Genomic DNA, 525,695 nt, shown 5'->3' on the forward strand with positions numbered 1-525,695 from the left:
GTTTCGCCACACAGTGGATTTTTTTTCACTTGGTCTTTCAGAGGCAGGCTGGCAGAGGTCCCATCCTGCAGCAACTGGGAAACAAAAGAGGAAGAGAGCCTCCTTCCTCCACGCCAGGAGGCCCACGGGGAGACACTGCAGCTGGTTCCTCAGCTCCAATCTGAGGGCAACACTGCCCTCTAGAGTGTCTGCTGCTGTAGGTGCAGCCTCAGAGCGAGACAGCCAGCCTGCTCTGTGAGGCTGTGACAGTGGTGGGGACTGCTGATGATGACAGATCAGATTGTTTATTCCCACTGGGGCTGATTAAGTGCTCTGTTTTCCTGCGCAGACGTCGACTGTGCAGCAGTAACAGCGTATCTGTGTGTGTGTGTGTGTGTGTGTGTGTGTGTGTGTGTGTGTGTGTGTGAATGTCCATGGTGCCGACACCCCGTGTGATTTGGATTTAAACTGTGGCTGAAATGCTCATCAGATGCTCATCCAAGACTTCTGAGGTTAACTGTTAATTAGGGAGATGATGACACTCTGTGAAATTATTTCAGTTTGTCTTCGGGGATTCAGTCTCAGCTCTCAAGCTGATTGTTGTCTGATTGGGTGACAGTTGTAGACTCATTAAGCTGATTCATTTTCCTTATTGAAACCATTGTTTACTTTTTTTCTTCACACAGCAAATACCTTCAGCCTGAAAGGGGCGATATACAACTTTCTTCCCCAGTTTTTCCAGCTGGTGTTAATGTTGCTGCTGATTTATTTTAGGAAGGTCACCACCAGGGAACATGTTATTTGTTTAGATTATCAAATCGACAATGACTTGTTTGTTTCCATCTGCTAGCAGTAGCGGTAGCTGTAGCTGTAGCAACACGAATACCGCTGTCAGCCTGGCTGCTGTCCAAAGCAAGAAACAACCAGAAGAATCCCAATTTGAACTAGAAACCCTGATCTCAGTGCAGTGATAAAGACAGAGGAAAACACCTGGTTGTATTAATAAGTACGCAGGTTTGATCTAGTAGAAACAAGGCTGAGTGAATGTCTGTTTGGAGCTGTGGGCTGCCACAGCAGTCTGCAGGTGGACAGTAAAATATCCATTAAGTTGTTCCCAGTGGATAAGTCCACAGCTGAATTTCTGTCCCAGTCTGACCATGCTTCTCTCCACCGAGTGAGATTTTTTACCTTGGTTTCTGACTGTCACTCTCCCTCTTGGCCTTCTTTGCCTCCTCCCGCAACGGGGCTCTATTTCTGTTGCTGTGTTACTCAAACATCCGTCATATCAATATCTACCAGGTAAAATAAAAGCACTATCCTCTTTCTGTTTTGGTTTCACTGTGGCAGGTGTACTTCATTTTCCTGGAAAAATTAAATGCCCAGTGGCAGACAGGAATTGCATAATGAAAGCAAAGATTATAATAAGAATTAATCTAAATGCAGATGGTTTTATTCTGTAAATAAATGCAGGAATAATTAAAAGAATAAGTATATAAGTAAGTATATGAATAAAAATGTTGAAATATAAAGAGGAATAAATGAAAGCCAAAAAAACGCTTTTCATTGTTTTATAAATTTCTCTTTATATTTCCCCATTTTTTAATTTAAGAATATTTAAGTCAAATTTTTTACATCATTCACACAACCACATTTGGTCCAGAAGGAAACACAACCACCACCAGCAGAGGAATCCACAGACTGTCCATACACGTCCATGATCTGCGTGCCCCGGTGATGATGTCACAGCTCATCGTGGCGATGCAGCTCATGGCTGCATGGGCTGAATGAAGACGCCTTCCATGGCGCGACACCATGTTTGTGCCAGATTGGAAGAAGTTCTGTCAAGCAGCTACTGAGATATCGCTTTCACAAGGCCAAATCTGTGTTTTGTGAGTTCACCATGTCTTTGACCTTTGATCTTTGACCCCCCAAAATTTTATCAGTTCATCCTCGAGTCCTAGTGAATGTTTTTACCAAATTTGAAGAAGTCAAAGGCGTTACTGAGATATCGTGTCCTCGAGAACGGACGGACGAACAGACAACCCAAAAACAATATGCCTCCAGTTCTGACTGTCGCCGGCACAGAGGCATAAAAATACGTGGTTCATTGGGAGGCCATAGTATTTTCAGAGACACAGACCTATGCTGTATGTTTTTCAATTTGCTCTGTTATGTTGTATTATTTAAATCCATCAACAACTCCTTACATCACCCACTGGAGTTCCAGAACAGTCCGTTCAGAACCTGGTCATAAAGAAGTCGTAGAACCAAAGTCGCAATGACACAAAACACTTGGAATTCAGTCATTTCACTAATTTCAAGAAGACTACACACGACCTGAGGATCCACGCAATAAGTTCACTCACGTTCAAGGGCGAACTGAAAAGACCCAACTTGAAAACGAAACTTGGTAAGATGCTGTTTCTGAAATCCAGTTATGTTGCAACAGAAAAACCAGAGCCATCAGTAACCACCTGTAGATAGATAGATAGATAGATAGATAGATAGATAGATAGATAGATAGATAGATAGATAGATAGATAGATAGATAGTGTAATCATTGTGCAGCAATGACTGGCTTTTAATTAAACCCCAGAAAAACACAAGAGTTAAAGCAAGTGATATTGATGACATTTAAAAAGAATGAGAGTGAACTCTTCTTGGTCTTCATTTATCTGCCATTTCCCCTTTTTTGCTTTCAGCACATAAATCAATTAACCATGTCAGAGGACGGCAGCAGTGACCCGGATGTGTTCCCGATCCCAAGCGACTGTGAGCTGGTTGACTTTGTGTCAAGCGGGGACTATGGGACGGTGGTGAAGTGCAGGAAGAGAGACACCGGAGAGACTGTGGCCATAAAAGTCTCGAGATTTGTCCAGAACGCCACGAAAGAGGTTGGTTAACAGGGATGATGAAGATCATGATTTCATTTCATCCACTTACACCTAAACGCTTCAAATCCCCAGGCGTCCATATTAGAAGAGCTGATGAGATACAACCTGGACCAGTCCAACATTGTGAAGCTCCATGACTGGTACCACATTAACAACTCCACTGGGCTAGTGTTGGAAATGCTTGATATGAGTCTGTCGGACTACATGCAGGAGGAGCGTCTGCCTTTAGAAGACATCAGGCTCATCATCCAGCAGGTATGCATGCAGCGTCAGAATGAAACTCTTGATGGACCTGTTTTAAAACTGTGGGGAAAAAACGGATCTGAATTGCATTGACGACCTTGCACCTGCAGTTGGCCACAGCTTTTGATGGATTAAAGAGCGTTGGAGTGATCCACGGAGACTTAAAACCCAACAACATCATGCTGGTGAAGGATCAGCAGCAGCCGTTGACGTTGAAGCTTATTGACTTCGGTTTGGCCTTTCACGCATCTGAAGCCGTGGTGGGCTCTACTCACCAATTACCTTATTACAGGTGAGGTTTACAGAGAGACTGCATTTAATTCTAGTTCCCAACCTCTTCCAACTCATGGCCCACGCAAAAATCCTTGACCCTTGACCTTTGACCCCCAATATTTAATCAGTTCATCCTTGAGTCCTGATGAATGTTTGTGACAAATTTGAGGAAGTTCTGTCAAGGCGTCACTGCGATAACGTGTCCACAAAACGGGACGGGCATTGGACGCACGACCTGAAAACAATTTGTTTTCAGAGACGTGAAAACAATGAAAGGAGTTTTTTATACATCTCTAATGTTTGTGAAGGTTATTTCATTCTAAAACTTTTAAAAACATGATTTATATTTTGATTATTTCTTCTAATAATTACAGGTTCACAGGTTGGGAACTACTGTACTAGAGTATGTTTGCAATATCCCAGTTTCGTTAGATATATAGATACTTAGATGCTGCTTTTCCTCCACATTCAGAGCTCCAGAGATCATGTTGGGACTCCCCTTCGATGAGGCCGTCGACATGTGGTCTCTAGGCGCTCTGATGGGGTTGATGATGTTTGGAAATTTCATCTTCCCGTGGTACTTTGAGTATAATCAGGTTAAGTATGCCTCTTCCTCACAGACCTGGTAATGCATCATTCATATCCTGCACCCAGCTTGAGTTCAGCAGTTGAAGAATGACTGGGAGCTGGATCTTGTCATTTATGTTGAATACTCTGGTGTGACCCTGTGTTTGGTCTCCAGATGCAGTCCATCTGTGAAGTCTTGGGCCGACCGGCGGATCATCTTCTGGATGCCGGTCTGAAGACGAGGCAGTTCTTCATCAAGACTTATGACAATCAGTGGACCCTCAAGGTTTCTTTATTTAACTTCAACACCTCAACATTTTAATGTCTGAAATTTAGGTAAGAGGTAAGTTAAAGTCAAGTTTTCTTCTCCTTCTTTTAGACACATGACCAGTATTGGAAAAACAAGATTTCCTTTGGAAACAAGAAATTCTCCTACAGCTCTCTGGATGATCTGAAAACAGTACGTATTGTAGTTGGATTGTAATTTCTGAAAAATTACTTTCACTGATTTTCCTTTCGTGAATCAGAAAAAAAAACACTCAACTGCTGTTGATTTGCCCGTTTAGTTGAGCGAGGAGATGGCAGGTGAAGCTGAAGGATGGAGGCAGTGCGTCGACTTGCTGAAAGCGATGCTACAGGTAGACGCCAGCAAGAGGATCTCTCCCAGGGAGGTCCTGAGGCATCCCTTCATCACGCAGAGCTACCTGAACGAAGCTCTGCAGACAGCAACCGATGAGCTCAGCAGCAGCAGCAGCTACCAGGATCTGACCGACTTCAGAAGGACAGAGACCGTGAGCGAGACTGACGACAGGTACAGTAGCTATACTTCTCTTTTCCTGCTGTGGCTAGACATTTGTGAGGTAGAGAGATTGTAGATGCTACATACCAATACGCTATAATCTGCTGCCTGTGTGTTCAGGACCCAGACTGACCAGGCTCAGGACTCTCGCGGTGACGGAGACGTCACATCAGAGTGCCTCAGTGACACGCTGAGTTGTGAAACTCTAATGCTGGATCCCGACCAGGTTCAGTTCACCAACTCCAACGAGGAGATCAAGACACTCATCGCGGAGGAGCCGGAGGACAGCACAGCAGGTACGAAATACACACCTTCACTTGATGTGAAATGGTGAAGGCTTCCACGTTGTTGTTAAATCCACCACAGACAACTGACGCACTTAATGTTCGTTTTTTAGACAAGAGCAACTCTCGCAAGAATAAAAAGAAGAAGAAGAAGAAGAACACAACCAGACGCTTCTTCTCGTGGATGAATTGGACTTTTAGCTGTTGTGTGTCAGTGGAAGTTGAGGTTCTCAACAAAGATGGCAGCCTTAAAAAACCTACATAACCAATGAAGTTTGGCTGCACCGGTGGCTATAGGGTTCAGTACGCTAAAGACAACAGAAAATTGATTACATATGAACTGTGATTGACCGGTAAGTCCAGTCCCGGACAATGGGAGGAAAATGGAGTTAGAAACCAGACGTACTGAGTGTTCTCTGTTTGTCTAAAAGAAAACATCATGCCGGGAGCAGTCCTGCACATTGAGGCTTATTGACTTCAGCTTGACCAACTCCTCTCAAACCCAGTCGGTCGAGGCAGACAGCCGCCCGCCCTGGGCCCGGTTCAGTTGGAGGGTTCTTCCTTTTAAAGGGAGTTTTCCCTCCCCGCTGTCACCAGTTAATGCTTATTGTGGGAACTGTTGGGTTTCTTTCCATAATATTATAATGTCTTTATCCTTACAAATAAAATGGATCGATCACGTTTGAATGCCTCAGTCTGTTTTGAGTATTGTTACTGACCGTGTTCTTCCCTTCATGGCCACAGTTTACCATCTTCCAGCAGGATAATGATCCATGTCACAGGTTTCAGTTCAGTTTCCAGACCTGAATCCAGTACACATCAGCTTCGGGATGTGGCAGCATGAATGTGCAGCTGACAAATCTGCAGAAACGATGTGATGCAGTCATGTGAACACAAAGCAGAACATCTGGTGGAATCCATGCATGGGGGGGGGTGTGTTCCTGATAAAATGCTCTCTGAGTGTATAGGTTGTCTGCATATGTTTCCAGGCTGTGTAAACAGCACACAGCTGTGGTCTCTCAGTGTAGAGGTGGGCTTTTCCTGTTCCCCTCAGCATTACACGTGTCTCTTCTGTATCCACGCCGCTATCTGTCATGTAACGCTTCACACTGAGGCAGCAGCGGACTGCTCAGCCGGCTGAACACTTCCTCCAATCTCTGTATGTTGAGTGTTGCCCTGATGGACCATATCTTGGTTTTATGCCTCCGCACCAACGACAACCAAAGACGGAGGCATTAAGTTTTCGGGTTATCCGTCACACAAAAACGTAAACCTGCATACGTCCGTCCCGTTCTGGTGAACGCAATATCTCGGTAATGCTTTGACGAACTTCTTAAAATCTGGCCCGAAAAATTCTCCAGGACTCGAGGATGAACGGATTAGATTTTGGTGGTCAAAGGTCAAAGTTCAAAGTTCAAGGTGGCAATGACCTCATGTTTTTGTGAATGCAATATATCGGGAACGCCCAGTGACCTGACAAAACACGCTTTTGACCATAAGTCACAAGTTCATTCTTTAGTTATGACACAGTTTAACTCAAATGTCTCTAAGGATGAAATCAGGTGACAACAATTTATATCCTAAAGGTCAAAGTTCAATTTCACAGTGACATCATAATGTTCTGAAAAAACACTTCTGGTTATTATTGAACGCTGTAATGCAGGGAGGAGAGACTGTGACTATATTTCCTGTAACTGGTTTGCGGGGGTAAACAACCACGAGGACGTGATTCTAGTCTTATATTTTAAAATGTGCAGTTGTTGTCACATTTGATTACATATACTTTCCTATGTAGGGGATCTGTGTGGGATCATTTTTGATGCGTGCCAATCAACAAGTCGATACGCTGTTGAGAAAACTGAATAGTCCATATGACTTCACTGATAAGAGTCTAACCAGGGTTACACTTGTGTCACTGTATATGAATTAAATGCTATTAAAAAGATTTTGCTCGTTAGCATTAACAATTGAAATGAAAATGGCAGCTAATAATAGATTATGACAGAATTTCTACGACCCTGTCCGTGGAGAAACTCTTAACACCGTCTCTGGCTGCAACATTAAATGTGAAGGGGTCTGAATACTTTATGAATGCACTGTACTTATTTATTTTTTTGGCCTGATGTTCTTGTTTTTGGAAGAGCCTTGACTCGGAGCAGATGATGGACTAAACCCACCTTCAGGAAAATGCACAATACCTGCCAACATTCACACATGTGATTTGCTGCGCTCTAATCTGTCGTGTGGTTTCAGTTTTCGGGCGAAGACAGCGTATGTGAGTGGTGATTGAATCATTCCATTTTCCCACCGAGCCGGACCTCTGCTCGACATTTTTTAAATCGCTCTCTCACACACCCCCTCCTCCCTCCATCTGTTTCTAATCAACACTCACTGCCGAGCTGGAGATACAACTTCCTCCTGAAGAGGCAGCTCACGAACTGGAGAGCCGCACTTAGGAACCACGGGTGGCAGTTTACATTTTCTATAAATAATTTGGGGAACATTAGATAGGAAGCTAAACAAGATATTTATCTAAATGTTTATTCCTCTGGATGTTTACGAGACATTTTACATTTCTTCCAAATCGTTGTGTTGCAATATTTAACACAAACAGAAAAGAAACCTTTAATATCTGATTATTCTCTACTCCTGATATTAATATTCTCTAATCCTGAGGGTCTAGACATAATCCATCATTTTATTTGTCATGGAAGATATTTTGCTTCATCGTAGAAAAGCACAGGTGGAGGTGGCGTGCCCCGTCCTGAGCCCTGGAATCTGCACATTCAACTGAAATGTGATTCACCATGTCAAGCTGTCCACCGTTACTGAGGCCCACAGCGTTAATTACATGCATGTTTTGTACTGTCTGCAGGTCAGTTGGTTACGGAGAGGAGGAGACCCGTGGATAATCCAAACCGGGAGAAGCTGACGGCGATGGTGGTGAAGACAACAACTCCCATGATCCCACGCTGCTTTGCCATGCTGTCTTTTGTTACTGTTTTGATTGAGAGATCCCAGAAGAAGAAGAAATAACCTTGTGTTCACACTTTGGCGAGTGATAATAATTTATTCATAACACATGTTGTAGTGAACCAGGACTCTGACCTGCACTCTTTACTCCTCAAAGATGCTGGTGATACAGGAATGTGAGCTACATTTCTAAAGCATGGATCTGAATTCAAATTGTTCCAGTTCCACTCATAATACTTTACTCATTCTGTATCTAATGTAAAAAAGTTCACATTTATTTGTCTTGAAAATGATGATGTGCTCTTCCCAGTCGGTGTGTAGCGTTAAAGTGCGGAGGTGTTTGTTGTGATAGAGGTCGTAGTTTTCTTTGGTATGTGTGGAGAGTGTAAGGAGACACCGAGGGGAGAGGGCTGACCTCCTGACCCGCAGGTCACGCTCAGGAGAGGCTGCCATGATCTGGAGATGCGTTATATGAGTTCAGAGGAATCTCAAAACCAGTAAATGTGATTAATCCATTGCTTTTCCTGACTGAAAATATCCTTTTATGAAAAACCCTTACAGGCAAAATATTGTCAGGCAAACTAGAGACAACACAGTGGACGAGTCAGTAAGACACAAAGTCTTGTTGTACTGTGTTAAGCGGGATCTTGTGGTACTGACTCTGCAGCACATCAGATGGATTTCTCCCTGTTGTTTTTGGCTCGGAGGGCAGCGTCGCACTGTGCCATGCCAGACCCTGCAGCGGCCTTTGATCACATGAACGGCCCGAGCTGAATGGATTGGGCAAAGACGACCACCGGGGACAAACTCCTCCCTCTGTGGAGACGTTAAGAATACAGTTCTGCCGTACCCCCCACCCCCCCCCCACCCCCGGCCCGTGAGTGATCTCTGGTGTTTATACTGTGCCTGTGCTCAAAATACCAATGTGCAGCCAAACATGGAGAGGGAGCGAGTCCTCTCCGTCCCAGGCGAGCCGGTGAAGTAAACAGATATGATGTGGTTCAGCAAAGCCTAACATCTGCTTACTGGCGGTCAGTGCCATCCCTCTGCCATTTACATCCCATCAAAGTGTTTTATAAAGGCAGAAAACCGGAGTCTACAGTTTCTCCCAGGACGGCAATTAACCCTGTAATGGAAACACAGTCTCCTCATGAGCAGGTAATAGAAAGTGGAGGCAAAATGAAACAGTGTAGAGCTTCACTGGACGGGAATAGGACGAATATTGATCTGTTAGTGTAGAGGTATTTAAATAAGGGGGGGCTCCAGTCAGAAGCACAACATGGACGTCGACGGCGCGTCCTCTTCCTGTATCATCAGCACTTCTCAGATAACAGTCAGCTTCTTTCATTTGCAGACGTTTCTCCAGAGGCTTGAAACTCAGAAACTCACAAGCTCCTTCCACAAGTGTGTCCACGTATAAAAGAGCTGCAGGGACATTATGTTTTAATATATCCTTCCAAAAAAAAAAAAAAGTGAGAATGCATATTTCATTTCAACTCTAACCCCTGGTTCTGTAAATATAGAGCTGCCTGAGGCCTTGTTGTTCCTCTTGTGTGGATGACATCTCTGCCATACATGACTGGAATGTGACAACCTGTTTATTAGTCACTTGAGACATATAACTTCTGGTACGGCGTTACTCGGGACGTATTTGGAGCTGCTTGCAGCGCGATCTTTGTGGGGTAGAAACCGTCTGACCTGGACCCTTTTTCCAGCAGTTCACATCCTCGGGAACTTCTGTTTTTAGACCCTGACAATCCCTGTCTTTGTGCTGGAAGTGTGACGGTCAGGCTTTTCCTTTTAAGAGCCTCACAATAATGGTCGTAAATTTAGCAGCTTTTGATTGGCCTAACCTCGGAAGACAAACTGAAAGCTCACGTCCGAGGCCGGGATATGAGAGCAGCTGTTTCTCTTCTGCCCACCCCGGCCAAACAGAGGGAGGGAGGGGTGCTGCCTGTGAGCCCAAGGTGAAAGGGTGCCACAGACCTGCAAACGGAGACGAGGAGCTAACACTCAATCTGACTCTGCTCGTCAGGGGTGGGGGGGGGTGGATGTGTGCACTGTCCGCCTGGAGCCTGCCTTCTGCTCAGGAGACAGAAGCCCTCTGTTGCTCATTGGACTCTCTGTCATTCTCTCTCTCTTTTCTCCCCCCCCTCTCTCACTCTCTCCCTCAGTTTCCAGCCTTCCCATCTGTTAGTGATTTAGGCACAGGCTCAGGGGAGAGGCAAGTTCGCTAGGGGAGAGGAATCAGGGCAGGGAGGGAGGGAGAGAAAAGGAGGAAGTCCACACAAGTTTGTTTTACAGGACTGAGCTCAGGCTGGGACCAGGCGCCGCGCCGCATCTGGAGGTCGGAGTAGCAGAAAACGGCGAAAGCCAAACGGGTTCAGCCGAGCAAGAGGAGCTGCCCGGAGACTTTCCTACGGCCAGGAGACACTGAGAGAGACAGAGACAGAAAAGAGGGGATCACTGCTCCACTGGGCAAACACACAAATATGGCTGCTAAATCTCTGTCCAGCCTCTGCCTTCTCTGCATCCTCTCAGGGATTGCCCGTCCAGCTTCTGCCGCCAGGCTTGGGGAACAGCAACAGTTGGTGCTGGAAGTAAGACAGATTTGTTTGTTTTTTTATCTCTTTTTGGCCGGTACACTGAGCATGCCATCACAGCTGTGTTTACTCTACATGTGCTGTTTGTAACGAGGCTGATGAACATGTACCCTGATGTCAAGGTGAAAACTGTGAAGGATGAGACAGTTTGAGCAGTGGTAGGTTTTTTGGGATGTCTGGTCACTTGACTCTGTGTCTGGACTTCACAGTGGTCCTGCTTTGTGTTCACTCGTGTGTGTGTGTGTTTGTGTCATCAGAGGTGCCCCAAGGCTAAAGCTCAGACGGGCTCTGAGTTACTGTCATGCCCCTCCCTGACAGTTCCCTAATGGGAACCAGTTGCCAAATGTTGAGCAACACCAGGCAGAGAGGGATCACAATAAACAGTAAGGGTAGTACTGGCACACAGGCCAGTGTTCCTTTGGCTTGGTGTCGCTCCAATGGATGTTCAGAGGCCAAACTATCAACTTCCATGTCAAACATTTTTTAATTATGACGTCTTCTCTAATTCCGAGTTTATCCGTTATAATCTGTAACGGATAAACCCATTTTTGTTGCTATTTACGGCCAAATGTTTCACGACAAGATTTATTTTGCATACTGTAATTGCCTCTCCATACATTACCTTAATTGTTTCATGTAATTCAGCCTTCAAATTGCATCCTCCATCCACAAAAGAATCACAGGAAATGATGCATCCTGGACGCTATGCATGCACACAGTTCACCTAATGCAGAAGACGTTATGTGAGCTGCCTGCACTGGGTTCAGCGCCACCATGGCGACACTGTTGGACTGTCCTCATCGCTCTTCTTTATTTAAACCTGATTAATCCTCTCAGGCCACCGTTTGTTTGGCCGCACTGTGAACATGATACGAGTGTCGCTCTTTTTTTTTTGTTGCATTTTCTGACAGAAGAGGAAACATGTTCGCCCTCGCCATTCTAAACGCACGATTTCCACACCTCCACCAGATTTACATCCAGTGCCGTCGTTACTGAGTCGGTCGTAGAGAGTAAGGATGTGGAGGTTGCGGTGGTAGACCGGCGTGCGGCACGTCTTTCACGCAGGAGAGAAGAGTTCATGTCACAAACCTGCACTTGACATTCAGGATTTTATTAACTGTCCCTGTAGAGGAGCTATCTGTACTTTTTCACAAGCATCAACTCTTGTCTCTAGCACATCTTCCCTTCTGCTGAAGTTAGCGCGCTAACCAGCTAGCCACGGCCCATCTCGTCACTTTCCGATAGCGACTCACTGTGGCGTCCGATCTCAGATAACGATGGCCGAAGCTCTTGTCAAGCGGCGATCACAAACAGGCCCTTTAACTATCAGTGAACGTGATCTGGGGTTTTACAGAGTTCAACAATATCTTGTTGTTATCATCAACCATGAAAAACAAAAACCACGTTTCACATTAAAGCAGCTTCTCTCTTGCCAGATTCTTTGATGATTCAGTGCATGATGACAAAAGAATATATCCTGATTTATTGATCAGTTGATTAGCTGACAGACTTTCTTGTACAGTGGATGTAGCCTGCACATCTCTTCTGTACACGCATGTGCTAGCTGCCGGTAGCTGTAGACAGAACAAGATATCAGGCCATAGATAAACTACAACTTTATCCTTTTACAGAAATCTTCTTTTACACTGTGACTGCCTTTATGCTACAGATGCTTTTGAGGTTGGTTTGTGTCCACTGGGCTTTTCTCAGAAGGGATCAGTACAAAGAAACTTCCTGGGAAAATGTGCTGGAGGTCAGAAATGTCTAAGAGTATTTGGAGGTATACAACCCCCAGACTCGGCCGTGCTAAACCAGAGCAATTATTTACGGATGCACATGTTTATTTTTTTTTAATATGTGGCATTGAGGGTCCCCTGAGAGCTGGCCTCACCCCTGCAGACAGACACAGTTATTGAGTTAGGATGAGATTCCCATGACCCAGGATCTGTCCCATACTGGGGAGGAGTTAGCACGACTAAATCCACCGTCTGAACCCGTCTTCAGTGTCAGTATTAAGTACAGCAGCAAAGCAGAAATGAGATTCAGCCTTTAAGACTTAATGTTTAATCCACTTAATTCTCCCATTCTTGCAAAAAACACAAGCACAGGACGGATCTTAGTTAGAGGCTTGTCTTTATGAAGCAACATGTTAGAGATCCGACTGTCTGTCATGGAGGCTTCCCACGCCCTCACACACTCCGGAGAGAGAGAGGCTCGGCTGCAGTTTTGAAGCTACATGACCAGAGAGTGTGTGTTGACTTTGGACATCACTCATCTGTACAACCAAACCCTGTTTTTCCGTGCTTGATACGAACTCCGTTTGTTTGTCTCTGTATCGCGGAGATGGAGCCCAAAGGTCTGTCATATTAGCCGTCAGTCGGCACACAGGAAATACACTGATAAAATCCTATCAGAGCGGAACAGAGGGTGAATCACTGGAAAAAGCAGCTTCACACAACATGTTGAATGTCATCTTTGTTTTCTGTTGTCGTGGGTTCGGTGCGAAGGCCACAGAAATAGTTCACATTACTGAGCGTGCGCATAGTTGGCAAAGGGGTGCTGATCTGAACTATTTTCATTTCTCATGAGAGTTAAGAGGAATGAATTTATCATGACCATGTTTGAACATCCTATTTAAACAATCAGGCTCAGTACTACAGGATTACCACCCCCCCACCCCCTCCCGAGAAATCGTAACTCTTAACATCATAGATCAAGATTAGTGGAACTACACTTTATTTCTGGGAGTAAGTTTAACATTAAACTTATGTCTGTGTGTTAAAGACTGAGTGAGAGCAGCCTACAGCTCTGAAGCTCAATAACAAGCTAAATGTTTGTTTCACCCCTTTGGTTTTCAAAACATGACCAAGAGAGAATGTGGAGCAGAACTCAAGATAAATTAATGAGTAAATGGGGTTAAAATAAACAAACGCTACTGCTGTCATGCTAACAAGGCTAGCAGGACTAGCATGTAGAGGATATTTATTATACAGGGAGGAAGCAAACCCAGGTGGTAATCAAGCAAAGAGGTTGTCAAAACCAAAATATGTGAAAGTCAAGAAGACCTTCTCTTGTCTCTAATTTCCTGTTATGCTAATATTGATTGGTTTAAGGTTCATAATGTGTTAATATTGGTATGTTAATATAATATTAGTCTGTTTTGGTTTCAGCTACCTTTGACAGGGAGTGGACAGTTCGTCAAGAAGTAGCACAAATTTTACTTTTCTGTTTATGGTGAAGTGAAAGAATCAAGTTACCACATGTTTAATGAGTTTTACAGGTGTTGGTAGGTGTATTTTTATCTTTTAGATGGACTAGTTATTTCCCCCTGGATTCCGTCTTTATGCTAAGCTAGGCTAACGCATTGTGACGGCAGCTTAATGTATGACCTCACTCTCAAAAAGAAAGCAGCCGAGCTATTTTTCTCCAAGATGTCAAACGAGTCATTTTAGGTCTCATCCAAACGTTTCGACAAGTTCCAGATGAATGCTTCTCATTTTAGAGGAAACTCTAAAGGGCCCATGTCCCACCTCGACACCATCTGCTCCATCTCCCTCCAACCCTAAATTCCCTGTCCTCCACTCCCCTGTGTATACAACGCTACAGCTGTTTGACCCATCACCGAGCGTCACGCAGCTGAACCATTTCAAAACTCTTTAAAGTGGCGTTACAAATGGTAAACAGCCCTGGAACTCTGTGGTTTATTACTACTGACTACATCATAACCCGTTTGCATCATTAGCTGCGTTTTCAGGACGTGTTTACATGGCAGGGTTGACACATTGAGTGTGTGAGTGGGCACTGATGGATAGGTCTTGTGTCAGTGTATGTGAACTGCGGGTCAGGGAAACCCCCAGGAACCGGTTCCTGGGGGAAGATTCGGCGCTGCTGTTCACAGGATGTTTCGGAGACAGAAGCGCGTCTTTGTCTCACGGGGGCCATCTGCGAATAAATCAAAGGAAAATACTGTACGCATACTGTACTGTGTGTCTGGGGGAATGTTCCTTCTTCTGGATGCTCTGGGTGCAGAGTGTCAATGTCCAGTTGACGGACTGGAATGAGGAGGTCAAAGTATGGAGGTCGTACAGTCTGCTGCAGACAAAGTGCTATTGTACACATGTATCCCTCCTTCAATGGTGCTGCTTCAAATGTTCATGTTCAAAGGGGTTGTCTGTGTCTGTGTGTGTGTGTGTGTGTGTGTGTGTGTGTGTGTGTGTGTGTGGTGGGCGTCTGTGAACTCTGACATCACACCATCCTGAGAAACCGTGGCGAACAAACATGAGACAGGATGCAGGTTTTAAAATGAGATTCTGTTAACGGGAGGAAACTGCCTCTCGACAGTTTCCTCACAGCTCAGTCTGTCCGAGTTTAAAACTGACGTATAAAGTCAAAGTCTCACTGCAGAAAAACATTTAAGTAATTACCAGTATTATCAGGGGATAGTAACATGCATGAAACGATGGTTAATCAAGTCTAAATGATCGTTTGTCTAACAACAATAAACTGTTACCAACTGCAGATTGTCAAGCTCATAAAATCTCTTTTGTTGTTTAATTAGTTTACTGTGGTAAATTACTTTATGATTAGGACCTTCATTAATTTTTAAAGAAGAGATGTTAATGACAGCACGTGGTGAGGCCTGTTCACTCATCTGTCTCTGCTTGCAAAGTAATTTTTGTTCTTCATACCTCAGGGTGAGATTCACTTCACTGGGTTTATATTGCAAATAAAGCTTTTGTGTTGATACTCATTTTGATTACGAATGCTTTGTTTCTTTGTGCGTCCCTCAGACCAGCTCCCCTCTGAGACACTAAATGTTTGGATTATATAAATAACTTCATTCTTATCCAGCTGTGGGCTTTTAAAAATAAGCCTGTTCATTTCCTGGTACTTGCTGTGTCGATTACCTCCTGTTGGTTAGTCTGCCCTTTGTTTGACACTGGAAATTTACACGTGTACACTAGAAATATAAAATGAAAATGTGCGTTGTTTTCTTCTTGTGCCTCTTTAACAAACTCTAGAGGCTGCAGATCGAACCGCTCGGTTGTTGAGGCTCTTCTGCTTCTGTTGGTTTTTCAGTAAACATGTTAATTTCTGTCTCAGCTGCAGGAGTGTGAGAAGGGATCTTTCCTTAGTGAGCAAAACGTCTGCTTACCATGCAACTGTAAAGGCCACGCCGACTACTGCGAGGACATCACCGGCATTTGTATAGTAAGTTCTCATTGTTAATCATCAGGCATTTAAGATATCGCCATTAACAAACTATTTCATCAATATTCATGAGAAGAGCAAATAGATTGTTTTGATATTGTAAGAGTTAAGGTGCCATAAGTTCAATGCTTCCCTGTCAGAACTGCAGGGAGCACAGTGCAGGGGATTTCTGTGAAAGGTGTGAGGACGGCTACATGCTGACTTCCGGCCCGGGTGGACGCCACATCTGCCAACCCTGCGCCTGCCCCCTCTCAGTCCCCTCCAACAAGTAAGTCGGTGCCTTCTTGTTTCTGCGGCGATAAGGCTGTGTGTTGCCAAGCGGCGTGTGTGTAATCTCTGAAATACTTTCCCCCCTGTGTGTGCGGCCAGCTTCGCAGTGCACTGTGGTGGCGCCGATCTGCGGTGCAAGTGCCAAGAGGGCTACGCCGGACATTCCTGTGAGAGGTCAGTGCTGGCAAGGTTTTCCTCAACCGGCCAAGAAGTTGTATAAATCCAACGTAAGCAGTAATGTGGTCCGTGCACATTCAAGAAAAAACTGGAGGTTATGCAACAAACAGTTTTCCATGTCCAAGATATTTGACTGGAGGTCACAGTTCAAGCTGCAGTGGAAAGCTTGCAACACATTTACAGCTTCGATATGTCCTTCCCATCCAGGTGTGCTCCTGGTTACTATGGCAACCCCATGGCAATTGGCAATTCCTGTAAGAGGTGCGACTGTAACGGCAACTCCGACCCCAACCTGATCTTCAACGAGTGCCACAACGTGACGGGCCACTGCCAGCACTGCTGGGGAAACACCGCCGGCGCCAACTGCGAGAGGTGCGCCCCAGGTTTCTATGGCGACGCCATCAGTGCCAAGGACTGCAGAGGTGAGTGCAACGAGTGAACTCCCGCATCTTTAATTCAAGAGATGTTTGATCCATACTTGAAGGTTTTGTTTGTTGCTTGTTGCAGGATATGAAAACTTTGAGGAGTTCTCTGTTTTTATATTTAACTGTTTATCAATTGTGAAATATCAAAGTTATTTTAAATGCATCAGAGTTACAGTTACTGTTAATGGTTCAGTGCCGGTCTGTATGTAAACCTAATGCTGCTCAGTGGAAAAACAAGACGAAGGTCACTATTCAGGATCAAGGACCACCATATGTCTTTCGAGGCCCTGCAGGTCCAAAAATAACCGTGCTTGTGACATCATTTGACCTCTGATGTTCTCATCACGGCATATGTCCTGTGTCCGTCCCAGAGTGCGTGTGCAATAAATGTGGCACCTCCTCGTGCGACGACAGGACGGGAGTGTGTCACTGCAGACCAGGAGTCACCGGACGACTCTGTGACCAGTGTGAGGTAAGAGAAGCCTCGTGACTCCTCTTCCTCTGGGAGACTCAGACTCTGTGACAAGCACAGTTAAAGGATGAGGTACAGGAGGTTTATTACAACCTGGGTATTCATGGTTTTGGTTTTCATTCCTACACGGAACATTGTACTATACACGTTAACGCAAAGACCTGAGAACGCAGCATCAAAGTAGAAAAGCCTCAACTTTAAAGTTAAAGTGTAATAACTAAACAATTCAACTGCTAGTTAAAGTGTAATAACTAAACAATTGAACTGGTAGTAAAAGTGTAATAACTAAACAGTTGAACTGGTAATTAAAGTGTAATAATGGAACAGTTGAACTGGTAATTAAAGTGTAATAACTAAACAGTTGAACTGGTAATTAAAGTGTAGTAATGGAACAGTTGAACTCTCCTTTAAAGGGTATGAAATGAAAATTACTGAAGTGTCAGTTGAAGAACAACTTACACCTCCTTGTTTGGAAGGAAAACCCAGGGTGGATGGTGAAATGATTACACAAACTGTTCCTTATAAACATCGGGCAGCACCAAGTTTATACACCGATGTCCTGGTACAAACTTGGCGTAGATTCCACTCACAGTTTCATCTCTAAATAAAGTGGTTTAGATCATTTGGCTAAACTGGTGATTTGCTGACAACCAGACCAATTGCTCGTGTTTCTTTCCAGTCAGACTTTGTTGTAATAATGTCACTGTGTTCTCTGATCCTAGTGTTTACTTTACTGTGCATGATGTTATCATAACTGATTGAAGTGATTGCCAAAATAAGACCAGAATCATCTTTTAAATGATGCGTGGCAATGTATTTCAAATTGAACTTAAACAGGCAGATGCTGGGATCCAACAGTGTCTTTTGTACTCATGTAATCTAGGAGGGCTACTCGGGTTTCTCCAGCTGTCAGGGCTGTCGGAGGTGTGAATGTGGGCCAGCTTCCATTCGTTCCACCTGCCATCCTCTCACCCACAGCTGCCCGTGCCGCCTGGGGGCTTCAGGTCGTTACTGCGAGCGTTGCCTCCCAGGTTACTGGGACTACAGCCCCTCCGGCTGCCAGAGTAAGTCATTTAACCGTCACACAACACGCCAAATGTTCTCTTACTCGTTTTAATAAAACGCCCCCCAGACCATTTGTCGTACCGTTCAATGCAGATAACGCTTTCCCAGAGAGAGAAATAAAATAAAAAATAAAAAACTGCACCGAGGGTTCACATTCCCACACCCACTGCCACAGCACATGATGTCAGAGAAGCATCTGCTGAGCGCCGTGATCCCGTGGCCGGAGACTCTCAGCGGAGAGCAGGATGACATCACCATGTTGCCCAAATTCATACACACAGACAGCTGCTAAAAACCATCAGTCCCACACAAGAGAGGCCACAAGACAGATGTGCAGGCCTGGAGCCAAGACACCATCTGTTTGTCCTCATGTATATTCAATAACTGCGCCGACTTGTTTCCAGCTTATCAAGAAGTTAAGCTAATATGCAGAACTTTCTGTTTTACACTGTAACATGATGAAATGCATCTGTTTTTTTTTTTGTTTTTTTTGTTTGTTTTTTCTAGAGTGTGACTGTGAGAGCGGCCACTGTGATATGCACACAGGAGAGTGCCTGGCAGAGGCTGCAACCATCAACCTGTGCAACATCAGTAAGTGGACTTTACAACCATAGCAGAGACTCCAGTGTAGGAGAACAAAAGGCCGCTTGTCTGTTTGAATCATCTTTAATTCACATTACTTCTTTAGGTTGTGATGAGTGCATTTGGCATCTGATTGGGGACTTGCGGTTATCCAATAAGACACTGGACCAGCTGAGAGTTGGAGTTTTGAACATCTCCACTGGGGCTGCGGCTAACGACAGGCTTAAATACTACAACTACACAGCTCATCGACTGGAGGTACATGCACATGAATACAGTGTAAATGCAAGAACATAAATACAATATGGATTAAAAGAAAAATTAAAGCTGCAGTAATCAATATTTTTGTTATAAACAATCAAATGACTGTGTGTTTTGTGAAATGGGTTGTTTGTAGCAAGAAAAAAAAAAACCCCGCCGAGAAGAGAAGAACTCTGATAAACTGTACTGCACACTACAAGAGTTAGCAACTAGCTAGCTAACTAGAAGTTGAAAGGCTAGCAGCTAAAGCATCAGATATTTTGCGCTTTGCTAAAAACACAACTCCAAATGAATGCTAACGTTGCTCCATGTCTGCATTATGTTTCAACAGGCAGTAGTTTGCTAATATGTTAGCAACATCAACATTAGAAGGCTATGTGTTAAACTTCTTAACTTGATAAAGCAGTTTAAAGGAGCTATTTGTAAGTTTCACTACTGCTACATAGCTAACATTAGCATTAACATTAACAGCTTCAGTCTAGATGAAATGTTACGAGTTCAGCATCAAGCTTCATTCATTTACTCACCAACAGTTGCCTCCAGCAGTGGAAAGCAACGCCAATAAGTCCTTTCTTCTACTTAAGTTAGCGTGCTAACCAGCTAGCTCCGGCCTGTCTGTAGCCTCCACTCTGCCCCGGAGCTGTAGCGCTGCTCAGAGGACGTATTATAACCTCTTTAAGAAGATACAAATACATTGAGATGTTAAAAGGGGAAAATTTACTTTTTCCTTTAAATGTTTATGCTGCTTTGAGATTTTCACCATTGCTAAATGATTATAATGCTGTCTGGTGCGTGAACCGAATTGCTTTGCTTCCAGACTCAGTTTCAAGGCTGGAGAAATAAGTCATCTGCAATGAGGGCGCTGACCGGCGAGCTGGAGGACGCCACGAACGCTGTGGTGCTCGACATCAAAGAGCTGGGAGAATCGGTCAGCAGAGTCATCCTTCACTTAATGCACATTTACCATTTAAGTAGTTCCTGGAAGACGTTTAAACCACAGCTTTTTCCCTAAAAATACATCATACACCAGTGCTGCAACTGTTCCCAGCAGCTCTCAGTAACTAGTATACAGATAACAGCGTGGCTACATATACATATCTGTGTTCTGTACGGTTTCTAAATACATCTTTTCCAGTTATTTTGACTCATCTCTCTACAAGACGACATTGATCAGTTTGTGTGGTGGTTTTCAGGAGAGTGTGGTGGTGACTTTGGGGAACAGGCTGGATAACGACACACTGGAGACCTTTACCCTGGCCGAACAGCTCAGCACAAACCTCACCGATCTCAACATTCGCATCGAAGGTATCAAACACGTACAACACGGCCTTTTGTGTCATCTGTGTCTGGTGCGTGTTTCCAGGGGTGTTGATGTGTGTGTTTGAATGTGTGTGCAGAGATGATCCATGACTGGGAGCTGTACAGCGTTCACCAGGATGTGGACCCGGAGGTGGTCAGACGCAAGACGGAGGTGGCCCAGGCAATGGTGACCTGGATGAGGAAACTGGACCTGTCCCCACGAGAGCCCATCGCCACTGACGAGTCGACTGAGGCCCATGACTGTAAGGACACGGAGCTCACAGAAAAAAGCACATATTGATTACCTTTTGCCGTCATCATTGGCGTCAATTTAATACAACAACTTGTGAAATTGTATCTGAATGAGACTGAAATGAAAGCGCATATTAAATATATAAATATACTGTATATCAGTCACCGAGCCTGAACAGACCACAGTTAACAACCAATGCTAACAGTTTCCCACAGTTAGCATCTTTGTGTAGTGTGTTAGCATGCTAACATATGCTAACAAGCACGAAAAGGGTGGAGTTAAGGGTTTTTCACACCAAAGAAAAAAATCTATAGTGACTGTAGCAAGTCGTGCGTCACTCGAACGTGACGCTAGTGATGCTAAAGTGACGGCTCATGTCTGACTGTGTTTCCAGTGCTGAGGCGTATCCGTCAGTTGGAGAAGAAGCTGATGATCACAGATGGCCGTCTCCCACCTGTCAGGGAGATTCTGTCCCGCTTCTCCACCAAGCTGTCGGACGCCCGGGGCTTCCTCCAGAAAGCGGCGAGCGCCGTCCAGGAGACCGTGGACAAGAACAGAGCCAGCGTCCTCAAATTCCAGAGGAATGAGGTGATTTCCCATGACCCCCATGCTCTCACGGAGCGCCACTCCCATCCCCTCGTCGCTCTCCCCCAGCACTCCCTTCTTTTTCTGTGGTAATCACTATGATACAGTCCAGTTAAAGAGCCCGCAGTCTCTCCTCCCTGCTGAGAGGGAGGGTGCTGTCATGACTTTCCTCCTCTAAGTGCTCTCTGCTTAATCTCCACTCACAGTATTTCAAACAATGCTGAGTTATACTCAATCACACGGAGGTACCTGTCCTTAAAGGACTCGAGGAGAGCCCGTCCTCCGTCTGCTCTGCACGGAGTGTGGGGGGAGATCTGGTTGTAGTTTGCCATGCGTGTCAGAGAAGTGTATTATCGAGGTATTTAAGCTCCGGGAACAGAAACTCTAAACCATCTGTGGGAGCTTTGGACTGTTACATTAGGAGGAGGCCTGCATGGGGGGGGTGGGGAGTAATGCTGCAATGAAAAATGTTTCCCATGATAATATCCAGAGCCTACACTCAGAAACATTGCTTTATTTTCCCATGATGCAAACCACAGCCAAAACACAGAATTATTACTGTACAGAGGAGATTCATCTTCTCTTCTCCCGCCACTAGGAGAGAAAACCAGAACACTGCCAGTGCATTTAGATGGCTCAGCAAACATACAGTATACATTATACTTTATAAAGTATATGATTACCAGAAAGATCACATCACTTACAGATGGTCCAGACAAGACCCAGTCTCAGTCCGGACTGTTCTGCTCGGTGGTTCCCTGAAACTCTATCAGAGCCGGGTGGCGTCAAGAACCTCTTGAAGACTCATCTCTTCAGAGAGCACCTCCTCTCCTAACACCTCTAACTCCCTACGATGCCTTAAGTAGCACTTACTACGCACTTACGCTGGACCTCTTCACTCGATCTCCTTGTATTTATTGAATCGATGTAGTGCTCGGCGCTTACACCCGAGTCTCCCACTGCGCTGACGCTTCAGTCATGTCCCTCACTGGTTAGTCGTCTGTTAAAAGAGTAAATGTAATGTAATATAATGTATATATGATAGACAGATAACGGAGGTGTAGTGGTAGCTTAATAGATCCAGAGATACATACTGTAAATGTCCATCTTACGATCTCCATGGCAACGGAAATACCACACCAAAAGCCTGCCCAGCACCAACAGCAGACAGCTGCAGTTAGCAAGTAGCTGGTGAACATAGCAGAGCGTGTAGCTGCTAATAACAGGCGAAGGTCGGAACCCACGACTCCAGTTCATGTTCACACCACAGTGAGATGTAGAAACCACCGGCTGCCTGTCAGGGAGGAAACAACATCCAAATATCTAAACATCTGCTTTGGAAAATGTTTGGCAGTGATGATAATACTCGCAGGTTTAATAAACGGGTTAAAGCATGTAGAAACAATCGTACGGTCTGACTTTATCTGCTGGATTCAAATCTCATATTCAACTGTGTAAAATCATATGTGGCTGGAATTTGGATCCAGGAAGTTGTGATTCAGCTCTGGTTGCCGTGCCCTGGTTGACATTATGGGTCCGTTGCCCAGCAGAACAGCTGCTGCTGGACTGTGTGTGTGTGTGTGTGTGTCTCTGTGTGTGTGTGTGTGTGTACATATGTTTGTGTGCGCATGTGTTATCGGGAGTGGGGATCTCCATGATCAGGGTCTCTGCTGTAAATCAATGCCATGAATGGCGCACTAACCAAACACAGAGCCTCTCCTAATCTGGGGCTCTTCCTCGCCTTCAGCGCAGACCGGTCGACACCAGCTGCAGCCGCAGTGTGCACACTGCTGAGTTACCACAGCCAATCAGAGCATCTCAGCATTGTGCCATACTTAGTCATGCAGTGGTCAAACAAAAGACGGGGTGTGGGTTCCAACATCCACATGCCTCCTAGGTGAACCTGCTTACTATACAGTATGTAAATTGCTATTATGAAGCTTCGCTGTGTAACATCCTTTAGAAAAAAGTGTATCTGCCTAAAGGACAAACCGCCTCTTTAAATGTGTTAAATGTTTCAGAGTAAGTGTTTAAGTATTTAAGACGCTCTGCAAAGCCACAGTTCAGCTTTTCATTTAATAAAAATAATGATAATCATGATAAGACTTTATTTGTATAGCACTTTCAAATACAAGAAACAAAGTCCAAACAAATCAAAGTGAAATGGAAACAAAATTAAAAAGACATCACACAATAAAAGCTTCTTTTTTTTTAATAGAAATGTGTTTAAGAAGTGAAGAAGATAAAACTGATTCTGAGTCTCACAAGTTGTTCTAAAGTTTAGGGGCCAAAATACATAATCTATCTCTGCTGTACCTCGTGTAATAAAGGAGAGAAAGTGGTTATAGTGTCGGGGAACGTCCTGAAGCTTCACGTATTATTCTCTGTTCCTCCAGGTGAAGCAGCAGGGGCTGACGGAGGACCACGCTGCTGTCAACCACACACTGGAAGCAGCCAGAGGCCTCCTCTCTGACACGGAGACGACTGTGGCCGAGGTGGACGCCTTGGCGCAGGTGAGGACCCGAGGTTGTGTGTGTGTGTGTGTGTGTGTGTGTGTGTGTGTGTGTGTCTCATGATGTGACTGAGAATAACACCTGTGTATAAATGATTGATGACTGATGCCAGTCAGTGGAGTGTCCTTGTAAGTAAATCACACGTGTATCTGTGTGTGTGTGTGTGTGTGTGTGTGTGTGTGTGTGTGTGTGTGCGTGCGCAGAATGTGACGGAGTACCACGCGGCGATCGACGGCGCCAGCCAAAAGCTGACGGAGAAGACGGAGCGTCTGTCGCTGGCGGACAGAGATCTGGTTCAGAGGGCCGACGCCCACGCTCAGGAGCTGGAGAGACAGGCCGACGAGCTGGAAGAGTGAGACACCTTTTCAATTAAACTTACATGAGCAAAACCCACAATGCACCAGTTAGTCTCTCAACACTTCCCCTTCCTACTGAACCACAGGGCTGCCACCAGCCAACATTTTTCTATTGATGAATCTATTGAATAATAGATTAGTCGATTAATCTTCCTCCAGGCGTGATCAATAAGTCCAGACTCTGACCTCAACACTTGCTCAAACACTTATTCAGTGTAGCAGCAGATGACTTTATAATGATAATGATAATAATAATAACTTTATTTATATTACACTTTTGTGTTGCACAAACATAAACAGAGAAGGGAAACGTGTTAAAACAACGAGATCAATGGAGCAACAAAAGAAAAATGAAACCAAAAGTAACGAGCAAAGTTCACATTTAAATCAACAATTAAAAGCTGCTTCACTCACTGATGCAAAAAGAATAAATAACACAAATAAGAGATTTGAACTGTGACGTGTTCACGAGGAGAAACCGTTCAGATTAAACCTGTAACATCCTCCATCTTGTCTCCTCCAGGGATCTGAGAGCGAGCGACGCCAACGGCTTCGTGCAGAGAGCCATAAGCGCCGCCAACGTCTACAACAACATCGTGAAATACGTCAACGACGCCAACATCACCTCGATCACCACCCTCAACTTATCCCAGAGAGCTGAAGACGTGTGTTACACTGCACAGCGCTCCTCTCACCTTTCACTCAGTTCTGATACATATGGCGTATATATGGCGTTCAGGGTTTCACCATCATGTGCTCTGTGTCGTAGGCGATCACCAGCATCAACACGCAGCTCGGACACCTGGTGACGCAGAGCGACAATGTTTTCAAGGAATCTGTTTCATTACACTCAGAGCAAATTGGTAATTGGCTCACGCAGAACTGCACGTCGCTGTCGCATAGATTGTCAATGTGTCGGGTCGTTCACTGCATTTCTGTGTCGCAGAGGTCGAATCCGAGGTGGTCGACAAGGTGAAATACATCGAGGAGACCAAAGAGACCATGGATAAAAACAGCAAAAAACTGGCAGAAATCGTGAAGGATATCGGTGGGATTCAGGCGGGTAAGGTGACTTTTGAGAGACAGTCTGTAGTATTAGTCTGAGTTTATTTAGATCAACCTTTAAGCTTTTAACTTTCCTTACACCCGTCCCCTTTTGCTGAAAACCTTGACCTGCTCTATTAGAATCTGCTCTTCCTCATCCTCTGCATCGTCTCCAGACAGGACGCCGAAGCGCCTGGAGTTCACCCTGGAGGTGGCCGAGGGGACCCTCAACCGCTCGGCAGAGGTCCTTCAGACCGTCACGCCCATCAGCAGCAAGGTGGAGGAGTGGGCCGCCAACATGAGAAACAACGAGTACTCCACAGATGCTTACGAACAGGCCGTTTCCTCCGCTGGGGAAGCCGGTAACTGATTCAGGAGAAGAAATGCGTTTACCTCGTTGGTTGAACAGTTTCTCATTACATTTAAATTCTTGTTTTTTCTTCTCGTCTTGCAGTGGAGAACCTGAACGTGCTCGTTCCTGAGCTGCTGGACAAACTGAAGGTGGTTGAGGAGAAGAAGCCCGTCAACAACGTGACCACCAACATCATGAGGATCAGAGAGCTGATAGCTCAGGCGCGGAGCGTGGCCAAGAAAGTGAGTAAATCACTTAAAGCTTCATGAGCGCAGGGAGCTGGATTCAGGAGACCAACGACGCTCGCAGCAGCAGAAAACACATTTACTGTATTTAGAGCCGTAGCAAATACTTTTTACAGGTGACATTGTAAAGAGTATTAGTCATTTCAAAGGCTCCTTAAAATGCAACCCTTGTTTCCCGGGCAACAAAGGATGCAACAGGTGGATCCAAGGCGGAGGATAAAAAGTAAAATCCTCCGTAGACCAGATCATCTCATTTCGGTTCGGCCTTTGCGGTCTTCAGAGGCCACGCCTCCTTAGACGCTGTCCATGAAGCATGTGACCCATTAATTGCGACATACTGATGGAATTCAATGAGAAATGGCCGCTGCTAGTCGTAATGATCGTGAGGTGTGAACTAGACCATCACAAAAGTAACATGAGCATATTAATTCTGAATATTACAACATAATATATATTAATATATATTCTATTACAATATGTATTATAATAAAATATATTATTAAACACATGATATATGAGCTTCATGCTGTTCTTTACAATAATAATAAAGGAGGAACAAGAAGCTATATTTAAACAGCATGGAAAAATCTAAATAAAACAATTCAACATTCTGATAAAGAACATTAAAATAAATGTAAATGATTAATTAATAGCTAGCTTTGGGCCGCTGGAACGTTTCACAGAACCACACTGACCTCACCGTGAGTTTGTTTTCTGTCTCAGGTCCAAGTGTCCATGAAGTTCAATGGCCAGTCGTCGGTGGAGGTTCATCCTCACAGTAACCTGGAAGAGCTGAAGACGGTGACGTCCATTAGCTTGTTCATGAGAGTGGACCCCGACAAGGATCCCATCGAGGACCGTTTCATCTTGTACCTGGGAGACAGAAATGTGAGGAGTGCCGCGAGAGAGTTGGTCTCATTAGTCATGATAGAATAAATGTTTTTATTACATGAAGTAAATACAGCAGCGATGTAACGGCGCGGTGCGTGGGTGGGAATGTGGCCCAGATCTGTTGCTGAAACTTCACAGCCTTGCACCCAGAGGCCCCCGGGGGGCACAGATAAAAAACATTTAGAAAAAGCAGGGAGCAGCATGTGGACATGAATTGTTTGTTGTGATCATGGGAGCAGGAATAAAAACCCTTTCAACGTGAACAGTTGCCCCATTCAAAAGGTCTCCAAGAGACGCCGGTGACAATAGCATGTGTACGCCTTCAAAGCCGGAGCTCATTTACATAAATACCGTTAGCCCCCGCCCAGCGGCGCAGAGAGAGGCCCCTCTGTTCGCTCTGACTGCCTTTCACCTCGGTGATTTCTCTGCCCCTGTAATGTATGCAGCCATGATTGTCTACAGCTTTTGTCTTTCGTGCTTTTGAAACCACTAGAGCCACTTTAGGTGAAATAGTGTTTTCCCTGCAGGAGAACTCACTCTGATGTTCTGTGATGTTTCTGCCTCAGGGGAGGAAAGACTACATGGGTCTGGCCATCAAGAATGACAACCTGGTCTACGTGTACAACCTCGGGGGCGAGGACGTTGAGATTCCTCTGGGGTCAAAGCCCGTCAGCCAATGGCCTGCAGTCTTCAACTACATCAAAGTGGAGAGGTAATATCTGTCAATGAGCTGTAGAAACGTCGGCCTCACGCAACGACCGGTTCAAGTGGCTCGTACAGGATTCACCCATTTTCTTCAACAATTTTTTACTCTAAATGAATTTGAAATTTAAATACGTCACTGCAATACACAAAAATAATAATGATTACATAAAACAAAGAAACTTAAAGGTGCTCTGTAGCGGGACTGAGCACTAGTAGCACTGTGGATCAGTGTTTTCCTCAGCTGTACCTTTTGTTTCTCTCGTGTAAATGACAACAGGTGGTGAATAAGAGCAAAGTTTGTGTCTGAAATCACTCCTCATTTACTGCTTCCTGTTCAATAGATGCTCAATATATAAACGTATAAAAATAGACTCAATAGCTCAGTCAGTAGTGAACACCAAACTGAGATTTTAGACACTTTGTAAACCTGTAAATAAAGATGGACGCTCTGCTTCGCTTCAGCAAGACGTTTTCTAGCGTCCTCCTGTATTTCTTTCACGGCTCTGATGAGACGTCTCTGGCTCTGATATTAATGTTTTTCTGATTTCTTTGGGTCCCTGATTTCTAGCAGCAGCAGTTGTAGCTCTTCTAGCTTCTTTTTCCTCCTCTGGGGGAACATGTAAGTGACCATAACGTCCCATAGATGCAGCAGAACAGGTAGCTTCATGTAGAAAGTTAGGGGAGTGATCAGTGATAAGAAGCATAAATAGTGGCAGAAATGACCTTTGTGCTTTTTGTGCTTTGTGCTCGTAGGCTGGGCAGACACGGGAAAGTCTTCCTGACCATCCCCAGTCAGAGCTCCACAGACGAGCAGAAGTTCATCCAGAAAGGCGAAGCTCCAGGCACCGACTCACTCTTCGACATCGACCCCAAGGACATGGTGTTCTTTGTTGGTGGCGTCCCCCCGGAGGTCAAGGTAACGCATTTTTAATAAGGTCCTCATTACAAATAAATCCCTATTTAATCATCTTGAGTTTTCCTAAATAATCACACGTGACTGTGACAGCTGCCTCCCCCGCTGAGTCTGGCTCCGTTTGTGGGCTGCATCGAGTTGGCCTCGCTCAACAGTGATGTCATCAGTCTGTACAATTTCAAGGAGACACACAAAATGGATGTGGTTGCATCAGCGCCGTGCCCCAGGTACAGATGTGCACAGCTGGATTCTCACCTCTCTCAAAGCAATTTTCAAATATCCAGTATCCACTCACTCACGTTTTCTCCTTTTTCCTCTCAGGTACAAGTTGGCGTTCTCGCAGAGCCGCATCGCCAGCTACCTGTTCGACGGGACGGGCTACGCACTCATCAATAATATGGAGAGGAGGGGCAAATTTGGCGTCGTCACAAGATTTGATATTGCAGTACGAACAGTTGCAAACAATGGCGTCCTTTTCCTCATGGTCAATGGGGTAAGTCTACAACTGTCATCCTCTTCTCTAACATCTTGAAGTGTATTTTTAGATAGATATTGTACATTACATATTGTCACACATTATCAGCTGAGGTAACCGAGTTCTGTGTTTTATTTTTATTTTCTACAGGACAAATTCTTCCTTTTAGAATTAAAGAACGGCTTCCTGCGTCTCATGTACGACTTCGGCTTCAGCAACGGCCCAAAACTGTTGGAGAACAACTTACCGAAGCTGCAAATAAATGACGCACGGTACCACGAGGTGCGATACACACCTTCTGATTTAATTCACCGCTTCAATCCAGCTTCAGCATGTTGGACGAGTTACGCGTCGCTGTAACTGTCGGTGTCGGGGGTTTTTTGTGCAGGTGTCGGTCATCTACCACCAGTCGAAGAAGGTGATCCTGCTGGTGGACAAAAGCCACGTTAAATCTATGGAGAACCCAAAAACCACGCTGCCTTTCTCAGATATCTATATAGGTGGGGCTCCATCCAGCATCCTCAAATCCAGGTGAGTTAAATGATGCTGCAACCCAGAGGCCTGTTTCCAGGAAGTGCATTTACAGTTCGTCTCTCACCCTTTTCACAACTACAGTGGGTGGGTAGTGTGAGTCAGTGTGTGAGTCAGTGTGTGAGTCAGTGTGTGTTTATCACCACAGGCCGGAGCTGTCTGCTGTGACCGGCCTGAAGGGCTGTGTGAAAGGTTTCCAGTTCCAGAAGAAGGACTTCAACCTGCTGGAGGAGCCGGGCACCATCGGCATCAGCAGCGGCTGCCCGGAGGAGGCGTTTGTAAGTGGTCGCCGGTGCTACAGTCACACTCACGCATCTGCACATGCACAAACTTTCACTCTGACGGTGCACGCTGAACGCTGAGAGAAAGGAAATGAAATGTGATACGAGATGTGTTTTTTTTAATCGCCACAGATGTCCCGTAAAGCTTATTTCACCGGAGAGAGCTACCTGGGATCCACGGCGAAGATTTCCCCCTTCGACAGCTTCGAGGGAGGACTCAACTTCAGGACATTACAGCCCAGTGGACTCCTGTTCTACCACAGCGAAGGGGTACGTGCCGATCCACGTCTTTATTAGAAATCTATTCGTTTTGATCACTCTTTATGTAGATTTAAGAATCCTCTAATCAAGAACAGGGATTTTTCCTATAAAGAAGCTGCTGAATAATGACTATAATCTATAATCACTCACACACTTGAGCCAATATTTGATGATATCGAATATCGCAATATTTTTCTATATCTATATCGTTTCGCATTTTCATTTCACTGCTCTACATTTTACTGTGGCATGTGACAAATACAAGTTAAGTGGCAGCATCACTTACCTGCAACATAAAATACAATAACATATACAACAATATGATTATGTCCAATTATGTCCAGCCCAAATATTGCAATATATATCGATAACTAATAAGTATATTATAATAATTGTAATTTGATCTTCTCCTTCTTCTTCAGTCTGATGAGTTCAGCATCTCGCTGGAGAACGGAGCAGTGGTGCTGAACTGCAGAGGCACGAGAGTCAAATCACACAGGAAGCAGTACAACGATGGAAGGACACACTTCCTAGTGGCCTCAGTGAACAATCAGAAGTAAGTATTTTGTTGTGCGCATCTTTTCTTATTTATTTCATTTCAAGATTATTTGACTTCTTAGAGCCGAACATGAAGAATTTTCTTGTGATTATAGAAACCTTCAGAGGTTTGTAATCAAGTGTGTGGTTTCTAGTTTCATGCCAATATGTGCTAAATCATTACCCACATGAGCTGACCAGTTAACCAACCAGAGGTTTTAGCTTCTAGACAAACAAATCTTTATCTGCAGCTCCTGACAGAAATCTGAGGTCTATTTTAATTATTTTAATTCCAATTATGTGTGCATAAAAAGTGTGTCGTAAACAGACGCAAGTCCGTAGTTACAAAAGAAGGTAATAAGTGTTGTTTGAACGGTTCCCCGCAGGTATTCCTTGTTGGTGGATGACAAAGACAAGCAGGATAAGAAACGTCCCGCGTCAGCTGCAAGTTCCTCGTCAGATGCCGCCACGAAGTCCTTCTACTACGGCGGGTCTCCGAGCAGCAGCTTCAAGAACTTCACCGGCTGCATCAGCTACGCCTACATCAACAGGTAGATCACGACTGAAGGAGCTGACGGATGATTCTCTTTGTGCTTTCCTCACTGAGGTTTTGACTGTAGTTGCTGCCTGGTGTGGAGGCCTTTCTGCCTTTCCCTCTATCCGAGGAAGAGTATAAATAAAGCCGTGTTGTTAAAGAGAGTTTGTTGCTATGGAGACGTGATAGTGTGTCCAGAGCATCTCTGCAGCTTCGGCAGTCTTGCACTCTCTCACTCCCTTTATCTGTGTCTCGGCAGACAAGACCGGGACATCGAGCCTGAGGACTTCCAGCGGTACACGGAGAAGGTTCAGACGTCCCTGCAGGACTGTCCGGTGCAGCGCCCCCCCGCTGCTCTGCTGTCCAGGCACAGCGCCAAACGTGGCCAGCCACTCAAGGTAAAGACAAAAGAGACGACGTGTCTTTGTTCCTCTGGTTGCAGTCGCTTGGTCCATTCTGACATATTTCAATAAACACCCTCACAGGTCACCAGGGACAAGTCCGGCCTCCCTCAGGGTCTGATGGAGCTGAAGAGCGACGACCAGGAGCCGTCGGAGCCGAACATCGAGCCCTGCTACCTCTCCTCCAGCCCCAGAGCGCCTCAACAAGCCTTCCACTACGGCGGCATCGCCAACAGCAGACAGCACTACGCAGATCTCCCAGACTCCTTTTCTGAGAGGTGCGTCTAACACGCAACTTGAAGTAACCTCAAGGTCACGTCTGTTCAACAGCTCATCACGTCCTCACCACTAACCGCTCCCTCCACCTCCCAGGTCCCACTTCTCCTTGTCCCTGAAGACCCACTCATCCTTCGGTGCCATCTTCTACGTGTCTGATGTCCAAGAGGACAATTTCATGGCGCTCTTCCTGGCCCACGGAAAACTGGTGTACACCTTCAACGCAGCAGACCAGAGGGTGAAAATCAAGAGTGAGAAGAAATACAATGACGGTGAATGGCACGACGTAAGTCTGTGAACTCGCTCCATCTGCCAGTTCTGTATGTAGCCTGTGTGTCAACAGCGTGTACAGTGACAATCTTCCCTCTTCTCCTGCTGAAGGTTATTTTTATCCGTGATGGGAGTAAGGGGCGGTTAATAATCGATGGGCTCACGGTGCTGGAGGACAGAGTCCAGAGAAGCAACATCTCCTGGCACGTCAGCAGCCCCCTGTATGTCGGAGGAGTTCCTCCTGGAAGAGCTCAGAAGAATATTCAGGTAGGTTAAAGTTTATACATTAAAAACATCCTCCGACACACATCAATATTCTATCAGGGTCTGTAGCACATGATATAAGAGTAACCTCTGTGCCTGACGCAGTGAAATACAACTCTTTTATATGTGTGATAAACACTGAAGGTCGACAGTGTTCTGGCCTCCGGCTTGGAAAAGATAAAAGTATCTGATGTGAACGTGCGTCCGTATGTTTGTGCAGAAGTTTAAAACAAGGATGCACGTCTCTCGGTCAATAATAACCATCACATATTCAGCCATGCGTTAGTCTAAACATGGCTCACGGGTCAGGTAGGAGGGGCTTAGGGAGGTCAGGACCGCCTCTCCGACCATTTTATTTCTTTATGAATTCAGCTCCTCCTCTGTAAGAGGATCAATGGATTATATCCTCTTTAAAATATTATGTAGCTTCACTTTCATTTCCTTCTTTCTGTGATTTATTTTCCTTCCCTCTTCAGACAAACTCTGCGTACAGCTTCACTGGCTGTCTGAAGAACCTTGAGCTGGACGGACAGCGGCTGTCCTCAGTGACGGAGACGTATGGGGTCACTCCTTGCTTTGAGGGAGTCTCCGAGCCGGGAACGTACTTCTCAGAGGAAGGAGGATACGTCATGCTCGGTGAGTTTTTCCTCCAGCTGCAACGTGAAACCAAGTTTGCAAAAGTGTTGATTTTGTGCAGTCAACCTCCCAAAGAGTAACATACTAAATCTAAAACTGTTTGGAAACTCAGCATCTGTTTTATTACACGGCTCATTAAATTTTTCTTTTGGGGAAACTCACAAGCCCCTCTGGTCTTTCACCGTCTCTGAGTGCGGCTGGGCGAGGGAACACGATACCTCAGACAGGGGGTTATGTTATGTTATGAAGGCTCTGAGGAACTTAGGAAGTGAGCTGCAGCTGTTGAACAAGCCGAGTAATCTCCCATTACCGACCAATCACAGAGAGACGCAGCAAAAAAGGTGAGTGGATAAAGTACCCAGAGTTCATTTCGTCTTCTCTCTGTTTGTTTCCCTCCCTCAGATGAATCTTTTGACCTGGGGCTGAGGTTTGAGCTGGTGATGGAGGTGCGCCCCCGTGTGGCGTCCGGCGTGCTACTGCACATGCACGCAGCAGAGGGCTTCTTCACCATGTACACTCATCAAGGAGCGGTGGGTCTCTTGCACCGTCACTCAGAAAAACGTCACACATTCTAGTCAGGGGAAATGTATCTGCTGTTCGGGATGAAACGTGGACACAGTTGTGATGTGTGTTTCCAGGTGGTGGTTCTTGTAAACGACGGCACCCATGAGTTCTTCACGAAGGTGTCTCCAAGACAGGGTCTGTGCGCCGGCAACTGGCACAGGATCACTGGTGAGAATTTAAATCTTTAAAGTTTAAAGTCGGCCCTTGTCACTGACACGAATGCAAAGTGAAGGAGCTTTTGGGCTGAACTGACGCACTGTGTCCTGCATGATCTCAGTGATCCGAGATGCCAACGTTGTCCAGCTGAACGTGGGCTCCGAGGTCAACCACGTGGTGGGACCTCTGAACGCCAGAGCCGCAGACGCTAGAAAGCCAGTGTTCATCGGTGGAGCTCCAGGTGAGTCAGGAACACACAGCTTTTCCCCTGTGATAACAAACTCCAGTCTTTCCTCATCACGTTAACGCTCTTCCTCCCGTCAGATCTTTTCCTCCCGGAGAGCGTCCCCACCAGAAAGGCCTACGTGGGCTGTATGAGGAACCTGACCATCAATAACAGCCAAGCCAGCTTCAGCAAAGCCGTTCTGGTCAGTGGAGCCGTCAGCGTGGGAACCTGCCCGGCAGCGTAACGCCTCCGTCAACGCCACGCCACGCCCCGCCCCCCCGCTATCCCCAATACAGCACTGACCAAACACATTAAAAAAACGTCTCTTTCTGTCAAACATAACCAAGAAGAGACGTGATGTCATTCGTTTCGCTGTGTCAGAGTTTTGTCTTTGTTCCTGTCTTTAACTTGTTGGGTCTTTTTTAATTGTTCTACATGAAATTGTCCCAAGAAAATGACCAAATCGTCCAAATTTAATAATGGAAAACAACGAATCATTTATGAGACAGTGAGATGTCAGGTTTAGAATCTGCAGTGTATCAGTGGTTAAGACTACAGTTATTTTTACAGTGTGAAAGACACACTTGATATTAATGCATTTTATGGTCCATCACCCCAACTTTATAATCTCAATGACACGTTTTTTGTACAAGCTCATGCTCAAAACTCTCTCTTTTTTTACAGTTTTATTTCTGATGAATAAATAATGTTTTACATCCATATCAGCTTGTTTTATTTCCTGCTTCTTTTTCTTCAAACTATCAGAAGTGTGGTCCTTCTCACTGGCAATATTGTGGAATTTAACAAGCTAATACAGAATTTTCATTTGTGAATTGTGCTGACAAAGAACAACCTAACTGGAAAACTAGATATGAAGTGGTTCATTTTGTTCTTGTTGTAAAAATACTTCTACTTGAGATAAACGTGGAAACACTGCCCTCTACTGTGTATTAAACTGTACTTATCATAGATGAACAATGAGTATCGACACTCATTCAGTCATTGTTGAAAAGCTGTTGTTATCATGTCGGTTTAGCCGTGAGTTATGTAACCATAATATAAAATCCAGATAGTGTAGTGATTCTTTTAATTGTAAATATATTTGACTCCCTTATATATCCGTCACGAGACGTCCAGCTGTTATAAACTGCTGACAGATGATCAGTTATATTTATTCAGGAGAGTATATTTATTAATCTATTATAATTGATTTTCATTTTATTTACAGTGGATAAATAATACATTGTTTAACAGGGGCGGAATAAACATATTTAACATTCGGTCCTTAATCCCAGTTTAAGTCGATATTCAGGGGACATGCCCCCCCCCATTCACAGCAGCTACATGCACTGACATGGATCCACAACAAGAACAAGTAAATGTCTTCACGACTCAGAACTGAATATGAGGCCAACAGTAGAACATTTACTCTAATGATATTAACTTTCTTTAAAGAATAGCATCATAGGATAAACAACATGTTCATGTACTGTAATATTATCAGACAGTATTTTATTTGATCTACTCCGGATCACTCTGTTCTCATCCCTCCTCTTTTCTTCTTCTTTCACTCTCTCAGCTCCACAAATTTACATGATTTTCTTAATAAAGTCCCCAATAGGTTTCTATAATGACTTTAATATTCATACTTTTAGCCTGTTATTTTCCCAGATGCTTTGAGCATGAAGCACTATATCATAATCATGGATTGTGCGTTTAAAGGAGAATCCAGCCCTTTTTAAGAATTCACATTTGTTATTCCTGAGCCCCAGAACAAACAATATTTGTGAACATGCAGCACTCTCAAAAATGTGTGCTTGAAAGTTGTAAATATTAGAAAGATATTCACTAATGCTTTTCATTTGTTTGTAAATTAATTGAATGTATTCACAGATATGTTTTTATTTGTGACATTTGTTTTCATTTTATATTTGTGATATTTTTTTTTACAAATATTTTTTGTATTTGTGGAAGGCGTTTTATATTTACAGCTCACACATTTAATCATTGATTGTCCATCAGTTCACATAAATAATATTGAGACAAATCTACCTCCATACCCATCCCTTTTTCTCTTCACCTGCACAAGGTGCAGTCAGAGAGACTGAGAGGAAATGACACCTGGTTGAAGTTATAAATATAAATAATGTCATAATAAATTTCATATAAGATTCGGGGCTTTTGGGAAAACAGCTGGGCCTGGAGCCCCATAAGCCGCCCCCCTCGCTCCGCCTATGGTATCTAACATGACTTGGTCTCTGAACTCTACCGCTTACGTAACGTAACGCAACGTCGTTTCCATGGCACACGTCATCAGCACTCGACCAAACACAGTAGAGGCGCGAGTCTGAAGGAGCATTCAAAAGGTTTTTTCCACAAAACTGCTTTTAATGGACGGTTGAGGACTAATGTTAACATTAAGTATGACTTAGTGTCTGTGTGTCGCTGCTGCCATGACACAGTCGGTTGTTGTTCAGGGTGAGTAAAACCCGAGTGCAGGTCGTTGAAGTGGACGTTAGCTTAGCTAGCCGCCAGTTTGCTGTGTTTTGGTAGCTAGAAACTGAACTGTCGTAACGTGTAGCTCCATTTCTTGTTGAGTCGGTTTACGGCTGATTTACCCGAAAGGTCGGCTCAACTGGTGGAACAATTTCCCTCACAGATGTTAACTAAACTTTGCACTCGTGTTCTTCAGTCGGACAGTGCGGTAACCAGGTCGGCTGCAGGTTTTGGGACCTTGCTCTGCGAGAACACTCCCATGTCAATAAAGTAAGTGCAAACCCACACACCATACAGCAACTCCACGGACAGTACACTTTCCTATCCCACATCTGCTAACGCTGTATTTTACTAGACTGATGATGGTTTTTTTCAACAATACACATTTTGCACATGTTTGACGTCATAGGAAATACAGGAAAACAAAGGTGTAAGTGATAACAATAATGTTGGATGCATTCCATGTTTTACTGTAAATGAATTCATGTTATTACCTACACCTGTGCTTTTCTGGCTATGGCAGGTAGAAATGTGAGGCTATAAACCAGTATTAGGGAAATACAGTTTACATCATGGGGTTATTGCCTGGCAGCACACACCAGCCCCTACCTTCAGCTATCCTCACTCATATTCGCTCACCACATATCTATCCCCTACGGTGGCCCTGAGAGCTCAAAACTTAAGACAACATGTTCACTTTTGAAGTTAAAAGCATTGAACAACAAGTGTGTCCCAGCCAGGTTCATAATTTTTCTCATTTAAGTTATTTTTTTGCAGGAGGTAGACCCCCTGTTGTCAAATTGATGAAGATGTTTTCTGAATTTGTTTGTGTTTTGTCTGTTTGCATGTGTTTTCTTAAGTTGTTTAAATTGTAATGGTCAGTACAAAAACATTTAAAAACTATAATAGTTTGACAGAACAATGAAAGATCTATGGTACGGTGCAAAGGTTTTAGGCATCAATCATGCGATGCCATCAATGAGGCATCTGATTGGTCTCAAAAACTATTCTTAAGCATGACAACAACATTAAACATTCAGCCAGAGTCTTAAAGAGCTATCTCTAACAGATGGTCTGGCCCCCACAGAGTCCAGATCTCAACATCATGGAGTCAGTCTGGGATCACATGAAGAGACAGAAGACACTGAGGCAGACTGCAGCCTCCGCACATTGCTATTGGTGCCTAATATGTTTGCACAGTGCTGCTGTTCATCTACATAATACAGTGCAGTCCGAAGGTCTGAGACCACTGGTCCTATTTACTTGATAGGGAACGTCATCTCACTTTTGCTCGAGTAGAGGAAACATGCAACAAGTGTCGCCCCAAACGCCATTCACTTTGATAATTGATTTAACATTTCTGTAATAATGTTAAACTTTCGTTGGCTCCAGTTTCTCAATTGTGGGCTTTTTGCTCCTTTTTGTCTGTTTTATATTTCTGTAAATTGAATATGTTTGTGTTTTGTAATGAAAAAGCAATATGAAGATGTCACATCGGGTCTCAGGAGATTATGATGAGCTGTCTTTCAGTATTTTTTGAAATTCTGAAGACTAAACAATTATTCATTAACCAAAAAAACTATAGATTTATCAGTAATGAAATACACCACTAATGAATCAGGAATTGAGTCAAATAGAATTAAATCAGTTTAAGCCTTACATCATTTATAGAATAATTCCAGTTTACTACAACTCGGGTTTTGGTGTTTTTTACTGTTGTTTACATTTTTAATAATAAATTTGTATTCGCCAAAGTAATTGCTGAGCTCTTGTACCGAATCTGTATTATTATTATTATTATTATTATTATTATTATTTATCATTTATTTAAAGGGAAGCCTCTTCTTGTTTTGCCCCCTCTCATCCTGTAATGACAGACATGTAGTCACCCGTCACAAAAGCTTTCCTAATGTCCTGTTTTTCCTCTCTTCAGAAAGGATTGTATGATGAGGCTCTCAGTAGCTTTTTCAGGAATGTGGACTCAAGGTAATCACAACAGTTTTTAATCCACTAACTGCTGCATGGGTTGAGACATGTTTCCGCCACGGTGGTCCACATGTAGACCTTTTATATTTGGTGTGCTCTTCCAGGAAAGGTGAGGGGAGAACCTGTGGTGTTGGAGGGAGAATCCAACATCTGAAGGCCAGAGTGAGTTCTGCCGATTACCAGAAAAATAAAAAATATCTTCACATGGTTACGGGCTTATTTTAGAGTCGGGGTCAAGGTCAGGATTTGGGTTTACACAAAGAATGCTCTGGCATCCATTGGTTAAGGTTACAAAGAGGAGTTATGGAATGATGGCGGGGGGTCAAAGGCATGTGCTTGAACGTATGGTGATGAAACACATGTGCTGGCCTTCAACTCGCATTTGGATCCACAGGCGGTGCTGGTGGACATGGAGGAGGGTGTGGTCAACGAGATCCTTCAGGGCCCGCTGCGTGAAGTGTTCGACAGCACTCAGCTCCTGACGGACGTGTCGGGTTCAGGCAACAACTGGTGAGAGACAGACGAGCCACGGGACGCCGTCTCACGTGCTCACATGGCCAGGAGCAACTGCTACAAACCATAATTTTTAGCATGTGTGTTTTACAATCGTTTACACATGCAGTTGCATCACACCGCACGGTAATGTTGTGGTGTTCAGGGATTCTAAAAAAAAGCGATAAATAATGAGAGGATTAAAATATTCTTTCTATTACGGCCACCACATTTCAGATTCCCAAGAAAATGACAGAACAAGAAACAAAGGAACAGCCTCAGCAACTGGGTGACTTTTACTTATTTGCCTCTTTTCAAGCCCGCACAGTTTAATTTGGGGGAAAGGTCAGTGTTTCTTGGAAGGGCTGCTACGAATATTCGCTCCATACATTTTCTTGAGCCTGACAGGCATTGAAGAAAAGAAAGTCGAGACCATCTTCAATGGGATCATACCAACCACAACACCCAGGACCGCATTTTTCCATAATTACACACACACACACACACACACACACACACACACACTAGCAGCCAAGCTGTCATGGCTGATAACAATCCCTATTCGCAGTGACACGTCCGTCAAGCAGGATTGTTGGTCAGACAGTGGGGGGTGGAACGTTCAGCATATTAAATGGGAGTTCACAGAGACGTGTGTTGTGGCTGACTTAATGTTGGTGCTGTGCTTATAGCGTATAGATTTCCCCTGGAGTCCTGGTCTATTTCTGCCTTTTATTCTCAAGTTAAAAACAAAAGTGGATGGAAAATATGCAGGGAACTGACTTTTTAAAATTCTTGCTAAATCATTTACTGTATCTGAGCTGCCAGCAGCTTAAAGCTAAACATGCACACACACATCACATTCACACATGCTGCAACTCTTCACAACATCTGCTAAACCTGAGACTCTTTATTCTTCATGTTAAACTCTTGCATTTTCTCCACCACTTGAAATACATGAGACTTTTCATCATAAACATACCTGAGGCTCAGCTCTCACTCTGACCCATGAGACAGAAAACCACAGTGTTGTTTAAATACATGAGCAGCTCAGCAGCCAGCTCTGATGCTCTGCGTCCTCGGCAGGGCGGTGGGACACATGACGTACGGCTCAGCCTACAGGGAGCAGATCGTGGAGAAACTGCGGAGGGCAGCAGAACACTGTGACTGCCTGCAGTGCTTTTTTCTCATTCACTCTATGGGAGGAGGTAAGGACCAAATGTTTACATGGAAGTTCCCTCATTGAAACATTAACTCAGTAAATTCATTTTGTACAGATTCTGCTAAAAGCTATAGACTGAATCACAAACCTAGTGATGCAAGACACTGCTTCTTACAGTTCATTCAGTTATTCCACTGTGGAAGCAACATGTTCACATTTACTGAGACCAATTAGTTTCTGTTTTAGTCTGATTTAGAGTGAAAGTTAATTAAACGGAAGGACATCACTGCTTTAACTGATGTTTCCTTCCATCACTGTTGTCACAGCTACAATATATCCCCACCTGAAGTCTTTGCAGTGCTCATGCACAGTTATAAAAAGCGATCAGGTTACTTGTATAAAAAGCCAGGGAATCCGGTTTCTCTAATCCCTCACTGTGATTATGGAAACAGGTTTCATCTAAATAAATCAGGTTTCTGCTGAAAGCTTCTTTCTTTACTCGTACATGGAGGTACTGGCTCTGGCTTGGGGACCAGAGTGCTGAGTCTGCTGGAGGAGGAGTTCCCCGAGGTGTGTCGCATTGTCACCTCCATCTACCCGTCTGCGGAGGATGATGTCATCACCTCCCCTTACAACAGCGTCCTGGCCATGAGAGAGCTCACAGAGCACGCCGACTGCGTCCTGCCCGTGGAAAACCAGGTCTGTGTATCTGTGAACGTCCCCCCCCCCCTCATCTCTCTACTGTGTGTGCACATCTAAACCATCAGCGATTAACAACCTCTCGTGCTCCCTCACGTCTCCTCCTGTAGTCACTGGTCGACATTGTGAGCAAAATCCAACACATGTCTCACAGGGCGAAGCCAGGGCAGGTGATCAGGAGAGACAGCGCCATCATCTCCGGACGGGGCGGCGTCAGTGCGGCAGAGAAGCCCTTTGATGCCATGAACAACATTGTGGCTAACCTGTTGCTCAGTATTACCAGGTATAGTATCACTGTGGGCGTGTTCATATAGAGGAGACTCATAGGACCGCAGTGTTTACTTTACATGCTGCTAAAATATTCATGTCACTTCTATAAAACTATAATATAACACTCCTAACACCCTGACTTGTAACATAAAGGCCAATACCAACTTCGACACCCTCCACCTCTTCAACAGAAGGAGCAATTAAGTTAAATGCCAGATTCAGATTGGTCACTAATCACAGAAAATAAAATGTCTTAGTAAGGTGACGACTCTCTCGTCCTTAAATCCAAAATCTCCCGTTTTATTCCGTTGGTTTGAGATCTGTGAACATTCAGTGAGAACACAGACGCACGAATGGAAACATTTGTTATCTATTAGTTGTATTTGTCACCAATCTGTCGTTTTCTAGTCTGAAGTGAGGGAAGTTCTGTGAGTTGTGGTTAAGGCAAATTTTCATCTGTTTGGTTGCTCATGCATGCACACACCCACATTCCTGGCAGTAGTTTCACCCTGTTCCACTGATCCATAATGCAGCAACGTGCAGAAACAAAAGCCGGGAAGAAGAAGAAGACAGCCTGCAACTTTTATAAACTGTTAAAATATTTTGGGGAAAATAAACAGCTTTACAAGTGTTTTATAAAGAGGGAAATGTGTTCAAACGAGGTGTTTTGGTGAGAAACGGTGAACGCAAACAAAAACTTGTGACACAAGTCGCATCAATTAGACTTTCCTGTGCGTGTAAAAGCTGCTGAGGTGTCGCCTTTAGATTCCTGTGTTATTTCTCCTGTGTTTCAGCTCGGCGCGTTTCGAGGGTTCCCTCAACATGGATCTGAATGAGATCGCCATGAACCTGGTGCCGTTCCCCCGTCTGCACTACCTGGTGCCCAGCCTCACCCCTCTCTACACACTGGCCGATGTCAGCGTCCCCACCAGAAGGTCTGCCGCCGCTATTTTTACCTCACAGTTGTTCTGACTCCCGCAGAGCTCCGTGTATTTAGCTGACAGGAACTCCATCATCCGTTCACACGCGTCTCATGTTGACCGCGGTGATGAGGGAAGCCCCTGCAGCGGTGACCTCACCGATCACAACTGTGTAGAATTTGTTTACGCCGGCATTCCAACTGTCGTTTGAAACGTGATGAAACGGCGCCGGTCACGTGGAACAAATGACTAAATGTAACGTAGATGGAGCTGGGCGACGTGGTTAGCATCGCAATATAAGAACTGTTTGTAGTTTGTATAAAGCTTTCATATAGACATGATGGATCATGTCCTCGTGATATCAATCCACTGACACTCAGCACCAGAGACGAGTAAGAATCCTGAAACTGTTTTCCAAAACATATTTACATGAGGACGCCTGATTTTACCCACAGATTTTAAAATGGTCCAAAAGCGGAAACATGGCTGTTACTTCCTGTTCTAATCAGCACCGTGATTTAATCAGGAGACAGTAAGACTCTCGACACACCACAGAGCCCGGCCTCCACTTTATCAAGTGAGACAGTGGCAGCTTCAGGTTTAGTGCTGCAGGATTGTGACAGGAAAAAACACCACTTCACCCACCACCCAACCACCAGCCCTCCTCCTCCTCCTCCTCCTCCTCCTCCTCCTCCTCCTCCTCCTCCTCCTCAACAACAACTGCCATGAAAGTGGCCTTCTGTGAGCCATGGAGACCAAATCTGCCTCAGCGGCGCAGCTCATTGGTCAGACAGAGTGGTGGCTGAGCTGGGCAGCTCCCGGAGCTGAATGTATGTGACTGTATGAATGCAGAGCAGGGTGTTGCTTAAAAATATCTTTCTGCCTTCTCAGCAGAACGTCCCTGAATAAATACAAGGTTAAAGAAATGCTGCTTTCTCAAACATCGGCCCACTGGCCCCCAGTCTGACTCCACTGTACCTGAAATCTCTGCAGAGACGTTTCACTCACTACAGTCAGTAAATAGAGACTCTGTGCTGAAGAGGCAAACGACAAAGGCTGTTATTTGTCAATTCAAATGTAATATCTGAAAAGATTTTAACTGCATTGATATTTTAAGTGGAGTGATGTGGAAACGTCTCCTCTCACTGTTCCCTCTAGACTGGATCAGATGTTCAGCGACGCCTTCAGTAAAGACCACCAGCTGATCCGAGCCGACCCGAAGCGCAGCCTCTACCTGGCCTGCGCCCTCATGGTCAGGGGCAACGTGCAGGTGTCTGACCTCCGCAGGAACATCGAAAGGTCAGAGCGCCGTCTTCCCGCTCAGTCTCCATCTCCACTGAAACAGACAACGAACCAGTACGCTTGCCCCGATAGGCCCAGTGATGACCTCCACTCTCAGGCTCTGGAATAGTGCCTCCATTCAGCACTGACAGCAGTGATTCATGACTGGTCCATTCAGCACCCATCTCTCCTCTGCTCTCCCTGCAGACCTTGTTTTCCTGTGGCACGTTGTCAAGAGAAACTGAAACAGAAGCCGGTGTGAGAACACATATTTATGCGTGACCGTGGTTTAAATGAGGAGGGGGAGGGGGAGGGGGAGAAGGGAAATCACAGAAATATTCCCCACCAGAAAAACCAGAAAATAACTTAAGTGGAGACCTCGTGCTCTACATTTTTGTTCCAACAATCATGTTGGAGGATGAATTGTTTATTTATTCCAAGCTCACCTTGGAATCTGTAAATCTGTGATTGACCATTGTCTTATATTTCATTAACCTAATTATTCATGGGAGAATAATCAGCAGATGAATCAATAATGAAGTTAATCATGAGTTGCAGCCTCAGTATGTTGAGATCCTTATTTCTGTACTAATATCAGCATTAACAAACAATAATACGATCCAGTAATAGAGCTGTCAGGCTGATTCAAGTGTAACTCTGTTTATAGTGAAGTGTAAAATGTCGCAGGAACCGTGTGACCCTCTGAATTTCTCTGCTCCCTGTTCCAGACTGAAGCCGTCGCTGCCCTTCGTCTCGTGGAACCAGGAGGGCTGGAAGACGGGCCTGTGTTCGGTGCCTCCCGTGGGTCACTCCCACTCCCTGTTGGCCCTGGCCAACAACACCTGTGTGAAGCCCACATTCGTGGAGCTGAGGGAGCGTTTCACCAAACTCTACAGGAAGAAGGTGCATCTCAAGTTCCCTCCATGTTTTCAGACCGTTGGAAGAAACAACTGACTTAGACGCACTCTAGCTTTTGCTATCATTGTTTTTATCTGAGACTATTTTACATATTAATTAATATATTTGTATATTAGTGCTGCAACTAACAATTATTATTTTGAACCATCAAATCTGACACAGAAACAACAGAATCTTTGGGTTTGAGTTTTTGAGACATTTTTGTTGAAAAACAGCTGAAGCTCTTTATCATCAAGATAGTTGTTCATGAATTTCCTGTTGATCAACTAATTATTTAATAGGCTTAAATTTTAAGCAAGTAATAAAGAGACTGAGTGACTGTAAGTTCTTCTTCTTCTTCTCTGTTGAAGGCTCACCTGCATCACTACCTGCATGTCGAGGGGATGGAGCAGAGCTGCTTCTCGGAGGCCATCGCCTCTCTCGGATCACTGATTGAAGAGTATCAGCATCTTGATGCCACCAAGGGGACGCTCATGCACGACGCCCCCAGGCTCAGCATCAGCAGATGAAGGTCCAATCTGTTGTAAATCTATTTGACTTTTCTCTTTTCAAGCCTCGGCGCCAGCGACAGTCGGAGCCGGAGGCATATTGTTTTCGTCCCATTTTCGTGGACGCGATATCGCAGTAACACCTTGACGAAACTTCATCAAATTTGGCAAAAACATTCACTTGGACTTAAGGACAAACTGATTCGATTTTGGAGGCTGAAGGTCAAAGGTCGAGGTCATGGTGACCCCAGAAAACTTTTTTTTTTTTTTTGGCCTTGTGAACACAATATCTCGAGAACTCTTCGAGGGAATCCCTTCACATTTGGCACAAACGTCCACTGGACCCGAGGATGAGCTGATTACATTTTGGAGGTCAAAGGTCAAGGTCAGTGTGACCTCACAAAACACTTTTTAGCCATAACTAGCCAAAAACAACTTCACACAACCAAATCTTTTGTATATATTTATATTGTTGTAAACCTGATTAAAACATCGTCTGTCTGAAAAAGTAAACAGCAACAACCTGTTGAAAGAAAGAGTCGGACTCGATCTCTTTTGCCATTTTCGGCTCCCTGACCATAATATTATGAGGTACTCTTAATGAGTCAAATCTGCTTCATGTTACAGCTACTACACTGGCCACAGTCCATGTTGTTATTGCACATACGTGTCCTGAAGACAGGGTTCATAAAAAGGTTTCATCAGAGCTAAGAGCGTTTTTTCTTCGTTAATGTTCCCCGCCATTCTTATGAAATGAGGTTTTGTAGTTTCAGTTCAGGGGTTTTGTCTTCAGCTTCCTTGAGGCACATCACCACAGCTGAGGAGAACTTAATAACCACAGCAGGATCACACCCTGTGTCTGTGTCTCTGGGCGTCTCATGGCGGCGCCGTTAAAGTAGCCGCAGGTCGGAGAACATGTCACCCGGGTTGTTGCACTTCCTCTGGCACACGCAGGACGTTATCCACTGCATCTTCCACTGTGTGTTGGAGCCTTCTTTGCAAGTGAAGCTGACCTTGATCATGCGGGACTTGTTGGGGACGCAGCAGCGCTTGTCTGTGCAGACGCCGCAGTACGTGGGCTTGAACTTCTTGGTGCTGGTGCAGCCGGACAGCGTCAGCTTCTCTGCTTTCTTTGCCTGGAACTTCGGCCGGCACGTCTTTCCCTTTGCCATCTAGAGGTGAAAACAGTGATGAGCACCTTTTTGAATTTTATATAAAAGAATACCTGAATTTGACTTTAACTTAGTCACCTTAATGCTCCGAAGCACAGTCTTGTCACATGGTCGCAGCAGGCACAGGCGGCGGTCCTTCCTCATCTCACATTTGCCGTTGTCGTTGTTGACGCGCACGGAGATTCCCAGGCCGCAGGTCTTTGAGCAGGGACTCCAGGGCGTGGTCTGGATCAGACAGTTCTTCTTCCAGGCTAAAGGAGGATCCCTGTAAGCTTTCATTATTACAGTTAAAGGGCATTGTGTCAACAACACCCCACACAAAGAAACAAACCTGTTCTGCCACCGAAGTGCCAAGTAACCTAAAACCAAATGATCCACCACAAGGGAATTAATCTCCCGCTACTGGTGAATATAAGCTGGTAAACTTCTAAATGTTTCCAGTGACAACATTCACTGCAGCACCCAGATCATTGTTAACTTACTGCAATTAGAAAGAAATGCTCTTTTAAACATCCAAAGAAAAAAAGGTTTCATCTACTTTGTTCTAACGTCAGCTGTTGGATTTAAATCAAAACATGAGCTTTGTTTTTCTACAGTGACACATTAAGTTTCCAAAGATCAGAGTTTCATGCAAAGCAAAGCAAAACCCAACCTTTTAATAAGATGCGAGTTTATAACAGGAACCAAGCTTCCTGTGAAGCAGTCTAACCACAGCCAGTCACACCTCCCTCCTCCCTCTCTCCTCGCACTGCCAGAGGAATGAGATAAGCCCTCCCCCTCCCATCCAGCCTCCTCCACAGGTTTACTGTATAAACACACACCTGACATGTAGGTAGTGTCCTGCTGGTGCTTCTTCGGGCTCTGACCACTGCGGAGGCCGGCTGGCAAGTTGCCCATCAGCGGGGCGGTGCCTAAGAGACCCGCAGGCTTCTGGATGAAAGCAGGGGTGCAGCCAATGGCTCCAGCAATACATGTGCACTTATAGAGGGGGCTGGGCTGGAAAGCCTCTCCGTTCTCATAGTGGGCCCCATTCAGATCGCAGCCCACCGCCATCATGTCTGAAAGAAGAAGAAGGGGGAGACATCTCAGGGATCTTGTGCTCACTGCTGCTGGCGGCGCTCCTCCCTGGTGATGTGACGGCGAATCTTACGATGAATGTCAAATGGTCAAAAGAAAACAGCGAGCGTAGACCATGGATGCAATAAGCAGAAATGGATGCTGCGTTCAAAGACGCTGCTTTATTCATTCCTGACAGACAGACGCTGAGCTTCTACAGGCTCCCTCACACTTCTGCATTTTTGCAGAGTTTTGTCAGTTTAACCACGTGACTTCCTTTTGGCTCCGTGAATGTGATTTAATTATTGGCACATACTCTCCTAGACTTATCACTGTGATAAGCCAATGATGTGACGATGTCGTATACTTCCATTGTTACGGGATCCGGTGTCTCACATTTTTGAGATTTGCAAGTGCGCCATGAGTCAGAAAAGGTTGGGAACCGCTGGGCTTATTCTAATGTCTCGCTCACAGCTGCAGTTAACATGCAAATGTTTATTGATCCTGACTGAATTTATTCCATTTGGAAGATTTCAGGTCATCTGTTTACATGGGAAGTGATTGAAAGTATCCTGGTGTTTACATGCACTCATGCATTCAGTCAGGACAGCTGTGCGGAGTCATGTCGTGTGTGGAGAAATGTAAACGTACCTGCTGACCAAACCAAAAGAAAAGATGAGCGTCACTCACATGCGCACACTCCGACCTCGTATCTGGGCTGGTCTGCTGAGAAGTCGCAGTACATGCCCTTGTGCGGGTCGCAGACGTCCCTCTCGTTGCACGCTTCTCCGATCTGCCTGGCGCAGCTCTTGCAGCAGCCGCACCCGTCCAGGACGGCGCTCACCCCTGGGGCGCAGTGAGCTCTCTCCCGACACTTGCAGGGCCACTGGCAGAACTGCCGCCTCTCAGCCGCAGACTGTCCGCCTCGAGTGGCCTGCAGCTGCCCATTGTTCGGAGCCCTGCTGAAGCACTGGGTGAGCAGAGGGACAAACAGTCGGGTTGCTTTTTGCTGACCACTGGATTGAAATCAGAAGATCATATTTGCAGAATTTTTCAGATAAAGCGCTGTTTTCAATGTTTGATAACTTTGGCGAGCTGTCGAACAAGCTAAGAGCGACATTTTGAATGTGTCATTGATGTGGAAATGTGCAGGATTTCAAGATTTCTACACAGTTACTGTTGGAACTGCTCTGACTTCTGAACACTTTCCCATACAGCAAAAATATCAATATTCTTTTGTGCAGCTTGTTGTGAAAGATTTTGAATGTATGTAGACTTGTAGAGATTAGAGACTGTAGTGACACATTCGTCTACATCTGTAATACATCTTTCTTTGCATCTGGACGGCCGTGGCATTCATCAGTCCATCAGTCTGTCTGTTCAACACTTTGGTCCAGAAAAAGATGTTTCACTCCGTTGCCATAAAATGTTCATGGTCAGAAACGGCTTTATAACACACGTGTACAAAAGCCAGAAAGAACAAATACATTTAAATAGTAAAAAGGTAAAAAGATGCGTATTATTAACACAAAATACATTTTTCATTTTTTAAATATCACGGTTACTGTTAATACAATGGAGTCAGTGAGCAGGTTGCAGGTCTGCGCACTCTTTTCAGAAAAGTTGACAATGAGGATGATTACTGACGTTATAGGAGATCCTGATCAGATCAAGCAACAACAGCATACGGGTGCTTTTAAACCAGAAACTCAACGGCTACACCTTATTTACATACAGTCTGTGTACGATGCTAGCCATGCTAACTAGCTGCTAGCCGCCCTGCATGCTGGACTCAGGGCTGCGCTCCCCGAAATTAGTTTTAAAACACACATTTACCGAAGCCTCTCACACGGAGGCTCCGACCTGTCTGCAGAGGAGACGCAACATTTACCTGCTTATTACTAAATTTGGTGTAATTTGGGCTTTTTTCTCAAGAGAACAGTAAGAACAGCAAAATCTCATGAATCTCTTTCATCATTTCTAGTCCACTGTATGTGGATCGGCCTGTAACCACGTACTAGTAATTGCTCTTTTTTTTTTTGTTGCTGCTGCTGCTGTGAATATTTTCAAAAGGTTTTTGTCATTTCCTCCGGCAGGTCGCTCGAATAAAGTAAATATACACGTCAATTTGCTGCAGAATTTCCTGTGTTAAGGTTCCAGAAATTCTCCCAAAATAAAAGTGTGGCAGTGGTCAGCCTCTACACACGTATACACTACTTATTACTGCGCTGCTTCAGGTGTATAAGAAACCAGCTCCAGTGTAACGTCATCGTCCCGTGTGTGATGCGTAAATCTACATCTTTATTTTCCCATGAGGTGAAAACTGCCCGAGTGGCGGCGTCCACATCCACATCAACAGCTCGTGGATCTTCCAGTGTTCAGTGTCTCTGATACTTCTGGTTTTGCTTTGGCTGCTGTTTTTCCTGAGATGCCGTCCTCTTGTGCTCCGGGTCTCCCGGTTGCCGAGCGCTTCCAAGGGTCACTGAGGGTTATGCCAAAAATCTGAAGCCTGTCTGCCAGGTTTACTGAATAAGCTCATTTCATGGTGTGAAACTGGCTCCGCTGGAGCTTTAGATATAATGACCTCACACTCTGCTCCTCTTTTGCCAGCAGTAAAAATAATAAAAGCACCATTAAAACCTGCTCAGTGTGCACTTAAAAAACATTCCACCAGGTCTGAGAGTTTGTTAATAGCTAATTATTTTTACATTTTAAATAGCTGGTTCTCTGCTGCTGAAGATCTTCCTGTTACACCGTGTATGGCAGGTGGAGAGTGCCACCAAGTGTTATGTCCTATGAGAAAGCCCAGCGGCGTCAGAGCAGAAAGAAATAATAGTCTTCTTACCTGTTGAGCAAGGATGAGCAGGAGGGAACGGCAGAGAAGCGATAGCATCTTTCAAGTGAGAGGGTCTGTGTGAGCTCCAGGAGAGAGCAGGGGAGCGAGGGAGCAGGAAGGTGGGATCGAGGGGAAGGGAGAGAGGAATGGGTGGTTGGGTGGTTGGGTGGGGGGGGGATTGGGAGAACTGACCTGTCAGAGAACGGGACAAAGCGCCCCTCTGTCTCCTCTCCAAACACACCTTTCCCCCGCCTTACTGATCCAGAGGGGAAATATTTGTCTTCATAACTGCCGGGTCGCTCCGCGGCCTTCAAGTCCTGCCCACTTGTTTATTCTTAGTCTGCAGACTCTGCTCACATTTATCTGGGTGACACCAGCAGTCAGATCTGTAAACTGTGTGACGGCAGGTCTGTGCTGCGTAACACTCACTAAAGCACATTTCAAGAAGTACCGTCCAGTTCATCCTCTACCGGACAAAAGCTGACTTTCATGAGGAGCGGGATCCTGGTCAGTAACTGCAGTCTCGTTATGTTGTTTGTTTAATGTGGTGCAGAAGCTGTACGTGCCCACTTAATGTGGACTGATGTGTTTGAGTTCACATTCCACTATTATTTACACTGAGTAGAGAGGGCCCTCTCAGAGGCAGCCCCTCCCCCTACATTCATGTGAGGCCGACGCCCCTTTGAGATCAGGTGGAAAGACCAAAACAAAAACTGCTTATTTGTGCTGTAATGCTCCTGTTACTGATACTACTGTACTACCAGTAGTGCTAACCACCTGATCACTGCAGACACTTTAAAACCGTGTATCTCGATTTAAAGATTCGCCGCCTGACTCGGCGTATATCAGCTGATTTATCCTCGATCTCTTTCCAAAACGGTTCAATCGTCCATCGAGTATTTCACTCGGGAGAGACTGATGAGAGCAACAAGAGAGAATGAGAAGTGTCAGTTAAACGAAATTTACTGTGAACAGAAGGAAAAGACTTTGGTGCTCGGACACCGGCAGGAAGTGGATCACCATCGAAGCGGTCAATGGGTTTAAGAGACGCTGGTGGTGATGAGGACACCCCTTCTGATGTAAAAGGCACAGAGGAGACCGTCTTCCTGATGAAGTATACTGACTGACTAAGTGTCGACTCAGAGCAGTTACTCAGAGAACTAAAGTTACCAGCACTGTACCACTGGTTACTGTAGAGCTGTATATACATGCAGCACATTCTTTCCTACCCCGACTTTATTTTGGAAGTATTGCTTATTTATTCTGACTGTAGTATTTATACATTGAGCTGCTTCCTGCTTCGTTTGTTTGTTTGTTTGTTGGTTGGTTTCTCGGTTAGAGGACAGGTTTGTTGGGAAAACAAACATGTCTGAATTCGACAAATAATTGACCCAGAATACTTTGTAACTCATGCTTTAGTTTTTACTCCGACTGTGGATGTGATTATTTTAAATATGAGAGTGTGTCTATGTGTGATCTTACCTTTCGTGGCTCTCTGCTGTCGGATTTACTTTCCCTTTCTGAAAACCTTTGTCTTGCCAAAGCCGCCATAAAACCTGAAGACACTTGGCCGAGAAACTGTTTTATTGTCCGGGAGAAATTTTCAGCTGAAGAAATTGAATTTCTCAAATCCCCTTCCCTCATGACAGAACCCGCTGCAGAAATATGATTCACTCCAGAAAGGGGATTTTAACTTGGATATTTAAGTGAATGGAGAAGCAATGATTGAGGGGTTTCTATATAATTATTCTAACATAGAAGCAATTTATTTATTTTTTTTAGAAAAGTCAACAAAGCACAATTACGAATGGTGTGTGTTTGCATTGATGTTCTGTAGATGAAGCTCGTTCCGTCTCCATTTCTCGTTTTTTTTCTTCTTCACAAAGATAATCAAATTGCAGAGGAGTCAGAGTCCAAGATAAGAAGTCAAGTGTAAAGGTTGTAAACGGAGAGGATTTATATTCAGACTGACAACAAACACACAGACACACACACACACACACACACACACACACACACACACACAGACAGGAGCGCAGCGTTGTGCAAATGCTGGCCTCACTTTTTGTCGAGGGAAAGAAAAACACCTTCACTTATCTCCTCGACGGAACTTCTTCAAATTTGGCACAAACATTCACTAAGACTCGAGGATGAACTGTTTAGATTTTGAGGGTCAAAGGTCAAGGGCGTGGTGACCTGAGAAAATGCGGTTTTCGCCTCGTAAATGAAATAGCTCTGTAACGCCTTGAGGAGCTTTCTTCAAATTTTTGGTAAAAACTTTCACCTGGACTGAAGGAAACACTTTTTATCCATTACTCAAGACTTCACGCAGCAATTATGAAAAAATGGTTCATATTTGATAAGATTCTGGATAAAGAGTGGAGGAAACAGACAACCACGAGGCGGTAATTCTATATTCCCTTAATATTGTGCCACATATTGTAAAGACAGAGTCTCCAGATATAATCATCTTTGTTTTTCTCTCTTTCTGGCTTGTTGACTGACAGTGGTGAAATCAAGTTAAGGATGAATAAGTAAAAAAAAATGATGAGAGAATCAATAGTATTCATAGTATTTGGGATCCGGCCCGGGGGCAACAAGAGGAAGTTAGTGTTTGAAGATAACGTTGTTTTCATCACAGCTGATTCTGCATGTTCTCTATTAAATCCACACATGATAACACTTACACGATCTGGTTTCCCTGAACTGTCGGATGCAAATAAATGAAAATGTTGACTGTGCAAGTCAGAAGTGCAGTGTGGTCTGGACTGAGGCCACACTGTAGAAAACAGCCCCATTACACAAGGTTTTTATTGGTATGAGGAAGTAATTCCTCATCCTTGGAAAACCTGGTGCTGTAGACTTTCAGATGGCCGAACCCCCTCCCCAGACGCAACGCCAGGAAACAAGCAGCATGACTTCCCTCTGGGAATTTGAAGAATGTCCTGCGGTGTGTCCTAACGATGCTAATGCACATCTGCCGTTTGTTGTCGGCCTTTGTGATCAGTTTCTTTGAGTTGAATGCAGGTCCTCTCTCTTATCTCATCTTTAATGACCATAATTGTTCTCCTCATTTGATCTTACGCCCTGCGTCCTGCAAGGTGTGTTAGTCTGACATTCCAGCTGCCTGAGTGTGAGCCCTTCACTCTGACAGGACGTCTGTTAAAGTAATAATAATATATCAACTCTTTCCAATAGTCTATATCATCCTCCATTGATTTTTATTGTGATAAAATTCTCATACATGGTAAAGTCGGCTGATTGGACGTGATGTGGAAAGGCTCACACCTGTCTATAAAAGGTCTCACAGCTGCAGAGCAGAGCAGGCATCAGGTTCACCAGTAGAAGATGGAGGCGGATGGTGGGAATACCAGGGGATTAATTAGTCACTGTGAATGTTTCCCGTGTTAAACCACATCACTACAGTTGGAGGTTATACTGCAAGATCAGATATTTAGGTCTGTTACTGATACATTCTGTATGTTATTATGTCGATTGCTTTGTATTATTTTTCTTTAAATGTCTGTTAATTTCCACGTTCCACTGAGGACGACCTCAAAGACAAAATGGTGCAAGTTAAAGATTATAAATAAACGTCCCGGACAGCAGCGCTGTTAGGAGACAGGACCTAACGTCCCCCTGCAGGGAAACATTATCTGGGAAGTCTAGACGACTCTCAAGACATTGAGAGAGTGAACTGTCGTGAGAGAGGCGACAATCTGGATCTGTTTGCTTTTGAAACATGAAGCATGTTGGACGTACAGATCAAACCGTACCACCACATGGACTGAATGAAGAGCTGGGCTCGTTTAACTTTTGATCCTTCAGACCTTTTATACAAAATTACATCTGGATTTGATTTATTTTTCGTTCTTTTCGATGGTTTGATTTATTTTGACGTGACCACAGGACGGTGTGGTAACGACACAGGTGACACAAACGATGGCCTGGTTACCGAATGATACGTTTATCCTGTAGGAGGCTTTGTTTGATTGTCTGTGAGAAGAATACGTCGGTGCGCCGCCCCCCTCCCTCGAGCAACAAGAGAAATACAGACCGCTGATAGACAATCCTTAAATTGTGGCACCAGAGAATTTGAATGCGTTTCAATCGAGGCCTATGATGTAACGTATTCTATTTCCTGGGAGGGGGGGGGGCATCTGTTTTGCAACATGCAACACGCAACACGCAGCGCTCACTCTTTACTGCATTTGTTTCTGCTCTGCACTGAATGGGCGGTCTTGTTTTCACCATGTAACACAGTTTGAGTGTATTTATGAAATGACTCTTTAACTCCTGCTCTTTTCCTGCTGCGCGTCTGACTCGGAATATAAACTCCTTGAAAAGGAGTTCATATGTTGACCCTTCACAGTATGAGCCCCCCCCACACACACACACACACACACACACACACCTCATCAGAGAATGCCAAACGTCAGCCCTCTCCAGTTACCCCACCCCCCCCACCCCCCACTCCCGGGAGCTCTGTTCCAGTTTTGTGAATGGTTTTGATAGTGACGTCCGCTCTGAGAAAACGCAGCAGTGCGAGGTTCACCCGGAGAAAGAAGTTGAGACCGCAGCTCGGGCCGGGAGATGACCCGATAAGGTTGGAGAAGTGGGAGCCAGTCGTGATGGAAGAGTAGTACGGAGAAGTCGGAGCCTCACTTAATCCCTCCCTGCTGTATTTATCTGCTTCTTTTGTGTCACCAGCTTAAGACGCTCACTCCCCCCACATTGCATCCCATTATAGATGAATCACTGAATACCAGCTGGAATGTGAGTGTCTTTTAGCCAGTATTATAATTGAACACGTTTGACAGCTGAAACAAAGGCCATATGACACCTATGCAATGTAAACAAGATGTTCATGTGACTGTGAAGGTGTTTTTCACTTCAACTTTTAAAACTGCACCGACTGAGACGTGTGTTGCCTCGGCCGAGAGATCAAACTCTCAGTGCGACGTCAAAATGTGTTTCCTGAGATAAATCTTATGAAAGTTTTTGAGTGAGAGAAGGCGGGGTGGGAGGGGTGGAGGCAGCTCAGCCATCATCACTCTGCAGCTCCTCCCACAGAGGGCAATCACCTCCCTCCCGCTTTTGTTCACTCCCATCACACGGAGGTTAAGTCACCCTCGGAGAGCTGCACAGTTCACCACAGATAACCACAGGCTGCTCTCAGAGCGGAGCAACAGCACAGGTGTGACTGCATCAGAGTGAGGACATTCTCTCTACCTGTTAATCATCAGCCTGGCTCACACATTCATTTTGGTCTTTCATCTCTGACGTTTGGCTGGCGCCTGGCTCTCTGCCTTTTACCTGCTTGTGCATCTTCTGGAGAATCAGACCTGATCTGTGACAGAGCGGCACATTTGAATTGTGCATCCACCAAGTGCCAGAGAAATGAATTTTGATGAAATTCTCCGTCTTATCGGAGGCTTTGGGAAGTTCCAGAAGACCTTGTATATATGGATCTGTCTACCTCAGATCTTTCTTGCGTTCCACATGCTGGTTTCTGTCTTCACTTCAGCTGTTCCTCCTCATTTATGCCGCTCCACGTGGCCCTCAGCGGGTGCTCCGGCCTCTGTGAACTTCAGCTCTCTGACCACCCCGGATGGCCGGCCTGACCTGTCCTGCTCGGTCCCCTTGAACCACAGCGGCGCTGTCAGTCTCGGGGATGGACACCCTGCTGGGAGCTGCCAGGGGGGCTGGGAGTACAGCACCCAGACCTTCCAAAGCACCATTGTCACTGAGGTGAGTTACTCAACTCGGGGGGGTGGGGGGGGTTGGGTGTTGAATTTCCTGAATATCGACATTTTCACCTGATGTTTTTAACATGAGGACTCCATGAAGTTCAGGAATGTGGAGGGGCTTAGCAGCTTTATTACAGTGAGCTGTGCTGATATCTGAGACAGGGTTGAACAGGGTGAGGGTCGAGACATGGACTCCCGCAGCGCAGGCATCCTCCGGGTCTCTCCACACACCCTGCCTTCCTGCCAGCTTTTGTAACACATGAACCTGAGGGGTGGGCAGCAGCGGTTACATGACCGAAATGATGTGATTGGACAAAGCAATGTCACATGGAGCTACATAACAGGTTCTCTGGGGGGAGATCTGCAGTTGATTTAGAAGACTGGAAGCCTGCCAGTCCACTACTGTGGACCCTGATGGGAAGATGCCCAGGGCTTTGCGGGGTTCCAGCTGTGGACAATATGGAGGACGTTAGTGGTATATGCATTAACTGGCTCTAAACAGAGCAGTCTGCTTATGTCCGACCTCAAGGACAATGAAAGTCTAAATGACTTGTGCCTTTTATTAAAACAAGACTAGAGCAGTGTAACTTCCACGGCACAAAACAAAAGTGTTGGACCAAACAAACGGGCGATTTCTTGTTTCTTAGTGCCGTGGCTTAAAGGAAAGGCCACGAGGTCATCAAAATCAAACAGCTTCATCCCCTCTGGAGCATGCGTGTGCTCAGGAATCTGCCTGTTTGGGATACTTGTCATATATAAGTGGAACTAACTACTAAAAGTGCGGATACAGCACCAACATCATTAGGATTCATCCTGTGGGAACCATGAACGCTCACTGCTGATAACATGGAGATCCAGCATCCAGTACTTATTGAGAAACCTATGCCAAAGTGTTTGTCCAGCGGAGCTGTGGACATAAACTGGCACCAAAGGAAAAGTGTTAGTCACTATCCTCTGGGGAGCATGAACGTACACGCCAGAATTCATGACTTCACCTAATGTTATTGTGCTTGTTCCCTGCAGTGGGACCTGGTTTGTGACAGTGCCAGCCTGAACAACGTGGGCTCCTCCATCTACATGTTTGGCCTCCTTGTTGGAGCCGTGGTGTTCGGGAGCTTAGCCGATAAGTAAGAGATGTCATTTATCTAAAGTTCACCGTTGAATACTCGACGTACCTTCTAACTCCTTTTTTGTTTTGTGGAATTTTGCATCAGCACGAAAAAGTTGGAAAATGTTTCGTCTCGTTGCAGGTACGGTCGCAGGATCGTCATCCTCGTCAACCTGGCCATCCAGGCTGTGTTTGGGGTCGGTGCCGCTTTCGCCCCCAATTTTTACGTCTACGCTGCCCTTCGCTTTATGGTCGGCACGTCCATCTCCGGTGTCATAATGAATGCGTTCGTTCTAGGTCAGTGTGCTGGAGAAACTTTAAGCTTTTTCTGCTTCATTTTCATTTGTTTATTTTGATTTAAAGGAGATGTTCACTTAATTTAAAGCAAATAGTCAGACAGATTGGTCTCATTTATGTCTTTCCAGAAATAATGTTGCAGGTGCTCACTGCTAACAGCGTTCAAAGGAAACTGTTTAGCTAATGGAAGCTATTTACCAGCTCCCAGGTTACTGACTAACAGGTTGTGGAGATCTCAAAATGTTTGGCATGAAACAAGGGAAGAGAGAGAGAGAGAGAGAGAGGACAATCAACAAAGGTCCCTCAGCCTGAAAACCACCAAGCCATCGGACGACCCTGAGCAGGGTTTTTTATGGGTGATCTGTTTGTTATTTATTGAGAAAATAGAGGCAGTCTCCTGCAACAACAGAGTTTTGTACCTAAATGTGGATGAATAATCAGGCGACACCACCAGGAGGAATACTAAAACCTCACTTGAGGTTGGAAACTGCAAATTTTGAACGAAAGCTCACGTGTTGGTGTGGAGTCCAAAAGACGAGGGCATTTACCTGGTTTCTGAAGGGAGGGGCAACAGTTGAGGGTATTTAATTAATATGCACCTTTAAATCTCTAGACTATCCCTTTAATACTGATTGTGTAACTTTACTATAAACTATAAACTATAAAATGTGAACAGAAATAGCGTATTAGATGTTGATTTATTCTGTTAGTGTGTGTAGAGTCAGTACGCCGTGTGACCTCTGGTCTCTGTCCCACACAGGCACAGAGTGGACGGGGGCCAAGCAGCGGATGCTGGCCGGTATAATCACGGACTACTTCTTCGGTTTCGGCTACATTTTGCTGGCTGGAGTGGCGTACCTCATCAGAGACTGGCGTAAACTGCAGCTGGCTATTTCAGCACCTGGCTTCCTCTTCATCTTCTACATCTGGTGAGTGGGCAGCGGTGTGACCCAGATTTGGTGCAATGTCTATGGTATGTTTCCATAGTTAACAAAAAAGGACTTTAACAGCATCTGTTAAAAAAAAAAAAAAAAAAAAAGGTCTGTGATGTAGGAAATCCCACTTCATCCCCTGTGATTGAAAGCAAAAGGCGTAGCTAATACTGATTGTCATGCGTGTTCGGCACCACATTCCTCTCACACTTCTGGAGTAACAGTCAGGAAAAATGAACTGATCGAATCTCTCTCTTCGTCTCTCGCCGTAGATCTTACATGTGATGCTCATTTTTAATTGTCAGACAGAAAATGAATGAGCGGCTGCGTTCCATTTCGCTGTTTGAGCAAATGTTTTCAGTCACACCAGCCCTTTTTTCTCTCCATGGCAAGTCAAGTTTGTCGACAGTGTGAGATGTGTGTGGAAGCGTTCCCCCCGCAGCGCGGCGGGTCAGGTGCAGGTGACTGTAAGTAGGTCATCTGAGCAATTTGTCTTTACAATTTCAGGGTGCTGCCAAAGTCGGCTCGCTGGTTAATGGCCAACGACAGGAAGGAGGAGGCGTGGGAGCTGATCCGGAAAGCGGCGCAGATGAACGGGAAGCCCCTCACCAAAGATCTGGAGATGTCTGAGGTACAGCTGCAACAAGTCTATAGATATTTTTCATTTATTTAATCTTTACAAAATACGCCCTGCGCACCTTGTTGCTTCACCTGTGGAGCTTTTCATTCTCACACAGCTCATGTGAAAGTTTACAGTGATAACTACAGAAAATTTGTCATTTTTGAAACAGTGGGTCATTTACTTCATACAGAGATGAACCTGTGATTTTGGCCTGTGATTTTACCAGATATTAAAAACTATGGCTAACTAATTAGCCTGAAGTTAGCTCCATGAGTTGGTTGAACATGTTTCTTTCATGTTTTTACTGCTCACACATACTTGTTAATATTTTCAAACAGTATCTTTTAACTTTTAACTCCACAAGAGAAAAGGCTTTTAGGACGACGGTGGTTCAATCCCCGGCTCCTCCGGTCCGTCGCTAACGTCGCCAGATGAAGTCACACGCCAGTTTGCATGTCTGCGACGTCATGCTCTCGCTCTGGCAGCAGTGAGAGTGTAGTACCTGTGTGACACAGGTTAAGCGGACGGCTCTGTCTAAGTCCGAACTGTCCGCACTTTGCATAAATGTTTTCAGGACTGGCGACTATCATTTAAACATGCAAACTCCTTAAACAGCTCCGTGTTTCATTGACTGTATAAGCCTGTCTCTCACTCAACTGTTTCACCAGATGTATAAAGTTGAAGACAAAACAGAGCTGAGGAAAAAACACTCGTTCATAGACCTGGTTCGGACCCCGAAAATGAGGAAGCAGTCTCTGATTGTTTTTTATCTCTGGTGAGTACGAGCAGAAGCTTTTTGTCTTCACATCACTTTCAATACGACGTCAATATGTTGATATTCCCTCACGATATCCCGGTATCACCTTCACTGGGACTCAAGGAGGAACCGATTAGATTTTGGTGGTCAAAGGTCAAAGGTCAAGGTCATGGTGACCTCTCAAAACATGGTTGTGGCCTTGTGACGCAATATCTCTTTAAGCCTCGAAGGAACTTCTTCAAATTTGATTTTTTTTTGTTGTTTTTTTTTGTTCACGGATAAAAACCAGCCGAGTGATTTAAACTGTTCTTGTATCAGAGGAGGAGGGTTTATTAAAGTCACCCTGTTTAGGATTCTTTACTTTGGCACCATCAGGTGGCGGTGCGAAGAACGACGGCGGCAAACAGCCGTTGGGTTTCTTCTTTCTGTGAAATTCAGTTCCTGAGATTGTTTCATTTTACCTGCAAACAAACGTGTATTTAATCATAATGATTTGAAGATTTCTAACTCACTAACTGTGTCACCGTGTCTCATGTGTCTGCTGAACACAGTCACAGAGTGTTGATAATATGATGAAGGTCAGAGGTCACACAGCTGTCTCCTAAATGATGTTTTTTTCTTATTCTCTTCCTCGACTGTGTCAGGTTTGTGAACGTGCTCGTGTACTACGGCCTCTCCCTCAACATCTCCGACTTCGGGATGAACATCTACCTGACCCAGTTGATCTTCGGCCTGGTGGAGATGCCTGCACGCACCATCACCCTGTTCACCCTCAACCGCTCCCGCAAAATCTCCCAGCTGGCTTTCCTGGCGGTGGGCGGCACCGCCTGCCTGCTGACCATCTTCATCCCCAGTGGTACGGACACACGGACTGTTCTCGTTCTATCAGCTACATTTTTCAGCTCTTATCTATCCGTGTTTTTCATGTTTACTTTAAGCTTTTCCCGCCGCTTCCTTTTCCCTCGTTCCTCTAGATCTGTCTATCATCAAAACAGTCCTGGCCATGATCGGGAAGTTTGGAATCACAGCTTCTCTGTCCATTATTTATGTCTACTCGGCTGAAGTGTTCCCCACTGTCATCAGGTGAGTAGGCCTCCACGTTCAGTTCCTCTCTCTCTCCCTGACTCCCCCGTCTCTCTCTCCCTGTAGCGATCTGAATATAAAGGAAAAAATGCCCCAAAAATAACATTAAAAAACATCTGAGATTGACGGACGCTCTTCAGTGACACAGGACAGGACGTCTCCAGCAGCTGGGAGCTGCTTGTTTCCCTGGTAACTTCAGGTGTAGACGTCCTGGTTCCAATACAGAGCTGAAAGCCACCAAGGTGTAAACAGTGTATGTGACTTTAAAAAGTAGATAAAAGTTGATGTTGAGCTTCTGTCAGACAAAACACACTGACACATGATCGTAGAGGATATGATGTCACTGACAGGCGACCAATGAGACGCTGCCATGATTAAAATCACAGATTTCTCTGGTTTGAGAATTGATGGAAACATCTGGGGATAATGTGAAAACACAACTCAACAACATGTAAAACACAGGTTTAGTTGTTTTTAGACATTTTCAGCTACAGATTATATAAAAAACAACAAACATAGTGTATAATTAGTGATATTTATTAACAGTGACAGAGAAAACACAAGTGAAACACTGTCTCCCAGTCCTGCACGGAGAATGAGACATAAAAATGCAAGTGGTCATATAATTTAAATATGTTTGAATATCTCTTATTGTAAACAGCTGCAGTTTGAGTCAGTGGAAACTATAAGTGGAGAAAAGTATTTTGGAGCGCGTCCGTTTGACTGATTCTTTACAGATGTTACTTTCCTGGGCGATAGATAGAAACCAGATGCTGGAAAATCTGACTTTAAAGTAGAAGTTGAATGTGCAGTTTGATGTATATATAGTGTAAATTCTACACTAGTTACGGGTCACCATCTCACACACGCAGGATACATGTCCTACTGATGTTGTTGCACTTTCTCCTTGTTGCTGATGAAGATCAATACAGATCAATGGTTTCCTATAGGCTGTATAATTACACCACAGTTACAGCGGCTCCTCTCCTCTCTTCCCCTTCACTCTCTGATTCACAGACAAAATGGGATCGGCATCGGCTCCATGTGTGCTCGGACTGGAGGCGTCCTGGCTCCCATGATGTACCTGCTGAGGAGCATCAGTCCTCAAGCTCCCATGGTGCTGTGCGGTCTCTGCCCCCTGCTGGGCTCGGCCCTCACCCTGCTGCTGCCCGAGACGGCCAATAAGCCGCTGCCTGACACCATCGAAGACATCGAGGGAACCAGCCTCAGGTCTGACACCACCACTGTTATACCACTGATTGTAAAGGGTCACTTCACCCAAATTACAAACAGCAGATACTTTTTACTGCAGGAAGTAAATCACAACCTAAATAACAAGAATAGCAACGATCAGTAATAGAAGGGTTAAACATTTGGATATCATAACAGACATTTTGCTTTTTTCTGCCGTTTTCTCTGAAGAAACTGTTTTTATATTACACAGCTGGTTGTAGCAGTAAAAGCAGCACAGCGCATTCAGATATAACTTAGTGGGAGATGACAGAGTATAAGATAATTGTTGATAAGTAATATAAATAATGTTAAAATATCATTCTGTTTAGTATTTTTCTGTCTGAATCATGGTGTTTCCTTGCAGCCTGGTAGCAAATGCTGCATGTATTTTTTCATTACTTCAGATTTAACTTAACAAAATCAAAAACACTTGACTTTGACTAGAACCCTGTGGACTTCTACTTTGAGACTTAATTAAAATCGGGAATATTAACTATTTAGACATAAACAGTTTTGTTGGTCATTGAATCGGGCAGATTATATTTCCCTCTTCTAAAAGATTAGGATTTGAAGATCTAACAGCAGACTGCAGTCGTGCACGCAGCTGTAGCGAGGCACGGAGCTGCCTTTGAGTTAAATGTTCTCTTCACTTTGTTTGGCAGCGAGGAAGATGGCGGCGTGAAGCTCGTCATCTTCGACGCGTCTCTGAGGAACACGAACGCAGGCAGCAGCAGGATGGACTGACAAACGCCAGCGGCACCGCAGCCAGTGTTTTTCAGGACTATACCAAAGACACAAGTCTATGCTTCCAGTGGAAGTCAGGATCAGTCTTTGTTTTGTTTTGTTTGTGGGTCTTTGCAAGACGCCCAAAGTTTGTGCTCAAGTATTTTTACTCTTTTTCACTTTTTACTTTTGTTCAAGTTTGTTTTTATACATTGTCTTCCAGTGTGTTAGATATCATCAGCTGACTCTTTGTCTTTTTTGATAGCTGAATGAAATTACTCACTTTGATTGTTGTGTAATGTTAAGAAAGAAACTTACTCCATATGTAAGGAGTCGCTAGGAGCTGAGGATTCAGTCTTTAAGCTGCCATAGCATCTGTATTTTGAATTTCAGGTAACGCAGATTTATTATTTTTTAGGTGATTTCATTGAAAAGACACAAGTGTGTCTTTTCAAACTGCCTCAATTTACAGAAATCACAGCGCTTCAGGCATTAAAACTGCAGTAATTATTTTTGAGCACTCGGTGGCAGCAGAACAAACTGTAAACGCAACACTGACATCACAATGTAAAGCTGTTTCAGCAAACAATCCCCTGTTTACGCATCCAGTGAACAGAGTCATGCTACCTCATGAATGTGAGTCCAGTGTTCAGCCCTGGTCTGGAAAAGAAATCTTCTCTTCAGCTGCTAAATGCTCCACTGTCCTCACTAGCTAAATACTAACTTTGTCTGTCTGTGGTTTTGTGCTGAACGCGTCGTGGACATTATGTGTATCGCAGCTTTTTTGCTGAAAGCAGCTGCCTGACGGCAAAAAGATAAAACAATAAGCTAAAAGAGGCGAAAAAGCTGAGAAAGGGAGAAAATTATCCGGTTATGTCAAGATAACCGGATAATTATCTCGTCATCTTGGGACCACAAATTTATAAACATGAATCCTTCCTTCCTAGTTTTGAATCCACGGCGCTGTAAGGTGTCTCCTGTCAGCTCAGTGCAGCCAGGGAAAACTGATTGATTACCAGTGTTATCTGCACCAGCCATGCCAACCTTTTACTTTGTGTTTTCCCTATGAGTTGGAATAGAAACTCACTGGCACAAAGTCCAGATTATAAACAAATCTGAAAGTCAGACAAGGATGAAGGGAAGTGAAGCTCTGGGTGGGAGGTGTGGTGAAAGGTGAAATGTACTGTATGTCTTTTATTTTTATTCAATTGAAATGACTGACAATAAACAACAACTGAAAAATAATGTAAATTGCAGAAATATACAATTTTCAATGATCAAGTAATAGTTTTGTTTTTAAATCCCTAGTTCAATTGTTCCATCCTTTAATGTCTCTGAAATGAAGCAACTTAAATGTCAATAAAACTGTAAAAAACGGAGCCATTGTAAAACTTTTGACCTGTAGTTTAGTTTTATATGCAGAGATTTTGTAGAACCAATGTCTGGTGATCAAAGTTGTTGATACACCTGATGTTATTTGTACAATAAAGGTTTGCTAGAAATTTTTTTTGTGTGTTTTAAGTTCTTCCATCAGGTTATAAAAGCACTGGTCTCAGGGTGGCGTCCATTGGTCTCCAGACAGAGGATGGGAACCAAAGCCAAGTTCAGGGACCAGGTGTGAGGCCCTCCCAGCCACAACCTCAACCTATGCTACTTTAATTGCTAAATGTTTATTTTGGTTGTTTTAAATATGAATGTTTACCATTGACCTTTTGAATATCTAAAAACCAAAGATGATAATAATAATACTGTTTGTCCGTGTATATTTAAATACATTTTTTAATGATTAAAAAAAAAAAAAAAAAGCATTGAACAACGAATTGTGACTCTGCAGCACATAAACACACACTGTAACGCTGTCGTTATCAATAGAAATCATAATATATATATATAGTACATTTGCTGTATGCTGTGTTTTCTTTTTCAAGCAAATAACAGTTTAACGGTTTTTTTCGTTTTTGAATTTGAAATGAAATACGGATTCTACACTAATTAATACTCAGACCGATACTTACGTTTACTTTAGTGCCCTGACCCGTTATAACATTACTTTTCAGCTGTGTCTTCTCTGTAAATGTTGAGATATTTCATTAGGAGACGTTAAGGTGCTGTTCGTCGTGGAGACACAAGATGGCGGCCCAACGTCACGTTAAAAAACCCGAACACTCACTGCAGTTACAGCGGTTAATCAGAAGTCAGTTAATAGACATCACGTCACTTAGCACAAAGCTCAAAAACTACATTTCGACCTTTCAGAAATTTAAAATAGCGCAATAAAACTGAATTTCTCGGTAGCTTCAGTGGAACTATACTTTTATGGAGACCTTAAATACTTTTATCTTCTACTTCAGTCTACTTCTATCTTTATCTTTTATCTTCTTTAAAGGCTAATAAAAAAAAAAATCCGGAACATTTTAGTTCTGCTGTGATACCTGCATAAAATTCTTTTGAGTTTTGTCATAGTTTTATTAGACATCTTAATCGAAGAAATCTGTTACAACTACCACGCCCCTCCTCCCCCTTTTCGCTGTCTGATTTCTGATTGGACGGGAGTCCTGTCAGTCAACGGACCAAGTCAGTCGTGCTCACTTCACTTGCTCCAAAAGCTATGGAATCGAAACTCTCGGTACATGTGTTTTTTTTGTTTGTTTTTTTTCTTATTGAAAATACAGGCAACAAAAATAATAATTGAAATAACTGTCAGTTATTAATGGCGGCATGTGTTTCATTTTTTGAAAACAAACACCAAAAAATTGCGATATAACAACGCTACTTCTAGATAAACAATGTACTGCAACTTAATCAAAATCACCGAGTAATTACGATAAATAACTACCACGACTTTTGCCTCCTAACCGCGTCTCGACACGCCGGCCACTACAAAAAAAACCTACAACCTTCCCCGGTACTATTCCCTTTTTTTAATTCTTCGACGTATCCTACCCCCTCCTTTGCTGTTTTTGTGACGTTCGCTTACGCCTATGTAACTTTGAAGTTTCCTACAGCAAGTGAAGGCAGCAGCAGTTTCATTGTGGCCCTGCAGAGCTAACGCCATCACACGCAGCGGCTACGACGAGCAGCACGGTGACATCAGGGCCACCACAGCAGCGCAGTCCTCATCACTGCCAATTTTATGTCATTATAACGGCAATGGAATATAGAGCAGCGGATTATTAGACGCGTTTTGAACTGGTAAGAAACACTTTGACATTTCTTTTTACTCATCATTCACCTCGCTTCTATCCCTGAAGCGGAATGAATTACTTTGATTTTTTTTTTTTCTTTCTCCCAGGTATTATTGTTATTGACGTCTGTTGAACGTAAACGTGCTCAGCCTGTTAGCTAGCTACATCCCTGTCTGCCTCCTCTGAATGGAAAGGCTAGTGTAGGTGAGGCGTCGGCTGTTTTAAATGCGATCCCCTCTGTGTGTGTTCAGTGAGATATATTTATATATAAATAAATAAATATATATATATATATAAACACAGACGCGTACATCTAGTCTGACTGAAACCCGAAGCAAATTAGACAAGTAGGTTATCCACGGTCATTGCTATTACGTTGTTTATGTTCACACAGGAGGCGTTTAGCCTTCAAATCGTCCTGACGCATTGGTTTTTTGATCCTCTCTGCTCGGTTGTTTACCATACTCTCCCCCCTTTTCCACTCTCCCTCGCTCCCATCATCATCATCATCATCATCATCATCATCAGCAGCAGCAGCAGCAGCAGCATCAGCAGCATCTCCTACTGATGCTCGGAGGAGTCAGATCAAGGACACAACCTCACATGATTCACAGTGGCTGTCTTATCTAGGAGGCTTTTCTATTTTTTGAGGCTTGTGCATGCACGCAGTTAACTTTGAGGACCAGGTTGCATTCCTCCACATACACGGTGTTGTTGTGCAGGTTGAAGTGCACAGGCATCGCTTCTGATTCTGACTGCTGGAGGATAACGTGGTGTTTTGACTCTTGCACCCCTGCTGTGTGTTTGCAAGTTTCACATATCAATCCTGCATTGTAATCCGGCTCATACAGCACTGTGCTGCTCTTCCTCTTGTTCTTCCTAATCACCGAAGGGAAGTTTCTCCACCCTTTCCTTTTGTGAATTGGGGTTAAACGCTCTTGTCACCTCTGTCTCCTTTTTTGAATTATTGATGGGCATCTCTTCATCCATTTCTTCAGCCAATAAAAACCTGGTCAAGTCTGAACCGCAGCCATTTGTTCTGCACATTTATTTGTGTTAAATTACCGTAATTGATTATATTGTTGGTCGCTGGTGAAGTTATTTAAGGCGCTACTCAAGGGAAAAACTGCAGGAACTACAGTCTGATGTCGAGTCTGGAGAAGTACTATTATCCCTATTTTCAGAATCTCGGCTTCCTTTGGGTTTTTGAACGCTGCCAGCAGCCGGTCTACAGCTCGCTGACTCCCCCGAGTTTAAGACTTTTGCACCAAGAAGACAAAGCTGCTTGTTTTACCACCATATGATGTGACGGCCGGCTTGCAGGTGCAGTGAACGAAAGCACAATAAACCGTGAGCGGATGCGTGTCCACAGGCCGCCGGGATGATCTCTGATCAGATGTAGTTGTAGTTTTTTGGAAACTAAACTCAGGAACCAGTGTGCTTTAGGAAATACAAGCTTTACATACACAAAATAAGGTGCAGATCATGTTTTACAAATCCTAATCATTTGACATCTGTTGTGCATTTGGCATTAATCCTGCCAGATTTGAAAATTAGAGATAGGAGATAAATCCTTGCCTCCATGTTTGTCTTAAATCTGGCGTTTTTGTTTTTTTTTTTTTTGCAGTGGAGTTGTGTACTGCAGATGTCCCCGTCTGACTCGTCGGCTTTTTTGCAGAAATAAAAAACCTGCTGTAGTCAGGTTGAGTTATGAGTCAAGAGCCACTCCTCTGTATTCTCTCTGCTGGTGCTATACAATAGGAAGAGGCGTGCACGGTATCTGTTGGTGTTAAGCTCGTTGGCCCGTTCAGACAGACAGTTTCAAACGGCTTCTCATCCTTTCTTTTTCTTTTTTTTTTTTTTTTGCTCTGTGGTGAGACGCTGCCAAAGAGCTCTGTTCCTAATCACACTTCACCCCGCCACTGACTGACGGAGGGAGACTAAGAGCCGGCAGGAGAGACCTGATCAGGCAGGTTGTCACACAGAGGTGAGAGGGTTCGGACTGTGGAACAGGAAATCTGAACGCGGTGCTGTTGTGTGCGTGCGGTGTCTGCTGATGAGTTGCTCTTCTAATTTGAAGAGTACAAATAATAAACTTTAATCCACAGTTTGTTTTTTTTAGATTTCATGGATGTTTGTTGTTTGTGTGAAATTTGTTGTTTGAAACAGAATGCGGCACAATTATATAAAGTTTTATCTCGATTATCTTGTTTTCATGATCGTTGGAATCCAAAAATCGTAGTTCCTAAATGAAATTAGATTATTTCCAAACTGTCCCACAGTTTTCACACATCCTCCTGTTTCCTCCGCCTGTTCCACCTTTGTCTGTTTGGATGAGTCTAAACACAGCTTTGGTTGGATGTTGAAGAGGTCCGTCTGAGTTGTTTAACGTGTTGAACACGTTGTGTACTTTACTGTCGACTGGTTCAATCTGTTATGGTTATAGTTTTTAGTGGTTTCTGCTTTTTCTTTTGTGGCTCCCGATGTGTTTGGGTCGTGGAGCCTGAACGCTGAGCGGTGTTCGCTCGTGACCTCTCTTCCCAGGTGATGGCCGCGGTGTGTTCGATTGGTTTTAAAGCAGTTTTAGAGGCTTGAATAATTAAAAATAAAGTACTGAAGAAAGAACTGAGAAAATAATAAACAAGCATCTTTTTCTCTCATGGTTTGACCCCCTCAGATTTGGTCGTGACCCCTTGTGGGTTCAGACCTCTTGGCCGGGAACCACTGATGTAACAGGATAGGTACGTTGCATAATAGGTAGAACTTTTTGCTGCTGCACTTTTCTCACTGCGGTGGAATGAAAACAATCCTGTCACAAGTTTCGCTTTGCACATTAAGAGATGTTGACATTTTCTGATGTTCTCTGTGATCACAGATTTGGAAGATTGTGGTCCAGGTATTTACTCTTGAGTGCTTTTTATTTTTAAACTTGCCTTGTGTAGCTTTGATTCCTGCTGGTGAGGTTGTGTCTCGCTGTGTTGTGATGTTAGCTGTCCTCAGCGGGCCCCCGGCTCAGAGAGGGGGAATACAACTTACCGGGACGCGCAGGTGTGAAGTGTACTTACGCTGGTTACATCACTCCTAATGTCACTCCGGGCTCCGTACGCTCCGTGGCTGGTGCCATTTTGAACAGATGTGGCTGCACAGCGCGGATATCAGCCACGGTGAAGCTCCAGACATCATCAGTCGGCGGCGTTATGTAACCTCTAATCTTTGTTACTGCAAAATCACACACTTTACCCAAACAGGAAGTCTTGGACAGTTGTTCTGAAACTGATACCAGTTTTAGACAAACATTGGATGATAAATCGATTCTTCTTCGTGGCTGTGAAGTCGTGGCCTGCACAGGAAGTTGAGTTGTCCACTCTGCTGTTACAGAGTGGAGAAGAAGATAATAATAATATCTTTTGCATTCGTGTACTTGTTCAATCTGAACGCAGAGTTCAGGCATTAGAGCATCTCTAATCTCCATGACAACTGAGCAATCAATATCCCATCTCATCCGCTGATGAGCAACTGGACCCTGAATTACATTTATTTTTGGTTTGTTTGTTGTCAGAGTAAAATTTCTAGATCGTATAAACACACAAAAACAATTCAACAACAAACTTACATCGCCTTATATAAAGGACCTGTGGCCCTTTGCTGTATGTCATCCTCTCTCTCTCTCTCTCTCTCTCTCTCTCTCTCTCTCTCTCTCTCTCTGTCTCTCTGTCTGTCTCTCTGTCTCTCTCTGTCTCTCTCTCTCTCTCTCTCTGTCTCTCTCTCTCTGTCTCTCTCTCTCTCTCTCTCTCTCTTTCTCTCTGTCTCTCTCTGTCTCTCTCTCTCTGTCTCTCTCTCTGTCTCTCTCTCTGTCTCTGTGTCTCTCTCTCTCTCTGTCTCTCTCTGTCTCTCTCTCTCTCTATCTCTCGCTCTCTCTCTCGCTCGCTCGCTCTCTCTCTGTCTCTCTCTCTCTCAGTCTCTCGCTCTCTCTCTATCTCTCTCTCTCTCTGTCTCTCTCTCTCTCAGTCTCTCTCTCTCTCTCTCTCACTATCAAAATAAAGGTAAAAAAAAGATCTGCCCCTTGTGAGGACGATGTGGATACATTAATCTTTATGAAAACACGAGAATAGAGTGAATGTATCAATCATTTGCACTTTGATTGATCTTTGTTATTACAGCAATATCAATAATTCCTAGATTTTTTTATTATTGTTGTTGTTATTATTATTATTATTATGTGTTTTATTTAACAAATCATCCCATTTGAAATTATGGCCAGTTTGTTACTGAGTTAGTTTGAAATAGTAAAAGAAATTCATAATAAATGAAAAGTATCGTAATGTTCAGAACTGAGGTTTGTACTGAAATGTTTTGCGTATCCTTGCACCTGTAATATGTAATGATTTATTATATATACGGAGGCGGCTCATGCACGTCGTCAGATAAGAGTACATGCACGGTGTAGACGGCCTGGGATACCCCCAGTCCAGGAGCTGACGTCGTCACAGGGAGCTCGCAGTGGGTGTGGCGGCCCCGGCTCATGGCGCTCAGCATCACGCCAGGACCTCAGAGGTCAGCGAGACGACCACAACAATGCCGTCCTTTGTGTGACGCTTCCAGTGGAGAGGGGGATGAAATGTGTCTCTCTCTTCCTGCGTCCCTGCAGTTGGTGGCGGAGTCGTGACGTATACTCGCAGGCTCCAATGAAGTTATTGTTACAGACGGATAAATGAACGCAGGGTATGAAGAGCCGGTGGGGACGTAACGCTGACATGTGAGAGCAGAGCTACAGATCATATGATCCGCCCCTCCAGCGTCTCGCTACCACAACTCCCGAGTTTTCTTTCTCTGCTAATTAGAAAAACCCAGAACTTTCCCTCTTACACGATCCATCAGCTTCATTAAAAACAGGGATGTTTGCGAGCCGGGCCGTCTGCCGCTGGATCATTGTTGCAGTGACACCATGGGAGGAAATGATGTGTGAAAGCGATGCACTTGCATGAAAGCTTGTCAAAACCGGGGCCCCACGGAGATGTCCGTCTTAGGGGTGTTTCTTCAAAAGGAATTCAATTAGCAGGAGTTGTTTGTCTCGCTTCGAGGAGCTGGAGTGACACAGATCCTATCACGCTGATCGCATCGCGCACAATCCTTATCAGCCCACCACTTCCACCTGCCGCCGCTCCTCTTTGTGTTTGTGCTCAGCGTGCAGCGTCGTCCCCCCCCCCCCCCCCGAAATGTGCAAAGTCAGTTTGCTGGTCGTCGAGTGTGGCTTCATTTCCTGTGAACATAATCACAGTTGCTCATTTACATCTGGAGCACAGGCAAGGCATGAGAGCACCAGCACACACGGCTTTCTCTCATATCCTGCTCAACATTTTCCATTTTTAATCTCCCTCGCTTTTTTTCTTAATCTCTCCAATTCCATTTAGCTCTCGACTCCATTTAGCCTTTATTCATGAGTTCAATAGTGCATTGGAGCGCCTCGGTGTATGTTTAAAAACCTTACCGCTGAATGAATCGAGCAGAAATCTTTTAATTCTGCCAGCCAGCCACCCGACCTGAGAGGTCACCCCGGTGCCGAGGCCCGTGGGCCGGCAGCTGGGAGAGTCCTGCAGCAGGTTTCAGACACATCTGTCCGAGCAGGGAGCCGGAGATCCAGAGGTCCACGGCATCACGTGGCGCTCGGAGACGCAGCGATAGAAAAAGTTAAAATGGAAAGTTTTCACAGTGTTTGAAAGTGTAGAAAGGCGTGGTCCGAAACTAAAGAGTCCTAATGTGTTGAAGAGCGTTAATGTGTGGCCAGGTGGATGTTTTACTTCCTGTGTCAGAGTATTTACTATAAATGTTGTGTCTCTCACTGACCTGGTTGGTGGTTTGTTCTACTTTATGTAAACATGCTGACACAGTTCCCCTGCAGTTATAGATCTACAGAGTGCGAACATGAGCAAAGATGTCTTTAATCTTTCTTTCATTTCTCTCAATCGATTATCAATTCCTTTTTCCCCCTTTATTTTTCAGTTTAGTTTTTTTTTTGTGATACTTCTTGTTGCCAGGCGACTGACAGGCCAATGACTACCACAGGAAATAGTCTTCCAGAGGTGAGGAAAAGTTGGAATTTTTTTCAGAATAAAAGCTCACAAAAGCTTGAAATGAAGCGTTGCTGCTTTTATTTTCTAGGCAAAAAGATGATATTATTGCCGGTGGGGGCCGTTTTCACCAGTTGCCGAGCGCAGTGTGTTAACTAGTTCTCTCTCTTCTTTTCACAAACACAAACAGAAACAGAAACAGAGCTGGTAAACAGACACAGTGGCGGTTAACACACGACAACACGGTGACACTTATGTTTCCACCTTTCCAGTGTGTCGACTGCAGAGAAATACAAGAAAGATTTTTAAAAGTTAAAGTTGTGAATTGATCTCAATATTGTTATTAATAACTTTCTGATCTGTATCTGGCTCTGATGTGAATTATGGGATGGTTCCGTGTTGACGACTAGCTGTAAGAGCACAGTGAACACTGGAGCGTCTGGAGGCAGCAATCACGTGGGCGTCGTTCTCCTCGCTCGCCCTTTCAGCGAGGAGAACGACACCATCTCACTACGCTTCGTTATTTATTAATGATATGTTTACCGCGGCGGCGGCGGGCGGACCCGTGACAAGTGTTTGTATTTTGAGGGGGAAAACAAAAGCGCCCGTGTCTCTACATATGTTAATAGCCGAGAGACGTTTTTCATACATAATTAACTTGCTGTGAAATTTCCAGCTGCGTCTAATGTCATGTGTGAGTGACAAAGGCCATATTCTGCCTCAACAAAGCCAGACTGTGCTGCACGTGCACCACGCTGCTGGAAAATCTGCATTGCAAAAATGCATCGCTTTATGGTTTTGTATGAATTCCACTGTTTCTGATTTAGCTTCGTGCACGCAGGTTTCCTCCCGGAGCTCAATGGGAGTTTCTGTTTATGTGGAAAAAGTCTTCTGAGCCTCAGACAGTAACCGTGTATCAGAGAGATTCTATTATGGCCAATTTCCACTGCAGCACACAGTCTCCTGAACTCTGCTTCCTGTCTGCCCTCTGTGTAACTCCGCGCTCTCGCCTTGACTGTGCAGCGTCATTTTCTCTGCATTGCTGATGCAGCTGCCAGATGCTGACAAAGGAGACGATCGCTCGTCCAGGTCTGTGGCGTCATGTTGGCGCTGGGGCCTTCATCACCGGCTGTGACATCACCAAGGGATAAACCCCTGTTGGCAGAGTGACAGGGCTTTATCTTCAGGACGCCTTGTCACATGTTGACAACCCCCCGACGCCAGAGATGCGACTCCTCCCTCTGTGGACATTTTGTATATACAGTGTGGTTTTGATCAGGGTTGGAGAAGCCGGTCAACGCGGCTTCGCTCGCTCCGATTTGATTTTGTTGGTCAAAGGTCAAAGGTCAAGGCCAGTGTGACCTCACAAAAACAACACTTTTACTCGAGACACACAGCAGTTATGACAGGGACGTAATCTGAGACTGGTCTGAGTGGTGGAGGCAGACGACCGTGAGGCGCTGATCCCAGTTAGTGATTATCTCAGGTTACTGACGGGTCAAAAGGTCAAGCTCATAGTCAAGTTTCTGCTGGAAAACAAGACGCTCTGTCGCCCTCAAAGTCAAACGTGTCGTTACAGTTGGGGTTTTTATTTTTCTCCACGTTTGAATCCAGCGCAGAGAGAACTCTAATCTGCCGGGAGGAAAACTGGCCATTTTAATCCGCTCCTCAGCGGCGTCTGTCAGTCAGCCTCTGCGTGTGAGGGCCGGCGGCCCATCGACGGTCCTGACCTGTCAATCACATCGCATCACATCCGTCAGGGCTCGTGGGAACGCGGGTGAAACGTTGAGGATTTAACCGGAGTGCTAGCATGTCACGTCTTCACCAGAAACTTCATGCAACGTTTCAGGAAAAAAAATTTAAAAAACCCCACAGGCAGCGGAAATATATTAGTACGACTGAACTACCCCACCGTCTGTAAGGTTGCTCTAAATCTGTGTAAAGGCTGTAGCCTGCAGCTGTAAGCTTTGCAAATGCAGCTATTATTGAAATGGCAAAGAGCCCTACATCCCCTTCAGAGACTGGCCCTGAATTGAACCAGACGTGGGCGGCTGACGAGGAGCTTTATGTTCGGTTGTACAGGGAACGGCTCCGTCTGCGGCGTAGACGGAAAGCGGGGGGGGGGGGGCACCTCCGACTTGGCCCCCCGGTCCCTGAAGAGTATGAGCGGCTGTGATCGCGGGTGGGAAGCCAGTGAGGGAGCGTGTCCCTGTAGCTGAGGCGGTGAATTGTACAGACTCTTTACGTGTGAAGTTTCCTCTGTTTCATTGTTGTTACTGTTCTCAGTGTGGAGGAAATATACAGCTGTTTTGAGAAGGAACCAACAATTCTTCTCATTTTTGGAAGATTTGATGATTATTTTTTCAATCAATAGATAACGATGATGAATAATGCTTCAGTCTAGAAATTGCCTGATAAATAACTTAAAAGTCAATAGTTGTTCATTTCTTTTTCCACTGACCCTTGTGTGTATATTTGTACCGTTCCTGTGTCTTACACCCAAAACACTGAAAGTTAAAGTTTAATTTCCCTTTAAAGTGTCTAAACTCAACAAAAATATCTCAACAAAAACAACTTAGATAATTAAATAAATTTAATTAAACATGGTCATTTAAAAGTTCGTCCATTAGATTTGGTGGTCAAAGGTCAAAGGCCATTACTCCAGACTTCACACAGCAATATCTGAAATAAACAGGGATGTGGGGTAATTCTAGTTTAATCAGTGAATCACTGATAAAAGTAATTGACGGATAAAACAGTGATCAAGCGTTTAAAGGAGAACAGAGTGGGCTCAGCCTCCCCAGGCCGTCAGACGGGGGCTGGCAGTGACAGTTGCTCTAATAGATACATACAGTGTATGGAGTTGGCAGCGAGCGTCCTCGGAGGAAATGAAGCTAAGCGAAATAAAAAGAATCGGCACAAAGCCTGATTTTTTTTTCCCGCCTTGAACTCTGGCTGTGCGGCTCAGCACTCGCCTTCCCGCCCAGAGGTCAGGCACCTTCTGTGTGTCACTTCAGTCCGGTAGCCCACTCATCCGCCCCGGTAGCCAGGCAGCGGCAGAATGAGTGAACCCGTTGTGCCTCCGCTGGGTCATGTGACAGCTCAGTGTGGCTGAATGACTCGCCCCGCAGCCCCACTGCCATTATGTTTTATTAGAGGGGCTGCTGATGAAAAGACAAGAGTCAGCTCTCCCTCTGGGGCCGGGGGGGGGTGGGGGGGTGGGGATCCACAACACTCGCAGCAAGGCCTGCTGGGAGCCCGTCGCCATGACTGCCTGGGCCGACGGGCAGAGAGCGGAGGAGGAGGAGAAGGAGTCCACAGACATGTGGGGCGGCCAAATGGCAATTTTCTGCTGGTGAAGACTTAAATCACATGTTTCGCTCACACTGAGGTCGGCGGAGTATTTTGAGATTCCCTCACACGGCTCTAAAATAAACACGGGGCAACCAGCAGCTGAAAACGCTGGTTAGTTCCTGGCTGGACGTTTCAACACTACCTGCACTTTACTCACATCCCACTATAGTAATGACGTTACTATAGTAACGGTCCTCCCTGCCCTGACTACAAGAGAGAGTAAAATAAAAGAAGGTGTGTAATGTCATTTATAGCAGGTGAGAAAAAGTGGAAAGGAAGTGTAAGACATCTTCTTCCTGTTGTCCTCGTTATCTTTGTTTTTGTTTTTTCCGCTGTCTCTTCCTCTACTATTTCTACACCACCTCACTCTCTACGCCCACGTCTGCCAGTCAGCTGTTCCACCGGGGGATTTTGGATTAAAAACAGTAGGAAGGGCCGAGCGAGCGGTGACGGCTTCCAACGCTGTTTTCGAAACGAACTTCGGCTGATAATAATCTGCAGTGACAGGTTCCACCTGAGCGTGACTGTCCAGATAAAAATGGGCTTCACACAAAATAATGTATATTTTTCAGGTTGTTTCCCCATCATGCTCTGCTTCACATGTATTGATTTTGTGCAGATAAAATCAGCTCACTTCAAAGTCAAATGAATTGTTCCGTCTGTGGAGGCTTAATACAGCCAATAACAGGAAACATTCATGTAACAGACCCCCACAAACCACCAGCAGCAGCAGCTTTTCACGTGGGCGGCTGCTTTTTGCAAAACAAACGATTGCATCACATCAGCGAAGCCGCATGCATCTGCAGCGTCCGTGCCGCTCCGCTAACAAACAGTGAAGCCACGGAGATAGATTAAATTAGATCAGCAAGGGCCGAGCTTTAAAGTCAGAGCAGCAGCTAATGAGTTGGACCGTATTTGGCAGCAGAGACAGCGCGTCTTTTGTGAAGAAAGGGCAGTTAGGAGGCGCACCATGCAGTTAACCCCCGACCCTGCCGCCACACAATGACTCCACTGTGTGATTGTGCTGTCAGTCAGAGAGCTGGCAGCTACTGTAAAGTTTATCCACGCCTGGTGGAGATTTATCTGCTGAATAAAAGTTGCCATGTAGTGCATCAGAAAAGCCCTTCATGGGTTAGTTCTGCACTTTTTTTTTTTTTCGCTCACAGCTCTGAAGTTTACAAAGGACTTATTCTGATGTCGGGAGTTATTGAGTCTCAATCAAAGCATCAGCGAAGAAATTTACCAAAGCAGGAGAACTAAAAGATCTGAGCTCCTTTATCACAACTGTAAATGGTTTCACTGCTCAGTTTTCCACAGTTCTGAGATTTACAAAGCATTTATTCTCTCGTTACTGGAGGTTTGAACCTTCAGGGTTGAGAGAGACGTTCCAGAAAAAATATAAGTGAGTGATTAAAACTGCTGGATGTGTGTGTGTGTGTGTGTGTGTGTGTGTTTGTGTGTGTGTGTGTCCGTGTACGTCCAGGGCAGAGACCGGTCCGTCGACAGTCGACTGGCTCCGTACGATTCTCGTGGACACGATACCTGCACTGATTAGATTGTGGTGGCTAAAGGTCAAAGGTCAGAGTCAGTGTGACCTCACAAAACAACCTTTGTAGCCGTTAGTCAAAACTTCACGCAGTTTGTATTTTACGTGACTCTGGATAAACAGGGAGGAAAGATGAGTCTTTTTTTTCTTTCCTGTAGAATAATCACACAGCCTCCATTTGAAATGAGAAGTGCAGCGCCAGGTGGCGTCAGGGAGTTTCGATGCTCCACATTTATGAATGATGAAAAAAATCCACCTGGAGAAAAACAGAAAAGCTCCAGAGCCGTGGAACGTGGCCGTCACTCAGGCCGCAGGTCGACGCCGGCGGCTCCGACACTGGACGAATCTGTGTTTGATCACCGTGACGATGGGTGACAAAAAGCCGCACTGATAGAAGTTAAGGCCGACAGTCCCTTGGCGTCGTCCCGAAGCATTCTGGGAAAGCTTCGCCAAGACCTATTTTCACAAAGAAGCGTGAATGACGGCGGTTGGCACACGCAGTTGATATCCATGTTTTATTGAATGGGGACGATTAATAATTGAGCATCTGTGTGTCCCTGCAGGGCCTCTTGTTTTGGCGGCGCAACAAAGCAATGTGGAGGAAATAAAGATCCTGAAACGCTGAAAACCAGAGGTACGACGCTGCACACACTCCACACACACACACACACACACACACACACACACACGTGGATGAGTTCAGGCATGTTTACTCGCATCACGTCACCATATGAGAATAACCTCGTGTACACACTGACGGCAGATGGACGGACAGTAACACATGCTCGTTCTGGAGGATTTTCCTTGTCTTCGAATGCATGTGGGTCATGGGGATAGCGGAGCGAGCACACACACACACACACACACACACACACACAGATTCCCACCAGCTGGCCATCAGTAGCTGAGATTGTTTGCCAGAGGCCGATCTGCTGTCTCTAGTACGAACAGGTACCTGTGGTGCGTTAACGTTGGCTGCAGGTGTTTCAGTCCTGAGCTGCCACCTCGCGTGTCCTTCGTCACTGGAGCGGCACGTGGATGTTGTTACAGGACGACCCATGAAGACGGCTGAGAGCTAAAGTGTTGGATTCCTTCATGTCTTCACGCTTGCTACCGCCTCCATCTTGGAGCCGCAGCGCTGCAGTGAGGTCGTGTGCCGCGGGGGTCAATGTGAGGTCAACCCGAATGCTGAAAAACTGAAGCCTGGTTTTTGAAATTCTCCAAATTACTGACGTGGATGAACTGAAATGTGTTTAAGTCTCAGGTTCATACAAAATATATGAGTGAAATCGTAGATAAATGTATAATAAATGCTTAAAATGAGATTTTGTAATATCACAGAGTCGAAGCGTTTTTCTCTCACTCTGCTTCGAGGCCTTCCAGCTGCGGCTTTCACTCATGTACAATCTCACAAGAAGGTGAAACAGAAAGTTGAGAGTCCACAGGTTTTAACAACATTGAACCATATTTATCACAAAGATATGAATAGAAACATCCGTCGACCTCAGAGGGTTAATGACCAGTTTTTCAAAAAAGCACCTAGTGACAAAGTTCAGCTGTTTTCATAGAAGAGAGTCGTGAGTCTGACCTCACACTCTCTGTGGCAGAGAGGTGGAGCAGCAGTTTGTTACCCTGACAACGGAGGCTGAGAGACGATGTAAAAAAAGATAGACATCGTCTCTTCAAACTTTCTCTCTGAGTGATGATTTGACAAACAGCAGCTCAGTCTTTGTCTTTAGTCATATCTGCGATTAAATCGTAAGAATAATCGAAATCGCAATACGGCCGAGTGCCGTATCCAAATTGCGGGTCAGTTTCTATGGAGACCAGCCCGAGTCGAGAACCTTCTGTTCTACACAGCAGCTGTTAGTGAGCTTCACTTGTTCTGCAACCATTGACTTCATCAGTGTGTTGGTGGAAACAACTGAACGAGGAGTCAGCTGAGCGTTGGACACCCATAGGACACCCTTTATTACGCGCGCTCCGGTTTCCCACGTCGCCTCTGCCGCGTTTCTCGGGCCTCGTTTCGGAGCCGAATTCACGCGTGACTCAGCGTTTTTAGGAAGAAGAGCCTCTTCGGCGTGTGAGGCGGCTTCGGCGAGGAAGACGTGCCACAAGAACACAGCAGGCGTCAGAGGACGTTCTGCAGATCTGCAGCGGTAGCACATCAAGAACACTTACTGTGTGAGCGTGGAGCAGGTGTGTGTGTGTGTGTGTGTGTGTGTGTGTGTGTGTGTGTGTGTGTTTCTGGGTGGGTGGTGTTGTAGGCTGGTGAGAAGCAGAAAATGAGTCACTGATTCCAATCATGTTTTCATGACTCTCTCTGCCTCTGCGAGTTCCTGCGTTGTGCAGAAAGAGGAGCGAAGCAGCACAGTGGTAATTATCCTCACATTATCCCGACATTGATATTCATTGCTAGAATTATTCGCAGCCATGAGACAAACATACTTGTGTTCGCCGTTTGCCTCCTTGCAGCTTCAAAGCCGAGTATTCACCCCCCTCCCCCCTCCTCCCTGCTTGTTACCTCCACGATAATGACTGCCAGTGTGGGCTGTGCAACTATTCACTGAAATGTCAGCGTTGCCCTCAGACTGTGGCTTCATTGTGGTTCCCAGTCGGTCGGAGTGATGCCGTTAATGAACGCCGTTTTTTTGCAGTTTAGCGGAGTTTGAAACATCTGGTGGCATTTTACATCTGCTGGCTTTTCCCCCTCCGCCTAATGAAGTGATCTGCTCAGGCTCTCGGCTTCAAACCCAAGTGCACCCAGCGAAGCTGACACGGGGCGTACTGTGCTGTTAGAGCAGCGGGTACAAGCACAGAAACATGTCTCTCCCTCTGGGGCCTTTCATTAGAAAAATCCCATCAGCCACTTCTGCCACAGAATTTTACCAACGGGATCAAATATGTGATGTGAAAACTTCTCCATTAAACACATTTTGTTATGAATGACAAACCAAAGGTTCTGCAAGAGTCGACAGTCTACTTGTTAACTTGTCTTAACATTAGCTCGCTAGGCTAACTCGCTAGTGTTAGGCTAGTTAGCAAGCTTCTTCTTCTTTCTTTGAGCAATAATAGAAAACGGTGGATGAATTTATTGCGAAAAAAAGGCATCAATGGCGGCCATCTTGGATTTTTGAGTGGCTAACAGGTGCAGAGTTTAGAAAGATCAGATTACTACACAGTTATCTGCTGCTGCTAGCAGGTTAGCTCTTTATGCTCGTTTCTGAGCCTCTTGAAACCTCAGCGTGACGCGTCACCAGCAGCTCTTGTCGTTCAAAACGACAGTCGTTTGCTTGTATTTAACCACTTTCATTCATTATGTTTATGTTCCAGTTTTTCCTTTAGTTTTTTCACAGAAATGACGTTAAAGCTCACCAACCTTTTTCCTACATTTTCCAAAGTTCAGTCAGAAAAATCCCAGAATCCCTGCTGTTACTTTCAGCTGGTGAAGTTAAGTTTGTTTGCTCCTCAATCTAAATCTCACTGCACTGCTCTGGGATCTGTTTACTTCCAGAGCAGAAGTTGGTATTTTTGTCTCTTCATTCCTCCGAACGGTTGTAGAACAATGTGCTAGAAATATCTAAAAATAAAAACAGGCATCCACGCAGCAAAAATGGGCCTGAAAGTGGCAGGTTGGTTTGCCAACAGCAGCTTTTTTTTTTTTTTTTTAGGATGGATTTCTCCTCAGAGTCTTTGTTTGTTTTTAAATAATATTCAAAGTTTGAATTGAAGTTGTGTGCAATGCTGCGGTCAGTCTGTGGAACAAAGCGTAGGAGCAGGAGGAGATGACATGATCGACCACCTCATCAGCAGCTCCTTACCTCCAGTGAAAATAGACCCAGATGGGCGTAGGAAGCTGGAGGTGTGCGTCTCTCATTTAACCCTCTGGTGGATGGGGTGGGGGTCGGGGGGTGGGGGGTGGGGTGGGGGGGGGGGGCCATGTGCAGAGGGGCTGATGTTTGGAACCTGGATATTTATGCAGCGTGTTGTCTGTTGATGCTGATTTACTTTGTTTGTTTGACGGGGGGGAAGCAACTTGGTTTAAAGTTCACAGACTGCGAGCTGGATGCAGCTTGTTGTTCTGCTGTTTACAGGATGTGTGTGTGTGTGTGTGTGTGTGTGTGTGTGTGTGTGTGTGTGTGTGTGTGTGTGTGTGTGAGAGAGAGAGAGAGAGAGAGCCTACTGTGCAGATGGTACAATACCATAACCTCATCCTGTTTTACTGACTCGCCCACCTTCAACACATCTGCTGCAGAGCACTAATGACTGACTTCACTCTTTACTCACTGAACGTCTCGGACACTTCTTCTCCTTCCTGCAACGTTTTCTTGCTGTTTAATTTTATCTTGTCACATTCCAGTTACTCAGGAAGAGTAATCAGTTACTTTCTCTATTGGAACAGGCGTCAACAATCAAACCTCTTTATAAACAATAGTCTCTGAAGATTTTTAACTAAAGTATTTTCTCATAAGAGAAGCAGGGAGTATTTAACGGTTTTACAGAACATTAAACATCACACATTTAGGGTGATTTCATAGCTTCCTGTTTTGTTATTAAAGCCCTGATATATTAACCAAGGTCCGAAGTGAAATAATGATTATATCATTAACAGCAGCTTCTCTGATCAGACTGTCGCTCCGCTGGTGAGCTGGATGGTCGGAGTTCTGTTCTTCCACCTCGACCTCAAATAGTCCGTCACTTCTACGTCCATTTCCTGGTGGCTGACGGAGGCAGGCTCCTGTCTCCTGCCCTCGTCTCTCAGCCGTCAGAGTTTGAACTTCAGACAACTAACATCTGCAAGAAGAGCAACAAACTGGTGTCAGTCCCTACTCGCAGTAATAATATGACTGATTGATTACTGGCCAGCACCGGTCACATGTCACTGCACCCTTGTATCTTTCCTGTAAATCTCCACTGCAGAAACGCCAGGCTAGGTGAGCTTCCTGTCTACGTGCGTGCGGTCCAAACGTCGAGGCCGCCATACGGCCAAGGAGAATAAAATTAACATTTTAATTGGCCAGTTTGAAAAAAGCAGAGGTGGGGAGTCAGGCGGCCGGAACAACAGCAGCTGTAGCAGCTCATTGACGAGCTGTAGACTTACGGGCCGGCCGCTCAGAGCCGTGACAGGTACATTGTCGCTGCAGCTGTGACGGCTTCACACTCGGACGGGCTTATTATGGACACGGCTGCACAGAGGCCGACAATGGAGTCTTTCACTCGGCCGTGGCCGCACTGAAAAACTCACTTCCAAAAACATTTGTGCTTTTTTTTATTTTTTAAAATTAGCCTAAGCTCAACCCACGAAGGCACGAAGGCCATCGATCCAGCAGAGGAAAACCCTCCGGAGCGGGAAAACCCCATAAATCCCATCGGGCGTAGAAATCACTTCACAGAGCTTTGTTTATCTGAATTCACCACATGGACTGCACTTTGATTCTTCCCAGCGTCCCCAGCTCATTATGTGTTATTTACTCGTGCGCTGGCTGAAGGTGGTCATGTGGCTCGGTGCTGTTAAATGGTGCCAGCGCTTCGGATGTTGCCCTGGCTTCCTCTGCTCGGGGCAGTCTGGACTGTCAATAACTGGCTGCAGTTTCCATCAGCGCTCCACATGTTGGAGGTTTAGCGGCGACGTGGTTTTAATTATAATGGAGGGGGGGCGGGGGGGCGTTGGGCTGTGGCCATATGTCGGCCTTGGGTCCCCAGGGACTAAGCCAGCGGCTTAATGAGCATCCTCACAGGAATTAGTGCTACTTTAACCTCTGTGTTTTGACTGCTGGGAGAGGCCCGCTGCTCAGCTGATTTACAGCCGCTGATGGGAGGATGAGGATGAGGAGGATGAGGAGGAGGAGGAGGAGGAGGTTGGAGCCTCATCCTGTCTGTCTGTTAGCACACACGGTGACTTCCTCCTAAATCGTTTCAGGTTGAGCTTTAACACTTCTCTGAAAGCAGCACGGTTGTTTCCTCCTCGACCTGAGAGCGAGCAGGAACACACAGCGTCGGCGGTTTGATTCCCGCCTCCTCCTGTTTCCTGGTGTGTGAGTGTCTGTGAATGGTTGAAAAGCGCCGTGTGAATGTGAGTGAATGGGGTGAACGTGGCTTCCAGTGTAAAGCGACGTGATTGGTCGTTAAGACTGGAGAAGCACTGTTTACACTGTAAACTGACGTTAGACCTGTAGAGATCTTTTCAATAAATAATATACGACGTATTTAAATGAACGCCAGACACTCGTTAATTCAAGTCAGAGTTGTGGGTAGAACTAACTTCACTAAATCCACACTCTCTTTCCACCAGTGTCCCAGGTGTGTCCCAGGTGTGTCCCAGGTGTGTCCCAGGTGTGTCCCAGGTGTGTCCCAGGTGTGTAACCGTTTTGTGAGGAATCGGTAAACTCACTCTTACCTGTCATTACCTTCCACTTACGCATCAAAGAGCTGAGATAGTGTCAGTCAGTCAGGAGTATGATGTCACTGACAGGCGACCAATGAGACGCACCGTTACCGTTTCTCCGGGGGATAATGTAAGAACACAATTCAACAACATGTAGAAACATGAAGTTTGTTGTTTTTAGACGCTTTAATGTGGAAAAATGACAAATCATAACTTTAATTTCAAGACTTAACTCTGTACAAAAAGTTGTGTTGCCGTGGCGCAGCACAGCAGGAAACCACAACACATTTATGAAAATGAATGTATTTATATTTAACGCAGTAGACTGACTCTGTGGCGGCGGTCCGTCGCACCGTTATCAGCTGATTGATCACCTGCTGCGTTGTGCTGCGGCCTAAATACAAACAGAGGAACACAACGGGGGGTAAATTGCATCAGGCCCGACTCCCTCGTATGATGTTACTGCTGTTTGAGAGGCGGAGGATGAACACGAGCGCCAGTGTCTAAGGTTACACCGGAGAAAAAGCCTCCGTCAGACGGAGAGAGCATTGATTTTTAAAGAGTAACTTTGATGGCCAAGAGATGGAAACCAGGGTCCAGATTCACACACTGATCAATAGTGTTGGAGGATCTGCGTTTGATATATAAACCTATTTATAGATGTTTTAACTGGGGCCGGTTGTGCGTGACGTCAGAGGAGGAGAGAGCGAGACTGACAGGCCGCGTTGCTTTTCACATGGCTTCACATGATTGAACCGTGATTGACGGTCAATCAATCACACACAGGAAGCCCCCCCCCCCCCAGTGGTCAGTTGTTCCCACTGATGGATTCTGGGCTCGTTACACTCTCAGCAGGATGTTCCAGCGACTACGTTATATTCATGGCCTCCAGAGGATAATTCTTACTGGTGCGAATGTGCGGTGACCCCTGACCTTTTCTCTCGCGGCCGTCATCAGGCCAAAGTTTCCTCTTTACCAGCGAATTGTATAAAATATAAAATATAAAAAAAACAACTTTTGTTTTCATTTGTTTTTTTATTACAATTAGTTTGACAGCAGAATTTGGCAAAGCGATAACATTTAATATCGATTTATCATCCAGGCCCACGGACACATGTGCCGGTTTGTTTGTGATTTTCTTTGTTCGCGTCGGTGATAAATAGTTTTTTAATGTTTTTAATTTGAAGTCGCAGTTTTCAGTTTGTGATATTGGTGTTCTTGCAGTTCAGTGTGTGTGTGTGTGCGTGTGTGTGTGTGTGTGTGTGTGTTACCCATCCATATCATCCATATAAACCATTTGAAGACAAAGAATGATGAGCCTTTAAGATTATCCCCCGCTGGAACACAATCCTCTTTGGAGGTGCTGAGCAGCGGGGGCGTTTCTGAGTCTGGGTGCTGTCTAGACGCCGCCGCTGCTCTGTGTGCAGCGACGTGCTGCGCCGAGTCCGGCGGCTGCACACGGGAGTCACAGCTGGATCACGTCGTCTCCTCGGAGGCGAGTCAGAGGGTCACTGAGTCACGCACACACACACTCACACACACTCGCAGAGACGAGAGATAAATATTTGAAGCAGTCGTGTCTCCTCGTCTTCCGTCACTCACAGCCTCTTAAATCATCACGGCCACCGCGTCATTTACAAACTCCCACAGACTCTGCCAGCAGAGCAAGGACCCACACACCCTCACTGTGCTCGGGAATGTGGTAACCTAGCAACGGGGCTATAGAGACAGATCGCTGCGTCGGGTCGGCGATGGGCAACCGTGCCTCATCTGCTTAGGAGGTAAATCCTGCTTTCTGAAGGGCACGTGTGATGTCACCCTCTGAGGTTTATCTGCTGTCCTTCTCGCACACACACACACACACACACACACACACACACACTTCACTACACGCTCTGATACCGTTTTAATGTGTGCAGCACTTCCTTAAAAGAGAGTGAGGAAAAAATGGCGTTAAAGCAGTTTGTGTATAAAGATGCACAAGTCTGTCAGAAATAACTAAGTTTTGCTGCTGCTTCATAGCTAACGTTAGCATTAGCGGCTGTTCACTTCATCTGGAAAACATCTGCTTCGGGAAACCGTGAATTAAAAGTTAAAACTGAAATTAAACTTGTATTTCTTTGCATAATAAAACTTATCATCATTATGATTGAGCTGGGTTGAGACAGGAAGTGCGTACCATTTCTAAACCACTGGCGCTGCTTGTAATGTGTCATCTTCTGTCATAGAGGATCTTCGACCACGTTCAGCAGCAGAGAAAACTTTAACCACTTTAAGAAGTGGGTTGAAAAAAATGAGTTGGTGGTTATTACAGTAAACGCACCGTCTGTGAGTTCAGAAAACAAATCTGCATGGTTTGATTTTTGCTCCTGGTCGTGTCAGTGTGTGAAAACGCCACCAGAGATTTTAGGTCACTGTTAAAGACAGTGCAGTTCCTTCTTTTCACCTGCAGGGTCGGGGAAGTTTCAGGCCATGAAGAACGCATGTGGCTGCTGGGTTGTACAAGGCTGTTGGGGGGGGGGGGGGGGGGGGCGGCGAGCAGCGTGAGTCAGAGTCAGAGCCGTGCGGCCTTGTTTGACTCCAGGTCGGCCGAGTCATTCGTAGGGAAACTGTGAGGACGAAAGGCAGAGAGCAGCAGGACACAGAAGCATCTTCGCTCTATTTATAGAGTGAACGATCGACTCGGCTGTAAGTCACTTCATCAGCAGATCTGCCTTCCTGCGAATGGAAGGGGGGGGGGGTTATTTTCAGCGTTTTGGGGCTGAGCCATGTTATTACACAGCTGTCCGACGACATTGTGCTCAGAGAAGTGAATGGAAACTTAACACAACTTCAAGGTGTATTTGAGGCTTTTAGCCACATCCTGTAGACAGTCGCAGCGATGAGGGGATTCACTCAGAGTGTTGCACCGTCTTCACACCTGCACACCAGCAGGCAGGAGCTGCACCCACGAGCTGAACCGCTCAGTTACACAGCTTTTGTTTTCTATGCCGCCGCCGCCGCCATATTGTCCTCATGGTTGTCCGACCGTCCCGTTTCCCGTGGACACGATATGTCCGTAACGCCTCGACGGAACTTCTTCATATTTGGCACGAATGTTCACTCGGACTCGAGGATGAACCGGTTAGATTTTGGCGGCTAAAGGGTCAAAGGTCAAGGTCGGTGTGATGTCACAAAACGCAGTTTTGGCCTTTGTGAATGCAGTATCTCAGTAACGCCTCGAGGGAACTTCCTCATGTGTGGCACAAACGTTCACCTGGACTCAAAGATGAACTGATTAGACTTTGGAGGTCAAAGGTCAAGGTGTTTATGACCTCACAAAACACTTTTGCCCATAGCTTTTGACAAAATTTCACACAAATGGTTCATATTTTAAATGACTCTGCACAAACAGGGATGTAACCAGGAACTAGTCTGAGTGGCGGAGGCAGACGACCAGGAGGAGGCGGTTCTGGCCTTTGGTTTATCTTCAGTTAGTTAGTTGTCAGTGTTATTGTCAAACTGAGGTCGCAGTCTGTGGTCTTTTCTATCCATGCTTGTAAACGTGCCATCTTCGGTGAAAGACCGTGTGTATTTAACGTGGATGGCTCCAGTAGGAAGTTGCTTCTACCGGCGTCGGTGTTTGGATACGCTCCTCGCCGTTCCGTGCAGTTTATTTTCTGATATGATGATGTCTGAATGCAGAATACTCTGACTCCGCCGCCCCGAGTGTCGAGGAGCTGCAGGAATTGCAGCGACGTGTTCTAACAAAGGTTCATTTCCTCCTGTTTCCTGTGGAGCGCACAATCAGCAGCCTCAGTAATCGGAGGATGTCTTGACACTCGGGCTTTCCGCTGTATTTCATTCATCACCGTAAGTTGAAAGGTGACACTTAAACTGTTGATCAGTACAGTCATTTGTCTTTCTCTGGCTCACAGTCAAATGTCGTACGATCCGAACATCGAGGGAACTGTGAATTATATCCAGATCTCCGTGAGTATTAAACCTCCCGAAGGACGTGCAGCGCACCTCTCGCTTCACAGAGAATCGTTTCCACGGCACCTGGAGCCAAACTCGGCTCAAAACTTTGTACTTCTTTAATGTAACAGAGAAGAGTTTCAATGGGAACAGGTGACGGTGTTTCAGGGAGATATCAAATGTCTGCACGGCGCAAAGGATCCGAGCATCAGGACGACATCATGACATCTCTGATAGCTGGATAACTTTCCAGATAATCTGTAAAGGAAAATGCAAATCAATGAACGTTTCCAATCACTCACATAATGCAAATATTAGTAGTTGTGGCGGCGCTACGTTAAACCGGCGCAGAAGAAGAAGACGACGAGGTGGTTTAATCAAAAGAGAGGGTCAAACCACAGATGATGGATAAAACTGTAGAGAACAGGGAGGAGATGTGACATTTCTGTTTGTTTGTGCAGCAGAAGCATCAGTGGATGTTAAAGTCCGCGTGTCTGTTTCCAGCACATACATGTGGCGGGTCATGTGACAGCTCTGAGACGCGGGTCTGTTTCAGTGGTGGGTTTTGAGCGCGTGTTGTGAGGGTGACACTCGGTATCAGCCACTTCTTCTGCTGCTGAGACGAGAGGCTTTGACGCCACGTTAACTGGGCCGTACAGTAGGTCGTCTTTTCCTTCGTCGTGCCGTGTCAGTGAGAGACGCTCAGTCGACTGATGAACCACACATTCACACACGGACATGTTTTAAATGCTGCTTGGACGGATTGTCGTTGAGAGAATTCACAATAGTGTGTGTTTACTTGTCATCGTGTTCATTACAGGTCATTGTTTCCCTTCAGTCACTGGTGTGTCTGTCTCTGTTGTGACGAGTGTCCGCTGGAGACAAACCAGAGGAGCCACGGCATTAATATAATCCACTTGTTTACTCGATGTACTAAAACAGAGATCGTTTCTGCACTCGTTGCATTTGCTGTGAATGAGAAAATCACACATGCAACTAAATTTGAAAAAGTGAATTTAAAGTGGAAGCTTTCCTGACTCGTAGCGCGGAGGCAAAAAGCAGCGAAATGCAAAGATAATTGATGGTTTCCTCGGAGGGAGCAGATGAATATTTGAGTGAGGAGAGAAGAGGCAGCATCTTGTGTGTTGGTGTTGATTCATCCGAAGCCCAAAAGGAGAGAGAGAGAGAGAGAGAGAGGGAGAGAGAGAGAGTGTGGGGGCTGCCAGGTCAAGTCGTGGCCACAGCTGCATTATTAACAGAAGGTCAGCTGTCAGCACACGTCCGCAGGGCTCACATCAAGCAGCTCACTCCATCCTGCACCTCTGGCTGACATGTTTGTAACCTTGTAGGCCATTTAATGAAGGGTCGCAGGCCCTCTCCTTTTACTTTCTGCTCCTTTCTTCTTGTTCCAATAAAACAGAGCCAGACCAGAGGAAGCAAATAATCCACAGAGCATCTGGGACTTTTATTACCTTGCTGTAAAAAAAAAAAGGACGTATAAGATGTATTGGGAAGTCGCCTGCACATATTGACCCAGATAGCTTTAAAGCGCTGTGACAAGAATAAGCACCAAAATATTGTGTCTGTTATAATAGATTAGTCTATAAAATGTAAAAAAAAAAAAAAAAAACATATTTTTTAGCAACAGACAAAAAGTTGTAAGTTCCTTGTGTCACTGTGTTGTCTGGTAAACAGTTGAAAAATAACGGAAAGGTTGTTACGACGGAGTATTTGGATCATTTTGAGAATAAAATCATATTAAAGAAAAAAGTCAGAATATTACGATGTTATTATCAGAATTTCAGATTTTTTTTTTGTGGCTCTAAAACTCCGTCATAGAAAGTAAATTATGTTGTGTTCAATAAAGTTTTTGTTTTGGCCACAAATACAGAAATCAAACACAGGGACAGTTGATTTTAGATGATGAAGAGGCAATTGGGCAGGACAGGCGGCAGAGAGGTGGACCAGGCCGGGGTGGTGGGAGGCGGCGGTGCAGGTGGTGCAGGTGGTGCGTACAGGTGCTGGAGACGAGGCAGAGGTGAGGCTGAGGCAAACAGGAGTTAGTCAGCATCCAAAGACACATCGAGTGAAGAGCTGGGGGTGTATATACTGCGGCAGCAAGCTGATCAGGTTCAGGTGCGTACAGAGGGAATTGGCGGGAGCAGGGGACCAGGAAGCCACACCCAGCACATCCACACACACACACACACACACACAAACACAAACAGAGAGAGGGACAAACAGGAAACTCCTCTAAGAGGAAGTCGGTGGAAACACAAGGGAGAGAGGGGAAGGCAGAGCTGAACCCTCAGTGAGTCTGACTGATAATAAACAGTCTGAATCCCTCCTCTAAACTCATTACATCAATATTTTAAGGTTATCAAGCAGCAGATTGTCATAGCTAATGTTAACTAGCATCATGTTAGCTTAGCAATCGAATTCATTTGCCCAAAGTCTTCTCTAGATATCGCGATTATATCGTTATCGTGATTTCTTTTAGCCGCAGTGATCGTGATGCAACCCTCGTTCCAAGCTGAGTAAGACATTTCTCACTTTCCTATCATCCACTTTTAGTATTTCCTAGTACTTCTCATCCGAACATCATTTAGATGATTTATTCTCCTATCACGAGGGAAACAGGAAACAGGTGAATTTCAGTTTGGTGACAGCAGCCCGTCAGGAAACAGCTGCTGAATGAAGTGAAAGAATTACTCACTGTAAACCTTTGATCGCTGTGATGAGTTTTATATAAAAACACATTGAACAAAAACTGCTGGTGCATTTTGTCCTGAGGGTCTTCAGCGGATCAATACTCCTGACAGTGTTTTGCAGCCCTCACTACAGGTGCAGGTCGTCGGTCTTCACGGTGTCGGATCCCAGTGACTCTCCTCGCTCCGACACCAAACATTTCATTTCTTTGTTGCAAAATCTGTCACTAGTTCGTTTCCTGTTGATCAACCAATCGATTGATCGACTGATTGTTTAGGCAGCTATAGCTTTCACCCAACCGCTCCTCCAACCTGAACAGCCGCACTCCAGTCATCCTGGTAGTTTCGCCGAGAAAGAGCGTGGTCGGCTAACAGCCGAGCTAATCGCTATCCAAAGCAGAACAGTGTCACGAAGGGAAACATGGCTCCCTGCTTTCTTCACCTCAGAGGATCCGTCAGGTATCTGCCGTCATCCTCCTCCAGCTCCTAGCAGCGCTGCTGCCGCTGACACTGAGCCGCCCTGACACAATGGTGTCACCGCTGGCCCCGCCCAGCTGGAATCTGACTGACAGGAGCAGGGAGGACAGAGGCTGGCGTCCTTCTCCTGCGGCGAGAGAGAGAGAGAGAGAGACAGAGCAGAGAGGATCATGGGAGCAGACATGGTTGAGGCTTGTGTTGTTGTGATCTGCACTCAGCCAGCAGGAAGAGATGTAGACAAGCGTGTGGCCTCTCGCTCGCCGCAGCAGAAGCACAGACACGGCGAGGCGTGCAGCAGGGGGACGGGTCGGGTCTGTATTATTTAAAAAATAATCATAAATAAAGTGTTTACGGTGCAGCTTTTTGGCCGTGTCCTTCATCACCATCGGAGGAGCTCACGCTGGAAGCGATAAGTTCAGGGGGGATGAATTCAGTGATTTTTAATGGCGGCGGTTGCAGCATCCTCGGGCCGACCTCCTGCAGGGACGCGTGCTGTGAGCGCTCTGCCTGCGCCCAGCCTCTCTGAAACAAACTGAAAACCGCACGTCGCAGGCGCCGGGCCTCGAGTCGCAGGAATGCTTTCTCGAGGCCAAAATGGAGCGCTTAACTCTCGAATGTTGACTTTAGGGAAGCTGGTGGCAGCTGCTCAGGTATGGTGAAGTCTGTTTTTGCAGTATTCTGGCACTGGAGAAAAAAAACAAGAAAAAATAAAAAGAAAAGATTTGTTTTCGTTTTAACTTTATTTCCACTTTTTCGAACGTTTCCTGCCTTACTCACATCGTCCCGAGGTCATGAATCATTTACAGTTGTAACAGAGCTGTTGTCAGTTTTCAGGCCGACTAAAAATAGCCCTGCCCACGTTCCCCCCTCGGTAACTGTCCCTGGTCAGCTGTGTGTGTTTTCCTTTTGCTCGCCCGGTTCCTAAGAAAAGGGAGGCTGCTCTCTCTTATTATGGTTAAGCCGGCATGGCCGAGTGTTTAGGGAGGCCGGGATCACAGCTGCCGCGGCAGCCGTGTCATGTCGGCAGCGTTTCCTCTGTGATGTGCCAGCTGACCTCGGTGACCCCGCGCTGTGAAGCCAGCAGGGTTACCCTCAGTCATCTTTTTGTCTCACAGCAAAAAAACCATACGGCTCGTATAAACATGTGCTGAGTCTGACATGATTATAGACACTTTTTATAGACGTGATGTTTACGTTCAGAGCAGTGACTGTAACATTTACAACACGTATCTGTTGTTTCTCTGTACTGTCGTTTGAAATTGTGACTCATCATATACTCGTTTTGAATCTGCTTTAATCTGCGTATTGAATACGTTTTTGTGTTTGGTATTGAGCACATTTTTGTCTCATGACCTGAAGAAGCAGTTCATGACTGGTTTGGTTTGTGACTGATTTGGTGCAGGAAACAAAATGTTTGGAAAAAGTGTCTAATTCTTGTAGTAATTTTGAGGAAGGATGTGTTACTGTGGCGCTGGTTTGTTCATCCCTCCATCTGTCTGTCTGTGGACGGCCTTGACTGGGAACAGGCTTCCTCCCTCCCTCTGCTTCATGACACTGGCAGGGCGGCATGCTGGGAGTGCAGCGAGGAGGCTGCGACGTGGGCGTAGCCTGTGAGAGCCCGTCATTAGCCCCTGCTCCCTTTGTCAAGTGTCTGTCCCCCACCTCCTTTCCTCCCTCCCTCCCTGTCACCTCCTTTCCCTCCTCTCTATCAGCCTCCCTCTCTCTCTCCGTCTACCTCGGTGTTCACCATTTCCTCGGCGCAGCACGAGGTCGGTGTAAAGTGAATAATTACTTTCCCGATGTGTTGACTGTGCTACGGCAGGGTGAGAAACGGCGTGTTTGTTTTTTGCACTCCCAACAGAGAGAGGATCGTCGCAGACGTAGGAGCAGTAGAAATAGGTGGTGCTGTCAGCTTGTGGGCGGCGCCACGCGGCTGCCATGATAGTATCTCTCTGTTCCCTTTAAAGGTCACCGCTGTTCAGATAGTTTACGGCACGACGCCGGCATGAATTAGCAAATGTTCTGTTGATGAAATCAGACGTTGCCATTAAAAATAAAAATACTGGTGTGACGGAGCCAGAACTGCAGCAGCTTATCTGTGGCCTGCAGTTGTTTCGTGTTGTGTGGCAGCGTCACTGACATAATAGTTGTGTCACAATTCAGGGGCACCAACCCTCAAAAGGCTGCGTTTGAGAACCGATTGTGTCACAGCGGCGTGACCCGACTGTCCCGTTTCAAAGGCTCCTTCGAATTCTTTTCCTGGGCAGTGAACGCACCAACAGGTGGATCATTGGTGGCACAACTCGCCTGGAATTAAAAATACAATACGAGGATCGCACGTCTGAGTGTAAACATTGGCTTTCAGCTCAGTTCAACAGCTAACGATACAACTGTTAAAACAAAGAGCCTTAAAACAAGAGTAAAAGAAAATTATGTGTTGTTAAAGTTGCTAGGCAACAGGAAGCAGTGGGCAGTGGAAATCCTCTGTAGGCCAGACCGATGCACAACCCGGATGCTAGCGTCACTCTCTCATGTTGAACCTCATTTAGACGCTCGTGAGCAACCGAGACGTAAAAGCTTTTACTGGCTGATTTTATGTCGTAGAGTAAAACTTGTCATTTCATTCATCAAACCAAAAACACACAGACGACGGGACGAGGGGACGGGGAAGCGCTAAAATGAAAAATGCTAAAACTAATTGTTGGGTTTCAGGGACTCGACGCTCTCTTTACTGCACCTGCCAGGTAAAGAGGTGAAGTGGATCCGTGTCCAGCAGCGAAGGTGTAAAATGCCAAACAGCTGTAGTATATAACATGTGTCTTTGTGCAGGATATACTACGCTCCCACAATCAGCCTCTCCACCCGGCACCCGCCCTGCTTCCTCTCTGCTGGAGGTGTTTTTCATTCAGACAGACACTCTTCCACCACTTCAGCCCTGCCATGACTAAAGGGATGGAAAGAGCTTTCCCTGGGGGCTTTTAATGAACCCCCTCCCCATCGAATGCAAACGCAGACACGCGTATAAGGGGCGTGGCTCCGGGCGGACACCTTTTTGTTTATGCCCTCCGTCTTTTTGCAGACATGCAGCACCTTCCATCCTTTTAAATCACGGCCTTTACACCTTCAGGTCCTTCAGGTCTTCGGCTCCAATTAAAGAACCTAATGAATTTTGTCCACGCGGTGTTTCCCTGAGGGTTCATTAATTTCAAGTTGAAAGTGGCTGGAACGTGGGAGGAGGTGGGTTTTTTTATATGAATCATGAGGGAAGTTGTCGTGTGTTCGCTGCTTTTTTTTTTATTTTTGACAGAAGTAAAAAATAATTCTCGGCGCCCGATGTGGAGATGTTACAGGAAGTCTTAGGGAAGTGATCCGGCGCGCCTCGCGTTTTTGTGGTTGTCACTTTTATTTGCCTCTCGAGCTGTTTCCCGCTGAGGAGCGAGAGAAACCGGGGGAGTACGCAGCAAAACAGCCCCAGCAGCAAGCAGGTGCCGGCTTTCTCTGCGAAGGAGGAATAATTAATCAGCAGAGAGGGGCTGTGTGGAAAGGAGGGGGGGGGGGGTGAAGAGATGAAAGAGTCTTCAGTTCAAAGAGAGAGGGAACAGTCAGTGACGACGTCGGCCATAACTCTCCCCGCACCCGGCTGAGGAGGAAGGAGCCGGAGCAGTAAATCATCGTTTAACGGGATTTCACTAATCTGACTCTTAAACAATTGTTCTGATTGATTACAGCTGATGAGAAGAACAACGTAACTGAATTACACAATGTGTTATTGCAGACTTATTATACTTATTATACCCACAGACACTGACACTTCGTTAAGACTCTTTTTGGTCTTTTATTTGCCAACGTCTTTTATCAAACCGATCACATCCACCGAGTATTGAAAACAAATGTCTGAATATCTGATCACATTCATAATCCTTTCTCTTATTCTATAGTAAAACTTTTCCTTTTGATTCATGCATTCCTGGACATTATCCAAAATGTCAGTGATCAAAATATTACAAAATTATAGTTTTTATTTACATTATTTATATTATATTATATTATTATTAATGAATTTCATCTTCCAGGCAGCAACGTCACTCTCAAGGTATAATGTACAGAAAGTCTAACGAACTTACAGATGATTCTGACTCATTGGTCTGTAATGTTATGAGGTAATAACCTTCCTCTTCAGTGTTTCCGCCTGGAGACGCAGGCGTCACTGACTGATGTGTGATGTGAGTCAGGGCGATCGCAGGGCGTCCACAGTGCTGCACGCTTCACAGCGGTGAGAGAGACTCCGTGTGTGTGTGTCTCTATGGGACGTCCAGCTCCGTGTGATCAGCTGTGTGAAGTTAAACCGTCTCTCTCCCTGAAAGAAGCCTCGTTCTGTCCGTCGCCATCCTTCCCTCCAGAGATTATCATTCAACAGCTGCATCGGAGCAGCTTTCATCGCAGCTCGGAGGGAATCAATACACTTGTTTCCCTTCCAAAAGCCGACCCAGTCCGCCTCTGCCAGTCAGGGGTTATGTAAAGAGTCAGGATGCAGAGCGGGGTTTGTGGTTTCAGTCGGAGCTGGCTGCTGCTGTGAGCACATGCGATTAGAGATGCTCTGCAGTCTTGCACTGAGCGTAGCATCGCTGCTGCTGCTGCTGCTGCTGTTGCTGCTGCCGCCGCCGCCGCCGCCGCCTGGCCCCCTGCCTGCTCCGTGTCCTGTCACACAGGATTACAGGCACCAGTTGACAGCACGTCGTCACGGCGTGTTCTGCTGCACCGCTGCTGCATATGTGAGTCGGCCATTTCGCCCCCCCCCCCCCCCTGGGTTTGATGCCAGGTTGTTGACACGGGTCGAACAGAGCTGATTACAAGCGGCACGGAGGTGATTTTTGCGCTCTTCCTGAACCCGCTGACACATCAGAGTCCTAGAGAGACACAGACTCTCGCTTCTACTTTAATTATTATCATAAAACACGAGGCAAATTTAAAGGAAACACCTCAGAGAGCCAAACAGGAAGAGACATGACTTTCAGTTTAAAAGTCCCAGTCCTCGGCACAGAGACAAAAAACACACACACACAAATAATACGGTCGGATTTCTCTCCTCCACCTCCTGTGACAACCTCTGATTGCACTGACGGGCGCCGCGGCCTCTGTCTGCACCAGCGTCCCATCTGACGGATCAGTCTGTAATTATGTTGAAAGAGAGCGTCACGGCGTGTCAGTCGGTCCGGAGCTGCTTCGCTTAATTGGAAGAGGAAGGGGTTTTTGTTTTTTTTCTCTCCGTGGCCTCGCCGGCATTAACGAAAGACCGGAGACCCAGACAAGAGGGCAGCACTTGATCACGTCGTGAAAGCTGCGATCTATCAACAAGACCACAAGGTTAAAGACCACACTGCTTTTAATTTAACATTTCTATTGAAAGAATAGAGAAAAGTTAAAGGCTGTGGCTCCTGTAGTGGCCATTCCTTCTTTTTCTTTGGTTACAGGAGCAATCAGAGGTAAGATGAGAGTACTTACCTGTACCCACCTGTATTATATTAAACTGGATAGAACAACAAAGGTATGAATACATTAATAAACTGCCTTATATACAGTGTTATGGGTAGTGACACGTTACGATATGAAGTGTTGGTGCTGACGTTCTTCACGACGTACAAAACAGGAAATGTAAATGTAAGGAAACCGGAGTCAAAATGGAAACAGACCTGTGAACCTCAGACTTCGGCCTGAGGAGAGGTCGCGTCGTCATGGAAACCACGGGGAGTCATCCTCCGGGAGTCGGTTACAGTCTCTCATCTTCCTCCAGTCTCCAGCAGCTTGTCATTACACTGGTTGGTGATTGATGCAAGAGTGAGGCTCCTTCTTCCCATGATCCTCCTCTTGTTTATTCCCGCTCCTGAGAAGTGGCGGGGGGGGGGGAGCCCACGCTCCTCCTCCTTCATTACCCCCCCCCCCCCCCCCCGCTCCTCTCTGCAGTCAGATGAAAGGGAAGCAGGGGGAGAGACAGAAGGAGCAGTGGCAGTGAAATATATTCTCCAGTGACACATTGGAAGACAGAGCGAGCCTGGATCAATCGCCTGTTGTGTCTGCGCTGATAAACCACGCAGTTATTTTCATCCTTGTTTTGCAGAGAAACAATTAGATGACATTAATTCCTCTGGGAGAGCGCTAACTTGTCTGAGGGTAATGTGGCGCCCCGCTGCGCTGTGGCTCCTGTCTTTTCTTTTTATTTTTTTTTTTATTTTTTTTAAATTCAGCTTTTAATTTTGCTGAGGGGAAGACCGTGCTAGTTTAGTCATAAACAAACCATTCAGCAAGTATTTCAAGATGTTTTGTCTCACGTCTGTAGTCTGGAGCTGTCTGTATATTATTCACAAACACAAACATCCCTTCCTTTTCTTCAACATGGCTTATCTTCACGTCAACAGTGGATACAGTCCTGGCTCGCTCACATACAATGGTTTAGTTATTACAAAATAAAAGTATTTTGTAACACTTGTTGGTCGTAGTGATTGGGTGATTTCTGGTGCGATAATAAATGCTAAATACTAATACTAATCCCCAAAGAGGTTTATAGTAATAGTAAAAACCTGAACGACACTGAGCAGAAGGCCAAACAATCGTACACATTAAAGACAGTGATTAAAAAAGTCCAAGCCCAGTAAACACTGAGGTAAATGATGAACACCCAAATCCAGTTTCTTCTTTCTATTTCATAGATAAAGACGAGTTTACTTGATTCAAATATGAAGTTCTCTCTCGTGTGTTAAATACTCGTCTCAGTGTAAACATGATGATAAATGACAAACAGAGTTGTCTGTTGCTGTGAAATCGAGGCTGTTTAGATTAAACTGGTTCTGATGTTAGTGCATCAAATCCATTTTAGTCAAACTCAACACAAGTTCAGATTTAAGTGCAAATCAGCAAAGCAGGCTCTGAGCCTCTCTTCTGATTGGCTGACTGTTTTCTGAGTGATCTAATTAAAAAAATATGGCAGATTTCAGGTAAAACACTGTAAAGGTAAAACCAAATCCTGCAAGGTTTGGATGGTGGGTCCAGGTGGGCGGGGCTTGGTGACTGCTTTGTTGTGACATCACAAAGTTCCAGAAGTCCTGACGGCTGGTTTTAAGGCTCAGTTTCTGAATACAGGCTGTGTGCATTTCTCTGTGGACTGAGGCTTTGATACTTTCACAGTATTAATATAGAAGCTAGAGCTGATCTATAATCACACTACACATGGACACAGACCTTTACACTGGAGGAGCTTTAAAATAAAAGGTGCTCATTGTTTGGTTTGGAGAAAGTTAGGGTTGTGTGTTGTAACTGTATTTTCAACTTATTTTCAACCTCTTCAGTAGAAGGTTTCAGTTTAGCAACATCCAGGAGTGTAACTTTTTACATAAAGACAATGATGTGAAATGGTAGAAGTGCAGGCCGCAGGGTGGAAGACCAGAGCTGAACGCTTTGATAACATCCAACATGGGGAGGGCAGGTGAAGAGTCTCACCTCTGGCAGCTCAGGTCGACTTCCACCGTAACGCCGGCGTCCAGTCGTCCTCCCACCACTCTCCATTAAGATCAACACGGCAGTGCTGTCAGCACAGCGCGGCGCCTCCACGTCCTGCCCCCCCCCGCCGTTATTCCTCCTGACCGTGAAAGAGCCACACTGTTTGTATGAGTCATCCAGAGACCGAGCCGCGTGTCAGGCTATAAAAGAAAAAGGTCCCTGCCTCCCAGACCAGAGTGCTAATCAGTGGAAGAGCGTCGTCTGTGGAGAGAGCAGTGTGAAGTGGAAACCTCAAACAGAGTGATGAGTTCACTTCCGCTCGGCGAGCTGTGCAGGCGAGCGCTCGTTCTTCTTCCAGACGCCGCGTGTCGTCTCATCGATCCACCGGTCGAGCTGATAGTCGCTGAGCTCAAATCACTGTTTGCATCCAGGCGCTTCAGGCCTGTGTGTGTTTTTATTTCTTGTTGCTGCGTAACACCTCGACGGAGCTTCTTCAGATTTGGCACAAACGTTCACTAGGACTCAAGGATGAACTCATTACACTTTGATGGTCAAAGGTCAAGGTCACGGTGACCTCATAAAATGCGTTTTTGGCCTTATGAATGTGATTTCTCTGTAACGCCTCGAAGGACTTTCTCCAAATTTGGCACAAACATTGTCCTGCATCAAAGGATGAACTGATTATATTTCGTGGCTAAAGGTCAAAGGTCAAGGTCACTGTGACCTCACAAAACATGATTTTGGCCTTGTGAATGCAACATCTCCAGAACTCCTCAAGAAAATCTCTTCAAATTTGGCACAAACGTTCACTTGGACTCAAGGATGAACAGATTACACTTCAAAGGTCAAAGGTCACGGTGACTTTACAAAATTTCACACAAATGGTTCATATTTTATCTGACTGGATAAACAGGGGTGTAACCTGAAACCAGTCTGAGTGGCGGAAGGGATACGACCACGAGGAGTTGATTCTAGTAATTTAATGTGATTTTTCGAAACACTTCCTCACCATGTTTTATCTCACAGGTCCAGTTTCATCCGAACCAACCGCCTGTTTTTTCTTTCCCTTCTCTCAGATTATAGATAATGGGCTGTGTGCAATGCAAGGATAAGGAAGCAACCAAACTCACAGACGACCGAGATACCAGCATCTCCCAGGGAGCCGGATACCGCTATGGGGCCGACCCCACGCCGCAGCACTACCCCAATTTCGGGGTCACCGCCATCCCCAACTACAACAACTTCCACGCCCCCGTCGGACAGGGGATGACCGTCTTCGGGGGAGTCAGCACTTCCTCTCACACTGGAACTCTGAGGACTCGTGGCGGGACGGGTAAGAGACGTGATGTTCACAGATATAAAATATGAAACATGATCCTGAGTGTTAATGAGTCTCATACAATCAAGGTTATTCTTAGTTAATAGAGATTCTCCCTTCAACACATCGTTACTGTTTTTATTCCAATCACTCGTTTTTAATTTAATTCATCATTGAACTCTATGGTAACATCAGTGTCGATCATATTTCTCACGAGTCAGAACATTTTATTGATCTCCAAGGATGGAGATGCAACAGCAAAGAACAGAGAATAAGATTATAAAGATAAAAAGATAAAGATGAAATATGAACATAAAATGTCAATAAAAATAAGTAAAGATGATCGCTGTACTGTCCTGTACCAGCTGAGCAGAGCGTCTCTCTCAGTGAAACCACCCTGATCTTAAAAGACTCTTCACAAGTGAAGTAAACGAGAGACGGAAGTTATTGTACAAAGGAGAAGTGACATCAAGAGAGGAAATAATGTGATGGGCGCTTCTCGGAGAAATGAGCCTCAGTCGTTTGACGGAAGAGAGACGGATAAACTGAAGTTTAAAGGTCACGTCTTTTCTGTTCATTCCCACACACACACACACACACACACACACTGTGTTGTGTTCACTCACTCGCAGCCGCCTACACACACACACAAACACACACACACACACACACACACACACACACACACACACAAAAACCTCCGTATGCAAAAGCTCAAACATTGTTCGAGTTGTTAAAGACTTCCCATGGCATCCCGAAATCCTGACAGTCCTCGCCTCACAGCCTCACTCCTGTTCACCACCCCCCACCCCCCACCCCACCCCACCCCCCACCCCCCACCCCGACCCTGTCGGGAACGTCCGGCTGGCATTAGCGCGGGGCTTTGTGCGGCGGGCTCATTGTTTAGGTAGGGAATATTCCTACTCAGGATATCCTTTATGTCTGACTGAGCTCAGGCTGCTGTGCAGAGGAACTCAGCATTTCCACTCAACTTAGCAGGAGTCCTCTGCCTCAGAGTGTGGATTATTTTCTGCACCGCATAATCCAAATCCACACGGCAGCAGAGAGAGGAGGAGAGAGAGAGAGAGAGAGAGAGAGAGAGAGAGAGAGAGAGAGGGGTTTAGCTTTTTAATTTTCTACCATTGGGGACATTTGGACATAAGCCACCCTCTCCTCTCAACCTCCGTTACAACACAGCTGCCTAACTGCCACAGTCACCCCTCCGCAGTCACACACATCTCATTGATTATCAGTTGATCTTTTTTTTGCTGATGTCATTTTCCCAAATGGAAATTCACAGCCGCCCCTGTGACCTTATGTAAGTAATTGAGTGATATCCCCGAAGGCGGTTGCGGAGTGAATCAACAAACCGGTTTATACCTCGCGCCCACCTTTGCTGACCTGAATGGAACATCTGAACGCTGTAAACCACAGCTGTGGTGCGTTCAGGGTCTCGTTACTGCTTTGAAGGTTAGAAAGCCAAAGTGAAACTCTTTCTGTCTGCTCCCCCCTTCGCTTGTTTGTTATCACATGAACAGCAGAAGGTCCTTTCTATCTACAGTCCCATCAGCCACAGCCTCAAATACCCTCTTCATATCAACATTTCCCAGAAAGCCTTGCTGCTGAGAGCGTCTGAAGTGAAATGACTTGAATAAAATGCAATCAAGAGAGTTTAAGTGGACTTTGAAGAAGTGCCCATTCAACTTCCATTTGTCAAACACTCAGAGGCATGAAACGGCTCGACAGCCGCGGTCACCTCGGACCTGCTGTTGTCTGAGCGCCGCTCTCGTCTCCGCACTCGTGTTCTTTTGTTCTGAGGCGAGAAAAAATCAAGCAAGTGAGACAGACGGAGCTCCAGTTTATTACAGTTTGAGTCTTATTTTCATTCTTTAATCCTTCCTGTTGGTCATAACAATATTGTGTGTTGGAACAGATTTCTAATTAGTTAAAAATCAGTATTGTAACGGCTCCAAACGAGCTGTTTGTAAGTTTAGCAATTGCTACATAGCTAACGTTAGCATTAGCAGCCGTTTACTGACCAGTCCAGAGGAAAACGTTGTGAGTTCGCCATCAAACTTACTCGTCAACAGCTGTCTCCAGAGGTGGAAAGCGACGCCAATGTTCACTCTTGTTAGCATGCTAACTAGTTAGCTTCAGCCTGTCACTTTCAAATACACGAGTCACTGTAGCGCCCTGAAAGAGTAGCGCTGCTCAGAGGACGTGTTATAACCTCCTGTATTGTAAACGCGTTAATGGCAGGACTGGTAAGTAACGGCTGCTAATGCTAACGTTAGCCATGTAGCAATAGCAAAGCTTATAAATAGCTCCTTTAATTACTTGATCAAAGTAATGTAACTGATTAGCCTTTCAGCACCATTAATTTATTCTGTTGCTGCCCTGTAAAAACGTCACAACCTGACGAGCTCTCATTATTGATCCAGATAAACATGATTATGGTTTTAAGTGATCAGTGTAAAGAGGACGGTGCCAGTTTACAGGAAGTGCATATTCTCCGTATCCGGAGCGACTGAGTGAAAGGCGGCTTGGCTGTTTGAATCCAGACTCGTCGTCAGACTCAGTTTCAGTCAGTACGAGTGTATTTGTTCATAGTGTGAAAATCACTGCAGTTTTCTCTCCTCACTACAGACGCCTACAGCATGAGGGAAGCTGTGGACATCAGCTTTAATGAAACTGTGTGAAGTGAAAACACTTGGCAGCATAAACTTATAGCAAACAAATACTCCTCTATCCCAGCCACCGCGGTTCCCCCCGGTCGTGTTGCTCTGCAGAGATGTCGGTGAGATAATGTCTGAGAAAAAAGTTTTTTTCAGGCCGCTGGTTTTTCGTCTGGAGAGGAGTCAAACCGGAGCGAGGGAGCCCAGAAATCCCGGCTTGGGTTAGTGGACAGTGACGGGCGCTGGCTGCCCTGCGAGGGAGGCTCCACATTACTGTCGGTTCATGCGGTTCAGGTGGTGGATTTGCTTCGGACGAGCAGAAACACTGCACTTTTCTAAAGCCACTGAAACTGTGTTACAGGGATTTAGCTGATGCACTTATCAGGAGAAACACACAGCGAGTGTTGACAGTGGTTACACAGTCAATTCAATTACAGGTTTAATTCTCAAACTGCTGTATAACACCCACCCCCCAATTAAAAGTCCGTCTTTTCACAATGTAGTTTTACATTTTGTCTTAATTTAACTGAAGCGGTTTTAAAATCCAGAGTGTGTGTTCCCAGCATTTCCCTCCCTCTGTTATCGTACCTTCACATTATCGACTGTGTTGTTATATTAATGTTTTAACAGTCTTGAGTTTTTCTCTCCTTCACACCTTTCATTTGTACTGTTAACAAACCCCCGCCCGCCGCCGCCGCCGTTCTCTCTGTTCACACCTCCCACAATTAGCCTAAACTGCTTTATCACTCGTGCCACAAGCGGCGAGCAGGAGGCTGAGGCGGTATTCATGTGAGAGAGGGAAGAGCTGCTGGGGGGGTATTAAAATGAAAAGCGACTGTTTTTTTTTTACTTCAGTGATGACAGTAAAATTAGGAGGATTAGTGAAGATGCAGAAGGAGGAGGAAGAGGAGAAGGAGGAAGAGGAGGAGGAGAAGAAGAGCCAGTGACTTCAGGTTAAAGAGTTTTATTTCTGTAAGGGTTGTCCTGCCGTCATGAAGCAGATTCGACCTCAGACAAAGTTGTGGTAGTGATGTTTTACAGTGGATAAATATAAATACTGCAAGACGAAGGGGATTAGTAGCTGGTTTGTGCGACATGTCATCTGACCAGAAGTGTTTATGTCTGTTCTGAAGCATCACCCTGCGTCGCCTTCGTGACCTTTTCCCCAAGAGTTCTTCACCAGTTTCCTGTCTTTGCTGTCTGTATGCGATGAGTCATGTGACGCCATGTTTATCATCTTGGTTTAGCATGTTAGCTTCATGCTTATTGGCGGTAAACACAGAGTTTTGCAGATGTTTAGAAGGGCGGCCTGTCCTGTCTCCAATCTGCAAATCCACCAAGTAGATGTTTTTAAAATTTCACCGGATAAATAATAATTTGTCCGTCTGGTAGCAACAGATCACAAGTCACAAAAATGATTGTGTTTGATCCTCAGGGGACCATGGAGGACTGGTTTGTTTTTTTTTAAATAAGATTTTATATAGATTTCTCATCATATAAAAAAAACACACAAAACAAACAAGCTCAACCTCAGTTTCTTCATATATAAATATATACACACACACACACACACACACACACACACATACACATCTTTGAGGTTGAGGTTTATGGTTTTTATTAGCTTTTCTTATGAATTGTTCAGAATGTCAATGTCAAATATAGAAATGTAGAAGTAAGATCAGATATGAATTCAGAGCCACAGTTTCATTGCGGGGGAGGAAATACCAACAGTATCTAGTCAAGAGTCATCGACTGTGACGTTCGATGACATTCTCATTAAATTCAACACAAGCAACTTGCAGTTGAACCAGAGTCTGGTTCTTATTTGATCCGAGCTCCGTCCGTCCAGTGTGTGAGTCTGAGCTTCACCTTCATCTTCATTCACTAACCTCTGTCACTTTTGTATTGTTTTTATTTTTAGATTTCATTTTTATTGTTGCTTCTTCTTAATGTGTTTTTAATCTCAGTTTGTGTAACTCTGTACGGTGTCCTTGAGTGCCAAGAAAGGCGCCTTTAAATAAAATGTATTATTATTATTATTATTATTATTATTAACCTGCAGAGTGCTGACGCTGAGTTTTTTATCGCTCCCGCAGGAGTCACCCTCTTCGTGGCGCTTTACGACTACGAGGCGCGGACAGAGGACGACCTCAGCTTCAGGAAAGGAGAGAGGTTCCAGATCATCAACAGCACGTGAGTCACCACGGCCGCACTTATCGCACTGAATGCAACTTTCCCTCCTTTCGTCGCCTTGTTAACGGAGACGCTGCAGCTTGTGCACGGAAACATTTTGGTTTCTCATGATCTGGAGCCCAATAAGTCAGCTGCTCCTCGCTCTGTGGAGCCGTGAAGCAACAGGGCGCAGTGTTAAAGGCTGCCACACATTTTGAAATGAGGTGAAAGTGTTGGTTTGAACTTGCAACATGACAATCGGTGGAACACAGTTTATTTAAGGTTTACGGAGGGTGGAGCCGCGGCACCAGCAGGCAGTGATGAGTGTGGCGTTCCCTTCAAGACTTCCCTCTGGACTTGGACAGGAAGTGCCTTGTTACACCCACAGTGATGTTAGCTCGCCTTTTTCCTCCAGACAACCAGTATGTACTTGGTGTGTGTGTGTGTGTGTGTGTGTGTGTGTGTGTGTGTGGGAGGAGAGTCAGGATCATCTGCCAGCTCATAGCCTGAGCTTGTGGATGGTTTTCATTTTCTGTCGGTGTGTCATGGTGCCGGAGTGAAAGCTCGGCCGCCCGTCCGCTTGTTTAGGTTTCTGCGGTGGCGCACAGATATCTGAGGAGGCGGGGAGACTGCAGCGACCGTGGTTCTCCTTTAGATGTTGATTGTAATGAGGCGGCTCGGCGTGCGCGCTGCAGAGGCGCAGCAGGTCAGCTGTCACTCCGCCGAGTCGTCTCTGATTTCTGTGCAAACAGACGAACCCACAGCCAGCAGAATGAGATAATGTTTTATGGCAGCCCTATTATTAGAGTCGCTCCGATACTGATACCAGTGTCTGTGAGATGCGGCCTAAAGTGCTGGATCGAAACTTTATAGTTTCAAATCCAGATAAAACAGCAGTTTTCCTGGAAATGAATTCTTTGCTGCTGTGAAACAGAAGCTCACACAGTCAAATCCGAGACTGAAAGACAGATTTTAAAGCATTTTATCCCCCCCCCCACTGTACACGGCGGCCTTATCGCCTCAGCCTTTGGCCCAGCGAGGTCAGTCTTCCTCCTCTCCACACCCAGTTAGCATCCTGTCCCAGCCGGCGTCTTGCACATTCCACCGCACACCTAGCCCCCCCCCCATTAGAGCTCAGCCTCCCTCCACCTCCTCCTCCCTTCATCTTCTCCCCTCCTCCCTCTATCTACCCCCGCCTCCTCTGCCTCAGACTGGGGCTTCTTTAGACTGACCCCTGCTGGACGTCTGAAAGAAAATCCTCCTTAAAAATCCTCAGACTGCCGCGCCGGCCTGTCAGAGCTGGCAGGAAGTGAGTGACAGATGCCCAAACAGGCGGGGCTCATGTGAAGCAGGGCCACCAGAGATCCCAGTCGTCGCCCCCCCCCCCCCCCCCCCCCCCCCCCCCCAGCTGACAGATGGCAATGTTGTCCCTTTTTTTATTTTGTGATGGCATCCTCTATCCACCATCAATGTTTATCAGGTGCTGCGTTGAGCTCAGGCTGGTTACGACCCGCCGCGAGTGTGTCAGTGTGTCTGTGGCGTCTTCAGACAGAACCAGGAAGTAGCTCCTGTTCTCAAGTCTGCGCTGGAAGTGAATGTAACCAGTGTTGCTCCGGTTGAACTGCCTGCAGGCTGCGAGTAAACCGCTGTGGTGTTGTGAATGGAGCTGTGCCGTGTGACTCCTCTCAGTCAGCGCAGCCCTGTGTTTGATTATCCTTTCATCAGCAGTCACCACGTGCTCACACACACAGAGAGAGAGAGAGAGAGAGAGCGAGAGAGGATTTGAAGCCGTTCTCAGACAGGAGGGAGGGTCTTTGTTTACTCTTGTTGTTTTCTGTCTTTTTGTGGCGGAGCACAGTTGGTTTAAGGGGGTTTGTTTCTGGAGACAAAAGAGGCTGCGGGACAGACTGGGGACCCACCCCACCCCGTCTGTCGGTGTCTCTCCGGCTTCACATACCGACACAAACACATCCTCCCTCCCTCTCTCTCTCTCTCTCTCTCTCTCTCTCTCTCTCTCACACACATACTTTCCTCCCTCAGAAGACAGACTGTGGAGCCCTCCCTCCTCTCCTGAGGGATCCTCTCTGAACAAAGGGAAGCAGGCCTGTTTCTGCCTGGGATGTCGTCCCCAGGCGATTCCCTATCATGGCTCTATTCAGCTGAAATGAAGGACCAACAACAACACCCCACCCCACCCCCCACCCCCCCCCCCCCCCCCCCTCTATACAAACACACACACACCCAGAGCCATTCCCCTCCTGGCGTGTGGAGGATGTGATAGAGAGCGGCGCAGGGTGGCACTGAGACGCTGTCAAAGCTGAGACACGAACACGTGTGATTGTGCGTTCATGTGCAAGTATCGGTAACGACAGACGGTAAACCGCTGCTGTCCTTAAAGGCAGCTGGATATTGATATGTGTGAAGAAGAGAGAGGAGGAGTGAAGGAGGGACATGAACAGATAGAGGCTGTAGTTTCTTTTTTAGCAGATATTATTCGAACAGGGAGAAATAGTGCATTTGTTTGGGACTATTTTCAGCTGCGGATGAATACTTTCACAAGGTTCTTTAAGGGCATTAAAGGCAGTGGTGAAGGTGAAGAGCAGAAGCTGTTCCAGTTAAATGCTTCAGTGGCATCAGCAGACCTTTACGCTGCAGTGCATCATGGTCTTCCTGTACGACTGTTGGGCGCTGAGCGAAGGACAACCGTCCATACTGAGTCTGTTTCCCGCCCTTTTAATCTGTTTGCTGTATCTGTGTCGAAAATATCTCTAGGTGGCATCATAACCTTTTGAGCTCAGGCGGTTATTGACAGGAGCGAGTTAAACTTCAAATAACACATTAGGGTGAAAGTGCTCTGCGATTGATTTCTCCTGTGAGCTGCACGCCGCGGTCAGACGCCGGCGCTTCAGCGCTCACTCAAGAGTTATCAAACCTGTGGCAAGTAACGAAGGAATTTAATGCATTTCACAGTTTTTCTGACTTTTAAAAAAACGAAAATATATCGGAATAAGGGAGGAGGTGTGAAGTGTGGGATTTTAAGGCTTAAAGAAAGAGGGAAATGTGAAACGTGAGGAAAGATGGAGGACGAGCAGCTGAGAGAGTGGACGGGTGAAAGAGTCTGAGGCCGCGGCGAGGGACGGATGGGTTAGAGCTGGTGGTTAGTGAGGAAGAGAGAAGCGGCTGCGTGGGCGCCCGGGCGTCCTCCCTCCTCCTCTTTCCACTTCCAACACATTTCTTCTTCGCGTATTAAAATAACAACATCCTCCAGCTCTCCACACTCACGCTCATGTCACCATCAACAAGGAAGGAAGTAACTGGAGGAAAACTTTATAGCTGAACTTGTGTATTAGAATATGATCGGACAAAAACCAGGAGAGGGAGGGGGGCGGAGGGTTGTTATAGATGTTTCTATAACAGAATCTTTATCTTATTATTTAATCTGACTTCTACAGCAGCAGCTGCACAGCACAACTTCCTGCTGCTGTTTCATGCAGGCGTGAAACTATAACGTTTATTAACCCTCTGAGGTCTGACAGCATTTTTTCCCATTTTTCCATTATTTCTTATATTCACATTCACAGATCTCAGCTCAGCTCTTCAGATGTTTCGTGAAAACAAACCTTTGCTGTTGTGGATCGATTGTTCTGATGCTTCAGAAGGGTTCAACAAAGTGTGTGTGTGTGTGTGTGTGTGTGTGTGTGTGTGTGTGTGTGTGTGTGTGTGTGTGTGTGTGTGTGTGTGGCTGCCACGTCACTCTCTGCTTTATTCTTTACACACTCACTTGTTCCGACGTGTGATCAGGTCCAACTGAAGAAGAAGGACAAGAGAGGACGTCAGCTCGTACATGAAGTGTAATAATGTGTTTCTTCTCTTCTTGTCCTCTCTCTCTCTCTCTCTCTCTCTCTCCCTCTCTCTCTCTCTCTCTCAGTGAAGGGGACTGGTGGGACGCTCGCTCGCTCACCACTGGAGGCAGCGGCTACATTCCCAGTAATTACGTGGCTCCAGTGGACTCCATCCAGGCTGAGGAGTAAGTAGTGTGTGTGTGTGTGTGTGTGTGTGTGTGTGTGTGTGTGTGTGTGTGTGTGTGTGTGAATGCTCCTCAGAGAGCCACGGTACACTGGTCCAGGACTGGTGACTCTCATGTGGGAGGTGCTCTAAAATAGCTTGAGATTAGTGGACGCAGGGCCGCAGCCCGACAGCCACACATGTGCAGAGAGTTACTACTATTTCTACGTTTTCTCCTTCCATGGATTCAGAGTCTGAAATGTCGGAGCAGCTGTGGGACAGAGGTGGGACTTTACTGTATTGATATACATCGACGTGTGATGAGTGGAAAAGCCTCAGTGTTGACCGGTGTCACGAGAAAACAAATAGGTATTGACAGAGTTTTTCCAGGTTTGGAGACTGTTCAGTTTCAGCCCTGAATTTTAATTTCTTGTCGTGCAGTAATTTTGCACCTGATGCAGATTGTAGTGATGAAATCAGAGGGTCACATACACATACATACATGTGTGTTCATTAACACACACACACACAGTTACACTGACTGAAATAAAACGAGAAAAGCCTTCGATGTTCCTCTAGAGCCAGAGCAGAAGTGGTCTCCTCTGAATCCACTGTTGGAGTGTTTCAGTGTTTCAGTGTTTCAGTGTTTGAGTGTCGGAGTGTCGGAGTGTCGGAGTGAACATGTTCTGTCCCGTCATTGCAGCTGGTACTTCGGTAAACTGGGCCGTAAAGATGCGGAGAGGCAGCTGCTGTCCACCGGCAACCCACGAGGCACCTATCTCATCCGGGAGAGCGAAACCACAAAGGGTAAAAAAAACCACCGGACGCAAACTCACGCCATCCACCGCTCATGAGTCGTTTCCATAGCAACGGATACTGAAAAGTGTCAGTCGCAGAAAAGTGAACATTAAGTTTTGTTTACTCATTATTTGATGAAATATTTCCTGATTTAAATCTAAATGAAACTTTTATTATTCCTCCACAACAGCGACAGCTGCGGCCGGAGACATTATGTTTTGTCATTATGATTGCGGTTGTCAGAGGTCAAAGGTCACCGTTATCATACAAAACACATTTTTGGCCACAGCTGAAGCATTCAGACACTAATTATGACAAAGTAATTCCTTCACTGCATATTTTACATGAGTCTGGACGGACGTGGATGTAAACTGTGACCTCGCTGGTTTGGCGGAGGGATACATCTGCAGGGCGTCACCCTCACCCCCTGGTCTGTGTCCCACAGGTGCCTTCTCCTTGTCCATACGAGACTGGGACGACGTGAAAGGCGACCACGTCAAACATTATAAGATCCGCAAACTCGACAGCGGCGGCTACTACATCACCACCAGAGCTCAGTTCGACACGTTGCAGCAGCTCGTCCAGCACTACTCAGGTACGAAAAACTGTTCGCTCATGTTTACGAAGTTCTTTTCACGACAGTTTCATCTTCATCTTTATTTTAAGACATATTCCGGACAGAGGAAGACGCCAGCGAACACAGGCATAAAGAACATGTAAATATAGACCGGACTTAAAGCTGCATTAGGCAGCGTCACACCTGAATGACAAATGATAAAAGGTTTTCATCACCATTAGGCGACACCTGCGACAGAGTATAAGGGCCACGTTGAGGGAAAAAATAAATTTGAAATTTCAAAAATAAATTTGTAATTTTACAAAAAAAAAATTTCATAATATAATTTTACAAGAAAAAAGTCATAATGTAATTTTACGAGAAAAAAAGTCCTAATATAATGAGAATAAAGGTTTAATTTTTAAATTTTGGATGTTTTTTCTAGAAGGGAAATAGAAGCTTTAAAATGAGCTTTCACAAATAAGGAGAAACTTCATCTTTTGGTTCATCATCATCATCATCATCAGGACATTGAAAAGATTGTGAAGAAACTGAGTCTATTCTAATTTTAGACGGACAAACAGCAGCTGCCACTGACTGACCTTTCACCTGTTTTTATTGGTTGATCTTAAAATTACAACTTTATTCTCAACACATCTGATTTGTCTTCCTCAGTGACGCCCTAATACTTTGTCTTAGACATCACTTTTTTATTTTCAGTTTAAATTTCTGTGTCTCGCTGTGAGGCTCTATTGACTTGTGCAGGTTAAAACCTTCAGCGGTGAAATAATCTGGTGTTTTAACTAACCTGAAAACCAGCGAGGCTTCCTCTCAGTGGTCTGGCTGCAACATGCCCCTCACTGAAAGTGCACGGAGGACGTCGTGGAGGCCCAGTCTCCATTAGAGAGGGAAACAGACAGATGTTGCCATAGAGAGATTTGTTATGGTGGAGACAGAGCATCAACACTGTTGCCTCATTTGCACAACGTTAAAGTCCCCTCTCCTGTCTGATTGATCCGGGACGCATTACGCACACACTGTTACACTGTGTAATTGCATCTCGTCTGGCAGCACATTTTCACATAGAGGAATAAAAGGCGGCGCTGAGCACGAGACGCTACCAGAAAGAAGAAGAAAAGCCACAGCGCCGCAACCTGTTCAGTCATTTAGGTTCGCAGTTGTTTTTTTAATGCAGCTGTTTGTTACACAGAGGGAGACGGGGAGTTTTTAGTGTGTCAGAGTTTGAGTTTACGTCACTGTGAGCTCATCCGGGAGTTTTCTGACACACACCTTCTCTCATCACATTCACAGGATGATTTCGTTTTACTGAAGTATTCAGTTGTTTTCTGTCTTCTTTTGTATTTATCTGTTCTTTGTTCTCTCACACGTGTTCTGTTTTATCACTCTCATCCTCAGTCTCCCTCTCGCTGGGAAAAGGATATTATTCCTGTCATGCTCCAATTGGCACATTGACATTTCGATGTTTAAGCCCTAAAATCAACACCATGGATTTTCTGTACGTCTGTGTCATGGAACATGAACCGTCCCTCTCACAGTTTTCTCACTCAGCTCCAGACGACATACGGAGGCAGCGACACACCTCTGCAAATAACCTCGACTTCTTTTCAGGGCTGGTGCTTTCATGGCTTCTCTGCTTTCTTCTGCGTCTCATCATCTTTAAAGAGACACGTCTCATTCGGTGGAATATTTATTCAGACGAAGCTGAAGAGAGACGGAAAAACAACAACACGCGTGGCCTTGAGGATTCGCTCCGCCGCGAGTTTGAAAGACAACACATTTAAAGTGAAACTATAGAAGCAGAAAAGAACACACGGTGCATTATTCCTCTTAGTAACGAAGCACAGCAACACACCTGCAGCCCTCTGTATTCAGAAGCTAATGCTGGCTAATGTTAGCAAACAACACGGATATTTCTCTGTAACTCTCATGAATCTTCTTCTGCTCAGACGCCGTTTCCACGACAACAGAGTTTCACAACCTTTTCCATCCCAACAGATAAAACGTTCTCAGAGCACTTTTTATTTGTATTAATTTTTTTTTAAGTCATATTTTTTTTTACAAAAAAGTCAAAATCTAATTTTACAAAAAAAACAATAAAATTTTACAAAAAAAAAATTTTAAGTCTTAAAATTTTACAAAAAAGTCATATAATTTTTTTTTATTTAATGATAACGAGTAAACGTTCAGGACTGAACAGAAAGCAGGGAAAACTCCACAGTCTTCACAGAGGATTATAACTCTGATTGACCTAAAACCTTTTTAAAGATCATTTCAATTTAAAACATTTAAAAACATTATTTATACATATATATATCTATATAATTTTATTTTATCACTAGAATTGCACTGATACCTTTGTGTCCCCTGGTGGTTGGGAAACACTGCACTAGAACAAATATAATATAATAATAATATAATATAATATAATATAATATAATAATAAAAGGCGGCGCTGAGCACGAGACGCTACCAGAAAGAAGAAGAAAAGCCACAGCGCCGCAACCTGTTCAGTCATTTAGGTTCGCAGTTGTTTTTTTTAATGCAGCTGTTTGTTACACAGAGGGAGATGGGGAGTTTTTAGTGTGTCAGAGTTTGAGTTTACGTCACTGTGAGCTCATCCGGGAGTTTTCTGACACACACCTTCTCTCATCTCATTCACAGGATGATTTCGTTTTACTGAAGTATTCAGTTGTTTTCTGTCTTCTTTTGTATTTATCTGTTCTTTGTTCTCTCACACGTGTTCTGTTTTATCACTCTCATCCTCAGTCTCCCTCTCGCTGGGAAAAGGATATTATTCCTGTCATGCTCCAATTGGCACATTGACATTTCGATGTTTAAGCCCTAAAATCAACACCATGGATTTTCTGTACGTCTGTGTCATGGAACATGAACCGTCCCTCTCACAGTTTTCTCACTCAGCTCCAGACGACATACGGAGGCAGCGACACACCTCTGCAAATAACCTCGACTTCTTTTCAGGGCTGGTGCTTTCATGGCTTCTCTGCTTTCTTCTGCGTCTCATCATCTTTAAAGAGACACGTCTCATTCGGTGGAATATTTATTCAGACGAAGCTGAAGAGAGACGGAAAAACAACAACACGCGTGGCCTTGAGGATTCGCTCCGCCGCGAGTTTGAAAGACAACACATTTAAAGTGAAACTATAGAAGCAGAAAAGAACACACGGTGCATTATTCCTCTTAGTAACGAAGCACAGCAACACACCTGCAGCCCTCTGTATTCAGAAGCTAATGCTGGCTAATGTTAGCAAACAACACGGATATTTCTCTGTAACTCTCATGAATCTTCTTCTGCTCAGACGCCGTTTCCACGACAACAGAGTTTCACAACCTTTTCCATCCCAACAGATAAAACGTTCTCAGAGCACTTTTTATTTGTATTAATTTTTTTTTATTTAATGATAACGAGTAAACGTTCAGGACTGAACAGAAAGCAGGGAAAACTCCACAGTCTTCACAGAGGATTATAACTGTGATTGACCTAAAACCTTTTTAAAGATCATTTCAATTTAAAACATTTAAAAACATTATTTATACATATATATATCTATATAATTTTATTTTATCACTAGAATTGCACTGATACCTTTGTGTCCCCTGGTGGTTGGGAAACACTGCACTAGAACAAATATAATATAATAATAATAATAATAATATAATATAATATAATAATAATATAATAATAATAATATAATATACTAAAATATTTTTACTTACTATCTTTTTTTACTTTGACACAGTATCTAATGATTTTGACTTAATGAGTCATTCATCTCGTAATTATGTCTAAATCAAACTTAAATTGCTGAAAAGTTGCAGTGATTGGACAAAGATGCAAAGATGCGAGGTCGCTCAGAGTTCACGGGGATTCGTTGAATCTGCATTAATTAATTGCGACATTTCTGGACGGACCGCTTAGTAACTTTAAGGTGATCATATTGTTTAAAGCTGACGGCAGAAGTTTTTGTTTGAAGGAACATGAGAGAATCTGTGCTGTAGGTGCGTAGCTTTCAGCTCATTGGTTCATTGTCCTCAGGTTGGATCGGTGCCTTGTCTTTTTTTTAACCTCCACACGGTGACGCCGGCGGAGCCGACATGGAGCTGTATTGATGTCTGAGTGGAGCAGATGAAGCAGCAGGCAGCACAGATGGGCTTTAATGGCCGAGTTGAAGGTTGAACGCGGGCCTTTATCTCGTCTTTACTGCCCCATGCAAACACCCTGGGGCAAACACCTCCCCCCCACACACACACAAACACACACACACACACACACACCCTATCCCACCCCCACCACCAGGTATCAGGTCGTGGAGATATCAGCGCGGAAGTATGAACGGAAACTCTCCCCTAATTCAGCGCTTTAATCAATGGCTGGCAAACAGCAGGTCTTCCTCAAGAGTAAACACTGATTTCACGACACGGTGTCGTCGGTTAAAAACAAGCGAACACACGGAGGAAGAGAGGATCGACGTGAGGGCAGCACACCTGAACAAGCATGGCTGCTAATGCTTCTCATGGCGCAGGAAGTCCCCGCTCTTTCTTTAGTACCGTCATTATCGTAAAGTGTACGCGAGCCGTAGATGCCATTAGCTAAAGTGAGCCATAACATAGAGCCTATACTTTGACTATGACCTGCTCCTATACTGGCTGTTTATTCATCCAGCAAGACGCCACCGCGGCACGGCAACAAACAGGAGACGCTTGAGCCTAAAATAAGTTATTATGAATAATTAATAAAGAGTAAGGCGGATATTTATAATCAACAACGCCAGCCTGTGACTGCAAAGCTTCATTGAACTCAAAAAAAAAATCACTGATAATTGAACATAAATGAACAGAGGAATTATTAATCATAAATATCTAATCGTTCCACGTCACCATGTTCAGGAAATAGACTTGATGTTTAGACGAGTCTTTCAGGATTCCTGCCGTCAGAATAGAATAAGTGTCATTAAGAAGCCGCCTGGTCGGCTCGGCGTTTATCTTCAGGGAAACAGATGCTCAGCTCTGTGACTTGGACGTCGTGGTGATACGTTATGTCATGTCATGGGATCCTTCGCTTTCACCCATGATGCAACTCAAGCGTTGTGTTTTCAAAATTCACACACCCAGTTTGTAGTCTCCGACCCCGCCCGATGACATCATCAGGGTTGTTGTCACAGAAGATGTTCTGCGGGTGGATCGGCCTGTGCGCCGTCCAGGAAGCAGAAGGAAAGGAAGTGATTTCTGGCTTTTCGTGTTTTCTGACTTCGCTTTACTTCACTGTTGTTTCCAGCTGTTGTGCTGCTGCTGCTGCTGCTGCTGCGAGCCTCTCCTCTGTCCCCTGCTGGATGCTATGCTAACTCTGTACCTCTCTCTCTATGCTCTTATTTGTGCGTCGCTGCGTGGCGTGTGCAGACCGAGCCGCTGGGCTCTGCTGTCGCTTGGTGGTTCCCTGCCACAAAGGGATGCCCCGCCTCGCCGACCTGTCCGTCAAAACCAAAGACGTGTGGGAGATCCCACGGGAGTCGCTGCAGCTAATCAAGCGTCTTGGGAACGGGCAGTTTGGGGAGGTCTGGATGGGTACGGATCCGGTCGCCTCCAAAGACGAGGTCACAAGGAAAGAGCCACGCTGAACCAGCAGAGACACCAGACTGACTCCAAATCACTATGATAATACAACAATAACACAAGCGAATAATCTGGCCCGGGAGGAGGGGAGCAAATGAAACGGGGCAGGAAATTTTGATCGTTCTCATTTTGAGGATTTGCCAGAGGAAAACTTCTGGTTTCTGACCCCGTCCTCCCAAAATCAAGTGGAAAAACATCCAGTTGTGTCAGGAGACTCTGCTCCCACAGTCTAAAGATGGCTTCCTTCCATGTGCCTCACTGCATGTTCCTCTCCCCTGTAGTTAACACTGTGTGCCTTCCCTTCCCTCCCCCTGTAGAGAGTGCGGATGGTTTGTGCTTTAATTTAACGGGCGTGTGTGTGAACTACATCCCTGACACTGTGGGTTTGAGTCATGATGCCTGGGAGATCAGCAGAGACGCACTTGAGTTGGAAGTAAAGCTGGGCACAGGATGTTTTGCTGATGTGTTTTATGGTAAGAAAAATCCCTGAATAAAAGAACCTTCTTTTTTCATGTTCACACTCGGCCGCCCTGGAAAATAAATGTGAAGATTTTCATTTATCTTTTTTCTTAAAAATGTGACGAGAAACAAATTGAAATTTTTTGTTAAGTAGCTGGAGATGAAAGCAAAGGCTGTTTTATCCCTTTAGTATCAGTGTAATTCATCCAGTATGTTCGGCAGCACGGCACAACGGCCGATATTAAATATATGTATAAGACATTGTGGATAAATAATATTAACAATCATCAAACATCTTTAGAATGAATTAGCCAGTTAGCTGCTACTAGCAGGGGGTAAGTTATTGTGCCTGTGTACCGTGTTTCTACAGCTAACAGCTAATTACAGCCTGAGACATAAAAACAACCGCTCAGCTCACGTTAGCTTTCTAGCTTGTGTCGGCTTCTTATCAGGAAGTATAAGTGAGTTACTTAGCCAATTAGCTGTAGCACTTTGAATAAGTGTTAGCATATTTGTTAGCTACATGCTACATGGCGTGATCCTTAAAGCAAACCGCTAACAAAAAGCTCGTAAGCTACAGTTACTGGCACACATTTGTTTACGTCGGGAGGAGATAACAACATTAATACTGTCGCACTTGAAAACAAAGAATAGTTGTGTAAGAAAAGAGAGCGAGGGAGAGAACTTTCTGGTCTCTGCACAGCTGGCCAATCGCAGCGTGAGGCGGGTGTGAATGTCAGACGAGCAGTCAGAGAGGTTTGTGGGTAAGATGTTCTGAAGCAGTTAGGACGGAGTTTACTGAAGAAAACATGTATGAAGCCTCTCCCAAGAGTTTCCTTCCTGACAGTAATAAAATGAATGTAGAAAATCACTTTACTGCAAATCAAAGTGATTTTTATATTAATTTTTATCACTGTCTGGAAGGAAAACGGGTTTTGGGAAATGCATCATAAATGCTCCTTTAGGAATGATGAAATAATATTTCCTATTGATGAGCTCTAAGAATTCATTAAATAGTTTCTCAGTTTATTTATATTTTATTCATATGAATATTTATTCCACAACGTCTCATTCATGTTTTTAATATTTGCCACGTCAGACCTGCGCACTTTCCACATTGAGCCGGACAGATACCGGGGGATAGGTCCTCACCATGACGACACCCAGCCTCTTAGATCCTCACCCAGCATCACTACAGAAGCCTACTCTCAAATGAAAACCCCCTAACCCACAAACACACGGAGCCTAACCCCGTCCCCGTCCCCGCATCCACAGAATGAGATAAACGGAGGACTACTTTATTGAAGCGAGTCCAGTGATCCACATGTTCTCGTATGTTACTGTGGCACAGTAAGTGGAGGCAGCGCACCTCGGTGGCACAGCCCTGCTGCGTTACAGTAGCTGGCGTGCACCCAGTGAGGAGCTTACAGGCTCGCTTTTGTTAATCATCCTACAAAGGATTATCTGCTCCCGTGTTGGCATATTGTGTCTCTCAAAGCCCCGCTGGATGCTGGCTTTAAAAAGCCATTTCAAATCAAGGTCCACTCTAAATCTCGTACCCATTTAATTATCCTTCAGCACAACCTCCGGGCATGAGAATTAAAGGTGGACGGGTTCTCATACTGTCTCCTGATCTCATTCTGTGGTGCGCGTTCACCTCATTGTCATTTCAAAGCCAGACTTCTCCCCTTGTTTTTGGAGAGAGTTTCCTCTCAGCTGCCAATCATCTCCTCAGGTGAGACAGCGGGGTTGTGGAGTCTGACTTTGAAATGATAAGATTTGAATATGAATCGATGCTCGCGGTGCGCTGACGCCGTCGTGTGTGTGTGTGTGTGTGTGTGTGTGTGTGTGTGCGTGTGTGTGCGTGAAACCAGGAACGTGGAACGGCACCACGAAGGTGGCGGTGAAGACTCTGAAGCCTGGCACCATGTCCCCAGAGTCCTTCCTGGAGGAGGCTCAGATCATGAAGAAACTCCGCCACGACAAGCTGGTGCAGCTGTACGCCGTGGTGTCTGAGGAGCCCATCTACATCGTCACAGAGTACATGGGCAAAGGTGTGTGAACACGCACACAGATAACACCTCTCGCTAACACGGCATGTGGATCGTTCTTTGACTTTTTGCAGATTCAGAAGCTCGGCTCATTAATTTTTCCTCCTGTTTTACAGAGCTGTAGGAAGTGATCTAAAAATGTAAAACTGAAACAAGACCTGAAATCTAAAGCTCCACTAGTAGCAGCTCGAGGCTGAGTGCTCATTGTTTTTCTTTAATAGAAGTTAAAGTTCCTTCAGACGTGTTTTAAACTCCTGTTTGAAAATGCTCAAAATCAAAAACTGGGTCTGAAGCTCTTACTTCCTGTTTGAGAAATCTGGATCAGGCCTTATGCCCCGCCCACCACCTCCTGCTGGCTCCAGGTGGACAGGTGACAGAGCAGAGAGTATCACAATGATTAGAGGAGGAAACATCAGAGAGACTCAGACTCAGATGAGACCAGAACCAGAGACTAGCAGCTGGATCAGAACCGTTAGCGTAGTTAGCATCTTTTATTTGTTTATGTTGTTTGTTAGCTTGTAGCTAGCGGTGGCTGACACAGTGTTAGCGGTTGTGCTAATGCTAACTGTCTCTCTCTCTGTACTGACAAGGTTTCCACCAGGTGACAGGATTGGTTCCTGAGGTTTGTGACGTATGAAACCTTGAATCTGTGTTTATGAGACTGTGATTGGTTCATTGGGGTTTGATTAATAAATTTAACGCTGGTATCGTCAGCGTCAGCATCATATATATTTATTGCATGTGATCAGGTTGTATCTGCGCGTTGTTGTGAGACAGTAGATTCATCCAGGCTGCTTCTGTTTCGCCTCGTCTCTTTACGAGGAGAAGAAACTGCTGCCGTCTTTGGGTTTGCATTGTTTCATTCGCGGTTGAGGTTTTGCAGCGGAGACGCCTTCGCTCATCATCCATCAGAAACTTGTAGAAGAAGTTGCGACATATCTGTCGCCCCAACGCGCAGTCACACCTCTGTGAAGTTGGTCTGCTCTGCTGTTCAGTCACAAAGGCTGAGAGCAGGAGTTCTCCTGGGAGGCAAGAATGTGTTCAGTAAAGTATTCACCATCTGCCTGTTAGAGATGTCATGAAGGTTATATATTTGGTTCATCAAGTTTATATTTTGGCCCAAAGGAGAAACTGGAAAGTGGAGAGGGGTTCCTTCTCTCTCAGGCATCATTTAGCAGAGATGAGAATCTGCCATTAGGTTTAAATGTTTTGTGTTTGGCCATGCAAATGTTTATCCTGGTGTTGGTACAAGAAGAAAAGTCTCAGGGTTTTTCTGAAATAATCATGAATCCTCCTCTGGGGACCGTGAATACCCACAGCGAATGTAGTTCTGCAAACAACAGCAGAGTAAAATGCACTAAAACGATCTAAATCTAAAGCGGCGGATTGTATTTATCCTCCTCTTTGTGTGCTAGTGTGTTTGAAGCCTACGGCGCTGGCTCGCATGCGAGCTTTGTAAAAATCCCTTTCATTAAAGCAGAAGTGTTTTTGTAACTGTTGTTGTATGGTGAGCTTTTGTTTCAAAGAGGCTGAAGATGATTAAGGTCTTTATTTCAAAACAATCCTCCCAAAACCCTGGAATGTAGAAACCCCAGAAGAAAGAGGCGTGGACGCACATTAAACCACCAAAGAGCGCAATAGTGGAAACTTTTGATGTGCATCACCGCGTCTGTTGGATGCAGATGCTGCCACATCTGGGTCAGCCTATTACTGGAGAATGTGTTTTCAAAAAAGAGAGAAGCAGTTTTATGAATGTCCCCTCCTCCTGGATTCATCCTCTGTCATTATTGTTCATGATATAAAAGGCAGATTTACAAAAAAAAACCTGAGGTCCAGAACATTGAGCTGTGACTCTGTGATCGCTGAGTCAGAAACGGCTCCTATAGAGTGGGGGCAATAGGACACCATTGATTTTCTGATGGATGTAGGACAAAGAGTCTTCAGTGTGTGTATCTACAACATGACTAACACGAGACATCTGTTTAGGAAGCCTGCTGGACTTCCTGAAGGACGGAGAGGGACGAGGGTTGAAGCTGCCCAACCTGGTGGACATGGCGGCTCAGGTAGACCCGCATCAGAGGACTCCATGTTTTTTTATCTGGAAACATTTCACTGTCGCAATTAAAGGGATGAAAGGAGGCGTTCGTCATCATCGCTTTCTGGAAAACAACACAAAAGATTTCAGATCATTTGGAAACATCAGGCTGTTATTTGAAACAGGTTTAATGTAGGATTAATCGATTTGTCTGTAAGATGTTGGAAAATAGAGAAAATGCCAATTTTTAATTATCTAAAGCACAAGGTGACATATCTAGAGTTCCTGTTATAAGCCCAAAATATTCAATTTACCATCAAATATGTGAAAGAAAAACGTCAAATCCTTCAATTTGTGAAGCTGAAACCAGAGAATGTTTTTGCTTGAAGAATGCAGCGATTACTGTCATCGATTATTCACACAGTTTCCAATTAGGCGTTTGTCGATTGACTGATTGATTGCACTCAGCACACTCCACACACCACACTCACTCAGTGTCAGTTTCTGTTTAGTTTTTTCTCTTTGCTGTCAAGGTCAAACTCAAACCCTTCCTGCACAAATATTCCACATTAAATTTCACTTTCCAGCAGTGTTGAGTTTCGTCGCTCGACAACAGTCACAAAGAACGAGATCGTTGGTGACAGAAAGCTGTATATCCGTCACCTGTTCTTGTTCTTCATTTTATAGAATAAACGCTCATTTCTTCCTGGACAATAACATGCAGTCTACAGCAGCGCATCTTATTGTAGCAGGTGATAAAACCTTCTGTTGTCTGCAGGTGAAACAGTAGAAACAGTATTTGTTACGTCTGCATGTTTAAGTAACAGCAGCTATTGGCATTTCTTAATCCTAAGAGACGCAAGAGGCTTTTTCCCTCATCCAACATGTTTTACACCCTGACTCCAGACTTTAGACTCCGTCTGAAACAAACTGCTTTTCTGCAGAGTCAGATTCATTTTCGCTAAAGTGGCTGGACGCGTTGTTTTTTCTCTACCAGCCAGAAACAAAGTGGAACTTAATCATAATGTAAAGATTTGGAACAGGCTCCCTTCCGTGTTTCCTGAAGCGAATCACATTTCAGAATGAGCGTGAGGACGCTGGTGTTGATGCAGCCTGCTCTCTGTGCTGTGATCCAGGTGGCAGCAGGCATGGCCTACATCGAGAGGATGAACTACATCCACAGAGACCTGCGCTCCGCCAACATCCTGGTGGGAGACAATCTGGTGTGCAAGATCGCTGACTTTGGCCTGGCCAGGCTCATTGAGGACAATGAATACACGGCTCGGCAAGGTGGGGCCGCACACTCCTCTCACGCACATATGTTATGTGAAATGCACATTCCTGATGTTCCCACTCACACACTCTCACGTGATGACTGCATTAGGTCATGGAGGAAATTCTCTCAGCGGGCCCTCATCAAAATGACAAGCTAATAGTTAGCAATGAAGCTACAATCAGAACCAGCTGCTGCAGAGAGACGCAGTTTATAAGGAAGTTAATGTCATTCTCATATTGACCACTGCAGCAGTCTGGAGTTCTCACATGCTCCTAATGAGACTGAATGAGGTTTTCCTTTTACACCTACTAGTGACTAACGATGTCAGTTTTAAGCAATTTCCAAAATCCACAATCAATAGTCGGTTAATCGTTAATAATTTCTGACGTACAGATTTTGTTTCCATGATAAAATCAAGAAACTGTTGATCACTGATGTGATGACGTATGGAGTCATAGGAGTGCCAGAAAAAAAGAAAACATCTATAAAAGAATATGAAAGTAAAAGTGTAAATAAAAGAATAAATAAGTAAATTAAAAAAAATTGGAAATAAAAAGAAAAATAAATAAAAGAATTATATAATTATATAATTATTATTATATAATTAATTATACAAGAGAAAAGCATTATTATTCTTTTATATATTCCTGTTTATATTTCCACATTTATTTTCTTATACTTTTACATTTATATTCTTTTCTAAGACACTCCCATGACTCCGTAACGATGTTCGCCACAAACTCAGAGTAAATTAAGGAATTAAATGAACAAACAGAAGTAAACACCGAGTTGCCTCCCGCAGGTGCAAAGTTCCCCATCAAGTGGACGGCCCCGGAGGCTGCGCTGTACGGGAAGTTCACCATCAAGTCAGACGTGTGGTCGTTTGGCATCTTGCTCACAGAGCTGGTCACCAAGGGCCGGGTGCCTTACCCAGGTGAGGGGGGGGGGGAACTACTAGAAACTTCTTCATAATCCAACAAGGTTTGGAACAAGGTTTGTGTGTTTACTGCACAGATACTGTGCTGTACATTAGAGAAGTAGCAGGAGTGGTTTTGATGCTTGATGCAGACGATGTTCATCAGACCATCAGTCTGAAGTTGGAGAAGGGAAGAACAGGATGTGCACTGTAACAACAATAGATTAATAAAAGTAAAGCGAGGACCGTCTACAAATATTACAGAATAAAGTTTTATTTTCTTCCTAAAATCTACTTGAGTAAAAGATAAAAACATTAAAACTATACAAACAAGTGCAACAAGTTGCTTGTGAACATGGAAACGTAACTTCTTTAGCACCAGTTCAAGATGTGAAGCAAAACTCAGCTCCACTGGGAGTTTAAAGCTCGCCGTCTGCTGGAGGTCCGTGTCAAACTGTCTTATTGATCGGTTTCAGACCCCTGAGCAAACCTGTGCTCTGTGTGTTGTGATGTTTTTAGGGATGAACAACCGCGAGGTGCTGGAGCAGGTGGAGCGAGGCTACAGGATGCCGTGCCCCCAGGACTGCCCCATCTCGCTGCACGAGCTGATGCTGCAGTGCTGGAAGAAGGACGCCGAGGAGCGGCCCACCTTCGAGTACCTGCAGGCCTTCTTGGAGGACTACTTCACAGCCACTGAGCCTCAGTACCAGCCCGGGGACAACCTCTAAACCCCCTCCAAACCCTCTCTCTCTCTCTCTCCAGGGATGGGGGGGGGGGGCGGCGGCGGCTCGGGGCTGGAACCACATTAGCCGAATCAGTGCTGTTAAAAAACAATGGAGCCTTCCCAGATAGGCCTTTATTTTAGGGATCTGTACAGCTTCCTCAGCTCAACCTGAGCATTTCAGTTCCAACAACAAACCCCCAGAAACACAACCCTCAGTCTCTGACACGCCCCCTAGTGTCTGAACTCTGCAAATGCGATGATTAGGGAAGCTGAGAGGTGGAGGATGGACAGCGACAACTGGGGTTGTTATAATGCAATGAAAAACCTGTATTCAGTGTAAATAAGAAAAGCTTGTTTTAGTTTATTTGTTTGCTTCCGTTTCAGATTTTATTTTCTCCTGCACAAAATAATAATAATGATAAAAATAATAAAGGCAAAGGAAGATGAGCACCTGAGTGGGCACAGTTAATCTGTATTATATTGTAGTTCCTGTATTATTTTCTAGACATTGAATTGGAAGCCTCCATTTTATTTTTTTCCCCCTCATAATGTAAAAAAAGATTATTGCTTTATTCTTCACTCTTCAGTTGTTGCAGAGGCTCCTTGGGACAAGCATGACGCAATCCTCCATCAGCCTTTTGTCTTTCCCGCCAAACGTTCCTGAGAGCGCCAGCTGTTAGACGACGCTGTCGGAACAAGGTTCTTTTACAAATGATTTACGTCACATGTTTTGTAAATTAAAGCCAAGCGTGAAAGGATTTTCAACGTCTCCCTCCTCGCTTCTAATTTTGAGAAAATCTGAGTGGAATATTTCTGTCTTTGCACCACAAGTGATGTTTTTGTTGAGCGGGGAGAAAAGACAAGTTGACTTAATAGAAGAAGAGTTTATCTGCCTTTATCTGAGCTGTGAATCCGAGGCCTCTCCTCCTCATCATCAACGACGTCTGTGGCGTTTAGTTTCTCCTCCTCCACTCGAGCCTGCAGGGTGCCGACCTGCAGCTGACCCTGGACCAGCTCACCTCCTGACTTATTTCTTCTTTTATGTTTTAATGACAATGTTATGTTCTATCAGTATTTAAGTCTTTGGTTTTTACAGATCATGTTTTTCTTTTTAACCTGTTTAAGTGATCCTTTAAGAGACGGTTGTTCTGTCGGCTCAGAGAAGCTTCGGGGCCGATTCATGCTGCAATTCACAACAGGAACTGAAGATTTGAAAGTTTGAATTGAAGCTGAATTGGTCCCGGCTGCTGATCTGGTCTCAATGCAGATGGTTTCATGGCCAATGAAAAGCCCCTAATTTTTCATTTTTACAGCTAAATGGTTTTTAAGTGTTGCTAACTTCCTTCCTTTACATCTTTTATTTCCATTTTTGACATAACTTGTTTTGTTAATTCAGTGATTTGGCGTTTGAAGTTCAGAAAATAACAATAAACATTTTACACTCTTTCCAAGACATTTATTTTACACACGAGTGTTTGTGTGCTTCAACTAGTGTGTGTGTGTGTGTGAGTGTGTGTGTGTGTGTGTGTGTCCTTACTACTGCTGTCGATTTGACTCAAACAGGGTCCAAAACCTGCTCTGAATCAAACTGAAGCAGCAACTGTGGATCAACACAACCCGGCCCGGCCCAGTCCCCAAACAGTCTCGTCTAGTTTAACGTCTCAATTCAACAATCGGCACTAACTGAACAACCATGTGGGTGGCACAAAAACATCACAAAAACAAACATACACAAAAACAAAACAAATATTGTTAGGGACATGTCCCTACCGTCCACATGCAAACTTATAATCTTCATTGAGGCATATGTTTTCTACTCAAACCATGAGACCTTATCAAAACTTTTAATGCAATGTATGTAAAACAAAAATGAGAAAGGGAGGGAAACCTAAAATACACTGAGGGAGAGAATGGGAGTCAGTAGAAAAGGTCAGGTTCAGCTTTATGGAGAGATTTTTGTTGGAAAAGCCTCATCAGGTTCTTCATTACTCCTGTTCAAAAGACTCATTACAGTAAACTGTCGAGATGCTGGAGACAGAGCAGATCCTCCGAGACAAATCAGTATCACATGTTCTAACCTTCCTCAATTATAAGCTCTTTCTGGCAGGAGGTTCATAAGGGTTTTAAAAAGTTCCCCCGGTTGACAGTCAGACTGTCAGATACCTGTTCCGGCTTCTAAGCGAAACAAGCTGAAACCAGAAGTACCTGGATGAGAGATTTAATAAGTTGCCTGCATCTTGAAAAGATTAGCTAGTTACAGGGCAGCTGCACACTCTGCCCTCTGAGCATTTCATCCTTAGGGCCCTTTACCAGAAGTTTCACCTTTAGCCACATTGACAAACAGGCTTACCTGTTAACCAGTCACCTGTTAACCAGTCACCTGTTGACCAGTCATCCAGACTCAGTTTAGCCCCATCAGTACTGTGCAGCATCATCGTTTGCTTATGTGAACAGAAATCCAAGTACCGCCTGTAGCAGTGTTTCCCTTTTTTAATATAAATATTTCCATTTTTCTTTTTTCCAAAAAACATCTTTCTTTCATTCTCACAACTTTGTTTTCAGTTGCAGTTTTCCGGTGGAGGAAGAAACCCAAACCCGTGTCCCTGAGAAAGAATTGATTCTTGGATCAATAAGGTGACGGTTGGTTTGCTAGGAGCTCCTAACCGATCGTTTTCTAAACACTTCCCCACAAAAATCAATTTCCTAAAGATAATAAATCCAAAGTCCTACAATTGGAAAGGCTTGTGTTAATTCATAATTTTGTTTAATTTTTCATCATTTATGGGCATCAGATATTGAGTATCTCCTTCTGGAAACAGCTGACTCTTCGTGTCATCTATATCTCAGGTGATGCGACTCCCTCCTCCCGAAGCTTTATAGAGGCGGCAGCTGCAGCTGTCGCACACATCCCTCCCTCCTCGTATCATCCATGGTCTGGTCCTTGTGAGAACATTTCCAGCTGGCCTGCACCTCTGTGGACAGAGCCACGTCTGTACGATACCACCAAGGACGTCCCATACACACCAGGTATGTCTGATTTTATCTGTTTTAACATTGAGGACTGAGATTTTCACCCAGATGAAGATGATTAACCCGTATCAGCCCAGATTATTGGTATTCTATTATCGATATATTGATAATTCACTGTGAAATGTAAAAGAAAAAAAGAGGATGGAAAATATTTTGGCTTAATCTCTTTATGTTCACTGAAAGTCAGTCTCAAAAGACCATTATCCAGACGGCTACAGGGATCTGTGTATGATCAAGATAACAGCAGGTCTTTATGTTCTGTTATTACATAACAGCTTTATTTTCCAGGTAGTTAGAGACTGAAGAAAACGGCTTGTTTCTCTCAGGTGAGACCCACCCAGAGCAGAGAGATCATCCTGCATCCAGGGTTCACTGTGAGTCATCAGTTTACCTCTGCAGCTGAATCAAGTTCTTTTACTTACTGCAACAAGGAGCTGTCAAGTCTCTGTGTACGAGTTCAAACACGACTGAACTAAAAAACATTTTTGTGTCTGATGAGACATTATTTGTGCAACCAAACGGGTTAAAGGGAGGAGTAAAATGACATCTCTGCAATATACAAATATAAATCTATCTCCAAAGCTTAATTAATCTATATGGCTTTGTTTAATTCTTGCGTTTTCTCTGTGAAGTCACAGTTTACACAGTAGAACCTTAAATTAAGTGCAACAGGCTTAAAACCTTCAGTTTAAGAATCAAATCAAGCAGTAAAAAGCTCTAATGTGCATCGGACCCTCCCCAGTATTCCTTTACCGTACTCTCCTCCCCCTCACCTGGCTCTCTAATGGCTTTATTGCAGGTATTAGCATGTGAGCGATTGCCCGGCTGTGAATGAGTCATGGAGGGAGCCAGCGTCATTTTCGTCACCATTTTCGTCACTGTTCAGAAGATCTATTACCCGTTACTTTGCATCGTGGGTATTCCAGGTCAGTAGCTTGGTGGCAAAGGAAAATGTTGTCTGAATCTGCAGCACATCGGTGTTTACACATAACATCAAAAACAAGAATTGTAAACTGTATTTTTTTATTGCTCCCTCTGCTGCTGCCAAGTGGCCAACATTAATGTTGCTTTAATCAATAAAGTAATCACACTTCATGGACGACCAGTCAGATAAATAAGCTCCTTTGCTCCTGTCTTTTCCTTCAGCCAATCTCTTCACATTCTACATGATCTGCTTCCGTAAGTGTGGGATGTCCAACACGGCCATCGTTTACCTGAGCTGTCTGGCCATCGTGGACACCTTCTACCTGGTGTGGGTGATCCTCATCGACCTGACCCTCACCTTCTGGCTGCTGCAGCCCTTCTGGCACTCCCACCCCTGGTGTGGCATCCTGGGGTTCCTGCAGTATGGGTCGCTGTATAGCTCCTCCTGGATCGTGGTGGTGTTTACCATCGAGCGTTACCTCGTTCTCCGCAGCACGGCGGCCAGGCAGAACTTCTCCCAGGCCCGGGTCACTAAGCTGACCTGCGTGGCTATCGTCCTGGTGTCACACCTGGTCTCTGTGCCACTGGGCTGGATCAATACTGTCACACAGGTTAACTTGACCGTGGACGGGGAGAACGTGACGCTGCCCAGGTGCCGATACCGTGATGAGGCCTACTCTACCGTTATAGTGTGGATAACCACCTTCCTCTCAGGGGGAATCCCCATCGTGTTGGTCATCATCTTTAACTACCTCATCGGATATCATCTTTGCCGGGCCAGCAACCTCTTCACGGAGGAGGAGCGCCGCGTCATGCACGGGAGGAGCACCAGGGGCATGTTGAGGAGGACCATCCTGCTGCTCGGCACCGTTTCCGTGACCTTCGTCGTTCTCAGCCTGCCGCGCTTCGTCACATACTGCATCCTGAGAACAAAGTACAACAACGAGAACTTCAACAGGAACAACTACAGCATCCCGATCAACGTGGCCGGAGACTTAGCCAACATGCTGCAGAACCTTAACTCCACCACCAACTTCCTGCTGTACTGCATGGTCAGCCAGCGCTTCCGGCGGGAGCTGGTCCAGGTGGTGACTTGTAAGGCGAAGGCACGTGAGCTGGGCTCCGTTCTCACCCACACAACCATGAAGGTCTTCTCAGTTACGGATCATAAGGCGTCGCCATCCAGCGACCCTGTGACTGTGGTGCTAACCGACCTCAAACAGACAGTAGAACACACAATGATCAGACTTTAGCCTGAAAGTTCAAGTTGGAATGACTTTGATGGTCCCGAGTTTTTCACCAGCGCCACCATGAGATTTGTTGCAACTACTGGACTGCCATTAAATTTGGTTTGGGGTGTTTTTGTTCGGCCATATGCAAATGTCACACATGTACATACTTGAATGTCTGTTTATGAAATATGTACAAATAAAACAAAAACATAGATGTAAAAATTATATATAAAACCTACTAGAAATTGGAACTACTTCATATATTGACATATACAGTATGTCTTTACCATACAAATATGTTTTCTTTCATATATATATATGTTCATATATTTGAATTGTCTTGCATATATAAATTAAACATATATTGTCAACATATATGGTCACAAAATGTTACTATATACTCTATACCATATAAAAATCCATCATATAGATATTTTGACATGTATATATGTTGATATAAGGACATGTATGTCATATATTACATTTCTTTATGGGCCCACACAGAATGAATTGTAATATCTTTGGTGTGCCCTTTAGTTAACCTGCTACATGAGGTCCAACTGTGTAATGTCATTCTTTACTTGTCATATTATTGTAATTCATTGCTTTATATTGTCTTTTCCGCTGGTGAGTTGAAAAAGACACCCGACACCTTTCAAATCAAAGGAGCTGTTAGACCTGACTGGCTGCAGGACGCCTACCCTGCTGAAGGAACAACCTGATTGGCAGCTGTAGTGTTAATGCCCCGCATCATTTGCATAAATGGGTCACGAGACTTCCAAGTTTTGCATAAACCAGAAAGGGCCCAGCGGTGGGAATGCTTCCTGTTTGCCTCAGAACAGGGTTGTTGCCGTGCCGTGCCTGAGGGATAAGGAGTTCTGAGGAAAGGTAGGTGTGGGAGTACAGTGACGTGTTTTTAAATTCACTGCATGTGAATTATGTGTATGTGAGGGGAAAACATAATAAAAAAGTACTTTTTTAAAGAGACATACCTCACATACCTGTAGATCAGTGACTTTGACCTTTGTGCTAGTGCAGTGATCGAGTTGATATGTTACACCCAAACGGTTCTATAAACATCTGTGTGTTTCACTAAGTGAGGAAGATCCAATTTCATTATGTGCTAATACTTTTCTATCTGCTTTTTACTTTGTAAAATGTGTATTTTCAACAGTGATCATTTACCTGGTGGCACTGGCTTTGCTGTTGGTTGAAACTGAAGTTGTTTTTGTGCCAGTTGTGCCTTTGTAAATATGCTGTACTGTACGTGTCTCTTTAAAGGTGTCGTGCACTATTAAATTCCTTTAACACTGCTTTTATTTTCACTTCACCAGAGGTACAGACACTTTGTGAGAAAATGGACTCTTTCAAAGGTAGGAGACAAAACCTTATCGGACTCACAGCGCTCATAAATCTGTCCAGTCTGTGATGAAATAACCACAAATATTCTGCTCTCCATTCTATGACGTGTTAAATCAACTGCACCCTGGTCTCTGAAAATAGAGATGACAAGCCATCTGGGAATACAAACATGTCTTATAGATAAAAAGATTGAATTAAATAAAGAAAGGAACCCTGGTAAGGGTTCAAGTTACAAGTTTTAAATCAGAAAAGACCAAATCCACCATCTTATATCGTTGTTTCTAACCTAGATTTTCCTGTGTTTACACCATATTGAAAACGCACCATCATCAGTGTTAGATGTTTAGATCATTCAGTGTGTTTAACAGAAATAAAAAGCAGTGAAAAACAGTATAAAAGCACAGATTGTAAAAAAGATAATATCTCATTAAGGTGCAAAGATTAGAAGATTAGCTGAAAGCAGAGGACAATAGAGCAGTTTTTAGCTTCTCTTTAAAGCCAGTTACAGTTCAGCCCATTAAGCTTCTATACATGGAACATTTCAGAAATATATTTAGGGCCCAGACCATTTAGTGACTTGTAGACAAAAAGCAAAGCCAGATTTTTGCTCTCACCCACTTAGGGCTTTTCTCCCTGAATATTTGTCCAGCTGGACCAACAGAACAAGCTTTCATTGGCTCTTGCAGGTCATCCGGAGCTGAGGATGTCATTGGTTTTAACCATCCTGTTGTTTCTTGAATATCCGAAAGGTGGAGATCACCTCTCTACCTGGAACTACAGGGTCACATTTACCTGGAGATTTTAAGAGACTATATATACAGAGGCTGCAGTGATGTATATGCACTCTGGGATCTTTTCTCATATCACATTTTGTTTGACAACCTGGTCCCAGGTTAACACTGAAGCATTACACACAAAATACTACATATTAAACCAAGAAAACATCATTAAATATGCAGATCCTTGTCTCCTGCACGGACTGGCTCCTACTGTGCTGCCACAAACTGTTTTTATTCCTTTAGACCTGAAAACAGACACGTCATCCAAATTTAACTAGAAATGTTTAATCAGTTATCAGCAAACATCAAGTTCAAATACTTAAATCTTTGTGTCATTTCTTTTGCCCTTATTGTTTGTGCTTACTACCAGCGAGACTTTTAGATTCTCTGTGGTTCTGCTTTTTTGAACCTTCTTATAGTTTTAACAGTATAAAAGTAGTAAGTTGCAAAAAAAGGTTTAACAACTTTCAAAAAGAACATGAATCTAAAATAAACCAGCCAGGAACAAAAAAACATAGAAAATCCAATAACTTAGGAAAAGAATGAAAACTGGAGATCCAGATGAATCACCATGGAGACAGACAGACAGACAGACAGACAGACAGACTGACAGAGGGAAGACAGAGACTTAAATTCAGAAGGACAGTAAAACACAGGTGAAACACATCAGGGCGGGGCAGACAATCAAACAGGAGGGAAACGGGACAAAGACAGGAAGTAAAAACAAGACACACGAGAGGGAAGCCACTTCAAAATAAAACAGGAAATGACAATGACCAAACTGATTTAAAAAGTCCAAACCCAAAGAGTCCTTAAGGCAAACCGTGACATTGCCACGTGTCCAGGGAAGCAGATGAAAAGGAGTCATTTGGCAAATTCTGTCACATTTACATTTATGTTTATTAATGTGCTTTGTACCTGCTAAATAAACACGTGAGACAAAATAAGTGAAGTGAAAACCTGTTTTATCTGTCGGCTCTTGTTGTCAGGACCTTGCCCTCATCAGAGTGTTCCTGTGGAGATGGATGAGAGCATGACGTCCTCCAGTCTGGACCTGGTCTGGCCTCCCTCTTGTGAACAGTGTAGCGGACCTACAGAGACCAGCCGGAGGCCGCAGGACTACGACCCTGAGCCGCCTGGTGGAGGAGCACACGACGTCAGGCAGAGGAGACTCCCCGAGACCCAGCACCAGCATGAACCCAGAGCTGCCGGCCACGCTGCTCCGGATCCCCGCTTTGTACCGCAAACACACCCGGGACAAGTGAACCCACCGCACCCTGCCGTTGTTTGGCCTCACGGCCTCAGGGAGATACAGCTGTATGAACGGGGCCGCATGCTGAACCCCTGTAGAGGCTTTGCAGGCCCTTCGAACTGGCCCCAGCACTGCTCCGTGGAGGAGGTGGAAAGCTTGGAAGCTCCTCTCCCGCTGGTGTCGGACTTTAACTGGACCTACGACGGCCCGTCACAACACCCTGCAGCCCACAGGCAGCCTGCTCAGTGTAGGTGTTTCACTATCAGTGCAAACACAGGGACGTCTGGTGCCGGTGCCAGCGTTGTGTGATGATGTGCATAACACATTATGAACATAGGATTAATGTATTTATCAGCTTCACACAGTGTCACACACCTGCTTCATTCTTCATGTAGACCTCCTGTTGAATAGGTGTGCATCGTTGTTTTAATGAGCTCTTCAACCAAAACTAATTTTATTTGTCTGGGTCTCAGTGGCAGGACGGAGGGTTAGAGCCACACTGGAGGGAAAAGTAATCAGTTTCAAGAAGGAAAAAAAAAGTCGTAATATTACGAGAGTAAAGTTGTGATTGAAGGTTCTGTGATGTTTTAGAGGGGAAACATCAGAAGCTTTAAAATGAGGAACATGGAGCATCCTGTCAGGTTCTACTTTAGGTTTCACAAATAAGGAGAAACTTCCTCTTTTGGCTCATCATCATCATCATCATCATCATCATCATCATCAGGACACTGAAAACATTGTGTAGAAACTGAGTCTATTCTATAGTTAGACAGACAAACAGCAGCTGCCACTGACTCACCTTTTACCTGTTTTTATTGGTTGATGTAATGTTCTTAAAATTAAGCTTTTATTTTACATTTTCAATTCTCTTGAAATATTACAACTTTAATTAACGTAACATTATGACTTTTTTTTCTTGAAATATTATGATTTTATTCTTAAAATTACGACTTTAATTTCCCCCGTGGCAATTATTGTACATTTTAAAGATATTGATAGTAGTGTTTAATATTGGCTGCAGGCCACATCAGTCTGCAGAAGTAAAACTGCTGTTAAATTATTGTAAAACCAAAGCAGGACAAAAACATGTCTGTGATGGTTCTCCTCCGTGTCTCCCTGCAGGCGCCAACCCAAAGCCGGGGAGTCATCTCAGATATTGTGCGTGCTGCCCCGCAACAAATCAGCGCCGTCACATTCATAATTATGGTTATTATAATAAGCATCATTACTCAGCAGATCCACACCAGCAGCCTCCGCACCACCAACGGTCCCGGTAGGAGAACATCTCCTGTCTAATATTATCTCTCTCTCTCTCTCTCTCTCTCCGCATCATGAACAGTAACTGTTTTCTGATTATTTCCTTTCACAGGAATCCCGCCGAAAACAGGCCGCAACTTCCAGATGCCCCACATCCGGCCCCAGAGTCCGTGGCTCAGCGCGTGGCGCCTCCTCGAGACGTGATGCACGAGGTCAGCATAGATTGCTCCTACGGTGCACGTTCAGGACCGGCCACGAGGGAGATCAGGAAGACCATAAGCTTACCTGAGGAATGCAGTAAGTCCCATCCACGTCCCTGCACCAGCACGTGCGTGTAATGCTTGTTTTTATCCTGAGTTTAAATGATGTAATAATCACATCTCCATTCGACAGGGAACGTTTTCATCACATATTCAGTGGACACAGCCCAAGACATTATTCTCTTCACCAAGTTTCTGACGGATCAAGGATTCAAACCAGCGGTAAGAACATCTGTCCTTCACCTCTGTGTCTGAGTGACTTTCCCTACAAACACTCACACTCCGCCTGTCTCTCAACAGATCGACATCTTCGATAATCCGATCAGAAGAATGGGCATCACCAAATGGATGGACAGCTTTCTGAATGATGCAAGTCTGAGTGAATCCGTTTATAATGTAGTCGTCTGTGAGGCCTGAGAGTGAGATGGATTTATTTGTTTTTTACAGAAATCAGTGCTTATCATCGTCGTCATCAGCCCCAAGTACAAGGAGGACGTGGAGGGAGACGGAGACGACGACCACGGCCTGCACACTAAATACATTCACAATCAGGTGAGAGGAAAACTTTCGCCAGATAAGATTACGTCATAAAACTCCCTCCTCACACATGCATGTAAAGACAGGAGGGTGAGGAAGTAAAGACCTCCCACTCCCACAGTGTCAGTGTGGCCTGTCACAGCCTGTGTGTAAAGACCAAGAAGCTTTTTTTTACTTATTTACATCCAAAGAGAGAAAATGAACTTCACTTTCACGCCTGTGTCTGTCCAGTATTCATTACATTTCCCAGACTACAGTGAACGCCTCGCTGAGTTCTGTAAAATGAAAAGCGCATCAGTGGCTCCAATTCAGCTCACAGTTAAAAAACAAAAAAAGAAGACAAAAAAAGGACACGGACAAATGCTAACAATTTTACCCACACAAAGATAAAGGAAGAAGCAAGTGTATTGATTTTATTTCAGCCTGTGATATTAAGTGAAACTCTTACAGAAAGGTTATTGAGTGCTGTGAGAGCTGATTATCCTCTTTCCCTGTTGGCACAGATCCAAAATGAGTTCATCCAACAAGGCTGCCGCAACTTCAGACTGGTGCCGGTGCTGTTTCCTACTGCGACTAAGGTAGGTACAAGCAATAAACAGCAGAGCACAGCGAAGAGTCACCTGACCCCAGTTCACTCCGCTAACCAGCCAAGTTACAGGAAGTACGGTCACGGTCTCTCCTTCCTTCCTGGTTACAGTGTTGTGGAAACCCAACAATGGCACACATTGAACCCCCGAGCATTTATAAGTTGTCTAATCAAATAAAACGTTCCCTTGAGCTAGATAAGCGGCACTCAAATAACCTACACCTGCTTTATAATCAAAGAACACATGGACGTCTACCTCACCCTTCACAGTCCTGGTTTGACCATTCCAGTATTTACTTCCCTTTCCCAGTCTGTGCACCTGACCCCACAGTGCCCTCTAGTGGTCGCCCCGTCCTGCCACTGTCACTGGTGTGTGCAAGTGTATGCAAAACCATATCCATCCAAAATTATTCATCTGTTTTCTATATTTTTCTATCGTCACAAAGCTGTTTAAACAGGCTGTAAATAATGTAATAGTGTCCCTGAAAAACTGAAGAGCAAACCCCCCCAAAGCCACAAAGGCCTGATCTTACTGTGGATGTTCGGGGACAGTGTTGTGAACTGTGCCGAGACCAGAACATCTGCAGTGAGCCGGGAGAGGAGATCTCGCTCTGGGTTAAATATTTGGTGTTAAATAAAGGAAGCACAACGTCAAAGGTAAATAAATGGTGGTTACTGCAGCTGAAGCTCACATCACATCTCAGTGACTGATGTGTGTTACGTCTGTGTCGCAGAGACACGTCCCCACCTGGCTCCAGAGCACCAGGATCTACCGCTGGCCCCAGGACACCCAGGACCTGCTGCTGCGCCTGCTCAGGGAGGAGCGCTACTTCATCCCTCAGCAGGGGCCCGACCTCACCCTCACTGTCCGGCCGCTCTGAGGAAAACACGCGGACGATAAGTTTTATTCTTGTTAAAACCCCGGCATGCTGTGGGTGAGATGAGGACTGTTACTCCTGCAGCAGACGAGTCACTTGTTTGTTTGTTTGTTGTGTTGATCCATTATACTACTGATCTCACCAGCTTCCTCTTTGAGGACAGCAACAATTAACAACGCATCCCGCACACTACAGAGCCCGGAGTCTGCCATTAGCAGTACTTATAGCTTTTAACAGTGTTTTGCCATTTTAATGGAGTTATAAATTCATATATTTTTATAAAAGCCGTTCTGATTACACAGTTGTTACAAATTGGTGGTAGTTGTACTTTGTAGGTTGGACACATTTTAAACCTAAAGCTTCTATTAATTCCTTTGCTTGGCCTCTAGGGGGCAGCAGAATCACCTGTAAACACAAAACCTGGCGTAGCTTTACTTTATGAAGTAGTTTTGACGAACAGTCGTCTATTTACACACCCAGCAGACAAAGAGCGAAATCAGCAGGAATTTATAGTTGTGTTTCTGTCAACCTGACAAATGTAAGTCCAAAGTTCACTCTCAGTTTGTCTGCTGCAGATGGAAACACGGCTCATGAGATCAGGATACCTCGAATGCTTTGTATTTTTTGTAATTAACTTTTCTTTTTTTTTGCTTTCAGTTTAATAAAACGTAATTTGCAAATGTAATAAATCATTTTTTGATAGATTCTTTGGACTCAAAAAAATTATTATGAGATTATAATTAAAAAACAAAACACTGCCAAAGCCTGTAATTGCTCCAGTGCCACGCGCACAATCTGTGTAACACATACAGTTAACCAAAAGGTGGCAGCATGTCCCACATAATAAACATGTTCACCTCTTCATGACAACAGGTCTTCCATATATATTATTGATATTATATATTTTATATATTCTATTATAAATCAGCTGGTGAGGGTGTCTGACTGACAACTGTCATCTCCACTGTGGTTAAGGAAGAAGTTCACAAGGTTCATGAGAGCAACGTTGTGGTAAAGGATCTGTAGATTGGGATCTGAGAACAGAAACATCCTGTCCATATGTTGCACCCTAACCCCCCTGATAAGCCAACGATGTGTGGGACACCTTCAACAGCCCTGAACTTCCTCATCGGTGCTGTCAGTGTGCACAGACCAGTTCAGCCTGCTTACCAAACCTGACGAGAAATTTATTTGCTCACATCAGTGAGTGTGAAGGGAACTCTGGTGGTGATGTCCAGGCTTTTATCAGCTCCTGCACGAGGGTGATTTCTGTAAACACAAGCCCTGCCAGCGCCAATAAATCCAGTGTTTGTTATTGTTCCAGGACTTGTGTGCCACTCCACTCTGCCTTATCTGGTGAGTCCAAAGCAACCAGACACACACAACCTTCCCCAACAAGGCCTGGGTCCCCTAATCCATCTGCTCCGCTGATTGCAAAATACACTCCCTGTGATGACTGATTTTATGACTTTTTCCCCTTCGTTAGTATATTCAGGACAACATGCATCGCTCCTGCTGAAATGGGAAATGAGAGGAGTTCTTACCCTAATATATCCTACAATTCTTTTTTGTTTTTGCAATTCTATTTTTACATTTTACAGCCAGTGTAGATGTGACGCACTGACACAGGCAGCTGCGACGGTCGAACCTGTCGGTCCCTGTCAGTCGGGTCAGCTGCTGTGGAAGTATGGAGGATCGTTTGACCAAAGTAAACTGATCAGAAGTGAAGGAAGACGCTCCAACTAAGGATTAACAATGACGGGAGAGAAATAACGGCTCCTTATTTTCCATTATGAATCATCTTTACTGAGGGACGTTACTCTTAACGGAACAGTTGACTCCCATTTTGTAAGGCCACCAAAACAACACATCGTTCCATCCCCACTCTCTCTCAGGCCACAACATATTCATGCTGAGCATCAGTCGAGCTTGGAGATGTAAAAAATTAGAATTACGACCTCACTGCTGTTTCCTCCACCGACCAGCCAAGTTACAGGAAGTATGGTCACAGTCTCTCCTTTGAGTTACAGCGTTGAATTATGGCCAGAAGTGTTTTTGCAGAACATTATGATGTCACAGCGACAGTGACCTTTGACCATTTGGATATAAAATGTCATCACTTCATTTTATCCTCATTGACATTTGAGTTAAACTGTGTCATAATTATTGAATGAATTTGTGAGTTATGGCCACGGACGTGTTTTGTGAGGTCCTTGACCTTTGACCTTTGACCACTAAAATCTAATCAGTTAATCCTCGAGTCCTAGTGAATGTTTGTGCCAAATTAGAAGAAGTTTCCTCAAGGTGTTACTGAGTTATAGCTTCCACGAGAATGAGAAGGACGGACGGACAGGCAACCCAAAAACCTACATCACCCACACGTTGCAGATTCAGGCGTGCGATGTGAGTAAGAGGTCTTGTAACCTCACTTCTTAGATTATTACATTTTCAGACTGGTCATCCTCAGCCCCGACTGACGCTGACTCACACATCACTTGAGGCAGTGTGTCGGCGTTCACACGGCTCGCTCTGGAGACACAAAAGGCTTTCTACAACTTTTTTTTTTAAAAACTTTAAAACTACGCCTGTAAACAGAATTCAGTGGAGTTTCTCTTTCATAGTTTGAGTTCAGACTCACGTTCTTCTTCTGTGGGCTCCCAGTTTTGAAAGACATGAAGTTGACTGACTGATTGACTGAGTGATCATAGTTCATCATCATCATGGACGCGATGATGTCAGGTGTTTACAGCTGTTCTACAACAGTTTTCAACTACGTCCTCAATCTCGCTCGTTGGCTGCTCGCGATCCAGCCTCATTACAAGGTTTGGACCTCGTCGTGTTGGAGGATCTGTTCCTTTAAGCCACGTCTCTTTTTTTTCCCTCCTTTAATTCACCATCACTGAGAGGAACACACTGCTAAAAACAAATGGGTTTTCGTGATGGGAACGAGTAGAAGATGGCACTTTCACAGTGGCAGTGTCGGGGTTCTGCTCCCGCTGGGACCATCAGTATACGGTACTGTTAGGCACTTTAGATAAAAGCTCCCGCCTAACACTGCATTACATGTGGCGTATATAATATCCCTGGATTAGTTTGAAGTTAAAACTGTCCCTCACACATGCACATAGACAGTACGTGCTGCTGCCAAATGTAAGCAGATGCCTGGTGATTGGTTCATTAAGAGGGCCAGGCTCTCACTCAAGGTCAGCACACACTCAGGCAGACAGAGGCTCCGTCTCCATCGAGATTAAAATGCTAATGACACATTTTTCATCATCGGGGAGTCGTTGACTGCAATGTCCCCAGTATGAACCGGACCGAACCAGCTGTTCGGAGACGGTTATGGCTCTTTCAGTGGAGAGGAGAAAGCAGTGAGCTCAGCACATCCTCCACTGATGCCTGTCAGGCCATTAAAGGAAACTGACTGGAATACTGAACAGCCCTGAAGATGTGTAGTGGGCAAGAAGACATCAGACGCATCACCAGACTAGCACCTGTAGGTGGTAGATTCATACAGAATACATATATATATATATATACATTTGAAGTCCTGACAGATTAAAAAGCAAGTGTTTCCTCCGTTAAAGCTTTCATTTTAAAGACTATTTCAGATCGTGCTCATGTTTGGAGACATTTTGGATGAATCTTTTTCTTAATAACAGAAATTAACTGAATGCAATGAGTGAAGAACAGAACATTTACAGATATTTTCATTGGATATGTTCTATTTGTGACAATATTTCCAAATAGGAACAGCTGTAACCAAGATTTTACTGTATACTGGGTCCAAACTTTCTTCTGTTTTCACATTTTCTAAATGGATTTAACTGTCATTTTATATCCCCTAGATTTGTGTGGAAACGGAAGTGTGATTTATGACCAAAAATCAATCAAGTTTTTGTATATTGACTGAATCATCCTTAATTCTTCAGTTCTTAATTCATAATTCTGTGTCATTATATGATATAAACTCCTCCACAGGTCACTGAAACCCCAGAATTGACATGTCCTTGTTATTGTCAATATGGCCCTGAAGAGGCGATTTATGCTGCAAAAGACTGTCCAGCTGTCTGCAGAATTAAAGCTCTCAGTTTCCTGAAAACTCCCACAAACTGTAGTAATTAATGAATATAAATAATATAGATATTGAAGAAGTTACAGCACACGAGTGTTGGTTTGTTTTCACTTCATATTTATCTCTTTATGGTAATTTAATCTTTCCTATATCAATGATTCCCGTATAGGCCTACAGCATATCTGTGGTGCTAAAATAATCCAGTTGTAAAATATTCCTTTATGAATGCTTCCCTGTGTGATGCTTTTTGTTTTATGTATTCTAGGATAAGCTTTTTTCTTTCTTCAGTGACAGGAAATATATCAGCCAATAAAAAAAAAACCCTGTCCCCTAACAAGTGACCAATGAGGGAGGCAAAGCTTTCCATCTCTTTGATCTGGGTCTGATCCATGTGTTGATGCTGCAGCAGCAAATGAGTTGCAAAGATGTCAATTCAATGTTCCACAGGCCTGTTTCCACTTCCTAAGCTGAAACGCATTCAGTTATAAAATAAAAGTCCTCCAAAGGCATCTGTTTGATATTGTGGGTGGCATTGCGGCACTGGCTTAAAGTGCTGTTAGCACTCACATATCAGAGTGACTAAAACAATAAAAGTGTAACTTGTATTTCTCACTTTTTAAAAAGTATTTATGATTGCATATTTTCCCACTAAAGTGTAATTTTATTGGAATACTGGGATCATATTACATAAGTGGTATATTAGGTATGAGCCTAAGCTTCCTGTGCCGGTTTAAATTGATATAAAGTGTTCATAGCAGATCAATAGTTGAGCTTTGAGTGTGGTTTAATGGACACTTTTAAGGGAAGCGTCTGACCAGTTTCTATGTTGTATGGCATTTGTTTACATACTGTACCTGCTTATGTACAAGAACCAATAACAACAACAAGAAGTGTAAGCTGGCTCTACTGACTCTACCCCAACCCAAAGAAGAAATCTAGACATTACAGCTCAAGATAGTGAGCTATACATAGATATCGAGATAGATATAGTCTAGATCAAGATATTTTTTAACAGATTTTTTGACTCTTGCGCACATTTTACACTATAAATATCTTCAACTGAAGGAGCACTCAAGACTCTCTGCTTACCATCCATTTAACATCCCCTCTTCCAATTAAAGACTGCCACAGCAGTTACCCAGAGGCAGCTTGCATGCTTAGCCCATAAATCACTAATGTGTTGTTAAAAGGCTACTGGTGTTCATGAGACACTGTAATTGTACAACAGTTGCTTTGGGTTGCTGATAGCATCCTCATGAGGACAACCATCTTATTTATTCGTCATTAATAGTGTTTAATTTAACTTAAATAATATGCAGCACCAAGCAGCTAAAAATCTTGGCCAGGCAGTCCATGAAAGCATGAAAAAGACAACATGTAAATGAAAATAAAAGCATGTAAATGACAACATGTAAATGACAACAAAAAACAATAAACAGTTATAGAGACGAACAAAATGAGAAGAATATGATGTGTATGGTATGTGCCTATGCCATGTGTGTGTGTGTGTCTTATGTCTTTTGTGAGAGGATGAAAAGGAAAGTATAGTGGACATTAATGATTTAATATAAATAGAAAATCGTAGGGAGAAAAAATTCTAAAATATATATGATATCCTGTCAATTTAATAACAATTAAAAAAAAATTAATCTTAAAAAAAATAGGAAGATATGTTAAAATGATATTTTAAAATGTAATAAATATAAAATAGAGTAAAATAATATGATTATAGTGTTGTGACAGAATAGTATGTTTTATATAATATAATAATTCTAAACATGTTAAATTATAATAACATAATATACTATATTATTATTATATTACGTAACAATAATTTAACAACATGAAATTACGTAGCGATGGAGACACGTTTATTTTTTACTCAGGTGTTTTGTATCATCACGCTCCAATTCTTCGGCATTGCTTTTATTCTGAAAATCGTAACCGGATGTACTGATCCTCCGTATTCCGAGCACCTTGGGAGTCCGTCGTAGGTTAGCTAACGCGGGCTAGCCTGTTATGGAAGAAGACGGAGCACAACCGAGGGGCTGTCTGATCAAACGGGACTGGCTGGGACTAGTTCTGGGACGTGATTTGGAAAGATAACGCTACATACCGGAAGCCCCCGGGGGGAACGTCTTCCTGGCCGAAAAACAAAAACACCACAGAGAGGGGGCTAAATAAAAAAAATCACGGGACAGCCACAAATTAGTAAGTACAACATGGATCCGACAGCTGTACGGCGTCGGACAATTACCCGCCACCGTTGAGTTTCGCTCTCCGCAGCCGGCGGTTGGACTCCCAACGGCCGCGGCGGCACCTCGAGCTGAGCCGGAGCCACCGGGGATCTTTGTTCGCGGTTTTTCTTTTTTTCTTTTTTTTTTTTTACATGGGACACAACCGGGCTTTCCCCTCCGCTTTGTCGTTGTTTTTACCCCGGTGACAGCACTCCCCCTCGGTTGGTATCGACTGGCCACCGAGGTCCTCGCGTCTTATGGACTCCTAACAGTAGTTTCTTTTGCTTTTTTTCTTTTTTTGGTCGGTCGGTCCCTCTCTGACGGACAGTCATGTTTGCCGTGCGCATCGTCACCGCAGACTATTACCTGGCAAGACCCATTAAAGACCTGGACGTCTGCTACTCTGAATTCAGGCAGAGCGACGTGAAGAAAGTGCCGGTGGTGCGGATATTTGGAGCAACACCCGCAGGTCAGTCAACTCCTCTGTTTATTGTTGTGTCTCTCTGTATTATTATTATTATGATGTTTATTTTTATGAAAAGGTAATGGTGGCTGTGCTGTTTGCACCACGCGGCGTGTTATACGTGGTTGCGGCTGCTGTTTGAACAAGCGCGCACAAATACGTCGGCGCCTCATTGTTTAGAGGAAATCTTACGGGTGTAAGGTGCAAAATGACAACAGGAAGATGATTTAGGGTGTTGACATGCTGTATCTACGCGGTGTGCACCGCTGTTGCTTTGCCTGCAGCGGTGGGAGACCTCCTCTGCTCCCTCCCCCCTCCTCTCTCCCCCCTCGCACGGCTCGGCTTTGTTTTCGCTCCCTTGCTCCATCATGGCACGGTGGTGGCGGCGGACACTGCTGGCTCCTGTAAGGGCTCGACTTCTGCCTGTGCCCGCCTCATAAAGCATCCAGGGACGGCTTACGTGCACCTCCCTTTATGGCGGGTTTATTGTGCTTAAAGCAACCTGTGGAGTGTTGACAGGCTAGACTACAAAATGCTGCCGCCTCTTTGAGCTTTCCTCCATTTTTGCAGCTTAATACTAGAAAAAAAAAGAGAGAGGACAATGAAAGCAAACTTTGTCCATTACCATAGTGAAATATGGTGACTGCAGCAATTCCAGCAGCCACAGAAATATTATATTAGTGGCGGAGAATGAGAGTGAATTGGGGGCTCTGTATAAGTATGTGCAGTACAATCTGAAAAAGGCAGGAGCCATCGTGACAGCACATTAATATGCAGGGAATAAGAATAGGGGAGTCATGATAAATGGACACACATTCTTACATTGTGTGAAAATGAAATGCCTGTTGACATTACTGACAAGACATATGGAGAAAATGCCATCGTTTACAGATGGCTCTGGTTTGTACACATTGTACAAAGGAGTGAAGATTTTCTGCAGATGAGTGTTTTTTCTTTTTTCATTTTCTGAGCTTTGGCACATCCCCTGCTCTTTAATAAAGCCATTACAGCCAAACACTCTGGGTACCTTAATCCTCATGCCGAAAAACAATAGAATCATTTCCTGCACAATGGCACAGCATTAGCATCCCTGCCAAATCCTCTTGCGCCTGCCCTGCCCCTCTTCAACCCTATTTGACAGGTTAAAACACCATCGCAGGTGACTGTGTATATTTTAAGCGCATAACTCCCCAGTGGGGTTGGGTTGGGGGTGGCAGTCAAACTTGCCCCCCCCGCCCCCCAATAATGTGTCAGTGCTCCTTCACAGGACGACCTGGAGTGTCCAATAGGATGTACCTCAGGGGGGATTAAAGGCTTTGGAGCAAAGAAATGAAGGACGGTGGGTCCGGGTTAGAATGTCAGGTCTAATTTGGTTCTGTCATAAACCTGCAAGTTCCCATGCGGTTGTGCTGATGTGAGGGGACTACACACACACACACACACACACACACACACACACACACACACACACACACACACACACACACACACACACACACACACACTGCAGCAGATGCAGTCTGGGTAGCTTGTCAGTTGAATGTATGTTGAGCAGCGATTCATCAACACTCATTCAAACACAATAAACCCAATTACCATAGCATTGCAATTAGGCTCTCCAGCAGGGCGTTACCTAGTCTGCTGAAATAAAATTCATATTATGATGCAAGACCGGGATATAATATATGAATAATATTATCCATATCATGTATATAATGGGCGTATCTTTGCTTAAGCTGTTTTTTTTCCTTCCTCTGGTTTGATCTTCACGGCTGCATTATAGTTCAGCAGTGCACGTTCCTTGTTGGCTTGTTAGACAGCTCCAACACTTAATAATACAAATAAAAACGAGTATGTGTGGCTGGATGATTCGGACAAAAATGTAATATTGGTCGATATCGAGATAAAAAAAAAAAAAAAAAAGAATTTAACCTTCTTTTCTTTTCTCATGAAGCCAGACTCTTCAAGGACGCTGATTGTTAGCGTATCCTTAGCAACGTAGTGCGCTACTGCGTGGGTTATGTGGGTTGCTTATTGAGATGGAGCAGATGTCGGCCCTGACTGATGACATGTTGTGTGCTCCGAAGGGTGGAGGCAGCGAAAGCGTCGTTGGTGCAGCTGAACAACACACCTGTTCAACGATCGGCTGGTTGCGCTCTCCGTTATCAATGGATGTGACTGGGGGTGCGTTTATGAGCCGGGGGTGGGGGGGGCACGCTCAGGGTTTGATCATGCAGGCATGAAACTATCAGACTGTCTATCAAACCGTTTTCTTATTGCTATTGACGAAGTGCTCAGCTGATACGACCATGATTAACTCGATCAATCTACCAATCATTTCAAGCCTAATCCACGTAAAAAGGAATTTTCCAACCTGGGTCACATCACTGTAGACACTCTGACTATATAATGTTATATTCTGTGTTATATTACATATTATTTATGTAAGTTTGCTTAGAAAAGGCCTGATATTTGCCCTGATAGACCTCGCCCCAGCTGTGTTTCCCCGGATCAATACAGCAGAGGTGGCGAGTACAAGGTTAGCTCGACCCCCAGCCGGAGCAGGGACAGACCAACACTGGGACAGCAGCGTTTCTGAAAGTCTCCGTTTCAGGCGCTGGAAAACAAAAGTGATGCTTTTTTTAAAAAATGAAAATGTAGTAGTGTAGTCGTCATAACAGTATGCCGACACCCTGATCGGTTAACATTCCCGTCATTTTCTTTTTTGAAAGAGATTTCAGTTTCCAATCGAAGCATGAAAAACTTTGATTGAGTTTTTGAGAGTGTGCACACGAACGCAGCTTCATCTCTCTGTTGTGTGTGTGTGTGTGTGTGTGTGTGTGTGTGTGTGTGTGTGTGTGTGTGTGTGTGTGTGTGTGTGTGTTTGAATCAGACTCTGTGTTGTTTCAAGTTGCAGTATTGACGAAGTAGCCCGTCTGTAGTTTGTGAGCTGTGGTGGGAGCCCCGCATATTTGCATGGTTGGACTCTCCTTTTGCTCAGTTTATGTATCACTTGTGGCAAGCCGCAGTCAAGAGTCGGCTCTGCGCTTCCAGAAATAAAATTACATCACCATCTGGAACACATTGAAGCAGGCAGGAATCTCCTTCTTTCTATTTCTTTCTTTCTTTCTTTCTTTCTTTCTTTCTCTGGAGCTCAGAATCAGGCCACACCTACCAAGAAGAGTTATTTTTTTAAATATTTTCCTTTTGCCTTCATGGTGATTTCTATTGTCTGACCTGAAGGGAGGAGTTCATGGGCAGTTTGCTGCTAAATGTGCGTCGGCTTTTATCTCATCAGTGTGTTTACCCCGGTGTAAGCGGTCAGCAGTGCATCTGCACCATGTGGCTCTGGCCTTGTACTCCCTGTCCCTTCCTGACCCAACCATGCACGCTCCCACCAATCAGCCCTGTGTAATTCGATGCCACACTACTGCCCCCCCCCCTCCCCTCTCTTTGTTAGCATTCAGTGAGTGGCCTGCCTGTGTTGCACTCATCCTGTACATGCATTCCCATCTCTGAAGTAGCTCAGGCAGAGGGGAGAAAAAAAACAGAAACCCCTTTGTTGTGAAAATTGTACTCGTGATCAGCATTGAATTATTCTTATTATTAGTTGGTTTTTTTGATAAGCTCCTAGGGCGGTAAACATCGAGCACCTTCCCGCGCCGCTGAGCTTCTCGCTGTCGATGCGGCTGCGACCTTTTTGAGGTCTGACAGCGTTGATCTCCATCCTTGATGCCGACAAGCTCGGCCCAGATGCGCTGACGGACCCCGGGCCCCACCTGTGACAACAGGAGGCGCAGCGTTTTGGTTCCTTGCTTTGGACGTGTGCACTTCAGTGTTTGTTAGGTGTGTGTGTGTGTGTGTGTGTGTGTGAGAGCAGAGAATTGCATGACCAATTGACCTGAATGAGGGGGCCAAGAAGTGAGGCGCAGTGAAGAATAGAACCGGCCCCCACCCCCGCTTTAGCTCTCTCCAGGGGTCTCCTTAATGCCATCTGAAGGAATTCCTCCCGGATCCATTAGTAGGATAATAGGTGGATTCGAACAGGCTCTTTGGCTCATTAGGAGGGTTATTGTCCCCTTAACTGTTTACCTTCCTCCCTTCCTATCAGTTACTCGGGTTCAATTATCTTCCTCTAACTACCGCCCTAGTTGCTTCTAATTATTTTGTAATTGAGAGAGATATCTGTTTGTTGATATGGTGACTCTAGATTTGATTTTCATTCTTATGTCCTCATGATTTTCCAGTTTTCTTTCAGGGAGTGTCTGATAAGTGAGGCATGTAATTGCTGCAGGTTTATCAAAAGGAAAATGGAGCCATATTGATGATATTGATGATGAAGAGTCACATAAAGAGACTGAACACTGCTCCACGCTAATCCTCACACCGAGGTGTTTTCACCCACAGGCCGAGGCCCGGCTTCTTGTGAAGGTCTCTTCGACGTTGAGTCTTGTACGGTGGCCCTGAGAGCCCAATGCACTGCAGCTTAAGAAAACGCAGGAATTCAGAAAACATCTTCTTCAATTTGACAACACGTGTGCTGCAACATAATTACAACACGACAGAAGTGTTTCCAGAAATGTTTCCAAAAGCGATGAGCCTGGCTGGGACGCACTTGTTGTTCAATGAAGCATCGAACAACAAGTTCGTCCGAGCAGGTTCATCCCTTTTCTTTTATTTTTTGCCTTAATTCTGAGAGAGAGAGAGAGGGTGATATGCAGTGTAGGGCCTCGGGTTGACCGCAAACCTGTGGTCGCTGTCGTTAGGATAACGCCTTCATGTTAGTGCTCTGCCAGGTGAGCCACCAAGCGTCCCCCTGGAAACACCTCTGTTGTGTTTTCTGAATTCGTTTGTCTTTTATCTATTTGCATGTGTTTTCTTAAGTTGCAGTGCGTTAAGGTCTCGGGGGGGGGGGGGGGGGGGGTGTAAAAGACCGTATGATAATCTTTTTGGGTAGAATCTCAATACACGATCTTGCTCATCATCTGCAGTCTGTTTCCGCTCTGATTTTATTCTGAAAGTCCAGACAGGAAGTTGTGATTCCCATCTTTCTGATTCTGCAGGTAACTGTTGCTGCTCAGATGGAGATCCATTTTTTTCCTCCTTAATATAAAAAGAGGGCCAGATATTACTGCTGGCGGGCCACTTCTGGCCCGTGGGCCACCAGTTGCGGACCACTGCACCAGGCCATACAGGCTGTGATGGGGTTGTTGTTGTTCTGTGGTAGCTGTATGCCAGATGGCTTTGCCAGTGAGGTAATGTGATTTAGTTCATCTCCATGGTGAGATGGATGCCCACCGGTGAGTGGGGGGTGGGGGGGATAACAGGAAGTATTTTGTCTTTTGATGCAGCTGTATTAAAAAGCCAGCGTTTGATGTGAAGTGCCTTCTAATGCAGGGGCCCGCTGAGGGCCGCTGTTTGTTAAGTCGTATATTCTGGCAGGTTTCTGTAATGTGGTTCTGTGTGGTCTGAAGAGAGAGAGGCCTGTGTTGGCACGTGGTGGCGGGTCATTTCAGGTCCTGCGCTCGGTGTCGGGCCCTTCCTCTCTCCTCCTGCACCATTGTCCCCACAGAGAGAGAGAGGAGGGGCCCCCGTGCTTTGTCCACCCAGGCCTGTGAGAGAGGGAGACTTCCCACTCCGTGTCCCCTCAGGGCCTCTGGCACTGCTGCGGGAGAACTCTGCAGTGTTTCAAGGCAGATTAAGACCTTGTTTAAAAAGAATGAAAGAATTTGGCAGGCTGAGGAAAGCTTGAATCGCTGCTGGAGGGGGGAGAACGCTTTGAACCTGCCATGCTGAGCCATTCAACATGGATGTTAATGAGGCCTCTGTGTGTGTGTGTGTGTGTGTGTGTGTGTGTGTGTGTGTGTGTGTGTGTGTGTGTGTGTGTGTGTGTGTGTGCACATTTTGCACGAATGCACTCAAAGACAAACAAAGTGATTAAGTTTTTATCTGTAGCATTGAGGCTGTATCTGCAACAGGAATGCACCGTTGCTTCAGCACGTAAACGCTCTGGTTCATCACTGGATTTCTGCCTGTACATGTTCAGTATTATTTCCCTCACGCAGCTCCGGATCAGGCTTTAAAAGTGTTGTTGTTTTCTTACGGCGGAGGTCCGATTAGTCATCACTGGAAAATGTTAATCGCACCTCAAATCTCAATACAATGCTTTGGTCTTTTTTTTTTTTTTTTGTATAAACTCCATATCTTTACTCGATCTTCCTGCATTGATTTGTTTGCAGAGCATATTTGCTTAAAGTCAGCGCATTCCTCTACCTGTGCGAAGTCCACTCTTCTTCTTCTTAGCCGTAGACCAACACCCGTCCGTCTGTTTTTGTTCAATGCGAGACTGCAGTGGGAACGGAAACGGTCTGTTTGATCAAATTTTAATTCCATAGCTGTGTACAGTCAGTTTGAGGGCAGGCTTATTAAAAAGAAAAAAAAAAGGGGGTGGGGGGGGTGGGGAGGGAAATTCTGGAAGCCCAGCTCTAAAAATAGCACAGCTTTTGTGTGTGTGTGTGTGTGTGTGTTTTAATGCGACCACAGTTGTGTCTTTGCAGATAGACGGCGGGCTGGTTGTTGTCGTTGCTGCCGTTTAACAGTGTCTCCAGTTGCTTTCCTGTACATTTTTTTTTTTGTGGGGGGGGGGGGAGACATTTACCACCTTTTGTTAGTTTTTTTTTTTTATTCCTTGAGGAGTTATATGTCTAGACCTGCTCGGTTCTTTTTGTATCCGCTCTGTGTTCTCCGACTGGAAAAGACATGCCGTGAATATCAAATTTCGTCTGAAGCGAGGGAAGGGGGACAGGCGGTGCTCGGAAAAATCTCTCCTGTTGTCTGGTGACAGATTGCTGCCCCTTATCAGAGAGCAAGTCTGGACGCACGCACGCACGCACGCACCGACACACACACAGCGTCTTCTAGCACCGTGGCAACCACTTCTCCTCACACTCATTATGAAATCTGTAGCATCTCTCTGCAGTTCTCGCCGTCGCGTCAGGATTTTTTAGGGCTCAGGATTTGTTCTCTTGAACACCTTGTGCATTTTTATCCTCGAACGCCCTTTTTCTTCTGACTCCCCACGTCTCCCCACAACTGCACTCTTAAAATGGAGACACACGATCGGTATATAGAGTTTTAGCTCAGTCTTCATTTAAATAAAAAATGCAATTAACTTGAAAATCTTGTTTGTTTTTTTTTTTTTTTTTCAATCCAATCCTAATTTTGGGACAAGCAGCCTGAAGTTATATGTCGCTGTGAGGTGACAGGCCTGTGCAGAGACTGTGCTGTTACCAGAAAAAACAGCTCAGAAGTGCTGGGAGGAGGGAGGAGGAGGAGGGAGCGAGCGAGGAGGAGGAGGAGGAAAAGAAGGAGGGAGAAGGAGGTGAAGGAGGGAGGAGGAGGAGGAGGAGGTGAAGAAGTGGCTCCAATGAAAGAAAACAAGCACATTTCCCTGATAGTTCAACTCTTTCCTTTCAGGCTGTGGTGAACAGCAGCATACACTTTCTGCAGCCGCCTGTCTTTGTGATCATAGATTGTGTGTGTGATTGTGTGTGTGTGATTGTGTGTGTGTGTGTGTGTGTGTGTGTGTGTGTGTGTGTGAATGAGAATATCCCTGCTTGTGTGTGTGCTAGTAGCTGCAGGCGCCCTGAGGATTTCCCCTCTGCTGGTCACAGTCTCTGCCTGTCTGTGTTCTCTCTCTCCCTCTCTCTCTCCCTCTCTCTCTCCCTCTCCCTTTCTCTCTCTCTCTCTATCTCTCTCTCCCTCTGCTGTACTCAGCCTCTCCTCCCCCCGTCCACCTCCACCTCTTCTCGAGCCCCTCTTCTTCCTGTCCTCCACATTCCTTTGTTTTACTCGACATGCCGTTCCAGTTTTGAGGATTTTCACTTTCTCCCCCTGAATCGCATCAGCGTTTCCTTTCATCTCTCTCCCTGCTGTCCCCCCTCCTCCCCCCTCCTCCCCCACCCTACCCTCAGATTGTCCCGGACTGGCTCCATGGGAGAGGGCACAGAGAGTGTTTACAACTGGAGCTGTTTCGGCCTTTGCCCTCATCCCCGTCAACTCCCCCCACCCCTCCTTGCTAACCCTCCTCAACTCAAAGCTCCACATGCTCTTTAACCCCCCACCACTCCCACCCACCACCCCCTTACCCTCCACACCCACCTCTTGGTGGCCCCATTCACTTGCATACCTGAACATTAAGATGGTAGTAATCATTTGTGAGGGCTAATTGAGAGAAGTTGCAAATGAACTGGACAGGTCTTTAATTTTTGTCCCTTAAGCTTCCTGCTAAATGCCGCCATAACAAAATCCCGTAAATGGAGATGTGTGGGTAAAGTGTTTGAACTCCCCTTGGTCTTTCTTTCTTTCTTTCTTTCTTTCACAAACCACCAGGAGACACCAACCTTCCTGTATTTCTTTGTGAACTGCAAAATCATTTTCAAACCAATCACGTTGTTGCTGTTGTCTTCTGGATGAAGTGATTGTGATCAGGAAAGAAAATGTTCCTCTCCGGACGCTCCGGCAACTCACATGGTTCGAGTCCTTTGCTGCATGTCATTTTCTCTCTCTCTCTCTCTCTCTCTGTGACTGTAATAACCCCTTTTACACCAAAATTAGCACTTATAAGCGCATTTTTTAAACGCCGGTAAAACCACTAATAAAAGCCGTTTGACGCCTTCTCCACTGCCAGTCGAGTTTGTCTTTCTGTTGGGAATGAGGACACATCATCACATGCACTTACAGACCGCACACACACAGACTCCTGGACTCCTGTAAAAGTGTCGGAGCCTCCGTGTCGGACACTTGGATGTGGTTGTGTGTTTTTGAAACTTATCTCGGGGCTGCAGCTCACTCTTTCATCCGGCAGCGTGCTGGACGGGTGTGTCTACATCTGTGCTCTGGAAGACAATACAGCTGTGGGAAGATACACTGCAACTACTGTGCGTAATAAACCTCCACACACGGCTACCAGCAGGTATCCCTCAGCCACAGCTTAGCATGGAGCTACTCTCAGGGGAAATTGGTACTAAACATACTTTTTAACTTTGAAAAACACCGGAGCGTTGTTATGTTCCCTCTATCCTGCTGTATCTGCACTTTCCAGCTCCTCCCTCCTCTTCATCATGCTTCGCTGCAGGACTTGGGCTTCCACCTCTTCTGGCCCTGCTCCTGCTCCTGCCCTCGGGGCTGTGCTTGGCCTACATGGCCTACGCTGATGCTCCCCATATTTCTGCACAGCTCTCTAGCCAAACAGTCCTGCTTTCCCCCACCCATCCCCCCCTCTCGCTCTGCTCCGAGTAGGAGGTCAGCTGAGGTTGTATGGGAATAAAGTGTCCTAGTTCACAGGGTTCTTCCTGTAAACTCGCAGCCTGCTAATTACACTCTGTTTTCCTCTCGGTGCCTTTCGTCCGATTTGTTGCTCTCCCTCTTTCCCTGGCTTTTCTTCCTCTTCTCAGTTTGTCTCACCCCTGCTCTCTCTGCTTCTGTCTCTCTCATCTGTTTCTGTCCACACTGCAGTAAAAGCCAGTTTCTTGTCTTTCTCTCCAGACCTCTTGCCTCCCATCTCCATGCTCTGCAGCTGTTTCCCTTCAAATGTTGCACACATTTTTTTTAAGTGGATTTCCAAAATGTTGGCGAAATTAAATGCAGACAAGTCAAGACAAGATTACATAACCGGTAACTTTATATCTGGTACATTATAGCAATTCATGACTGCTTCCCAACCAGTATGAGACCTCAGCTGTTTTGAATGGATGAATTTCTATCCTATGATGATATGTATATATGTATGTATGTATTCAGGGCTGGAGATACATACAAACATTTGATTGAACCTGAATTTGATTGCTGACCTAGAAACAGTGAAGAATCTTAAATATCTTACACGACATAACATTTGTTTTTAAATGTTTCTGAATCCTCAAACTGATTATTTGCAGCTTTACCTGGAAAATATTAGAGATTTCCAATCTGGTCTGGCCAGTTCATTCATTCATTCACACAGTCTTATAGGTCATTAGGTGATTCACTCTCATTGACTTCAGCGTGGTTTTTTTTTATTGTACAACTGTTTCCACTCACATTGACTGTTGTCATATAAAGCGTAACATGTCGAACTATGCGCTTGAACACGCCGCACATCTTCCAAGCACATTGCGGCGAGAGGTGGACGGATGGAAAGCGGAGAGAAAAAGAAGAAGAAGAAGAGAGCAATCGGCCGAAGAGATTTCATCTTTGCGCAGAGACCCAGAGGACTTAAGGAGAAGCAGCATCATGTTCCACCTGCTGTTCACTGTGTGAGCGGAGGAGAGCGTGAGAGTGTGAGTCATTAGTGTCGTCTGGTCTGATTGGAAAGTCGTTTTGAATTCCTATAGGTCACAGACTGTGGGTTCGTCACGTTAAAGGTTATACATATTCACGACTCTGTGATTCATCACCAGTAGAGAAGAATTCTGCCGTCCTAATCTCGTCCCTTGAGACGTCCATCTTGCTTTTGATTCATCCCTGACCCAGTCCAGATCGGTCGAAGCTGTCGCCTCCATCTGCGCCGGCCTCTCACCAGCCACGCAGGCGTACAAGAATCTTAACAGGAAGAGCGGCCCCTCACAATCGCAGCGTAGACCGGCCAAAACGCCACCTTACAGCCAACCTCGATTCTGGAGTTCATATTCATGAAGATGGACGTATCCTCGCTTTGTCCGCTTAACGAACGTCTGGCAGGAAGCGCGGCCGAGTCACCATCTGGTCAGCCTCGTCCTGTCTGCTCAAATGACTGGCCCGACTGTCGCTGTCTGTCTCCTCAGCCGAGGACACGCCAGGGAGAGCTGGCATGGAGGTGTAAGCATGTCCATCCTCCAGCAGGCTCAGCGTGAGCGGCGGAGACGTGCTGGCAACAAAGTGGTCATCAAGGAAGAACGGGCAGCTCATTCTGTCCCCCCCCCCCCGTCGTGAAACTGGAGCAGGGTATCAATGAGTCATCCCGTCCATCTGAAGTGTTACCTGAGACGCAGGTGACTGGCTTTGAATAAGAAAATCACGCACTGATTACTGAGGTCGTTTGGACATTTGCACGTCAAAACACACGATATCCAAGTAACGCCTCGATGGAACTACTTCACATTCGGCACAAAACATTCACTTGCACGCAAGGATGAACTGATTAGACTTTGGTGGTTAAAGGTCAAAGGTCAAGGTCACGATGACCTCACAAAGTGTGGTTTCGGCCATGTGAACACGGTATCTCAGTAACACCTTGAACTGATTAGATTTCAGTGGTGTAAAATTCACACAAATGATTCATATTTTACGTGACGCTGGATAAACAGGGAAGTGACCTGACACTAATCTTGAGTGGAGGAGGCAGACGACCACGAGGAGGTGATTCTAGCTGTGGATTGGTCTGGCGTGGTGACGTGTTCACTGTTTGTCTTTCTGATATGCGAAGACCGGGCACAGAGTTTTGCTATCTGAAGGAAAAGTGTGAGTAAAAAAGAAAACATCTTCACCCTGTCTCCACGAGGCCTGAGGCGCTGTGCACAGGAGCAGTGTAGGAAGTCCTCCAGCTCGCCTGGGAATAACCGTCATCTCTCGTCAGCCTTCTGGCTTGTTGCTCAGGCCTGCAGCCAGGACGGGCCTGGCTGGAGAGCAGGAGGGAGGGCCCCGCCTATTTGTCCGGTTTAACGAAGCCCAGACACAGTCAGAGAGGCAGACTCAGCCTGCCAGTTTGAGGCTTGGACCCAGCTCTCCCTTCCACAGCGTAAATTTGTGTTTTGGGAAACGCTTTGTTAGAAGCCGTAATTGGAACCATTCTGAATGAGGAAATGACCCTTTATCTATCAGGATATGTCGTATGTTATGCTCTGATCTGGGTGGTGTTATATTACAATAAGTTGGCTTCTGAACACTGTTGGTTGCTTTGCTTTTTTTCCCAATTAGATTTAAGAAGCTGATTTAAATCATTGAAATAAACACTGTGGCTATCGTCCCGGCAAAACACCCGTAACCAGAGACAGTGATTTGTTCGAGGTTTGCTCAGACTGCAATGAGCTCTTTCCTCCTCACTTTGTAAACTCCATCTCTGGAGTGAGATCATGTGGCCGAAAGCTCCAGAACTGCTACTAAATTGACGTTGAAGTTAAATTTGGTGCCTCAGCTGCTGTTTCCAATAATGAACTTTGAAACTCAACTTTGAAGCCAACACGGAAAATAAGTATTTTTAAAGACATCTGCACAAACTCCCATCACCTGTGTGACACAATCAAAAGCTCCAGAACAATTACTCAACGGACCTCTAGGTGAGATTGTTGAGCGCTGAGTTTTTATTGGATAATGACGTAGCGCCATAACTAACACTGGAGGCCTGAGGCTGCTCTTTCAGTTACTTCCCGATCAAAGCATTTCAGCGGTTGGCTTGGCAACAGACTTTTAATGTGAAGCAGCAGCAGGAAGTGTTTAGTTGGTATCTCCGGGCGTCAAAGTCAAGTTCTGTGCATTATGCCAGTGTGCCAGGAGCTGATTGAGTCGTATTGGTCACAGCAGCAGCAGCTGATAGACGGATGGGTTCTTGACGGTAAATAGATAATTTCTTCTCTTTTCTTGCAGAAGCGTTGAAGAGTTTTGATCTGACTAACGCTGTTCACTCTCACTGCAGCCACACCACGGCCATCATCACCACACAGTCTCATCATAATGGTTTCCTCTCTCCCCATATCAGTGTCTTTATACTGGATGAAAACACTGAAGTAACTGGTTAATTTCAACATTCATTCACAGCCATGTTTATTATATCTTTTGAAAATCTAAACATCTCCTGTGTGCATGAGGCTACACATTGTGAACCAATATAAAGATCATTTTAGTGCATGTGTGAAATGTGTTATTTTAGGACAGTACTAGTGCAAACAGAATCATACAATGATTATTTTGTCAGATGTCGAGTTCAGTTGGAATGGTTGTTTTCACGTTTTCAATTTCACTGAAGAATTAATAAGAATTTTAATTCATTGTTATGTTGTATTCACCGCTGGTAGTCGAGGCTGAAAGGAACCAATCGGAGCAGCCGCTGGTGTCTACGTCATCGTTTCCAAAGGTTTCTGTTTTCCGTGCTTTAAAAACTCCGGAGTCATGTGACGGCAGGAGTAAAACGTAGGAAAGGAGATGCGCTTTAAAAAGAAAACGTATTAGTGTGGACGTAGCCTCAGAGGGAAGCTGCAGAGGCAGCAACAAGGAGCTGTGCACAACCAGTGCAGCAGGATGCTGCGATGCTTCAGAGTTTGAGAGGGATGTTCTGCGTCTGAGTGCCGTCTGCAATTATGTAATTGCAGAGGTTTGCGGACGCCTGGTGTGACGGGCTTTATTCTGCACTCACAGCACCTCTTGTAAAAGTCCATTAACCAAACACTGGATTTTGAGTATTGTCAAGTGTTCACATCCATCTCTACTCCTGACAGCTCATTGAGAATCCTTCATTCACCTTCCCATCAGGTTTCTATAGAAGCTAAAGGCCACCCCCCCACCCCCCCACCATGGCCGGACATCAACAGCCTGATGCGATGCTGCTGTTGTGTGTTATTAGTATTTTAAAGCAGGGAACATACAGTCCTCTCGCGCTCTGGTTCAGACACTCGCTGCTCGTCTGTGTTCTGTCGCCGCTCCGCTCTCCAGCTGTTGATTCAACCAGCAGACGATGGCAGTGAATCCATTAGAGAGACTGTGATTCAGAGGGTTGTCACACTCCTCTGTTCACTCCTCCTCTTATTGCAGTCATTCTGCTCTTCCCCCAAGACACACACACACACACACACACACACACACACACACACACACACACAGGAACTCTATTCATTTTGTGGCTGTGTGTATCCCTGCATGTCTGACTTCAGGGCTGATGTGATATTTGTTTCACTGTTCCTCAGTGAATTTCTATAATCTTTCTGTAAGGATCTTAATCTTGGAGCTGGACTCACTAACATTTACTGGAATCCATTTGGAATGACCCCAACATCCCTGAGAGACATGATCACACACACCAGCAGCAATTAACTCATTAGAGCAGCAGCAGAGAATACGAAGGCTGGTGCCAGTGACGCTCCCCTGGCAGAGGAGCTGTTGATTGGCCGGCATTCATTCCTGCGTGGAATCAACTATATTTACATATTTGCAGGGTAAAAAAAAAAAACACACACACACACACACACACACAAAACAGACACTTCCAATTTCATCAGCAGGCTGACGGGTTCTGCGTGGGTGGCGGCTGTTTGTGTTTTTCTGTGTAGGCATCTGTTTTCTAGACCACTACCTTTCTGAGAGACTTGCTCCTAGAAGAACATATTTTAAATGTAAACCCCCCCCACCCCCCCACCCCCCCCCACCCCCCCCCCCCCCCCGACACTGGCCCAGAGCGAGGAGAAGACGCTGGAGAAGATGTGAGCGGCAATTCGGTGGAGAAAAATAATTCATCCTCTCTTATTTGTTACTTATTTAAGTTTATTTTAATACAGCCTGAGACAGTTTATCTATGTATATCATATTGCGATATGAACCGTTTTATTGATCAGAACAGAGCAATCGCTGTCTTAGGCTGCATTAAAAAAAGAAGAAAAAAAGTGAAGTAATTTCCAAATAACGGAGGATGATTCCGATTATGTTTCGATTGATTGTGCAGCCCTGCAGCACAGGTTTGCTCTGCACAGACCCCACCCTCTACATTTACATTAACGTTTTGGCACTTAATTTCTTGTGGGAGAGGGACGTCACTGTCTCCACCATCTTCGTGTGTGTGTGTGTGTGTGTGTGTGTGTGTGTGTGTGTGTGTGTGTGTGTGATTGTCATGTTCCCTCTCCAGGCGGTGGGAGTGCTCTGTCTTAGATGTCACACGGCTCTCCCTGGGCTTTTTTAATTAATACCAACACTGGCTTCATTAACATGTTCTTCCACTCCTCCCTGTGGCAGCTGTCTGTCTGATTACAGACAGTCTTGCTGCCCCCCCCCCCCCCCCCCCCCCAAAAAAAGAAAAAAACCTCTGAGAGTGAAGGAGGGAAACTGAACTTGGTGCACTGTGCTCACATGCAGAGCTGACAGAGCGACTGCTGCGCCTCCTCTCAGCGCAGTCGGGTTGTTCAGTTTGAGCTTCAGAATAACCGGCGACACCAAACGCAACATTCCCAACAAGGTCTCACATGAGACTGTGTTCTGCCGGGCAGATGTGTGCAGATGTGTTTTCTGTTACCGTTGTTATGTGCGAGTGTTTCCTGGAAAACCTCGGACCTTCTCTCTGCCTCTGTGCTCCGGCGGGCTGTTCCTGTATTTTCAGCTTGCAGAAGTAATCTTCGTAACAGAGTGAGAATTTTTTGCTGCTCGAGCGAAAATCAACAGTTGTGTATATTGGCTCTGTATATTTACATATTTTACCAGAAGGGACGGAAACTCACCTCATTGTCGTCCAGCGCCATCACCGACAGATTGTAACATTCGCCAGGAAAAGCGACTGTTTTCCTCATAACGAGCTGGACTCCCAAACTGCAGCTGAATGTTTGAAACTGTAGCTGGTTACCAGGCAGAGCGGCTGACAGAGTAAACAGAGTTTACTGCCAAGGAAAAAGTTAGCAGCATGACTGATGGCCGGTGCTGACTCCGCGCTCTCGTCCTGAGGAAACCTGGCGTCTTCAGAGCCATGTGTTGAATCTACAAAGTAAACCACCGGGATACACAGCACTTAACCTGCAGCGCTTCCCGTCTAATGTTGTGTTTATGGTGCGCGGTCGCCATATTGGGTCAGTCAAACGTAGAGACGGAGTATGAGAGCAGAGCTTGGAAGAAGGCCACAGGCATTCACAGCGTTGGGCTGTTCAAACACACCAAACATTCAGCACGTTGTAATTTACTACTATTCATTATATTATTATATTACAGCGCATTATAATATTTATCCTTTTATTAAAAAATCAAACATTGGGTTGAACGCAGGGGAAAAATGACCAGTTTGAATTCAAAATTTACCGACTAGCTCAACAGGCTGTTTCATTGACCTCTGACCTGTCAGTAAACTGAGCAGCTGGAGGCTGGAGGAGGGAGCGAAGTTGTCCCGAGTGGATATTCACTACAACGAAGCATCTGAGAATCAGTGTTTGGAAGTGTAACGCCAGGAACACGCTGCCTTAACCTATTGTGTATTTCTTCTTCTCCATAAATGACCTTTTTAATTGGTTGTCAGTTAGTTTTCTAACGATCAACTCGTCACCTTTCGTTGTAGCCGATGCATCCTGCTGTCCGCCTGTGGTAGCGTGTGCCTGCAGTTGTTCTGCTGCACGCTTGCAGTTTAGCTTTTTGTTTGTGTTTTAAACTCAGACTGTAGACGCTGCAGTGTGTTTGTCTGATTAAATGGCTCTCTGCTCCTGTCTCTGTCTGTGGCCCATTCCAACAGCAGGTTAACAGCTGTCTGCTCGGCTAAGTGGCTGATACGCCGTCTGACAGACTCACTAACTGACTGGTTTTATTATTTAACTAAGCTTCGGGCTGACTGCCTTACTGACCCCGTGGTGGCTGCTCCTGCGACGGGTGCTGAGTCATGGAGCTGCAGTGCTGATTACAGTGAGAAAGTTTGGGGCGGGAGGAGGAGAAGAGACGGAGGGAGGCGTTTGGCAAAGAGGCCCGCCTCTGCCTCAGAGCTCCACCCCCTCCTTGATAAGACCCCCGAGGCTGTCACAGCCCCTCCCTCCCTCATTCAGAAATCCTCCAGCTGGAAGGTAGACAGGAAACTGCCCACAACACACTCCAACCGCCTCATGCACAACCTGTAAAGTAGCTCCCTGGCAAAGCGATTAATTAATCAATTACTCAGTTGATGGAGGATTAATCAACACCGCAAATGTAAATTGTGACATCACAACGTTCCAGAAGTCCTGACGGCTGGTTTTAAGGCTCAGTTTCTGAATACAGGCTGTGTGCATTTCTCTGTGGACTGAGGCTTTGATACTTTCACAGTATTAATATAGAAGCTAGAGCTGATCTATAATCACACTACACATGGACACAGACCTTTACACTGGATGAGATCTCATCAACACATTCAACGCGTGAAATTTTACCATTATTGTTTGTGAACTGCGATTTTTTTGAATTTATACTGGATGTTTTTTCCTCCCACGTGGAACAAGCCGCGATACGTCGAGTATATTCGATTTTATCGTCCACCACAGCTGCTTTGTGTTGGATGTGTTTCTGCTTTTCTCCCTGTGGTGCATTAAAGGGCCTCTCGCTATGTCGGGAGAAATTTGCACAACACGCCATTGTGACATGAATAAGATCAGTTTAGATGTTCATGATGTCAGTTTCAGATGGTTCTTGGTTAATTGTCCAACATCTGTCTGAAGCAGCAGATGTTCCTTCTGTCTGTAACATGAGAAGGATTTCACAAACACACACACGCACACTCTGCTTTTACTTTCAAGCTGTCCTCATTTTATTCTTCTGACTTCATATCCCTCCCTGTTTTCTGTCTCTTTTATGCAGACACACACACACACACACACACACACACACACACACACACACACACACACACACTTTCCCCCTCCGTCTCTTTCGGTGGCCTGACCAGCTGGGTGGAAAGAATCACTTGTTTATCTCTCCCCCCTGTCCATCAGGGGCTTTTGCTTTGCCGGCACTGTTGCTTAGCAACTGCAGCAGAAGCCGGCATTGGCTGCTCGCGGTGCGCGTTGGCGTGCGAGAGAAAGAGAGAGTCCATGTTGACACGGAAGGCTGAGGACAGACAGGCGCGTGCCGTCCTCGCTGCTCCCTCACCAGTGGAGTGGCTGCCAGCCTTTGTGTGGCTACACACACACACACACACACACACACACACACACACACACACACACACACCTTGGCCTTGTTCAGCGAAGACACAAAGGTACACACTGCAGACTAGACTGAGAAGAGCGGATCCTACTGTTTCTCATCATCTCCCTGGATACCAGAATCTGTTGATCGTTTGATTGATTAACTGTTCACCACTTCCTGTTGTCATGGACACGATATCTCAGTAACGACTTGATGGAACTTTTTCAAATTTGCCGCAAACATTCACCACGACTCAAAGATGAACTGATTAGATTTTGGTGGACAAAGGTCAAAGTTCAAGGTCATGGTGACCTCACAAAACATGTTTGTGGCCACGACTCACAAATTCATTCTCTAATAATGACACAATTCAAATAAGTATAAAATGAAGTAATGACATTTTATATGCAAAAGGTTAAAGGTCAACTTCACTGTGACATCAAAATGTTCTTCAAAAACACTTCTGGTCATTATTCAACACTGTAACTCAGGGAGGAGAGACTGTGACCAATCAGAGCTGGGTCGTTGGTTTTTTGCTAATTTCAAATTAAAACAGGAAATCATAAATACAACGACCAAACAGTCATTTTAGGGGCAGATCGTGATATTTATAGTGTTCAGTTACAAACTTTATATGATAATAATAATAAGGAAAGCAGCACATCCTCACACCGGAGAGGCTGGAACCAGGAAGTGTTTGTCTCCAGTTATCCGACACTTTATTTTCTGTCAGGACTGTTTTTCATAATGTGGCCCCTCATCCAGTCGACCGTTCAAATAAACTTTATTTCATTTCCAAGAACACAAAGACAAGTGGAAATTTCCAATGTGTGATTCACACACACACACACACACACACACACACACACACACACACACACACACACACACACACACAGTGATACCACTCCCCTCCATAGGGACCTCCACCTGTGAGCTCCAGCCTCAGTCGTATCAGTGCAGTACACTCTGTCGTGAGAAGCTCATTGTCTTTCAACATCACATTTCATCTTGCGTCACACCCCCCCCCCCCCCCCCCCTCCCGTGCTGAAGCAGTCATATGCATCGTTGTGCAAAGAGATGTTAGGAATACTTCTTCCACTTTTGGAGCCTCCACTTTGGGGTCCTGCGGCATTACATCTCACACAGCATCTGTCATAGCATGAGAGATGATGGACAATTGGCAAGCTGTGTGTGTGTGTGTGTGTGTGTGTGTGTGTGTGTGTGTGTGTGTGTGTTTGGGGTGGAGGAGTAGTGCCAGACACCCCCTCCTACTGGTTCCTCTCCTGAAGCTCCACCCGCAGCAGTGATGGTGAGGAAGGCAGTAATGTCTCCGGGCATGTGCAGACACATCTGGGGCAAAAGCCGAGCTCCTGCTCAACACTGCCTCCCCCTGTCTGTCTGTCTGTCTGTCTGTCTGTCTGTCCTCGTCTGTCGGCCTCTGCACCTCCCGGCGTTTGTTGTCTTAATTTTTTACACTGCTGTTATTATCCCTTATGTAACACAGTGCAGGCTCCTGCAGCAGCGCACAGACACGAGCGCTGGCCGGGGCAGATAGCGGCGTGAAGGGAATGAATCATAGCGTGGTGTCTGTCTGCAGCACAGCTTACCTCAGATGACTCTCCAGCATGTCTCTCTCTCTCTCTCTCTCTCTCTCTCTCTCTCTCTCTCTCTCTCTCTCTCTCTCTCTCTCTCTCTCTCTCTCTCTCTCTCTCTCTCTCTCTCTCTCTCTCTCTCTCTCTCTCTCTCTCTCTCTACGCACCGGCTGACCTCACTTCACATCACTCGAGACCTCAATCCTCTCCACTCCACCGCCGTTCCCACCCACAATCCTCTGCAACGTCCCCCCACCTGGTTTCTATTTAGTTATTTAGCTAATGGGCTGCTTTAACACGGCGTGTGAGTGCATCGTGAGTCGTGGCGTTACAGGCTTTTGTCGCACTCATCCATCTGTGCTGCGCCGCAGTGATCGTTCTAGAGGACGCACAGGTGGAAGAAACAGTTTACTCGACCCTCTCACTCTCCATCCATCTCAATTGCTCCCTGTCAGTAGATTTAATAGTGTCTGTAGAAGGAAGTCAAACTGATGCAGTACATCGTCTTACGTGTCACTAGGTCGAGAGAATGAGTGTTTGAGCGGAGTTGGTTGATTCATATTGGTGATTTTTTTTTTTTTGTGTTTAGATTTGTTGATACTTTGAGTTTCATAAAGTGTTTGTTTGTTTGTTGTTTTCTAATTGAACTGCTCCTCGTAGGCGTCATCGTTTTGTCCGTCTCATTCTCGCGGACACGATATCTCAGCGACGCCTCGATGGAACTTCTTCAAATTTGGCACAAATCTCCACTTGGACTCGAGGATGAACCGGATTAGAGTTCGGTGGCTAGAGGTCAAAGGTCAAGGTCATGGTGACCTCACGAAACATGACTCGGGCCTCGTGAACGCGAGAACTCTTCAGGCCAACCTTAGTCCGAGTGGCGGAGGCGTAAAACCACGAGACAGTAATTCTAGTTTGTGCCCCCCCCCCCCCCCCCCCCCCCCCCCAGCTGATACCGTGTAGATGGTGTGTTTGTCTCTCTCTCAGAGTCTGTAGACTTTATTGCTTAAACGTATCCAGCTGCAGACTTTCAGTCTAACTTCAGACTGTTTGCGTTCCTCTGTTTTATGAGTTTGTGAGTTTTATTCTCACGCTTGAAACATTTTTATCCCTCATCATTGCAACATGCTGCTCTGACTAATTTACCACATTGAAACTCGACCCTGCTGGTCACAGTGCTCAGGTACCTAAACTGGGAAACAGTGAAAGAAGATGAAAGTGATTTGACGAAAGTGAAGCTGTTTCTGAGAGCGTGTTGTAAAATTAATCTAGAATGAAAAAGTTTCTACAAAACAGATGAAATGGATAAAACTGTCGTTGAACAGATTTTTATTGTTGTTGTTGTTGTTGTTGTTGTTGCAGGTCAGAAGACATGCCTCCACCTCCACGGCGTGTTCCCTTACATCTACGTGCCGTACGACGGCCATGGGCAGCAGCCGGAGCGCTACCTGCGCCAGGTGGCCTTCAGCATCGACAGGGCCCTCAACGTTGCCATGGGAAACCCCGCCTCCAGCACCCAGCACGTCTTCAAAGTGGTGCTGGTCTCCGGCATGTAAGCGCCTCGTCATCGTCACATTAACGGAGCCGATTCGCCCCAAAAATAGCGTGAAACACGATTACAAATCTTATTTAAGATTCATAGAATAACAATGGGGGGGGGGGGTCCTGATGATGAGCGTCGCAGGTTGATGTCTCCCTTCTGCTCTGTCTCTCTCAGGCCTTTCTACGGCTACCACAACAAGGAGAAGCACTTTATGAAGATTTATCTGTTCAATCCGCAGATGGTCAAAAGGTAAGGTTACTGCGGATCGATGCAGTTTAATGTGAAAAGAGATCATCCCCGCGCTCCTGCCGTTTGATGTTGCTGCACGCCGGGCTGCGCGCGCATGACTCCGGCTCTCGCTAAACTGAAATCGATCGCTGCGCACTCAGTTGTACAAATTGATTGGCTGAGAGGAGAGCGCGCGTGTGTGTGTGTGTTGTGTGTGTGTGTGTGTGTGTGTGGTGTGTGTGTGTGTGTGTGTGTGTGTGTGTGTGTGTGTGTGTGTGGGTGTGGAGTCGTGCTGCTGAACTGGTACTTGGCAGACAGCGAGTGAGTCACAGAAAGGGAAGGAGGGAGAGTGACAGGCAGAGGCTGAAGGAGAAGACGAAGAATAAAGGAGCGAGATAAATAGAATAACTGACAAGAGGGTGAGGTGCAGATTAAAGGAAAACAGGAGAAGAGAGGAAGGAAAAGAGGAGGGGGTTGAGTTGCAGATCAGCCAGTCAGTCAGTCAGCATGGTGCTCTGACCTTTATGGAGGAAACATGACTCCAGGACAGACCTTAAACATGAATTGCTCCCCATTCATCTTCGCATACCCAGAAAGGACTGTGGTTCTGTGAGGATGATTCTGGAGAACAGGTTCAACACACTTTAACCCTCTGAGGTCTGAAGCCGTTTATTTGATTTCTACATCATTTCTTAAATTCACCTTTTTAAAGGGTTCTTGTACATTAAATAAAAGTGTTAAATGTTTTAAATTTCAGAACAATCTCAGCTCTTTCTATAATGACGCCCCTTTTTGTCGCGGAGCAGAGAAGAAAACTTGAAGCCTAGTGTTTGAAATTCTTCAAATATTTTGTGAAAACAAACCTTTATTGTTCTGGATGAATTGTTCTTATGTTTCAAATGGATTTACTAAAGTCTATAGAGTCATAAAAATAGTGCAATATATGAGTAGAATGATAGATAATAAATGCCTAAAATGACATTTTGTAATATCAGTGAGTCGTAGTGTTTGTCACTTTAACCAGATTTTAGAGGCAATGATTCACGTATGATCTCACAAGAATATATAAGGGAAAGTGGAGACAACATTTAAACTGTGCTATCGCAAAGATATTAATAGAAACATCCGTCGACCTCAGAGGGTTTAACCTCACATTGATTTTAAACATCAAAGTCAGTTTGAGTTTCTGAATCCCTCAGCGTGTAAAGACAGTTGTATTATTTCCTCTGGCTGTAAAAATAAAGGCCTTTTTTTAATGTCTTTATGATGTCACTATGTCACATCAACAGGTCTTTTCTCTGTCTGTTTTCACTGGGAGACGCGTTGAAAGAGTGAAATGAAAAAACAACCTGTTGTGACCATTAACCCACTATGTTAGAAAAGACCAAAAGAAACCGTGTGTAGTGTCTCAATAACCTGTGTGTGTGTGTGTGTGTGTGTGTGTGTGTGTGTGTGTGTGTGTGTGTGTGTCGCAGGGTGTGTGAGCTGCTGCAGAGCGGAGCAGTGATGAGCAAGAGCTACCAGCCCCACGAGGGCCACATCCCCTACCTGCTGCAGCTCTTCATAGACTACAACCTGTACGGCATGAACCTGCTCAACCTGGGAGCCGTCAAGTTCCGCAGGAGCCAGAGCAAAGGTAAGAGATGAGGCGTTTTCCCCTTGTGTCCCGGTTTTCTTCTCCTTCGTCCTGAGGTTGTGATTATGTAATAAATGGTTAATCATTTGCCCTCACCTGTCTACCTTGTTTCTCTTTGGGGCAGTTCTTATGTTAGACCCCCCCCCCTTGAGTAAGTGGCCTACTTTGGCTGTGTCATCAGCGTGGACAGTGAGGGCTCCTTCATGCTCACTGCACTCAGCGGGGACAGACAGCGGCCCGGGACCGGCTGCCGTGGCTTTTGTCACGTTGAATTAGTCGTGATCTCACCTCTGCCTCAGGACGCCTCTGTTGTCTTCTGAAAGCCCTCTCTGTGTTTTCCTCCCTCGCGTTGCCCCTCGTGCACTTTTTGCTTTCACATTTTCTTCCCGTGCCCTTTCCGGATCGTCTTGCCCATTTTAACCATTTCGGTTCCTTTCGACTGCTGCTCAGAAAACGAAAGAGTAAAAACCAACGGAAAATCATGTGGGAAGTTTCCACAGAAACAGGAAAGAAAGAGAGAGAGAGAGAGAGAGAGCTCAGACTTGTAAGGAGAAAAAGAAAAGAAGAAGAACAAGCGAGCACATATTTGTGTTGGTAGCAGGGACTTCTCCACGTCTCCAGACTCTCTCTGTTTTACATAATCAATATCTTCAATCTTATGTTTGGATTCCGTGTTGCCCGCTGTTTGCCAGGTACAAACGCTGTGATACTTAAAGTGTTGACACTGCAGAGCAGCTGTAGGAGGGAGCCGAATGTGACCTGATGTGGGGGGGGGGGGCAGGTCCAGATCCGACCCCACTGCAAATACAGACTGGGCTTGGTTGAGACGAGGGGCCCACCGGGAATTCTTGCGGACGCTTCCGTCCCTCGGGCCTCGCGGTGGGCGTGTCAGACTGAGGGGTCCCTCCTCAGATCCCTCACAAAAACCCCAGTGCTCTTCCGTGTGACGGACCCCGTTTGATCAGAGCTTAGTCGTAGCCTCAGACCTGCACCTCCGCTCCGCCTTCACGTGTGACGGCGTTGACGAGTCGGGACAGGAAATTCCTCACTTGACTTTAATAAAGTTCCTTTTTCAAAATCCCCACGCTTGAGTCTCCTCTGACAAAAGCCGGGTTCCCATGTTTGATCCACCTCTACAATGATGCAATCAATAGAAAGAGGCTCCAATCCCCCCGTACGACAAAGAAGCCAAAATACTCCCATAATGGGTACACCTGTTTACATTCTCTTCTCCCCTCAAGTGATAAAACTTGAAAGCAAGTTCTTAATCTGGGATCAAGTGAAGGAATGATGAAAGGGGCCGGTCGAGAAAAATGGGCCATTTTAAGATGAATAGAACTCTTAATGTGTTTCGAAGTCCATTATTCAGCCTGAACACGCCGTGTTTCAGTCTCACTTCCTGTTACAACCTGGATTCATCCTTTATATCATTAATAACAACTCTGTCTTCACCCCAATCAATAACAGTAAAATAATTACCCATGTAATTGTCCATGTAAATATTAATTAGTTATTTAATCAGCAACATTTTAACCTGTCAGCTCGTTTACAACCCGTCTGATGGACCGGTCGTTTCGTCAGTGTATGGAGGACCAGGACCATTTCCTTAATTTCATATTTTAATAGGAATTAAAATTAGTAATTGTAAAAAGAATTTATGAATGAACGGTTAATCCATCAGTAAACACCATAAAACTCTCATTAGATAAAACATTTATAAATACATGTATCAATTCATGAATAAATTACATTATAATGTAGAATTTAAATGTATAAATTATAAAATGGTTTTACATTATAATGTAGTAATGAGCATTTTAAAATGGGAATACATTCCTCAATTCATATAGTGTAATATATAATAATAGTTTTCCTTTTTTTTAGTTTTTCAATTTGTCATTTATTCATGAATTAATACATTTATTTTTAAATGGTTTATTTAATGAGTGTTTTGTGCTGTTTTTGTAAATCCATTTTAAAATCTGATGTATTTATTTATAGATTAATGGTTCATTTATAAATTCTTTTTACATTTCCTATTTTTAACGCCTATTAAAATCTGAAATGAAGGAAATGCTTTATTAATTTTCCTGTGACATCACTGCTCCTCCACAGCTCTGTTCCCAGATCAGTTTCACTGAGTTTTAATCTAAGCTGTTAAACTAAAACACAAGTTGTAGCCAACAATTTGACAAAGTTCAGTCATTAAGTTAATTAATTTTACTTGCACTGCAGGTCACAGAGGGAAAGACCTGTCGACACCATCCAGATAATCACACTCATTTTACTTTACATAGCTCAGGCTGTGGCTCATGTCTATTGTAAATTTCCACCTGTGAAATCAATGGAAATGTCTTTTTTTATCCTCAGAGAAGCACAATGATATATTTCACTCATGTCATGTTTGTGTTTGTGTTTCTTGCAGAAGTCCCAGACAGGCAGACTCCCAGTCGTCCCAGCATCAGCCCCTGGAAGAGTCCCTGCACCTCCAAGCTCAACGACAGCAGCCTGGGGGGTACGTTCGTCCGCTGGGAGGAGAACGCCATACCCTGGTGAGTCCCACCTGCGCAGACGCTGCTGCATTATCTTTTTGTTTTTACTAGATACCCTACCGGCTGCAACGTGACAGCCAGTGACGAGTTACCTCCTGCGGTTTGAAATATCCCAAAAATTAGTTTAAAGTTTAGTTTTTTCTCGTTTGCTCTCACCAACATTTTCTTTTTAGTTTCTTTAAAAGTTTTTATTCGTATGTTTGTTTTATTTTTTTTTATAAAACAAAGAAACAAAAACTGAAAAATCAAAAGCGAATTACAAATCAAATCCATGATGTTTTCTCGACTTGGCTAGCGCTTGAAGGTTTTATAATAATATTCTGTCTGCAGCTCCTTAGTCCTGGATGACGTGGCGAAGCAGAGCACCTGTGAGCTGGAGGTCGACGCCGTGGCAGTAGATGTCCTCAACCGCCTGGAAATTGAAAGTAAGTTCCCTCAGGAGAGCGTGCCGACCGTCTACTCCGACACAGTTGTAGGAATAAGACGGGGGAGAGAAGGAAAGGTGAAAGGTTGACTGTATGAGTCATCTGTGCTCGAGGTACAACAGGGTTCAGATTACTGCTGGGATCCTCCGACTGTCTCCACACATCAGAATCCGTTAACAGCCCTCAACGTAAACACTGGGGAGCTGACCTAACACAGCCTGTCGCAAGGAGACATTAACAGAGATGAGGGAATCTGTCTCTCTGCAGAGTCCTTAAATATCAGGGTTTAGTGAATGTGTCTGTGACCTTTTTTGGTCTTAAAGCCGGCGCTCGGTGCTGTGTTGTTAATAAAGTTAAAAAAAAGGTTGGATGCTGAGTGCGGTAAGTCTTGACGGCTCGTTTTAAGGTGCATTTCTCTCTGTGGATTGAGCACATTGATACTTTCACCTCAAGCTTTGTCATCAAGCGGCATCCTTAAAAAACGTGTTAAAAACTGCAGTTCCTCCAATGGCCACTAGAGTCTGGCTCCAACAGTGAGTCAATCCCCACAGACTCCCATGTTAAAATGTCCAACTTTACAGCAGAAATCAACATGTCCTCCTTCATGACACCTGTTTATATTTTATTAAGGACTAAAGTTATGAATAATAGAGGGCGGGGCCTCTTTGAGTGACAGGTGGGTGAGCATATTCTTGCCACAAACAGTTGTTCACTGAAGTCTCAGCTCCACACACACAAACCCTCCTCTTTGTCCATTTTTGGATTAGCTGGGAGTTAGAGGCGGAGTCAGACACTGCCAAGATGGCGACGGCGGAGCAGCTCACTCTGAGCTTCAAAACTGCTCTTCAGAAACCTGTGGGTGACGTCAGGGAGACTACGTCCATCTTTTTATTCACAGTCTGTGTTTATAATTATTAAAAATCTCACATCGATACATTTGGATTATGTTTATTTGAGAGTGTTAGGGGAGAAACGCTTGGATCAGAGTTGGAAGAGGAGTCACTACATGTTGATAACAAAGCTAAACATCCATCTTCTCCCTCACTGAGACGTCAAAGATCTGCCCTTTTATTTCTGACTTTGTCTGTGAGTGAAAAACGTCTCTATCCACAGGAAGTGTCAAACTGAACTGTGCTGTTAAACAAATGGAAAGTTTGAAGACGCAGCTGGAGTCACAAGTGTTGGATCTTTTTTTTTTTTTTTTTGGTCCCTTCATTCGAAGCAAACCGTTGGTAAAGACATGATTTAGATCAGGCTGGACACAGAGGGGTAAACCACACCAAGCATCTGCCTGAGAGTGAAGAAAGAGAATGAGAGGCCAGTCCAGGCCAGTGCATGTGTGGTGACTCATGCTTTTCCATCCGCTTTATAACAGTATATTAAAACTGTGCTGCTGAAAACAGAATTACAGCATCTATGGGATGAATTTTATGGTTTGAACGTTTATTGGTCAGCGGAGCTTATACACAAGCACCAGAAATGTTTAGTCGTCGGGTTCAACACTTCCATAAAAAGACAGTGATACAGTGTGATGGTATCGTCAGCCCACACGCCGTGTTGTGACTCGTCTCGTCTCGTCCAGATCAGATTGGCAGGAACCCAGGCCTGCAGGCCATCTGGGAGGACGAGAAGCAGAGGAGGAGGGAGAAGAACCAGGCCACCCAGATAGAAACCCCCGAGTCACAAGGTGAGGACATTATTGATCCAGTACTTTAACGGTTCTCTTACCAGTTCTTTTTGTTGTTTTATTATTTATATGTTCTGTATATCAATTAACATTCCTGAGTAACAAACTGTGACAGCAAATCACTATTGGTTTAAATCATCAACCCAACAGTTGCTTATTATTTAGGATTTAGAATAATCTGTTGGGACCAGAATCAGAGCTGTTAGCGTAGTTAGCATCTTCTACATGTTCATGTTGTTTGTTAGCTTGTAGCTGACACAGTGTTAGCGGTTGAGCTAATGCTAACTCTCTCTCTCTGCACTGACGGGAGCGCAAGTTGGTCATTAGTGGAAACACTCAGTCATGGTGTTGATGATTATTTCATCATCATATGTCTTCATTATCAAGAGGAGGTCTTTCAAACACATGGATCAATGACTTACATGATCTAGAAAACAATAATTCACTGATTTTAAAGTAGGTCATCAGTACGAGAGGTCAACACCTGTGGGAGGACTTTACCTGAGTGTTTAGGTCTGTCCGTGTTTTTTAAATGTGAGTAACCAAAACGAGGCCGGGAGCTCCTGGTTTAGCCGATGTGGCTGAACTGTTGTCTTGTTTAAGAGAGTGGATGGTTTGAAATGAATTGGTGTTGGCAGATAATAGAAAGAAGTTGCATTTAAAGCTTTAGCAGAGCCGAAGTGAGCTGTTTTCATTTCAGTGGCGCCGGCCTCTCTGCTCTCTCTGATGGTCGTGACAGTGTTTTCGGGCGACACAAACTCTTTTGTGGCTAACTGTATTGTTTCATCATGTCTGGATCCTCATTATCCGGCTATCACATCTGTCTTAGTTTTGTTGTCGAGGCCTTATTCCAGTGAAAGACGACGTTTTCCATTACCTCCACGCGTCACAGAGGCATCAGTCTTAAAGCTGCCTGTGTGAGCGGCAATACACGAACTTTAATCTTGCAAAACTCTGACTTATCGCCGCACACAGGGAGTTCTCGTGGAAATGGGGGGGTAATAAATAATCGCAGGCTTATCTGCTGTGTTGTGATTAAATGTGCAGGACTACGTCCAAGTACACAGGGTTCCCAGGTCTGAGAAGTGCAGCGAGAGGAAATGATGGTGTCCAGGTTTTACACAGATTTTAGTTTGGAAAGGTTTTGTTGTTTAGGCCCCTGAATGTAGATTTACATGCAGTCTCATTTTATTACTGAACAGACATCACTAACCAACATGTTTCAAAATCGTGGCTCAGACTTTCTGGCCCGTGTAACTCTGGAATCCGAGAACAGAGCGTTTCCAGGAATGATGAAGTTGTTTCTCTGATGTGTTCCAGATCGCGAGTTCGTCACTGCGACGGAGAGCGAGAAAATCTTCATGAGGAGATTCAAGGAGATTCTGAAGGAGAACGAGTTTGACGTGTAAGTTGTTCATCCTTCATCTGATCTGTTGATGTGGTGACAGCCGGGGCTCGTCAGACGTTTTCAGAACAAATCAGATCTGAGAGTTGTTGTTGGACAATCGTCCCGCCCCCCGGAGGAAAGCCAGAGTCGCTGCAGAGAGCTGGAATTTCTGGAAGAAGAGAAACAATGTTTGATAATAAGCACAAGATGCTTGAGACGAGTTTCCCACAGTCTCGGACCACAGTCGTCTCAAGTTTCTCTTCTTCTTTGGTTCTTTGTGTTGAACTGTGATGAAGCCATCGGATGTCCTCAGTTTCCCCGGGCGTCTCAGCTTCACGTCCGCCTCCTCTTTCCTCTCAGGGCGGTGAGCGAGGGAGTGAAAGCAGAGGTTGGAAGACGGGGGGGGGGGGGGGGGCAGTGACGGAGTCGGAACAGATGTATAGAGCGGGTGGGAAAGGGGGGAAGGAGAGAGTAAAATGATGAGGTCACACACCCCTCCCTCCCACTCCCACCATGTTTAGGCAGAAACTATTTCCTGTTACAACTAAAAGTACAGTTGGCTCAGCAGCCGTGCGTGATCTGCATCAGATCCAGATGGCTCCGATTCACCCTCTCCGATATCAAACAGGGAACAGAGGAGAGGTCGGGGGGATGGGGGGGGGGGGGGTGCATGGACTCTCCTTGTACAGTGGGGCTGGGCTTGAGTGATGGAGCACACACAGTTCGCTGGCAGCTCTCCCGGGGCCCGGCCGCCTCGGTCACTGTCTCTGTTAATACTCACACACAGTCTGTCACCTCGCTGCCGTTGGCTTGTTCCTGCTGTTGCGACGGCGGCGCTCGCCACGTCTCACCTGCTGCTACACCTTCATGTTTCGGGCGGAAAAAAATGTTTCCTGATATTTTGGAAGATGGAGTCTTCTGATAATATATCATTCAAAAACAACGAAAAGAACAGATTTCTTTTTCTTTTCTTTTTTTGCTTTTGTTTCCTCGAGGCAAAAACAAAACATGAACCAGCGTCACATGATTCATCTGATGTTACAACATGTAAAAGTTGTAATATTTAGAGAGAGATGGTGCTGGGGGTCAAAATCTCCATCACTCAAACCCTCATAGTGAAACAGAGGCAGCGAGGAGGGGGGGAGGGGGGGGGCGTGGCATGGTAGCGAAATGTGTTAATCGCCGCTGTAATCTCCCGACGCCTGCCAGGCTCCCTCCCTCGTCGCCTCTAAAGTCGTTAACCAGCAGACTAATTAAGAGGCAGCCAGACAGTGGCACGTGCACACCGACTCTCTGGAGCGCCCCGGCAGAACAAAGTCTCTGAACGACAACGAGGCTGCAGTGAAGTCCCAGCAGAGAAATGTCAGCTGATGACTCAAACTCCAAAACGCTGATTTGGTTCAGTTACAGTCGTGTGTTCGTCGCTCGTCGCCACGGAAAATCATTCATCATCCATCAGCCTCGCTACCCGTTTGGGTTTTTATCATTCGTCCTCAGCTCATTCATCATTTTAAAGAGAGTGAACGTTTGGTCATGTGACTGTGACTTCAAGTGCTGCAGCGTGTTTCATCAGAACGTCTTTCCACGGTTGAATTTATCCTGCAGAAGGTGATAACGCTCGCCCGCAGTCAGGAGTCAGCGGCTCGAGGGCATTTAACATTCACTTCCTCCTGCTCGCTGTGGGATTTAAACCTGCAACCTGCGGAGCACGAGGCTCTGATCAGATCCCTCCTCACACAGGGTTCGAGTCAGTGCAGAAATCCATTTCTTTCTTTCTTTTCTTTAATCATCATTCCTGGGAAAATTGTTCCACTTGCAAGTGGCGCCCGCCCGCCCCATCCTCACTCTTCATTTCAATATTTCAGAGTCACTAAGTGGTAGTGAGTTGCTAGGCGATGCAGCAGGGCAGTATGGGTAAAGGAGCATGATAGGCAGCTTGTTGCTGAGAGCACTCTTGGCTGCCTGCCCGTTTTCCATTCATATTCCCTCTCCAACACACAGACGCACCGCACTTAGCTGCACACACACAAACACACACACACACACACACATATACTCACACATACTCACACACACTTATCAGATGAGAGACACTCTCCACACTTGTGCAGCCACACACACACACACACACACACACACACTTGCAGCTCTGTGTACACATACACAGAGTAAACAGATCACTTCCCCTGATTAAGACCCAGAGTAAAGAGATGCTAATAAAACACGACGGCGTGAGGCAGATACCAGCAGGTCCTCTGCTTCGTGACTCATTCAGGCCAAATGGGAGAATTAGTCTGCAGTCCTTATAAAGGATTTGTGAATGGTTTATAACTAGTTTATTATTAGTTTAACATTTTTATAAGCTGTTATAACACATTAGGATAAAAGGGCAACAGTGATCTGTTCCTTGCCAAATAGTGAGCCTCACATCAGAATCAGGTTTATCGCCAAGTAGGTTTTCAACATAAAAAGAATTTGCTTCAGTGTTTTATAGACAAAGCAATATAACAAAGAAATATAAACAAAGATGAAACAGCTATAAATAGAAAAAATAACAATAAGATAAAAAATATTTACAATAAAATGTGAATAAATATTATAGAAAACAATAAATAGAAAATATATACGATACAAATATGTTTCATCTCATTTTTACAACCATTTAGTTACAAACATTAATACCTGGTAAAATGCCTTATTGTAAAGTTTAAAACAAATCATTTATTACTGAGTTACTACAAGGCTCCTTTTACCTGTTATAAATGGTGCTAACTCCGCCTGCATCAATGTATTAAAACTGTGTTATAACTTGTTTATAATTGTTTATTTATGATTTATAAAGTGTTAGCAAGCAAATTAAGAACCTAATTATAAACCATTTATAAATCCTTTATAAGGGAAGTCTTATTGTAAAGTGGCACCCAGTTTGTTCCCAGTATCTGAAGCTCGGAGCCGTAAAATTACCTATTCATTATTATTATTATCATTATTATTATTCACCATCGTGCAGAAATGAATTTATATCGTCTCTCTGCTCAGAACACAAGCTTCGTCTGTGGGCGACGGGGAGGACGACCACGAGGATTTACCCGGTGACCTCACTCTCCATTCTGACCTCCTGACCCCAGAGGGACCGCTGTGCACTCCTGCCAACGCTGTGGAGGTGCACAGGGACTCGCAGCCAGGTGAGGAAGAAAGAACCTGCTCACCGTAGCCGCAGCGGCTAGTTACATTTGTGAGGAGCTACGTGTTAGCTGGTAGAGCTCGTATATACTGAGCAGCTACAGCTATGCTAAAGGCTAACCCATAACACCATGTTTAAATAATGTTCTTCTTCTTCTTCTTCTTTTTCTTCTTCTTCTTCTTGAGACTGACGTTTCTCCAGCCAGTGGCATACACACTGACCTCACACAGGGCCGATGCCGCCCTGGTGTGTGTGTGTTGATGGATCTTCGACGCTGTTTCAATCAAAATGTGCTAACTGCTTTTTTTCTTCTTCTGCTTTTCCTCCTCCAGACTCTGTGAGGAACAGCGGTAAAATCCCGGAGGAGGCTGTGGTTGATGAGGAGGCCATCTTGAGTCTCCTGGAGAACAGTCAGACCTTCCTCCCGCTCTCCCAAACATCCAACCACTCACCTCTGTTAGGTACGATCCAGACACAGCTCTGATCTGCTCACCGTCTGATATTCTCCTCAAACATATATTACAATATTTAAAATCCTGTTTCCATCATAAATCGTCTGGTTTTTCTGTTGACAGTCTGTGGACATACTATTTTATTTTTCAAGGCAATTTATAGGCTTGATTTGATCGATTAGCCACATTTAAAGTTGTTCCTTGCAGCTAATTGATAAAATGTGATTTAAATGCTTTGCTTTTGTTGTCTGTGCAGACAGCAGCCAAGACCACGCCATCATTGATTTGCTGGCCGGCCTGGAGGACGATGGTTTCTGCAGGACCCCCGTCGGGCAGAGTTCCCAGCCCCAGTCTCTTCCCGGCGCCAGGAGCTACCACTGCAACAGTGACGAGGAGGAGGCGGAGCCGGAGCTGGACAGAGCGGAGGCAGAGCTCAGCGTGATAATGTCACAGCGGTGGGACAACGAGGCTCCTCAGAGGTCGTCCTTACAGAGGCACGTCTGTTGTTGTGAACCTGCTCAGAGACGATGAATTTAAAACAGGTGTAGGCAGAACATGGGAACGTTCCCAAGTTCTAAACTTAAATGTGAAAAGAAACACTGCTCACACGACATGTTTTCATTACCATTTCTGCGAAGCTAAAACCTCAGACTGCACAGATGAGTCAGAAACAGGAAGCAGGAAGGTGAATGCATGCTCACCTGAAATCCACCTGATTGTCTGATCATCATTGATCTCACAGGACTCTAAACCAAACAATCGAAGCGATCGAATTGGCGTCAAAATGAGTCTGTCATTGAGATAAATGAAAGAAAATGTATGTTTCACCGTCCCCATTGAAACACGAGCCAGCCGACGGCGAGCAGTCGCATGAAGGTCGTCCACAGTGATCTGTGCCCGTGCAGCGTTTAATCAGTGCTCCTGTCATTCCCGTGTGTGCAGGCCCGGTGTGAGGGAGGCAGAGGACGGCTTCAGCGAGGAGCAGCAGGAGTCCTCTGATGAGGACATGGAGTGGAGTGGGAATAACTCTCTCTTCGCCAACCTGTCCATCCCCCAGCTCGACGGGGCGGCGGACGAGAACAGCGGTGAGTCATCTCACGCTGAGACACACAGAGACGGCACTTAAATGTCAGATTGCTTTGATGCTTATCTTACATCTCCTGCTGATTCATGTCCCATGGAGGATATCACAGTACGGACCTGACAGCGGCCGCACAATAAACATCTGGGTTGACACCAGGTCTTAGCTGCATGATCCAATTTCATTTTGGGGGAGATTTGATTTAATGCTGGATGATACAGGACGTTGGGGTTTTAAATGATGATCTGGAGTTGAATGAACTCTTCAGAAACGTTGCAGTGGCTGTGGAGGCAGAGTTTGGTACGTGGTGGAAGTTAAAGGCTTATTACGCTGCATATTTATCTGTATTTATCTGTAATTTACATTTCTTTGATGGAGACAGTCGAGACCGAAGGAAATACAGGGAGAGAGTAGGAGGAAGACGTGCAGATCATAGTCTGGGAATCAAACCGCTGCTGAACAGAGCACATTCTCACACTTTCCTCACACTTGCACATGTTTCATTCAGAGGTGACAAAAGACCAAACCGAGGTCAAACTCCACGTTTTCCTCCCTGATTCCTTCATGTTTTCTGCATCACTGTCTGTCCCTGCCGCTTCCTGTTTGTTTTGGCATGAAAAAGCAAAATGAGCGAACTCCAGACATTTTCCTTCTTAACCACGGGTCGAGAGGAAAGGGGGGAAACGATATTCGATCGCTCGCTCATGGATCCAGCACGGCGACCGACAGGATTTATAGTTTAGGGGACGAGAGGAATAGCAAGAGAAAATACACAGATTTTGATGTAAAAACACACATCAAGAGATAAATGAACAATTAACACTGGGAAACTGTAACTGCACGATATGTATTTGATGGCTGATATATATATATAAAATACTGATATGCTTTTTTTATTTTTTGCATCTGATAAAGTACAGTTTAATAATAATAATAATAATAACAAATGAGAAACAAAAATTGCTGAATGTAAATGAACATGTATTTAACACTAGGTTTAAATCTATTTCTTGCATCTGCTGACTGACGGTCCTCTTCTTCTTCTTCTTCTTCTTCTTCTTCTTCTTCTTCTTCTTCTGTTGCTTCCGTAGATTCCTCGTTAACGGACAGCAGCTCCAGGACTCAGTCTTCTCTCATAGTCGCAGAAAAGATGCTTGGAAAGAGGAACCCCTTCCCCGGGGAGACGGTTCACCTGGAGCCGCCCTCCTCGGCCAAGACCCTTCTGGAGTACAAGCACCCGGAGCACAGACCGGTTCATGTGCTGGACACGGAGCAGCCGCTCGACAAGCACTTTCAATTAAAAAGCAGCCAGGACAGCAGCAGTGAATGTTCAACGGGGTTCAGGGTTAATAAAGAAATCCCCTACATCCCGCCGGTCAAACACCCCATCCCCTGCAAAATAGCCAACCACCCCGAGGCGTCGCCCTGTGTAAACAAAGAGGATATCCAGCCCCTGTACACCTATGACAAGAAAACCTCTATAGCCTTGGATAAGACAGAATTAGAAAGTTTCCCGTTTGGTAACGGACAAGTCACCAAAAGCAGGAAGAAGTACAGCAGCATAAAGAATGTAGAAACAAACTGTCTGTCCATTCTCCAGAACCACCGGACCTTCTCTCTCTGTTACTCCGAGCTGAGGAACTGCTCGGCCAAGACGGAGCTGGAGCTGAGCCAGAAGGACGGTAAAAGCCCCATCCTGAGGAACATGTCGTCCGCCCCGTCTCCCATGGAGGAGAGGGAGTTCCTCGATCCGCAGGAGGAAGAGATGGGCCAGGACAGCGAGGAGGGTGACGTCGGCGAACTCAAAATCAGGTACGAGGACTATCAGGAAAATAAGACGGAGAAGACTATCGTGGCCCAGCAGGAAGCGCACTACAAGTTCTTTCCCAGCGTCATCCTCTCTAACTGCCTCAGTCGGAAAAAAGCTGGGAGCAAGAAGCTAACGGATTCGTGCAGCAAGTCGGTGGAAGCCCAGCCTCGCAGGTCCAGGCTAAAAGTGAATAAAAGAAGGTTAGGGATGACGGGACAGAGGAACAAATTAAACACAGTTGAAAGCTCTACCTCTGACAGCTTCACCTCAATCACCGCTGCTGTGGACGCAGAGATGCCACCTCCAGACGAAAGGGCCGAAGAGGCAGAGCCGGTTCAGGATGAGCCCGTCACAGAGGGACAGACGGCGGCACAGGAGGAGCCAGAACTGGAGGACGGGTTTGAAACTGAAAGGACAGAGCCAGAGGCTCCCGAGCCCGCTCTCTCCAACTCCACCGCCGTTTCCTGTCTTTCCGAAGAAGCTACAGACACGGCGGAGGACAGGTTAAGCCCGCTGCAAGATTTATCCGCTAAAGTCACCTGCACCAAACCTTCAGCTCTGCCCGGGAGTAAATACACCCTGAGGGCCAAACGGAAAATGATCTACGACGACGAGGACGGAGAACACTCGGGTGCTGCTCGTTCAAAAAACCCAGCCGCCGTCAAGGACAGCGGCAAGGTCAAGGACAGCGTTGTCCTCGGCGTGCAGGAGGCGAAGTACCAGAAACGGCGCAAGAAAGAACCCCCCATCATCATCAAGTACATTATTATCAACAGGTTCAAAGGACAGAAGAACATGCTGGTGAAGATGTCCAAGGTGAACGCCGAGGAGCCGCTGGTGCTGCTGACGCCGGGGAAACTGGATCTGTACAATAAACTGGCGCCTCTGAAGGATTTCTGGCCCAAAGTGCCGGAATCCACTGCGGTCAGGTTCCCCGTCGCCGAGCCCAAGGCCAAGAAACACCCCAAACGAAAGACAAAGGTCAACGCCACCAATAAGAAGACGGCCGGCAGCGTCTCCAGACCTCGAGTCAGGCAGGGCGAAGGGGTCAGAAGGACTAAAGGCTGTCAGAGAGGTCCGATCCTCCCCTCTCTACCGCCCCCTCGCCCATGTTACTGCGAGCTAGCCGATGACCATGACGTTGAGTATACGGATGTCATGGTGGAGTTGGGATACCTCTCCGATCAATCCCCGAGCCCCACGGACTTGACGCCCCCCCGTTGTTGGTCCCCGAGCGACCCTCTTATGGACGGCTCCGAACAGCTGATAAACCCGCTCAGCGACCCGTGTCTTAGCTCCGCTTTTCACAAGCCGCGCGCTGCGTCTTCAACCACAGGAGCGCGAAACAAGCGTCAAACTGCCCGCTGTAAGAAACCTGCAGAAAGTAGAAGGAAAGTAAACAAGTCGACCACCAAGCCTCCAGAGGAAGCAGAGCCCAGAGCGGCTGCTGCGAGACAGAGGAAGAAAACTAAAGGTGTGGTCGAAGGTCCTAGCAACAGTCCCGCAACCGCAACCAAACCGAAGAGGACCCGCAAAAAGAAGACGGCAGAACCCAAAAGCCTTGAGTCGAGTAAAGACGGCTCTCAGCTCCTCTTCCCGGAGGATGAGCCGCCTCCTTCTGAGAGCTCCTCTCAGGAGTTGCCTCCATTTCAGCGGGCGGTGAGCACAGACGGCAACAGCCAGGGCGCCGTCCCGACTCCACCCACACCAGACTCCAGCTCGGACGCCCGGTCCGTAGAGCCAAAGGTGGAGGACTGTGAGACTTCAATCATGGAGGTCAACCGAAGCCTCTCACCTCATGTGAAGCAGCAAAGCTGCCAGACCGCTGTGGTGAAGGCGGAGGCGTCACAGGAGGAGTGCGCGGCTCCTCCGCCTCCCCTGGCTGGTCGACTCTTACTGGAAGACGGTAAAGAAGCCTCCCCACACTCAGGCCCTAAGAACGGGGAGATCCCCGCTCTGTGTGACACCCCCTCCGGCTTGACTGTCCTCAAGCAGCTTCTCCAGAAGAGGCAGCAGGGACAGACGCTTCCCCGACAAGTGGTCGGTGCACACAGCCACTCCACTGCCATGGCTCAGGCCGCAGCGCTGCTAGATCCTACAGCTAAACCAGCCAAATCCAGAAAAGCTCCCTCCGCCTCTCAGCGTAAACCCAGGGCGCCGAAACCTGCCACCCCCAAGAGTAAAAAGCCCCGAATCAGGAAAGGCAAGACGAGCGGCACTCAGCCAGATCCGACAGTGAAGCAGGAGGGCAACGTGTCGGACGACTGCCCCCTCTTTCTGTCAGACCCGGGCCTGGACGCTTGTAACTTCATAGAGGACAGCTTGTCCCCGGAGCTCCCGCACAACTACACGTTCGATATCAACGCTATCGATCAGACGGAGTTCTCCAGCCCGTACAGCGGCAGCCAGTTTGTCCTGACTGATAAAAATCTACCTGTCAAGTTCCTGAGTGACGTGAGCCAGGAGGCCGTGTGCGCTCAGAGCCTGGGCTTCGAGAAGAAACTGGACAGGCTGTTTGTCTGTGGGGAGGAGCTTCAAAGGGGCTCAGACTGGCACAAAGCGACGCCCGCGAGCCCCGACCTCTTCGACAGACCCGAGAACAAGGAGTCCGCGTCGAATCACCTCACGTTCCTTGACTCTGAGCGGATCAAGAGCAGAGAGTGGGACCTCTCTTTATGTAAAGCCCACAGCCTCAGCCCCTTTCAAGACTTTCACTGTGAGAGAAAAGAGCTGCTGTTTTCCGTCTTCGAGCCCGTCCTGCCGCTGCCTTTAAGCTCCGCCTCCTTCGTCGACCACGAGGGCTCACCGACGGGGGATCTCCTGGAGGGCATGGATGGACTGACGTCCACCACGCCCAGTAGCTCCCCCCGCTCCGTCGGCTCGCTATCCCAGGTGAGGGCGAGCCAGCTGCTGCGGGGGGCGGGAGGCGGAGCCCACGTCCTCAAGCCCCTCATGTCCCCTCCGAGTCGGGAGGAGATCCTCAACACTCTGCTGGACCTGGAGATGTCGGAGGCGACCTTCCAAGAGCCCTTCTGCAGCGACCCCTCCGACGCCCCGGGGAAACCAATGTAAGACTGTACACACCAGCAACCAGACATTTTATATATCATCACATGCAGCATCATCACATTTAGTACAGCGGATAGATTAGATGTAGTGGAGAAGGAAGCACTCAGGTAAAGTACAAGTACCTCAAAATAATACTGTTTACTTAGTCATCTGACTCCAGAGCCTCTTACTCCTCGAAAGATGGCTTCTCCACTTTCTGTGGCTCAGATAAAATGGTGACGCTTAAAATGTATTATTGCCTCTATATGAATAACAATGTCAAAGGTAAAAATATTCAAAACGACTGGCTTGCTTTATGAGGAATGAAATGTGTAAAACTGCTTTATTTGATCAATATATTGCGGATGATTCATTAATAGATTTAGTTTGATTCTATCACAGTAATGTTAATGATATAATTAAACTCTCTGTCTTTGCTCCAGGGAGGTTGGCGGCCGTAAGCTAACGGTGGGCACCAGACTGACGAAGGAGCTAGCAGAGTTCAGCGGAGAGCTCTCTTTGGAGGGCCTCTGCTTCTGGAAGACGGCTTTCTCCGCCATGACGCACCCCGCCGCCAATATTACCTCATGTTCCCAAGCGCAGGGAGCCTCGGAGGCGAGCAAAGAGCCGGCCCGACGCGACCCGTCCTCAGCCGGCGACAAGAAGGTGATTCTTCTGCCCTGCAAAAACCCACCGAGCCGAGAGCGCGTGAGTCTGTGGCTGGAGGCCAGGAAACAGTACGAGTGTCTGCAGAAGTGGAGGAGAGACACGGGGCTGCTGAAGAACAACGGGAGGGCTGGGTTGGATTTTGAGGAGGAGAACCCGGAGAGAAGCGCGCAGCCATCGGTGAAGGTGGAGCTGTGCGGGAACCTCTCCGGTGTCAGGCCTCAGAGGAGGAAGAAGCGGAGTTTGTCCTTACTCATATCTCCTCTGAAGAACACAGGCTCTCACAGTAAATCCTCACAGGTGAGTCCAGTCTCAGATGAAGGAGCTGTGGATCTTGAGCAGGAGGAACAAGGCAAAGGTGATGATGGTGATGATGATGATGATGATGATAAAACCACCTCTCCAGAGTCCCCCGAGCTGCCTCCGTGGCAGCAGTCCCGTCAGCCCAGCCCCTCAGGCCCAGACCAGCTCGGCTCAAACAGGCAGAGTGAAATCTCTCCAGAACCGCCGTCACCTCGGCTCTCTAACTCCCCGGAGCGGCTCGGAGAGAACCGCAGTCCCTCGCGCCTCCCTGTCAGCAGTAATGGCGAAGATGGCAGGAGTAGTCCCCATCTCCTTCACAGCACCCCCTTCTCGAGGAGGAGGCGGAGGAGCAAGGAAGACGTGGAGCCCGTGTGCAGCACGCCCATCTCCCAGGGTAAGAAATCAGTCATTTGATCCGTCTTACGAACACAAGAGTTTCAACTCAGACCGACGTCGTCGCGCATTTCTGCTTCCTGCCATCGCCTCATTCGTCTGTTTCTTTCCTGCTGCAGAGAGTCACGGCTCTCAGAGACTTCACTGGAGGAGGACGAGTCAGCCGGACCCGCTGAGGAGAGTGTTACTGACCACACAGATAAAGGTCAGACCCCACACACACACACACACACACACACACACACACACACACACACACACACACACACACATAAACCACCATTTCACCAGTTCGGCCTGGTTAGAAAAACCAGTGCAGACCTCTGCATCTTCTCGTTGCTTCATCAGTTTGAACCCGATTCCGTCTGAAGCGTCTGCTTTGTTCATTTTGGATTTTCCTCATATTCTCTTTGGTCGTCCACAGAACCAGTTTGCTGCTCTGAACGTGCCAAAGAAAGAAAACTCCCAGATCGAAGGGCCCAGCATAGCCAACTCTTACGGCTTCAAAGTCAGCATGCAGAACTTACAGGAAGCCAAAGCTCTGCATGAGGTGAGCTGCTCCTGGACTCTCTTTAGTTAATGAACTCCGCTCATATCAGAGAAATCAGAGTGAGTTGATTTCTTTATTTCATTATTATTATTATTATTTTAAATTGCTGCGTTTTGAGCCGCAATACTTTAGTAGCACCAATCACAAAGTGTCAAATACTGAAACCATATATATATATCTATATATATATATAGATATATATATTTAGATATTCGTATCCACTTGACTTCCATTTGATATCGCTTCAGTTAGAAATAAGTCCAGCAGGTTCACATATGGTTTCAGGAGGCGGCAGACTTAAGACACAAACTGATGTCTCTCCTCCTCCTCCTCAGGTCCAGTACCTAACCCTGATGGGCATGGAGCTCCATGCAAGAACTCGTCGCGACCTGGAGCCTGACCCCGAGTTCGACCCCATATGTGCCTTATTCTACTGCCTCAGCTCTGACGCCCCCTTGCCTGATGTCGACAGCACACAGCTGACCGGTGCCATTGTGGTGGACAAAGACTATCAAAGCAGAGACGGAGGTGAAGATATCGCTTCCTTTTAAGTCTTCGTGTGTGATTTCTCTGAGGTGTTTGTGGTCGTGTCAGATCGATGAGTCTGTTCTTTAAATGTGTTCAGCAGGTGACAGAGGAACAGCGCCCCTGCTGGTCAGGTCGGGCGTCTCTGGGCTGCAGGTCAAATGTGCCACTGATGAGAAGATGCTGTTGCAGGAGCTGATCAGCATCATGAGGAGGTGTGTGTGTGTGTGTGTGTGTGTGTTTGTGTGTGTGTGTGTGTGTGTAGGAGATAATTATATATTTTTTGATCTTAAAACTGAAACGTCTGTGTTAACATGGCTGCGCTCTCGTCAGGTTCGACCCAGACATCCTGTTAGGATACGAGGTGCAGATGCGATCCTGGGGCTACCTGCTGCAGCGCGCCGCCGTGCTCGGAGTGGACCTGTGTCAGCAGCTGTCACGAGTGCCAGGTAGGGGCCGCTCGCCGCCGACGCCAGTAGTTAATGTAGAAGGTCAAAGGTGCTATATGTAGTTTTTATTCCTCCACGCCTGCGACAGTCAGAGCCGGAGGCCATGTTGTTTTCCAGTTGTCCGTTCTCGTGGACTCGATATCTCAGGAACCTGCATTTGTTTGTGTGAATGTGTGTTTGGGTCTTTTTACAGTGTGTGTGTGTGTGTGTGTAGCAGCTGAGTCGAGAGCCTCTGTCAGCTCCTCCCCCCTCCCCCTCCTCCTCCTCCTCCTCCTCCTCTTCTGTAATTGGCTGTCTGTCTGGCTCGTGTCCTCAGGTGACTCCAGAGAGAACCGCTTCGGCGCAGACACGGACGAGTACGGAGCCGACACCATGACGGAGATCCACGTCGTCGGACGCGTCATCATCAATCTGTGGAGGGTGATGAAGACTGAGGCAGGTGTCCCAGTGTGACCTCCACCCGTCACACACACACACACACACACACACACACACACACACACACTGTTTGAGCTGTGACCTGATTTCTCTAGAAGTCAGGATTCTCACCATCACTTGATTTTTATTCCTCTGTGCCGGCGACAGCCAGAGCCGGAGGCATGTTTGTTGTCGCACTGTCCGTCCGTCCGTTGGCACAAACATTCACTGGGGCTAAAGGATGAATAGATTTTGGTGGTTAAAGGTCAAAGGTCAAGATCAGTGTGACTTCAGACAGCACTTCTTAGCCATTACTCAAGACTTCACACAGAAACTATGACAAAATTTCACACAGATAGTTCATGCGTTCTGTGACTCAAGGATGGAACCTGGAACTAGTCTGAGCGGCGGAGGGATACGACTACGAGGATCTGCTGCGGCGACAGTCAGAGCCGGAGGCGTTATGTTTCAGCTTGTTGTCCGTCCGTCTGTCTGCAGTGGTTATAAGTAAACGTTTCATTTTCAGGGCTCAGAAGACGTAAATGTTCGGAGCCACTGTCATAAAGGATTCAGACGTATGATTTAGACGAGGAAACTCAGGGCGTTTCACAAACTGTACATTATGGCGGACGATGCCGCGTGTTATTTTCCACCTACTCCACCACGGGTAACCTCGGGTGACTGACCACATCAACACCGTCATCAACGTCGCCTTTTTCTCCAGCGCCGGAATATTTCTGGAGTCGGAGGCTCTCTGACTCAGAGACGGATTACTGCCGTCCTCTCTGTTTATCAGATCATAGATTACAGCTTATCCAGAACTCGGTCGGCGTCCTGCTGTTTGTTTAAAATGTTCCTCCTGGTCTTCAAAGCACTCGGTGTTCTGGCTCCTCGGCGTGTATCAGACATGCTGTCAGTGAACCGTCCCAGCTGATCTCACTCTTTCCTCTCCAGTCAAGCGTTTTCTCAAATTACCACACAGACGTTTGGACCCTACTCTGTGTGTGTGTGTGTGTGTGTGTGTGTGTGTGTGTGTGTGTGTGTTTATATTTATTCTTTTCTTGTGAATCACTTTGATCTGCTTTGGTATGAGATGTTTCTGTACAAATAACTTTGAATTCGAGCGACTTTTCTCCCGATACTTCGTTAAAATATTTTTTATTATTTTCAACATTAACAGGTGACTTTGAACAACTACAGCTTTGAGAACGTGGCGTTCCACGTGCTGCACCAGCGTTTCCCGCTCTACAGTCCCCGCACGCTGTCCGACTGGTTTGACCACAGCACACACTTATACAGGTTTGTACCACACGGCGTCGTACGTGTGAACGTGTTTATTTCAACTTTCAGAAAACAAATGTAGTACAAAGTCTGTCCTTGTATAATGTGTGTGTGTGTGTGTGTGTGTGTGTGTGTGTGTGTGTGTAGGTGGAAGACGGTCGACCACTACGTGAGCCGAGTGTGTGGCACCATGCAGCTTCTGCAGCAGCACGACATCATCGGCAGAACCAGCGAGCTGGCCAGACTGTTCGGGATTCAGTTCTTCCACGTTCTGACCCGAGGTTCACAGGTACCGACACACACACACACACACACACACACACACACACACACACACACACACACACACACCCTCAGGTTTCTGCTCTGTAGTCTTAAATCAGTCCCTCCAGAAAGTCGCAATGTCGCAATAATAAACACAAATTCAACCAGTCCTTTTCCTCAAATTTGGTCAAACGTCATCACAGTCACACAAACCTAAAAACATTGTAACCTTTAAGAAAAGAAATCAGGTATTTTAGTCGCAACAATCCCAAAAAATAAATCCTGGCGGGACCGATGAAGCTGTCAGAGCCGCAGGTGGATCCACTGACTCGAAGACGAGTGAGTGATAGACAGAAGAAAGAAATAACGCTTTGATATATCACTGTTTCCTCTTCCTTTCCCTGCAGTACCGCGTCGAGTCCATGATGCTGCGTGTGGCCAAGCCTCTGAACTACATCCCCGTGACGCCCAGCGTGCAGCAGCGAGCCCAGCAGAGGGCGCCGCAGTGCCTCCCGCTGGTCATGGAGCCCGAGTCGCGCTTCTACAGCAACTCACTGGTCGTACTGGACTTCCAGTCGCTCTACCCCTCCATCGTCATCGCGTACAACTACTGCTACTCCACCTGCCTCGGCCACATGGACAGCCTCGGCACGTAAGGACCCCCAGACCCACGGCGTGTTCTGGTTTAGGAGAGCGTCCTTCCGGCGCCGCCTCCCTCCCCTCATTATTTTTAATGGAGCCGACGTGCTGAGAGCTCGGCGTGTTGTTCACACCTCAGAGCTCTCTGCAAGTCACAGCAGATCTAAACTTTTTTGGCAGGATTATTGTAGTTGCTTAGCAACAGCCGTAGCCATGATCCGCTCCCTCCGATATGCATATGTTAGCAGAGAAGTGCCCCGCAGACCCTCGCTGGCTCCGACTTACAAATTAGCTCGGAGGACAGCTGGAGATTGTCTTCAGTTCTGAAACTAGTTTTCTTTTCTTTATAAAACACAGAAGCAGCTTCATGCAACAGGTTTTTTTTTCTGTGTGTAACTTTATCGACTCAAACGTCCAAAACAATATACGACCCAACAGCCTGTCGATGACACCTGCAGCACCCGGCAACCAGCAGAGGATCATGGTTCAGACTGTGGTTTGTTCACATCGTTACGGAGAGAGCGAAGAGAAGGGAAAGAGTTTTTAAAGATTAAAATTTAAAACGTTTTCTGCTGAGGTTTTTTTAAATAAAAAAGTCTTAATTTACCCAGAATTCTTTGTCCCACAGTCCGGCTTTAGAGGGTCAAGGACCAAACTGCTTTTGACAGAGTCAGAGAAACCGGCCTCTTGTTTGAGCACAATATATTTTAGATGATTCATTTTCTGTCACTACGACACATTTACTTGTTTATTTTTACAGCCGTTATCTGTGTCATATTTAACACGATGATGATTAGGACTTTTAATTAATGATCACACACTTCTGAAAACTGAGAGATCAATGATTCAATCACTTATTGAATGAAGTAAATACTGTTCAGTCATTTACAGAGATATTCATCAGAAAGGACGAGTATAAATTTGTGTAATAGAACAAAGACTTTCTCCAAATCAAAGGGCGAAACGATTGATTGATTGATTGATTGATTGATTGATTGATTGATTGATTGATTGATTATGTGTTTTCTTGAATGATATTCATACACCCGTGTCTCTGTCTCAGGCCTGACGAGTTTAAGTTCGGCTGCACCTCCCTGCGGGTTCCTCCCGAGCTCCTCTACCAGCTCCGCAACGACATCACCGTGTCACCCAACGGCATCGCCTTCGTCAAGGTACGGCGCCCTCTGACCTCTGACCGCTCCTCTCCGAACGCCGTCCTGGAAAACCACTCGGCCCCGCTATAAATCACGTCTCTCAGCGACGGATCATCAGCTGCTGCGAGCGGCGAGCACGTCTGCATCCCTCCATTCATTCCTCTCATTCACTCACTCTGTGCTCCACACGCCCTGGCTGCTGTGCCACAGGCTCATTACATAACACACACACACACACACACACACACACACACACACACACACACACACACACACACACACACTCAGTCGTGGCCACAGCACAGTGAGTGATGAGGTTGTTAAAGAAGGAGAGCAGGTTCGCTCTGGATCTGGTTTGATTTTGTAGTTAGCTGCCAGTCAAATAGATGCTCTGAAGATGTTCCTCGTGTCTGTTCTGTGATGTCGCCCGTAGTCACCTGATCGCTATGTGACGAGCGTGTGCAGAGTGACGTCAGATCGTCACCGCCGCGTGTGACCTTTCAACTCTGCCGTTTCAGGAGGAGTTCGGTTCATTCTCGTGGACACGATATCTCCGTAACGCCTCCACTTCAAATTTGGCGCTAACATTCACTCGGACTCAGAAGGATGAACTGATTAGATTTTGGTGGTCAGAGGTCAAAGGTCAAGGTCACGGTGACCTCAGAAAACATTTTGTAGCCATAACTCAAGACAAAAATTCCCAGAAATGTTTAATATTTTATACGACTCTGGATAAACATCAGAATGACCTGAAACTAGTGGCGGAGGGAGACGACCACGCGGAGGTGATTCTAGTTCATGGCGTCGTCTTCCTTCATGTTCAGCTTGACAGAGATCAGCGGTCGGACAGTAACCTGTGATGTCGGTCACAACATAATCAAATGATAATTTTAAGAAACTGATTGATAAAAATAGAAGTGGAATCTGCTTCGTCCTCTAGTTCAGAGGTCTGTCTGTCAAGCAAGCAACAGAACCATTGGAACTTCCTGTCAGAACTTTTCAGAATTAAAGCTCACTATAGTTTGAAGAAAATGGAAAAAAAAAAATCAGATTGTATGAGAGGATCAGAATCAGACTGTACCTGTCCTCACCTGTTGGTTCTTTGTGTCCAGGCCTCAGTGCGTAAAGGAGTCCTGCCCAGCATGCTGGAGGAAATCCTCAGCACCAGGATCATGGTGAAGCAGTCCATGAAGACCTACAAGCAGGACAAAGCCCTCATGAAGCTGCTGGACGCCCGACAGCTGGGACTCAAGCTCATCGCCAACGTCACCTTCGGCTACGCTGCAGCCAACTACTCCGGGCGCATGCCCAGCGTGGAGGTGAGCTCACCGGAGGTTACGGCGAGGAAGGAGCGAGGAAGACGAGCTCACATTAACTGAACCACATACATTCATGAGATTTAGTTTTGAAGCTCCATTTCTGATGTTCCTGCAAACGCTAACTGAAGTTTCTCGTCTCTTTGTCGCTCTCAGGTCGGAGACAGCATCGTCCACAAAGCCAGAGAGACGCTGGAGAGAGCCATCAAGCTGGTCAATGACACCAAGAAGTGGGGGGCGCGCGTCGTGTACGGCGACACCGACAGGTGAGCAGCATCAGTCGCCGTCTCCGTCCCCAGAGCAGATACAAGTAACACACACGCACCCTGACTGACGCTGCGTTAACACTGCGAGCGAGCCGTGATTACACCTGAGCTGCTTCTCAGTCACACACGTCCGGTTTCCTGTCATTAACTTTTTAATTGTCTCACTCGGAGGTGTTAATTAATTAATTGTCATCAGTTACACACATAATAGTTTTGAGGTTGTGCTGGTCCGGTCTCCGGCCTGTTGCACTGAGACAACAGACGCGATGTCGTGATAATCAACGCAAATTCAACCAATCCCCGTGAATTCTGAGCGACTTTGTGTTTTTGTCCAACCACCGCAACTTTTCTGCAAATTTGCTGAACCGTCGTCGGCGGGAAGTTGAGCGACTTTGCTCCGCTGACAAACTCGTCGGCCGCTGACGGAGCAGCCGTGTTTCACTCTCATCACTCAGCTCCGCAGTAACTGACCGACGACGTGGCGGCGTGTTCACACACACTTCCTGTTTGTCGTCTGCAGCATGTTTGTTCTGCTGAAGGGAGCCACCAAAGAGCAGGCGTTCAAGATCGGCAACGAGATCGCTGAGGCAGTGACCGCAACCAACCCCAAACCTGTCAAGCTCAAGTTTGAGAAGGTAACACACACACACACACACACACACACACACACACACACACACGGTCTGTAATTGTCAGTCTTTTCTTCATATACACATAGACACATTTAGAGGTAATGACTGATCTGTGTGTGTGTGTGTGTGTGTGTGTGTGTGTGTGTGTGTGTGTGTGTGTGTCAGGTGTACCTGCCCTGCGTGCTCCAGACAAAGAAGCGTTATGTGGGATACATGTATGAAAGCCTTGACCAAAAGGAACCCGTGTTTGACGCCAAAGGGATCGAGACGGTGCGCCGCGACGGCTGCCCCGCTGTTTCCAAGGTAACGAACAAGCCTTTTTTTTTCATCTTCTCGCCTGTTTCCCTGTGCTCCACGCCGCCTTCCTTCCCGCTCTCGTTTACTCAAACTGAAACAGAAACGTCCCCGTGTTCGTCCTGTGTCCAGTCATAGCGTCACTCCTCATAATCATATTTCTGTCCAGGGATCCAACAGGAAGTAGAGTCCCGTGTTTCACACGAATCCTGCTTCATCTCTCACTCCTCCGTTCTTATTCTCTCCCTCCTTCACTCGCACGCCGTCCTCAGATCCTGGAGCGTTCCATTAAGCTGCTGTTTGAGACGCGGGACATCAGCCAGGTGAAGCAGTTCGTGCAGCGTCAGTGTGCGAAGGTTCTGGACGGTCGGGCCAGCATGCAGGACCTGACCTTCGCCAAGGAGTACAGAGGCAGCGGCTCGTACCGGCCCGGAGCCTGCGTCCCCGCCCTGGAGCTCACCAGGTGAGATGTGTGTGTGTGTGTGTGTGTGTGTGTGTGTGTGTGTGTGTGTGTGTGTGTCACTTAACGTTTGACACCTGCTGAGAAACTGCTCAAAAAACACAAAATAAAACAGAGAAAGTCCTTAGTTTCACTTGGATGAATATCTTTGCTTGTTTACTGTGTGTGTGTGTGTGTGTGTGTGTGTGTGTGTGTGTGTGTGTGTGTGTGTGTGTGTGTGTGTGAGACAGACAGAGCGTGCTGTCAACTACAGTTACTGTACTCAGTGTGAATCCAATTACTCCTTCCCCACAGTGCTCATTGTCTGGCTGCACTAGCCTGCGTGTACAGTACCTGAGTCTGTTGCTAGGCAACCCAGTTCTAAATGGGTGAAGAAGAAGAAAAAAAAATCAGATTTCAGATTCAGTCTGGGTAAGAAGGAAATATTCAGCTGTGGTTACAGTTTATCTCCTGTGTCGATCAGCAGCAGCTTATCTTTCATGTTGGCGCTTTTATTGTGAAATATTTATTATTTAAAGTCGCATGTAGAATATCTTCCTCTGCAGGAGAACACGAGTACAAACAGTCATGAACAGCCGTGTCAAGTTTTCTATTAGTTTTGACCAGTTTTGTGTCTCTCAGGCGTATGATGGCGTACGACCGGCGCCTGGAGCCACGGGTGGGCGAGCGGGTTCCCTACGTGGTCGTGTACGGGCTGCCCGGCGTCCCCCTCATCCAGCTGGTGCGTCGGCCCATGGAGGTTCTACAGGAACCCGCCCTCCGGCTCAACGCCACCTACTACGTCACCAAGCAGATCCTGCCGCCGCTGGCCCGCATGTTCCAGCTGATCGGGGTGGACGTGTTCAGCTGGTACCAGGAGCTCCCCCGGGTGAGCAGCACACCTGTGTTTTAATAATTCACTCATACAGCAACATGAAAACCTTCAGAGTAAAAGAAGCAAAGGATCTGAATGAGCTCGAGTTTGGAGAATTGATTCTTGATTGATTGATTTTTACGTCTGACTGATAAACGACCGATGATCCTGCTGTTGGGGGAGAAAATGTCGCCCCTGGTCAGAATGGCAGCAGAGAGCGGCGAGTTTCTTTCCCTCCGTGTGTTTAGTGCAGAGAGAACAAAGGATGAAGAGAAAATCTCTCCTTCCTGCTGAGGCTGGAATGAGACTCATCAAACTGCAGCGCTGATGTCTCACGTCTTTGTGTCAGTCCTGAAGTCGGCTGCTGGCGGAGCGTTCACGCCCTCTGCTGGCGGAGCGGAGTTCATCTCAGGAACGAACAGTCGCTGCTCTGATGCAATACGTTTGTATTTATTGGAGTAAAGCTTCAGGTGTATAACGATGGTGGTTTTTGTTTTTTGTCTGTCTCTCTCGGCGTCTCGCTGCAGGTCCAGAAAGCGTCCTGCTCCTCGGCGGCCGGCGGGGAGGAAGTGGGGAGGAAGGGAACCATCTCCCAGTACTTCACCACGCTCCACTGCCCCGTGTGTGACGAGCTGACCCAGCTGGGCGTGTGCTCGCGGTGTCGCGCCGAACCCCAGAGAGTCGCCGTCACACTCTACCAGGACATGAGACAGTGGGAGAGTCAGCAGGACCAGCTGCTGAAGGTGAGAGACGATCCTCTCCGGACGTGTTTGGTTTGAGGTGTAGATGATGTTGAATCAACTAGAAATACTTTAGAAGATTTAACTGCTGAAAACAAGATTCCAGACGTCTCTCGTTTCCCTGAAAAGTTTCCACGTCACACCTGTGTCAGGACTCAGGTGTTCATCTGGCATTCAAGGTGAGAACAGAGAAACTTGTGCAGCAGATGAATGTGAGAACAAACACATCCGTGGTTCAGGAGGCAGAGCGGCTCGTCCAGTCCACATGTGCAAGACACTGAACCCCTCGGTGTCACAGGTCCGATCCCCAGTGTCCACCTGGTTAGGTCCGTGAGGGTTCAGTGTCTAACCGCATTTCTGCAGATTTGGCCTGAGGGAATTACCCAAAGTTCATAGCTTTGTGACATTAAACACAGGGTTACCGTGGTTACCAAGGGTCACTTGGAAGCATAAAAGAACGGTACACAACAGACATAACAGGAAAATAAAAAAGAAATAATGATAAGATAGAAGAATGGAAGAAGCATGAAAGGAGCTAACGCTAACATTAGCATCACAAGAAAGTAAGACATGACAGTGTAAACACGGAGCTCATCGCGACTCCGTCCGACACCATGATCAATTCATAACTTGCTCTCGTCACTTCTGATCCTACGTCATTATTTCTGTACAAACAGGAAGTGAAGGGAGGGAATAAAGAGCGTGAAATCAAAAGTCCCAAACCCACAACTGTATGAAACATGTTTTGGCGTCGTCACATGATGATGATGTCACAAAGTGCTGTCAGTTAAAGTTAATGAACTAATGATTAATTGCTGCTTGGTTGTGATGTGGTAACTGATGTGGAGGTGGGAGCAAATGTCTCTGTGAACCAGTAGAGAGGATCTGAACCCGGGGTGGTGGGGGCTGTTCTTCCTCTCAGTGGGAACAGGGGGAGTCTGTGATGATCCCGACCTTTGACCCGGTCTCTCTGTGTGTGTGTGTGTGTGTGTGTGTGTGTGTGTGTGTGTGTGTGTGTGTGTGTGTGTGTGTGTGTGTGTGTGTGTGTGTGTGTGTGTGTCCAGATCTGCAGGAACTGCAGTGGCTGTGCCGAGCGGCAGGTTCCCTGTGTGTCCCTGGACTGTCCCGTCCTCTACAAGCTGGCCCGGGTCAACAGACAGCTCTCCAAGGCCCCCTACCTCCGACAGCTGCTGGAGCAGTTCTGATTGGCTCCTGAACACTGGCGCTCCCTGATGATTTGGTGCTAATTGTTGCCCACCCCTCACCCCCCCCCCCCTCACCCCATCTCAGTGTTTGATTGTCCGTTCAGTTGTAATATTTTAAATGGTGCTTCGATTGAACCCTGTTGGGTTTTCATTGTCTTGTAACTGTTATTTGTTATACAAGTGTTTCTGTGTGTGTGTGCAGACTGTCGGGTTTGAGCCTCCTGTGGGGAGTGCCCCCCCCCCCGCCCCGCCTTGGGGCCCGTGTTCGTCTCCATGCTTGTTTGCCGCCATCTCCCATTAAGCTGCTATGGGCTGAGTGAGGCCGGTGTCCGTGGTGACATCACGGCGCCGAGTGCAGTCCGACCCGGCGACGACGTGTTGTGTCGTCGATGCGCTGTAGCAGTTTGAAGTCTTCGGTTTTTAACGAGCTCCGGACAAATCTCAAGAACGACCTACACTCAAACCAATAACAGACTTTTCTCCATTTTTATATGACGGCCGCAGTCTTGTAAATACTTCCTGTATAGCTCCTCTATGACATCACTGTGCATTAGCATCAGAAAAACTAAAGCTCCGGCCATGAATGCAATCAAACCTGTTTCTACGCCTTCTGTTAAAGGACGCCGTTTCTCATCTGATTAACCTCGATTGTATTGATGTCCATTTTGGCAGATTTGACACTTCATACTCTGCAGAGTGGGAACTGGAAACCATTTCAGTTTTTATTTTTAAATCTGGGACTGTTGCAATACTGTATTTTGATAATTTATGTCATGAAGAGTCTATTATTTCCTTGTGCATATGGTTTTATGTAACTTTCCAATTTTCTGTGCAAAGAAAAAACAAAACAAAACCTGTCATCAAACTATATCAAGATCTGATCTTCAGCTCCCCGAACAGCTGTACACAGGATCTGTGTATTTGTATAAATGTAAAAAATGATGATAATGAAGGAGGTGTTTTTTGTTTGTTTTTAATGGACATTGCTGTGGGTGGAGGTTTGAGATTGATATAATAAAAAGTTAAACGCCTTCTTCTTCTTCGAGTGCTTTAGTTTTTTTTTTTTTTTTAAAAACTTCAAAAATCACGGTAACAACACGCGTTAGTCACATGACACATTACAGCACGGAAAAACAAACATCAAAACCTGATCTTTATCAAAAGTACAACGAAAAAAACCCACTTCATTCAAATCTTACACAACTATCGTCATCACATTCACAGCAACAGTGCAAAATTAATTACAGTTTTAAGACGGAGACGTGGGGCCACATCGAGGGGAAAAAACAAAACGTTTAAAATTACCAGAATAAAGTCGGAATTTTACGAAAATCATTTTTAGTAATATTACATCAACCAATCAAAACAGGTGAGAGGACAGTCGGTGGCAGTAGAATCGACTCCTAACACCTGAAATTAAAACTTTATTCTCATAATATTTTGACTTTTTCCTTTAAATTTATTATTTTACTCTCAAAATTTCCTTTTTTCCCTCGTGTGGTTCTAATACTCCGTCGTGGTTTTTGGCAGCAGGATGACATGATGATGACGAGGGCGAGTGTCCCATGTTCAACTCATTCACTCCGCTCACGCGTCCTTTGAGCAAGGCACTGAATTCCTACCAGCACTGAGGGGCTTCTGCTCTACAGCCCACCCTGACCTTTGACCTCAGCGGGCCGACACAGATCCTTCACATTAAGACCGTCTGCAGTGCGCTGTAGAGTTCAGTCTTCTCCGTCTTCATTCCAGCGGGCGTCTGAAACATGTTTGTATAAGCTGCACGATTGGGACAGGAGCCAGTGTTGCATTCACTGACCTGTAAATGATCAGAACTGTACATGAACGTTTCCAGGTTCTTCTGTTCAGAGAGAGATCAACAGCACTTAGGAGTCCCAGGAGGAGGAGGAGGTTTCAGTCTTTCTTCTCTCTGTCGAGGGAGAGCAGCAGTTTGCGTCTGGGGGAGTCTCCGACCAGAGAGATGGCGTCCGAGAAAGTGGCTCCACCTGCGGCCTCCGTCACCTGGAGGTTGGAGGCGGAGCTTCCTGTCAGAGCGGGGACGTCGGGGAGGGAGGAAGCTTTACTGGGTGAATTCACCAAACTCACTGTGTCGTCCATCTCAATCACCTCGAAGTCTGCATCGTTCCACTGATCCGCCTCGTTCTCCTCCTCCTCTTCCTCCTCTTCGTCATTGGCCCCTGAGTCCAGCAGCGCCTGGCGGAATTCACTGTCGTCGGCTTCAGGTTGGCTCCTGCCGCGGGGTTTCCTGCCCTGACCGCTGGGGGCGGAGGCCAGCTTGTACATGACCGGGAAGAGGATGGAGGTGAAGGTGGCGGTGATGAGCGACAGGTACATCAGCAGGGGTTGATCCGGGAACTTCCCCAGCAGGAAGCCGACGAGGGCGGGCAGCACCATCTCCCCCAGCGCCGCACCCACCACGAACACTGCGGCGGTGTGGCCCGTCACCGTGGTGTACTGCTCCACCCAGGAGATGCCACTGGGGAAGGTGGTGGCCATGGACGCCCCGTAGAGACCGGTGCAAACCCATAAGGCCGCCTTCTCCCTGCTGAAGCGGCAGAGGAGCAGAGAGGAGAGGGTGGAGCCCACCAGGCTGAGCAGGATCAGGGTGCCCGGGTACACGCACGCCGCGAAGAAGATGGCCAACCCCCGACAGGCAGCAAACGTGGCCCAGAACAACGAGTTCAGCCCGGCCGCCTGCCACTGACGCATGTGGGCATAGTCCTTGGCAAAGGTGAAGATGAAGGAGCCGTACGCCACCTCAGCACCTACGTATGCGAAGAAGAAGAAGAAGAGCAGGACGACAAGAGCCATATGATGTTTGGCCACCAGCGGCTTTCCTGACGACAGGCGGGCTTTGTCACGTGACACGCTGCTGCGAGCGTAGAGGACGAAGAAGAGGAAGGAGATGAGGAAGACGAAAGAGCCAATCACGACGTAGGCCCACATGGATGTGAGGGTGCTGCTCCGGCTGTGGACGTAGCGGATGATTGTTTGAGCGTCGGCGGCTTTGGTGATTTGCTCTGTGGCGGCGGGAGGCGAGGAGCTGGGGGGTGTGGTTCCTGTGCTGCTGTTCCCATCAGGCCCGAACAGAAGCTTGGCTATGATCGGAGACACGAAGGCGCCCGCCGCAAAGCTGAAATGCAGAGCCTGCATGTGAGGGCCCGCCTGCTCGCCCCACGTGTTCAATATGAGCACATTCCCACCTGAGAGAGAGAGAGAGAGGGAGGGAGAGAGAGAGAGAGGGAGGGAGGGAGGGAGGGAGAGAGGGAGAGGGAGGGAGGGAGGGAGGGAGAGAGAGAGAGTCAGAAAGAGAGAGAGACAGAGAGAGAGACAGAGAGAGACAGAAAGAGAGAGACAGACAGAGAGAGAGACAGAGAGAGAGAGAGGGAGAGAGAGAGAGAGACAGAGAGAGACAGACAGGGAGAGGGACAGAGAGACAGAGAGAGAGAGTCAGAAAGAGAGAGAGACAGAGAGAGAGAGACAGAAAGAGAGAGACAGACAGAGAGAGAGAGAGAGGGAGGGACAGAGAGAGAGAGAGAGAGAGAGAGAGACAGAGAGAGAGACAGAGAGAGAGACAGAGAGAGAGAGGGAGAGAGAGAGAGAGAGTCAGAAAGAGAGAGAGACAGAGAGAGACAGAGAGGGAGAGAGAGACAGACAGAGAGAGAGAGACAGACAGAGAGACAGACAGAGAGAGAGACAGAAAGAGAGAGAGACAAACACAGAGAGAGAGGAAAACTACATGATCACCAGATACAATCATTTCCTCATCTTCCTCCAGTAACTACAACAACTTGTTTTGCTGCATTTTGCCTCGGATGGACGAGGTGACCTGGTGACACGCTACGATTCACATCACCACATTTAGATCTTATCAATTACACCTGCGCTTTTCCTGCAGTTAATATTCGTATGTCATGAACTGTGCGGCGTCTCGCCACGCGCTGCACCTGTAAACAACATTACTCCTCACCTCGGCTGGAGTCTCACTGTAATCGGACTATTGGAGTTGTGTTCAAGGACTTGGAAACTGTTGGATTCTGGGGGGTTTGCGGCTTGTTGCTGAACCTCCGTTACTAAATGATTTCTGCTGTCATGAGGGGAAATATGTTCCTTTCTCTTAGTTGACTTTCACCCCTCTTCAGTCAGTGAAAGGTTCTTCCATGGCAGCTCGTCGATCCGCCCGTTACTTCAACATAGCGTGTGTGTACTTTTCTCCTTAGGCCTTTGTAAATAAAGTGACTTGTGTTGTCTTACCTGTATCCAGAACACCCATAGACATCCCAATGCTGGACATGAGCCCGGTGAGGACCAGAGCCTGCTTACAGAAGGGGATAGCACACATCCCAAAAGCTGTGACCAGCATAGAAAAACCTGGAAACAGATCGTCAGAGAGAAAGTCTTCATCCACCCAAAGGTTACGAGACACAACGCTAGCATGTTGGAAGACTGACAACAATAGTGGGGTGGGGTGGGGGTGGGGGGGGTTACCCAGCAGGAGGTGTGGGTTCATGCAGTCGAACAGGATGCCTCCTAAGAGGGATCCTCCGATGTATCCGGCAGAGCGGCCGACGAAGATGTAGGAGATGTTGCTGATGTTCTTCTTCACATTCACAGCCAGGTCCTCGAAGGTGGGGCCGAGAACTGAGATGCTCATCCCCTAGAACAACAACAGGGCGGTTACCGTGGTCACAACGGGTTACAACCACTATGTTCGCCTTCTTATGCACAAAAAAAAGACGTTAAGTGTTTTAAAAAACATTGTGCTGCAGTGAAAACACTAACAGTGAGAGGCAGCTTCCATATTTTCTTCCTTATTATTATATTGCAAGTATCTTTGATATATTTGTTAATGACCACTGAAGTAAAAATTACAAGTAGGAGAGGACTCACACTTGTTATGGAGTGTTTTTATTTCATTTAAAATAAATAATAATAATAAAAGTGAACCAGGCTGCTGCTGCTGTGTGTGAAGGACAGGAAGTGAGCAGACACTCAGGTGTGTGTTGGTGGACTTTACTCATCTGATGTGGTTAAAGTGGTTGTAACTAACACTGGGGCATTCAGGTGACAGGTGAACACACGTAACAACACGTAACAACCTCATTTATAAAGGTATATGAATATATGTGATTTAGTTGTACCTGGGCCTGAATGCTGCTCAGGATACAGTGTGTGGCCTGTTAGAGGCAAACAGCTGTTATCTCCACAGAAAGAGGTGTTTTAGTCTCTGTGCATAGGAGAAGATAATATCTCACAATAACTCATCTTTTTATTATTTGTTTTCCTCATTTATCCCCTTTTTTTTTTTTTAAATAACTCCTTAATTTCTTGAGTATCAGGAGCTGTTTGTTATGCTAACTGATAACATCAGAATAATCTTAGCTAGCTAAATAAAACGAATTATATTAATCCCTACACAGGTTGTATTTAATTAGGAGAAGGCCTGAGGAAACACAGGCGACATTTTGGTGGAATATTTTCCACATTTCCTCATTTACCAAGCCCAGGAAAGATGCACAGAGCGCGAGGGTGACGATCCAGCGGCCGCAGGCTCCGTATCCGCTCCTTCCTCCGCCGACCACTTCCACACGGTCGTCGCATCCCGGCTTGGCCGCCCTCTTGACCGCCTTCAGCGCACTCTTCAGCCCTCGCCCGGTGTCCTTCCTCTTGTCGAACAAGGTGTCCTCCTCCTGGTCGTCGTTGTCGTCGTCGTCGTCCTCCTCCATGCTGGCGAATCTAACGTGTTTCTTCTTCACGACGGCGGACGAAGACATTCCTGTCAGTTACTGCGACCGTTGGAAGTGATGGTGCGCTGTCAGACTGCCGCTTAACGGCCGAGTAAACATCGACGCACCACCTCGGTTTAAATTGGCCTCTTCCCGTTTCACCTCTTCCTGTTTAGACGTTTCTAAACCGAAGACGTTGAAATAAAGTCGGACATCTTTAAATAGCGGGATGGTTCCGGGGAATGACAGCGGAGCGCCGCAGCAGCCGCGGAGTCCTCCATATGTCAACAGCGAGTTTATGGCTGCTGGAGACTCGCAAAGATCGTCTATTGAGAGTGATGCTCACGCGGTGCGTTAAAGTCACACACCTTCCGAATGACGCGGATAAAACTCATTTTTACTAATGAATCAGTCTAAAACAAACTGCAGCGAGTGTACTCCTTTTTGTTTGTTTGGGTGATTGTTTTATCTACCTTCCACCGCAGATATTGGTGGGTTTAGCTGTAGTGTTTATTGCTTTTGATGAGTATTTCCCACATTTCATCTGCACAAGGGCGTAGGTTTGGTCTCAACAGTGGTAGGGACGCAGCAACCGCGCCACCAATCCAAAACAAAGAGATTGGCTTTTTAATACTGTCAACTAAACGGTTTACTAACATATGGTCTGAATTTGCATTCAGAAATGTCCGTACGCGAATGTAATAGGCCTATATGTACATGTATTGAATTTCCATATATGAATATGAAGTAAAAATCATATGTATGTAAAGTATAGCATATATGTGAAAACCACATATAAAAGTTAAAAGTTGGAATGATATCATATATTGACATATATGTGAAGCTAATAGAAAAATGTATTTTAGTATTTCTGCTTATATTATAGACATATGTTACATAAATATACATCCATTCCAAAGCCTGTCAGCATGTGTTCGTATTATATTGAAATATAAATGATAGCCGTGTATGTTTAAATTTAATAAGAAGTTATTAAGGAAATCATGTACAAACATATAGAATTTTAATAGGGACATATATGTCATAAGTCATAGTATAGTAAGGCATTAAAAATATCTTAAGTCATAAAAATATAATAGGATAGTTAGGCATAAAAACTCAATACAGTAAGGCATAAAAAGTTGCAAAAAAGACATAGTTTAATAAGGCATGAAAACCACATAGTTTAACAAGGCATAAAAATTCATAAAAATGTCATAGTATAGTAAGGCATGAAAAGTCATAAAAACGTTATAGTATAATAAGGCATGAAAAGTCATAAAAATGTCATAGTATAGTAAGGCATGAAAAGTCACAAAAACGACATAGTTTGATAAGGCATAAAAATGTCATAAAAATGTCATAGTATAGTAAGGCATAAAAATTCATAAAAACGACATAGTATAATAAGGCATGAAAAGTCATAAAAATGTCATAGTATAGTAAGGCATAAAAACGACATAGTATAGTAAGGCATAAAAATTCATAAAAACGACATAGTATAATAAGGCATGAAAAGTGACAAAAACGACATAGTTTAATAAGGCATAAAAAAAACAGTATAATAAGGCATAAACATTTCATAGTATAGTAGGGTATAAAAATTCATAAAAAAGACATAGTATAATAAGGCATAAAAATTCATAAAAACGGCATAAAAATTCATAAAAACGACATAGTATAATAACGCATGAAAAGTCATAAAAACGACAGAGTATAATAAGGCATAAACATTTCATAGTATAATAAGGCATAAAAATGTCATAGTATAGTAAGGCATGAAAAGTCATAAAAACGACATAGTATAATAAGGCATAAACATTTCATAGTATAATAAGGCATAAAAATTCACAAAAACGGCATAGTATAATAAGGCATGAAAAGTCATAAAAATGTCATAGTATAGTAAGGCATAAAAACGACATAGTATAGTAAGGCATGAAAAGTCATAAAAATGTCATAGTATAGTAAGGCATGAAAAGTCATAAAAACGACATAGTATAGTAAGGCATGAAAAGTCATAAAAATGTCATAGTATAATAAGTCATAAAAACGACATAGTATAGTAAGGCATGAAAAGTCATAAAAATGTCATAGTATAGTAAGGCATGAAAAGTCACAAAAACGACATAGTTTAATAAGGCATAAAAACAACATAGTATAATAAGGCATAAAAATGTCATAGTATAGTAAGGCATAAAAATTCATAAAAACGACATAGTATAATAAGGCATGAAGAGTCATAAAAATGTCATAGTATAGTAAGGCATAAAAACGACATAGTATAGTAAGGCATAAAAAGTCATAAAAGTGTCATAGTATAGTAAGGCATAAAAACGACATAGTATAGTAAGGCATAAAAAGTGATAAAAATGTCATAGTATAGTAAGGCATGAAAAGTCATAAAAATGTCATAGTATAGTAAGGCATGAAAAGTCACAAAAACGACATAGTTTAATAAGGCATAAAAACAACATAGTATAGTAAGGCATGAAAAGTCATAAAAATGTCATAGTATAGTAAGGCATGAAAAGTCATAAAAATGTCATAGTATAGTAAGGCATGAAAAGTCATAAAAATGTCATAGTATAGTAAGGCATGAAAAGTCACAAAAACGACATAGTTTAATAAGGCATAAAAACAACATAGTATAATAAGGCATAAAAATGTCATAGTATAGTAAGGCATAAAAACGACATAGTATAGTAAGGCATAAAAAGTCATAAAAATGTCATAGTATAGTAAGGCATGAAAAGTCATAAAAACTACATAGTATAGTAAGGCATGAAAAGTCATAAAAATGTCATAGTATAATAAGGCATAAAAACTACATAGTATAGTAAGGCATGAAAAGTCATAAAAATGTCATAGTATAGTAAGGCATGAAAAGTCATAAAAACGACATAGTTTAATACGGCATAAAAACGACATGGTATAGTAAGGCATAAAAATTCATAAAAACGACATAGTATAATAAGGCATGAAAAGTCATAAAAATGTCATAGTATAGTAAGGCATAAAAACGACATAGTATAGTAAGGCATAAAAAGTCATAAAAATGTCATAGTATAGTAAGGCATGAAAAGTCACAAAAACGACATAGTTTATTACGGCATAAAAACGACATGGTATAGTAAGGCATAAAAATTCATAAAAACGACATAGTTTAATAAGGCATAAAAACAACATAGTATAATAAGGCATGAAAAGTCATAAAAATGTCATAGTATAGTAAGGCATAAAAACGACATAGTATAGTAAGGCATAAAAATTCATAAAAACGACATAGTATAATAAGGCATGAAAAGTCATAAAAATGTCCTAGTATAGTAAGGCATGAAAAGTCATAAAAACGACATAGTATAGTAAGGCATGAAAAGTCATAAAAATGTCATAGTATAGTAAGGCATGAAAAGTCATAAAAATGTCATAGTATAGTAAGGCATGAAAAGTCACAAAAACGACATAGTTTAATAAGGCATAAAAACAACATAGTATAGTAAGGCATGAAAAGTCATAAAAATGTCATAGTATAGTAAGGCATAAAAATGTCATAGTATAGTAAGGCATAAAAACGACATAGTATAGTAAGGCATAAAAATTCATAAAAACGACATAGTATAATAAGGCATGAAAAGTCATAAAAATGTCATAGTATATTAAGGCATAAAAACGACATAGTATAGTAAGGCATAAAAAGTCATAAAAGTGTCATAGTATAGTAAGGCATAAAAACGACATAGTATAGTAAGGCATAAAAAGTGATAAAAATGTCATAGTATAGTAAGGCATGAAAAGTCATAAAAATGTCATAGTATAGTAAGGCATGAAAAGTCACAAAAACGACATAGTTTAATAAGGCATAAAAACAACATAGTATAGTAAGGCTTGAAAAGTCATAAAAACTACATATTATAGTAAGGCATAAAAATGTCATAGTATAATAAGGCATAAAAACTACATAGTATAGTAAGGCATGAAAAGTCATAAAAACTACATAGTATAGTAAGGCATGAAAAGTCATAAAAATGTCATAGTATAATAAGGCATAAAAACGACATAGTATAATAAGGCATGAAAAGTCACAAAAACGACAGTTTAATAAGGCATGAAAACGACATAGTATAATAAGGCATGAAAAGTCATAAAAATGTCATAGTATAGTAAGGCATGAAAAGTCATAAAAATGTCATAGCATAGTAAAGCAAAAAAAGTCATAAAAATGTCATAGTATAATAAGGCATAAAAACGACATAGTATAGTAAGGCATGAAAAGTCATAAAAATGTCATAGTATAATAAGGCATAAAAATGTCATAGTATAGTAAAGCAAAAAAAGTCATAAAAATGTCATAGTATAATAAGGCATAAAAACAACATAGTATAGTAAGGCATGAAAAGTCATAAAAATGTCATAGTATAATAAGGCATAAAAATGACATAGTATAGTAAGGCATAAAAATTCATAAAAACGACATAGTATAATAAGGCATGAAAAGTCATAAAAATGTCATAGTATAGTAAGGCATGAACAGTCATAAAAATGTCATATTATAATAAGGCATAAAAACGACATAGTATAGTAAGGCATGAAAAGTCATAAAAATGTCATAGTATAGTAAGGCATGAAAAGTCATAAAAATGTCATAGTATAGTAAGGCATGAAAAGTCACAAAAACGACATAGTTTAATAAGGCATAAAAACAACATAGTATAGTAAGGCATGAAAAGTCATAGTATAGTAAGGCATAAAAACGACATAGTATAGTAAGGCATAAAAAGTCATAAAAATGTCATAGTATAGTAAGGCATGAAAAGTCATAAAAACTACATAGTATAGTAAGGCATGAAAAGTCATAAAAATGTCATAGTATAATAAGGCATAAAAACTACATAGTATAGTAAGGCATGAAAAGTCATAAAAATGTCATAGTATAGTAAGGCATGAAAAGTCATAAAAACGACATAGTTTAATACGGCATAAAAACGACATGGTATAGTAAGGCATAAAAATTCATAAAAACGACATAGTATAATAAGGCATGAAAAGTCATAAAAATGTCATAGTATAGTAAGGCATAAAAAGTCATAAAAATGTCATAGTATAGTAAGGCATGAAAAGTCATAAAAATGTCATAGTATAGTAAGGCATGAAAAGTCATAAAAATGTCATAGTATAGTAAGGCATGAAAAGTCACAAAAATGTCATAGTATAGTAAGGCATGAAAAGTCATAAAAATGTCATAGTATAGTAAGGCATGAAAAGTCACAAAAATGTCATAGTATAATAAGGCATAAAAACGACATAGTATAACAAGGCATGAAAAGTCATAAAAATGTCATAGTATAGTAAGGCATGAAAAGTCATAAAAATGTCATAGTATAGTAAAGCAAAAAAAGTCATAAAAATGTCATAGTATAATAAGGCATAAAAACGACATAGTATAGTAAGGCATGAAAAGTCATAAAAATGTCATAGTATAATAAGGCATAAAAACGACATAGTATAGTAAGGCATAAAAATTCATAAAAACGACATAGTATAATAAGGCATGAAAAGTCATAAAAATGTCATAGTATAGTAAGGCATGAAAAGTCATAAAAACGACATAGTATAGTAAGGCATGAAAAGTCATAAAAATGTCATAGTATAATAAGGCATAAAAACGACATAGTATAGTAAGGCATGAAAAGTCATAAAAATGTCATAGTATAGTAAGGCATGAAAAGTCATAAAAATGTCATAGTATAGTAAGGCATGAAAAGTCATAAAAACGACATAGTTTAATACGGCATAAAAACGACATGGTATAGTAAGGCATAAAAAGTCATAAAAACGACATAGTTTAATACGGCATAAAAACGACATGGTATAGTAAGGCATAAAAATTCATAAAAACGACATAGTATAATAAGGCATGAAAAGTCATAAAAATGTCATAGTATAGTAAGGCATAAAAACGACATAGTATAGTAAGGCATAAAAAGTCATAAAAATGTCATAGTATAGTAAGGCATGAAAAGTCACAAAAACGACATAGTTTAATACGGCATAAAAATGTCATAGTATAGTAAGGCATAAAAACGACATAGTTTAATAAGGCATAAAAACAACATAGTATAATAAGGCATAAAAATGTCATAGTATAGTAAGGCATAAAAACGACATAGTATAGTAAGGCATAAAAAGTCATAAAAATGTCATAGTATAGTAAGGCATGAAAAGTCATAAAAACGACATAGTTTAATACGGCATAAAAACGACATGGTATAGTAAGGCATAAAAAGTCACAAAAACGACATAGTTTAATAAGGCATAAAAACAACATAGTATAATAAGGCATAAAAATGTCATAGTATAGTAAGGCATAAAAACGACATAGTATAGTAAGGCATAAAAAGTCATAAAAATGTCATAGTATAGTAAGGCATGAAAAGTCATAAAAACTACATAGTATAGTAAGGCATGAAAAGTCATAAAAATGTCATAGTATAATAAGGCATAAAAACGACATAGTATAGTAAGGCATAAAAATTCATAAAAACGACATAGTATAATAAGGCATGAAAAGTCATAAAAATGTCATAGTATAGTAAGGCATGAAAAGTCATAAAAACGACATAGTATAGTAAGGCATGAAAAGTCATAAAAATGTCATAGTATAATAAGGCATAAAAACGACATAGTATAGTAAGGCATAAAAAGTCATAAAAATGTCATAGTATAGTAAGGCATGAAAAGTCATAAAAATGACAGTTTAATAAGGCATAAAAACGACATAGTATAGTAAGTCATAAAAATGACATAATACAGTAAGACATAAAAACACTATAGTATAGTAACGCAAAAAAAGTAATTTATTGTTGCCACTTAACATTAAGTTTGCTGACATGATTCCACCCACACTAGCAGTAAATCAAAGATGACGCCTACTCAGAATATTCTTCCACGTCCTACGCATTGTAGCCTTGTCGGTTGTTGCCCAATATCAATAACATTGAATTAGTCAATATAACCCTGAGGTAACAGTGCAACATGTTTCTGTAACATGTGCCACAAACCCATTCTGTTGACATCTCCGTAGTTCGCGGAAGTTCTTAGTATCCTGAACTCAAGGCAGAGTGAGACGTCTTGCTTCTTTCCCCTCTCTGATGCAGTTCACACCTCCAGTCCAACAGGAAGTAATAGCCACCAGGTCCAGCGTTTAGAGAGAATGGCGGCCTCTAGTGTATCAGCTTTCCTACAGGTCCATCCATGATCCCGATGTAAGAGTGTGTGTGTGTCCGTGTATGAAGAACATGCTTTAAAAACTTCATAACATTGAACCTTTTTTTGTCTTTTTGGTTAAAAATAAAGTGTCATCATCAAATGTTAATGACTGATGATTTTTTTCACCACTGAAGTAAAAAAAGAAGAGAGAACTACTTGTAAGAGTGTTTTTACTTCATTTTTTACTTATTATTTTACTTCAGTACTACAACATATCCATGTTGAAGTATCATTATGAGTTATATAAGTGGATTTTTTTTTCTCAAAGAATTTCAGAATGCATATTTATATATTTAATCAAAGATGGAGGCTTTAACTTAATCTGGGTGTTAGTTATGTTATGTTTATAATTAAAATAAAAAGTGATGATGACATCTTTGTACTTGGCTTTGGACAAAATCACCTGCCAAATGAATATAATGTAATAAACAGTAAAACTTACATTATTTCAATATTATAATTATTATTATTAATATTAATAAATATTGTGTTGGCAGACGTTTAGAGTCCCACCTCCCCCAAGGAGCTTTAGATATCCACATACACTATCTGTATCACCAAAGTCGTCACACACATTGTGAATATTTATTCCCCCTCAGACATCACTTCCTCTAACACCAGGACTCTGGTGTGACCTGATAACTGTGTATGTTCTCATGTATAGCACAGGGAGGTGTCTGCTAAATGTTTCCTGTCTTGAAGTTGTAAAGTGTCTGTTTCCTTTCAACATGTTTAGTTGTAATATACTTCCTCACATCAATGACACAGTGACACTCTGGGCTGTCTCTGAAACCTCAGCAGTGCTTTCACACACACTCCCTGACACAGGTGATCTTATGGGGCCCATGTCTAATAAATGAATGGCTGAAGCTCAGTGTAGCAGCCACACAGACATGCTCAGATTCATTATGAGAAAGTCACCAAGAATGTAAAACATCTTTTTTTCTTTTGTTTTACTGTCTTGAAAATGTTGAAATGTGATTACATTTACAAACACTGCAAATTCTAAAGTTTTGCAAAACTAATATTAAGTAGAAAACATTGTAGTGAACTCATGAGAGAAAAATCAACCACATGCAAAACATAGCAAATATATCATATGAAAACTGAGCATGAAGGAAACAGAACAGAACAAAATGAGGTAAAATAGGATGAAAAGAGCAAATATTAAATCTTTACTGTAAAGCTTTAATAAGGGAAAACTTTATCTGTACTTGCAGCAATAACAAAATGCATACGTATATACAGATATTCAGAATAAATCCAGAGGTTTGGATTGGACAACAGCAAACAAACAATAAAATGCTATAAACATTGGGGCACATAAGCTCATCCAGAAACCCTCCACACACACACACACACACACACACACACACACACACACACACACACACACACACACACGTCTGACTGATTGTCACATTAAACCTCTGTAGACGCTATTAAGACTGTTTTTTAAGGCAGTTTATGATTTAAAATCATGACTAAATAAAATAAATCATACACTTTTTGGCTTTTTTTTCCAAATGTTTCTTTGGATGGCACAGATCATTTCAAGAAGCAGGTGTGGAGCAACAACTACATTACATTGAAAAGTGAAATAAAAGTGATTAAGCATTAAAAAAAAAAAACAAAGACGTTTACAATCAAAGTTCAGAGGTACAAATTAAGTAATTTCTGACAAGAAATTACTCGAGGCTGTCATTGGTGAATCGCACTACAATGGTAATAAGTCTAAAAATAAACTGTCGGTAAAGCATGTCATTTAAAAAAAGATTGAAAGGCAACTGATGTGATTTCATCATAAAAATATATATTTAGAGGAGAAAAGATGTAAACGCTGCTGAAGTTTCTCACACTTGTTGCATAAAATGAAGTATTTAATCAAAGAGCAAAGCTTCGGGCAGCTGAGTGTCACTGTCGGACATGAACACTGTCTCTAATGGAGGAACACCAGAGTCCAGACTGGGGCAGGTCTACTTTCTATTTATTTTTTGACAACATCTGAGGTAGAGAGTGTCACAATCACCGGCCCACAGCTGTTCTGTGGTGCACTGATTTTTCCAAAAGGTCTCTGAGTTTTCTTTTTTCCTTCAGCAGTGTGTCACTGTGAGCAGCGACAGACTGATGAGTGACATGTTCAGATGGTTCACTGACACTAACCGGGAAGCTTCAGGGAGACGTATGACAACAAGCAGAGAGGATTTAACACTCTCAGCCATTTTCATTTCAATACATTTTTGGTCTTCAGAAAATGAAATTAAGGCTTTAAGGCAAATGCCCGTCAATTAAAGCATAACATTCTCCACAAAAACTACAAAATAAATACAACATGGAAACATCAAACACACTCCTTCGTATTCAAGGTTAACGAACTGGGCACAGAGTGAATGATTAACTTAACTTCACTTGACTAATGGTCACGTAGTCAATGATTAGTCAAACTCAAAAACTCTTCCATTTCAAATAGTGGAGACTCTGAAATGAAGAGATACTGTAGGTAAATGTGTAAAAGCTGTTTTATAAAGTGGCGAGGAACTAAATACAAACACCAGTATTTAATGTTTTTTTTGTTTTTCTTGGTCCTTTAAGAGGTCATCCTCCGAGCAGATGATCTGTTGTTACCACGTGTTTTATGACCTGGACCACGGACGTTCATCACATTGTAAATTCATGAAAATAAAAGGATTAAAATGTTGGACCAAATAACAGAGAAACATTCAACACATTTAAAAACAAGTCTCAGCACTGTGTGTTTTTAAAAGAAATACTGCTTAAAGTCACTAATACAATCAATTCATCTAGACTTGAACACAAACACAGTGTTAATATGTTCCTTATCAATCAATATTTAGGCTCATCACTGACAGTGGGTCTATTTGTACTGGCAGAGTGACAGACTACAAATTCACTGCGCCTGCACCTGGACGAATACTGTTGTTTTTACATGTCTTCTTCTTTTTTTTATTCAATAAAAGCACAAAACATTTCCGTCTCCAGTCTGAAGGTAAGAGAAGGATTCGACAGGTCTTGAGATGATGTGTCAGCGTTTCAGATTAAGTTCAGATTAAAGCTGCTTCCCTTCAAGTGTCTGAGCTTCTCTGCAGTTCAGACGATTCGACTAACACTGACAATGACCCCGACTCCAGAATCCCTAGATCCTGTGTCTTTGAAACGCTGCGGACCCAGTTCTCAGACATGTTTGACTTAAAGACTGTTTTAACGTGGGAATCCGGTCTGTGCTCCGGAGACGACGGTAAAGGAGGCGGATTTCCCCAGAAATCATTAACAGACAAGTTTTAACAGATGGTGATTGATTCATATTTGTACTACATCTAAAAGTTTGTGCTAGCTGATAGTTGAGAGCAATAGAAGTCCACCTTTCCCTTAAGACTGCGAATCTAGTGTTATAGTAAGCACCCAGCACCCCTTCTTTCCCTTCCCTTGTCTTCCGTTTATTTTTTTTTCCCATTAACTTTTAAGCTTCAAGTTTCCTGCTCTGAAACGACGTCACGCTAATTTAAACGATCGAATGCATAGTTCTTCAGCATCACGCTCAACTTCAACCTGTGGCTCTCTCTGATATGTTTCATCGCTTTGGCATTTTCTGACATTCTCCTACTGAAGGCAGTCATTATAATCAGGGCTAAACACACACACACTCACACACTCACACACACGCACGCACACACACCTTATGTAAATGCTGCCGGTCAGCAGCAGTCTCAGTCTGACCCCGTGTGTCTCTCCTTCAGTCTGTTCAGCGGGGGTTTAGAAGACAGACTCTCCAGTTTTGTGTTGCGGGTCTTCCACGGCCTTTTCATGCTCGATCATCTTCTGGGTGACGTCTTTCTCCTTGTTGACCTTCTCCATCCTCTTGCGCCTGGCCTCCACCCAGGGTATCAGACACAGCACGGCTCCGCCGAAGATCGGGGGGATGCCTGCCAAGTAGAAGGCCACCTCGTAGTTCCCCAGCCTGTCCCTCAGGAAGCCTGCGACCAGAGACGGGCAGAGTTATCATGTTATCACGACTCCAACAGGGGTCAGGAAAAGGTCAATAAAGGTCAAAGTACTTAAACCCCGTCTTTAGTGGAACAACAGTAGAAACAGCTACTGTATGAGACATTAATATAGATGCAGTTTATCACTTGGGAGTTTGGCCTGAAGCTTCGACCCACAATCACAACAATGACCTTACTGGAGCCTGAAGGGTTAATAATAAACTGGATTATTAGAGGGATACTCTGTGTCTGTTGATGCTGATTTTGTCAGCTGAGGCAGTAACCACGTGACAGCGAATAAAGGCATGGAACTACTTTCTCAAGATCACCAAACAGTGTTAAAAACATTTTAATTCCAGTTGTTGCTCGCAGGTGAAAGGAGCATGATTTTACCAGCCTGACGCTACAAATGAGGATGGACTCAACTACAACAGCTTGACCGTGATCTGATTTGCATGTTACATGTACATGACACTGACTTCTGTCATTTCCATCCAGTGTTTTCAAGGTTCAGGTATTTTTTCAGCAACTGCGAGGTGAAAAATGAAACACTAGGTGGCGCAAAAGGCCTGTGAGTATCCGTGTGAGAGCGACCGCTGTTCTTCTTCATCTCTGGACAGTGACTGAGAGCCTCTACAGAACGCTGCAGGAATGTTTTTGTGTCAGGGGGCAAAGGTCACAAGACCACTGAAGGTGCTACACCAGCTCCATTTTAAAAGTAATAAAGTCAAAACTACTTTATTTGTGAGAAGTCTGAAAAGAAACAGCAGGAAAGTGTAGACAATAATATAAACACAACACATTCAGACACATTTTTACAAAATAAAACATTTGCAGCAGGAAATAAAAACAACTGACTGTTTCATCTCCAACAGTCGTTTGGCCTTAGATTATTCAGCAGATTTGGGATAACAGTGGAAAGACCAACTTTACTACAAAGACATGGTCTTGATTTATTCATTTAAAGATAAACTGATATATTCATTTCAATAATAACAATAAAATTTGTTTTTCTGGCTTTTCACAGCAACATAAACACGTGCATGTTCTCCAGCTGGTTCAAAGAGGTTCTCTGAACCACCGTGGATTACTAGATCTGAACATGGTTAACACTCAGTCTGACTTCAGCCGTCATATAAACGTATATTCGATGGGTCACTGTGAGAATTGACACAGTCTGTATTACCTGCGATGGGCGGCCCCACGGTCATGGGCACAGACATCAGGCCCAGCAAGAAGCCGATGGCCTGGGACACGTCTTTGGATCCGACCAGCTCGAAGGCGATGGGCGCCATGATGCAGATGAAGCAACCGTCAAACAACCCCATCAGCAGGCACACGGCAATCAGCCCGCCGAAGATTTTGCACAGCGGGATCATCATGGACATGATGCCGATGACGAAGAAGGACGTCACCTGGGAGGAGGTGAGAGGTGAGAGGTGAGAGGTGAGAGGAGGGTGTATTCAAATGCAAACTGTTCAAAGCTTTATTTCCTCATTTGATGGTTTAATTACGGAAGAAATCTCGAGAATAAAATCATAATATTTCAAGAAAAAATTCATAATATCACAAGAATGAACTAATTATCAATGAATTAATAAACTTCAACGTTAACGCCGAGGTCACAGCTATGACAGTCTAAATAAATGAGACTAAATGCTTTTTTCCAGGTGATTTGTAATACATGTATTCTAAACACTAGGTACATGCAGTACATTGTGTGTTAGCAAGTTATGAAACATTAATGTTATGTCATTCTTCTGGCTGGAAATGTTTTTAATTGGTCAGAGGTTTCAGGAAGTCATGTGACCAACTATAACGAGCTACGAAGTTTCCAGTTATGGTCAGTTTCATTTTAATTGAAGAGCTTCATTATGAATAGACCATCACATGTTCATCTAAATGCTGTTTCAGAGTTTTCAGAGGAATTAAAATTTTTGAATATCAGCATAAATTGGAAACTATTCGCAAATTCAGCAGAAAAAAAAATCTGTCCCGTACTGGCTGAACCGTGACTCACAGTATCAACCCGTCCAGTATGAAGGACACAGCGACACGACGGCGTGTTTACGAGAGACGGAACGAGGCACTCACCTGCAGGTAGACCTTGTTGGGTCCATTGACGTAGTCCGCCACCTGACCGAAGATGAGACGGCCCACGCACGACGTGATGCCGATGCACATGAGCAGAACCTCTTTACGGGCTTCTTTTCCAAACGTCTCCTCGACGTGCTGCATCTGTGGACAGTCACGGAAACAGATAACACACTAATTAAAACATTCACAACAGAGGTGAATAGAGGTAGAACTTTACAGTCCTTCGGAGGGGCCATAGCTGCTGGAAACCAGTATTTTCCAGTTTTCAATTGACAAAAATCTGAATCCACAGCGCTGAGTGTGACAGATGTGTTGAGCAATGGTCAAATCACTCGCGGTTTAGCGGTAGTGACTCATAACCCAGTGCAGACAGTATGTAGGATTGTATAAGGAAATGAAACAAATTGCTGTTTCATGTACAACAGTCATTTGGTCTGAAATTATATAAATAAATATATATATAAATACATTTTGGATAATAGTGGAAAGACCAACTTTACTACAAAGACAGAGTCATGATTTATTCATTTAAAGATAAACCGATATATTCATTTGAATAATAACGTAAACGTGCAGGTTCTGTATAAGAGAAGAAGAAGACTTGGAAAATGGACATCACGTATGGAGTAAATAGAGGAACATTTTTAAACTTGATTGAAAAACTACCTGCAACAAACTGTCTAAACTCAAATCACACCAACATAATTTGACCCAGCTCTAAACAGAACCATCAAAACCAACTGAAAGCTGTTCACTTAAACGTCGTTAACTTCCTTCTGCCTCTAGGTGTCTCTCAAACAAACAATAACAAGAGACGGCGTTGGGTGACGTCATGAAATAGCGTGGGATCATGGGAGAAATCATGTTCACGGACGAGGTAATGTATTTATTTTGTCACATTATTTCACTTGACGTCTTTGCATTGTCATGAAATAGCGGCTCGGAACGTTAGCTAGCATAATGCTAAATTTACTGACTTCACAAAATGTTGCTTAATGTCAAGCAAGTTAAAAACATAATTTTCCTCCATATGTTGAATGTTGGCCGATGATTTTAGTGATTCAGACAGACATGTTAGTTTAGATCTCAGCAGATATTTCATCATTCAGCCGGTTTTATTTCAGGATCTACATGTGATGGGCAGCGTTTTGCATACTTTCTGTATAAATATGGGGTGTAACCATAAGTGAGGTTTGAAATATTTAGCAGTGACGAGGCCAAGAAATTCCCCGTCTTCCTTAACAGAGTGGTGTCTCCCCCATGCTCTGTACCGTATCAGCCATTTTCATGGAGGAGTTTGTTGTTGCTACCATGGCACAGGCTACTACCCATCTGCACCCGTGTCCATATTTCAACATTCCTCATTTGTCTTCTGTGGATGTTACTTTCCACTTCAGACTGTGAGGCCCAGATGTTCATTTTCCAGACTGCCTGCTGTATCTGTGTCTTTCCTCTCCCAAAGCGCAGATTTGTGAGGCCCAGAGTTTTGAGAGCCAGAGGAGAAGAGGGGGCCTATTGTGTGGAGTCCTGCCAGATCCTTCTACCTCCAGGCAGGCCGCGGCAGTCCCGCTCAAAGGGCCGGTCTGTCTGCTCCGCACCCGCCTCATCACCCTCTACCAAGTCACACATCCATCAGCGAAGACCTCTGGATGACTTCTCGTCTTTGTCAATACGCCACAGCTCCGGGCTCTGTATTCATTCCCGTCCTGCTCAGAGGGGATTCTCCCATCCGAGAAAAAATGTGCACACATGCATCAGCAGGGTTACCGATTTTCAGAAGTTCTGTTTGAAAGGTTAAACTTTATATTTATTACTGCCTCTGGGCGTAAAGCAGTGACGGGTTGGTAAACAGTCACTGCTTTACAGTTAATGTAAGAATGTTGTTTTTTAATGCGTAAAAAATCAGGAGTATTTTCTATATTTGCCAGGTGAATTCTACATAATAATTTATGTTTTATGGTTAAGTACCCTGAGATCCATCCATCCATCCGTTAGCTACACTGCTCATCCTTGAGGCTCTGTCTATCCTACAGGTAACGTAGAGTCACCACTGCAGCTGCATGTCTTTGAACCGCTTTTCTTTTACAGTATGTGGTTTTGTCGCTAAATTCACTGACGTTATGAAGTCGAGACGTCGGGCCTGTTTTTTCCCACGTTGTTTCCTGTAAAACTACAACAAACTGGCAGGTGAAAACTGTTCAGTTTGAATGACTCTCAGAACATTACTCACTATTTCTTCACTCGTGAAATTCATTGCTTCTGTTTATGTGAATTATTTCTCCGACTGACTCGTCATCTGTAGGAACACACTGTGGTGTAATGAGTTGATTAACCAACACCACAAACATACCCCCCCCCCCCCCCCCGGATAAGATCTGTCTGGTCAGCTGTGTTGTCATATGATTGATTACTGGACAGACGTGAGGAGGAAATCTATAAACAGTGTAAGAGTGACCGGCTGGGTAAAAGCTACTGGACGTTCCAGGCAGACGCGAGAAGACATTCCCTATTGAACTCTCTGACTCGTTCACACACTGCATCAATTATGTCTGTTATGTATTCGAGGCTTCCTGCGAGGTTGCAGGATGGTGCTGTGTCCCGTGTTCGGTCATTATGAATAAAAAGACAGAAAAACAAAGAGCACCTTTGCTCCTCCTGTGTCTTTAATGAGATTAGATGCTCATATAGATTCAGCAGTGCTCGCACCACCCTGTTATCAGGGAGTTTTGACATTTAAACACAAGCTGATGAATCCTCACCAACTATCAGTCTGTCTCCAGTCTCCAAACACTGCTGCTCCCTGTTTGTCTACCCCACATTACAAAAATAGTTTATTTAAAAGGTCTTTGCAAACATTTGGAAAAGGTAACTTCATTTAAATTGATAGACGAAGCACTGTTGCTTATCAGAGCTGCTTTTAAGAGCAGTTTGCAGCAGGATATAAGTTTGTTTGCTGATGGAGGGCGTGGGCGTCTTCGATCACGTTTTCAGGAACACGAGTTCACATTCATGTGATGCACCTCGGAGCCTGACAGGTGGCCTTGTGGCACAGAACATTATAGCCCTGCAAAATAAACACACACACACACTCACACACACAGGCTCAAACACACACACATGCATCAATGCAGGCACCTGTTTTCCTAATGAATGATGCATGATTCAGAATGCATGACTGATAGAGTGATAAAGTAAGAAAGGTGTTGAAGTAAAAAGAAATGAGACTCCACGCTAGGGTTGCACGGTATACCGGTACCAGTATAGTACCGCGATACTAGAGTTTTGAAAACGGTACTATACCGGCATTTAAAAACAAACGGTACTTTTATTTCATTTTATTGAATGCAAATGAATTGGTAAATTGGAGCCTGTCTCTTTAAGCAAAGCGAGGCCAGCGAGTGTGACGTAGTTGCCCGAGAGGATGTAAGCCGCGTCCCACGCGCACTCGCATGTTTAGACTGAGGAGGAGAGAGAAACGAAAGGTCGCGTCTTAGACAGACGGAGCGGGTTGAAGAAAATACCGTAGATAGAGATGGCAGCTGCAGAAAAGCCCGTACTTGTGGTCAAAATAGGGGCCCGAAGTTCGGTGTGGAAATATTTCGGGTTCAAACCGAACGATAAAGGCGAGCCACTGAACCCAGAGGCACCGCAGTGCAAGCGGTGCTACAAAGTGTGTCTCGCAGAAGGAGCCAACACTTCAAATCTGTCGAAACATTTAAAGGACAACCATGCGGACTTGTTCCGAGACTTCAGTCAAGAACGACAGGTGATAATGTTGTTCACCTGTTCACTGCACTGTAATGTCAATGAAAGAAGTACAAAGCCCCTCCCAGCCCAGTAGTAAACCTACAGTAGCCTGCAAACAGAGAGCTAAAACATGTCCATGGTTAATAAATACATTAAAAAATATATTTTTAAAAATTAAATTACATTCTTTAAATATTTAAATAACCCATTAAGGCAATACATAATATAATGAAATATTTTTTACAAAAAGTATCGAAAAGTATCGAAAAGTATCGAAATACATATTGGTATCGGTATCGAAACAGAAATTTGGTATCGTGACAACCCTACTCCACGCTGGCTGCAACACGTCCTGCTCTACTGAGGCTGCAAATGGTGAGTCCAGAAGGAAGATGTAGGTCTTTGAGACGCTAGAACCTGGTGTGTTATCGTTATTAAATGTTATTGTTAAAGTTATAATCTGTAACTTTTCCACAGAATTCAGCTGCTGGTAAAAACCTCCTGAACGTCTGGTTCAGTACAGACTCTGGTGAGTAGCAGGACGGTGTGTGTAGATTCAGTCAGAATAAAGTACGATGTGTGCACACAATACTTGTTGGAGGGAAAATTCATTGTGTGTTTTGATGTTTTAACAAGAAAAATATCGAATATCAGCAGATTTCCTCACAGAAGTCAAACAAAGGTGTAATTAATGACATTTACGGAGGCACCAGAGCTCCTGCTGCAAAAAATAAATCTATAGTTGCTGGAAATAACACGACATGCTGCATCAGTTAACCACAGAAATAAGAAAAACTAAATGACTAGCTGGCACATCACCAGCACTCTCTTGAAACCTACTTTAATTGTGTATTTTAGGGTGAATTTTCAGAACTTTCAGAACCCTAACCCACATTCTCTCAGCTCTCTCTTTTTGGCTGTTGAATGCTCATTAAACATCTAACACTCCTCCAGCCCACACACCACAGCCCTGCAGGTGCTCCTCATTAAACACACTGAAACAAGCTTCATCTCAAAGCAAGAGACAGCTTTGTGAAGAAAAGACACGTTCTGTATGATGCTACGGCGATTATCTGTCTGGGCGATCAGATCAAACTTTCCCGTTTCCCGTTCTTCTGTTATTTCTGCACATTAAGCAGCAGAGAGAGTATATTTAAATTCTTCTACCACTGTACCCCGGGTGCTACCACACCTTTATCAACAACATTACAGGGCAAACACAGCCAGCGTCTTATCTCAAATTCTCAGTAAAGTGTGTATGTCCCAAATTGGACTTTACTCTTTTATAGTCTTTATGTGCACTGTAACAAGGCTCGGCATTAAGAGCGGGGGGGGGGGAGAACAGCTGCTGGGGGTTTAAAGGCCAGAGCTGGCGCTGAGGCTGTAGCCGGGCCCCTGTGGCGTCCCAGTCTGAGGGAAAAAGTGTTGAGAAAACAGGCTAGGGTCCCCGGGACAGGCCGATCTCCCTCCAATAACAGAGTCACCATGTCCAAACAAACAGTCACCCCCTGAGCCCGTCCAACACATCCCGCCTCTCCTCTGCAGCCTCCTCGAGAAAATGTTTCCCCAAAAGTCCCAGTTTCTCCTTTTTTAAAAAAAAAAAACAAAAAAACAAAAAACAGGCTAATTCTGGAAAGCTACATCTGTCTACGGACCCGTGTCTTTGACTGAAATAAGAGCTGCAGGCTGAGTCCTTCCTGTCATATTTAGCGACGATCTCCAGGACCACACAGCTAGTGTCTCACATGGACACAATGCTGCTGTGAGAGAGTTTGGAAGCTGCTGTGATCCACAGTTGGTCACATTAAGGGTTCAGGATTAGATGTAAACATTTAGACTGAACATAAAAGTCTTTTGGCTCCAGGTTTTGTCCGTGTTTATGTATGACACATGTATGTCACAGTCTGTCCCTCCTGAGTGACGGTCATATGACAAATAGACCTTTGACCTTTTGGATATTAAATGTGATCACTTCATCTTTTTATCCTGTCAAGACATTTATGTTCAACTGTGTCGTAATTAGCGAATGAATTTATGAGTTTTGGCTAAAAAAGGTGTCGTTTCTGTGTTCAGGATCATTTGTTAAGATGAAACCAACAGAACAAGATCATTTTTTAGAATAAGAGTTTAAAGAAATGAGCGACCCGCTGGAGAAAAATGATCACTAATTAGAGTAGTGTACTTTATCTAAAAGGGGACGTCATTTCTGCACAATGAAAGATCAAAAGCAACATTTGTGAGGTGTTTAAGTTAAAATAGAAAGTTGTTTTCTGTCCCGCTACAGTCTATTACAATAAGAAGTGTCTTGTGCTGTATCGTTCTTCTCATCAAAGATTTGAGAGAGTTTTTTGAGAACCTTTGCCTTTCTTACACCTTCCTAATTGGCAGAGACAATCTTGAGTACACTTCCATAGTCATAAACCATCTAGTGAAACCTCCCCCCGCTGTAACACTCTGTACCATCACTGTATGTTTGGAAGACCCTGGCTTTAGTGCATACTCCTCCCCTCTCACCTTTCACATTAATAAAGCTCACGCAGCTAGTATGTGTTTTGATATCTGTGTTGTTGAAGCTCCCAGTTGACCTCTCGCCCTCATTCCACCCTCGTGCCAACGAGCACATCCAAAACATGGCATCAGGATACTGGGAAATCCCACCACGGAATCCCTCTGTTGGCATTTACGTGCTGTTATTTGTCATTGGACTGACCTTCGACCCGGAGTGTGGGGTGATGATACCCGGTAACACAGTAAACACATAAACACGCACTACCTGTGGAGGCCGGCGAAAGTAAGTCTGACTGAGAGCAGACGAGAGGAGAAAGTAGAAAACACAAACCTACCAGATGGACGTAAGGCACATAGTAGCCGTAGAGCGCTGCAGGAACACCAAACGCCCAGATACGATATCCCAAAGACTTCCAGATGTTGAGGTTGAAGACCTGGTTCATGGGTGGGCACCGACTGCCTGTTTGGGTGGTGGGGGATTTGAAGGGCAGGAGGGGCTTGTAGGTGAAGCCTGCCAGCATCAGCACAAACATAAGGATGCAGAGGACGCGCATGGTGTTGTGGAGGCCCACTTTCTCCAGCAGCCCTGACAGCAGGAAGGGTAAAGTGATGGTGAAGATGCTGCTGCCGGCCGTCACGATGCCATTCACCAGACCCAGGCGCTTCTTGAAGTAGTGGCCCAGGATGACGAGGCTGGGCTGGTAGGCGAAGGAGCAGCCGCAGGCGAACACGATGCCATAGGTGAAATACATGGGACCCAAGGACCTGTGAGAGAGCACAACAACCACATATGTCACTGTACAGCCTTTTGAACATACAAACATATGAGCTGTTTGTATATGGCTAATTCTGAAGTGTTTTTGCTGCATTATCCAGATGAATCAAATAATTAATCAACTAAACACATGTTTTGTTCTTCTCTTTGTTTAATTATCTGCACATTCAATGGCTAGATAATAAGAACTAGAATCACATCCTCGAGGTTGTATCCCTCCGCCACTCAGACTAGTTCCAGGTTAAATCCCTGTTTATCTAGAGTCATATAAAATATAAACCATTCGTGTGAAGTTCAGACAGATGGTTTCAAATCAAATCCCCCGATGGTTGGTGAAGGTGTCCCTCAATCATCAACATTAGGCCCTCTGCTATTTGCATAAATAAAGTTAATTTTCCAGCTGAGCATTGCAATGTCCATGTGACGTGTCCAGTGATGTCTGGACATAATATAGTCTGTAATTTACTTCATTTAAAAAAAGAGATCGAACAGTAAATTCAACAACTTAAGATGAAAGTGATTTTTGTCCAGTGGAGCAGGTTCAAATAAACGCAGGATTGTGCTCCTGTTTGAAGTACATAAATCCGAGTTACCTGCTTTATGAAAAAGCTTTATGACAGGAAAAAAAAGCACACAAAGAAGAAATATTGCACCTTGCACTGTCCAGTGCAGCCGGCTATCAGCCTGCCCCTTGCTTGACACTCACTTGATAAGCACTAATTCATTTATGACTCATTTATTGCACTAGAAAGCGATGACCGTGTTAGAGCGCCGCTTCGTTTGGATCAGATATTTCTGTGTCTTGGTGTGAGTGTTTCCTCACCTGTGCGGGATTCCAGGAAATTATTAACAACAGTGTGTTAAATACAGATGTCTGTTAAGTCAAGACCACCCACGCTGCAGAGGGAGGTAACACGATGGTGATATACCAAATATTTATATATTTGCAGTATTATCAACTGAGTGTTTTCAGTTGCTAATGCAAACCGAACATTTCCTACTGCTGCACCTTCACATTGAAAGCATTTAACTGGTGAAACACGAGTTGACTTTTATTATGAAGTAGTCACAGAAAATGCAACGTGTTTGTCGGTGAGCTTCCAGCTTTGTTCATCATAATCATAATGTTTATGGTTACTCACAGATTGATGGGTTATTAATGATTATTACCAGAATTCTTTATTAAAACGACAATAGTTTGTTTTGCTGCCCCCGCAGTTCTGTGACCTGTAGTATTAATATTAAATACACCAGGACCGAAATCTTGAAGTGCTTGAGTGTTTCCCAAATAGAGAATGAATAAATGCCACTGTAATGTAATTGTAAGCAGCTATATCGACATTTTTAGTGTTTATAAATATATTAATCACAACTATAACTTCGGTTTTAAAAGCTCTCCTATGAAACATATATAACTGGCATATAAGGATTAATGAATATTAGATAATGCAGCATTGTCTTCATAGGTTTCAAAATGTGAATGATTTGCACGTGTTTTAACAGTTATTAAATGTTTTATAACATGTTTGTAATAATAAATCATAGATTTTATATGATTACATTTACTGTGTTATCAAATATTAATGAAGTGTTCATTAACTACATCAATTACAGAGACTTCATAGGAGTTTTCATTGTTAACAAATTGATTAATTAACACATTTTAAATATCCTTATACATTCTTACAACTACACCATTGTTTCATAGATTAATCTCACCACAAAGTACCGTAATTTAGTAATTTTCAGTTATATCACATGATCCTCCTCAGCAGAGTTTGCCCAGTTGTAATGGGATGATAGCTGTTTAAATTTCCCCTCCTCCGAGGACTTGAAAGACTTCCTGTCTGCGTTGGCTTTAAACTGAGAGATGGGCGACTCCATCCATTTTAAGTGGTGTTTGGTTCATTTGCAGGGCAGCACTGGTGACTCTCTTCTACAGGAAGTAGCTAAGGTCAGAAGTCACTAGATTTGTCACTAGGCTAGGCCAAAACTCATTTTGAACTTTGAAAGAGCAACGGCCAATGGGGAAACTCCAACACTAGCATGACTGACGCTATGACTTCATCAGTTAGTCAGCGACAGGCATTCACGCTTATGCGGTCAAACCATCTCCATTTAGGAAACAGCTCTTGATCTTTTAATGTAAAAACTATAAAGGGTTTTCTTCCTTACGTGACAAAGGAGCTGGCCAGGAGTCCAACCAGGCCGACAGCGGCGCCGCCCACTGCAGTAACTCTACAGCCGAGGATGTCAGTGCAGACGCTGACAATGGGGGAGCAGAAGAAGATCATCCCCATGGAGAGGGAACCCACCCACGCTGCAGGAGAGAGAGAGAGAGAGAGAGAGAGAGTGAATGAATGGCGAGCTGTACGTGAGACTGTATGTGAGTGATGATCATTTCACATTCAAAACAGACACCAAACAAAACCAGGGCAGGATGGTGTTCAATATTACAGATGCCACACAAACACACATGCAGACACACACACTGTACAGTCTGTTTACTCAGGAAACCAGCTGCCATGTCAGGAGTTTCCTCCCTTAGATAGTGGTCATAAATTACACTCCATGTTGTTTGTATCTGCCTCCATGTGTCTTTGTAACCTTGATGAAAACAGCTCTAGAGATGCCACTTGGCTTTTCAAGACAAAGTGCGCAATGACAACAGCAGGAAGACAACACCGAGTGGACAGGAAAGAGTGATCAGGAAAACACTTGGGCCTAATATCAACACAGATACGGTGGGAATATAATTTACCTCATGTGTACATCATGATGTAACTCGCTTACCGCCCTCACTAAGAAATAATACAGGCAAATAAACACAGTACATCCAATTTTACCATTAAGAAGTTCCACTCATATCATTCCTAGAGATACTCAATGGTCACCCTCTTTGTCATTGGGTTGTTTCAGCATTGGCTTGGAGTTTACACATTTACATCAGAAACCCTGGAGCATGATGGGAAATGTAGGATCGAGGAGCTGGTTGCACAAAACACCTTAAGTTAAATCTGAGTTACGGTTCTATGAAATAAAAACAGTTGAGAAAAACACCCTTAAGTGTTTTTTAAAAAAAAAAAAAAGTATATAAGGTTTTCTCCTTATCTTAGTCTTACACCTAAGGAATCACTTAAAGTCAATTAAATTGTTGCTTAGTGACTTCAAAACAACAGCAGGATGAGATAACAGCTTCTTTAATGTTACCGGAAAAGTGACAACAGGTATCACAAGTGCTAATGGCAGCAAATCAGCAGTCTCCATGGAAACAGTAGAATTTTATCGCATCGTAAAATCACTTTCGCTACTGCAAATACCATCTAAGAGATTCTGTGCAACACCCTCATGTAACTCCCTCAGCTAAGGAGAAATTAAACCTGAAGTGTCATGCTCGAGCAGACAACTGGCTCCAGTCTTTTTGAAGCTTCATGATATTTTTGCTGCTTCAATTCTGACCAGTCTTTGTAAAAATCTTTTCTTGTAAATGCAATGCTGCAGTAATATCGTCGTATTGACAAACCTTAAGTTCAGGTTTGTATAAAATCTCTTGTTACTGCTTTACCTGGGCTCGCTGACCAACCTCAGTAAGATTAGATTGTATTTTCTTAGGGAGGGAAAATTAGGCTTCAAAGGTCGTTTTTTATTCTTTTCCTACAACATTATTTCATGTTTTCGGAGCAGACAGCCAGTTATTTCTTGTTCAAGTCAACTAGTGATAATTTTTTTCCTCTGAGAAATGTCAGTAGAACTAAAACTGTGACCATCAGGACAACAGCAGGAAACATCTGCAGTGTTTGCTCAGTGCTTGGTCGGCAGTCTTCTGTCAGTCTAAGGTTAAATACCAGTGTCACATGCTGCAGCAGGCCTCTAATATGTGTTTAGATACATGGGACACATTGACAGCCCTGCAGATAAGCAGCGCTGGAATAGTAACAGCAGAGAAGGACTTGATAATATTGAGATTTATCAAAGAAAACAAAAATCTAACAGACTCAGAGAACTTGAAAAGCTTTTGACCTTATCTCAAGTTGTTTTTATATTACTGGGCGGACATCATGTGAGATGTGCTGGAAACAACTCTTCTCTAGAAATGCTTACGTGCGCACTGCGAAGTAACGCTGACTAAACACACAGGTACACAAATTGTGCAAGCCCACAGAGCAGCACCCTTTGACCGTGGAGAGCACGGGAAAGCTTGGAGGGGGTGACATGTTTTGGCAGGGACGACTACCTGGGACATCTCTAGGCCTCCAATCATACCACAGTCCTATACTAAATAAAGACGACCACAACAAGCATGCACATGGGACGAAAGAGAAGGAGGTGTTGACGTTCTTTTTTCTCTGTGGAAAAGCTAGTTTCAGTGTTGAAGTTGTCTGTTTCTTACGATAAGTAAGGGGAAACCACCGTGTCAGGTTTCAGGTTTATTACTGGTTTTGCTGTCCCCCTGTTTATTCTGAGAATCCTCATCTCACCCCACGCTGTCAGAGTATTACACCTCTCATGTTTCCCCATGAGACAGAAGTAATAAAGCAGTTCAGAAGAAAAACACCCACTACCCTGACACAGTTAGTCATAACTGTACTGTCTAGTTAATCTGCAAGGCTATAGTGCTAAGAAAAGCAAACTTTAAAATGGATGGGGTCCAATTTGTTTTCATTCCTTAGCCTGTCTGAGTGTAGCTGTTGTCACGCTTGAGTGCTCACAGTAACAATGTTTACCATGGTTACTTTAGTTTTTGTGTTATTATGCTATAGCTAACATTTGCTAGCATGCAAAATTGCACTGGATTCAAAGAAAGCTGAGGTTGATGGGAATGTCATTAGTTTTGCAGTAATTTAGTTATAAATCAAAATATTTTTCAAATTGAGCGGAAGATGGTGCTGGATAAAAGTGTGTGTGGGGAGGTTTATTTGAACAGTTTAAGGTAACTGCAGATAACTCAGTATCACACGTTTAACAACAATTAAATGACGATTAAGAGATTTACCGAGAGAAGAATCTAATGGAAAAACCAGAGATAGGCGCTTGAGCTGTTTTATCACCAGCTTCGTTATTGTGTAGTTTGTCCAGCAGAGAGCGCTGCATCTCCCCTTTGATCCCTGCGACTGACTGAACGCATCACAGCTCAGCTGACCACTACAGAGCGGGAGCAGAGTCCGCATTTGAGCATCTGTGTCTTTGTGGAAAGACGCTCATTTCCATGTGTAATATATCACTTGATTGATTACGGTTTGTTTTCCCACACTGCTGTGCATCAGTTCAGAGGTATGAGTTGTATACACTGCACAGATGCTGAAGTTTGAGTGGTTCGATACTCATTTCATTCATTCAGTGTTAAAAAACGGAGCCAAACTCAGAGTCTGAGTTAAACCAAACCTGAACTGATTACAGATGTTTACTGGACACAGTCAAACACATTTTTATACTTCCACATGTAGAAATACTGACGCGTAACCTACATGCACCTCTCTGGTTTCCCAGTGTGAGGACCTCTTCCAGACACCAGTCACGAGAATGGCCCAAATTCAATGGGATCCGCTCTGCCTGGGCTCATATTTGTGGGGATATCAGCTCCCTTTAAGCAACATAATGTAATAAATGGCAGTGAAGTAGAAAGGCAAAGAATCCCTCAAAGACAACAGGAAATTGTTGTTATGGTTTCATCTGCCGGCTCTCTTGATTTAAAAAGCATTTACGCTTCAGACAAAGAGGAATTCCAGATTGAAAAATGTAATTTCAGGATCCTCTCTGTCCCAGTGACATCCACCGCTCGCCGCGGGCCCCGCTTGGACACTGAGACGGAGTTGCTCTAAGTCGTCTGTCTGCTCTGTTAAAGACTCCTTGCTGGAAACCACTGTGCTATGAACCCGATCACCCCGCGATGACTGAACCTACAGCAGTGAGCGCTGCATAACACCCTGCCTCCTGTAAACCAGAAATGATGTGTTCAAAAGCCTCTGATGTGACACTACTGACAGCTGAACTGCAGACTTTGACCTCAGAGTCCAGTTCCTCTGTATGTACAGGGCCTATCAGCTGTTTGACCCGTCTGTGCTGCTGCGAACAATACTTTTCTGAATAGATTGAAAGATGGATGTTATTTAACTATTATATAAAAATGGATATTGTTACAATATTTTTTACAAAATTGAATTGCCAATGTTTTTCATGGTTTTGGTGCCCACTCTTAGCTAAACTGTTTAAACAGTTTATTCATTACATTTAGCTGTTTCAACTGTTTCTCCATTTACTGTTAGGTAACCAAACATATATCTTTATCTAACTCTGTAACCACTGTGTGTCTCTGCTCGTTTGCTAACTTGTTTTCATACTCTTACTCAGATCACATAGTATTAATAAAGATGGACGTAGCCTCTGTGACGTCACCCACAGGTTTCTGAAGAGCGGTTTTGAAGCTCACCGTGGATGACTCCACCCCTAACTCCCAACTAATCCAAATATGGACATAACTTTAGTCCTTAATAAAAATGTAAACAGGTGAGTTAAATAAACAGTTGTCATGAAGGAGAAAATTAGACCAAAACTGTCTTTGTACCAGGATGTAAACATGTTTATTTCTGCTGTAAAGTTGGACATTTTAAAATGGGAGTCTATGGGGATTTACTCTAGTCTAGACTCTAGTGGCCATTAGAGGAACTGCAGCTTTTGGCTCTTCAGTGTTAACTTCATATTTAAGCTTCGGAGGTTGATGCTTGTTTGAAACTGACTTAGCTTGGCAATTCATGTACTGTGCAGTCAACCTATCACAGCCGGAAGCTTACTGGATATTTTTTAATTTATTAAAGATTACTATCACACCATTTCCTCCCTCCTAAACACCAATACTGTGTGTAGATATTTTTTAATCAGATCATCGTTTGTATTTTTTCAAAGTAGCTGAACTTTCCACGTATGTAACTGTCAGTGGAACAAGCACCACAGGTTAGCAATCACTGGCTGAGAACATCAAATAAGGCCGTGTGTGAAAGAGAGAATGGCTCTAATGGATCCTTTTTTCCATTTATTCATCCTAATGGTGAATAAATTCAGAGGGCGTGCATTAAAGCCACTGGCGGGAGCGTTATCTATTTACCAGAGTTAATGGAAACAACTAATGGACGAGGATACTTGGCTCATATCGCAGTGGTGCGACAGCCATTTTCCTGGCCTGGTCAAATAAACACCTTGTGCCTGTAGCACATTCTAGGAATCTATTAACTGAAGATGCGCAGAGTAATGAAGTCAGGCTTCATTTAACACCAGAGGAGAAGACTGTTACACTGAAATAAACACAAAGTGAGGAGATACGGTGTTAATGAAGGACCACCTAATGTTCCTCTTCACCACCTCAACGTGGAACCCAGGAAGGATCATTTCTCTCTGGGTGTTTTGCGATGAGGTAGCTGTAATGTTAGAGGAGCTATATGTAAGTTTTGCTATTGCTACATAGCTAGCGTTAGCATTAACAGCTGTTTACTTACCAGTCTAGAAGAAACATAGTGAGTTCAGCATCACACTTTGTTCCTTTACTCTCCAGAGGTGGAAAGAAACCTTCTCGTTTTACTTTTATTTCTATCTTTTCTTCGACTGAAATTAGCATGCTAACCAGCTAGTTGCGGCCCGGTCGACCTGTCTCATCACTGTAGCGTCCAGTCTGCCCTGAGGAAGTGGCGCTCCAACAATGGATGAAACTCTTGGCAGGACTGGTAAGTAAAGAACTGTTGCTGTTATATGAATATACAGTATATATAGTAAGTATGTGACCAATTTTCACAGAAGGAAGAGTTTTCAGCTTACAAAGAGTCTACGTGTTTCTGTAGCAGATAAAGAACGACTGAATAACGTCTATTTAGTGCCACTGAAGTTATGCAGATGCAGTGCAGTAGTTTTCTCCTTCGGGTGCTCCAGTTTCTGCAGAAACCCTGATTGTGGTTCAGCTTTTCAACTGAAACACAACAACAGATTAAAGAGATCTCACAGTGTGGAATGCAGACTAGTAGAACACGAGCTTCTCTACAGGTGGATGGAGTCGGTCTCAGGACAATGATCTTTCTCTAATATAATAAAGTATATTAGCTGATCATAGATAAATGAAATTAGATCAAAATAAAGGGAAAGCCATGTTAATTACACATCTGAATTTCAGCATGTCATAAAAATATAAAGAAGGTAGATGCTTGGTTTAGATATTTGGAGGACTTGTAAACTACCGCAATGATCATGTTTGAACTACATTTAAGCAGTATTGGTAGCAGACAATGGTAGTGTAATGTGTTTTGTTAATTTCTAACAACCTGCTACAAACTGTTTTGTTATTTCTCTGTGTTGCTGTAGAGCTCAGTCTCTTCCAGTGTGAAGAAAGCTGTAGCTTAACTTAAGGTGTTGAGCTTCCAGTGTTACCTGCAGTGTAACATACTGTCCTGGATGGAGACACATGCAGTACAGGCCCCAGACTCACTGGCTCTGCACAGACAGAAGGAATGATGGAGCTGCTCAATGGGCTGAACCGCTGCTGCAGTAGAACCTCCACCCAGCAGCCTGAGCAGCCAGCTCGCATTACAATCACAGTTTTAGACCCATGGGGTCAGGAAGTGAACCACACTGTACTGAACTCTCTGCTGGCTCCCACAAGGCAGAGCAAATTTTTTTCTCGGGTGAAGACGGTGAGAGGAAGAGGACAAAGAAAGAAAAGAGAAAGGGAGTTATGAAAAGTAAAGTAAAAGGTGTAGAAGTTGGTGTAGGGACCCTTGTGTTTCCCAGCTGGCCTTGGATTACATCCTGCCAGAGCTTTGTTTCCTACTGCTTGTCTCATTAGAAAGAAATTGGCAGCCCACTCTCCTTTTGAAAAAAAAAGAAAAAGACAAAGCAGAGCGAGCGGCAGGGTTAATGGGTTTACAAGCTGTGGCCTATGTTAAGCTAAACATGTTTGGCACATAGCTGAGACTCATTACTAATGTCCCGCCCTCCTGAGGGGAGCTGCAGTAACAGAAGATCAGCCACAGGCCCCGGATCATATATTACTACGTTAATATTAGTGGAGCGGTTTGGCGAAGGAAGGAAACAAACCAGAGCCACACGAAACATTACACAAGGTGAGCAGGATTATATTAATGGTCATAAATAAAATCAGTGGAGTCCCCCTTTAAGACTTATTATGAGACATCATTATTAGGGTGCAATTGTTCAAGGTTTTTTCATCATAATTAGGAGATGGAGGAAAATCTGTTGCAGCCTGAGCAGATTTTCTGATTCCTGCAGCTGCATGAAAGCACCGTGCCAAACCTAAAGTGGTATCACTGTATAACAACCACTCCTATTTAAGTATGACTTAAGTGTGACAAAGACCCCAGTGATAAGCCCAATCAGGGCCTCACTGTGCTGCAGACACACATCTGGCCCTGAGTGGACGACACAGCATCACAACCATTACTCCATCTTCAGCTTCAAGCAGCTGGAAGCCATTTATACAGAGCTGCTCCACTGGAGGCTCTGAAGGGGGAGAGGCAGTAAGAAATGCCAGTTTTTGTGTGCGCTCGCATCCCAACTCAGGTCCGTCATGTGCCGTCTGGCCTCACACCACAGGAAGTGAAAACTCCTGCTCCATGACACAGCAAAAAAAAAAAGAAGAAGAAGAAGAAAAAAGAAAAAAGAGTTGGGCAGCAGCCGCAGAGTAATTTATGGCTGTGAATAAAATAGTGTGCATGCTTGGAATGACTCTCTGCTGTGGATACAAGAGGTCCATATGAAAAATGTTAAATGGGAGTTGCATTCTGTGTGAGAGGGAAGAAAAAGGGGGTGGCGTGTCAGAGCTGGCTGGTGATTGGGGGAGATTTTCGTCCACCCCATTTTTAAGTGCACAGTATAGAGATGGCAACGAACCACCATTTGGACATGCTCCTCATCGAGTCTTTACTCAGTATCTCCAGAGGCGGTTGTCTATCTGGAGTCTGCATTAAGAGTGAGAATGAAAAAGCCACATCAAGGTGTTTTTCACTAATTCCTTCACGACAGGTGACTTTAGATAAAGACAATCAAAATAATAAAATCACTTATTAAATCACATATTAAAAATGCAGATCCAATAATAACCTTTTTTAATGTCAATAAATCTGTTTTCTATGGCTCCTCCTGTTGTTTACGGATGGTGTCTTCTACAAACACACACACAGCTCATAACGTCTGAATCTTGTTATCCTGTCACTTTGGTGGGGTGCTGCATGTAATGTATGGTGTCCATGATGAGTTGTGAGCTCTCTGGTACAAAGTGAATTACCTCCAAGACGACAGATCGTTTGGTGCACTCAGGGATGCACGTCTTTAATGTCCATGTTTCTTAATTACACATGGCTGATTGCAAAAATGGCAGAACTGTAACGGAAGTTCAATAAAATACATCAAATTGCATTGGCTGAATCAGATCTTAATGTCACATGAATATCGTTGACTCAACGACTCTAATGCTCCCTCTCAGTCGAGCAGGCCTTCATCTGTGTCTTCCAGCCCCTCAGGCTGCACTAGCTTGATGATGTGTGTCATGTGCAGGGGGTCAAACAATTGGTCCTTCTGCTGCCAATGAAGTGGTGCTCTGCCTCCGACATGTTTACCCTGCGTCAGGCTTTATCTCTTGACAACCTTCACCTAATCTCAAGCTTCCATGCGCCTGAGATCAAACAGCCGGTCAAACAGCAGGTCAAACATTAACCTGTGGATGTTTAAAGCTTGTCAAGGTTTTTTTGGGCTGATTTGATCAATGTAATGTTGTTTTTTTATATAGCTTAAGTTGCCACACAGGCGAGCTGTGTGAGTTCCTGACTCTAGTCTTATGTGAAACTTTTTAAACAAGAAATAAAACATTTCAGGGCTTTGCTGCTGCAGCATAGTCTGCTGTGACCAGTAGCTTATGATGGCTGTGTAACTGCTTTACTGAGTCAAGAGACTGACTTTATGACTGCTCCTGCTATTCTTACATTATATTTGCATTCATCATTATCCTGTAGTTGCCAAATAGTCTTCGTTCAGCAAAAGTTACACAGCTTTACGCTTTAATGCTGGACTCCTTAGTTACAGCTCACTGTCATTTCTACATCTCCACAATTGTATGGATTAAATAAATGAAATGCATGTTCACCAGTGAACTTTAGAGGAGTTTATAGGTTCCCTGTTCTCTCCCCGTTCTCTGTGGTAAACTGAGATAAGATAAAAGCTGCTGACTGTACCTTTGTATCTAATGTGCAGATATGAGAGTGGTACCTGACTCCTTTAGGAATCTGCATGGCTTTAGGAAGTTACTTATATTCTTAAACAAACACCGGCTTCTCTTTTTACAAACCAGGTCAGCACACTTACGGCCAGATGTTTATTTGAATATATGTAAATTTGCGGTGCAGTTTTCACTGACTGAGACCATAATCTGATTCGATTTTTGAAGCGAGGCTAGTACCGTGGTGAATATTTTGCGGACACTATACAGCAAAGTGCTTCATGTAGGTCCTCTGGCTTGACGGTTGCGTCCAGTTTAAAACTAAAATAATCCCAAATCTTTCTTTGCAATGAGAAGTGTGAAAAGAGTGGAACGGCAAATATATCGGATGGTTGTTTAACTTTCAGAAAATCTTAACATATCACCAACCCTAAATCCTATCGTAGTTATTTTGATTACAAAACTTTTAAATTGTAATGAAAAACTGTTAGCATTACTTAAAATATTTGTCTTAATTATTACATTATAAAGTTTTTTTATTCCATTCAGAGCCAATAATCATGGTAAACAAAATGTATATGATGTATAAGACAAATCAAAGACGTACAAAATATAGATGAGGTTGCATCAGAGGGTAAGTATACATATGTATATATATATATATATGTGTGTATATATTTGTCTATGTACATATGTATATGTGTGTTGCTTGTTTTCCATTTCTTTATTTCATTATCAATCTATTCTATTCATTCTATTAATAATTATATTGTATTTTATGATATTGATATTGTTATTTACATTTAATTTTCTTTGGTAATTTAATTCCATTGAATTATTGTAATTGTGCTTTGATAACACATTGACAATGGCATGCCAGTAAAGCCAGTTGAATTGAGTTGAATTGAGTAGAAGTAGTTACAGTAATCACTTATTGTTTGCATTAATAATTGCCTTCAATTTTCTTTCTAATAATAAGGTTTTAAGTCAAACTGTATATAAGCCTTTACTTAATGCTAAATTTCCACTACTACAGCCTTTACAATTCCATCTCCACAGTAGTTACGTCTCATTTTTGGAGGCAAAACTGACAGTGGAAATCCAGCGGACTTCATAATCACCCTCTATTAATATGGGTACTATTTTAAGCACAATCCTCCTGATGCGACTCCAGCCAGCTGAGATTGATTGATATTTACAGCATATGTGTTTGAGCAGTGTCACATATGGGCCTGAAAAACCAGCACCAAACCCCCTTAGTAAATCTGGCCCTTAGTTTTCTGCTGGAGAAACCCATAAAGACGTTTTATAAAGAGTCTGTGCTGCATGACAAAGACCCGGTAAAGCAGTGCAGTGGCAGCAGTTTACCGACCCAACAAAAGCCTAACTGACTGTAGCACTTTGCATTGAACTGAAAAGAATCAGGACAAACAGAAGAAATCTGAAGAGAGGGGAAAGCCTCACACAGGGAGTCCTTCCTCTCTGATCGGATCAAGCTTCAATGGGTTCTGCCTCAAAGGACGGGCTGCCTTACAGCTGTAAGTCAGGCAGGGGACAAAGACTCTATGAGGATGTTGCATTATTAAGAAATGTCAATTTCTTGTGACAGGAAAAGAGTGAACATGCCACAGCGAGACAGAATAACCCGACTCCCTCTTGTTAATATGTAGAAGAGTTAACATCCGAGCTGTGTTGCACAAACACACCTGGGTCAGGGTCATATTTCTTGCTCGTGGATTTATGGCTACTGCACTTCAACTACATTTCATCTGATGTTGGCATAGGCCGGTCAAACTCCAACCAATTACTGGCACATCAGCTGCCGAGCCGGGGTTCACTCCGCCGCTACGAGCTCATGGGTGATCGTGAAACACAGGCTCTCACTGACACTGATACTAAAACAATATTTTCAACTTCACTGCACAGTCACTGTGTCAGTTTCACAAGCAGAGACAAAACATCGGCCCTCAGCTATCTCGCTTCTCTTTATGTTTTCCTTTGAAATCGAGTTAAAATGATATTCCGCAAAAAATACGGACACGTGACTCGATGTTATTGACTTAAAAGTCAATCAACCACATGAGGTTACTTTAGATTCACCAAAACAGCACAATCAAGGACTCTAACCTCTGTGTTTGGTCCAAAGGTCTTGGCTGCTTTAACATTAGATGACAGGCAAGAGGTTTTAATGGCACGAGGCCCAGGAATAACCCCATCTGGCATTCCCACAGGGAGAGAACCAGAGCCTGTAACACAGATGTGAAGGCCACTGACCTGGCAGCTCAGACCAGACTATGAGCTGGACCTCCCCGCCCCAGCGTTACACACTGTGATTGGTTGATTTAAATGTCCAATTTCCCAGTTCTGTCTGCGGCACTACAAAAGATAACTCCTGCCTTGTGAGAGCTGAGGACGTCAAGCAGCATGATGCACTGGTCTTATCCAGAATGTGGGAAATTCATCAAGGTCCCACATGGTTTTTACAAAATTTGGTCTCATACAAGCTTTTTGCTGATTTTCTTCAGGGTATTTCTTTATGATAATAATAATTATAATAACTTTATTTATATAGCACTTTTCTTAACAAAGTTACAAAGTGCTTTACTAGAAAAAAGTAAAACCAGATAAAAGAAAAGTCCAAAGAACTTGAGCATAATAAAATATGTAGAACAGCATAAATAAAAAAACATCTCAAATCAACATTATGCAAAAGGGTCTGACAGTGAGTGAAAAGAGGCAATAAAATATGTATAAACAATAATGAGGGATAAAACAATATAAATAAAACATGTATCAGGAATTACCAAAGGCTGAGACAAAGAAATATGTTTTAAGAAGAGATCTGAAGGAAGTTAAAGAGTCACAGTGTCTGATGAGTGTCCGGGCTCTAATAGCCAATAGATGGGAAAACCTTAGTCACAAACCATGACCTTAAAAGTCAGCAAGAGTCACAGGCTGCGAGGATCTGTGGGCTTTACAGGAATATATAACTGGGTGTCATCGGCATAGAAATGATAAGACACACCGTGATGCAGAAAATACTGTGCAAGTGGAAGCATGTAGAGTGAGAACAGAAGGGGCCCAGATCAAGAAGGTCATGTAGGTGTAACATGCAGCTAATTCACTGTAGACACCCGCTGAGACAGAAATGTGCTTTGCATCAGAGATTTGCAATATGTTTTTTTTTTTTAATGTTTGAATCGCCTTATGGTTAATAAGAAAGACTCATTCTACAGCCACCAAACAGCTTAGTGTTAATGAAATCAAACTCTGGGCTTTGAGGGCTGAAAAGACAGAATTCACTGCCTTATCACAACAGAAAATTAAGATTAAACCATATAAACTATAGACACTAATTGAGATAAAGTATGACACACATTTAAGTTAAACTACAGCTTCTCTAGTTGAACTGTCACATAAACTATAATCCAGGGTCACGTTCATAATCTGGAAAGACCCTGGAAGACGGGTATCAGTGGTGTTTCAGTGTTTCCAGCTGGACTCCTTTAACAACAGGCAAGTCATGGTTCCCAAACTGAGCGGACAACACATGCTGCTTTAATTAAAACATGACTGGAGGGAGATTTTCATTTTCTGGAGGATTTTCAAACGCCACCACAAACAGACATGCTGTGACAGATCTGTTCTGCTCTTTAACACACCTATCGAACGGGATATGAAAATTACAGTTACAGTGAACAAGTGAACAAATTCATAAACAAGACCCTGCAACTTCCATTCAACTTTCTGAGCAGCTGTTAATTGATCTGTCGACTTCCTGAAACTAAGCTGTGGAAATTGCTCACATACCTTTGAACTTCACATGTAAAGGCCCCACACACAAAGGATGCTTTTGATAACTTGTGTAGAATCATTAGTATTTTCATTACTCAGGTTATAACATATTGAGGTATGTTTCTAAGCACATGCAGGGTGAACAGTGTGTAATGAAGCGTGTTGCAACATGTGCGCTGGTATGACTCTCCAGAGTCTCACAACACTGGGAGCTCAGATGGTTTTTCAATGTGTAACCGCCTGTATTTCATTCCCACTGACAGACGTCAAGTCAGGCAATTTGCACCAGTTTCCACAATGAGTATCCAACGAAGGACTTAATTATAAAATGATCTATCGTTTGACTTTAAAGAGCAAACTTTTAAAGAGTAAATGAACAACTAGTGATTTGGTAATCTCTCCATGTTTATGTGGGACGTTTACTCTGCATTCTTTGGGATAAATAAAGCAGACAGAAACCTACAACACAGGCTCATTATAAACTGGGATATTACATCTCACTGAAAGCATACTATAATATGATAACACTGAATCACAATTCTTATTGAAGTCATGACCTAAATGTGCACTGTGGGATGACAAACACCCTAAAACATTTTACTAAAAGTAAAATCTTCACCATGTTTACGTGAACGTATATCCACAGTGGTGCAGACATACGACGGAGAGGACGAGCAGAAGGCTGCAGTGATAATGAAGATGGAAGAAAAGCTGCTGACTTCAGATAATACGTGAGGGCATGTACTCAGCGAGGATATGGTGTGTACTGTCCCTCGTTAGAAGACAAACTAATACTGGACAGGGAAACTACAAGTGGATCTCTAAGTGGAAGTAAATTATATTAGTCCTACTAACTGTAGATCAACTGCAAATTGATTTGACATTGATGTGTGATAAAATTTCTTAACATTCATATATGGAAATTGTTATTGCTGCAGCAAACAATTATTTTCTTTAACAATTTATCTGTCAGTGGTTTTTTTTTTCACTTTATAAGGTGCTAACCTTTAAAACCTACAGAAAATGACTTGACAATAACACAAAAAAGAGAAAAGTAGGACTTAATTATTAATCCACTATCAACATTTTTCATTCATTCTCTGTAATGTCAACCGATCAAATTAAAATAGTGCAAATCAATTCTGTATGACTGGGTTTTGTGGCGGTTACAATATCATTACTGATCTGATCTAAACTTTACACACACAGACAACTGATAAAACCCTGGTGTCCCAACAACTGCAAAGGCTCATACCAAGGTGGTGATGTCATGCTGTGCAGTTATGCTGAGGGCGAAGCTTTCTATCTACTGCTGACATGTACTCTATACATGCAGACTTTCCAAGGAAGGTGTGCAGCAAGTGAAACATGGACATGACACAGCAATTTAGACTGACCAGGGAGACCACATCTCCACTGACTAGAACTCCTCGACTGTGGGAGGTTTGAGTGATGACAGCTGATGACATCCTATTAGACATTAGGGTTAAACTGTGTTGTAATTAGCGTATGAATTCATGAGTTATGGGCAAAAACGTGAGGTCACAGTGACATTTGTCCACAAGGCTAAACCGCATTTTGTCATCATTCTTGTTTTTTTTTTTTTTTTGTGAGAATGAAATGCAAAAATAACCGTTCCAGCTGAAATCGTGACTCATATCGCAATATCTGCATAAATAATCGCAATGTGATTTTGTTTTTCATATCGTGCAGCCCTCGGTAAACCCTAACATTACTGCCACCTGCAGAAGGAAATCTTGCACAGGAATCGTGTCAAAGTTTTTGGGCTTTCTGTAGTGAAATCAATTATGTTAAAGACAGAATAAGTCAATATGGCAACCTTATAATCAGAACATCAGTATTGGATAATTCTGCTAAACCCTGGATACACAACAGTTTGCTGATTTCAGTGCCAACCTTTTTAAAATCTCTCTGAAATCTGACAAATACCAACTACTCCTCCAAACAGAGCTGCAGTCGACAACCTTTTGTCCAAACCAAACCTGAGGAGAACCTGAATGATGACATAACATGCTGAATTTGAACCAGCTCCAAAGGCACAGTTTGTTCTGTTTCATCTCTGTAGAAGCTGATTAACCTGCTTCTTTATTACATTTATTTAGTCAAATTTTTGGAAGTAATGGAACAGTAGTTTTTTTTTTGTTTTTTTTAAATGCTAACTAAGGTTCACAGGATTAAAGCTGTGCTTTTAAAGGATAAGAGGCGTAACAGAGTCATATAACTGCACTCAATATTAAATGACAAATTAAGACCTCTGTTATTAGACTGTAGTTATCTTTAGCACCCAAAGCTGCGCCCCAGGGCTTGATATCACTTGTGACTTGCAATAGGTGGCGTGTGTGTGTTTGTACATGATCGTCAGACAGAGCTGTAACAGCAGCAAATCGATGAAAGACAAACTATTAATCTAATGAACTTCTAAAGGTTCATACTACACAGTCAGTGGGTGCGAACTGGTGCAAACATCTGATTTCTTTTCCCTTAAAAATCAGAAACAAGATATCACCAGAATAGGATGGGTATTGATCACACAGGTTTTCTTTTACTCGTCTGTAAAAACAACCTTTAAGTCGACGCAGTAACAGTGAAACTCTTGTATGCTCATCTGTTAAACAGCGGCACCAACAACAGGTGGTTAAAATCACAGCAGAACAACACATGGTCATTACTCATGGGCTAAGTCTCTCCCTCTCTATATCCCCCCCCACACACACACACACACACACACACACACACACACACACACACACACACACACACACACACACACACACACAAGGACAAGATTTTTTCGATATGATCTCTTCCTTGACTCTGCCATCTACAGCAACCACTTCATGACAAACTTTTTCATTAAAGTGAATACAGAGAAACGTGGAAACTCTAAAAACAGTAGAAATATCCTCCGCTTATTCCGAACTACTTGTGATCGTCTTCCATCAATTTTTCGACTTTTGAACACACTCCTACTTTGATTAAAGGGTATTTTGTTTGGCTTTACAAATTATAGAAGAGATTTAGAAATCGGATTTTTCATGTTACTGGCCAAGTTTCATGTCCATAAATGTAATGTGCTAAAAACTAAACCCTCTTTTTGTCACTTAAGAAGGAAGCAGAGTCCTATATTAGAAATATTATCTACCTCATGTAATAGAAAAGCTGTAAAAAACGTCATTTTGTGCTCCAAATTTAAAATATTAATGTATATAAATATATTATTTTTTAAATATATATTTTTACTGCACCACTGTCAGTTTGTTAGGCTACTTCTTCAGTGCCTTATTCTATGTGTCTGATGTAATGATTTAAAAAAAAAAAAGAAACATGGAAATGATTGTTTCATTCATATTCACTGTGTATGTGTTGTCTGACTTAAAAAACTGAAATTACTTAAATATTTTTATTTTATTTTCTATTTACTGAACCATAAGAAGCAGAGCACAGAGTCTGTTTAGCTGATAAAGTAAAGTAAAATAAATTTTAAGACGGGATAAAGATAAGGAAGGAACATGATGACAGCAGAAGTGGTTTTCTTACAAGGAAGTAAATCAGATTTTCTGTAGAACTGGTTTTTCTTAAGGGAAAGGTGAATCATTTGGTGAGTTCATTGTTGAATAGCTGCAGTAAACTCTCTCTGTCATTTCATCATGTTTCCTGTCATAGAAAAGTATGGGCAACTGTAAAATGCAAACCACTTTTACACTCTAGTTTCAGACACAAACCCAGTACCACACTTGGGAAAAATAACGCCACCACACCGAGTTACTTTGCCGCCAACACCGCTCATATCTCCCCACAGACGTGCCACTCTACCACAGCTGCCTCGCGCAGAGTGACGTCACTGCCGAGCATTTTCCCCTTCTCTCACAGGAAACACAGATCGCGTTACATGCTAGCCGCAGTTAGCTTACTTACAGTTAGCTAAATGGGAAACCTATTTTTTTTACATATTCTGACGTAAGAAAGGCGCGAAATGACGCAACTGAAATGTTTTAGCGCACGAGGGGTGAGTAGGATGTGCGTGTGGAGAGGTCGACCGGTATCAAAGGTCACAGGTTCAATTCCCGGTCACTAACTGTTCGTAGCTAACTTAAAACCGCGTTTTTTAAATCAGGCTAACAAAACAGCGAAAAACTCCTCTCTAACGTCTCTGCCGTTAGCAGTGACCTCACGTGGGGACTCTCTCTCTGACCGCCCCCACCTCCCGCACTCACCTGTCCTGAAGCGGAGGTCTTCATCGTGCTCGCTGCCGAACTCCCGGAGCAGTGATTGGAAGAGAATACCGAAGGCGTTCTGGATCCCGAACACGGAGCCGTTACACCACATGGCAGCCAGCATGACCAGCCACCCCCAGCCGCCTTCGGGGTGCACAAACTCGACCTCCTCCTCCTCCGCCGCCGCCGCCGCCGGAGCCGGCTCCGGGACTGCGACTTTAGAGTCCCAGGTCTCCTTCTTCTCCTCCTCCTCCTCCCCCTCTCCTCCTGCGGGTACGACGGCGGCGTCGAGCGTCTCATCCATACTGGCTGCCTCACCGTCTGGCATGTTGTTTCCCTCTGTCATTGTTTTTTTTTTTAAATCTGGGTAATTTAAAGAGAAAAAGTCAACAGCAGTGTTTGTGCTGCTTGTTTTTTTTTTTTTTTTTTTTCTTTAAAAAAAAAAAAAAATCTATCTGTGTCTCTTTCAGTGACAGAAAAATAAAAGTTCAGATACAGTGTGTGTCTAAGCAGTGGTGGCTTTCAGGTCTGGGTGAAGTTGCATCCATTGAAGGGAAGCTGTCGTTGGAGCTGTGCTGGTGGTCAGGCAGCATCTGTTCCTACAGTAACTGTTAAAGCTGCTGTTGCAATATTATAAATAGACAGCGCGGAGGGGCGGGGCTCCGGGGGATCCTGCTGCTGATTGGACACTGTCATTGACCCCATGACGAACACTTACTGAAATAGACAAAATATTGTTTCAATACACAATATTTTTTGCATGATTGGTAATAAAATACGTATGTATACACAAGGTAAAGTAACCCCCCCCCCCCCCACTCGCCCTCACTGTTATGAAAGGTCTCACTTCCCCTTTCCAGCACTAAAAATAAACAGAAAGTGCCGGGCAAGCACGGTTGGATCACGCAGGAGGATCTCTGGGGTGAGCACAAAACTACAGAAGTCATGAGACACAGAATCCAGAAAAATACTCCAAAAACCTAATATTATACTCCCCCTTTATTTAATATAATAACTTCCATAGGTTAGTTGGCAAGACATAAAAATTATGAATAAATCAAATAAGAACTCCAGCTGTTGGAGTAAATGTGATGAAATTATGGACATATATATATATATATATATTTTATTTTAACAGAAGTTCAGGAAAGCATACATAATTAAAAAAAAAAGTTAGTTATTCTTGACTAATTATGAACCACACTTTTCTTTAATACTGAATTATAATGTCTCTTTGTCACCTGTTTTTTTTTGTTTTTCAAAAGTGTTGTTTTAATGTTTTCCATATTATTATTTGTTTTTCGTCACCATATATTTCCAACCGTCATTAGTATTAATGCTGATTGTGTTGACCAATGTTGTGCTATACAGAGTGGTATAATCCTGTAAGTAATAATCTGTTAACGTGTGTTCAGCTCTCGAACTCTTGTGGTTTTAGTGTTTTGAGATTCTGCATTTTAGAAAACACTGAATGATTTTCTGCACAGTGTCTTTCTGTTTCTCATTTTACAGGTTTTTCCCTTTAACTTGTCACTGTCTGTATTTCCCTCTTAAAGATTTAATACCTGCATTTAAACTATTTTTCTGTTTACATTTTGTCCCTATATTTTATTATTTAAAAGAAACAGAGGTGGATTTCCCCAAAGTTCAGGAAAGGAGCATTAATGTTAAGCCTCTAAAATGATGAACAAAGCCTCTTTCTACTGATCCCAAATCCATAAAAGGCTAAAATGGCTCACATAAATAAATTTAAAAATCACTGCTCTCTAATCTGATGTGCTCCCTGTGCATTCAGTCAAAGTAACCACATAGTTAGTGTTAATCCCAGAAACATTAAATCAATTATTACTAATGGAAAGCAATGAATCTTGTATTAATTACTTATTATTATAAAATTAGCCAGAGAGAGAGGGAGACCGGTTAAATTGGTCCTGTAGCAATTAACAAAACTGAAGGAAGACAAACAATGTAGACAAATAATCTGTGACATTATGAAGAAAATGGTTGTGAGCAAGCGGCCATGATGTTCCCCGTTAGTAAACCAACACAGTCATTTCTCTTCAAACCCAGTATCGGCTCTTTCTAGACCGGTCTGGAGAGAGGTTCACAGGATGTGTGGTGCACCTTGGTGGTTTTACAAAAAGACATCTGTAAAAAATATGAGGAGCATTAGGCACAAAGACCTGAGGTGTGATCTTGGAGACGAATCGAAGGTCAGTGGTGTTTAAAGGGTTTTAATGCTCATGTTAGTATGTAGCTTGAACCACAGTTACCATGGTAACTGCACAGAAGTTAAACTTTTTAAATTCAGGCAACACCATGGCCTTTCATCTGGCGCCCCCTTGAGGAGAAACCTGATATTTTCAATCCACTGACAGTCCTGATCTAAGAGGTCACTGTGACCTTGACTTTTGACCTTTGACTCCCAAAATCTAATCAGTTCATCCTCGAGTCCAAGCTAATGTTTGTGCCAAATTTCAAGAAGTTCTGTCGAGGTGTTTCTGAACTATTGTGTCCATGAGAAACGGGTCGAAGGGCAACCCGAAAACAATATGGCCTCCGGCTCTGACTGTCGCTGGCGTGGAGGTATAAAAACGCATTTGGTGTTATTTTTTTTAAAATAGTCAAGTCAAACAGACAACCTGCAAATAAACCACAGGAAACAATGACACACATAAAAGGGCCTACAGTCCCTCAAAACTGACCTGATGACCTCTGAAGCATGGAGCTTTGGAGGGGCATTACACAATGAACAGGTGATCATTTTCCATTACCGCCAAGTATACACAACTAGCGTATGCTTGGCATTTTTTTGGTATATCTCAAAATATGAAACCAGAAGACACACACTAAAAACAATGAAGAAATGTTTTGCTTTGGTCTTAGTGAAAATGATATAAGAACATTATCTACCTCATGTGATAGAAAAGCTGTGAAAACCTTCATTTTGTGCTCCAAATTTAAAATATTAATATATATTTTTTTGACTGTACCACTTTCAGTTTGTTACGCTACTTTATTTAGTGCCTTATTTTATATGTCTGATGTAATAATTCAGAAAAACTATCGCATCATTCATATTCATTGTACATGTGTTGTCTGACTTTTAAAAAAAGACTGTCAAAGGTTTTATTTTTACTATTTCCTGGACCATTAGAAGCAGAGAATATATTATTTTTTAAATATATATTTTTACTGTACCACTTTCAGTTTGTTAAGATACTTCCTTAGTGCCTTATTATATATGTCTGATGTAATGATTTAAAAAAAAGAAGAGAAACAGAAACTATTGCATCATTCATATTCATTGTGTATGTGTTGTCTGACTTAAAAAAGACTTTCAAACATTTTATTTACTATTTCCTGGACCATAAGAATCAGAGAATATATTCTTTTTTAAATATATATTTTTTTATTTTACCACTTTCTGTTTGCTAAGTTACTTCTTTAGTGCCTTATTTTGTATGTCTGATGTAATAATTCAGAAAAAGGAAACATGGAAACTATTGCATCATTCATATTCATTGTGTATGTGTTGTCTGACTTAAAAAAGACTTTCAAACATTTTATTTACTATTTCCTGGACCATAAGAATCAGAGAATATATTCTTTTTTAAATATATATTTTTTTATTTTACCACTTTCTGTTTGCTAAGTTACTTCTTTAGTGCCTTATTTTGTATGTCTGATGTAATAATTCAGAAAAAGGAAACATGGAAACTATTGCATCATTCATATTCATTGTGCATGTGTTGTCTGACTTTAAAAAAAAAAAAGACTGTCTAACATTTTATTTTATTTTCTATTTCCTGGACGATAACAAGCATAGCAGAGAGTCTGCCTGATAAAGTGCAGTCAAATTAATTTAAAAAGGGAGAAAATAACGTGATAAACTGGTGATAGCAGAACTGATTTACTCATGGCAGAGGTGATTCATATTTCTGCAGAACTGGTTTATTAATGGGGGAGGTGAATCATTTTTATAAGCAACACTGGTGCACTTATTGTAACTATAGCTGTCATTTCATCATGTTTCCTGTCACATAAGTGGTATAAACTCTAAACCGCTGTCACACCCTAGTTTCACTTACAGACTCAGTACCACAAATGGGAAATAACGCCATCACACTGAGTTACTTTGCCCGAAAACACCGCTTATATCCCCCCACAGACCGGCCATGCGTTTTCCTCTTCTCTCACAGGAAACAGAGAGCATGCTACATGCTAGCTGCAGTTAGCTTACTTACTGTTGGCTAAATGGGAAACTTTTTTTTTTTTTTTACACATTCCGATATAAGAAATGACGCAACTGAAATGTTTTAGCGCACAAGGGGTGAGTAGCAGGTTCAGTTCCCGGCCACTAACTGTTCGTAGCTAACGGATAATACCGCGTTTTTTAATTAGGCTAACAAAACAGTTACTAACTCCCCTCTAACGTCTCTACCGTTAGCCGTGACCTCACGCGGGGGGATGTAACGATGCATCGCGAGACAGTTAAAAATTGATACAAATGTAAGGACGGCCATTTTCATTGATTTCCCGCCTCAACGCTGGGTCAGACTCGCTCCATTTGACAAGGAACGTGTGATCAATAGATGGCACACTTCTTAATTCTTTTTCGCTTGCGTTTAAAACAACCACTTCTATTACTTTATTAATTTTGAACTAGCCTTTTTACTACTCCAACGGTCCGGTCGGTTCAGCGCTGGGTCACTTGAAGACAGTGGCAAAGGGGCGGGGCGGACTGTTACCATGGTTTCCACACTTGCACTTCACCAATTACATCATCCTGTTGAGGTTAAAAAAAAAAATACTAGCGTGCTGTTTATTGGTTATATATGGTGTCATTATCTGAAGTGAAAAAAAAAAGAAAAGAAAAAACTTTTCTCCCCCACACTGGGATTAAAAAAAAAAAAAAAATCTGTATCTGTCACCCTCAATGACAGGAAACTAGAAGTTCCGTTACAGTTTACCTCCACCCCCGACCCGCCCCCACATTGATGAAAGGTCTCCATTCCCCTTTCCAGCTGCTGAAACTGAAACAGAAAGTGCTGAGCAAGAACACAGTCATGCAGCAGGATCTTTGCGGTGAGCACAAAACCACAGAAATCAGAATACAGAAGACACAGAATACAGAAAAATATTCCAAAAACCTAATATTATACTCCCACTTTATTTAATATAATCACTTCCATAGGTTAGTGGGCAAGACATACAAATTATGATTAAATCAAAGAAGAACTCAAGCTGTTGGAGAGAATGCGGGGAAATTATGGACATATGTTTTATACATGTAAAAATAATCCAAACGAACTGGTCAGATATTTTACACACTATAGAACAGAAGTTCGGGAAAGTGGGGGATCTAGAAAAATAAAATATTCTTTTAGGAACACGTCCAAAAAGTCTGCAAAAGGAAGAATATCTATTTTGGATCATTAAGCTCTTTAGCAAATAAAGTGCTGGAAAAAGTTGGAACCTCCCCAGTTAAAGAAAATGGTTAGAAACAGTAAGATATATATATAATATGGAAAAGGTAACTTACAAAATCAATAATAACAAAAAGAAGCTGGAAGAACGACAGGCCCTCTTCAGATTAATCAAAGCTAGTTGTCTAATTATTGATGTCAGTGAAACATCAGACGGATCATGTGTTGTGGGTTGGGTTAGGGTTAGTTTGTGTCAAAATATTTAAATAACAAGAAATGTATGTTTGATTGACATTAACTGACAATTAAGTATGTTAAAAAAAAAAAATACTTTGAAGACAAATAGTGGCTAAATGTTGCAGTTAGCGAAACAAGCTATGATGATACAGATATGATTTTTAATAGTTTGGTAAATTATCTTAAACAGGAGTGGCCATTATTGCTCATATATTGGATTTATTACTTTCAAGAGTTATTCTTGACTAATTATGAACCACAGGGGCAAAAGTGTAGTTTTAATGTCCTCAATATTATTATTTGTTTTTCGGCACCATATATTTCCAACCGTCATTAGTATTAATGCTGATTGTGTTGACCAATGTTGTGCTATACAGAGTGGTATAATCCTGTAGGTAATAATCTGTTAACGTGTGTTCAGCTCTCAAACTCTTGTGGTCTTAGTGTTTTGAGATTCAGCATTTTAGAAAACACTGAATGATTTTCTGCACAGTGTCAAATCAAACTACAGAGAGGCGATAAATTGAAGGAAAAACCAACATACAGTGTCTGAGTAAGTTGTTGTTTCACCACGTACCATCACAACAGCTTCAGTGCTCCTTGGCGTCGATTCTCCAAGTCTCTGGAAAACCTGCTGGAGGGATGATGATGATGATGATGATGATGATGATGGTGGTGGTGGTGGTGGAGAGCGCCGTCACTCCAAAACCTCCTACAGGTGTTGAGATCAGGTGACAGTGAAGGCCACAGCATCTGATTCATCAGTGAACCCTTGTCACCTGTGGATGGAGGCGTTGTCTTCCTGTTTCTCATTTTACAGGTTTTTCCTTTAACTTGTCACTATCTGTATTTCTGTCTGTACTTAAAGGTTTAATACCTGCATTTAAACTTTTTTTTTTAACATTTTGTCCGTATAATATTTTATCATTTAAAAGAAACAAATATGGATTTCCCCAGAGTTCAGGAAAGGAGCATTAATGTTAAGCCTCTAAAATAATGAACAAAGCCTCTTTCTACTGATCCCAAATCCCTAAAAGGCTAAAATGGCTCACATAAATAAATTTAAAAATCACTGCTCTCTAATCTGATGTGCTCCCTGTGCATTCAGTCAAAATAACCACATAGTTAGTGTTAATACCAGAAACATTAAATCAATAATTACTAATGGAAAACAATGAATCTTGTATTAATTACTGTTATTAAAAAATTAGCCAGAGAGAGAGGGAGACCGGTTAAACTGGTAGCAATTAACAAAAGACAAACAATGTAGACAAATAATGTGACATTATGAAGAAAATGGTCGTGAAGTCAAAACAGTGAACACAGTTTTAAAAATGAACGCTGTAAAAACAGTCCAGAAAGCTCAGACAGTCATAATGTTGCCTGTTAGTAAACCAACACAGTCGTTTAAGCAATTTAATAGAATTATCAAGGACTTCCTGTGGGACAAGAAGGGACCAAGGATCAATATAAAAGAAAATGTCAACCACTAATAGACATGATTTCTCTTCAAACCCAGTATTGGCTCTTTCTAGAGCGGTCTGGAGAGAGGTTCACAGGATGTGTGGTGCACCTTGGTGGTTTTACAAAAAGACATCTGTAATCTGTGATGTGTGATCTTGGAGACGAGGAATGGTTAAAAATAATGTCCAATACTGAGAAATATATTAAAGGAGGCTGAGGGGGAAATGTATTGAAATGTATTCAGTATAAGATAATACACAGGTTTTATTTTACTCCTTCTAAGCTCCACATGATGCGTTTACTGACCAATTATTTATGCTGGACGGACATAAACATTGGGAAAAGAAAAAAAAGTTTATCACAGACTTTTGAATATCTCATAACCAAAGATGATAATGTCTGTTTGTGTGTATTTTAATAAATTTATAAAAACTTCAAATGATAAAACAGGAAGATTAGAAGGTTTTATTTCCTTTAAAGCGAGTGCTGCCAGTAAAATATCTCTTTGTTTTTCTTACACACTTCAAATTAACGAAGAAATCTGTTGATAATTCAGTACATAGACAACACTGACTGTGTTTACCAGACAAGCCGAGAGCTGACACGTTTACAACGCTCGAGACGAAGAAGCATCTGAATGTAACACGTGGAAAAACACACGGCTGAAACGAAAGAAAAGAAGTAATAGATCTGGATCCTGACCTGGTGGCCACTATCACGCCGGGTCGCTCCAACAGTAAAAAGCTGGTAATGATCAGCACATGGTCAGTCTCAGAAACAAAGGGATGGACACGCACAGGTGGTGAATGAGTCCAGCTGTCTCTCTCAGACATCAGCTGTCCACTTTGGCCACTTTGGATGTCTGTCCATCCTGCTCTTCGGCGACCACCTCCCCCTTCCTCTTCCTCAGGCCTTTCATCTTGCGTGTCTGCAGCTTGGACAGATCCTGCTTCTGCATATGCACCCGGCCTAACTTGGTACCAAAGGCATCGTGGGAAATGTTCTTCTTCTTCTTGGCCTGAAAAGGTGTAAAACATGGGCATTAACAAACATGTCTGTTGAACACTGGCAAGGAAACTAACAGACCTCTGACACCCAGCATCCTCCTCAACCTCTCAGTTGTTGAAGTTTCTGTGAAATCAGATGTTACATCTTCAGGTTTGTGGCTTTTTCTTGTGCTGTTGGATTTAATTTTCAATCTATCTGTGTGACAGTCGTAGCTTTCAGTAGCTATAACGGATGTTAATCATTTTCCACACAGACAGTATCTTATATCGGCCTGTCTCATCTTTCCAATGAAACAAGACGACATTTACGTCAAACCGCTCAAAGCCACGGTTCCAGGATTTTATGGCTGCACAACTCCATCAGGCAGAAATGTTCCAGACGCGTTGAGCATAACTTTAGATCATTTGCTAAAAGTTCAGTATTTGGTAGATTTAAACTCCTCTAGAAGTTAAAATAACCTTCTTCTTTAATTCAAAACTCTGCAGCTCAGCTGTGAACCTGAACAAGTCTTCACTCGCCTCCTTTTAAATGAAGAATTGATTTTAAGGTCGTCCTCCTTTTATACAAAGCACTTAATGAGCGAGGACCGAGCTACATTTCTAACTCCTTTATTAACTGTTTATTATCACCATTATGATTCTTATTCTGTGGGTTCAGTAATATTTGGCTGCACAGCAGGAGTTTGTATTGACTGGCTCAATGGAAGGTCAGTGGAGTTTAAAGGGTTTTAATGCTCATGTTAGTATGTCGCTTGAACCACAGTTACCATGGTAACTGCACAGAGGTTAAACTTTTTTAAATTCAAGCAACACCATGGCCTTTCATCTGGCGCCCCCTTGAGGAGAAACCTGATCTTTTCAATCCACTGACAGTCCTGATCTAAGAACAGAAAAGCAGCCGTTGCATTTTTCAACTCTCCAATACTTTGTTTTTTTTGTTCTCCATTAACCTGAAATGTGACAAAACTCCTGTTTATTTCATGAGTTTTATTTTATCCAGATGATTTTTACCTTCAGGGCCTTGGGCTGTCTGTGGGCCAACTTGTACAAGTCATCTGAAGCCAGGTGTGTTCTTCTTAGGACAAAGTCAAACGACGGCCCGATCTCCTCCAGCTCTATCCGCGGCGTCCGGCAGCCGGACTTCTTCAACAGAGACCTGCAGTTACACGTTACATCAATGTCTCTATAAACAAGCTTCTATTTGTTCTTCAAACCCATTTCTACAAAGGATTCAAATGTGAGTTTCTGAGCGACGAGTTCATTTTACACCAAGAGATTTCAGTTTCAGTACCTGTAGCTGCGCAGGAATATTTTCCCGTCCAGGGCAGTGAAGTGCAGCACATGCTCTAAACCTGCCAGACGCACTGCAGACACAGTGGGACCCCTGAAGAAGTCTGAACAGAGAATCAAACAGGGGTCAACATGAGCAGACCAATCACATCAGTTTCACCTCCAACACCTTTAATCACGAGTGTTTACCTGTGAGAAGACTCTTCAGACGCTTGTGCTCATTGTCTATATCAAAAGCCTCTCCTGCAAACACAAGCATGGGCTTCGTCCCCTCGGGACACTTACTGGTCTGCAACAGAAAAGACAAACCCAGTTGATGTCAGTGGAAAACAGGGTAGAAAGTATATGGTTCAAAGAAACTGTGGAAGTAACTGATGTTTTTTTCTGCTTTGTCAAATGAATGAAGTCACTTTTATAATTCTGTCTGACGAGGGGTCACTGTGGCCTTCCTTCGTAAGGCTGGTTCGGTTGTCATAGCAACACATGGTGGCAATGAACAGTTCAGCCTGTTATGTTTTTTTTTTTGTCACTTAAAAAAATGCCATGATGTATCTTTGTAAGAGACGTCAGAAATAACCAAATGATACGCCAGACAGCTGACATGACGTGTTGTAGAATACTGTGTTTACTTTTGTTAATCACACAGACAATCTAATTAACCGCAAGGCGCTCAGGAGATACTGCGTCGGTCACTGTGATCTTTCACCTTTAGCCACCAAAATCTAATCAGTTCCTCCTCTAGTCCAAGCGAAAGTTTGTGCCAAATTTCAAGAAGTTCTGTCGAGGTGTTTCCTGAAATATCACGTCCACAAGAAACGGACCTACGGACGGGCGACCCGATAACAATATGGCCTCCGGCTCTGACTGTCGCCGGCGTGGAGGACTAAAAACACATACGGTGTTATTTTTTAAAATAACTAATTGATTGATTGATCGTTAATGTTACTTTAATGATCGGTTAAAGAATGTGTTTAAATTTAGCACAACCACAGCCGTTACCTTGATGTCACTCAGAGAGACAAACTTCTCGATCCCAAGTTCAATCATATCGAGCACGTGGAAGTCAAACAGACGACCTGCAAATAAACCACAGGAAACATTTATTTTAGTATTTCTATTGTTATTTAATCTATTTCTGTGTCAAGCATTCTTCTGTAAAATAACGTAAAATTTTTTATAAAAAGTTTCTATAAAATAAAATAAATAAAAACTGAGTGAGAGAGAATTTACCAAATATGAGGTTGTTGGGCCGTTTCTTGTTGTGAGAGCCAAACAGAAACAGAGAACAGTCCGTCTTCTTGGAGAAAAACTCCTGAGATAAAGAGTTGACACCATGATCAGTGATACACCTGGTGAACAGGTACAAACATTCAATTCTAATGAAACATCTGTTTCCTACACACATACCAGCGATGTTGAGTCCTCAAATGGCCGAGTTATGTTCTTCCTGAAACAGAAACACAGATTTTACCAACCACAGATGAACTTTTCACTTAACACTTCTACAGTTTTTATTTAACTTTGAATTGATAACTATTGGCCAAGATCAATTCAGTATAGATTCTGCTGGATTATTTGGGACAGTGGGTTATAACACATGCTTTTCATTTCGTTAATATTCCCATTGTTCTGCACCTTATAAATTATTCTATCCACAAACCAATTAAATGTTTTGTAAATGGGACGTCAAAATAAAATACTGTCGATTCTCTGTTGATATCTCCCTCTGAGACTCAGTGGAAATATTGTTGGTGAACAAATACATTAACATCCACTTGCATTAGGACTGTCAAAATAAAATGCTGACTTTAGTTACATTAAACCATTTGTTGCATGATGATACAAGACAAATGTCCCGTCAACAATCACATCAGTCATTTGTAACACACTTATAAAATAAACACTTAATCATTTTTAAAAGAACCTAATGCTGTGATTTTATTTGCACTTTACTTATTTGAAACAGGAAAGTGCAAAGCTACGTGATGAATTGACACTGTTTTGTCCAAAAGAACTTAAAGTGACGTTCAATATATTTGTAAATCACTTACTTCTTGTACAGCACAGCATTGGGTTTCTTCAGGGAATACTGCAGGAAAACACATTATTTGTATTATGTGAATTCACAATTGAACCACAGAGTCATGATTGTTCATTCAGGCTCAATCACAAACACAGCATAGGTTTAATAGACAGGTTGAAATCCACTGATTCAGTCTGATGATTTATGTGAGAAAACACTCTCCTCTTATATTGAAAATACTGTCCAGGCTCCAGACTTCCTTTTAAAAGGCAGAAATCCCTCCATCGAAACATCAAGACTCAACAGTAAAAATCCAGTATTTCACAACTGCTGTAAAATACGTTTCTTTAGACTGTAAACACAAGACTCAGTTGTCAAACTACATTCACCAAACCTCTGACTCTTCAAAATCAATCATCACCCAAATCAAAATAAAACACCACTGAGCGTTTGTTACACACTACATAGAAAAATGAAAGTAACTGTGTTCAAAGCTCGAAGTTCCAGAAATATTTACTCTTTATAATAGAGAAAATGCATTTTATGTTTTTAAAAACATATATTCACAGTTTCACAGTAAAACTTCAGTATTACAGTTACTTGAATTTAATCTGAAATTACTGTTCTTGCTCTGGCTCTTCCTCCTCTAACTCTCAGATTATTTTCCACCATTGTTTCTTTCAAACTCCAACCTTCATCAACCTGTGCACTCAGTTTCATCACATCATTGGCAGAAAGTGTAAACACTTTTGAGTTCTTGTGTTTAAACTATGACATCTGTTCTGTAATTGTGTTTATCTGCTGCTGCCTGTTGTTTATAATTTTTAATCGGGAGTGCATCACAATCCACCGTGTGCGCAAATGAGACCTGAAACTTGTGTCTAATGAGGGGAAAATTGTTTATGCTTCTGCCAAAAGAGTGATAGATTCAATAAATGTGTTCAGACCACTGAGTGTTGGGTTCAAAGAATAGTCTTTAGTGTTTTAGCAATTCAGAGATTTTGTATAAGAGCCCCCCAGGTGAGAAACTGCTGTTACATGGATGAACATTTGATACACCACATGTGTAAATCCACTGAATTAAAAGACTGACAGTGTCTTGTTATAATCTGCCTCTAAATTTCACCACATTAACTTTGTATATTGGTCGTTTCATATCAGATTTATACACTGATTGGCTCTTTGAACTCCACCTCCTGTCGAAAAGAAATATACAAGAGGTGGTTTATTGAGAGTTATTAAACCTTCACAGCAGCTCATGTGTTGGTGGTCTTCCTCACTGAGTGGTCACTTACTAGGTCCTTGAGGGCCTGGGTGATGGTCTGACTGGTGTTCCCTCCTTTCATGATCATGGCAGTCTTCACATCCTCCGTCAGCTTCGGCGCCCTGCTCTCCAAGAACCGCTTGGAGCGCTTCGACTTGGGTTTTCTGAGGATTCACACAGACAAGAGATGACACACTGCTAATGCTAATAAAGTTAATGTTGGACCACTACTACTACTCGCTGCATGCTAGGCTAACACCGAACAAGCTAACCGTGGAGAGGACCGAGACAGTAAACTGTAAACATACACTACACCGTTTAACTGTGTCATTTTATGTCTTTATTCTTCTTCCTAACACAGATGGCACACTGCTAATGTAAAAGCATGTCTGTCTATACACGAAGCTGATGTTAGACTACTACTACCACTAGCTGCATGCTAGGCTAACACCGATCAAGCTAATTGCGGAGAGGACCGAGACAGTAAACTGTAAACTTACACTATACCGTCTAACTGTGTCATTTTGTGTCTTTATTCTTCGTCCTGACAGAGGATCAAACGCTCGTGCTGTTCCCCCACGTGAAGTGAAGCAGCGGAAGACAACATTGGTGGTTTTTCTTCTTCTTTGGTCTTTTCCGGTAGTTGATATCCTGCTCCGAGTCGAGTGCCGCCATCTAGTGAAGCAGCTAACGCATTTCACACCGGACCGGGAGGCGCAGCGGTATGACGTAACACGAAGTGGGCGTGACTGTACGTATTGCAGCCGGATCCTCAGACCGTCCACTAGGGGCGCTACAGACCAAACCCAGAAAACTAGACTGACCCTCGCAGAGCCTTTTTTTTTAATTATTATTTTCAAATGCTTTATTGTACAAAACATTTTCCATTTTATCGTATTAAAACAATTAAGCATTTAAAGTCGATGAATCAACAATAACTTCTGCAATAAGATGCATAGTAAAATATGAACAATACAAATAAAAGGAATACTATTAAAGGAAATAAATGCAACATATAAATAAGTATGATGAAACAATGAAAATAAAATAGTAAAAAAAAAAAAAAGTATTTCAGAAGGACAAAAGGACAAAACCAAACACAAAACAAAGATATTAAAGGAAAGATATTTAAGGCTTTACAAGTTTCTACTATTTTTATTGCTTATCTGAATCAATACTGTTGGTTTGTCTCTATAATATTGTCATAAATAATAAACATAAATGATAACATTTAGATAATGTTAGTTATGATTTCGTGCTATATAAATAAAGTTGAATTGAACTGAATCTTAGAGATAAGACTATCCCTACCTGTTTATATTCTCCTGCCAACAGTACAACAAAACTTACAGGCAGTTTTGAACCCTAAATTTCTATCACCGACACTGACTCACTGTGTGGCAGGATGAAGAGTGTTGTTTAATAAATTGTTTTAAAAAATGACCCTCTGACACTGTGTGGATTTCTTTGAAAGCAGCCTGATGAATACACCTAGTAGACTGTTCTAACCCATGGAAATGAAGTGACAGGGGTCACTCTGCTGGATACTGAGAAATGTAAAAGCATATGCAGAAAAACGGCCCCTGTGGTTGTTATATCACATATCAGATGATGCATTCATGCGTAAGCAGCAATTGTTTTCATTGTGGATAAATCTGCAGATTAATATTTATTCATAGACTGACTGTTTATTTTTAAAACCTTGAGAAAACAGTGGGAGGCTTTTTCTCAGTTTCTTGTGATCGAGCAGAAAAATCTTCCTCTCTGAGAAGATGGAAACAGCATTTTTGTGTTTTTTAGTTTCATTTTGACTGACCAATCATTTAGGATAAATACACCTGTATGAGTCACTATCCTGGCCAAATCTAAACCATGGAGATTCACACTTGAGGTTGGCTAAATCACTGGATTAAAGTTCCTGTCTGTTTATAAAGCAGATATAGTTACACTTAGTTTTATGTATATATCTCAATAATAGGGCAGAACAAGTACTTTCACTTTTTATACTTGTCGTTAGAACTTTTATACTTCGAGAGCTCGTTAGTCATCGGACAAAAGGCCAAGTCACACTGATCATGGCAGGGAAGGTCTAATGACAGATGTTATCCAGTTGCATTGTGGGATCCTCTGATTTTGAAGCTAAGGTTAGGGACTGAGAGTCAGGAAGTCTTGGGATCTGATTGGTCTTCTTTCATCTGTCTCTCTCTCATTGTCTGATCACATGGGTTCATCTTACAGCCACATGGCTCATTATATGTCGAAGAGTGGAATACAAGAGTCATCATGTCTTATTTAAATTATTTAGACTTTATATTGAATTGACTGATTCAGTCTCTTTTACTTATTGGCTCATCCTCGGTTCACCTGTCTGTTTTGTGCTTTTGTATTTTCTTACAAAAGTCAATAAAAATAATATTAATATCAATCTTTGCTCCAAAAGGTTCTGAAAAAAAGGCTTCAAATAAAGAAACACAGCATTTGCACAGATAAGTATCTTTATTTAAGCATCAAGCTCGGAGCACAGATATATGTAGCACATCTTGACCATCCAAAGAACAGCAAAAGAAAGAATTAGAACAGCAAGGTTTCTCCTTCAGTACATCCTGATACATCCTGCAACTGCACCCTCTCTCACCCGGGGGAAGCTTCCACTTTCCCTTCCTCTCACAAGATTCATAAAAGGAAAGGAGAGTGAAAGAATAAAAGAAAAAAAAAAGAAACTACATGATTTAGTCAACTTTGAAAAGGTCATCCCTTAACTTCATAACAAACTAGCCTGAACACTTGTTTCACAACAAAACAAAAAAGACAAAAAAAAGGGGAAAGAAAAAAAAAAGAAAAAAGATTGGTCCGCAGCAAAAATACAAAATATTTTTTGTATAAAATTCTATTACTGTTTAACTGCAAAAATGCATTTTGAGTTCATAGTATAAAAATAAAACAAAGTTGCAATGATCCACACCAACAAGGCTAAAATGTACTTAATCCAAGAACAGTTAGCGTTAAACTGCTTCAGTATTTGAACAGTGCTAGTTCAAATTCTTCAAAAAATCAAAACAAAAAAAAAAAAAAAAAACACCACAGTTGTGGCAGATCACCCAAGTCATCTGACAGGAAGTCGAGTCGTTCATGTAAGAGCAGAGATTGGTCCTCAGGAAAAGAATGAAACCACTCCAAAAAGCCGTGAGAGACAAACTAGAGGGAAACTATTCCAAGTGCCAGTTCTTACATGAACTGTTGCAACCGGCGCGCCAAGTGCTTCAGGTGATCGGTGCACTGTCGGAGGTGTTGATGCAATCAACACAGGTATTTCTAAGAACAGAGCAAACTGCACTGCAGGGCTGAAAGCAGGTTAGGACTCCCGCCATGTCGTCTCCAGTTCAAAATTCAAAACTGCATTCTCTGGCAGGAGAAGCACCGTGAACACCACTCAACCGAACGGCAGGCCGAGAAGACAAACCGTGGATGTTTGACATGAAGTAGTAAATAAGAAACCGAACCTGCTTTCAGCACTTGAACAACTTGAAATAAGATTAATTACAAGTTAACCTGACCCCTTGAGGAAAAAGATGAGTCCCCGCCTACCCAAAAACACATCAGGATGCGGCAGTTCCAGCTCTGCTTTCAGCTGGTTAAAAAAACGAGAGGAAGGTGAAGCACACAGACCTACTGACGAAAAAAGGAGGAAGAGACGGCGCTACACTACACTGTCAAGCAACACGGCACTAGTAGTCACATGCACCATAGTGTCACAGGATTTTCCCCCTCGGTGAACAAAGGGCACTGATCCAAACAAAAAGAAAAAGAAAGAAGAAAAAAAAAAAAAAACTGCTAGGGAGTCACATTTTCGACCAATTCACTGCAAAAAATGTCTGGACACAATAAATTTAATAAAATGGCAGTTTATGCAGCAGTTACATGTGGAATGATCCGGGATCACCCTGGCATGCTCAGACTGGTGCGCCTCTATTGTGCGTTTACAGATTTCTGTATGGGGCGGAAAGAGACAGAGAGAGGATGGATATTATGTGGGAAAAAGAAAAATGCTTTGCTGGGCAACTTAGCAAAAAGGGTCTGATTCATTATTTCCCATTCAGAACGGGGCGCGGGCGCAGCCAGGAGGGCCGACTCCCGTTATGTCACGGTTCTGGGGCCAGCTGACAGTCTGACTCTGGCAGGGGGGAGACCTGCTGGGCGCTGGACAATGGCTGGTCAGCAGAGGGCATTGTGAGCGCTCTGTGTGTGTGTGTGTGTGTGTGTGTGTGTGGCGAGGGGGGGAGGAGGGAGGGGGAGGGAGGAGGGAGGGAGGGAGCGCTCTCCTGGAGTCGTACATTCAGCTCAAACCTGGTCCAGGCTTTTCTCTAGAGACGTGTACATTCGAAAGACGGGTGGACAGGCCACTTCACACCAGCTGCGCTACATTCAGTTTGAACATTTTCCATTTAACCAATTCAAGTGAATGTGGAAAATCACGAGTGCTGATTATGACTGGGACCCAGAAGCTTTTTCTAGATACAGCACACTGTAAAACAAAGAAGCCTGGGCGCAACAAAGTGCACATACTGAATGTCTTAAATGATTCATACATGTGCACACACACACAAACACACACACACATGTTCTAGGCTCATGTGTTTGAGTAAACACAAGGACTATATGATTGTCCAGGTGGAGGAACACGAATGAATGAATGAATGAATGAATGAATGAATGGAGTCGGGATTCAATTTAAGTAAAGCCCAGCAAAGCAGAAATCTTAGTGCAATCTCTAGTGCAGTTCACAGCAACCAAAGACCACACCGTCTAATGCTGCAAACCCTTTATCCAATAGTGTGACATTAAACAGTTAGTATGGCGATTTGTTTTCAAAGAAACTCAAATATATTCAACGACGATAAGAACGGCCAAAAGCTTACCACGATTTATACATTCAATACGACTGGAGACAATAGGTTGGCCTCATCTTTGTACCATGAGTAAACAGGTTTTTAAAGTGCACTCAATAATTGGTAGTGATTCATTGATACCAATTGTCACGTTGGAAAGCGACGCGTCCGGGTTGAATTTGAAATTTAAGAAGAAAAAAAAAAAAAAAAGAAAAACAGACGAACTGGGTGGAGCTCATAAAGAGGCAGACGGATCTGAGCATGTCAGGGCCCTGGCCTAGTGCGGGCGGAAGCCTTGTCTGTGGGGGATGAGGGGGGAGACCTGCAGGAAGGGACCGTTGTACTGGGCACAGGTGGACAGCCTCAAACGGAGCGTGTTTAATTCCTCTACATGCACTTCAAGATCACAGCAAGAGTGAGCTAGAATATCGAAACAGAGAAAAGAGCTTTCATGCAAGAGATCTAAGTCACAGGTACAATGCAAACAACTCAAACTGGAGGTTAAGCTAGGGCTCGCGACCGCGTCAGCACCGGGAGGTCCTGAACCGCGGCAGCAGCAGCAGAAGGAGGAGGGAGGGAGGAGGAGGAGGAGGAGGAAGGGGAGGGGGAGGACGAGAAGCTCTCTACTGGGGGGTAAAGCCGGATACAGGGGGTGAGCCCCGGGCGGCCGCCTTTCTTTTTACGCCTCTTCTTCATCCTCAACCCTCAGCTCTGCTGGTTCTGCTGGCGATTCTTGGCGTAACTTGTGAAGACAAAATTGTAGTCGTTGAACTGAGCCAACTGGCGGTCGAGACGCTTGTAGCCCTCGAGTTTCTGGGCAGAAGAAAAGACACTGCGACATTTGGAGCTCTGCAGGGGCACACAGAAGGAAGGAGGAGGATTTACTCACCGACACTTCTCATTAAAATCACAGGAAGTAGAAAAAAAAACAAAAACAAAAACAAAACAAGGTTGTGATTTATTCATACCTGATTGACAAAAAGGGTAGTCACAAATTTTCCTGGCTTGAACACCTCCACCACCTTCCTAACCAGATCATCGTACGACGTCTGGGAGAGGTTGGTTTCGAAGCTGACGTAGGAGAACTCCGGCTCAGGGGTGATGTGGATGGTCCAGTAAGTTCCCTGCAGAGGAGGACGACAACAACAACAAGCAGCAGAGCCACGTTAACGACACGTTCAAGAACCTGGCTCGACGTGGAAACGAGAGAACAACGAAGAGACACTCACGTCAGTCTTCATTCCATTCATTGAATATCCACAAGGGTTGAACATTGTGGCATCGATCACAGAACCTGGTATCAGGTCACGAATTCCACTCATCTGTAACGGGACGAGAAGGAGAAGAAACCGTCAGCATCAACTCACCAGCAGCCGCCGCCGAATAAACACACGTGTCGATGGTGAGATCTACTCACACGAGTGACATCACTTGCAGAAACACCATCTTTCATATAGAACTGGTCCATAATGGCTGGATCAAGGTCGCTCATCAGAACTTCCAGTGTCTGATCTGCATGCTTGTTTTCCCAGTACTCTGGTAAGTCCAAGGTAAACAGGTACCTGCGGGTGACGCACAGTGAATGGTTGTTTATCAAACACAGAGGATACACTGGGTTAATAACACCCATACTGCAGAAGAGGCTCCGAGCAAACTTATAATTATCTGTGCTGAGAATCTAAATGTCATGCAGCAACATCCTGCTGAGGCTGAAACGCTGCTACAACAACACAGAAGACTGTCAGCTGGAAACTCGCTGCCTTTTCATATGTTGCTCATTCAAAGAGAAAGATATTTTAAAAAAGGATGAAACAGGTCAAACACACAATCACCCAACGGCACAGGTCAGATAAAATCAAATTAACTCACTACCAACACATTTGAAACAAATCAGAAGCTAAATACTCTAAGATTAGCAAACGCTGTGGTGGAAGATAATGGGGATCCAAATAAAGAATATAAATTGTCAACCATTACAGGAAACTGCACAATGCTTACCAGCAGTCAGAGTTCAAACGCCCCATACAGTAGGCTGCACCATCTGGAGGAAGCAAAAAGAAAAGAGGATTGTTTCAGTCGAAATTATAGTTAGAAAAACATCTCAAATATGAAATTGAATCGTCTGATGACTTTCTAAAAGGTCAGGGTGATTTCTTCAGCCGTCACAGACACAACAACAGATGTGCTAGAGAGCAAATAAAACGAGGCACTGCATCATTTCTCCGTTTAATTTAAGACCTTTTTAATTATATCTAAAATTTCAGAATTATCTACAAGGTGCATGAATTTACTGAGAATGTTGTTAGTACTACAATCAACAATAAATCCTTAGAATAAAGTTTATTAAATCATTCAAATTGACCTGGGCCCAATAAGGAGCAGGAAATGAATGGATGTATGGATTAAACAATTAAAATATATATCCAGTTAATTGAGGAACAATAGTTTTGGGAAGTTTCCAATAAGTTTTTGCTAAATTGACAAAAAACATTTTACCACTTTCACTGCCTTAAATATTCAACAAAAAATATTATTTTTTAAAACTTCTAAAACCTTTTTGAGGAAACCAATCAATGCTTTTTATGGCTTTTGAAGAGCTGCAGATATTCTCTGTCTGTGTGGTTTTTTTTAAGAGGGGGGAAACAACAATGATGTAAAAACAGGTGTGTGACATACTTGGGAAAATCTCGCTGAGAAAGTCCACTTCCTCCTGGAAGTTTCGATGAGGGAACTCTTGATGGGTCGGCTTCATAAAATTCTTGCGGGAGTAGAAGAAGTTCTGAAAAAGAAAAACCGGGGTCAGATCGGCGCTTCAGCCGCAGGCGTCGTAAGACCAGCACAAATGATGATGTTTTGAATTTCAGTGTTTACATATGTAAATACTGCAGGCGTTCCTACCTCGATGGCATCAAAGCCGCAGTACTCCCTGGCGAGTTCCAGCAGAGGCACCAGTGCTTGCAGCAAGAGGGTGGTTCCGCATGTCTTCAAAATGAAACGTCTCTTGGAGACAAACATGCTACTCTCACTGTGGAGGGGAAAAAAAAAAACAAACAAGAAAACAACAAGAAGTGCGTTAAGCTTCGGTAGTGGAATTGTATCTATGTGCCACTGTAATTTATTACACAAGGGAGGATTAAAAGGTGATTCTCCGTCAACCTGTGTCCTGTTCCAACCTTCGAAATATACATGTAAAGATCAGACGGACAGCGTGTGTCACGGAGCTAACAACAGCTTTAATCTAAGCCCGGGGGCAGGGGACAGTATTTGGAGCTTAACAGGCAACATTTGTTCCTGTGTGGGTGAATTTGTGAAACAAACACTGCGCCAACATTTCCAAGATTAAGGAGTAAATTCCCTCTTACGACACACACTCCAAACATTTACGCCCCCGTTGAACTTCTTGTGAGTCAGATGTAATTACCAGGGAAGGAATCTATCACTTGGAAATATGGAGAAAAAAAAAAAAGGAAGAGGAGCCAAACTGAAATTTGCCTGAAGGTGTAAAATCCCAATTCATCTGACGCAAAAGTTGGTTTTAAGAAATTATAAAATAATGTATTTATTCATTCGTAATTCATATTTGTTTTGTTCCTACCAAGTCTGTATTAGACTCCAGGAGAGGGAGGAAATTAATGATAAATAACAATGTTTTGACTTTGATAACAAAAAGTGAAATCACTTCCTGGTTGCGTGACAAAGTTCTCAGTTGTTGATAACTGTGGTCTCATAGCAGACTCCAGGTTTATACTCGGCCCTTTTACGTATTATTGAAGCAGGGTTTTCTTCTTCTACACTTGTTGCATCCCCTTTGGATATAACACATGTATAATGTATGTGCCTATAGGTCTCTAGGGTCATCACCTGAGACAGTGACTGCAGTATAAATGACAAGCGGCTTACAGGTGACCGCTGTCTAATCCTGTCTGCCTCCTAATCAGTAGGGAAACAGAGGAGACATCATGTAAGTAAAGACCGGTCACTCACCTGAGTATATAAGCTTCCTGCTTGTCAGTCTTTGTCACACTTATGATCAAACAATGCACATTCTCCAAAAGTTTGTCCCACTCAAACCTAAAAAAGAAAACAGAACACCATTAGTATTTTGGCATTCATTTATTTGTCAATGGTCTGGTTAGCTTGTTGCGACAGGAAAGAAGAAAAAAAAAAACAAAGCAGTAGAAAGTGGGCAGCTCTGTTTTTGTTTTGACTTGTTTTCTATTAATAAGTTAAGCACACATTCTTCTGCAGTAATGCCCTGCAGAGGAACTCATAACAGAGAGGGAGGGATTCAGTTTCAGGAATATTATGCTGCTAAAAAAAAAAAAAAAAAAGGTAACAAAAGAAAAATCAATAACCTCAAATCACTAAATCTCAAACGGATTTAGAATAGACCCTTATGTTGTGATGCAGGAGTAAAGGAAGGGTTCAGGCTGACAGGAATCAGGCTCTTGCTGTGTGCAGGAAAAGCTTTGTGTTGTTTGAATATTGGGCCCAGACTGAAAATCATAGTCTGGGGCAGACTACACAGCCAGCTCTCTCTCCCCGACAACAAGAAAGCACCTGCTGCTGCTGCCGCCACCGCCGCCATCTCTGCCCTCCCTCCACCACCACCACCACCTCCACCACCACCACTCAAAGACAGCTGCAGTGCAAATGCAGCTGCGTCACACTCTCGTTACAACCTCGGAAGTGCCAGCCTGAGCTCATGTGTCCAGTAGTAGGAAGCACAGCACAGCCTGGCCCGGCACAGAGCGAGCACGAGGAGCGCAACGTTCAATAGGGAATTTACCAGCAGCCAGCGTTGCATAGTTTATCTCGACAGACAGACGGGGGCTGCATGATCAAACAGAGAGAGAACGTCTCTGATCCTTGAACCGGCAGTAACTGCAGGTGTCAACAGTAAATCATTCACTAAATGTCTTTTAATGTGCACATAAATACATGCTGAATGTCACAAAAAAAAAAAAAAAAGTTAGTTTGAAACTGTAGATTACGGCTCGAGCAAACATCATATCTCTAACATGCGTCCGGCTGAGAAAAGACCAAACTATAGATGCTCTTTAAGATTCTGGTGCCTGTGGGTAACCAGGCGGCCTAGGATACAAACTGCAAGTAACCAACACTCCTTGGTTCAAGTCTGGCCTGGGACCCATGTTGCATGCCAGCCCTGCTCCGTCCCCATAGCAACCTAACAAAAACTCTGCAGGGGGGTCACTACACGTGGCTCAGAGGGGACAAAAATCATTAAGATTAACACAAATACCATCTTAAAAGATGAGAAGCACCGATGAAAAGGACACGTTTTATCACAAGTACTGGTTGTTGATTAACTGTGGAAAAAAAAACAATAAAAAAAATCGTGCCACATGTTTCCCTCACAATCATTGACAGAAAACACTCTGCAGCCTTTACACACAACTTGTCCAACATTAGAGGGAAGCACATCGGCTGACAGTTGGGGATGAAAGACTCAGTAATTCATGTGGAAACAAAGCAGGTTTTTTTTTTTTTTTTTTAAAGAATAGCAAACACTGACTGAACAATAGATCACCATTCTCCTGAGTTGCTGAGCCGAGTGTCAGACGACATCTGCCATGAATACTGACTAGCTTCTGGTTAGTTCATTTTGGCCTTGGCCTGGTAAAGCACACACACATTAAATCACCCGACCTTTGAGTGTTTCTGAGCTACAACATTTCTTAAATAAACCCTCACACTGTCGACATAGAGACCACGGTCTGCGCTGCTTGTAGGTTGTGGTTCGCCAAATTAAATTTGCCGTCCATAAAGAAAGGCCTAATATGATCATGTCGGCTGCAGGCCCAGAGCCAACAAGCTGACGTTATAGTCGTAAACCATTGTACTTCTTAACCTGGACCATCAGACTGAGGAATCAGAAAAGTTCATTAGTATCTTTGGAATTTCTGAAATGTTGTAAAATCTGAAGAGACTAGGTTCAACATTCAACACACAGCCCCAGTCATCAAGACTTATATTCTGTGCCGCAATTAAGATGTGTCATTAGGACAGTATCATGGTTTATTATTGAGCAGTTGTCTTAACACACTGCTATTTACAACTACATGCAAGAACGGTTGTTGATAGTGAGTTTAGACAGTTTTATCTTCTGTTTCCTCTTTGCTTTTCATTCTTACAACAGGCCAAGTACAAATAATCAAAAGCCTGTGCCAGACTGATAAGAGTTATAGATTCCAAGCGTCAGAATGTGTTTATACTTTTAAACCATGGTAGAATTTAATTCTTACCTTGGTCAAGCATTTCATCTGAACTGAAAAACAAAGGTCCTGCCGCTTTATATAAACAGGGTAAGGCACATCAGATATGACTTATCCAACTAGAATTTTATGATTAACTTTAAAATAAGAGACAAAAAACAAACAATGACCTGAGGTGTTGCAACATGCCAGGTTCATACCAGAGGGACAGCGTTACTTGAGACCTGGGTCAGGTCCTGTTTCAGTGTGAAACGCACACCAGAGGCTATTTCTGGTCACTCAGCAAGATAAGATTTTCCTCAAAGAAAGCACAGTCTCCAGGAAAGGGCCCAGATCTGGCTGCTAATTACTACAACAGAGATCTGTGGTTAACCGAGGTGACACAGATCTAAAAAAAAAAAAAAAAACTAAAAAAAAAAAAGGGGAGTAGTGACAAAAAAAAACAAAAACAAATGATAACACTGATTAACTGACAAATAGTAATAACAACTGCAAAACTTTTTTTTTCTTTTTTAGCTGCCAAGCCATGTGGGAAAGGAAAACCACATGTTGAAGCGTGTAGATGTGTAACAGATTGGCCCTCAGGACTAGTTGTTTGACAGTCTGAGCTGCCGTCCAGTCCTGAGGCAGGAACAGCGGAGGGTAATGTGAGTGAGCTCCACATTTGTGAATCAGATGCCCTTGTGGACTTATTTGGACATTGGCTGACATCCAGCGAGCCTGATTCACCTACAGTGTCACTCTGAGCCGTTAATCTGCCCTACGGCCGTACATTAACGCCAAACCTATTTCACCCATCTTTCTTAAACTGACCTCAGTGATCTGGTTAATGACGGGGGAAAGTCACTCACAGCACCGGCCGATTCGGCCTTGAAAACTCGCCACAGGTTATCACTTAGTAATGCACTGCTGCAATAACAGGTGAAAGAACAAAGTGGCAGGCGGCACGGGACGGTGATCATTTCTAACCAGCTGATGTCACTGTAAATCATTCTTCTGTTGAAACTATTGCCACACCTCAGTTGCTCAAGTGTCACACTAAAGAATAAATACCAGCCCTCATTAAACTACCTCAAATTATCTTTTATCCAGCACCAGAGAGTGACACGGCTCAACTACACCAGTTTAATCCATTAATTCAACTTTGTTCTACATGGTACCAGCTCCCTTAAGGCACAGTGACAAATTGATTTTCTGGCATTGAACAGGGGCAAAGGTCAACAGCCCTTTTTGACCATTCACATCCATTTCTGCAACCGTCCCATTACCCTGACATATCCCTTTTCTTTGAATGCCCATCTCTTCACAGCAAATCAGAGTAGGGAGACCCTCTGACCAATCAGAGGAGCTGGGAGGGGAGCGCCTGCATGGATGGAAACGTGACCGGAACAAGGACTATAGGCAAATTTAGTCGCAGAAGCAACCCTAGGGACTGCCATGTGAGTGAGTGAGTGAAGTCTAAACATAAAAAATAAAAGGAGCACCTCTCCACGAGCCATAGCATCCCATCCCAGAATATACTGGTCTCTCACATTAGTCATGTAAATTCACACAGGAGTGTTTGAGATCCACTCTTCCCAGCCACCACAGCCACAAGCACCCCCCCCCTCTCTGAGATGCAAAACAAATTCAATCTGATTGACCAGCGATCAGTGTCCTGGATGTGTGTGTGTGTGTGTGTGTGTGTGTGTGTCCGTGTTGCAGCAGCCGAGATAGCACGCGGTGACGGCGGGCGACCACATGCTTGACATCTTCAATGAGGCCCCCTCGTTGTTGAATGACGCAGAAAAAAAAAAAAAAAACTCCCCCATTTACAGCTAAACAAAAACACACAACACGGTTTTATCAACCGCCGTCTGACTGTGTGAGTCATATTGAGTAGTATAGTTTATTACACTGGTGTAATTTAATCTACCGACGAACCAATGCGGGGGTAATAAAACGTGTGCGCACCGATAGGGGTGAAAAAAAAAAAAAAAAAAAAGATCAAGCCCGCCTAATGTGGGCATCAAAGTTTACTGACATTACACTAATAAAAAGATAAGATCAATACAAAAGAAAAAGAAACAACAGGGCCTGTGAGTCGTAACACGAGCGAGAGAAACAGCATGAGACAGCTGAATATTTCAACATTTTCTCCCAGGAACTAGCTACAGTTAGCTAGCTGTAAATTTGTTTTGCCAACTTGCTGTCAAGACGGGATTTAAAAGCTTTAAAAACCCGCCGGGCTTGGAGCTCACTACAACAGAGAGAGCGAGAGTTCACGTTAATGTACAGAAATGTTAAACTGCCACAAAATTCCTGGGTGAAGAATGAATGACTCAGCTTGGAAGTGGCACTGTTAAAGGGGGAGGTGGCCATTTTCGAGTGACGGCGTTAGCTAGCTTACCAGTAATGTGCTCTGGTGTCAGAATATGAGCCCCTTTATAGCTAGCTAGTTAACTAACTAAGGATGAACTGGCGATTATAGAGAATAAACTGCCTCTAGAGAAGAATATTTTACCGCATTTAGCTGGTTAAATGTCACGAATGAACAGAGAGAGACGGAAGCCATGCCTGTGGCCGACGTTTCAATATGCTGCCCGAGAACTGACAGGGCAGCGGAGACATTCAAGTGACACAAACCTTGGGATGGTACGGAGGTCCCCGGTTCCTTTGGTCTCATCCTGCCGAGAGAACCACACCTCCAACAGCTTCTCGGTCCCCTCGAAGAAATGTGCAGTGTTATCTTCCATCATGAGACAACAGACACCCAACAAAAATATCAAACGTCGGTTGTAACGTTTACAGCTTAATTAATCCTTCCTCGATCAGTTATAATTTATTGAGGTACAGTCCTTTAAGTAATTCAGGTGTTGATTTTCTTGAGTTACCGTCTTCCCTTTTACAGAGAATACCGTTAGCGAGTGCTAGCTAATATCGCCGGCCATACTGTGTAGACCACTGAATGGAGGTGGCGCGGTGGTTTTATGTGCGCCAGCCAGCTACGTCACTTTTGCGTTCAGCCAATCCGTTTACCAGACTCAGTCTTGTGACATCCGATTGGTCCAGGCACCTGTCAATCATCGCAAAACAGGGGGTTTTCTCACATGCCTTTTTACAGCCTACACGTAGCGTACAAAATATTAGAAATACAGTTGCTCAAACTACATTTTAGAAGGATAATGTAATAATATCACAATAGCTTTGTTTTAATCTAAGTCCCTTTTTGAATATATGAGACAATGTTACACATTTGTCCCATAGGTATTGCAATTTAGAGGCCTAATATGCTTAAGGCAAATTTCTGTCTTCTGTGACATATGTTTTGCTTATGTACATATGGATTGCATGTTCGTAAATATTATTCATACCGCGTACATGACCGTAATGCATTAATTTATTATTTGTGCATCATGCTGACTTAAACAAATACAAACCTTTGCATGTATTCTATACGTTCAAATAATATTACTACACATATAATGAAAAGTTATATTATAAAATGAACCCGTTAAGGCGGTTGCAGGAGAGGGGAAAAAAAGTGGTTGCATTTTATCGATTATATAGTACCACAGGAAGTGCACAAGTCAGTAAACCCCACTTAGCAACCACATGTTATTAATATAATAATAAAACAATAATAATAGATTCTACTCTTGTAAATTGCCATAACTGAACAACAATACTACTACTACTACTACTACTACTACTACTAATAACAACAATAATAATAATAATAATAATATAATAATAATAATAATAATCATAATAACCATCATCATCATCATCAAATGAAGGGGTCAGGAGGGCAGTAGAATTGGGTGCCTATTTGCACCTTATATGACAATAAAAGACAACAGTATTTCTAGAGAAACCTTTATTTATATTTTTCTGTGAGGACCTAATGTGTTTGTTGTACTTTCTTTATAATGATTGTGGTGTATGCCATGAAATTATAAAATTACCGCCATTGACAGGTCCGGAGATTATTAAAGTATTTCTAAATATGTAAACAGACTATAACGTCCGTACACCATGAAATCCAAACCACAGATGCCTGCCTTTTTGAAGAGCGTTCATGAGTACGCAAAGTGCAACAAACCGCAGAGAGAAACGCGGGTTGTAGTTTCTTACATCTCGGCTTTCGAGCAGGCGAACCGCGGCGCCTGCCGGGAAGAACTACGCTACCCAGCGAGCACTGCGCGCCAATTAGAAACGTCAACGAGCCAGTGAACATTAAGCGGAGCAGACCAAAATCCCAAACAAGGAAATGGTGGGGGAATAAAACGACCAGATTATTTAATTAATGCATGTAATAATTAATATTTTATTTTATTGTAAATTAAGACGTATTTATGGGTTAAAATGGATTACGACTTCAAAACAAAGCTGGCGGCAGAGAGAGAGAGAGTAGAAGATCTGTTCGAATATGAAGGTTGCAAAGTGGGTCGAGGCACCTACGGGCACGTTTATAAGGCTAAGCGCAAAGACGGGTAAGATAACCGTGAACGTTATTGTTTATACTGCCGTTAAACTGAGCACCGGATGCATTTTTCACGGCACACGACCGAGTTGTGTGTGAAACGGGGCGTTAGATTTGAACCTCCCCGAAGCGTTAACCCGTGTTTCTGTGTTTTTGTTTTCATGTAACGCACTCACTCACTCACCAACGGCCCCCCCTTCCTCCTCTCCCTCCTCCCCCTACTCCCCCCCCCTTACCGTACCTACCCCCCCCCCCCCCCCTTACCGTACCTACCCCCCCTCCCTCCCCCGAAACAACACACTAAAGCAGCGTTGTTATTTATGTTTAGTGAAGTCTTTACGGTGGCAGAGGAGATAGCTAACTCTTACTGCACGTAAACGCACCGGAGAACACAGCTAACGTCATTTCACGCGGTACTGACATTTCAGCGCCTTTTCTTGGACAAGCTGCCCCCCCCCCCATTTTTTAAACACTGTGCACTGCCAAACTTTTTATACTTTTTATACAGTCAGTAGTGAACCCTTTTCTAATTTTGCATTTTCCACCGTCGCTGTAAAGCATATTAAAACCAAAAGCAAGTGTGAATACCGTGTATATGACAGCAACAGGAAGATGGACAGATGTTCTCACAGTCTAACAGCAGTGTCAATATTTGGTGCACAAACTGGCAAATTCCCTGTTCACAAAAATACTCTAGAGTGCAATTTTATTTTGAGTTATATAAGTTTCTTTTCTCTCTTTTATGTTATAAGTTGCATGTCTTTGCTTTTTTTTTTTTTTTAACCTGCTGTTCAAACAAAGTAAGAAATGAGTGTAATGAAAGAAGATTTTGGTGCCTATACTTTATAATGACCTTATAACAGAGATCACATATGGGCTGGGTGTGACTGTTTCACATGAAAAATGTTACTGAACAATATAATTAAACGTTGCATCTGGGCCAGATGTGACACATAACCAGATGTGGCTAATTCACATTAAATACTGTTTCTTCATCACCCCATGCTCCCCCCATTTTTAACACTGTGCACTGCCAAACATTTTTATACTCACAGTCAATAGTTTAACCATTTTCTAATTTGCCCTTTACACTGTTGCTGTAAATCATATTACAATCAAAAGCAAGTGTGAATACAGTGTATATAACAGCAACAGGAAGTTCTGATACTATAACAGCAGTGTCAATATTTGTTGCACAAACTGGCAAATTCCCTGTTTATTTGAGTAGTACGACTGAAATGCTTTTAGGAGGACGGAGCATGAAAACTTTCTTTTCTCTCTTTTATAAGTTGCACGTCTTTGCTTTTTTTTTTTTTTTTTACCTGCTGCTCAAACAAATAAGAAATGAGTGTAGTGTAGTGTAACACGGGCTGGACGACACTGTTTCATATGAAAAACTTTACTGTTGTTATAATCTTTAAAAGTTATAAAATTCTGTTATTGTTCAAGAACAATATATATATGATACTCATGAGTAACTGTTGTGGTAAAATTGTAATTATAGCATTTTTAAAGACAAGCCTATGACAATATTACTATTACAGGGGTCTGGTATCAGCCAGATGTGTCAGATGTGAGTGACTGAAGAGGTTGTGTGTAGTTACATGTTTTACATAGAATATTGTGTAAGGAAACATTAAAGGTAAAAGAACCTGGTAGTGGATCAGAACTACAGGCCCTCTCTCCGCTCATCATCGATTCACTGAGTCGAGGCTGCAGGCGGCGTCTTATTGTATTCACCTCTACAACGCTGGATAATAGAGATGCGATGGGAGGTCACAGGGTGAAACACAGGCAGGTCACAGGCAGTTATCTCTGCAGCAGTTAACACCTGAGAGCTTGTTTAACGCTGTGAGGTGATAACATCCTCATCAGTGTTGTAGATCTTGTGCAGGGTAATGAAGTCATGCAGGTGTTGGCTCCTACATTCAGCTGTAGAAACGAATAGATGTAGTGGTGATGATTTACTCTGTCATGCTTTGCCTCCAGGATACTGTGGTTAAGTAATTTGTGATGGCCCAGTGCATTGATGGTGAACATGGTGTCTTTCTCAGCTGTGACTATGTGAGTAGGAATGCGGCCACCATTGATGTTATTAGTTACACCTGTGCTTTTCCTGCCAGGACTCGGCAGAACGCTGTGAAACAGGCGTATTCCAGTAAGCGGAGCAGTGAAGCGTTACCAATAGAGTTGGTACTTCAGCTCAAATATCCATCACAAGTTTAGGTCGTTCATTTTTATCACCTGTGAGATACATTTCTGGAAAGCTTTTCACAATAAAAGAGTTTGAAAAGGAAAGCATGATTTACTCCAGGAATAAAAACTGAACTTTATGGTCTAGAAATTAGATTTTTCTTTCTTTTTTTTTTTTTTGCCTCCGCTTAATACTGTGATCCGATACCACAGTTTGTACCATGTAATATTGTGGCTGTTTCTGTCCTCCCAAAAATAAACTTAATTTCAATTCAATTCAATTTGATAAACTTTATTTGTCCCCAGGGGGCAATTTAAAAGAAGTTTGAGCCCTTCGTTATTGTTTCTCTGATGAGTACACATGAGTTTATTTAATGGTAATTTCCTGTCATTAAATAACATACATGTGGGTGTGTAAGTAGCTGTGGTTTTTGTCTTTGATGTGATCATTGTTTGGTTAGTAGTTTCTGATGTTGGCGTGTTGGCGTGTTGGTGAGTCGGTGCACGGCCAGACCTGTTGCGAAGATCCTCTCCTCAGACGGAGACACTGGGGACCTTTGACTTCACTGTTCACATCTACATGTCATTTGTGTGTTTCTCATTAAGGCGGATAAACTTTTATTATGTGAATTTGACTAAAATCACACGAGGAAAAGATTAAATGTTATATTCTCTCTGCGCAGCTCAGTCAGCATTAGAGATGTGAGCCGGAGAGCTCCAGTTAATCCATGACCATCTCCAATGCCAATTAGGTTGAAGTGGGTTTGATCCTAGAACCACGAGGACGTGTTTGATCTGCGTTTATATTTTAATTAGCCTTTTTAGTGGTGTTTTAAGCAGAATATGTTTTAGCTCTTTATTTTCTCCACCCGGTCTGCGCTCAGGCTGGATTTCATACACTGGAACACTCAAATAATCAATATTTATCTGCTGAACGTGCTCAGCCCTACAGTGTCACGTTTCACTTATTAGCTGATTTTCATGCACAAATGTGATTCACAAGGGCAAATGACAAATGCCAGGAGGGAAGCAACAGACTCTTGCATTTCTTCATCTGTTATTCCCCAAAACACATCCTGCTTTCATGGTCTAATCCCAAAAAGTAAAGTTGCTCCCGTTTTCTGTTTTTTGTCTCCACAGGAAAGATGAGAAGGAGTATGCACTGAAACAAATAGAAGGCACTGGAATATCGATGTCCGCCTGCAGGGAAATTGCTGTAAGTTACATGTTTGTGTGTTTCTGTTTAATTCTAACAGCAACAGTTTCAACAGTTTGTGAAATCTGTTTCATGAACCGTAATAATCCCATTCATTTCTTTTAATAATATATTTCAAGTGTAGTCGCTTTCAGTTCAGTTCCTGACGTTCTGGGCCTGTCCAGTCCTGAGGCCAGAGCTGGAGTGATTAGCTTAGCTTAGCATCGGGACTGGAAATGAGGAGAAAAGTTCACCTGGCTCTGTCAAAGTGAATTTATTTAACGTTAGACCTGCACGAAACATTTGGAGCTCAGCTGGCCTTTCGATGGTGTGTGGTTTGCATTTTATCTACCTGCTGAAATCCACTCATTTGCCCTTTAAATCACTGGTGATGATGATGATGACTTTGGCAGTGGGAAGAAAACACAGGTTAGTTTGATTTGTGAACTGATGATGAGAGAATTAACTTGTGATAAATGGGCTTCTGTGTCCTTTATCTCTCCTAATGTGTGTGTCTTTGTGTTTATTTGCTCAGTGCTGAGTTGAGGATTGTTAAAGGCTCCGTGGACGTGAACAGTAGATTTAACCGTTCTGCGCTGTGATTAGATTAGAATAAACAAAGAGACCGTTAGAACAACACTTTAAATTCTCAATATCCTGCTTTTAATGCAAATGTGCTGCGTTTACAAGTAACAAGGTTTTCTCTCTTTCATCCCGTTCAGACGCTATTTTCTAGCTAAATGAAATCAGTCTTATTTATGCTTTTCTGATGAGGTGAGTTGAAACCGCTCTGGATTTAGACACCTCTCTACCGCTCCAACGTTTTGTTTTTGTTATGAACTGTCCATAAGAGGAGCTGGAGGGACTCAACCTTTCACATGGTTTCCAGCCAGCACTCAGCGTTGAGTGTGTAGTATTTGCGGTGGGGGTGGTGCTGCCTGAGGGCCGGTCAGCGTGCCACTCAGCCGCTCCTCTCTGAGGCTGCAGATAGAGGAAGAATGTGGCCTCTTTGACAGGCTGGTGTGCTGTTATGTAAGGGGCTCTGGTTTCCACTGTAACATGTTCACCTGGAGGGAGGGTACGAGCCATATGGTGCAAACACTGTCAGCGACGCTGTACAAACACTCCCAGTAATGAGCAAACCTCCTGTCGTATATGTTCTTGACCTTTTGCTGCACATTAACATTTACATCCACATTCAACAGCATGTTGCATATTCACAGTTCCTCTTTATCCCAGCAACAAGCCACAAGTCGTCCTCAGCCTGTTTTTGATAATGCAGTGGAGGGAGGGAGGGAGGGGGGGGGGGGTTTCCTGAAACTATCCACAGAGAAAAGTGTCATTTTTTTAAAAGAAATATAAAAAGGATGTCGGTCACAAAATGATAGAATCACAGTCACCAGCAAACCAGTGACTTTGCACGTCCAAGCCCCAGGTCTGCAAATGATTTTCTCACTGTACAGAGAAGAATAGAAACCAGTGTGTGTCTGAAAAAACACCAGGCACAGTGGTGTGCTTTGGAAACGATCGGCCGTAATGTGAAGTAAAAAGCGGTTACGGTATAGAGGAACCGATCCCCAGAATATTCAGCGCTACAGCCAACCAGCAGGAAAGAAGGGCAAAGTCCTGAGACACAGCGACTGACACAAAACTGATCACACATCAGCCAACATGTGGTGGGTACAGCTGCCACCACTTCAAAGTGCTTCCCCAAGAGAACTGGCATCGTTTCTCAGTAAAATGAAGAACATTCAGTTCTGTGTAGTGCTTCCTCTGCTCCGCTGACAATCACATCAACATGTGCAGCAGATCTGCGGCGTGATTGTGAAGCTTTTCTAATGTAAACACAGCCCAGTAAATGAAGCAGAGGTCAAGAGCCCGGACCCCGGGTCAGTGTTCACCGATAATCTGAGGCTTTCTGACCGCACCGCAACAACAGGGCCGACCTTATAACGTGGCTTAAAGTTTTAGATTTGAAAATAGATAATTATATATCTATGGAAAATATTCTTACGTATTTTATTCAACTGTCGCATAGCAAGAAATATATATATATATACTGTATATATAGAACTACTTTATTAATAAAAACCTTTGTTTACACTTTGGCTCAGTGAGGTTTCGGCTCCTTTGAAAAAGCACTGCAATGAATCGGCCATTCGTTTTGTTTTCATATCATCGTCGCAATCTTTTGGGCCAATTTGTCAATCGTTCGACAACAGTAGGCGTATTATACCACAACACGCTGTTTAGAGACAGGCGGAGGAGCGGGTGTTGAAAAGTTTGAAAGACAGGCGTATTGGACAGGCTCTTCTTCATGGCTCTGAAAGTTGATGCGTGGACTTGGAAACAGTTAGCAGACTGAGGGGTGGGTGAGCAGATAACATGTAGTCTTAATGGGCCGTGTTTCAGTCACTAATTCTGTTGTTCTGACAGAACAAACATGTAAATGCTTTATTGGGAAGTCAGTGGTTCCACAACAGTTTTCAGTTACGTTTGTCAGGTACATTGATCGTACACGACCTTGTTGACCTTGGAAGCTGTGATGCAGAAAAAAAAAAAACCTCCAAAAAAAGCAAAACTCAGTTTAGGAATTGAAGTTGCAGATGAGGGTGAAGAGACGTTAAAACAAAGTATTATACAGTGTAATTATTTCAGCTCTGTGAGTAAAAGCCTGCCGCTCTGACCGGCTCTGGCAGTTTGTTTCACAGACATGGAACAAAGCTGGAGAAGGAGCTGCCTTGTTGTAAAGGCTTTTGTTGGTGTGGCTTTAACGCTTCTGTAACATTTCCTGCAGCTGCCTCACGCTGAGCCGTAATCAACTACTGGACTGGTTTTTAAAGCGACATGGGGCTTTTTTTGTCAGCGGGTGAAAACTCAAATACTCGAACACCTCCGACGTTGGAGGATTTATTTTGGATGTCCAGGGTTTTCAGTTGTGAAAAGGCAAGTTTATTTCTACAGCACCAATCAGACACAAGGCACAGAGGTGTGGAAATACATTAAAAAAGAACATTAAGATGACATTAAACAACAATAAAAACTAATTTGAATAAATAAAAATATTTAAATACGTACGATCAGGTTGGAAACTTATGTATTTGATTTATTGGTGCAGAGTCCTACTTCTATGTCCATCAACAATGTTTCCTAACACCAATGACTGTGTTAGAAAATATTATTCAAGCCTAAACTTTAAGGCCTTCATTTGGTTTCCACACAGTTCTTGATGTAACGTTGTTTTTCAGTGTTGTTGATTTAACAACGTAATCCTTAATGCACGCAACGAGCAGTCAATCCAGTTTTCTAAATTTACTGTAATGTTTGTCTTTGTGTTGCTAAGCTGCTCACATACACACATTGTGTAGATCTTGCAGATACGCTGCAGGCCTGTGTGCACTGCTCACACTTTTTACTCAACAGACATTTCAAGTGTTTCGCTTTGATGTAAGTGAAAGATGATCGAGGTTAAATCCTGCGTAGATACACGCAGCGTGTTATCCCTGATAGAGACGGTGACGGTGGATTTAACTCAGGTCAGGAAGAGGGTGGGAACGCACGCTGTCTCGTTCAGATTGAGAAGGATGGAAGATGACATAAGTATAAATAAATAAATGCTGAAATAAAATAGTTAAATAAGTAAATATTTGTGACTTTACTCATTTGTTGTCCTTCATGCAGATAAACTGCTGTGTCACCATGTTGGTCTGGGAGTATGACTGCTCATCACTGGCCTGTTATGTTTTAAAGTTAACATTTTTCAAATTATATATATTATAGAAAACATAGAATTATAGATACAATTATTTCAGTGGCTTTTTGATGACTGTCTTGATCATCGTCACGCAGGACGTCGCAGCAGCGTGAATACGGCAGACGCTCAGAACTGGACCTCTGGTCTAAGCTTCATATCCAATCTGTAATATACATAAAAAATATAATGAAATCTGATATGAAGCACTTTCATTTATATTTATTTGTATTGACATGTGGTGGTACATTTGTACTCACAGAGGCGGAGCTGTCGTTAAACTGTCAAAACAAATCATGTATTTTTAGCTTCGTCTTCTCAGATTAAACGAGCAGCAACAAATATTATTTAAAGTCGGATCAAATTCCATCTTCATTTTTATCATAAATCAAACACCAGTGACTGACCGAAGGGCTGCAGAGACAACTCTTTCTCTACCGGGGCGATGGCGCTCGCTGAGTCAGCTCGCTGTGACAGCAGGACGGACATCGCAGCTCCGAAAACACCCGAGCAAATTTCCAAATCCAAAGTTTATCCAATTTGGATAAACTGACAAAGTTTTTGAAATCTTAATGGAAAAACCATCAAAACTTAAGGAAGTGATATAATAACAGTCGTAGGGAAAACTGTTTTAAGCTTTGAGCCTGGGTCTGAATCTCTGCTGTTGTTGCCTTTTTGGTGTGAAATGCATTCTGGGATAATTCGCTGACTCGATAAAACTCGATAAAACAGGCGGAGCGAGAATACTTCCTGGTTCTGTTCACAAGAACAGAGGAAAACGAGAGACTGAGAAACGCCTGCGATTTCACACAAATGTCTAACAGGACGAAACGATGAATTGATGACGTTTCATATCCAAAAGGTCAAAGGTCAACTTCACTGTTACATCACTAGGTTCTGGCCATTATTCACCGCTGTAAATCGGGAAGAGGGGAGATTGTGACCTGAGACTTCGACAGAGGTGGTGAAGAAAGAAGCCGTGTGATTTGTGTGGGCGGCGCAGGTGGCGTTCGTCAAGCTGAAAGGATGTTTGTGCAGAAGGTTCGGTGAATCCGGACAAACCAATTTAAAACCATTTTACTAGGTTTATGAAAAGCCGTTTAGTTCCTGTGTCTCTTTTGACTGTTTGGTGGAGCAGGTCTGTTTCCCTCTCTGTGTTTTCCCTCTCTGGTCCAGGCCGGTGTCGGATTCCCTGCTCACCAACTTCTCCCTCCGGTCCTGAGCAGCAGCTTCTCTGCCAAGCAGGGCGGAGGGCGTGAGTCACGGCCGCCGAGACTCCAGTTGTTGTTGCTGCTTCTGCTGCAGCATTGTGTTATTTGACACTTCAGGTCTCCGCAGATCTCACATATATGTTTTGTGTACGGTGAGCAGCTACAGGTATTGTCCCGGGTTCAACTGTGACGTTCATTGAGCTGAAGATTAGGCTTCACAGAGCTCCTGCTCAGTGTCACGTTACTCGCACGAGCAGAGGAGCTCAGTGGTTAAAGCGACACGGTTGATTTGCTTCGTCTCTTCAGGTTTGAAAGAACAATTGTTCCTTTCTAAAGCTCCTGCAATTTTCCATCCTAATATATATCCGCCCTGCAGGGAATCTGAAAATAAGAAGAGGTTGTGTTTTCTCCAGAGTTATCAAACCACATCATGATGTTGTCTCCTGGGGAAAGCACAAGCATCGCTCGGGAATTTTTTACTTTCGTTTCCTTAAAAAAAGGGATGAATGCCGACAAATAGTCCTTATCTACCGCTGTCTTGTCTGTGTAGAAACATGAAGAAATGAATCTTCTGACCAAAGATAGTGAAACACTGATGTGAAAAGGGGAATCAAACTTTCTAATGTTGCGTTTGTGTGTGTGTGTGTCATTCTTCAGTGTTTTGTCATCGGCCGTTGTCTTTCTCTCTGTGTGTGATTCAGTTCAGTTTAAGGACAGTGCAAAGAAGACATGAGCTAGTGCATGTGCTCAAAAGTGTCTGATCGGTATAAATCATTTTGTTTGGCTCTCAATCGTAACACGATCCAAGAAAGTCCAGTTTGTAGAGAGGGACACACTGATCCAGCTCAGGGTATCATCGGCCTGATCTGTGGAAACTAAAGTGACTCATGCTGGAACTGAGTCAGTGACACAGTCGCTAACAAGACTGACTTATTGAACATTGACTTACACATTCACCAAACTCAACTAAACAACCGCCAAATACAACATTAGGAATATCAATAAGATATATTTTCTTTCCCTCGGCAATCACAGCTCTATTTTAATATTCACTGAAAATTATGGCTCACCCAGAAAAGCACTTTTCTATTTCTTTTAAAGTATTTATTACATTTTACGTGCAATATTCTTTTTACGTGCAATTTTCTTTTTAAGTTTAAGTTTAAGTTCTTCTGTTTATGTCATTTTGTTTGTCTTGTGTTTGTGTTTGCGCTGATCAGTAATAGAGATGAAACCGCTGTCACGCTGTATCATGGTAGAAGTGCCAAACGATAGTGTTACAGTTTAAATTTGAATTATCTCTATCACGGTGGTTAATTACTGTGGTTAATTTGACACAAATGCGCGGTAAGCAATGTGGGTTTGTTATGTGTCAGTCAAAACATGGGCGGAAGGTCAGTGACAGCGCTGCTCTGGAGATTCTTCAGCTTCTAAAACCTTTTCACACCAAGTAAATAACCGGTATAACTGGGTTTTTTTTTAGAACAGCTCCGTCACGTCTCATAGCTTCATAGGTTGGTGCTCCTGTGAAAGTGTCAGCGCCTCCGTGTGAGACGCTTCGATCTGCGATTGTGTGTTTTTGAAACTTATTTGGGGGCTGCAGCTTCACTCTTTCATCGCTGATTGCAGTGTAGCTGTGGTGTGGTTTAACAGCAGGTGACAGGTGTGTTTACAGTGTGTTGTAAACAGAGTGGCCATGCAGCAGTTGGTCCCTCGTCATCCTCCGTGACAAACATGTGTTGGCACTGTTTGATTTAAATATTTAAATACAAACAAAAAGTGCTGCTCATTTTTTATTTGTGGTTTTGATGATAAAACTTGGTGAAAGTTATTTTACTATTTGAACATTTTCAGCACAACCGAATCTGGCCCATATACAGTAGGATTGTCAGGTGCTACTTCCACATCTGGACCAACTCTAGGTGCGCACACAGAAAGGCCGAGGACCCAGGCATGTGTGAAGTTTCATTTTACTGTCTGGGCAAACGCTGCCATCGGATGATGTTTAGGGCGTTGTGATTGCAGAAAATCAAAACCTTTTATGCCATTTATTTATCCGAGCGATAAAGAAGAATGAATGTTTTTCCTCCTGCAGCTGCACCACAGCTCCCAGCTGCTCTGAGTCAGGACAGGGTTGATGGATGTCAGAGCCTGAACAGTGAACTGTGTTTAATGTGGATTGTTGACGTTAAGCCAATATTCAATCAGCTTAGTCAGGTCAGTCTCTACAGCAGAACCGATCCTGAGGATTGCTTCAGTACTAACCCTGAGTTAAAGAACCATCAGTCTGAAGACACTGAAACACTGCAGCAGATTATCATATGAGGACATTGATCCACATTTTCAAGTAGTGCCGATGTCAGTCTGAATATGGCTTTAGTGACTGAGGGAAAGAGGATTACTAAGTGGTTTTGAACGTTATGTTTTATCACATCTCTTTTCCTTATGTTCCTTGTGCTTCACCTTGCTCGTCTCCTGGACGTTACATCCAACAGAAGTTGGTCTCACTTGAAAAAAAAAAAAATCTTCTCGACTCGCCGGGCAGAACAAAGGAGCCTTTGTGTCTTCCAAACCACCACCTCACTTCGTTTAGCAAACTGTGCAGTTCAGCAAATGGCGTGCCACATGCAGCCGAGCTGAGGCGGGAAGGGTGGAGAGAGGTTGGTTTGGCTGCATTGTGTTCTTTTGGTTTTGCAGTACGTCCATGTTAATGTTGGTAATTCTCCTTTATGATTGGAGAAATGAGTTGTGCTGTGATGTAAAGTGTATTCTCCAGTGAGACATGTTTCCCAAGGTTAAAAGCTTCTCAGTTATGAAGATTTGTTGCTTTTCTCTTTTATATTATTGTAGATTAAACTTGTAGAAAATGCTTTCACTTCTTCTTTTTTACAGTTTTCTGTCATTTTATAATCATATCCATGGTATTCTACAGATGATAATCATTAATTAAAGGTTGTAAAGTCTTGAGGTGCGACCACTACAACCTGCAAGGTGAAGGTCACGTCCATACATCAAGTGTAAAAAACAAAACAGTTGATGTTCTTTAAGAGATCCAGACTCAACTAATCCAAATGTAAAAACGACAAACTGAAGACGCAAGATAAATCTCCCTCGTAGTCATGATGTCGGGCCTGTATCCATTATGACCCTAACGCTGTCCTTGAATACCTCGATATAATTTCACCACAATCTGATTCTGTTAAAGGAAAACAATGTGAAGTAACTGCCTCATTTCATGGGTCTCCGCTCATCATGAAGGGGGAGAAATCCTCCGGTGGTTTAATCATTATTATTATTAAGTCCATTCACACACCTGCAGCGGCGTCACATCTGTTCATTAAGTCTGACCTTTGTGAATTGAAACATTGTTCGTGACTTTCATTATTCCCATGAAACGAGTCTTGTTCTCCCCGTCAGTCACAATGGCTTTTGTTTAGTGAAATGTCCCGACCTCATAAATATTCTCTTTCCTCTCTGCCACAGCGGCACATGTGGGCAGAAACAGTACGAAACCCCCCGGCTCAGGAAACTGAAGGATGTTATTTAGCTGAAGATAAGTCTCTCCCTCAGTGATGATGAAAATTATACAGTTATAAATCGGCTGAACGCTCCCTTTCACCTCACAAGTCGTAAAACGTAAAATCACTCTCCGGCTCTCAGACGACGCTTCATCTTTTCTGCATCAGTCTCCACGGTGTTTTCTGGCCCGGTCGGCCATTCTTCCTCAGCATCCTGATCGCTGTGCAAACAGGAACATATTTGAGTTGTATTTGTTGAGGGTGGAGGTCGAAAAGCTCAAACACGTGGTTGCCAGGGACTGAATCAGAGCTGATATATTGCTGTCAGTTCAACAGAAGAGTTCATTCTTTTAAATACCCATATCACTATGTATGTTGATGTATGTATTCCTACACTGTAGACATGTTATATATATCCATCCCAAAGCCGGTCGTCAATAGATATTGATGTTATATATGTAAATATAAGAGATAAACATATGTGTTTAAATTTAATGGCATGCAGAATTTTAATACGTGTGTTTTTGTTGTATATGTATGTAAATATACAAATACATTTCACTGTTATATCTTCATGTATCCAGACGACGCATGTATGTGATAATAATATATCCTCTTATATGTGACATATACAGTGTATTACACGTGTTTCAGCTGTTGTTGCAGTGAGACGCTTGTAACTACAGACAGTGTTTCTTTGTGTGGTCTGCTCCTGATCTGATGCGTCCTCCTGCTCGCAGCTCGTCCTGGGCTCATGCAGTCTATCAGAGACACGGCCGAGTCAGCAGCGCACGTCTGTAAACAACACCAAATGGCTGCAGCTGCCGGGCTGAATGTCTCACTGAGCCAGTGGCCGTCACTTTGTTCGTCCTGGAGGGAAAAGGCTTGGCGTGCAGACAGAGCTGCAGTGTTTGTTTCTAACCAGTGGCAGGCAGAGCCCAGCTCACAGCGGCCTGTGGTGGATTTATCGACCCGCTGCTCGCCAGCCGCATGAGGAACGTCATTAATCAGTCCTCAGGAGCGGGAGGATCCGGGGCAGCGTTGTTTTTCCTCTGGGCTTTTCTTGCACATGAAACCTCATTCTCCTGCCAGTCTGATGTGCACTGAGATATGAGATGTGACCTAGACTGGTTGTTGCACTGTAAACATGTGGAAACGGGTGCAACCGTGACGATGCCCAGACTTTTATTTGATCGGTAGCAGAAGTATTTAAGTTTACAACAGTGCCCAATTTACATAACACTGTGCGAAGGTTAGCTTAGCTTTTTATCAGTGGCACTGTGCTGGCCTGCATGTTTTCATACTGTGTCTCTGCTGTTGTGTCTGATTTTCAGGAGGAATGTCAGAGAGTTTAAACCACGATAACATCAGCCAACGTTACGGAGACATAATCAACTAGACGCTAAAATTTAGAAGGAGACTGTGTCTGCATTTAAACAAGTCATTTCTCCATCTTCTTTTTCTCCACTCAACACAGAACACGCTGCTCTGAACTTCATTATTACGTGACTAAACCAATCGGTTTTAATCACTGAAAATGCGAGAGACACTTCTGTAACATGATGATCATGTTAAGTGTCATTTCTGAGAGAAAATGAGACAAAGTCGTTCACAACAACACACATCTGTTGACCCAAGACACACTGAGAGAGAGAGAGAGAGAGAATATACACTATTATGGATTAATTATAAATTATGGAACCATAGTTCACCTCCTCTGATGTTAACTTGTAAGTTATTATAACACATTGATCTGATACTGCATAGTTTTATTTAAAAATAAATACATTTCTGGATCTGAATTCAGTATTAAAAAGTCCTCTTTGTTTTGGAGGGGTGGCGGCGGGGTTGTTGTGTCCCGATCGATCCTGTTGAGACCTAGACTGGCAGCCTAGACCGAGACTTGGAGTCAGTCCAATGAGAGCTTGTATGTCTGCGTCACTTTCTCATCTGGACATCTGGTTTCGCTGCGCCGCGTGCTGTTGTGTGGAATATTTTGACAGTTCGTCGCACAGTTTGACTCTAGCCCTCGTTGACGATCAGCGTCTCAGCAGCAGAGAACGGTTCAGTGTGATGATGGCAGTCACACAGCCCGCCCTCCGTCCCTGAACATGTCGAAGCACGGCCTGAGCCGCCTTTGCCTGAAACTGCAGAGAAGTGAGTCACAAGATTTTCTGTACATGGAAAATGTTTCCCACAGGACACCCAGCTTCCTGTGGCTGCGGCTGGCTTACAGGCGTGTGATTATGGCCTGTTTGTGCCGCTTTCCCAGGACGGTTTATTTTTTTCACGTTAATATACCTGCAGCATGTAAATCCCTGGAAAAATGGGTTTATTTAGAGCCGAGATAAGTTTGTGTTTTACATACAGAGATGTGTCAGATGGCTGAAGAAATTCTGCTCTGTGCCTTTTTGCTGCTTCATTGTGAAACCAAACAGGGAAGATGAGTGATCATCTATAGGGTCGCCACCCGTCCTGCTTTTCCACTTGCACTTCTAATTTTGAATTTCATAGTTACAAATAAAACCTCATTTTATTTCCTTCTCCTGCTGTTCTGTTTTCTTCCTGGTTTTGCCTTTACTTTTATTTGATTGGTAGCAGAAATATGAACGTTTACCTTATTACCTAGCAACCCATCCACGACCACATGACCTCCAGCCTTCACACACAGTGTATTACGCTTCTCAGTGTAGGAGGTAATTGATCTTGATTATAGAACATAAGTTGTGGAATTACTGTTTCAAAACGAGACCTCCTGCATCTCATCTTTAATACACAAGCTGTGGCTTAGTTTTGTGTCGTAGCAGCGACGCGTCGAGGACTGACACGTTGTTTACTGTAAGTTAAACACAAACTCGTCATCCCACGTCAAACACTGGGTTTGTGTGTGAAAGTGGGATTAGTGCCACAGTGATCATATGAGGGCTCGGTGGGTCCGTCTCAGCCGGCGTGTGGTCCTCAGGGTTCAAAGTGGTGCCACAGAGCTGGAGGTTTACAGGCCCTAAGCCCCGGGGCTCATTACCACAATGCCCCGTTACAGCCTGAGGATTAAGGCTGTGATGAAACACAAGCCTCATTTCACTGTCCGACGGCCAAATCAAACAGCCCTCACAAGATTCCTGTACAGTTTGTTTCTACCTTTGTCTCCACTGCCGTGTGGATACAACGAACCTAGAAATACATGATGATTTTTGCTGCTCACTTGATCCAGTTATCACACATTGATCTGCTGTGTATTTATTGAGATGATCCTGGTTATCTAGTTTAATTCATCAGAATACTTTGGCCCGTTACCAGTCCCTCCAGGAAGTCGCCACGTCGCAATAATTAACGCAAACTCAACCAATCCCTGCAAATTCTACACGACCTCGCATTTTTGTCCAATCACCATAACGTTTCCGCCAATTTGATCAAACGTCATCGCAGTTTTCCCTCGAGTCGAACCAATCACCAGTTCCTGAGCAACACCTTGATGTACGTCACCAAACTCGCTTCCTTGTTTCTGGTTTTGATGTTGCAGGCGTTTGTGACTCAAACGTCTCAAACAAACATTACTGTTAAAGACCGTGTGAAGCAATTCCCCAATGTTTTGACATTGAGGAACTGAGTTACTGAAAGGTTGTGTCCAAATGAAGAAAGCAGGTTCCTTTGTTTAGAAATCAGTAAAACCAACACAGGCTTCGGATAGAGCTGCACATTAAAACACAGTCAGCATTTCTAGCTGGATAGCATGCTAACTTCAGTAGAAGAAAAGAGCAACGAAAGTAATAGAAATAGAAGCAGCGCGTTGCTTTCCACCTCTGGAGACAGCTGTTGGTGAGTAAAAGAATGAAGTTTGATAGAGAACTCACAACGTCAGTAAACAGCTGCTAATGCTAACGTTAGCTATTTAGCAATAGCAGAACTTACAAATAGCTCCTGAAGACTTTAGGCTAGGACAGGCTTACATCTTCTACCTCCAGTCTCTTTATTCCTCTTCCAGTTTTTTAATTTAGTTCAATCCAGTTTTATTAGCCGAATCATAGCATGACTTACCTCAGGGCACTTTTCAAATAGAGCAGGATACTCTTTATAATATTATTTACAGAGACTCAAGATGCCCCCATGAGCAAGCACTTGGCGCCACTAGCAAGAAAATAAACTACTTTATAACAGGAAGAAACCTTGAGCAGAACCGGGCTCATGGTGGACGACCGTCTGCCTGGACTGGTAAATATTAATGATTTAAAAAGGAAGATGAGGATCTTTTCTAGACACTAAAAGATGCTTTACCTGATAAATGTGTTAAATGATACGAGGGCAGTCCTGTTAGGAGAGCTGCTTCATCCTGTAAGAGCCTTCGGCTGCAAGCTGCTGACCTGGTTTCAAGGCCGTAAGGTTCTTACACAGCCTTCATGTGACTTAGAGCTGCAGTTTTCCGTTGGTATTATTTTTATAGTCAAAATCACCCGGTGTGTGTTGTGCTTGTGTTCATATCAGTCTCTCTCCGTCTGTGTGTTTGCAAAATGTGTGCAGGTGCACATGGTGGAGTCAAAAAAGCAAAAGTGCAAGCTGTTTTTTTTTTCTCTGCCGTGTCGTACTGTGTGTGAAGTACAGTGAGGGTCATGGCAGCCTGTACGAATGAATAATTCATCCAGTGAGTGGGATTCACTGTAGACGCGGAGGCCTGTCTTGTTGTGGCTCGTCTGTGAGCGGGTCAGTGCGAACGGCAGTGGGTGAAACCGGTGAACGTGTTAACAAAGAGAGAAAGAGAGGCTTGAACGATGTGTAGCATTAGCCAGAGTGGAGTCACCTCCATTAGGCTGCAGCTGCCGTTAAACCGTGGCTCACTGACAGATGAAAAGAAAACATTACAAGTTCCCACAATAGATTCAATTCATTTTAAATTTGATCACGTAATCAGATTGTAATCGCATGTGTCACCTGTTGAATTAGATATCAATGAGTCTTTTATGTGTAACATGAATCTACAAGCTGTAAATTCATCTACAATTTGCACAAGAGTTTCCATGTATTTCATTCATTATTCTTCAATATTGACATTTTTGGCTGCAACACAGGATTGTTTTCAAGGGAATGTGTTTGATTAATGTTTTTGTTTGACACATTTTTACAAATCAGATAGAAAAAATGTTTTATGCTTTGGAAACCTCGGGGGAGAACCTGGCGTTACATTAACATGTTTTCACGCCCCGTTGTGTCTTACAGCTCTTACGAGAACTGAAACACCCGAATGTGATCGCCCTGCAGAAAGTGTTCTTGTCCCACAGCGACAGAAAGGTTTGGCTCCTCTTTGACTACGCCGAACACGATCTTTGGGTGAGTCCCTCTCTACAGATGCTTGAGAATGCAAATGAATGTGTCACAAAAAAACCTGTTTGTCCTTCACTGTATCTGGCAGGAAAGGTTTCCTGATGTTCACATAAAGAAAGGAAACGCACCAGTATGTAACTCTGAATCACTCCTGTATTTGATTGTGGAAATGATTCATGTGGCTGGAACACCTCACCTGTAATATACAGGTATTATGTGCAGCTCATTCAAACCTGAAAAGCAAAGTGATTAATAATAATAATAATAATAATAATAATAATAATAATGATAATAACTTTATTTAGAGAGCACTTTCGTACTTGATATATCACTGAGGTAATGCTCGGCCAGAGAGAGATGGCACTGTGATACGATCTTCCATTTTTTGTTAATCAAATGAACCGTCAGTGACATACAACATACACGGCATCATCAGTTTCGTACTCTTGGTAAATGACGCTTCTATCAATAGTTGTATAGAGGCCCAGAGGATGCCCCCCCCCCCCCTTTTAACTGTGGGGATCATCTGTGTGCAAATTAGACGTGTCCCCGTCTTTCGCCATAACGTTTTTCTGCAGTGTTTACATGTTGCTTTGTCTCTGCAGTAGCAGCTTGTCAGACACAAGCAGCTCCACTGGTCCATTTATAAACAAACGTCACGTCATATTGCTTATTAATTATGCCATAGAAGCTGGCTGTTGCGCCGCGACGCCATCGGCACAGGTTGCTGATCTAAGCTGCTTTTTTAATTTGCCAGCACTTGTCCTGATGACTAATGTGGGTTCAGCCCGTTCACAGAGAATTAAACCGGTTTAAAAAAACAGAAATCGACCCAGCTCCAGTTCCAAACTTGTGTGCTGTTGTGTAACAGCACTCCTTACTCCACAAGCACCACCCCCCTCTGTTTAATTTAAAAAAACAATTAAAAACCAATTAATTGACATTTCTAAGAAAAAACGTGAATTGTCATTTGTAGACGTTGGTTTTTGCACAGACTGAACAAACAAGATATAGTGTATTAATTAGTGAGCTTCAGAGATGCTGGCATGTTGTCACCTGCAGACGGAGGCTAACAGGTGTCCATGTTTCCAGTGTTTAAGCTTTAGACAGACGTCAGAGTGAGAAGATCTGAAGGTTTGACTCTGTCGGGAAGCAAATAGAAATACAATACAGTTGATGGCTGAATTAAATTACCTTTTTTATATATGTGCTCAGTATATAGTCAGATTTACCTTTGTTATTTATTATTAGACTTAATTTTAGCACCATGTGCTGTTTAAAAGGCACGTCTCTCTTCATGTGTCTCTGCAGGAGTAGGTGTTATTTACTGGGGTTTACATGAGCCTTGTTAAATACACTGTTATCTACAGTACATCTGTGAAGGAAGCTTGATTTGGCCCACAGACTGCACCGGACAGCATCCAATAATCTGCCAATAATCTGTAAATACTAAACTTGTCTAATGTGCCAAACACTGTCTCTCGTGCTACTACCAGTGTCGGGTAAATTAAACGTATTCATCCGCCTCCTGGGGTTGATTTCCCAGTCTGGTAAACTCAGGAAACCTTTTGTGTACCAGCAGCTGCCAGTACGCTTAAACAATAAAATCACAGTCAGCATAAATCACAGCATTATAGTTTACCCTAACATAGCTGTTTTTGTAAATGTGTGAACTGACAAGACTTGCTACACGCCACAAGCACAACTGAAGTGAAACCTTTCTCTGCGTCGTAGCACATCATCAAGTTCCACCGCGCCTCCAAGGCCAACAAGAAGCCCATGCAGCTGCCCCGAGGGATGGTGAAGTCTCTCCTGTATCAGATTCTGGATGGGATCCATTACCTCCATGCCAACTGGGTGCTCCACAGGGATCTGGTGAGCGGCTATATTAGCTTCACTGCTCCAGTTTCCCTTTACAGACGAACACCGGCTCAGGCACACACACACACACACACACACACACACACACACACACACACACACACACACACACACACACCTCGTCACCTCGGAGCTGTTTCCAATAAGTGACACACACTGACATCACAGAAACTCTGTTACCCAGAGGAGGCCGACGTTTTCCTGGTGCTGCCATGGTGACCTGGAGATAAATAGAGGCCTGGAGATGATTGTGAAGATTGTCAGTCATCCAGGTTATGCTATCTCTAAGAACTATATATATATATATATATAGATACAAGAGTATAAGGGTATGAGACTCATCTGTGTCTATAATTTAAATTACACTAATTAAAAACCATCCCAGAAAACTATTTGTGACATTACAGACTATATCTAGTATCTATATATGTCCACTGTTTAGATTTAGCACTGCTTTCATGAGTTAGCTCACTAGTTTGCTATTCAGCTAAAATAGAGCAAAGATATTTAAAAACTCTCTCCTTAATGTGATTTTTGAATGTTGAATGTTTATATTTGTATATTCATGTTATATTGTCAATAATTTAATAGTTTAATATATTGTTAAAAATGATAACATTAATAATAATTTGGTGCAAAGCAGCACAGCTGAGTTAGCTTCTTTAATTTGTGCAAATCAGGTATTTATATAAAAAGTAATGTTAGCTTAAGAAATAATTAGCCTACAATATCTAAACATTGAATTAATCTGAATTAAAAATGGAAACATTGGAGAAAAAATGTACACATCAAAACTTTATTGTGTTTGTTGAATTCTCTACTATGGTCGCCAGCTAGCTTACCACTAGCTATTAGCCTCCATCTGTAGTGGAGATGTTACTCTGTTCAGGTGCATCTTGTGTCTCTCTCTCTGCCACACATGTCACACCAAACCTTTTCCAACCAGCGCTGCCATGTTATCCGAGGGTGGGTGTTGTTATGTCTCGGTGTGGTGTGTTATTATGATTTTTGATTGTCTGGAGAAGTGCGATTGTCATGCCGGAGGAGCAGAGCGTCCCGAACTCTGAATGTTGTCTGATTCTTTTGTAACCTTTAACCTGGCTACAGCGCACTGGTGGTTCCTGTGAGATTCTCCCCACCTCTGTTTTCCCACAGTGCTTTGGTTAGAGGGGAGATTTCGTTCTCTGCAGCTGAGTCAGACTGGAGCCACAACACACAGAGCTTCTCATTGTGTGTCTTAAAACTGCAGTGAAAGTGGCAGAATGGCAGGAACTGCATTAAAATTGTTTTTCCATTAACTTCAATCTCCACAGTCTCGGTTGACTAAGCTACATGAAATTTTAACAAGGGTGAGCTCACAGATAATCAGCTCTTGTCTGGTTCCGTGTTTTTCGTTTGTTTGTTTCCTCTGCTCCTCTACGTCCTGTTACATCTTTCACGGACTTTAGCTAAAGTGAACAGTTTTAAAGCTGGTGCCTTACTTTGAATGTTGTGGCAGAGGCATCAGACGACTTCATAAAGGCAGTGTTGAAGAAGTAACTATGCAGCAGTTAAGCTTCAGCAACACGCCACTGTTGTTGAAGGTCGAAAGCTGCTCAGGAAAAGCATCTTAAACGTTGCTCATGAAAAGCAAATGCACTCATTATATTTTGTTTTTCAGTGCAATCATTTAAGAAAACAAAACATAGCTATTTAGTGTTTGGTTGCATTAACATAAACTTAGTGGATAGAATATCTTGCCAGATGTTGCATCATTTCAAAATGAACACTGGGAAACTTCACTGCAGACACACTCCTGGATTATTAAGACTAACAAGCTTTATTTATATTTAAAATAATTTACTTCTGGACCAGTTGAACTTAGTTTTTAACGTCTGTGAGGCAGGATTGTAGTCTCCTCATTTGCATTGTGTCATCTGCATAGAAACGGATATAAATAATACAAACAATAATGGACTGAACCCTAAATCACTCCATGAATGGACTGGGTAGAGGAGGATTTATGCTTTGGTAATGCGGGCTCAGGTCACGCTGCTATTTGTATCAAAATAATGTCCCAACTTCATCAAGCGGACAGGCCCTGACAAGCTGTGATTTGGGGCTGTTGTGTCAGACCTTTAAGATCCATGTGGTCCAGATTAGAAGTGAATTAATGTGACTTCATGCGGCCTTTTGGAAAACATCAGATCTGTCTCATGTCAGATTAAAAAACAGAACTGGAACAATTGACTTTCTCTCCGTCAGTCTGTAAACTCCCTCAGCCCATCTGTATTTGTTTTCTCCCTGGCGAGGAACATTTGTGGCTTTCGGTCGTGGAGGAAAGAGTATAATTAACCAAACATAAGACAGTAGATTATGTTTTAATTTGATTACCGCCATCGCTGCTTCGACATCAGATGGTCCAAAGATCATTTTACAGTCCATGTGAAAGGTAGCGAGGCTGTCGGTCGAGTTCTCTGAGAGCACGTCTTCGTGGACGAGTCGGGTTTAGAAGTCAGAGGGCAGAGCAGCAACACAGTTCAGGCGTCTGTCTATTTACAGGGTCGTCCACTCCCTTGTGTAATCCCTGGCAATCCTCAGTGGTCATGTGGTGGCCGGATATCACATTATGTAAAGCTGCAGGGATCAGGGAGCGTGCTCTGTGTTTCACTCCGTCTCTCTCTGGTGATTCGGAACAATCCACAGGGCATATCTGCAGGCATTAAATGTTTTTCTCTTCGCCAACGTCAATTATCAAGCGCTGAACCTCTTTGGATTCCACTGCAGGCGTGATGTAGAGATGACAATGTGCTTGTTACAGAATGTGCTGACTGTCTGCTTTGAGCGACTGAGTCAGTTTTAGATGGTAAGTTAAGCAAATCAACCCCAGAATAAGTCCAGTAAATACCGAGTCAGATACATTATAGTTCCACTACTACGTTTTTAAGCCTCGAAAACGGAGGCTTTCAGAAACTCTGCTGAACCAGTTTTATTTTGAAAGCTGAGACCTTTGGAAACGATGACGTAGACACCCACGGTCGCTCCTTGATTGGCTCTCATCAGCCTCGACTACTAGTTGTGGTGAATACAACATTATAGTGATAGTCTGGACACAGATCGCTTATGATACGGAGCTAAAACGGTCGTCTGGATGGAGATCATTCTCATTTTAAAACGTTTTAAACTGAAGTTCTGTTTTCTGTGCATAAACAAGACTAGAAGCTACCGTCATGCTAGAAGCTGTTTGAGGCTGTACTTGCTTTTAGCTAAATGCTAATGTTGTAATGCTAACATACTGATTGTTAAGCAGTAATGTTCACCATTTTAGTTTAGCTGTTTAGCCGGCTAACCTTTGCTAAGTAGCACCAAACACAAAGTGCACATGAGGCTGGTGGGAGTATCATTGGTTTTGCTGGTATTTGGTGAAAAAAAACAACTATTGGACAAATAGAAAATCTGACCTGATGATGGAAGAATCACTAAAGTCATTAGAGTCGTGAATGTCTGCACCAGATTCAGTTCCAGTCCATCCAGTGGTGCTCGAGTGATGTTTTAGTATCACCGACCAACTGAACCAACAGGAATTTAAAAAGAAAAGCTGAAGTTTATCAAAGAAAAAAAACAGTTTGATGCTCAGTTGATGTGAAAAAGTCTGAGCATCACTGAAGAGAAGATCAAATACAAACCGATTGAAGCTGTGTTTTTAGACAAACAGTCATGTTGTGGTTTCCTGCTTCTGTTTTCACTGTAGACAAACCACCAACGCCTCGCTGCCACTCACCATGACACGCCTCCACTTCTGGAAAAGTCTTAAATAATTCAATTAATTACGACTCCTGTTATAAAAAGCCTGAGAAGGTATTAAAAAGTCTTAAATGTCATCAATGGTTTTTTTTGCAGGCTATCAGGAGATGTTACTTATCAATACACTACAACTGAGATGGTGTGATGGTGGGTTGTTTCTGTAAATGTGCCAGTGTTAGTCAGCCAGCTTAACATAATTAATAATTATAGACTTTATTGTCTGTATTTATTGTCTTTCTACTTGTCCGTCCTCGGATGAAAAAAGGTTTTAATGACTATTTGTTGCAAAATACGCACCAGAGGAATAATACAAGCAGAGTGAACCACAGTGGGCTGTACTGTGAACTCTGTGTGAACCACAACACCTCCAACACGTCACTCAGGTAAACTTTTAAACTTCTTTAAAGCACTGTACCAGCTACCAGCAGGGCTTGAATAGACCAGGTCGAAGGGTATTTGCATTCAGCCTAGTGCCTCAGTGACTTCATGTTAACCAGCAGTTACTACCAAGCTGCTGCTCTGCGTCATTAAAATCCTGATTTTATAAACACAGTGTTGTCCAACAAAATCACCACATACATAAATAAAAAACTGGAGAGGTGTGTCTGTGGAAGGGAAGCCAGAAGTTGCTAGATTTGTTGCTAGGTGCTTTTTAAAAAAGTCCCTGAAGGGGCTTGAGAAGCTAATCTAGCGACAGAGGTGCGACGTCGCTAATACTGCCGGTTTGTGTCAAATCATTTTGAAAAATCAACGACCAATGGGGAGACTTCACCACTTCACCAGCTGGCCAATGGTGTAACCTTATCACTCAATAACGCAACATTCGTCTGACCATCGGTGTAACTTGATCACTCAGTCAGTCAATCAGTCAGTCAGTCAGTGGCAGATCCGTTTTTGGGTCTGGTCTTGTTGTTGCAGTGCAGCCAAAAATAGCTATTGCTGCAATCGAGCACAGGTGTTACTAGTACCATTAAAGGAGCTACATGCAAGTTTTTGCTATTGCTACATCACCAACGGCTTTTTACTCACCAGCCTAGAAGAAACGGGGTAAATTCAGCATCAAACTTCATTTTTACTCAACAGGAGCTGTCTCCATAGACGGAAAGCAACGCCAAATTAGATTCTTGTTTGCTTCTATTTCTATCAACACTTTCCAATACCGAGTCACTGTAGCGTCCAGTCTGCCCTGAAGAAGTAGCGCTGCTCAGAGGACGTATTATAACCTGTTGTGTTACCACTTTACAAGTTATAACACTGGTAAAATGAGCCTTATTATAAAGTGTGAAACACATCATCAATTATTAATTATATATTAGTAAAAGGAGTCTTATAGTAACTTATTAATAAATGATGATGCTCCTTTTACCAGTTATAAACGGTAGTAACTCATTACTAATATTAATGAGTAGTAAGCATTAACTTGATCTTGCCAAATAGTGAGCCTGCATCAATGTATGAAAACGGTGTTAGTACTTGTTTATAATTGTTTATTTATGATTTTTAAAGTGTTAACAAGTTAATTAATAAACTAGTTATAAACCATTTATAAATTAAATATATAAATACCATGACCCTGATCATTCATTTTATTATTTACATGTGCTTTTCCTACTGTCACATGTCACAAAGTGTCCGTCATAAGACAAGAAAAATTTGTGTTATAGACTTCTTGTATATCTGTTAATGTGTGCAATACTTGAAGGGAAACGTAACCACAGTAATAATGAAGTTAATGCAGCAGTAAGTGGGGGAAGCCCCCGCTCCTTCACAACAACAGCAGTTCTCCCACAGGAGTTGGGAGGTTGTTTTGTTCCCTGAAGGTCACGCCACTCTTATCTGAACGCCAACTCTTCCGGCCCTTTGTAACTCTCCTCACTGCAGCTGGATAAAATCCTCCATTGTCAGACTCTGACTCTGCACTGATGTATTGCAGTGAGTCGGTGCTGTGTTTGGCTGCTCTCGTTGCCAGAGCTTCCTGTCATTGTGACCCCGCCACAGGACTACCCAAATTCTCCTCCTATTGGTTCTTGTTGTTGGGTAGATTAAGTCATGGCTTTCTGTCAGTTCTCTCTGTGGATATAAGTCACAACAAATGAAGAGCAGGGGGCTGTTCATGGCGAACAGCTCGATGAAATATGTACCTTATTGCTTTCCGAATGTATGTGAAAGCCACAAGTCAACATGTGAGAGGAGGAGCGAGGAGACAGACATGTAATCTGCTGTGATCTGTTTAGTTGCGGGGGGAAGGTGATCCCACCAGCACAGCTTTCACGGCTCCAGCGATCCTGCTGTTACATAACTGTGTGTTTGAGCTGGTGTGTAGCATGTTCTGCGTCTCAGGCGTGTGCTTTGCATTGCACCACTGCATAGCGCTCATACCCCCACTCGTCCTGCCCCGGCTCCAGTCCTTCCTCCCTGTCCCACACACACACCAGCGGTGCTTGGCATGCCTCCCCCCCCCCCCCCCCCCCACACACACACACACACACACCCCCCACAAGGGTTATGTAACAGCCTCCAGCGAGTGCTGAGCCCACCGCCCTGCATGTCTCACTGTGTCAAGATGCTGACTTAGCAGCTCTGCAGGCCAAAGCAGAAAGCATGCTCCTCAGTGGACCGTACCAACAATCACTGTCCGGGCGGGGGGGGGGGGGGGGGGGGGATTACTGAAGGTGATCTGTTGTTGCAGCAAATCCAGACTAACCTACTGTAAATGTACTGTACTGAGTACGCACAGTAGTGTCTGCCCGACTGTCCCGCGCAGTCCGACTGCAGCAGCACAACACACACGATGCTGCCGACGTCAAGACGGACTCAGAGGGGCAGGAAGTGTAAACTCGATGTTTAGAAGCTTCAGAATAAAACATTAATTTCTGTCTTCAATTATTAAATTAGGAAACACTGAGCAATGAACATTATACTTACATTTTTTTATAGTAATAACTCTATGTAAGGTCTATCTGCATTTAACTAAAGACAGTATAGATGGTTATGGGATATTTATCTGATGCTTTTCTTCTTTATAGACTGATCCTGGCTGAGGAAAACAGTGATGCATCGTTCCCTTCAGCCCTGATCTGTTTTCTGTTCACACTGTAACTTCTGCCTCCAGAGGTCTCTCAATCAAAACAAAAACAAAAGATGGCGTTGGGTGACGTCATGAAATAGCGCGGGATCATGGGAGTTGTTGTCTTCACCACCGTCGCCGTAAGCTCCTCCCGGTTTGGATTCCTTCAGTGGGAAAAAAAAAAAGTCTTAACCCTCTGAGGTCGACGGATGTTTCTATTGATATCTTTGTGATAATACAGTGTGGAAATATGGTTCAGTGTTGTTTAAACCTGTGGACTCTCCACTTTCTGTTTCACATTCTCTTGTGAGATTGTACATGAGTCAAAGCCGCAGCTGGAAGTCCTCGAAGCAGAGTGAGAGAAAAACGCTTCGACTCTGTGATATTACAAAATCTCATTTAAGGCATTTATTATACATTTATCTACGATTTCGCTCATATATTTTGTTTGAACTTGAGACTTAAACACATTTAAATTCATCCACATCAGTAATTTGGAGAATTTCAAAACCTGTTACCGCGGTTACTAAATAATCTACCACATCAGTTTGGAGATTCTTCCTTAATAGTTGACAATCAGCAGACGGGTGGTATAAATATAACAGGAGTTTCATGCTACAATCACGTGTCTGCAGCCTCACAGTCCCGTGATTGTTCTGATCTGCTTTCACACAACAAACAAACAGCACCGGAGCTGGACTGGAACTGGGCCGAGAACGCTCCTTCTCAAGTGGCTGCCGTCCAGTTTTTAAGCCCAGACCAGAGTTCAGATGACAGCTTTCCCACCGGCCTCAGTGAGCTGGACCCGACAGGCACCAGAGTCTGTCTGAACCGGACCAAACAGGTTCAGCATTTAACCCCTCGGAGGTCTGAGGGTATTTTCTCGACATTATTTCTTAAATTCACCTTTTAAAAAAGGTTTCATGCAACATAATGCGGAAGTGGATGAATTTAAATGTGTTTACCAAAGTCTCAGGTTCAAACAAAATATATAAGATATGATATACGTAGATAAATGTATAATAAATGCCTTAAATGAGATTTTGTAATATCACGGAGTCGAAGCATTTTTCTCTCACTCTGCTTCGAGGACTTCCAGCTGCAGCTTTGACTCATGTTCAATCTCACAAGAGAATGTGAAACAGAAAGTGGAGAGTCCACAGGTTTTAACCATATTTCTACGCTCTATTATCCACATCAGTAATTTGGAGAATTTCAGTTTTTCCAGTTCATCAGGTTTTGGGCCAAATGATCTTTTTGCACATGAGGGTCAAACAAAGTGTATTTACAACACATGGACTATAAATCCTCCTAAAAAACAGAACAAACTAGATTGAAATGTTGAAATGAGGTAATAACATTGAAGCTCCTTTCATTATCACTTAGAGAACTGGACCAGCTGCTTTCACACGACTCTCCTCCCTCCCATCTTGTCGTTTCCACTCCTGTTTCTGTTTCTGTTTCTGTTTCGTCTTTTTATCTCATCAGAAACATGTCACTTGCTCCTTTTGCTTCTTCAGAGGCCCTGACTCTCTCTGCTCTGTTACAGTCACAGACACTCCAGAGGTAATAACTGCGTTTCAAACAGCCGACATTGAATGTGTTCAGGCCCGGCAAATTAATTCAGCGAGGCCCGTTTGAAATGTGAAAGAAGAACTGGGAGCCTGAACTCGCTTTTGTGTTTGCCGATCGCTGCGTGTCTTGTTGTGGGCGTGAATAATAGACCTCATTAGTGGTGCTGTTTCTATAGCAACAAGACGTGTTTGCCAGGCAGAACTGAGTCCGGTGAGCCAGAGGGTTCACGTTCACACGGACACCCGGGGAGAGTCGACAGGCTGTTTGATGACAGGCGAATAACTGCGGTCGGAGAGAGGGCGACTGTACGCCACAAACACACGGACCAATGATTAACTGTGCAGCGTCCGTTTGTGTGATGTCACCGTGTGATTCAGTGGACAACGCAGTGCACATGACCCAACGTAATATAGAGGAAGTGTAACTGTTAGATTTTGATCCTCTCCGTGACCCCTGTGGTGAAAGTGCCCGGCAGACTCCCTCATGCTGCTCGTTTCCTTCCAGTATGAAATCTTTTAAAAGTTGCATTTAAGAAATAATGTAGAAATTGAGAAAATAACCTTAAAACCTCAGAGGCTGTGGTCAAAAAGTCAAAATAATCTCCTCTCTAACCAAATCTCCTCGACCTCGAGATCGAGAAAATACCCTCAGAACCACTGCTGAACCACCCGGCAACTAGCTGCAGGCACAAGTTTGAACGCAGTTTAACAGAAACGTATTTCCCTCAGGAAATGATGGAAAGCAAATTTGAGTTATAAACAATAGTAAAATAGTAAAAGTAAATATTGGACTTATAGTAGCCAAGTCGCTAGAAGCATGAATGCTAATGCAGCTGTGTGTCTGCTGGATGTGTAAAGTGGCAAATGTTTACTAACAAATGTTTACTTCCAATAATAAATAATATATCAATATTGTGTTTTCTGCTTGGAAGTGGCCCGAAGCCTTAAAGCTGAACTCGTCTGCATGAAGCGGCTCCACTGAGAAACCATCGTATCTTTCAGCTCCATCAGCTGCTGAAACATAATGTTATATATTTTTCCCTCAGGAACTGGTGCAAAAAGGAAACCGGAGCAAAACCGGAGCTAACGGCGTCATGTGATCCATGTGCACGTGACTGTGTGTAACATGAGAGAGAGAGAGAGAGAGAGAGAGAGAGAGAGAGAGAGAGAGAGAGAGAGTCACTGTCAGCAACAAACTGCGAAGCAGCTTCATCGCTGTGGTTCATCAGCAGCTGATTTTTGGGAAAAGATTTGTCAGTGTTTGATTCTGTCTTGTTCCAGTGTCTTCATACGCTGGGGCAAATCAACAGAGCAATAAAACATAATAAAGGATACAGATTTATAAGAAAAGAGTAAAGAATAAAGATATAAAAAGTCAAATTAATTACTAAATGATTTGGTGGAAAGAGTAAAAGGTTTAGAATGATTTAAAATCGAGATGTTCGAAGGGTCCTAGAAGCTTCATATGTCACAAGCAGGTCGGAGATATTTATATTAGAGTGATTTATACATAAGCTGCAAGATTTTGAAATCAACTCTCTGAGTGACAGGTCGGCCAGTGTGAAGACTTTTAGTGTACATGTTGAAAGAGAGATGCCGACCTGTTTAGATAAAGGATGTAATAATAATATTAATGATAGCGCACACCTCACACAGAGCAGCCTTTTCAAACGCTGCCATCTCCCGTCGATTTAGGTCAGTGTGCTAATGCAGCTTTTATTTCCCACGAGCTTCTTTCTGTTTACTACAAGTTCCTCACCCAGAAACCAGAGGAACACGGCGAAGGTGTGTGAGCTGCTGATTCCACAGCAGTTTTAAGTGCACGCTCGCAAAAAATGGCTGACTGACGCGGTCACGTGGTCGTGTGGTTCAATAACCAGAGGGACATGGCGGCTGAACGCATGCGGCACAGACAGAGGAGAATCACTAATAAAAGCGGGTGTGATACAGGAAGTGTGTACACTCATGGAGCCGCTTGGTTTAAAAGCGTCATCTTAACATTTTCTGTGTCTCCTCCAGAAACCGGCGAACATCCTGGTGATGGGGGAGGGTCCCGAACGAGGAAGAGTCAAAATTGGTAAGACTGAGAAAATGTTTCTGCGAAGTGCTGGGCTGTAGATATTACCGTCAGCATGACAGTGGGATCGATGAGGCCGTTGACCTGGTTGAGTGTCCGATAGCGGCAGTGCTTAACCTTCTCTGTGAGAGGTCGACAGGGAGCCCAGATCAGTGCTGTTGCGTAAGCCAGCTGGCCAGGGGACTGTTGAAGGGTAACGCTGCAGCGCTGGAGTCTATTTTTAAACTCTGTGCACCTAGTAATAGTACGAGCTGCAACTGGACCCTCTACAACTGCTGCTGACAAGGATCTCTCTGGAGGGAGCGACTGTTACCGCACAGGGCCGGTCCACAGAGAGATTTGACTCGTTAAAACTGCACGCCATGAAGTAACAACAGGATTTAGACACGCTCATGTTCACCTGTCCGACTGGTTTTGATCACTTTCCACAAAGGAACCTTCGAATAAAAGAGATGTAAGATTTAGGTCAGGGGTGAGTTTATCTCCAGAAACCAGGGCCCAGATTTATGAAACTGCTAAAAGTGAAACTTTGGACTTCATTTAAATATAAATGTAAAAACCCTTCACCTCCGACAAAAGTGAGAATAAAAGCTTCAGAAGTCTGAAGTTGATTAATGGAGGATGTTTGATGATTACAGATCAGAGGTGAGCACAAACCTGCTGAGATGTTTCTCTCTGATTGTGTAATATATCTTTGGACGAGATAATTACACGGTAGCTTTTCCAGCTCACGGCCCATTTGCAAATCTCAACCGTGTCGGCGGCCCACACCCGACGCCGTGACAATAAGGAGGCCTAATAATAAGAGTTCTTTTAGCACGCCATCGGGTAAAACAAGTAGGTGATGTGTGTGGTCTGGCGGCAAATTTAAATGTTTTTATTTATTTATTTTTTTTTATTAGTTTACTTTTTACAGGTGACGCAAAATAAAAAAACAAAGAAAGTGAATCATAACAAGACATGACATGACATGACATGACACACCCAGAGAACAACCACTGAGATAGACGTCAGAGACATAATGACATTAATTATTGTGTTTTCCATGTTAATAGCTGTTTATTAGCACGACACGAACGTGTAAAAACCTCAGCTGTATCAGGAGGTGTGAGGCAGATCGGCCCGATGGCGTCTTCGTTAACGACACCTCTCCTCTCTTCCCCGCTCGCTCCAGCTGATATGGGTTTCGCCAGACTCTTCAACTCTCCCCTCAAGCCGCTGGCGGACCTCGACCCCGTGGTGGTGACGTTCTGGTACAGGGCCCCCGAGCTCCTGCTGGGGGCCCGGCACTACACCAAAGCTATTGGTGAGTACAGGGGTCACGTGTGCAAAGAAAGCCCTGCGTGTGTGTGTGTGTGTGTGTGTGTGTGTGTGTGTGTGTGTGTAAAGCAGCCATGAACACACACTTCTCTGTCGGACTTGGACCCCTGACTGTTTGCGTGAGTGAAGCCGGTGTGTGGTCGGCGTGGCAGCTACAGAATGTGTAGGTTTGTGTTAGCGTATGGATCCAGAACAGCAGGTGAGGACTACCTGTCGGTCAGCTGTCCCTCTACCTGTCGGTCAGCTGTCCCTGCAAGGTCTCTCAATGTGAACAGGAATCCACCTTGCTGGTTTACAAGGTCTGAGCCCCACATGACCAGTAATCATCATCGGTATGAAGCGTGTCTGCCTACATGTCTATATTTATCATTCCAGGAACATGTCGCCACACCAGTTCACACTCTGAGCTCCTATTGTGTCTCAGGCCTCCTCTGTGTTTGTGTGTGAGGTGTGAAACAGTCAGATATAGAAACTGTCCTGTGTGTTTAACCCTCTGAGGTCTGACGGTGTTTTCTCCGTTTCTACATTATTTCTTAAATTCAACTTTTAAAAAGGTTTCATACAACATAAACCTGAGGGTTTATTCCACAGGCTCTGAACATGCTGAAGAAGTCATGACACTTTGCACACGCATGAGGCCTGGTGAAACTTTACATGTTTTATGGGTCTCGCGCATGGTTGTGGCAAAATGGCTCGATAGCGCCACCTACAAAATTTCAACGAGGCACTACTCACCCTGTGTTTTACCTACATATGTGAAATTCGGTGGGCACGTGTAACATGCCAAGACCTACAAAAAAGCCTCTTGCACCTATACCCTAAACCTGACAGGAAGTCAGCCATTTTGAATTTACTGTGCAATTTTGGTGCTGTTTTTGCAAATTAAGGCCGTCATACAACAAACAAACATAACAAGCTCCTCCTAGAAAAATCAATCAGATCGACATCATATTTGGTCAGGCTGATCTTAAGACCTTTTCGATGCTAAATCCAAAAGCTTGTCAGTTTTCGTCGGAGGACCTTCCTGCGGCGGCGCGGCCAATTCAATGTTTCGCCATGAAACAGGAAGTTATAACTCAAATACAAATTGTCCAATCTGATCTAAACTTCACGTTTGATGACACTGTGTGTGTGTGTGTGTGTGTGTTGTGTGTGTGTGTGTGTCCATCAGATATTTGGGCAATCGGCTGCATCTTTGCGGAGCTGCTAACGTCGGAGCCCATCTTTCACTGTCGCCAAGAAGACATCAAGACCAGTAACCCGTTCCATCACGACCAGCTCGACCGGATATTCAGCGTCATGGGTTTCCCTGCAGGTATGCACAAAACTGCAACTACACAACTACACAACTACACAACTACACAACTACATCTACACACAGACGTCACCAGCCCCGCTGCGTTAACCCTCCTAATGTGTTAAAAAAGAAAATAAATTAATTAACAAATACTGAAGTTACTTATTATTCATCCATAAATATAACAAATATTTTCTTACTTGAGTTTTGATGTTAGACCTCATTTAATTCATGCAGTTGATCTATTTTATTGCTTATGATGAAAAGAACAGTTAAATATATTATCAGACTATGAGAGGCTGATGATAATCAAAATATAATTCCCAGAATAAGTTGTTTGTATTTTCTTATGTGGTCAGTTTTGCCCTGTAACACCACAGATGGAACTTTATTTTTTAGGCTTTTAGCAAAAAAAAAATTTATCAAAACGTGTTTTATCATGAAGTCTTGTTTTGATCAGAACAAATTAAAAAAGTTTCACTCATTTAAACTTGAAAACGGGTCAAAAAAGACCCTAACACACCCTCAGTTGTGTTTTCACATTTCAAACTAAACAGATCAAATATTTCCACGTAAAGACGAATGAGCAGGGAGAAAGAAAAACAGCTTCTGGCGCTAAACACAAAGCAAACAATTCAAATGATCAGGGAGCAGCGACGGATGAATCATACTTTTTACCGGTTTTGGATCGTGATGAGTAAATTCACTCAAGCAGGAATTTCTTTTCTAAATGACTTGTTGTGTTAATTAAGTGTCATGACGTGATCTCACGACAGATCAATTAGTACGTTAATTAGTAGATTTGACCAAAGTCCTTCCACATTTGTGTAAAATAGCAGCTGGTATCGACCGATCGCAGGTGACACGTTGATCATTATCTTTTATTATGATGTTTCATCATCCCATGGTCTGTACATAAAACATACAGATGTAAATAAATTTATAAAACATTAATGTTTAATGTAACGTTATGTAACGTAATGTAATTTAATGTAATCATAGTCAAAGTTTCACAGTTGACTTAAAGACGCCCTGTGGAGTTTCCTAGCAACAAACACAGTTATGTTTACTGTCACTGTGTGTGTGTGTGTGTGTGTGTGTGTGTGTGTGTGTGTGTGTGTGTGTGTGTACACATGTGTTTGTATCCGTACAGTTAACAAACATGTTGAGTACATTTCATCCTTGTGAAATATTTGCAAAGGCAAATTTTCTAAACATTTGAAACCTACATTAAAGAGTAATTCACACACACATTTACAGCGGAGTGTGTCGCTGCCTCCGGGGCGTTAGCAGCGGCTCTAGTTGGTCAAATAGTCTGAATTTTTACGAGAATTAAAAATGATGATGATGATGATGATGATGATGATGATGATGATGATGATGATGATGATGATGTTGAGCCAAAAAAGGAAGTTTCTCCTTATTTGTGAAACCTAAAGTAGAACTTCACAGGATGCTCCACGTCATTTTAAAGCATCTGATATTTCTTCTCTAAAACACACACACAACCTAAAACTTTATTCTCATTATATTATGACTTTATTATTGTTAATTTACAACCTGTTCTTATTATATTATGACTTTATTATTGTAAAATTACAACTTTATTCTGGAAAAGTCAGATGTTTTACTCCGTCGTAGTTTCTAATGAAGAGTAAAGAGTAAGAAGAAGTTGTGTGTGATCACTGCAGAGTCAGTGATCTCGTTCCTCACAGTCTGAATGTTTAGATTCATCAGCTGTTGCTCTGTGACAGGAAATCAGGACCTTTATTCCTTCAAAATAAAGTCACATGTGTCCCCATGTAGCAGGACACTCAGAGAGAATGGGTTTAAACCAGTCTGTTAATTTTACATTATCTGGGTGTTTTCTGTTAACACTGGTCAAAAACAAAAGCATGTGCAGTGGCCTTCACTGTTTGTGTTGTAGATTTTATTGGATAATTCCATTTTAAAATCAATCTAAACTCAATGACCCATAATGAAAAAGTGAAAACACGTGATGTTACACTGGCAGTAATGTCAAAGATAATTCAAATAACAGTTTTGGAAATGATTTCACGTATTTTCACTTCGTCGTTAGCGCGGTGTGAAAACTTTCCGTGAAGACGCCGCATGACGTTGTTGTGTTTGTGCGTTTGCGTTGCACAGATAAGGACTGGGAAGACATCAGGAAGATGCCGGAGTACCCGACTCTGCAGAAGGACTTCAGGAGGACAACGTGAGGAGACGCTGTGATGATCTGACATCATCAGAAACTCACAAACAAATTCTGACCTAAGTGTGACGTTGTTTCTCTCACCTGACAGGTACGCAAACAGCAGCTTAATCAAATACATGGAGAAGCATAAAGTCAAACCCGACAGCAAAGTTTTCCTGTTGGTAGGTGACAAACACACACACACACACACACACACACACACACAAATGAGTGAATGTCTGAGTTTTGCAGCAGGTGAAAAGCGTATTTGAGTGTTTGCATGTTGTCGTCCCGTGACTCACGGCCCTGAAGGATGTGAGAGTGACGTGTCAGAGTTTAGTGGGTAAACATGTAGAAACCCTTTAAACAGAGCACAGCAGTGTGTCTATATGAAGTTTATATTTACCTGCATTGGTCAACACTCAAGTCGCATTGTCAAAACTCTTCGCAGAGTCTGTGTGGGACCGAACTGTGAATCACTTTTCACATTACTTTCACACAAAATGAATTCCAACGACCACATTTTTCCGAAATCCATGAACTCTTTTCTCATTAGTTCATCATAGTCATTATATTTAATACTCACTTCACTTCCTGCCAGGTTTAGGTTTGCAGAAGGTGATTAAGGTCGGGTATCTGACCACGAGAAGATTCTCTGTTGTTCTTTCTAAAAATGCAAATGAACTCCTCAGACCTGAGCGCCAGCGCCGTGACCTCACACTCGTTCTGTACGCATGTGTGTTCTCTGTGTCTTTCAGCTCCAGAAACTCCTCACCATGGACCCCACCAAAAGAATCACGTCGGAGCAGGCGCTGCAGGACCCGTACTTCCTGGAGGACCCGTTACCGACCACCGAGTGAGTCTTAGTGAACTGTTGCAACAGGCTTCGCTTTGTCTTGATGCGGCAGAAGAAAAACAGGCGTGGAGTGGTTCTGAGGAATTCGTTTTTGTGTCCTGGTTGGTTTATTAGAACCAGAGCTTTACAGTATGTTAGTGGAGAAATGTTTCAGTGTCTGACTCCTGTGTCTTTGTCTGTAGCGTGTTTGCCGGGTGTCAGATCCCCTACCCAAAACGAGAGTTTCTCAACGAAGACGAGCCGGAGGAGAAAACGGAGAAGGTGAAAAATCCAGAGTCACAGAAAATAAACTCACATTTCCACGCAGCCTTTTTTACATTTCACCTTCTGCAGCAGCTTTCACAATACAGACACTTTGATAATGAAGTTATCTGTCCCCCCTCCATGCAGCCTCTTAATGACCTGTGTTGAGCCTCTGTCGGTCGCCCTGTGTTTCCGTCTGCAGAACCAGACTCAGCAGCACCAGCAGACGACAGGCCAGACTCAGGCCCAGAACCAGCAGCAGACCACAGCCCAGCAGGCGCCCTCTCAGCAGAGCTCTGCCCAAACAAACGGCACCACCGGGGCCACGGGGGCCACCACCGGCGGCGGTTTACAACACGGCCAGGACCAGGGGCCGCCCAACAAGAAACCTCGAATCGGGCCCTCTGGGGCCTCCTCAGGCACCGGGGTGCTTCAGTCAGAGTACCAGGTGAGTAGGAGTTTACACCTGCAGCTGACACTAACATCGTTTTCTTTAATCCGAGAACATTTATACACGTTAAGTTATTTCACTTCCGAGTGAATGTAGCAGAGGCTGCGCGTGAGACAGCTGGTCGCTGTCAGGCCTCAGCTGATGTATAAATAAACCAATTGAGTGGCCTGACATACCAGGAGGGCGGCGAGCTGTCAGCGTCCTACTTTTCCCTCATTGATCCCACATCCCCCCGTCCCACAGACCATCACACACACACACACACACACACACACACACACACACACACACACACACACACACACACACACACACACAATGATGCAATGTTGAAGTGGAGACATGTCATCAGTTCAGCTCGGGTCGTCACAGCTCAGACTCCCGTCATGAATCAGCTGAGTTCTTGTGATGAGACGACAGGTGACCGTCTGGTGTCTGATCGCAGTGTTTATAGTTTCACCCTTTAAACTCACGTCTGTAACTTCTGCCTCCAGGGGTCTCACAATCAGAACAATAAGAAAAGACGACGTTGGGTGACGTCCTGAAATAGCGTGGGATCATGGGAGTTGTTGTCTCCTCCCGGTTTGGATCCCTTCAGTGTCAGTGGTTCAGGAAATCAAACAGACCCGGTGATTATAACCATTAAAAACACTGATTGAAGCAGTGATTCACCGACGCTCCTCAGTGTCACAGGACAGGACGTCTCCAGCAGCTGAACTGTCTCACATTTCCTCAGCTTGTTTCTCTGATAACTTCAGGTCCAGACGTCCGACGACACGTTTATGCAATTTTGGAAAAGATGACATGATTATGATGGAGAAGTGATGCATAAACTGTAATAATGCAATGCTGAGGTCAATGACCTCTCAAGGTCACCAGAGGTCAAATACAAACTGCCTCCATGTCTGAAATAAAACCTTGGGGTATTTAGATAATATGTTGTTACACTAAATATAGAGCTAGAGCCAGGACACGATTAGCTTAGCTTAGCTTAGCTTAGCTTATTATTAATAAGGGAATTGATAAGGGAATCAGATGTTTAATGGCAGTAACACCTGCTCAGGTGAAGATGTCTCTGCTGCTCACTGCTGTTTTCTCTCCACCCTCCCCTCCGTCTTTCCGTCAGCACTCTGGCTCCCGCCTTGGTTACCAAAGCAACGTCCAAGGTTCAACTCAGCCCCAGAGCACCATGGGATACTCGTCGTCATCCCAGCAGAGCTCCCAGTACACCCACCAGACGCACCGTTACTGAGGCTCCCGGTCACTCCTGAACCAGCAGAGGAGTCAGCTCCTCCTCCTCCTCCTCTTCCTCCCCCTCCTCCTTCAGACAGCCCTCAGCAACCTCAGCAGACGTCACCGGGCGCCCTCGGCTCCCACGTCCTGGGACTTCCCTCTGTGCATTACATCATTCCAAGCCCCTCCTCCTCCTCCTCCTGCTCCTGCTCCTGCTCCTGCTCCTCCTCGGCCTCCCTCATCTCCTCTCACCTGACGGCCTTCACTGGCGCTGTAACATGAAGGCAAACCAACATAGGAACCAAAAAAAAAAAAAAAAAGTCGTGGCTCATCAGGCTGGTGAACCGTCGTTAAATGAACTGAAAATAATGTAAGATAGATGTGAAGGCGTCACACACAGACTCAGAACCGTGGCACTTACAAACACGACGTTCCTCACCAGGAAGAATCGCAGCTGTGTTCATACATGTACATTATATATTATAGCACCTTTTTAATTTGAGCTCTGTTTTTTTTCTCGCTTGTTTGCTAGAGTTTTCAAGTTTACCTTGATAGTTGATGTCATTGTAAATATTGTTACATATGGAAACTACCAGATGAAGCAGAGGAGGGGAAAGGCCTCCACTGTCATCTCTAGTGTACTATCACCTTGGATAATCAAAGAAAGGTTGGAGCTCACCCAGGAAGGAAAACAGATCCAGAGTCAGTGTTTCTACACAGAAAAAAAAAATCAGCTCTGACGCTGATGCGATTGCAGGGAAATATTCAACGCGCAACTTAACTTAATCCTCTTCTTAGAGGGTTTTCTGTATTTAAAGCTCTTTATCTAGATTTGGATTTGGAAAATAAGAACAGTAGTTGTTTTGTTTTTACAACTCGCAGGGTCTGTGTGTCCTTCAGAGGCGAGAAGCCTCCCACCGCCTCTCGTCGCAGCTCCGGAGGGTTTTGATGGACACTTTGCTCTGACACCCGTCTTCTCGTGGACCCGTTAAGACTTAAAGGTTTCTGAACACGACCGTGCACATAAATGTACAGGGCAGCTAACAGTACAGCCCCCCCCCCCCCCCCCCCCCCCCTTACTCTTATACGCTCCTTGAGACTGTTACTGCCTGATGTCAGATTGTTTTTTTAAGGTTTTATTGTTATCATTGATGCCCTGTGAGTGTGTGTAAGCGTGTGTGTGTGTGTGTGTGTGTGTGTAAGCGTGTGTGTGTGTGTGTGTGTGTGTTTTTTATGCATGTCGTTTATCCTTTTACTTACTAGAACTGCACTGACCGCTGAACCAATCTGCAAAGAGCTGGAACAAATGCTTGGGGTGAGTTTTGTCGCCCTCCTGCTCTCTGACCCTCTGACCTTCAGTCCGAGCGCTGACAGACGTCTGACTGACGCCGGGTCACGTTCAAAGACAGTGGGTGCGTTTTTTTAATACACGCCTGAAGTGATGTAAAACGTGCACCGGCCCTGCAGCAAAGGATTCACTTTTTTATTTCTTTTCCAAACAAAAAAAAACCCCAGTAACATCAAACAGAAAGACATGAACAGAAGAGGTAACGATAATTAAATAATTAAATAATTAAACTTAGAAAATAAGTTCCTCCAGCTGCATCAGTCCCCGTCATGTGCACTGCAGTGCCTCTGCTCCTTTCACGTCTCCAGCAAATGAATCTGAATCTCGCCATTTTACAGGGAGTCCAGTTTCCCTTTGTGATCCTGTAGGTGTTTAACCGAGTCTGCACTTCCCTTAATGTCGTTCACCCCCCCCCCCCCCCCCCCAAGCTCTTGTGGGTGAGATCGTCTTGTAAAACTATAAAATCTAGTTTTTAAGGATTTAGTTTTTTTATATGCCAGCCAGAGGTGGAATGTAACAGTGAGTCCATTCACACGACACGAAAGACTCTTCTTCTCTTCTTCTCCGGAGGTGACACTCGTTTACACGTCATCAGCTGTTTTTTCTTCCAGCTTGTTTTCTTGGCTAGGACCAGTTGCCAGGCAACCAGCAGCGACTCCAGGAAGTTATTGGTCCTGGTCAAGAAATATCAAATGGCTAAAGAAAACAAACAAATAAGTGCGTTTCTCAAAATGTCAAAACATTTCCTTTAAGTATGAATCGGAGGATTTCTATTTCATGCTACTTTATACTTCTGCTGCACCACATGTCATGTCTACATTTAGTTAGGAGCTTCAGATTCTGTTTACGTTGCCAACCGTACAGTATGATCACATCCTTTATGCCTTTATTTGATAGGGAAGGTGGAGAGAGAGAGTGGGGGAGCTGAGGGTCCAGCCGGCTGGGAGTCGAACCTGTGACTCAGGGCTCATTATGCCCGTGTGGTGCGCTCCCCTAACCACGCAGCCGATTTAAAATCTTCTTCTTATCCAGTCATTTTAGTCCACAGTTGAACCCGAACATCACAGCTTTGTTTCAAGTATTTTCTAAAATGAAGTTGATAATAATTATTGCTCTGTTGGACTGAACTCAGGAGCTGCAACAGTAAAATGCTTAGATGTGCGGTCACCAATGATAATAATACAGTAGTATATCTATATTTATAACACTATCAAATGGTGGTTTTGCGTTCTCTCTTCCTCTTTTCATTCCCTCACATCTTCCTCCTGCGTGGTTATATGAGCAGGATGCATTAAAGAACGCACCCAGTGACTCTTCACTGCAACTGTGTTTGTACTGGACACAGCTGGGTGTGTGTGTGTGTGTGTGGGGGGGGGGGGGGGGGGGGAGTTGGCAGATTATGTGGCCTGCAAGGAAACACTGACACCTTATGGCTGAGAAGAGAACTTGACCCCTGTTCTTTGTTTAACTGTAATTACACAAGTGACATGTGATGTTGCAAGAGTTGAAGCAGTTTTTCATCAGAAAACGCGACGTGATGTTTTAGTATAAAACCGATGTGAGTGTTGCGTCCAGGATCCTGGTGTCACGTCTCAGTGACGCTGAAGAGCCTCCTGTTCCGCTCTCAGTCAGACGGCAACCGCATCTCAACACTAAGAATGATCATGAAGCCTTTTTCTGTGTCACGCATTGATAATCATCTCCTCGGTGACTCCTGTGCTGTGCGTCGACGTTATGGGTCCGGGTCACTTCCATCCAGACCGGGTCAGTTCTGCAAAACGAACAGACGTGTTGTTTTTCTGATCCCACCTTGTTACAGCAACAACAAACATGCAGCCTGAGGATCTGCAACAAGTGCAGATGAACTGTTGCAGGATTCATGTTGAAGACTTTCAGTCCAAAGTTTGTGTATTTGAAAAAAACAAACATCTGCAGACCAGCTGTTGTGTATTTTACCCATTCTTAAAGCTGCATTGATTGACTGTTGTTGGTCGACTGGAGGCAGCGAAACGAGCTGAAAACACAACGTCTCAGTTTATAGAGAGCCGAGGTTCTGCCTCTGCTCCGCTCTGTAACTCTCCCAGTGAGGATGAGGATGGAGTATCTACTACAGCGCCTGCTATTAGCATTAGCAGGTACTTAAAACAGCTTAGCTTGGGTTCTTTCATGTCCATAAAAACACTGCTCTAATGTCTGTGTTGCCAACTTTAAATCTCTACAGGACGTGTAAACATAAACTAGGATTATTTGACACGAGATTCACTTCGGCTCTCTGTAAAGTTGATATGGCTAACGTGTTAGCAAACAATCCAATATTCAGTCTCCTTTTAGCTCAGTTTTGGTCTCCATAAAGTCCTGTTTCTTTAGCTGCTAGATATGTTGTTGTGTTTACTAGCTAATTGCTAACTTTGTCTGTGTTTTCGTTCAGTGCTAGGCAGCTAGCTTACAGCAGGTGTGTTGAAAAACCAAACAGTGAGCTAAAAGAGGCTAAAGTGCCCAGCAGATGTGAGGGGGGGGGGTGATAACTCTCTGTGGGTTCTTCCCCGTAAGTGACACCTTTGATTTTCTTACACAAAAACCACATGAATTTCCCAGTTCCTCCCATGATGCAACATGTGGACCATGTGGACTGGTTTCACACGTAACCCTAATCGAACATAAAACAAACATCTTTTCACGTGTTAAATTTGACCTGCACATGTGCCCACATGTGATTTTGCACATGTGAAATTCATGTGTTCTTTTCTGTAAGGCTTCACACAGTCAGTTGATTCATTATTAATCTAAAAAATATTGATTAGTGCAGCTTTAAAAGACAAACGCCAGATCTCTGTGGACATGAGCTCTTCACACCGTGTGTTGCTTCAGTTGTTCAGTCCGTCTTCTCCCCTCTTGTGTTGTGACGGGGGGGGGGGGGGGGGCTCAGCCTGTTCACTTATATCTGATAGGGGATCAAAACCAGCAGCTATTCAAAGGTTTTCTCCTCCCTTCAGTGTGTATATCTGAAGTCAAACCGAGCAGCAGCGACGATACGTTCAGTTGTAAATTTTTCTCTCCACACAAACGAGGTGTCACAAGTATTATTGAGCACGAGGCTCCGTTGGACAAATTACTGTCAAACAACTCCTATGCAAAAAAAAAAAAAAAATGCCAGTCTAAAGCTTTCACCTGTGTTTAGGTTTTGCAGTTGACAGGTTTTATTATATTTTGATGGGTTATGTAAATTCATTCCTGTGTAAAGTACAGTAGTCCAGGACAGCACTCTCTTGTGTCCTTTTTTCACAGCATTTTAAAATATACTCTAAATGAAATATTGTAAAGAAATACATATATATGGATAGTATACAATCATATTTATTATTTCCATACATCTATGTATAATACCCATGTTCTGAACTTTCCTCTGCCTTAACTATAGTAGCTATAGAAAGGGACCTCTGTCGGACAAACCAGGCATCGCTATAGTTTCGACTCTATTCGCTCACATGGAAGCATGTCCAGTTACTGAATGTTAACGCCACCTTAATGTACAGGGGAATGAAGGTGACGCCGTTGTGTGTGATCACTCACTCACTCGCTCACCGGCTCGTTGTGCAGATTTTCCACAGTGTCTCTCTTTCTACACGAACGATCACGATCATGTTTTTATGTTTGTGTGTGGATGGTGCCTTTTTATTTGTTCGTCCTCTAAAGATGTCATGGGGATATGTTGTTGTTTTTATTGTGTGTGTTTGTGTGTGTGTGTCTTTGTCCTCTTTTTTCCTCATTACTATGTAGCATATTGTTATTCACACAATGTGTATGGAATGCCATCTACATCAATGTTAAATAAATAAATACATAAATAAATACAGATATGAAATAAATCCTATAATAAATAAATTAGATAATATATATATAAATAAATGAAAATATAAATATATAAGTGAGTAAATAAATAGCTATGTAAGTAAATTAATAAGTAAATAAATAAATAGGTTTTTATTTTAAAAATGACCTTTTATAATTTCACATTTATTCACTTCCTCAGACTTTTATTATAATGCCACATTTATTTCCCAGCTCCTTTTATTTCTACCTGTTGTATTCAAATGAGGGGGTGTGGTTATCTCACAGATGGAATTATAAAATAAAAGTCCCCTGAAATAAATAAAAATTTAATTTTCACAATGAAAATATATTTATTTATTTATTTACTTATTCATTTATTCATATAGCTATTTATTTATTTACTCACTTATATATATTATATATTTATATTTATATTTACATTTATTTATATATATATTTCTACATTTATTACCTAACTTATTTATTTCATATCTGTATTTATTGATTTGATATTGATTTAGATGGCATTCCATATTATTCACACATCGTGGAAGTCTGCAGCTAAATATATACACACACACACATATATATATATATATATATATATATATATTATTTCCCGTCTTTGTGTCACACCTCTGACTGCAAACAATCCTGATGGAGGATGATCTCTTTGTTTCCTCTTCTGATAGATATCGTGCTCACACACAAGTACTTAAGCGCAGTTATAAGTATGTTTTTGAAATGCTGTACATAAAAACACATTTTAAGAATTTTTCATTGAGATATTGATAACTGAGAATTGTCTTTTAATGCACTGTTGTTGCTCAAATATTTAGTGGTAAAATAAAAAAAAAAAGTATTTGATGTTTTTTGAATGTCTCGCTTCAGACACTAAAGTTCTGGCAGTTCTGATGAAAAGTGATGACGCTGTGTGTGTGTGTGTGTGTGTGTGTGTGTGTGTGTGTGTGTGTGTAGATATGGACAGACACACACATCACTACACACCTATATGAAATCTAGTGCAGCTCTAGGCCGCCTCCCCCTTCTCACCTGTCCTCCTTTTTGATAGTATTGCATGTGCCTGTCTTTTTCCAGTAGAGAACAAAAGCACTTACTGTCACAGTTTGTACAGACAGACTGACACTCCATCTGCAAAGCTCACCTTCTGCGATGCGTTCAGTGCCCGTCACAAAACGTAGTTACAGTCAGCCTCTTATGAAATGTTCTCAGAAAGAAAAAACAGTGAATTATTCCTCACGCACTTCAGTCCTCAGTGAGCTGCATCAGCAGAACGCTCTGCAGGCTGGGGTGTCTGTCCACTGTAGTGTGTGTGTGTGTGTGTGTGTGTGTGTGTGTGTGTGTGTGTGTGTGTGTGTGTGTGTGTGTGCATGTGTGTCGAAACTTAGGATATGGTTGCTGTCAGACAGGTTCCTCAGTGCAGTGCCACAGGGCAACTTGCCAACTGAAATCTTGAATAGAAGTGTGTGTGTGTGTGTGTGTGTGTGTGTGTGTGTGTGTGTGTGTGTGTGTGTGAGTTTCAGATTTACATATGGCCTATATGTATTGTCTTATCATAGCAGTTATGGATAAGGCAGCAATAGCTCGACGCAGGAAAATAAAAAAAAAAGAAAACATTTATTTAGCTGCTTTTAGCAAATGTCCAAATTTCACTGTACAAATGACTGTTAATGAGAAAAAAAAGTCATGTATATTTATTTTATATCCTCTATTATAATAAAAATCTCTTTTGTCTCAGTCACGTTCATTCACCCAGCGGTTGTTGAGCTGCAGGGGAACACTGCAGCTGTTTCTGTTCACCACTTGATGTCACCCAAGGGTGACAGTTCACTGTGACGGTGGCAAGTCTGAGTCCTGCAGCACTGCGCTCTTTCTGTTTTTAAAGGACCGTTACACGAGTTTAATCCAACAACTATAATTTCACATTCTGCAGAACACGGTTCATTTTCAGAATGGTTTTGATTTTGTTTTCATACAGATGTTTGTTATTGAGCTGGAATGTCTGTTTTCCGCAGGTTTGCTGCAGCAGCTCAGCGAGAACAAATTGATGCTGTGCAGCCAAAACATTGTTCAAACCAACTTTATTTTAAATTCTGTTAGAGTTTTTAAAGATAACAATGAGCCAGGAAACATTTTGTGGAAAAGTGTGGAAAATTGGAAACACGTACAATTATGTGCACGACATGGTTGGTAAGTAAATAAAATGTGTTTATGCAGCACTTTTGTAGACAAAAGTCACTAAGTGCTTTACAGATGCAACAAAAAAATAGTTTAGACCAGTGCAAAAACACAGAGAACACACAACAGTCAACACAGAGAGACAGTGAAACGCATTAGAAAGCTTCATACAACAGTACAGGTGAACAGCCACTGTGACAAAATGGAAACTCGGAACTCGCTTCATATCTGCTTTAGAACATAACTTAAAAATAACTTGCAGGAAGGGTCAGTTCACCCAAATTATAAACTGTGTTGGTCACAAATTGCATTAATTTGAAAGAAATGGCATAATTTAAAAAGAATAAATAAATCATACAGTTTCCTGTAAAAGCTTCACGTCGTTAGAAATTGCGAAATAAACAGTACCACATACATATTCACTGAAACATCTTTCTCCCTATTAAATGTTAAAATATTACAAACATTATCCAGGACAACCTGTTTCTGGAGAACCATTTCTGTGTTTTCTGTCATTTGACTGAAACCAAATGCAGAACCAACCCCGGGCTTTCATGGAAATGTGACCTCCTGACAGCTGCTGGTGTCTGCACACTTAAAGTTCCTGGAGAAAGTGAATGCATCGCAGTGAATGTTAATGAAATACATGCACAAAACTCTTCTAAAGATTTGGAGACAGTTCATGTCTCGTGTCTTCTGCTACTGTCACTTGTTACAGACTTGTTGAATATCCGTGGATGATAGGAGCACTTAAATTCGCCATCAAGACATTCCACAACATGCGTCAGGTAAGCACAGCGTTTATGGGCTGGTGGTGTGACAACTGAAACCAGTGCAGACAAGCTGAGACTTGGCATCAGCCTCATGAGTCGGTGCAGACGCAGCAGGTCGACGGCGGCGCTGCCTGCAGCCTCTCTGCTGCCACTGGGAGGGAAATTTATGACCTGGAGAGAGAGCGCAGCAGAAAACACTGATGCAGATGATCCCATTTCCTACTGTGAAGAACAAGCCAAGTGTGTATGTGTGGGATTACAGTATATGTCACTTCTGCACCTGTTGTAGGAGCGCAGGAGAAGAGAGGTTGATCTGATCCTCAGATCTCTGATGTTTTGGTCTCATAAGAATTAACAGCATCATTTAGTTTCATTGCTTTTATCCATAAAACTTCAGATCCGACCAGCAGAGCAGGACACGGATCCTCAGCTGCTGATTTATTCCACATGTGGTTTTCTGATGAGTACTTATGAAAGTGTGTGAAAATAAACAAGAATCTCCTCTTCGTGGTTGTTTCCTCCACCGACCAGCTGAGTTACAGGAAACTCTCCCTCTTGAGTTACACCGCTGAATAATGACCAGAAGTGTTTTTGCAGAACATTATGATGTCACAGAGAAGTTGACCTTTGACCTTTTGGATGTTAAATGTCATCACTTCGTTTTATCCTTATGGACATTCGAGTTAAATTGTTTCACAATTAGTGAGTGAATTTGTGAGTTGTGACCAAAAACATGTTTTGTGTCAGAGGTGATGAAACTCCCTCTGGGCGTTCCTCATATATTGCATTCACAAGAACATGAGGTCACCGTGATCTTGACCTTTGACCTTTTGTCCACAAAAATCTAATCAATTCATCCTTGAGTCAAAGTGAATGTTTGTGCCAAATCCCTCAAAGCGTTACTGAGATGTCGTGTTCAAAACGGCCAAAAACCGTGTTTTGTGAGGTCACCTTGACCTTGAACTTTGACCTTTGTCCACCAAAATCAAATCACCTTCATCTTTGGGTCCAAGTGAATGTTTGTGCCAAATTTGAAAAAGTTCCATTGAGGCGTTTCTGAGATATAACGTTCACGAGAATGGGACGGACGAACAAACACACCTGGAGCTCTGTGGCAGAGAGGAGCAAAGGTACGAAGCTTTGGATTCACACACGGCGCGGCGTCGCTCGTGCACCGTCGTCGTCGGTTTTAGGTCTTCTCATCAGAAAGAAGAAGATCATCCTTTAAAGTGCAGCGAAGTTTCTGATTGTTAAAGTTTGTACGTCCACGTTCCAAGTCCGATCAGTCAGCGCCGCTTTTATCCAGGTTGAGAAATCTCGCTCTGAAAGTAGTTTGTGGTGTTCACACAAAAACAGAAACTCAGTGGCTCCAACATAGTGAATAATCAACAGTGAGATCACCGTGAACAGTTTTCCTTAGAAATTCCCTTCGGGGCGTCGAGTAGCTCAGTTGGTTGAGCATCCGTCCCAAGTGTAGAGGCTCCAGTCCGACAAGCCCTTAGCTGCAAGTCCTTCCCCCTCTCTGCCTCCCCATTTCCTGTCTCTCTCTACTGCTCTATCAATAAAGGCACAAAAAAGAAATATAAAAAAAAAAAAAGAAATTCCCTTTGAGGACTCTCCTCTCTGGAAAAACATGTTGCTGTTTAATTTTTAAAATTAGATTTTTCCATGTTGTGAGAGCAAGAAACACATTTCCCTTTCTCCACAAAATATAGATAAAGAGCGATAACCCTCCATTCTGACTGTCAATCAATTAAGACGATTTGGTATTTCATGATGAACTTTATTTACTTTTGCATTAGAAGAGAAAAATCCACCGTAAATCTACAATAAAGACGTCAACAACTGACAACAAACACCTGAGAGCGGAAGCATGAAGAGCATGAAGCTGGTATCGCAGAGACAGACGTCGCCGTGACGACATCACGGTGGTAGTTGTGTTAATGCTCGTCTTGTTTTTCATGCGCGGTCGCCCACGCTATCACATCACCTGCTCACATTAGAGTTTATGACCCTTTAACGGTCTTCAGACGTGAACTGTGTAATACTGAAACGGGTGAAGGTGGAGTTACACCTCTCCCATGATTTACGCCTCTGCAAAGACTTGAACGAGGATCATTTCCGTGCTCAGGAGTTACCTTGGTACCAGTCACCACCTCTGACTGTCTGAGTGTTGACCAACCCGCTGCCTGGTGTGGGATGTTGGACTGATGTCTCGGTGCACTCCTCCTCCTCAGACACAGTTGTGTGGTGGGGAAAAACCACAGAATCACAATGAATAGAACGGCTCTCTTCTACTCAAAGCTGTGATTTGAAAGAATAATTCACCTCGTGTTGTTGTCTCTGTTGCACCCAGAGGGGACATGGACATGGTGGACACTAAAGTCAGTAGAGTTTTTATCCTTTGGGGATCGTCTATTCTAAAACGTACATCTATTTAATAAGTGTTGATATATTTTAGCACCAAAGTGGTGAACTGACCTCGTAACTTACAGATCAACGTTGCCATTGGCTGAAAATCCTGTTGAGAAAGTTCATAACTTTGTGTTTGTGAAGACGTTTCCCTGGTTAAATCTTTTCACTGAACACTGCAGTTAAAATGACTCTGATTGTAAACTTTCTCAGTCCTGATCCTAACTCTCTCCTCAGTGATGCTTCCCCAAGTTATCGGCCTTTCAGCTAATTAGCTTAGCTGCGCTCTGCACGTCCTTTCTATCCACTTCACTTCTAGCGGGAAAGTGCCGGGGCCTTTCCGCAGAGAGTCGGTTTGACCTGAAGGGTCGGAGATGGGCGTCTGGAGCGCTGCCATCGCACCACTCACTTCCAGTCTGCTCTTAGAGCCTCCGACCGCGACTTGATGCTTACACTCCGCAGACGTTGACATTTCAATTGCCTCTCAGTAATAAACTCTCCACTCTGCTCAAAACAGACCCACGCTGTGTTTGTGTCGCTGTCTGTTGCATCCTACTGAGTCCAGAGCAGTTTTCATGTTCTATATACAGACGTTTGTTTTGCTCAACGAGAGCAAAGTTGATTTGATATCTTTTACACAATGTTTTCTTTTGTCTTCCAAGTTTTCATGAACGAGGCACAGAGACAAACCAGCCCAACATATTCTTATTTCCATATATGTACATATGAAGTCAAATCATAAACAGTATGTGCATATTTGTATATGTATGTAAAAATTACAACATGCAATTTCATACACTGACATATAAAACTAAACATGTATGTTTATGTATGTTTGCTTATAGACCCAAAGCCTGTTAATATGTTAATATTATATGTCTAAATTTAAAAGATAAACATGTATGTTTGAAATTAAAGAGAAAATCATATAAAAAGTCATTATACAACAATTTTTATGTTGATTTGATAAACTTGCATTTTACTAATGGTAACCTTGTATGTTCAAATATCCAGAGGATGTGTGATAATAATATTTCCCCTTATAGACGACTCGTTCTTTTAGATGAGAACCTCTGATTTATGCATCACATATTATATTAAAACACACGCTAACATACACGTACATGATCAGCGAGACACCGGCCAGCTGTTCACGAGAAGCTATACCTAAAATTATAAACCCACCTGCTCCAAAAGGCCGGTGGAGAAACTCTGAATCTGTAACGCTTCATGTATTTGACTGATCTAAATAAATGTGTGATTCAGAGTCAATGTGCAGATGTTACTCTTTTTATTTTTATTTTTTTCAAGGTTTTGGTTCCAATAATAAAACAAATGTGAGAGTGCTCTACTTTCATATGCCACATTTCAGAGTGTGAGAACAGAACAACTTCCTGCTCTCTCTGTTCCTGAACAATAACAGACTGTTAACACCGGAGCGGCTGTGCGACCTGCTCCACCAGTGGACAAGCCCTGCAAAACTTTGCTTAAGAGCGGGTTAATGACTGGAGACCCACTGCAGAGCTAAAGCTAAACTGTTGACCCTTGACAAGCTGTCCTCAGACCGTGAGAAATGGGCCTCTTTCCATGCCAAGAATGTGGGTGGCCGACCTCGTTCCTCCAAAAAAGCCTATCTGAGGAGTGTGGCTGATTACAGCAGCAGAGTGCAGCAGCAGGTTTTTGTGTCTGACTGTTGTGTGTGTGTGTGTGTGTGTGTGTGTGTGTGTGTGTGTGTGTGTGTGTGTGTGTGTGTGTGTGTTGTTTTTTTTTTTTTGCTTCAGATGGACCACACTGTAATTTAGTGCAATCTGTGTCAGTACAGCATGCACACATGGAGTGGAGCTGGTGGAGTGTGTGTGTGTGTGTGTGTGCGTGTGTGTGTGTGCGTGTGTGTGTGTGTGTGTGTGTGTGTGTGTGTGTGTGTGTGTGGGTTGTGGAGAGGGTGCTGTAACTCCAAAGCGTGCACAGTCCAATTCCACTTGTTTGTGAAATGAGACCAAAACCCGGAGCAGAACCACAAAGCAGAACATTCACAGGATGAAGTCTTTGGAAATTTCTTGAGAATTTTGATTCTGCTGCTTTTGTTTTTAGTTTTTTTCTTTTTAAGTTTTGCTGATTCACTGGCTTGACACTTAAACCCCTCTACACAGCCCCCCACCCCCACCCCCACCCTGCCACTGGCACATCACACAGTGTGTAAGGCATTGTGTGAAGTGATGAATACTCAGTGAGAGGACTGGTCAGAGAGGATAAGAGGCTGCACTGTGCAGCTCGCTGCTCGCACTGAAGGGGATTTCAGCTCCCCGGGCATCAAACCCAGAGTCAGGGGGTCACAGTCTGTCTGAGATAGCAGTTAGTGTGTGAGTGACTGTGTGTGTGTGTGAGTGTGTGTGTGAGTCACTGCATTATGCCGACACACGAGACGCCATATGTTTCCACCCAGTTCACTGAAGAACAAATGCGGCGTCCTTTTTCATGAGAGTTCCCACAAGCATCTGTTTTCTCACTCATCCCTCATGTGTGGGTTCACGCAGCAAGAAGCAGCAGCAGCAGCAGAAGAAGAAGAAGAAGAAGAAGAAGAAGAAGAAGAAGTGGTCCGCATCAATTATGTCACAGAAGGAAAATTAAACGGGACACCTGTTTATGGCGTCCACGCAAAAGTGTCTAATTTAAAAAGTGGGTGCAGCATTGAAACTGGACATGATGTTTCTTGGACCGGAGAAGCAGCATGTTGATCAAGTGACAAACCATTCAGTCAATTAGCAGCCAAATATATTATCTTATTGTACGAGAGTCAAAACCAAAAATTACAACACATAGTGAATCTTTTGATCATATGTAGATAAATTTGGTAAATCTTTACTATTGTATTCGTCACTGAAGGTCAAAACTTTACTGAAACTGTGGAATTAATTGTATATTAGCTTCATACAGGAGACTTTATATAAAAACGTCTCTTTCTCCTTTATATTATTTATTTATTTGTATCTCTGTGCAACTTTTTTGTTTTCCTGTTTTTGCTTCTACATATGATTTATTTGCTGAGATATATTTTATTATACATGATAAGGACTATGCAATGAATAGATTAGTGACTCAAGTTGTCTGAATAAACACTAATAACAATGAAATCCTGCCCTGAGGACTTGTACTGTGCTGCGTCAGCGACCTGCCAACCAACCTATTTATTATCAAGGAACAATATTTTCATCGTACAACAATGTTTAAAATCTAAATTCCACCATTGTGTGACACCTTTAACTGTTTTATATGACGGGGCTTTCACTCAGTGACCTCATTTTACTTTAAATTTACTTTATAAATTCTGGTTAAAACTCCAATATGCATTTAAAATGTAAGATGTAAGTGAGTTTAAATGTAAGTGAAAGTTGATTCTGACCATGGGAACTTTGGAAAATGGTATGACAAGAAAAGTTTTCACTCAAGGTCCACTTACAAGCTTTCTTCTAAAGCTTTCAGCTGCATCTCCTGGACCTCCTCAGCTGGGTTGTCATGCTACATCCCAGGAATAACAATATAATAATTCTAGTGTTCATTGGAAATGTATTCCCAATCAGCTGTGGGCTAAAAAAGTAACAATAACAATTATTAATTATGTTAATTATTTAGACAGTTTATTTATTTAGCTTAGCTCTCCTTTAAATGAACGCTGCAACCTTTACTCTGAAGACGAGCTGTCTCTGTTTCCGGCTCTCGACTTCCTCCTTCAATTTTCATTGTACAAGTTGGTTAATGGAACAAACTGACGCTTCGATGCGCTGAATTTAATTGAACGTCTTCATTTAGGAAGAATGAACGAAGAACGAGCTCACAAACGTCAACTTACATTTGCTCTTTGCACAAGTATGATAAATAATGAAATTAGGCAACACAATCTTACCGTAAACTGGCATTTTACATTATACAACGTGAACAACTGCAGAAGAATTATACTTCATGCACGGACCAAATAAAAGGTCATTTAAAATAAAAAAAAAAAAAAAAGCAATTTGTTAATTTATTTATTCATTTACGTAGCTATTCTTTTTATTTACTCAATTAAATATTATATATTTATTTTAGTAATTTATTTATTTCAGGATTTATTTCATAGCTGCATTTATTCATGTATGAATGTATTGATTTATTTAATATTGATTTAGATGGCATTCCATATTTCTGCAGCTCAGCCCATTAACAATCACAACTTTCTCCTCCCTCCCTCAGAACAACTTTGGGAAACTTTAGAAAAAAAGAAAAACAAGTCTCGCGATAGTAGCGTGCTTATGCAGCCGCCATATTCTGTGACAGTATTTTGATTCGTATCTGCTGGAAGTGAGGAAAAAGAGAAAAGTGAAGTGCTGTCGAGGGGAGGGGGGGGGCTGAAGAAGAGGAGCTGTCAAAAAGGTATTCCCGAGTCTCTGTCCAACGGCGGACGGCTGAGGCTCGGTATCCCTCCTCTAACGCTATTTCGAGGACACACAAGGCCCGGGGCCTCGGTGCAGTTGGCTCTTCGTCTCCCTGGTAGTAGCTGGACCCCTCTCGGCTTCTCCTCTCCCAGCTCCGCGGCCCTCTGGAGGTCCGGTGGCGGTCTCGGGTGTTGAAGGCGGCCCGGGGAGCGGCGGCGGCAGCCGAGACGGGAAAGTAAGGTACATTAAGGTAGGCTTTTGTCAGTTAGCAACAGCCGGGAGAAAACCCGTTTTAATAGCGTTACTGCGAAATGTAAAAGCGTTTCAGTCGTGTGTGATCAGCGCTGTTGTAAACGGCCACACGCTGTTTGAAAGAAAAACTTTTCAGATGTGGAAAAAGTTTTTGTCTAAAGTGAAGCAGCTAGCTAAGCTAGCTAACCTGAAGTGTTTGGAGGCTGTTCTCGTCTCGGCCGAGTTACAAGTCGCTGTCTTAAGTTTGAAACACACTCGTTAACTCCCACAAGTCTCCTTAATATTTAAACCCGTAAATAGACATTTTGGCTGTTTTTATTTGAGCACAACACTGACTGACGCTACATGTTGTGTAGCCCATGTTGGGCTAGTTTTTCCATTGAGCTCTCAGTTGAAACGTCGCAGGGCTAGTCGTGGATGGAAACGTTAAATCATAAAACTGTAGCTTCACCTAACGTCACACACGGAGCGTGTTATTTCTAACACGACTCCAAAATAAAGCCGTTACACCTCAATCAATGCTTTATTTTTTGCTATAACGCTGAGAATACTTTGTGTAACATGGAAACTTTGTTATAAGTAGTATCCTAGCTGGGTTGCCAGTTTGGTGCAGCCCTGTCCTTTTCATAGTGAGATAATGCAAATAAAGCTTCCAGGGTATAAACATTGATTTGAATTTTAGTGTTGCACAACTGCAGGCAAGTTGAGTAAAAGGGACACACGGTATTCAAGACTGTGTGTGTGATTGTTTAATGACTCAGGTGATAAGGGTGTCACTTCACCTGTTTGGTAACTACATGTCTCTGACTGTGTCTCCCATGGATCAGATGTTCCTGATTTGTGGTAGTTGTGAGTGAAACTGATAATTGGGATGAATCTGAGCCTTTGCCAGCTGAGATGACACTTTAGTAGTTGTTTGAGTGAAGATGAGAGATGTGTATCCTGAGATAACCTAACCTGTCATTATCTTTCTTTTTTATTTTATCTGTTAATATGTTAATTGAAGATCGTAGAGATATTTTCATTGCTTTCTCTTTCCATGTTGGTTATTTTCATGCAGTCCAAATTGTATTTAATCATTGCGATTGCAACCAAATGTGACATGAACATTACTGCGTGATGACAGGTCTTTTCTTATTTTTTTTTAATGCACTGTGGTTATACAGCCTCTTTGAATTCATGTTAGGCCATTTGCGGTGGTATACTTGGCCTCTGGGTGTGTATGACAGTGTGTTTCTCCATGTTGTATCACTTAGGTTAGTCTTCATATTAACACACCAGCCACCAGTCAAATGATGCAAACTGTTGGTTGTGGCTGGAAAGTCTGTCAGCTCTACTAGCCAGTTTGGCAGGTAATTGGCCTGTGTCCAATTAGTGTTTTTATTCTATTCTCACTGGCAGCTAAGAAACGAGATTGCCCTTTGAAATCCAAAACGTTCTTTGTTTCAGTGCGGTGTAGGTAAAAATCACACATTCATAGCACAGCCTTCCTGACTGTGGTTGTTTTAATCCAGGCTTCTAGTTTTACTCTGTCCTCTCAGAATCACTCCTCTGTTGGCCTCTGAACACCTCCAGTCTAAACCCTCTTGTCATAGCTAGATTGTAGGAGTGTATATCATTCATTAGCAGCTTGTGCCTTTCTTGACTTGCAGTCAACATTGCACTTCCTGACCAATAAGCTGCCATGGCCAACTGTTTATAGGTGCAGACCCCTAACTGAAACCATGTGTGCCTGTAGCTGGGCAAATATGTTGCTAGGAGGCCTTGCTGATTTGCCACTCTTTGGGGACTCGGCAACGAATGCTCAGAGCCTGTATGATCAGTGCTAAATCAAGATTTTGGTGAGGATCATGTGCTTGTAAAGAATGACAGGCTGCTAATTGCTTTGTTTGGATGTCATTAAGCGCATGCTAGCAGGCTAAATCAACATGACTAATGCACAGATTACAGATCTCAACTCTGAGTGTTTTACCTAAATCGCTTCGATGTTTGTTGATAGAGGTGAAGAATTGGGCTCACTTGTTGTGTTTGCTTTCGTACAGTAAACAAACAGGACTAACACTTGTGCTTGAGAACTTTTACAACAAGCTGAGTTTTGTGGCATGTTGTCGAGAGGTCTGTGCCAATACTTAAATCTTGTTTCCAGAAAAACCTGTTTCCTGATTTATCATTTGCAGTTTGCACAACTTATCACCAGAGAGCAAAGGGTGGGGGTGCGCTGTGCGTTCCTTATTCACAAGGGGAAGGGTAATTACTGCATATGAGTGTGTTTGGATGGAGCACAAATGCTTGTTGTTCGGATCAACGGTGCAGAGCCAGTTTAACCCAGGAAATGATATAGGCTTACCTTTCTCCTTTTCTGTGTGTCAGAACAGATTTTCTTTATGAGGCTGCAAACTCTGGGCTTGTGTAGATATAATATGATACATGTTCTTTCAGGCAGCTCAGTGACCTGTTCACATAGGTTCCTATTCAGCGTCTGTCTTCTAGTCAAAGTTAGTTCAAGTCAGTTCAAGACCTATAATGCCAAATGGGAATCGAGTAGGTGGAGGGGAAGGATCCATCACATTATGCCCATAGCTGCAGACTCAGGAAGAGGGCTTGGTGTTGTTTAACCCTCCCCCACTACAGTGTGTGGTTGTCAGGAAGAGAGGCTCTTATTGGAGCCCCCTCCCCCTGTTGAGCTCTCCTGACTTCTCCGCTTTAAATGGAGTCCTCCATTACACATGCTGCTCATGGTCCTCTCCAGTTCAAGGGTTAAATTGCATGCATTGAGGCTGACGCTCAACAGTCCACTACACCTCTAGCTGTTGCCTGCTCACTGCTTGTTCATTTCACTGTGTGCATTATCCACAGTTATGGTAGCGCTTGCACAAGACCATTCGTACAAGTGCTATTTGTGCACAGTAATAATAGTATTTGCACAAGATTTGTTGTCGTGCACGATTAGGGCTTAGTTTGATAAGTGTTTTTTTTTTTAAATTTCTATTTCTGTTTTGTTTCTGGCCACTTCATACATGCAAGTTAACTCCTGGGAACAACATGCTTGACTTTCTTAACCGGCCGCTCACTAACTTAGTCTGTCCATGCTAACTGGTGCTGGGCAAGTGTTTCGTTTATTATAGATTGTTTGCTGCAAACATCTGCCTGCTGCTCCAAACAGCAGGGTGGTCAAACTGAAACTCTGGCCTAAATGAAGCTGAAAAGCTCCACAAAGCTGAAGAGCTTGGTGATCATTTTGACGAGACTTTTGGCACTATGAGCTAAATTAATACTGGTCATACTCAGTCAATACTTTACCACTAGGGCCGAATGTCAGCACCGATCTCGCAATTCCGTTTGATTGGATTAAAATCTCGATCGTTCCGTTATATCAGATAAATACCAGTGTTGCGTAAAGTGCTTGAGGCTAAATTGTAAACACATTTCCCAGTTGTAAAACTCTGGGCTGTGGATTCATTTTCCTTGGCAAATGCAAAATGAGTAAAATATGACGCATCTATATATTTCTAAGTAAGTCTACATGTGCAGTACAGTTGAGATAATAATACAAAAATAAGAGCTGCCCCATACAGCTACATATGGACTGTCAGCAGCAGATACCTCAACTACATACAAACATCAAGTTTAAGACCGAGCACAGACAGGACAGACATTAAATTCATCTGGGCACCACTTTACAATCAGACTACCCTTATAAAGGATCTATGAATGGTTTATAACTAGTTTATTATTAGCTTGTTAACACTTTTATAAGCCGTTATAACACATCAGAAAAAAAGGGGCAACAGTGACCCGTTGCTTGCCAAATAGTGAGCCCACATTTCTCTGTACTGTTCAGCCTCATATCTCTTTGTTTTTCTCCATCATCCAGCGTCTCTACCTGCTGCTTCATCGCATGTTGAAGTTACCAGCAATTAACCACCGTCAGCGTCTTAATGGTCAAAAAGTTTCATCTGGCAGATCAAATTATGGCAGATCACATCAAATGATCAGATTCAAATTGTTTACCTCGACATGCTCTCAGCAGCCGTCCTCCCTACGATCACAGCAGATTGTTCTGCACGGTGGCGATTAACATGGAGAGGCTTTTTGCTGGTTGGTCTCTTCTTTAGGACTTTAGCCCTCCAGGTAGAACACAGGTGGGAACCATCCTTTACCTGGTGAACTGCTCACCCATCCTTTTGTCCCACTGTTCACATCTCTGTGATTCTCCCTCCAGCCACCTTCCTGTTCCTACCATTTATTATCAGTTACAAACATTAATAACTGGTTAATCATTAATAATGATGTGTTTCACACTTAACAATAAGGCCCTTTACCAGTTATAAACGATAGTAACTCATTGGTAGGATTAACGAGTGGTCAGCATTTACTTCATCTTGCCAAAAAGTGAGCCTGCATCAATGTATGAAAACTGTGTTATAACTTTATTATTGCTTGTTTATGATTTATAACGTGTTAACAACCACATTAATAAACTTTAATTTATAAAGCCTTTATATGGGTATTCTTATTGTATTGTCAGTTGGCAGTGAACAAGTCGTGACGTCTAAGAGTGTAAATAAGGATTAAGTGTTTTCATCAGCAGACAGCTCTGATACTCTCTGCTATGGACACAATATTGTATGTAGTTTCTTCACCTCTCCACAACACCTCTTTATTTGTTCAACAGGTGACAAGCCACGTTTTAATACGTCAGACCAATTAATGGCAAAGGGGTTTGCAGGAATTCACAGGTTAGATAATGCAGATAAACTAATGAAGATTAGGGATGGCACAAAAATCAATATTTTAGTACCAAGTCGATGCCAAGAAATTTCTCTCTGCAGAACTGTAGATGTTGTTGGATAAGAAGAAAGGAGGCACAGTAAACAGTAATAGCAACACATGGAGTTGCTGCAGCAGGTGAGGGTGCAGCAACAGGTCCACAAGACTGGTTTATGGAGATATTGCGTACGTGGATCAGCGGGGGCGAGTTATAGACGACCAAACGGTTTCACAGAGGTTTTAAATGAAAGGAGGAAACACTTCAGACTGATATGAGCAGCTCAGAGACGGACGTCAGATCTATGTACAAAGTTCAGACTGAGTCAGTCTATTATTCACTTTATATTAACACGTCTCCCTTATTGTTTGTGAATTGCGACTGCTGGCGTCTGTTGCGCACAAGGGCTAACGTTAGCTTGTTGAAGCTAATATAGCCTCAGCTCATAACATAATAACAGGATGTAACGCTGACTTTTGAATGAATATTTTCACACCGCTGTTCTGTCAACTGTTAGTCAATTTAAACTACAGCTTGCACAGTGAGTATATAGATGTGTGTGTGTGTGTGTGTGTGTGGTGTGTGTGTGTGTGTGTGTGTGTTGGTGTGTGTGTGTGTGGGTGGAAGCCTCTGCTGTTTTCATGTTTTTTTTATGCTGTTTGGTTTTGAGAATCGCTGAACTTCATTGGTCTGGTATTGTGACATCCCTAATGAAGATGCATGAAGATTAAGCAATGTCTGATAAAAATGTCAAGATCATACAGATATAGATCGTCGTCATTGTTCCCATTCCACTAAGCCATTGCTATTTAGTCAAAACTGGGCTCTTTCAGTACTTGTATACAGATTTCTCGATCTGGAAAATAAAGAGAAGTACCACTGACAGTTTCCATTTTAGTTGCTGGAACACATAAATGTTTCTCTCAGGCTCTTCCTGCTTCTGTTTGTTGTTGTTTATGGAATTTCTTAGATACATTACATTGAATGTGGTTTTCTCCTCTTGTTATATGACTGTTTTAGACATTGCTCACTTAGATGATGAATTGGAAGGTTAGTTAAAAACAGTTAGCATAACCAAAAAAAAAAAAAAAAACCATCCCAGTAATTTAGATCGGCTGTGGCGCAGCCTGAGCTCATTGTGTCATTGGGTGATAATCTGCTGCTGATCCTGATCTCTCAGGGTTTTTTGGAGCTCACAGTTTCTATGACAGAAAACGTATTTTCATGTAGACGTTAAACTTTTTGCAGAACTTCACAGTGAACTTTGCCGCTCTGTGCTATTCAGGTTAAAGTTGCTTCAGGCAGCTTTTACAGCCGTCAGCTGGTTATTGCAACGCTGTGCCCACGAGGTGCAGCTCCACTTTGTCGGCCCTCTGTAGTCACACCTTACCAATGCAGCACGCACTCTGCAGGCAAAGGTGTTATTGTAGCTTACCTTGTCATTGTCTCTCTCATTACATGGATCAGTAAACAGCAGAAGAGTGAACCACATCCTATGCAGAGACTCTGCAGAGAGCTGAACCCTCCCCCATCCCTGTGCCCTTGACCTGGGCTCTGGGTTTCATCTCTGATGCTTTTCTTTTCCTGCCCCAGCTTCCCTAAACTGACACATCCTCTGTCACAAGCCCAACAGACCATGAACTCCTTGGGTGGGTCTAATTCCTCAAGGCTGTTTTATTAAAACTTTAATTTTAGCACCGTTCTTTATTTAAAAAATCGTGTCAAGTCATCTCTGAAAGAACACTGTCATCACTGTCTTGGTTCACATTTGCACAGGCACACACATGTACACTTGGGAGTGGCCCTGTAAAACCACTGTCTATCCAGGGAGTAGTTTACCTGAGGGTTGGACAACTTAACCTGGCAGCCTCCTCAACACAACAGCCATTAATGCTCCATATTTATTTGAAATATTCAGCAGTATTAGAATTAAATGTTTCACAAACTGTTTAGCTTATTCAAGAAACATGTGCATTGACGTCTAATCTGCAACAGGATCATAGAGAGATTATTCACTCATGAATTGTGATGGATATTTTAATGGCAGACTGAAATACTTCTCTACATTTGTTAATTATCGTTGGATGTTTGTGAATTTACCGTTAATCATTAAAACTTGATGGGCGCTTGCCATGTTGCAGTGACTCTTAGTTTCAGCGATGAGTGTCAGAAAACCTTCCTGTGTTCCTGGTGTGGGGAGAAAGTTACATTAACCCCAGTTTTACCAACGTTTACAGACTGCTGAATTGTTCAGCTAAATAAATTAACTCAAAATAGAAGTCCTGTGTAATAGCTCTTGTAAATCAGACTCAAACGCGATGGAATAATTAAAGAGGAGCTTTTCATGCTAATGAAGTGTTTTTCAAGTTTCCTTTACAGAAACTCAGCTATGAAATAGGATAGTAGTGCAACCATCAATTAAAGGAGCATAGTAGAGCTCCTCCGCTGACTCCCTTTGGATGTACCATTTAAACTAATTGGAACCAGAGCCGCTGGTGTGTTAAACAGGCATGTTTGGAAAGACAGCAGTGCAGCTCTCGAGACGCTCCGGCATTGTTAGTGGGTCCAGTGTTTCTGCTTCGAGTGTTCATCACCACCCTTGTTTCTCTTCATGATTTATTGGTCAATCGAAGCGGCAGACCAGGACGATTAGGGCGCTCTTTGTTCCGAATGGCAAAATGTGCCGTCACAACAGCAGCGCGGTAACATGTTGAGCCCACAGAAAACTCGTTCACTTCCTGTTGTCAGACTGAACGTCTTCAGTGTGATTTACTTTCACATAAAACCAGGTGCAAGAATCAACAGGTTTTGAAGATTCAATTTGACAGAGCAGGATCATAGAAGGGAATCGAATCACATACTTGTACATACTTTTGAGTTGTTTCTTCATAATAGACACTTTAAGTCACCTCAAAAGTTTTTGAAAGTAAAACTGTGTTTTGTGTGTGTGTGTGTGTGTGTTGGCAGTCTCTGTGTAAAAATGTGTCACTTTTCCAAATAGCGCGTATCTCCTTTACAAATGATTATTCAAAGTTAATGTTAGCTCTATCGTGGTTTATCAGTAAAAGGTCAAGCTGCCAGCTGTGTCACATTCTTCCACACCAGTTAATAGCTGTTTTGAATTTTCAAGCAGAAAACATTTCTCAGATTTCAAACTGGCTCTCTGTGACTTTTCCTGGACCCACTCGCAGAGCAAACCAGCGCTTTGACAAACAGCCGTTCAAATATTAACTGTAATTGCAAAGTATCCCTTCAAGTTGCTCATTGACTTTGTCTTATGTCCACAAATCCACTGACCTTTCTAGTGTTACGTGTAACTGCGCCGCTGCTCCAACATGAGCTGCTTTTTTGCCTGCAGCCACGGAGGGACAGCGTACAGGAAGATGGTTCAGTGGTTATCTTTGGCCTTTGTGCTCCTCACAGTCATGCAGGCTGTAGCCTCTGCAGCGGGATGTGTGTATGTGACACAAACACTTCCTCTCGTCGTGCATTACCCTGAGAAACACCTCAGTCTGCATTTTCACATTTGGCCTTCGCTGCTTACTTTTACATGTCAGAGGAGCAGGGTTCGTGTTGAGACAGAGAGAAGTATAGTCATGGACCTGGTCGTCCCGTTTCTTTTCTGTGATACATCCACAACTCTCTGATGAGGACACACGTATATTTTTGTAACACATACTTCTTAATTAAGTAATTTAATTAATTTTAACAGAGTGGTATTAGTGCTAACATGCAAACTAATAGGCTTTAGTTATATGACATGTTCTAGTTACTTGCTATTTAAAAAAATAAATAAATAAAAAAATAATTTTTGTACTTGTTTATTTTATAATTCTTTTCATTCTTGAGAGATGTACAACTTTGTCATTTATTTAATGTGTTTCCAAAAGAGAAAATTTATGCACAGACTTCCATTAAAACAATAATTTCAAGTTTCAACTAATATAAACTCTTCTGTTTTCATTCCTTTAAGGGTCATTCTAACTGATAATAATCATCATAATAAATTAATATAATAATAGTGAGTATCCAGTGAAACATCATATTTTTGAGGCAGTTATCAAACGATTTCCCTAAAAAAAAAAGTAAAATAAAAAAAAAGAAGGAAAAAAAGCTGATATATTGGCCTGAGTTTGGCCTAATTTATAACACTTGTTGAAAAGCTTTTATTGCACTTAATGTCAGAAGTCGTCAGCCTGTCTGTGCTGGTGTGTGTGGGAGGGGGGAAGACGCTCACAAGGTGAAACGGAAAGCAGGGAAAAGAAATGCGACTGTAAATGACAGCAACACACATCTGAAAATTTCACTCTGAGCTGAAATGAAAGGAGCGTAAATTACAAACACAATGTTTTGTTTTGTCGTCTTTTTTCATTTGCTTTTACTTTTGATTTCTTCGGGGGGGCACTGGCACTGAGATTAGTAGCTTTTTATGTCTTTTATTTCCTTTAAGGCACCGACCTGTTACTGGCCTGGTTTCATGTGGTCTCCCTTTAATGTTTTTTTACAGGCTCTCTGACTTTTCTCTGCTCTGAAATAAATAGACGTCTAACGCACTAATTGCTGATCTGTATCGCTGTTTCGCACCTTGCATGACATCCAGGATCATGATTATTGATTTTGGGGAGGTTAATGAGTTCAGTTTTTTTCCAGCCTGCTACAATTAAAGCTGTGACACGTACATGGACTTGAAGGGATTCCCCCTGTTTTTAGCAGGAGTTGTCTGAGAGCAACTCTTTTCATTACTTTGTTCATTGGCTTTTGTTCATTTTGAATTTACAGAGTAAAACAGAACATTCAAACATTCATTAAGACCCTCCCTCCCACCCTTATTAACTTACTTAAATATTGTGTTATGCATATAGGTTGAAGTGACTATAAACAAGAATTAAAATAACTTGAGTAATGTCCACAAGCAAAAATATATAAACAATAATAATAAATTAATAAATAAATAAACACATATACATATATACTGTATACACACATACATATTTTTATATTATTACTTATTGTTATGTTATTGTTGGCACTGCAAAACTAGAGACAATGGGATCACACCAGGCGCAACACCGGTCAGCATGTTGCTTTACAGTCCCATGAGTATTATTACTGCTGACTACGTGGTGTTGGTTCAACGTATCTTGCAGGTTGTGACTATCACACGGACAAAATCTGTCCACAGACAAATAAACTCCTGCCAAAGTGCTCAAATCCTCCTCTGTGGTTGTTGCTGCTACAGTAGGTGTCTGCAGGACCACGTTTATACACACACACACACACACACACACACACACACACACACACACACACACACACACACACACACACACACAAGGTGAAAACAAAAGCGGCCGTGGTGTGGCGGCTGGTAAATGTTAGATGTAGCTGGAATAAATCCTGCATCGTTTCAGGTTTTAGGTCAAGTGTGAGTGAAGAATTCTGAAAATGCTATTTTATCAAAATGTTTAACCACGTTTTGAGCAGATTCAAATTTTCTGTATTTATACCAAGACATGGTGATGCAAACTACAACCACCCACATCACTAAAATGTCTTCTCACTTTCCCTCAGTGTGTCTAGCCAAGCGCATAATTTTGAATTGATTTGGCCAGATATTCACTGCTAAGACTGTTTAAAAAAAAAAAAAAATTAAATTCATGTTCTTGGTTTCAGTGAATAAACAAATAATGAAATGATTGATTTATGTGTCAAAGGGGCATCACACCAGAAACAAAACAAACATGATCTCTAAATAAGAGTTTATTCCTTACATTTTGTCAGACTAGCAGCTGAAACCGTTTCCCTGAGCGCGCTCAGTGCGGTCTGCCCCAAGCTACCGTTCAGATATTGAATATAATACATGTAGATTTGTTTATAATAAACGACAAACTTCCTGGTAATGTTTCTCTTCTGTGGTGCAGTTGCAGCTTTCTGCAGCCGTCTGCTTAATCAGAGGAGAAACAGGTTTACATAAAGGTATGGTAAAAGCAACAGCAGCCACAGGGAGCTGATTAGATTAAGAGTTGCGTGCATGAAGACTGGAGCTACTTCAGACTATAGCTACATAGACAGCACTGTTTAGTAGAATAAACCTATTTTTGCAGGATTTGTAATCATTTTCATAATTGCATCCATTAATAAAGGCAGTGTGAGTAAGGAGCAGATAGTGAATCGATCTCCCAGCTGCTTGTTTTGTGTAGGATGGATATCGCAGGCTGCCGTCTTATCACTCCCTTGCTTATCCTGTGGGCAGGTTCTGGCCCCACATCCCCTCTGACTCCCAACTGTTCCTCGCAGACGCAGCATGGAGAGCTTGTCTTGATCTGTGCTGTTTGTAAATGCCATACAGGGACTGTTCTGTCCTTCATCATTTCTCCCACAGTCTGTTGATGGTCTTTCATCTCGCTCAGGTTTTTTTTTTTTTTTTGTACCCACTAACGATGGGAAAGGGCTTTGATCTAGTGTCCTATCAGTAAGAGTGTGGGCTTTACGCTCTCATACTCCTCCTCGCTCCCTTGCAGCCTCTCTCTGAAAACATATTGTCAGGGCGTGGTGGACAACGCAGTCCACCCAGCTGAAGAGCCTTTGTTTGTTGTGGTTCAGCGTAGCTTTGCCAAGGGCAACTGCCTGAGTGGATCTCTATGACATTCTTGCATTAGTAGTGGTCTGTTAAATTAGACCCTACGTTTCCTGATGTTTTGCAACTTTTTGCATCTCGGATACAACAACCTGAGCTCTCGAACAAAACAAACCTTACTTCCCATAATACTTTGGGTGGACTTAAAGTTCCACACACTCACATCTGCAATCTGCAAAGGCATAAAACGATTTGAATGCAGAGATAAGTTTCTATAACTATCCAGAGATCCAGTACAAAAAAAAGACATGCTGGGTAAAAGCTGCTCAGAGTCTCTCCCTCTGTTTGAGATTGTTTCTCATAGTTTCATTGCATATGTGTAGAGCTGCCGGAGCACAACGGATTGATGCTTTTTTCTCCAAGTAAAATAAAATATTTACAGTTCACATAATCCCGCTGAAATTTATTTACATTTTGAAGCACTTGAAGATCCAGATCAGCACTACAGTGTATGTTGTTACAGAGCTAATAAAAACAAATGAAATGGTCAAAGTTGTTATATTGACATTTAAGGTGTACTGACTTATTTTCAAACGTCAATCATGCAAGAAAACATTCCACCTTAAAAGTGTCCAGTAGCTGCCAGTAGCCTCTGAGCTGCTCAGTGAATTAAATCGTTAATTAGTAAAGACGCATGAAAAAGTCGGACTACTTGTGCTGCTGGAAGTGAAAGCTAGCTTAGCTACGGTTTCATAGCCTAGCCTGTTAGCATAGCTTGACTTCTCCCTGCACTGCAGCTTCAGCTCAAAAGTGATGTTTGTAATGCAGCTTCATTTACTCAAAGTAAGTAAATAAAATCATTCAAAACACAAACTACCTGTTCAAACGTGTTCATTCACCTGCTGCTTAATGCTGCGCTAATTACAACCTGCTACATCCGTGGTCTAATATCACTGAGCTGGATGTTTGTCTGATGCTGCATCATATTCTCAACATGATCAAACTGATCATAAATTCAGTCAAACATCTTTCCACAGATCATTCGACTCGTAGTTGACTGATCTGTGGAAACTTGTCACCGTAGGAACAGTTTACAGGTTACATAACCTCCGAAACAAGCTGCAACTTAACCGAGCACAGTTGGTTCCCTTGCAGCACAGTGCCGTAACAAATTGGTGGTACGTGGACGTCTGCAGCAGAGCCTCGCGTGCACCCTCTGATGACGAACCCTTGCACACTCACAGATGCAGAAATTATATCTTTGGCTTTAAGCCGGGAAGTGGAGAACTGAGCAGAGGTATATTCACCCTCTCTTCCCTGCTGCCCTTTGGACTCTTCAACCCACGGGTCTGTCTCCGCCCCTGGTTAGAGATGCCATAACAGAACCGTTCTGCTGTGGTATTCCCCAGAGGAACGTTCTGGTGTTTACGTGTATGTGTGTGGTTTGGCTGCTTTTGGTGCAACGGATCAGGCCTGGCCCGTGCTGGCACCCTCCGTGGTACCACCTGCTGGTGCCATTCTGGGCAGAACCGGCGCTGTGTTGTTCCCCTCGTCCTCCGCAGGCACCAGCACATTTCACATGAGCCAACTGCTGCAGAGTCATCTCAATAATATGGAGGGTTTTTAGGGTTGTTGATCAGCGCGCACTGACTCACTGTGTTCCTGGGCAGGTGCTAAGATACCGTATCATTTGCATTGTCAACCTAACAACGGACAACAACACATTTCAGATATCCATCCATTTATATATATTCTGGGTCGAGGTAGCAGCAGGTGAAGCTAGGTAGTCCAGACGTCCCCCTCCCCAGCTCCTCCTGGGGGACCCCGAGGGAGGAGCTGGGGAGGGGGACGTCCTGCCAGTTGGAAAATGACTAAATCCTTGTTTAAAACAAAGGGAAACAAAGTGGTGTTATTCACTTTTTGGCATTTTCATAAATTTACCGGACATTTTACTAAGACAACCTGGCTTCATTAATCACTGATAAAGGACGATAAGAGCGATGGATTACCTTTAGCCCCCACTTAGAATCATCTTTTCAATGGTGATGAAATGATCTCTATTAGCTAACGAGCCTCTGTGCTTCTTTGGGAATACTTTTCAGTTGTAGAGGATCAGACAATGACTTCATAAATATGCTGATAAAAGATTCCGAAAGACTTTTTTGGGGGCTGGTAACAATTTCAAGACAACCACTTTGCTTGTTGTACATTGTTAGCTAGCACGCTATCAGGGGCCGGTCCAGGTCATCGTTCTTGCAGCGTTTATTCGCCAAGAAGTAACTTGGCAAACACGGACTGCTTCTAAAGTCACTATGTCTTTTTATTTATCTGTCTACACATTAAAGAAGAAACAGGCATGATCATAATAAGAACTTTTCTTCTTTTGATGGAGCCAGGCTAGCTAGGCTTTCCGATCGCTTCCAGTTACCGGCACAGTACAGTTATATACGCCACGCCCTTTATCCACTGTGTAAGTCCTGATGTTTCATAGTGTTAAGTTTTATTGAAACAAACACTGTGACGTCCATGTGCTGTGACACGCAGCAGATGATGGCGTTGTTGGCTTCTTCCTGAACACACAGTGTGATGAGAGGGTGTGTTTTGATTTACTGCCTCACTATTCAAGATGTGACGTTTGCATCAGGAAAGGACGGATGATTGTGGAAAATAAAACAAAACAAAATAAAATGTAGATATAACGTTTTACAGTGAGAGGGAGTTACTGACATTTTGCGTGTTTTGGATAGCTGTGGTGATACTACACAGGGTTATATTACAAGTCAATTGCCCTGACGTAGGTGAAAAGGCCCTGCTCACTGAGGGGCGACAAGTATGACTTGAATGTTTGGAGAGGGCTGGAATAAGACCGAGTGGTATCTCAGCAGCAGAGGAGTCACGTGACTTGGCTGCTATTTGTCTTTTGGTTGGCCTCAAGGTGGGGAATGATACTCCTAACAGCTGCGGGAAGCATTTCCGGCGGAGGGGTTTCTCCTCTGCCAAGCACACGGAGGTCCAGCAGCACACTGGAGCAGGGATGTATCGATAACCACTCCTCCACTAACCAATACGTATTATATGCACTGAACTTTTACTTTTCTCTGACTAAGCAGAAACATATCAGGGGCCATTCGGAGGAATAGTTAATTTTTTATTTTCTATCCTGTGGAGAAATCTGACATGTTTTCTATAAAGGCATTTATATCTGATTTTATAGATTTATTCTTGGTTAATCGGCGAGAACCTGTTGGAGGTGTGGTTTATTCGTGAACTGATGCAACGAGCTGACCAAAGACAGAAGTGCAGCTAATGTCCCGCCGTCTGAGTGCTTCAAAGAGCACGATGACATACAGTAAGTGCATTTCCTCAGGCAATAAAGGGTGAAGATTTGGCCGCTGCATACTTGGCATGTCATCGCTATTAGCGCCTGAGTGCAAGCAACCTCGTTGTGTTCAATCGCCTCGCAATGAGTGTTGAGAGACGGCGCTGCCACCCAAGCTCTCGCTGCAGTTGACCCAGAGGTCACCGGTTTGAATCCCAGGCCAGCTGAGTCTGGGAGCGGGAACTGGATGACACATTCTTTCCCATCCCTCAGTCTCTGGTGTGGAGGCGCCTTTGAGCAAGGCACTTGGAGCTCACTGAACAATAGAAGCTGTAACTGTACCGAGAAGGAAAGTTTGTAGTTTTGTGTAATGTAGATGTATAAATTAGTTTAATTAGATTAATAAATTAGGACATTTATGATTTGTGATGTTAGTTGCAATCCTAATATGTTTTCCCTCTTTCTGTAACAATTTTTTTTTTTTATCAGTTAATCTGCTGCTTGATTAATTGACTTGCCAAACGATCTATTAAATATTAGGAAACAGTGAAGAAGATTCACTGTGTCCTAGAGCCCGAGGTGACGTCATCAAACAGTTTAAAACCCCAAATTATTCAGTTTACTATGATTTAAGATCAAGAGCATTTGAGACCCTTTTTTATGTGATTATTTGATTATCAGAATAATTGTGGATTAATTTTCTTTCAATCGACTAATTGTTGCAGCACTAATAAACTGATTTTATATTTTTCAAGTGAAACTACAATAAAAATCCCTCATGTCTTTCCAAACTGGATCCTTTAGGTTTTTTGCCAAGTGGCCTGTTAAAATGATTCAGTCATAGAGTGATCATTTGTTGTATCTGTTTGCAGTAATTTATTCTGGAGTCTGGTCTTAAATACGTGTTGTAGTGTAGAAGTGTAAAGTGTCACTTATTAAATGTGTGTTCAAAGTGTTAAAGAGGCATTGCTTTTTACAGATGAGTTCAAGTTCAAATTAAAGTTCAACTTGAACGACCTGCTTTGTTCTGTAGGAAATATAATGTGTTTTCTTTGAGGGAGATGGCAAGCTCGGTTGGTGTGTTTGCATTGTTGCAACACTGTGAAAGAGGTGTGTGTGTTTCTGTGTGTGTGTGTGTGTGTGTGTGTGTGTGTGTGTGTGTGTGTGTGTGTGTGTGTGTGTGTGTGTGACTTCCTCTTGAAGGTGGGGCTGTGGAATGGGATTGACATGGAAGTTATGTCTGGTATTTATGGCGCTTTGTTTGCAGCTTTGTTATCTCAGGGACGGGGCACAGAAGGCTGTGAATGTACCTGAGTACAAAGCAGGAATTAGTCGACCTCCTCTATTACTATTATGAAAATGAGCCCCATGGTTTTGAGTTGACAGAAAGTCTTTTCAAAAGTGTCTCACTTGGTGAATTCGCTGCACCATTTCCCCCGGAATCTGAACCGGACGTCCTGAGCTGAACGGCCCGTCACAAATAAATGTACCGTTACACCCCTGCTGTATAGACACAGTGCTAGTGCTTCAGCTGATAATGTCTGGACTTGTAATTGTTTGATGCCGGAAAAAGACAACCCAATGAATTCCCAGGCCTGAGCACCTTGACCGAGGCAGCCAGCAGCAGAACTGAGCTTTCACTAGGCACAAGTTGCTTCCTGACTCTCCCAAAATAGAGGAATGGGCAGAGATAGTTAATGAAATATATATTTAAATTTAAATAAATTACATTTTCACTTCGCCTACAAATGAATAAATTTACTAAGTTATGGTCAAACTGGGTTTCCTGTGTTCGACGGTCATGGCCTCATTTTGTGGCGTTAACAAATGAATTGAACGCCGGTTGTTTGTACGGGAGCTTGGACGCCTGTTTGTGTTTGTAGGTGTATATACATTTCTTTTTTTCCTGGAATGTCTCCGAACTCATTAATGCACACATGATTCTTCATATTGTAAAATAGCTATGGGAAATTCTATTGATTACATGCCATTCTGTTAATTTACTGCTACTACTCTGTAACAGTAGTTTTTCTGTAACTGGTGAAATCTTCTCAACTATCCACTAAACAAAGAATTGCAATAAAAAAGAAAGAACTAGTATAAGAGGTTGTATCTGTTGGTAATTGTGGAGGAATCTGCTGCCACGCAGCTGAGCAGAGAAAATCTGTCACAACCAACCACCCAACCCAACCCTCACTGGTATCAGATCAGTTTTCACATAACTTTGGTTTCCTCCACTTCACTGCCGTCTGTGTTGATCTGACATAAAAGCAGTCGTGTTGTTCTGAGCCGGACGTCGGCCCTGCATCGACTCTCAGTTCAGTTAACCTCAGCAGACGTTAAGTGTTTTGTACCTGATCGGTGTAAGTCACGGGCTGCTTGTGTAACCCCGTCCTCCACTTAACAACTCCGCTGCTATTTCTTTTTTTTTTTGTTAGTCGGAGCCAGCAGGTTCACTCTGCCACATGTCCATGAGTCACTATATGACTCGTTGTTGTAGATGGACTTAAGAGCTCTTCCACACAGTGATCAGAACAAAAAAAAAAAACAGAGCTCCTTTGTGCAATCAGTGAGCGCAGTGAAGTATCTCTGTTTGTCCAGCGGCCTCGCTGCCCCGTGCATCTCAATGTTCTGCAACCACGTCAGCTGTTTCACAACCCTTTTAACCCACGACGTATCCTGCCCCCACATGCTGTCGGAAATACTGGAAACTAAAGCTGCACAGTGAAGTTACAGATGCAAAATGATCTGGATGTAAATGTTCTTGAATTATAATGTTTTAGAATAATCATGTTTATCTGTACGTGATGGTTCTCGTCACTTCCTCCGTGTGACTCAGGGTCGTCTTGACAGCTGGTAGATGGGAGCATTGGACAAACACATGAAGGCAGAGTTAATCCTTCACCTGACGGACGGCTACCTGCCGAAACCAAACACACCTGCCGCAGCCTAAAGTCACACCTCTTTTCTTTTCTTTTTCTTTTTTTAAAGTCGCTGAAAGAAATTCTTCATCTAAAATGAAGATAGAAAAAATGTTATGCTTCAAGTTTATATGGGAACTTTACGATATATAAAGTTAATTAGTCGATTGTCACAAAATTAATGGGAAGATATTTTTGAAAATTAATAATTAAGAAAGTGATCTGGTTCCAGCTTTTCAAATGTGTGGATTTTGCTTTTTTTTTCTTTTTTTCCTGATAATTTACCTTTAAATATTATTTACAGAGATTTACAAAAGTCTGAGACCACTTGTTGTGTGCCGTGTATATTGTGATGCCCCTCCCACTTTCTGGCGAGCCTCAGCAAAACATTGAGGAAAACACAGAAATATGAAATTTTGAGATTTAAGTTGTAATTTTACAAGGAAAAAGTTGTTATGAGAATTTAAAATGTAAAATTTTGAGAGAAAAGGACACAATTTCAACAAATAAAAACAGGTGAAAGGACATTGGATTGTAAAGAAACTTAGTCTATTCTTTTGTTAGACAATGTTTTCAGTGTCATGATGATGATGATGATGATGATGATGCTAAAGTAGACCTTCACAGCTCCACATCCCTCATTTTAATGCTTCTGATATTTCCCCTCTAAAACAACATGCGACCTTAAATTACAACTTTATTCTCATTATAATATAACTTTTTTTCCTTGTAATATTGTGACTTTATTCTTTATTCTCTCTGGTTCTGGTATCTGAAATAGTGTTGTCTGGTTATGTGTTAACCCGGCACGCCTCGGGACGTCTTTATTATTATTATTATATTATTATTATTATTATTATTATTATTATTTGGTGGTTATGTAGCTGCAGGATTCACTTCATACTTGTGAAACAGAAAGCAGATATCCTGGTTATGTTGAGCTTGCTTCTGGTAAGATGGGTATCAGTGTTTGTAAATAGGTCACCATTAATATTGTATGTTTGTTTAATAGTCATCCTTGTGGTTTTGTCTTTTGACTTGCGTTGGTGTTTTGATTTTGTTTGTGAATCTGAATATGACACAGACATGAGAAAATATAAATATCATATCTTTTAACCATTTTAGCAGCTGCAGGTGGAGACAGCTGATGTAGTTCACCTGGGCTCTCTCTCTCTCTCTCTCTCTCTCTCTCTCTCTCTCTCTCTCTCTCTCTCTCTCTCTCTCTCTCTCTCTCTCTCTCTCTCTCTCTCTCTCTCTCTCTCTCTCTCTCTCTCTCTCTCTCTCTCTCTCTCTCTCTCTCGTGTAGCTGTCAGTGAAAGGAAAATGCCTTTTTGCTCCGTGTTTTCACTCATCTCGATTCTCCTAAATATCTGAGTTTTCAGCATTTGCCGCGACATATCTTGTTGTCGCAGAAACGTTGTTTTGCTGTCCAAACACAAGAGGATCCACCAAGACGTGCAGTGATGGGAAAAATATCAAGATATGGAGCAGAAAGCTGTTCGTTGTTTGGTCATGCCAGATCCCCGCTGCTGCACTTTGCTGACTTTGTGATATCTTATATAAAGTGCTCAGACATGCATCCAACTGCTTTATATACCCATTTTAAAGGTTTTCATTGCAGTTTTTTTCCTCCCATTGTCTCGACGTTGATTGGTCGGGTAAAATCTCCACCCTCCTCTTGGCCTGTGGCAGTATTTGGAAGAATACTACACTGCTTGCAATGGATGCCAACATTTTGTAAAGCTTTTGGCTCCTTTCACGCACACTGTCCCAATAAGGTGTGAGAGTAATGTACATAGTCATGTGACTTGGACGCCGTTGTTTTGCAGAATGTTTGTTTTATTGCTGGAAAAACAACCTCTATCATGTGACCTATCTCCCCTGAAAGTCGGTTTTGGAAAGTTCAGCTTATGGATTTCACTCTACCTGCTCAATGAGAGTCTGTGTCGGGGCTTGTCAGCTGGCAATTAATGTTTCCACAATGTAAGGAAAAACACTGCACTGCGCTCTGCTGAGGCCGTCGCTGCTGCACGCTTGTTTCCTTTCACTTAGATAGTGTAGATAACTCACACCCCCTTTTTTTTTTACTTCAGATGTTCTCACGAGAAACCAAACAAAAAGATTAGTGGTTTAGGAAAAGGCTTTTCATTTTGCTGAGGTTTCTATTTTAAGCCCAGGCTGTGGTCGTGACATATAACACCTAAGGAAAGTTAAACGGGGAGTGGGGGTCCTCAGAAACAACTGCTGCTGTGCAGAGGTGGACGGCTCTCTCACTAAACAGATGCACCTTTTGGCTAAACTTATCTGTTAAAACAGTGAGACCCAGGGTGTAAAGCCTGATTATGTGTGGACAAAACTGTAAATTACTAAAATATTATAATTGCCAAGTATTTTGTGGCGACTCGACTCTGGTCAGTGAGGGTTGATTACACATTGTGATTGACCAGTGCCCCCAGTCTCATGTGCACCCTGAATGACACACACAAAGAGAAAACTGGTAAAGAGTCAAGGTCAGTAACACTTGTAGTTCATTATCATGTTGCTTTCACCACCGGTAGTCGAGGCTGCGAGAGCCAATCGTGGGAGAGACCGCGGCTGTCTGCGTCATTGTTTCCAAAGGTCTCCGTTTTCGCCCGTCCAAGACTCCAACACAACCCCAGAGTTTTCAAACTGAAACGGGTCCAGCTGCGTTTCCAAAAGTCTCCGTGTCAGTAGCGGTGTGGACGGCAGCCTGCGACAGACGGGTCTGAGAGCGAGAGGAGGCGAGCAATGCAATGATGTTACCCTTTGACATAGAAAATTAATATGTCAGCATTGATATTTTGCTGCGCCGCCACAAATAAAGCTGCAGCTGGGCCAGGGTTTGAAATTTATAATTCATTGTTTTCTCCGAGGTGAATAAGCAGAAAAACAAATTATTCCTGATTCACGATTCCTTGTTGAGGAAAGAAAATACAGAATAGAATACATAGGGTCGTTAGTCGTTGTAATTTGATTCATATTTTATTTGGTTTGAGAGTCTCTCCAAATTCTGCAGCTAAAAACGACTTTTATTTAGGTTTGTCATAGTAAACCTAATAAAGGTTGTTTTAATACAAATTTAAAAAAAAATGCAGAATGATTGATGAGCAATTGATTAAAATATTTTTTGGGATCTCAATTAATAACCAGACAGACAACAAGACCATAAATGAAGCATCATATTCTCCAGATGTAAAGGAACATGATCGTTTGGTACGAGACCCAACAAAAATCACATCTTCATCATTTTTTTTTTTTTATTTATTTTTTTTTCAAGGGAAAAATAAAAAAGCAAAAATGACCATTCCAACTGAAATTGTGACTCACGTCGCAATCTGCCAAAAACAACCACAATATGATTTTTTTTTGCATTCTGTTCAGCCTTGATGGCGACTGTTGTTTTAACCGAGGCTGGGACCTTATCATTATCATATCAAACTGTATCATATTACTGAAGAAAGTTTCATTTGAAATCGGCGTGGGAGAGACGCTGGGGAATCACTTTGATATGTGTACAATGTACAGATGTTGTCGTTCTGTCAGTAACCGCACCGTTGTTGGACCGGACATTTCCTGCTGGCGACTACGTATCTGTGACTTTGCATCTCGTTCATACCATAAAGGAGGAACGCAGCTCTGCGAAGATGAGCTTGTTTATGTAATTGTGGAGGGTTGACCCTCTGGTCATCTGTTTCCACATGTGGACGTGGAGTTGGAGCATGGTTCGTGGTAGTATGTCATGAATCCATATTAAGAAGGATGAGAAAAATCCTGTCAAGAAACATTTTCTTATGCTCTGTCCAGTGTTATGAAGTCTGTGATACTCAAACACAAAAATGCTTGAAAGCTGACAAACATTTGAAATATGTAAAGTTTACAGTAGTTTACAAATCACTTGTGATGCTCATTTTTGTCATTATCAATCTTGTTTCATTTTTAATTGTGGGAGGTAACTGTAAACTAAGTAACTCTTAAACTACATGAAGTAACGAAACGTAATTGATATGCAAAGCTAACGTGTCGGAGCCTGAATCGCGGTCGTCCGCAGAAACGATCATTACAGCATCCCTGCTTTGTAGATGTTACACCCATCAATGACGCAAATAGTTTACAATGATTATTATGTCAATTATATTAATTCCTATATTGTTAATTATCGTGCGTCTTCGTTGTGCAGATTGTGAACGGCTGCTGGTTTTGGTTGTACCTTTTGATCGGGCCTATCGGTGGATGACAGGCCGGAGAACAGGTAGTGTGAGGTCGCAGCGGCTGCAGGTGAAAGCAGCTGTCAGAGTCGATCGGGGAAAAAACGCCGGTTTGCACTTTGAGAAGCTGCTGGATGAGCTCAGCAGTTTGTTGCCCACACAGTTTGTATTGAAGAGGTGGAAGGGGGAGGAGGAGGGGAGGACAAAAAAAAAAGGGAGGGAGGGAGGTTGGAGTCAGCTGGTATCTGAGTACACATACACAGAGAAGCAAGCTGCAGCAAGCACAGCTTCACCTACTCACATCCTCTAAATACCCCCCTCTTTCCTCCCCCTCCTTCCTTATACGGCCGACACAGACACAACCGTCCAGGCGTCTGTTTCAGCCATTATTTATGTGTTTACGCAGGAAAACAAAAAGTTGTTTAAAAGTCTGGAGTGGCAGTCCGTTGACTTCACACAGCTCCGACATGTTTTTAAGACCTCCCATTCCCACAGTGCCTTGGGAGTGGTTGGTCAACCTGGGGAGCTGGTGCCCTTGCCTGCTTCCAATCAACCACCAGCTGCAGGCTGCGGTATTGAAGAATTTTTGATTTCCTGCACACACACACACACACACACACACACACACACACACACACACACACACTTTCCCACCACCGTGCGCACACACACACATGTGCACATACAAAACACTGTCATGCCCCTGTTTTCAAAAGTGGGCAACTCAAAGCAGAGCAGGCCGTGTGGAGGAGCCGGTCCCAGCTCTGTGTGCGCTGTGAGGCCCAGGCTTCATGGCACACTTGAGTGCAATTTTGGGTTCTGTACATAAAGTGCGGTTTGTTTCTGTTCTGCAGACACGGCCTAGAACAAAAGAGGTGCCTCACACTGTATGGCGCTCATGTGCAGGCTGAACATACTCGCAGTACAGTGTCGTCTACTCACGCCGGCGTTAGTGTGATGAATTCAAACTGATTAAAGAAAATATTATTGCTTGAAACTCTCGAGTGATGTGGTGAATCGTTCACTCCGAGCACATAAACTGGTAATAAACCGGTAATAAGACTGAAGATTTACACTCGTCTTGGCCCGACCTTCCACAGTGATGTTTCAGGATGTTTTAATACGACGTTGTTGAAGATGTGCAACTGTTTCAAGTTTCCAGTGATGATACAATTGCAGTCGATCTTAAAGTTTATTTTAGTCAGACTTTTGACATTAACATGGTGGGAAATCGCTTTGATTCATCACGAGGCTTTTTGTGATGCCTTAAAAAAGCTCTTTTGTTAAGACGAGTCTCCTCGGTGAAGTTTCCATGCCTGAATATTCCTGCGCTCCGTGGGAGGCGAGGGTATGGCCTGTGGTTCTTCAGAGTCATTCAATCAGAATGAAACGTAAAAAAAATAAATAATGTATGAATCAAGATGCATTCTTTAGGAGCTACGAGTGTATATGAGTAGTTCACAGGAAAATGAGGAAAGAACAGCATCAGTCAAAGTGCAGCAGGCGACGACCAGAGCAGCAGCCATATTGTTTTCAGGTTCTCCGTACGTACGCCCCATTCTCATGGACATGATATCTCAGTAACACCTTGACAGAGCTTCTTAAAATTCACCACAAACACTCGCTAGGACTCGAGGAGGAACTGGTAAGATTTTGGTCATCAAGGGTCAAAGGTCAAGGGCGTGGTGATCTCACAAAAATGTGGTTTTGGCCTTGTAAACACGGTATCTAAGTAACGCCACAAACATTCGCTAGGACTCGAGGATGAACTGATAAGATTTTGGGACTTCACACAGCAATTATGCCAAAATTCCTCACAAACGGTTCATATTTTATATGACTCTGGATAAACAGGGGTGTGACCTGAAACCGGTCTGAGTGGAGGAGGCAGACAACAAGGAGGTGATTCTACTTTTCATCAGTCCTGCAATCTGAGGTACACCAGGCTGCACGCTCTGCAACGTCATCAATGTTCAACTTTATCTAGTCCAGTAGATCTGTTAATATTAAATGAGCCTTTTGTTTTCTTTACAAGTAGATTCTCTACATTTTTTGACGTTAACAAACCGTTGGATGTTTTGAATCGAAGCACAAACAGCTCCACTTTGCCACGGTGCAACATTACAGTTTGCTGTTGTGAAAATAACTGATCAAGATTAGGGTGTTAGCACTTTGAGCGGTAGCTGGCTGTGTATGCTGCAGCACAGCGTTCTCGTGAATGTGCATGTGTCAGTGAATGCACCACACATACACAAGCATGTCCGTTGCTTCTTTGGAAGACTGGGGAGCCTGCCAGCAGGCCTCAACAGCATCCACTGCCAATTAGTCCTTTTTATTTGTTTAAATTTTTCTGGACCAAGACTCAGCAGTTAGACATTCCACTCGGCTGCTCCTTGAAGCTGCAGAGGATGTTTCTGATTGAGGTTCAGTCACTGCTCCCACTGTACTCCACTGTAAAGCATTTCTGCAGACACGTTGTTGGAAGATCCCGAACAATCGTGATCAGACATTCAAGGCTGAAGATACGCACGCTGAAGCAGAATGGCGTGACATTTCGTTGTGTGTGTGTTTCTTTTTCTTTTTTTTTTTTTTGTTTCTTGTAATGTGTAGCCTCTTTGTTTAGGTTAACTAGTTTTGTGTGGACTATAACTCCAGCCACAGCGTCAGGTGCTGTGCTGATTTTTCTGCCAAAGGCTCCTGTTGATTATTTATCCACATTTTTATTTAGGCTTTAATTGATTTGGACGTTTTTAGGTGCATTCACTCTGGCGTAGTGAATGAGCCTATTGATGGAGCATGGCAGGCCTGCTACCTCCAGAAATGAGTTTGGGGCTGTGGGTCAGTGCTTTGGCATGGCGAATAACAGCCTCAGCAATAGAAGCTTTGTCTCTATCTCTGCTGGCAACGCAGCGCTGCCTCAGGCCCTGTTCCACCAGCGCCCCCAGGGACAGCAAGGACTAATCTGCCTCCCTCAAAGCCTCCCAACAAATGGGCGGCTGCAGGCCTATAATTCTGTACAGTCAAGAGGTGTGGACCTTTTTGTTTTAGAAGCTGGGAAACAATCTAACCGCACTGTTGTCCTGTAGCGGGGTGAGTCGTCAAGTAGGGCGGTGAAAAAAAAAAGCAATGTATCCCCCGTGGCCTGGTGGTTCATCGCCAATGACTTTCATTCAGTGTTTATTAAGGAAGAAAACAAATGACAAACAAAAGGAAATAACACAAAATCAAATCAAAACAAAAGACATTCCATGATACTCAGACATTTTTCCTACAGGCTGCAACGCCAGTGGTTCCACATTCTGACGTGATGGAGACTGAAATAATGCCGTTTGCAGATTCCGTAGACGTCCTCGTCATCTGATCATCTGGTCATTGGTTACGTAACGTCTGAAATATTTAATCTCTTTACATCATTCAGGGAAATACTACTACTACTACTTTTCTGACTTATTTGATGTCGAAATCTAGACCATACTGTGAACAGACCCTCCGTTACTGTTGAAGAGCGGCGCAACATGGCGAGAAAATCACCAAATCATCTGCAAACATGACGTGGTTAACGAGAGAATTACCAGCCGTGCATCCTGGTCTACATCCACTCACTCGCCGATGGGGTGGGAGGCAGGCGGTGATGACTTCAACAGTGATTCTTCTGTTTATATTTCAAATCAGCAAGAAAACAATGAAATACAAAATGCAGTTTCAGTGATGACGGTAATGAGCTCGACCTCGCAGTGGGGATCACATGACCGCGGTTACGCCGTTATCGTCACAGCTCTACCACCAAGTAGGGCATTTCCTTTTTCCCACAGCAGCAGTCGAGCTGCCCCCGACTGGAGCCCGAGTGACGGCGGCGCTGATGGCGTCGCAGCTTCTTGGCTTTTCAATGAAACAGGTCGAAGTAAACTAATAATGTTCTAGGCTCCAGAAGTGGCGGCGCTGTGTGAGGCTTGACCTTCTGTACACTTTATTTGGTTCATCTGTTGGAGGAGATGGAAAATGTTTCACTGGAAGGCAGAAAGATTTGCTCTAAACATGTAATCCGAGAGTATGACAATGTTTTCCTCTGGTTTGCATTTAGAGGATCTCCATGCTGTGTTTTGTGCTTCTTCTTTTGACACACGCAAAATGAATTCCTCAGACCCAGTGGCGTAATTGCAAAACTTTTTTTTTTTTTTTTATTTCCTTGTATTGCAAAAGACTTTAGAAAATCAGTTTTCAAGTTTTACTATCCAGATATTCACACACAGGAAACTCTCTCAGAAATAAATATTTGGAGAAACTATTATGCTTTCATGACAGATATTTTTTTCTTTTTATTAAAAGTGTGATTGCATCCACCTCAGTGACTCAGACATGAACTGCATCTCATCAGACTCGGAGCTCGGGTCTCTCTCTCTCCCCTCGTTGCAGCCGGTGCTCTACTATTGAAAGTAGCCAAACGGCTCCTCCTCCTGTTATCAGCTACAGACGGATGTTTTGCAAAGCTGATTTATGGTTTTTCAGTTATGACATTAAACATCCTCGTAGCCCAGATAAGACAGAGGCACAGCTGTCCAGATACAAACTCTGTGTCTTTCTCGGTGCACATAAACGGCCCGGGTGAGATCTGAAGCACACTCTTGACTTTTCCTCATCATCAAATAAGTGTAGTCAAGTGTTTGTGCATTTAGCTCTGGATTCTTTCAGACTTCATTTTCTCTGAAGTGCAAAGATTCCTGTCGAGAGAGCTTCTCTCCTGTTCTGCATCACACTGTATTGATCGACACAGAGCAAGGTGTCCCAATCAGAGGTCGACCAGTGGTGGAGTTATAAAGGCCAATTAATCAACTGATATCGCTATTAGCCAATAGTTAGCTGTACTAATTACTTTTAATTAGTAATTGTATGTATTCGATATCTGTTAAAACCTACATGACTGATGAAAGTTACAGTTGAACGAATGTCGTCATCACAGAAGCTCTTGTCAGTAACAGCAGTTAGTGAGCGTTCACGTGCTGCAGTCAGAGTTCCTCAGGCTTTTTGTGTGTGTGAGACAATCAGGGGGCAAAAAACAGAATATAGCTCTGCAGAAATAAAGAAGTTATTCTTGGAGCTCAACTGTTCTGCGGAGCTATGAAACGTTCCTCATCCAGGCCGGACTACAGCTTGGCTGCTCCTCTCCTTAATGAGCAAATGTTGATGTTAGGATCGGTTGGAAAAGCTGGTTTTCTCAGTGGTCAGTCAGAGTGGGGGTTTCTCCCTCTGCGGCTCTTTTATTAAGAGGAGGAGGAGGGCGTCTGAAATGAATGAATCTCTCAAATTTAGTTTTGAAATCTCCCACGCATTACAAAACAGACGACCTCAAATGCCCGATGGTCTTGTAAAGGGGAGTTACAGTAGACTCGGACGTTACAAAACACAGAATCCAGCTGATATGAGTGTGTGAATCCTCCCTGCTGAAGAACCGTTGGCTTCTGTGTGAATATTTATGGAGAGAACTTTTGTTTTTCTTATCAGATGTTTTCTTGTCTTTGTTTAATTTCAGAAGATGTTCAAGATGAAGGCGACTTGCTGCCACAACTGACGCCCCAGTGCACTGAACAGAACAAGCAGTCCTGACCTGGCAACATACGAATGGCCCAGGGAAGCCACCAGATTGACACTCAGGTTTTGCATGACCTGCGCCAGAAGTTCCCTGAAGTCCCAGAGGTTGTTGTCTCCCAGTGTGTTCTGCAGGTAAAGCGGGGTGTATAAGCCTTTTTTTTTTTACTCCTTTTACACTTCCAGCTCAGTTTTTCCTTCTGAGAGAACGCGCTCTCGTAAGTGTAGGAGTCTCTGTGTGAGACGCTTCGGTCGGTGATTGTGTGTTTTTGAAACTTATTTGGAGGCTGCAGCTTCGCTCTTTCACACCGGTGAGTGCAGTGAAGCTGCAGCAGGTGACAGGTATGTCCACAGTGGTTCACAGGTTGAACATTAACTGAAGCTCCTGACTTGTATCTGCAGAATTTGATGAATTTTTATGAACTGTTGCCACGTGATTGACTGATAGCACAATAACCAGGTGTACTGGTGTGAGTGGAGGATCCTCTTTGTGAATTCCTCTTTGAGCAAGGAGTCTTTCTTTAGGGGCATTAGGATGTTTTGGTGACTACACAGTAGAGCTGATAAATAACAAGAAATTACAGTAATGTTGAAGATATGTTTACAGTGTATGATGTGGAAACAGTTTCAGTTTAAAGGCTGTTTCTCACACTCACTAAATATCTTGAATCACAGTTGTTAAATAACCAAATTTTGTGTGTGTGTGTGTCCTCAGTTAGACACTCTTAGGAGTTGTAAAATCACAATATAACATACTAATTAAGAATATGGTATAAAAAACATTCAATTCTCATGTGAAACATTAGATAGATGGATAGATACTTTATTAATGTTGGATAATAACTTTATTTCCTCTCTCTCTCTCTCTCTTTCCTCCAGAACAACAACAACTTAGACGCCTGCTGTGAATACCTGTCCCAGGTCAGTCCGGGCTACCTGTACAGCGAAGAAGGAAGCTTTTCCGACGACCCCAGCTTCACCAGGCTCCGTAATCACATGACCCAGTTGAACCTGGGCCTGCAGTCTCAGAATGTGCATGCGGCCCCGGTTCGGGACGGCCTGAGAATGAACGGCAGCCGGACTCTGGCCCACAGCCTGAGTGACGGGCCCCTCCAGACGAGCCAGGCCCCCAATAGTGACTTCTTTCAGCAGGAGCCTCAGTCAGCCCCAGTGCAGGTGCCGTCCAGCCTCAATGTATTCGGTGTGATGGAACCCACGCGCAAACCGCAGCCTCCACAGCACCTTGGACTTTACCCTCTGGGTGTCAAAGGGACGACTATGGGCGCCCAGCAGACGCCGCGCTTCAACCCCATTACAGTGACGCTGGGCCCCAATATCCAGACGGGCCGCAACACCCCCACTTCTTTGCACATACACGGCGGGCCACAGTCGGGCCTAAGCAGTCCACAGGGTAACTCTATCTACATCAGGCCCTACGTTAGCCAGCCCGGTACGACCCGGCAGAACCAGCAGCAGGGAAGCAGGGCCCAGTACAGCCCCACCTCCCAGCCCCAGCAGCAGATCTACCAGATCTCCCACCCCTCCTCCCTGTCCGGCTCCTGGTCCGGCCCTCAGCACGCCTCCTCTTCACATACCTCACAGCACCAGACCCAGGGCCACCAGACCTCTCATGTCTACATGCCAATCAGCTCCCCGACAAACCCCCAGGCGCCCTCCATCCTTCCCTCTGGGAGCCAGGCCTCTTCCTCCGGCGTCTCCTCGTGCTCTTCTTCCTCCTCCTCCTCTTCTGTCATGCCCACCTCCTCTACCATCAGCCAGTACAACATCCAGAACATCTCCACTGGCCCACGGAAGAATCAGATAGAGATCAAACTTGAATCTCCTCAGAGGAGCAACTCCACAACCACAACAGCTGTGCTGCGGACAAGTAGTGGCCCCCGTACGTCCTCGACCTCCTCCTCCTGTCCTTCCTCTTCCTCCTCCTCAACCGGGGTGGCTACTGTCCCCACCACCCCTCTGTCCATTGGATGCCCTGGTCTGAGCCGCAGCCAGCCCACTGTTTACATCTCTGCCAGCCCGCCTACTGCTGCTACCACCCCCTCTGAGGAGGCCATCGTGGCCTCAGCCGGCTCCCGCGCCCAACCCAAGTTTTACATTTCTGCCAATGCCTCCAGCGACGATGGTGGGAGTAGGAACCCTCCCACAGTCTACATCTCAGCCAACCCTCCTTTGCAGGGCCCTTCAGGGCCCAGGAACATGGGAGGCCAAGTGAGCATGGGCCCTGCCTACATCCACCACCATCCACCTAAGTCTCGTACCTCCGTGGGAGGGGGAGGCACAGCTTCTTCCCCTCGCGTGGTGGTGACTCAGCCCAACACCAAATACACTTTTAAAATCACCGTGTCCCCCAATAAGCCCCCAGCTGTGTCCCCCGGAGTAGTCTCGCCTACTTTTGAGCCCAACAAACTCCTAAGCCTACCCTCAGACCACCACTTTGTGGAGCCAGACCCCCTCCATCTCTCAGACCCGCTGTCGCCGCACAGGGAGAGGCCGAGCGAGCCTCGCAGACTCAGCATGAGCTCTGACGATGCAGCGTACACACAAGGTGAGCGATCCTGAGTGTCATCACTGTGATTGTAATCTCAGCCTTTATTCCCCAGTGAAACCGACACCAAAGGACTTTGACGGAAGACTAAACACAGATAAAGTATTTAGGTTCGTACTCAGTAGACCGTATTCACACAGCGGCCATTTTCCTCTGACATCACGCTGAGGCCTTGAACACTTTGATATCTCTGAATAAATCCTGTGCGACATTGACCGCATTGATAAATGTGTTCCAGATGTTGAAGGAAGAGACAGGCCAACACTGGAAACACTGTAAGCTAATGCTAAAGGCTAGCAAACGTGAATTTTGCAATTAACGTGTGTCAACGTTGGCGCTACTAAAGCTTCTGCAAACGCTTAACATTAGCTAATGTTTTATGGTTTCATAATTAACCTGCATCAGTGATACAGTAATATGACAGCAGAGCAAGTGCATCAGTGCTAACTTAGCGGTGCAGCTAACGTTACATCGCAAGCTTGATTACGTCCAGCGCGTTTCCGAGATCTGCGTTGATGTTTCAGAATTAATCATGTAGCGCTATCAAACATTAATGTTAGCTCAGAAGTGGTTGATTGCTAACGTTAGCTGTTGTCTAATGGGCGCTAGTGGGTTTTTCCAAATATGTTCTTTCACCTGGAATATGCGTCGATGTCTTTTCGGATTTTTATTGTCTATTGTCTTTTCTGTAGCTCATCGATCGTGGATCATCAGATGGAAATGATTGGTCAGAATTTCTTTGTTTACAGCTTCCCACCCCGAGCGCGACGTCACAGGAAAATGGCCACCGTGTGAATATGACATCCCTTTAAACCCTTTTTCTTTTTTCTTTTTTTTTTATATACAGTGTCCATTTTCCCTTTTCATTGTGTTTACAGTGCTTGACACTGTAGTGTTGTTGGCTGGTGTCTTGTGGCTATTTTCACAGATAAGCTCTTATGCCCACAAGCTTGTGAACACATACTTTAGATAACGAGTCAGCGCCCACAGCTCGCAGTAAGCAGACAAAAATGTCCAAAAAAATTGTCTGCTCTGTGAATCCTCCATCCAGTAGGCCTCCAGTGTCTTGTTGGAGGTGTTTGCTTCACCCTTTTTATTGGTTGTTTAGTAAATGTCAAGTGGCTAAAAGAGTGCACTTCCTCTATAGCCATATTGTGCACAGTGAAGTTTTTAGAACTGTTTTAGCAATAAATCATACTGCACAGGTTTTCTGCTACCAGCTGTAGGCCTAAATGCTTTTTCCACTGCATTCTGCCAAGAAAGTAATTTTACTATAAAAGTATACTGTGTGGTTTTAAAAGACACTCACCATAACATCGCCTGTAATGTAATTCTGGAGCCAAACTGTGTATACTTGCTGTCTCTAATGTTCAGTCGGGGTGGAAATACTGCTTTGCAAGTCCGTCTTCATGGGGTAGATAAAAGCAAAGGTGACTAGCTGTGCGATGACGGTGGTGTGAGTCCTCTGCACTAAATGCTGTGTTTGCTCCATTAGCCCCTGAGACTGGCGGATTCTGTAGCGTGAGTCAAACGTGTCAGCGCGCACTGCTGTTTCCTTTTTTGGGCTTTTGATTGTATTACATGTGAGTCACCGGCTGTGGCTCCCGCTCTGCAGTGACTACAACCAAGAGGGGCTTCACACTGGGCACGCTGCCTCTGCTGCTGACCCTCATGAACCCGCTTTCCCCCCTTATTTTGTCTGCTGTGGCTTCAGCGAGTCACATTCACAGCTGTACCTGACGCACCTGTCTCCATATAACTGTTCAAACTCAACATTAACCAATCAGCTCTTCCTGTTTGGCAGCAGAATAACATTATTATTGTTTTTATTGAATACCTTTGACTTAAGAGAAGCATAAAACTCTGTGTAGATTCATGATTAAAACTACGTGACGCATAAAACAAGAACTGTTTATACACATCCTTTTCCACAGAATTATATATCACGGTTCTGCTTTATAAGTCGCACTCATTAAGAAATTGGGCGGCATGTGCACAAGCCTCATTTCCACTCCCACGATTAGTCATAAAATGGAGGAAGACTTTCCCTTAATCCATCAGTTTGTCTCCACCACAAGTGATCAGACACAGAGAAGAAAGATGAGGAACAAGAACAGTTTCACTGATTGTGAAACTGAAGTAAAAACCTGCATCAGTTTACTTTAGTTCAATCACTCTAATGTAAAGTCCTGTTTCACTCTGAGCTTCATTTATTGGGACTAGAGAGTCTTAACGAGGCTCCAACACTCTGATTATTAATATTAAAATAGTTTCAAACAGTCACAGAATGACTCACAGTAAATAAGCTGAAGGAAACATTGACACACAAACAGTTATTTCTGTTTATGAATTGTAAAATCGTTATTGCTGTGTAAACTGTAAATCTTATAATGTAAGTTGGGTATTTTTATTTCGTGTTAAATTACGTGTCTCTTATTTTGTATTTTCAATTCACTGTAACTTGGATCTCTTAGGGAAAGCGTGTGCTCGCCATGGTCAGAGGAATGAGTGAGGTGACACAGTGTGTGTGTTTATAAAGTACCAGTTCGTGTGCGGGAAACGGCGTTCGCATGGTTTATGCATCCGACCCCAGGTGCCAAAAGACATAACCTTTCTGATTCTGCAAGCATTCCTGCTGGAGACTGGTTTTTCTTTTTTGTTTTTTTTTGATTGCATTGTTTTAGTTTGTTACTCAAACAGGAAGCAGATTGTCTACTCTGCAGCTGGTTACTGGGTTGCAAAAAAGAAATAATAATACGAAGGAGTAACAGCAATGACAAAAAGTAAGACCTGGAGATTTCTTAGAAAACGCAGAATTTACCTCCACAACAACACCGGTAGTCGAGGCTGATGCCGTTTGTTCTCTTGCAGAAAAAGGGTCACGTGAAAGGAGCGTGACTAATCAGGGAAGAATACGTCATGTGCCGATGAGACCCAAATAGGGAACGACCGTGGGTGTCTGCGTCATCTTTTCCCAAAAAAAAAAAAATCTCAGTTTCTGCCCGTCCAGACTAAAACACAACCCTGGAGTTTTCAAAGTGGAAACGGGGTCCAGCAGCGTTTCCCAAAGTCTCTGTTTCAGTGGCTGGAGGCTCCGGAGGCGTGTGGAGTAAACATAACAAAAGAGATGTTTTAAAACTAAAATGTTAATGTGGATTACCAGATGATTCAGTGAACCTTTGGATAGTAATTTGACTTCATTGTCTCCCAGGTTCCTGAATGTACAGAACTATTAAAGCTAGAATGGCCCTCAGTGTTGAGGAAGGTGATGAGAAAAGTTCCTGCATCTGCGCCAAAGAGGTCGAGCGAGTCGGTGGTTTGATTCCTCCTTCAGTCCGCGTGTCGAAGGGTCCTCGGGCAAGAGACTGAACCCAAGTAACCCCTGATTTGTAGAGTGTGTGTGAGTGACGTGTGCAGTCCATCTTTTTTACCATTTCAGTTCGGCGCAGGAGAAATAATCTCCACTTAATGTTTTCATGTCGACATCTGAGTGAAGAAGATACAGGATGAGTCGAGAGACGATCACGAAGACGATGAGAAAACGGTCCTGATTTAGAAAATTAAAATACACATTTGCTTTTATCATAGATGAGGAGAAATCACTGTGAGGCTTGGCAATACATCACTGGGTAAAAGACGTACCACAACAAATAGGCAACAGCACATCTACAGTTATTACATCTGAACCAACATGTTTGTTTTTGTTTTTCAGAATACACTAAATTTACATTCACATAGTTTACATTTAGCTCCTGCGCTCTCAGGAGTCTGAATGGATGATCTCTTCTTCTTCTGCCTCCTCAGTGTTAAGTGTGATTGAATGTCTGTAGGAGGCGTTAACCCCTCAACAAACACTGGAACTGTGATGAATTATGGGAAAACGTCTGCATGGTTCAGGCTGTGCATTAAACACTGTGTTCTGCAGCAGTTCGCTAACTGGGATAAGTCTGATCTCTTCATCTGACCACAGGAGGTGATGAAACACACTGATAGAGAACAATGAGGAAACTGTGTGATTCCCCTGTCTCTTCTTACACCAAGTTGTTTTTCTCAGGGAATTATGGTCAGAACTGGTTTGACAGGTGTTTGGTGTTCACAGTTTTTCTTGAAGGGATTTTCATCAGTAGTTTTTCTTTTGTTCCCCACTTTCATCTACATTCTTCGGTTACAGGGAGTTTCTCAATATGATAATAATAATATCAGTAACGATTAACAATTTTTATTCGTTTCCTTTTTCCTCCTTTATGGTGTCTCGTGTCAAGGAGTCGCTAACATCGCTGTCTGTGTGCTTCTTCCAGCGTTGTTGGTCCATCAGAAGGCCCGCATGGAGAGGCTGTGGCACGAGTTGGAGCTGAAGAAGAAGAAGCTGGAGAAGCTAAAAGAGGAGGTCAACGAGATGGAGAACGACCTGACCAGGAGACGGCTGGAGAGATCCAACTCTGCCTCCCAAATTCCTTCTGTACGCACATCACATCACGTCACATCAGCGATTTCTTTGTCTGTGGTGAATTTATTTTGCTGTGGAGGTGGCAGTTACACGGAAGTCCAATTCTCATGTTTCAAATTGTGAACAGTTAACTCAGTAACTGTTCTTCGTAGCTGAAGAGAAAGAGATGTTTTTATGTTTAATACTGAGAGATAAAACGGAATCTGGGTCACGTTGCCACTCTCGGTTTCTGCTCCTACACCCTGAAACTATGTTGATTACAGGGTCTGTTTATTATTTGGCTGATACCGCTCCATATTTTCAGACTGACAGAGCACGTAATCTGCATTCACATTCATCCTGCTGCAGCTCCTGCAGCTGCTTCAGACACCAGCGATGGGGGGAGAGTTCAACAGAACACGAAGCGAACGTGTATTTTGTTTTTATTTTCATATTAAGTTTAGATTTTGCAGCTGCGAGTTTGTTGAAACCTCTCGGGTTCAGATGAAGTGCGCGCCGAGCTTTCTGTTGAGTCAGCTGTTTTCGTCAGCTGTTACAGTTTGAGTCAGCTGAGGGGGAAAAGTGGCTGTGGCAGGTAATTGGCTGGTGTTGCTGAGCTCAGTAGCTCCTTGGTTTAGTGTTGTTTACTGAGGCAAGCCAGCTCTGGAGAGTGGAGCAGCTCTCCTCCTGACACGGTCACAGACCTGCTCCACTGACTTCAAAACAGGAAGTCTCAGGCCCGGCTCATACCTGGCATTTAGTGAGTCCTAAAACATGGAAGTTAGTTGCATCTCAGCACCTTCAGTTCCCTCGTCCTGAAGTCTCTGTGTTTTTGTTAGACGGCTGAAATAAGGTCGAGCTCAAAACATAAAATCAGCCAGTAAATACTCGGGTCCTGATTTAAGAAGCTTTTACGTCTCGGTTGCTCACGAGCGTCTAAATGAGACTCAGAGGTTGAACATGAAAACCGATCTGCTCACCCGTCCGTCTTTACAGCCTCGTTGTGTTTATACACCCTGTTACTAACAGTGTCAGAGGTCACAGCTGAATCAAACTACAAGTTGAAGTCTAGTGGTGGTGACGCTGAAGTCATGTGACCGTGGTGGAGTTGGTTTATAGTCAAACATCAGCTTTTTTTTTACTTCTGCTTCTTCTGCTGATTGTATTTAGGCTTCAAACCTTATAAAGTGACGCTGACGTAAACTCCAAAAGTCAATTTAAAAAATCCCAGGGTGAGGCAGAAACAGCTCATCCCTGCAGCATTAACTGTCTGTCCACACCCGGTGATCGGATCTTACTTCTATATGCAAAATAAGTTCAGTACAGTATTTTGTTATGATGATATTGTTGACTAGAAATTCAATATATTTGTTTTTCATGATGACTCCTAACTGCACAGATCTGAAAGAGAGTAAATCTATATTTATGGATTTGAGCTTCAGGATTTCCATCAGCTCCGGATCGTGTTACAAACATAAAACAGCTGCTCTGTTGTTTATTTACGCGGCTCTGCCGAGGTGAAACTACAGCGGCCTGTTGCTTTTTAAATGTTGCTGTGGCAAGGAATTGTGGGACGGCATTTTCTCCTCTCCTTTCGTAAAAGGAAGGTCCAGTGTTTCCCATGCTGAAGGAGATAAGAGGGGAAGCGCTGAAGCTTATCGTGGCTGCCGCTCACATACTTCACATAAAGTCTGTACCTCGTTCCAAGCAAAACCAAATCGCCCAGGACATTTGATGTAGTAGCTCCTCATGCACCAGCTCTGAATGTTGTCCAAGCAGCTGGATCTCTGCTCACACCTGTGCTTTTCCCCTCTTTTGTCAGATTGAGGAAATGAAGCAGTTGAGATGTAAAAACAGGTTACTGCAGATCGACATCGACTGCCTCACCAAAGAAATCGATCTCCTCCAAACAGGTGAGTCTTTCTTTCTTTGTCTCTCTGCTGCATAACGTGGGAATGTGGTTTTTGTTCATTAGATTTTCAACAAATGGACTGACACATCCTCGGGTGGGTGAATCAGTGAGGCATTAAAGTCGGGTTTTACATTGTGGAAAGAGAGAGAAGAAGGTGTTACTGATAAAAATTAAGTAAAAAATAAAGGGGAAATCCTTCCTTCATTTGACTAAAGATGTTGAAAGTTTTCTAGGAAAGGTCTCCATATCTTTTTGTTAGTTACAGACCGAGTAGCGGATCTTTTCAAGACTTAAACAGGACATAGTCTCCCAGCTGTTGAGCGTGGGCGGGGCGGCGTCCCTCCGTCTAAGTAATACTGCACAGCTGGCTAAAGGAGAGGTAAGAGACAGCAGGCGGCGTTTGTTTGGATCCAGGCGCGCTTCATTTTCTCGGGCGGGCGGTCAGGTTAGGGTGCGGAAAACATCCTTAACTTGGGAATGTTAAACTGGCATTCAGCTCATGCACACGACCGTGTTGTTTGATAATAAAGTCATTAAGTGCGGGGAGGTCAGATGTGAACCGGGGGCCTGCAGCCGGAGCACGCGGGTCAGGCCTGCTCACATCCTCTTGGCACACGCAGTCACGGCGCTGCCATTGTGCTGTTTAACCAGCACCGCTTCCTGAATTACATCCTGTTGCCGGTTGGTAACAAGGGATTTATTGGCCCCCTGGCAACACTCCACCGCCGCCGGAGATGGAGCCGCCGGCCAAACCGTTTTACACAGGTGAAGGAAGGACGGAATCAAATTAATAGTTCCTCTCAGACCTGGTGATACCCGGGAGTTAAAACCAGACGTGATGTTAACATGAAGGTAAAAACATTTTGGTAGTAGAATCATTTCATACGTATATGAGGATCTGTTAAATCCTAAAAACAAATTCAACCTCATACATTAAGACCAAATGGGAGAAGGAAGTTTATTGAAGTACCAATGGAAGTGTGCCAGCTCACACAAAAAGAGGGGGGGTGTGGTTGGAAGCACCTGATCAGGTATTTTATTCATCCCACTATGATGATAATCTTCCTGTTTGCTGGAGAAACTGGAAATCAAAACACAAACCACGACCATATTTTCTGGGACTGAGACGATCGGAGAAACATTTTTACATGTGAAGAGGATTTTATTTTCACAAATCAATGATTTTGTTGTAGAGAAAATATCGATCCCGACCTTTTCATGGCTCTTTTCTATAAACGTAAACTTTATTAAGAAGTATTCTGATGAGGAATGACAATAAAATATATATATAAATAAATAAATAAAACCAGTGACCTGTGACCAGTTCTGACGCCAAGTCACAATCACCTGGTTTCAGCTCATTCATCAACAGTATTTACTTGTAAATGTGTGTATTTGTTGTTGTTTTTTGGCTGTAAACACACGACTCTCTCCAGATGTTGATTTGATATCAGCTCACAACCTTCCCTCTGTTCACAGGACCACACTTTAATCCCAGTGCAATCCATAATTTTTACGACAACATTGGATTCCTCGGTCCTGTCCCACCCAAACCCAAAGGTACTTTATCTATTGGTAAGTTTCATCACGCTTTGTTGTAAACATCCCTTTATTTATTTGATTTGTTTGTTCTATTGATCATATAATGACTGTTGCCGTGTTTACAACCCCGGCACTATGAGGAGGGAGGGGTCTGTCTTTATTTACCCTTAGTGTCACATACACTGTAGTTTTATTGATTGTTTAGACTGACGTTCAACAGCATAGACATAAATACATAGACTTCAGCCCGTTGATGCCGTACGTTAACGGCGCCGCCATATTGGATCGGGCGTCACTGTCCCGTAAACAAATAGGAATTAACGGCCTTTCTTTGAAGGAGCCTTTTCAAACCTGACAGCGAAGTCGAGCCGCTGTGACACAATCGGTCAAGAGCAACATTTACAGACCTTAGTAGAACACACATATATATATATATATATATATATATATATATATATATATATATATATATATATATATATATATATATATATTTAGTTTATTTCCTATGTTGTTAATGCCTCATATTTACCCTGTGACCTGCAGTTAACGTCGGGACAGCGTGTTAGAAGTACGACGTGTTGCTTTAACAGCACTGCTTTTCTGTATGATGACACTTTCCATTCTTGGACTCCATGTTCATGCGCTTTGGACTTTTCAGGAACATTTTTGAGCAGACATGCGGCTGTGTGATCCAACTTCTTCTCAATGCTTTAACCTAAAAAAGGCCTCCAGGTTGTGTGTTTACGTTAGATCGCTGCCAAGTGGGCAACAATCAGATTACTGCGGCACATGTGAGCACGCTGAGTGTACGCACTGTTCACTCCACCACAGACACGTGTAAACAGTTTTGATGTCTGTGTTTTCATCACTTCATGGATAAACATGCACCTCTGCTCTGGTGTGGTGTGCTGCTCTGACCCTCCTGTTCTACCCCCCCCCTCGTCACAGACCCGGGCAGTAAGATTGTGAAGCCCATTGCAGACCAGGAGGAGGACGAGGGGACGCAGTGGAGCTGCACAGCCTGCACCTTCCTCAACCATCCCGCCCTCAACCGCTGTGAACAGTGCGAGTTCCCGCGGCACTTCTGAGCCAACCAGGCTGTGACGCGCCGCTCCCTCCTCTGCCCGCCTGTCGTCTACCAGAGTAGAGTTTCTTCTAGTTTCTTCTTCCCTACGTGTATGAAAACTGGGACGGGGCGTAGTCGTCGTGCATCGTGCGGCCGGTTTTCCTTGTTTTTTTTTTTTGTTTTTGTTTTTTGTTTTTCCTTCGGGGGGTGGGGGGTGGGGTTCTTGTCCTTTCTTCTTCCTCTCTAAGGTTTGTAGAATGCTGTCCACTGAAGGCTCGACTGGATAGTGTTTACAACTCGTGTTTCTTCCTAAAGGCTGACAGAGTCAGATGATACCTCACCTTAGAGACTCAGATTGCGTGGGGTCACTTCCCCCTTTTTCTGCTCGACGGGTGACACTTTACCCCTGGGGATACCTCGCTGCTCCCACTTACAGTATTACGAGTGTGGCCCTGCAGTGTGACGGCACACATACACACACCTACACACACACACACACACACCTACACACACATTACACACACTTTACACACACAACACAGGTGCCAATGGGGCTTTTGCTGAATTGATAAATGAGTTTTTCTTCCTGTGCGGTGGCGTGAGCGAGGGATCGGGAACTGTGCTCAGCCGCTGCTCTCCATCTGAAGGGAAAACTAACAGACTACTCATGGACTTTAAAGTTTGTTTGCTGTTTCTAGAGGATGTTAAAGGGGGGCTCGAACGTGCCTCTTGTCCTCCCCCTTCAGTTTCCCTTTTCTTTCTCTTCAATCATGAGTTAATGAAAAAAGAAACTAAGTTGCATGCTTTGTGTACAGTACACGGAGGCAGAAACTCCCCTTGAGCTTTTTACTGTACATAATTTTAGAATGTGCCTTAAAAGCCTTCTTCCTCACACTATGAATCACTTGTATTTCCTGTAAGTATAGCTTTATAGACTTTATTAACTTTTTTTTTGTCCTTGTTTTGTTTCCCTCTTTCAAACAAATAAGCACCATGCTCCCTTTTTAAGCTTTTTACTTGATATCTGTGAGAGTTGAAGCCTTGCAGAAGGAGAGGAGCAGAGCAGTCATCATGAAGCTACGTCTGCCAGGTCCGTTCATCGCTTGTGTCATTGCTGAGTTTCCTGTGTACGATCTGCAGATGCAGCAAAGTGGAAGGCGATGGAGGAGTCTTTTTGTTTTTGTTTTTGTTTTAGTTTTTTTTTGTTGTTTTTTTTTGTTTGTTTGTTTGTTTTTTTTTCTTCGGACGCCAAATATTTTCGGGACTGTCGGGGGAGGGAAGGGGTCAAAAATCAAAATTACAAACTGCCATCTTATCTGACAACTGGAATGTAGGTTTAACGTTTGGGGACAAGTCCACCTCGATGCAAAGAGACACTCAGTTTCCAGTACAATCAGGATCTTACTGCGGACTGGATGAAGAGTTTCTGTGAGGTCCGAAGATCAAAGTGAATATGTTTCTGTTTAAATGCTCCTCTGATGCAGAAATACACACACGTTCCCCGTCGTGCCTTAAATGCAACAGGTCAGGATTGTTACAATATCTCGGGAGCAGACAAGGCAAAAACAAACAAAAACAAAAAACAAAAAGAACAAAAACAAAACCTCAAAAACACACCACGACAAAAACACGTCCACGACTGTAAACTCGTACTTTTATTTGGCTCGGTTCATCCTCCTAAGCTTTCATTGACGAGGGTGTTTCTAAAGTTTACTTATTGTCATTAACTTACCTTAACTGTGGAGTAGTTACTTTGTTTTGTTTTTCCACATTTGTGAAATGTTGCCTTGCGTTAGTGCCTTTTAGAACTATTGAATTTGTATTGATGATCTATTTTGTCACGTCCAAGTGCCATTTTTAAAAGCGAAACCTTCTTGTTGTATAAACCCATTTTAAAAAGTAGAAGATGAATTATTGTCTCTTAAGCACTTACACCATCCTTCTTCCTTTTTCCAACCCAGAGATACCAGTTTTCAGCTTTATCTGCACCTTGGTGTGAAGAGGCAGTTTATTCATGTTTTATTAAATGAAAAAAAAGAATTTGGATATCTAAAGTTTTTAAAGTTTTTTTTTTTTTTTTTTTTTTTGTTCTTTTTTTTTTATTTTATTTTGTTTTTGTTCTTTTTTTTTTTTTTGATTTTTTTTGTTTTTGTTTTTTTTTTTTTTTTTGATTTTAGCTGGGTAAACTGTCTTTGTAACAGATAAGTTATTTGTAAAAATAATAAAAAAAAGAATCTATTCTGAATGTTCTTGGTGTCTTTGTGATGCTTCCCCTCAGATTCTCCACTAGGTGGCAGCAGACGGCAACATAGATCTCAGTAGATGCAGCGCGTCTCACCTGGTGTAAATCTTTATGCAGCTGGTTCAGGACTACAGACAGGTGGATGATCATTTCTTTAAGGATTAATGAAGTATTTAACTGCTCATGTGAAGTTGAAGAATATAAACCCGAGATGATGTCATCAGATCTTTACCACTGAGGTGTGTAACTAATATTCTCTGAAAACCACCTCCACATTTTTTTTCTCAAAAGATTCATAGATTGCTTCAGCTCTGTACAAACTTCCCTCCCTCCCTGCCCAAATTTTTCCCCTTATTTACTCTCTAGGTTTCTTATGTAATTTTCCTTTTCTCACTTATTATATGTACTTACAGTAGTTGGCATCAGAGGTGGACAGTAATGAAGTACATTTACTTGAGTAAACTTTTTCAGTATTTGTACCTTATTATATTTTTTCCTCCATTACACTTAAAGACAAATACTGTACTTTTGACTCCACTACATTTCTATGAAATACTCTTACTTTGAAGTAGAGCTTCTCAGTGGAATGAATTTTATTTTATTTTGAAAATATGATAGCCCACACACTGTGTTCATCACAGGAGAAAAACCAATCACAGCCGACTCCTGTACTGTCAGCCATGTTGGAACCTGTCGGTGTCCTAACAAGAGAGACAGATAAAGATGAGGCAGAAGATTCTTCACTAAGTCTGATCTGAAGTCAGTGTTTGAAGGTTTAGAAATAAAGATTTATTTGGTTTGAAATGTTTGCCAGGGTTTGGGTTAGGCACTTGTTGTTCAACGCTGAATTGTGACTTCTGGAGTTAAAAGCACTGAACAGCAGGTGCGTCCCAGCGGCTTCATCACTTTTTGCCTTAATTCTGAGAGTGATGTTTTCTGTATTTGTTTGTGTTTTATCTGTTCACATGTGTTTTCTGAAGCTCTCAGTGTCACCGTTATTTCCCTCCATGAAGTCGACTTTGTGCGTTAATCACAGACAAACTCCCAGAGTGACGTCAGTGCTTTTATTTCACAGGCACAGAAATAAAAAAAAAATAAGGAAACACTGCATCAAAAATAGGTCAATGACTTTCTTTACAGAAGTAAAGAGGATATCATTCCTCATTTTGAGGCAACATGAGACAAACAACACATGCTGCTTTAAGACATTCATCAGAGCTACAATAAGTAGCTTGTACGGAGGTAGTGCATTGCACTTTTACACTGGGATAAAGAGAGAGCATTCAGTCTGCTACATTTTCATGACTCCATCCGATCGAGTCGCCTTTTAATGCTTGGAGGAAAGATAGGTTTGGGACGGAGTTTGAGTTAGTAGAATTCATAAGAATATAAATCCAGTCACTTTAAGAACAGGAGATGTTTTGTGATCCGCTGTGAGCTCGGCATCAGAAGGACATGTGGCTGGTCCTGTGGTCCTGGATGAGAGACATCAGTTGGGACATGTCTGACACGTCTGGGTAAACTTTCATCACCTGCTCCACCGTGCTCTGGGGGAACAGGGTGCTCAGCTGGCTCCTCAGGGCCTTCCGCTGCTCGCTGGGGGGGCTCTCGGCCCGGCCGTTCAGGCTGGTGTCCGGGTGGCCGCCCTGCACCCACGGGTCCCTGGGTAAGCTGTAGGTCTGTCTGTTGGAGACCTGTCTGAAGTACTGCTTCTTGGAACTGTGGCTGGGATACTCGCTGTTGTGTGGAGGCAGAGCCGGGCAGGAGGCCCACGCTGAGTGGTGGGGGGGGGGCGATATCCTGGTCTGCTGGTGGCCACACCTGCACTGGCAGTTTTGATGGGGGTAGTAACCTCCTCTGCTCAGACAGGGACGACTCTGCGTGCCGCCGCTGAACGACCCTGAGAGGGAGTAGTCGTCGTGGCTCAGGCTGTAGCTGGCCACCCCGCTGCTGTAGCTGTGGGGAGGGGGCTCCATGCTGTAGGACGAGTCTTGGATGTAGAGCCTGGACATGGAGCTCTCCATGGAGCTGAAGGCTTCGTCCACGTCCGGGCTGGGACAGTGGTGCAGGTTGGTGTTGGGCTGGCTCCTCGGGCTGCAGGAGTCTCTCTGGTACAGGAACTGCTCGCTGGGTGATGCCCTGTGTGACTGGTCCTCGATGCTCAGAGGGGGAGGGGTGGACGAGGTGTACCTGAGCTCCGGCTGGTACAGAGGGTGCGGTGTGTCCTGCAGGCTGGGCGTGGGCGAGAAGTTCTTGGCTCTGTCTCTGAGCGCCCTCAGCTCGTCTGCCACAGACAGCTGGGATTGGTTGGCCCGTTCTGGGTGGTAGAACTTGCACTTCACTCCATAGGTGCACTTCTTTCCTGAAATATATAAATAAGAGGTTATTTACAGGCCTTTGAAACACCCATCCATACATCCATTATCTTCCTCCTGGGGGATCCTGAGGAGTTCCCAGGCCAGATGGGATATCTAATCCCTCCAGTGAGTTCTGGGTCCACCCCGCCGTCTCCTCCTAGTCAGACATGACCGGAAAAACCCCCAAAGGGAGGCGCCCAGGACGCATCAGCCCGAAACACCACAGCCGGCTCCTTTCGACGTGAAGGAGCAGCGGCTTTTGAAACATGTGCGCCACATTTGTGTAACCTGCAGCTTCTCACACCTGCACTGCTGTCAACACACTCTGCTTTACAAACACATCAGCTGTGACCGCTGGGTACACAAGGAAACTTGTTAACTTATTTTTAGTGATCCTGCTCCCTGGTTCCCACGGTGTCTGTGTTTCTCAGCCCCACTCACAGGCTTCAGTGAGGAGACATTCATAAAAAACCATCTAAAACAGATCATGTTGGGTTGAAATCACAGTTTCAGTTCAGGCAGATTTCACTTGACACAGAAGTGAAGCGAGCACAGAGATTTCCTCACAGCTTCTGCTTCTCATGTCTTTTTAAACTCTTGAAACTCCACCCTGGTGAGATGTTCGGGGACTTTATACTTCCTCTATGTGTTGAGAATGTTTCAATCTTGTGAAATGTTTTATTTCTAAAAACCAGTTGGATAATCTTAGAAAATACACTGCGGTCAATTTGTTTCCTGCGCCTCTCAGAGCGGTTAGCCACGCTGCGTTTGGAGCGGAGAGAACCACTGACGTTCAGACAGCCAGAGTTTCATACGTCACCAACCTAAGGAACCAATCCTGTCAATGTGTGGGGATGCAGGGGGCTGGGGCTAAATACACCTGAAACCTTGTCAGTACAGAGAGAGAGAGTTAGCATTAGCACTGCTAACACTGTGTCAGCCACTGCCAGTTACAAGCTAACAAACAACATGCTAACTACACTAACAGTTCTGAAAAGAGGCTAACTATGCTAACTTTTCTGGGAGATGCTAACTGCGCTAACCATTCTGACCCGTCTGCTAGTCTCTGGTTCTGGTCTCAACAGACTCCTCTGAGTCTGGGTCTGACTGAGGCTCAAACATGTGGCTGAGTCTCTCTGATGTTTCCCTCCTCTAACCATTATGATACTCTCTGCTCTTTCACCTGTACACCTGGAGCAATCAGGTGGTGGGCGGGGCACATGGCCTGATCCAGGTTTCTCAATCAGGAAGTATGAGATGATCTTCAGACTCAGATTCATGTGGGAGTTTAAAACAGGTCTGGAGGAACTCTAATGATAAAAGCTTAAAGTGCAAAGAAACGAATAAGCATATGTGTGGTTTGCATCATATTTGCTGAGGTGTGCACATGTTTCCATTCCCATAGTTGAAACATCCCTAATCAACTATTTGAAGACAGTCACTTATCATTCTGCTGAGTCATCAGTGTTGTTTGCTCATTGAAACCAGTTCTACACCTGCCGGCCTGCACCACCCTGTCTGTACGTAGCTATGGACACAATAACGCAGTAACACCTCGAGGGATTTTCTTCAAATTTGGCATAAATATTCACAAGGGCTCATGGATGAGCCGATTAGATTTTGGTAGACAAAGGTCAAAGTTCAAGATCACGTTGATCTCACGTTTTTGTGAATGATATATCAGGAACGCCCAGACACGTTTTAGGCTTTACCTCAACAATTCATTCACTAATTATCTCACTATTTAACTGAAACGTTTCTAAGGATAAAATGAAGTGATGACATTTTATATCCAAAAGGTCAAAGGTCAACTTCACTGTGACATCAGTAACAAACACTTCTGGTCATTATTCAACACTGTAACTCAGGAGAGAGAGACTGTGACCATGTTTCCTGTAACTCGGTTGGTTGGCAACAGGAAACAACCGCGAGGAGGTGATTCTAGTTTGATGTTCTGGGAAGCAGTTTGTAACATTTGTTTTTACTGGTTTTGTCACACCCTCTGTATTTCTGAAGATGGCTCTTATTATCCAGGTTCTTACTGTTCCCATAGGAGAGAACAAGGAAGTGTAACGTGAGCAGAGCTCTCTGTTGTTTTGCTGAAAGTGAAATGTGAACCAACCGTAGGGACAGTGCTGCAGCTTGTTGTCTGGGGTCCACGGCTTCTTCCTCAGAAAATCATCAATGGTGGGACCGTTTCTGCCCAGAGGATCGTCCGGAGGCATGAACCTGCACCAGCGCAGAGACACAGTTAGGATCCAGTGACATCAGTGCAATGCATGATGTGATGCCCCCACCACCCTTTTTTCATTTCACGTTGCCTGTGCACCCCGACCCCTTAGACCGCCACCAGTCTTACTTGTCGTTGGCGAAGCTGTACATGAGCAGCCTGTCTTCGATGAACTTCTTCCACTGCGGATTCTCCGTCTGGAGGTCGCGGTAGTTGTCGTTGGACACGATGATGCCGTCCGAGTCGCAGGCCAGCTTGACGATGTAACGGTCATCGTAGCACACCACCCTCTTACCGTTCACGCAGCGGGACGGCGTGTACACCAGGATCTTCCTCCTCTCCAGCTGATGGAGAATGTGCTGATCTAGGAGACACACGAGAACACATCTGTTTATCGTTGTTTATTTCCAACCCCGGATGTTTCTGTACGACTAAACTGCAACAGCAAATATGTTGTTTAGGAGTGTGTGGAGAGTGTGTGATTTACGTAGTTGACAAGTCACAAATACGTTGATGCTTGTGCTGCCCACAGCCTTATTAAACTGTTATTTTGAACCCTGAGGTTAATGCTGAATTCATATGATGAATGAAAATGTCCTTGATGATAAACTGGCATTTATGGAGGCAGGTGAGCTGCACGTTATCAGCTTTATCTTTATCTTAGAGTTTTACAGCATGATCATAAAAGAAGCGGAGCTGTACTCATACTGCTTTTAGGACAGAAGCTATTTTTATCTGACATGATCCAACACGAAGAACAAACTGGATTTCAGTTGGTTGAGACGTTTCCATGGGCTGTTTGATACTTGTTTTAAGTGGAGCTAAGTTGAAGAGAATTGGCTGCTGTCACTCCGAGCTGGCTACAGCTGCCAAACAGGATGAGGACGACAGCCGGGCAGAGGGATGGGAACTTTAACATGCCAGGACAGTTATAAACACCACGTTATTTTATCATTTCCTTGTTGCCCGTTTTGCTGATGAGAAATCCTAGTTTAGATATTTCCAGTAAATGTAGGCGCTGTTTCAACACGTTGTATGACAGACACTCAGTGTTGTGGCTTTTACTTTTTCCTTGGTTTATTCAAATGAATCTGCTGTTTTTCTCAGTGTTAAAATGTTTCATTTCCTGCAGAACTTTTTCCCCAGGAAGTGCACCTGCTTTTAAAGGTGATACAGATTCTGTGGGAGCTTCACACAGGAGACTGAATCAATAGCGTTGACCTGAACTTCCTGATACAGAGCAGTGAAACTGAAATTTTCCTACATTAAAAACACGAAGAATTTAGCAGCCATTAAGTGGAAAGGAGAGTAAATATATAACAGGAAACTAATGTTGCTGTCCGTCGGCTGGATGTATGAAATAGTCTAGACGTGTTATGACTCGTTCACCTGTACACAGATGAAACAGATGAAAACCTGAAGCTGCGCAACAAGCTTTAATTATGAAGCTGGAATCTAACATGAATGAATGAAGTCATGGATTTTCATTGACTCATAAGTTTTATCCATTAGTGTGTGCGTCTAGAAAAGTTAAAGCGCTTGTTTATTCTGATTGGCTGTGGCTGAAATACAATAGGAGAGTTATTGTGTTTGTTGTTTGGCACAACTTCCTTCCTTGTCCATCAACCACCTGCAGCCATGTTAAAATACAATGTGACTCGACAGTTGGGTGAGGTCAGCCTGAAGGGAAGAAAAATGTGCAAACCACACACCGCAACAACAAAAATAACTTCAGTGGTGCCACTTCCCTCTGACTGACCTCACACTGTCAGAACCAGCAGGTGCAGCTCATTCAGGTGAGCTTACCTGTCATGGGTGCGTCCGGTCGCGGCTGTTCCTTCCTCCACAGGGGAACGAACACCGTGATGTCGCGCAGTCCTTTGTCCCAGAACCAGTTCACTGCCAGCTGGAGGCCCTGGCACGAAAACACCTTCTTATCGCCATGGCTACAAAGACACAGAAGCCAGAGTCAACAAAAAAAAAAAAACAACTTCTTCTTTTGTGTTTCTGTTCACATTATGCACACATACACACACACACACACACACACACACACACACACACACACACACACACACACACACACACAAACACACACACACAAACACAAGCACATCTCTGTTTTTCGGGAAGTGGATGGTGTTGCAAGGCCTGTAGCTCAGAGTTGTGTAAAACACAATTGCAAAAGTTCAGAGATGAGTAACTTGGCACATAACTGAGACCGTTCACGTGCACTTTGTCTGGAGAGGTGACTCCGGTTAATCACACCACTGAAAAAAATAACATTTTACTGTAATTTACTGTGCTTTACAAAACAGTGTTGACATTTGCAAATTGCGAAAGTAAGTAAAGTCTCATGTATTTGCCTCCAAATTGTTCTCACACAAAATAAAAATCATTTAGTTTGGCAGCAGGTTCAGGTAACAGACACACAAACACCACACAGGTTTAAGGGTCAGACCAAGCAGCCTTGGGTATTACCCTTTTGATGGAAGACATTAGCCGTTCAAATATTCAAGATGGCCGCCATTTCTGGCAAGGAAATGTCATTTATTGCAATAAGTTCACCCACAATTTTCCCATATGAACGATTCAAGTGTCAAATCATACAGTTTAACAATGTAGAAGGTGAATTTTACTAAACGAATTCATTTCAGCAAAAATATCAGCAAACTCATAAAAGTTTCCTAATAAAATAATGACTTTGTGATGATTCCTGCATTTAAACTTTTTTTTTTTTTTTTTTTTTTTACCAAAGATTTTGATTCATTTTGCAGAGTATATGTCTTAAAAATGGGAACACCATAAAACGCTTCTTTTATATTAAGATATCTGGACGTTTCTCTTTTGGTGATGATGTTTGTGTTTTATGTTGCCTAATATTATTATGATCAAATCCTGCTGAACATTATCAAGTGTTTGATCTCTGAATGTGACAGTGTTAGGTGATAAGTCAGGTCTATTTTATGCAGCTAGTCCTTTGTATTCACTGTGGCTGATTCTGAGGAAAAAAAGAAAACAAAGTAAAAATTTATATCCTGGAAACTGAACATGACAGTCCCACTGCTAGCAAGCTAGTTAGCATACATCAGCTAACATTGACAATGTTTTCATATTGAAGTCCAAGCTTCAAGGTTAAGTGTTTTAAGTAAGTGCCTTTAAAATGTCACAGGGGGCAATTCAATGGACAGGGTTTGTTTACTAACTTACTAGCTCGCTAACTAGCCTAGCGCGATAGCGGGTTATGATAACAAGCTAGCAAGCTAATGTTAGCTAGCCTACTGCTGACTTAAGGCTTGAATAAAATGATGTCTGTCAACTTTCACAGAACTTTTGGTTCATTCATAATAAATGGTTTATAATTACATTGTGTTTTATTAATTTTTCACATATTAGAAATTAAAATAAAATTCTGAAGAAATTTACCAATTGTGACCTTGACATCCTCAGAGGCAAAAACATAGGATTAAATTTCAAAATCATTTAAATCTGTCCTGTAGGTAAAACTCTGGACTGGAAACGGTGACCATCTTGAAATTTCAAGTGGCTAATGGGCTTTTTCAAATGAATGACCTAAAAGTTATTGAAAACTATAGGATGAAGTGAGTGTTGAAGCCTGGAATGTCTTGCATTATGATCATTATCAATAATTTGTATCAGAAGTTAAATCTGACCTACTTTCAGTTGTTCAGTGAGTTCAGAACAGCTGTGATCTGAAACCCAAACCTGCTGTAACACTCACGTGACAAGGATTAACTCAAGTGCTACAGAAGATGTAAACTGGATTGTTTTGCTTGCAGGAAGAAGAACACGTGTGTGTGTGTATGGGTGTGTGTGTGTGTGTGTGTGTCTGCGTGTGTCTGCGTGTGTCTGCATGTGCGCATGTGTGTGTGTGTGTGTGTGTCCGTGTGTCTGCGTGTGTCTGCGTGTGTCTGCATGTGCGCATGTGTGTGTGTGTGTGTGTGTGCGTGTGTCTGTGTGTGTCTGCGTGTGCGCATGTGTGTGTGTGTGTGTGTGTGTGTGTGTGGGGGGGTTCCCCTTCTTTCAGTAAGCAGGAAGTGGTGAGACACTTTGCGTACAACAGGTATGAGAGACAAGGCTTGGCATGAGATATAGTTTATGGATTCTGAGTAAATGTATCTGTCTGCATGACTTCACTGGGGGGTGATAACGTTGACTTTGAATGGTGTTTCCTGGATAATTTACACTTGCAGTTCCTCCAAAGTTGAATCCATGCATTTAGAGAGTTGCATATTTAGCACTTTTGCAGCTGGCTCATATTTCATTGGTTGAAAGTGTCCCTGTGTTAATCAAAGCCTAAATCGGTTATGGTGCTGCTCTACCAGAAATACATCAAGCCACACCATAATGTAAACAAACCATCCAGTGGAAGTAACTGTCCTGCAGTCATAAAGATATCAAAATTTAAAATACATTAGCAGTAAAATACTTAAAATGTTATATCTGCCTATGAATAAAAGTATTCATCGTGATTGTTCTGTACATGATCCACTTCATATAGTTTAAAGCAGGCAGCTGTACTCACAACACTGATGTATTATTATATATATTATAAAGCTGTATGTTGATCAACATAACATTTTGCATTGCAGTGTGAAACTATCTGTTTATATTGTAACCATGACAACAAAGGCCGTCTGATGTCGAGGAAGTACTAATTTCAACACAAATCACAATCTTTTTCCTAAACCTAACCATGACTCTTATCGCACTAACCATGGCAACGAAGGTTGGTACGCTGTTTGTTGGTACAGTCTGACTGTTTATTACTGTAACCATGACAACCGAGGTCCAGTAGGCCACACCTGCTATTTCAGGAGACACTCTTATGGGTCATATCACAGGGTTGAAGAAAAAAAAAAAAAACACCTGCGTGGTTGTTCAGGTTGGAGGACTCGTGGTTTCTAGCTGACCACCTGATGAACATAAGTCCAAAAATGAATCCTGGGGGAATGTCTGTGGAGACACCTTTAACATTACACACAGCCATTTTACCCATTATTAGGCCTGATATAAAAATATATGGATCAATTCAGCTGTAAGATATCACATCGTTTCATATCTTATGATCTTAAATGTTCTGGATGCAAAGCCTCATTCTGCACAGTAACTAAAATGTAACTGATACATGTGTGGGATGTAACAATCATTGGATGACACCAAAGTCAATGTATTGGTCTCAATATGTTGAGTGCTATCTGAAAACAGTTTAGTGCTAAAGTGTGAGGAAATTACAGAAGTGAGATTGTCTGTGTAATCTTGGTTTGAGCCTGGAAACTACATATTTATATAAGAAATCCTGCGGTACACACTGTGGGTGGCGAGGTTAAAAATACATGGGGTTACTGAGCATGGAGGGTCTAGCAGTAGATGATACTGAGCTGCATTATGGGAAATATAGGATTCAAGTGCGGAAATCTGCTGCTTCAAGTCTGACCTTATTTTTGACCTCTTTAAAATCTGTCATGTGGCAGTGCTGCGCTGAAACCACCGGAGTGCTGCTTTAAGAGCCTGAAAACCTAATGAAAAGTTAGAAATCGGATCCGAGGATCAAGCCATAGGTTCACAGAGGTGTGACAGTAAATAGTTTTCAACCCTCTTCCAACAATTCAACAATTATGTCCTTACAGAAATATGCACAATGAAAACATGTCCTTTGTTTTCTCCTTTGATATCATGCCTTCCTCCTACCTACACCAAGGTATTTGTTTGAGCAGATTTTGACTAAGAACTTCCTCGTTACCCAATTCAGGGCAGGTAAAGCTGACAACAATGAGGTCACATGAAGTAGAGGTAAGTCACGCTGCATGAGCGTCAGCAGCTCAGCTCTGATGTCAGAATTGAAATGAACGTGCTGTTTTGTCCTTCAGGCAACGTGAAGCAGACATTAAAAGAAGAATAAAGCCGCACATCACGTTTTCACTTCCCACATCTTTAAAGAGGAAGTGACACAAATGCAGACTGAAAAAATAGTTATAGTGTTATTTCTCTCTGTAAGCCTCAAGTATCAGCTTTTTTTTATTTCCATGATGTTAGATATTTTCAGACAGGTGGAAAGTATCTGAATATGTTTTCTCAAGAGCTGTAGATAAAGACAATTTTAAGATTAGCTCCATTTTATCCTTCTGCATATATTGTACTCATCATTATGTCTGAGAGCTACAGTTACTTTGCAGATTAAGATTTTAAAAAACAAAACATGATAAACTTGGTTATAATGTCATTGTAATATTCCTCTATAACGGACACTGATGTGCTGCTAATGCCTCCCTTTGACAAATGTCTGCCTCTATTTATTTATTTTAATTATTTGTTTATTTTTTAATTAGTGTTTTATTGGGGTATAAGGTGTGTTCTGTAAAATAACATTAAAAAAAAAAAGTTTTAAAAAACATGATCAACTTTTAAACTATGATGCATCAGTATAGATCAAATTATCCAACAATAAATGAAGTAGTTAGAATTAGTTAAAAGAGTTAAAATGCTGCTAACATATTAAAGCATCAGTTATAATTATATAAATGCACCAACAAACACTTTTACTTGTGACACTGACAGATGCAGACTGCACTCACCTCATGGCCACATTGCTTCCATCTATAACCACTGGTCTGAAGCCTGCAGTCGGCTCTCTGTCTGGTCCAGGTCTGGGCTGACTGGGACTGGGGCTGCAGCCTCTGGGCACCAGCTTGGGGCTGTTTGGGACACTTTTGTCCCACTTTTGAGTGTGGCAGGTCTTTATCAGCTCCTCCAGGATGTCATTGGTCTGGGCGTCGTGGCGGAGGCTGTCCAGCACCCTCAGGATGTCACTGTGCGAGTATCCTAACTTGAGAAACCGCTCCACTTTGGCGTGCTGCTGCTGCTGGCGGTCCATTGTGGATGCTGACTGAGAGCAAGTGTGTTCCCTCTCCTCCGTCGTCTCAGGACTGTATGTGTGGGGAATCCTCTCCGCCTCCTTATTCCGGCTCATCGGTATCTCCACAGTGACAGCCTGTATGTTTTGGAATAGTTGACAGGTGTCAGAGAGGGGACTGAGGCAGAGTCAACCTCTGTCGCTGTAAACACCGGAAGCACAGCTGCGGTCTCACAGGGGTTTTCGGACAAATCGTTGCGGTTTAGCGCTCACTGATAGAATCTGCCCTGCTCACCACAACCTCATGACTGCCAACGCAAGCGCAAACAGCGGCTGACGTCACGCTGGTTGAGAAAGCCCCTGTCACACAAACACACCAAAGGAGGAAGCTGAGGGTCTTCACTGATCTCTGGTCTAATTTTACCACCAGTGTCACCGACCAAAACAAACATGAATGAATGGAACTGATGTGAATGTGAGAGTGGGTATTAATGTTGTGAGCCTCTCCCCATTCCACACATGTTTTATTGCACTTTCTGGAAACCCCCTGAACTTCATGGGCCAAAAAAGAGATCACACTGATGCACTTGAGGGTGAAAACTGTTGAATGACTCAAACCAACTTTTTCCACTTTTCCCTCCCACAAGTAAAACTATTCTTAAAGCGCGGCAGCGGTGTAGTTCAGGGAAATCTTTCTAATGTGGATACAAGTACTAAACTTGGCACAAATCCTGCTTGGTCATTCCTCTAAGGTGACCAGATATCTGAAGTGAAAACTGGAGACATTTCCAGTTCAGCAGCAAATATATCATTAAAATATCCGATGTTTTTACCTAAGAAATAAAAAAGGGGGACATTCATGTATTTTGACAATAGTAAGTGATGACAGATAAAATGACAACTCCATACCTTTGAAGCAGTTGGGAAGTTTGTTTGGAGTATGTTTGTTTTTGTTAGTGTACTGCCCAGTTATGAACTCCTAACCAATGAGTGAGCCAGCTAACCTCTTCTCTGCCTAGAGACCAACAAAAAAAGAAAAATCTGATTGGATAAACTATTTGGATGGTTTTAGCTTCACTTTCTGAAGCTGCTATAGATAGCAGCCAGACCCCTCTGTTAGCCAAAACAAGCTAAACACTAGACATCTGTTTTTAATTACAAACATTAAAATCAGGGACATTTCCTGGGGACAGCTGCTCAGCCTATATTACTCTTTTGATAAAACATGTTAGCTACTTAAAAATTCGAAAAAATCGTCCTGTGGGTAAAATTCTGTGGTAAAAATATGTTTCCTATGCCAGAAATTTTTAAATCTAAATCCCATCAGTGGCTGATGGGATTTTTCAAATGAATGGCCCCAACTTTGGTGCTTATATCCACATTTGAAAGATTACTGCAGTTATCTGCTGCACTATTTGTGCAAAACTTTAACACAAGTGTGTGAAACTACTCTGACAAACTCTACATACAAAACATATCTATCATTCTATCAAGTAGCATTTTTCTTTTACAGCCTTTTTGCGCCTTGATAGACGGACTGATTACCTTCTCCTGCATTTGATATGTCCGCTTGACTTTGAAGAATGAGGAAAAGAAACAAAGATGTGATGTTAATCATGTGAGAGTTTCTTTTTTTAGCCTAACAAACCCGTCAGAAAACATACACTACAGCTAAAATTGTTTTTGACTTAGACTGTGCGCAGGGGCTTGGCTTTGCACAGACTTGCTACAACCTGCACCAAACCACATCCTCTGCTGCTGAGTTGACATTCAGTTCATTTACGTCTTTATTCCTCAGTCTTGTCTTTTTTCAGAAAACCAAGACTATGATTATCTCTGCTTGTTTGTCTCACATGTCCAAACCTCCTCCAACAACCTTTGCTCTTTGCAGCGCTGAACACACAGTCAACACACAGTCGACCCTGACACTTACTCGTCTCTCACAGTCTGAAACATGACAAGTCTTAACAAGACAAGAATCTATACAGGCTGCGGCTGAGGATTCACATTTAAACACAAATAGAGCTACACTGTCACATGACTGAAATTATCTTACTTTGTACTCACACATTCAGCGAGCTGTGAACCGGAGTCCTTCTCTCTCTCTCAGTCAGTCAGTCTCTGACAAGCGGTGTGAAGTAGCTCTTATTACTCACAGGAGGAAGTGAGCACTCGCTGCTCAGAAACAAAACTCTCTCTGACAGCAAGGAAGAGAATACCCTGTATATTTATGATCGCTACTTCCTTGTCAGTAGTCAGAGCTGATCTAGGATCTGTGGGACTATTTCCCTTTTCTGAGCGCTCCATGGTTTACTGAAATAAATGCTGACTGACTGTCTCTGACAAAACAGTGAAAAGCACCAGGAAGCCTGCCAAGCTCTACACAGGCTCCAGACTGTTGAAATTTTATTAGTCATTGAGTCATTTCAAATCTGTGTGTGTGTCATATCATTTAATTTGTGTGAAAGTTTAATATTTGGGGAAATATGTTTATTTACTTTCCATTAGAGAGTTAGATGATAAGATTGATAAGATTCTCATATCTGTCTGTTAAATATGAAGCTGCAGCAGCTGGAAACAGCTGGAAACAGCTGGCCTGGCTCTGTCCGACAGTAACAAACCTAAAACCAAAGAAGAGTCCTGCACATAACCTGCCTTTAAACTGACACTTTTCCTTCTTACACCATAAAAACTGTTAGGCTGGATTTTGTCACTGCTAGTCAGCACCTAGCTAGCCTTTATGCTAGCTAAGCTAACAGGCTGCTGGTGTAGCCTTATTTTTTAGATACGAGATACGAGAGTGGTAGGACCTTTTCATCTGTCTGTCAAAAAGCAAAAAGTGCATTTCCCAAAATGTCAAACTATTCCTTTACATCTGCCATAATGGACGATTTGCTACTTTCCACCACGATAAAAATATGCCTGGTGTTTTTTGTCACCTTGTGTTTGTGTGTCATCAACAGTTGACTCCTACTGTAACAGGAACTACCACAGAGAGTGTCTCTGTCTGTCTGTGATGTTATCATTTCGATAGTGTCACAACTTCCAAGTCACTAAAATCTATAGGTGTGGTTGGGTCAAAAGGGGGCGTGGCCTGACAGCGAATGCTGAGTACTCATGTAGTAATGACTACTGAGTGCTCATAGGTCGGAGCATCAACGTGTCGACCAGCCGCTGTGATGGTCTCTAGTTTGATTAGTCTGTTATACAGATGTCGAGGTATAACGATGGTCTTTTTGTTTCACAGGTCACCATGACAACATAACTTTCATTTTAGGCATAAACCCTACGAAATATTTACAGATGAACGTCTATCTAAACTGTTGGAAATCTCCATCTTCAGAAAACCAACATAAAACAAAACATTAAACGTATGTCACAGTTCATTTCAAATCAATAAACTTTATTTGTTCACAGGGGGCAATTTAAAGTGCACACAGAGTAAACAATAATAAAATACACAACAAAGAACACACAACCAGTGCAAGACAAACTGTACACATTATGAAAAAAATCAATGACAATAAAATGAAGAAACACCAGTGCAAAGAAAAAGGGTTAGGGTAAAACAAAACCTGTAATATTATAATATCATTTAATTAACCTAGCATCTGACATAATATGAAATATCTGTTGATATTGATATTGTTCAGAAAGCCACAGGGTGAGATCCAATTCAAAGTGTGAAACATGATCTCGTTGACACTCAGTCCTGTGTCCTTGGAATGAATGAAAACGACTTTCACTGTCAAACCACATGCATGAGCTCAGGACTGGCACACACATTGTTAAACACATCAGCAGGATGTTTGTCTTTCAGGAAAACTCAGATTTTCCAGGAAAGGCTCATGAGTACAGATTCCTTTTACAATCATCAGGTAAACACACTCGTAATATTAATTGTGTTGACATTATTATTATTTTATTGTGATTTGACAGAGAGTAAGAGTAATTTGACACCACAGCCTGATACAAGGGAACACAGTTTACCTGAAGCGCTTCTCATTCTGAGAAACGCTTTGATCAAAGTGCACAGACTGTGGTGGGAGTGTTTGTGCTCCCACTGAGCCTCTGCAGATCTCCATGCACACACACACACACACACACACACACACACACACACACACACACACACACACACACTGACTTTATCTCCTGCCAAACAGCTTTTCTTCAATATCTCAACACCTGTGTGTTTATAAAGACAAAAACAGGAGAGAAACGGCAGCTTGATGGTGAAATGATGACAACGTGAGCACAGGGAAGAACATAAGACCAGGAACAGGAAGTGTTAAGATATTAGTCACAATGAAAAAGCATTTTTATTGTTTGTCCTTTATCTAACCAGGATGTTGGACATGTAAAAAAAAAACTTATGGAAAAAATGGACGTGTGTGTGTGTGTGTGTGTGTGTGTGTGTGTGTGTGTGTGTGTGTGTGTGTGTGTGTGTGTGTGTGTGTGTGTGTGTGTTTGTGTGTGTGTGTGGGAGAGAGGCAGTTTGATGTTATGGGAGGGACAGGACAAGAAGAGGTGAAGAAATTGCTTTTTAAAATTCTATGTAGACGTACACCATGAATGAACAACTGTCAGCTCTACATCTATATTTGAAAGTTAAAACAGAAGTTTCCTAAAAGAAAAAGCTGCTAAATTGCAAACTGAACAATAAAGAACAATAATGAACATTAAGCAAGTGTGTTTTCCCAACATGAATCTGCAATTTTCCACCAGTAAAGACAGTAAAGAGAGGATTTTTTTTTTTCCGAAGTGACATTTTAGTTCCTTAAAACCATATCAGCTTTTTCCTGTTTGCAGTGTGTGAAATGAGGAAGAGCTCTGGTGATAACAGTGATGGATGATGATTTGTTGCTGTAAACAAGCAACCGGACATCTATATCATTTATAGCCATCATAAGTGCAGTTGAAAAAGATTACATCAATGAATGTGATTTTTATCATTGATTATTTACATATCACCATACTTTTTATGTTCATACAGGCAGTGATTGAACTTACTGTATGTCAACGTAATCCGAAATTTTCATATGTGAGGGCATTGTACACTTTATTAGGAACACCTTGATGATACTGGGTACAGCCTCTCAGACAGCCTCAGTTCTTCATGTCAATTAATGTCTTACAATAATCTGACATTACACGCCTTAATAGATTATGACATTTTATACCTTACTATACTATGACATTTTTTGACGTTTTCATGCCTCACTAGACTATGACCTTTTATGACCTTTTATGTCTTACTGTACTATGACATTTTTATGTCTTACTATACTATGACATTTTTATGTCTTACTATACTATGACATTTTTTGACGTTTTTATGCCTCACTATACTATGACATTTTTTGACATTTTTATGCCTTACTATACTATGACATTTTTATGACTTTTTTTGACATTTTTATGTCTTAATATACTATGACATTTTTATGACTTTTTTTGACGTTTTTATGCCTTACTATACTATGACATTTTTTGACGTTTTCATGCCTCACTAGACTATGACCTTTTATGACCTTTTATGTCTTACTGTACTATGACATTTTTATGTCTTACTATACTATGACATTTTTATGTCTTACTATACTATGACATTTTTTGACGTTTTTATGCCTCACTATACTATGACATTTTTTGACATTTTTATGTCTTACTATACTATGACATTTTTATGTCTTACTATACTATGACATTTTTATGACTTTTTTTGACATTTTTATGTCTTAATATACTATGACATTTTTATGTCTTACTATACTATGACATTTTTATGACTTTTTTTGACGTTTTTATGCCTTACTATACTATGACATTTTTATGCCTTACTATACTATGACATTTTTATGTCTTACTATACTATGACATTTTTATGACTTTTTTTGACATTTTTATATCTTACTATACTATGACATTTTTATGTCTTAATATACTATGACATTTTTATGCCTTACTATACTATGACATTTTTATGTCTTACTATACTACGACATTTTTTGACGTTTTCATGCCTCACTAGACTATGACCTTTTATGACCTTTTATGTCTTACTGTACTATGACATTTGTAATGCCTTACTATACTTTGACATTTTTATGTCTTACTATACTATGACATTTTTATGACTTTTTTTTTACATTTTTATGCCTTACTATACTATGACATTTTTATGACTTTTTTTGACGTTTTTATGTCTTACTATACTATGACATTTTTATGACTTTTTTTTACATTTTTATGTCTTACTATACAATGACATTTTTATGACTTTTTTTGACGTTTTTATGTCTTACTATACTATGACATTTTTTGACGTTTTTATGTCTTACTATACTATGACATTTTTATTACTTTTTTTTACATTTTTATGTCTTACTATACAATGACATTTTTATGACTTTTTTTGACATTTTTATGTCTTACTATACTATGACATTTTTTGACATTTTTATGCCTTACTATACTATGACATTTTTATACCTTACTATACTATGACATTTTTATGTCTTACTATACTACGACATTTTTTGACGTTTTCATGCCTCACTAGACTATGACCTTTTATGACTTTTTTTGACATTTTTATGCCTTACTATACTATGACATTTTAATGACTTTTTTTGACGTTTTTATGTCTTACTATACTATGACATTTTTATGCCTTACTATACTATGACATTTTTATGACTTACTATACTATGACATTTTTTGACGTTTTTATGCCTTACTATACTATGACATTTTTATGACTTACTATACTATGACATTTTTTGACGTTTTTATGTCTTACTATACTATGACATTTTTATGACTTTTTTTTACATTTTTATGTCTTACTATACTATGACATTTTTATGACTTTTTTTTACATTTTTATGTCTTACTATACTATGACATTTTTATGACTTTTTTTTACATTTTTATGTCTTACTATACTATGACATTTTTATGACTTTTTTTGACATTTTTATATCTTACTATACTATGACATTTTTATGACTTTTTTTGACATTTTTATGTCTTACTATACTATGACATTTTTATGACTTTTTTTGACATTTTTATGTCTTACTATACTATGACATTTTTATGTGTTACTATACTATGACATTTTTTTGACATTTTTATGTCTTACTATACTATGTCATTTTTATGCCTTACTATACTATGACATTTTTATGACTTTTTTTGACATTTTTATGTCTTAGTATACTATGACATTTTTATGACTTTTTTTTGACATTTTTATGTCTTACTATACTATGACATTTTTATGACATTTTTTGACGTTTTTATGTGATACTATACTATGACATTTTTATGTCTTACTATACTATGACATTTTAATGACTTTTTTTTGACATTTTTATGACATTTTTATGTCTTACTATACTATGACATTTTTATGACTTTTTTGACATTTTTATGTCTTACTATACTATGACATTTTTTGACATTTTTATGCCTTACTATACTATGACATTTTTTGACATTTTTATGCCTTACTATACTATGACATTTTTATGTCTTACTATACTATGACATTTTTATGACTTTTTTTGACATTTTTATGTCTTACTATACTATGACATTTTTATGACTTTTTTTGACGTTTTTATGTCTTACTATACTATGACATTTTTATGACTTTTTTGACATTTTTATGTCTTACTATACTATGACATTTTTTGACATTTTTATGCCTTACTATACTATGACATTTTTTGACATTTTTATGTCTTACTATACTATGACATTTTTATGACTTTTTTTGACATTTTTATGTCTTAGTATACTATGACATTTTTATGACTTTTTTTGACGTTTTTATGTCTTACTATACTATGACATTTTTATGTCTTACTATACTATGACATTTTTATGACTTTTTTGACATTTTTATGTCTTACTATACTATGACATTTTTTGACATTTTTATGCCTTACTATACTATGACATTTTTATGACTTTTTTTGACGTTTTTATGTCTTACTATACTATGACATTTTTATGTCTTACTATACTATGACATTTTTATGACTTTTTTGACATTTTTATGTCTTACTATACTATGACATTTTTTGACATTTTTATGCCTTACTATACTATGACATTTTTTGACATTTTTATGCCTTACTATACTATTACATTTTTATGTCTTACTATACTATGACATTTTTATGACTTTTTTTGACATTTTTATGTCTTACTATACTATGACATTTTTATGTCTTACTATACTATGACATTTTTATGACTTTTTTTGACATTTTTATGTCTTACTATACTATGACATTTTTATGTCTTACTATACTATGACATTTTTATGACTTTTTTTGACATTTTTATGACTTTTTATGTCTTACTATACTATGACATTTTTATGACTTTTTTTGACATTTTTATGTCTTACTATACTATGACATTTTTATGCCTTACTATACTATGACATTTTTTGACATTTTTATGCCTTACTATACTATGACATTTTTATGTCTTACTATACTATGACATTTTTATGACTTTTTTTGACATTTTTATGTCTTAGTATACTATGACATTTTTATGACTTTTTTTGACGTTTTTATGTCTTACTATACTATGACATTTTTATGTCTTACTATACTATGACATTTTTATGTCTTACTATACTATGACATTTTTATGACTTTTTTTGACATTTTTATGTCTTAGTATACTATGACATTTTTATGACTTTTTTTGACATTTTTATGCCTTACTATACTATGACATTTTTATGTCTTAATATACTATGACATTTTTATGACTTTTTTTGACGTTTTTATGTCTTACTATACTATGACATTTTTATGCCTTACTATACTATGACATTTTTATGTCTTACTATACTATGACATTTTTATGACTTTTTTTGACATTTTTATGTCTTACTATACTATGACATTTTTATGACTTTTTTGACATTTTTATGTCTTACTATACTATGACATTTTTTGACATTTTTATGCCTTACTATACTATGACATTTTTATGACTTTTTTTGACATTTTTATGCCTTACTATACTATGACATTTTTATGTCTTACTATACTATGACATTTTTATGACTTTTTTTGACATTTTTATGTCTTACTATACTATGACATTTTTATGTCTTACTATACTATGACATTTTTATGACTTTTTTTGACATTTTTATGTCTTACTATACTATGACATTTTTATGTCTTACTATACTATGACATTTTTATGACTTTTTTTTGACATTTTTATGTCTTACTATACTATGACATTTTTATGACTTTTTTTTGACGTTTTTATGCCTTACTATACTATGACATTTTTATGCCTTACTATACTATGACATTTTTATGCCTTACTATACTATGACATTTTTATGTCTTACTATACTATGACATTTTTATGACTTTTTTTGACATTTTTATGTCTTACTATACTATGACATTTTTATGACTTTTTTTGACATTTTTATGCCTTACTATACTATGACATTTTTTGACATTTTTATGCCTTACTATACTATGACATTTTTATGCCTTACTATACTATGACATTTTTATGTCTTACTATACTATGACATTTTTTGACGTTTTTATGTCTTACTATACTATGACATTTTTATACCTTACTATACTATGACATTTTTATGTCTTACTATACTATGACATTTTTATGCCTTACTATACTATGACATTTTTATGTCTTACTATACTATGACATTTTTATGCCTTACTATACTATGACATTTTTATGTCTTACTATACTATGACATTTTCTGACGTTTTTATGACTTTTTTTGACGTTTTTATGTCTTACTATACTATGACATTTTTATGACTTTTTTTGACATTTTTATATCTTACTATACTATGACATTTTCTGACGTTTTTATGACTTTTTTTGACGTTTTTATGTCTTACTATACTATGACATTTTTATGACTTTTTTTGACATTTTTATATCTTACTATACTATGACATTTTTATGACTTTTTTTGACATTTTTATGTCTTACTATACTATGATATTTTTATGCCATACTATACTATGACATTTTTATGCCTTACTATACTATGACATTTTTATGACTTACTATACTATGACATTTTTATGACTTTTTTTGACATTTTTATGTCTTGCTATACTATGATATTTTTATGCCATACTATACTATGACATTTTTATGCCTTACTATACTATGACATTTTTATGACTTACTATACTATGACATTTTTATGACATTTTTTGACCTTTTTATGTCTTACTATACTATGACATTTTTTGACATTTTTATGCCTTACTATACTATGACATTTTTATGACTTACTATACTATGACATTTTTATGACTTTTTTTGACGTTTTTATGTCTTACTATACTATGACATTTTTATGACTTTTTTTTACATTTTTATGCCTTACTATACTATGACATTTTTATGACTTACTATACTATGACATTTTTATGACTTTTTTTGACATTTTTATGTCTTACTATACTATGACATTTTTTGACATTTTTATGCCTTACTATACTATGACATTTTTATGACTTACTATACTATGACATTTTTATGACATTTTTTGACATTTTTATGTCTTACTATACTATGACATTTTTATGCCTTACTATACTATGACATTTTTATGTCTTACTATACTATGACATTTTTATGCCTACTATACTATGACATTTTTATGTCTTACTATACTACGACATTTTTTGACGTTTTCATGCCTCACTAGACTATGACCTTTTATGACTTTTTTTGACATTTTTATGCCTTACTATACTATGACATTTTTATGACTTTTTTTGACATTTTTATGACTTACTATACTATGACATTTTTATGACTTACTATACTATGACATTTTTATGACTTTTTTTGACATTTTTATGTCTTACTATACTATGACATTTTTTGACATTTTTATGCCTTACTATACTATGACATTTTTATGGCTTACTATACTATGACATTTTTATCACATTTTTTGACATTTTTATGTCTTATTATACTATGACATTTTTATGACTTTTTTTTTGACGTTTTTATGCCTTACTATACTATGACATTTTTATGACTTTTTTTTTGACGTTTTTATGCCTTACTATACTATGACATTTTTATGTCTTACTATACTATGACATTTTTATGCCTTACTATACTATGACATTTTTATGACTTTTTTGACATTTTTATGTCTTACTATACTATGACATTTTTATGACTTTTTTTTTACGTTTTTATGCCTTACTATACTATGACATTTTTATGCCTTACTATACTATGACATTTTTATGTCTTACTATACTATGACATTTTTATGCCTTACTATACTATGACATTTTTATGTCTTACTATACTACGACATTTTTTGACGTTTTCATGCCTCACTAGACTATGACCTTTTATGACTTTTTTTTGACATTTTTATGCCTTACTATACTATGACATTTTTATGACTTTTTTTGACATTTTTATGTCTTACTATACTATGACATTTTTATGACTTACTATACTATGACATTTTTATGACTTTTTTTGACATTTTTATGTCTTACTATACTATGACATTTTTTGACATTTTTATGCCTTACTATACTATGACATTTTTTATGGCTTACTATACTATGACATTTTTATCACATTTTTTGACATTTTTATGTCTTATTATACTATGACATTTTTATGACTTTTTTTTGACGTTTTTATGCCTTACTATACTATGACATTTTTATGTCTTACTATACTATGACATTTTTATGCCTTACTATACTATGACATTTTTATGACTTTTTTGACATTTTTATGTCTTACTATACTATGACATTTTTATGACTTTTTTTTGACGTTTTTATGCTTACTATACTATGACATTTTTATGTCTTACTATACTATGACATTTTTATGCCTTACTATACTATGACATTTTTTCACGATTTTATGTCTTACTATACTATGACATTTAAATGCCTTTTTTTTTTATACATTTTTATGTCTTACTATACTATGTCATTTTTATGACTTTTTTTTTACATTTTTATGTCTTACTATACTATGACATTTTTATGACTTTTTTTTGACATTTTTATGTCTTAATATACTATGACATTTTTATGACTTTTTTTGACGTTTTTATGCCTTACTATACTATGACATTTTTATGTCTTACTATACTATGACATTTTTATGTCTTACTACACTACGACATTTTTTGACGTTTTCATGCCTCACTAGACTATGACCTTTTATGACTTTTTTTGACATTTTTATGACTTACTATACTATGACATTTTATGACTTTTTTTGACATTTTTATGTCTTACTATACTATGACATTTTTTGACATTTTTATGCCTTACTATACTATGACATTTTTATGGCTTACTATACTATGACATTTTTTGACATTTTTATGTCTTACTATACTATGACATTTTTATGACTTTTTTTGACGTTTTTATGCCTTACTATACTATGACATTTTTATGCCTTACTATACTATGACATTTTTATGTCTTACTATACTATGACATTTTTTGACATTTTTATGCCTTACTATACTATGACATTTTTATGACTTTTTTTGACATTTTTATGTCTTACTATACTATGACATTTTTTGACATTTTTATGCCTTACTATACTATGACATTTTTATGACTTACTATACTATGACATTTTTATGACATTTTTTGACATTTTTATGTCTTACTATACTATGACATTTTTATGCCTTACTATACTATGACATTTTTATGTCTTACTATACTATGACATTTTTATGCCTTACTATACTATGACATTTTTATGGCTTACTATACTATGACATTTTTTGACATTTTTATGTCTTACTATACTATGACATTTTTATGACTTTTTTTGACGTTTTTATGCCTTACTATACTATGACATTTTTATGCCTTACTATACTATGACATTTTTATGTCTTACTATACTATGACATTTTTTGACATTTTTATGCCTTACTATACTATGACATTTTTATGACTTTTTTTGACATTTTTATGTCTTACTATACTATGACATTTTTTGACATTTTTATGCCTTACTATACTATGACATTTTTATGACTTACTATACTATGACATTTTTATGACATTTTTTGACATTTTTATGTCTTACTATACTATGACATTTTTATGCCTTACTATACTATGACATTTTTATGTCTTACTATACTATGACATTTTTATGCCTTACTATACTATGACATTTTTATGTCTTACTATACTACGACATTTTTTGACGTTTTCATGCCTCACTAGACTATGACCTTTTATGACTTTTTTTTGACATTTTTATGCCTTACTATACTATGACATTTTTATGACTTTTTTTGACATTTTTATGACTTACTATACTATGACATTTTTATGACTTACTATACTATGACATTTTTATGACTTTTTTTGACATTTTTATGTCTTACTATACTATGACATTTTTTGACATTTTTATGCCTTACTATACTATGACATTTTTATGGCTTACTATACTATGACATTTTTATCACATTTTTTGACATTTTTATGTCTTATTATACTATGACATTTTTATGACTTTTTTTGACGTTTTTATGCCTTACTATACTATGACATTTTTATGACTTTTTTTGACGTTTTTATGCCTTACTATACTATGACATTTTTATGTCTTACTATACTATGACATTTTTATGCCTTACTATACTATGACATTTTTATGACTTTTTTGACATTTTTATGTCTTACTATACTATGACATTTTTATGACTTTTTTTTGACGTTTTTATGCCTTACTATACTATGACATTTTTATGTCTTACTATACTATGACATTTTTATGCCTTACTATACTATGACATTTTTTCACGATTTTATGTCTTACTATACTATGACATTTAAATGCCTTTTTTTTTTATACATTTTTATGTCTTACTATACTATGTCATTTTTATGACTTTTTTTTTACATTTTTATGTCTTACTATACTATGACATTTTTATGACTTTTTTTGACATTTTTATGTCTTACTATACTATGACATTTTTATGCCATACTAAACTATGACATTTTTATGTCTTACTATACTATGACATTTTTATGACTTTTTTTGACGTTTTTATGTCTTAGTATACTATGACATTTTTATGACTTTTTTTTGACATTTTTATGTCTTACTATACTATGACATTTTTATGCCTTACTATACTATGACATTTTTATGACTTTTTTTTGACATTTTTATGTCTTACTATACTATGACATTTTTATGACTTTTTTTGACGTTTTTATATCTTAGTATACTATGACATTTTTATGACTTTTTTTGACATTTTTATGTGTTACTATACTATGACATTTTTATGACTTTTTTTTGACATTTTTATGTGTTACTATACTATGACATTTTTTGACGTTTTTATGTGATACTATACTATGACATTTTTATGTCTTACTATACTATGACATTTTAATGACTTTTTTTTGACATTTTTATGTCTTACTATACTATGACATTTTTTGACATTTTTATGCCTTACTATACTATGACATTTTTATGACTTACTATACTATGACATTTTTATGACATTTTTTGACATTTTTATGTCTTACTATACTATGACATTTTTATGACTTTTTTTGACGTTTTTATGTCTTACTATACTATGACATTTTTATGTCTTAATATACTATGACATTTTTATGACTTTTTTTGACGTTTTTATGCCTTACTATACTATGACATTTTTATGTCTTACTATACTATGACATTTTTATGTCTTACTACACTACGACATTTTTTGACGTTTTCATGCCTCACTAGACTATGACCTTTTATGACTTTTTTTGACATTTTTATGACTTACTATACTATGACATTTTATGACTTTTTTTGACATTTTTATGTCTTACTATACTATGACATTTTTTGACATTTTTATGCCTTACTATACTATGACATTTTTATGGCTTACTATACTATGACATTTTTTGACATTTTTATGTCTTACTATACTATGACATTTTTATGACTTTTTTGACATTTTTATGTCTTACTATACTATGACATTTTTATGACTTTTTTTGACGTTTTTATGCCTTACTATACTATGACATTTTTATGTCTTACTATACTATGACATTTTTATGCCTTACTATACTATGACATTTTTATGTTTTACTATACTATGACATTTTTATGACTTTTTTTTGACATTTTTATGACTTACTATACTATGACATTTTTATGACTTTTTTTTGACATTTTTATGTCTTACTATACTATGACATTTTTATGACTAACTATACTATGACATTTTTATGTCTTACTATACTATGACATTTTTATGACTTTTTTATGCCTTACTATACTATGACATTTTTATGTCTTACTATACTATGACATTTTTATGCCTTACTATACTATGACATTTTTATGTTTTACTATACTATGACATTTTTATGATTTTTTTTTGACATTTTTATGTCTTACTATACTATGACATTTTTTGACATTTTTATGCCTTACTATACTATGACATTTTTATGTCTTACTATACTATGACATTTTTCGGACTTTTTTTGACGTTTTTATGCCTTACTATACTATGACATTTTTATGACTAACTATACTATGACATTTTTTGACGTTTTTATGTCTTACTATACTATGACATTTTTATGACTTTTTTTTACATTTTTATGTCTTACTATACTATGACATTTTTATGACTTTTTTTTACATTTTTATGTCTTACTATACTATGACATTTTTATGACTTTTTTTGACGTTTTTATGTCTTACTATACTATGAAATTTTAATACTTTTTTTGACGTTTTTATGTCTTACTATACTATGACATTTTTATGCCTTACTATACTATGACATTTTTATGACTAACTATACTATGACATTTTTTGACGTTTTTATGCCTTACTATACTATGACATTTTTATGACTAACTATACTATGACATTTTTTGACGTTTTTATGTCTTACTATACTATGACATTTTTATGACTTTTTTTTACATTTTTATGTCTTACTATACTATGACATTTTTATGACTTTTTTTTACATTTTTATGTCTTACTATACTATGACATTTTTATGACTTTTTTTTACATTTTTATGTCTTACTATACTATGACATTTTTATGACTTTTTTTGACATTTTTATATCTTACTATACTATGACATTTTTATGACTTTTTTTGACATTTTTATGTCTTACTATACTATGACATTTTTATGACTTTTTTTGACATTTTTATGTCTTACTATACTATGACATTTTTATGTGTTACTATACTATGACATTTTTTGACTTTTTTGTCTTACTATACTATGTCATTTTTATGCCTTACTATACTTTGACTTTTTATGACTTACTATACTATGACTTTTTATGTCTTACTATACTATGACATTTTTATGACTTACTATACTATGACATTTTTATGACTTACTATACTATGACATTTTTATGTCTTACTATACTATGACATTTTTTGACGTTTTTATGTCTTGATATACTATGATTAAATATTGTCAGTGGGTCTGAAAGAAAACACAGTAGACAGCATTCACTGCAGTGACATCAATAAATATATATCTTTATTTGTGCATTAATAAACACTGGAATGTAGAGGTGTATTGCACGTCCATCGTCCAGGATGTGGATTCAGTGTAGACTTCACATGTAGGTCGTCTCCTGCGCTCCCTTCTGAGAAACATCATCCTTACTATACTATGACTCTTTTATATCTTACTATATGTTAATGTTTTTATGCCTCATTAAACAGTCATTCAATAATGAGGGAGCACGGTAGTCCGGTGGTTAGAACTGTTGCCTCATTGTCAGAAGGTTCAATCCCTGGGCCTGGGGCTTTTCTGTGTGTTTTTTCATGTTCACCCTCTGCCTGTGTGGGTTCTCTCAGAGTACTACAGCTTCCTCCCTCCTTACTATACTATGACATTTTTATGACATTTTATGCCTTCCTATATTTTGATGTTTAATGTCTCATTATATAAAGATTCATTTACGAGGTGCCACGGTGGTGCAGTGGTTAGAATTGTTGCCGCACAGTCAAAAGGTTCAGGGTTCAGGGTCTTTGTTTTGGAGGGGCAGCGGTGTTTTTGCATCCACACCAATGTTGAGACCAAACCTACGCCCTTGGGCTATTGTACTCACTGACACTTCCACTGCCTACAGTTAACTGGTTATTGTACTCACTGACAACTGTTTAACACTTCAACGGACACTTCAAAGCCTTTTAGAAAAACTTGAACGCTTGCATTTTCTTCTAAATTTTGCCTTTTCTGGGTCACTCTTCAAATGTGAACTGTGATGAAGTTCAATATAATGAAAAGTTTTTGTGCTTTCCTTAAAAAAAATCAGTGGGCACAAACGTGATATAAAATTACAACTGCTCATTTAATAGAAGATCAAGACCTTCTACTGAGATAAAGGGAGAGGAAACACAAGTGATCAGTGACTCCTATACAGTACACCAGTGAATGCATAACTGAAGGTATGTGTGCATGACCGTGATCTATGTCAGGAATTTGGACAAACAGGAATGTGTGTCAGCTCTTGCAGGAGAGCTTACCATTCATCCACATTCTTCTTTTTACATAAACAACCTGAGGAGATGAATAAGAAAGTAAAGCAGCAGAGAACGATCTCAGCACATCTGATGATGAGGAGAGGGAGGAAACACCTCCGGCGTGAAAACGGCTCCTTCAGTTGTAACATATTCATGTGAACCTAGATATTACTTGGATCTTTTGTTTGCACTCAGCATTGACTAAATGTCACAGAGAATTACTGGCAAACACCACCACATGGTTCATTTGGAAACAGCCAGGCCTCGTCTCGGTGTGCTGACTTATGCTCTATGATTTCACAGAAGTCCAGAGTTGACAAAGAGGTGCGCACACATCGTGGGCGTCTGGGGAAGTCTCTGCTAGTGCTTCCACCTGTGGGAGTGAAGCTGTGCAACCCTTTTTTTCCACTCTACTCAGAGTTGTCACAGAGTCCCTCCTCTAGAGTTTATTCAGCTTTCCATTTCCGCTGACTACACACACTCCTCCACCCACAAAACTAAAACTAAAACTATGTATTTTCGGAAATCTCAAAACAATGTGCGAGGGACTCGTTCTCGAGAATGACATATTTAAGTCAAGGGACTCTGGCTGTGTTTGTTCTTGTGGTTAAATGTGACAGATAATTCAAGTTGTTTCTTACATCTACAGTTAGAAAAATGTAAAGTTTACTAATCCTAGACAAACATATCATAATATAATCACTCAGCTAATAATTAGCATCATTTGACTGTTAGCGCTTCATCTGATGGTGATGGCTCTGCTAGACCTCATGAACAGAAATGTAAAATTTGATCATTAATAGTCCCCTTATGAAAAAGCACGTGAAATTCAACATGTGATTTGTTTTTATTCACATGTGAACCTTAATTTCACATTTGTATTTTACACACGTGTTTATTAAAATTCACACGTGCAGAAAAGGACGTTTTTCAACTCTACACGTGAATACAACCTTTGCATGTGAAAACGATAGTGACACACGTGAGTGCCAATTATATATATGAAGAAGTTAATGTCACGTGAATCAAAGTTTCATGTTAAGTTTCACATGGGCATCACACATTACACCACAAACATGTTCCAAAAACCCTGTTTCCCATTTTCCACCTCGTGTTCAACGTATTTCACATGTGCATATACACATTCATGCACATGTGAAACTGTTCCATGTGAACTGAGGGATCTGAGCTGCTGTCAGTGCCGGTACTTTTACCACTATTTTATTGTGCGTCATTGTGAGCTTTCTAACTTGATTTTGTCCTTTGCTGCCAGACAGACTGTTTGAAGGTCGGATCGATTATAAATTCACTTTGTGTTGTATTTTTGTCTTCTCACCCACACATAAAATCATTGTTTGCATTTGCAGCCAGAGATTTGCTTTGAGTTTGAGCAAATGAGGTGGGTGGAGGGAGACACCAGTGAATTCCCTCACAGAGACACTCCACCTAGCGATTTTCCATACCCACACTTAAACATAAAAAAACCCCACCTGTTACTTATGTCAAATGTGAAACATTAATCATCCACCAGAGTGTGAGAGGATGAGGAAGGTGCAGAGGAAGTATATAACATTTACATGGGGGAAGTCTGTTGTGGTAATCAAATGAAATAAACGACTGTCAGCTGTCTCATTATTTGCAAGTTTTAATATACACATAAAAAACATTGTGACAAGCATTTGACAGTCATCTGATTTCTTCTCAAAGTCAAGGTCAGCTGATTCTAAAGGAACATTTAAATGCCAAATCATTCATGCTGAGTCCAGTTCAGGAGCTCTGTCACACAGATACACCCCTTCATCTGTATCTACTCCTCTCTTTATCCTTGGACTTCTTCGGGGAGCGGCTGCGGCTCCTGTCCTTGTAGCTGTGGCCTTTGTTGCGTCCCTCTTTGCCATGTTTGACCCGGGACTTGCTGTGTTTGTGATCCCTGTCTCTGGAGCGGGAACGTGAGCGGGAGCGGGAGCGGGAACGCTGGCGGCCCATTTTTCTGTCTCGCCGGCTCTCGTCACTGTCCTGGAAACGTGAGAGAAGATGTGAGTGTGTGACATAGAGACTAGGTTGTGCTCAAGACTTTACCCATGATTCCCCCTTAGTCTGGACCAAGGCAGAAAAATACAAACTTCAGTCCTGCTCTATTTAGGGAAGATCAACACTGGTCACCACGACCGTGACCTTTGAAGTTCTAATCTGTAACTTTTTCACATTAAAATGTCCAAAAACAACTAGACCTGTGTTCTATATGTCTAAAATAAATCTGTGTCAGTGACATCATATCCTCTACGATCATGTGTCAGTGTGTTTTGTCTGACAGAAGCTCAACATTGATTTTTATCCAGTTTTAAGCCACATACACTTTTTACACCTTGGTGGTTTATCAGCTCGTTATTTGAACCAGATGAAGGATTTTAGTCGTCGGACGTTCGGATCTGAAGTTGGATCAGAGAAACAAGCTGAGGAAATGTGAGACCGCTCAGCTCCAGGCAGCTGGAGACGTCCTGTCCTGTGTCCTGTGTGAATCTCTGATGTTTAAAGTCAAACTGTTTCATTCGTTTACTGGTTTTAATGCTGTGATCACCATGACCCTGGTTAGATTTTAGGCTTTATCATTTGTCTCTCTACCTCACCATTTCCTGTCTGCATCTCTACTGCGATCTAATTTATAAAACATGACAGTACAAAACCAAATAAATGCATAAATACATGAACAAATACATTTTCGACTTTTAGATATTCACTTTGTTAGTATCCACTCCCTCTTCTTCTCTGGCTGAACTGTGGAGACGGCAGGGTGGAGACTGGGAGTGAGCTCATGTGTGAACATCTATGCATGCAGCAACTTGTTCAGAGAATCAGATTTACTGAGTCATGTGGAAGACTTCTAACACAAGTCACTGGTGTATTTCTGTGGAAGTTACTCAACAATAATCCAGATAAATCCATAAACATTCTTCTTAAAACGAGTTCAGATGGTGGCGACTAACGATAACTGCTTCCCTGTTGTAGTGTTTTCTTTATTTGATTTGGATCATCTTTATTTTCACACCAGGCTGTAGGAACTAACTATGGAAACTGCTCTTCCCTGGGCGTTGCCTTTGATGCGTGATTGACAGGTTCATTATTCAGCCACTTAAGAGTGAAGAGACAGAGGACCTTTGTGAACCCAGTTTACATGGTTAATACCAGCAGCTGCCACTGTGAGAGAACCAGTTCCACCACAGACACAACTTCTTACAGCCTGCTAAAGAGACGGGAAGCTGCCCCCTGAAACTGCATTCAAAATAGTTGAATCACTGATGATTCATGTAACTTTTTTTCATTAAAAAATATGTGTGTTGCTAAAACAGATCTGGGCAGCAACAGTCACCTGCAGAATCACTTCCTCTTTAGTGATTTTGCCTAGGAAAAAAAAGCGTGAGAAAGTCCTTTTTTATTTTTCTTCCCCTTTTTTGCAGCAATGCTTTATTTCAAGTTATTGTGAGCTTTTATTCTGAAAAGTTCTGAAAGGAAGTTCCAAAGGTTTTATGAAACAAATAATAAAGTTCAGTAAATCAGTCAGTCAGATGTTTAATATGTGACTGTGTGTGGACGAGAGACAAACATAAGCGTCGGAGCAGCAGAAAGATGGGGATTACAACTTCCTGTCAGGACCCCCCCCTCCCCCCACAGGTAAAGAAATGGAAAGATACCTTGTGCTTTTTGGACTTCCTGCTGTCCTCGTCATCAGAATGGTGATGGTGCCTCTTTTCCTTGTGCTTCCTCTCCGAGGGCCAGTGGCTCGTCGTCTCCTCTTCCTCCTCGATCAGAAGGTCATACTTGGAACTTTTGAGAGAGTTACGGAAATCTCCAGGAAGTTGATTGGCAGGTTGGAAACAGGTCTACAACAGAGGATATACAGTGAAATACTTCAGTGATGTATCACAACACGACCAATACACAAGGATACTCCTGTTTCGGCTTCGCTTGATCCTTCAGAGCCAGTTTGGACCGGTTCTCCACGTCCTTCTCATACGCTTTGAAGTCATCTTTAGTGTATTTCCCACCTAGGAGAGAGAGAAGGTCATGACTGTGACAGAACGTTCGAACATTCATCACATAATCCCACCACAAATAACTAAAGTCTCCGTAAAATTAAAAATAAAACATAATTTTATTAACATAACTTTTTTCATTTTATAAGAGAAAAAAAACCCTGCGTTGTTTTAAACTGTGGGACGGTGTTTCTCCTCTCCTTCAGTAAAAGGAGGCTCCAGTGTTTCCTATAGACTTCAGAGCGAGTACCTTTCCCCTTCCATTTGATCTTTGCCACCGACTGACTGAAGTCCACATGGATGCGTCGATCATCAATCAGCACATTGTCCATTTTGAAATAAGCCTTCTCACAATCGTCTTGCTGTGGAGACAGAAAGCATAAAAAGGGGGTAAGAGAACAAGTGTATTAATAGAGGTGTGACTCAGTGGTAGTTCCTTTCATGAGAGCCGCAACTATTATTTTCATTGATTAATCAGCAGAAAAAAAAAAAGAAGAAAGAAGAAAAGAATAAATGATCAATTATTAAAACTGTGGTCTGTCAACAACTATCAGTTAAGTGACTAATCACTGCAGCTCATTATGTTTCAGTATGATGTACACACCTCCATCTTCACTCAGATCTTAGTTCTGGAGCCGGTTTCACAAAGACAGACTTTGTGTCTTTGATAAAATAAATCTTCAGTTTGACTGAGTCTAAATTCATCTGCTGCACAAAGCAGTTTAGTCTTTAACTATCTTAAGCCAAAGTCTTATGAACTCTGGGTAAATCAAGACTTTTTTCAATATATATATATATATATATATATATATATATATATATATATATATATATATATATAAAAAATGGCCGACTGAAAAACCACATCCAACCCGCTCAGCTCCGTTTACCGCTGCAGGACGTTTGTCTTTAGGAAGAAGAAAAATCTGATTTGGCAAAAAATCTCTAAGCACTCTTTACCTCCTCTTTGCTCTCTCCATAACAATGTTAGCAAACTGCAAAGTATCAGCCATGTTTTCCTATTTTTTGTTGTTGGGTGCTGATGTTCAGCGCAGGTGTCACTGATTGTTACCATCTGGCAATAAGATGTCTGGTGTTTTTGGCTTAAAATGAGTCAGTGCTTATTTTTGTGAAACAGTCTTGACTGACATCAAACTGATCTGTGAGCAACATGAAGACTGGACCAAAACTGAAATATCTTTGTGAAACCGGCCCCTGGTTCTTCGGTATTTTACCAACTTTCTCGTTACCCCTCCCCGTCTCAACATTCACAAAATCAAGTTCCTTCTGAAGGCTTCCTGCTGCTCAGTGATTGGAGGATACAGAACAACAGATTGAAGCCATTTCCAAGAAACACCCTTCACTTCGTCTCAGCTCTCAGACATCTGAGAACAAGCAGCGACTTCGCTGGAAGAGATGCTTCGTGTTTGCCAAAGCACTGCTTCAACCAGATGCTCACAGTTGCATCACATTGATGGGTGGGGCAGCCTCTTTGCAAAATCAACCTGGTATGCAAAAGCAGAGTTTAAAAAGTGCATATTAACTGCTGACAATATATGTAAAGAGGAAACTGTCTGCAGAAGCAGCACATCCCTGTATTTGAATGAAAAGCACTCCTGCTCCTCGTGTGGAAAACCCCTCGACTGCCAGATATCTTTCACATTCAGAATGAATTTACCCGGCTCATTTACAAATTCATTATGTTTCATCTATTTACTTTACAATACAGCACCAGTCACTGTGTCCAAGCCGTTAACGGGTTCTGTATTTCTGGTTCACTGAGTGAAAACACATTTTACCTGTAACAACTGGCCCAGCGCCCTCTAATGGTTTAATTATTCACTGCACTTCACACTGGGACTAAACACGAGCTGCGTCCTTCAATAAATGCAGCTCATGAAGGTTTTTGGAAAAACGCCAGAGGGCAAAAGCTGCATCCCCTCTCCAAACGACACAGACCGCAGACTCACTATGGTGAGTTCAAACCACTGACAAAACTAATGGTGCTTATGGAGTTACTCATTAACTTGTGAAGGTGTAAGTTCATGAGTTTACCACAGGGAAGTTGCTCTTGAATAGTTACTTGTCATAAACTACTTATATAACTTCTACTTCTCTGTCCTACTGACTCCATGTGATTAGTGATAGAAGTGATAGTTAGTGTTAGAACCAATAAATAAATGAACTGATTTATATTCATTCACATCATGCAGGTGGTTTTCAATCTGTCACAGGATTTGGACAGTTACACCTGTTTTTTTTCTCCAGCACATTTGATTTGAAAAAAAATAATGAAGGGTGAAATAATGGATTTAAGTGCCAAGTGTCAGATTTAATTAGAATAGGTTCATAGAAAGAACTGTGAGGGAGATTTAGCTCAAAGTTTTGGCAAGAAAAAACATGTTTTAGAGTCTTTTAAAAAACAATCCAATATCTATTTAAATGTAAGATTCATGTAGAATATTTCCAGCAGTTTATCTTCCTGTGAAAGCAGCACTTCCCTTCAGCACTACATTTTTCATCATCAGCTGAGTGTACTGTATTACGCCACAGCGGCAGGTCAGCCGAGTGAGTCAGAGAGTGAAAATATACTACGTGACGCGTAAATTCAAAGAGATATTGGATTGTTTCCGTGGGAGTTTTAAAAGTTTGTTTTCTTGTGTACCGACTATATCAGACTTCCTCACACAACCCCACCTCAAAAAAACCCAAACCGTTCCTTTAACACATGCGGAGGCTTAAGGCTCACCTTTTCAAACTCAATAAAAGCGTAACAGAGGGAATCTCCAGTTTTCCAGTCTCTGATGATCTCACAGCTGCACAGAAACAGAACATGTATTAGCAGGCATAGTCAAAATATAATGTTAGCACATATCAAATTTGCATTATACAGGAATTGGATGTTAGCGTCACTTTTTTATGGTCCCAAAGCGAGAGAAGATGATTTCCAGGTCTTCGTCTGTGGTCACCGGGTTCAGCTTGCACACAAACAGCACGTTCTCCGGAGGCTTCACGTTTGCGTCGGGGAGGTCGCCCACCTGAAGGAACAGGGACAGAACGGTGTAGAAAAGTCTCACGCTGCGTGTTTGTGATGTTCAGCAGAAATGTGAGAGCACATTCCTTCTCCTCACCATCTCCAGCAGGATGGCCTGAGTCTTGGCCTCCTTCTCCTTCAGCCTCTCCTCGAGCTCTTCCGCCCCTTTCCCATCCGTATCGTCGATCACTTCGTCCGCTCCGATCCTGCCGCTCTGCACAGAGTATATACTTTAATTTGCATTTATCTTCATTCATCCATTTCAGGTTTTTCAGCGCGATCATCATCTTGGTTTGGAACGAATAACCTGAGGTAACTGTTTTGTAGCTTTACATTGACATGCAGGAAGCTTTAGACCTTTCCTTAGAAGAAGGAGTGCTCCAACTATCAACATCACACTCCTATGACATCGTTGGACTCACTCAGGTTTAGTCACCAAAAATTGAATCATGTAAATGTCAGAGAAAACAGGGATTTTTCAGGGATGAAGAAACTGGTGACACAAACCCTCCGTACAAACTGGTTTTACTACGCCAAGGAAGAAGCAGGAAGTAGTTCTGACAGAAATAAACAGGCAGTCACACAGGAAAGACAGACGGGTTGGTCAGAGCTTCATCCTACAGCAACATAACGAGCCACAACATTAGAACAGAACCTGAACCCCACGGAGCTGGAGCAACCTACAACCAACATTTCATTTCCACTGTAGAACAAAACCTCGAGTGTGTTCGGCTGCCGATGAGTCAAAAATTTAGATTAAATTTAGTTCAACGAGAAGATTCAACGATTCTTTGTTTTTAAAATCTCAAATTGTTTATTTGTTCTATGGTTTAATCTTTAATCTCTAAACTCTGAGTTTAAATTATGTAAATTTATTACACAGCACCAGTCACACCATATGTATGTTAAAACTTTCGACCAGCAGTGTACTTCACCCACAATGCAACTGCACTAATGACTGCAGGGTTGGGGATTGAGGAGTGTTATCTTATGTCGCCTGTCCCAGCTTTTTGAATCCATATGCGTCGAGGGCCTGAAACTACACACCCCCTGATTTTTTTGTCCTTTTCAAACTTGCAGCGCTCAGCTCCAACCGATGCCGACTCAAGTGACATCACTCGAGGACATTTATCAGATATCGCACAGCTCCCCTTATGCACTAGTACTCCCCAACACACTTTGACGTAGCAAAGCAGCAGAGTTTCCTTTTAACGTGTCAAACAGCGGCAGTGGACTCACGTCTAGCTGCTCTTTGGTGGGCTCAGGAGATCCATCGGGGACCGGCAGGTCAGGAGGGTCATCAAACGGGTCTTCCAGGATCACCGTGTGGTTTATCCTGAAGACCAATTGCATTATTTTCTCATTATTGTAAGACTGAATCCAAAGTGCATTCTGATGGTTTTTGTGACTGTTGGTCAAATGGGAGTCAAACCTCTGACCTTGACAACACAAGTGCCATAAACACAATTCATTCACTCGCCTGATATCCTGGAATGGGACAAAGTCCTTGTCAACAAAGGTCTCATTGACTTTGGCCAACACATCCAGTCCTTCTGTAACTTCCCCAAACACAGTGTGGACTCCATCCAGGTAGTCCAGGTTCTCACCGGTGGTAATAAGGAACTAAGGGCAAGAATAACAAAAGATGAAGTACACCATACAAACATAGATAGATAGATAGATAAGATACTTTATTTATCCCTTAGGGGAAATTCATGAGACATCTGGCAGGGAAATTCAATCTGTAAATTAAATATGGTTTATGATTTAAAAAAGTAAATGTATGACACCAAAGACAAGAGGGGGCCCAGAGAGGGAGGCCATGGTTTAATTTAACACGATGAAACATTATCAAATGCCAAGTATTACACTGTCATAGTGGACATGGCCTTGATTTCAGTTTGAAATAATGAGGATGGTCTTTTTATGTTATACAAAGGACAGATTTTAAAATCCTACAACCAACTACAATACGAATCATCAGGAGCCCTCAGGTGATCTGGGGCAGGTTCACTCAGTGTTCCCAGAATCAGAACTAAACCAGGTGAAACAGCTTTTAGTTTCTCTGCTCCTCACCTGTGGAACAAGCTTCCTGAACACCTGAGCTCTGCTGCTACTGTCATTTAGATCAGCACTTAAAACATCACTGTTTACTGCAGCTCACCAATAAATCACACACACAATCTTGTGCATTTGACAACATCCCTTTTAAAATGGGGTCCTAAGTTTCCTACCTGATCTTATGTATTCAAATATTTTTATTTATTTAAATTAGTTTTTATTGTCGTCTTAATGTTATATTATAATGTATTTCCATGTCTTGTGTCTGCATGGGGCTGTAGAAATAAACTTACCTTCCCTTGCTATACATGATACATAACAATCTTTATCAAGGAACACCATCCAACTAGAGCTAAACTAAAAACTATATCACAATGTTTTCTGTTCTGTCTAATCCGGAAGTGTTTTGCAACCACAGGGAAAATATCAATGTGCGTGTCCATGTCATTCACCTGGGAACCGTGCTGAGCGTTTCCATTGTTCACCATCGACACGGTCCCCTTCTTCCTGTGTTTGATGCGTGGCGCTTTCTCTGAATCAAAAAAGCGGGCCTGGTCCCCGTAGAGTTTACTAACCACAAACAGAAGGGAAAATATGTTCAACTTGTGGTGTCAAAAAAAAGAAAACACAAATGCCAACAGTGGTGATGCCGATAACTGACCTAAAGATTGAGTCTCCACCACGGCCGGTACCAGTGGGATCTCCAGTCTGCACAATGAAGTCTCTCTGAAGAGGAGACAAACACATTGTTACACAAAGCATGTCCAACACAGTTTCAAAGTTGGATGGACAAATCAGGAAAAGCACAATATCTTCACCAGAACCTGAAATAGGACTGTGAAGATATTAGTATTAATATATAAAATACATAAATAAAGTACACTAAGAAACTTGAAAGGTCCATGTCATCTCCACACAGGTGAAGTATAATAATATCTTTGGATGTGTGGATCTTTGTGTGGCTTGTATTATGTATAACACTTCAGCTGATTACTGTAACCAACCAATTTCAGCATAAGAGCCCTGTTACCATTATAATACTGGTGGCAATTGTGATCTTAGATTATTTATATACGGGTTCTTATCTAATATGGAACATACATATGTGGAGCACGAACCCAAGGCCACAATATCTATTACTCATCCTCAGCTTTCACAACTGTCCATCTGCTGTATTACTGTACTGTAATGTGAAGCTGTGACTTTTAGGGCTCCACATAGTTCAGAAGCCAAAGACTTTGACTGATGCCATCTATCTGTGTTCATTTACCTCACATGTCAATATGCAGACTATTATGTAGATATGTAACATTGTTTTTAATGCACTAGCACCATCTGTCATACAACCAATTTTTTTTCAAATGTAGTTTTCATATGTTGGATTTATTACCGTCTTTCTCATTATAATATTACGGGTTTTGTTTTGCACCATTGTTTTTTCATGTCATTTTTTTTTCTTAATATGTACAGTTTGTCTTGCACTGTTTGTATGTTCTTTGTTGTGTATTTGTGTGTTGTTTTTAATGTGTACTCCTTTTAAATAAAGTTTATTGAATTGAATTGAATTTAATTGAAAGCATCTGCATCTGTGGCTTGAAACTTCAGAGTTCAACTTTTCAAATCTGGTCTGTGACTATATCGCCCTCCTGAGGCAAGTCAAGATGAGTCTGTGTCATGTTTGAATTCATAATAGTTTCAATGAGACTGATTCATCTGTTACACAACTGTGCAAGGAACCTTTCAGTCTTACCTGGACGTTGTGGATGAGGCAGTAGTTGTAGTATTTTATCTTGCATAATTTCAGGAAGTTTAGGCAGGCTGCAAAAGAAAAGCGGTTAAAGTTAAACCGACAGTCTTTACAACAGACTAAATCCATTATAACATTTCGCGTCTATTTAGCGTTTACAGAATTAAGGCTACGTAATGGTTTGTGTTTGTTTATTCCAGTACTGTTACTATCGGTGAATTAACCGTGAGCTAATGCTAAATGGACAATTTAAAAGAAGCAAACAAGCTAACAGCCTTAGCTAGCACCCCCTTATTCTGCCCTTATTCTTATCCAGCTTGCTAGCTTATTCGACTACCAAGCAGGACGCGACGTTAGCTGCCGTTATGAGCAAATGGCCTCGTTTTCTTACTTTTAGGTCTTTCTTCTGTAAACAAATCAATTACAATATCGCCCAGCGTTGTTTCAAGGAGCACCGCCATGCTGACGTTCCTGATCTCGCGAGACAAGAGTGTTTGGGATATCCCGCACGCATGCGCAGTTCATATGTCTTGCTCAATGTTTTTGTTGTAGCTATCTCGCCGCTGTTAAGTTAAGTCGCCACAAAATAGAAATGACAGGGCCAGCGGTTTGTCTTGTGTTTGTTCTTTTTGCCTTAGTAACGTCCACAGAGTCGTCACCCGGGCAGCTGAATACGGTAAGACCCAAAGCGACGGCAAACATTGAGCCAATATGATGATGTTGACGTTAGCATAGCGTTAGCTTACTGATCGAGTCATATCCTGACTGGCAGACATGATGGTGTTAACCCCCACGTCTCTTTGTTTTTTCTTTTTATGTGATTTTTAATTATTGATGCCTATAGGAAAACATCCTGATCAACGTGACAGCAGGGACTTTGGCGGACACGCAGTTGCAAGACTCCAACAACTTACAGGTGCACAGTATAAGTCCACTTAATAAGCAAAGGTCCAGACTAAGGTGTGTCCTTTTCCATGGATTTCGAAATCCAACAAATCAGCCAAGCCTCAACACTGTCGTTTGATCTTTCAGATAAATTTAAACATATCGGTGGGTGAGGAGCAGGTGTTGGTCAATGACATCCCAGTGGAACTGTCAGGGGTCACCAGGTTCAACTGTCAAGCACTTCTCTGTGAGTATTCATCACATCAGTAAGATGTTCACCGGTTATGATTAGTACAAGTATTAAACCATAATTTAAACAGTTCACCTGTTACAAATCAATTATTTTTGTTATAGTGCAGCAGATAACTGTAATCATTTTTGAAATGAGGATACAAGCACTTTCTTTTTTCCAAGATGGCGCAGCAGGAATGGCAGCCTGTTACAACAGCTCCTGCTCAGTGTTGAATTGTTTCTCTCTTTCTCTATCGGTGTGTCTCACCTACATGTGCTCTATGGGCACACATAATCTCGTGGTGTTTGCACTGGCTGTTTCCTGTTTACACCAGGAAACAGCTGATGGCACTGCATAACTAGGCACTGTGTCCTGGAGAGAGACCCAACATCCACCGTTCCAAGGAGGATTTGTGCCAAGCTTAGCACTTGTACCCACATTTGAAAGATTTCCCTGAAATATGCAGTTATCTGCTGAACTATTACTACCTTTAAAAATTCAATGACGTTCTCCTTTATCTATATCACGTCATTATATTGTCAGTGCTTTAAAGTGTATGTCTCTCAAATGACAATAATAATTTGCTGTTGGAAGTTTACTTGATTAAGAACTGGAATGTTTAATTAATAATCAATTTTTTAAAATGAGTTACTGTTGTTTAATTGAGGGATAAATTCTTAGTTGTGTAGAAACTGAAGTCGATTTGTGTGTTTTTTTTTCCCCCCAGTGGACAGCATCAATGGAAGCAGTGAGTTTGAATCTGGGGACTTGGTGTCCACTGTCACCCGGGTGATGGTGAGCCAGAACCGGCTATACAGTGACTCAGAGGAGGTGGTGGCTCTGCAGGTGTTCAGTGAAGTAATAGAGATGGAGGGCAAAGAGGTACATGCTTTGTTTTGAAACTTGGTTCCAGTTGCTGAGAGAGTGTGTTGAAAAAACTATTGAAATGTATGTATGTACTGATGGTAGCCAACATCATCATCCTTCATGTTACTGCAGTACGCTTTGTTTTATTTTTGCTTTTTTACTACATGGCTAATCAACTACAGTAATATCATATGCAAAACAAAGTAATATTTGAATATGATTTCACACCATTGGGGTTTGAACATTTAGGTCCAGCAGCCTGACATGTGTGAGGTGAAGCTACTGATGAGCCCAGATTTCCAGAAGTTGGCTCAGTTCACCAATATCTACCCCATTGGACACAGTGAGATCTTCAGGGTTCCCAGGGAGAACGATGTGGTCGTCACTGATCCACCAAGCCCCAGAAAAAGTATGAAAACATGGTGCTTCTTCTGATCTTAATTACTGTTAAGCAGGTGCACAAGGTGATATTATTTTCTTATCTTCTACACTTTCTTTTTTTTTCTTTCTTTTTTTAAAATCAGATGAAGATCAGCTGATCTCTCACACCACCAGCCAGTACCCCCTGAAGCACACAGAGACCACCCAGGAGGAGACGGCAGCTCCTGGGAAGCTCCCAGAGACTCCTCTGCGCATGGACCCCGACCTGCTGTATGATGTCAGATACGACGACGGACTCGATGACCGACCGAGCCAGCCGGATCAGATTCAGATGGAAACTCCACCCAAAGAATTTATATCATCTTACTCTGTAAGTAGAGTCTGATGTGAGAGCTGCTTGATGACATTCACAGTGTTTCAGGGGCGGAGTCACTGGGAACAAACACAGGAAGATCAGTTTACTGGGGGGAATGCACTGACATGGCTTTCAACCAACATGATGCAGCAGAGTGCCGAGCCCTAGTCTACCGAGCCGCTCTGTTTCCCTGCTGCTCTGAATATATTTAAATATCTATATTTATATTTGAATTTGTGTTCCCTGAAAGGCTGGAGTCTTAAGAGCTGGTTGCTCTACTGAGCTCCTATTTTTAGCTAGTTATTTTTTATCTACCATTTATTGCTGATGGATTGATGTATGGACTGATGGGATAGATGTTTTGTTTTATTTAGTTATTCCTTTCAGGGTTTTGGGATTTAGGTCTTTTGTGGCTGAAATTATATTTTGCACATGCAGTGACTCGACTCCTACTCACAAGCTTCTGAAGCTTATTGGTGTTTCCCATTTTCACCCATTACTATTATTATGTTTGTATACATGTTTTCTATTCTTTATTTCTGATTTGTTTGAATTAAAATGAGATGATGATGATGATGATGATGATCCGTTTGGTCTTCAGGCCATGTGTCAGTGGGTGGAGAAGGTGCGAGAGCGTCTGAGGCGCTTCTGCTCCGAGTCCCTGCCTCTCTTCTTCCTGGTCATGTGGGTGGTGGTGATCGGCGTTGTGGGATCAGCCGTCATAGTCAAGATCTTGGACATGTTCTTCCCAGCGTGTGAACACAAGTGAGTTTGGCGAATCTGTGAATCCCTCAGAGCTTTATTTAGCGGGACAATTAGGTGGGGCAGTTGGAGCCTTTGGTGGGGCATTGCTGGTCCCTGATTGTCTTCAACATCTCTGTATAACTCTTATATTTATATATACTTATATATTTCTCTCTCTCTTTTTTTTTGTTTTTTTTTAAAGGCACATTTTTCACCTAAACCCCGTCACCCTGATCCCAGAGGATGAGAAACACACTCTGCTGGAGAACATAGAGATAGAAGCGGAGGGAGAAGAGAAGAAGCCCTGAAAGGGGATTGGCTCGACCACTACCTTTGTTTTCAGTTTGTTCTTGTTTATTCTTTAACCTTGGTTCCTATGTTAGGGTTTCAGCATGGCCTGGTTTTGTCCCTCGCTTATATTCAGACTTTAATCACTTGCATTTCACTTCAATTTACGCACATAAGCCACGAACAGGGGGGGTTGCTTTAAAGCCATCAGATTGACTGAACTCAGTTTCCTGGTTTAATGATAGTTCACATCCCTCTGATTTAGTCACATGATCACAGTGAGTGGTTTACAGTGATGTCAGCTAAGAGCAGTCACGTGAAGTCCCACTCGTTATTAGAGTATCAGAGCATACGTGAGTATTAGAGAAAAGAAATGAGCATAGACAACCAAACTCTTTGCTGTGATTGGTCAGGCAGAGTTTGTGAAAAGCCACTTTTATTAAGTCACAAATGATGATGCACTTTGTTTCTTGTCCAGCTCAGTAACAAGTTACTTTTTAATCAGCAATGACCTCGAGTACTTTTTGTTTTTCTCCAAAACACGCCAGAGCAAAGAGGCTTATTCTTCCAAATATTTTGGAAACATTTAGCAACAGCTCTTTATGAAGATCATCTGATCCAAGCTTTTAAAGGAACAGTTCTACACTTCTGTGTCCTGGGTGGGACGTGAGAGTCATTGCTCCTCATTTGTGGTGCCTCCGCTGCAGCACAGGGTGAGTTCTCAGATTTGCTGTGGCTGGAGAGTAAAGCACTCGCCCTGTGTTTGTTGATGATATACAGAGAACCCAAAACGGTTCCACACTCATCAGGCTCCTCCATTTTTATTCATCAGCTGTCTACTGGTAGGTCAGTGGGACATGCAGTAGGTCAAGTTGGTAGTGAATTTTTTCGAACTGCTGGACTCGTGGAGGAAACTACTTCAGTCACTTAACGTTTAATTCAAACTGCTTATTTTCGTTTATTTATTTTGTTTTTTTTTTTTACTTTTGTCCAACATTTGAGAACAAAAGTTAGAATTTTGAATAAAAGTAACAGCCCCAACTCCAGGAAGTCAGCACTTGATCCTTTCATCCCAAACCGTAGACCTAGTCTTATAAGCCGACATTGACGACACGTCTTGAAAGTGGAAAAAATGGAAGTGATATGCAGCAGAAGATCAAAAGCTTCATAGCGACACAGTTTTGTCAAAGTTTGTTTTTTTTTCGTTGTTGTATCATGTCACCAAAACTTAGCAACGCGCACCAGAACAGTCACTAGCTTAGGAAAAACAAGTTTAACAAATGAATCGGAACAAACTGAACATTTTAGCAGATGCATCCAGTGATTTGGAGTTTTTCTGTTCACTGAAAATACTTTCTGTCTGTAGCAGTTCTGTACAGGTCTCATTGGTTTTCTCACATTATTGTTATTTTCCAAAACTGCGCCCCACTGCTGAGTGGTGAAGGAAACAAGTGCACTAAAGTGAATTTATTGGAAATGTGTTTATTTAGTATGAGCCAGGTGGTGTCTGCGGATCTGTCAGACAATAATGGTTTGTCGTCACAGACAGCTCTGATGAAGTGAGGTAATATTTCAACCTTAAAAAAAAAAAGATGCAGGTCATTGTCTCATTATAAAGCTTGTGTCTGCACATCGGGTGATTGCCCCCCACACACACACACACACACACACACACACACACCACTTTAAAACTGGGTCTGAATGTCACTACTGAAGAGAAGTCCTGTCGTCCAGAGTTGAGGTTCAGATGTTGATTGTCATTCTTCTCAGTGCCTCAGTGACTGTTTTATGGATCCTATGACTGAAGACAGGGATTATAATTTATTCTACTTTGGTTAATTGTGTGTGTGACTTTCTTTTTTTTATTAACGGAGAGTGAAAGTGAGGTTGTTCAGATTGTCAGTGCACTCTAAATGAAGACAGATTAAAGACAAATTCCTGCTTTAACTGGACCGATGTAAAATACAGTGGTTGTACAGGACGTGATCAGAAATTCAAAGTGTAAACTGGAGTTGAACCTGCATGGATGTTCATGTTTTCTTTATTTTGTGTGTGTGTGGTAAATCTTATGATTTATAGACCAGAGTGACTGAGATGAGGATCAGTCCCAGTAGGCTGTGTGTGAGGGACCAAAGCAGACTGGGGCAGGATATTGTGGGTTTTATTAATTCAAAACTCAGCAAGCGTCAGTGTGTCTTCTTTTTTTTTTTTTTATTTCAGATCTTAATTGTCACGCTTAAATAAAGTAAAAAAAAAAAAAAAAAAAAACCCAAAACAAACAAAAAAACATGTGAGTTTGTGAAACTCAGAGCAGCTGAGACTTTCTCTCCGTCTCTCCCCAGGGTTCAGTTAAGCTGCAGGATGCATGACGTGCTGCGTTAGCAAAAGGTGCATGTGTAGTGTAGCTTGTGAATGCAGTTTGCTGTTCTGTCAGCAGGTTATACATTAAAACTAGGAAACTGCATGATGACTCAAAACAACTCAACCTGTCAAGTGTACGCCTCCAAGTCCAAACTGATGCACTGAATAGAGACGTGCTGAATTAGCCTGTAAGGCCAACGATGTGCCAGGCATGAATTCAGATGTGTTGCTGAAGAATAAAACAAACAATATTTTTAATTTGAGATGTTTGTCTGCATTAACTCCATGAATTACAGCTGGACTGTGTATCACCTGATGACATGTCACATTTCTGTATTGTCTGATTGTGTTTGTGCAAGCTGAGAGAGCACAACATGAACATTTTGTTTTCAGAACCACCATGTGGACGTGTGTAATCCAACGGTTCCCCTCGGACATCTAATGTGATTCAATTCAATTCTATTTTATTTGTAAACCACCAAATGATAATATACAACAGTTCTGACCAGGAAATTTGATTGGAGGGTTGTGTTGTGAGTATTTGCAGCACATGTTGTTTAATTGATGAAGATATTTTCTGAATTTGTTTTGTGTTTTCTTAAGTTGCAGTGCTTTGCGGTGCCATGAGCTCCGTACACATCCCGGTCACAATTCTTTAATAACTGCAATGTTTGTATTCATGTGCAAAAAAAAAAAAAAAAAAGCCAATATATCATAATACAATTATCGCCTCAAAAATGTGGAATTGGTGTGAATCTATTAAATATTTTTACAGGAGGAAATTACTGATGCACCTATTTATCAAGAGTTAAAAGTACATTCAACTGTGTGGTCACTATCTGAAACCCACAGGCCAAACCAATCACACACCACTTCCTGCAACCAAGTGATTTCTCCCACGGCTCATCTGGACGCCTTAGACACAGCACGACTCAAAACGAGGATTATCAGTCACGCCCCAAAAAATATTGCAACTACTTTTCACACCAGCAGCATCTAGAAACTGACAGCTGCCTGGATGATCGTATGGTTCTGTGTGAGTCCACGTCAGGCCAACTACAGCCATGAAATCATGTCTAGAACAACAACAGTCACAAGGCTCAAAATACCATCCAGCAGCCGACACAACAAATGAACTTACATGTGAGACACTGTTAACATCCATAAACACTTGTTAAATTTATTCATAGAAATACCTTGTTAGTGTTGTGTTCATAAAAATTTGCATCAACAAAAATGCGAAACAACCACACGCGTCAATTAAGTGCATCGACAAAAAAACAAAAACAAATACAGGAACGACAGTTTGTAGAATCAAAGAATCTCATTGTGAGACACGATGGTACAAAGCAACTGATATGACACTTAAGAAGGTCAATTAACTTGGTTTTGAGAGTTTTGAAACATTTTGCAATTGAAATTTATTTCCAGTGAAAGTGAAAAAATCTGCAACTTTTCACCTTTTTCACTTTTCTAGATTTTCAAAACATAATTTTTCGACAGGAAGAGGTTCTACTTATTTACCTGATGTAATATTTCACCTAACTGCTTCAGACACATACTCAGCCACCACCATGAAACCACACACACACACACATACACACACACACTCTCACACTCTCTCACACACACACACACACCTTTTTTTTTTTTTTTTTCAGCAAGACCCAAACTCTTCGATCCACTTCTCGTACTTCTCCAGGTCGGCTGCAGACACAGATTTGGACACTTTCCTCAGAGCCGACTCAAAGTCCTCCATGGTGGTGGGCATGTGCATCTCGTCCCGGGAAATGTTGCGGATCTCTTCTGGTGTGAGGCCCTCGATTCTTCGCCTCATGGCCATCAGAGAGGCGTCCCTGCAGCATCGAACAACAGTTTAATTTCAACCAGTGTGACCACAGATTTCAGTAGAGGCTTTAAACCACATGCATCTCTCAGCTCTCGCTTGTATGGTGCTCATCTGAAATCCTTCCGACCTTCAGTTTTTCAGGAAAGCTCTACCAGTGCGCCTTGTTGTATCTACTCTATTGTATATCTCTTAGCTACGACATAGATCTTATTCTGTGTAAATGTGTTGTTTTGTCTCTGTGCTGTTTGTAAAAGAAGCTACTGGGAAGACAGTCGACTTTATTTTGAAGATCGGTTTAACCTGCAAACGTTGGTGATGTCGGCTCCTGAGTAACCCTCCATCTGGTCCGCGATCTTGTCCAAATTCACATCGCCGGCCAGCTCCAGTTCCTTCAGGTTGATCCTGAGCAGCTCCACTCGCCCCTTGGCTGCAAACATAAAGGACACGGTGAAGTGGAGAAGCCAGGAAGCTCTTTGGTTTTTGGGGGGGATGAGCAGCTCTAACCCCTGACCCCACACTCTGCAGTTATTAAGGGTGCAGTTACAGTTTTTCTGAATCGCTTTGATGCAACTCACAACTCTTAATGCAGCTCTCAAAACAGTTCATGCATTTCTCATAACAGTCCTACTGAATGTTTGTGTTCAGTCAAGGCTTTACTGAGATATCGTGTCCATGAGAATGGGACGGACGGACAACCTGAAAACAATATGCTGACTGACACAATGGAACCACTATGGAAGAGAGAAGAGCTTTAGATTGAGAACATGGTTTATCCAAACATTTAGTGTTTGGCATTGGATGCAAATACTTGATTTTGAGATGTGTTTATATTCAGTGCAGCGTTTTGTTTTGCAGCAAATATGTGGCACTTTGCATTTTGTATGAACAATTTTTGGATTTGTGAAAGACTTTTTTAAAAAAAGAAAAGAAAATGTGTCACAGAACATAATTTAGGAAAGCAAAATGATAGACATGGAACTATGCGTTGAAAAATAGACAAAGGCAATTCATTTATATTTGAAGAAAGTTTAAGGTGATTTGAAAACACTGATGCAGCAGGACAGTTTCATCGTGAGTGAGAGGTCTGTCGTTCTATCTGATGAAGGTACAAACTGTTTTCACGAGTCAGATGAGAAATCACAATGAGAAATCGTCTTTGGTCGTGAACTATGTGCGGATACAGGAAGTTTGTACAAACACAATGAGAAATGCTGATTTGTGTGGGGGAATGATGAACTGTTTTGAGAACGGCAGTAAGAGAGGTAAATTAGAGTAAATGAGAGAAATGACTGTACTTGAAGGCAGAGGGATGTAGATCCTCTTCTCCAGCCGTCTCCTCAGCGCCTCATCGATGTCCCATGGGAAGTTGGTGGCAGCCAGGACCATGACCATCTTTGACGGGTCGTCGTTTTCTGATGCTCCACCGACACCTGAGCGACAGCAATGACAGAGAACGCCTCTGAAAACTAACGCTTCGATCAGACGTGACTGCAGTTAAAACAGCTGACACATATCAAAAACACTGGAAAAATACATTTGTGTATAAGGAGGCGTCACTGGTGTTGTACCATCCATCTGCACCAGCAGCTCCGCCTTGACTCTCCGGCTGGCCTCATGCTCCTCGGACGTCCCTCTGCGGCTGCACATGGAGTCAATTTCATCGATGAAGATTGTAGTGGGAGCGTAAAAACGTGCCTGCACGAGCACAAACACAACGACTGAGTCCAGGAGAAATCTCAAAGGGGACACATACTCTCCCGACAACATGAACAGCCATGACACCCAAACATGTCGCGCGTGTGAGCTCACCATTTCAAACAGGAGGCGAACCAGCTTCTCAGACTCCCCTCTGTACTTGGAGGTGAGAGTCGATGAGGAAACGTTGAAGAATGTGGTTCTGCATTCGGTAGCGACGGCTTTGGCCAAAAGTGTTTTCCCTGTGCCCGGAGGTCCGACCATGAGCACCCCCTGAGGTAAGACGTGAGTCCCATGTTAGAGTGAAACATATAACAAGAGAAGTCAGATTAAATCTCCTCAGTCGGTACCTTCCATGGTCTTCGTATGCCTTTGAAAAATGCTGGCATCCACATGGGCAACACGACCGCTTCTTTCAGCAGTTTTTTTGCATCTTCCAAGTCTGCGATGTTGTCCCTGCAGAAACAGGTTAGACAGATGCTGGTTATCATGTAGTACTTCTGCAGATGTGGCAGGCTGCTTTTGGCTCTAGGTCTTTTTCCTGCTCATATATTTATATGATTTAATCTCTTGTCGAGTGCGGAGACAGTTCTGGGACATGCATGGGAATTTATACACGACATGACAGGAATATAGGCTCATGTCTTCTCACACACTAAATTGTAAAAACATACCATTTAACGTTTGGATTCTGAGATATAATATCTCTCTCCAGAGCTTCCACAAGGTCTTTGTCATATCCTGTCCCGTCAAACTTTTTCACTTCCTTCTCCTGGACTTCTGCTTTGTTCTGAAAGGGAGACACAACACATGATCACTGTTCCCTGCTCCCTGAATGAAACCCACGTGGTCAGTTTTCTCCCACACAAAAAACTGGAAGGACAGGCTCGGCATGGATGCGGGTACAAAGGAGCAGCACGAGGACAGTGTTTAATCAACAACGCAAATAGTTGTGTCTGATTATATGTTCTCTAATATAATGACGGAGAAGGTTGTGCATTCTTTCACAATCGTTCACCTTATCCTCCTTTGTTTTGCCAGTGGCTTCCTTTGCCTCCTTCTTTTCTTTGCCCTTGGAGACTTTGCTTCTGTCCCCGTTGGCCCCCCGAGGCGAGTGCCTCTGCTGGGCCCTCACAGCCACGCTCAGCCGGTTGTTTGGAGGCTTGCTTTCTTTATAGGGGTTAGTAGGCCGCCTGACGGGACAAGGAGAGTGTCTGGGAAAGGAAAAGAGGGAAATGGGGATATTAACAATGGATTATAAGTAATTAGTCCTGTCAGCATTAATCTGACTAATCAATATTTTCATATGACTGCGGTCATATGGTGCTTTTTTTCTTATGTTTTTCACTGTGGTTTGAAAGGTGGCATGAGGTGTGCATGAGTGAGTGTATGTAAATAGGTGTGTGCCAGGAACAAGCTGGTGATCGGTGCAGTTTCTGCAGTTGTAGCTGATTGGCTCGCTGTAGCACCACAACACTTATGGTTCTAACAATACACACACTCATTTTATCTTCATCAAAAAAAAATTACATCTCCCGCGATTTGGATATTGCATTTGGCCGTATTGCGAATTCGATTACATTTCGATTTATTGTGCAGCCATAGACATAAGGAACCAAGATGGCACGTCTGAGCTGCAAGGGGAGAGAACCACGTCTTCGTCCTGGCACATCCATGTACCTTTTTATAGTTGATGTACTTTGGTTTTGTTATATTTGGGCAGGTTATGTTGATGTTTTGTTTCTATAGAGATTTGTTTTGTTTGTTATTTTGGCCTTTGTCCAATCCACTCACCTCATGTTGAAAAGTACTTTGTAAATAAAAACACCAGTTCACAGTCTAGTAATTTGTTCCTGTGGCTGCTTGGGACGATGGTGTATTCATGATGTGTGGACATAACAATATTCTGTTTTGCATTTTTGCATCAAGGTTGTTATTGTGCCTTTGTGTATATGTGTGTGTGTGTGTGTATATCTGCATGGTTATTTATAGGATGTTGGCATATTTGCAGTTGTGATGTTGGGTTTTGCTCTGTGTTTTCCTGTTTCCTGTTCCGCTCACCTGTCCAGGAACTGCAGATGGAAATGAGCAAGTAGCTAAATCTGGTACGAGCATCGTTCTCTTTTTTGCCATTAATGTATTTTGTACATGATCCCTGATATAAATTAACTTTCAAGTCATGCATTTTTATCATTCCAAACAATTATATTACTCACAATATGTGTGGCTGTGCTTTTACTCATGCCAGAGCACTAATGAGTGCTGTAACTAGCTTTGGACTGGACTAACAACAACAACACTAGAAAGGCTAAGGCAATAATTTTCTGAATGTGTCTGTGGTATATTTATTGCGGCATTGGAAGTGTAAAAGCTTATTTAAATAATATAACACCATAAATAACTGATTAAAAGACTTCAACACAACACTTGTTGAGGAAATACTCAACAAGTGTATTAATGCAGCAAGAAAAACAAAAAAAGACCCAACCAACCGAACAAAGAGGCAGTGTGAGGTTTACAGGCCACCTTTCCACAGGGCAGAGCAGGAACAAACCAGACTCACATCAGGGACTCAAGTCTGCTAATCTCCATCATATGACTGTGTCAGGCTATTGTTCACAGACAAACGGCTCATACAACCCCCGACCACAGAGTGGTGAACGGCAAAGGTGAACAGTGAACGAGGTCTACAAAGTTCAGAAGGTATAAAAATAGATTTTAACAGTGAAGAAAGAAAATGGATGAAAGTTAGAAAATTAAGATTGTGTATAAAGAACCAAGTCTCATACCTCGGCTCCACATGTACAGGCCTTATGTCACAATCATCGTGGTTACTGGGTTTCGCAGGCGTCGTGTCCAGCTGAAAGTTCTCCAGAGTTGACATTATATCCTGAACCTGTCGATTCTCTTCACTAATTTCTTGCCACAACTGAGAAACAAACACACGCATCAGAAAAGCCAAATTCCCTTGATTATGATCTGATAGGTTTTTGAACTGTTTTTTTTTTTTTATGTCATATTTACCTGCTGCCATCTCTGCTGAAAACTGCTGTCCCTCACGGTGTACAAATACTTTTTGATTTGTTCTAGTAATCCATGATAAAGGACACTGGCCGAGTTGTAGTTTCCCAGCAAGGCATATTCGCGGGCCAGCTTCACGTTCTCACTGATTTCTCGAAGACTCATGCTGCCGTGCAAACACAGACAACAGTTCAGCCCACCAACGTAATGCTAAATATATAAAACAATGATTGATATTTGACTACATAACGACAGTTTTTGGTTGAACCATTTATCTATATCCTTGCTGATGTGTAACATTTTATAATTGGCATTAGCAATTTCATCAATAGAGGAAAAATGTGTGCATTAAAATGTAGAGAGGGATTTCTGTTTCAAATCATGAATCATTCAATCATTAAATTGCCAAACCTTGTCTTTCATTGGTAAGGTATTGCGGTACGGAATAATTTTATCTTAACTGAATCCAGGAAAAAGTATAATGCAGGAGACATTTTTTACAACAAGTTCACTAGAAATACCTTCAACATTATCAGGTTTGAAGAACTGTTTTTTTCCTCCACCTTCGATTTTTTTTGATAAATTTAATTTGCTTTGTCCTCACTTTCTTTAGAAATTCACATCATCAGTATTGGCACATACTGACCTTAACCTCCTAGGACCTGGCGTCCACATATGTGGACCTCACATTTTGGGTTCTCTAGACCACAATACTAACTTTTTCTCAACAAGGGCTTGGTGACCACATATGAGGATATTATACTGCCACTCAGTAATCGAAATTTAAAACTAATGTCCTCATATGTGGACATCATTTTTCTCAGGTCCCAATCAGCCTAAATAGCAAAGAGAAATTAAAAATGCACGCCATGCAAGAGTTCGGGTCTTAGGAGGTTAAAAAAAAAAAAAAACATATATATATATATATATATATATATATATATATATATATAAATAAGTTAGTGTTTGCAAAGCACATATTGTGAGCCATGTTGTTTTTTGCTGCCGGATGCTACCGGTCAGCTCAGGTGTCATTTATTTAGTATGTCTTTATGTTTTAGAAAGGGTCTGACTTGCATCAGACTTATCTATGAGCAGAATTTAGACTGGATCAACTTTACAGACCAGTCTGAAATATCTTCTTATCTAAACCAGGTTTAAGTTTTGTATGAAGAGGTCAGACTAGTGCATCCCTAATTTTCTTACCAGTTTCCTGATAACAGAACATGGCCTGTCTTACTACAAAGACAAATGTATTCTAATGGTGGTAAAAAAAAAAATAAAAACTGTTCCAAGTTGTAAATCCTTCTTGTGATAATGTGAGAGTGAACTAGCAAAGCAACGCTTTTGTTTGCCGTTATTTGGACCATCACTCTTTGCTACCGTCGGGTCATCGTAAGGCTAAAGAAAAACATACAAATCCATGCTATGTTACAGGTAGTCTTTCACGTTAACTTGGTGCAGTGTTTACATTATATAAGCACAGTTTTAAGTCTTTTTCTGTGACACACAAAGCAACAGGGTTGTTAGTGTTGCTCAGGATTAGCCGAGTCTCGCCCAACTGACTCACAAATGTTTGAGTCAAAATGCGACACAAACGTCTACACGTAGAGATGCTAGCTCCCGGTATTTTACTAAAGTATTCCCCGGTTACGTTGAAAACATATTAACTTAACTGTTTACTCTACACGGTACACTGTTGACGTTGTTACTACTCAGCCTCACTTTGAATTTCAAGCCGGGTGGATGGTTTCCCCTCTCTGGTACAGACAAAAAAAAAAAGTTTTAAAGCGATATCTTCTCATAACTCGACGAACACAACTGGTTCGTGTAAATCTACGTGGAGTTAACGTATAAAAATTGTCACACAAAACCAGTTTGTACCGGGTTTATACTCAACTTTTCAGTTGAACACACGCAGAGTCCTCACAGCGGTTTGTGACGAGTTCCGCTGTGGCAGTTCAAAGAGTGACAACTTATCGAAGACAGCCGAAAGAAACCGAACGGGACGAACGAGCTGTCGACGTTTACAGTTCAACTGATAGTGCGGAAGTCGGCGACGGCGCACGTTCGGTATGCAAATCAAACGAGCTGGAGAAAAAGTTTTGATTTCCGCTCTAAACTTTCAAAGTAAAACCGAGTAACTTTCCCAACGGTACGTTACGGAAGTGGATTACGCCCACGTGTGATCTTCTTTATTTATTTATTTATTTTTAATTCTGACTTAAATCTCAGAAAGAAAAGAAGAGAAAGAAAAGGAAAGAAAAGGAAAAAATTAATAAATGTTATACATATACACACATATACATACATACACACATACCTACACATAAATGTGTCTGCCCTTGTTTATTGCCAGACGGTGCTCACTCTGTACATGGTCTTTCTCAGGTTCTTATCAGTTAGTGTGGTCAGGTAGTCTGCCACAGTATAGTGTCTGTTTAGGGCACAATATGTCTCTAGTTTGTGTTGTGAGCGTGCAATATTATTCTGATGTATTTTTGTTTTTCTTTAGTTATACTTTGTTTGGGTCTAATCTTCTGAGTGATAGTGTAACTGCTCTGAGGCAGGTTGGGGTTTGTTATGAGATCTAATATATAGGGCATGTCTTTAGTGCAAACTGTGAAAACCATGGATAAATTGCATTAATTCCACCTTCTGTGCCAAAAAAACACACATTGATTGAAAAATGACTAACAACTAATGCAGTAAGACAATCGGATGTTTGCTTCTTTTAGGAACAATATGACCTTTGTTTAGTTCAGTCACATTTGTATAGTTAGACTTCATAATTATGCAATTAGTGATAGACAGAATAAGCTCAGACACAATGAAAGATCACATAAATCACATTGGGATTCATCTTCAGCACTCGCCAGTAGTAATTTAGCATCAAATACATCATAAATGGTGTTAGTCTTTTGAAGATAATATTTCTCAGTGCATCAACAAAACAATGGCAAAGGCAATAAGGTACAGACACAGGGCTAATAAATGCTAATAAACCCCTATAGGAATTACATGTGCACACAAGCTTCAGTAATTAGCTCAACAATAATAATTTGGAACAATGCACCAGACGTTTTAAATAGAGCTGCACAAATCAGCATTTTTTTTAATATAAAAAGACATAAATAATTACCCCAACCCTTCACCCGCAAACAAACCACAGAGTCATCACTCAGTTCAACAGAGCATTTGTGTCTTCTCTTTGTTCTGATTTAATGACTCAGCTCTCATCAACCTAATGTCCAACAGGCAGCTGTTTTCAGCAGGATAGCGCTGATAAGCCCACTGTACACTAGCTGCCCTGAGCCAACCAGCTGACAGTTAGACACTAAGTGGTGAACAGAAAACAGAGACACACTAGAATTACCTATTGCCTTGCGGTTGTATGCCTCAGCCACTCAGACTAATTTCAGGTTATGTCCCTGTTTATTCAGAATCATATAAAATATTAACCATTTATGTGAATCATAATTGCTGTGTAAAGTCTTGAGTAATAAGTGTGACCTTTGACCTTTGACCACTAAAATCTAACCATTTCATCTTTGAGTCCAAGTGAATGTTTGTACTAAATTGTACTTAAAAAGTTCTGTCAAAGCGTTACTGAGGTATTGTGTCCACAAGATTTTGACAGACAGACGTACGTATGAACAGACAGACAACCCGAAAACAATATGACTGACTTCCGCCGGCAAAACAAAGACCCAGAGAGTATCAATATCAGGGAGCATTGATGCTCATGATTAATACCTTGACATTTACCAATACTGAATAATTTCACTAATAATTAGGACCAAGCTATGCAAACCAAAGCTGTGCATTTTGAAAATGATAACTGCTCTAGGCTTACCGTGTTGTTTTAGCAGCTCTGCCTGTATGCGCTGTTCCAGGAGCACCAACAAAAAGAGTCAACGAAAACAGCAGTTTGTGCACATGATTACATTTACCAGATGGATGCAAACAAGACTCAAAATTAATGCTAATGCCTCTCTGTGTCTGCTCAATGTGTAAGTTAGCAACTGTTAACTGTTAACAATTTCACATATCAACTTAATAATCACTGCAGGAAAATACTCTCATCAAGTGATCGTAGTACAGTGTTAATTTTCAGTGTTAAGTCCCCACAGTAGCTGGTCATGATGTAGTTGTCATGGTCAAGATATTTCCAGTTTTTCAATACTGACATGCTGTATTTCATTGAGTCTGTTCACTGAAGTGAAGCTCACACTCAGGTAGCTCATGTCTTTTGACCAGGGGTTCAACGTTTTTCCAAACACCTCCTTTGCCTTTCTCCTAAAATGTTGCCCCACAATGACAAACAGGAAGGGGTTAAGAGCACTGTTGCTGTACCCCAGATATGTGGACAGTTGTATGCCAATGTCCAGGACATGTCCCCATAGGCACCCGGGCGTGACCTCGAAGTAATCCAGAGTGTCAAGAAAAAGCATCACCTGGTGTGGTGTCCAACAGAAGAGAAAGACGGCCAGCACGGCCAGAACCAGGTAGGCAGCCTTCCTCTCTGCCCTCACCCCAGGGAGTCCACTGGCTCCCCGGTCGTTCAGAGCAGCCACGATGTGACGAGTGCAGTAAACCACTACCAGAACGGGAATTAGAAAACCCATCACGTTCCTGCTGATGTTGTGGTGTAAGCTCCATGCTGGGTGGGGGTAGTCGAGAATGCAGGCATCCACACCGGCATCCTTTACGTATGTCACCGTGCGGAAGAGCAGGATGGGCAGACTGAAGAGGAAGCCCAGGATCCAGATCCCCAGGCAGATACGCTTGGCCCAGGCAGCTCTCCTCAGACGGCTAGGGCACAGGGGCTTCACCAGAGCCAAGTAGCGGTCCATACTAACCAGCATGAGGAACAGAACACTGCAGATGTAGTTCATAGAGATGACCACGTTGACTAGCTTACAAAGGATCTCTCCGAAGTCCCACTGGTAGCCTTGTGCGATGGTGACAGCCCAGAAGGGGAGGCAGGAGATCATGACGAGGTCAGCAGCCGCCAGGTTCCCCAGGTAGACATCAGCCACAGTGCAGGGTTTCCTCTGCAGGCAGAACACACAGAGAACCAGGCTGTTCCCCAACAGCCCCATCACACTGATCAAACCCAGGAAGGCCGGCTGCAGGGAGGACAGCCACAGCCAAGCTTCAGTGTAGTTACTGCAGGGGTCCAACTCTGGGCCCACAGTTGGGACCAACCAGTCTGATGCATTCACAGCCATTGGAAACTGTGAATGACAAAAAACAGGGTCAACATAAGCAACCAGACAAGGTTCATGTATAATACAGAAATTACAGTAAGAAGAAAGGGAGAGAGGGACATGGACTCATATAATTGTGTCATCCTTAAATTGGACTGTACCATTTCTAAGTGTCTCGTGTCTAAGTGTCGCGGCTCTGTCCTTAAGTCTCTGCTGCCATGTGTCACACAAAGACTATAGGCTAAGTGTTGTAGCAGTAGCTCATTATGTAGCTTGTTAAATACACTTCACTTACAGTTACAGTAATTTACAGTTACGGTTTATCAAACTACTGTTAGCTAATGCATCCTTTCATTTCCAATGTTGACTTGTCATTTCATTACCAATATAAAATGTCATATTTGATTTAATTTTAGCACACACTGGTTCGCAGTCATGTGCAGTGGGACAATGGAGGATTATTATAGAGATACGTTTTGACATCAATATGGATCTCAGTTCATTGAAGCACAATCCTGGACTGTAGTGGGTTCCCTTTCACCCCGGAGAAATAGTTGATCTCCCCTTAGTGTCATAGTATAATTTGCACTCTGCCGGTACAGATAATCTTTCATTATTGCAGCTTTGATTAATTGCTGCTCTGTATCCATCTCTCTGTTTTTTCCTACACTGTAGCTTTATTTTACAGGTTTACAAACATTGATTTACAGCTATAGAATTATTTGTGAACATCACTTTAGCAGCTGGAAATCACTTTGACCCTAATTTGAGCCAATAGGAACGAGACAGTCTGTTGGATGAACAAGGTGTTTACAGTAGTAGAGATATGGTGTAATAAAAGCATGGAAAAACTGTGCTGCATAACTTTGGAAGAACACAGTTCCTGCATTCCTGTTTGAAAATGTTATCTCAGTATTAAATATTTCGATGAATACCTCTGCCTCCCTTATAAATTCATGCTGAAATGAGACACATTTCATCACCTACGAGAAACAGATACCATCGTAGAGCGGCTCAGCGATCTACTTTCCCTCTTGACGTATTGTGTGATATACAGTGAGAAATTCTGCCTATTTTGTTTTTTACTTATTACATTTTTGTTTGAGACTGTCCATGGCTTAGACAGCAGAAATTGCCTCATCACCATATCTGCATTTATTACAGATATACTGTTATTAATTAATTTGTTCAAAGCAGCTGTAAATGACAAAACGGGTCTAGAAACGAAAGGTCAGACACACCTTCCTTTCTATCTGCTACTAACCTTATGTCCGTGGCTCAGCCTTATCCATCCAGATTTGCCTGATGTTTGTACCCTGCAGATAATTGTTACGGTGGTCTCGCCTGCACTGAAGTGAACACTGGGAGGCTGCTCACTTTTATATGTGCAGACCCAGAGATCATCAGTGTGTCGTCACCCAACAGCTACTGCGCTGTGTTCTGGCTCACTGAAATGGTATGACTCAGTGACCGCTGAAAAATAGTGTTGGGGTTTAGTTACACAGATCTGGATTTTTGGCTTCTGTATCGAAAGCATCTGCTACAAATGGCCCAAGACAGCGAGGCAATGTGATTCATGATCAATGTCTCCAGGAGAGGAAACAGAAAGGGGTCCAGATTCCTGGACTGATGGGAAACTTTGAGTGTAAATAATAAATAATCCTCAGCAGCTGCCAAGGAGTCCATGAGCAAGAAAAAAAATTGCTGATGATTTTTATCTGCTTGTATTCTTTTATTTCATTTTCTTACAGCCTTTGAATCACACTCGGACGTCCTGCTGCCGAGGAAACAGTTGACAAATCAGAGCTTTGTAATTGAACCGTCTTCTCAGCAGTTGGATAGAGCACATTTGGAGCTGATCTCATTAAGTTTTCACAACCCAACCTTTTTAAAAAACTAGTAACAATATGTTCTGTATTAGACAGTAAACAAACACAGTCATACCCTAATTAGACACCATAAACCTAATTCATGCTGTGATTAAAAACCTTGTTTAATTCTGTGTTAGATCTAAAATATACAAAATTATACTGTAATTAGAAACTAAATAAGATGCTTTCCATGGCCACGATAAAACAGCATCAGAAGGCTTTTAGTCATTCTGAACTCGCGAAGCAAAGCACAAAAACCAGAGGTAAAAGGTGAAATAAGTTCTTTATTGTAATTATGGAGCAAGGGGAAGTTGATGGGGGAAGAAAAGGCTCAGGGCCGAGGGCAGAATGACGGAAAGGGGAAGTGTCCAGGGGTAGAACCGTTGTTGGGGAAAGGGATTGGGCCGTGACTCGCTGCAGGCGGTGAAGAGGGGAATGGGGATTCCTCTTCAGGCATAGAGCCACAGGTGACTGGAGTCCCAACAGACAGGTGAAGTGAGAACAGAGGTCACATGGACAGGCACCTAGAGCCGACTGCACAGTAAAAGAGCGCTTCCTTTGAGCGTTGCCAACGTCAAGTATTTCAATACACAATCAATCACAGATGCAGTTGAAAATGTGTTTGGATCAAATGGCCTGAACAACTTTCTGTGTGTGACTCAAGCTTGAGATGGGACCTCAGTAATAAGTGGTGTAGCTGCTGGCTTCAGTGTTTCTCTATAGTGAATCATCAGGGATCAACTTCTGCGTTTGGGTAAGAGTGAACTTGTACAGCTCTCTAAGAAAGTCTGCGAAAGCTTTGATGACGAACTTCACAGCTGTGTCAAGGTGCCGCCCAGCGTTGACACGGCAGATGTCGAACACTGATCAAAATCCATCATGATGTTGGAATTGATGCAGAGGTCGTTCTGCAAGAGTTTGATGTAACGTTCAGACACAGAATGAACTTCAAACAGGCAGGAATACTATTTCATTTTGTTGTTGGTTTGATCTTACTGTTGCATATTGTTATAAGTAGTTGGCTAAGCAACTGTTCTGATGATGATGATGATGATGATGATGATGCTAAATGAGGGAATCTGTTGCTTCATGTCAACTTTTACTGCATGTTTAGTATATAATAGTATATTGTGGCCTATTGTTGTTATTTTTCAGGCCTGTTTGTTGGTCTTTGAAATGCAAGCGGTAAGATAATCAGAGTGTTATGGTGGTGTCACGTCACAACTTTAGGGCTAAAATACACAAATCAATCTCACTCTCTCTCTTTTGCTCACTCGTTCAATGAGTAGAACCTATGGCTCTCATTATTCATCTCAAATTGCTGGATTGGATTCCCCTGGACCACCTCCAAAGGTCTGGGCTGATCAGTACCATCAGTTTATTTTGATATGTTCAGCCTTTCCAACTGGACTTTCTTGTCAGTATTCATCTACGTATACCCATAAACTCTTTCCTTTACTCCTGTAGTTGGATGTTGGTTTGTCAGCATACCCTCATTTATCACATTAATCCATGCTACACTACAGGATGAAATGTTCCACACACACGACCAAGTGACTCACAGCTGACTTCTGATTTCCCGTCTTCTCTTTGTCTCAGTTTCCTCTCCCTCTCTCAGTCTAATCCTTTTTTCACTCCACTTCCTTCCGTCCTTTCCCAAATCAGGTTATGCAGCAGCGTGCAGGGAGGCTGGCCGCACAGCTGCAGATCAGTCTGTCATCACAGATGAATGACTTAATTAAGTTTTCAACAAGTGTGTATTAGGCGTGGACTGGTGGAGTCCAGCAGCGGAGCTTCACAGGCATATTTTTTTTATAGATTTTATATTCTTTATCTGTGGTTTCTGCAGATTATATGCTTAAATGGACCAATGTTTATACATTCTGACAGAGTGTGAATTATACAGATCAGGATGTCAGCAGCTCCACGGTCTGAAATAAACTCTGCTAAAATATGCTCACAGAATAGCACTTTATAATGATAACATTTACTGAAACTGAAGTCCAGCAGAATAATAAACAAGGAGGAATTCACACTGGAAAGCCTGATGTTTGAGAGGAATCCAAGTATTCAGCCAGTCTGTGTTCAAAACTTCTCATTACGGACTCAAAGCCAGCGTATCCATATTTGGAGACTTGTTTCCATTTCCAGTTTATTTTTGAGCTTTTCTGTTTCTGTATGAAAATAAACTAGTTGTGAATATAACAAAACATGTACCTGAAATACACACAGATGCCTGAGAAGGTGTGCAGCTGTCAGCTCCTCTAGCCATGCACGGGTACGCTGTCATCCACCTTGCAAGTTCCTATAAATCTGTTGATGAATTTTATCCAAGAGAGACATTGTGATTATGATGAACAGAAAATCCCCAAATCAGGAGAGTGGTTCACAGCCACAGATTTCTAACCTCCTTAGATGCTTTGAGATAAAGATTAAAAACAAGAATTACCACCTTATAGTTGTTTCCTCCACCAACCAGCCAAGTTGCAGGAAATATGGTCACAATATCTCCTTCCTGAATTGCAGCAATGTCATTATGATACCTCATACCAATTCTCAGTGCCAGGGTATACACAGACAAACACACAAAAAATAATAGGCAAGCAGAACTCAGCACACAACAGCTCAGAGCCAATTTCCACAGTGTACTGCTGAAGAGCAGTGAAATGTCTTGATATATACAGAACAAAATGTCTCAAAACCACAACAGTTGAATAAACAGTGGGGAATGCACACCACAGTTCAAGCTGACCCTTGAGTCAGTCCTATCTGCGTCCGTGATTCACGCTCTGACAGTCACCAGGAGTCTGTTTTGCGTCCCGGAAGTTCAAGACGGAGTGATACCTCCTTGTACCAGGAGGCCAGAGAATCACCTCCCCTGCGCGGGATGGACGGGTGAAGACTGGACGGATATGGAGATTAAAATCACACACCTGTTGTTGATCATGTGCGAACCTGAAGAGGACACACTTCTTAATGTTTTGTTCGCTCATAGATTTGTAATATTTTGTTACAACAGTTAGTTCCGACCAATGAATTTGATTGGAGGAGAGACTTTCCACGAGCGCTGACAGACTTGTAGGTACATGTATCACTCCGCTTAACCGTCAATCAGCGTCACATTAACGGTCGTTATCTGTCTTAGATTGTAACAAACTTTGCAAAGATGAAAATATTTCCAGAAATGACATTTGAATTAAATAAAGTCCTGGTCGCCAGAAGAGGATGAAGGGGAGAGGCCTGGATACTTCAGCGCACACTTGAGGTAACGTTTACTTGTTTGCTTAGCAACAGTCCAGTTCCGGAACTATTTGTGTTGGCGTAGACACATGAATGATGAAATAAACAAACTAATCGTTATCTGTTGTTGCTTATTTAACTAATGTGACGCTCGTAGAACTGGAGTATAAACGAAATATCACACGAGAGGGAGTGATGTCGCACTCTACCGCTATTGCTTAATTAATGAACTGATAATTAATGAATATTGAATATGAATATTTTATTCAGCGTGTGAAACTGCTTTTATTCATGCCAGAGATTTCAGATTTCCAGTCAGTTAAAGGAAAAAAAGTCCATGAGTTCAGTTTTGATTTCATTGTTTACCTTATTTGTCCAAGATTGCAGTGTGTAGTGTCTGACTCCTCGGGGGCCGAGTTGTGAAACACCGGTGCTGCCAGGAATTGAGTGCGGAGATAGTGACGTTTAACTGCTGGCGTGTCGTCACGCTAATCACCCCTCCCTCTTCATGTGTGCGTCAGTGACGTGTATCGACGGACCCATGTACGTTCTTCTCCTCGCGCTAGAGATGCGCACGAGACAAACCGCAGCACTCCCTCAAAGGAGACAACAGATCACGTCTCATTGGACAGACAGATAGATAGTATACTGTATATAAAAACTAGAATCACCTCCTTGTGGTTGACCTTGACCTTTGACCTTTAACCACCAAAATCTAATCAGTTCATCCTTGAGTCCAAATTGGACATTTGTGCCAAATTGTGCAGGTGATGCTGCACCGTTGATGAGTGGGAAGGAATAATAAATTAAATCTATAAAGGCTGTCGTTTTCCTTCAAGGTCCGAAAAATAAAAATTTGACCAGATCAGGACCAGGTGGACTGAGTACATTAAACCTTTAAGGTCAGGTTTTAGTTGATTTGCTTGTAAGAATGAGTCAGGGTGTAATGTGACCTGTATTATTTTATTTCATCAAACAGCTCCCTCTTTATTCTCTCTTCCCCCCCCTCAAATTTTATTGTTATAAAAGGAAACCAGTGTAAGAGACTGAAGTGGCTCTCAAAAACACACTGCATAACTTTCTGTTTTAAATGCACACGATGTGATTCACCCTTACAGTAAAATTGTAATGTAGACTTTTCCAAATAAAAAAAGAATGTGTGGAGATTTAATATGTAGTGAGAAACAGTGACTGCTTCTTGTCCTCCATATCCCAGACCTTTAAGATAGAAACAGCTGACACTGACCAGCAGTCGACTACACATCTGGCTTAACTTGACCGGGGAATTTCCAAAACATCTTTACTTGCAAATGTTTCCAGCTTTCCTGGGACATTTGTCTTTCACGCTCGCTTCACTGTTAATCCTCAAAAAAAACAGAAGCCTGGTGAATTAGTGCAGATCTTTTTCTAATTAAAGCATCTTAGCTTTGTTTCCCTTTGGATCTTCAGCGGAGTATTAAGGATTTGCTGAAGAGCTTTCAGCCGCATCCCGCTCTCTGAATGCAGCCGGCTCTGTCATTGCATTTCCTGTGTGGGATCTTCTGGCCGCATCATAAGTGATGAAAGTTTAGTAAGTGGACCTTTGTGTTTATCATCATCAGATTATTTCCAAAGGTCACGGATGAACATCCATGCACAGATCACAGGCTTCTGACTTATGTTACATTCATTAACCTGACAGAAATATAAACACGGAGAGAAGTCACTGAGTTATTCTGATGAGGTCTTTCCTCTGTTGTTGGCTAATGACAGAATTTAGAAGTCAATCAGCAGAAGCAGACTTACAGTTCACGAGCTGTCTGATAATCACCGGAGGAATGTTTCCCTCTACTCCCCAGAGAGAGCCACTAACTGGGTTTCATTAGAAGGGAGGCCAGACACCTCCCCCCCCCCGCTGCAGGGGGGAGATGAGCAGGCAGGACTGACAAAGAGAAAAGGAAAATGGCAAAATAATCTGTTCAATTTCCTTTTTATAGAAGGTGCAAAAAATTTGTCTTAAAAACATAATTATTAAATACTGAGGAAAAAAAGGAGCAGAGCACAAAAAACAAAAACAAGTTGTAGCTCAAAGTAGAAATAAGAAAAAACAAAAGAAAAGCGTTGAATCAGATATGAACTCATATCTGCAGACTAGCTTCAATAAATCCTCCAACTATAGATCAAAACACAAAGATAATCTACTGCACTTCAACACAAAGTTTATTCTTTTAAGAAAAAAAAAATTCTCACAAGGTAAAAGCAGAAAAAATGTAATTGTAAAAAGCAACTAAATAATAATTACATTTATTTTTAAAAATATGTACAAATTCAGTTTAAACTAAGTCAGTCGCTCAAATCCTCCTCCAGTGACATTTTCACCACATTTTTAAAACTGAACTGATTTTTCTGAAACAGTTTGAACCAGTTTAAAAAAAGGAGGATAAGAAGAAGTTAAAGCCGTTGTCTTCATCTCCGAGCGGCTTTGCGGTTCTCCAGCAGCAGAACCACCAGGCGGCTCTTGAGCGAGGACAGTTTCCTGCCGTAGTTCTCCTGCAGGACCGACGTCAGTTTGCAGCGGAGGCTCCGCAGGCTCGGCAGGGCGCCGCAGTCCGGCACGTTCAGCAGCGTGTGGAAGAACTCCATCCACAGGTCGCTGTGGGGGTTTCTGTGGGACGGAGAGGGACAAGACTTTGTGAGGCGTTTTAAGGATCAATGATTTCAGTGGGAACAGATTTACAGATGCAGCTTTTAAATAGTAATTTCATAAAACAGCTGCTCACTCTAGTTTTTATCAAACAGAAAGAAGAAAATAGTGCATTTGTTTGGGACTATTTTCAGCTGTGGATTAATCCACATTTGGTTCTCTAGTGAGTATTTACAGCAGGACGGTGTGCGGGACTGAGTCTAAATAAACTACAGTGTCTGTGTTCATGGGCTGCGATTTATACATGGACATCATGACATCACCCACAGGTTTCTGAAGAGCAGTTTTGAAGCTCAGAGTGAGCTGCTTCACCATTGCCATCTTGGCAGAGTCTGACTCCGCCCCTAACTCCCAGCTAATCCAAAAATTGGCAAAGAGGAGGGGCGTGTGTGGGGCTGAGACGTCAGTGCATTTTAACATGGGAGTCTATGGGGATTGACTTACTGTTGGAGTCAGACTCTAGTGGTCATTCGAGGAACTGCAGTTTTTGGCTTTTCATTTTTCAGCCTCTGAAGTTGCTGCTTGGATTTATACAGCAACACACACACACATCTGTAGTGAGCTAATACTGGTTTACATATTGACCAATGATTGATTAGTTTATCTTGGAAGGAGGGTGTGTGTGTGTGTGTGTGTGTGTTACCTTCTAAACACTGCATTTGACTTCCAGACGCCGTCTTCATTTGTGACTTGCATGTATGTCCCAAACAGCAAACAGTGCACAGTCCCTGCTATTCCAAAGTAGTCGGTCTGAGAACACACAAGACACAGTAAGACCTCCTAAATAACATTTCCTCAAAGTGCATTAACATATTTTCTGTCTACATTAGTCCGTTTTTTTAACCAACGTCTGAATTTGTTGAATACATCATCAGTTTACACGTTTCTATAATCATACATCAATCATACAACACACTCCTGTGCATCTTCACCTGATAGTTCCAGGGTTTCCCGCTGAGCATCTCCGTGCACTGGAAGCCTGACGTCAAGCACTTGGAAGTGAAAGCAGTGCCTTGTGGGAAAAGCTCCATGTCAATGCTCTGCCCCAGGTCGATGAGGACGAGGCCGTGGTCCATGTTCTCCGCATCAAAACACTTGTTGTCCAAGAACCTGAAACATGACGACAGCACTGATCATGAGGTGTTCCTGCAGACTGCTGTAGAGAAAACATAACGTTCATTATTTTATTTTTCATTATTGCTCTTTCAAAATTATTTAGCGTGAAGTGGTGTTACCCCTTTACATACTTAATTTTTTTCCCAAAAAGCCCCTTGTGACAAATCTAGCGACTTTTTGTACAAACCATGGCGACTTTCCTTAGAAGAGTCAGACACACGGCAACTGACGTGATCATTTCACAGTGAATATCATCGTCGAACGTTACCTCTCTCCCAGCAGGAAGTTGTCCGGTTTGATGTCGGCGTGGATGATGCGGACGCCGTGCAGCTGCTCCACCATGTGCAGAATACAGATGGTGAAGTACATGACCAGAGGCTGAGGCATCACCTTGTCGCTCAGGGTTTTATACATGTTCACTGCGTTCTGAGAGCAGAGCCACAGAGTCAGGAGAAGATAGCGTTCATATTAACTTCATATTATTGTGTCACATGCAGGGATCTATGAAGAGATAAAAGCCGTGAACGCACCAGCAGAGTCCCGTGGTTGTGCAGCTCCCCGAGCAGCACACTTCCGTTGTGGAAGAGGTGAGCTGAGCGGATGCTGCTGTACAGGTGACGGATGTCGGGCTGCAGCCGAGCGTCCAGCTGTGTGTTGATGTAAAACTCCCAGGGATTGGCTGGTTTCTGAACCTGCGTTAATGTCAATCACGAGGAGGAAACAGGAAGATGTTCAGTAAAACATGGCCGAACCAGACACTTCATGTCTCTATTAAACGTTTTACTCTTTTAGCGCCAGAGAAGACTTTATATATTTTATATTATTAAAATATTTAGATGGTGCTCTGTCTTTATCTCCAATCTCCACCTTCTTACCTTTAAAACCATCCTCTCTGAGGTCATGGGGTCAGTCGCCTGGTAGACTGTTGCAAAAGCACCTTGGCCGAGGATGCAGTCGACCTGCAGGGAAGCCTTTCCTGTTGGAGGACAAACATCATCAGTTTAACACTGAGGTGGAAACTTTTATTCACTTCAGCTTAAAACAAATATAACTTCATAACAGTATTAACCACCGTCTTGTCTGGAACCTGAATTTTTCTTGAATTTGATTTTTAAAAAAAAGAAGAAGAAGATTCTTTTACCAAATTAATAAATAATGAATAATTTTTGGAATTATTTCTAAGCTTCACATTAGCGCCGTCTTTCTGGTGTTTTATATGATTTCGGGTTGTGGTTGTTCTTCATTTCTTTCTAGACATTGAAGGAACAGTTCAACTTTTTCATCTTGTCACCATGACGATGTTACCAGGCAACCAGCAACTTGTAGTTGTCGTTTTATGTGGCTTGTCACAACTTCCATTTTTTAAGCAAACTGTTCCCCTCTATTTCCAGTCTTTATGCTTATAAACGAGAACTGAACAGACAAAGACTGGCATCCATCTTCTCATCTAACCCTAACTAATAATTATTATGTTACTCAATCAATTGGTCAAATAAAAATGATAACCGCAGCCCTCTTCCTCACCCATGCTGAGGGTCATCTTTGGGGTGATGTTGGGCATGTTGCACTGCCAGGTGATGCAGCGGGGGTGAGAGGTGAGGGGCGGGGTGAGAGTCGACAGCAGATCAGAGATCAGTTCGTTATCCCAGGGGTCTGACACCAGCTGGACCGCTCTGCTCCTGGCTGCCCTCGGTGCTGTGGCGTTCATGGACACGTCAGCGCAGGGTGTCAGCCCTCTGTCTGGACTCATCATGGGCTCATCCACGTTGCTGAAAGGTGGCGGCTGCATTGGGCTCATGGGCACGTCGGCACAGAGCTGAGGCTGCTCTGGACTCATGGGAACGTCCAGTATCTTGTTGGGAACAGTCTTGTGTCGACAAGGACTTAGGAAGGCGTCCAGATCCGGCTGGACTGTGAGCTCAGGACTTCTGATGGCCAGCCAGTCCAGTTTCAGAGCGCCCTCCGGACTCACTGGAACATCGTAGTCTGGTTTCTGGGCTGGCTCTGGACTGGCGGGTTTGTCTACGTCTTCCAGGATTTTAAAAGTTTCGCTTCTGGGTCCGACTGAACTCTCCAGTTTCTGTGAGACCAGAGAGGCTCGTCTGGGGGGCTGCTCTGGACTCTTGTACACCTCCCAGACAGGTCCCGTGGTCCTGGGGATGGAGGCGTCGGCCGCACAGAGTGTCTGGTCTCTGAAGGAGAGCACGGCGGGAGGAGGGGGCTGCACCATGGTGATGGAGGAGGTGGTGAGGCAGTGTGGGGCGGCGGCGAGCCCTTCGCCGACGATGGTGCCGTGTCTCGCTGAGGAAGGAAGAAGCTGACTGACGGCTGTTTCAGAGAGTTTCTCCTCACACGGACTCTGCTCAATGATGGGACTGAGGGCGGGAAGAGAGAACACAAAGACTCAGGGAGGCTTTTATGAGATTATATCAACACTTACACTTTGAATGGCCTTTAGATTGTGTTATTTTATCACTTAATTGTTTTTGCTAGAAAACAAAGAAGATTTAATATCTTTTCCACAGCGGAATAAATGTTTGTGAAGCTGGGCGACAATCACAATATTAGTCCTTTTTCTAATATTGATGCATCTCTCTGTAACAAACAGCACAATCACATTTAAAACCGTTTTATCAGTTAATGGTTTTAAATATTTAACATCAGGATGTCATTAATGGTGGAGTCTTTTCTGAACTAGTGTCGTAGGATGTGCGTTGTTTTTTTGTTTAGCTCTGCATGCGAACAATTAAAATAAATAATATGAATAAATATGATTGTTAAAACTTCTTAAAGGAAAGCAGATATCTTGAATACCTGAGTTTTTTGGTCTGACGCCTGATAAAAGCATCGTCATCAGCATCGCCGCCGTCACAGTTGTTCTCTGGAAGGTGGAAAAATCATTTTAGAATAAATCATTTTCTTCATACGTGATAAGAGCCACAGCGCCGTGAGCATATCCAAGTTGGGTACTGGATTATCTGTCGTTAGAAACTGCAGGTACCTTGGTCCTGGAAAAAGTTGCCGTTGAACGGAGTTTTGTGTGTGAACGGCGTGGAGACAAACTGGGCCAGCATGGCGAAGTCCGTGGTGCTGTTGGGACAAGCAGCAAGAGAGTGGAGGGAGTTGTAGCCCGCTCCCCACATGGTGCTCTCATCTGGGATCAGGTCCGGAGGGGTGTCCTGATCGGTGAACACAGAGAAGCATCATCAACAGCCGACATAGGAAATAACTCTCTCTTTACACGCCAACCAAACACTGACCCCTGCTGTTACCGATAAAAAACAAGGTGTTGACATGAAGGTAAAAAACACGTTTTGAATAATTTCTTACAGTAGTACATTCAGAAAGTATTCAGACCCCTTTTTTACTTTTTTCACATTTTGTCATGTTGCATTTAAATTAATTTATCCCTCATCAAGCTACACTCAATATCCCAGGATGACGAAGACAAAACAGAATTTTTGAATATTTTTTGCAAATTTATTAAAATGAAAATCTCTGTAAATCTCTTTTGTCTGTGAACTATTACTGTATTTTCTTGGTTGGACAGTTGATGTCCGAGATATCCACGTCTATGTCACACAAACTTGACGCATCAGTTGTGTCAGTACTCACGTTGGGTTTGTCCGTCTTAGGGATTTCAGCCAGAGCTCTGATTGGTTTAGGCTTCTCCCCTGCAGAGGCAGCAGCAGCACTGAGCACAAAGACACAGGAATATTATTCATTTAAATTTTCATTCCAAATATTTATTTAATTCATCACACAATCACTGAAAAGAATACAAGAAGTCACACACTTAGGCCATTTAGTGGATGCTCATTAAACCTGACAGAATTAGAAAATCTTCAGTTCTGTGTCCTGAAATACATATTTACCTTCCGTTTTCTTTGTCGTTGTCGTCCTGGAAGATGGGGAACGGGGTCGCTGCCGGAGGATTTGTGAGCGTGGAGGTGCTTCCTTCAAATCATTGAAAGACAGAAACATTATGATACTCGGCAGAAAATAGCAGCAAAACTGCTCCACCAACAACTGCAGACTCGTGTACAGAAAAACTCAGGCTTTGTTTTCATGTGCACTTTGTTGTATTTTGCCTCAAAAGGGTTTTTATATCTACATTCAACTTTTTGGAAAGTGGAATATTCTTAGAACTTAATTCAAATAGTCAATCAGTGAGTCACAAAGTTTATTTTAGGCACTGGTGACTGATGCAGGAACGCTGGAAAGTCACCACATTCCAGTTAGATTTAATAAAGATTATCATCATCATTGACGTGTTCCTGTTTACAGTATATTTACCAAATCTTTGGTATCTGGCGTCAAACTCCTTCTCAGCCGTGTGGAGCGCTGATGTGTTGGTGAACGGATCCTCTAACAGAGTCGGAGCCTGGAACATGTCCATGATGACGTCTGGGTGATACAAAACCACATCAAATGTTATTCACATGCAATTTAAACAGACAGAGCCAGAGTATGAACGACAAAATTAATGATGTCATTATTTTTGCATTAGTTAATGTATTTATTTATCATTACTACATTAATCAATTTATACTTGTACAGTTTTGTCCTTCTTACTAGAGGCTGTTGTTTTTGAATCCTAACAGTTGACAAAATTAACATTGAGCAGGAAGAAAAAATTGTGCAAAAAGTGCAATAACAAAATCTGTGCATATCTTTAACTACCTCCTACAAAAAAAAAAAAGGTATACAAGAACTGTAAACCCCCGTTCACCAAAAGGCACGAGGCCGCGGTGCTCACCCAGTGCTTCCCGTGTGTTGACGGTGGGTGACGGCAGCACCCTTGACGGTGTGGCCTGAACAAAGCCCAGTGAATTGTTAGGAGTGACGTGAGACAGGTTAACTGTGCCCCCCTGTGACACTGATGGAGAAAACAGAGAGGGTTTGAAAACATTCACAAGAAGCTGCAGTCACAGAGCTTACATGTGAACAGCTGCTTTACTTACTATTGAGTTTCTCCTCGGGCTCTTGGAGCTGACTGACATCCCTGAGAAAACAGAAAAAGAAGCCCCACTTTTAAAAGTTTTGCCATTTATTGCTGAAGGCATCTAGCCGTGCAGATGGTTTCAGTTTTTTTGGGGTTTTAGAGCTCCACACAGTCTACAGGTCTGTGTCCATGTGTAGTGTGATTATAGATCAGCTCTAGCTTCTATATTAATACTGTGAAAGTATCAAAGCCTCAGTCCACAGAGAAATGCACACAGCCTGTATTCAGAAACTGAGCCTTAAAACCAGCCGTCAGGACTTCTGGAACTTTGTGATGTCACAACAAAGCAGTCACCAAGCCCCGCCCACCTGCACCCACCATCCAAACCTTTACAGGATTTGGTGTTTTTACTAAAATCTGCTGTATTTTTATTGGATCACTCAGAAAAGAGTCAGCCAATCAGAAGAGAGGCTCAGAGCCTCCTCTCTTCTGATTGGCTCACCGACCTGTTGTTACTAGAGCTGCAGAGAGAAGCCTGAGAGAGGAGATGTGAAACTACACTGAGATGGTTTTTGGTTCTTAAACCACAAATATATCTTCTTATGGATCAACACTTCAAATAAAACACAGGAGAAGAAGAAAATATGGAGCTTTAAGTTTCTGATATATATATATATATATATATATATATATATATGGTTTCTGTTTTATATATATATATATATATATATATAATATATATATATATATATGGTTTCTGTTTTATTATATATATATATATATATATAATATATATATATATATATATATATAAAATAAAACAGTAAATAAAAGTAAATAAAATGTTTGTGTGACAGCAAAGTGTCGTTACAGAAACAAAGTTGTAATGTTGTAATTTTACATCTGAAATCTTTTGAGCACATTTAGAAGCGACTCACTGATGAGTGGTGTTTTGCTCCGCGGGTCGACAGCTCTCCCAGCTGCGGGGCTGAACTGCAGCGTTCTGGCAGAGAACATCATTGTTCACGGCACAGACACCATCCGCTCTGTGCAGGGACAGGTTCATCTGCTGGAAGCTCACAGGCCGCTGAACCGACTGAGGCTCAACCATCGAGGTCTGGACGACGGACGCCTGGTCTGTGGACACTGAAGCCGCTGCTGATGCTGGTAAATGAACACTCCTGTCAGCCAGGACAGAGGCATGATGGGATACCTCTGAGCTCAGAGCGTAAGTGTCGACGGGCCTGATGTGGTTTTGCTGCAGAGGAGGTTCTGGGACGGCGGCGTCTGGGATGAAGGTCGGCTCGGTGTGTAATCTCAAGCCGAGAGAGCGCCGGCTGCTCAGACGGTTGGAGGGCCGAGGACGAGCAAGAGGCAGCTGGGGGGGGTCGGGGTTCACACTGGGGGCCGTTTCTACAACAGGAAGCTGTAACACAGAAAGTAACATTCATGGTTTCATTCAATTTCTGCTGTTGTCGCGTAACTAAGACGATTTCTGTTGCTTTTTTAATATAATACACTCACCAAGCTTTATGTTTTCTAGTGTTCGTTACCAGGACGTTAACAGTGGGAGACTGAATATTGTTCTGTTAGCAGGTACACATTCTGCCTTTTTGTTTAATTTACATGTAAAATAATCTGTCAGTCTGCTGTATCCACAGTACACAACTGCAATTACAATTTACTCCCATATATAGGTTGAGTTTGGGCTGTAACCCAAGAACAGTGACGGTTCACCGTGGCATTAAATGTAGTGTAGTTTATTAAAAAAATAGTTGAACTAGCAGTCTCACCCTCTGTGATGAAGTCTGGCTGGTTAACCCTCCACAGGCCTCCAGACTGTGGTCTAATCTCTGCAACATGGACTCCATGCGGCGGATGCCCTCCTCATGCTCCATCAGACACTTCTCCACTTCGAAAAAAGATGTTACAACAAAGTTAATAACTCACTAAATACACAACAACACATGATTGTTTTCTGTAGTTGAGATTCATTTTTACGTCTTAATTATCTCACAGCACTTCATGTTATTTTCCCTCTGCAGTTGGACTCACTCATTTCTCTGTGCTGCTTCTCCTGCCTCTCCTGGAGCTGACGGAAGTATTTGGCAGCTCGGACCTCCTCGAAGGAAAATTCAGACCCTTCACAGACCAGTTCGTCCTTCATGTACGCTGCCACCGTCTGAACGCTGGAGCCTTGACCGGAGGGAATCGCTCCTGAGGTCTCAGAGCGGGAGACTCTGCAGAGGAGAACACAGGTCAGAGGATAATCATATCTAGCTTTGGTGGACGTATGTTTCTAAAGCACTTTGCTGCTTTCACAGTGCACACGCTGTGCTGGTGACCAATCAGGAATCATACCTGTAAGTCTACATGATAAAATATGTAAGTATGTAAGTCTCGTTTGGTCCGATGGGCAGATCGAAAAATTCACGTTCAAATCATTGACAACAAAGAAAATCACATTTGAGAAACTGGAATCTCTCTGCTGATTAATTTTCTGTTGATCAATAATTGAATATAAATCCAACATGGTCACAGACATGACAACTTCTCATGGGCAGCACTGGTGTGATTATTAAGGACAGATCCTCTTTTGTTTTATTGTGTCTTTATTCTGTTTCTCTGTTTTAACATCCTCTTGCCATCATTTGTTTATCCTTCAAAACATTTCAGTCTTTGGTCGCCACCTGCTGGCCGACTGACAGAACCAGAGACTTCATCTTACAGGAAACAAACAGTGGTTTTCACTTACATGATGGTTGTTTTAACTGCAGCAGGTTTGGACAGACAGTCCACAGAGGCCTTTAACAGAGGACAGAGAGTAAGTGGGTTTGAAAAGACAACAACAACAACAACTCATTAAACAATTGTTGTGGAGATTCACACACACCTTGCTCTGAGTGGCTGGTTCTCTGTAGGATGACATCTGATTGGTTAAATTGGAGTTCTGTAAAGGATTTCGACCTCCTGCTATATAAAAAACCAAATAAATAAAAATCAAACAGTTGCTGACATGTTATATTGGACATTTTAAAGAAACAAATAAGTAAGCAAGTAAATATATCTCACCTGATCCTGGTGTCTGGTTCCTGGTTCTTGTTTGAAACTGCCTGCAGATCAGATTTACTATTTTTTAGCAACTCAAGTCACTTTTATTCATATAAAACATTTTAAAACAACAGGAGTTGACCAGAAGTGCTTTACAATCCCATCAAAGTTCGTGTTGTGCAGATATGGTGAGATATTATTCTAACAATAACTGTATTATTCTAAAATGTTAAGTACACACTCAGACAACTATGTAACGTATGTAATGATTAAGTGTAAGACCATACAGTAAAGTCTGACATTCATACATTATAAATTAGTTTTTCAGTTTTCGCTCCACAAAACTTAAAAAAAAAAAACTATTGGTTAGATAAAAATAGGTGAAAACCTTTAGATTTTGGACACAAGCATTTTTGCCAAAAAACAAACAAACCTCCTCATGTCCTGGTAAAAAAAACAACAACAAATCAACAAGATCAATAAACTTGGTCCAGACTAAAGTGTACTTGTAGATATCGAGAACTCAAACGAACTATGGGCCCAGTCAGCAACAACAATCAGCAGAAACACAGTCTGTCTGATTTCTGTGCGTTTTTGGTGAGTGATTTGAAAACAAAACACCAAACCTGGGCAATTAAATTGACTCTAGAAGACTAAAGAACAACCATACAAACAGATGAAAAACAGGCAAACCGGAGTATTTTCCATGAGCAGCAGCTCTACCCTGTATCACAGTATCTGTGTTGTTACCTGTATTCGTGGAGAACAGTGTCAGCTGGCTGGGCTTGGTTCTCCACTGCTTTCTGGTACACAGCATCGGCCTGTTCATTAAGGCCCCTCTGCTCAAACTGCTGTGCCCAGGCCACGTACAGCGCAGCAGTCCTGGTGCCGATGCCCTTACTGAAGACGTGACTGTACAGAGCTATGGGGTCGGAATAATAACTGGCCTGGAAGACAGTAGTTAAAATGAAGAAAAATAATCATGAGGGTTCAGCAGTCTGAAAAGCAATTGAACTCGGTTTGTGTGATTCCTGCCTGAGAGTAATAGTTGACTCAGACTTACACATTTGATGCAGTAGTTCACATATCTGATGTCATTTGCGTATCGCTCCACGTTCAAAAATGTCTGCACAAGAGTGTCAAACACCACAGACATCCCAGTGCCACTGTCTGCAGGTAATCTCTGCTCCAGGTACTCCACAAACCTGAGAACATATACAGTGAAGTGTGAACTCAGCTGATCAAACGTGATGATTTGCTGCTTTTTTCGGGATAATTATTTAAATAATCACAATTACAAAAATATTGGTTGACAAAACAACCCGTTTGAATGCCTCACTTTGGGTGACAGGAGTGGTTTTTATTAAGATAGTTTAAAGGAACTTTCATGATTATATTTACATCGTTTTACTTATGTTGGGTTTTAAGTGCAGGTGTTGTAATGGAGTATTTCCACATTGTGGTATTAGTACTTTCACTTAAAAAACGTCAAGTTCACGTTTCTCAGGTCAATCTAAATCATTAGCTAGCTAACGCTAACAGTCAAAATGAATGCTACTCACTTGTCCCATGGATCCAGAGGGTCGTCTCCTGTGTATGAGCTAAATCTGGTTTCAAAACACCTACGAAGTAAAAGTATAGATAGATTCAAGGAAATTGGCATCACATCTGATAGTTTTGTCTTGTTTAAATTAGTTAAAAAAGAGCGATACATTCGTACCGCTGAAGTTAACCACTAGCAATAAGCTAACACCGCGTACATCATGTCCAATGCTGACTTACTGTAAATACGTGGCGATATCCATTTCGCTTTGAGATTAAAAGGTCGTTTATAATCGCAAACGTAAAAATGGTTATCTCCGGACTCTATCAATGTGTTTTACAAGGTGGTTGATTAACTTTACAAACACATTTCAGCAGAGAATTTGTATCGCTAAGTTTGTTTGTCTACTCCAAGTTGCGTCTGTTGTTCCTACGACATTTGAAATTTCGCGCTCAGCCAATAGCAACGCGAGCGTTCCACAGTGTATCAAAAAGCCACGCCCCCAGGATGTGACGAAACATCCGGGGTAAAAATACATTTAAAAAAATACACAAAAATAAATTAAAAAATTAAAAAATAGAGAAAAGCACTACACTTTTGGTCAGTGACAAAGAACTAATAAAGTGATGCAACTTCTTTTTTTTTTATTGATTGATGTAATGATTGTTTTCTCAATCAACTAATTATTTGTTGTGTTTGTTACAATATACTGAAAATGCCCTTTATAATTTTCACTTTCCAAGTTGACAACTTCAGAAAATCGCCGCATTTCAGAAGCAGAGATTGTTTGGATCTTTGCATTGGATTGAAAAGTGACCAATAATCGACTGACAAAGTCATTGCTAATTAATTTTCTGGCATTCAACCAATCGACTAATCGTTTTGGCTCTAACAGAGTTTGACAGTTTCTAGGCCCACATGTTGTGGAGAGGTTTAAAAAGGTTTTGTAAATTAAAAAAAAAAGTTATAAAAGAAGTACACTTTCAAAAACTCAATTTTAATCTTTTTGTTTTTCTTCTTTTATTTTTCTTTTGCATTGAATATTGTATTTTGTAACTCGGAATATTAATGTATTGTTGTTACGTGTGTATGTGTGAATGTTTTAAAGTTTTAATTAACTGCAAGTTGGGCCAAATGCAATTTTCAATAACAATAAAGCAGCAAATATTAAATAAACTATTTACCCAATGAAATCAAAATATTTACTTATTAAAAATAAAAATGTAAATATGATGTGAAAGGTCATGTTCGGTCGTGTTTAGTCCGGTTTAGTTTCTATCACTATTCGTCTTTTCCGGTTAGTTTTCAAAATAAAGGACACGGCTCGTATCGAAAATGAAAATGAAATCATCGCTGAGTAAGTAGTGTTATGGAATGTACATCTCGATTATACAGCACAAAAGCAGCATCAGGTGATATACATTTATGGGAATTTCTCAGTAAGATGTCGCTTCTCTTGGCAGTGAAGACCAGAGACTGTATGGGGAACATTCGCAAGATGCAGGAGCACTAGGCTAAAGCTTAGGCGAGGGGTAGTCTGAGATATATGCTTCTTATAATCGTGGGAAAGGGTAAGTTAATCAATACCAGCGTCAAAAGCTATAAAATACATAAATCACTTGCTTAGAGTCGCTGATGGCCGGATGTATGAAACCTGAGCAGCCCATGACAAACAATCTGGGAAACCCCTTACATGCAACCGAGAATCAGAGATCGCGACGTTACGTAGTCGCCATTTTGTTTCACCGGGAGTAAAGAAACCAACCTGAAAAGCACCGGCGTGAATATTTTCCTTTATCAGCAGCACCTTCAACACGGCGGATCAGCATCGTGCACCCGAGTTTAGATTCGCATGGTATGTACACACCGAGGTGACCGTTAAGTTGTGAAAACACAGTGCGTTTTGTGACTGAGCTTGCTATCTGTGCACAGTAATGTTGGATGCGTTGCACGACCGGCCAGAGTTAGCAACATAGCAGCAGCTCGTTTACATGGCTAGCCGGCATTTTGAAAACGGGCCCGCTTTGATTGACGGCCCGTTAAACAGATGTGGTGGAGATTGCCAATGTGCACCACATTTTGGGAAAGACCAACCACTTGAAGGGATTTAGCTCTGGCATTTGTTTTGGAAAGGTTAGCATCATTCAGTTTGCACCTCCACGCGTGTAGAGAAGACTGGGGCCTGTGGTTTACCGAGGCAGGGACGCTAGCTGACATTAGCTAACAGAGGCGTGGTGGATAATGTATGGAAACCTGCTGGCTATAACAGGAAATGTGCGCTTTTTATTAGTTTAAGTTCTGACTGCAAAGCGCGAACTCCATTAGTTTTTTTCCCCCACAGTATTAGACGTTCAAACATTGCAAAACCGCACCACCCTGATGTTGTTTCAGTTTCGCACTTGCAAGCACAGGAGCCACTCAGATAACGTTACCGTTTGTAAGCAGTGTCCAGTCTTGAACGATGGCGCCAAACTGCACGTAATGTTGTTTTTCCACTTTTTCTCGGAACTACAGCATGGCCGTATAAACCTCGTATGTGGCCCTGGGGCAAAGATTTGTTGTTGGGCACCTACCTACCCTGGGTTTACATTAGATTGATCAATGCTCTACAGCTGAAATGAATAAATAAACAATGCCAAATATCCTCTGCTGGCAGCTTCTCCGGTGTGAATATTGTCTGTTTGATTGTCTTTCATATGATACTAAATTGAAAAACTTTGTATTTCACACAGCTGATCAGACAAAATAAGCAAGTAGAATAGAATCGATTGATCCTGAAGGAATATAAATGCTATGTTGATTGAAAATAAAAACAGTTGTTGGCTGCATACTAGGGTTTCTGTAATTGATAGATACTAAGTTGTCTGTATGGTAATTACTGACTAACACACACAACAACTTGAAGGCAGTTAAGGTCATGAAATTGCAGTTTCCCACAGGGTCCCTCTTCAAGACCAGGGTCAGAAGGGTTAGGGAGGACTGGCTGTTCAAAGTTGTTGTTATGTCAGTGTTGCACATTTATAACACGTTTGTGATTGACTATATAATATAGACTCACATGTAAACCGTTGCTTGTTGATGTAGCTTTGAATTGCAGTGATGTTGTTGGTAACTCTGCTCTTGCTCTCACCTGCGCAGATGTCTGGAGACATGGCCACAGATCATGTAAACGGGAACGGTACGGAGGAACCGATGGACACTACGGTGGCGGTGACCCACTCAGAACATTTCCAGGCTTTACTGGAAGCGGGTTTACCTCAGAAAGTTGCTGAGAAGCTAGATGAACTTTACGTAGCAGGTAAGCAGAAATTTCATCTCACGCTGCGCTCTGCTGTTGTGTCCTGCCTTTTACCTGCTCAGAGAGAGACGTTAGGTGCCACCACAGTCTTGCAACACAGGACTTGTCAGAGATGTGTTTTCCAGAGACGTTTCTTTATTGTTGGGCCAGAGAGATTTTTGTTTTAGGGCAAGTGCCATGAATGTCTAGTTTTGCATTTTGCTGGCAGGATGAGGCTATTTTATACTGAAATTATTGCCAACAAATTCCATGAACAGACTAAAATCAACGATGGATCCTATGTATCTCAAGCTTGATATATCTGCAGCGACCAGTTGGTTTAGGAAAACACTGAAATGTTTTGCAACTGAAGTTGTTTGTGGCCTCCTTATTAAAGACTTGTGTTTCCAGTACAAACCAGTAAGGCTGGGGTTACCCAGAGGGAGGCCAGAAAGTACTGAGAGACGGACAAACACATTTCTAATTTTAGTCTTCTTGTGAGATGTGTTGAAAGTCACGTAAATGTGGAATATCGCCAGGCTAATCCGCTAATATTGATTGCTTGAAACAATGGTTACCAGGACAATGAAACAACAGTCACTCATCAGTTCCTTTGTAGTATTATCAGTAACGGTTTAAAGTTGTTTACTGACCATTAGAGTGCCAAGATGACAGAGAGCGGGTAGATTGCAAGATAAAGAAATCCTGTGTGCATCCTTCTTTCTACACTGCAACAGACTCTACCATGAATTACCCAGCTTGTAACCTTTTAGATGAAATCATGAGAGGCACATTTCTTATTCAAGATCAATAAAACATTTCCTGTTATGTTTGTACATCACCCTTTAAAAGTACCTTCGTTGTTGCACATCAATACGTTGCTTCGGCTCTGTGTGTGTGTGTGTATATTGTCATGCTCTTAAGTACTGAGGCTGGATTGAATGGATAAAAGGATGGGTGTAGCCGTAAATGGTTTAAGGAAGGTAGATTGAAGCCAGCTGGTACTGTGACATGTGCAGAAACAATAAAGCAGCTGTCTGGCTGCAGTAGGTGAATTGTGCTCTTTTTAGAGGACGCTGTAGGAGCCGCAAAGGGTGTCATCAAGAGCGTGGTTAAAATGACTGTTAATAGAAAAGGGGGTTTGTTTGAAGTGTTTTGCGGGATCTTGAAATGTGGTGTTAACAGCATCCGTGTTTGATGTTTGAGTAACACTGTCCCTTTGTTGTTCATTTCGAAAGTGTCAGTTGTACCAGTTATCTGCTGCATGTTTTGAGGAGACTGTTTTGAAACTTGGCACTGTATGTGACAGTAAATGGTTAACACACACATAATAATGACACTTGGACATAATCAGGCCATTGTCCCTTCAGCTATCATTTTCTTTTGTTCCTTGCAGGACAGATCAATCATTACTAAGCCTATTGTCCAACTGCTTCATAGCTGCGTGTGTCACACTCACTCTGTTTCTCGGTGTTAACATCCTCAGGTGATGATGCCAATTTTATTTATTTAAACACCATATTTACAGTTTGTTTTTGCTGTATTTCTCAGGCTTGGTAGCACATAGTGACCTAGACGAAAGGGCTATTGAAGCTTTGAAAGAATTCAATGAGGAGGGAGCCCTGCAAGTGCTGGTCCAGTTCAAAGAGAGTGATCTGTCACACGTGCAAGTAAGTTCTGAACGCGCTGTCTTCAGGGTGTGGAGTGACACTCTGAAAGACAAAGAGCTGCTCTTTGTTAAACTGGTGCAGATCTTATTGTATATAACAAAATTGTATCATCTTACAGTAACTGTGTTATGTCTAAGTTGAAGTGTGTTTGATCTCATGTATATGGACTGCATTGAAACTGCGGTCCCCAAAGTACAACCTCAATGCAACAAATCCGTACACCTGTGACCACGGCAACAGAAGTCAGGTTACCTGTGATCGCTGCATCAAAACTGAGTACACTCGCTATTTCCAGTCAAGGATAATTACATGAACAAATTTCTAAAAATAACCAGTGCACACCGCAGCTTTCTCAGTGTGTCTAATGCAACATGTAAGAGTAAGAAAGTAAGTAAGAATGAATTCAGTATGAATGTTGGCAGAATGTTGTTTGGTCACATGAAACCAAAATTAATTAGTTTGGCTCCAGCCTGCTTGGTGAACCTGGCCCAGACCACCACAGTGACTGCACAGTGCCGACCATGAAGCAGGGAGGTGGGGGTGAGCTGACATGGGGCTGCATGAGAGGAAAGGGTGCAGGGGAGATGACATTTATAGATGGTGCCACAAATGCAGGTTTGTTTACTCAAATACTGCTTGAAAAGACGTGTCCCAGCCTTAAGAAGCTTGGCAGGAGAGGAGTTTTCCAACACGACAATGATCCCAAGCACAAAAGAGTTTGTAAAGAAGAAAAATGTGGAAACGACAAACCTGGAGAAATTTGTCCCCTGACCTGAATCCAATAGAAAAACATGTGGAGTATTTTAAAGTGGGACATATAGCAAAAAAAAACCCCTCCAGCAAAGAACAGCTGAACAATGGCAGAACATCTCTGCACAGATTTGTGTCAAACTGCTGTCGTTACACATCTGTCATTAAAACAAAAGCAGACACTTCATATTTTACTTATATGGACCAGGAGTGTACTCAGTTTTGTTGTATAATGTATGTGTCCTTGTGTTACCGCTCTTTTCTCCCGCTCTCCCCTCAGTAGTAGAAGGTAAATCTCGTGTACGTTTGTAACAGTTTGTTCTCTCTTCCAGAACAAAAGTGCCTTTCTCTGTGGGGTAATGAAGACTTACAGGCAGAGGGAGAAACAAGGGACTAAAGTTTCAGATTCTACTAAAGGACCCGATGAGGCTAAAATCAAAGAACTCCTGGACAGAACCAACTACACACTTGACGTAACAACAGGACAGCGAAAGTATGGCGGCCCCCCGCCCGAGGACGTGTACTCAGGTGCCCAGCCCACGGTTGGAACAGAGGTAGGCTTTATCATGATGTGTTCAGAGTAAATGCAAATATGAAGTGTTCTGTTTGCTGTTATGTCACACCGGGAAAAGACAGTGGCTACTGGGATGTAATGGACAAATATTTTACATGTTGTATCTTCAAATGTGAGATATTTTCATTGTGACGATGGATGTTGAAGTGAACGTAGTGCGTCCTGACTTTGACATGATCCCTTTGAACTATTTCACTTCACCCTGATCAGTACAAGTCTTTTAAAAACGTTTTCCTAACACGGAAGGACAAATGTCATTAATCATCTGAACCTGTTCACAAATTAACAGCTGCTAGTGATGCCTACTTTTTCATTTGAAGCTGTTTAATGGCTGAAATCTATTTGAAGATTTCACATTGGTCAAGAAATACTGATTGAGTTAAATGTTTTTTGTCAGTTTCCCCCCGTGTTGTTTTATAGAAAATAAAAATATATATTCTTTCTTTCTTCTCCTAGATATTTGTTGGGAAGATTCCCCGCGACTTGTTCGAAGACGAGCTGGTTCCTCTCTTTGAGAAGGCCGGACCTATCTGGGACCTCCGGCTAATGATGGACCCCCTGAGCGGCCTGAACAGGGGCTACGCCTTCGTCACGTTCTGCACTAAAGAAGCGGCCCAGGAGGCGGTGAAGCTGGTGAGTCTGTCAGGAATTCACAGCTCAGCAGAAACCAGGAAACTGAAATTGAGTCGGGACAGTAGTTTTTGTTCAGCGGCCAAGTAACTTGTCTGCACAAAACATTTCCGTGTGCTGGATATTAGGAATAGGGGGCAGAAAGAGTCTCAAAGTGAGAGGCAGTCGAACTGATTGTCAGCTGTCGTCATTGTCTGTGTGCGTGACGTGATGTATGTTTTTTTTACAGTGCAATAATCATGAGATTCGCCCCGGCAAGCACATCGGGGTGTGTATATCTGTCGCCAACAACAGGCTATTTGTTGGCTCTATTCCCAAGAGTAAAACAAAGGAGCAGATAGTAGAAGAGTTTGCTAAAGTCACAGGTAAAAGAAAAAAATCCTGATCTGTTATTTTTATAGATCTCGGCTGTTTTTCCAAACTCTAATCCAAACCACTTAAACTTAATCGCACAATCTTTTTCTTCTGTCTGTAAAGAGGGCCTCAGTGATGTCATACTGTACCATCAACCCGATGACAAAAAGAAGAACCGGGGTTTCTGCTTCCTGGAGTATGAAGATCACAAAACAGCTGCTCAGGCCCGTCGCCGGCTAATGAGCGGGAAGGTGAAGGTTTGGGGCAACGTGGTGACAGTGGAGTGGGCCGATCCCATTGAAGACCCCGACCCAGAGGTCATGGCCAAGGTGAGCTTCAGAAAAATAGTCCTGAAATGTCGCTTGGAACGACTGGGCAAACAGTGAAGATGGCACCGTTAAGGAGATAAAGGGCTGGAAGATGTTTTGCATCTCACGATGATAAACTTAAAGGAGGAGAGAGAGATGAGGTGTGACCTTCTCTCCGTCCATTTCACAGGTGAAGGTTTTATTTGTGAGAAACCTCGCCAACGGTGTCACAGAGGAGATCCTGGAGAAGTCCTTCAGTGAGTTTGGAAACCTGGAGCGAGTTAAGAAACTCAAAGACTATGCTTTCATTCACTTTGAAGAGAGGGATGGTGCAGTGAAGGTACCCACTTTCTGTACTTCTGCTGTTTGTGTCATATTTCAGCTCCTCAGCCTCAATCTAAATAAGTTTGTTGAACCAAAAGTCACGTGCACAAATGTTGTCGCTTCCTTTGCTCAGGCATTAGAAGAAATGAACGGGAAGGAGCTGGAGGGAGAGCCGATTGAGATTGTTTTTGCCAAACCACCAGATCAGAAGAGGAAGGAACGCAAAGCCCAGAGACAAGCAGCCAAAACACAAATGTAAGAAACGTTTTGTCTCATTTTCTAATGACGGGCGGATCAGGACGCCGCTGTCTGTCCTTGCTCATAGCTTTGTTCATTCTTACTTCTTGCCTTCTTTATCTCATCAGGTATGATGACTATTACTACTACCCTCCCCCTCCCCACATGCCTCCACCTGTCAGAGGCCGGGGCAGAGGCGGCAACCGGGGCGGCTACGCGTATCCCCCCGACTACTATGGTTATGAGGACTACTATGACTATTATGGCTATGACTATCACAACTACCGCGGCGGCTACGACGACCCGTACTACGGTTATGACGACTTCCAGGCCCCGAGCCGAGGGCGCGGTGGCAACAGGGGCTCCCGGGGAGGATCCTCTCCAGCCAGGGGACGCGGCGGCGCCGGTGCACCCAGGGGCAGGTCCAGCTTCTCCCAGCGTGGCGGGCCGGGACCAGGCCGCGGCGGGCGGGGCGCAAGAGGAGGCGTGCAGCCGAGAGGGCGAGGAGGGGTACGTGGTGCGCGGGGTGGCCGCGGTGGAAATGTAGGAGGAAAGCGCAAAGCTGATGGGTACAACCAGCCAGATTCCAAGCGTCGCCAGACCAATAATCAGAACTGGGGCTCTCAACCCATTGCTCAGCAACCGCTCCAAGGTGGTGATCATTCTGGTAACTATTCTGGTTACAAATCTGACAACCAGGAATTTTATCAGGATTCTTTTGGGCAACAGTGGAAGTAAACCAGTAGGGCTTTGATAACAAAATACGTGTTTATTGTTTTTGTTTTTGTCTTTTTATTTAGAGACTTGATCTGATTGGCCCTCAATCCCATACGGTTGCCTGCATTTTTTCCTCAAAATTGGTGACATCTGGCAAGATATCTTTTTGTACATATTTTAATAATCCGCTTGGACTCAAACAATAGTCACACTCCCACCTGTTTCTGGCGAACTGGTTTTCTTTTTTTTTTCTTTTTTCCTTTTTCTTTTTTTATTATTATTATTATTATTATTATTTTTATTTTTAAGATGGTCGTTTAAAAGATTTTCCATAACAAAGTTTGAAAAAAATTTTTAGATGCAAATATGTGCTCGAGCTGTCTATTTGGCTATAGCTTTATGTATGTTTTTAGAGATTCTGGTTTCCATGTTTTAAGTAGCTAACAGCAACAAAGCATATGTCTCCTAAACATGTATTTAAAACAAATGAAAATACAATTTGTATTGTCACAAAGTAATGCGTGTCTTGTTATTGAAAAGAAAAAAAAGGACCATCGTAGTCCTATTTTTTGGCTTTACATTTTGGCTTGTATTCTTTGCTGTTTGTCTGCTTTAATAAACATACACGCACACGTGTACAAAACTTCAAATTGTGTTGCAAATTCATGTTTCGGCAAATTCTCTCTTCAAATTGCCTTCAAATTTTAAGGCTCCTTGTGGAAGAAAATGGACTAAAGGTTTGCCAATGTTGGCCACATGCTACAGTGTCACCTTGCATGCCATCAAATTCCAAATCACCTACTTCTATAGTCGGCATCTCTCAAGTGCTCTGTATGTGTAGTGACATACTTCATCCTTATGAGTTCCTCTCATGTCCAAAAACATGTCTCACAAATTGGTGTCCTAAATTCACTGTCAATGCAGCATTAAGAGTAAGCCCCACCCCCACCCCCCCCTACAAGTCGGTCATACAAGTCCCTTTTGTTACTGGTGGGGGGGGTGGGTAAAAGCACAATTTGATTTATTAATTTCAAAGTGAAGCTTTTCCTTGTCCCAGAAGGATCTACCTAGCTGTTGAAGGCCTGGATACTAATCTTGCATGTTTATCTGGAGGTTTGATATTGTGCTACTGTGATAGAGAACTGCCCTGCATGACTTGCTTGTAGTGTTTTTGTTCCGTTTTTGCTTTTCTAGATAATAATGGCTGCTTTTAACCCCCCCCACTCCCCTTCCCTTCTTCTCTGCCCGTCGTTAAGCGTGTCCACGTTTCACCTGCTGCACCTCAGACGATTTTAAGTTTTGTTTTTCTTTGTTTTTAAATTATCCAAACCAGGCCGATTCTCTGCTTGTCGTCCTCTTTAAGGCATTGACATGTGCATGTTACGTCAGAGGGCGTGCAAGTCTGTCAGAATGCTTTGTCTTCTAATGTATGTAAATTCATGTTTTTACGTGTTTACGCAAATTCTCCCTCTGCAGTTAATGCTGAGTGCGAGTGTGTGAGAGTGAGGGACACAGAACAGTAGATGTGTGTGTAGATGTAACACGATCCTGTTTTCCATTCTCTAATTGCTTCCTTTTGTTACCTGACTAGCAGGAAAAAGGGGTCGAGGCCGGTCCTGATGTGTCGCTATGAAGACTGACCCGTGTATGGCGTTGCACACTGCAGGCTGCCAGTGGATGGAATGGTAAGGTCACCTGACTCAGTGGTCCAGTGGTATTCCAGCCCTTCTTTTAAGGAGCAGATCTCCTGAAACTGCCACGTTTGAAGATAATCAGAAGAGCAAAACTTGAGCTTTTCTTTTCTTTTTCTTTTTTTTTTTTTAAAGCATTGACTCTTAAGTTAATAAGTCCCAGCCCCAAATATGCCATTTGAGACCTACTGAGTTTGAGTTCATGATGGACATCCTTCTGGAAAAGTCTTTGCACTTTTTTTTTTTTTTTCTGTTTCAGTTTGGAGTGGTTTAGTGGAACTTGATGCTACATATTTTGTTTTTTGTTTTTATTTGTTTCTTTGAGTTCTTAGACTACATCTTTACGATGGACTAGACATGATAATCTATGATTATCAGGTAGAGTTGAGGTGTGATCACCCGGCGTTGAAGGTCGGGCATTCCAGGAAAATGGTTCTTTGAGAACTAAAGCCACCAAGGGTTTGTTAACTACCTCAGTTTCGAGGACTCACCTGCTCCGTGTCATTTTGTACTTGAGGAAACTGAGGCAGGGTCACACCCACCCACCCAACCCCCAACTCCTCCCAGCCCCTCCCCCACCCCCACCCCTCCACCTCAGCGATATGCACAGGCAACAACGACAGAGCACTTAATGAATTGTGGTTCTCAGCTGAGACTTGACGTAGGCTGCTACTGTGGACGTGTAGCCGGTCCTCCTGAAATGAGCCTGAACAAGCCTTGCTGTCTTTATCAATGAACTGAGTGATGATGTAGTTGACGGACAGATAATTGTTTTTATAGCTTTTCTTTTTCTTTTTTTTTTGTAAAATCTTCAATACCTGGAAACCACAGTCATCCTTTGTCTTCCACAATTGGAAAATTACTTTAATTTCTTGTTTTGCAAAGTGATGTCTCAGGCTTGTCTGCTCTGCGCTAACATCTTGTGTTTGTGCACAACATGAATGACCACTGACATCCAGTGAAGCTGCTTTTTATTCAGAGTCTCTGAGCAAGTCTGGAAGGAAGTGAATTCATTTCCATGTCGTGAAAGTTTTACGAATCGGATTAAACGCAAGTTTTCATCGCAAAAGCATGATTATCCATTTCACATTGTACGTCACTGTAGACTGATTATCATGCTGTATATGTGGTCGTGACTAATTTTCCTGTAAATTGATGTCAAGTCACGTCTTTTCAGTGTACTCATTATACTGGAGGTCAAGTTGTTAAGAATTTAAAGGAGCAGATCCATCCTGCAACATTGACACTTGGGGGGGGTAAAATAAGACTTTAAGGATGCACCTTGAATTTGTTTTTTTGGGAGTCTGAAGTGTTCTACAGCCTGTAAGATACAGCCAGCTTGTCAGTTTTTCAGTGAGGGTTTTCTGTTGTGCATTTTAGTTAATAATTAATATTAAAAAAAAAAAAAATCACCTTGTATTTGAAACAGTCAGTATAAAATGTAAAGGATCAATCTGGTGTTATTCTGTATTTACCAGCTGCGACAGCGTGGCCGGTATTGTTTTATTTTTCATGTTGTGAGTCTGTGTGTGTCGTCATGGAGACACCTACTGTAGCAGGAACTACCAGAGAGGTGGTTTTGATCTAATCTGTCTGTGGACAGATTTTGTCACTGCAATAGTGTCACAACCTGCGAGATACAGTCATGAAACTGTACAGTTGTGTGTTAAGATCAAAGATGGGCGCGGCCCGCCACACGAGTACTGATGTAATAATGTAGTAATGGCTTCTGGGTACTCGTTGGTCAAAACATCATGTAGAGCCTGGTGTGAGCCAATCACAAAATGGTTTCTAATTTGGTTATTGTCAAAAAAAATCAATATCAAAAACAATGTCTGTGACACTCAAATCAAACCCACTGGAAAACGGCTCACAAAAACTTAATTTCATTTTCTAAAAAGGCTCTAATTTCCTAAAACAGCTGCTCACTGTAGTTTTCCCATAGGGAATATTTGGGGCAGCAGGAAAAATAAACTTGTGTGTTCATGTTAATGAAGGAACATGTCACCCAGTGCAGCAGTGTGGCTCACTGATGTGTTTTTAATAGTTTCAGGAAACAATGGAGCTCTATTGTAAAATACAGAATATCACCAGACTGGTCCTTTTTAAATGATGTAAAATATTTATTCATTTGCACCAATGATCAGTAATCACACAAGAGAAGAATTCAATTGTACAGAGATCCGTTTCTGCACCCACATAATGTAATGAATCCGTGAGATGGCAGGAGGTATTCTGGGAATTGTAGGAAATCACAGAATGAAGCAGTTGGAGTTTACTTCATCACAAAGTGACTCTTGAAATGAATTGTACATCACAGACTTGTGTGGTTTTTAATGGTGAAACAGTATCTGAGGTTGGATTTCTCCTTTAAGCTCTTTTTAAACATCATTAGTAGCAGTTAGCAGTTGTTTTGGTTTTTCATTTCATTTTATTTTATTTTATTTTATTTTGTGACGTTTGCCATGAACCAGTGTCTTGAATCTGACTCATGTTTAGCATCTTCCAGTTCAGGAAAGATTGTGCAGCTTGTTTTATTTTTCTCTTCTTACCCAGTTCATGAAAAACAGCCAGATTATGAGTTTTTTTCACACTAGTATTGACTCTGTTGGATCACCAATTTTAAGGGTCAAGAATGTTTTGTTTTTTTTCTTTTTTCTTTTTTTGCTAACAAGTGTGTTTGCATTTTTGCAAATGAATTGTTTTATACTGTACAGTGAGGTGAGTTAAACCTATTTTTCTAATAAAGTTATTGACTTTAACCTTGGTTGTTTTTTTTTTTTGTTGTAACGCCAGTGTTAATTCTTGTATATAGATATTCTTTACATCGTGGACTCGACCTGTGAAGCTCATTAACATAGTACAGTACGGCTACATTTTACAGATCATGGAAATGCTTATTAATGCTGTTTTTAGGATATCTGTAAATCTTAAAGTCTTAAAAAGTAAATTTTCTGCCCCCCATCTGGTCCAAGGTCACATTAATTGATTAATTACATTACTCATTGTTAGTAAAGTCGGTGAAGTACTGACAAAAATTGTATATAAATGTCATTAAATTAATTTAGTTAATTATAGGGACCTCCTGTAGTTCATTTTAAGATATATTTTAAATTTTAAAATCTTGAATTTAATTTGGTGAACAATGCAGAAACCTTGTTTGTAACCTATTTGCCATTCAGCTTGACTTTAGTTTCATTTTTAAACTATCTATTTAGTTTAAATGAATACATTTTATGTAGTTAAACCTTCACAGGGTCATTGTCAAAAATAAAATAAAACAAACAAACAAAAAACATGCAACAATAAAGGTCAATAGTGGTGGAAGCCCCTTTAAATGTATGGGTCTGGCATCTAGTCCTTTAAATTAAATAGAACTCATCCACATTTTTACCCACACATCTACAAAACATAACTGTAATAAAAATAATAAATTAAACTTAAATATATTTTTAAATGTCAACAGGTCGTTGAATGAACATTTGATAATAATTTAAGTCACTACTGACGCGCTTTAAATTTACCAAAACCTGGGATCGCCCCGAAACGGAAATGGCGTTGACTGGATTTAGGGTTGCCATGTCCGCATAGCAAAACGACGCTTTTGGTGCGTTGTTTGTGTTCAGAGAGTAGCTGTGTGGCAATTTTACTCAGCAAATAATTTGTGAATAACAACAAGTAACGACTTTTGAATTAATAAAAGTATCAAATTAATTACAGACACAACATCCAGCATAACTGACATATTTGGTGTGCATAAAGTAACGACAAACATAAAATATAAACAAGCATAATAATACAGAGAAAGAGAGGAAAAGTTAACTTTCAAATACTTTAAATTGTTTTGATTAATATAAATAAATCTTAAATCAATATATTAAAATATTCAAAAAAAAAATTTAAAAACAATTTGAGATTACACTAAAATAGAGGTGAAGTCATTAGCTGACTGATAGAATATAAACTACCAACTGTTTTGGTAATAGATCAAGTCAAATTTCAAGCTAAAATGTCATAAAAATAATTTTTTCTAGGTGCAGCTTTTCCAGTAGTAATATGTTTTGTGTTATTCTTTATTTTTTGTACCAAACCTTGAATATTTTTCGAACTATGTGTTTATCGAAATAAAACCAATGTCTGAAGATGTTACTCTGGGCTCTGGGAAATTGTGCTGCTATTTTTCTAAAATATTTTTTTCTGATATTAACCCTGTTTTGTAGAGTTAAATAAGACAGTTCTTCATGAAAAAGAACCTATTCGTTTTATCTATTTCAAAATAATGGGTGATTACATTGTGCGCTTGCAAACTCAATCTGATTAACCTACTATTGTTTGCCATGTAATCCCATTAAATTTGGTTTCAAGAGTAGAAGAAGGTTTTCGTCTTTACAAACAAACCTTTTATTTTTAAGGCCGTTAACAAGTCGCTATTACTTGTTTCCGTCGACAGATCTGGCAACCCGGGTGGATTAGAAAACATTCCATCTGTCAAGGAAGTCGGTCGGGACTTTCAAAAAATGGAAAACATGAAGTAAAAACTTTCGCAATTGAAGAAAGTAACTTGAATTAAGGACTGGTCTGGCCACCAGCCGAAGACTTCACCTATGGATAAGATGTGTTTTATTATATGAAGAAGCTCGTCGATAGTCTTGTCGCTGTAAGTTAAAGCGTTAACCGCTGACCTGAAAACTAACGTTAACCGTTAACCTAGCTAAAACGACTCGGGTTAGCTAACTTCGACATGGTTTAAACTTGATTTTCAGACGGGTAACTTCACTATATGTAGGTTTTTAATGCTTTAAACAGACCAAAACGTGCCCGTTTAGTGTTAACTTGTATGAAATGTGTTTCCCCCGCCCACAGCTCCGCTGAAAGGATGGCAGGTATTTTAACGTATGTGGAGGATTTGAAGCGGGGACTGAAGATCGACGTGCTGAGAGAAGTTGGACGGCAGTACCCGGTCTTCTGCTTCCTGCTGCTGTGCATGCTCTCTCTGACCGTGCTGCTCAACAGGTAACATGTTAAACGATAAAGTGAGCTGGGGAGTGTCAGATTATCAGCTGAAACACTGGGTGGTGGGTCATGTGATGTCTGGAGGAGTGTGACCTGCTGCTGATACCTGATCAGAGCAGAGCTGTTTATCTGTTTCACCCAGTGTTGTTGTTTGTGTTTAATCTGGACTCTCACGTTTAGATTAAAGGCTGTCATTAGTCACCTGCATGCATTCTTTAAATCTGATTAATTAACAGTTATGTTTCAAGTTGAATTCACTATTTAGTCCATGGACAGACTGACACACCGAGGCCCTGAGCACAGACATGTAGAAGCTTCCCTATATAGGAGAAAGTCATTGTAGTTGTTTTACACCTTTGTGGCTGCTTACATCACTTTGTGGTTGTGTTATGTCACTGTGTGGTCATGTTGCATCCCCTTGTAGTAGTCTCTTGTCTCTGTGCAATTGATTTACGTCACTATATGGTCACGTTGCATCTCTTTGTGCTCATTTTGTGTCTATTTAAGGATGTTTTATGTCACATTGTGGTCATGTTATGCCTCTAGTATTTCAAGTCTAGTATTTTAAGTCACTTTATGGTCATTTTGTATTCCCTTGTGGTACTTCTGTGTCTCTTAGTGGTTGTTTTACGTCACTTTGTGCTGTTTTGATTCTCTTTGTATTTTTTTGATTGACATCCCATTAAAAAACAGTATCAGTCGCCTCAATCTGAGGCTCCAACCTACAGTCCCCAGAGTCCCTGGGTTAGCGCCTGGGAGCCTTGTTCAATAATCAATCCAGGGTTAAATCAGTATCCATGTGCATTCAAAAAACACCCTGGAAATTGTCATTGTTTAGTACACTGCTTACTTGACAAATAAACTGATTTCTCAATAACAGCAACAATTCACGGTACAAAATAACATGTTAGATAATGAAATTAAAGAATGTGAATGATTGATGTCAGCTGTAAGTGAAACTTAAAAAGGACTCAACCATGAAACTGAAGGACTGTTGCATGCTGAAGAAGGCGTAGCTGAAATGTCTGTGCATTTTTACTTGTATAACTCAAGGCACCAGGGGTATGGTCATGGGTGCAATACAAACACAGTGACCACAAGGAGGAGCCAAAGATTAAATGCTGATTAATGTTTCTTTGCATTGTATTTGAGCACTGTTATTAGGTCACTTTTAATGCTGTGTAATCTGCCTCCAGGTATATCCACATCCTGATGGTCTTCTGGTCTTTCCTGGCTGGTGTCATCACTTTCTACTGCTCCCTCGGACCAGAGTCTCTTCTCCCAAACATCCTCTTCACCATAAAGCCAAGAAGCAAAGTAGGTTGTAACTTGCATGTGTTAAAGTTGAGTTTTATTTATATGAGGGTCGCTCTGTGGAGGAGTGTGTTGTTTGCTTACATGGAGATGTTTCCAGTGATTAAGTGGCAGCTGAGAAAATAGCTGATGATATTTTATAGTGTTCGATTTAACACTAAAGGAAACTAATGATTTATATTTTCTCCTCCAGCAGCAGCAGCAGGAGCAGGAGCTGTTTCCTCTGGGCAACAGCTGTGCTGTGTGTGGGAAGGTCAAGTGCAAACGTCACCGGTACGTTCACAAGCAGATAATGTTGCTGGTCAACTCCTCTTTGTTAATTTGGCAGCTATAGTTACTAGTTACTTGGCTGATAAAGACTTTACATACGCCGATGTGTTGTAGCAGAATATAAAGTACTTAAATCAGCTCTGTCTCAACCAACTTTAACTGTAAAACATTGCTCACACATTAATGAATCAGTAATTATAATTAAATAATATAACGTTGTCTCAATACACCTTTTTGCTAGATAATGAAAATGTTTATTTATGATACCTTCAGTATGTTTTGATCTGCGCTTTTACGTAATGAAGATTCTGAATGCAGGACCTTCAGTTGTGATGGAGTATTTTTAAATAGTTGTTTTCATACTTTTAATCAAGTTCTTCTTCTACCACTTTTCCATAATCAAAGATAATTGTGATAATGAATGATATGATTCCTTTCTTTAAATTATTTTTTCATGTTATTGACATTTCAAAAGCACAAGTACATTCTGCACTAGTTTGCCACCTAGTGGATATTGTTAAACAGTGCTGCTGAGGACAGATACATTTCTACCCAAGCCATTATTAATGATGATGGGCTTCTGGTAAAGTCACTTTATCTGTGTTGTTTAATGTCATAAATAATGGATGACTTACAGACACACACAGCATCAATGACTCCAGACCCAGAGGCAGTTCAAAGTGAAGTTCCCCCTCACAGACAAACAGGATGAAGGAACTGAAAACGGGCAAAATACAATTACTAAAAACAGAAAGCAAAACAAAACACAAGGGGTTCTTTAAGCCATCACAAATCTTGTTTGTTGACTGTAGAGGTTTTTATTGAATAACCTCCTTTCAGCCTCTGACAGCAGTCACTAGTGTTTGGACTTTACCTGGAGTGGATTCCACTCTGGTGTTGCGTATGATCACTGTGTTTTTCAAGTGTTCATTCAAGAAACAGGCACTAAGAACATGCACAAATATTTTGTTCTTTGCAGGCCGACGCTGCTCCTTGAAAATTACCAGCCATGGTTGGAGCTGAAGGTTAATTCAAAAGTGGACGCTTCAGTAGCAGAGGTAGGTCGATGGATGGTTCAACGTCAGCGGTTTTTATACAGAAAAAATGTCTCTGACATTCTGACAAAACTCTGAAAAACATCGACTCAACCTTCTGATCTGATCTGACCTGTTCTGTCCCCATCCTGCAGGTGTTCGAGTTAGTGCTGGAGAACTTTGTCTACCCCTGGTACAGGTATGAAGAGAAATCCCAGAGTGTTTTATCGTCTGAAGAAGGTGGATTTTTACAGACTTATGTAGGAGTTTGTTTTTAAACTTCCTCCTCTGGTTTTCAGGGACATCACAGATGATGAAGCATGTGTTGACGAACTGAGGATGACCTTTCGCTTCTTCGCTTCAGTGCTCGTCCGCCGAGCTCAGAAGGTGACGCTTAATCACTCTTCAGCAAAGATGGAGCAGTTAGCAGATGTTTAGCTTGATGTGCTCTCGTAAAAGACTTGATGTTGTTGCAGCAATCCTGGTTTTTCATGATGGTTTTTCAAAGACTAATTTACACAGAAGGTCAGAAAACTCAAATGCAGGTTATTGTGTCACCGGAAAACAATTTCATGGTTCTCTCACTCTCCTGCACACGGCTCTGGTCCGCTCATATCCAATTATGCTGCAAACACCAGGAGGTTGTAAAGTCTCACAATCATGCAGATTTAGGTGCAAACAAAACACATTCTAAATCAGTACGTTTTTACTTACAGCACTGAGTTTACCATCTTCTGTTGATGTTTGTTCATTCATGATGAAACTTTGGTCGCAGGCTAACTGTGAAGTGTTCTCAGTCGCAGTTTACTTGTTATTTCTTTTGTGCGTTTCACTGATTCGGGACATCTTTTTGGCAGGTCGACATCCCCGCTGTGTTTGCAGACAAAGTGATGAAAGCTGCAATGAAGCACATTGAAATTATTGAAAAAGCTCGAGAAAAAGGTAAGTACATATATTCACTTTCACATTCTTGCATATATTAATATTAATTGTTTCTCTTTTTAATTTTAACTTCAGGTTTGACTGCTGACAGTTTAGCTATAAATCTGGAAATGGTGACAGTTTTCTCTCCACTCAACTAGAACTGAAACGGTTAACATCTGTACAACGATAAAAATGAGTGACCTTTGATGATGCAGCCAAATTGATAAGTGAAAATGTGTTTCCACCTCGTGTGTGTGGTCTGATTTTATTTGTCAGGTTGTTACGTCGTCTTACACCAGTTATCAAACACAACAAACCTGTGAGAACTGGCAGGAGGTGTTCATATGTTCTTTAAGCCAAGTTGTGTGATGCTGGGTTTAATATCCACTGTGTTGTGATGTTATATTGTGTGTGTGTGTGTGTGTGTCTGCAGTGAACAGTGTGGAGGGTTTACAGCAGGCAGCTCTGGATGAATACGGCCCCGAACTTCACACTGCTCTGCGCAGCCGGAAAGACGAGCTGTTTTACCTGAGGAAGCTGACTGAGATGCTGTTTCCCTACGTCATGCCTCCCAAAGCCACAGACTGCAGGTAGGGAGACACAAACAGAGACTGACCAACCTCCTTCTCAGGCTGGACTTTGAATTTGGGAAGATCTGTCTCCTTAAATGTTAAAGTTGTAACCAGTGGTTTTTGTCTTGGCTCAGGTCTCTGGCTCTGTTGCTGCGGGAGGTGATGGCCGGATCTGTCATCCTACCAACCATGGACTTCATGGCTGACCCTGTGAGTAGAACAGGACTATGTGTGTTGACAGTTTAACGAATGAGCTGCTCGTATTCTTCTTTTAATCCTGTAAAACTTGAAATTAGTGGAGAGTGTTTGGCTTCACCAAATGAAACCACAGACAGGTGGAGAAACACTTCATCTGGCCATTAAAGTGGTGATGTTACAGCTCTAATAACGCCTCCTAGCTGCATAAAATAGCCTGGTGCTACACAGGGAAGTAACTCAAGAAAATAACTTGATGTTAATTATTTAGACATTTTAATGCAATTAAATCAGGACTGTAAGAGAACCTGTTGTTTCTCTTTGTTGTCCAGGATACTGTGAACCTCATGGTGCTCATATTCGTTGATGACACTCCAGTAAGTGAGACTGTTTCCTTATATCTGAGTCATGTACGTTCAGATAAATCAACTTCTAAATCATCTCATTACTTTGCTCATTTAAATATCTCCTGCATCTGCAGCCAGAACCAGCCACAGAACCTCCGTCTTCCCTGGTTCCATTTTTACAGAAGTTCGCCGACGTCAGCAACAAAAAGCCGTCGGTGAGTATCTCTGTGAGGGAGGACGAGACTTCACAGATTTAATTTAGTCCAACCAGCCACTTCCTATTCTGTGGATCTGTGTGTCGTCTTTTATTTCTTCTGTGATGTGCACAACTAGACGTCTGTCTCCGCTTGGCAGGTGCTGAAGATGGAGCTGAGGGAGATCAGGAATCAGCAGGATCTCCTCTTTCGCTTCATAAACTTCCTGAAGCAGGAAGGAGCTGTGCATGTGCTGCAGTTCTGCCTCGCTGTGGGTGAGAACAACCGTCACACATGCAGAAAATCTTGCTGCACATTTAATCATTTATTAATGGCTTGGTAACCTAGATTATCTTTAAATAATTACTAGCTTTGAAAGCCTGTTGCAATCAAAGTTAAGTAGTTGGATAACCCGCCGGACCTCTGTGTTTCCAAGTAACCACTAACTGGTTCATCTATGAATCCATCCAGTTTCTTATCCCGAAGAGTAATTTCTCCATAGTTATTGGAAACAAACCTGACATGCGTTTCTTTGCACTGATGAAAAACCGTGAGAGTAACTCTGGGATAGAAAGGTGATATGTTGAGTTTTTCCTCCAGAGGAGTTCAACGATAAGATCCTGAGTCCGGAGCTGAGTGACTCCGAGCTGCAGCGTCTGCACGGCGAGGTGCTGCACATCTACGAGACCTACTGCCTGGACGAAAGCATCGACAAGATCAGCTTCGACCCGTTCATCGTGGAGGAGATAAAGAACAGTAAGACGATACGACCGTCACCATGGTGCTGGGCTTTCCTCTTTTTTTGGCTTTAAAGCAGAGCAGCTGTGGACTCACGACGTCATAACTCAGCCTTAATGTGTTTTTCACAGTTCACTGAAGACAGTCAGAATCTCTTAAAACACTGAGGTGATGAAGGTTTTTGTAGATGTGTCTCTTCCACGACGGTTTGATGATCCTGAAGCAGTTGAAGTGAATATCTCTGTATTTATAGACTAATTAATAATTATGATTAATGCTAATTTACTGAACACTTTTGATATTATCATTCTTGCATTGCCATCAAAAACATACAACCTACAAAACCAAAAGTGGATCTGTAGAGAAAGTGTTCACTGGACTTGTGGGATAATTAAAGAAGGACTTAACTTTTGCTGACCTCCAGTGATTTCACTACTCACCTGGCTGCAGTGATGTACAGGTGTACTCCAGGACATTGTGACATCACCGCTGGTTGTGGTCAGAGGTCAAACAGACAGGACAGTGATACGTTGCTTTCAGCCTGGTGTTAAGTTCTTCTATAAACAATTTAGAACGCAGCGCTGCTTGTGTACAAACCCGTGTAGTTTCCTTCCTGTTTGTTTCCACCATAAACGATCCATCTTTCTACACAGAGAGCGGTTTGATTTAAGCTCCCTGTGTCCTCCCTCTCAGTTGCTAAAGGTCCGTACGGTGGTGTGGTGAAGCTGCAGACCATGCGCTGCCTGTTTGAGGCGTACGAACATGTGCTGTCTCTGCTGGAGAGAGTCTTCACCCCCATGTTCTGCCACAGCGATGAAGTAAGAGCTTTGCTTTCACAAGTAACTGAGAGTAGGAATGAAGACACTGAGTGACTGTGTATTCAAAATATAGACTTAGAGTATTTGTCAGTGTTGAAAGGTAACAAAGCATATTTATATTTGTACTTGTTTCAGATACTGGAATATTTCCATCTAGTGATTCTACTTCACGACATTACATTGCAATATTTTGCTTTTAACTACATCACATTAGCTACTAGTGAGTCATGTTATAAAACATTAGAGGTACACTGAGGCCAGGACTGCACTGACTGTCTCCTCTCTGTGTTCAGTACTTCAGGCACCTGCTGAGAGGAGCCGAGTCTCTGACGAGGAACTCAAGAATCAACAGGTTTGTTTCACGTGGAAATCACAGAAAACAGAAATTTAAAAATGAATTGAGATCTTATTGATGCACATTATATGATCAGCGCCATAATTATTGAACAGTAAGGTGAACCGGCTCATTTCATAGTCATAGTGAGGTTTTGATTCATTCATAATGACAGTTCATTTTATTGTACGAGTTTTGTCCAAACCGTCATTAGCTGCTTGTGCGTCTTATTCCAGAAATAGCTTCAGTTTGGAAGAAAACAGGTAAGTAGGTGTTCGGCATGTCACCTGTCTGCACAGAGTCTGCTGGATGCAAAGAGCAGAATGCATTATGATGCATGCTGGCATGCAGTGTCAAAGAGAAACAGCTTGGTTGCAAATTACACAAGAGCTTTCAGGAGCGACGCGCTGCTGCGGCCGGTGGATGAAAAAGGCCTGAAGTTGTCACAGCCGTCCTGTTTTACTGCACGTGTGCTGCACACCTGATGCAGCGTTTCATTTGTCACATGGTGCAGAGTGAAAGGCTATGTCAGGTGATTTTTACAAATGTGATAGATGAATATTTATCTTCAAGGACCAGCAACAGAGCAGAGGAAGAGGGAACCGTTTCAGAGCAGTTAATAGCAGAGACGTGAAGATAGAAGCATGTGACAGGAAAAAAAGTCTGAGTTCGTTTTCTCTGTTCTCTTCTAGAAACACGTCAAAGCGAGGGGAGTCGTTCGGCATCAGCAGAATCGGCAACAAAATCAAAGGTGTGTTCAAGAGCACGACCATGGAGGGTGCCATGCTGCCGCCGAGCGCCATGAACGAGATTGACGACGATTTGGTGAGTGAGAGACTCGGCGATGATGTTACGACCCTTGGTTTGTGCTCAGTAGAAATTTCTCTAAGACAATACAATTAAGATTTTCACTTTAATTTTTTTTAAAGAAATAACAATTAATAAGAAAATATTTCTGATCACAAATGACCTTTGTGAAAATGGATTGATTAGTCGCCTCTTTGTTAGACAGCTGCTTCTGTGCTCTGAAAACATCAAGCTGTGATGAGAATCAGCGACACTTCGGCTGCTCTTCGTGCCTCCGCACTCATTTATTCCTTCTTTCAATCAGTCCATTTTTCCATTAACAACTGTGTCATCCAGTCCTACAAAAATATGCACATGTACTGTATTTAAAACATAAACAAAAATACACAGGATCATGATGGATCTGTTTCTTGATGACATATTTTTTCCATGTGAATGTGGTTTAGCAGGAACTGTAAGATTTTAATTAGACTGTGATTTATTTTCTTTAAAATCAGTTGTTCCAAAGTAACCCCCACACACTTCAGGTAATATCGTATCTTAAATATTTGCCTGAATTCATTTATGAGTCTGACAGTGTCATTTGTTCCTGTTTGGCTCTTCTTGTTGCTGCAGGTGGAGGAGGCCACCGTCGTGATGGAGGACGATTCCCCCGCCGAGCCGGCCGGCACACCGGGCACCCAGAGGAACCTGTCGGCCTGGATCATCACCATCCCCTACATCGACATCTATGACGACGAGGTCAAGAGGGAGAGGATCCCCGTCTTCTGCATCGATGTGGAACGCAACGATAGGAAGGAAGGTGAGAGCTTCGGTCTGCGCCGTCGTCTGTCTAATTAACAGCCGTGCTGCAGCTCATCTGATCCCTGATCAGCACGTGACCATGTTGCGATTCTCTTTTGTTCTTAGTAGTCGGTCATGAAACTGAGAAGTGGTCGGTCTACAGAAGATACATGGAGTTCTACGTACTAGAATCCAAACTCACTGAATTCCACGGTAAAGTTTTAGCTGCTTTTTGTTGGTGATGTTCCCTTTATATTAAAGCTCCATCATGCGTCTCCAAACTGTGTCTCATATTAAATGTTTTCTTTCCAGGCACATTTGCAGATGCACAGCTTCCATCCAAAAGAATCATCGGACCAAAGAATTATGAATTCCTCTCATCAAAAAGGGAAGAGTTTGAGGAATATTTGCAGGTATTCCACCTGGACACTAACATGAATATCTATTGGAGTTAATAATTACAGTGTATTTTTTTCTAGTTTTTGCTGTTTAATGGCTCTTTGGTGTGAAGTCTGATTGTTTTTAGACTTCGCAGAGATGTGTGAGGTCTCATTAACTGAATTTAACTTTAGTGCTTTATACATTTGTATATTGGCACCAGAGGGCAGTAAAACAAAACATTGTTAGGGAGATATTAAATGACTGAGTCAAGGGTGTTTACTTTAATTATGAACATTTAAAATCAAGTAACAACGTTTCAATGTTTACACATGTAAAAGTTTCCCTTACAAATCAAAATTGTCTCATGATTAGAGGAAATAAGAATTTCTTATTTATTCTCACTCATTGTGTAGATGCATACAGGAGGTTTTTCTGTTTGTACGTGGCCTGGTGGCAGATGTTGAAGCTTGTATTCTGAGGAAGAACATCAGTTAAACAACTAAAGCTCCTGGTGTTTGTGTTTGTGTCCAGAGGCTCCTGCAGCATCCAGAGCTCAGTAACAGTCAGCTGCTGGCAGACTTCCTGTCTCCTCATAGCATGGAGTCTCAGTTCCTGGACAGGATGCTGCCTGATGTCAACCTTGGTAAGTAGCAATATATATTCCCTCCAGGAGCTGGAGAGCACGAGTCTTACTACAGAGATGTAAGATGTCTTCAGTCAGATTTAAGGGAAAACACATTAATTGTGATGATATAAATTCATCATGTTATCATTCCATAAGGAAAACCTCAATTTAAAACTAATACAGTCAGTCATTCATGCTTTTGTTTTGGTCTCTAGTTACTTGATTTTCAGTTAAATTATTCTACATGTGACTTTGCATCTATTTCCTTTGCCCTGCTGTAAGAAAACGTTGTTATGAATATTGTGTACAATGATTACAATCATGTCACCCAGACGTGCTGCCACAGAATAAATATATTTTCCTTCCTGACACATTTTCCATCAGGTCATAGTGTCTTTGAACTGGCCTTTAGCTGGCCAGGCCTCTCTGACCTCTGACCTCTTTCTTTGTTCACGTCCTTCTGCCTTTTCTTCAGTGATCAGTACTTTCACTTTTCCTTCATATTTCCAGTGTTATTTACTAACTAATTAGAGTTTTTGTTTCACAGGGAAAATTTTCAAGTCTGTACCAGGGAAGCTGATAAAGGAGGTGAGCTGAAACTCTGTTGTAAAGATGATTTATTTGTCCTTCCTTACCTCCATGTAGATTTAAAGTCTACTCTCCTGTTTCCAGTCTTCATACTGAGCTAACAGGCTTCCTGCTGCTGCTTCAGATTTACTGAACTTTACCTTCTCATTTAAATCTTAGAAAGAAACTAAATAAATAGATATATTTCCAGCATCTGTGCGTTATTATTCTGCCTGTTAGAGATTCATCACTAAGGCTGGAATCTGGCCACGATGGTTAAGTGGTGTTAAGGTGTCTCTATTTCACTCTTCAGTTTGCCGACACACACCAGGTGTTAGTGCTGTAGCTAGTTCAACAAGGTGATGATGATGATGATGATGATGATGATGAAGGTGGTATTAAACACTGTGAAACTGTGTTTTCCAGAGAGGACAGAACCTGGAGCCTTTCATCCAGTCGTTCTTCAACTCCTGCGAGTCGCCCAAACCCAAACCCAGCCGGCCGGAGCTGACCATCCTCAGCCCCACGGCAGAGAACAACAAGAAGGTGAAATAAACACCAGGCTCAGTAAACGTCTCTCTCCTGCTGAAACCAGAGCAGAGGTTTTGTTATTGGCAACGTTGCTGTTGATCTCCAGAGAATGAAAAGTTCCATTTGCTCAGATCTGAGAGGAAAAGGAACATCCTCTTTTCCCAGGAAAGAAAAAGTCATGTTTGTTTTCATGATTAAGCTTAACTGTCTCCATGGAGACAGTTTGGATAAATGAAGGGTTGTCGCCTGTGTGTCTTGTTAGCACAATAAAGGGGGTGGATGGCTGGGAGAAAATAATAATACAGTATGTTTTTCTTTATATAGTAAAGTATCACAGCCTGGTAGAAGTTTTTCTTCTGAGGTCACTGTTGCACTGATACTAACTTCACCATGAACACACACTGTAGAGCAATGATGTGGTTTTAATTATTAAGAGTGGAGAAGTCAGACACATAGTTGGTTTGGGTTTTCATGGGATTTGTTGATAGTACTAAAATAAAGAAGCACTCCAGCCTTAATCTTTAAAACAGAATTACCAGTTAAATTCTTGCTACATCTTCAGTTGTTCTCTCGACGTTAGACGTGATCAGACCCTGTAGATGAATAATTCACATCTGGTGTCGTGTGATTCTTTATTTTCTTTTTACTTTATTCCTGATGATTCATTTTCACCTGCAGCTCTTCAGCAGCCTGTTCAAGAACAACGCAAACCTGTCAGAGAGTTCGGAGAGGAGAGCCAACCCCAACTACTTCATGGAGCTGCTCACTGTTCATGGCATGTATGACTACATGATGTACGTCGGTAAGTGATGGTGATGGTGCGTTTAATAAAACTCAACTAAACATGCAACAGCTTGTCAGTTTGTAACACCTCTCTCCTCTTACTGTGTTGTACGAGTTCATTTCTGTTTCATTTCCGAGGAGCAGCTGCCGTTATCACAGGGGACAGACGTTATTACAGCAAACACAGACTGTTAACTGACATAGCTTCACTAGGGAGGAGCAAAAAATGATGCATTTATACTCAGATGACCAGGTGACGATCAGGTTCCATTCAGCTGTCACCGTGTTTTATATGTGCTTTTAAAGTCAAATGAAATTACTAACATGAGGTTTGATAATGACACAGGATGAAGAGTGAGAGCTGCACCTGCTCTCACTCTCCAGATGTTTCCATTTCCGCAGTCATAAACTGAAAGGTGTCAGATGTCTTAATGACGTCCTCAATCATCACATCTGTAAATCATTCAACTTCACTGGGAAGATTTTTACTTTCATCCTGTTTTTTTCCTTATGAAAAAACACCCAGAATCTGAGAGTCATTTTACAGCTGTACGTGAGAAATTCAATATTCTTCTCAAAAACAGCTTCCTGGGAGCTGATTGCTCACAGCAAAGCGCTCCATCCTCAGATGCAGATGTTTTGATTGACAGGTCGAGTGGTGTTCCACATGCCCGACTGGCTGCATCACATTCTGGCCGCCGGGAGAATCCTGTTCAAGAACACGTTCGAGGCCTACATGGACCAGTACATGCAGTCCAAACTGCAGCAGATCCTCCAGGAGCACCGCATGGTGTCCCTCATCACACAGCTCAGAGGTGGGAAACTGCTTCTTACTAAAGACGTGTTTGTGTTAAAGAGTTAAGGTCCATTTTCTTCCTGCTGATATAATTCCAACCACCATGACAGGGAAAACAGACTTCAGCTAACGTTTCTTTGTCAGTGGCTCAGACTCCTGATGTAAAGATATTTTACTCTTAAATAAATCATGGCACGAGGGGCCACTAAGCTTTTGTTATTATTGTATAATAATAAGTACATTTATTGCAGCACAGCACTCAGGTAACATCTCTAAGGTCTCTTTATTTTTATGCTGCTTCACTTTTCTTCACACGTAAATGTAAAAAAGACACTTTTATTTAAAAGATACAGTTTTCAGATTCAGATTTTATGCTCTAAACATATCAAGATATAATACATTTTTAGATTAAAGCCACATTTGCCAAGGCATAAGGAATCAGCATTAATAAAACACTATGTTATAAGTGTTATAAATATGTAAGTGTACTTGAATGTGGAACACCCTCTTGTGAATATATTTTACATCCAGTATTTCTACTTTTAGTGAAAGAACTTCTTCCAACTAAGGTTGTTCAGTGTCACCAAAGTGTATTTGGCTGCTCTACATCGGCTCCAATGAAACAAAACTCCAGTTCCTCCCATATTTTTTTCCAGATCTGAAGGACAGTTTAGAATTTCTTGATCAGAATTCAGTAAATGAAAAAGTTGGTAGAGACAGTTTCCCTCTCCTCTGTCACTGACTGATGGAGACAGACAGAAGGACAGAGACACGAAGTCACAGGGAGGAGAAGCTCTGACGGATCAAACTTTATTTTTCTGTTCTCTTCATGTCGTTGTTTCTTCCTGCAGACGCTGTGTTCTGTGAGGACGGCGAGGAGCGAACCACCGACGACAAACAAGTCAGAGCCAAGCAGACGTTCGAGGAGATGATGAAGTATTTACCAGGTCGGTTTGATCAGTTTTCCTTCCATTATAAGAGCCGTGTCCGTCAGATTGCTTTGGAGGTTTTCTGTCCTAATGCAGTTTAAAAGCAACATTAATGGATTTTTTGTTCAGCTCATGTTTTACTGACATATTATCACACTCTGCAGGTGATGTAGTAAATATGATGGAAACAGAGCAACTTACTATCCCATTAGAGTTTCGTTTGTGATCTAATATTCCCTCTTTTCGCTCTGTGTTTGGTCTCTACCAACTCTTGAAAACATTATCTGTCTCTTCAGCTGCTAAATGCTGCACTGTGTTCCCCAGATGCTCTCGCACTGTCTGTCTGCTGAGAGTGATGAGACTAAACTTTACAGTAAATATCTCAGAAAACCAAATCTTTGAGCTAAAAGTTCCTTAGAGCTTCTTTTTAATATAAAAAAAAATATTTAGTTAATGGAGATTTAACCAGGATAAAGATGTTTAAAACAATGAGCTGATTCCTGACTTATGTTGTTTAATAAAATACAGTTGTGATAAGAGAAAAAAGGTTGTTTCACTTCAGCTTTAACACCGGAGCTGATTCCAGGTGCAGCCCTGTGTTTATCAGAAAAAGTGAGGCTCTAGTTTCACTACTTCACACACACTTCTTGTTTCTGTTATCATAGACAAATTCCAGACAAGTAGGTTGGAACATGGACTGAACAGACATTATAGATAAATCATAGAGGCTGCTGCATACAGGTGACCACAGGACACATCAAATGATTTACATCCCAAAAAACATCCGTGAAAAGCATCAAAACATCAATAAAAAGGTGTAATGGTGAGATTTCAGCACAGATAAAAATATCCCACTAATTCATTTTGGGTGTGTTATACGTTAAAACACTGGACAAGGCTGTCACCTATTATTACTACCACTAATACCATCCTCTTTCTTATACTCAGGACACTCTGCCAACAGCTCAAAGCCACGTTACAAAACTTAATTAAATTGAAGATGTGTGTGTGTTTGTTTGTTTGTGTCAGACTTTGTGGGAAAGTGCATCGGCGAGGAGGCGAAGTACGAAGGTATCCGGCTGCTCTTTGACGGTTTCCAGCAGCCGCTCCTCAACAAGCAGGTAAAGAGACAATAGGAAACAACAGAGCTGCAGTAAATGTCAGTTTGGTGAAGCTTTATTATTCTTTCGATTCAACCTGACAAACATCCTGTACTTCAGGTATCCAGTGGTTTTAATACATGTGTGTACTTGTCTCAGGTGTTGACTGTTGATTGGTGCAGTTCTTCTGTTTCTCTATTTCTATCATGTTGTAATGTCTGAGACTGAGACACAGATACAATTATTTAATAAAAAGGACTCATTATAATAACATTGTTAAAATAAACCAGACTTCCTGAGGCAGAGCTGCTTGGTATTGTTTGAAAATCTTTGAGTTCCTGTTGGATTTTTGTGATAACCTTTTTCTACAAAATAAAATTCAACAAAATAAAAGTCCTAAAATGTTAGAAGACTGAACAAGAACTATTATTATTATTATTATTATTATTTATTTGTGTTCAAACTAAAGAATCGATAAACATAAAAGATATATATGCACAAAACATTCACATATATACAGAAACACTTTTATATAGACTCAGATACACATGAATGTTTATGTGCATCAGAGGTAGGAAACTAAAAGCTCCTAGAGTAAAGTAGGACAATTAGATGTGATATGGCTGCGAGAACAACATAACGTTAAGGTCAAATAAGACGTGGCAGGTAGAATAAAACCAACACTTTCCTCTCTAACAGCAGTGGTTTGTGATTTTGTCTCTGTGTCCTCAGATGACGTACGTCCTGCTGGACATCGCGGTGCAGGAGCTGTTTCCTGAACTCAGCAAGGTAAACAAGTGACAGTGGAGAATGTAAAGAAACGTTACAGGAGGAGACACAGCTCACTGTGATGTTTGAGACTGTGTACCATGAATTCTTACACAGTCAGAGCAGATGGAAATAAACAGGAGACTAAAACAGGACCTGATGTAGGAGATTCCTCATATTGTCAGTATCAATTCCCCCCAGTGTTTCACAGCAAAGGGACATGTTCTGTTCTCTGGAAAGCCTTTTTCATGAGAGGGGGAGTAAATACATTTGTCTGTATAAAATTCTTCTTAAAACATGATTGAACATAATATAAATCAGACGTGTTTCTCTCTCCAGTTGAGGCATATAAAGGCCCTTCCTGCTATTTGAGAATTTACGATGTTCACTACTGAGCTGGAGTGAGAGTGTGGTTAGCTTAGCTTAGCTTAAAGAATAGAAGCCTGTAAAACTCACTGACTGATGTGCTATTTTAAAGAAATGTAAAAACCAGTTTGGGATGTCATGGTAACAACAGAGTTGATGACGACGGTTTTAGAAACCTGGGTGTGATTGGAGTGAGCTGCAAACACTCACCACACCCAGCTGTTGTTCAAAGCACTTCTTTGCCCCTAAAACCAAAACTTTTAATTTTTAATCACTGTGTGATGTGTCACTGTGGTGACTCAGTGGCTAAATCTCAACAACTACTGGATGAATTATTATTTTGTACAGACATTTTCTCACAGGATCGATTTTAATAACTTTGATTAACCTTTAGTTCAAGTTAAACTTTTAATTTGCTTTAAATATTAGTTTGTGATAAACTCCTGCAGAGCTGATGAATTTCCCTTTAGCTCATAGCTCTGCTGTAAGTTTTTGTGTGTTGCCGCTGAGCCAAACTACGAGCAGTAACCTCTCAGAGGGCGGCATGATTTTATTTATTTAATTAATCTGCAATCAGATCAGACAAAATAAGGATTCTGATTATTAGAAAAATGTCGTGTATTGGATCTGATTATCAGCTGACGCCTTGTTTAACGGACAACAGAACATTAGCTTGTCTGTACAGAGCTAACTTCAGTGACAGAAACAAAAGCAGTGAGTGGTGAAGTGTGGTCCGACCTAGTTCCAGTTTGTTCTGTACATGACTGTGAGTTTGATTTTACAAATCTAGGTTTTGTTTTTTTTTTTTAAATCTGGCACTCAGCTGCTCATCTTCAGATGAACAAAAGCAAAAAACAGAATGTGAGTGTCTGGTTTAATTCAGGTGTTTTATGTTTCTCAGCAGGGAGTGAAGGAGACGACCTTCATGTGAAGTCAACACTGAATCCACATCCTGGACGATCGACGTGCAATACACAACGATTTCCAACACCTCTGGAAACACCTCTACATTCCAATGTTTATTAATGCACAAATAAAGATATATATTTATTGATGTCACCGCAGTGAAAGCTGTCTCCTGTGTTTTCTTTCAGAGCCAATGAAAATATTAACACAAAAACGTCATACTATATAAGGCATAAAAAGTAAAAAAAATGTCATAGTACTAAGTCATAAAAACGTTGTAGTAAGGCATAAAAAGTCAAAAAAATATAGTATAGTGAGGCATAAAAAAGTTAGAAAAAAAGTCATAGTATAGTAAGGCATAAAAATGTTTTTATAAAAGTCATAGTATAGAAAGGCATAAAATGTCAAAAAAACATCATAGTATAGTGAGGCATAAAAAAGTTAGAAAAAAAGTCATAGTATAGTAAGGCATAAAAATGTTTTTATAAAAGTCATAGTATAGTAAGGCATAAAATGTAAAAAAAAAGTCATAGTATAGTAAGGCATAAAAAAGTTTTTAAAAAAGGTCAAAGTATAGTAAGGCATAAAAAGTAAAAAAAAAAGGTCAAAGTATAGTAAGGCATAAAAAGTCAAAAAAATGTCAGTATAGAAAGGCATAAAAAAGTTTTAAAAAAGTCATAGTATAGTAAGGCATAAAAAAGTAAAAAAAACGTCATAGTATAGTAAGGCATAAAAAAGTTTTTAAAAAGTCATAGTATAGTAAGGCATAAAAAGTAAAAAAAAAAATCATAGTATAGTAAGGCATAAAAAAGTCAAAAAAATGTCATAGTATAGTAAGGCATAAAAAAGTTTTTAAAAAGTCATAGTATAGTAAGGCATAAAAAGTCAAAAAAACGTCATAGTACAGTAAGGCATAAAAAAGTTTTAAAAAAGTCATAGTATAGTAAGGCATAAAAAGTCAAAAAAATGTCATAGTATAGTAAGGCATAAAAATGTTTTTATAAAAGTCATAGTATAGTAAGGCATAAAATGTAAAAAAAAAAGTCATAGTATAGTAAGGCATAAAATGTAAAAAAAAACGTCATAGTATAGTAAGGCATAAAAAGTAAAAAAAAATGTCATAGTACAGTAAGGCATAAAAAAGTTTTAAAAAAGTCATAGTATAGTAAGGCATAAAAAAAGTTTTAAAAAAGTCATAGTATAGTAAGGCATAAAAAAGTCAAAAAAACGTCATAGTATAGTAAGGCATAAAATGTCAAAAAAACATAGTATAGTAAGGCATAAAAAAAGTAAAAAAAACGTCATAGTATAGTAAGGCATAAAAAAGTCAAAAAAACATAGTATAGTAAGGCATAAAAAAGTTTTGAAAAAGTCATCGTATAGTAAGGCATAAAAAGTAAAAAAAAAAATCATAGTATAGTAAGGCATAAAAAGTAAAAAAAAAAATCATAGTATAGTAAGGCATAAAAAAGTAAAAAATAACGTCATAGTATAGTAAGGCATAAAATGTCAAAAAAACATAGTATAGTAAGGCATAAAAAAGTTTTTAAAAAGTCATAGTATAGTAAGGCATAAAAAAAGTAAAAAAAAAAACGTCAGTATAGTAAGGCATAAAAAAGTTTTTAAAAAGTCATAATATAGTAAGGCATAAAAAGTAAAAAAAACATCATAGTAAAGTAAGGCATAAAAAAGTCAAAAAAATGTCATAGTATAGTAAGGCATAAAAAAGTTTTTAAAAAGTCATAGTATAGTAAGGCATAAAAAGTCAAAAAAACGTCATAGTATAGTAAGGCATAAAAAAGTTTTTAAAAAGTCATAGTATAGTAAGGCATAAAAAGTAAAAAAAACATCATAGTAAAGTAAGGCATAAAAAAGTCAAAAAAATGTCATAGTATAGTAAGGCATAAAAAAGTTTTTAAAAAGTCATAGTATAGTAAGGCATAAAAAGTCAAAAAAACGTCATAGTACAGTAAGGCATAAAAAAGTTTTAAAAAAGTCATAGTATAGTAAGGCATAAAAAGTCAAAAAAACGTCATAGTATAGTAAGGCATAAAAAAAGTCAAAAAAATGTCATAGTATAGTAAGGCATAAAAATGTTTTTATAAAAGTCATAGTATAGTAAGGCATAAAATGTAAAAAAAAAGTCATAGTATAGTAAGGCATAAAATGTAAAAAAAAACGTCATAGTATAGTAAGGCATAAAAAGTAAAAAAAAATGTCATAGTACAGTAAGGCATAAAAAAGTTTTAAAAAAGTCATAGTATAGTAAGGCATAAAAAAGTTTTTAAAAAGTCATAATATAGTAAGGCATAAAAAAGTCAAAAAAACCTCATAGTATAGTAAGGCATAAAAAGTAAAAAAAAACGTCATCGTATAGTAAGGCATAAAAAAGTTTTTAAAAAGTCATAGTATAGTAAGGCATAAAAAGTCGAAAAAAAATCATAGTATAGTGAGGCATTAAAAAGTTTTTTAAAGTCATAGTATAGTTAGGCATAAAAAGTCAAAAAAACGTCATAGTACAGTAAGGCATAAAAAAGTAAAAAAAACGTCATAGTATAGTAAGGCATAAAAAAGTCAACAAAACATAGTATAGTAAGGCATAAAAAAGTAAAAAAAAGTCATAGTAAAGTAAGGCATAAAAAAGTCAAAAAAATGTCATAGTATAGTAAGGCATAAAAAAGTTTTTAAAAAGTCATAATATAGTAAGGCATAAAAAGTAAAAAAAACATCATAGTAAAGTAAGGCATAAAAAAGTCAAAAAAATGTCATAGTATAGTAAGGCATAAAAAAGTTTTTAAAAAGTCATAGTATAGTAAGGCATAAAAAGTCAAAAAAACGTCATAGTATAGTAAGGCATAAAAAAGTTTTTAAAAAGTCATAGTATAGTAAGGCATAAAAAGTAAAAAAAACATCATAGTAAAGTAAGGCATAAAAAAGTCAAAAAAATGTCATAGTATAGTAAGGCATAAAAAAGTTTTTAAAAAGTCATAGTATAGTAAGGCATAAAAAGTCAAAAAAACGTCATAGTATAGTAAGGCATAAAAAAGTTTTAAAAAAGTCATAGTATAGTAAGGCATAAAAAGTCAAAAAAACGTCATAGTATAGTAAGGCATAAAAAAGTCAAAAAAATGTCATAGTATAGTAAGGCATAAAAATGTTTTTAAAAAAGTCATAGTATAGTAAGGCATAAAATGTAAAAAAAAAGTCATAGTATAGTAAGGCATAAAAAAAGTAAAAAAAACGTCATAGTATAGTAAGGCATAAAAAGTAAAAAAAAATGTCATAGTACAGTAAGGCATAAAAAAGTTTTAAAAAAGTCATAGTATAGTAAGGCATAAAAAAAGTTTTAAAAAAGTCATAGTATAGTAAGGCATAAAAAAGTCAAAAAAACCTCATAGTATAGTAAGGCATAAAAAGTAAAAAAAAACGTCATCGTATAGTAAGGCATAAAAAAGTTTTTAAAAAGTCATAGTATAGTAAGGCATAAAAAGTCGAAAAAAAATCATAGTATAGTGAGGCATTAAAAAGTTTTTTAAAGTCATAGTATAGTTAGGCATAAAAAGTCAAAAAAACGTCATAGTACAGTAAGGCATAAAAAAGTAAAAAAAACGTCATAGTATAGTAAGGCATAAAAAAGTCAACAAAACATAGTATAGTAAGGCATAAAAAAGTAAAAAAAAGTCATAGTATAGTAAGGCATAAAAAAGTCAAAAAAACGTCATAGTGTAGTAAGGCATAAAAAAGTCAAAAAAACGTCATAGTATAGTAAGGCATAAAAAGTAAAAAAAACGTCATAGTATAGTAAGGCATAAAAAAAGTCAAAAAAATGTCATAGTATAGTAAGGCATAAAAATGTTTTTATAAAAGTCATAGTATAGTAAGGCATAAAATGTAAAAAAAAAGTCATAGTATAGTAAGGCATAAAATGTAAAAAAAAACGTCATAGTATAGTAAGGCATAAAAAGTAAAAAAAAATGTCATAGTACAGTAAGGCATAAAAAAGTTTTAAAAAAGTCATAGTATAGTAAGGCATAAAAAAGTTTTAAAAAAGTCATAGTATAGTAAGGCATAAAAAGTCAAAAAAACATCATAGTATAGTAAGGCATAAAAAGTCAAAAAAACGTCATAGTATAGTAAGGCATAAAAACGTCAAAAAAACGTCATAGTATAGTAAGGCATAAAAAGTCGAAAAAAAAATCATAGTATAGTAAGGCATTAAAAAGTTTTTAAAAGTCATAGTATAGTTAGGCATAAAAAGTCAAAAAAACGTCATAGTACAGTAAGGCATAAAAAAGTAAAAAAAACGTCATAGTATAGTAAGGCATAAAAAAGTCAACAAAACATAGTATAGTAAGGCATAAAAAAGTAAAAAAAAGTCATAGTATAGTAAGGCATAAAAAAGTCAAAAAAACGTCATAGTGTAGTAAGGCATAAAAAAGTCAAAAAAACGTCATAGTATAGTAAGGCATAAAAAGTAAAAAAAAAAGTCATAGTATAGTAAGGCATAAAAACTCGAAAAAAAAATCATAGTAAGGCATAAAAAGTCAAAAAAACCTCATAATATAGTAAGGCATAAAAAAGTTGTAAAAAAAGACATAGTATAGTAAGGCATAAAAACGTCACAAAACATCATAATATAGTAAGGCATAAAAAAGTTGTAAAAAAAGTCATAGTATAGTAAGGCATAAAAAAGTTTTAAAAAAGTCATAGTATAGTAAGGCATAAAAAAGTTTTAAAAAAGTCATAGTATAGTAAGGCATAAAAAAGTCAAAAAAACGTCATAGTATAGTAAGGCATAAAAAAGTTGTAAAAAAAGTCATAGTATAGTAAGGCATAAAAAAGTTTTAAAAAAGTCATAGTATAGTAAGGCATAAAAAGTCAAAAAAACGTCATAGTATAGTAAGGCATACAAAAGTCAAAAAAATGTCAGTATAGTAAGGCATAAAAAAGTTTTTAAAAAGTCATAGTATAGTAAGGTATAAAAAAGTCAAAAAAACGTCATAGTATAGAAAGGCATAAAAAAGTTTTAAAAAAGTCATAGTATAGTAAGGCATAAAAAGTAAAAAAAACATCATAGTATAGTAAGACATAAAAAGGTAAAAAAACGTCATAGTATAGTAAGGCATAAAAAGTAAAAAAAACGTCATAGTATAGTAAGGCATAAAAAGTAAAAAAAACATCATAGTGTAGTAAGGCATAAAAAAGTTTAAAAAATGTCATAGTATAGTAAGACATAAAAAGTAAAAAAAACGTCATAGTATAGTAAGGCATAAAAAAGTTTTTAAAAAGTCATAGTATAGTAAGGCATAAAAAGTAAAAAAAAAAACGTCATAGTATAGTAAGGCATAAAAAGTAAAAAAAGCGTCATAGTATAGTAAGGCATAAAAAGTAAAAAAAACATCATAGTGTAGTAAGGCATAAAAAAGTTTAAAAAATGTCATAGTATAGTAATATGGCATAATATGATGTTTTTCAGCAGGGAGCGAAGGAGACGACCTTCATGTGAAGTCAACACTACATCCCCATCCTGGATGATGGACGTGCAATACTCAACAATTTCCAACACTTCTGTGAACATCTCTACATTCCAATGTTTATTAATGCACAAATAAAGATATATATTTATTGATGCCATCGCAGTGAACGCTGTCTCCTGTGTGTTCTTTCAGAGCCAATGAAAATATTAACACATTACTTAGAAAAGCTATCACATAAATCATAGTATAAGAAGGCAAAGAAAGTCATAAAATGACACAGTATAGTGAGGCATAAAAAGTAATAAAAACGTCACTGATAGTAAAGCATAAAGACGTCATTGTATAGTTAAGCATAAAAATAATCATAAAAAAACATCATACTATAGTAAGTCATAAAAAGTCTGTTAGAGTCGCCAATAAACCAAGCGCTTGTCTTTCGACTGTTGGAGGAAGGATATTTTACTGCCGAACGAGAAGTTTCACACACTTGTAATGGAGTATTTGAATCTGGAGTGTTGGTACTTCCTCCACCACCGTTAACATCTTACCTGTCAATTTTGAAGCTTCAAGTTGTTAGAAACTGTATCAGTGGAAAAACTGTAAAACAAACCAAAACAAGAGTGATCAGCAAAGGAATACGTCAGCTTCCTTAAATGATCAAGAAAACTGACTTCACAGAATCTGTTAAGGAACAATGTCTTTCTTTTACCCAGTGGAAACTTTAAAGATGATTCATCTGTTTAAAAATAAAAATAACATTGACTTACTGACAAATCTGAGTGGTGATGCGTTCACTTGGTTTAGGAAAAAAAATGAACCAGCTACACAGTGAATGGCAATGACTCTTTAAACTGAAGGAATAGATTCAAATCAGCTAATTGCTTCCAACTGTACTGAGGATGTGGTCCACTGTGAGCTCTGTGTTATTTGATCTGTAGTTTGTTCTGTCCATTAACAGAACCCACTGCCAACAGTTTTCATAAGAACTATTTCTGTGGTAGAACATATTCCGGTGAGAGCAGTGAGGTCCAGAGCAACAGAGAAGTTGTTTCTGGGAAAGACTCTTCAATTCATTTCTCATAATATTCAGCCAAACTCCAGGCCAGGCCTCTCCCTTGTATGAGAGTATAGGGATTTAGAGTTAGAGATACATTTTCTGTTAGTGAGAGATTTATAACCAAACCTATTATTTTAAACTCAGGATAAAACTGTGGTTAAACTTATAATTCAATATAAAACAGGTCTGTAAAAAACAAAAAAATTAAAAATTGTGTCCTGACTCAGCCTGATTTCTACATGTGACGGCTGCCAACTGTGTGTCCTCCTCTCTTCTCAGAAGTCCTGAGAGCGGAGCGAGAACAGTTTCCAGTCAGTGATAATGTGGCCGTTCTCATGCAGTTGGCAGCTGATGGCGGCGCCGGCCGCTGCCAGCTGCGTCGTGGCTCACTGAAGCGACTAAATAAGGAGTTCCGGAGCATTAACACGCAGCAGACATTGTTGGGGAGATCCCTCTCACAGAGGAGGCCTTGTTCACTCGACACGGGGGTTTCACCGAGGGGTAAAGACTCTGTGGATGCCACGGACGGAGGAGAGAGAGAGAGAGAGTCTGCTGGACGCTGCTGGAGTGAACTCATGTTTCACTTCCAGTATGAGCTGGGACAGTTTGAAGGTGTTTGTCAAATACTTCCTGTGTTTCTGCCAAATTCAGACTTAGTAACCAAACCTGAATGAAATGGCAAAGAAAACAACTGTCGGAAAAAAACATTCAACCGGCTGATGAGGAACTGGCCTCCACAACAGGGTTTCAAAATACCACAGACATATAAACAATACTTAACTAGAGCTTGAAGCTGCTGGATGAGGCATTAAAACCCTCCATCCTGTCACTGGTTGCTGCTGGTGCTGGGACACAACGAGCCGACTTGACCTGAATCAGCGTTTAGGGGGTAAAAGCTGCTGTGACTCACAGATCACATGTTTTTTGCTGAAAAATTCTTCATTGGCTAAAAATCCGACAAACAGTAAAAGATATTTATACGACTTTAGAAAAACATTTGAGTTGTTTCTGTCGACTTTGTGGTGAGACTGTGAGAATTATTTTTTACCTCCTGATCGCACAGAACAATCAGAAAACTTCATCTAAGAGGATCAACATTACCAGGTCAGCTGCTGAGATTTCTTTAAACCTTCAGTATCCTGCTAAAACTACTACCAGAGTCGAGTCTCGAGTCCCAAGTGTTCAAGTCCGAGTCAAAGAGCCGACACACAAATAAAAAGGTCGACATCAGACACAAATGACAACTGTTACTGTTTCAAAGGAGGTTTATTTGCTTTGAGTTATTACGGCATCTTACAAAAAACTAACAAAGAGTCTGAGTCTCCAACTTCTGAGTCTGAACACAGTCAGCGCTCGAGTCCAAGGCAAGTCCTGAGTCCCGCGTCTCAGTCAGGGTTTTAGGATTCGAGTCTGAGTCCTGGACTCTAGTCCTGCAACACTGACTGAGACGAGCATTTTATCTTTTTTTTTCAAAATCAACGCCAAAAAAACAAAAAACACGTGAAAAGTTGGAAAAAGTGAGAGAGAAATCCGCTGAGCTCAGAACAGGTCTTAGTGGTCATTAGTGGAGCTGCAGCTTTAGTCGCCGTTAGATTAAAACTAACAAAAAAAAAGTTTAAAAGTTTTGTCCAAACTTGGTCCAAACAGATTTCAGGAAGAGTTTTTAAAACGTGTGGCTGCTGGAGTTTCCCTTCTGTTTTAAAATGATAATAAAAGGTCAGATATTTTTGTCAGTCCTGTAGGATCACATCCATCAGAGCTGGTACTGCTTCATCTTCACATGTAGTTTATAAAAACAGACTCTTCTGTGTTTTCCGGGTGGATTCAGTCGTACATGTTCCCACACAGAGCCCAGATCAGCGCCAGTGACAGTAAAACCAGCGAAGCGGTCTGTCCGGGAGCCGAGTTGAGGATCTTGATGCGTCCTTCAACAGACGGATAAACCTCCTTTCTTTGTACGATGTAGTTGGACACAACGGTGATGTCCAGATCGCCTGGAGGGAAAAGAAACGTTACGAGGCAGGTTAAAATAAAAGCGGGAGATCTCGACACCTCAAACAAAATCCCGTGTATTTCCTGAAGTCTCACCGCTGTTGTGTTTGAGCGTCTCGTTTTTGATCATGGAGAATCCGTCTCCACCGGTCATCAGGTAGGACGGCAGCACCACTTTGTAAACCTTCTCATCCTCGACGGGATCGTAGTCGGGGACACGACAATCGACGCAGAGGATGCTGAGACTCTTCACGCGATGTCCCGGAGGTTTGGACAAGTCAAACTCTACATGAAGTCCTGTTGGAGGAAACGTCAGAACATTACAACCTTCACTCTCTGCAGGACTGTTGTGTGAGTTTGTATCTGGGCGTCGGGAACGTATAGAAAACCCAGGTACCGGACACTTGTAGGAATTCTCCGGTGCTCCCGCCGTATCGTTTCACTGAGTGTTCAAAGGCTTTCCTCAGTGTGGAGCCTTTCAGCTGCACCAGGTCGAAGGTTCCTCCGAAGGGTAAGACGGAGATCAGGTCCTCCATGGTGATCGAGCCTACGGACGACACATCGGCATATTAAGTTCAACAGACCTTGAACTGTGTGTGAGGACTGAATCTTTTTCCAGACACACACACACACACACACACACACACACACACACACACACATACACACACCGTTCCTGGTGCGTTCATCAATGGATGCGCGGACGCCTCCTCCGTTGAAGATGCTGGCGCTGACGTGGTTCCACTGGACCTCGTCAGAGAATCTGATGTTGTTGGCGACCTGGAGAACGGACACAGGAGTGTTTCATGTGTTCTATGTTCTACCTACAACTGATGGAGAACTCATTACTCAAGTAATTTATTTGCTTACAAGTTTGGTTTAACACCAAGCCATAAACTTCCCATCTTTCCCTTCACAGCTCATCAGTGTGACACAGGTTTGTTCTTTTAACGATCTTTATCACCTACCATGGCGTCACAGATCAGATTTCCCAGGTTGCATTCCCGGAAACGACACTCGGCATCACCTTTCAGGAAGACCTGAGTTTTTCCCACGACCTTGGCCGAGTAGTTTGCCAGATTCTTCTTCCATTCCTCCACATCAGCAAGAACCTCCGGATCTGGACCAGACACGATCCAGTTTGAGAGGGAGTGCAGGTAATAACATGTTTTAATGTAAATACAGTGAATGCCTGGTTTTCCACTTTCTACCTTTTGTTGCACAAACATTTCTGGACAAAAACAAAAAAAATAACCCTTTTTATACCTTTAAAGGCTTTTTTAAAATTAGAATAAAATGAGTGTTTTTAAGAGCAAGTGCAGAATATTTACACCTAAGTGACAAAAAGCCGTTATAAGAGTTTTATAAAAACATTTCCCTTTACCCTGAGGGATGCTGCTGTTCAGCAGGATGGGGTTTCCTGTCGACTTCACTACATGTCCATTGTTGTCAAAGGTCACCTTCAGATAACCCAGATATTTTCCGAAAGCGTAGGCCTGCACGACAGGAACCTGCCGCCCGTCTTCTGATCTCACCATGAAGGGATACGGACCCGCAGGGACTTCAGAGGACGGAGGTGTTCCTGAAAAATGGAGTGTGGAGGTTTAGGTAGGTTTGTTCATTACAGATTAACTGAGTATTTTTCTAGAAAAATCTGGAACCAGAGAAAGTTTAAACTATTTAAAACTATTCTCAAATTTGTCATTGATTCATTTTTCTATTGATGGACAGCGTTTAATTGTGCAGGAAAGAGGGAAGATACCGCAGAGGAGGGGCAGGTGCACGCAGGTGTCCTCTAACAACAGGAAGTCACTGTAAGTTTGGTCGCTGATATGGCGCCTAATTTGCATCAAAAATGGCGCATCTTCTTGGAGATAAGACTCAGTATGACCGACACTGTCCAGTGTCATTATCTCTGCCTTACATTGTGAATAAACATCCATAAACCCGCTGACACACGACAGGAAAAAGTTGCTCCTGATGACTTCACAGCCTGTCATCATGACTGCATTGAGCATGCACTACAGTCACATGACAGGATGTGCAACGTCAAGTAAAGGAAGTGAACTCAAACATCACACCGCAACGATTTCGCTGCTTGACTTCTCATTTTTCCACGACTAATCTACAGGAGAAGTGTGTCACAGTTATCATCAGGTTTAAGGGTTTAGATACAGTTTGTTGCTAGTGAGGGAAACGCACAGTGAAACACGGTTCATCAAACGACCGAAGCAGGCCCCGCCCCCTGCTAGCCGTCGACCACAGCTTCAAAACGAGTGAGGAAGAGGAGACAAACACAGAAAAGGAAGATTTGAAGGAAAAAAGAAAACCGTCGGTTGTGTTGAATTATTTCGTTGCTGGAGAAAAGGACGATGTTGACCAGGAACATGGAATAAAATATATCGCAGAACAAAAATGTTGCAGTGTCACTTTTTTTCCCACTATCCTGCAGCTGTAGCAGGTCGGTTCAGTTTCAGGAGGAATTAGAGATTCGTTCCAACATGCAGTGAACTCCTCTACGGACTGACTCACTGACTTCATGGAAACAAACTTTTTCTTGACACATTCACTTGACACACACATTCCTCATCAGGTTCCTCCCTGATTCTTGGAGCTCAGCTCTTAAACTGCTTCACTAATCACTAATGAACCTCTCCTGCCTGATGAGACACACAGCAGCTTATAGCGGATGTTTTTCTTTTTTTTGTTGTCGTTTACTTCTCGTCAGGTTCTTTGCAGAGTCACTGAATCATGAAACAGAAGTTTGTTGCCATGACTTCAAGGTTAAGTAACACACATCATTAACGACCCCTGTGGTCATGCATTAAGTTCGCTGATGACTATCACCTGAAATTGAAATCTGAAATCTCATGTGCAGAGACGACACCCTGCAGACTGCAGAAGTTGTTTCCTACAAGTTTTCAAACAAAATGAAGGAAGAGCTAATCAACAGCAGCCGCCGGCTTTCCCAGTTCTCTGGGACTTTGGTGGAAACACAACAATGAAATAAACCGGAATAATCTCAAGGGAGGGAAATACCTGAGCGGTCAGAGCTTAATATGTAAACTTCGTTATCAATGCTAAACAAACCTTCATGCTCACGAGGGAGACGTGCAGCCAAAGGTAAAGTGGAGTGCAGGTTTACATCACCAACGTGGGTCATGAGCAGGAAACGTGAAAAATACTCTTTTCTGCACATTTTCCATTTGCACATTGAAAAAAAACCAAGTGGAAATTCTGAAGATTATGTTGGAAAAAAAAAAGAAAACCATGGCAACACGCCAGGAATCATTTTCAAGTTTGTAAAATCCAGTGTGAGAAGTGTGCAGTGAGCCTCAGAGGGTTTCCCGGACTCAGTAACAGGAGTGGATGGATTAAGTGATAAACCCAGATCAAGTTTAACTAAAATTTCCCCTTCACATGAGGTCTTGAATGCATCACTGTCAGATTCAATGACTCTTCCTCTCCAACGTCCAAACAAGTGCCAACCTGACTTGCTCCCAGTCACTCAGATTTACACAAAGCCTGATCCCGTCTTAAGGAAAACATTTCATTTTCCTGCCATTTCTGTGGCCTGAGGTCAAAACCGGCAGCTCACTTCCTGCAGCTGCTGTAAACATGTAACAGCACAGAGCTATTTATGGAGACCAGGCTCGTGTCTGCAGCATGTTTACTCTGGAGTACGACACTCTGGAGGATGAAGACTCCAGGCTGCGATGCTCATTAAAGAACTATAGATGAAATCAGGGGAAAAATCTACTATTTCTTGCTCTTTACCACTAATGAGGGACAAAAAAAAAGGTTTATCCTGAATGTGGTGCAAGAGAATTCACCTGCCCACCTGTATAGAGGAAAGTGTTGGTGTGTCCGCCGATGACCACGTCGACGCCGCGGACCTTCTCGGCGATCTCCTTGTCCATGGTGAAACCAGAGTGACCCAGAGCGATGATCTTATTGACGCCCAGCGTCTGGAGTTTGTCCACATGCGGCTGCAGGGCCTTCACCTCGTCCTCGAACTTCAGGTGTGGTCCTGTGGAGCAGCAGGTACGGAAACACTGTTAGTACAAAAATATATCTTATAGACTGCAGCCTGAAGCTAAAGCTAAAGCTTATTATGCTCAAACAAAAAGCTCATACGTTTTTATATTTGTTCATTAAATTAATTGACTCGTAATGAGTTAAAATTTTTTGTCCACGGCTTCAAATTCTTATTTCAGCTTAATAAAAGTGAAACATTATCAAATATAATTAAGGTAAAACATTGATGTGGTGAAAGAGACGTCGGATTTTCAACTTATTCTGAATTCAGTCTGATCAATAACAAGAAAGCACATCTTTGCTTTTCATAACAAAGGAAAAGTTCTGGAGTTTAGTAGTTTAAGGACTTTTTAAGAACGTAATTAAGACATGACACAAAGTAAATAGAATAATATTATTATAGTAAGTATTTTTCTCACAAATCCTCGTATCAGCTTTTGTGTGTTGGTGTCAAAATACCTCTGACTTCATCTGTCAGCCAATGAACCCGCTTCACTAACACGGACTTCCTCCTGGTATTGATATTTTTTATTGTTTCCACCAATTGTTAAGAAGCCATTGTTTTGTCACCTTGGACGCGACCTGCTAATCACATCCTCCGAACACCTCCACTATCTCCACTATTTTCATCCACAAAGTGCTGCTCGACGTTTCCTCAGCAGGAAGACAACATGATAATGGCTGGATTTAACTTCATATTACTGAATATTAAAAGCAAAAAATGAGACAGACTTCATAGTTTTAACTGTTTCAAACGTACATTTAGATTTTTACATCTCACCAACCCTCCGGAAATAAGCTGTTTCTGTTTTGGACTCTTCTTGCCTCTGACTTCAGGGAGGAATCTTCTTTAACTTTGTTTTACTTTTTACTACAACCTTGTATTCAATGTGTCTTTTCTTTAAACTTCGCTGACGAGAGGCCGGCAAGAGGACGGCGGTGTACAGATGTTCCACAGATGTAGGGGAGAGAGTGTATATCATGATGTTTACAGTGTGGATGCCTTCGGTTGAGGATGTAAACAATGTGAGAAACAAACAGAAAAGTCACAGACAGAAACATGAAGACATTAAACAGCCACTTCCACTCACCCGGTGCGGACAGAGCGGGCGTTTCGCGGGACGTGTATCCCACCACGCCGACCTTCTGATCACCCACTGTAAGTATCTTATAAGGGTGGTAAGAACTTCCAAACGTCACGGCCAGAGTTTCGTCTGGTTTGATGTTAGCACTGAGAACGGGACACTCGATCTTCTCCATGAACGGTTTCATGAGTCCTTCCACTCCGTTGTCGAACTCGTGATTCCCAAAAGCCTGAAAAACACAAAGAAATGTCAAACAAAGAATTCAGCTGCAGGAAGAGACATTCAGCTTCTTTACTGAATATGGACATTTATTTTAGATTTAAAGCTCCATGTTTTACAGTTTCCTGTGTTTTATTTGAAGAAGTGTTGATCCACAAGAAGATATATTAGTAGTTTTACATCTCCTCTCTCTGGAGCTCTAGTAACAACAGGTCGGTCCTGACGGCTGGTTTTAAGGCTCAGTTTCTGAATACAGGCTGTGTGCATTTCTCTGTGGACTGAGGCTTTGATACTTTCACAGTATTAATATAGAAGCTAGAGCTGATCTATAATCACACTACACATGGACACAGACCTTTAGACTGGAGGAGCTTTAAAAGTCCCAATAACACATGGACTCTGGTTCGTCTCGATTTAGCTCATGAACAGTTCAATTTTAAAGTGATTTTCATACCCAAATAGTTTTATCTGAATTCATAAAAGGTTTAGTAATGTAAAACTATACTATACAACATTTTGTTGTGTCCCAGACAAAAGTAGAGAGAGACAAGATCAAATCTGTAGTTGAGACGATGGTCCTAGATCCTCCACCTGCTGCAGATGTTTTATGTTTTTTCTCAGACCCAGACAACTCCACATAAATCGCACCATGCTGCTTGGAGCCAAGAATCACATGTGGGGGGACAGATGGACCAGTGCCGCCCAGTAGAAGGATGAAAATGAGCAGCAGGCAACAGATGGTCCGGAAAATTGAAGCTAACTTCTGTGTAAAGGCGAAATGGTCCATTAACTCCTCACAGTGCAACAGAGCTCTTTGTTTAAGTTTCTCCAAGCTAATACATCACCAGGCTACAGGGCTAAAGATATGACCTGGACTGTGTCATAGTAAATCTGACACACACTCAGCTCTCTGTACATTTATAACTAACTGAACCTCTGTGGTTTCAAGTCGTTTCACTCCCACATTCCTGCTCTGACTTCAGCGTTCAGCGTTGGTTTACTGGTGACGGCCAGTGTTACCAGAGCTGTGTGAAGTTACTGCTGCATTTTAAGTGCTATTCTTCAATAAAAACAGGTCTACACAACAACATTAGGACCTTCGCTGCACCGTCTGGTCCGTGGATCAGTTCTGCTGAAGAGGGCTTGTATCTAAGCACCAAGAAAACAGACATCACAGGGTTCCTTTACTTAGTCATCGTACAGGAGTCATGTTCTCCACGTACAGAAGAGTCTGCTTCCCATCTCCATTCCACACAGTCACTATAATCACTGTAATTCTGGCCGGAAGATGAAAAGCCACAGCGAACAGAGCCGATCCACTAAAACACTTGTTTTTGAGTCACTGCTATTAAGCTAATTAAAACTGTCTGAGACCTTTGGACCCAAACCCATTAATCAACTCCAGCCTTTCCCAGAGTCCAGTCTGATTCCTCGGCTATCAACAGGGACCTTTCTGTTCTTTATCTGATGGTTGTTGTTGTTGTGTTTGTTAACTCATCATCACCGTTTCTATAGAAACATGTCTCTGATGATTAACAGCGAGCTGCACTATCAGGCAGGATCGATCATGTCTAGGTTCTATATCAATACTGTGAAAGTATCAAAGCCTCAGGCCACAGAGAAATGCACACAGCCTGTAGCAAGCAGTCATCAAGCCCCGCCCACCTGGACCCACCATACAAACCTTTACAGGATTTGGTTTCTCTGAGTGTTTTTACCTGAAATCTGCTTTATTTTTGTTCCATCACTCAGAAACCAGTCAGCCAATCAGTGAGCCTCCTCTCTTCTGATTGGCTCACCGACCTGTTGTTACTAGAGCTCCAGAGAGAAGCCTGAGAGAGGAGATGTAAAACTACACTGAGATGGTTTTTGGTTCTTGAAACCACAAATATATCTTCTTATGGATCAACACTTCAAATAAAACACAGAAGAAGAAGAAAATATGGAGCTTTAAAATAATGTTATGTTAGAGGAAATTAATAAAGCAACTTCTATCTATCTATCTATAAATACATAGAAAGATCTATGTATCTCTTAATAAACTTACAATAAAACATTACACAATGAAATCCTGACACTTTTCCATTGTGTGTACAGACTAATGTTTCTAACCTCTTTTAGTCTCAAATGAAACATAAACCTGAACAAACTGCAGTTCTTACACAGCTCTGTGTTTCTTACCATGGCATCATATCTCAGTTTGTTCATGAAGTGCGCAGCCTCGGCGCCCTTGTAGTAATTGAACCAGACGGTCCCCTGGAACTGGTCCCCGGCGTCCAGCAGCAGCACGTTGCTCTCGGAGCTGCGGATCCTCTTGATCATCGTGGCTCTCCGTGCCACGCCGGCGAAGCACTGGCTGCTCTTGACGCATTTCCCGGAGTGTTTGGTGGTCTCCTCCACCCGGGCGTGCACGTCGTTGGTGTGGAGGAGGACCAGGTCCCAGGCGGCCGAGCTGGACACGGAGAAGCTCAGCAGTAGCGGGAGGATGATGAGGAGGAGGCGGCAGAGGCAGAGCCGCGGAGGAGCGCTCTGCTCCGGGCGCACCTCTTCCATCTCTCCGGTCCGCTGCGCGCAAAAACAGTGGAGCAGGAAAAAACACGACCGGTCAGTCTCTGCTCCTAATGCTCCATAAATGTCTCCTTGTACACAAATGCGACCCCGCTGACACTACATGCTGAGCGGACTGAGACTCCGTCAGGAGGCGCCTTCAGGGAAAGTGAACGGAGGAGGAGGATGAGGGGGAGGAGGAGGGAGGATTTCACTTATTGTGATAGGCTTCTTCTTCTCTGATCTCTCCCACCACCTTTCACTCTTGGGCATATTTATTCTCACACACACACACACACACACACACACACACACACACACACACACACACACACACACACACACACACACACACACACAGAGCATTGAACGAGGTGGCCTTAAACTTAAGTCTGTTTTCAATTTACCCCCCAAACTTGTTGCTAAACTGTTAAAACCATCTCCACCCACCTGAATGTCTCTCTCTCTCTCTCTCTCTACAGACCACCTGGACTTCACTCAGCTTTAGATGACTGTATCTCAGTCTGATGAGACTCTAATTACAGGTGACTTCAGGACTCACCTGGTGAGTGAAACCTCTAATGATACTTTTGGTTTCACCCAGTTTGTGTGAGTTTCTGCAGCGGTCTCAGACCCTGGACCTGATTCTGTCCCGTAGGATAGCGGTTTCTCCCCCCCCCCCCGTTGTAAACTGTACCAGTGAGTTAAACACAGCTCTGTTTAGACTCTGGGTCTGCAGCCTTGTTTACTGAGCAGCTGCGCAGGCTTCTACCTCCAGTGGAACGAGTGTGAACTGAAATACAACCGTACTCTCTCTGCACAGAGCAGCTTATTTCTCTACGTTAATCAGCAACAACAGATTTCATTTTGCCACTGTGGCCAAACTCTCTCGCAGCTGCTCGACCTTTACGGCTCACATGTACGGGACAGAGCTTTGGCTCGGCAGCTTTCAGACCTTCACCGAAACTGCACTTACGAGAGTCGTAAATGTTCTTCTGCTTTCTAGGGATTCAGATTCCACGTCTGTGCTTCTCTTTCACTTGATCCCAGTGCAGCTGTTGATACCACAGATCATCGTCTACTGCTCCAAGACTGACTGGAAAACCAATTTGGCGTCTCTGAATCCTTAGTGCCTTTTCAAGGGTTTCAGTACAGAGTGTGTCTTAATGCTGTACAGATTGTTAAAGTCCCTTCAGGCAAATTTGCTGTTGTTGATCTTGGGTTATATAAGTAAAGACTGACCTGACAGTATGTGTAGGATTTTGAGACAACTGCTCTGTGAGGGCAAGTTATTCTACAGCATCGTCATCAATGAGGCAATTCAGAGTGATCACAGATGCCATCAACAAGGTAACTGAAATTAAAATGTGAGAACCTGGAGGGTGAGGAGGTTCATCTTCCAAACAGGACGCTCCCACAGCCCCCAGGCTTTTTGACTGTGTCTGTAACTACAGTAACTAGAACGAACAGCGGGGAGACTGTTTGTCTGTGGTAGGCATTTTAGGCATTATAATTAAAATTCACTGCAATTAATAATAATTAAAACCTTTCAGCACAGAATCTCTTTATGATTCTATGTTTTGGCCAAAAAAAGATGCCGATTTCTTCATGTTACTCATTTTAGCGACAGTTAGCAGGTGGGTTTTGGTAAAGGTGTAGTACAGCCTAAAAGCTGCTGTGTCAGAGATCAATTAGATCAGATGAATGATCTTCAATTGATCAGTAAACTAGAATTACAGCCTTGCGGTTGTCTGCCATTCCTGTTTATCCAGAATCATAAAATACGAACCATTTGTGTGAAGTCTTGAGTAATGACTAAAAAGTGTTTAGTGCGGTCACACTGACCTTTGACCTCTGATCTAATCAGTTTGTCCAAGTGGACATTCGTGCCAAATTTGAAGAAATTCCCTCAAGGCTTTACTATGATATCGCGTTCACGAGGCAAAAACCATGTCCTTGACCTTTGACCAAAAAAACAAAACCTTGAGTCCAAATGAGCGTTTGTGCTAAATGTGAAGGGAGTAAGAATGACATTTAACACAAGCTCCTGCAAATGAAGACACCCAAGGTCATCATGATTTTTGTGTGTGTGTGTGTGTGTGTGTGTGTGTGTGTGTGTGTGTGGGGGGGGGTGTTTGTCATGAGTGGGAGTTTGGTTTGCATCATGATGGTAACAGACTGGAGGTCAGAATTCCAGCATCTCACTTCAACCGCCGCCGTCTGTAGCCGATATTTAAGTGACTCTCGCAGCTGCAGAGCGCTCTCCCACACAGCTGCAAAACTACACACAGCAGGAAACATGGAAACCGACCATGGTCCGTCCCGTGGTTTCATTTCTGCAAACACACGACTGAGAGCAGTGACACGTTGATCACGCCTGGTGGAGTAACGTCAGCTGCCGCCCTCACCTCACCCTCACATTCCACATTAACGCAGAACACCATCATGGAAATAAGACTTTTAACTCCACTGTGGTTTTATAGTCTCATTTTCATAAACTGCTCGAGGCACTTCTGTGTGTGCAGTTATCAGAGTGTCAAATAAACCCGTTAATTCACTCGTTCACCCTCAGGCTTTGGTTATGTTACAACACGGGAAAAAGACCGGTTTATTATTCTTGGCTTCCTCTTCTAACATGTACTATTTATAATTAAAGCACTGGGGATTTACTGTATGAGTTTCTGTTTGTTATCGGTTTTACTTCTTATCATGTTTTTGGTTTCTGAAGGGACTCTGGGTTTGTTTAACTTTCTGCAGACTTGACTCTTTAATACTCTGTTTTGTACACGGTGAAACTTGCTATAAGCCTTGTTTTATCTCGTCCTCTGGTGAATGACATCTGATGAATTATTCTCACGCTTTAGATTACAGTGCGCTGCAGGTATTTTCATTCCTGTGATACAACTCCAGCAACAATGTCGTCATGTAGATGACAGTCTTTTGTTAGTGACGGATATGATAGATAAAGAGATATTTTGCTGGTGGCTTCAGTCCAACTTGAGTCCATGAACTCAAGGCAGGAAACTCTAGAAGTTCATATATTCCAACACTGTTTGTACAGTCCAAAACTCAAAGATACTGACCTTGAAAGAAAAACAGCTAGAATCTAGAATGAGAAAGTAATTTTGCTTTAATTACTTCAACAATTAATTCATTGTGAAAATTGTTGCAGATTATTTTTTTATAGACCAACTAATCGATTAAGTCACTAATCACTTGGGCTCTACAGGAAATCATTAAACCTTTCGATATGAAATATGCTCATAATCCTTTTAAAAGGGCTATTGGTAAGTTTTGCTACTGCTACATTGCTAGCATTAGCATTAATAGCTGTTTATTTACCAGTAGCCGAGAGCTTCAGCCATTGTTGCATTTACAATACAAGAGGTTATAACACATCCTCTGAGCATCTACTTCTTCAGGACGCTACAGCGACTCGGTATCGGAAAGTGACGAAGTACTGTCCGGCTGGACAGAAGCTAGCTGGTTAGCATGCTAACATCGGTAGAAGAAACGAAGTGACAGAAGTAGCAGCAAAAGCAGAGGGTTCGATCTCTGGAGACCAGCTGATGGTGAGTAAAGGAATAAAGTTTGATGCTAAACTCCGAATGTTTCTACTAAATTGAAAAATAAACAGATGTTTATGCTAATGTTGGTTGTGTAGCAACAGCAAAACAAATAGCTCCTTTTAATTATTCTTTGTTTTTATTAATCTTTATTCCCATGGAGCAGAATTATAGTCACTACCTCTACATTGAACTTGGCTTGAACATCAGTGGAGATATAACGTGTCACTGCTAATGTACAAACAAGCATTTGCATCCAGATAAAACGCTACTGTCAGTGTTTTCTCTCTGAGTTTTTATATTTATACATGTTGGGATCGGGTAGGTTTTCATGTTTTGTGATGGACCCTACCCTAAATGTATAAATAGCTGTTGTCTTCAGAATTAAACCTTTCAGATTAATGTTTTACCATTAGTTTAAAACTTCCTGCATCAAAGCTAAAAGCCAAAGATAAAACAGAAGCTCTTCGACCTGTTACAAGCAGTCAAAAAATATATTAGGTTCTTGAAGTTTCTTATCTCAGTACAGTACCTACCACACTGTCTGCAGACCTGACAGATTAATCAGCCTCAGGGAAGATTTAGCACCATGTGGCTACTGGCATCTGGTAATTTCCTTTCCTGCTCCGTCTTATTAAAAAGTGAATCACGAGAGGCAGTTTTGAAGAGGGTGGTGCCTCACTAGAGGGCAGCAAGCTGCAAGAAATGAATCAACACATGAGGCTTGATGAGCAGAAAGTCTCACACCGAACACAGCAGGGTGAAATAAAAAACTCCTTATACTCTGTATGAATTTTAACTCATGACACAATGTGTTATGAATAACTGAATGTCAAAGCCGAGTGTAATCCGGTGAAATCGTTCTTAAGGTACACGCAAAGTATTTTCTCCTGACCGGAGACGACGAGCATTTGGTTTGTCTCAGTCGATATGTATTTTGAGATGTGGTCAATGGCTCAGTGCAGATCCTTTACAAAAGGGGATCTGAGCATAACAACATATTTGAAGGTGCGTCTCTATAGCTTAAGCATTAAGCCGATCAGGTAGATCCCTGGTTGGAGTTTGGCCGACGCCATTGTCGCATATCTCTAGTTTCTATAGTGAAGGTTTCAAGATTCCTGGTACGATGGATACAATGCATTAGCTAAGGTGTTAGCCAGCGAAATCAATGCCTTTGTTTAGGTTGGAGGTAGAATACAGAGGGGTGGGTGGTGGTGGTGGTGGTGGGCTGTAAGAACCTGATACAATCCACTCATAATTAATGGATATCAACATCAAGGTTTTATAAAATCCAAAGCAGAATTTAAGTAAAAGTATTTTTTTGACACTTTGTGTTGAAACTGCCATTATTGCCAATCTGTCTACACTCAATAACATATAATGACAAAGTGAAATCATGTTTTAAATGGTTTTACATTTGAATAAACGTCTTAGAAATGTTTGCAAATTTATTAAAAACTAAAAATCAAATGATTTGAAATCAAAACTCTAAAAATAAACTTCACATATTGTGAAATTTCTTTGGTTTTTTAGTTTCATCACAATTGATTCCTTGTCCAGTGGTTCACACCCAACTGATGAAACAAGTACTAACTGCGATTAGCCAACAGTTGAGTCTTAATGTCTCCGTGTCATTCAACTCGTCCCTGTGTACGTGACGTGAAGTCTTGATGGTGCAGCTGATCCCTGTGGGGAAATTTGCCTTTTAACTACCTTCCCCCTCCACAGGGAGGTCAGAGGTCAGCAGCAGGTCAGCACCACTGAGGCTGGAGGGAATATTCACTAAGACACACTAATCACCACAGGACTTAGTTTACTGGCTGATGCATTACTAATTACTAATCACTTATTCAAATCGAGTCAGACACAATTATCCACTTGCAATAAGAGGTAGGGCTGTCTGCAGTTCAGTCAATGAAGGGGTCACATGACTCCTGTGGGTTCAAGGTCCCTGACTGTTTTCTTATTTCCTCATTGCTGACACAGTAATGTCACAAATACATTAATAATAGTTTAAGGATAGGTTCCCTGGGTGCAAAGAAACAGATTTTGATGGCTATACATTCTCCTCCTGTTCACACTGTTTATCTTAAGTTAATGTGAGTTAATCAAATCACATAAATAAAATCTGGTTTATAGTAAAACCATTAAACTGGCACACATCTTATGCTAATATTAGCTAATTAGCACAAAGTACGATGTAAGTAAGATGTCATTTTTGCAGGTATTACACCAAAGTACTGGATAAAATCAAAAATTTTAACCTGATGATGGCGCCTGAGAAAAAAGTCAGTGGATCACCAAAGTGTTAAGGATTCGTCCTCTGGGAACCGTGAATTTTTGTACCAAATTTTGTGCCAATCCACCCGGTAGATGTTGAGATATTTCAGTCTGGACCAAAGAGATGAACCAACAGACCAAGATTTCCTACAGAATTGGCATAAATTTCGATCCACTGCTTTTATGTGATATATTAGGAGTTGATTCGTCAAGATAACTCAAAGGGGGAGGGGGCTAATTCTCCAGTCTGTGCCATTAAAACCATTGCAGAAGAAGAGGACACAATACGATGATGTAAGTAAAAGAGCGCCAGTCAAACTTCAAAATGGAAACCTGACATTTCTGTTCATTTCATCCATTAATGAGAGGAAAGTTTCAGTCTGTTTTCGCCGCTTCAATGCTTTCAAAGGGGCGATGGTTTCTCTCCGGGAGCAGGTGGTGGTTATTTTCGCAAGAGCTTCGGCCATCGTTGCATTTACCACGGACGAAGTTATAATACCTGCCTCAGCCGCTGGCAGACAAAGCCATGAATCAGCCTCAGGGAAGAACTGGCATCACTTCACTGGCGGCTTCCGTTTATTTCCAGCCAGTCTGTTGAAATATGAGTCATTATTTACAGTAGAGGGCAGTAGAGTGAAGGAGAGGAGAGGAGTCACGCTCACTGCTCTGTGTCAGCATCTCTCTCACTACAACAACATGTCAGGGCTGAATAATTCAACCCAGGTTTTTCTCTATATGTTAAATTGCTGTGTATGTTCTGATATGAAAAATAAAAAAGCAGAACTGGTGCGTTATCACAAAGGATGTTTGGTTATTTCGGCCGGGGCTCTGGGGGAATAAAAGAAATGGATGAGGGTGTGAAGAAGAGCAGAGTGACGCAGCCTTTTCTCAGCCTCTCCTATTCCAGCTGATGGATAACAACTATTCTCCAGAGATGCAGAGTGTATCAGGAGAATGAGGATGTAGCAGGGGCAGTGTGCAGGGTGAAATAAAACCCCTCCTTCGCGCATCCATCCTGTTCATCCCACATTAATACTCCACGCAGTGACAGCGCTCCCTGATGGATTCACTCTCCATCTACTCCGTGTTGAAGCCGAAATCTGCGACGTTCACACAACAGCAGAGGGGGCGGAGAACTCGTTTCACCTTTTAGTTTGTACAGACAGGTGAGAAATTCAAAAACAAAGCAAAGCAAAAACAGATGCTTCCATAAAGAGAATGAAGGCTCACTGATTGACTCACCGATTGACCTCCAGATCTCAGCCCAGCTGTTGAGACACCTGTGGGAGATTTTGGAGCAGCTCTCCATCACCAAAACACCAAATCCAGTTGACTGTGCACCTTACTGTCCAGCTGGTCTGGGCAGCAGGTGCGACCATAATGCTGCAAGGCGTGAAGTGGAAATGTTTCATGTTGTATGTCCTAAGCCGTCTTTATCGTATGTTGTTTTTTCTTTTTTGAAATGCCTGTGATAATGCCAAACCTTTTGGAAGGATGTTGTTCATCCCTCAGGTTCGCTAAACGTTTGCGCGGAGCGCTGACGCTGTTCTGTTCACATTAGGTTTAACATTCCTTTAACTCCTAAGAGCTTACCTCAGGTCTTTAGCTGGGACTACCTTACATTACATCCTGTCTACCTAATTAAATTCCAATTAAGCACTCAGCTCCTTGGTGTTGCTCCAACTATTTGTCTTCAACAATGTCAAAGTGTCAGAAATGACATTTTCTGTATTGTTCATTTGGGAGCAAACATAGTTTTAAAGATGCAGCGGATGTTTTGTATGTGTGTGTGTTTTTATTTTTAAGAATATTTAATTTAATTTAATCATAAACAGATTTACAACTTGTTTTATGGGGCTCTAAAGGTTTCACACAAACATTTACTCAGAATTAAATCACATGCTTTTGCAGAATAAAATATCACTGTGAAAATATAAGAGTTTCTTTTTGAAGACTGAACTACGGAAAAAAGGTGTAAAAAGGTAAAAGGTAGAGCTTCGTGTCTGACTGGCTGTTTGTGCTCTAAGATTACGTGTGATTAGGTGAAGAGGGGTTGTCGCTGCGTCTTCCAACAGTTTGCAGCTCAATCAGGTGTTTCTCTGATCAAGAACAGCAAAGTGTAAGAACTGGAGACAAGATTGAAAACTGATTTGCAGCGAGAGACGAATGTTTCTAAACTTCTTTGTGTCACTCTCAGTGGACGACCTTCTAACGATCGTGATGATAATGAGATGATAAGTCGGCGGCAGAAGCAGCTGACATGTCCGCTTCCATTGAACCCTGCTGATCATGGTCTGGCGTCCCCTCGATATACATCTGAGGTCAGAGGTCATGGTCGCCCACAGAGCAGCATTCCCAGGAGTTATGGGGATTCAACATCTTTCTCAAGGACGTTCCAGCAGGACGGACGCATGAACTGATTCCCCTGGTTCACATGACTTTCATGTGTCTTTCCACACAGAGGCTGGAGCTCGTCTTTCTGAAGGGCGAACAGTCAGGTTTCCACAACCAGAGACAAACGGCTGAAAACTGCAGTGTACGGTTTCTTTCACGATCAATAACTCCATCAATTATTTTTGAAAATTTCATTTTTCTGCAAAGGCTGGCAGAATGAGAACTCATATTAGACTTGTAACTAATTTTGCGGTCGATTACACTAAAGAAATCATATGAATGGAAGAAGAGTAATCAATAGAGTACACTTCTTTGTTTCAGAATCAAGTTCTGCCAAGTTCACCTGTATTTCCAATAAATGCAGCCGTTGTGATGCGTGATTTGTGTTGCTGCTGCAGCCTCCAGCTCCACTGTAGAAAATTCAGAGAAACAATGAGTCGTGAATCAGTTGTCGCTTGTCCAAGTTTGTTTTCAGGTGTGGGAGGGGCTCAGTGCTGCTCCTTGTGGTCTTTGGGGTGAAAAAAAATAAAACACCCACTACAACCGTGACTCTCACCAAGTAACAGATCAGTAGGTGTTTTTCTGCTTGCCAACCTCAAAGGCCACTAAGGAGCACATTACAGTTTGGCAGATTTATTCTTTACTGGAACTGTTTTCAAAACATATTTTTTTAGTTTTATGAGAGAAAAACACTGAAGGATGAAGACTAATAGGTTGTTTCGGCAAATGTTCAGTACTGTGGAAACATTTTAGCCACTAAAATGAACATGGATACTTTTTATTTATCAATTAACTTCATGCAAAGTGCAGTAAACCAAAAAAAAACCCTCTGCCTTTTAAGCTGCATCCAGAGTAAAGGTCTGTGTCCATGTGTAGTGTGATTATAGATCAGCTCTAGCTTCTATATTAATACTGTGAAAGTATCAAAGCCTCAGTCCACAGAGAAATGCACACAGCCTGTATTCAGAAACTGAGCCCTAAAACCAGCCGTCAGGACTTCTGGAACTTTGTGATGTCACAACAAAGCAGTCACCAAGCCCCGCCCACCTGGACCCACCATCCCAGAATGACTCCACGATGTTGAGATCAGGGTCGTGTGGAGGCCAGACCATCTGTGACAGGACTCCTTGTTCTTCTTGTCTTTGGAGATAGTTCTTGTATGTTTGGCAGAACCTTTACATCTAAACATCAATCCTCTAATCTCTAAACTCTCAGACAGAAAACAAATAATCTTCCTGAAATGTTGAAATCTTGCTTTGAGGTCCACTGCAGCCCCCTCAAATCAAACTGTCTACTCCACCAATGGTTCAACAATGTTTTCCCCCCTGCCTTGAAATCCCTTTTTGATTTCTCTGGGCCTTTAATCTTCCTTTTTGTCACGAAACAGCAGCAATAATTATATTTAGCAGACAATTCTGAGGTGTTGTGTCTGGTTGAGCAGCCTCTTCTGTTCCTCTTAAAAGTGCTGTTGTTATGTTAATAGTCCCTTCATGAGAGGGGGTGAAAAACATCTCAGTTGTGATTTGTAGATATACGGTAGAAAATTACACTCTTTTTAAAGTAACTTTCCTCAGACGACATGACCTGAGAAAACTCGGGAGAGGCTCATACTCAGAGACTTCAGGTTAAAGCCGCAGCCCACGTATCGCAATATGCAGCACGACCCCTTCTCCGGCCGTCAGTGCAGGTCAGCTGCCAGCGACGGGCCTCCTACAGTCGACACATGGTGGAAGAGGTCTGATGAGGAGGCGCGATCTGTCTGAAAGGCAACGTGGTCCGTCAGAGTGTGAGAACCTCAGCTTCGATTCAATCTGTCATCCCACCCTCATCTGCAATCCTCCGAAAGAGGCGACGTCGCAGAGAGGCCTCGAAGACGGAAAATAAAAGGTGCGAGGAAACACAAGGAGGGGTGTTCCTCTCCAAAAGAAGATGTCATAAATGATGGAGTGTGTATTCTCCTGCTCATAAGTTGATGTTATTTCCAGCCACAGGTGCGCTGCGTCCGAATCAATACAGTTTGAAAAGCGACAAAGCAGCAGCAACAGAGTTCCTGGAGAAAAGGAGGTTTTATATCTCATTTTACAGATCAGAGAGGAGGAGGAGGAGGAGGAGGAGGAGGAGGAGGACAGAGAGAGATTGTGCGAATACTAAAAGCTTTTGATGCATAAATCAGAGGATTTAATAGGAGTTCTGAGGGGACAAAAAGTGCAACAACAGAAATAGTAAGAAAGGCGCCTGAGATCAAACTGATGACAGAGACAACTTCATCATCTTTGGTCTCTTTCCCATTTTAACGTTGTACTTGAGCAGACTTTATTAAACTATTGTGATTTTAAGCCCCCCCCAAAAAAACTCCATCTCCAAAAGAGCAACATGTCTGAAGATGAAATAAGAAACAGTGAATCAGCTTATTTCTCAAAATAAAGTTTTGATAACTTCCAGTAAAAAAAAAAACAGATTTTCTCTGTTACATAATTGTTGAACAAAACAAGACACTTACAGAAACATCCCCTTGGGTTCTGGGAACTAGTGAGGGCTATTATCACTGTATACTGGCATCCTACAGATTCAATAATCATTTTTTATCTAAAAAAATGATTATTTTAATTCTTATTAGCGACCCTAAAATACCACTGACATCTATCAAAACAGACAAAAATCAACATAAAGTTTAATTATTTTGTTATTAAAAGGTTCATATTTTTGTTCTTCTTCTTCTGTGTTTTATTTGAAGTATCACTAAGCCAATCAGAAGAGAGGAGGCTCTGAGCCTCTCCTCTGATTGGCTGACCGTTTTCTGAGTGATCCAATAAAAATAAAGCCGATTTCAGGTAAAAACATTCAGAGAAAACAAATCCTGCAAGGTTTGGATGGTGGGTCCAGGTGGGCGGGGCTTGGTGACTGCTTTGTTGTGACATCACAAAGTTCCAGAAGTCCTGACGGCTGGTTTTAAGGCTCAGTTTCTGAATACAGGCTGTGTGCATTTCTCTGTGGACTGAGGCTTTGATACTTTCACAGTATTAATATAGAAGCTAGAGCTGATCTATAATCACACTACACATGGACACAGACCTTTACACTGGAGGAGCTTTAAAATCACCTGTCTGTGTCTCAACTTAATTTTTCTCTGGGTTTTTCTTATGTATTCATCTATAATTTACTCTGAAGTCCATATCTCGTCTAAAGTACCAATCATGATGCCAGTCACACTGAGGACACATGTTGAGCGGTAGGTTGTAATGACCATGTCGCTTTAATCATCACAACCTTTGTCCTTTGATGAAGAAACTTGTCTCGCTCTGAAGTAAAAACACAGAGACGAGTGTGAACGTAAAAAGAACAAAAGAAAAAAGAAAAAACAGACAGAACACACTCTGGGCTCTCTGTGGGATTTTAGAGCTTTTCTGTTGTTGGGAATTATTGACCTGCTCCAGCTGCAAACATCTGCTTTTAATCACTGTAGCAGGGTTGTGTACACACTGGGTGGAGTTTGATAATACTTTATATGCAACTGAGAACCAGAAAAATTCAATATTGTACAGCAGTTATCGAGCAGTTTTTTAAAGAAGTTAAACATAAGCTTATTTGCTTTCTTGTCAACAGTTCTGTCTGTTAGATACAAAGCTACAGAAAGTCAGAGAATAATGTAATATACCCAACACACCTTCCAAGCCGTTTCTTTTCTTCAATCAAATATTTAGTTGACTATCACATAACGTGAGCCAAAGAGAAGCAGCAAAAGTGCTTGATTTCAAAGGTGGAATTAGAGAAAATCTATTCAGGAGTTGGATCCAACTGCTGACGATATCCAAAATCAAAACCAAGTCTTTCGTCTTTCCCATTATGTGTAGAAAGTCATCCACACTTTGATTTATTGTCCACTAGACTTCTGTAATTCCCTGTGTCGGTCTGAGCCAGTCCTCTTTTCCTCAGCTGCAGCTCGACCACGTTGCTGCTGCTCTCTCTCTCGTCACTGGCTTCCACTGCTGAACTGAAATGATTTGAAGGTTTGAGGGTTGTATGGGTGACTGATACTATATTCACGTCCGACACAGTAAATTTGAAGCTACAGTCAGCAGTTGGTTATCTTAGCTTAGCAACCTGCTAGCCCGGTTCTGTCTTAACATGACAAAATCCAGTCAGCACCTCTAAAGCTGGTGGACCACTGGATTCTGAGCCAGGTTATCTCTCGGCCCGACAGAGTAAAGGCCCGGTCACGCCAGCATTTTAAAACGTCCACATTCTGCCGCAAATTCAATTTATTCCAATGGAATCGCTGATATCAGGGGATTCGACCGTGGGGGTTAAGTAAAGCCACTTGAACTTTTTGCTCCGGGTTGAACTTGGGTGAACTTCTTTGGAGAAAGCTATCGTAGCTTATTAGCTTTTTTTCACTTTTCTTTAACCTCCTCCGTCAGAGTAAAACCGGCGGCCTGCTCATTAGCTCGGTAAAGCTTCTTTTTCCCTCTTCAGCAGAACAGCAGAGAGGAAGTGGAGAGAGGCTCCAGGAGCTACTGTGACGGACGAGCATATCGGATTTGGTTAACAATTTGTACGGAAGCTGGAAAGTGCTGCTGGTGCCCTCTGATTGGTGTTTTTTTTCCCGAGCTGTGTTTACATTTTCAGTATATGGTGTTGTTTGTCTATAGGACTTTTATCTAAGTGTGAAAGATTTAAGATTAAAAAGCCTCAATAAAAACAAATCAAGTGAAATGAAACACACATGTTACATGCCATTTGAGTTGCCTTCTAAACAAAACCGCACTGTTTGAAAACAACTTTTGACTGTTATTGTAAATCATTTCCTTTGCCTTGGATATTGGATATGGCTAGAAAAACAAGCAACTTTGTCAACATGTTCAGTACTGTTCGACTCTTTAAAAAGTTAGATTTTCTTAAAAATGTTGATGAACATTAGGGTAAAGGAAGTGATTTAAAATAAAAGCCAAAAGTTCAAGGTCTCAAATGGTTTTTATTTCACACCTCTATCTGCATCAGAGGCTGAGAAATAAAGGTTTTAGTGAGATCGTCGCATCAGGAGAATCTTTAGCTCTAGCTAGCGGTGATGGCGGTGGCTAGCTGGTTAGCAGTTTAGCATGTTAAGCTAGCTCAGTGTCTGAATCTTCTACGTCATTTTCTTCGTTGTTTTCATCCAGGTAACTGTTGTGATCTGCTTCAGTCTGCTTCCCCTCACTCAGGTCGTCAGCCACTGTCCGAACCGCGACTTTAAAAACTTTTCACACATGTAGATTCTAATAAAGGGAGAAACATGTTGCATTCGATCGTAATGGGTTAAATGGAGATGTGGGTAAATATAATTAATTCGCTTTTTGTCTTTAATTATTAAAGAAATTGTTTTTTATTTGACACATTAAAATCAAATCACAATACAGAATTTGTGATTATTTTGGCATTTTAAATCTTCCACATATGAAGATCAAAATAAACTGGTCGTCAGTGTGGAGGATTCTTTGTTCTTGTTTGTGTCAATCTTTTAACCTGTCCTCTAGATGTTTGTGTGGTTTGTTGCCTGAATGAAAAGCTGTTTTCTAGGAAAGATTAGGAGTCCATTCAGACATCAAGTAAATGTCTGTGACGAACATTTTGACGAGGAGGAGAGAACATTATTCACTCATCCTCCTCCCATATTTTTTCCCAGATGGTCTGGAAGTTTCGAACCAGCTTTGCTTCTCAGACGCCTACTTTTCTAAACCTCGAGGCCGCGCTTAAAATGACAGCAGAGAGTCGCAGCAGCAGCAGGAGGAGGAAGAGGAGGAAGAGATGATCTCTCTCCATACAGAGGAGTGAGTAGAGCGGCTGCAGAGATGACTGAACGATGCTGGAGGTGAAAAAGTAAAAGTTTTTTCGATTTGCAAATGCCTTCATAAATTTTCATGCGAATGTTTTACAAAAGTTTGTTGTGAAGATTTTGATCTCCCTTTAGTCAAAACAACAAGAGCCAGATGGGTAACTGTGTGTGAAGAGGTTTGGAGACTCAATACGAAACAGCAGCCTGCTGCTTATGAAAGGAAATATTTCCCAGCATGCTCGGAGACCCAGGGGGACTTTCATCCATGACATGATAAATAACCCTGCACTTAAAATAGGCTTAAAAAATAATTATAGGGGATGGATGTGGGAAGTTCAGTTCAGTTTGTGAATCAGAATCACTTTAATTACCGAGCACAAAGAACGTGGACGGATTTGTGTTGGTGGGATCGGTGCGGAGACACAGCAACGATGAAGACAAAGTGTCTCATGGGGGCAGAAGTAACTCCGGGACCAAACATAGACACAGGGGTGTAACTGAGCAGCTTCCATCTGTGCAGACGCCTCACATCACTTCACAGGAAGCACAAGTATTTCTTTTGATAATAAACTTGATTTTTTAGAAACTTTTTGAAGTTAAACCTCGACAAAGAAAGAGCTGAGTTTGGCTGAAAGACGATGGACGCAGGTTTGTCAGGTCAGGGGCAGATTTACAACTAAAGAGAAACTAAAACAAGTTCAAAATACACTTTGGATTGGAAATACTGAAGATACGTTGATTTGATTTGATCTTTTGGGATCTTTTGAAGTCCTGAACACTGTGGACGCAAGATTCAAAAAAGCAACACTTGTGGACTCATGGACCATCATCAAACATTAAACTCACAGTATGAGACAAGAAGATTTCTATACTGGAGCCACAGGCTTCAAACACCAGCTGAGTTCAAGTTAACACCTGACGCAATGATCCAATCAATAACTGATCAAATATTTACATAAAACGGACAGCATCCGCAAAATACAAACTAAAACTCAAATTACTGAAGGGAAATACAATAAATGATCTTTATTAACAAGCCAACTTTGGTGGAGTAGAAAACCAGTTCAATTATACTTACCTATAAACCTGCAACAGGTTGTCTGAGCGTTAGTTATCATTAATTTATTATATATATTTTTAAGACCTCTAAAATATTACGAAAACTACATCTGCATAAAACATGGCTGTGAGATGAGGTAAAACTGCAGGAGCTACCTTAGGCCCTCACCACCAACAGACAGATCTGTAATTAATTTAAATACCACAAAGTAACTTCCACACCGACGATTCAGCTGTTAATCCATCTGTTAATCCAGCCAAGCAAACAATCAAAATGTCAAACAACCAAAAGGAAACGTCATTAATTCAGAGAATCTTCAACAGGGAAAAACAACGATCACCGACTCTGATGGCATGACATTATAAAATCAATCTTTCAGGCACTTCAGGGAAAAGGTTTGTAAAAAAGTAGATCCAGTCAGAGTTAAAGGTTGGCACCTCATTTAAAAGTTTAAGTCAAGCTAATCTGCTCCATCAGGACCGTCGGGTGTTTCCAAATCCTGACCGGGTCGATACACTTCAGAGAGAGCAGCACACACGCTAAAGAAACCAAAAACTGTTGTAATTTTGTTTCCATGTACGACATCACCGCTGGTTTAGAAAATTAAAAAGTGGGTCAAAGTTCCTCCTCGAGGAGAGAGACTGTCCTTCTCGATGTAAATGAAAGAGGAAGTGGAAAATACGGTGACGCGACAGGCCGGATCACTGGTCCTCTCTCTCTCTGAATGAGACCTTTATACTCACTGATACATAATTCAGTTGTTCACTGATTCAGAAATTAAAATAAAGGCCGTCTGTCATGTTTTATAACTGGCTGGATCCGCCATCTCTGTAACGACGCTATTCTTCCGATCACAGATCTCAGCCCCCGTGTGAATCAGCTGCTCAGTAATTCTGTGATATTCTTGTACTTTTTTTCCCCTCACCAAAACTGCAAGGCTTCTTTTATCCCTCTTCTTCTGAGTGAGGAATTACAGGAGCTGCGGAGCTGGGAGTATTGATGGAGGCTTGGATTGCTTTCTGAGCACAAATTAAATGGCGTTTTGGGCGCAGTAGCTCACCTAGCTATTGATTGGTTGCTGGCTCAGGAAGCCGCCTTGCACCTGTATGTGGAAATAATCGTCATGTTTGTCAAGCAAAGTCTAGTCACACTCACTTTAATCACCTGGTGTCAAAGCGCTGCGCTAACACGGAGAGGTTTGAAACGACATGAGCTCGGACAGTAATGTGTGCTCCAACATGTTAGCACCTGGTGGTTGTTTCCTCTGCAACCGGCAAAGCTGCAGGAAATACAGTCCCAAGCTCTCCTTCTGTTCCTGAGTTACAGCGCTGAATAATGGCCAGAAGTGTTTTACAGAACATTATGATGTCACAGTGAAGATGACCTTTCACCTTTTGGTTATAAAATGTCATCACACATTACGCAAAATAGTTGCCGATTAATTTCAGTTTCAGTTCGTCAGCTAATCAGTTTAGAAACACTTAAATAAAACTCTCTTACTCAGAAACAAATCCAGTTTTATAAATGAGCTCAAGCCGCTGGATCCAGATCTCAACCCAAAACCAATCACTTGTTTCTTGGTCCTAAACTTCAGAATCAGATACAGACGCTTCTCATTTCCTGAGAGAGGAAAATAGGATTTCTGAGTCTGTGTGAGTGTCGTTACTGGAGGTCAGAGCTGTGACTTCTCTCCACATCTGAAACTCTTAAATGCATTTATTCCTCGCTGAGATGTCGACACCTCTAAAGAAGCCTCCTTTTCACTTATCGCTCAAACGCAGAGAGTCGAGGCTGATTGAACCGTCTCGGAGATACACGAGGCGTCAGGAGACGATCACAGTCTCCCAAAACTGAGCAGGGTATCGATTCCTTTGACTCAGGATTTAAAACGCGTGCTGCTGTTTTCCAGCAATTTTATAAGTATCCTCTGAAAACTTTTCTTCGACATGTAGAGAAATTAAAGGGAAAAAAAAAACTGGAGGAAGCTGCACAGAAGGCTAATTAGCTCCCTGGTTGCCCCTCGCTAGCTCAACAATGATTCATAAGCATATTGTACGGTGCGCTGTAAGGCTCACAGAGCTGTGCAGCCGTCCGACTGCTGGGTTCGAGGTGTAATTAGGAGCCAAACACACAGAGACACCCATGGAGTCACTTACTGGCGCACAAACACACACACAATATGTGAAGCCGTAGCGAGCGGGAAGCAAATGTAGAATTCAATTAAAACTGAAGTTTGTTTCGCTGTTTACAAACCAAAGTTGCGACGGAAAAAGAGAAACTTTGTGTGTTTGGATCTTTGTCTTCTGCTTTGTTTATGTTTGTGTTCTTCTGTGTGTGTGAAAAACTTTACCAGAAAACTTTATCACACACGTAACAGTGAAATGGTGCCATCTTTTTGTTCCCTGTCTTGGGACTACGGATGTAAATTAGCATTTCTTTTGCCACACTCTGGTTTTCATTAAAATGCATTGTCCCTATCAAATTTTAAAAACGAATAAAATAAAATAAACATCAGGAAAGTTTATGGAGAAAGTGCGAAAGTCTGTTGAGTCTTTGCAACCTGCAGCTTTAAGAGCTGGTTTTATTTACGAGCGTTCAGCGGCTTTTGTCCTGTGACTTTGCCAGAACTTTGGCTCCCACGGACACATCTGACACCAACCAGAGATTTACTTCCCCTCCGTCGCAGTTAATACATCACAAGAGCCCGTGTCTGAAATATCCTGAGCTTTTCTCAACATTTAAGGCTGATGAGCAGTGACGATAATATACAGCTGGGCTCAGACTATGTACTGGTCCTCACGAACACACCGTCTTCTCCTGTTGGAGGGATGTTAGCCGAGCTACGACACAGGTACAGAAAGGAAAGGTAAAATAAAGGTGGGATCTAGCAGAATTGAAGGTTACTGTGGACTGAAGTCAACTACAACTCCCACAATGCAATTCAAAAAGAATCATTCATGAGTTTTAATAATTAACCTTCTGATAAGAATTTATATGAATTCAGCAGCAGTGCTATGACAGGGAGTTATGATTCTGACTGGCTTCTTGTTTGTAGTAAAAGCAGCTAAGGCTCATGGGTATTGTAGTATTTAGAGCTGTCCATCACGCCACACTGACATGGATGAAACTGAAACTAATTAAAGTCCTAATGTGGTTACAAGAACCAAGATTTACAGTGAAGAAAAGTTCCTCCACAACCAGCTTCTCCTCCGACTCCACGGCTCTACACGGTCAAGAGATTGTGGTCGTCACATGATTGGCTGAACATCTGATCATGTGATTGATCAGTGTAGTTATCTTCAGTTTAATCATCAAGAATTCAGACCACTTATTTATCGAAGCTGCGATATGTTAAACGTAGATTGTGAAAAGAACGTCAGTGATTTTTTTTATAAATCTGTTTTATTGCTCGGCTCCTCACACACACACACACACACACACACACACACACACACACACACACACACTGTATGAAAGTGACACTATGTCACTGCTGTTACACAGTCACTGTAATAAATGTCAGCTTCATACATATTCATGTGAACATTAACATGCAACACGACACATACACACAAAACCAGTCTATTAGACACACACTGTCGCACAGTCTCTCTCTCTCACACACACACACTCACACACACACACACACACACACATACACACACACACATTATCGCCCATACAATTACAAACACTCACACAGCTGCGTGTAGAGCTGAAAGTCAATTAGTCCATTAATCCATTAGTTGATCAAGAGACAGCTTTGATCACAGATAATCAGTAAAAACAGTCGCTGGTTTCAGAGGATTCGCTGCTTCTCTCAGTTGAATGTGATTTTAAAGAGAGACATTAGAGAGAGAAACTTTGGGTCCAAACGCGGCAGAACTTTGGTTTTAGGTTGAAAACAAACCAATTGCAGCTTCATGAATCTTTTACATGGACTTCATACTTGAGAATATGAACATAAATACTATGTGAGTGAATCCAGACTTTTCCTCTGCAGAGCGACAGTCGACTGTGTGCCCCCCCCACCAGGACGACTCAGGACTCCCACCGACTCGCAGGTCACTGGTCAAGATAACATGTCTGGTGGACACAAAGACACGGCGCCATGCATACCGCCGTACCTCTCAGCCCCTGAAAAACCACTACTTCCTAATGATTTTCTCCGCCTTTCAAAGCCCAACATGAACTTCAGAAGTCCTTTTCTCTCTCCCCCCCCCACAGCTGCTGGCCAGGGGATGACCTGCAGAGGAGGCCAGAGATTTAGCACAGATTTCATAGTTCAAACGCTCATCAGCAGAGCCGGTGCTGCCCTGCCGCCCGGCTGCAGACGCCTCCAGAATACTAAGAGGCTTCTAAGAGTCGAGAGGCTGAAAGTGGGAATTTCCAAATATAATATAATAATAAGTAGAATTCATAGTTTTTATAGATGGAAATATGGTTGAAATCAATCCAGTATTAAGGAGGATCACAATCGAGCAGTTTACAAAATATAATGGTGAAGCAGTGATGTGAATCAGCTTCAAGTCTCAACATCACTAAGATAACATGTTTAACCACAAAATCCATCCATGTTCTCTCCACCAACACTTTTTAATTACAGTAGCTACATCTGTATTTCAAAGGGTCTGCAGCAAGACAGATCTGTAATTTAACTACAGTAAGTGTGACAAAGCAAACGCCTGAAAGAACCTGTAAAATTTAATTAAAAGTTCTTCTTCACTGTACTGAAGACGTTTCAACTCATGTAATTTTTTTTTAATGAACTGCAAAACTTCTTGAACACAATGAAGACAATCGAGCTTTTATACCAAGAAGAAACCAGGCAAAAATAATGAGGGGCGAAGTACAACTCAGTACTTACGCCAAGGTTTCCTTCTGCACTGACGCTTTGGTGATGTCCCTCACCTGTAAGTCACTTTGGATAAAAGTGTTTTCCTAATGAGTAAATAAAATGTAAATGTAACTTGTGTTAAAAAACAGTCTGAGGGTTTCCAGTGCTCCTCAGTCTCCACCTCTGACACTTCCTGTTCTTGTTTTACTCGGTGATGACAGCAGTGGAGGTCCTCCAGGAGAAGCCGGTGACAGTCCTACATTCATGAAGCTCGAGACCGAAGCTACACTCTGATTGACTGCACTGTCCCGGCCGCCGACTGTGCCCGGGTCTTCTCTCTCCGCAGGAGCTCATACCCCGCTGAGATCATTCCTGCCCCGCCGACAACAGGCTGTCCGGACTAGTGAGCTGTAACGGGCTCAATAAGGGTCCGCGGCACACGGCGGTCCAGATGGATGCAATACAGGTAAACAAGACGCTGTCAATAACCTCCATGGAACAAGACGATGACACTGGCATTAACAGATGCTGTGCTCTTAGAAAATGTGTTTACTCTTCAGCGCTATGAAAAGTAAAAGTTGAAACTAAAGCTGAACAGATTCTGATTACTGAAATTTACCAAGGCTAAACCTCCCACAACAACAACAGCTGTCCATCAGAGATAAACTACCATTTACCTTCATTACAGATTCATCAATGTGGACGACAGCTTCAAATGTCCTACGTCACCTGATCAACCCTCCAAAACCCCACATAATCAATTTACAATGAAGGTGCAGCGAATCGTCACATATACGAAGCTGGTTCATGCAAATGTTTCACGTTTTTGTTTGAAAAGTGACTCAAACAATGAATCAATTTGTGAAACTAGTTGCCAATTAATTTTTCTGTCTGATCAAGTCTAAAATATTGAACGTGAAAATATATTGAGAGGTGGTACAATCATTAAACACCACACAATAATTTGATCTTCCGAACTGGCCAAGACTGGAAATGATTCAGTCCAACTGGGTCAAATCAGAACTGACACCCAAGTCAGAAACATAATCGACAGAACAATCGTTACATATAGATTATTTTTTTGGCCACTTGGGAGCAGTGCAACAAACTGTAAACACAACACCTGGCATGCTGTCACCTTACAAAGCTGTTATTGGTAATGTGTTAGCTCTGTTAGTGGTCTGCTTTTCTTCTACTGAAGTTAGCACGCTATGCAGCTAGCCCCAACCCGGTTGGACCATTTCATCACTTTCCGATACCGAGTCACTGTAGCTTCCAGGCTGCCCTGAAGAAGTAACGCAGCTCAGCGGACGTATTATAAACTCTTGTCTTGTCAACGCAACAAAGGCTGAAGCTCTTGGTGAGACTGGTAACTAAACAGCTGTTGATGCCAACGGTTGCTAAGGTTAGCTATGTAGCATTAGCAAAACTTAGAGCAACGTTTGGGTTAAATTAAATACCACAGGTAAGGCATGATTGTGTTAATTTGTTGTGTTTACCCATCCATCCTCATCACCTGACTTCCTCTTTTGCTCCCATCATGACAACGATGGCCGTTGGAGGCCTTTGTCACTTGATGGGGAACATATCTCATTTCGAGACTGAAATGACTGATGTTGTGATTCTGTTGTAAAATCAAATGCAACCAGCTGAAAAAAGCTAAACAGATCTGTGGAGCTGCAGAACTGGTGATAAATCTCTGTGGGTTTGTCACTATGAATGAAAACTTTCACATCACACTCAATTCATCCTTTGTTAAAAAAAAAAATAGTAAGTTTGTTCAGTGACATCTACAATAAATGTATTATCCTGCAGGTTGTGATGGGAGTACACCACAATTACACTAAAAGTCTACAGCCACACTAGCTGCCCAATGAGGCTGTGCTGCTGTTTACACACCACAAAACTGTCAGATGGATTAAAAAAAAAAAGAGAGACAAGTGTGCACAAGGACTAATTATGTTGGAGAGAAAATCCTTGAATTCTGTATTTAAATTATCAAGCTTCGATCAGCTGAAGAGTCCCTGAGCAAGACACTGTCGTCCCTGTAGCAGCAGATGAAACAAAAGACACCAACTCAGATTGACGTTACGCATCTAATTTTGAGCTCATTTTCTTGCACTGGGATTTTCCCTCCTCTCTTCTAAACAGGGTAAATCTCAATTTGGATCATTTGTTCCAATTACCAGTTAATCAAAGAGCATGATTTAAAAACGAATAAATAAAAATATGATGAAGCGTCACGGAGCTTCTCATCCAAATCTGTAATTGGAAGAAGAGATTTTCCTTTTCTTTTTTCATTCTTTTTTTTAATGGATCTCCCACTCTTGCAGTATATTGTGCACATAAACATACATACAACTCAAACTGCCGGTTGCCTTGGATATGAAGAGACACTATTTGTCTCTGTTGTTTGGATCGAATAGGACAAGAAACCTTCAGTCAGTGATGAAGCTGAACGATGACAGTGCAGTCGTTCTTCAGTGTCGTATTCCTGGCTGAAATGGTTGAGGTTTAATGGTACAAATGTGGAGATGTCTAATATAAACTGCACTGCACGACCTTCAGGCTCTGGGTCCTCATTTGGTCACTGGATGTTTTAACTTCTTTTTCTTCATATTAAGGTTTTAGTTGGCAGTACATGTTGCAGCCTTCGAGCACATTTCTAAATCTTTGTGTGAACATCGTAATGTAAAGCCTCTCAGATCGGCTCCAGAGCTCGAATTCAAATTAAGGTAGATTGAGGATTTGTTGTCTTTACATCCTAAATTCAACAAGTCTGTTTTTTTAAACTTCAACATTCATTTTTATTTCCCCACTTGTTAAAATAATGTTTTTACTGTTTTGTTTCATGTTTAATTGTTAAACTTGTGAAGCAGTATCACTTTTCTTTTGACAGTTACTCTATAAATAAATCTTTACCTAATAAACCATCTTAAATCTTCCCCTGATCTAATGTCAGATTTCATTCTTTTGAAGTTCAGGCTTCCGTTGAGAGAAATGTCAACAAATGATTTATACATCAATTTAATTCTTAAATGAATGTAAAGAAATGAACAAACAAAACCTAGTGAGCAAACGTTATTTTAAAACGTCTTGGAGTTGAGCAGAGATCGTATCTCTTGGTCTTCAGTCGTGAAACTAAAGTTGAGGCCACAGGTTTGAGACTCGCTCACAATCTCGCTGTCAACTTTTAGGCTTTAAACCAAGTCAAAAAAAAACAAAACAAAACCAAGAAACTCTACTCCCATTATAGTCCATCATAAACTCATGGATGTTGTCTTGTTAAAGAAAACACAAACAGAGTGGAGCATAAATTTCCAAACAATAAACTCAGCTCCCCCTCCCCTGCATTAAAAGTTAAAACACACCCAATCCTTAAACTAAACATGTGTGCACGACTCTCTGCTTTGCTTCCTGGCTTTCATCTCTTAGAGGAAGCTGCTCTGGCCCGGCAGCTTTTATTCTCTTGGGATGCAGAGATGCAGTTACTTCTCCATCCCTCATTAGTCATGTCACACACATGAAACAGCCCCGTCATAATGAGGTACTGCATGCACGAGGAGCATGAAGCCAGTGCTGCGGAGAAGAAGTAAACCTCGGGCTGCAGCAGACATGGAACTAATGCAACGATCTGTCATGGTTTCTTTCTCCCTCACTCTGAGGCTCTGGAGATATGCAGCTGATAATCTGTCGTTACATTGAGATACTTACTGCACTTTTACACGGAGCAGAATAAAGTAAGATTAGTACCACCCTGAAGTAAATGACTATAATTCATTTGATTAATCTCAGCTAACGATCCATGACGCGCTCATTTACTGACACTGTGGCCGTTTAACCCTTTCAACCCAAGCCTGTTTCACTCTCATTTATTTTGGCACAGTCACCACATGTAATACATTATTATTAGGAGAACTCAGAGATGATTTGTTCTACCTTTAGTTAAGAACCTGTGTCTGCGGGTTTTGTACACACTGTAATTGTCTGTATATAAACAGATACAAGATAAAAAACTAATACATGATAAATCAAAACAAAAAGCACATTCTGATGGTCACTTGCGGTTGTAGGCCTCCGCCAACCAGTCCAGTCGCAGCTCATTAGCGTGCGAATTCTTAAATCTGATCAGTTCCTCTTTCAGTCCAAGTGAAGGTTTGTGCAAAATTTGAAGACACTCCCTGAAAGCTTTACTGAGATACTGAGTTCAGGTGAATGGGGCGGACATGATGCCTCTGGTCATGGCTGTCAGAGGAGCACAGGTATAAAACCCCATGAGCTTTTGGGCTTCCACACTCATCAGTTGTAAGTGCCTGTGTGTAGCACTCTCTGCTCCTTGCCAGGCTCAGTCATAATAACTGAATGTGACAGATTCACTTCCGGATCTATAAACTTATATTGGGGGAAAAAAGTTGCCAAGATTTTACCTCATCAAATAAGAAGTCAGCCAGCTGAGTGGAAAATCACCCAATCTGGAAACACTGCTGGTAGGCTGAGTGATTGTTAGCACCCTGCTGACTAGAGCTGATCATCAATACCATTGCCAATACACGTTTTTGTTTAGATAACAACACAATCAACTCTTTCTTTTTCTTCTTCCTGTCTAATAAATGAAAACTTTTCCTTAATGAAAGAGGCTAAACTTAGTGAATCTTTGATTAAAATCAGAAGTATCCAGAGGCAACGGTGGTTATACTGACCAGTTTAGGAAAAAACCTTAAAGCTTCCTGTGCAGCAGAACTTAGAGGTGAAGTCTGGAGGCGGCGGGTTGAGTCTGAGTTTGACTGACGTTTGAATCGATACAGCCAGACATAGAAACCTCCGTCAGACTTAAAAATATCAAAGCTGCAATTATTCTATGTGATTGTTCCCCTCTGATGTGATACCAGCGTGGAGGATTTGGAGGATGTGCATGCAGAGGCTGCAGATTGACCATGAGTGGTCACCGTTGTTTGGTGTCTAAAACCGACTTAAATGAGGTTTGTTTTACATGCAAGAGTGAAACCTACATATTTGCTGGCAGGTATCACGAGCTGACGTTACAAAATGACCATAATTATCACGACTTGAACGCCTTGCTCGTCAAGTAACTCATGGTTACGTTCATGAGGGGTTGAGGAAACAAACCAGAGACGATTTGTATGGTTCTGACAAACGCTGCTGACAGACAACATTTGTGCGTTAATGGGCCTTCACCGCGGGACGTGTTGACCAGTTCTCAGAGAAGGCGTGTAGTACAAACGTCTCAATTAGCCGACAGCTTGTAGGAAGGGAAATGTCAACGTGTGATGGATTCGGTAATGAGCTTGCAAAAGCTCAAAGACCTGAAGAGGGGAGGACAGATAAATGAGGAGCTGATTTCCTAAATTTTCAATATGGAACGAGGGAATTTAGTTTGTGAAGTGTCTGGGCAGGTTTGGGTTTTTTTTTTATTTTTTATTTATGTCTTGTTTTGGCACCTACAGTTTGTTGCTTAATCTAATAGGTGGAGGTAAGTACAAGCTGTCGGAGGAAGCAAAGCGACGGAGCGGAACCGAACAGCTGAAAGAAGAAGAACTGTAGAGAGAAAGAATTTGCCTCAGGCTGCACAACAGAGGCTGTATTTATTTTCCTTGTGCTTATCGGCGAACCGGTCCGGCCTGACACTTTGATTTCACACCAAAGAGTTTTACATGTTCTGCACTTAAATAGTAGACAGGACTAGAATTTTATAGAGAAATACAACTACTGTGTCTTCCTGAATGACAAGAGCGGCTGCAGTCGGTGAGGACGTACCATCGTCTTCCACAGATTTGCCTTAACTGCCACAACTACTGCCAATATTTATTTTTCAGAGAGAGAGCTCTTCTTCCACAGCCTGGAAACCAATAATGTTTTCAGTGGATATACGTGAGTACTGTGAAATACAGCTGTAGAGCAGAAAGTTATGAACTGAGATTTAAAAAACAGGGCTGGTGTTACTCTATATTTTGCTTTTCCCATAAAAAAAAAAAAACCCACAATGTGTAAATCCGTCTCTCAATATGTTCAGACTTTCCCACCTAATCTGTGGCTCCCAGCTTCAAGCCCACTGGTTCCTACTGAAGATTTAGATCTTTAAAAAAAAGACCTCTTAAATATAAAGTTTCATTTCTAGAAGAAGTTTGATGTATTCCTAAAACAGGTGGAGTAAATTGTACTGTATTTGTTGGTGACTATTTTCAGCGGTGGACTGATCTACACTTGGTGTTCCAGTGTATGTGGGACTGAGACAAAATAAAGTACAAGAAAACGACTTTATTCTGAGGTTCAGTCTGGTTAAACTTCTTTAATGTGAGGATTTACAGCTACGATCTTTGTTGTCATGGTTACAATAACAACAACTTGAACTGCTCCTTGCCCACGGGAGTTGAACGCGGCGAACGAATTTCTGTGTTTTGTTGAAGAAGTAATTCTACTGGCTTTTCAACAACTTGCTTAATTGCTAATATTTTCCGCCTCCATGCTGCGTGTGCATCCTCGATTGTTTGTGAGAGAAGAACCCAACACAACCACTGCGAGGTTAATATGTTTGGGTTGTTGATCACACGAATGAATCATTGTGCAAATGTCAGGTTGGGCTCTGGGAACTTGTGACTTACTAATGATTTGATTAAAAAAGTCTTTACAACAAATAAACCAGGTCTGGTTATAATATAATGAAGACACTTTCCCCTGTAGTCCTTATTTCTAAAGATGTGAAAAAGAAAAAACTAATCTAATAAACAAATGTATTTGTCCCCACTTCACAATTTCCAAATAAACAAATGTGCTTTGGTGCAGTTGCCAATCTTGTTTAGTGATTTCATGATCTCTGACCCCCTCCAGGAGGAAGATTCCCACTTAATGTCACAGTGCTCTCACACATACTCTTGTGCCGCCCCCCCCCAAGCAGCTGTTCATGTTCTCAAAGTCTAATTGATGTATGTGCCAACACTGTTGTTGCTCCTTCAGCCTCCCGGGTCACTGCAGACAATGTCAGGGAATACTAATAGCATGCAAATCCTTTTAATTATACATTGTTTATTCCTCTTTCCCTAAAGCTATAGTTTGATTGCAAAGTCCACGTCCTCCTGCAGTCGGCTGAAGAGCGGCCTGGGTCGGGTCAGACGGGGCCACTACGACATTATAATCACTATATATATATATATACACAATACTAGAAAACAGGAAAACAAAATATTTCCTGCACCTATACTTCCTGTTCAGATTGATCATTTCAGTGAGTTTTATGATCATTAGATACTTGAAAACTGTTTTATTAAATCAATACATCAATACTCTACAAATATCATAAATTATCACCGATGTTTGTAAAACTTGTCAGTTCCAGTTCAGTGGGTCAAAACTGTCGTAGTTTGTGCATTTAAAGGCTGCTTCAGCATCAACACCACAGTGGATGATTATGATGAGGATTTAAAGAGAGACTGACGTGAAGTGGGTGAAAATCTTTTCCTGCCAAAGTCGGGGGGAAAAAACTTTCCTACTTTTCCCTTTTGAAGTCGTAGCATTGAAAAAGAAAACCTAATGAATCCGAACCAGACGCTAAAGGGCTGAAAATGACACATGGATTGCAACAATTTTCAAGGGGACTGTCGATTTTTACCACAAACAAAAAACTTTATTATCTCTTCACAGTTTCACACACTGGCTTTAAGTTTAAGTTTTTAGCAGCACGCTCATTTTTAAATTTCAAAACCGTCTCTTTAACTTCTTCTTCTTCTCTTCAGCTTTCTCCATCAAACTTTCTGATTTTATGGAGCAGTGTCAATTTGGGCGCATGGATTTGATTTAATTGTGTGTTAGTTTGAGGCAAATTTTTTCCATTTGATTTTAGTTAGTTTTGGTTTTTCACATTATTGTTTAGTTTTTATTCACTCACAAAAACAGGGTTAATATTTTAGTTTTTACGTTTTTATTAATTAGTTTTACCTTTATTTTTATCAGGACCAATATATAATAATATTTCTCATTGTGGTTTTTGCTGTAAGCACCAGGTTTATTAGGACCTTTGCCAGTGTCATGTTTCCTGATGACTGCAGCGTTGTATCTCTGTGTAAGTTGGTGCTGAAGCTGTGTGCGAGTTCAACTTATTCCTTTGCATCATTTCAGTTTGCTAGGAATTTGCTATGAATTTGTTTACCAGGTGTGGATTAGAAAATGCTAAATTAGGCAGTTGCTCTGGAAATAGAAAGCACTGTTTTCTCACACACACAGCAGGTGTGATCTGACAGCAGCCAAAAAGCCAATCCACAGCAGACAGGCATTACATTTCTGAACGGTGATTGCAGAGAAAATGTTTGTGACATTGTAACAACCTTTGAGACTTTCATTTCATGAAAGGACACAGAAGATTTAAAAACATGGGTCTCATGGGGCAAAACATGATATTTGAAAGGTATAGCTCTCGGTGAGCAGCAGGAGAAGATGCCTGTGCTCTTTTTCTAATGTTCAGAAAAATGAGACGTCTCTGGTCAAAAATTGAAGAAAAAGAAAACACTCAGGGACCTCAGACTTAGGAAGATATCCAAGAGGCCAAGCTTTTACAAAATAAAAGTCCACAGCCACAACATGATTTGTTCTGAGACCACCGACAGCTCTGTAACCACAAAAACATCATGAACAGAAACTGAGTCACCACTGGTTCAAAACTATCATCCACTGGGACAAAAGCTCCTTTTCCACTGGTCATAAAACCTGTGAAGACAAAGGATATACTCGCTGGTGTATTCTGGTGTAAAAAGGGTAAAAGAGAACAAGGCAACAGCACAAAAGATAATAATTAGAAATAAATCAAAAGGACGTAAGAAAGTGGAATTTTTATTGAGACCAGAATGATGTAATGTTGTAAAATATGGAAAGACAAGTAAAATGAAATGCTACGAATGTTTGACCTCATGCACGTACCTATCAAAATGATCAATAAATAAAGGAGACTCCCTAAAATAATCCTTAGCAGCTCCACGAGGTCCCTCTAAAGGATTAAGATTGTACTTTTCCTCACTGGACAAACAGTGAAGACAAAGTGTCACAGCACATTTACACAAACTGGATTACGTCTCAGCGTCCGGTGGAGGGACTGGCGCTGTGTTTGGGAGGGGTGAGGCTCAGAGGAATAACGTGCCCGCTCAGCAAATCCTCTGTGTGAGAATAAAGGTTAAACGAGCCGCCTGAGACAATGCATTCATCTTCTGCTGACTCAGAACATCTGTGTTCCTGCTGACCTTGGCCACTGCAGGAGGAAAGACCACTTCCCATTGCTCACCTGACGAAGACCTCATTAAGTTACCAATTACTCCAATCAATACCTGCCAGCAGCCTTTAGTTTCGGATATTAATGGTTCTTTTAACAATTTGACCTTAATATAATTATGGACGCAGCTGCAGCTACACTTTATGATACTGACAATGACACTGACATCTGTAAAGTGAGAAAATAAAACAGATTATTCATATTATTATTGCATGATTGTCTGTGTAACTTCATGTCTGCGTGTGGTGTTTAAGGTTTAATACTGGGACGGGACATTTCTGGGTTTTTCCCAGAATTTCTCGCCAAAATCTGATTGTGTTTGCCAGATATTTTCCTGTGAGATTGTTGGATTTTTAACACATCTGTGCTTGTGTATGGATGATGATTTTACACAGGGGGAAAATTGAAAAGTTAAAAGATAAAATGGCCAGATGGAAAACAAACTATCATCGTTTATTTAGTTTATTTATTTATTCAGTTTGAAAAGCTCAAATTGAAAATTTTAAATGCCACATGGAAAAAGGGAGGACGTGAATTTTTAATAAATAGATGGTTCATTCATCATCTCTGTTTTGATTTCCCTATTCAATTTCACATTTCAATTTGAGCTTTTAATTTGGGTGTTTAAATTTAAATTTTTTCGATTTTTCATTTCTGGATTTGAAATTTCCCTTTTCATTTTCAAACCGCTGTTTTAGAAAATCAATTTGTCATTTAAATATCTAATTACAGGTACAAACAGCGTCGCTCGCCGCTGGAATCCTGTTGTTTTTGTCCCTCAAGGGGCAAATCAAGGCAGTGACACCACAAACAAGCACACACATATAAAAGTCATCCAAAAATACAAGTACTAAAACGAGTACAAAGATCTATAATAGTTGTCATGTCCACAGAGAACCAGGCCTTTGTTTGGGACGGGACCTGCTTCCCTGTTAACACTACCTCCAGACTTCCTCCGTGCTTATCTGCTGTCTTTCAGTGTAATGTCCATCAGGGCAGCAAGACTTGCCTCATGTGAAATCATGAATGAAACCCAATATTTCCTCCAGAGTATTCACATCATCAATAGGCTATAAATGTGAAAAAACATGGAATTGTGGGTGATCACAAGTACAGTAGTGGGATCAAGTGATGAAGAATCAACACCAGTTTGGGTCATAGACACAGCAGAAATACTAAATTCAGGCTCTAGTTTGTCCAATGTGAGAATTTGCTGCTTTTCTCTCTTTTGGATTATTATGAAGTGAATATTTTTGAGTTCTGAACAAAACCAGACATCACCTTTGCGTCTGGAACAACTGTAGTCTGCATCCTTCAGACTAGGTAATTAATTAAAAAAATCATCATCACATTAATCAATAATAAAAACAGCCACAGTTAATTTATGCCATTTCCACTCTCAAGAGCATCGTCTCTACTGAAAGCCATAAAAACTGAATGCTAACAGTGTTGCTACTGACAGGAGCAGCCATAGCAACACTGTTCACAGGGCAGGTATGAGCTCCAAGTCCCAAATCAATAATCCTCTCTGGCTGCATACTGAGTAGAAAACTCACATATTAACTAAAATTGTTTACAGGGAAAAAGCAAACAGTTTCCCCGCGAAGCTACGAGTAAAATTCAAACCTGAAAAACAGATTCTGTCTGGCAGGGATTTCCTAATTCATTAGAGTTATTATAGTGTGATTAACTGGGCTTTACAGACGGTCCCTGTTTGCTTCAGTTTTGTGTGGAAGCTGGACGATCTTCATGTGCAGAGGAGTAGAAAATCAAGTTCTACAGGATCAAATTTAGCAATTACTGCCAATCAAAGAGAAACCTATACAAAAGAATGAATCAACTTTTCTTATTTGGAGACTAATTTATTTTATCAGCAGGCTGTGGTCTGGCTGGAAGGATATGATAATGAACTTTCACTTTATATTTTGATGGCAGCCAGTTAACGAGGATCCAGTTGGCTCACCAACAAACTGCTCAATAGAGTTTTCAGTGCTGTTTTACTTTTGGATATTTCAACCATCTGCCAGAGATATTGATCAAACCAACAGTGCACTCCAGACCCCATTTTGTCCAGCAGTTCATATGTGAAGATTAAATATTCACCAGCTGCAGCCTCTGCAGTCAGAGGAGTAAAGTGTCCTGGTCATGGTACGGTAATTAAATCCTAACATACTGAGGAGCCTGTCCTCGCCAAGTGTTCATCACACTGGAAGACAGTGGAGAGGAAGTGGCACCAGCGTCTGAGACAAAAGTTTATAGTTTGCAATATTCTGTGCACAAAAACACAGCAACGGTTTTCATTGTCTGCATTAAGTTTCTCACTAGTGGCATGGATTAAAGAACAGCAAGGTCGTCTCTCAATATTTCATCAACCCAACAATTTCCTGGTGTGTAGCTGAACTTAACAGAAACACAAAGCTGCCAGCATCACTGTAGATTTGGGAGATATTTTAAGAGGTCCATATAGTCTAAAGGTCTGAGCCGTAAAACCAGCCGTCAGGACTTCTGCAACTTTGTGATGTCACAACAAAGCAGTCACCAAGCCCCGCCCACCTGGACCCACCATCCAAACCTTGCAGGATTTGGTTTCTATGAGTGTTTTTACCTGAAATCTGCTTTATTATTATTCAGTCACTCAGAAAACAGTCAGCCACCAACCTTTTGTTACTAGAGCTCCAGAGAGAAGACTAAACCTAGACCTTTATTTCCCTGCTGTCCTACTTCCAAATGCTTACTCGCTGAGTAGTTATACCAAAGAGTGTATCATACAGATCTGAATGCAGGGAAAAAAAGGAAAACAAAAGTTTGTCATTTGCTGAGAGAGCCCTCATATATTAGCCCTTAGACACTGATTAATTTCATGGTTGAATATCATTGATTCAGAACAATGGGGCGAATGCAGAAACTGTTGAAATTTAGTCTGAAGTGGCAGAAAAAATTAAAGCTTTAATTTGTTAATTATTTGCCTTTTACAAATTGTGTGTGTATGTTAATGGGATACATGTGTGTATATATGGGTATTATGTATATTTGTGCTCTACATATACTTGTTTGTGCATGTGGCTGCGTGTCTGTGTAACAATATATGTGTGGGCAGTGCGGTGAAGCATTAATCTTGTAACCAGGGGAGGGAAAAGGGAGGGATGTTGTGTTCATTGTGTGTCTGTGGATTCGGTTTGTTTACGTCTTGTGCAGTTATTTTCATCTATATTCATGGGAACTGTCTGACTAAGAGAATGTGAAACTTGCACACATTGTGTACAACGCTGGAGCTTCACGAGTTCATGACCCTCCAGTGTCAATCAAAGATCCTTGATTCAACACCTTTTTCTTTTTAGGGGTTGTGTGTGCTATCTTTAGCACAAACAGTTTCTGGATGTTTGATGGAAGCAAACGGGACAGAGCATATGGTTGATTTAAAGGAACTATTTGTAAGTTTTTTATCTGCTTCTGAATACAGCTTCTTGCCGGGAGTGGGTGGTGGTGGTGATTGTTGCAGCGCTATATCTTCAGGGCAGATTGGAGGCTGCAATAAGTCGTTATCGACAAAAAGTGACGAGATGAGCCAGGGCTAGCTGGTTAGCGTGCGAACTTCAGTAGCAGGAAAGACGTGATGGAGAGAAGAGTTGGCATTGCTTTCCACACCTGGAGACACCTGCTGGCGAGTAAAGGAATGAAGATTGATGCTAAACTTGTAACGTTTCTTCTTGACTGATAAGTAAACAGCTGTTAATGCTAATGTTAGCTATGTAGCAATAGCTAAATTTACAAATAGCGCCTTTAATTTAAGATACAGTAATGTGTTAAAACAGCTTAAGTCACTTAGAAATTGTTTTAAATAAAAGAACCTGGTAGAAGTTTGCCAAAGTTTGAGAGAATCCTCTGCTTCATCTCAATATCACAACAAGGAAAAAGCTTAATGACTGGGTGAATAACTCAAATTAAAACTGCTTTAAATGACATCTGACATTAACAAAAGCCCCTCCAGCATCTTTCAAGGCTCGCTGACAGTTTGACACACGATCTTTCCAAATGTCACCATGACTACTTGAACTACATTTGAATTCTGCTCTGCTACTTTCAGCTTCCCGTATTTATGAGGAGCCATGTGTGGTCAGATGACATAGGCTGAAAGCAAATGACTATATTTACTGTGATTCAGGCATTAAAACACAAGAGCCGCTCATCAACAAGCATCAGCTCTCTGTAAAAGGTGTGTTGGTGATGACAGTTCTGTGCAGATAATTAGTCGTTTGTCTGTATTGAGGGATGAACTAACACGTTTTAAGTTGTGGGTCTTTTCATGATGTTTGCTGACAGAAAGAAAATATGGAATATTGGCTGGTTTATCCTTAAAAACTGCAAGTGACACTGTTCCTTCCCACTTCTAACCAGTTATCTGTCTGTCAGAAGTGCAGTGACACTAATTAACCCCCGGATTTCTAAGCACAGTTATAGGGAAAAAAAACATGAAACTATGCATTAATGAGAGACGAGAGACCAGAGAGGCTCCTGCCTGACAGACCTGACGGAGCACGGAAACATTTACATTCATTCATTCGGTAGATACTTCTGACCAAAGTGATGCACAAATGAGGCACATCTGACAGGCTATTGTTGGATGATTGTTGGATTGTCCATTTGAAAAAAATGACAACGAATTGTTGAATAATGCCCCCACTACTTCTGACATCCAACAGGTGTTGGGGGAGGGAGTGTCAGACATTGTTTGATCATCAAACAGGCGCTTCGTTTTACGCATACTAACTAAAGCCCAGATGATTCGCTTTACCTGTCCCCAAATGTCATCAGTCATTGGACGATTTCAGAATATGTAAAAATGTCTTCAATCAGACAACGCTGCTGGAAAACAAACAATCCACTTCTGCAACATTTATAATTGAAGCTATAAATGTTGTTGCAGCAATGACTCGGTTAATTTTGTACATTTTAAGCATTGAGCCAATTCCCTTACTGAGAATGATAAAGCAGCAATGGTTCAGGGTGAAGCATATTTTTGACAGATACTGATTGACACACTGCTTGCTGTGATGGTCAAGATTTCAATCATCCTGTTTTCTATTCAAGAACAACTGAACCCCAGCTTGGTGCAGTTCCCTTGACATATCACAGCTTTGCAAGGTGCTGCTCTGTTTGACTGCCCTTCCTGTCAAGTGAGAGGTGATCAATAAATAATGAAAAAAAAAAAGGATATAAAGAGGGTCAACTCGTAGCGATCGTTAGGAGGCAAACATGCTCAGCTCCATTCTGGACGATGACAATCAGAGGCAATCTGAAGAGACTTCTGTTACTGCTGGAGTTTAGCTTACTATTTGTTGAATATTTTAGAGGGCTGCATGGCAAGAGAGAAGTGATGAAAATTTTACTCTCGAGTGAATTAAGAAGAGTCTGACAGAAGTTAGATCAAACCAACCAGTAACACAAGAAAATGAGAGCGCTCACTGTTCTCCTTGCTCCCACGGCTTATTAAGAAATCCCCACAGGGGTCGACATGCAAAAGCAAAGGCCAAAATTGCCCTAGATAAATTGAATGTGAACTTTAGCATTACCTGACATGCTTGACTAAATTGGAAAGAAAGTTGAGTAAGTTGACAGTTAAGAGATCTGGAGTTGATGAATCTGATTTTGCATCAAAGGAAAGTAGAAAACAGTGCTAGAGTTACTTTTCTCCTGAGCATAAGTTACGGCTTTATGTTCTAATTTTACTGTTAGAAAATACACAATACTTTTTTTTACTCTGCAGTAAATGTATGTTTTGCACACTATTTCCAGTATCATATTTTGTCTATTGTAAAACAAAGGAATCAAACTGATGGCACAGTTGTGAATAAAAACAGTGGATCTTGTTACTTTCAATCTTCTACTTTAAACCATGTCAAAATATTTTCTTTTGCTTCGGACCAAAGCAGTCTATCAGCAGTTTTAAAAGGGACCCAAGATCGAGCCCTGAGGCACACCACAAGTCAGCCCAGCTTCTGGGTGTTTTACATGTGGTGGATAAAACTGTAGCTGCTTTTTGTTCATAGTAGAATTACACAAAGTAACACTGAAAGTCTCTGTTTTTGAGGAGGCCATATCTTTAAATAATAAACAAAACTGACTAGGGGCACCCACATCTAGCAACTCAGTTGATCGTACAGTGCGAGTTTAACAGCCACAAGCCGTGCAGAAAGGTTGATTTAAACAGGTAGTTAATACAACGTAAGAGATTAATAGAAATGCATAGTGTCTGCCTGGCTTAAGGAGCGTCATCAGGTGGGCAAAATGTAAATAGTATGTTCATCCTATTTGCTCACCTTCCACCCCAATCAATCACATACTGCAGACTTATGCACTTTTTCTAGCAAAGTGAAAAATTAAAGTTATAGGTTACACTGACTAGACAATTACAACAAAACTACAGACAAAAAGTAAGAAAACAATGTCTGCTACAGAGTGATTATGGATGCCTGATGAAGTAACTTCTTGTGGCAGCAATTAACCTACAAATCCTGGATGCGAACAGGCCAAAAATTAATTACCAAACAGTTCAAAGCTGTGGCAGAGCTGGTGCTGAAACAATTGACTGGCAGAAAATTAATCAGCAATGAAAAAAGTACAGTCTGACCAATACTGGACTTTTGAAGACAATATTGATATGCATATTTAAGAGTTTTAGTAAAAATAAGATGATTTATCTACATGCATAACTCTGTAAAATGTGACCCCACACATATTTTTTCCCCACTGCTATTTTTTGCTACTTACGTACACACATACCAATATATCTGCAATAAGCTAATCTTGGCTGAATTTATTGGTTTAGCTCTGAATTGAATAACTGTTTTGGTCTTTTATCAAGAAAAAATGCCAAAGACTCTCTGGTTTCAGCTCTCAAATGTGAGGATTTGCCCTTTTTCTCTGAATTATATCACTGTAAACTGAATATCTTTGGGATTTTGATTGTTCATCAGACAATAAAGAGAAATCTCAAGTCATCTTTGACTCAAAACATGCAAAACAGTAGCCAACTGATCAATAAAATTAGCAAATAATAAATCAATAGTGTAGATACTTCAGTTCCAGCCCTGGACATGTCACATAATTCATCCACTTATTCCAAAAGGAGGAACAGAAGTGAAGCTCAGGCCTGTTCATCAGAGTCTAAATTAGGTTCAGGTGCCGAGTGAAAGACAGTGATGGAAATAGTCGGCTATTTTTTCAAGTCAATCATCCGCTTTGGGGTCTCACCTGAAAATGTCCGGATTAGTGATGAGGTCGGTGGGTGGGGAAGCTTTTTAACAAACATGGACCCCAGTCGCTGTGACGCTGGCATCCAAAGCACCGTTCCCCCACTGGCTGTGAAATTGACATGGTACATCCATTACAGCTTGTGTTCCTCACAAATGAATGTCATTAATGAAGAGCACCTGGTACCGATGGTCACAATCAGCTGCTGGAAAACGTAACCCAACGAGGTAGCCAGCAGGAAGCCCTGGAGGACAGACGCTGGCTTTCAAATGAGCCTGAATTAAAGATAAAATCATCCATTTACTGGACTGTCAAACCAGGCTGGATAGATTCACACATGCAAATCACACTCAGTGGCACAAAGCCTGAGTCATTTTTGTTTCTCTTTTTCCTATTTTGAAACAAAGGTTTGCGATAGAAAAACTGACTTTAGTTAGTGTTAATGTTTAGTCCAGGTGAGCTCTTTATACTCATGAGATTATTAGGATCACAAAAACATTGAGGTTGCCTGATGTTCACCCTTTAAAAATGAGTTTTCCATTTAACACGACTTCTACCATCGCTAGGTCACATAGTGATAAACCAGTTTCACATATTTTCAGCATAAATCCTGACACCAGCCTGGTATTGCTCAGCAGAGCGAGTGTAACTGAGAGAAGCTCTCACTTTGTTTATAGAGATTAATAGACACCGTCTTCTCCTCCTCTGTGTATTTCCAGTGAATCGGGGAGAATTAATGGGTCAACCGAACTCTGCTGGAGCGAAAATAATGCTGTCATCTACCAGTGACGCAAAAACCTGTGAAATTAAGATGAATGAGCAGAAGTCGTTCTCAATTTACAGTTTGCTAAATCTGATTATATTCACCAGCCTGACTGCGTGCTCATATAAGCAGCCAAAGGCATGAGACGGGGCGGTGACTGGCTGTTTATAGTCAAATATATAACCATAGGTTATTAGGGGTAAACTGTAGAACCAAGAATAGTATGAATGTTTGAAGTACCGCTCAGCCTGACATCTATGATCTTCACAGGTACCAAAATAACTTTATTACATGATGTGGAATCAGAACAATGTTTTCATTGCAGTAGCACCATGTCTAGGATTTGGATCAATACCATTTTATTTAATCCAAATCCAGTACAGAATCCACTTATTAAATCTCTAATCAGATCTTACTTGGATTTACTTTTGTAAGTAACTACATTTACAAAATAACTATAATTCAAAGGTCTGTAATCACATTTTGTCAGCTGCAGAGGCAGAAATGCTTTTGAGTAGCAATGTACACAGTCTGTAGTTACCACCTGAGCTGCAGAAGATATTGAATGATTAAATGTATCCGACACTGAACTAAGTTCATAAATGTAAAATGTTGAAATTCATTCATTAAAATTAACCAAGAGAAATTCATGTAAGGCCATCGGATAGATCAGAGTGGAGTCATCACTCTGTTAGCCCTGTTTAACTACAAGAATACCCGACCTGAGCGTGATTGACCCGACGGTTTGGGTTGGGTTTGTCCATTGCCTTTTGATGGTCATTTACAAGGTGCCCACACATGTGTAATCAGGATAAACGGACAAGCTGTGACCCTGGTAACAACAAGTGCGTGACAGGGTAACAAACTCGGAGAAAGAAAGATCGCTTCAGGTTGGGCTCGATTACTACTTTCAGGTTCCTTTTAGGTGTCACAGCATAAATACACTGCCCCCTGCTTTACACTGATGTAGTTAAAACACATTTCACTGGAGCTGCTTTCCTCAAAGAAACCTCGACAGTCACCAGCGACAAATCCCATTTCTCTAACCTGAAAGATTCATCTAAATCCAATACTTAACATTACAGAAAGAACCTCTACATTTTATATCTGATAGTACGCTTTGAATGTTACGAGTTTGCATTTGAACTTTTATATCTTTTTCCATTTGCTGCTTCGGTGCTCGTCCTACTTGTAGTGAAAGTTTTATATGTGGCGTGAATGTCATCATAGCCTGTGAAATCTGTTTAAAGAGCTGAATTCTTAAATATCCATAATGTCAGTGAGGAAACAAAGCATTCTGTTTTCCATTATACAAAATATATATTCCAACAAGTTTATCTGACATCCTCTCATTTCAACAAGCACCTGCCAGACCAGTTTGAGTGTTTAACTTCTGTGCTAAATGCTCTCCAGTGATGAAATCATCAGCTGCCGTTACAGTTGATCGCAGCCTGAGTATCTGGAAGAGCATAAAAGTTCAATTTGTTCCCACATCAATCAAGGTCAAAAAGTCGTCGTTATCAGCTCACCCGGTCCTTACAGATAAAAAGAAAAGTCTTCTTATCCCCCTTTTCAACTCTTTAAACCTCTTTTGAATCCAACATACACAGACACAGAGAGGTTTAATCCTCTTCTCTTGCTCAGAGGATTGTGACGCGTGTTTCTTTAAATCAATTCTCCCACAAGTTCAATAGATTTTCCATCCTTTTTTTTTTTTTTTTTTTTTTTTTATGCCTCCGTGCCGGTGACAGCCAGAGCCGGAGGCGTACTGTTTTCAGGTTGTCCGTCTGCCCGTCCCTTCTCGTGGTTACGATATCTCAGTACCACCCTGACAGAATTTCTTCAAATTTGGCAAAAACATTCACTAGGACTTAAGGATGAACTGATTAGATTTTGGTGGTCAAAGGTCAAAGTCACAGTGAAAAAACATGTTTTGGCCCTGTGAACGTGATATCTCCGTAACGCTTTGAGGGAATTTCTTTAAATTTGGTACAAACATTTGGTCGAAGGTCAAAGGTGAAGGTCAGTGTGACCTCACAAAACGCTTTTTAGCCATTGCACAAGACGTCAACACAGCAATTATGACAAAGTCAGGGCAGTAAACTGTAGCTTTGATGAATATGTCCTGTCACCATCCAAGCAGTCCATTTTGTTGTCTTACGTTCAGACTCTTGTTAAACCTGGCAGACAGGTAAATCACAAAGCCGCACATACTCCCGTAAAATCTTCACTTTTTCAGCTAGTTTGACTGCTCAGCTCCTTTTTTATCATCTATTAAAACATAGTTGGGTGCATTCTGAATTTACTGAGCAATCGTTTTCAATTCCTATTCCAAAATCTGTGTGACCAAGAGGATCAAACCGAAGACTTTTATAGAGCACGTTGATCTTAACACTGGACTACTTTCAGTATCAGCCACCACAACCTCTTTGATCTATAAGAGCAGAGACTGAGCATATGGAAAATTAATTTTCATATCAATCAAGGTTGTGCAGATTTAAGGAGGCAGAGGGCTCATAAATCATCCACTTCTGATGGGAGAGTGGATATGGCTTAGTGAAGTATTATTTACACAATCTGCTCTGGGTTTCTGCAGGCTGTGCACACTAAGTCACTTTACAGCCTCACCGATTTATGTTCTCTTACCTTATTTCAAGCTTTTTCATGCTTTTATTTCATTACGGCTACAGTATTTCATGGTTGGGAGGACTGCTGGACATTTTATCTCCTCTCCTCTAAAACTACTTGCAAGAAAATAAATTCCAAACACTATAGTTTATGGGGTTTTTTTCTCCCCATTTTTCTCTAAGTTTTGCCTGTAATTGTTAAAATGCTTGTGGTATTTAACATGTATCTTACCGTCAACACATCCCATGAAAAGAGCAAAAGCAACCATGTGTTTGTAAATGTTCCCCACACTGTCTGTGGCCCTCAGCTCTGAGCCCATTGGTTCCTTCAGGAGATGTCGTCTTTAAAAACACCTCACTGTTTTTCTTTTCTAAATCAAATGTTACTCCAACAGACAGAAACTTCATTTCTTTTAGGACTAGTTTCAACTATGGATAAATACATTTGGCACTCTGGTGCAGCTGCTCCCACAGTGGGTGTCGCGGCACCCTGGGGTGCCTTATGGACAAGCTGCCAAGAGTGTTTGAAGATGTGTTTGGTTCCTTTTTATCTAATGCACATTTTAATAAGTTTTCATCACATAAAAATCAAGCCGACATTTACAATTACTTTTTGTAACATTTTTAAAAAAACTTATCAAGAGAAGGAATAAATATCAAAATCACCACATCAAAAATCCCAATGAATATGCATTTATAACTCTGTCTGTTGCAAATTATGTTTATACATTACTTAACTGTTGGACTATGATCAGACAGATTTTTTTTTCTTTAATGAATTAAGTACTACACTTGTAGCAGAGAGTTGCTATGAGGTGTGGAGGTGTTGTGGGTGGATGGTGAACATACAAAGCAAAGGAACAGGTAAATAAACTGAACCTTTTCTGTATTAAACCAGACCAGGATGTTTCTCTGACCTCAACCAGCAGCTGTGAGAGTCTGTGAAACATTTTACTGATCCGTTCAGTATAAACATATTTGTGACTTGCCAACAACATATCCTCATTAAATTAACAGAAAATGGAATCCGGTCATAATGAAGTTTCCTTCAAAACATATTTACAGTTGCAAAGTAGTTGTATATAAAAGTGATTGCTTGTGAGTTTTCCCAGGTGGTCAGAAATACCAACTGTTAGTCATGAAAAGATTTTGTCACCGTAAACAAAGCTCAAACAAAATACTGCAACATCTCAACCCTGAACACAGGCTGATAGGACCGAACAAGCAGAGCAAAATAACTACAATCAGACTCTACAGTGTCGGCTGCTTGGCTCGCGGCTTTTCAAACAGGTATTGGCTGCTCTTCAATCACCGCCTGATTGTGTGGTCATTGTGGTCTTGCTGTTTCCAGCATTATGTCTGTGTAAGATGGGAGTTCTCATCCCTGGTATATATGAGAAAACAAGAATAAGACTTGGCCTGAGAGTAGAGTCCGAAATCTCTGCCAATATCAAGGAACTGTGGTTATAACAGTGGACTCTCATGTCTCACTATGATGCCTGCAGTCTTTCTTGTTTTGTTTTGTTTGGCCTTGTACTCATGAATTGTGAGCCAATTTTAGATTTTAGGTGCACAAACATTCATATAAAAGTTTGGAAACCACAAGTCTAGTGAGGATTTGAGACAGCGGGAGAGAGTGTGTGGGACTGAGGAGGATGACATGTTTGTAAAAGTCCCATATTTTCCTCTTGTCCTGTGTTTTATTTGAAGTGTTGATCCATCAGAAGATATATTTGTGGTTTTAAGAACCAAAAACCATCTCAGTGTAGTTTTACATCTCCTCTCTCAGGCTTCTCTCTGGAGCTCTAGTAACAACAGGTCTGTGAGCCAATCAGAAGAGAGGAGGCTCTGAGCCTCTCCTCTGATTGGCTGACTGTTTTCTGAGTAATCCAATAAAAATATAGTAGATTTCAGGTAAAACACTGTAAAGGTAAAACCAAATCCTGCAAGGTTTGGATGGTGGGTCCAGGTGGGCGGGGCTTGGTGACTGCTTTGTTGTGACATCACAAAGTTCCAGAAGTCCTGACGGCTGGTTTTAAGGCTCAGTTTCTGAATACAGGCTGTGTGCATTTCTCTGTGGACTGAGGCTTTGATACTTTCACAGTATTAATATAGAAGCTAGACCTGATCTATAATCACACTACACATGGACAGAGACCTGTAGATTATATGGGACCTTTAAAAGTTGTTGGATCTCTATAACTCAGAGGAATAAGATACATCAGGGTTGTTAGTTGGATTCAATTTACTGTTTGTTTTATTCTTTAATTATCTACCATAGGCCTTATCTTATTAATACTGCAACTGATTTATCCCACAGTTAAATCTCCTCCACTGATGAAGCAGCTTTTACTCATACTGTATCGTGAGACCGTCAGTGGGGTTTCTCTGCTGATGGCACAACCCATCATTTCTGCCGCCTGTCAATCCCTCGCATCATAAGACACATTCACGTCTCCACTGAGGCACATTAACCACCAGCGCACGTACGAGCAGTCCATTTTTTTTTCTTTAAAGCAGTGCCTATCCCTGCTTTGCTCTCGACAGGATATGAAAGATGAGGAGATCACAGACAGAGAGGGGGCAGAAACCCGAAGCAGACACAATAGGAGTGATGGCTATCAGCGCAGCCGGGACCCGGGAGCCTTCGGTCATTCGTGACGTAGCAGGAAACTTATTTCGCTGCCCTCATGCCTGGGCCATTATTGCAAACCGCAAATAAGCAGCAGGGAGAAGAACATCCCTGCTGCTGGTGGAGGAGTGAGTAAGAAACAGAGCAGGGAATGA

At 42.2% G+C, this 525,695-nt stretch overlaps 25 protein-coding genes and 1 long non-coding RNA gene across 60 annotated transcripts; 14 read left to right on the forward strand and 12 right to left on the reverse strand.

Moving 5' to 3' along the window:
- Window positions 1-2,554: 2,554 nt before the first annotated feature.
- On the forward strand, window positions 2,555-4,018 carry LOC130160769 (homeodomain-interacting protein kinase 3-like). Its single transcript, XM_056363469.1, has 4 exons — window positions 2,555-2,873; window positions 2,946-3,128; window positions 3,227-3,408; window positions 3,862-4,018. Exons 1-4 carry the CDS (start codon window positions 2,607-2,609, stop codon window positions 4,016-4,018), a joined length of 789 nt encoding a protein of 262 aa, XP_056219444.1. The 5' UTR covers window positions 2,555-2,606.
- A 95-nt stretch (window positions 4,019-4,113) lies between these two features.
- Window positions 4,114-5,646, forward strand: LOC130160631 (homeodomain-interacting protein kinase 2-like). Its single transcript, XM_056363254.1, has 5 exons — window positions 4,114-4,242; window positions 4,336-4,416; window positions 4,523-4,767; window positions 4,876-5,051; window positions 5,153-5,646. The coding sequence occupies exons 1-5, from the start codon at window positions 4,132-4,134 to the stop codon at window positions 5,302-5,304; spliced, it is 765 nt and encodes a 254-aa protein (XP_056219229.1). The 5' UTR covers window positions 4,114-4,131; the 3' UTR covers window positions 5,305-5,646.
- Window positions 5,647-10,261: 4,615 nt separating this feature from the next.
- On the forward strand, window positions 10,262-34,369 carry lama4 (laminin, alpha 4). The gene is made up of 40 exons (XM_056405668.1): window positions 10,262-10,612; window positions 15,719-15,826; window positions 15,967-16,094; window positions 16,196-16,270; window positions 16,481-16,695; window positions 17,070-17,170; window positions 18,054-18,234; window positions 18,743-18,826; window positions 18,924-19,075; window positions 19,896-20,006; window positions 20,272-20,383; window positions 20,476-20,640; window positions 21,025-21,218; window positions 23,612-23,728; window positions 23,932-24,080; window positions 24,608-24,749; window positions 24,854-24,947; window positions 25,031-25,147; window positions 25,305-25,490; window positions 25,583-25,722; window positions 26,449-26,613; window positions 27,183-27,328; window positions 28,075-28,237; window positions 28,328-28,461; window positions 28,556-28,727; window positions 28,860-28,991; window positions 29,098-29,240; window positions 29,389-29,518; window positions 29,654-29,791; window positions 30,205-30,338; window positions 30,706-30,870; window positions 31,114-31,252; window positions 31,340-31,533; window positions 31,628-31,817; window positions 31,913-32,068; window positions 32,542-32,701; window positions 33,104-33,231; window positions 33,340-33,433; window positions 33,543-33,662; window positions 33,746-34,369. Exons 1-40 carry the CDS (start codon window positions 10,505-10,507, stop codon window positions 33,889-33,891), a joined length of 5,628 nt encoding a protein of 1,875 aa, XP_056261643.1. The 5' UTR covers window positions 10,262-10,504; the 3' UTR covers window positions 33,892-34,369.
- A 1,598-nt stretch (window positions 34,370-35,967) lies between these two features.
- Window positions 35,968-44,580, forward strand: tube1 (tubulin, epsilon 1). The gene is made up of 12 exons (XM_056363393.1): window positions 35,968-36,125; window positions 36,340-36,413; window positions 38,077-38,129; window positions 38,234-38,291; window positions 38,524-38,639; window positions 39,705-39,826; window positions 40,292-40,479; window positions 40,590-40,762; window positions 41,544-41,684; window positions 42,828-42,968; window positions 43,679-43,853; window positions 44,219-44,580. Exons 1-12 carry the CDS (start codon window positions 36,101-36,103, stop codon window positions 44,375-44,377), a joined length of 1,425 nt encoding a protein of 474 aa, XP_056219368.1. The 5' UTR covers window positions 35,968-36,100; the 3' UTR covers window positions 44,378-44,580.
- A 3-nt stretch (window positions 44,581-44,583) lies between these two features.
- On the forward strand, window positions 44,584-63,304 carry si:dkey-119m7.4 (uncharacterized protein LOC560629 homolog). Of its 3 annotated transcripts, XM_056363385.1 has the most exons (10): window positions 54,048-55,171; window positions 56,194-56,297; window positions 56,421-56,575; window positions 57,336-57,504; window positions 58,015-58,138; window positions 58,798-58,904; window positions 59,531-59,742; window positions 59,861-59,969; window positions 60,987-61,199; window positions 61,865-63,304. In XM_056363385.1, exons 1-10 carry the CDS (start codon window positions 54,821-54,823, stop codon window positions 61,944-61,946), a joined length of 1,626 nt encoding a protein of 541 aa, XP_056219360.1. In that variant the 5' UTR covers window positions 54,048-54,820; the 3' UTR covers window positions 61,947-63,304. The 3 variants fall into 3 exon arrangements, with proteins under 3 accessions (XP_056219361.1, XP_056219360.1, XP_056219359.1); XM_056363386.1 differs by lacking the exons at window positions 54,048-55,171; window positions 61,865-63,304 and adding an exon at window positions 44,584-44,741 and having other exon boundaries at window positions 60,987-61,790; XM_056363384.1 differs by lacking the exon at window positions 61,865-63,304 and having other exon boundaries at window positions 60,987-61,838.
- On the reverse strand, window positions 44,740-49,505 carry ccn6 (cellular communication network factor 6). Its single transcript, XM_056363394.1, has 5 exons — window positions 49,430-49,505; window positions 47,275-47,554; window positions 46,350-46,586; window positions 45,607-45,800; window positions 44,740-45,528 (listed from the first exon to the last, which is right to left on the reverse strand). The coding sequence occupies exons 1-5, from the start codon at window positions 49,475-49,477 to the stop codon at window positions 45,247-45,249; spliced, it is 1,041 nt and encodes a 346-aa protein (XP_056219369.1). The 5' UTR covers window positions 49,478-49,505; the 3' UTR covers window positions 44,740-45,246.
- Window positions 63,305-64,938: 1,634 nt separating the features above from the next.
- On the forward strand, window positions 64,939-123,179 carry fynb (FYN proto-oncogene, Src family tyrosine kinase b). Of its 5 annotated transcripts, none has more exons than XM_056363391.1 (13): window positions 64,939-65,117; window positions 76,642-76,712; window positions 98,173-98,429; window positions 103,189-103,285; window positions 107,193-107,291; window positions 107,973-108,076; window positions 108,513-108,662; window positions 114,590-114,745; window positions 116,606-116,785; window positions 118,769-118,845; window positions 119,954-120,107; window positions 120,896-121,027; window positions 121,529-123,179. In XM_056363391.1, exons 3-13 carry the CDS (start codon window positions 98,183-98,185, stop codon window positions 121,735-121,737), a joined length of 1,605 nt encoding a protein of 534 aa, XP_056219366.1. In that variant the 5' UTR covers window positions 64,939-65,117; window positions 76,642-76,712; window positions 98,173-98,182; the 3' UTR covers window positions 121,738-123,179. The 5 variants fall into 5 exon arrangements, with proteins under 5 accessions (XP_056219366.1, XP_056219362.1, XP_056219367.1 ...); XM_056363387.1 differs by lacking the exon at window positions 114,590-114,745 and adding an exon at window positions 114,060-114,224 and having other exon boundaries at window positions 64,941-65,117; XM_056363388.1 differs by lacking the exons at window positions 64,939-65,117; window positions 114,590-114,745 and adding exons at window positions 66,901-67,097; window positions 114,060-114,224.
- Window positions 123,180-124,570: 1,391 nt separating this feature from the next.
- LOC130160853 (probable G-protein coupled receptor 139) lies at window positions 124,571-128,232 on the forward strand. 2 transcript variants are annotated; one of them, XM_056363629.1, is made up of 4 exons: window positions 124,571-124,760; window positions 125,052-125,137; window positions 125,563-125,689; window positions 125,910-128,232. In XM_056363629.1, the coding sequence occupies exons 3-4, from the start codon at window positions 125,602-125,604 to the stop codon at window positions 126,938-126,940; spliced, it is 1,119 nt and encodes a 372-aa protein (XP_056219604.1). In that variant the 5' UTR covers window positions 124,571-124,760; window positions 125,052-125,137; window positions 125,563-125,601; the 3' UTR covers window positions 126,941-128,232. The 2 variants fall into 2 exon arrangements, with proteins under 2 accessions (XP_056219604.1, XP_056219605.1); XM_056363630.1 differs by lacking the exon at window positions 124,571-124,760 and having other exon boundaries at window positions 124,803-125,137.
- On the forward strand, window positions 127,725-134,694 carry LOC130160854 (uncharacterized). The gene is made up of 10 exons (XM_056363631.1): window positions 127,725-127,807; window positions 128,254-128,292; window positions 130,050-130,559; window positions 131,435-131,585; window positions 131,682-131,866; window positions 131,963-132,051; window positions 132,130-132,198; window positions 132,277-132,381; window positions 132,870-132,944; window positions 133,687-134,694. Exons 2-10 carry the CDS (start codon window positions 128,277-128,279, stop codon window positions 133,831-133,833), a joined length of 1,347 nt encoding a protein of 448 aa, XP_056219606.1. The 5' UTR covers window positions 127,725-127,807; window positions 128,254-128,276; the 3' UTR covers window positions 133,834-134,694.
- Window positions 134,695-139,893: 5,199 nt separating this feature from the next.
- On the forward strand, window positions 139,894-192,512 carry rev3l (REV3 like, DNA directed polymerase zeta catalytic subunit). Of its 3 annotated transcripts, XM_056404618.1 has the most exons (33): window positions 139,894-140,611; window positions 161,404-161,593; window positions 161,759-161,833; window positions 163,288-163,448; window positions 165,874-166,000; window positions 166,331-166,425; window positions 168,008-168,112; window positions 169,433-169,517; window positions 172,539-172,684; window positions 173,016-173,144; window positions 173,392-173,629; window positions 174,078-174,220; window positions 175,308-179,094; window positions 179,518-180,437; window positions 180,556-180,641; window positions 180,861-180,986; window positions 181,322-181,514; window positions 181,612-181,726; window positions 181,845-181,960; window positions 182,277-182,395; window positions 183,558-183,676; window positions 183,806-183,947; window positions 184,330-184,574; window positions 185,625-185,733; window positions 186,828-187,034; window positions 187,188-187,297; window positions 187,818-187,932; window positions 188,095-188,232; window positions 188,496-188,686; window positions 189,305-189,551; window positions 190,064-190,279; window positions 191,341-191,516; window positions 191,684-192,512. In XM_056404618.1, exons 1-32 carry the CDS (start codon window positions 140,473-140,475, stop codon window positions 191,479-191,481), a joined length of 9,075 nt encoding a protein of 3,024 aa, XP_056260593.1. In that variant the 5' UTR covers window positions 139,894-140,472; the 3' UTR covers window positions 191,482-191,516; window positions 191,684-192,512. The 3 variants fall into 3 exon arrangements, with proteins under 3 accessions (XP_056260593.1, XP_056260592.1, XP_056260594.1); XM_056404617.1 differs by having other exon boundaries at window positions 191,341-192,512; XM_056404619.1 differs by having other exon boundaries at window positions 181,615-181,726; window positions 191,341-192,512.
- Window positions 192,513-192,615: 103 nt separating this feature from the next.
- mfsd4b (major facilitator superfamily domain containing 4B) lies at window positions 192,616-197,560 on the reverse strand. The gene is made up of 4 exons (XM_056404620.1): window positions 196,998-197,560; window positions 195,988-196,156; window positions 195,754-195,870; window positions 192,616-194,702 (listed from the first exon to the last, which is right to left on the reverse strand). Exons 1-4 carry the CDS (start codon window positions 197,271-197,273, stop codon window positions 193,393-193,395), a joined length of 1,872 nt encoding a protein of 623 aa, XP_056260595.1. The 5' UTR covers window positions 197,274-197,560; the 3' UTR covers window positions 192,616-193,392.
- An 8,101-nt stretch (window positions 197,561-205,661) lies between these two features.
- slc16a10 (solute carrier family 16 member 10) lies at window positions 205,662-237,974 on the reverse strand. The gene is made up of 6 exons (XM_056405249.1): window positions 236,859-237,974; window positions 219,798-219,942; window positions 217,183-217,612; window positions 210,590-210,733; window positions 209,682-209,910; window positions 205,662-208,486 (listed from the first exon to the last, which is right to left on the reverse strand). Exons 1-6 carry the CDS (start codon window positions 237,202-237,204, stop codon window positions 208,266-208,268), a joined length of 1,515 nt encoding a protein of 504 aa, XP_056261224.1. The 5' UTR covers window positions 237,205-237,974; the 3' UTR covers window positions 205,662-208,265.
- A 6,464-nt stretch (window positions 237,975-244,438) lies between these two features.
- On the reverse strand, window positions 244,439-250,230 carry rpf2 (ribosome production factor 2 homolog). Its single transcript, XM_056363584.1, has 10 exons — window positions 250,073-250,230; window positions 249,604-249,736; window positions 248,337-248,374; window positions 247,693-247,732; window positions 247,516-247,597; window positions 247,285-247,361; window positions 246,475-246,574; window positions 246,287-246,389; window positions 246,007-246,151; window positions 244,439-245,006 (listed from the first exon to the last, which is right to left on the reverse strand). Exons 1-10 carry the CDS (start codon window positions 250,093-250,095, stop codon window positions 244,821-244,823), a joined length of 927 nt encoding a protein of 308 aa, XP_056219559.1. The 5' UTR covers window positions 250,096-250,230; the 3' UTR covers window positions 244,439-244,820.
- A 1,819-nt stretch (window positions 250,231-252,049) lies between these two features.
- amd1 (adenosylmethionine decarboxylase 1) lies at window positions 252,050-263,613 on the reverse strand. Its single transcript, XM_056363379.1, has 9 exons — window positions 263,320-263,613; window positions 258,443-258,529; window positions 257,357-257,483; window positions 257,135-257,237; window positions 256,457-256,499; window positions 255,876-256,020; window positions 255,688-255,780; window positions 255,427-255,582; window positions 252,050-255,307 (listed from the first exon to the last, which is right to left on the reverse strand). Exons 1-9 carry the CDS (start codon window positions 263,430-263,432, stop codon window positions 255,164-255,166), a joined length of 1,011 nt encoding a protein of 336 aa, XP_056219354.1. The 5' UTR covers window positions 263,433-263,613; the 3' UTR covers window positions 252,050-255,163.
- Window positions 263,614-264,913: 1,300 nt separating this feature from the next.
- cdk19 (cyclin dependent kinase 19) lies at window positions 264,914-305,027 on the forward strand. The gene is made up of 13 exons (XM_056405521.1): window positions 264,914-265,169; window positions 268,493-268,568; window positions 282,236-282,346; window positions 284,075-284,215; window positions 294,665-294,722; window positions 295,897-296,028; window positions 297,214-297,357; window positions 299,488-299,557; window positions 299,646-299,718; window positions 300,295-300,392; window positions 300,575-300,653; window positions 300,838-301,083; window positions 302,213-305,027. Exons 1-13 carry the CDS (start codon window positions 265,042-265,044, stop codon window positions 302,336-302,338), a joined length of 1,482 nt encoding a protein of 493 aa, XP_056261496.1. The 5' UTR covers window positions 264,914-265,041; the 3' UTR covers window positions 302,339-305,027.
- LOC130187696 (uncharacterized) lies at window positions 278,675-287,079 on the reverse strand. Its single transcript, XR_008830492.1, has 3 exons — window positions 286,595-287,079; window positions 284,058-284,251; window positions 278,675-279,174 (listed from the first exon to the last, which is right to left on the reverse strand). It is a non-coding gene; the product is annotated as an uncharacterized LOC130187696 (long non-coding RNA).
- A 12,141-nt stretch (window positions 305,028-317,168) lies between the features above and the next one.
- On the forward strand, window positions 317,169-356,584 carry tab2 (TGF-beta activated kinase 1 (MAP3K7) binding protein 2). 3 transcript variants are annotated; one of them, XM_056405193.1, is made up of 7 exons: window positions 317,169-317,541; window positions 344,882-345,072; window positions 345,817-347,503; window positions 351,802-351,962; window positions 353,752-353,842; window positions 355,321-355,416; window positions 356,335-356,584. In XM_056405193.1, the coding sequence occupies exons 2-7, from the start codon at window positions 344,971-344,973 to the stop codon at window positions 356,472-356,474; spliced, it is 2,277 nt and encodes a 758-aa protein (XP_056261168.1). In that variant the 5' UTR covers window positions 317,169-317,541; window positions 344,882-344,970; the 3' UTR covers window positions 356,475-356,584. The 3 variants fall into 3 exon arrangements, with proteins under 3 accessions (XP_056261168.1, XP_056261170.1, XP_056261169.1); XM_056405195.1 differs by having other exon boundaries at window positions 355,321-355,401; XM_056405194.1 differs by having other exon boundaries at window positions 317,169-317,531.
- A 3,160-nt stretch (window positions 356,585-359,744) lies between these two features.
- On the reverse strand, window positions 359,745-372,369 carry LOC130187519 (probable ribonuclease ZC3H12D). Of its 2 annotated transcripts, none has more exons than XM_056405198.1 (6): window positions 372,223-372,369; window positions 369,878-370,293; window positions 365,088-365,227; window positions 363,411-363,645; window positions 363,174-363,280; window positions 359,745-361,056 (listed from the first exon to the last, which is right to left on the reverse strand). In XM_056405198.1, exons 2-6 carry the CDS (start codon window positions 370,270-370,272, stop codon window positions 360,140-360,142), a joined length of 1,794 nt encoding a protein of 597 aa, XP_056261173.1. In that variant the 5' UTR covers window positions 370,273-370,293; window positions 372,223-372,369; the 3' UTR covers window positions 359,745-360,139. The 2 variants fall into 2 exon arrangements, with proteins under 2 accessions (XP_056261173.1, XP_056261172.1); XM_056405197.1 differs by having other exon boundaries at window positions 372,212-372,365.
- Window positions 372,370-389,424: 17,055 nt separating this feature from the next.
- On the reverse strand, window positions 389,425-399,168 carry ppil4 (peptidylprolyl isomerase (cyclophilin)-like 4). Its single transcript, XM_056404824.1, has 13 exons — window positions 399,060-399,168; window positions 398,672-398,739; window positions 397,583-397,647; window positions 397,374-397,491; window positions 396,341-396,483; window positions 396,100-396,196; window positions 394,958-395,074; window positions 394,740-394,864; window positions 394,576-394,642; window positions 392,077-392,188; window positions 391,742-391,838; window positions 391,485-391,617; window positions 389,425-389,811 (listed from the first exon to the last, which is right to left on the reverse strand). Exons 1-13 carry the CDS (start codon window positions 399,127-399,129, stop codon window positions 389,593-389,595), a joined length of 1,431 nt encoding a protein of 476 aa, XP_056260799.1. The 5' UTR covers window positions 399,130-399,168; the 3' UTR covers window positions 389,425-389,592.
- A 19-nt stretch (window positions 399,169-399,187) lies between these two features.
- On the forward strand, window positions 399,188-405,044 carry ginm1 (glycoprotein integral membrane 1). Its single transcript, XM_056404825.1, has 8 exons — window positions 399,188-399,344; window positions 399,513-399,584; window positions 399,701-399,800; window positions 400,513-400,667; window positions 400,902-401,061; window positions 401,177-401,403; window positions 401,990-402,153; window positions 402,335-405,044. The coding sequence occupies exons 1-8, from the start codon at window positions 399,261-399,263 to the stop codon at window positions 402,438-402,440; spliced, it is 1,068 nt and encodes a 355-aa protein (XP_056260800.1). The 5' UTR covers window positions 399,188-399,260; the 3' UTR covers window positions 402,441-405,044.
- Window positions 403,386-413,390, reverse strand: katna1 (katanin p60 (ATPase containing) subunit A 1). Of its 5 annotated transcripts, none has more exons than XM_056404818.1 (12): window positions 413,247-413,374; window positions 413,023-413,106; window positions 411,350-411,512; window positions 411,115-411,254; window positions 409,344-409,539; window positions 409,000-409,115; window positions 408,676-408,781; window positions 408,440-408,598; window positions 408,199-408,325; window positions 407,926-408,060; window positions 406,931-407,057; window positions 403,386-406,637 (listed from the first exon to the last, which is right to left on the reverse strand). In XM_056404818.1, exons 3-12 carry the CDS (start codon window positions 411,509-411,511, stop codon window positions 406,439-406,441), a joined length of 1,467 nt encoding a protein of 488 aa, XP_056260793.1. In that variant the 5' UTR covers window position 411,512; window positions 413,023-413,106; window positions 413,247-413,374; the 3' UTR covers window positions 403,386-406,438. The 5 variants fall into 5 exon arrangements, with proteins under 5 accessions (XP_056260793.1, XP_056260796.1, XP_056260797.1 ...); XM_056404821.1 differs by having other exon boundaries at window positions 413,072-413,106; window positions 413,247-413,369; XM_056404822.1 differs by lacking the exon at window positions 413,023-413,106 and having other exon boundaries at window positions 413,247-413,390.
- Window positions 413,391-413,691: 301 nt separating this feature from the next.
- On the reverse strand, window positions 413,692-421,675 carry si:dkey-63b1.1 (B2 bradykinin receptor). 4 transcript variants are annotated; one of them, XM_056404677.1, is made up of 4 exons: window positions 420,883-420,971; window positions 420,648-420,743; window positions 417,824-418,032; window positions 413,692-416,586 (listed from the first exon to the last, which is right to left on the reverse strand). In XM_056404677.1, exon 4 carries the CDS (start codon window positions 416,578-416,580, stop codon window positions 415,507-415,509), a length of 1,074 nt encoding a protein of 357 aa, XP_056260652.1. In that variant the 5' UTR covers window positions 416,581-416,586; window positions 417,824-418,032; window positions 420,648-420,743; window positions 420,883-420,971; the 3' UTR covers window positions 413,692-415,506. The 4 variants fall into 4 exon arrangements, 1 of the variants encoding a protein (XP_056260652.1); XR_008830421.1 differs by lacking the exons at window positions 413,692-416,586; window positions 417,824-418,032 and adding exons at window positions 418,737-418,901; window positions 419,993-420,143 and having other exon boundaries at window positions 420,883-421,667; XR_008830419.1 differs by lacking the exons at window positions 413,692-416,586; window positions 417,824-418,032 and adding exons at window positions 418,737-418,964; window positions 419,993-420,143 and having other exon boundaries at window positions 420,883-421,667.
- A 2,176-nt stretch (window positions 421,676-423,851) lies between these two features.
- Window positions 423,852-435,421, reverse strand: bub1 (BUB1 mitotic checkpoint serine/threonine kinase). 2 transcript variants are annotated; one of them, XM_056404643.1, is made up of 24 exons: window positions 435,248-435,421; window positions 435,028-435,087; window positions 434,529-434,670; window positions 434,216-434,412; window positions 433,487-433,527; window positions 433,308-433,384; window positions 433,170-433,219; window positions 432,470-432,654; window positions 432,208-432,326; window positions 431,353-431,840; window positions 430,434-430,474; window positions 430,229-430,348; window positions 429,766-429,876; window positions 429,345-429,426; window positions 429,085-429,163; window positions 428,471-428,648; window positions 428,284-428,350; window positions 426,994-427,844; window positions 426,345-426,445; window positions 426,000-426,161; window positions 425,738-425,895; window positions 425,286-425,463; window positions 424,997-425,103; window positions 423,852-424,314 (listed from the first exon to the last, which is right to left on the reverse strand). In XM_056404643.1, the coding sequence occupies exons 1-24, from the start codon at window positions 435,268-435,270 to the stop codon at window positions 424,116-424,118; spliced, it is 3,816 nt and encodes a 1,271-aa protein (XP_056260618.1). In that variant the 5' UTR covers window positions 435,271-435,421; the 3' UTR covers window positions 423,852-424,115. The 2 variants fall into 2 exon arrangements, with proteins under 2 accessions (XP_056260618.1, XP_056260617.1); XM_056404642.1 differs by having other exon boundaries at window positions 433,308-433,387.
- A 1,277-nt stretch (window positions 435,422-436,698) lies between these two features.
- syncrip (synaptotagmin binding, cytoplasmic RNA interacting protein) lies at window positions 436,699-448,302 on the forward strand. 8 transcript variants are annotated; one of them, XM_056405557.1, is made up of 11 exons: window positions 436,699-436,863; window positions 438,147-438,306; window positions 439,837-439,955; window positions 441,038-441,259; window positions 441,736-441,912; window positions 442,139-442,274; window positions 442,387-442,592; window positions 442,762-442,911; window positions 443,029-443,150; window positions 443,261-443,799; window positions 445,441-448,302. In XM_056405557.1, the coding sequence occupies exons 1-11, from the start codon at window positions 436,861-436,863 to the stop codon at window positions 445,467-445,469; spliced, it is 1,863 nt and encodes a 620-aa protein (XP_056261532.1). In that variant the 5' UTR covers window positions 436,699-436,860; the 3' UTR covers window positions 445,470-448,302. The 8 variants fall into 8 exon arrangements, with proteins under 8 accessions (XP_056261532.1, XP_056261533.1, XP_056261534.1 ...); XM_056405558.1 differs by having other exon boundaries at window positions 445,444-448,302; XM_056405559.1 differs by having other exon boundaries at window positions 443,261-443,784; window positions 445,444-448,302.
- Window positions 448,303-450,004: 1,702 nt separating this feature from the next.
- LOC130160635 (sorting nexin-14-like) lies at window positions 450,005-466,793 on the forward strand. Of its 8 annotated transcripts, none has more exons than XM_056363257.1 (30): window positions 450,005-450,197; window positions 450,404-450,553; window positions 451,750-451,870; window positions 452,061-452,140; window positions 453,117-453,195; window positions 453,327-453,370; window positions 453,471-453,558; window positions 454,029-454,113; window positions 454,529-454,685; window positions 454,802-454,877; window positions 455,195-455,239; window positions 455,344-455,424; window positions 455,564-455,678; window positions 456,004-456,159; window positions 456,835-456,959; window positions 457,253-457,311; window positions 457,530-457,556; window positions 457,986-458,118; window positions 458,716-458,902; window positions 459,010-459,096; window positions 459,196-459,296; window positions 459,796-459,907; window positions 460,437-460,477; window positions 460,883-461,002; window positions 461,666-461,789; window positions 462,421-462,585; window positions 463,418-463,513; window positions 464,525-464,616; window positions 465,328-465,384; window positions 466,631-466,793. In XM_056363257.1, the coding sequence occupies exons 2-30, from the start codon at window positions 450,417-450,419 to the stop codon at window positions 466,658-466,660; spliced, it is 2,820 nt and encodes a 939-aa protein (XP_056219232.1). In that variant the 5' UTR covers window positions 450,005-450,197; window positions 450,404-450,416; the 3' UTR covers window positions 466,661-466,793. The 8 variants fall into 8 exon arrangements, with proteins under 8 accessions (XP_056219232.1, XP_056219236.1, XP_056219234.1 ...); XM_056363261.1 differs by having other exon boundaries at window positions 466,634-466,793; XM_056363259.1 differs by having other exon boundaries at window positions 459,013-459,096.
- A 7,623-nt stretch (window positions 466,794-474,416) lies between these two features.
- On the reverse strand, window positions 474,417-483,297 carry nt5e (5'-nucleotidase, ecto (CD73)). Its single transcript, XM_056363600.1, has 9 exons — window positions 482,685-483,297; window positions 480,291-480,513; window positions 479,003-479,191; window positions 476,546-476,743; window positions 476,130-476,281; window positions 475,833-475,941; window positions 475,559-475,708; window positions 475,258-475,458; window positions 474,417-475,163 (listed from the first exon to the last, which is right to left on the reverse strand). The coding sequence occupies exons 1-9, from the start codon at window positions 483,054-483,056 to the stop codon at window positions 474,994-474,996; spliced, it is 1,764 nt and encodes a 587-aa protein (XP_056219575.1). The 5' UTR covers window positions 483,057-483,297; the 3' UTR covers window positions 474,417-474,993.
- Window positions 483,298-525,695: the final 42,398 nt, after the last annotated feature.

Source organism: Seriola aureovittata, chromosome 19 (assembly GCF_021018895.1).
Source record: "Seriola aureovittata isolate HTS-2021-v1 ecotype China chromosome 19, ASM2101889v1, whole genome shotgun sequence".
Classification (NCBI taxonomy): Eukaryota; Metazoa; Chordata; class Actinopteri; order Carangiformes; family Carangidae; genus Seriola; species Seriola aureovittata.

What these genes read in the sequence shown, in the direction of transcription:
- LOC130160769 (XM_056363469.1), top strand. Translation starts at nt 2,607, where the DNA reads ATGACATTTAAAAAGAATGAGAGTGAACTCTTCTTGGTCTTCATTTAT. An exon ending in TCCAGAACGCCACGAAAGAG is followed by an intron (nt 2,874 to 2,945) that starts GTTGGTTAACAG and finishes TCAAATCCCCAG; the next exon opens with GCGTCCATATTAGAAGAGCT. An exon ending in CACCAATTACCTTATTACAG is followed by an intron (nt 3,409 to 3,861) that starts GTGAGGTTTACA and finishes CTCCACATTCAG; the next exon opens with AGCTCCAGAGATCATGTTGG.
- LOC130160631 (XM_056363254.1), top strand. Translation starts at nt 4,132, where the DNA reads ATGCAGTCCATCTGTGAAGTCTTGGGCCGACCGGCGGATCATCTTCTG. An exon ending in GTGAGCGAGACTGACGACAG is followed by an intron (nt 4,768 to 4,875) that starts GTACAGTAGCTA and finishes CTGTGTGTTCAG; the next exon opens with GACCCAGACTGACCAGGCTC. An exon ending in GCCGGAGGACAGCACAGCAG is followed by an intron (nt 5,052 to 5,152) that starts GTACGAAATACA and finishes TTCGTTTTTTAG; the next exon opens with ACAAGAGCAACTCTCGCAAG.
- lama4 (XM_056405668.1), top strand. Translation starts at nt 10,505, where the DNA reads ATGGCTGCTAAATCTCTGTCCAGCCTCTGCCTTCTCTGCATCCTCTCA. An exon ending in CTCTCAGTCCCCTCCAACAA is followed by an intron (nt 16,095 to 16,195) that starts GTAAGTCGGTGC and finishes GTGTGCGGCCAG; the next exon opens with CTTCGCAGTGCACTGTGGTG. An exon ending in TATCGGTGGGATTCAGGCGG is followed by an intron (nt 25,148 to 25,304) that starts GTAAGGTGACTT and finishes CATCGTCTCCAG; the next exon opens with ACAGGACGCCGAAGCGCCTG.
- tube1 (XM_056363393.1), top strand. Translation starts at nt 36,101, where the DNA reads ATGACACAGTCGGTTGTTGTTCAGG. An exon ending in TTCAGGAATGTGGACTCAAG is followed by an intron (nt 38,130 to 38,233) that starts GTAATCACAACA and finishes GTGCTCTTCCAG; the next exon opens with GAAAGGTGAGGGGAGAACCT. An exon ending in TCCAACATCTGAAGGCCAGA is followed by an intron (nt 38,292 to 38,523) that starts GTGAGTTCTGCC and finishes TTGGATCCACAG; the next exon opens with GCGGTGCTGGTGGACATGGA.
- ccn6 (XM_056363394.1), bottom strand. Translation starts at nt 49,477, where the DNA reads ATGCTATCGCTTCTCTGCCGTTCCCTCCTGCTCATCCTTGCTCAACAG. An exon ending in TGCTCATCCTTGCTCAACAG is followed by an intron (nt 47,555 to 49,429) that starts GTAAGAAGACTA and finishes CTGCTCACCCAG; the next exon opens with TGCTTCAGCAGGGCTCCGAA. An exon ending in CTGTGCTTCGGAGCATTAAG is followed by an intron (nt 45,529 to 45,606) that starts GTGACTAAGTTA and finishes TTTCACCTCTAG; the next exon opens with ATGGCAAAGGGAAAGACGTG.
- si:dkey-119m7.4 (XM_056363384.1), top strand. Translation starts at nt 54,821, where the DNA reads ATGAATTTTGATGAAATTCTCCGTCTTATCGGAGGCTTTGGGAAGTTC. An exon ending in TTCGGGAGCTTAGCCGATAA is followed by an intron (nt 56,298 to 56,420) that starts GTAAGAGATGTC and finishes GTCTCGTTGCAG; the next exon opens with GTACGGTCGCAGGATCGTCA. An exon ending in AATGAATGCGTTCGTTCTAG is followed by an intron (nt 56,576 to 57,335) that starts GTCAGTGTGCTG and finishes TGTCCCACACAG; the next exon opens with GCACAGAGTGGACGGGGGCC.
- fynb (XM_056363387.1), top strand. Translation starts at nt 98,183, where the DNA reads ATGGGCTGTGTGCAATGCAAGGATAAGGAAGCAACCAAACTCACAGAC. An exon ending in GCTCGTCCAGCACTACTCAG is followed by an intron (nt 108,663 to 114,059) that starts GTACGAAAAACT and finishes TGGCGTGTGCAG; the next exon opens with ACCGAGCCGCTGGGCTCTGC. An exon ending in CACAGAGTACATGGGCAAAG is followed by an intron (nt 116,786 to 118,768) that starts GTGTGTGAACAC and finishes ACATCTGTTTAG; the next exon opens with GAAGCCTGCTGGACTTCCTG.
- LOC130160853 (XM_056363629.1), top strand. Translation starts at nt 125,602, where the DNA reads ATGGAGGGAGCCAGCGTCATTTTCGTCACCATTTTCGTCACTGTTCAG. An exon ending in TTGCATCGTGGGTATTCCAG is followed by an intron (nt 125,690 to 125,909) that starts GTCAGTAGCTTG and finishes CTTTTCCTTCAG; the next exon opens with CCAATCTCTTCACATTCTAC.
- LOC130160854 (XM_056363631.1), top strand. An exon ending in ATCAAGGATTCAAACCAGCG is followed by an intron (nt 132,052 to 132,129) that starts GTAAGAACATCT and finishes GTCTCTCAACAG; the next exon opens with ATCGACATCTTCGATAATCC. An exon ending in TGTTTCCTACTGCGACTAAG is followed by an intron (nt 132,945 to 133,686) that starts GTAGGTACAAGC and finishes TCTGTGTCGCAG; the next exon opens with AGACACGTCCCCACCTGGCT.
- rev3l (XM_056404617.1), top strand. Translation starts at nt 140,473, where the DNA reads ATGTTTGCCGTGCGCATCGTCACCGCAGACTATTACCTGGCAAGACCC. An exon ending in GGAGGGTGATGAAGACTGAG is followed by an intron (nt 182,396 to 183,557) that starts GCAGGTGTCCCA and finishes CAACATTAACAG; the next exon opens with GTGACTTTGAACAACTACAG. An exon ending in GGCGCATGCCCAGCGTGGAG is followed by an intron (nt 187,035 to 187,187) that starts GTGAGCTCACCG and finishes TGTCGCTCTCAG; the next exon opens with GTCGGAGACAGCATCGTCCA.
- mfsd4b (XM_056404620.1), bottom strand. Translation starts at nt 197,273, where the DNA reads ATGTCTTCGTCCGCCGTCGTGAAGAAGAAACACGTTAGATTCGCCAGC. An exon ending in GAACCCACACCTCCTGCTGG is followed by an intron (nt 195,871 to 195,987) that starts GTAACCCCCCCC and finishes ATCTGTTTCCAG; the next exon opens with GTTTTTCTATGCTGGTCACA. An exon ending in TATGGGTGTTCTGGATACAG is followed by an intron (nt 194,703 to 195,753) that starts GTAAGACAACAC and finishes TCTCTCTCTCAG; the next exon opens with GTGGGAATGTGCTCATATTG.
- slc16a10 (XM_056405249.1), bottom strand. Translation starts at nt 237,204, where the DNA reads ATGACAGAGGGAAACAACATGCCAGACGGTGAGGCAGCCAGTATGGAT. An exon ending in CCAACAAGGTCTACCTGCAG is followed by an intron (nt 209,911 to 210,589) that starts GTGAGTGCCTCG and finishes ACCTCCTCCCAG; the next exon opens with GTGACGTCCTTCTTCGTCAT. An exon ending in CGTGGGGCCGCCCATCGCAG is followed by an intron (nt 208,487 to 209,681) that starts GTAATACAGACT and finishes CTCTGGTCGCAG; the next exon opens with GCTTCCTGAGGGACAGGCTG.
- rpf2 (XM_056363584.1), bottom strand. Translation starts at nt 250,095, where the DNA reads ATGACACAGTTAGACGGTATAGT. An exon ending in ACACAGTTAGACGGTATAGT is followed by an intron (nt 249,737 to 250,072) that starts GTAAGTTTACAG and finishes GTGAATCCTCAG; the next exon opens with AAAACCCAAGTCGAAGCGCT. An exon ending in ATATTCCTGCGCAGCTACAG is followed by an intron (nt 246,152 to 246,286) that starts GTACTGAAACTG and finishes GTGTAACTGCAG; the next exon opens with GTCTCTGTTGAAGAAGTCCG.
- amd1 (XM_056363379.1), bottom strand. Translation starts at nt 263,432, where the DNA reads ATGATGGAAGATAACACTGCACATTTCTTCGAGGGGACCGAGAAGCTG. An exon ending in GACCTCCGTACCATCCCAAG is followed by an intron (nt 258,530 to 263,319) that starts GTTTGTGTCACT and finishes TTTCTTTTTTAG; the next exon opens with GTTTGAGTGGGACAAACTTT. An exon ending in GCGGCTTTGATGCCATCGAG is followed by an intron (nt 257,238 to 257,356) that starts GTAGGAACGCCT and finishes TTTCTTTTTCAG; the next exon opens with AACTTCTTCTACTCCCGCAA.
- cdk19 (XM_056405521.1), top strand. Translation starts at nt 265,042, where the DNA reads ATGGATTACGACTTCAAAACAAAGCTGGCGGCAGAGAGAGAGAGAGTA. An exon ending in CCGCCTGCAGGGAAATTGCT is followed by an intron (nt 268,569 to 282,235) that starts GTAAGTTACATG and finishes TGTGTCTTACAG; the next exon opens with CTCTTACGAGAACTGAAACA. An exon ending in AAGGACTTCAGGAGGACAAC is followed by an intron (nt 299,558 to 299,645) that starts GTGAGGAGACGC and finishes CTCACCTGACAG; the next exon opens with GTACGCAAACAGCAGCTTAA.
- tab2 (XM_056405193.1), top strand. Translation starts at nt 344,971, where the DNA reads ATGGCCCAGGGAAGCCACCAGATTGACACTCAGGTTTTGCATGACCTG. An exon ending in CTGCCTCCCAAATTCCTTCT is followed by an intron (nt 351,963 to 353,751) that starts GTACGCACATCA and finishes CTCTTTTGTCAG; the next exon opens with ATTGAGGAAATGAAGCAGTT. An exon ending in CAAAGGTACTTTATCTATTG is followed by an intron (nt 355,417 to 356,334) that starts GTAAGTTTCATC and finishes CCCTCGTCACAG; the next exon opens with ACCCGGGCAGTAAGATTGTG.
- LOC130187519 (XM_056405197.1), bottom strand. An exon ending in GGAAGCAATGTGGCCATGAG is followed by an intron (nt 365,228 to 369,877) that starts GTGAGTGCAGTC and finishes GTGTCTTTGTAG; the next exon opens with CCATGGCGATAAGAAGGTGT. An exon ending in TACAGCTTCGCCAACGACAA is followed by an intron (nt 363,281 to 363,410) that starts GTAAGACTGGTG and finishes GCGCTGGTGCAG; the next exon opens with GTTCATGCCTCCGGACGATC.
- ppil4 (XM_056404824.1), bottom strand. Translation starts at nt 399,129, where the DNA reads ATGGCGGTGCTCCTTGAAACAACGCTGGGCGATATTGTAATTGATTTG. An exon ending in CTTTTATTGAGTTTGAAAAG is followed by an intron (nt 392,189 to 394,575) that starts GTGAGCCTTAAG and finishes CTGTCTCCACAG; the next exon opens with CAAGACGATTGTGAGAAGGC. An exon ending in GATCAAATGGAAGGGGAAAG is followed by an intron (nt 391,839 to 392,076) that starts GTACTCGCTCTG and finishes TCTCTCTCCTAG; the next exon opens with GTGGGAAATACACTAAAGAT.
- ginm1 (XM_056404825.1), top strand. Translation starts at nt 399,261, where the DNA reads ATGACAGGGCCAGCGGTTTGTCTTGTGTTTGTTCTTTTTGCCTTAGTA. An exon ending in CAACTGTCAAGCACTTCTCT is followed by an intron (nt 399,801 to 400,512) that starts GTGAGTATTCAT and finishes TTTTCCCCCCAG; the next exon opens with TGGACAGCATCAATGGAAGC. An exon ending in TCCACCAAGCCCCAGAAAAA is followed by an intron (nt 401,062 to 401,176) that starts GTATGAAAACAT and finishes TTTTAAAATCAG; the next exon opens with ATGAAGATCAGCTGATCTCT.
- katna1 (XM_056404822.1), bottom strand. Translation starts at nt 411,511, where the DNA reads ATGAGTCTTCGAGAAATCAGTGAGAACGTGAAGCTGGCCCGCGAATAT. An exon ending in CCTGTACATGTGGAGCCGAG is followed by an intron (nt 409,540 to 411,114) that starts GTATGAGACTTG and finishes TTCCTTTCCCAG; the next exon opens with ACACTCTCCTTGTCCCGTCA. An exon ending in GCAAAACAAAGGAGGATAAG is followed by an intron (nt 409,116 to 409,343) that starts GTGAACGATTGT and finishes TCTCCCTTTCAG; the next exon opens with AACAAAGCAGAAGTCCAGGA.
- si:dkey-63b1.1 (XM_056404677.1), bottom strand. Translation starts at nt 416,580, where the DNA reads ATGGCTGTGAATGCATCAGACTGGTTGGTCCCAACTGTGGGCCCAGAG.
- bub1 (XM_056404642.1), bottom strand. Translation starts at nt 435,270, where the DNA reads ATGGATATCGCCACGTATTTACA. An exon ending in GCAGTTAAAACAACCATCAT is followed by an intron (nt 432,655 to 433,169) that starts GTAAGTGAAAAC and finishes TCTCCTCTGCAG; the next exon opens with AGTCTCCCGCTCTGAGACCT. An exon ending in AACGACAAAGAAAACGGAAG is followed by an intron (nt 429,164 to 429,344) that starts GTAAATATGTAT and finishes CTTTGTGCTCAG; the next exon opens with TGCTGCTGCTGCCTCTGCAG.
- syncrip (XM_056405556.1), top strand. An exon ending in AGATGAACTTTACGTAGCAG is followed by an intron (nt 438,307 to 439,836) that starts GTAAGCAGAAAT and finishes TGTATTTCTCAG; the next exon opens with GCTTGGTAGCACATAGTGAC. An exon ending in AGAGGGATGGTGCAGTGAAG is followed by an intron (nt 442,912 to 443,028) that starts GTACCCACTTTC and finishes TCCTTTGCTCAG; the next exon opens with GCATTAGAAGAAATGAACGG.
- LOC130160635 (XM_056363257.1), top strand. Translation starts at nt 450,417, where the DNA reads ATGGCAGGTATTTTAACGTATGTGGAGGATTTGAAGCGGGGACTGAAG. An exon ending in TATTCGTTGATGACACTCCA is followed by an intron (nt 455,240 to 455,343) that starts GTAAGTGAGACT and finishes CTGCATCTGCAG; the next exon opens with CCAGAACCAGCCACAGAACC. An exon ending in ACGAGATTGACGACGATTTG is followed by an intron (nt 458,119 to 458,715) that starts GTGAGTGAGAGA and finishes TTGTTGCTGCAG; the next exon opens with GTGGAGGAGGCCACCGTCGT.
- nt5e (XM_056363600.1), bottom strand. Translation starts at nt 483,056, where the DNA reads ATGGAAGAGGTGCGCCCGGAGCAGAGCGCTCCTCCGCGGCTCTGCCTC. An exon ending in AACTGAGATATGATGCCATG is followed by an intron (nt 480,514 to 482,684) that starts GTAAGAAACACA and finishes TGTGTTTTTCAG; the next exon opens with GCTTTTGGGAATCACGAGTT. An exon ending in GCCCGCTCTGTCCGCACCGG is followed by an intron (nt 479,192 to 480,290) that starts GTGAGTGGAAGT and finishes GCTGCTCCACAG; the next exon opens with GACCACACCTGAAGTTCGAG.